The sequence below is a fragment of the Phasianus colchicus genome, chromosome 9, assembly GCF_987193195.1.
Source record: "Phasianus colchicus chromosome 9, bPhaCol1.hap1.1, whole genome shotgun sequence".
Lineage (NCBI taxonomy): Eukaryota > Metazoa > Chordata > Aves > Galliformes > Phasianidae > Phasianus > Phasianus colchicus.
In genome coordinates this window covers 17,610,044-18,186,759 of record NC_143444.1, presented here as the reverse complement: position 1 = coordinate 18,186,759, position 576,716 = coordinate 17,610,044, and the positions used below count along the sequence as shown (strand labels likewise).

The 576,716-nt window shown below is 38.5% G+C and overlaps 8 protein-coding genes and 2 long non-coding RNA genes across 40 annotated transcripts in view; 5 read left to right on the top strand and 5 right to left on the bottom strand.

Moving 5' to 3' along the window:
- The window catches only part of LOC116243490 (uncharacterized), a 226,471-nt gene extending 145,829 nt beyond the window's left edge, over positions 1-80,642 (bottom strand). For 2 of the 6 annotated variants that reach the window (XM_090146399.1, XM_090146398.1), the window contains exons 1-2: positions 35,047-35,479; positions 14,995-15,039 (exon numbers count right to left, since the gene is read on the bottom strand). The gene's annotated coding sequence lies outside the window, so the exon portion shown is untranslated. Of the gene's footprint in view, positions 1-14,994; positions 15,040-35,046; positions 35,480-39,708; positions 40,084-40,750; positions 40,834-67,190; positions 67,277-80,594 lie in introns of those variants that run through there. The other 4 variants (XM_090146395.1, XM_090146397.1, XM_090146396.1 and 1 more) reach the window with 4 other exon arrangements.
- A 23,076-nt stretch (positions 80,643-103,718) lies between these two features.
- On the bottom strand, positions 103,719-344,652 carry LOC149916848 (uncharacterized). The gene is made up of 6 exons (XM_090146909.1): positions 344,524-344,652; positions 343,998-344,229; positions 341,901-341,991; positions 189,123-189,172; positions 110,644-110,696; positions 103,719-103,826 (listed from the first exon to the last, which is right to left on the bottom strand). Exons 1-6 carry the CDS (start codon positions 344,650-344,652, stop codon positions 103,719-103,721), a joined length of 663 nt encoding a protein of 220 aa, XP_090003035.1.
- PKN2 (protein kinase N2) lies at positions 344,459-397,172 on the top strand. Its single transcript, XM_090146393.1, has 22 exons — positions 344,459-344,872; positions 366,311-366,611; positions 374,438-374,589; positions 379,178-379,295; positions 380,869-381,014; positions 381,113-381,326; positions 383,992-384,177; positions 384,466-384,575; positions 386,368-386,511; positions 386,652-386,727; positions 387,048-387,222; positions 387,449-387,578; positions 388,031-388,167; positions 388,252-388,327; positions 388,410-388,501; positions 389,522-389,698; positions 390,288-390,350; positions 390,439-390,515; positions 391,772-391,914; positions 393,192-393,299; positions 394,598-394,678; positions 394,762-397,172. The coding sequence occupies exons 1-22, from the start codon at positions 344,651-344,653 to the stop codon at positions 394,963-394,965; spliced, it is 3,132 nt and encodes a 1,043-aa protein (XP_090002519.1). The 5' UTR covers positions 344,459-344,650; the 3' UTR covers positions 394,966-397,172.
- On the bottom strand, positions 348,491-366,304 carry LOC149916847 (uncharacterized). Its single transcript, XR_016469245.1, has 3 exons — positions 359,769-366,304; positions 350,607-351,210; positions 348,491-349,050 (listed from the first exon to the last, which is right to left on the bottom strand). It is a non-coding gene; the product is annotated as an uncharacterized LOC149916847 (long non-coding RNA).
- A 3,582-nt stretch (positions 397,173-400,754) lies between the features above and the next one.
- On the bottom strand, positions 400,755-416,869 carry GTF2B (general transcription factor IIB). Of its 3 annotated transcripts, none has more exons than XM_031614785.2 (7): positions 416,723-416,869; positions 414,779-414,885; positions 406,750-406,883; positions 402,550-402,696; positions 402,286-402,415; positions 401,409-401,690; positions 400,755-401,236 (listed from the first exon to the last, which is right to left on the bottom strand). In XM_031614785.2, exons 1-7 carry the CDS (start codon positions 416,737-416,739, stop codon positions 401,103-401,105), a joined length of 951 nt encoding a protein of 316 aa, XP_031470645.1. In that variant the 5' UTR covers positions 416,740-416,869; the 3' UTR covers positions 400,755-401,102. The 3 variants fall into 3 exon arrangements, with proteins under 3 accessions (XP_031470645.1, XP_090002520.1, XP_031470646.1); XM_090146394.1 differs by lacking the exon at positions 416,723-416,869 and adding an exon at positions 415,821-416,348; XM_031614786.2 differs by lacking the exon at positions 416,723-416,869 and adding an exon at positions 415,665-415,814.
- Positions 416,870-418,284: 1,415 nt separating this feature from the next.
- KYAT3 (kynurenine aminotransferase 3) lies at positions 418,285-444,873 on the bottom strand. Of its 13 annotated transcripts, none has more exons than XM_090146387.1 (16): positions 439,423-439,560; positions 438,338-438,402; positions 438,045-438,120; positions 436,519-436,619; positions 433,423-433,481; positions 432,029-432,173; positions 430,399-430,548; positions 428,432-428,518; positions 427,147-427,269; positions 426,937-427,057; positions 423,955-424,031; positions 422,982-423,071; positions 422,132-422,318; positions 421,580-421,653; positions 421,103-421,189; positions 418,285-419,685 (listed from the first exon to the last, which is right to left on the bottom strand). In XM_090146387.1, exons 4-16 carry the CDS (start codon positions 436,615-436,617, stop codon positions 419,623-419,625), a joined length of 1,362 nt encoding a protein of 453 aa, XP_090002513.1. In that variant the 5' UTR covers positions 436,618-436,619; positions 438,045-438,120; positions 438,338-438,402; positions 439,423-439,560; the 3' UTR covers positions 418,285-419,622. The 13 variants fall into 13 exon arrangements, with proteins under 13 accessions (XP_090002513.1, XP_090002514.1, XP_090002518.1 ...); XM_090146388.1 differs by having other exon boundaries at positions 438,338-438,362; positions 439,423-439,506; XM_090146392.1 differs by lacking the exon at positions 438,045-438,120 and adding an exon at positions 436,184-436,290 and having other exon boundaries at positions 438,338-438,362; positions 439,423-439,505.
- On the top strand, positions 439,776-474,912 carry LRRC8B (leucine rich repeat containing 8 VRAC subunit B). Of its 6 annotated transcripts, XM_090146385.1 has the most exons (7): positions 439,776-440,389; positions 442,906-443,034; positions 445,607-447,533; positions 462,174-462,227; positions 462,908-463,003; positions 463,680-465,838; positions 466,857-468,256. In XM_090146385.1, the coding sequence occupies exons 6-7, from the start codon at positions 463,706-463,708 to the stop codon at positions 467,127-467,129; spliced, it is 2,406 nt and encodes an 801-aa protein (XP_090002511.1). In that variant the 5' UTR covers positions 439,776-440,389; positions 442,906-443,034; positions 445,607-447,533; positions 462,174-462,227; positions 462,908-463,003; positions 463,680-463,705; the 3' UTR covers positions 467,130-468,256. The 6 variants fall into 6 exon arrangements, with proteins under 6 accessions (XP_090002511.1, XP_031470714.1, XP_031470715.1 ...); XM_031614854.2 differs by lacking the exon at positions 445,607-447,533; XM_090146384.1 differs by lacking the exons at positions 439,776-440,389; positions 442,906-443,034; positions 445,607-447,533 and adding exons at positions 449,835-449,948; positions 474,431-474,912 and having other exon boundaries at positions 466,857-467,161.
- An 11,492-nt stretch (positions 474,913-486,404) lies between these two features.
- On the top strand, positions 486,405-504,632 carry LRRC8C (leucine rich repeat containing 8 VRAC subunit C). Of its 2 annotated transcripts, none has more exons than XM_031614724.2 (3): positions 486,405-486,520; positions 496,230-496,371; positions 498,475-504,632. In XM_031614724.2, the coding sequence occupies exons 2-3, from the start codon at positions 496,234-496,236 to the stop codon at positions 500,743-500,745; spliced, it is 2,409 nt and encodes an 802-aa protein (XP_031470584.1). In that variant the 5' UTR covers positions 486,405-486,520; positions 496,230-496,233; the 3' UTR covers positions 500,746-504,632. The 2 variants fall into 2 exon arrangements, with proteins under 2 accessions (XP_031470584.1, XP_090002509.1); XM_090146383.1 differs by lacking the exon at positions 486,405-486,520 and adding an exon at positions 486,719-486,980.
- A 6,914-nt stretch (positions 504,633-511,546) lies between these two features.
- Positions 511,547-513,823, top strand: LOC149916846 (uncharacterized). Of its 2 annotated transcripts, XR_016468957.1 has the most exons (4): positions 511,805-511,903; positions 512,023-512,235; positions 512,318-512,420; positions 513,289-513,823. It is a non-coding gene; the product is annotated as an uncharacterized LOC149916846 (long non-coding RNA). The 2 variants fall into 2 exon arrangements; XR_016468958.1 differs by lacking the exon at positions 512,023-512,235 and having other exon boundaries at positions 511,547-511,903.
- Positions 513,824-525,010: 11,187 nt separating this feature from the next.
- Positions 525,011-573,173, top strand: LRRC8D (leucine rich repeat containing 8 VRAC subunit D). Of its 5 annotated transcripts, none has more exons than XM_031614830.2 (3): positions 525,011-525,181; positions 534,318-534,452; positions 567,970-573,173. In XM_031614830.2, exon 3 carries the CDS (start codon positions 567,972-567,974, stop codon positions 570,540-570,542), a length of 2,571 nt encoding a protein of 856 aa, XP_031470690.2. In that variant the 5' UTR covers positions 525,011-525,181; positions 534,318-534,452; positions 567,970-567,971; the 3' UTR covers positions 570,543-573,173. The 5 variants fall into 5 exon arrangements, with proteins under 5 accessions (XP_031470690.2, XP_090002507.1, XP_031470689.2 ...); XM_090146381.1 differs by lacking the exon at positions 525,011-525,181 and adding an exon at positions 528,992-532,229; XM_031614829.2 differs by lacking the exons at positions 525,011-525,181; positions 534,318-534,452 and adding an exon at positions 534,461-537,910.
- The last annotated feature ends 3,543 nt before the right edge of the window (positions 573,174-576,716 follow it).

The following is a 576,716-nucleotide window of genomic DNA, read 5'->3' as shown; positions in this document are numbered from 1 at the left end:
TTGCCTCATATCTCCAGTTTCAATAGGTACTGTACTTTAAAACCATCAGCACACAGTCTCTGCAGACCTGAAAAAGAGAAACACCTTCATGGTGAGCGCACATGATAGACATTCATTCTTTCCTCTTTCAGGAAGAGAAAGGACGGGTTGCAGTTCAGCAAATTCTTGTTTGTAGAGAATTTCTTGGAACAGCTTCTTGTCCATTTAGAAAGCCAGAATTGAAATTGCATAGGGAAAGCATCTACTAAAAAGAGCTGAAGAACAGGCTGAAGCTCTGAATCCCTTGAACAGTGAGGAGTCAATCCACTCTGCTTTGCATGAGGAGAGAGCAGTGAAATCTCCACAAAGGTGCTGTGCCTGGTTAATGAGGTAGAGAGCTGACAGAGGCCCTTGGCAAAGTGGATTATGATAGGATGGATGATCTGTGCTGGATGAATTATTGTCAGATAGTTCCTTGAAACATTATGTAAAGCTACAGCCTTGTTATACAACATTCTTGAAGTCTTGTTGTTCTTCTGTCAGTCTTAAGACAAAAAAAAAAAGTGAAAGGCAGAAGAAACTGCATTTCCTGAGTTGCCACCACAGTTTAGTTTTCTAAGGTTGTACTTCCAGTAGGATAAAAAGCTTAAAATTTTATTGGAACAGAAGTTGCCATAGTGGATTTATAGAAGGAATTCATCTTAAAAACATAGAGGAGAAAAAAACAAACATGCAATTAGTGTACATAATTGAACCAGTTCTACCCCAATCTTTTTACATTATTTAACCTGTTTTTCATTCTTCATTCCATCAGAAAGCCAGGAGTGTTTGCAATAGAATAAAATACTAAAAATACCAGTGAAGTACTGAATTCAAAATATCTTAACTTCTAGGTGGCCATGTTTCTGCGTTTTTTTCTTCTTTGATTTTTTCAGGAGCCTACTTTGGAATTAGGTGCTGACAAAGTCACTTTACAGCAGTAAAGGTTCAGGGTGTAACAATGGAAAAGGAAATTCAATTCAAAGAAAATTTACTTCCACAGAATTACTTGGCCTGTCCTATTCTACTTCACTTCCACCTCTTTCCATTTTGATTTCAAACACTTTTAAAGATACATCATCACATTCTGTGCCATCCCATCCAAGACAAGGAAATAAGTAAGATGAAATTATCCTTTGAGGTCACTCAGGAATTACTTTAAAAAAAAAAAAAAAAACACACAGCACTTTCTCTATTACTACCAACATAAACTGAAGGCTGAATGGGTTGGGTCACAAAAGTTTTAGTAATCTTGGCAAAAATTCTCATTGAGACAATCTCCATCATAACAGCTTGTTGAAGAGTCCTGCAGATACAGTCTCTACCTGTACCTGCAGAAAGGGGAATGTGAAGGAGACAACACATTTCTACTGATTAGACAGACATGTTCTACTGTGCACTCTACATTTGTGTTTACTGTTGACTACACAGCCAGTAACAAACATCCAACTTGTAAGCACTGAGCATATTCCAAAGGAACCTCATATTTTTAACCCCGGCACTTTCTGCTTCTTCCCTTATCTGAGGGAACAGCTTGACCAGGCTAAGAGGGAAAGAGGAAGCAAAGTAGTGCCATACCTCCCAGTAACTCTCTTGGCCTAGAGAACAGTGGTATGGATGTATGCAGTAAGCCAGAAGCAGCCCCATGGAGCAGCATAGGGACACAGGGCTCTGTACAATTTCTGCAGCAGTGACCCACAGAAGCTCTCACTTGCTCCTTTACTGCAGCCCATCACTGACAAGATGAATTGGGCATCATAGTATTTGCATAAATGAAGCTTTAGCCAGTTCACTAAAACCAACAAATCAAACCAAGAAAATCTTTTACTGTGTAGTATGAAATATTTTGAAGAAAGTGTTAATAGCAACAGACTTTCCTCAAGTCTTCCCCTCTCCCACAGCAGTTTCTTTCTGAGAATTCATATAGTCATTCAGCTGTTTCTTCTGGCAAAGCCAGAATCCAGAACAGAATCTTCATGAAAAGGAAACCAATAAATTAGAGCTCTTTGTGAGCAATTTGCTGTTAGTTCTGTTCTCTCTGCCTTTTAAGATTCTTTATTTGTTTCACCAAGAGATTTCTGCTGACAAGTCTATTCATTTACTACTAGCCTAGATAAAATACTAATAAACAAAATGTCAAAAAATGTATTCATTCAACTTCCCCTTTTTTTCACTGGGCTTGTTATTAAAGGGACCACAGAACTAAACATTAACAGCTGATGGAATCAGGATACTTGTTTCCCATCCCCTCAAGACTAGACTATTTCAGGCTTGAAAACAGCTTGTAAAAAAGCTATTTGAAGCTTTCATATTTCTCAGTTCTGTTAGACAGGCACAGAAAAGCCTTTCACTCCACTAATTTCAGCAATTCTACAACTCCCCATCAAAAACAAACAAGAATACCTTTATGGAAAGATACTGCACAATACTACACTATCTATAGGCTTTTTATGGCATCCCACATATGCTTTGCAATGAGATTATGATGCTTTGTTGTGCTTCAGACAGGTTGTCACCACTGTAACTTCTGCAGAAATAAACAAGAAAACTCTGGGTTCTTCCTCCAGTTACTGTTATATGCTCTGCTAATTCTCTAACAATCTGGCTGCTGTAGAAGAATTGAAGTATGCTCCTCAGCTGCAGAGTCTCAAAGGAATCCCACCTGTAGCCTGTGTGAGCAAAGTTCAGGTGTATAGATGGAACATCATCTGGATGTAACCATCCCCAAAGACAGCTGAAAATGTAAGTAGGAATAAAGGAGTCATATAGTGAAAGCTGAGGACAGCTGGCCACCAGGATCTAAGTGAGACAGATTGTCATTAACTGGGCATAAAACATCTATGTAGAGTGCAAAACTGAAAGGAATCCATACAGGACTCCTGTGTCATTTTCCATAAGTCTTGACCCCACCAGAACTTCAGCACATTGTCATTTACCTAAGACTGCTTGTTCACATTGGTTTTGTGTTTTTTGTTTGTTTGTGTTTTTTTTTTTTTGAATAAACATGCAGTCAAAATGCAAGACAAAACTGCTAAAGCTCAGGTATGATGTTCCTTCTTACACCTTACTCCTCCCATTTCATTTTAGCTTAGAACATACAATTGCCCAGTGACAGCCAAATGTTCTGTGGAGTTTGCAGGAGCATGTCTCTCCAGTGAAATCTGTTGGTAGTCCTAATCTGTTTTGCTAAACATATCCAAAATGAGATGGATGGGAAATGTAGCCTTGCAAATTTCACATGCAAAGGTATAATTTTGCAGTGCAAACAGCTGATTATTTTTGGAGTGTCTTGTGAACCATTCAGGTGAGTGGAAAAAAAGCAGACTTGAACATTTCCATCCTGCTCAAACTCCAAATGAGACACCTACAATGCCAAACAAAGAGGTAGCTGCAGGGCATTTTTATACATTTATTATGAAACAAAGATTAAAACAATTATATGGAAATTAAGGATAATATGGAACATTTATCTTCCTCTCAAGAAGTAACATGGCCTAGTTCAACAAATAGCTTCACAGCTTGAGGCACACCACATGCAAAATGATAAAATGGTTTGGGTTGAGAGGACAGCCAGAATGGGAATAGCTCAGCTCTGTTAGGTGTGCCTCTCACAGCTATGGAAGAGATTGTGTTTCACTGCATATTACTCTTTGGCAGAAAAAACAGTGAGTTTCACAAGTACACAGATACTTGTTTACAAGCTCAAAAAAGCCAAAGAGCCAGCATGGTGAAAATAAGGGAGCTTACCTGGTCCTCAAACACTGTCCACTCACTCAGCACAGTTCATAAAAGATACTTCTCTTTATAGAGCTTTAGAGTTCATTGCTATTTTCTCCTAGTTACAAGTGCCATGCTTAAGCAAATCAAAGCTCAGAAATTTTACTTTTTAAAAGGAGTCAAAGTTATATGTTCAAAAACAAAGTTAGAATGATGCTATAACCTTGGTTTAGTTCCTCTGACTATGGAAGCTCCTCTTTCAGAGAAGTAAATCCTTCTGCAGTAATACAACTGGAAACATTTTTTTTTGTGAAATAAACCTTCTCTATTCTGATGGCACCAAATGATACATTATTATAACCCAGAACATTTCTATCTATAAGTTTTCACGGAGATTTCCAAGTTTAATTTTTAAAAATGTGTAGTAAAGATAATTCATGAAACTTCAAACAGTATATGCTTTCCCTGGGAGAAAATCTTTTCAACTAGATCAGGTTGCAAGGAAGAAGGAACAGAATAATCTTCTAGAAGTGACAATTTCAGAGCAGCCTTGATGTTAAACTCATGACAATATCCAGAAGAAGGGGAGATGATCAATAACTGAAAGAGTCTCCAAATTCATGTTATCCTGAGATCTGATATTCACCCAATTCATCACTATCATCAGCTTTTCTTTTGGAAACTTTTTTCCACAGTAGCTGGAGAGAAAAATAGATACATTTTCATAGTTTTAGGAATGTAAATAAAAATCTTTCTGCCTTTAGTCACAAAAGCTCAGAACTTGTGAATTATCGAGTAACAACTTCCTTCAACGTACATTAAAACTAGGTTTTCATCACTGAATACTACTACTTATTTGAAAGAAACTTACTGCATACTGTTGTTTTTAATGTTGAAGCAATAACTGCTGTCTTGATTCTAAATTGCATTCTAAGGTTTATCCAAACAATACAGAAATTTACCTTTACAAAAGCAGAACACTGTCAGAACTTAATTTACATAGAATACCATCAATTATTTCTCTTGGTGTTAACAGGTACATTTGGAATGTGGCAATATTACCTATGTAAAACGACAGCAGTTTGTCCTGTAACAAGTTTAAGTGTGACCTACTCTAAGAAAGCAACAAGAAGTCCTTCACTCTCCTCTTTTGCAATTGTTCTGAATATAAGAATTCATCAGGATTTAAGGGATTAAGAAGCCACTGTCCATGAAAAAACTGCAGATATTTTCATTAGTTTTTTTTATGAGTTGGCAGCAAATATTCTAGCTGTGAACTTTTATTAAGCTATAAATATAAAGGACCTTCTGATACTGGTATGATGATAATTCTAAATTTCCTCTTTGCAGCTGCAGTTGATCCCCTGTATTTGGTTAAAAAACCCTTCTTTTGTGATTTAGCAGGGAAAGTTGGCTCAACTACTGTATTGCCTTTGAGCACTTCAAGTGGAAGTTCATGAATTAAACACACATGGCAACATAGCCCTCCTCCCCTTTCCCTTAAGGTGGCTATAAAACATCAGTAGAAAGCCAAGCTGTTTATTTTACTTAGCATTTGATTCTTTAAGTAAATGAGTTTCTAGGGGGGCTTATGTGCCAAAGAACATCTCTGCAACTAGCTCCTTTACATCACTAAACTTTTATTAAACCATGCCATAAGTACTAAAGCAATCCTTACATGCTTAAGATTAATACTAGTAACAACAACAAAAATAAACCAACCAAAAAACAAACAAGAATATGCAGGTAAGTAACAGACTTTATGACAACCTATTCTCTGAAAGACTACTGTGTTTAATCATCTGGTAAAAAGAAAAATTCTTCACTACTGACAGCTTTTTATAAAACTCGATTTCCCAGGGGATTTATCTTTCAGGAATAAAATATAAGGAGGGATTTTGTCTACATTTTGCTTCATATTCCAAAACCTCTATAGTGAATAGTAATCCTAAATTCTTCTGATAAATTTGCACCGCTCTAGATATGTTTGAACACTAAGTGCTAATACATTCTACTTAATTGCCTAGTAAATAAGGAAGACTAATTTTCTCACAACATCTTGGAAAAGGGCACAATTTGTGACAGAAGGGAACTCCTTCCCCTTTCTCAGTCTCTAAACATACTGGAAGAGCTTCAAAAAACCTACAGCTGTGCAGAATAAAAGCCATCTAGAAACTGCACAAGGATTGGGCATCTTGGGCCTGTGATGACTGTAATAACATCACACACTGTTCTTGATTTTTCCGCATAGTTAGAAGATCAACAAGAAAGTTAAATTAACCAGGCTGCCCATACTCATGCCAGAACTCACTGTGAGATGAGTTACATTTGCTTATATTGGTTCCAAAGCAAACAGAAGATCAGCTCAACTAATGGAAAGTTATTGATCATGCAAAAGATGACAGACAATTAGACACCCTCTTTTTATATCTGTAAATCTAAGAAGCTGTATGTAATATTATTCACCATCTCTACTTGCTATTAGAAAATAAGGTCAAGAGGCAAAAATGTGCAAGATTATATGGACTATGGACTGCATAAATGACAACCTCTGCACTGAATTTGGTGAGCTTGGCTAGTGTCCTACATTCAAAATAAAATAAATTTCACAAAGTAGCCACTCTGGCAGGCTGTTATCCACTGATGAAATATATAAGAAGCCCTGTATGCTTCTTGTTTCTATGTGGTGTATTTTCCAAAGATACAGTTGAGCAGCATAGTATGTTTGATGATTTAACTAAAAGATGGTAAATAGCTATCTCTTTTTTTTTTTTAAAGCATTATTCTATAGTGATCTGAAATGTTCTGCCTTGCAATTAAAACTAAATATATTTTGAAAGAAGGCATAACTTCGATGAAGAGAACAGAGGATCTCTGTAAAATGGAGGCACATGGAGAGAGGGACAAAGCAGACCACAGACAAAAACATTATCAATTATTAAAATGACAACAGTCCTCCAAGTTTATCTCAGTTCAAGTACACAGTTTAAGTTCTCTTTGGAAAAAAATTACAGTCATAAGGTGTTTAAAAGCATATTACTGAACAGTAGTTTATTAGGTGCTCTCAACATGTCCACTGTAATTAAAAATAGGGTCACATATAGAAATTAATTCAGGTGCACAGGTGCCTCTATTTGTCTCCTTTGCAGTACTGGCCACGTAAAGCTAAAGAAGTTCACGGATATTACTTAGAAATCTAATTAGACCACTAGAAGTAAACTTCATTAAGAAAAAAATAACAATAAAAACTTCAGCTTTAATGATAAACTGAAGCCATTTCAAGTACCGCACTAGCAAGTAAATCTATCATTGAGTATCAACATTCTGTAACACAAGGCAAAATGAGAGGAATAGAAAATGCAATTGCTATTTTCATTATGATGTGCCTTTTTGGGAGGTACAGTATAAGCCTCCTATCACTAACATTAATTATTTTGGCATTTTATTGACAGGCACAATTGGAGAAAATGTAAAAATTTCTAAGAGCAAAACAAGTTCTTGGCTAGATTTCTTCAGCCTGATATACTTCAGACTTTTATTTATGGCTAAATTGAAGCTGGATGTCAAATCTTGGTCCCTTAGAACAAAATCTTAATAATTAACTGGCAAAACTGAACATGATCATTTCTGACACACCTACACTGGTAATTATTGCTTTGAGGCCATTTACTAATGAAATTAATGTATTCATTGCCCTAACAAATTAGCATAACTCATACATAATGCCCCACATTTCAAGACCTTCCCAGAAAAACACCACTTAATACCACAAAGTGAAATGGCAAGGGCATTGCATGGAGTCAGTATTCACCGAATTACTACATATTAAAACCACAATAGCTAAGTGTTATAAAGCAAAAATGTAAACACAATGTGGGTATTGTAACCAGTAATAGTGTAGTCGAGAGTGTACAATCGATGATTATCTCTGCACTTCAAACAGACACATATTACAATAGCAGTAACCATGGAAGGTAATTAGCTGACTACTTTTCATGATACAAAGTATGAAAAAGAAGCAGTGCAGGAATAATTTCTTCCTTAAATCCACAGTACTTATGGTGTGGCTACTGTGCTTTTCACTCCATATTGCCATCCAGATGACTTCAATGCCTAGAGCAGTAGCCATCAGGTAAAGCAGTGGAAGACAGGATTAAACACATTACCCTTGGAAATGACAAAAGCACTAGTGGCAGTCTACTGCCATTTTTAGTCGGTAAGATTCCCTCACTTCAGGATGGGATAGGTTTTCTATAACTCTGCTATTCAGAACAAAGTTGAGGAGAGGCAAGCATCTCATGAACATGTGCAGCCCCAGTTGAATGCAGGGCAGGGCTGCAGGTACACCTGCTGTGTGAGCTAGGGCTGCACTGGGAGCTGGGGACAGCAGACCTGGCACTCACTGCCATCTCTGCAGATGCCATGGTGCAAGGAATCAGTACTTTTGAGTAGGATCTATGTATTCATGCACTTCAAAATAATTTTGTAATTTTAAGATATTGAAAAAAACAGTGATGTGGCAGAAAAATTTTTCAGGACTCCTCATTGCTCAGAAATCATTGCTGGCTTACCTGTGCAAGGCTGGGATCTGAGGATAACTTCACTATACTTACTTCCATACAGCTGAGGAGCCAACCCCCAAAGGCAGTTACAGTAAGGATACATTACCTGTGCTCTCCAAAACTGTTTAAATTAACTGAATGACAGCACATTCTTTTGGCACCCCATCCTCCCTTCCTACACAAGCATAGTTGCAAAGAAACAGTTCCTCAGCAGATCTTATTGCATCAGTACCCATCGCTACAAAACTTAAAAGGGGAAAATTATATAATAAAAGTCCCCTTGGAACCCCATCCCACATGTATTTCACTCCTGCCCAGAGGCTATAAGTTTTGTCTTAGCTTATTGATGTTGAGATTTGGCTCAATAAAATGTTTGACTGGAAAAGGAGAAAACATCTGATCTTTTCAATCATCTGAAGCACATAATTACCATACAGAACTCATTGCCATGAGATGCATAACATTTTGTTTGATCAGTTTCATACTTCATGCTTATCATGTATGACTGAGGATGCTCTCCTCTTGTGTCTTTCAAAGCCAGCTTATCTGCAGTCTCAGTTGTCAAGAAATTGGTCCTCTGAACCTTACCCTATTGTCACAAACAGCTATTTATATACAGTTAGATAAAACCCATTACTTTTTTACTAGAGTCCGTTACCTCTTTCATCTTCACAATTACACACTCAGGGACTGACTCTCATTAACAGCAACCATTCTTTAAACTCACATAGTAGGCCCCTGCATATTTCTACCTATGCTACATAGCACCACGGTAATTTCAACATCAGTGAGAACAAGAATCAGGTCTTCAGCATCTTTTTCTTGAATAGCAACAGATAGCATAAATTGGAATATCACTAAATAAAAATGGCAATTTAATGAAGCTCAGAATGCACTGTAAACATTTAAGACACTGCACCAGAAGAAAGGAAGTTTAAATCACCATCAAGTTATCATATGTCTTTACAATAAAATATTATCTGACTCGCCTACGGAAAAGCACCTGGAATGCTTCTACATAAAATCCTTCTCATGGCTGTTCTGTTCCACATAGTTCATAGACATGTACTAAAGTACTCCAGTATCTGACCTATTCTGTCCAGCTAATAGCTATGTACTTCAGTATTGCATCCATCTCATCTTGCTTGAGTAACACTCTGCGAAAGTCAGTCCTCTCCCACCCATAGGCACATAGTTCACCTACTTCTGACTTTAAGTGTCTCATTGGTATATAGATATTTTTGGCAGTGTGCCTACTTTTAGTTAATTCCTTTGTTTAACACACTGTTACTTCCCTCAAACATGCCTCAGCAACCTTTCTCCCTCCAGGTCAGCTGTAATTTCTGTCCTCTCATTTACCATTGGATAAAGGGTTACCTTTGTATTGCTGACATTCCTAACAGATGTCTTTGTCTGACCCAAGGGCTCCTCACCACCTTGCTTCCAAGTCTGACTATAAATAATCCTCCCCTCACTAGTTTGACTATAAATAATCCCCTCCCCACCCAGTTGGCTTTTGGCATCAGCTGGTTCCAATTTAAATGGACTGAAGCTTCTCTTTCCTCTACTGAGTTAAAGCTGACTTTTGTCATTGCATCACCCACACAGGAATTGTACCCATACAGAAAAGCCCAAGTATTAACGGAAAGATATCAATAGATCCCTAAACCTAACCTTTTTCCTGTTTAACTACTTGCTCATTCTGGCACTCCTCACACTCGCATTCCCAAATCATCAGTATCAGTGCACAGAGACATGGAACTTGTGCTTGCAATCAAACCACCTGTGCCCTTCCAGCTTTTCCACAAGAGGCCACCTTAGCCACCCCTGGGCAAGCTTCATGCAGCAACCCTGTTCACACCTGATCTTGCCTGTGGGCCATTTGTTGTTTTTTGGCTCAAATCAAGTTTATTTACTCAGGTGCACCTTCCACATCTTCAGTAAAAGCAGAGGAAGAAACACAAACTGCAGAAGAAAGTTGGTGAGACAAAGCACAGAAAAATTCTAAGATATAGATAGTCATAATCATTTGATGGCATTAGGTCAATTTACAGACCTACATTTATTATTTAACATAGAATCATTCCTGCAAAGAGGAGTTAACTTGGAGAGAGTCAAAGCACACACTGATGTCCCTGCATGCAACTGGAGTCACCAGCACTGCATAGCTAAAGGAACTCTGTGTGACCTTAGGGGTTGTGAGTACAAGTCTTGCTACAAAACCCGTGAGAACTTCTCCTGCTATGATTATAAACTTTACTAAGTTAGACTCTCACAGAGTTATATAACCGTATGTGGTAGTTAATGAAGTGCTGGATGTAAGAAAAATAACTGCAATGTTATTTTGCCCCTGGTATGCTTTGCCTTATAAGGATTAAACCTACAGCTAATTCACTTGTGTTTTGTGATCTCTATCACACTGCAATAATAATACTTAGACTTTATAGCACTTCTCACTTATAAAATGTGCTTTACAAACATTATCTAATTAATAATCTCCACAACGGTCCTGTGACATAGGTATACAGGTCAAGTTAATGTTCTGTTTTAATAAACTACTAGCACTTCAGTAAATTGAAAAGTATAAAACACATTAAATTCACTTAAGAGAAACAAAAGTTAGTGAACAAATTGCAGTTCTCCCTGCAACATTCTAGGTGGGCAATACACATAGCAAACTGTCAGTGATCACCAGCTCTGAGGTCAGTCTCTATAACAAGCATTTTAATTAAGTAGTTAAGAGACTTTTTATTAGAATATAGAAGAACTATTTGGTTCACATTATTCATTATGTCAGAGAAGATGAGGTTCTTTGATCAAGGCAACACTACACAAAGTTTTATACAAAAAAAGAAAACAGTAGTCGCCACCTTACAATATTTTGGATGTAAGTATAAAATAAGGGATATGTGAAAGGGCATGAGAGGAAATAGCGAAGTAAGCAGTAAATCTTTACAGCTCAAATTATATCTGCCTACAGAAACCTATACAGAGCCATTTTATTTTATGCTTATCGTTTCATTAGTATCTCCATTTGATACACCTCAGGCTTCAGTTGTTTGTGATCAAAGTCAGAACAAGCATTTGGGGAACACAGCACCAAACAGACTTAGTTACATAGTCACAAACTGAGTTTTCCACAAGGCCATAATTGATTCAGCACATGGCATGAACATGCCTTTGGGATGTACCCATGCAGGTCAGGAGGGTACTACTTGATGAAGAGAAGCACTCTGCACATTGCCAAGGTTCAGAGCTATGTAGTAACTGAGGAATGCAGGAAGAAAAGGGAAGAAAAAAAGGTTTCCTGTTTAAGGTCGTTTAAAATTTGCCTTGGGTTTGGAGACTATACTGCTATCACAGGAGGGATTATCAGATAAGGGGTAAAAGTCTTAAAAACCAATCTTCTCACACATAGTTGTGCTCCTCATGTGCTTCAGTGCCCGACTTGAAACCTAAGCTCTGGCTTGCTCCAAGTGCTGATTACCCACAAAGGCAGCTGAAGTTAAAGGAAGTTGTGCATTCAGCACACTGCCTGAAGTGTTCTGAAAGAGGCTGAAGCAGGAAGTCTCAGACTGGGTTCCCAAATTAGTAGGTACTTTCAACCTTGAATTGCTGTGTCCCGATCTCCATCTGTCAAATGAGGACAATAATTCCTCCTCATTTCACCAGGGTGTTATGAAAATAACTTCATTAATGGTTTGTGAAGGACTGTAGTGTTGCATACTGTATTAAAGCCTAGGAAGAAATTAATAATACTGTCTCTGGAGCAAGTTTCGAAAAGCATGCAATTAGAAGAGCCTGAAGGCACACACTGAAAAGGAAAAATTGTTGAAATTTTTGAACTGCTTATTGAGCACTTTATCCAGTGGATTTCACCCTGATCTTAAATTTCACTTTTATATTTGTAGATTATCAAGTTTCTAAGAATTCAGATTTATCCAGCTCTCCACAAGTGTCAGAATCACACTGATGATTCCATGGCTCACTAGTAACACTTAGAGTCACTGTACACAACTCTGTCATTTAAGCTCATGGAAAAAATATACAAACAATATAATCTTTCTCAAGAGTAACTAGTATTTCAAGGACAGATCATGCTTTGACAGTAGTTTTTTAGGCATTTCCAATAACACAGGAGATATACAATTCAAGAAAAATTTCAACCCAAATAATTAAAGTCTATTAAGATTCATATGTATATATGTTAGAGATCATTTACAGTAGTTTAAGCCAAAATTTTCAGGCAATCTTGAAGAAAACCAATATTCTCTGACCTACATAGAGTATACATGCATACACAGTTCTATTTCGAGCAAGCACTGTCTCTACTAGCAAAGCATCTTCAACACTAAAGGTCTTTTATTATTTGCTTTCATTCACACCCCCTAGCTGTTTCTTATACGGAAAGAATAATATACCTCAAGTTCCCTTAAATAATATACAGATGACTAATCACTGTGACACCCAGGAAAGATATGTCAGGTAAAGTAAATATTCTGGGAAGAATGAACCCTTGAGCTATTTCCACCAAATACTCTTACCTGGAACTGTCACAATGATTGTGTTACAACCAAAAAAGGAGCCTTTGATGACTGTGGAGTTTTCTGAATTAGTAAACTGCCTGATGAGTAGCAAAAAGCCTACTGCCACTTAAATCAGAAGCATTTAACAGAGGCAACAGAATCAGGCTACTTTTCACAACTATGACATTGAGACTATCAAAGATGGTTTTAATATGTGAGTGAGGCAGAACTAGAAAACAGTTACAGGCTGCTTTACAGTCATTTGTCCGATGTACTTAAATATTAGCAATGTAATGGCTGCTTTTTGGTTAAAAACTTTATACTGGAATGGATTTATACAGGAATGAAGATAGAACTAGAACCATAACTCCTCCAACATCTACCTAGATTAAGTGTCCCCACGTCTGTTCTAAATCCAGACTTTATGAAAACCAAGTGAGCACAGCAGATCTCTCCTATGGGAAAGAGGAACAATCTCTCATCCTGAATCTTATCCACCAGAACTGAATTTAGTCCTGAACTGAAAAACAGGTCATCATAAAAGCATGTGAGAAGGCAGAGAGGCCATGTACATGGATGCAAAATCATGAATCAACAGTGCTGGGCTCCTTCACAGCTTGTGCTCAGTATTTTGTTATAGTATTATGGACAATACCTCAGACAAGCAGCAGCTAACATCTTCAATGTATGCTTAAAACTCCTAGTTTTTCCAGGCAAAGTAAAAGAGAACAGCCTACAAAGTTTATTTTGCTTCTTGCTACAACTCCCTACAGTAGTTCCTCACCCACAGTGAACACCCGCATGATAACAAGGAGGTATTTCCCTCTTCCAGATGTATTCCCATACACTTTGCACTATACACAGTAATAGTTTGTTTGGTCCTTACATGTATCTGGAACATACGCCTATGGAATGCAGCTGGGAGATGCATATGCAGAAAAGCCTGGGCTAGAGCTGAAAAGAATAAGTCCACTTCAAAGGAGAAACTTCAGTTGAGTCAAAAATTGGTTGGACAAGAAGGATGATGAGAGGAAGGCAAAAGATAACAGAAGCTACAGTTTGCTATGCGACATTCATGAGAGGATTAACATACATAATTATAATCAGCTAGTAATAGTGTCCTCCCAGGTGGACTGCGTCTGATGATGTTAGTGAAAGTTCCTTTTAGCACAGGGTCCAGCATGAATTTTTGACAGCTCATTCTGACAGTAAGATATTTTAACCTATTAGTACACCTCCGGCAAGAATAAGTGAGGGTTAGAGGAAAATCTCAAGCCATATTAGTGTGAATCAAAAGATTGTTGATGAACTACTAATATGAACAGCTACTTACTTCTTCTGTACTCTTCTGCACTCCTCTGTAATACATAGTTAAATCACTTCATAAAAATATAATATAAAGAAAATGCAAACCACATCTTCTCAAGCAACTTATCTTTATTACTCCCAAATTCTTTCAAACAAGAATAAATTCATTCCCTTGTTTATACTAAAAATAGAATACTTCTTGCATTTGTCCACAACAGGAGACAACTGACTGGAGAAGATAGGAACATATGCAATCACAGAAGAGAATTCACAGCCAAGTACCAAGGAAACATGTTGAAATTTACCTGGAACACGAGGCTGTTACTTATAGACCTCAAGTCCTTGTGTTTTGATAAAAAGATTCGTGATAAGTTACATGGAAAAACAACTTATTTCTCTAATACAGTTTCCTGCTTTGGAACTAGTCATCAGCATTAGAATAACTTACAGTGTTTGAGAACACGCTGCACAGCTGTATCTGCCATTTTAAAAGCACAGAAATACTTAGGTTGAAAAAGAGACTTAAGATCATCAAGTCCAACCACCACAATACACTACCAAGTCCATCATTAAACCACATCTCAAAGAGTCTCACTCACATGGTTCTTCATCACCTCCAAGGATGCTTTCTCCACCATTACCTTCAACTGCCCATTCCACTACCTAACCACCCTTTCTGTGAAGAAATTACTCCCAGTATACAATCTCTATCTGCCCTAGTGAAAATTGAGGCCATTTTTATTACTATTAACCCAAGAGTATTACTTAGATTTTGTTTTCTTGATCTTCAATTATTGATTTCACATCAATAAATTCAATATTTCTCCCAGTTTTTTCCACAAGTAATCAGTCATGTGACTTACCAATGCTGTAAGTACTTCGCATCTCAATTATCTTCTATGAGAACACTGAAAAAAAAAAATGGAAGAAACAAAAGACGACTTAAAAAAAAAACAAAAAAACTTAGTAATAAAATTCTCTTTTTCAGTAACATATACAGTCAAAAACTCTATAGTATGAGCCTCCTGGCAGGGGGAAGGGACAACAAGGCCAAATTAACAATGAAAAATGAATGTCTTATCACCATAAAAATCTGGTTCTTTTTTGATAATAAGCACATTTCTTCCATTTATAGTTCTCATATTATACAAATACATATACTCTGAGTCAATGAGGTATAGAAAGATAAGCTTCAGACACATTATGGACAATCAGTATAAACTAGAGCTCAGAACCCCTGTGCTGCTCTGAGCCCATGAAAACAATCAAGGCTTACGATATCAACCAATGTCTCAAGGAAAGTAAATGCAGCTTTGATGAGATGATGTACTCAAGGTACAATGAGTTTCTGCAGCAGAAGATATGACCTGCCAAGGAAAACGACTATCCTCCATAAAACAGTTTTTGAAAGTGTGATTATTAAGTTCGAAGTATACATACAGAGCCCAAATATACCCACATTGCAGACACTGAAATAAGAAAACCAACTGATTCTTACATACAAATATAGGAGTCTGTTTACCTCTGTTACATCAACATTAGATAAGTTAATTAAAATACTAAAAAAATAAAAATAAAAAAATCAAGGAACTACTAAAGACAGAACAGCATTTCTTGAAAGTTCTGAAGCTCTGTAAGAGCAATTCTTCTCAAAGGTGCATAAACAAATGCTTGAGATGATGGTCAGCAAATTGCAACAAGGGATATAAAAACTAAATATTCTTAAAGAAAGAAACACACATCCCAGAGAAATTGTGCAAGTCCCTACCTCCAGACTTGTTCAAAACAACAGCACCAGTCCTGAACTACCTGATTCAATCTCAGCCTGCTTTGTGCAGAGAACCAGCACTCAAGAGCACCTCACATCTCGCTGACCTGCCTTACAGCTCATAGTTTCTGACTTCAAGCAACTTCTAATGATCTAAAGAGAGCAAAGCCTCCCTTCCCCTAGGAGGAGTGGGAATTTTAAGATGGAAGAACCTTGATCTTTCATATGGTGAACAAGAATTAATTGTGGTTCAAAACATATCAGTAAATAAATAAAATAACCAATGCTATGAAGAAACAAAATCAACTTCTGACAGGTTCTAAGCAATAGCAGGCTAAATACCCACAGATAGGCCTATAGTCATATATAGAAAGAGCACTAGCACTCACTCAGCTGGGGAAGGCTCTCTAGCTACACAGCACTCCTTCACAGGAAACAGTAGAAAAGATACTCACCCTTCAGTGGCTGGCCCTTATATGTGCCCAGGGTGCTTCCAGCCTGGGTTCATCCCTTCTGGTCACATGGGGAACACAGGTGCAAACAATTTGTCTGTGCTCCCTGGGCCAGCCACACCCCTTCACCAGGTGCTCAATCACCAGTTCAAGCTGTGATCTAACAGTTCCCTACAACCGATTAATTTTTTCTACAAAGAAAGATAACATTTCCAGTAAGAAATGCCCTTAACGTAACTGTATCTTTCACCTGAGAAAGACTGTGAAGCAAGGGTATCTCATACTGAACTACTTACTCAATACGGTGGCTTTTTAAAAATCCTGTAAAGATGAGATGTGGCACAGAATAGAAATGAAACTAAAGTTCTCTACTATGCTTATTAGATTGGTTTCTAAATGAAAGCACAGAGAAAATGGGGAGAAGGTCAGAGTGAAGGGGTGGGTGGGAATGTTAAGTTCAAAGCAGTGGTATGGTTTCAGACTTATTAAAACAATGGCCAACTCCTGAACAGTCGTGACTAACTGTTGTATAGGTGGTTTGCAGGAAACTGATAATTAATGCAAGAAAGGGAAAGATTAACTAAAAATTTACCAGAGAATCTGAGGACAACCTTCTTGAAACACTTGCTGTTAGGCAAGAAGGAAACAAAGTAATGAAAAAGTTTTTGAAAAAAAATGTGATGCTGAGGTACAAGCCATTCTCAGAAAGTGACCTGCCTGTGGTCTCAAAGGTGAATATAAGAACCAGTTAAGATTTCATCTCCAAAATCACAGAACTAGATCCCAACAGTAGGAGTCCAGTCAAAATAATAACTCTGTAAGGACCATGTGGGGTCCTCTCTTGTATGGATTTTATACTTATTTCTACAAGCAGCTCCAGAGACTTTCAAACACAGAAATCAAGCTAAAATGATTAAAATAAGGAGAACTTAATAGCAGACTGAAATTCACAAAAAAGTTTTGAATACCAAATTACACTGACTAAAACACTAGAGTGCATGGCAGAAAAGATAAAATAGGAATGAACCAGAAATTACTTAAGGTCAGTGAAGTCTCTCTCTCTTCATTTCATTGTTACCTAACCACCCTGTTGCAGAATTTCAGGAACCAGTATTTCAAACTGTCCATATTTACAAGTAATCCCTCCAGAGCATTCTCAGTTTAAATAAATATCATTTATTTATTTATTGTTTGGGTTGTTCCTTTGGTGATGTGCGTGCCAATGTACTCCAGATGAACCATGTCAGTCTCAGTCTTCATTACCTCTCTTTCCCTCATCTCTCCTGAGCCTTATATAAATCTTCCTGGCTGAACTGTAGGTAGTCCATGTCATGGGGAACATTTTTCCCTTACATCTTAGAATCCTATAATTTATACCATGAAATTAAAACCAACATAAATTAGTAATTCAATCCCCATATTCCAATTTAATGAACTAGAGGCTTCATTGCATTATTGTTTTGTGCCACTGGACCAATCATTTCGTTTACAGATGGAATGTACTTCTTTTTTAATAAATAAATGAATAAAAAAATAAAGGTATCCTCAATGCAATTATGCTGATGTCCCTCAGGAACCAGAATGCAATTATTTAAAATATTATTTCCTTAGATTACTCTCAAGAAAATAAGGAAAGAAATACGAAATTTGTGTCCTTTTAGCTTAAGCTCATTTTAAGAGCAGCAACAATGATGCGGTTAGTCCCCAGTGGCAACTGAGAAGCACTTAGCCAGAAAATTGTTATTGGATTACAGTTCTGGCTCATAATATGTGGCTAAAGATCATTTTAGACATCTATTGAGTGGCCCATTGTCAAAACTGGTATGACAAACAAGTGACAAAGTTATTCTATTTGGTCATTTTTGAGGATTTTTTAGCTCACAGAGGTAACTTGGGGCTGTATCAGCCTATGCAGTTTTGATTCAATTATAAAAATAACTCACGATAAGAATAATTCTAGCATAAATAATTGGACCCCTCAGGAGGAAAAAAAATCTCTACAAACATGTGCATGTACTTTCAAGTGTTCCTGATATATAAGGAATTGTTAAGTGATATGGTGATCAGAAGTCAATTCCCATATTGAAACCTACCTTTCAAACTGGTCTTCTTCATTAAAATAAACAAGATGAAAAGGGCACCAAAGGACACTGCATGATTTTTAACAACGTGCAAACTGAGATCACTCAGATACCACTAAAGTTCATATAATCCTTTTAATTTCACTTTACAGTCTTTTTCAAACAGATGATTTCCTGGATAAGAATCCTGCCTTCTATATTTTAATCTGCTGGTAAAAATGAACAACAAATGTGAATGTATTTTGATGTACACATGCGAACTTAAGTGCAAAGAAGAAAGCAAAAATGAGAAACTTAATAAAAAACCTAACATGAGATTTATTTTCTTTACATAAGCTCTTTGTCATTTTCATTCACTGTCCATTACATGGTATGTCTTTGCTCACATAATTACAAAATTAATATACTCAGCACCTATTTCATCCCCTGTTAATTTTGCTAAATATAAATACAGACATACTTGGAGAAAAAAACTTGGAAAGTGAAGAACCAACCACTGTGGACCACTGAGTGCTGCTAAATGCTTCTAATCCACACAACGGCCATCTGGGTAGAAGTGCCACAGCAAGAACAGCTTTTGCTGGGGGTAACTCCATCTTTTCACAGAAGTGGCAACAGTGTGGGTAGAAGGAGACCTTGGCTTTGTCTGTCTGTAGGCACTCATGCAGTTTGTAGCAGCAAAACAAAGCAGAAACACTGATCTCACAACACTGCTGGCTCCCAAATCTATTTTCTGAAAATGAAAGCAATTTGGAGAGGGAGGAGAGAAAGTTGGCGGCTAAAGGCCTAGGCATTTTATGCTGTTGTTTTTGTTGTTGTTTCACTTGTTTCTTGTTTTTGTTTGTTGTTGTTGTTTTGTTTTTTTTTGTTTGGTTGGTTGGTTGTTTTTTTTGCAATTTATCCTACAAATCAGAGCCACATTAGCTGAGAGAAGTGCATGACGATGGTCATAATTCTACTGAAGATTAGTGGATTGGCAGAAGAATTCTCCCTCAGACCTCCACCACGAAGAAGAAATGGAAGTAGCAGTAAATCTACAGTAAACAAGGAAGATTCTAGTTTGAACTGAGAATTTGACAAAGTTTTAAGAGATCTACCCTTGGCCAGCAAATTGGCAGTTTTATTTCCTCCACAAAAATGTCTAAAAAGTAATTCTGCTCATTCTTGTGAGAAAAGAAAATATCAGATGGGTTCCATTTAGCGGGGTCACAGAGACCAGATCAGTACTCCTCCTAACATATGGATCCTCACATTTAGGGTCAGAATTTAAAAGTCTGACTCTCAACACAAATTACTTAGTTCCTTGAATGATACCACTAGGTCATGGAGGACAGTGATGTTACACTAAAGGAAGAGAATCACTGACGGCTGTTTGCAACACAAACATACTTTCAAATTTACTGCTTCCATACAAAAGGACACTATTCCTCTATACAGATGCAAAATGTCATTTGATACAACAATTAGAGAGGAAAACTACTTTGTTTTCAAAAATCCTTCTCATTAAGAGTCAGTATCAAGCTTATTTCACTGCGCAAAAGCATAATCGTAAACTATACTGAAGTCTGTCCCTCCAAATAATGCACTGACTTGCTTATCTCTAGAGATCTGTTTAATTATCCAAGTGTACAAGAAAGTGAAACAGTCCAGTTTGAACACCCTCATGCTGTCTCAGCATGTTTCTACTCCTGGCACACGCTATTCCAACAGCTAGTGATCACTGGAGTTAAAGTGCATGCACCCAGCTGAATAGGATGCAATTCCTATTCTTATGATGAATATCAGGGTCAGAGGTGAGTGCCAGATAACACATGGCAGATGTGGAGGGAGTAGAAGGAATTCTATTTACTTTGGGTGACCACCTACATTTCAAGTGTAGGGGGGAGTTGCAGTGGGAGGTGTCTAAAACTTCATGGTAAAAACTATTTAAGGGATGGCATTGTACAATATTTTGCAAGAAAAAGCTACCTTGTTGTGTGTTAGTGTGAAGTAGTGTTGAAATATAAAATACAGTTCAGCCCAAATTAACCACACATGCAATGCATCTCTTTTAGAAACAAACAAGAGAAATCTTATTAAAAGATATGCTTTGATCACTTCAGCCGGTATTGAGTAACTGTATTTCTTTTTGTGTTGTCAGTATTTCTATCCATTTCAGGATGCTGGGGGAATAGCAGCAAAGTAACCTTACCAAGAAATGGAGAAAAGATGATCTAAACCTGAGAGAAGTTCTAGATAGACCCTGTGAAGACTGCAAAAATACAGCACATGAGAGCCTATTTACAGTCTTGCTGTATATGTCAAAAAGGTGCTGCAAGCTATCGCTGGCTGCCAAGGCTAAAACCTCAGGCCTGTAGCCCAAATCATGCAAAAGGGACCTGAAGCATTCAGTGGATGATTCTTTCACATCAGACGTACAGGGCAGGAGATTTCTTCAAGCAGGGAGAATTTTTAGCAGCCATTCGTTACTCAGCTTTTCACAGTACATGATTAAAAACCTTTTTCCTCCTCAACACTTTTAACTCCCGAGCAGCAAGGAGGCACTTCTGTGGTACATTCAGCTACTATGAGAGAAATGGGAGAGGATGGAACACATCAGGTATAGCAATGAGCTCTGCTGTAGAAAGAATGAACTCACACACTGTATTTCTCCTGCTCCCTCTTCTCTTCCTAAAGAAATCACAAAAGTCATTAAGGATTTTGATGCTTTCTATATGGAAAATTTGGAAGGTTGAAGTGGACCAGTTAGGACAAATTCAGTTCATAGAAAGGACTGAAAAGAAAAATGGGAGGCAGTTGAAGGAAAAATAATTACTTATAAAAGTAACATACAAACAGCAAAAACAAACTAATCTGGGACAAGGGGCTTTACTAAAGATCCACTTCCCGAAGTACTGAAATCAAATACCATTGTGAAGACAGTGCTCCAGCAAACAGATGGAATGGAGGGTCAAGGGCGGTTTGATAGTTTTCCCTGAAAACATTTCCATAATTTTTTTTGAAACAGGTCTAATCAGTGCTCAAGAGAGACTTAATAGGAGTATCATTACAATTTCAAAGTTAATCTTATAGAAAATCTAGTGGAAGATAATATAAATCCTAGAAAAATAGTTGTGGAGGAAGTTAAATCCAAGTAGAAACAGAAGGAAACAAATCAATAAATAGATCACCATGTAGATGTCCACTGGTTAGTCTGCTGTCTTCTTAAATTAGTTGTTTTGTTAATGCCTTTAGAAGCTTTGGCATGTGTGTTGAGGATTCAAACAAGTTTTTCTAAGTGAAGTACAATGAGGGAATGAGTGTGACAAATGATTTCTGATCTATTCTGAACTCTCTGAAGATACTACTGTGCTACCTTGTTAAAGATATACACTGCCTCATTTGTAGGATGGATTGAAGTAGAGGACAGTTCAAGTAGAAAATCCAATAGCTTTATGTTCTAAGGTTTCTACGCAGTGTACAACTCAGGTAACATTAATGATAATTAAAAAAAATAATCACAGTTCTCTAAGGAAGAAGTGTTTTTGCTGCATAAAGCAGCCATTCTTTTTTGAAATCACAACAATCTGCAGAAAGAACTCTGATACTGCTAGAGTCTGGCTGAAACAAATGAGAAAGAAAACATTCATTTCTCAGAAAGTGAATGTATTCCCCTCCCAGTTAGCTTTTAGTCTGCTGCCACACTGCCACTTTGGCAACTAAAGGAATGCTTTGGGCACCATACAAAGGCATCTGTGGCAGCCTCAGGGTTAAAGCAGACATTTCTCATCTTTGACAGATGGTTAATTCATGGTCATTATTACTAAATTCAATTGCTCAGTAATTTAAATATGACAAACACATGTGTAGGAATATATGCCAGGGCACCCTTCTAGGATTCCCCAAATGCAATATCCCCCTCCCTGATTTTGTCATACAACTTCTTGTTGAGTTTGACAGATTGAAACAAATGTAAGCTTTCCAAACACTTTAATTCCCTGGTTCCACTCTTGTTACATTAGAGAGTGGTTCTAGACAGTTAGATAGTTATTGCGTCCACACCCAGAGAGGGTTGAATTGGCTTCGCTAAAACAATTGTTTTGTCAATAAGTTCAATGCAAGTCCTTTTTTTTTTTTTTTCTTTTCTTCTTTTCTCCTTCTCCTTGAAGGCCTAATTTCTGCGGTGGTATCCCTGCATGTACCTCCACTTAAGCAATCACAGGAAACTAATTTGCCTTTTGTAAATAGCACTGACTTCGGCTAGGCTCTATTGACAGGTTGCCCAGAGCAAGTTTAAAACAGCCCATGCCTGACACACCCACACCTGTCCCATAGAAAAATAAAGTCACAAAGTGAAGCCACTCAAACTGTCCTTCCCTCTCCATTACAACTTCTAATCCCAAATCCAATCCATTTTCTCCTGTGAGACAGCCATGAAGATCACCATTTTGACTTAAAAATAATTTTAAAACACCACTTTCCCTCCTTTCACTGAACCTCTCCCCTTCTCTGTTTTCACTGTTACCTCCAAGCTGGCTAGCACAAGGAAGCATCTCAAAACACCTCCACATCTCACTCACTGAAGTTGAAAGTCTTTCACTGACTTCAAAGATGTTTGGATTAGGCCTAATGCCAGCATCCTAACATGCTAGCACAGATTACCAAGCCTCAACTCTGGCTGAAATCCATGCTGAGTATACACTATTGCTAAAGCAGTGGAGGAAGCTTACAAAGCTTCAGATCTCTGAAAGTTTGAACTGTTCTTTTCTTACTACTCTGCAGAACATTCTCTGAAGTTTCACAAATTCTTCTGCTGATGTGGGCCAATTTACAGGTTTCTCATTTGAACCACAAAATCCAGGTATCACAAATTGGCTTTGCTTTTAAAATCATAAGCACATACATCTCTTTCCTCTTCCTCCCTAGAAATTTCATTGCCTTCATGCCTTTTAAAACCCTGAGATGTCATACTTTCAGCTAGAAAATGAACCTTTTAAAGCAGAGATCTTGCCTTTACTTGTTAGTAATTCACTTGGTACACTATTGGCACTATATAATAAGAAAGAATAAACACAACAATAGTATGTGGGAAAAGACTCTGTGATGTTTTTCCACCATTGCCATTAATCCTACACAGCTTACAAGACAAAAATAATTCCAGGCAAATGTGTGAGAGCTGAGCCTTACCTGTAAGCTTGTGAAATAGCCACAGAGGAAACCTGAATCTACCATGTGCTCAAGGCAAGTGAATCCATTAAAGCAGTTCAGACAAAATATTCACAGCATCTGTTTCAAAGAGCTGCATTAGCTTCAGAATTAGCACCATGTTGTTTGTCTGCCTTTCACACCACCCTGAACTACAACTGCCTTAAACTATGGACCCAACACACATGGGTGAGGAAGATGCAAGATCTCTCTGCTCCTATAGGCAGAGATAAAGAACAAGGCATCTCAACATCTCATACAACTGATCCTTTGGTAAGCAACTGCTATGACATCTGATGGCATTAAAGTCTCTCTCCTTTCCTTGCTCTCTAATCATGTTTGGAAACTTATGGTTGTAAGAAGCTTATAGAACTAAACTAAAACTAATGGAAGAGTCTCATATCCTGAATGGTACATTACCATAGGGGCACCCCACAGAGCTGAAGGGAAACAAAGCTGAAAGAGAAAACGGAACAAGCTTCTTTCACCTCTGGTGTCCACAGAAACCCACATTTCTGGGAAGTAATCAGTGTTTTGCAGTCATGAAAGTACAGCAGAATATCTTAACCCATCTCATCTCCTTTGCAACAGATAAAGCATTCTTTTGCCTCTAATTAAAAAGATTAATAAAGTAAAAGAACACATCAGGTTTGCATCAATCATTGCCCATGTGGTTCTTATTATTGTAATTAAAACTTATCTCCTTAAAATTGTTGGATGAAAGTGTCACGATCTACAATTGAAAACACATTGAAGGGAGTTATCCAACTTATCTGACTGCTTTAAGACAGTCCAATTTAAGAACACTATGGAGATAATGTATTCAGAAGAATCCTTAAAGGCAATCCGTCAGTAAAAGTGCACTTCTGTGCTGCAGATTCCTTATTCAAGAATGGATGGCAATGTTGGTAAGGTTTTAGGGGAGTGGAAGGATAAATGTTAACAGTAAGAATGAACATTTACATTTATTTATTTAAAAAGGCAATTTCAAACTCATCTTTTTTGAAATCTTCAGAATTGTTTAGGAGTCACTAAGAGCATTCAGCTCTCCTAAAAAAGTGAATTTAGATTTTTACATTGAATAGGAGAAATTTCAAAGAAGTTTAAACAAACCTGATGTTTTTGCTGATATGTGACCTCAGAAATCACAAAATGTCATGTTCAATTTTGACATCCAAGCTTCTCAAATAAATAGAGTTTTGGAAAATATTGATATAAACACAGAATGTTTTTTTCAAATGCAGGAATGTAGACTTACAAATCTGTGAAATAAGGATACAAAAGAAACAGAATTTATAATTACACACCCTTTCTTTCAAATGTTGATGCATAAGAGTTTTAACAGCAAAGTGAGTACACCAAAGTTAGCAGCATGCTTACAAATAGCCCTTTTAAGAACATTCTTCATGCTAGGCACCTTTCAAAGAGTTTCTTTCTTCCCCTCACTCTTCCTCTCAATTCTCTGTACTGAAAGCAAGTCTTACTTGCTTTTACTTAATTTTGGCACAGAATTAGGAAATGCTGGCTTAATGGAGTACAGCTCAAGATAATTCAAGATACAATTCCCTCACTCTTTAGAAAGATTTCTTGGATGCTCTTTATAAAAGATAAATTTAATGCACAGAAAGTATGTATGTTGTAGAAGAGAAAAGAATATTTTCCTGACATCTTTATTTACATTTGAGCTCTCCTATCAGTTCCTACATGCAGCTTCTGAAAACCAGGGTCTCTTGCATCTTCTTTCCTGGCACCAGCAGACAGCTTGATCTGTGGGCAGTGGATTTACATGACAAGAAACGAACATTTACTGTCCAAAGGCTACTTAAAAAACATCATGAAACTGTATAATTTGTCCTATAATCCTCAGCTACAACTTTTCTTTTTTAAATTTTTTCTCAGATGGAATTACTCGATTTGGGAGGGGGGGAAAGGCAGTCAAACAAAAGACTTCAACACAAACAAAAAGCACTAGCCAGAAAGAAAACAAAATGAGAGAAGTGTGGAATTCTTAAGACTATGGGAGGCACATAGCATTTTACTTTAGCCCTCCTCCATCATTTCCTATAGAAAAATTATCCTGTATCTCAGAAAATGGAGAGAAAGAGAAATAGAGATGCTGAATATGACAAAAAAAGCTTGTTTATGTATAATACATAGGAGAAATTGTTCAAGGACAGTTAAATGTGACCTGTTTAATAAACCAAGGTCTCTAATACTTATGGTGCTCTGCTGAGTAAGTGCTGATCATGCAAATTAAGGCTGCCTGGGGATATACACTGCTTTTCAGTTGCAGTTTGAGTTTTCCGAGTGCTCAAAAAAACTTTTAGCGTTCTGAATACATGTTACAGAGTAACCAGGGCTATTTCAATTTCTTCAGGTGTTGACATATTTTTGTAAATGCATTTGTCTGACATTTTTGAGCCTTACACATCCATATACAGAAAAGCAAAAATCTAATTATCACTACTAGCTGTGTAATTTAAAATAGAGATAACCAAGTGAATTTGAAAAGGTGTCTTAAGACTCATATTTCAGCTGTGAAGAGAAAGATGAGTAAAAATCTAGCGGTCACTGTGACTTTGATTAACTCAAAAGTTTAGTAAGGTCTGGGATTAGTTAAAGGTAATGCAAATTATGCCCTCAGTTTATACTATATTCAAGATCTGATGCCTTCCGGACTTTACTGGCTTAGGCTTTTACCCAGTTTGCAATATGCTTACAAATCCCACTAACTATAATTTGGACTCATTATTTCTGACCGAATGCAAGGAAATCCAAATTACACATCACCTCTGAAACCAGCATCAAACAACCAATCAAAACTTTACAAGTTAGGTGAAGATTAGGGTGTGAAATGAAAGGGCTAAGAAAAATATACAAGAAGTTAGGAAAAGCAATGCTTGTCTAATAAGGGTACAATGCACTCACTGTCTGAATACAAAAGCATACAATGGCAGGCAATCTGTTTTTATAATTTTACTAAAATTATATAGATTCTAACCTATAGGGAAATTATGCTTTAAAATAAGTTGCCCTAACCCCCATTCCACAAACATCTCTCTGAAAGATGAAATTGTGCTATTTCCTATGGGTATTTTTAGTAATGGCATCACTAATTAAACATATGATGGTCTGGAGCCCCAAAGAAAACATCTCTTTAGGTTCTGGATGTGTTCCATAGTATCTTGAAACAATCTTGAAAAACATATTCAGTCAGCATTGCATTCCTCGGGGATCTGCAGGGACCCATTAGGATCTCCAGGGGAGACGGTGGTGGTGACAACACAAGCAATTTGGCATTACTCACTGGAGCTGAGGCATGACCGTATGAAGCTGCTGTTGTTCTCCGTGGTTTCTCTGAAGAGGTTTAAAATCTACTCAGCTTAACTCATTGCTGGAACCACAGCCTCTCAAGGGAGCGTCCGAAGCACCTCATAACAGCCCTCTCCCAAAGGACAGCTTCCAATCTCTGCTTTTGTGGATTCTCCACCAAAAGAGGACAAATTAAGGATACAGTCCCCTGTTCTCCATTTTGAAGGTCTGCAGTGGCAGGCAGGTCACAACAGTGACTCGCGTTAAAAAGAGAAGCCACCTCACTCCAACCCAGCAGAAGTGCTCTCCTTCAGTGCCTGGAAGCCCCCTGCAATCCATCTCCCCAGAAGCAGAACTGGCAGGGGCACTCACATGCTGCAGCCACGGCGTCAACCCTTTACGGCCCACGGACAGAGACATGGACTGAACAGCAGTACCCCTGCAGAGCAGAGACTTGTGCTCAGCTCCTCCACAACTCAGCTGTGAAATCTGAGCACAGGGCCATTACGGTTCATCCTTACTGACCTAGTCTTTAACACCATTTCTTTCATTTACGACTCCTGACATCAATTAATTATTTGTGGCGCAAACAAAACTTTTCAGTACTTTCACTTTAAGCGAGGGTAGGTTTTTTTGTTGTTTATTTATTTTTAAAGAGAATCCAATCTGATCCAGATTTTCTTTTCCTTGGGTCAATTTGGCTGCCATGCTACAAAATCTATTATCTGCGGAATTCTAGTTTATGTTGTGGGGTTAATGGGGTAACAACTGCAGTCATTTTTTGTTATACAGACTACGTCAGTAAGAAGTACTTTTGATCTTTTCATGATTTCTCTTCTTTCCTCTCATTTTTACTAATGACAAGTTTGAAAATTTGACACTTAATGAAGAAAACTGTACACTGCATACACTAGCTACACTCAGTAAACAATCAGATGAAGCCAGTTGTATTGCTCCTTATCCATTTATTTGGAACACGTTGTTGATCTTTATGTAATATTTTTAGAGACATGTCATCTTCATGCAATCTCATATCCAGAAACGTTACAGTATAAATGATTAACAAGGGAATGAGGTGATGAGGTGTTCCCCCTCACAAAGAAACGGAGACTGTTAAAATAATGACTGTTAGAGGCTGTTTGATTACAAATCTGTTTTTTTGTTGTTGGTTTTGTGTGTGTGTGTGCACATGTGTGAGTGCATCTGGAAAAAAAATGATTCTCCATTTTTATCTTCTGTTTACCAAAATACAAGCTGGTGTATACTAATGGAAAAGCACATGGCTGCCTGTCTGTGCGCCTCACTTATTATGATTTTCTTCCCCTTGAAGAAGAAAATCTATTTATCAATTAATTGTTGCAAAAACATTTCCAATGACTGCCTGTCAGAAAAACAGTCTCAGCCCTCAATGCCAAATCACTGGCACGGGCAGTGACTGCAGTGGAGTTCAGTCTAGCTGCTGGAATGTCTGACACTATGAGACGTAATACTTTTCTTGCAAAAATGACATTTCATTACTTATGAAGTGGAAAAGCCATGGGAGTGTTTAAGGACACTTGATGTATACTGATTTTATATGTGTGTGTATAAACATCTAGCATTTATATGCAAGTATACGCATCCATTGAGAGAGGAGGACACTACACAGAGAACTAAGCTAGGACCTGCTAGTTATATTCCCTTTATCTTGGTGTGTTTGTAAAAATGGTTCAAGGCACAAGCAGCTCATAGTGACAAACTAAAAAGTGGAGAGAAAAATCAAACACACAAAGAGATAGTACACTTAAAACCTTACTTATGGTATTAACAACTGCGGTGCAAGAACAGAAAGTTGACCTTGTTTAGTCAGTGTTTTTAAGCCACAAAGTGGGTTTCCTATATATACTAAAAACCTGCATTGCAGAGGCATTTATGGGGTACCACTTCTAAAGTGCACAGTGAGGTTTTATAGCTATCTCAGATCCAGTGGGCTAAATCCTGAGCTAGTGAAATCAGCACAGTTCCAGTCACTCCAGTAGTACTACACCAATTGACATCACTCAAGGATCTAGCCCGGGAGCTGTAATGGGACTCCTGTGGCCTCAGCTTTTACAGAACAATCTGATACTCTACAACATAATCTGACAAACCTGAGAAATCTGAAATTAAGACCTCTGCTCTCTCTGTATTTCACCCAATTGTGTTTAAGTGCACTGCAGAGGAGGCCTTGATATTACACAGCCAGTGCCCTGAGAAATGGCAACAAGAATTTTCTCCTTATTCAGAAAAAGATTCTGTTGGCTCCGAAAAGGCTCATATTAATTTCACTGAGATCTTGTTTAAGTACAGTTTTTTTGAGTTATGCACAGTGTTTTTGGGATATGCATGGTCACCACAGCTCTGGTAAAAGGCAAAAGGCTTTTTACAGTCTGATTTCAGATGCTATCTTCCTGTGTGCTGTGGTCCCGATGTAGGTGATGAGCTTTGTTTAGTGGGGGTCAATGGCAATATTTAGATCTGGACTCCAGTTTCTCCTCACACTGAGAAAGACATCCCTGAACTTCAGAAGCAGAATGTTATTTTTGGCCTATAAAGTTCATACAGAGACACTCTACAAATAGAAGTACTTTTGAAAGAATCTAGACATTCAAAGCCCCTTTCTCAGCTGGCACAAAATTGGCGCAGCTGCATTTACTTCAGTGGGCCCAAAAATCTCCTGAGTTGAAGACTGACCCTTAAATGTCTCCAGTCTCTGCTAAACAACCTAGTATCAGTGACATGAAGTACTAGGCTCTGGCTGAAGTTTCATGAAAGACAGATTAAAGGCCATCACTGGACAGAGACCACAGGGCAAGGGCAAAAACATATTTCAGAAAGGGAAATTTCCTGTTTCAAGTTAAACTTGTCTTCACAATGAAAGGTGACCTTTGATATCATTCTTGCCTTGCTCTTTGTATTTAAACTCTTTTTGCTTTCAGCACTACTCAAACACAGATGAGCACTGTCTTCTTCCTTTCTTTAACAGTCTTATTTCAATATTCCAGACTCAAGCATCATTTACCCCAGCAGTCCCCTACTGTGCGTCTGTCCCTCAAATCTTAAATACCTGTCCTCCCAAGCTGTTCCAAGGCCGAGTCCAAATGAGCTTTGTGCATGTAAATTCTATTATCTACATGCATAAATGACAGAATCTACTGCCCATGCATGCAAATGTTAGCTATCTAGACCAATGAATGTGCCAATGTGTATTAAGGGACAGAGTCTTTTGCACGCAAAGAGAAGCCTATTGTGTATTTTTGAAACAGCTGCCCTAAATTTACATGGAAGAAAAAGAAAAAAAGAAGCACCTCTGCTTGTAAATAGTAAATATTTCCAACAAGTATAATTTTCAAATAGCTTAAACCTCTGGATAACCTTCAGAGGTTGATTTACCCTTGTTTCCATCTCTTCAGAATTCACCTGACCTTTGCTAATGCAAGAGCATATGTGCAATTTGTCCTGCTAAAGTGTTCAGAGAAAGAAATACCATCCCACTAATATAGACTATCCACAGCATCTGAAGAGCTTTGGGTCTTAAAAACATAGAAAGAAGTTTAACAGTTTATTCACCAGAACGACACTGCAAGAGACAAAGGGGTCACTTGAAAAGTTAGGTAAAATTTATGTTTTGGAATTTTTTAAAATTTTTGGCTAAAGGATTTATTTTCTTTTATGGCTGCAAACACCAAGATTTTTTTACATTCAGTCTCAGCCAGGTAAAATTAGATGAGACTTTTTTATTTTTATTATTTAATTCATTATTTCCCCCCCTTAGGCCAGGAACACTCATGCCAGGACTGAGGACTAAGAAACTAAGTTTCAGTCTATCAGCTTATCAGCTATTACAGTCCCCTCTTAAAGAGGTCTGAAATGGAATCACTTATTTAGCCTTCATTAAAAAAATGTAGTATGTCCTCCACATTTTCTATATCTGTATATAAAATCAGAGCTCATGGTATACCGGCTCAGTTCTGTTGCTCAGCTGTAACTAAGAACTGAATTCAGTTCAGTGTATGCGTATGTTATCCACACATTTATATATACCCATTATATAGACTCCAGTTATCACTCAGTGCATGAATCAATCCCTTAGCAGTTTATGATTTATGCAACTTGCTAGAACTAGGCCAAGCCAGCCTTGAAAGCACTTTAGCTTAGTTGTTTTTACTCATGAAGGACATGTTGTCCTGTAATTATTCTGTCATTTCTTAAAAGGTGAAATCCTTAACAGGTACATGCTTTATGTGCTGCTATGTGTATGTGTGCGTTTATGTCTGAGCACGTCTCACCAAGTAGGAATCATCATTCCAAATTACTTTACAAGTCAGTACATAGAACTGGACAGCTTAAAATGTGTTAAATATCCTCAGAGTTTACATGAACCGCTTCAAGGGGAGCAGGGGAGGAGCGGGATAAGGGGGTGTCAGGGAAACCATTAATATATTCCAATTACTGCCCTGACTCACAAAATACACAACTGCATAAAAGTGTCACATTCTGTTTTGATCTTGTTGGAAATGTAATGTAACTCCGTGTTGTGTTTTTGTGTATCATTTAATAGGGGCGGTATCAGTGAAATGTGCAACTTTAAACAATTATGCAAATTTTAAAGTAATGTGTTCAGAGAAAAACTGAACAGAGATTCTGACATTAATCAGAGACTGCAGGCTCCGCTTGCAAGACTTCTGTAAAATATGGGCTAACCTTAGTGTTAGTGGCTGAAAGGCAAAGTTTTTCTGCTGCATCAAATTAACTGCTGTTTTAGCTTACTTGAAACCCACAAACAAACAACAACAACAAAAAAGCAAAAAACAACCAAAACTAAAATCCATCCCCAAGAATATTACATTCTCTTTTCTACGCAAAAATCTGCCACTGTTACTGTAAAGCAATAATACTGAGACATATAACCCCAACCTTTATGTCAGGATATTTTAGGAATTTTAATAAACTTCTATAATGATCTATAAATCACATGAATTATGGGAGCTCTACAGTATATTCTCTCTAACAAGTCCTGCAGTGCCTAACTAATGCTTATCTGATATACTGGCAATACAAAGTTAATAAAGTTTATAAACAGAATATCAAACTGATTTGAATGAACAACAACAACAACTAAAAGTCATCCTGGCCCCCAAATGAAAATGGCAGGTATCCGAATCCTTCTGAATCTTTAAAGTAGGAAAAATGGCTTCTGATTGAATGGGGCTTCTATTACCTACAGATTAGGAAGAAAGAAGTCAGGGATCAGGATTCTCTGAGCTTCAAATTCAAATTTTAGATTTCTGTTTGTTAGAAATACCGGTGTAATAGTAAGCCCATACCATTAACCAGAGAAGGAAGCACAAATCAAGGAAAAGCTGTGTTCTGCACAACCATAAGAAGGAAACACCATATCTTTCATGAGAAAGAATGATCTTGAAAGACATCTGTCCTCTTGTCCAGACTACTGGAGTTGAGGTAATATTCCAACTGTTAAGATTGTTATCTGAACTGCTCTCTCAACTTCTGTTTCCCCACTCTCAGCTGTAACACATGAGGGCTGTATCCAAGACAGCCCTACTCCCTTTGAATTTCCCAGCTTTAGTTGGTTTAAGTAAGACCCTTAATGTCACTTAAACATACTGTTTTTCTGTTATATTTTAATTTTGAAAGGATTATCAAGAAAATCTACCCTTTCCGCTAACTTTCTTTGAAAAATGATTAAGAGTTTTAGAAAGGATCTCCAAATATCCTCACCCTGCCTGATAAATTATCCAAAACGAAGCATGTAATGTGGATGAAATTTTGAAAAATGTTGAGGCAAAATAAAAAGCTCTCAAGGTGAAAATACAAATAGCAGTGTGTTACTTGGGAATGTGGTACATCATGGTTAAACACTACATTATACTGAAACTTTCTTTTGACTGGTATTCAACTCTGTATAGCTTTATTGATAAAAACAGCTATTCAGTTTTCTTTTTATGGGGTTAACAATTACATACCACTCAAAAGAATTTGCCATTAGCTGCCTACAGCACTCACAAGGAAAAAATCCCATTGTCTCACGCAAATGTTACCAGTAAGTAATATTAAGTAATATTTCACCCAGTAAAGACTTTGGAGAAGTATTAATAAAATGAGCCTTCATTTGCTACTTCTTCCTAAAATTCAACATTTGTGATTTTAGGCTGCAACCCTTTTTCCTCATATTATATGCAGAAGTTACTAAGAAAACAAGACAGAGATGAGCTATAACAAATACATCACTCATAAACATGGTTCCTGAAACATAAAAATCTGGCACAGCTGAAAGAGCAGAGCAGGAGGTAAGACAGCTTTCATATGTTGCTGCCTTTAACGTTCTTAATGTAGATTGGACAATTATGTACCTCATTTCTTCCATACTGAGTAAGATATTTTGTTTGAAATCTATTTGTGGAGTATGCTGTAATATATCTCTTTAGCTTAGTATAGTATTCTCAGGTCTAAAGTAAGCAGTTCTAAATTAAACAAACTAGCATGCCTATTTCACAAAGCACCCAACTGCCTTCTATTGAAGCCCCTTTGAAAGTTATGTCAAATCTCTGCTGTTTCAGGAAGGAAAGCACCTAATTCCCCTTGCATTAGTCACCCTGCTAGCGATTAATCCTAATGAGCATTTTTCTACAGGCTTGGCTGGCACACCCAGGATTTGCACTACATACCTGTGATTTCTCAATATTTAGCCCAAAATGTGTGCACTCAAGGCAGACAGATATCACCTTTCCAGGAAGTATTAACTACAGCATTACTGTCATAGCTTATCAGACCTAAAGAGTGAGGCCAGCCACAGACTGCTTGTTCAGCTTTGGGAAGAAGCCATCTTGCAACTAAGTACTGTAAAATCAACATGGATCAACACTCATATGAACGCTGGCGTAAATGACACATCTTATTTCATTATTCTCATTAGCTCCCTCATTAGCTCCCTATTTCACTGATTTTTGTCAAAGAGCAGACATCTTTGATGTGACTTAGATTGTTTGCAGACTGTGACAGAGTTTCGAGCTTCCTCCCAGATGTATCCTGCACTATCATTAGGCAAACAGCCATCCCTTGGCCCTTTCCACCCACTGACATTGCAAAGGACTAACAAAACAAAATTTCTGTTCTTGTAGAAATCAAGTACCTACATCTTTGACCACTCTTATTTCACTCTACAAATACTTTGTCTTGAGAAATTCCTGTTGAGGGAACAATACTAAATTATAATCAATATCTGCTGTACCATCAAATCATCAGAAAAAAAAAATCTCTCACTCAAAAAGATACCTGTATGCAACCTGGCTCAGTACCTTTGAAAATGGAATATCTACTACGATAGCTGTGAGTTAAATCAAGACAACTGGGCCCTTCTGGACTAAAGAGCTAGAAAATAATTTTCAGATCTCAAGAATTTTAAAAGTAGACAGTCAAAAGCTCTGTGCCAGATAAATGAGGGTACTGTGGCTTGGTTAGTGCAGTCTATCTTGATCACTGTAGCACTCCATGTGTAGAAGCTGTAGCTTTAAGGAAGCTAAGGGCCAAATTGCTTACAGTTTCACAGTTAAAAAATACCACTCAGGCTTTCCTCAGAAGCAAAGTAGAAGTCAGCACAGCTCAGTCTGTTATCCTCCATGTAAGACACTGTGAAACCAGACAGAAACTTGATCAAGCACTACCTCATACTTTAGCTATAATCTGGCAATAGTAGCAAAATGAGTGCATGAGAGCATAAGACGCAGCTCAGGTTCCATAAATAAAGTAGCATACTTGTGCTTCATCATGACAGACCTAGTCACATTCACCACCTTTTTCTAAAGGACTGGCCCAGCAACCTGTAGTCAGAATTCTATCTGCCTTAAGTATTTCTAAGGTACATACTCACCTAGTGGTTAAAGGCTGCATAAGTGAAGTACTACAAGTTGTACACTGGAAATCTTAACTCTTGGCCATCTGGCTGTTGAAACAGTGCACAACCAAATTTGTGTTAAATGCCCAAGTTTGGTAGTGCTGACAACAAGAGCTGGCCACGGCTCTCAAGGGTCTCAAAGGAACATCTGTATTTAGCTATTCCTGTATGAGTTTTCTACCCACCAGGCCATCAGATAGTCTCTGCCTCTTCACCAGCAGCTCCATGAGAGTCATAATCACTGCAAGCAGCACGCACTCTGGTGACTTCAACCAGGGCAGAAATCTGTAGAAAAATTAAGCCTAAACTCCCTACACTTTTTTGAGTCTCAAGGCACATAAAACATGACTAGAAACTGTCTGGAAACTTAAATGTGTTCTTTTGTTGTTTGATACCTATGATGATCTCTTCAAGGAGGAAAACTAAACAGATTTTGCCAGCTCCATGGAGCAGGAATCCCCTTTCTCCTGCTTCCTGCAGGCAGGCTTTGACAGAGACAATGCCAGCTGTCTCTGTTCATGCAGGCTTCACTGTGAAAAACCAAACAACAACATGACTTTCATGCTGCACCATTTAGCTTTGGCTGAAACTGTAATCGTGTGTCTGTGGTTTTCCTGTTTGGGTGCCTAATTTAACTGGCTGAGCCCATTCCTTCAAGTGTGGAAGGGACTCTGAGGGTATAAGGAATTTGCATGTTTCTGCCAGAGACATTCCACCAGGATCCCATGTTTGTTTAACATGTACAAACAGCTAAAATAAAATATTTGTTGGCCTCAGTAATAAACAGAATATAAAATAGTGTGAAATTAAGCAAGACCAGCTGGGGTTCAGGAAAACTGAAAGGAACAGTTAGCTTATACTACACAAAGATCTGGAATGCAGATGCACTAAGACGGACTATTGATGTGTGTTTTTGATGCTCTTTATAAACAAAGTGCTGATTAGATCTAGCTACCAAAATTATGCCCTTTCATATCCATATGTCAGTAATAAAAATTATGCCCTTTCATATCCATATGTCAGTAATAAAATTTAGAGTAACAAATTTTAGGATGCTTTCTACTGTTTTAAATCAACTGCCTTGCAAGCCAAGTTTGCAGCATTGCATCAAATGCTGCAGAAGTGTAAAGTTATCACAATGGTAATAACTGATTCCACTCTCTAAGAAAAAGAAAATAAACAAACAGATAAATAAAATTAATAACTCTTCTGAGTTAAGACAGGATTTGTTCATCCCTCAAACACCTTTGAGAATTCCAGGATACCACATACCACAGCATCACCAGTCAAAAGTATTCAAAGCCATTAGTTAAAATCTGCCTAAGAGATTACTGTCACTTGAATGTTTTTTTTCAATCTATTTATCTGGGAACAGACTGAATAATGGGAAAGAAACTGTTTTTTGATTTATTGTAAAAATTAAAAATGTTCACTCTCATCCCAGGAAAACAATTTTGGGACTGTATGACTAGCTTGCTTCTTCATGGATGCAATCCCAGCATTTTGTCTCCAGGCTTATACTTAATGAGCACATGGAGGCACGCTCTAGCAGCCAATAATGTACACCCTATTGGGTCTTATTGCTTAAAGAGCAGGTAATGCTCTGGAATACAAAGTTGCATATATTGCTATTGTAAAGGTTTGAATATGATCTAGTAATAGAGACTGGTCACACAGTCATGGTACAGTGGATAAATCACTATATAAATCATTCATTTATATGGTACAATACAGTTACAGTAATAATACTGTACATATGGCGAGGGGCCCAACTGGGGAAAAATATTCTTCAGCACCCTGCACAGTCATTCAAGAGCTATGTTTTAACTACTTCTATCAATTATTAAAGCTGCACAGTGCATAAGTACATTAGCTTTCCACCTTCTGGAACATGCCTCCAATGCCTTCTTTTCCCCCTCCTGCCTGGGACTCAGTCTTCCAGCACTAGGCAACATTATTCTGTGGGAGATATTAGCCTGCTTTCAAAGGGCTCCAGAAGTAAGACAGGGGAGTCAGATGCTTGATCCAGAGGTTGGAAAAATGACTGACATAGTAAGAACAAGGGCTGACTGTGAAGGAACATATATAAGGATTTTATGACATGAATGCCTAAGTGACAAAATTATTGATACAATTTAATGTTTGGAAATGTAAAGTGATATATGTTGGAATCAACAATTCTGACCTTATGTATAAGATAATGGGTCTGAAGCTCATAACTACATCAACAGGAAGACCTGGATAGTATAGTATAGATACCTAGACAGTATAGTATAGGTATAGTAATACTCAGACAGTACAGGTAGCATAACAGAGAATAAAAAACCTTGGCTCAAAGAATAAAACCGATTAGCATCAGTATGAAATTATGAATGAAGGATGGAGTGTGTGCTAAATGACCAAAATCAAATAACGTATCCCAGTTCTTTATACATCTTCATTGTTCCTGCTTTTGGCGTTGATATGTTTTTATGAAGGGATGTATTACTAACACCCAAATGTACTGATGAGAACTGGGACATTATCTATGATTTTGATTTAGAAGAAAACTGTCCACAACCAGCAGATGAAAAGTAGAATCTGTATCCCACTGACTGTTGCAACAGAAGGTAAAAAGTGCTCCTCAAGACTTTCTGCCTAGTTAATTTACAAAATTCCACCATGCCCTTTTAAATTCAGATGTAATCACTTCACAAATAAGAATGACCCCAGTTATGTGCAAGGACAGCACTTGCAGGACTGAAAGGCAATTGAAAGAGGGAAAGGACTCTAAAGAAACAGGCAAAAAATAATAAAAAGATTTTTCACTGCATTTAGAACATTTATGAGAATGTTGTTTTTTCAGGGTTTGTGTCTGAAAAATTGGGAAAGACTTCCAGGAAAAAAAAAAAAAAAAAAAAAGACTGACAGAAACACTGTTCATAGTGATTCATTTAAAAATGTTGAATTCATATTCAGAGCCCTAAATCTAGGAACCACCAGCAGGTTTGGAATTCAAAATTACATGGACAGAGCAAATGTTTGAATTGCAATGCATTAAGCAGCAGAGGCAACTACTTTTCTCACATATCCAGCAAAGGAAAAGAGGAAGGGAAACATTTAAGAGTTAAGAAAAGAAGACTTAGTATTATTGGGTTACAACATCTTGCACTACTAGAGACTGAATCAGAATTTGCATTAGAAGGGAACTTAAAAATTTTAATAAATCTTTGACAGCAAGTTGTTTCCAAATGGAGTTGGACAAAAGACAAAAAAAATAAGATAAAACTGTGCATACTAAACTAGTTAAAAAAGAATCTGTTTATGTACTGGAAATTCACCTACAATAAGAAGGGCAAGAAAAGGTTTTTTTTTGCTGCCAAATATCAGAATTACTGCCAAAGGAAGGAGGGAAAGTTCATGTACTAGGTATATAAGGAAATATCTATTGGGCATATGTAACAAGAATGGAGAGGAAGGCTCACAGCAGAAGGAATAGCCTTGAACCCCTGTACACTGTTTGAGGAATGGAGAGGGTCACAAACTCTTCTATTTTAATTTGAGATTTGAAAAACTGTCAGCAATACACATCTAGCCAGAGAGGTGCCTGGTGGACCTTATTTTCTCATGTAGTACCACTACTCAACTCAACATACATTAATTCAATCTGAAGTGCATAATGTGCTATTCAAAGCAAGCCCAATCAGATCAAAGGGTGGCAAAACAGGCATATAGTTTCCCACGAGTAACAGTCAACCCCATGCAGCTTACGGTCAGTGGCTGCAGTTACAGAGCACAAAGGAGGGTGAGTAACGTTGGCTATTTGTGAAAGTAAGTGGCAAAAGCATGTTCAGGTTAGCATCCCAAGAACACGACTGAACTTAAGGACCATGCAGAATTCTGATCGAAACAGCCAACAGGAAGGTGTAAAATAAAGCAGACCTGATCTGCTTTAACTCAGCCTTCACCTTTTTCAGCACATGCAGGCATCCCTCCTTCTGGAGTCAATGACAGCAATGGGCTGCACTTACTTTCTCAGTGTGATTTACATTGCTCTACCACCTATAGTCTCTTACAAATTATAGCAACTTGCATCTTAAAATATTTACAACCATGAGACACTTGAGTTGGGTCAGAGAAATTTGATGAAAAGAGGAAGACCTACACAAGTTCAAACAAAAGCTCAAAAGGGCTCTTGTCAATGTGATAAGGGTATAGCAAATGCTCTAATTTCTTCACTGCATTATTATTAAATGTCATTACTATTGTAAACAAATTCAGATTTTTAATTCAACTTACTTAGTATGACCTCTGACCTTCATTTACTTGCAATAAAGCAAGTTTCACTTTTCCTTCCAGATAGTTTCACAGTTTCACTTACAGAAAAAGCTATTTATTTGTTAAAAATATATATATATATCCAATGATATATGTATATATATCATTGGAACTGCAAGCTGCACAAATTTCTGCTGCCCTCTAATTTGATAAAAGCTTTTACAGAATACTTAGGTTTAGGTTATATTAAATTGACAAGAGGTTTGTTAATGAACATTCAGTTGATGTAAATCTCTCTGTAAAGAGAGATTAATTTAGTTCAGATTGTTAGCAGAGCTATTGGTTTAAACCAAATAATAGAATTTCACAGCTTTGCAGAATATTTGAGGCTGGAAGGCACCTCTGGAGACCACCTAGACCAAACCTCTACTCCAAGTACGGTCAGCAAAACCAGGTTGCTCAGTCCTGTTCTGTACATCTCTAAGGACAGAAACTCCACAACCTTTCTAGACAATCTGTTCCCACGTTCAATCACCCTTACAGTAAAATAATCATACAAATAAATAAACAAATAAATTAGCATGTCTTACATTTAAATGGAATTATCTTGTCACTTCTTCTCTGATTGGGTGCCACTGAGAAGAGTCTGTCTTCACAACTGACAAAAGCAGTGGGCCCATATTTTCCCTGGCTTTCCTTGTGCTGCTGATATAGCTGCAGGAGTCCTTGCTGTTCTTGACATCACTCATCTGGTTCAACACCCCATGGCTCTGGCTTCCCTAGTCCCATTCCTGCACACATGGACAGTTTCTGTGACTGGATGCTGCTTCCACCTTTTATTTGTTTTCCTCTCATTTGACTGAAATTTAGTGTAGCAAAATGAAAATACAGAATATCAGCATTCTGTTATTCTAATTTTGTGTGGATATTTTCCTTACACACTTCTTTTTTAGTCCACTGCAAAGGGGATATCAAGGTCCCATTTATACATTTCAAAAATATTTAAATTAAAGAACAACAAAAAAGTTGAAGAGCAGTCACTATGAAGGTGTATTAACTCACATTATTTGCTCACTCCAAAAGCAGGATGCAGATTATAGTGTTGCACTTCCCACCAAGTCATGGATTGTAAACTCTGAAGAAAGAGTTATCAGTGAAGAACCACACTGTGTAGCAGGTATAATCTTCATAAAATAAATTAATTAACAAATAAATATTCCCTGATGGAAGATACATTCAGCAAATATCCCACAAGTTCCTCCGCAGCCCTGTTTGCACAGATGGGCTGAGGTACCTAACTGCACTCCCATAAACATGGCTGCAAGAAGCTGTAGCCCTCTTTAGGTTTTTGCAGCTGTGAAGAGCAAGTGAAATATGAAAATAAAAGCCAGTTCTGAGGTGTTTTAGACCCAGTGTAATACTTCTAGAGACCTGGGTTCTGGCACTTCTTCTTTTCCTCTCATGTCCTCTGCACGAGCCCCTGGCAGCACTGGTGATCGTACTGCCGCCATTTTGAGAGCTGTGCAGTACTCCCCAAATCCCCCTCCTAGGCATTTATAGTATAGATTGCACAGTTATAGTTACACAAAAATATTGGGAAGCACTTTAAATGCATTTTCAAAAGAAAACTACCTCTTCTTTGTTGCTTGGAGCTCACTTTTTCTCTCAGAAGTTCTTCTGTTTCTCTGTGAAACACCAGCTTCCAGGTGCAGGGCACCTCAGGAGGCAGTTTGTGCTGCTTGCTCTAACGGACAGCTGGGAGCACAGCCACCTGTGCACTGGCAAGTGCCAGTGGTGCTGCAAAACTACTGTCAAGAAATAACTAGATCTAGAAGTATTCCAAAAATGAGGACCAACAGATTCTGACATCTCAAAACTGAGAGGGTTGTGAGGGAAGGTGTAGGGGGGGTGGAAGCATTAGTATTTTACACTAATTTCAAAGTACATTCATAGCTTTCAGCCAAGCCGACTGCTATAGTGAGGTCAGCAGTTCCCTCCTTCCTTCATATGTCCTGCTACCATCTTACTCTGGGTAGCTCTAAATTCGTGTGCAATTTGCCTTTACCTAAAAATATTTAAATGTTGCAGAATTTGTAAATTGGGTCCAGATTCTATGCTGTGCTGCTTCTGCAATGAAATGCAAGTAGGGCAAAACCTTTGCATTTATCCTTCTATTAAAAAGGAAAAAAAAAAAGCTTAGATTTCAGTGTGGCTGTTAACTCCTCCTTACAAATCTAGCTGATGAAACAGTATACAGGGCAAATTAGTGAGAAAAGGCAAGCGTCTTGAGATTAGTGTAAGCCAACAGAGGTCTCTTTCACCACTCAGACAGCACCTAAACCACCTGAGAATGTGGGATAACTCTGTTAACAGCAATTTGCTTTTATTACAAATCCTGATGCATTTGGTCACTGAGAAAAAAAAAAAAAAAAAAAAAAGATCTCACAAAATATCATATTAAGCTCTTTTTTTTTTTTGATTCTTCCCCTTTACTCCTCTGACACAGTACTAATTCTGAAAAGACAAGGTGAAGGAGTATATGGTAACCATATACTCACTCTGTCAGAGATGCTAGCATTTGACCTACTGTCTCAAATCCATTTTGGAGTGCCACAAGGGCCCACATCTGGCTAGTAACAGACATACTTCTTTCTTTGTACCCCTGGTTTTCAGACCATAGGCTGTAGCATGTCTGGAGTCCTTACTTCCCAGAGAGATATCAGAATATTGTCTCCTGGGAGGTCAAGCCTGAAAACCCCTAAACCCATGAGGCAATAAAATGAGCAAATTTCATTCAATGCTGAACTGCTATTTCACCAAAATGCTTTCACAGTCATATCTTTCTTTCAGATATTAACTTCTTTAGTAACAAGTTTTTAAGGAAGACTCCGACACACATCATAGAATCAGTCACAGAAATTGCAAAGCTGGTTTCTGTTTCCTGTGGCTTTGCCTACCTTAACATCTGATAAAAACACTGGCTTAAAACAAGTTTCTTTAGCAAGTGTGTCTTTAGGATGAACAATCAGTTCTCTGAGTACAGGGGGAGGATCCAGAGAAGATTTTAAAGAATTCATAGCTACTGTCCATCCTCTAGTTCTTTGACCTCTGGTACTGTCTCTTATTATTAAAGCCTCCCTCCTCTCTCTCTCCTCCTGCCACATGTATGACACTGAAAATTGATCTGATATTGATATAATTGTCTTTTCTTTCAGATTTTATCATAACAGTCTGGTCAACTGCCCTAAGTTTATAAATGGAAACCTCATGATGCAGCAAGCATCCACATCACTTACCAGCAGCTAAAATATTCTCTCTCTGTCTTGAATACAAACATTGGCAGAGACCATGTCACAAAGTTACTTCTAAGCCAGTGCAGCAGAGGTGGTCAGATTTGTGTAGGAAGTCAGGGCCACTTGCACCAATGAGTGCTCGCACTGTGGGATTGGTCATAGGAAGGAAACATTTTCCCTTGGAAGAGGAACAAAAAGTATGCCTGGGAAAGCCTGCTTTGCCTCTGATAAAACCAGCTGTCTTTAGAAAATGCCAGACCTTGCTGCACTAAGGTCAGCTGTAGAATTATGTGGCAGTTTGATAAGCTGCAGTACACTAATTTATTGACTATTTTTTAAAATGTAGAAGAGATTTTATTATGGATTACTTTGCTTTCCCGAAAAATTTTATAATTAAAGACATCTGGAAGACATTTCAATATATCATAAACAAGAGGAAATCCAAAGCATGTGACTTATAAGAAAATGATGCAAATACCTTTTCATGCCAAAATTTACAGTAATCTGTCTTTCTTATTTTATTATAGGGAAGAGGAAAAGAATTGATGGAGAAAGAGTCAACAACGAGAATACTACTAATACAAAGAAATATACTATATACTAAATTTAATGTAAAATGATTAGTTAATATTAGTTAAGAAAAATCACTTAAAAAGATATGACTTCTTCTCTCCCCAGTTAATTGTTTCCTGGGTACACATTCTTGTGGAGCAGATCAATAATGACATCAATTCTGACAATAGTGGAAGGCTATCAGTAAGAAAGAAGGAAAGGAATATATTTTGGACGACTGTACGTAAAGAAAACTACTAGTTTAATCTGCTGAGTACTCTGCTTCTTAATTAGCATCACTAAATATCTGCAGCCTTTTTGACGGATAAGAAATAAAACAAAACACCAACTCAGTTCAACATATTACTAAAAGTCTAAGTAATCTGTTGTCTTAAAAAATAGGGTAAGATTTATGGGCTTTAAAAACAAACACAGCCAAAAAGCTTTACAAGAAATCCCTAACACATTTGCAAAAAAAAAAAAAAAAAAAAAAAAACCCACAACAATTAATAACTAAGTTCACAGTAAATGAAATAATGAAATAATGCATGAGGAGAACTGTGAAAATGTTTATAATCAAATCTGAAAGTCAAGAGAAACTTAAAACTGGCATTGAGTTCACTGGAAAGACATAGAAAAACAAAGTTGAACTGTCACAGAGTTCAAGGTGTTTTATATTTAGAATTTCAGTTCAGTGCATGGGCAATAATCATGAAGTTTATATTGGCCCCTAGCTATGACTTCACCCAAACCCATTGCTATTTCAATCAAACATCTCAGTTCAGCTCCACAGTTGGACTTATTCACATCTGTTGCTCTTGAGAATAAAGGTTCTCTAATAGGAAAAATATTTTTTCTTTACACTTTCTACAGTAGAATGGGAGAGAAATGGGTTAGATGCCTCCACACTGTAAAATGACAGGATAGTGGTTGTGAGAAATCTGGGATGTGGGTGATGGAGTTTGCTCCTTTTCTGAATCAGTTCAAAATCAATTGTGAACTCTAAGTATGACCTACAATCTCAAATGAGCTTTGCTATAGGTTACTCACAGCTCCCTTTCCAAGAGGAGACTGGTAGGGTGCTTCACAGCAGAAAGAGATTATGTACACTGATTACTCTCTAATGGCATTGCTTACCTATTTTGTGAAAGTTCATGTCTATTCACTGAGGTCAACATTAATGTGTCCTTTGTTAGGGGCATCTTAAAATGGGCAAAGGGAAGCCAAGTAAAAACATAACTGTGTATACATGGAGAGGACACTTGTAGTGAAACAGATGCAGACTAGTGAAATCAATGATTTTATTATTGAAATCAGCTTATATAAGGCCACTGATATTTTAGAGACCCTTTCTTATCTGTTTTAGGGGTAATGCATAGCTACAATAGCTGTCATTTAATTTCTCAGATTATTACTATTAGTTATCCAAACTCTTACACCTTTCAGTGTTACTGTTCCAAACTCTTTGCAGACTCAAATATGACTTACTGCATTGAGTGTAATGGCATCATATTTTAGAGGTTTTTTTTCCATCCAGTACTAAAGAATTTCCTTAATAAACAAGGTAAAAGTCATTACGAAGACTACAGCATTTTCAGAGATAACAATTCCTCCAGCTTCCCAAAAGCCCTAATTTTGGAATGTTAATATTTAGAAGAAACTCAGTGCACTGCTTGCTGGTATGATACCCTGTAATTTAGGGAAGAGATTATGAATTTTGCTCTCACATTTTAAAAGGTGTTTATGTTGTTGAAATAACTTAAGGTTATGTACATTGTGGCAATGAATGTTTCTTACTAGCCTTATGCACAAAGAAGGTCCAATTCTGATTGAGTACTCCGATAAGGACAGTGAAGATGCCAACGCACCAAAACAAAGGTAAATGTCGTTACTTATATTTCCTTCTATTTTGAAAAGAAAACACCTTTGAGTGAAAATAAATATTTTCTACTATTAAACAGTATGTTCTGCTTAATCAATTGCTAAAAAGAAATTGTGGTAAGATTTTGACTTTCTTTTTAATGAACGTTTGTGGACTAAGTCTGAATGCTGGTACTATGTCTATTAAGTGCATTTGACAATCAGGCATTGATCCTTCTATTTTTTCTGCATATGAATAATACCTAAACTAGACTTCGCATAAAATAACTATGTTTGCATTTCTAATGAACAGTTTTGATCTTCTAGGTTGCTTGCACAGTAAAACATTGATTATTTGCAATTATGATTGTGGTTGGTTATCAAATCACCTGATACTATATCTGTTCCCTGGTTTTGAATGAACTGATACATATTAGGGAACAAACCAACCTCAACCTAAACAGAAACTGTTCATGCAAATGTTGGAAAACTGTGAATACACTGAGATATGAATTTTCTTGAACTAAGCAACAATTTTGATAAATGTTCAGAAACACTGTTCGGGCAATATTCAACTCACTCTGTTACACAGTATCTTTAGTTTAATAGAAAAGTCTCAATAACATTTTCCTATGAGAAATCTAGGTTTGTAAGGATATTATATTTTCATGGATTATCACAAAATGAATCCTTTTATCCAAATTAGATTAAACATTTGTTTCCTGGACTACAAAACCGGAATGAAAGAACAAGTGAAGTGGCTTAATCAGTAATTTTTTAATTTTAGGACTTGTCAGCTTTCCCTTTTTGTTTCAGATTTTTTCCCTTCTAGCATCAATGATGACAAATTGAAGAGGTATATAAACAGGTGAAATGCCTCAAATTTGCAATCCAGTTGGAAAATATAATTTCATTTGGGAAATCGCACCTCTGCAAAAGAAGCGTAAAAAAGTTCCACGGTGTAATTGCAACAAGTGAAACAATCTTCTGGCCCAATATCACCTGTCAAGGGCATACTTGCATCGACTTTTTGTACATACTGGCACATAAAACAGTACTTGGGAAGAGGGGGGAGGAACAGGTGTTACAGTACCAGCAAGGCCTGCCAGTTCCAACCTCCACCCCAAATTCCTCTGGCAAGCCCTGAACATCTACCAGGGTGGTTTTTTTTTTTACTAAAATGATTAACTATTCACAACGACAGCCATTGCCTTTGGGCAGTACTAATATGATTCTTCCCATACAGAATAACAATCATTTGGCATGCAATAGCAAGAGGGAGTTGCAACGTTTTCTACTACTATGGCTAATATTGGAAAAGGTCATCTCTGCCTGTGACCTTGCATTGGCACACAGATTATACTCAGGTGGCAGATGTAGCTTTTTATATACGTTACTATTTGAAATTTGTACTTTCATTCTGGAGTGAGTTTGCATTATAAGAGAAAACTTGAGCATGTGTATATCTGAACTGAATCTCAGGTGTCTAAACAATACAGGGAATCTGATTGAGGTTTCGATCAGTGTAGGTAAAATAAACAAACAAGTGCATAAATGGAGAGACTCTATATAATTGCAGAAAAATAGCATGATTGTTTTTAACTCTCAGATGACAGATGATCTGTAGGAAACATACTTAGAAACTGAGCACTAAAAATAACAGTGCAATGCTGTGCAGTAAGAAGAAAATAGTTACTTTTCTCCCTCAGTCACATATGAGCAACTTTCCCACCTAGGGAGGTGGGACTGGAATCAGCTCTCACCCCTCATGTAAGCTTTCCTGACAGATGATCAGTTCATTTTTAACTCTTTAGGAGTGCAGTCAGGTTATGGTACTTTAACATCTTGTCTTCTGTTTATTTCTTTCACAGTGCTTTCCATACTCCCACTGCGCTGTGTCTCATCTGCCCTCACCATACTGCCTCCTCATTTAATCACGCATCACAAGTCTCCTTCTACCCTCCCATCTCACTATACTGAGTCTCATTTTCTCATTCACAGAGGAGGCTGTCCTCTCCTCCCTGCTTTAATTATGACTATGCATTAAAAATAAAAATAATAAAAACTCGTTTTCCCGAGACATAAGTTATTGATGCTCTGGCCCTGGAGAAATACTCACACTTTTATTTGAAGTCATTTTAAACATTTTGTTTCTACCAAAAAATATGTATTTAAGTAAATGAGAGCTGGGAATGTACCTTCTTTTTTTGGCTGACTGACTGGCCCCCTTGGAGCTTTGCCTTGGGTGTGTAACTGAGAGACGGCCACTCATGCATGAAGAATAGAGGCTTAATTAATTGGATTGGAATTGTAAAATGGTGTACTTGATGTGGGTAAGGCACATTCCACACTTTTCCTCCATAAAGAATATGACATTTTTGTGGAAGTGTTGAAGAGTGGGTCCAGGAGCCATCAAATGGATGAGACTTCATTAAATAGGTACAGCAGGGATCTCCTAGTTGTGTATCTCACATGGATTTTTCCCCAAGCATTCATTTAATTAACTCTCAGTCTGTATCTGTGGTTTAAAAACAATTCTATTTGATTTTTATGCTGCGTGCTATATGTAATTTATAGTACATAATGAGAAGTTTGTGAGAGGTGGAGCCATGAATAGCTTCAAACAAGTTTTCCTGACCAAATGAAGCTGCCACAGAAATCATTTTTCATTTCTGTGAAACATAAAGTTCTTTTTTTCTCCTTTTCAGCCTTGAAAAATGTTGTTAAAGAAACCAACAAATTATCTAGGAAAGTTTATCAGGTTTCAATAAAATACTGACTTCATTGTTAACAACAGCTTATTTCGTCCTTTTCATAAAAATGGCTCTTTTTTACATTATATGTATTACATACAAAATAAAAATATACGGATTCAAAATTCTGCTTAATGATTTTTATTATAAAAATAAATCAAAAGTCATTTTCGGCTCTCTCACATTTCCTCATAAAGTGCACTTTACCTCAATTTAAAATATACTGGTACTGTGGTGGAGAAATCAGTCTTAGCAATGCCCTTTGTTCTCCGCCACATTTTAGTACGGGAAGGCATAGGTTCTTACAGGTAACTTCATCCATTTGTAACAACAAATCACACTGTTTTGTCATCAGCAACTATCTTAGGAAACAATAATACATGAGTTTTCTTCAAAAAATGTATCCTCTGTAAACTCACTGATTGTTTTCTTTTGGGTTTCCAAGCCCCATATGTTTTAAAGCATCCTGAAGCCCCCCATCATATGTGGTAGCACTTGAGTTCATTCCATCCTTACTCTATTTTTGGGCTAGAATACATATCATTGCTCCTGGTATGCCATCCACGATCAAAAAGAGTTTTTTAATGATCTTTCATTCAGGATCAAAGTGAAAACAGAGTGTTCGTTGCACCTATGTCCTTAGTGACCCTGCCAATATTATCTTTTCACCATGTTATCACAGATATTTCAGTTTGGAGATGTTTAGTGTTGATATTTTTTTCCTTTGAAGCTACTGAGCTTTAAGAAGCTGTGCCTCATATTCAGAACAGCCTGATTTAGAAAATAAAAGTACGTACCATAAGTAATAAAAATTTAACAGCAGTGGAATTTTGGCAGTGCTCACCAAAGCTACCTTCATCTTTCCAACCAATGACCCAATACACAGGCCAGTGGAACTAGAATTCTGCCATTCTGTATGGAGATGAAGATCAGGCTTTTATTCCTCTCTCTTACTCATACATGTCATATTACAATTACTCAAATACTTGGATGTGAACACTCAAATACTATCTTAATTAAATACTGCTAGATGTTTTGAAGCCTTGAATGGCTACCAGCTAGAAAGGCCAGATGAATTTGTAATAAATAAAATATACAGCTATAATACACAGTGGCACTAGTCAGCTAAAATAAAGAATTCTGAATCAAGCAAAATAGGTAATACAATGTCATTTGCCCCTTATTTCATTTGTTTTTGACCAACTATTCTATTATTAACCTGTAAGGGTCTGATGGCTCAAACACTATGTATTCTGAGCAACTTTGAAAATTTGGCTATTATTAGAGCTAACAATTCTATGAATACATAGCCCCACCTCACAGAAATTATGTAAACACCTTGGTTTATAAGCTGGTGCTGGGAATCTGCAAGTTGTCTCATGAGACTTTCAGCTGCTGGCTGGGCTGGAAATATATTGCAATGCTTAGACTTTCTTGTGGTAGTTTGGCATTTCATATTCATGCCTGGGCAGAACTGGGATGAGCACATGTTTGCAAAAAATTGGGAAAAAAGAAAGAAAAAGAATTTCTCTGCAAATCTTATAAACATCAAGGAAATATTCGTGTATGAGGCACTGCAAGTGGTTTGTTCTTTCATTATCTGCCAATAATTAAAGAAAAAATACAAATTTTCCTTGCCTACTTCTTAGATGTTTTGTATGAAAAAAAAAAGGATCCATAGTGCATGGGTTATATGTATTCAGGAGTAAAGTCAACTTAGTAAGTGCAGCTACAATAACTAGTGCAGCCAATGGAACCTCACTGACAGCAGTACTCACATTCTCATTTCATAATAGCCTTAACTTAGTAGTGTGCTACTATCCAACAAAACTGACAATGGGGGAAAATGTACAAATTAGGCATTTTTATTCTACATACATTTAAATTCTAAATTTCATGGTAAAAGTGGTCTTCTCTTTTATGAATTGGGAACAGATTCCTTTCTTATTTATTTTAATAGATGAATATGAGGATAAGGAAAAGCAACAGAAGAAACAGTGTAACATATTAGAATAAAAGGAGATTGATCTACTTTCAAGATGGTGATATAGAAGTCTGTGCTGAGTTTACAGTGCTTGGGGTTTATAGCATGTGCCATAATTACTTCATCTTAGACCTGAAATTAACCTTGAAAATCCAGAAACAGTTACTGTGGTTATAAAAAGTGAGACTTTGATTTTAGTGAATTTGTTCTAAGAGGGAGAAGTTTAACTTAAGAATGCAATTTCACCATGCATGCTGTTTTCTGAGGAAGGTCCAGGAAAAATGTCTCTTTGGTGCAGCCAACTATTTTTCTGCTTAACAAGCACTGATGTCAAAATCTGAGACCAGAAACATGTAGAGAGAAGGTTATGTTACTTATAAGAGAGATATAAGAAGCTTCCATAAATAATGAATGGATTTTCTGCTGAAAAATATTATTTATGCAATTAATAGTTGAATTACTGAATCTTTAAGTTAGCATGCTGAACTAAGACAAATGAGTTTAAGATCACTTGAAGTAGACCATTATGGCAGCCACACAGAAGTGATGGGTAAATCTTCAATCAGAGGAAAGTTGCCATAAAAATAGGACAAGGGAAAGAGGGTACCCAAACATTTTCAAGATCAACCACTTTCTGTCAGAAATAAATGACAAAATAAAATTAACAGAAGAATAATGAAATTCACCAAACATATTTTTTCTAGATGGCGATGATATTATTTTGAACATAAGGTAGAAGAAAAAAAAAAAAAAAAGGCCATATTTCCATATTTTGCTTTATTTCCCTAACAAATCATACAGTAGCTACCTGCACTCCACAGCAATATATCTGAATTCTTACCACTACATGAAACTTTCCCAACAAGCCTTCAGTGATAGACACAATAGAAAACTGACAAGCCCCAATTCCTACCAGTCTATTAAGAAAAAATTCAGAGCAAGCAGATTTACTACTGAAGGTGATGCTCCTGAGGAATAAAGCACTTTAAGAAAAGTACAGGAACTAATTCCAATACAAGAGCATTACCCTACAGTATTGGGGTGGCAGATGGAAAACACTCTCTTGTTCTTGGTCTCCTGCTGCCTTTGTTTCTGCTCCTAGAGTTCATAACCAAGCAGGACATTTTTTATTTCTGCCAAGGGAAAGTGATCCATATCTTTTCATCAGCAGAAAAAAAGACTTCATGAGGCTAAAGCAGTGGGGAAAAAAAAAAAAAAAAAAAAAAAGAATCATGACCATTCCCTTCCTTCTGCTTCTCACCCTTTCTGTTCATGTTTGGCAAGCCTTCATGCCTGATCACAAAGTCATATGTTAGGTACAGCATCCAACAAGCCTTTTTCCATTGAGTGGGATGTTGAAAGATGTCTAAATAGTAGGTGGATTGTGTTTGAGCTCTGTCTCAAAGCCACTAAGAGCTGCCTACAACTCTTAGCATTTCTTGTTCTGTCCTGTACAGGAACTGCACATCAGTATAATGCTTTCAGGAAAAAGAATTAATGCACAGCAATGTTGCTGAAGTTCCTTCAACATAGCCCTGAGTTTGCACACTGGAGCACTGCCTGGGGCCAGACCAGTGGTGAACACAGTTCATAAGATATTCTATAGTTCTTTCAGAGGCACCTTATGCTCTTAGGTTTACTACTGCCCAGCTGGCTCAACACTTTGAGAGGTTCTGCAGAATGTTTTGATTTTTTTTCCTGTCTCCAGATTTGATGTGTATTTAACTTATCTTCCCCAAGCTCACAAAATTTTTGCCTGATGTGCAGGTGAACATGTATATTATTAACAGTGCAGTTGTTCCTGGCCTCAATGCTTAACATGTAATGGGCATCTATAATGGATATTTTTATGTGAGAACAAAAATGAAGAAATGATGCAAAATCTTAGAAGTTATGTATTGGTGTAGAACAAACTCAGTGCAGATTTAATGGGCTAAAAAGACTTTCTTGTATATACTGGGACAAGCTCAGGGGTGTGGGAGGAACCTATTTCTGTATACTGTGTTTTGGATTTCCAGGTCCATAGGAGGTTTAGAAGAATCAGAGAGGAATGGTTAGAGTCAACCATGGGATGTTTTGCCAAGAGTAGTCCTATCACTTGTATAAAATACTGCTAAATATATATATAAAATACTACTATTTTTGAGAAGCCATTGCACAGTTGTAGGATAAAGAAATAAAGCTATCTACAAAGCTATAAAGCATGACATGATGCATCTGCAAATCAAGAACTTCATCCTTTCTCAGATCCAGAGTCTCTCAATTTAGGACTATGCACTCAGTCTAACTCTCTTGCCTGGTTTTAGTTTCAGCTTTATGTGGTCTCCTGAGACTTCTGCACGTATTGCCTCCTGGAAGAAGGAGCTGCCCAATTCACACACTATCTCCTGTTTGTTCTTTTCCTTCCATATTCTCATTTTGACAAGATGAGAGGCAAATATCACTACTAGGCACTTTTTACAGGCTCACTAGATATTGTATGATATTGACCTAGCTGTTTTCCTCTGAAGCATTAAAGGCTTGCTAGACTCTCTTACAGGCCCATATGAATCCAGAGAAAAAAAAAATAAAATTGATGGAACTTCAACTGTGAATAAATAAATTTTAACAAAGTAAATATTAACAATGTTAAATTTATTGTTAAAACACAGCTTTGTTGAGTGATACTGCTTTACTTTTCCTTTTAAAGGCTGCATGTATAATAAAGAACTACATCTTTTACCCTAAAAATCTGTCATGAATAAAGAGATTACAGCTTTAGAGATAATGTCTTAAATACAAAACTAAAAATATTTTTTGTATGAACATAACATTTTTAGCTTGCATTTTATTAATCTACATCTGTATATTCTAAGAAGTGCTCACAAAGCTGATTCTACATCATAATACATACAGATTTGTAGAAATTCAGATTTATTTACAAGAAAACAGAAATATGTTATTCTTACTAATTTAAATTGAGAATGTTCATTTAAGTGGCTTAATCATACCCAGAAAGCAAGTAATAAAATAATGACCTCTATTACAGATCATAAATAGCAATCAAATCTCTACAAAATAATGACTAAATCAGATAATAAGTCTGATTACATTCAGAATCCTGTTTTATTTCTGGAGTGTGAAACAGAAATTGACTTATGGAGAAGATGCTGGGCCAACAACAGAGGGGAGTCTAAGTAAATTGAAGAATGCCAATTAAGCCTGAAGGAAGCCTAAATTGGGGTAGCTTACCTCTTCTTCCAGACCTCTCACTGTGCACATCATACCAATTTAGACCCCCTTGGGACTCAGGCAGATACACTGAAATTTAGTTACTTAGACAAACTGCATTGTTATATGTAACTTACACATTGTCTCCGAATAAGATGCACAGATTCTAAATTCAAATTGGCATAACTCATATTCCAAGAGCTCAGAAGAGAAAAGTAAATAAAGAAAAGCAACCCTCTGCAAAGAGAAATGAACTGCAAGCCAAAAGAAGGCCACCTCTCCAGTCATTATTATTATTATTTTTTTTTTGTATGCCAGCATGTGAGGTACACCAGTGAGCAAATGGTGTAGGTAGGCCTGCAGAATTCAACAGATTCTAATATTTCAAATGCTGGTTGTAACACATTGTCCCAAAGCTTTGGGATGTGCTAACTTTGACCTGCAATCACAAATCTGAGAAATCTGCATGTTGACATTTTTTGAGGTATGATTTTGCTCCTCCTGCTTTTCTTTCTGACAGAAGCAAGTATCAATGTGCTAATCACTATAAACCTTCCATAAGTAACACAAGATGAATTAATCCCAGTTTCTGCAATATTAACTTTAATTTCTTAATTTGCATGTCAGAGTTTTAAAATTTTCAGGGCAAAACATCCTATCACTACTGCAAGAATCTAGAGGTACCTTGAGATATTACTAAATTCTAGATACAAAAGATAAACAGTATATCCATCAGTGGAAAGAGATATAACCCTCTCTTTGTCTTCTCAATTATCCAAAACAACCCAGTTCTGGGTAGTTTTTAACTAATAACTCTTATTCATGCTCAGTATTATCATATATTAAGACTCCTAATTTCAACCAGAATTCTCAACAGTGAAAAGCCAAACACCGTACACTTGCCATTGGCACAGAAAGCCACCTCTTCCTTTTTTTTTTTTTTTCATTTAGCACAACCAGTTGAGTCCTACAGAGATATTCTTCCAACTCCCCCTCAGGAGGTACTGAGCATTATCTTATATTCATCTTTGCTGTAATCACTGCTCCACACATTATGTTGAACTGTTCACCTTCTTCTGGAATCCCTTCTATAGGAATCCACTCTATAAAGCTTGATCAACAAGATAGATAGTTCTATGCACAGAGTTCAAGAGACCTACAATACTGCCCCAAAATAGTGTCTGGGTTTCATAATTGGAATACTCACCCACTGACAGCATTATCAATAACTTTTCCAAATTTTGCATTTCAGTGTCTTTAAAAAAGCCTGGAGTTGTTAGTAGCTGTATGGATATCATAGTAATAACTATTGCAAAGCATACCTTAGCTATTGCACTGGTGATTCATGATTATATGAACAGCTTGTACTAAATTTCCAATCTGTTGGAAAAAAATTAAAAACTTCTCATTTTGATAACAAAATATTATGTTTGCCCATTGGCTGCATTCCAATAGTTTCACAGAATAGCATGAAGCCAATTAAATAGCCCTCAGCAAATCTGAATATTTGTTTTGATCCTCACATTTGAAAACTAGAAATCTAACTGAAAGCCAAGTGTTGATTAATACTGACATTAAAGTCAAGTATTTAAGAATATATTTCATCAGGAGAATGAGGTTTGTATGGATGAGTTACCAGCTTAAAATCCATTGTTTATATTTAATACATACAGCTAAAGAAATGAATAAGTTTTGCAGGCTACAAAAAGCAAAGACAGCAAGTACAGAAAGGGTGGAACAGATGAGAAGGCAGAGAGACAGTACAGAAAGTCATCAGAAACTACATAAGTAGAAGCTTCAACAACATATCAGTAACATTGTTGAAAATGAGATAGGAATTTCCTTTATATTTATCAGAGACAACTACTCTATCACCATCCTGTTATCTAGGCAGAGGAGAGCATAACCTAATGAGATTCAAAGTTACAGAGGAAGATGACACAGAGTTTTTTCTACCCATTTGCTTGAATGGCCTCTTACTTGCTGGAGATATGTATGCACAGCCCATGCTGTAGTGATTTTTAGAAATAAGTCCTTTATCACTCCATGTGCTGGATAAACTAGTTCAAACTCAACACAGTTTTCTCACTATGATCCTGGCCTACCCTGCAGGTATCAGGAACTACCCAGGCAGAGGCTCTGGGGGCTCTCCCTGTTGCAGGTTTTGTTGCATCTTGCTTCTTCCTGAGGAAGTGGTTCCCAACATAATCTGTCAGACAAACAAACAAACAAACAAACAAAAGCCCACCAACAACAAAAAAAGAAACCTGCTGTCCAGAAAAGCAGGCACAGTTGTATTCTTCAAAGTAAAGATGCCATGACATGCCCTTGCATGACTGTGAGCACTGTCCACATGTTCAAATCAGCAAGCCACTTGCATAATGCCTGAATTTTGCACACAGCACTTTTATGACTACATCAGAAAAACCTGATAAGCGCAGACTGGGTAACATGACTTCTTTTGGAAAGCTCAACGTACCATAAGCAAGTCAGGAACATCATAAAGACTGGGAAGGTGTTATTAATGCCTAGGAAAGGGCCCGAGGCAATGAGAAGCTATGTGGTAGACACAATAAATCCACAGATATTTGGGAAATCAGTTGCTGGTGAGAAGAGCTGCAGTGACCTAATTCTCTGAAAAGAGCTTAGGGACAACTATGAGAGAACCATAATTGCACATTGCTCCCATCCAATATAGCATTTCAGCACTAATGTTCCAATGGTAAATGTTAATTGAGAGGTACTTAATAATTGAATAAATACTAAGTAATAATTTATTCACTTACTTTGCTTACAAATATCTGTACGCAATACAATCTTTCAACACCACAAACAGCATTCATTTGTTTGTCAGTGCTGTTCTTTGGGAGAGAACTCAGTATATCAGCTCTGCAGTGCTGTAGTATCCACTCTAAAGCAGCATGGAGAGTTGTAGCCTTATGAATTCACGTATTGATTCTGAGTATAAATATTGTCACATAGCATAATTTTATCAATTTAATTTCAAAATCTGTCAATAGAAATTTGGCAATTTAAGTTTTTCAGAAATTGAGCAAGATGCCTTCTTAAAAGCGTTGTTTTCAATCTAAAAAAAATCAAATTCCTCACACTCTACAGTATCTGTTTCTGTGTTAGACTGCCAGTACTCCAGGGCAGAGATCGCCTTATGTTACACACATGCAACAGAGTAAACATATTTAGTCCTCCATATAACACTCCCAATAAAATAATAGCAGAAGCAGAAAATCTTAACATGAGCTCAGCAAAACAGTCTGGAAGAAGAAAAAAGGCGCATTAATCAGATGTGAAACAAACTCAACTCATTACAAGTCAAAAGTTCCGATTAGAGTTCAGCTGAATTTTCTTCCAGTCAGATACCAATCCTATAACATGTAGTTCTGAAGTGCATTATCCTTCCCTCTGTGAATGAGGCATTAATAGTAGGTGTTACAGCAAAGATTCTTCAGAAATGGTTCACACTCTTAAGGTTTTTTTTCAAATATTCTTTCACATACTGAGTGGATCTGGATTTCCTCATGATTTGAAACATGGGAAAACATGGGGCATGCTTATCCTCAGAGAGTTGGCCCTATCCCCAACTACTCAGAGCTAACATGATGATCTTCTCTCTAGAGCTATGAGGGTGAAAGACTTCTTGCTGCTTCCTCTCTAGCCCCAACAAGTCAAGACAGGAAAATGAGGGTATCTCTTGAGATGATTTTATTCACAGCATAAAAATCGGGCAATTAGAGAATTTGTCAATAAGAACACAAATTAGATACCACAAAAATTTTGGTGAAGTGAAATGCTTGATACATGTCTTTAAAAAGTATTTGAGGGACAGACTTCAACTGGGACAGTTCTGAAAACTACTACTGGGTGCCAGATAACAGAGAAAGGCTAAAAATGAATGACCAGACTGAAGTAACGTTGAGCAGACTCACAGGGATTGCTGACAAAATTTACTTATCTGCAAGTCTCTATCCAGACTGTAGAGGGCTGCAAAATTTCTCCAGAATGAGCAAGGTGAAATGCGATAGGAAGCAGGACTGGGCCTGTGCATGAGCTGAAGGCAGAGGCTTAGATATGTCTGTATGGAGAGGCTAGGCTTAGAGCCAGGCTGGCAAACAGCCCACTTTTGATAAACAGGACAGCATTAGTCAAAGTAGGCAGATAGTTGGAGCAATTTGCAAACAAGTGAGTGATGTGGAGAGGCTCCTCCATTGAATGAGCAATTGAGTTTTGGCTGCTTGCTGGGGAGGTTTGGCTTGCTGACATGCCCTGGCACTGGCCAAACATAGGGGGAAAATATGGGGCCATCCTCACATCTAGACTGATTCTCCCTTAGGACTTCATGTAGGTTTAGCAGTTGTGATTGAGAATATGCCACATTTAAGCTGGCTGCAACTTACTTCCCTGTTGCATGCATTATTCCCTCATGACTGTGCTTGGCAGCAAACCCATGTGCTTTGCTGTCTTCATGATCAGGGCTTTCAGTTTTCAAGGTTCTGGATATATCAAACTTAATTCCAAAGTACATGCTACCTCTCCCTTATGTAAGAGTCACAACTTTTTGCCAGACTCCTTTCAGAGAAGACAAGATAGGTAACACTGAGTTTTGCAAATCTCTCCTCGGAGATCAGATATTAATCATAGAAACACTAAGATTGGAAAAGACCTCTAAGATCATCTAATCCAACCATCAACCCATCACCTCCATGCTCACTAAACCATGTCCCTAAGTACTAAATCTACACATTTCTTGAACACCTCCAAGGAAGGTGATCCTGCCATCTCCCTGGGCAGCCTGTTCCAATGCTTGGTCTCTCTTTCAGAGAAGAAATTTTTCCTAGTATTCAACCTGAAGCTCCCCTGGTGCAACTTAAGGCCATTACCTCTCGTCCTGTTGCTGTTAAATGGGAGGACAGGCTGATGCCCATCTCACTACAATCTCCTTTCATGATGTTGTAGAGAGCAATAAGGTCTCCCCTGGGCCTCCTCTTCTCCAGACTAAACAATTCCACTTCCCTTAGCCACTTCTGGAGCCACTTCGCTCCAGACCCTTCACAGCTTCGTTGCCCTTCTCTGGACATGCACCAGGACCTCAATGCCTTTATTGTGGTGAAGTGCTCAAAACTGAACACAGTACTCAAGGTGTGGCCTCATTAGTGTCAAGTACAGAGGAACGATGATGTCCCTAGCCGTGCTGACTACACTATTTCTGTTACAACCAAGGATGCTGTTGGCCTTCTTGGCCACCTGGATTTGTGACTTACATTCAGTGGGGTGTTGACTAATACCCCCAAGACCACTTTCTTTAGCACAGTTTTCCAGGCATTCTGCCCCAAGCCTGTAGCATTTTCTGGGATTGTTGTGACCAAAGCACAGGAGTTGGCACTTGGTTTTGGTGAACCTCATACAGTTCATCAGCTCATCAATCCAGCCTATCTAGATCCCTCCGAAGGGCCTTACTAGCCCCAGGCAGATCAATACTTCCTCTGAAATTGGTGTCACTTGCAAACTTACTGATAGTGCACTCAATCCCCTCCTCCAAATAATAAATAAAGATATTAAACAGGGCACTACTCTCAGGTGGATCCCACCTGGCCCCATTGTAATACTCTAGATGGAATAGCAAGTCACTGTTTCCACTTGAGTTGTGGGGTATTTATTCTGCTCCCCATCTCTGTCTTCCTGCTCAGTGGGCTGAGTACCTTGAGAATAACTGGTATGACTACTAAAGAAAAAAAGCAAAGAATTCATTGAGAATATCAGCCAAGCCTCAGTTAAGCCCCTGCAGACTGCTTCAAACGACTCCATCCTCAGGGTTCTTACTTACTTCCCAGTCCCCCTATTTAGCATCCTTTTTTCCAATGTTGCTTTTCCACAGCATCTTCCAGGGAGTCAATCCAGAGAAGCCCCAGCCTGCTTGGGCAGCCTCATCTGACCTACTAACAGGTTTTAGTCACAGCTGCAGCAATAATTAGTTCCACTCTCACATGTTTTCCTGTTTGCTGTTTTCTGGGATTTAAATTAGCCATTTATCTTTAGCTCCCTGTGTTTCACCTGGAGGGACAATAGAACCTTGCTCTGAAGGTGTAGCACAGACTTTGCTCCATCAAGTGCCTGAGAGCTAATATACTACAGTGCTCACTGAAGTCCTAGGGAGAAGGGTCATTCACCATTAATATGCAGTGGAGAGATGTTTGGAGAATAGTGATACTGAAATATCTAAGAGTAATGGCTCTAGAGAAATAAATCACCCTCAAACCTTGTATGATTTCCAGTCTCACGAGCTGAAGCATCTAGACCCAGAAGAAGAGCCTTACTAACAGCTTATTGTGAGGGAGATTTGAGGCTTTCAGGTTTATTTTGCTGAAAGACACTAAGTGTCTTTAGAGAGACAATATACTTTATCAGGCCACAAGAGAAAGTTGGAGAGAGCAGACACATTTTCCAGAACACAGGACCTGCATGAGGTCATTTAATGTTTTGATACTTTGAACACCATCATTCTTGGCTCAGTTTGGGTACTGCATCTTTCCAAGAGCACTAATTGATTTGGCTCTGCACAACATGAATAAGAATATGACAACTAAAAATGTATTCCTGAAGAGAATGCTTTACTAGTGAGGAATGAGTAATATACCTCTTTTCCCACTAATTTCTATAATAAGTTCTAATTAAATATGGTAAAGAAAAAGATAAGTAAGTTGCTTTATTCAGAAACAAGTAGATCATGCAAACAACAAATTTGTGGTATGGCAGTTTAGCATTTACCTCTAGCCTAGAAATTTGTACCAATTATCTTACCATTAGTGAAACATGGTACACCACAGATTGCATACTGCAGGCACACAATTTCAAGGGCAGGAAAGACATATCAAAAACATCATTTTCTAATTCCGTAGATGAGGGTTTGTTTATGCAATCTTTTACCATTTCAGATGAGTGGAGGCAAGATCAGTAAAACAAAATTAGCTTTCCTATAGATAATGTGAGCCTCAGCAGGCCTATTTCTTAAGGCTTATATTAATGTCAATACAAGTTTCAAGGGATTACCCATAGGATACTCTTGAAAATAAGATGTCACATTTCAATGAATTTAACCCAAGGCACAAATTTTAAGCGCACACTGTAAATATTAAATAAATTTGTCTACCCCCTTGTAGCTGCTGCTTATTGTTTGAGAAATATTTCAACTTAAAAACTAAAAACTGTGAAAATTTTGGCATGTGCCAAAAGAATTTTCGAATTTTGACATAAACTGTGATCTAATTAAACAATAAGACCTGACAAAACAGTCACCACTGTCTGATAATGACCTCCTGGGGCAGTTAAACATACCAAAGCAAAGCAGAACAGACTGAGAAGGTCAGCAGCAGCAGCACTAAGAAACCTTTTATAAGAGCTTTAATCATCTTATAGCTCTCACTTTCTTTGATTTATTTTTCTTCTATTTAAAAAATAAAGCATACATATAGAAATGACATTGTTCTGAAATATTAGGAAATACAAAAAATTCTAAAAATATAATTCTGCGGTCTGATAAATAATCCCAGTTTGGCTGGCACATTATATTGCAAATTTCATTAAGTCGTAATTATTGTTCTCATCTAGGATAATGAATATCAATATACTGGGGTAAAAAGGAGACACTGCATAAGGTACTTTGCTGCTAGCATATGTATATTTTTCTAATGCAGGGGTCAGAATATATACAGCTCTGCATCCTCTGTAACATGTAAGCAAAAACACAAGTTCATAGTGTGAATGGAGTCTCTTTATATGTGTTGCCCTGTGCACACACAATTTAGGATTTTCTTGTGTCTTACTAATGGGCAATGGAGATTACCTAATTTTAGTGAGATAATCTGAGTTACCATAGAGTAACTCAAAATAATGGATACTTTCATAGGTTAGTTCAGAGATCAAATGATATACCTAAGTTTACTTTGTAAAATGTTCTTCCACAGGCAACTTCCTTTTCATCTACACCAAAATGGAGCTCTCTTAAAGGTACAGAGGTAATGTGGGGAGATGTCTATATAACATCTTTTTTATAATGCAGGGAAAAGAGGCACAGACAAAACCTCATGGAGATGACATAAATAGAGCAACCCTGTTTGTGGATCAGCAGTATGGCCCATTTCTTTGTTATCCACCAGTGGTTCTTCGAAAGATCACCAATTGAAGAAAAGCACTACATGCAACATTCTTAAGTGAACCTCAACAAATAATTCTACAAACTTGACTTCTCAAGTTAAAAGATTACACATGACAGCAAAAAGTATTTTCATGCAGAAAAATAGGGACTGTGCTCTAGCATACAATCTCTTTCGAGTTTGGAGAAGAAATCCACATAAACACATGAATGTTCATACCTTGAAATTGCACATAACTTGCTGCTCTGTAATAACCCAGTAGAATAATATTATTACATTTACTCACTCTAAGAATAGGTGTTCACAAGTTCCAGAAAAGGAATCTAAAATATTTTTGCCAATTAAGAAAATCAGAATATGCAAAAAAAGATCCAATTTGCTTTTGTTTTCATATAAAGGACTTATTCACCTTCCTCATCTTCTAAAACATTCTGATTTGTTTTTTAGTTTTTAAATAGTTAATGCTGTCCTTACCTGCTGACTTCCATCGGGATTTCTGCACAGTTTGGTCTATTACTCTTGATGCAAAATCTCTGATGCTATGAGCTATTTCAAAGGACAGAACTAGACAAGAGATTGCTTTTCCAAAAAAACAAAATATCAGTGAGAGAGGATAGTATTTTGTTCTCAAGATAAGATGGGCAAATCATAAAGAAAATCTATTAGACTGATAGATAGAATATATTTTAATATAAAACACCAACAGTGATGCACTTTTTTTTCCTGGCTTTGACATTGTACAGTCTCTGTTTTGTTCAAATTTATTGCTAAACCCTCTACTTGAAAAGTTTGCCAATGAACAAAATGAAAGCAATCAGTTTTTTTATATTACAAGAACTAGTAAAATCTTGGTTTGCAGCTATGATTTCATAATGAAGCACCAGTACCTGTAAATGAATATCATTTCCTGCCTCAAGGCTCCCCAGTGTTTTAAGTACAGTGATTGTTTATCTATCAGCATTGACCAGATACTATTGGATTGTGAACTGCTTTTTGGAAGCAACGTAAAGTAGATCCATTTTTTTTTTAAGGTTTAATATAGCATATAGTTTATTATAATTTTTCTGGCCAAAGGAATTTTTTTCATAAATATCCCAGTATCACCCAATCAAAACATAGTTTTGGTTCATAGAGCAAACTCTTTTTTTATTCAACAATTGGTACTTTACTATTAATCCAAACAATTACATATGTTAAAGCAATGTTATGAGGTTTTGCTAAGAAGCACCAGACAAGCAGTCAGTCACTCAGTGGTATTGACCAGAGGGCACAAACTTAATCTAAAATTCCAGAGCAAATACAGACCAAAATTATGTCAGCTTCTACCAGTCTATGCCAAAGCCTAGCACCCTGCCATGTGGTGGAAGCAGAGGAGTGAAAGTATTAGACCTGACCAAAACATGTGCTAGACAGCCAAATAAATGGCCAGAGCAAGAGAGGAATGCACTGATTCAGCAGCTGCTAACAGCAAAGCTCATATGAAATCCCAACCACAAATTAAATTAATCTTCTTCCATCATCAGAAAACACCAAATAAAGGCAGAGTCAATCCCCACTTAACATGCAATGATCCACTCTGAAACAAGAAAGTGTTATTTATATCTTCCAGACCTGGCACTGGTGAATTTGGCCCTTCATCTATAGATTACCCATTTATGCCTTTTATATATATTTCAGGGCCAATGTTTTGTAAGACAAAAAGAGATTTGAGACTCATACAATCACTCAGTGTGGCTACATCTTGACCAACAGCTTCAGCCTTTGCCCTAAATTTTCTGGGCCATATTATAGTATTAATTAGAATGTAGCAAATAGAGTTGTGGGGATAATTTGAAGGCTGAAGTTAGTTCTCCATTTTGCAAGTTTCCATTGCATCTCCAATAGCACAGTATGTTCTTAAGCTTCCAGAAAGAATGCATGTCTCGGGCCATTTTGTAGTCTATTATATCCCAGCAACTTGTTTCACTGTTGGTCTGAGTATAATTCTGGCAAACAATGGGATTTTAAAATAATCAAATAAAACTAACAAAAAGCTTTCTTATATTGTAAACTGCTCCTTTTTTGGCATTTCGTAAATGTGAAAATAAATGGATTTTTAAAAGGTGAAGCTTTATCATTATATGGGTAAATTCACCTTAAAGAGCATGTTCTTTGTCCAAGTCACAACTCCTAATAAATATAGACTTATAACAAAACTAATGACAGATGTTAACTGCAGAAGTGTCAGCAGACAGCACTGTAATTATTACTGTGATCTGGTTATTCACATCTGTAACAAATCCTAGCAGACAGAAGCTTAAGACTAGCAACTAGACTACACTGAAGTACTGCTAGATGCTAACTAGCAAGAAATGTCAGGCTGGCCTTACTTCAAAACATACGGGAAATATCCCCAAAAGGAACAGTTTTTTGAGCCCATCCCTTTTCTTTTTTCTTGAAAGAGCTTAGAAGGCTTCAAGTGTTTTTTTTCAATAGCAGTCATTAGGGTGATGCAAAGGGCGACAGCCTGCTCTCCAATTCAGCTTTCAGAGAGAGTCAGCCTACAAACAAGTTACCACAGGGTAAAGCAGGGTGTGAACTCACAGCACATCAGCTGCTTTCTGGTAATTGCCTGTGTGCATGCTTTTATCCTGTGGTAACTTCAAGGTTTCTTATCTCCCTTTGATAGAGAGTGAAGCTGCCTCAAATTATTTGATTAGCTGAGGGCAGGGAGGGTGCGGATGGACTGTTCCCCTGCTGTGGACGTGCTGTGGGTTGCACCCATCTGCACCCCTTGGTAACATGCTCCAAGTTCTGCCGCTCTGGTGACCTCGCTCTAGCTGAGAGGAGTGACTCAGGATGTACACAGTTGGAGCTGCACGCAAACCTGAGGCCGTACTCTTCATCACGTAGGGCCACACCATAACATCACTTTCTAACTCTAAATCCCAATTGGAATCAGTTAAGACATCAGCCTAAAAATCAATGACACAATATGGCCCAGAGATAGCAGCAATCCTTCCTGTAGATCTCAGATCATTGCTTTTAAATCTCCTCTCTCGGACAGACCTGGCTTGTTTTGTTCTGTTCCCACTATATCTGAGCAAAAATCAGAGATGGGCCTAGACTAAAACATGGCATCTGAATTCCAGGCACCTGGATGTTTGGAATTTAAACTCAGACGCTGATAGTAACACCGTATGCAGCCCTAATGTCACGTGCCTCATACACTGCACTTGCTGACCCTTCCTGAAAGAGCACGAATCGGCTACTAATGATGGCAAAGTGCAATAGAAATAATTTTAGGTGATTTTCACTGCTTGGCAAGATCAAGTACTTATCACTATGGGATAAGCAGAGTGGGACGAGCCACTATGACACCTCTTAAAGTGAGAAGTCTTACTCTGACCTGCTACCTCTAGCCCTTTCAGAGCTCCAGAGCAGCCAAGGAAACTCTCTGGTTGGGACTTTCCCTTTGGTTCACATCCAAATGATACGAAAGGATGCTCTGCATCTTCTCTAATTGGAAAGGAGATACCTCAAGGTGGTCTCTATGAGTATATTTTCCTGAATGAAAGACACACAGTTATCTTTCAGCAGCACAAAGATCTTACAGATTCTTCCTGCTCAGATCCCCAGGTGCATCTGCTGCTGCTCAGAGAAACTGGTGTGTGAATGTCTCATTTGAACACGATCAAGCTGTCTGACAGGTGGAAGCTCACAAATGCAAAGAAAAGTACTAGGGCAGTACTGCTTTCTTAAACTAAGTGCGTTTAGCTAGCTTTAAGAATAGCAATACATTCTGAAGACGAAAATGCCACTGCTAAGGCTGGCTATAACTTCTGTGAGTTGAATAAGATTAAGAAGACTTCTGGCATTCCTGCCTTGGGGACCCCACCCCACAAGCACACCGCAGCCACCTCACCTGCAGCAACGCCAGGCACGCTGTGTGCCTGTGCACAAATGTGTGCACGTGCCCATGTGTGGTTTCTCACCCCAAGTGGATTTAGAATTCCGTAGCTAAATTCTGTGCTCGTTGACACCCTGTCTAATCCCAGCACAGCCAGTGGGGCAGCAGGCACATGAAGCAGCGCAGCACTGGCCTTCAGGCTGCTCAGTGCCATTCAGCAAGCACACTGAGGCACTTGTGCTGAATGAATGCTTTTACATTCTCCCTTTAAACTCGATATTTTAGATATTAAGAGAAAATAATTACATCCTCCTCCTGGGAGGTTTATTTCAAATCCTTGCTAGGGCCCCACTGTGGCCAGTGCTTACGTTTTTCAAAATTGATTTTAGGCAGTATAAATAGTCTGAAGCTGCACGTGACATTTCCTCACACTAACGACACAGTAATGCGGAAATGTTTCCTAATGCAACATGTGTTTTTCTTTCTTTGGCATTGCTTATTCATTAACCCTTTTGTCCTGTACCACCAAGGTTTATCTTTACCATGTGAACAAGCACGTTACTGCTGACATTTAGAAGAGGGCCTCTGACTAACATTTTAGTATGGAGGCTAATGATCAAAAGTAATCATGCTCCTAGTGCTTGTGTGACTTAACAAGCTACTCCTTGTCACCCGAACAGATCACATGTGCTTTCAGCTATTTCTAATGGTAAAGTATGTGGGCTTAAATCACTGTCCCAAACTCTTCTCAAGCTGTGTGCACAAACACTCTATATCAATGGAAAAAAAAAAAAAAAATCAAACCAAACCAAAACAAAAAGCCATAAATTAATATATCCCCTATTTCATATTAATATTCTTCTATTTCTTTGTTGAACTGGGGAAAGAACATTTTAATTCTTAAGTTTACTTAATGACTCCTCTTTCTGGACAGCTAACCTGTGGAAAAACTAAAAGGAAAACACAACCCGTCTCTCATGAAATAGTCCTTTGAGCTTATGTTAATTTAAAAAATAAGAATCAATGTAAGTCTTTATTTCTAACTTGGTGCTCCGAGCCCATAAATGCAGGGTAAAAGGCGTATGTATGAAGAAAAACCCATTTAGTAACATTTAATGATTGAGGTTTGTGGATCAAAGGTATTCAGCACGTTGTAACTTCTGAAGGTAAATGCTCCAAGTTATAATTTTTAAGCTTGATATTTAAATGGACATTTTTTCTCCTGTGAGCCATGGACATTCTGTCCATCCTTTCAGCTTTTGCCTTTCTTCCCATTTCTATATATGTATTTGTAAATCTAGGAAATTATGAGGTGTCAAAATGCTTGTGGTGTCTGATGCAAATTTTTGAAATCTGAAAGCGAACAGCTACTATACCAGCTGAGTACCATGACCACTAATAGCCTGCCAAAAATCAGCCTCTGAAGATGGGATGCCGTGGTGAAATAGCACAGTGTTTCATCATTCTGCAGCTTGAAAGTTAAGTCCAACAGAAATGCCTTAATTAACCTGGCAAAATCAGCAAAGCTCAGTGAGGAACTCCAATGTTAGTGGGCTTCTTACTTCCACCACTGACTCCCTACTTCAATTAAAATGTAATCTTAAAGGAAAATCCCCAAAGGCCAATTTCAGTAGAAAAACACTTCCACAGATTTTTATTGGCTCTAGACATGGCCACTGATACTCCTAGCTGTGTCTTGATATGATTTTGGTCTGAAGAAGTCTGAATGCTTTAAATCCCTGAGCTTAAAACTCCTTCCTATGAGCTGAATTTAAAACACATGGGTGTGACTGTGCTGTGCACACATACGCACATCAGTGAAAACAGCAGTGACTACCCTTTGGTAGACCATTTGTCTATTGATTTTGTTATAGTATTAGTTACAGCCATATCTTGAATCTGTGCTGTAAATCTGTTGCTGTTTAAATGTTTAAATGATAGTATAAAACTCAGATCACATTGATGTTGTGGGTAAATGATGTTTTAGCTCAGTGAGTTGCTGGAACAGCGCTCAGCCAACTCTGAATTACTGTGCTTCCTAGAAATCTTTGTACTTTTGGAATGCGAGCAGAGTTTCAGCATCTGGTTTTCTAATATTACAGTAGCTGCTTAGCAAAGGCTCCTTGCTCCCACAGTAAACCTTTTTGCTGAGTATTTCAGTTTGCTACAATTCATTAACCCTTGTGTGTGTGTGTGTGCACATGTGTGTGCACATATGCATTTCGCTGTTAATTTATAAAGCACAAGGTGAAAATATGATAACATTGTACCAAAAAGAATCCCGGATACTGCAGCAGGAAAGCATTTAAACTGATAATTCTCCATCAAATATCTAGAAGTTTCATTGCTTTGTTTGTTACACTGACCTGTGTGAGCCATTATTGCTATTGGGCTGAATTATTCACAATCAGAAAAAAGAGTTAGCTCCCCTCCAATTCCAGGCTTGTCTGTCCTGCAAGATAAAAACAGTTTAGTCTTTGTACTAGTTAGAAAACATCTGTAAGCATCTCAGCACTCAGCTTCTAGTGATAACCTTGTTAGTGTTCCCTATAACTACATGTAATCACTCAGCATGACAACCTTTTGCATTTCTCCTTATAAATAATTTTGTTTTGTCTCATCCATTTCTGTGTGCTCTTTATTACATACACACAACTACATTTATTTGAGTCCCCATCAGAGAATTCTTCTTCATGTTATCCTTAATGGCACCATGTACTGCCCTGCACTATAAGCTTGGCAATTCTCAAATCACATTCATTAGCTTAGAACCTTTAATTTTAAAAACTCCTGCAAGGAACTTAAAAGGTGGCAAGATATTTAAATAATTAACATACATTAGAAACATGTTAAACACAAAAAGAAGAATTTCAGATGAGTGTGGAATAAAAATGGAGTGAAAGTTGAGCACTGTTACTTTAGGATAATATTTTACACTGGATTTTTCAACCACAATTTTCACTTTCTCTGGAGTGATGAATTTGAGCAATTCTGAGATCTATTTTAAAAACTTTCTTTTTTTTTTTTTTTTTTTTTTTTTAATCTCTTACCAGTTTTTATACCTTTTAAACTGGATGACTGAGTAAAGGTTAGGAAAAAAAGCCCTATACATATTTCTCTACATTCATTGACACACACACACACACAAAAGTAGTTATAGAATATGAGGGAAAAAGTGTTGTATTTTTCTAAATTTGGTTTCATTACAAAACATTAAGAACTTCAGGGTATGCTGTAAAGTTCAATGTTCCCATGCATTTAATGAAGATTTGTAGGTGGGAACCAGGATCAGTGCTCCCTTCTCTTTGGTAGTAAAGATGATGTACTTTGGGAAATTGAAGTGTCAGAGGAAAAGGTTCTTGAGCAAACTGATAATTATAAAAACAATGAGTCATCAGGTACAGATGATGGCATTACACCAAGGGTTCAGAAGATCTTAAAAATAAATTGGCTATGCTGCTGGCAAAAGGAAAGCTCTTACAGCGAAAGGTACTGTTTAAAGGAGTAGGGCCAAATTAGTGTTGTCTCTTCACGTAAGAGCAAACTCAGAATAATCAAGAGATTTCATCATTCATTATATGCCCATACACCTGAATTTGGCAAATTGATATAAAATAGTGAAAAGGATTCATGCTAAAGGAAACGTCTCACAGTCTGTTAACATTTGTGGTGTGTGTTCTTTTTTAAGGAAAGCTACTTGATGCGAGTTAACTCCAGCTAGAAAGGGTCTGTGAAAAATTTCCTAATGTGAAGGTATTATGGAAGCCAAGTCATCATAGAACAGTGGGATAAATATTGTTGGGGTAAAAAAACTGTATAGCAGAAAGTTGAGTGTAGAATTGAATTAGATTTTCTGTATAGCAAAAGGTTAACATGACTGGTTTTATGTTATAAACTACATCTCTGATTATTTAACTTCCTATTTGATACTTTGGAAGGTCCAGAAGCACTGAGATGAAAGTAAGTGCAGGATATATGTAAGGGTGTGTAATGTGGGACAAAGAAGGACCACAATGATCTGCTGATATATCACAAGTTGAGATATTGTGTCCTTTGTGAAAGGACAAGAAATTAACTGTAGATATTTTTAATCTATATAAAAATATAAAATATGCATCTGAGACCAAAAGCATAACCTAAAGAGCCCAAATCCCCAGTAAAATCTGCCAGACAAGCAACACCAGTTTTATGTTATCGTCATGTTATGAATGAGATGCAGTGAACAACAACTAGGCTGTTGAGTACTCTGAAAAGAGCCTAAAAGAGAGATAAGCAAGGAGTCACTTGATGAAAGCATGCTATCAAGCAGCACAGAGAAGGTAAATCATGGTTTTTCTTTCACAACTGAGAAGAACAGCAAAAAAATCCCACTCAAGTTAAAAGTAGAGGATTTCAAAACATTTCATATAGCCACCAGAAATAGATGAAACAGACCTTTTCAAGATTAAAAACAAAACAAAACAAATCTGATATAACTTCTACAAAGAGAAAAAATAAATAAACAGCCAGACTTACTGGAGATAATTTTTGAAAATACTGTTGAAGTAATAGTGAAGTCTTTCCTTCCAAATTTAAATCCATCTCAGAATATTACATATTATCAAGATATCGACTACTGTAGGGGAGAAAATTTATCCCATACCTTCCTAATGTAAGTCAAATGTAGACACTTCTTATCACAAGTGTCTGTCATGGATCACTGTCAGAAACAAATCTAAAGTCCTTTTCCAATTGCAGACATCTCCATTCCTTTGTTTTGATTGTGTATACTCTAATTTGCCAAGCAGGCAGACCAGCACATCAGAATCAGTATAACCAACAAGTAGCAGGTTGGTAAACTATCCTCTGTCACAAAATAATGACATATTCACAATGCCAACAATAAAGAACATGGTTATTTCACTACACAGACTATAATTCATATCATCCTTTGTACTATTTTGGCTGTGAGAACCATTCCACTCCTCCAAATATTGCATTCACGAATGCTTAAGCCAATCAAGAAGACTCAGTTTCTCACCTAGTTATCAGTTTCTTTTACCTAGCTGTCTCATATAGAAATCTCAATATTTGCACTGCATTGTAGACTTGATCTGGTATAAAGGCTTGTAGTCACCTTAAGAGCTCAAACACAGTAAGATAAGAATGAGTGCCACAGTATTTTGAAACATACTCTTCAGTATACAATTCCAGGTAATATTTATCAATATTCACAATAAGAAAAATTGTTGGCAAAGCATCAGTCTTCTCTATAAAATTACTATTAAAATTACATGTGCTATAATGTCTAATTTTGTAATGGAAAATATAAAAAACTTCTGCAGTCAAGGAGGAGAGTGTATCATACCTGGGCCCTTCATTTGCACTCCAGAGTCTTACAATTCCATTAAAAATTACTAGGTCTATAGTTTTAAGGATTTCAAAGGGAAAATAAAAAAAAAAACAAAAAAACAGCAAACATAATACAAAACAAGTGAAACAAGTACAGGTAGATTTACTTGAGTTTGGAAGAATTATCTTAATATTTTGCAAAATGTAGTTACGAGAGTAAGTTGTTAAGAACATTTCTACAGTAGCTTGCAATTAGACAAAGTATGCTCTACTCAGCACCACGCACAACTTTCAGTAATGCCAGCAAGTTTTGTGACCCAAATGCTATGACAGTCACAAAGAATTCTATAAAGGCATCGTTTTTATGAACGAGTAATAACGGGTTATAGTGAATTTTGGCAAAATTAGTAAGATGCTTAAATACTTGTTTCCCTAGGAGAGTAAAGGTTAGATTCCCAGTAGAAGTTTAGACAAAGATTAAAGTAGCTCATATAAGCAGGAAAAAATAATATATGCCTAAAGAAGTAAAAGAAGGAAGAGACATCACACCACCACCAGCTGAAAAATGTCTCTGAAAAGTTTAAGGATTATTTGCATTTCTCCTTGTTATATAAGACTATAAGGAAAATCAGCTCCTACCTTCGTCTTTATTGAGACTGATGAATTTTTAAACAATTTTTACAGTGTGAAGTTCTATGCATAAGGGGTACAAAAACTTATGTGACTTATCTGTTCACTGTGATGTGTTTTTCTAAGACACTGAGATTCCCTTGGGTGAAAGGTTCAGTCGATACATACAGTATAACTGTACATTAATAACAATAAAAAACCTGTTTGGGTGAAAGGATTTTTCTTGTTTACATATTTAAGTGTGAGAAAAGCAAGGCTGAGCAATGCTTTCGCATTCAAAATTACGAGGGGAGAAACAGATTTCTTAAAGTGTCTTCCGATTGGTGCACAGTAATCTGTGAGAAGTATATCTAACTTAAATATGTGAGTCAAAGTTGAAATAGAAGGGTTTTTTAATTTTTGTTGAGTTTTTTGTTTGTTTATAGGAATATATCGCATTCATAAATACACTGTTCAAAAATTGCAGTAGGACTCAGAAGGCCACCTCTTTGCAAGGCAGTCTATCAGCTATCCCCAGCAGTCTGTGAATGGCTGAGACACTTCTGGCAAAATAACAGAGAAGCATCTGAGAATGCTGGGGAACAATGAACAGAGATTAATAATAGAGCTTGGAGGAGAAGTAGCAGATGACTTCATAAAAGATGGCTACAGTGACTCACTGCCAGGAATGGAAAGAGGTGACCAAGCTGATGAGCTGACTTTCTACTGCACCATTCCTCATTTTATTACAGCATCTTGTTGTCTGCCACTCCAGGGCACATACAACTGCTGCAACCCAACCAGCTGTTTCACTGTCCCTTTTCTCAAGCACATCAAGACGACAAAGGTCAGTCTTTCCTCCAGGCCACAATTCTCGAGGACATGAAAGTAAAGGGGATGAATACTTTTTAAAGCTTTGACTTGCATAGTTGACAATCCTTTGCATTGTTACCACAAGTGAAAGCTGACAAATGAGAGAGGGGGAAAACCATATCCCAAAACAAATGGATCTATCCATTGGCCTCTCAGGAGGAGTTGGCTGTATATCCTGGAATGCCTAATGTTCAGAAAATTTATCTTGGTAAAGTCTCAGGAAAATCTATGTTTTTATTTTACCCAAAGTAAAAATATTGGTCAGTGTGAAAATAAAAAGTGAAAATAATACTCCCCTTGCAAAAAATTCCAGCCTCCTACACTAACTCTACCTCATAGACTTCTAAAACAACATGCATTTTATTTTTTTTTCTACTAGCATTTTATTAGCATTTATAATGTAATACAGAAGAGATTTTTAAGACAGAAAAAGGCAAGTTACAATAACATACCAACGTGTTTAGAAAAGGCTGTGATTGCAGAGGATACAGACCATGCTACTTCCTTTTTTCAAGGAGAGGAACAGAAAGCATCAGACAAGTAACTCAAATCCTTTCTATTGCCACACATTGACATAGGAGGAACATATTTAGGACGGATGCCTTTTTGCACACCCTATTTTGATTCTAGCAAACAAACTAGGTCTACAGATGCACAGAAGTAATATTTGTAGATCCCTATTAATTCAGTGGGTAGCAAGCAATTAAAAAAAAACAAAAATCAAACAACCACCAAATGCAGATAGGAGGCTATGCTCTGCTAAGATCTGAGTGCCTATGTGGGATGAGGGGGAACAGACTGATCGATAACTCCACAGTTTTGGAAGACACAGCACTACTGATATCACAGCTTCTTTGCACTGCTGTTCCTTAGTTCTCAGCATCATGGTAAGAACAACAGCTCAGAGCTATTTCAGAGTGGCAAAATGACACTATATATATCCAGTAACATAACACCTGTCTCACACTAAAGTATGCAATTGTCGTAAGATCATGCGATCATTGCTTAGTTCAAGTTGCCTCAGTAAACATAGGTTTCTGAAATAAATTTAGCACCAATTATTTGCATTAATACCTACAGCTCTCAATCAAGCATGTTTCCACCATAGTGCCCTTAAATATATTTTATTTTGGTATATTAAGCCAGAAGTTATTTCACAGATCTGCTTTTTAAAGAACTGTAGTTAAAATAAATACATCAAAGTAATGAAGGCCTGGAATCCAATAATAATACACTAATTCCAGTACCACAAAATGGTAAAATTCCTTCATATTTCAGCAAACAATCTGTATTACGGGCTATAACAGCACAGATGACTAAGGTAGTCAATCTCTGAGGAGGTAGGAAGGCATGTAGAAATGTTCTGTGCTGCAGCTTGTTAACCATTCCAATGGAAGCAGAGTCCACTGTCTCTAATGAGCTCACTATTTTAAAACAAAGATACAGCAACAACTGCAAAGATCACTGATGCCCTCAATTAGTGAAAATGGAGGCTTGGCTATTGTTCCTTCTAGGGTAAAACAAACTGTCATTTGAGAACATCAAAGCTATTTTCATCACTGGTGAAAGCACAGTTAAGTGCACCAACTATGCAAAGGATAGAAAAACAAAAATAAATGGTATATTAAAAATAGCACTATGATGGCTACTATCCAGATACAGTTGTTAGCTCTTCTGTTTAGTTTTCTTAAGTATGAAAGCTTATAATGTGTTACTGTTATATTGGACTGTCTGCAAGATTTTGGATTAGTGCATTCGTTTAATGTTAAACAGTATGACTTGGAAAAGAATGGGAATTTCTCGAACATCAGACATTTACTAGGAATGCCTTTTCCATGTGACAGTGAAAGATAGTCTGAAAAAAATCTGTTCCTGGAATCAGTAGGAACATGAGGACCAGGTCGCACCACTGCACAATTTGGTGGGCCACAAAAGAACTAGGGAAGCCCTCAGGAATCCAAACAAGGGTTTGGGACAAAAACTACCTTGAGAAAGGAATCTAGACAGTGGAGAGGAAATAAAAAAGTGGCTGAAATATTAACAGGTTGAATTAAAAAAACAGAAGTAGCCCTACTAAAATAACTAGTATAGTAATGAGTGGCTCTGTCACAGCCAGTTCTGCTCCCTAACTAAAGAGAACAAAAAGAGTTAGGAATATGGTAGATTCTGATAATACAACAAGCTGAAATCTCCACAGGAGAAGAGACACCTGGTGTGCATAGTTTAGTTTCCAAGGGTGCAAGAGAAACAGTTCTCATTGAGAACCTATGACCAATCATGAAGCTCTGTCCTCCAGGAAAAAATAGAAATGACCATGTGAAACACAGAATCACAGAATCACAGAATGACCTGGGTTGGAGGGGACCTCAAGGATCATGTAGTTCCAACCCCCCTGAAACAGCACTCTTCCATTTGAGGCTGCAGTTATTCTACTGACTAAGCAGACAGCTCCATCTCAGATTTGGAGAGGTGAATTCTGAGAACTCCTGGCCTACTGTGGAGAACATATGCATTATTTATCTAGGAAATAGCATTCTGTTAGCAACTCATGGCCTCAAACAGACAACGTTTCCTCATAATTTCTCACTTAGTAATTGCTGTTTGCTTATGTTTTATAAGAGCTGGTCTAAACCCAGCAACATCTGAATCATTTCAAGCTGCTGGAAACTAGAGCTCATTGGGAATTCTCCAGAGAAACTTGTTGAAAATGCTGGATCAAAAAAATCTACATATTTGTGCCCAAATCCTTATTTCAGCCATGATCTAATGAAACCGTCTGTCAGGCAGGTCTTGGCATTTTGACTTCCTGACAACCTGTCTACTGAGTTATTGGAAAGCCCAGCTTCTCAGACCTCTTGCTATCTGTCCCTCTACTGGAGCACTCAGAATTGGATTATCTGCCCAGAAGTCTTGCCAGAGGTTTAGGGACCACGGATTCTTAGTCCATTCCTGAAAACGGCTTTCACAATCTGCAGCCAGCGGGCATTCACATGATGACATCTGTAATTGTACTGAATCCTGAAGCTTTCAGGCTTCCAATTCTGATGTCTACACAGGCTGCCTGGCTCCCATACTGCTCTATAAGCTAGAAAATGAGAGGTCTATACATCTTGGGACTTTGCTCAAAGGATGGGCTGTATGATGGACTGTGGACCCTGAAAGTCCTGGCATCTACAGAATTCCCTCCACTTTGACTCTTCCCCACAACTCACAGCAGTAAAACTGACCAAAATTATGTCAGCCTCCATCAGTCAGCTGAGTACTCCCTACAGTACAGCTCATTTCGGATATACCACATTTCCTGTGGTTTTGGCTTTTGTAAAAAAATGGGGGTAATTCTCCCCTCTTCCTTCCTCCAGTCTCAAAGAAAACACTAAAATCTATGGCAGAATGGAAACTCGGCTTCCTAGCCAGCTCTACCTGCACTGTAAGTAACTTATTTGGTTATTTCGTGACAGTATCCAGAGATCTCTGCAATGCAGACATTGGTATTTCAAGGTCTGTTTTCTACAGATCTTCTCTATTAGAGAGAGATTTATTTTCCTTTCACCAGGCAGAGGAGAATGCACCTTGCCCTGCAGAGGCATTTTTAAGTTTTGAAATAGGCCTTTCTATTTCCAGCATTTTCTTTGAGATTGCTTCAGTCAGTGCTTGATAAAGTAACCTGCATTGTATCAAAGTGTTGGTGCAGAAGCCCCAGGAAATCATAATTTTCCAAAACCTTTATGCTAAGCCTCTCGATTCCTGCAACAGTAGCTAATACTGTATGAACAGCACTCATACTCTTAAACCTTAGGGTTGCTGTGTCTAAAAATTAATTCCTTTAGGGTTTGTTGGTTTCTAGATACCGTGGACTTGATGCAGGATACATAACATTTTGTCAATAATATGAAGAAATAATCAAAAGAATCTTCAAGAAGCATAATTGAAAGACTGGCAGAGCTCGCAGAATGTCAAAGTGGCATGCAACATACACAAGCTTGTTTCCCTTTCCAGTTCACTGAACGTCAGGCGTAATCTACAGCCTGATTCAGTTTAAAATACACCCACAGTTTCCCTACAGTAAAAGCTTGCACAAGGCTTCTGTACGCTGAGCCTGAATGAGCTTTTTGCTAAATCAGGCAGGCCCTTAGGATTCCCAGCACACATACGTAAGCATGGCTGGAAATGGGGAAAGAGAAGGGGCAGACTGCCTGTGCTGTGGTGCCAGCCTGATCTGTGTAGCAGACCAGAAGGTCATAGTGAAGGCTGGGGGAAGCACTGTTCTGCTCCATTCGAGCAGAAGAATTTTATGTTTGTTCAGAAGCACAAGAAACTTTGAAGCGCCATATAAGGGCTGAGACTCAGGCCCTGCTGGAAAAACCTGCTGGAGCTGAGCTCTGCACATAATTCATATGAACATTAATGAGAGTTAAATGCATGCATTGAAAGAAGAATAGACCCTTTAGTGATTTGTCAAGATAAAATTCAAAATAACTTTGAATGCTTAGAGGTAAATATTATGTTTAGGAATTAAAAACAGCAGAAGTAGTGGAACAATTGCCTATAATGAGATCCAGGAACAATCTACTCACTGTACCAGGTTTTCATTAGAGTTATGGCCTGCAGCCATACCACCTTGTGCTGTGATCTTAAATGCTAAGGCGGGTCAGGCTGGTTAGTATTTGGAACAGAGACCTCCAAGCAAGCTTACCACTGCAGGAGCAGCTTAGTGATGCCATGATAATGTCCTTCCTTCTGAATCAGTATTGGATCCAGGTGTTAGAAGATCTGAAGGTCTTTTGTATGAGACCTAAATCTAAGGATATGGTGACCTGTGGTCATTAAACTATGCCTGTCCTTACTATAGCAATGTCACTTTGAAATGGCTTCTTCATTTCAGTATGGAGATGATTGCATGTCAGTGATAGATATGTGATACCGATATAATATAATTATCAACTTTACAGGGAAGCTTAAGAGCCAAATTTGACAGTATGGGGAAAATGGTTGAAGCTTCAAATGCTCTAGAGAAGTGCTAAGAACCGTTTGCTGCATTATCTTAAAAGTCGGTATTCAAGTCCTTTTTGGAAACATCCTCCTTCTTGGAGCTCTGCAAAGGGAGGGTGCTTTTAACTCCAGAGTTAACATTGAGATTATCACATTTGCTTGTGTCCTCTAATCCCCTGCATGTGTCTGAGCTGTCTCTGCAGCACACCTGAACCACCAGACTTCACAAAACGGGCCACACACTGTTAATGGTAGAGCTGGAAGAGCAGCTCCAGAGAGAGCTCAGCTGTCTGGCTGATGGTAGAACAGCAGACAGCTTGTCAACTGTCCCATCCCTGCTCTTAAATCTGATGGGATTAAACCCCTCTGGCATTAGCCCTGCAAGCAATTAGGTGCTTATTCATTTGAATATGAACTGGATAGCTGAGCTGAATAGTTCCCTATCTAAATCAATGGGACTATGCGCACTGCACACAAAGTTAAAGATGAATCTGTCTCTGAAGAATGACGGTATAAATGAGCAGTGCAGCTATGCAATTCCTAATTGATGTTCTTGATTTATTAACCTTCCTGTTGTCAACCAGGGCACTGTATGAACACTGTTTTGCTTGTTCATGTAGGACACGATCCTGAATACTGCTGAGAGCCCTTGAGTCTGCAGTGCTGAGAGGGCTGACTTCATTGGGAATTCACTGAAATGCATCAATTGGAGTTCATTGAATTCAATGGGATTTGAGAGCATTTGGCATCCCTTAGGAGGCAATTAGCACCTTCCAGAAAACAGGCCTTAGACAATCAGGTCTAGGGAGTTCAGACAGGTTTTCCTCTGGGTTTTGGGACAGGTACTATTTGTATACAATAAATACTGATGTTAATTTTTTGCCTTAAAATGTAATTTTGAACTGAGCTCGGGCTGTCTATTATCATGCTTGATAAGTAACAGAGACAAGACTGATACTGGTGAGTAACTTACCACTGGTTTGCCAGAAGTGGGTTGCAAAGTTAATTTTGCTTGGAATTGCATTATAATGTCACCTAAATAAAACATCTCTCCTCTTTACCACGCTTTTAAGCTTTTGTTTCCATCACGTGGCTGAATAAAATGATCTATTCAAGATACTCATACAGTGTTGGGAGTTGCTCATCACTGACTTCTTGCACTGAAAAGGAGAAAGCCACGAGTCTGTGGACTGTAAGCAGCTACTAGGATATGTCATGTTCAGAGTATGCCTGTTTGTACGTGGGCCATATATTCTTAATATCTCAGTTTTACCACTGACTTTGTGAGAACAAGCAGGGTCACATAGCCAGCTGGCGATGAATGTTTGTGAGGAGGAGCGAAACCATCAGCACACACTACCTGCTGCTTTATATCAAAAACTCTTTCAACTTATTATAGATGAGGGATGGAAATCAGAGACCATGGGAGTCCATTGGAGTTTTTAAATCAAATTGCTTTTGGATTGGTCCCTTAAACAAAGACACTTTTTCAGGATATTGAAGTATTGCAATTAGCAGATTTTCACAACTAAACACTTTATGCTCATAAATAAATACCTCTTTAAAGCTTGCATACTTCTTTTCTTTGCTGTTTGTGGGTTTGAAGCTGCATTTCCTTCTAATAGCAAAATATAACAAGGAATGAGGGTAAAATGTCCAGTACTCAATATAGTCAGAAGAACTAAAGGGAGCATGTCTCCATTTAGCTTCCAAATGCTGCTTTAATCCCTTCTAAAACTCTACTATCTTCTGCAGAACTGCAAGGGAATCCTTGTGCTTCAGAAATACATCTTATTTATCAATGAAATAGGCTGCTCAAGGCAATAGAAAAAAAATCCACATTAGAAAGAAGAGTGTAATACTTTTATAACATCCAACATCAGCTTTCTGAACAGAAAGATGAAAACCACCAAATGTCAAAAGAGCATATTACCCAGGATAAACTGTGCACTGCTGCCACTGCCAACTGCTTTAATAGATGAGGGCTGCTCCAAAAGTAATACCACCTCTTTGATTATGTTGGCCCACAACATCAGAGGCAAATATTGGTGGGATGGCAGTGGAGGCTGAACCTTCCCACCAATATCCTAACACATTTTGTTGCCATGCGACAAATGGCAGCAGAGGGGCAGTCTGACAGAATAGCATCTGACATGGAAATGCAGATTAAGTAAAGGGGTGTTATTGAATTTCTCTGTGCAGAAAAAATGGCACCCATTGACATTCATTGATATTTGCTGACTGTTTATGGAGAACAAACAGTGGGTGTGAGCACAGTGAGAGGTGAGTGGTGCATTTCAGTAGCGGCAACAGCGGTGTGAAAGACAAGCCATGTTCCAGACTGGCATGCACAGCTGTCACACCATGAAATTAAGAGTGTCTCGATTAGCTCATTCATGTGAATCAACTAATGGTGGTGATAATGCTGGAAAGTAGTATTTTTTAAATTTCTGTATCAAATAGTGTTATTGTGGTTATTCTATTTTTTGTATCTATGGTAGTTTTGAAGAAAATAAATGGGAGGCATTACTTTCAGAGCAAGTTCCATGTATGCACTTGAAGGCCTGACTGCAATGAGTGAAACCTTTGCTTACTTTTTTTTTCATTTAAAGAAATACGTACTTTTTTTTTTTTTTTTTTTAATCCAGATAATGCTGTAAAGTTCTACCAAGAGGTTACACAAAGGAACTGAAAATAAAGTGTATGTACATAAATAACTTGGTCTGACTTTTTGTTTAATGTCTAAGATGATTGGAACAGATTGTATCATGAACTGCTTTCCCTTTAGCTAATTAAATAGCCGTCCCCACTTACCATAAAGCATATTCTTATTAAAACAAGTATCTATATTCACTCTGTTGGATAAATTACTTCCAAGTAAGTGCCATAAAGTCCATTACACTCATGCTTTAGAAGTGGATCAGGTCCAAACAGACAATCAAAGGATTTCACTGGGATTATTTTAGATTAGAAAAACTAAGGAAAACTTGAAGCACTGACAAGATTGTAAAGACGTAAAGGATAAATTAGCAGTTACATACCAAAGAAAGTACAGCAGCAGTATCCTAGCATATTCAAAAAAGAGCAAAAATAAAAAATATCCTGTTGTACTAACCTAGGTTCAAACGGACATTTGTTTATTCAGAAATAGAATGTCATGACTAAGTGTTATCTGCCATAAAAATCAGGTTGATATTTCAAAGTTTAAATACAAAAAATATACAAAAACAACCAAGTTAACCAACCAGCTGAGTAGGAGCTTATTCTCTCCACAAGTTCCTTTTAAAATTGAGTAGAAAAGATCATGTTATGATTTGCTATATTAATGAGCCATTATTGCATAACTATGCTTTTATTGCAGATATATTACCTGCTAAATGATGCTGTTTTTCCAGAAAAAGTTCACAGTACAGATTCTATGGGAATGTTTCCTGCTGACAGTTCCTAAATCTTTCAGAAGCTGTCAGCAACCTCAGAAATCAAGTTTGCAGTACCCTAGCAAGCAGAAGCACATGCATAGGCTTTCTATTTTTAAACTGCAACTCAGACCATTAAAGAAATGCTTTAAATGTGAAAGATCATTGAAAATAAGAATCATCCTAAATTGTCAATTTAAAGGACGCTGTCAATTGCATGCAATCTAATCTGAAAATTCTATAAACACCACTTCGCCATTTTAAAATCTACATTTTTAAAAAAATTAATTTCTGCCCAAACTAATTCTCCTCAGAACCACACTGACAAATGCTTGATATAAAAAGTATAAAAAATAAGTAAAATTTAGTAAAACTACATTTCCATAGAAAAGACTGATCCACGGGAAACGTGTCCTTTCTATTTACCTGTAAACAGCCTTTCTACCACACATTCTTCCCGTTAAGCTCATGAAAATGATGGCAAAATCCACCTGAAGCTTAAAAGAAATTCAGCCCAAAGGTTTGTAATTACAGTCAATTACTAAAGCTCACCTGCTAGACTTTTGAAATGTCCTTGTGCTTTGTGTCACTCAATGCTCTTTCGATTGTTGTATTTTTTTCAATGAAGATACAGAGAAACTGGACCCAGCTGAATGTAACTTTGCTAGAAATGATACTGTATGATATCACAAAAGTACCCATTGTACTCTGAACATGAGCACAGACATTCCTTACAAAAGTTTACTAGAAAAAACTGATTACCACTGCTTCCATTAAATCCGATTACTCCCTTTTTATTATATTGGCCATATTCTAAGTGGTGCTCTGCAGTTTGCAGGCACAAACTCCGTTATTGGTAAATGGGATTTTTATGACTAATTTCCCCATTTGCTGTTTGTTATGAAGATTTGTGCACATAAACCTGGTACACAATTTCATGACTATATTTCAAAATGTCCCTTTGTTTTGGATTTAAGCTAGAACATAACTTTCTCACGAGCATAATGTACTCTAATATGCAATATTCCATGCTGCTTTTCAGCTGGATGGAGCAACACAGAGTAGCTAGACAACTGCCACAGTGGAAAAAGGAATTTCCTCACAACAGCCAAGAGTTTGAAGATTTTATTACCTCTAAATCAACCTCTTACATTCTTCAGGGCTGTGAATCAGGGCAAGGGGTTTGTATTCCAGAAATCACTGCCTGGCAGAACATTTTCTGTGAAGACCATCTTACCTCTTGATCTCAGCTTAACAAGAAACGATTCAAATAGATGTGGATCAAGTTCAAGACGGGTGAGAAAAGGTGACTTAGAACAGTAATTTCCCACTAGCTTGTGGATGCTATATTGAGACCTGCTTTAGCAGTCCAGCCTATAATCTATACATGCCTGTGTGAAAACTCATTCCTATTTGTGAGTAGCTAGTACCTAACTCGTATCTCCCAGATGGGATGTCACCAGAACAAACTGCAACTGTTCTGAAGGGCAGACAAAATGTATAGATTTTCAATCTTATCACTATAGAGGCTGCAGGTTCTACAGTTCCACAGTCATCACATGGAAACAAAACTTTCTTTTACTTCTTATTATATAAGAAAAGCAATGAGGAATTTATTTTCCTATTTTTTTTATACAATTTTTTTACTCGTCTTAATTAAGCTTTACATATAAACATGACTTAACTGCAGTTGGCAATATAAGTGGTGCTGTAAAAGGAAAACCTATGGCCATGGGGGTTTCTCTAAAATTGAAGCCAAGGAAGAGAAAAGAGGGAAAATGTAGATTAAGGTTTGCTATAGAGAGAGAAAGGAAAGGATGGATCATAAAATATAAAATACATTGATGTAGAAGGGTGTGTTTATACACACATTTGCATCTATATCCATACAAATATACTTTTCAAGTCTATACATTGTTGGGCAACATATGTATTGTTCACAAAGTAGGCAAAATTCAAAATAGGGTTTTCATTCAGCATAAGAGTTACAGTAATTTCAGAATCTAAAATTGTTTACATTTTTTATGATTTTATTAGTGCCAGTTACCTCTCCTCCACTATGAATTGAAAGATCACTCCTTCCACCCCTAACTTTGGTTAGAAAACCTCCAAATGAACCTTCCAGTAACATCAGCCCAGCTAACACTTCAGAGATCTGCTCTTCCAAAGACAGGACTTTGCCAGGGTAATTGCTTACTTATAACAAATTTTGGGAGAGACCATGGCAAAAATGTTCAGAAGATACAGTTTGTCAAATACTATCTAAATTTTATCCTGAAAGCTACCACTGAAATAGTGTTGAGAACATCTTTTAAGTCTTCAGCAGATCACAAAGCACATCTTAGTTTCATATCTCTACCGGTAAAGTAGAGACAATGATCACACTTAACCTCCTTAATAAAAACCTTTGGTATCTTTTGAATTAAAGAAAAACCTTTAAAGAAATTCACACATAAATAATTTATTTTATATATACTCACAAGTCAATTACTCTTGTGGGTACAGAAACATATATAGAACAGATTGGCAAATTAAAATTCCAGTAGAAAATATGAAGTTCCTGTAGAACTATAAAACTACAGTAATATTTATTGTCAAACTTTATTTGTTCTGTAAATTGCATAGAGCTTTAAGCCAAGATTGATCATCAAGCTATATTCCGTGTCTACAGAATGGACAGAATTTCTAAAGAATTATCTACTAAAAACTTAATACATTTCTCAACCTCCTTTAGAAGTTTGCTCTCAGGCTTAAATAATCACTCCAAATAAGTCATCTTAGCAAACACTACCAACATTATTAAAACTAAGCTTCCAAGGAAATCATACACCACTCACACAAATTCTAGATATTTATGAATGCAGTGGCTTGAATAAAATTTTTGAATCTTCAGAATTGTTTTAATTTGCTTATATGGAAATGTTAACTACTTTTCCTCCAAAGTTTCATAAATTTTTCTGATGAATATGTTGAAAGACCTCTCAAAACCATAACACAGATACTTTTACAAATACGCAGTGAGTTTCAACAATGCAAGATATCATTTTTCTGTGTGTTAAGTCTTCTGAAGACAATTGATTGCAAATGATACACATGAGCTCATGTATTAGAATTGTTCATTTTTCTGCATGAATGTTCAGATACACACCTCATGGCACAACTATTGGGCTGAATCACTTTTTGAGGTAGTATATTTTAGTAAGAGTTTGTTGGTTCCACATATGCAAACAGACTAGTGGGAGCACAAGCGAAGAAGCAAGATGAATACTAATATTTATGAATTTAAAAGGTTTACCTGGCTTGGAAACAGAATCATTTTGTTTATCTCAAATCCTGCTATAATCTAAAAAGTGCCAATGCAAACTTCTAATCACAATGCAAAACATGAAAAGAACCAGTAAGAGCAAGTTTCAAATCTGTGGTTAAAAAACAGGCATTAAAACATGCCAAATGTTACAAAGATTTTAAATGTTTTTTTATCTGATCACCTCTGTGTTTTGTGGAGTTTGGATTTTTTAATTTGTTTTTTATTTGTTTTGGTTTTTTTTTTTTTTTTTTAGGTTTGTTTCTTTTTTCTTCATCTTAGCAGGCATCTACCGTCAGCTATTGTAAGAGACTGGTCCTCTAGCTAGCCCTTGCTGGCATCACATATCCTTCAGACTTCCATCCTCCTGGAGCACCTGATTCATAGCTAATGCAGAATCTCTTTTGGCCTCTACATGGTCCTTCTCAACTGAGACCTTGTATCTGTAGAACCTTTGAGATTTTCCTAACTAAGGAGTTGTTATTCCTATCTTCTTCTCAGATGCCTTTTTTTTTTTCAGCTGGCAACATGTGGTGCTTAAGGTCAACTTTCTTTTTATCAGGTTCTAACAAGCTTTACAAAACATATCGCCACAAATCTGATTTTTATCCCAAAATGAATGAGTTATTACTAAGCACTCATGAATTGCTAAAATGGGAAGGGGTTCCCTTTCATGTCATGATTACTGCTGCATTTTGTCTCTTACAGCCTCTTCCAGCAGCAAGTTCTTCTCTGTCTCTTCTAAGCCCCCTTCCTAAATGCTTCACAGCTCATGATGCAGCTGTTTGCTTGTTTCTCATAAGTTTGTCTCTAATATCCATCCCTTCCTGGATGCATAAACATGAGAAGAAGCTATAGTTAAAGGTTATTGTTGGTATCTTCTGTCTTAAGAATTTGCCTCTCATTTTAACTATTTCCTCTAATAAAGAAGTGCACTTACCTGACAGGATTTGTTGCTTTACCAGTACTGTGTACAACTGCATCTAGGACTTAATTCTTCCTTCTTTCCTAGCAGAGTCAATGAAAGTCTCCTTAGAATTTCACCATGATATCATGCCTGGAAGAGAATGGCAATGAGTTAAACAAGCAGTTCCTGGGATATGAACAAGTGACCCTGTTGTTAAGTGACCATGCTGACTACTACTGCTTAATTTTAACAAAAGATGTTATCCACTATCTAACAATAGAGTCCTAATAACTCTCTCACTTATGGCTGATACTGAAATAAAGCAATAAATCTATCCATACTAGCAACACCTTCTTTCTTAGAGAATGAATACAATTTATCAAAAGTCACAATGCTAATACAGTCATCATTTAGAATTACCAAGAACCCTGTGGACAGACGCAGCCTGGCAGATAGGAGAGTCTATCTTGCTGTCATTCCGGTGTTGAGGAAAAGAATAACGAAGTCATTAAATATTTTATTAAAATAAAATTATTTCCCCAGACTTATTTCTTTTTGTAGTATTTAATAGAACAACATCAAATAAGTGATACATCTATCCAAGTATTCTGTCTCTGACAATGTCCAGTGAACATGGAAAAACACACGCATAGAGATAAGCATGTAATGACATTTCTCTAGACTATTCTCCCAGGGGAGACACCAGGAAACAATTGCCCTTGATGGACTTTTTTCCTCTGTAATCTACCACTATCCTTCTTAAATCTGTGTAAAATACCAGCATACATAACGCCATGAGACAAAGATTCCCACAATTGTGTTATGAGGTACTTCCTTTCATGAGGTAGTCTCACTCAGAATTCCAGGTTGGTTTTGAATCATGTGTTTTAGAAGTTTTACAATAAATGAGAAAACATTTTTATCTTTACCAAATATTTCCCTTTAAAACATTGTATTTAACAACTATATAAAAATCAGTGAATGAGGCTTAAGAAAGTGAAAATGAAATTATGTAGACACTTATCTGCAAACCAACCTGAAAAGACAGTTAATTTGTTTAAATATCAGTATATCTGTCAGGAGATAGGCTGCTAGGTGTCATTAACCAGTTAGAATTTCCTAATTGTTATCTTGCAGTGATTATTTAGAATACTACATTATTTCCCCATGATCTTACTGATGCCTTTCCGCAGCAGCCCATGAAGATGTGATCAACAACACAACCATGGAGCTGGACACCCCACCCTGCCAATCAGCTAGCTGCCAGTACTTTCTACTTTGTGAGCACTGTCTTCCACAAGCTCTCAGCCTTCATGGAACCTCAGGTGAACTAAACACAACACTGACAGAAGGGATTCATTCTTAAACACATGTTAAGTAGCAAAGCAACACAGGGTCTTAGGTAGAAGATCCACAGCAAAGTGATGAGGGAAACCAACTTTATGGATAATGTATTCATTTCAGCTCTTATAGAGGTACTTCAGTAATGTTAGAAAGCAGTGACCTGTCCTTTGTGTCTTTACTATTATCTCATCTCTGAACAATGGTGTTTTTTTCCTGTTACTGTACACTCCTGAAAAAACTCCTCAATGTCTGACTGAATTTGGCCTGCTTGCTTGCAATATTGCAAGTTGTCCTTTCAGATGAAAGCAGATGGAAGAAGCACAGTCCTCACTTGAGTTCTAAATACACTATGCCATAAAATGTACATGGCTTCCTGTTAGACAAGACATAAACCCTTTCTGACTAGAAGGAAGGAACAGTATGGTGGGGATCATGTAGACTGGGAGACAAAAGCCAGAGATAAAACTTTGCTGACCTGGCCATCCAACCAGGGGGTTGCTGGACAAGCATAAGGCTTCTCCCCTTTTACACGGGGACTGTAGAGCCTGATTTCTCCTCCTTTTGTCCATCCCATCACCCTGCAATGTGTTCTCAGGAGAGCTGGACCTTCCCCTGGTGTGTCAGGCTGCACTAAGGAGCCTTGACTGCCACACTGCCCTGTGGAAATCAGAGCATGTACAGGAAGGGTGATAGACAGGCAGCCTCACTGCCAGCCAGCCCTATGGCCCAAGTTCCCCACAACTGCAGGATGGCATTACCAAGAGCATCTCCTACCTGCTGGTTTCAGAACCATGCCAAGGAAAAAAAGGCAAAGGTGGATCAGCATCAGGCCCTCCTTAGTGGATGATGAACTGGATTACACAAAAGTAGTATCTATAAATGCTTTGGATACAAAAGGGCATAAAATACTATTTCTGAGTTGCATATCCTTTAAAATAGATTCAATTGCCTCAGATAAACTTTGTATTATTTCTGTACAAGGATCTGTGTAGACTAGAATGAACTTCCTATCATTCCACAGTATTTATTTTGAAATCTTTACCAAAGGCAGTGAGGCAAGGCAGATGCTTTCAAGAGGTACTAGAAGACGTAGTAAAGTGCAGACATGGACAAGTGTCTTGCAAAGGTAAGTACCCCCTCTACTGACCTTAAGATGATATCTTCCCAACAGACTAGAAGCATAGCTTGCACATGTGCATAATTATACACACTGTATTTTCATAGATACGTGCATCGACACCTTCACAGACATGTAAAATACAAATGCCAGCTGTTAGTAAGGCAATATTTTCTCTCTAGAGGTGTATCAATATTGGTTTATTTCTAAGGTCTGCAGCTAATTTCAATCCTGGGTCACATAAACCTCATGAAATACATACCCATTTATCAAATATCCCATACTATATCACCAAGAAAAAAACACTGAAATGCTTTCTCAATTGGTTCCTTTCATCAAGAATATTTTGGACAATGCTACCTGCCCAAGGAATTATTTTTGCTAACCTATCTTACAGACCTGTTGGCCACAGGACTGCTTCCACTCTTCAAGTAAAATCAATGGATACTCCTGACTTCAGTGACAACAGGGTAAAGTTTCATGCTATAAAAATATAATGCCCACAATATTTGTCAAATCAACTTCAATCTGCGATCCTCTGTCACTGTGAAGAAAACACAATTAATGACTCACTTTAAAACTGAACTGTGGTTTAAGACCAAGTGCTAAATCAAATCCAGTCACATACAGCCTAGGATTTAAAAACATGTTTTAAAGCAACAGTTAAAAGAGCAGTTAAGTCACAACATCCACCAGCTAATTCATGTTTAAAATAAATCTGATGTAATTGGAAGTATATAGTACATCTATACCTCAGAATTCAGTGTTGGTTGTCAGACTTATATAACCCATGATCATCCAGCACTCAATAAATCCTACGTGTTCAGGGATGCTTGTTTAAATCTCAGGCAACCATACAGACCATGGAACTTGGTGGTACAGAAAGACTCATCGTTTTAAGGCCAGTTAGTTAAAAATATCTATCTGTCCATATCCAGTGGGACATGGGACAGAGCTGAAAGTCTTTTCTGTCCTAATTCATACAAGGCATCAGAACTGAGGTATGAAGGACAGTTGGACATCAATGAGAGAAAAATACATGTAGCAGGACAATTCAAGAGAACAAAAAGATAGAACATATCAAGGAAAAGGTAATCTGAGCAGTCGCATTTGTTTGAATTCTCTTTATGTTGTTTTAAAATGCTCCTGGAATTGTCCTGTGTCCATAAAACAAGACATTTCCTGAAACACTAACAGTGCAATACCATAGCATTCAAAATTTATATAATTATTTTAAAAATAAAATTCCTGGAAACCATTCAAGGCATGAAAGAGCAATAACAGTACATGTAATTAACAGCTGAATTTTTTTTGTTGTTGTTCAGTTGGTTGGTTTTGTTTTTTTTTTAAACAAGATTTTTATATAACTTTAGTTATCAGTGATAATGATAATGATTACTTTCATGACTGATATGACATAATGAGAAAAAGAGCTCATAACTTGTGAAGACAACATCATCTTCTGTTCTGGTAAGGGACGAATGATAGTGATATAGTGATTGCTGCTATTTCTATGATTTAGCTCAAATATTCCCTTTTGTAACACCTTATATTTGTGTTGATTGCCAGGTAAGTCAACTGAAAATCTTTTTGCTAACATGAATTCCTGGTACTGAGGTCAGCCCTTCAATGCTGAAATGTACAATTAGCAGGCAGGATTAATCTCAAACTATCTTGTACTTCTCTCAACTCCTACAGCAATTGCATCTTTCCCACTAGCAACAAACCTTTGTACACAAGTACATTAAGTGTTAAGCTTCACAATATGAACTTAAGATAACAGTGGCTGTACATCAAGGTCCATCAGGTGGTGGATATCAAACTGCTGTTCTCAATGCTGTGGGCTCCATATATTAGCACTCAGAATAGTTGAATCAGCACACAAGTCCATTTCTTGAAAGGTATTAATCTTTTCAAAGGTGAAGAATTAATAACAGAGAGGAAGAGAGAAAGGGTGAGAGAAATGCAATCTGTTACGGGACTGGGAGAGTGCAAATGAAGATTAGAGCTGTAGTTAGCTGTCGCAAGAGATTGTAGCCTCTGGTGAACAAACCCTCTCAACTTACTGGCATTTGTCATTCTCCAGCATCCTAGTTTAAATTACATATAAAATAATTTTGAGACAGTGGAACTGTTCATGGCTAGTGTAAAAGAGAATATGAGTATGACAGGAGGCCTGAAGTAATGAAAGGTGGGGGATACATTCTTTATTGATTAACATGTATGCCTTGAAAAAAAAAATAGGCATAGGGGAACAAAACATTATGGATTTTCTAGTTCTTATTCAACAAGATGGAAATAACTGCAAGCACAGAACCATCAGAAAAATTTCAGAGACTCAGTAGGGCTTTTAAAATCATCTAAGATTTCTCTACTCCCTGTCTTCTACTCAGTCTACCACTTAATGTTTTTCAGAGAAGGCAGAAGAACATCAGGAATGCACCTACAATAGAGACATGGCCAGGTAAAACACATCCTATGCCGTCAGCAGCTATGCCAAACCTTCCTGGGACTCAGCCAAAGGGACAATGACTGGTTTGGAAGCCACTTCTAGCTGTTCCCATTTTCTGTTGAAAACAACCTATAAAGCAGGATTGATCCTCATGTGTATACAAACTGCAAACCTGACTTGTGTCAACACCATCGCATCCAATGACAGAGGGCTGATGGTGCCAGATTCAAGGAAGGACTTCTCAACACCAGTGCCACAGGATGCAGTAATGGATTGGTTAAGGTTTCTTCTGCCAGCAGAGCAGCAGTGGAAAGATCTATAAAACTTCATTTTCACAGCAAGTACCCAGCAGTAGTTAAATGATGGATGACTTAATAGAAACAGCCTTTAGCCAGACTTATTCATACCAAAATCCATAGGGAATACCTTTGGGAGTGATTCTCCCTATGCTAGGAGGACACACAACAATTACATATTTTTATTTTTACTGATACATACTACTGACATACATATACACATATATTTATTTATCCTTTGTTTTAGCTAATTTGGCTTGCAGTTTCTTAACCTGTTACTAACATCATGTCCTGTCTTTAACATAATTTTGTAAATCGTTACTCTTGCCATCAGTAGAACTGTCAGTGATGCACCTGAGAGCTCTTCTAAACTTCTATCATCATTTCCTGGAGTGCTCCATAAACAAGGGACCCTAAATCTTACCAATCTCTTTCAACCTTAGTGAGAGAACTCACGTGTGGGAGAGTTTGTAAGACTGAAGTAAAAAATTTTTAGCACTGACATAATTGAAGATTTTTATTGCTGTTTCAGAGAAATATGAAAAAATCTGGGTAGAACAGTGCACAGTGGCAATGTTGTATAGCAGCTTTCATACAGACTGCACCTCAAAACCCTGTACAAAGTGATATCAATTGTTTAAATTAAAGAATGCCACTATAAAGACACTGATTAATAAATCAAAACAGTTGGTTATAAATCCAATGAGAGAAAAGTCAGCAAGCATGAGAGCCTGAAAAATGCATTTTAAGATAGATCTGTGAGGAGAGACTTGTGAAGCAAATACACAAGAAGGTTGGCCTATATTGATGGCAGATCACAAGAAGTTTTGTATGGTTAGGATCTGTGATAAAGAACAGAAAAGATCTTGAGAATTGTCCTGGTTTCAGCCAAGACAGTGTTAATAGCATACCAATGTTTGGTTGTTGCTGAGAACTGAACCCATGAGTTCTACTTTGTTTTCAATTCTCTCCCTCATCCCACTTGATGGGGAAGGTGGAGTGTGGCATTAGTGAACATCTGTGTAGTGCTGAGATTTTGATGGGTTAAACCACAACAAAAATGAGGGCAGAAGCACTAACAAGGAGCTGCCTTGTTGCTCATGCTGTCATTTTTACATGGAAAACAGAATGAAGTACATCCAAGTATTTACAACAATCCACTTTGCTAGAATAGAAAAGAGCTGGAAGACCATGGAAAAAGCAGAGTAGGTTTATCAGGTCTGAGACGTCCATGGAGAACAAAGCTGCAGGGGTGGAATAGGCAAATAAAGATGGAAGGATTTGGAGAGATAGCACTGAGGACATAGCTTGACACATTTTTTCACTTGACACATTTCTATTCAGAAGTAACAAAAACAGATTGACTGGAACATATGCGCTATAAGGGGGACACTGCAGCAATATGAAAGTTGTTACAAGCCAGGTCTTTTTCACTGAGGTACATTGGCTATTGTCAATGACTAGCCTTTTAGTCACCCAAGTATGAGTCCTATACTAGGGACTCTCAATTATTGTTTAAAAAAAACTGGGATAAAAATCACAGTTAATGACAACAATTAGCTTAAATACACTTTGCCTGTCAACACAAATACATTTCTCCACTCCAAGCTAGCATATTGCTCAGAAGCAAACCAAGCAAAGCTCTAGAAATAGTCCAAAGCACTGAGCAAAACAATCTCTAAACTACATACCTTAAAGTCTTCAATGAGCAAGCTCCAGCTTCCTTAGGCTAGGCTAGGCTAGGAGAACAGGTAGCAGAACTCCAACCAAATAGACCATTCAGCCTCGAGGCCTGCAATGAGCACTGGGCAGTACCTTTCTGGAAGTCTGGTGCACTCTGTGCAGTACCATATTGACACAGACTCTACTTATGTAGCTGTCACTGCAACCCTGATACCAAAAGGATTTTAAAGACCCAGATTAGTTTTTCTGTAGGATTGTGGCACATCTTTTGCTTGCGGATAATGCTGGCTTGGATCATCACCATCTTCCTATGTATGCCTCTTTCAACTCCAAAGACAAATCACTACTCTAACAACAAATATCCCTTTTACCTGCAAAGGGATTCTTCCCTCTCCTGCTCAGAAAGAACATCGTTTTTTTACCTCACTCATACCTCTTTCATATGAAAGAGAACAAAGCCTATGCCAAACCCTACTTATCTTCGGAATTTGTTCACAAAGATTTTCTATTGGAAGGTAAAGCAGATTCACTATGTTTTAACACAAAATAATGTCTGGATAGAATGTCATATTAATAGATACAGACTAAAATAGGACAAATAGATTTTGCAACTGTGTTACTCTGTTTCTAGTCACAATATGTCACTTGTTAACCCTTTGTAGTAAGTCGCAGTGACTCTTTGCTCATTATAACAAAGAAAATCTACCACTGAGGAATTAGAACAGTCCTTACTCCACTTTTCCTTACTTAACATCATAAGCTGAAAACATTTTTCAGGCACAGTACCTTGTCTTTAAAGCTTGGATAAAACCAAGAAAAAAAAACGTAAGAGGAAAGATAGGACTTCAGCATAGCTTGATCTCATTTTTAAATTGAGTCAATGTTTTTCACTCTAGATGCCTGCTTACTTATTCAACTCAAGTTCATTCTTAGGGGGATCTTGTCAATAAAGTCAAATAAGGCTCTCTGTGAGCAGTAAGGTTTTTGAGGGTCTTTTTTGAGGGCTTCATTAAAAGCAGACAGTTTCTCTAACCTTTTAGCAGAACCTGTTATCTGATGACGTGAATTAAAGTCTCTCAAATGACTAATAATCATATCAAGGCTGCCATGTCAGCTTGTAGATTTGAATAAGAGGGTCTGAAAACATTTGCATGCCTCGATGTGCCAGTGCTAAGAAGCTAATGTGATAGTGCTGTCATAAAGCACTGGAAAGACATGACTTAATGTAATCTGTCATGTCATATGCTAATCTTCAGCCATTACTTGAGTGCTGTAAGTAAGTAGAAAGCATTTGGGAGAAATCCTTTTCAATTTCTCTGAGTACCACTTCTGCTGCTGGTCAGCTCAAATGGGTTTTGTGCATTTAATGCAGAGCTCAAGTCAAGTTGGTTTAGGTCACACTTAATTAACCAGCACGTTGATGGGTTGGGCTGGTGTAGCACTATGGAAAATGGGTATTCCTGATACTGCCTAACAAGTAAATATTTCATATGCTGGAGGAAAAAAAAAGGGACTCTCAGACCTTGATAAGAAAAAGCCCTTTTACAAAAACACTATCTCTTTAGCAAGACAGTTTTCTATGCCTCTCTTAACTTGCTTCTACACAATTTAAACAAAGATGATTATAAATACTTAAAAACTCTTCCATTTGTAACAGCAAACTTTAAAACCACCTGATGGAGACTAGTCATTCAAACAACAATAGACAACAGGCAGCTTTAAACACAATGTACTTTTTTAAAATAAGAATAGAGGAAATGATCAAAGAGACAATTTAACTTTACTTACTTGTTTTAGAAAAATGACACCAATATTTTTTAATATACAGCAGGTGGAAGAGGGAGAAATTCTAACAATGCTAAGTACAGCATGTGGGATGGAAAATGAAGCATATTAATGAGAATGACAGAAATTTTAGGACAATTTTAGCAAAGTGTGAAGGGATTCTGAGTCAACACTTGAAGGTTATTTTAATAATAACTACAGCCTTTTCAAATAAAAGCTTAAGAACCCTGTGCCTTTTGCAGCTATGAAGATGTTTAGCAGGGCTCAGCAGTTTGCAGCCTACCCCAACTAAACCTGAAGGCTTTGAATTTAAGGATTTCAGATCATTTTGATTAGGACTGCCACAAAGAAACACGGGGACACTATATGAAGACCAATAATATGAAAACTTTCCTTATTCTGTTTTCTTGGTGGTCACACTGGAATCAAATCCTGCTAAAGTCGGACATTTCATAGACCTACAGGAAACAGATAGACGATCTTTACAGTATTAGGTCATTTTGTTCATTTTCTTGTCAATGCTGGATTGTTACCCACAGTAAACTGTGAACTGCTTCATTCAACTTAAATTTAAAATGACACACTTTAATAGTTTCCACCATTCCCAAAGGGAATGTATTATGCATTCTTACACTCCAGCATCAAGTGTGACTGTTCCCCTCCTCACACCTAAGTTATCCTCTATCTTGCTGTGGCACTGGTGAACCTGTATAATTGCACAGACTCAGCTTCCCTCACAAGTAAAATAGTTTCAGAATTTCAGATCAGGAAAGTATTCTCCTTCTGGAGGAATAAAATGATCCAAAATATTTTGTCAGCTTTGTTTCGGACCAGTAATCCTTCAGTCCTTCAATAGCAGGCTGTTCAACTGTCTTATCAAATTATAGACCTTTTTTCTTCCCATTTAATGTCTTCTAGTCATCCTTCAAATACTAGTCTTTCAGAGACTTCCACCCTTCTCAAAGTCCTCCTCTGTTTATTACATTACTACAACGAAATAAAGCTCACTGTCTTTGTCTACATCACAAATTGGATGACAAGTCTTCTTCCCACTCTCACTAGAATGGCAAGGACCTCATGAACTCAAGCATTGTTCATCAGTGTATGGAAACAGTCTCAGCTCCTGGTCTAGTCTTATGTCATTCAACTACTTTTGCTGTGGAATAACCCAAGACCAGAGCTAGACCAGGGTAATTGACAATAGTTTTAAGATAGACAGTTTCCCTTATTGCAAGTCTTGTTCATAATCTAATAAATTTCATTACTACAAGTTTCCGAGTAGACAGCCAGAATGTCAGTCAAACTATTTATATTTCTGTTATTGTTTCCTAATACAGACCATTCAGTGTTCCAGCTTTTTAATATTTTTGTTGGTGTTCTCTGAACTCCCTCCAAGCAGTAGACAACCTTTGAATATAATGGTGCTCAGAACTGACAGGGACTGCATATCCACAAAGTGAATTTGATAAAATTCATTGTCCTGTGCTGTATCTAAAGGAATGAATGCTATTTTATTCATCAACAGAAGGGCGCTATTTTCATAAATAGATAAAGTTGGTCTTTGGCTGTATTGTTTTGGTGGTCTCATAATTCCCAAGCATTACGTTTTTTAGAGCATTTGCTTGAGAAAAAAAAAATCTACTCATACTCACATTGTTTTCATCTTCACTGTACTAGTTTAAGCTACAACTCGATGTAAGCAAAAAAATTGTTTTCTTGGAGGACCAAATACATACTAATTCAAACTAACCAATGCAGTGAGATGACTTAGCAGGCATTTTAATACACAGATGATATTCAGTCTATTTCCAATGCATCATCGTCATGGCCTTACAAAGACTATCACTGTGGATCAATACATGAAAGTCCTTGTGGATCAATACATGAAAGTTAGCACCATCTGTGACAATATTTCCCAACAAAGAATGCACTAAAACTACCTAGTGATTTCACTCATGGCAAGATTTAGCCAACCATCAGGAAGAAACATTTCCAATTCTCATCATCTGAGTTGGCAGGCTATGACTCACTGTGTCTGTGTGCATGATTACACACACTCAGTTACCCAAACAAAGCAAACAAGGTCTAAGCTAGTTCAAAATTACTATTTATTGGTCTACAGAGTGAAGTTTATCAAGTGTCATAGAAGTATGGAGCATCAAAAAGAACGTAAATAGATCTCTTATTACAATAACCCCTTACAACTGGTTACTAAGTTCTAAAAGAAGATAAAATGTTTCCTAAGTTTTTCATGGTTTATGATCAATAGGCCATAAGAAATCAGCTCAAAATGACAATATTAAACTATGCATGCTTATGTGCATCACTGCAGATACCTGAAATTTGTAAATCAATAATATAACACATGGGGAAAAAAGAGGTTGTTTTTGTATGCAGATGGAAAGACTTCGACTAGTGCAAACCAGAAACCAAAACTGTTCAGCAAGAGGTTTTCCTGAAGGTTATCAAATTTACTATTTATTAGTGATTTCTTCTTGTCATTGGTAGGTGAACATTAACACTGGAGAAATGCAATCCTCCTTACTGCCTCTGTCATATTTATACTACCTTACTCTACAGAAATATGACACAGCTTTATCAGAAGGAGATAAATCTTACAAATATCCTCAATAAACTAAGATTCAGAATTAATACAAAAAAGACGAAGACTACTAACATCTCCTCCTCCCCTCCAAAAAAAAAAAACAAAACAAACAAACAAACAAAAAAAAAACCCACAGAGAAAAGAATGCAACAGCCTACTCAGGGCATGTTAAGCTGATTTCCTCAGCCTGAAAATTCCAAAGTCATCTGTGGCATGATCTGTCTACATGAGATCAACAACAGCAGAAAGCACCCTATGGACTTTGTGGAAGACCCTGACAGCTAGGTGAGGACCAATTTTGGAAGTCCACACAGTACTTGTATGCCAGTTGTAAGGCAAATTATGGATGAGATTTCTTCCTCTCTACCACTATCAAACACTAATGTAAGAGTAGTGTTTTACATTTTCACTGAAATATTGCTTTGCTTTAAAGTTGTTTGGATATAATGCAAGAAATCTATATTCTATATTCTCCATGTTTCCTGTCATAAAATCTTTCAAATTTGGAATAAAGACAGCTGTTTCTTCATTTGGGAAACCTAACATTCACTGTTTCAGAGGAAACAGAAATAGTTAAAGAAAATCTTTCCACCAGTACAAACATTTTCTACAGTAAACTAGACAGGATGTATAATTCATAGGACTTCATAGATACAGTTTTCTGTTCTTTAGACACATCTGCTAATGCCATTAGGCACAGACATTGGGGTGGGTCCCCCATTTTCTTTGGCCCACGTTTTGACCTCCCCTAGAAAGATGTATTAAAAACCAGTGTGCTCTGATTTAGTTCCTTGCGTTTCCATAAGCAATGGTGCCAATGGCAAGCAGTCAAAAATATTTCCTTAAAATCTTGGAGTGGCATTAATTGCCAATAAATTGAGTTCAAGACTTCACCAGTTTTCTGTAGAATTTAGACTTTTATACTGTTAACACTACTCAAATGAATGTTCTGAAGCTTCCATTACCTGCAGGCTTTTTTAAGAAACAGAAGAATGTTTGATTTGGATGGTTACATTAGATTTGGGGATACTAATGGATTACACCCACAGCCTCAGAAGAAACTGCCAGTTGTCTACAAGTGACTACTTCTATATGAAGGCCTAAGATTATCAAAGCAAACCACAAACAGTAATTCACAAGAACCAAACATGTGCTGCATGTTTATCTTTCTAGGTCAATGCCTCCAGACTACACATAAGCTTCACTACTCCTCAGATACAATAGACACTGGTTATTATTCAGAAACTCAGCTTCATTTATGAATAAATAAAACATCCTGCTTTGGGAACAATCGTTACAGCATGACCACTCTTGAGATAGATATACACTCATACTCAGGTCACAAGTGAATGTAGTCAGAAGTTAGAAGGAAAATTGTTTACTGGAAGTTCCTTAGTAGTTCTATTGTACAGACAAGCAGATGGCTTCAGATTTTCAGTAATACAGATTCTCTCACAAGTATGTCATAACAGAACCCAAACTACAATACAGATGTATAAATACATGCATATGTGTATTTGTATGAACACGCAACTTTTATATTTCTTTAAATACATAATACCACAAAAATAAACTGCAAGCAGACATAAAAACAAATTTAAAAAGAAAAAATAGAGCTTAAGAAAAAAAATTATCTGTACTTCTTGTAGCTTGAAAAATCAATTTAGTGGTGCCAACCTATAACCAGTAATATTCACAATAAAGCTACAACTTACGAAGTTTTGAAATGTGAAAGAAGTGTGAGTAAAATATCTAGGTAGCATTTGTTCATACACAGAGCTTCAAATGATATTAGTGCACTTAAAAATCTTTTGCAAACAGCTAACAGCAGTTCTGCCCTTACAGTAACATTTGTGTCTAACATAATTACTAATAGATCCTGCTGGAATGTTCACAACAAACTGATGCAACTCTTACAGACTGTAACTGGACATACACACATTTGGATCTGATGCTTAAGGTAGACAAGTTTGTGCAAGTCTGCCAACACACCTACAACATGCATTTGCACATAGCCTACAAGCATTTTCTAGGCAAACATATAATCTGAAAGTTATCTTGATGGAAACCTGGTACATACACCAGCCATCACTGAGTGAGTGTTTATCTCTTCATAATATTCACAAAAAGCAAGGGCTTCTCAGACTATAGGTATATATAACTTCTACTGTATTTAATAAAATAAAATAATTTTCTCCTCCCTGTTATTTTTTTTTGTCTCCCCCCAATAGCAATGCATAATATAGATGAGAAAATAACCCTATCAACACAGAAAAGAAAACAAAAAACAATCTAAACATGAATTTTCAGATACAAATGCATAATTTATTTTCAGAGCAGTTGAAATTTGAGCACTGTGGGCTTCAAACACACTTATAGCTGCCATCTCTAGGTTGAAATCTCAAACAATAGGCTAAACTTCAAAGCTTAAGAAACACGAGAGAAGCATGAGAAGAATCTCTTACTTACACCACTGTGCTTCTGTAACTTAGCATAACCATCCATTTCCTTCTTTGGGAAGTTGACCTTTTGAAAAAATGTAGCAAAAATATTGGTTGTGCTATGTATTTCAGTGTTTTGAAATTTCAAGATCAATGTTGGCTTCTAAGAAATTACTGTGAGAGCCAAAGGGCAGGTCAAACATAAGAATGGACTGAAATCTGAATGCAAAAGCTCACCTACTTCAAAAAGCAACTCATCATCAGAGCAGTTCTGATAAGACAGCGATGACCAAAATAAGCAACAAAGACTTGAGTATCTGCAAAGAACTATATGAAGAGTAAAAATTCAACAGATAGGTCTCTTTCAAGAAAAGATCATAACAGACACTCTCAGGATGTTCATGATTTCATAAGACCAATACTTCAGAATCTTGTGTTTAGGATAGGATGATGGAACAGAAATAAAGTTTAAGTATGCAATAGTATCAAATTGGAAGAAATTACAAATTACAAAGAACAATGTAATGAGATACAGAAGCCATTTGATCCTTTAAAAATCCAAGTTAATAGATACTAAATGCAATTTGGTGGAAGTATTCACCCATGAAGGAAACAAAACCTGCAAAATGATAGAATAGTGTAGTCTGTTGATCAAGGAAAGATTACTTTGAAAATATATTATGCTGAAATCATTGCTGGTAGAAAGAGGGAGTTGCTTATCAGAAGGAAAGCAGACAGACATTTTTATGTGAACCTCGCCATCTTCAATCACTTGGGTATGGTTATGATATAATAATGTAAATCCTATTTTATTTTAGCCATGAAATGGGATTACTGTTTCTAAGATTTCAGGGTATTTACTTTGCCGGTAAAACAGTGCTTCCAAAGCATTCTAGACTTCAAAACATTTATGACTATGGTGTTGTTCAGACTGACGAACTTTGAAACATGTTACATCTGTACATGAGATCAAAAAAGGATTAGTTCACACACAAGAACTAGATGCCTACGTATGTGTCAGGAAGGTCACACAGTTAGGTCATTCTCCACCCCAGTGGAGAGAGTGGAATTTACAGCTATTAGCATCACTATAGAAGTTATCCACATGGCATGATTTTCTGATTTGAATGTCACATGATTGTTTGAAGAGTCAGCAGGTTGGGTTTACTATAGCCAGTCTGTGAAGGACAATTTGATGAACATGTACAAAAACCAGACTTTTTTGTTATTAAGAATTGAGAACTCCAACTTTATAAACCTGATATTGAAAAAAGAAATCTGGAGGAGAGAAAAAGAAAAGATTGTATCAAAATGTCAATCAATTCACGCCAAAACTAGCCACCAAAAATATCTGTATGTGGTCCATGATATTTAGCCATACCAGAGAGTTGTAAGTGATTTTCTGAAGTCTTGCCTTCTGTTTATATCCAGTCTACAACTGTCAGAGACAAGACTTGAAACTCATCTAATCCATAATTAGAAGCACCTTCCTATACACTAGTGTACTGCCATTCATGTAAACAATGTTTCAAGCAGGGAAAATTCTCCTCTAAGCTACCCAGAAACTACGAGAAGCTTAAGAAGGAAAATGAGAGCCATGACAAAGCTTCATAGTGGCCGAAAGCTAGGCTAGATATGAGAGAGCTTGCAGATAAAAATAAAATAAAATAAAAGAGGGGGGAGGTGACTGAAAACAAATGGAACACAGAGAAAAATACCTAAATATTATGTCTCAAATTCCTCCAAGTGTCTGTATTTTGGGATCTTTGTTTAGCAGAATGTTGTGCAACATTTTTACTTTTCCAGTGTAGCTGAGAATCATTTTTCCTTCTCTCTTTCTACATTTTTGTGCTGCCGTTGGCATAACAGTGAAAACAAAGTTAATAACAAAGGAAGGACGAGATTTCTTTAAAATGTTTTATTGTCAGTTGTAATTCAGCTTTAAATGGACTCTTGTCAGTTAGGGAATTGGTCTCAATTATACTTTTTTTCTGAATGTGAGAACACAGTGTGAACTGCAAAATATGACCATTAGTGTTGTGTGAGCTGTCCTATAGGATCTCCCCTTTTCTCATTCCATCCTCTTTGGAGTGCTTTTGTTATGGTACCATACCATAGTATTGCTGTTTATCTGCAGTCTCTTCTAAAGAGAAGAACTGGGAACAAAATGGGGGAAGGGAAGGAGAAAAAGAAATCTCAGGTTTGTGGCCATCGCTGTGTGCTTATGGCCATATGTATTTTCTCTTTCTACTGCTTTCTGCTAACCATATTTTTAAAGGATATTCAATGTCTGCTATTGTATTGAAATATCTCAAACAGCTCATCAAACCATCACAGCTAATACTAATTTTAATCTTAAAATAAAGGATAATAATCTTGCTCTGGCTTTTAATACACACACACGGTTTCTAAAAATGCCTCCAAATTCACTTTCAAATATCTGTACTTGCTGTAACATTGACTAGAGAACTCCAGAAGGTATGTGTAGATGTAGGTTCATACTAGTCTTGGGAAGAGTTGGGGGGGAGGAGAGAGGGAGGAGGGCTGTGTATATTGAGTACCTCTCATTCACTTTTATCTTCACACAAACAGAAGAAAGTGCCACGATACAATTATCAAAGGATCAGACCTTGAGCCAACCTGATTTTCAGCAAAAGCCAAGGATGGTTGAAAAGAGCAATAGAGAAAGTCTGACCTATCCTTGTTCTGGTGAAAGACTAAATACAAATTATTAAAGAGAAGCATGGATTTACTACTCATCACACAAAGATAATTTTAAAGAATAATGAAGCATTTTGTAGACACTTGGCTCTCAAAAAAATGATTCATTGTACTGACAGAAATTCCAATATTCCAACATGCAAAAACAATCATACTCAATTTGTAAAAAGAAACTGGAATCATAACTGAAGGTGACAGAAGAAACTGGCTGATTGGACTAGCACTATGGTCACTATCATAATGCTGCAAAAAAGTAAGGCTGAAAAAAGTAGGTCTGAGTAAACCCAGCTAGGAAACACTAACTGCAATGGAGAATAATATCACATCAAAGTTTAGGAGCAGATTTCTAACAATGCAGTAATAGAAGTATTATTAATAAATAAATAAATAAATAAATAACAATACTCAGCCAAAATTATACCCAAAAATCTTTTTACTGAAATATCACAACACAAAGAATGCAGAATATGCATCTTCAGTTTCAGAACTGTCCATTTTACAGTTACGTAGTTTTCTTTCTGTCTTAGTACCTGAAATGTAACAAAATGTCATGATCATATTTTATTTTTTCTAATTGAATTCATAATCTTTTCTTTGTTTAGAGTGCAATTGCTCAAAATAGAAAATCTAAAATCATCCAGCAGGCCAAGGAAATATTGCGTTGACTGGCAAGCAGAAGAAAACTAAAGAAGAAAACAACAGAGTTGGAAATGTGTGGACTACAGACATTAGAAGTAAGGTAGTTGAGACTGTGGAAGAGAACTGAAGAGGGTGTTGAATGACTTAACCACTTCCTTGCTTTCTTTCGTTTATGTTGGCACATAGGAAGTCTAGCAAGCTTAACCAGAAGCTGATAAAATCTGAGTGTGTGGCTAAGATAGACAGTGAAGTAGACAAAAACAAGTATAATATACATTATTACAGAGCATCTGTAAAATGGGCTAAATTATCATTGTCTCATATATCACAGTGTAGGGACAGTAGCAGACTGTGCCACAGTATCACTGTTTGCTTTTCTCATCAGTCCTGTTCTTGTTACTGGTATACTCAGAATACACATTGCTCTGAATGCTCTCATTTACTCCGCTCATCTGATCAACATCTCAGTGTTTTGTTCAATTGTCTGACATTTTCCCCCTATAATAATAATGAAAGTTCATGAGTGCTTTCAGAGGAAAGTATGTCAATGGATGTCTCTTTATTGACTGCAGATGTTTGGAAAAGAGAGAAGCAGAGTGGAGGGGAATCATACTGCAGATATCTAACAAGGAAGGATAGGCAAACTCCCTGTGTCATCAGTAAATAGATGGGCTCCTCTTGAGGAGCTCTTAGGGGAACAGAATTATTGTCTTTGAACAATTCTGAAGCATTTTATTCATTTCCTGCCACTCCCTTCCAACCAGCTCCCAAGCTGCTGCAGACCTAAATAAAAGTCATTGGTAGTTCTTTCTGCTCCTGAATTGGATCTCAAAGCTGGATTTTTAATTCATTTAAAAGGACACATCTGAGTCCCAGAAGATGCTAAGTGCTCTCAGCTTGACAACTTCGTAGATTCAGATAATCACTTGGTAGCAGTACAGAAACAATTTCTTCTGGATTACTTTGTCTGACATCTCTTTCTCTCTCTTAAATCAACTCCCCCCCACCAATCCTGTCCCACCCCTGCTCAGACTGTTTTATCCTCCTCACTATGTCTACACAACTTCTCTAATTGCTTCTCTCCTCTGAATTCCACATCCGTATGTATAACAGCCTCCACATTCATTCTTTTCCAGGATTGCTGGGAATTAATGGGAGACTACTGTAGTGGTGGGTTTCCTTCACACAGATTTTGGTCTCAATAAGTTGAAGAGTGACAAAGACTGTCCAAGAGACACTTCTAGTCAGAGTAGCACAGGCAATTCCTTCCCTCTGCCAGGGCATGGTAAGATGCTGTACACTCCAATATATCACTTTTGTCATTGTTCTTTAGCATGGCAGAGCTTTCTCACAAACAGCATGCATTTTGAAAATGCCTTTCTTAAAGACTGAAATCATATTTCTAAAGAAAATAATATATTTTATACTAAATATCAAATAGGTTCATTTAAAAAACCCGCATTATATTCTATCAAGAAATTTTTTTACTATTAAACAAATAAAATACCAGAAGCTTCATGAAGGAGCGTTACGGTAGGATGATGGCAGAATACAGCATTTTAACATGCACATTTCAAAGTTATAACGCAATCAGAATTAAGATCACTTCTAGATTTTGGTAGCTAGAGACCTAAAGTTTAAAAAAAAAATTGTGCCAGTCTGCTGTAGAAGCTTATTTCAGAATTACCTATCTCTATGATTGAGTGTATATGAATTATATATAATTAACCAGAATTTAAAGGGATAATAGGAAATATAAATACAAGTTGAGAACTGTCTTTCAGCAAATATGCATTATTTTATTCACTAATTAATTCAATTACTAGAATAGAAACTTTGATTAACATTTTTCCTTCATCCATCTGATTTTTTAAGCAGCTTAGTTTAAAAAAAAGTGTTGTTTTTTTATTCATTATAGTGAGTTTCATATGTTAAACAAAGACAGACCAACCTTAAGCCTTTTGATAAATATGATGCTGTGGTAACTACAGCATTCACTTCGTATCCCATTTCTCCAAGTTCCTGTCAGCCAGATGTCACTTGCAATGCAAACACTAGAAAAATATGAAATAATAATTTCATACATCATCTATGCAAGCACGAGCCAGTCAAACATTCAATACAAATTCAAACTGCTACTACACATAAAGCAAATATCATCCAAATAATATTTAGAATGATTGAAAGGGTTTTGATTTGGAAGTGTATTCTCTTAAGTTAAGTGGTCCCCAAGACCATCTAGAAAATTCAATTGTTTCATTTTAAAATGTTTTCTGCCCAAAATTATATCAAATCCTAATGTCTCAGTAGAAACATATGGGATTGGATTGTTGACTGGGCGCCTGATGTCAAAGAGGAATCTAATTTTCCAATGGCATTTCCTCATGCTGTCTCACCAAAACACAAAATTGATAAAATTTTAATGGATAGTTTTTCAGAGCAGGACATTACCTCTTGTGCTGGGAAATAGTGCAGGAGAACACCATGTAGCTACAGAAAGGCAATGCATAAGAAAACACTTTGAATAAATATTCATACACAGAACAGGCCTTAAATTCTGCATTTTTCTTTTACAATGTTAAATGGAATTCAGACAATAAATTTTGCAGTATCAGGAACATCTCCCTCCCCTTCCATTTCCAGGACTTTTTTTTTTAAAAAACAAATGCTCCCTTTTTAAAATCCAGGTGCAATACATTATTTAAAAGGGCACAGTGTTAGTATTACACTGGGGTGACAGTCACAATAAACAAAATTCTCTTTTGGTTGAAATCTATTATTAAATAGATACTTGATCCAATGACTACAACACTCAACAATTCATATAAACAAAACGATTTGTTAAGCAAATCTTCAGCAAAAATTATAGTGATGAAATAAATGAAACACCACCTTTCTGGATCTTCTTACGGTGCTAAGTATTGCATGCAAACATAACACCTAAAGCCATGACATAATACAAGGTGCAAATGACTATATTCTACTTGATGACAAAGGAGTTCAGCTAGAGAGAAAGGTATTTGTTAACTATATTAGGTTATCACTCAGTAATAATGTAAAATTTGTATGGCAGTGTGTTATTTAAAATGTGTTCTCTGAATCATTTTTCTATCAACTCTGGTCATTAATCATATATTTCTTCATACATATCAAATTTTATAAGTGGACAACTGAAAAAATAAAGTCACGTCAAAAATAAAAAGATTTTACTAACCTTTGTAAATTACACTGATAGCATCACAGCATAATAGTGAACAGGATTGACTCAGCTTCCAAGGAAGCATATTGTGTCATTTATTACTAGTTATTTACAGATGACTGATACAGAGAGGAAGAGCAGCATTGATGGTTAGGAGGCCTATATCTGATGTCATCAAGACCTAAGCTTTTAAAAGCTTTAATAAATACCTAAGTAAAACTTGCAGAACATTAAAAAGACCACAACAAAGAAGATCACAATGATGAAAGTGGAAAGGTTTTGTCTTGTGGGGAAAAAAGGGCCTGCCCACATCACATGCCAAGTCTGTCATAGGTTAGCATGCATCTTTCTTAGCCATCTGAAAAACATCAGTGAATTCTTCAAACGGGTTAAATGCTAGCACTGGTCACGTAGCTGAAGACACCACCTTAGCCATTTTCTTTCAGAAATACTCAGTTTTACTTCACTCCTCAGAGGTCAGAGCCATTGTGAAGAAATGAGCAAGTTCCTGTAGGGTCTCTTCCAGTTATCTGTGATGTGTGACTTCTCCATATCTAAGTCAACAAGGTGCTTTTGACACAGTAGGCCATGCTAGAGCTTGATAGGACATAGCATCTGCAAATTCGAACTGGAACATAACCTATAACTACTTATCTCATGGACCATCAGTTTGTTACACCCTTTCTGAATGCTCTCATTTCTGCCACAACAGTCTGCCAGATTTCCATCCTCAATGCCAGCTATACATGCTCCTCTTGCATTCAAAGGAGTTACCCCTTCTAGCTTTAAAAACTAAAGAGGAGGAAAACTAAAATTGAGCTGGATGCTTTTTCTCCAGTGTGTGATGTGGAGAAACAAGAACCCCTCCATTCTTTTCCCTTCTTCTTCCTCTCTTATAATCTCTCCATTTAGAAAGGTGCCTCCATTCCCTATTCTTCAAAAGTAGCAGAGGAGACCTGTTTGCATTGTGTAGAGGTTCAACTGGGAACAATAGTCAGTGAAGAAAAGAATTTCCAGAGGCGACTGAAATTCTCCAATGTTCAGCAAGCTCTGTATTGTCTTGATTTGGCTACTCACAGTAATGAAATCTGAACAGACTTTTATTAACAAGTCTTCACACCTCTTTTGTTCTCAGCAGCTGAGTTCAGCATGCAGCCAGACTATAATGCAGTAACTTTCAGAAGCTTTCTGTACCTCACTCAAATGAAGCGTGCATTGGTTACCTAACTGTGCATGAGTACATTGCAGCACTGGCCCCCGTCAGCTCCTGCCAAAACCCTATTACTGGAGGAGATTGAAAAATTGACAGATTTGCCATCCTAAAGGCATAATGGTCTGAAAATGAAGAGTTGAGTGAGATGGCCAATTCTCCAGCAGACTTTTCTCTCAATCCTAGCTGATCTGCACTACTAGCCCCTGGTGGTCTCGGCCCAGAATAACTCAACACTTTAATTTTCAAACTGACTTAGAAGTCTACTTCCAGCTTTGAAAACACCACTGAACTTTTTTTATATTTTATTTTCACCAGAGAAAAGCACACAGCTATCAACACCATAGCTATCAACATCTTTCTTAATTTCTAGAAAACAGGAGTCTGAGACCTGTACTTTTATCCTTAGTCTGCTCCTTTTTCTCCATGGGAAGATTTCAATTTCCTTAAAGCCAACTGAATCCATCTTTCCTAGTTCTCTCCTCTTAAGACTTGAATCTTTCTAAGCAAGAAGTTCAGACTGTGATCTGTTTAGAAGACCAAGCCATTCTAGTCATATTCAGAGCATTTAATATAAGGTAGGTAGGCACTGGAGATAATGGAGAGAAGCAGGCATAGCAGAATTGCTGCAGGGACCAGAGGCAGTATAAATGCATGGTGCATTTGTGCAGTCTAACAGTATATCTTGCTTCTACTCAATGACATCCTCTTGCATATCTTGCCAGTGGTTTCCTACAGCAGGCATTCCATCAAATAAAATCTGATATCATTACGTCCTTCACATAATGAAGAAGGAGATCTGCACACAGATATACACTCTTGGTTTCCACAAGCTGGACTTACTGAGATACAACAAGGATAAATGATACAACAAATACTTCATTGCAATATTTACTCTTGAAAATGTGCATTTGGGTAAAAGTAGATCTTACACCTCTATTCTCTTTGCTGAAAGACTGTTCAGATGCGTGTGCATCTCCAAGACAAAGTGCTTGTTATTTACTTCAGGTTTGCACTGTACTTTGAGGAAGCAAAAAGCTGCATAAGTGCTAAGTACTATTAACATCATCGCCTTCTATTTTTCTCTTTCAGATTTTAAGTGAATGTAGCGCCTGTGAAAATTGTTGGATTGACAGGCCTGGAGACTGAAATCTAAAGTTCAGCACACCCGCTGAGCCAAACAGAACTAAAATATAGAAAAACTTCTCACCAAGTTTTAAATACATGGTTCATTTAGTTATTGTTACATGGCTAGGCTTAATGCTAATATTCAAAGATTTGCTATTCCCATGTATTTGTTCTAAACACTGGCTCAAACTCTTTATTTTTTATTTTCAAAAATTATTTCTTGCTGTTGTGAGACACACCAGAGACTACTTCCCTACCTTCAAAATCCCATATTACAATAGGATGCTGTTGAAGCATAACTTCATGCTACTGCAGCCAGGTGCAATGCTGAATCCCAGAATTCACTTTGCCCATCACAGAAAAGAACATTAGCTAATCTCATACAGCTTTAGTACTGACCGCAGTAAGTGCTTAGCTGCAGAAATGCTATTCTGTATTATAATCTAGATCTGAAGCTTTTAACAGAAGAGCTATTCCTTTAGCCTTCTAAGAAAGATCAGTAAGCCAACAATGAAGATATAATTCAAGATTTCCTGATAAAGGGAAACTTTTATTTTCATTTAAACCCTCTAGACTTCCAGGAATGTACATTTAACCAATAATTTTTTATTTTTTTTTTAAGACCATTTTTGTTAAAGATATATCTTACCTTCTGAAAAATATCTCTGTATGAATACACTTGGTTTACTTGTAAAGCCCACCCCACTTTCAGCTAATACTACTAATCCTTCTACATTACTTCCTCCTTTCTTACAAATGGATTAGATGTGTTACATAAACATTTAACAGCTGTAGGTTTTACACTCTCCTGTTACACACTCGGTATATTTGCTTCCAGGTGGGCCTGTTTTAGATTTAAGGAAAGGACTGATCTCCATTAATGAGAAAGCACATCAAATGCAGAATACCCATAGTGTACAGAGCTGCTACTAACACCTGCTGTATTCTGACGCTTCTAGAATATTCCTTCGTTTGCCTTGACAGGTCCTGAAAAGCAAATTTTTTGCCTGGAGCACAAAATTTTCATTTCTGAGTAACTTCAAGACTGAGCACTTACAGAAAGTTATTTCTTAGCATTTCATGTTACTTTTCAGTTCAGGAAGTTTCTCAGGGTTTCTTGTCAGGGCAGGCTGGTCTTTTATGATTTTCAGCCTGCAATGCTTTCTATTTCATCTTGACTTAACATCATTAGTCTTCTTTCATAGAAACCTTAGCATTCTTTTCCTAATTTATCTAGATGGTACTATGACAGCAGCTCCCATGATCAAACTTTGCCATTTACGTCTCTTGTGCTGTTAATCATTCTCTGAAATGAGATTTATAGTAAAAAAGAATTAAATCAAGTCTGACTTCCTTTAAATTTCTTTACTTTCTGGGATTCTGGATGTTCACTCAGGCCAGGCACTTTGGAGACGCTGTGCTTTCTTTCATTTACTAGTTAGGACTATTTTCCTTTATTGGAGGGTCATAGCAGATTTGATCATTGGTGAAATTGAGTAAAGATTTAAGTGATGCACGCATGATACCAAGATATGTTGCTGCTTGATAATTTTTCTAACAAGCATCTATCCTTCCTTGTGTCTGGTTGTGTATTAAAAAAATTAAATCTGGAGGGAAAGTGGCCACATGGCGATTCTTCTTGTCTTTGATTCTTGAAAGAAATTGTACTCTATTATGGAAAAGATCTGTATAGAACTGCAGATTCTCAACTGTCATCTTTCCTACATACCTTGATTTTCTACCACTTCACAATACTTGTTGGAGAGATATACACACGTACATATATATGAACTTCTTATAAATATCTTCATCTTTTGCTTATCTGCAGTATATTTCATGAGGTCTGTTTCTGAATGAAAATATCCTGCTTTTATAATGCAAGACGGTCCATTTCATATAGGTCAGACCCATTCTATGCTGCCAGCAGATGCTTACAGGTTATATTTTTAGTCCCTATTCCTGAAGATTCTGTGGCCTGGTCCCTAAAAGACCAAATGTTACCAGCATCTCCATTTCTCTGACCAGTGGAAATCTCTACTTTACAAATAAATCTCATTTGTGAAGGAGGAGAAACTTTTAATCAAATTGATATGGCAAAATGAACTGCTCCAGAGGAATAAAAAATACCACAATAATTAGCACCTTTCACCTTAATGTGAGGTACGTGTCTTTATGACTTTGCTGGCATAACATCAATATAAAATAAATCCTAACTTTACTTAAACAAAAGGTGTTATTGACCACTTTATCCCACCTTGGAGAAATGTAGGAATTGAAAATGACACACAATAGATCCGTAGTACTTTACTTGATTCAAGGCCAGAAGGCACACAATACATTAAAGGAGTGTGTGTGTGTGTGTACAAAACAGTTATGAGACTATATGTAAATCTAAAAATGTACAGAACAGTTAAAAAAAATAAAACTAACAAACTACCCTAATACCTTTGTGACATCTCACATAACAGATCTGTGTAAATGGTTAAGCCAGAAATGATCATCCTGCTTTGTCAAACATCACTGATTTTTACAAGAAATAGCTTCACAATCTGCTAAATTGAAGGCAAATTGTCATCCAGATTCTTATAGTACAAATGGCTGCATTTAAAGCATGTTCTTGCTCTCAGGTCTAAAGCGTTACAAGACCAAAATGTTCTGTATCTCATCTCAAATTTTCAAACAATCCAATATCCAGGCTATATATAGGTATATTCTTGCTGTTCAATCTCTTAAAAATCAATCAATATTAATGTGTCTGCCTTAAACTTTTAAGGTCATTGTCTCTCTTCTGACATCTTTAACTACATCAACATCACATTATATCATTATAGACTCATGAAGCAATGTTCTTTTACATTTTTTGCAAGATAATGCCTCTTTTGTGTTCCAGTTTTTATCATAATATAAATCTTGAAATGTAATTTGCATATCTTTTGTTTAGCAAAGGAGACTCCCCCATTTAAGACTTTGTCATTTTAATACATAGACTTGAAAGTGGTTGTCTTTTTAAAGAAAATGCACCAAAATATTCCAATTTATTCTTCAATTGAAGTGGCTGCTGCATCAATAAATTAGTAAATTCCCTTAACAATACACTTGCTAACAATTATAGTCTGCCTGCCTTGGGCTCGCTTGACAGTAGGTCTGCCATCTGTTGAGAAGACCATTCATAGGTTTTAAAGGGCTACTTAAAGGTTTTTATTTTAAACATTGCAATACGTCTCTTTTCTTTTCACCCTTACCACCACTTATTCTGTCTTTCCTGCCCTCTGTCCATCTTTGATTCCACCCTGCTAAACAGTACTTGTATACTCCCAATATTGAACAGTTTTTTTCTGCACCAGCACCCACATCAAAGCCCACAGGTGCATTCAACTCTGAGATGTCTGGCCCATTTTTAACAGCTGAGGTAGACAAGCAAAGAGGAGGGAGGATACTTGTGGAGAGGGATGGACAGAAATGATCAGGATCAATCAAGAGATTCAAAAGCAGCTGTGAAGGAAACAAGGTGGGATGAATGGAAAAGGGCTGCTAGGAGCCCCAGCTCTGGATAGGTGGATATTTCATGAATTCTTTCAATAAATAGGGATCCTCTAGGGAAATTCAACACCTGGCAATCTTAGTGGATAGCTCTGCTGCAAATAAAGCATAATGTTCACCCCTCTGGTAAATTCAAGCAATTAAACCCCTTTAAAAAAAAGTCTCTCTTAGGCTTTCTGCCCAGTAAACTCACAGTGAAAAGCAACTTTAATAAATGTTATAAATCTCACCTCTGAGCCAACAGGAAATTCAAATGTTTGCATGTGGAGAAGCCAGGGAGCTGCTGAAACAAAAGGTAAACGTGTATATTAAAATAGGTTATACCAGTACTCTGAGTGGACAGCAGCAGAAGTATCAGGCATGACAGATTATTGAAAGGTTCCCTTCTGGTGCCATCTCTGTATTACACCAGGGTTCTCCTTTCCTTGGAGTGGACAAATCTGTTTAGTGATTACTTTGCTGGCTCACTGAATTCAGGATTACTTCTTATCATGTAACGCTGTTGGATGGTAGTTTTGAGTTTCAACGTTGTGGACATAAAACTAAACAAAAAAATGATAACAAATATCTGCGGTTTGTAAAATGAAAAGATCAAAGAAAAGAGACTGTGAAGAATTTTTTATCAACACCCAGAAAAGGGGTGTTAGTTTTAATAAACAGTAAGAATTTGGGATTATTATGAAGTATGAGACGCAGTCTCAGCTGTGTTTCTAATTTCCTTTCTTGCCTTTACTGCTGTTATATAAAGCTCGGTAGTGACGAAAAACATTTATTGAAAAAATCTGAGTGTACCATTTGGGATTATGTTTCTTCATCTGCATGGAGCCAATGAGAAATATTTCTTTCTCCACCCTCCATGGTGCCAACAGCTCCAGGCACATTCTGTGTACGGGACAAAGCACTGGACAGAGATGCACTTGCGTAAGTGAATAAGGATTTTGTAATTAGATCTGAAGATCATGCAATGTTGTTCATTTTCATTATTCTTTTTTAAAGCCATACATAAACTTAGAGATATGTGCAAATTCTTTTAAAGTGAATTAAAACCAATACATTTTTGGCAACGTATTCTGTGAGAAAGAGGTTTTCTGAAAAAATTCTGGTAATAAGCTGTCTATCAATAAACGAATACAGTAATTTTTGTGTACGGCTCTCTCTCCAAACTTATGAAAGTACAAAAGGCCAGGAAAATTAAGAGAACCGGATCAAAATAAGTTGTATTTGCTGCTTGAGATATTCACAGAAATCAGAGGATAGACACATTCGTTAATCCACACTAATTTTTGTGGGCCTTTCAGGTAGACAGAGAGAGCCAGTATGAGAGAAGTCTCCAGAGATATCTCTTCGCCAGTCTTGAGAAAAGCTGAGAATTAATTATTTTTTTACAAGATGGGCACAAGGAACTAGTTCATCTTTGTTATAATGACACCATCTGTGGCTTTCCACTCACAGCATTTTCCTTTAGGGGATTAACAAGATTATTAGTAATTATTACTAATAAGTCATTATTACAAATAATGGTAATTACAGTATCACGTAAAGACCCTAGCCAGAATCGCTATGGAGAACTGAATGATCATAGTGAAGATCAAGGCTTTGCAACAGTGCACTGAAGTCTTGTAAGAGAAACTGAGTAAGCACAGAGTTGTACTCTGGAGAGTACAATGCTCAGTCATTCATCCCCAGACTGCCAATGGCAGGATCAAATCCATTACTTGTGCACAGAGCAACAAATAACAGATTTTAGAAATAACTTTTGTTTTAAAAGAAAACAAAACAATAATTTTTTTCCTCTTTGTTTTTTAAGATCTGGGAGAACCTGTAGAACCATACAATCTCATCCCTAGACCCAAAAAGTTCCACTAGTATGACAGTTCTGTTTAGAGTAAAATAAATATTGCATTTAAAATGTCCAGCAGATCTGGACACCAAATGGATCATAGGTGCATGGAGAATAGTTCAGCCATTACTGGTATTCCACAAGAGGACTAAAAGGTTTTTTACAGACCAGCTGGGCATGTCTGTCTCCCTTATTCAATAGAGTTGTAGTTTTTCATTTAACAGACTTCTAGAATAATTTGTAAAGCCCTATCTGTTACATGTTAATATTAAATGTGCACTCAGAGTGGATACAATTTTCCTACTTTTTACATTTTTTTCCCAAGATTTTATCTCAGGAAAATATACCTTCCCTTTTCTCTTTGCCTCTTCATATTAGCTCTAAAATCCTCATCTATCTTGCTTTCAATCTTCACTCATGATAGGATTCTTCTAAAAGTATTCTGTTGAAAATTCCTGATTTATTTGCAGAGTAAATGCGGAACTGCATTTATAACCTTTGAATTTTGCATATATAACTTCATAATGTTAGCTACAGCTGACGTTATCAACTAAAATTCTGTAAGGTTTTGTTTTTGAAGAACAGTCTTTCCTCACCTTAACATGAGATCCAAAGACACACATCTCTAATATATGTATATATATTCACTCACATAAGTATGCATATACACATATTGAATACACGTATCAATACAAATGGGGATATGTTTCTGAGAAAAAGATCTTTTGTATTCCAAGAAACGGTAGTTGTAACAGCAATCCAGAATATACCACTAAAGCTATGAAAGCTTGGATAGTTGTATTTCAAAGAAAAACATTTCCCAATATACCATCTATAGCTGTGTTTGTTGATGGAGGTCACTGTAGGAAGCTCAGCACTATCTTTGCAAAGGTGACTAGAAGCATTCTGCACAGAAATATCGTTCCTTCCACATTAGATGAGGAATTGCAGGTCAGATCCTTGCAAGCATGTTCATTTAAGAGAAGAAATTATTTTTGTAAAACTATATTTATGAACTTAAACACAGTCCAAAAATCACAGAAGCTAGTTATTCAGCCTCTTTATTGTTCTGGCACTATATCTACCTAATTTCTGGTACAATCCAGTTGTACATTTCAATATACTAAATATATCTAAATTCTTGGCTGTCAACCCCAACGTATCAGTTTGTGAATTTAGTAACAGTACAAGGCTAAAGAAGATATGCATTCAAGGTTGGAAACATCTAGTGGCCCCACAGCACTGTGCCAAAGCTTATATACAAAAGAGCAGTCAGACCAGATCTATTATCTTAGGCCAGATCTGTTATCTTATTTGTTGTCTTAAGAAGACAATCTTTCCAACACCTTATTCCCCAACTGAGGATAACTAAGCCTGATATGCCTCATCTATTTGCATAGAAAAATCTGCTGTTCAAGCCTTGTGTGTTGACTGGTCCTTACTAAGGAAGGAAAGAAGTGAGTGCATCATGGAAAGTTCTAATCATTTCAGCTACACAGTTTTGGAGTTTGGTTTATAGGTTTAGGTTTTTCAACTAGGTTTCTATCTTTCTTTCTTTTTTTCTGCTGTGGAAAGAAAAACTATATTTTATTAAAGATCTGCTTTAGATATGAAATTCTGTATGATAATACTTGGGAATTTTTCAGTTCTGACTCATGAAAATTATTTTGATATTATTTGCTTCCATGTGAACATTTGATATTATGTGCTTCTACTTCTATGTGAAAGCTCAAGATACTTCTCAGGATTTTCAAGACCCAAACATATTTCCCAGAAGTCAAAATGAAATGCAAAAAATGCAATTGTTGAAAACTAAGCCACAAAAACATTCCCAAGTTTGCCTGTTTCTACTCTCTGATGCAAACTTAGTGTTCTTGCTCTGCAGCAGTCATTAAAATGAGCATAAGAGATGTTCTTTGTTGCTGTATAAGATCCTGTTCTGCCTTAAACGTTTTTGCTGGGTCCTTAAGCTTTAGGTTAGTCAGAGAGAGTATGACAGACAAGTTCCTATTTCAGGCTTGAAACAGCACCTGGAGGGCCAAGACCTTTCACGGTTTAATAGTGGACAGAGAATCACGGGAGTGATCAGGGTCATGTGGTGGGTGAGGCAATCACTGGTACTCAGATATCAGATGTCACAGTGACAGCTGTAATAACCAGGGCTTTCTTCCTTCTGCAAAAAAATATCCACAGAATATGGTGCATACAGCGCTGCAATATGTACCTCTTCTACATTTTTTTCATGCTATAAAAATTTTAACTCCTGAAGGCTCACAGGGCTAGAACAGGACAACCAGCCCATACAGAACATTATAGGGGTAGTGTGACAAAAGAAGAGCTTTTCTTAAAAAATCTTGAGTATTCAGCAGAAAAGTTATTAGAATCCTGTTATGGACAATTCATTCCTCTGAGATAAAATAATTTAGTTCCTAGAGGAGAGACAGCTGGCAGTGATGAACTGAACAGCATTCTTTTTACAGCAAATGTACATCATAAAACAGACGTCATTGGATTAAAAAGTAACCTTAAACTGTTTAGTGTACACAAAGGCAGACTACTCAAAACACTTCAACAACGATTTAAAATCTCAAGTTGGAGGCCACTTTCAACCTTCAGGGAAGCCTTCTCTATTCATAAGGAGCTTAACTAATCATAACTTTCCATGACTTATCAGAACGGGATGCAGTGTGTCGCAGCATGATAACTGAGCTGTGGAAATGTAACAAAAGATGCCTTTCTAATAAAAATAATGGTGAGACTAAACCCCAAATTTTAATCTTTGAACTTGATGGGAGAAAAACACCCTGTTACTTATTAAGTTTTTCCATTAGCATGTTGGGCAGCTCCTGTTCGTGTTGCTGAGAGATGTGTAGGGCAGCGGGTGTTTCAGGAAAAGAACAGATTTCAGGCCCAGGAGGCTGTGCAGGGTGCATCACAAAGAAACAGAGCAGCCCATAGCAGATACACTTATTTTTGCAGACAGCTAACTATAGAAATAATTAAGTCTACCTGAAATATAATATCACTTTCAGTTGACCTAATTGCTCAGCATTAGCAGCCTGGTGTTTATGAAGACGTCGTATTTGTTTTTTACCATCCTAAACATTCTACCTGTATGAGAGCTTCAGAACGGGGGTTAAATGGAGTCCAAAATGGACAGATTTCTATCTGTATTTTCTTCAGTGTAGTTTCAGATGCATTAAGATCTCAGCAGAAACCTGCAAGTATTATATTCGGCTTGCTTTTATCTTCCAGAAAAAAAAAGAGAAAAAAAAAAAAAAAACAGAATGAAAGAACGAAGCAGTGCCAAACACTACAAGAAAGGCTTAATAAATAGAGCCCAGGGTTACAGTGTTGCTCTTATTTGCCCTGAAATACATCACTGAACTTCTGTATATTCATATTTGTTTACATTATAAATGTACTAAATGAGCTAATTATAGTGATCATAATTTACAATTAAAAACAAACAGTTAGAAATTTCAAAGGCTTTCAATATCTTTTCTTTAATCATTCACCCAGGCTCGAAATATGCATTTTTTAGATTAAAGCATTAAAGTTGCTAATTATATTCTCAGAACTAACAATTATTTCTTTACCCTTTTACTACCTTCTTCTGGCAACAAAAAAATGTCAGCACTGATTTAATTTTTTGTTATTACAGGATTAAAAGAAGTTTCTAAAATGCAATTAAATGTGCCCTATAGCTATAGTAACTTTCCTATCAGCATCCAAAACCTCTTCACTAAAACAACAGCATAAAAAAATTATTCAGACTTTCTAGACATACTTTTTTCTCTTTTTATAACACATTCCTTTGGTGATTATCTCCAATGACAACTCAACCATCTTAATGAGACTCTGCGCACATCTAGATTTTGGTGAAAGTAGATTAATAGGAGAAAATGAAAGTTAAAGCGTCTGCTAAGAGTGCAAAACCCCACACATGTCAAGCACTGGTTCTTCACCTTTGGGAGCTCAGTTCAAGTTCACCCTGAGGCCCTAAGGGAAAAGTTCAATAGTCTCAGCTATGTCCCTACTTGATATATCACAAAATCAATTATTTTATGGTGGTACATTTGGTAACCTATGCTCAGACAGAATCAAGTTTGTTTCCATCGGGAATTCACCAATTATCTACTCAGTGAATTATTTTCAGATAAAACAGAAATACCTGCTGTCAGCAGGAGCTTCTTATTGTACTGCCTACCAGTTTAGCAGCTGATGTGTTTGGAAGCAGTGATGTTGCACTTAATCCGTGCACCATTAGCCACCATTCTGTCACAGCAATGCATGGTGACAGAACACCAACACATGATTCAGGGCCCAAATCTGTATTGGTTTAGGAAAGAAAAATAGTCATTGCAAGTAATCAAAATCATGCCAGAGAAAAATAGTAGCAAGGCACTTTATTGAAATTTCTGCAGTTGCTCAAGGAGTTAGCATGCTCCAGACAGACCCGAATGGTAAACCCTCAAGCTTAATTCTCAGCTATGACTACCATTTGCAAATAGCCATCAGCAGCACACATGGCCCAGACCACAGGCACATTCTGATCCGCAGTGCCAGGAGCACTCTCCAATCTACAGCATGTGCTACTTAGTATGGGGTGCCTATTGCTAGAGTTGATATATTTATGTTAATTATTTAAAAGTGTTTTCAATCTAAATACATAGTTTTCACATACGTGAGTGCAAGTCTGAATAACAAATCACTGAGTGGCTCAGACATGGAATATGCACTCTGTACACTGGTGACGGGCTTTTGAAATAAATTTCCATTCATCACAAAATTTCATACTTCGCAGTGGTCTGCCCAAACTAAGCCTAATTTGCTTAGTCTAATTTTCACTGGTCATACTTTTGTTTCATAAAACTACCAGCAACAACATAAATCTTAACCAGCATTTTTTGTCAGACTTGGTTAACAGCCTACATGTGGATACTGCCTGTCCCTGAAAAGGATTCATCGCTCTTAGGAGCAAAGCCCATGGCCAGCAAGTCAGCATTGACACTGTCCGTGTTGTAGTTATTTTGTAGTCTGTAATAGGCTTTAAAAAGACATCTTTCAGGTAAAAAAAACTCCATTTTCTTAAAATGGACAATTAAACAGAATTTTTATGCTGTTTTATTTAAAATATAAATGTCTAGACATGAGTGGTGAAACGACAGGGGCTTAATGGCAAAACATGCTAACATTAAGAAGAGGATGATCGCCCAAATAAAAGATGCTATAATAGAATCATAGAATCACTAAGGTTGTAAAAGACCTCTTAGATCATCCAGTCCAACCACCACCAATATTTCCCATTAAACTATGTCCAACCCAGATACTAAAATAACAAAAGCAGGCCAGATCATGACAGATAGAAAGACAGGAAATCAGGATTCCTATTTAGCCTTACACATAATACAGGAAAGAAGGACATTCAGTGTTACTGAGTGGATAAAAATTTAAGAATGGTAAAAGGATGACTTTTAGTTATGTTGGCTTCTTACTACTTCTCAGCTAATTCACACTTCCCTATCCATAAAATTAGGACAATACAATTTGTTGCCCCAAACATCAACTCGTTGATGTTTGTGAAGTATTCAGATACATAACAAAGAATGCCACTGAAAACAGGAAAAAGACATTAAAAATTCCAGTGCAGATTTGGATTACACTGGATGGCACAGTGGACAATAAATAAAGCCTAAGACTATAGACTAAGCAATGAAGCTACAAACAGCTGTTTGGCACCTTCCTTACTCCCTGAGAATCATCACCCTTGTGTGCAAAATGATGCTAAAATAACATGTGATTTGTAAATATGAATCCTATTGTAACACGTGCTTCAGGGAAGCTGACTTAAGATTCTAGGTCCGTCCTTGGAAGTGTCTGATCTTTCAACCTAGATGACTTGCAGTGTGTTTTTTGAGGGAGTTAAAGCAAGCTATAATTTTCACAAAAGTAACCTGATTATTAAATTGATTGTTTGCAAAATAAATGTGAAAGGCTTTCATTGTTCTCTAGAGGGATGCAAGAGATTTCATTAGTAACCTTAAAATCTGTGAGCATTTAGTGAGTTTCTCATAGGAAAAATGCACTCTGCTAGGAGTATTTCAATTTCTCTGTACATGTTACAGTCCTCTAGTTGACTTTATCAATAAGCCCACTCAAAGCTCATGCTTTACTGCATCTTGCCAAGCAGGCTCGTTCTTCATCAAGAGCAGAAATATACCCATTAAAACAGCGATGAAGAATGATAGGACAATTCAGAATACCACAAATGCAGAACTTGATGTACCTGCTCTAAATTAAGAGGGACTCTGGACAGTCATCAGGCAACAATCTTGATGGGAGGGTTTTGAAGGCTGAATAAATTTAAATTATCTAAAATAAAACACAGGAGTAAGTGTACCAAAAGTTGTAGTATGTATTCAGTTAAAGTGTAGTACTGAACAAAGGGTACTTAGAGCTGGCTAAAAAAACTGATTTTTCATTTAGACCGTAGCTGTTATAACATAGCGCATGCTTTTTCATAACAGCTCAGTGGGAATACTGACTGATATGCAGATGGATTTGAAAATATAAAACCTCAAGGCAAATTTCTGGATAAGATGGCTACAGCATAAATTGCCCACCAATACAAAATGAACTGGGTTGTGTCAGAAGAGCCAAAGCATGAGATGCTAAATGTACCAGAAGGGAGCCTAGAGGTTTGCATTTATCTTAATACCCTCTGCCTCTACTTCCTCCTTATTATTTAAAAACTTAGAGACAAAGACAATTTGTTTGCACCATGAGTTATTTTAGTAAAGTCACAACCTAGATCACTGTCATGAAAAATTACATTTCCTGATTTGCCAGTTACATGTTACCTCCTTCGTTCCAAACATTTACCATCTTGATACAGGCAATGGGCAGTCTGCCTTCCTGACAGTTGATCACCAACCAGGTTTGTGATCCGATCTTGTGATTTGCCCTGCTAAAACCAATCACATCTGTTTAGAAGTGTGGATGGAATTACTTTCTGGAGAGCATTCTAAGTTATCAACTAAACTCGGAAGGGATAAAAGGATGCCTGACTCTCCCAACATAGATATCACCCCATATCCCAGATCAACATGGACAGTGGGAATGTTACAGATTAAAAAAAAATATGCATAACAAGGTTCTGCTCAGAGCAAAAGCAGCAATACTCTGAAACAAAGTGAAAAACAAATCATCATCCCATTTATGTGCTTGCTTTCTAAAATACTTTGGAAAATTCAATTTGTAGACAGGTATTAGTCACACACTGAAGATTTTCACAGATGTGAAAATTTGGATCTCAGGCTTTAATATGACTACAATACTGATCTCATATTTGGGAGAACAACAAAAAATATAAATGGAAACAAATGCTCTCCAAGAGTCTCCATCTGTAAATGCTAACATTCAGTAGAAGTATTGATCATAGTTATTATTTTTGATATTAAAACTAAGAGCTTAAAGTATACAAATTTTATATAGGGCTTTAAAAGAAAATCCAGCTACATTTTTATGTATGGTTTTAGAACTCAAATACTGGTTTACTATGTTTTGAGGACTCTGCTCCTGAACCCTTAAATTACCTAGTTGGAATAAAGCTCAGTATGAGCTTCTCTTCCTGTGCTACCAGCATGGCTGTGCCTGCTCCCATTGGCCATGAGTAACAGGCAGTCACAGAGCCTGCCTGCCAGGAAGGGCTTGGTATCTCCTCTGAGGGTAAGAGGGGTGTACATGGACTGCACGCAAGCTGCCCAGCCATGTCCAAACAAAATCAAGCTGAGATCATCGAAGGATAGGAGTAATATTCATAGCAATGATTATTCTCCATATTTGCTTGTATTCTTCCATTCAGGTGGAATCTGGACCGATAAAATGACAACAAACAGGTTTGCACACCAAACAAATGAACTGTAAACCAAAAGGTTTTCAAATTATGCATGCAAAAATTTCCTGCATGCTTCACTACTGTATTATTACAATTTTCAGAAAATAAAATCCATCTTCTCTAACTGTTGACAAAAAGCAATGAAAAGGATCATGTAATAGGAGTGCTAACATATGTAAGTGAATAGTAAGGGAATTTTATGAAGGAATTTCCTAGGTTTCCTGTCTACACTGGTATACGTCAGTAGCTTTATCTAGACTTAAAAAGGCAGGAATCAATTACAGAGAAAGTCCACAGTATAATTAGGAAACAATCAACACTTATTCTAATGCTGATTTTTTTCTTCACTTTAAACTACTTCATTGACTTTAATTAAACTTGCCCTAGGTTATGAATCTAGCAAGCTGTAGAAAGATTTTAAAAGTAAATAAAATGAAAACAGCTTTCTTGTAAGCAGAGTTTTCACCAGCTTGCTCACCTGTACCACACTTCTGATACAGAGAATTTTTAAATGATTGGAGATGTTGTATTTGATACTGCAAGACTCTCTGTTGCCTTCGCTATTGAATTAAAATGACCTCCCACTGTCAAAGTAAGAATCACAGAATCAGATAGTTGAGCTTTCCACTGCTATAGCTTCACTGTAGAATTCTTCTGCTGGTTTCCAAGAGAACACATGAAGCTGCCATCACTGACTTTTACACCAACTCTCCTGGTTACATCTAAGGCCAAAAAAAAGGAATGCTGTATACTTTGAATACTGGCAATTTCCATGTGAATTATTCAAGCCAAAGTTAAATGTACATGATGTAGACTGTGGAGTAATAAACAGACAGCCTGTGTCTTGCTCCAACCTGGGCCTGGTTCATGAGAATATAAATATATCTATAGATAAGAATATTCATTCTTAAAACTCACTTAAATTTTCTAGTCCAAAATAGATCTGTGTTAATCAGCTGATCATAAAGAGTAGGTTAATGTTTATCTTCTTATTTTTTCTGATACACAATGAGGAGATGGATATGCACAGATAAGTGGATGTAATTCTCTTTCTGCTATGATTTTAAAAGTTTCAATAAGTCTAATTAATTCAGGGAATCCAGAGATTAACTGGAGAAAGCCAAACCAACCTGACTTGCTGAAAGAATACTAGCTAAATATTTTGCAAATACTGTTTATCTCTCATCTGTATTTTGGATCCCTGTCATAACATCTTATGCTTCTATCTTTTTGCCTGATTTCCCTTTCCACATTATTTCATGTTAGCTCTGTTCCCTAGTAACTTCTATCCAAATTTTTACTAGCTAATTTGTTTGTGTCAGATATAGGAAATAATGGTGTTATTGGAGACTCTACATGAGCAGCAAAAAGATGAATTGCCTGTCTGTACCAAATGTCTTCCAAACTAGAAGTTTATCACCTTGTGTTATTAGACAGTGACTCTTACTTGATTAAAATTATAAATAAAAACAGTTCAGGTTAAAAATGGGCCTGAATACTCCCCAGGACATTACGAAAGCTCAGGTCTGAAGACAAACTTAATAGTTTGGTCTAGCTTTGTTTTGAGTTGCTCATGGAGATGTGTTCTCTCCATCCCCTCCACAAAACATCTTAGACATGCTCATTATACCAAAAGAAAGTTCAGTGACACTGGGATCAACCACACATATCTGCATAGTTAGTGGATATTATGTCTCCTATAGAAAACATATATAATATGTTATATATATGTTATTATATATGTTATATAATAATTGCTACCAGTTGTATCTTGAATATATGTGAAATCTACTTGACATTGACGAGATAAGGAGATTTTTCCAAACTGCAAGGATATTATACAGTGCAAGGAACTTATAAAAAACTGCAGATTCTACTTATGTCAACTCAAGCTGTTTAATACCACAACAAAATTACACCAAGTTTATGGATCTTTTTCTTCACCAAAGTCTTATGGAACTTTCCATTAACTTCAACAGATGCCAGAACAGATCCTAGAGCAGGAAATGAAGAAATATACTGTACCCAAAAGAAAATGTAGTGGGACATTGGGTAGGCAGAATTCACACTTGTATCTGGATAGAGCACTATGTTTATATCTCTATTCTGGTAAACATATCATGAGATAAATAATTATCAAGGGTAGCAGGGCTTCTGGCTCCCCTCTGAGTCAAAAGCCTAGTGTTAAATGAGTGGTAGTAGAGTTGCAGATTCTGTGTTCACTGATAGCAGATTCCTATATTCATTGATACAGATTATGACATCAGGAAGCACTGAAAAAAATAGTGGCTTCTCTTGCAAATGTATCAAATTGTAAAGTAACAAAAAATTCCAAATCTTGTAATGGAACTGCATTACATGTGGGCAGAGTGGATCCATTTCCAATGTAGAATATGACAGCTTCTTAGTTTCTACAACAATATGTGGCAGAAAGAATACTATACCCAGTTGATATTGTAGGACGATTTATGGGGGTAGAGTGTAATAATATAAATGGAGTTTCAGAAAAGACACTGTGACTAATCTTACAAAAAATGCTAAGAGATGTTTAATAATCATGGTGGGTCAGAAGTTGTTCTTCAAAAATTCTCTTACAATTGATTGTTATTAGGGTATGTACTGCATTTGGTTCATTTTTCATTTGTATATGTATGTATGTAGTCTAAAACTGCTGCCAAGTGCAAATATTTGATTTGTAATTGAATACAACTTCAAAATGGAATAGAGTCACCAACTTCCAACCAAACTTGCAGAATCATAGAATATTTAAGGTATTAAATGCGCTTTGAAGAGTCACAAAACAAGCATCTGTCCACACCTCTTAAGCTACGTGCACCAATTCACACTGATGGTTATTGTTCCATTAATCAAAAAATAAAGAAGAGGGAATAAAATAGCGCACTAAAATTCCTTTTCTGAACTCAAAGAAATCTTTCTCCATTTCTTCCCTCTAGCATTTGGGGATGCAGTGCTTATTCATTAAGGTATGGGAGGTAAATTTAAGGAGACTGAAGTCAGCAGAAAGGATGGGAGACGAAAACGCATATAGTTAAGGGCCTGACTCAAATTCAACAGAAATTAACAGAAAACTATGTTTTATTTAACAATGCCTCTGCATTAGAGCCCAGGTGAAGAAGCAGAGCAGCTTTCTGCTGCACTTCTTTCATTGAACATAGACTGGAAGGCAGCGATTGTTAAAGTCCTGATTTGAACCTACCTGACTTTGCAAATAGAAAGGAAAGAAACAGACACTTCAGTGTGTCTGATGTCTTCTGTAATACTAAAACATGCAGATCTCCCATTTAATTGTTAAATTTGAGGGCTATATGCAGGCACAGGTCAGGCAGGGCCCAGCAACCTGGGCATGCACAAGCCCCCCACCAGGAGCCAGGAAGCAGGGTTATATTCCCAGCCCCAAGCACGGGCAGCTCACTACAGCTGGGGACAGGCCAACGGCAGGCCTGGATGTGGGCCTGGGTCTTGTTTGGGCTCAGTGGCAGGACAGGGCTGTGGGCAGCTGGGGACTGGTCTTGCTGGGGACTTGCTGGTAAAGGACTGACAGGCTGAGGGGGAGATCTATGCCAGCAAGGTCTCAGGGCCCTGATGTATAAGATTAGAAAAATTCAAGAAAACAAGCAAAAATCTTACAATCATTTTGTTGCATAATGATGTCCCTTGTTTTCATTTTGCATTTGCCCTTGCAGTTTCCAGTCTCTTTTGTTAACAATTTAAAATCTATTTAGTTATGGCTTTCAAAACTGAACTCAGACTCCAACTCTTCTTAGTTCAGCTTTGTTAATGAAAACAAATGAAAAAATAACATTTGTGCTTTTTCAAAGGCTATCCAAATGGGCTGAGATCTTCTTACATGGTATCCATTCCTTGGCTTCACAAAGAAACCCAATATTTTTGTAACTTTGGAAAATCTGCTCCACCTAAAGTTTTGGCTGACATTCGAATTTTCATCTCAGGTTTTGGGCTTTCTATAATGCCATAAAGTTTTTGTTAACAAACCCATGAGTTTATTTAAGAATCTTTCTCAGAAAGTAAATAGCAAGATATTTAATGTATACAATATGTTAGGTTTGGTCCCAGTGTCTTTCTTATTGCTTTTGGTCTTTTCCACAAGATACAATACGTGGCAGAGACCACCCAGCAATTATTTTTTCACTATATTTCAGATTACCTCTTTGTTAAATTTAGTCATAGCCTTTAACTCTATAAGGTAAAATATTCCTGGATACTTAAGACCCTGTGGTTTTCAATCTATATTTAAACCCTGTCCTATCCACTGTACAATACGTTTAGGAACATAAACTCCAATTTACCTCAGTTTATTTGCCATTCAGTTATGCTTGCAAAACTCTCAGCTAGTTTCCACATATTTTTAAATCTTCTAGGAGCTGAAATAAATATATCAATTATACCGTATGATTCTTATTAGAGGTGAATAAACAATGCATGACAAATTACTTAGGAAACTACTGTTCGCCAAATATCCACGAGTTGTTTATGATTTCTTTGAATTTATTCAATGTTTTCTGATTGTTGTTGCTTTTACTCATTGTTTTTGAACTTCTGCACTTCAAATGTTCTATAGTCATTACACAATCTATGTAATATTATTTTGATGAATGCAACTGAATACATTTCTTTAAGAAGGGTTTTTTTTATCTTATTTTTACCAGAAAATCTGACTGTAACTTTGTTGATATTAGTATTTTTCATGGTTTTGATTATAAAAACCTTTGTAATGGTTTCTGAATAAGTTGCAATCATACTTGGATGCACCAAAACACCAGAACCAGAATCATCACAGCATAATCAGCGTGATGCTGTTTCTTATTAACCACTATCATGATAGCAGATGTGTTAGCTTGGGTGCAGCATCGCTTGACTGCACCGTCACTTGGCTGTGGATTCCTTGTTTTAACAATCCAGGCTAGTAACCTCTTACATTGTCATCCTAGTCCCTGTGGATATATTATCCCCTCTGGAATTAATTTGAATATGATTTGCATTGTGCTCTAATATGCAGCACTGTGATAAATGTACTGTGTTTTTTGGCTACTGTCACAGCTTTCTAAGTCAGATCTTTTAGAACTTTTTCATATATATAAATTAATGTGCATTATATGAACATGAACTGTCTTACTATTCTGGGACAAAATGCAAAGGCAAGTAACACACAAAGTCAAAGAAAGATATTATTCAAAAATTACTTCTATCTGTAAAAACTTTTTATTTGAATTACTATTTATGAGCTAGAGATGTAGTAAGCAACATGACCAAAAATAGGTCTGACACTCAATAAAATCCATTAAAATAAGGAAAATATTGTACATAATTCTGTATGCACAAAGCTCCGAACTCACATGAAAGAGAACCAGAAAAAAGTTATTAGGTGATTTGTTGACATGCATAAGTATCAACTGCTGTGATCAGCTGGAAAGAGGCAGGTGTTACCAATGTATTGGTGCTCCCATACAAGAAGGATGTCCGGCAGAAGCCTTAAACATAAAGTTAAAATTGAAAAGTTGTTGAAATTCCCCATCAAGCACTCCCTTAAAAGTATTCCACAACCGATTTAAGGCTGGAATGTGCCAGGAAAAAGAAAAAACAAACATAATAACAAAACATGACTAAGTTAGTACTTAGAATAGGTACTAAAATACTTGAACTTAATTCTGACATCTACATATTTAGATTATGTTCCATAGATGCTGTCTTCAAAGGAGGCATCTGACCCTATTATCATTCCCTTTGGATGTTCACTTGTACTTTCAGCCAAAGACAATCATCAGATAGCCAAACTAAGATATTTTTGTAACTCCATGATCCTATTCTTAGCAAGCATAAAGATCTTCTAAAAAAGTAAAAGTTCTTTAATTTAAGACCATGTAACTTAATGAGAAAAAAATATGATATGTAGAATGAAACAGAGAAAAACATATATTGAAGACTGGCAACCTAAAGAAAAAGTCTGGAAAAGAGTGCTCTTCTTATACAATATTTATTCCAATTAGTTTCTAGTTGATGTTACACATAAAATCTAAAAATAATCTTCAGTTGTTGATTTATTTTTTTTTTTACATTTTCCTTAACATACTTCATTGCTTGTGAAAGTAGCGGATTAATAGCTCGTGTTGTGAAAGCACAGTGTAGATTGGCACAGAGCAAATTTTTCCTCAGAGCAAGGTTGTTTTACTATACACGGCTGTCTTACGATACTGGAGACCTGATCTACAAAAGTCCTTCTCTGCAAGTCCTCACAGAAGTTAGAAAATGAAAGATTTGTGAGATTTCTTAATTCCAGAAATTTGAGATTAACATCAGTTCATATTGTTTCTAGTACATTGACTACTATGCACAGAAGTATATGTTCAGCTACTGATGAGGACTTATTGAAGCTCTCTAAAAAGTCTGTTTCACTATCTAATAGATAGCTTCTCAGAAAATATCTTTCCTTCACATTTTATATATCCATCCACTTCATTATTCCTAACTACACATTCTTTTATAAGTCCTGAGCAGTGATAGCCAGTTAAAGTGAACTGACCCAAATAAAGAAGTAGTTTCATAATACAAATCACACAGATTTACGTATCTGACCTTTTATAAATTCAAAATAAATTCTGCAAAGGAGAAAAGCTATTGCATTAACGCATTTTGCCCAAGTGATTGAGAGTCCAGAATGGTAGTCTCCAGAGAAAGCAGTATGCTGAAGTACAGTATGTGAAATTCATCCTGGTGCAGAATACTATGTAAACTTGTAATGGTTCTGCATAACCCCTACTTTAGTGCTGATGTCATTTGGATGCGCACTGCTTGTTCTTCAAGTGACATATACAAGACCTATATAAAAAGAGAATGGCAACTTCTGAAATGCGTACAACATGCCTACAAAAAGAACTACCTGAACTACTATCTGGGCTGAAACATTTTATCTAAAAGCATAATCATCCATGTGCAGTTTTGTTTTGTTTGAACTCTGCCACTGCTCCATAGTTACCCACAGCTATGATCCCCTGATCTGATCTGCTGTGCTACAATGCTTCTTGAAATTCCCATGTTGGGAAAAAATTCTCTAAAGCCATGAAGGCATCAGCATTTTCTGTATCAAACTAAATAATTCAACGTTATACAATAAAATTGATACAAATGGCTAGTGTAAAAGCATACAATTGAAATCTACTGAGTGAATCATAAAAGAGGAAATTTCCGTATTTGAAGAAATCAAATAGATTTGTGCAAAAAAAAAAAAAAAAAAAAGGGCAATCTGTTTCACAGGAAATTTTAAAATTTGGCAATGTTTGTATTTAGAAGAAAAAAGCTCAAATACACTGAAATTCATCATGCAGCAAACTGAAAAAACTGCATTCTGGAAAATAAAAAATTATTCTTTGATAATTTCTAATTATCACTCAGGATGTCTAGGCTCATGACTTCATTACATACTTTGGACTGAAGTGTAGCTAACTCCCTGTAAGCCCTGGGAATGCCAAATGAACAATAAAGTTTGCAAGCTAGCCTGGATGGTCTCTCATTACTTGGCTCTCTGTTGGTCTTTGACACATGTTGCTGAAGATCAAGGAGCCTGAAATTATCACGACCTAGCAGATTCTTTGCAGACTGCAATCAGGAGGTTAAACTGAGAAGGAATAAAAGCTTTCTTGGATACTCACTGAAATTGAACTGTCTCTGCTAAATACTTTCCATGCTTTACGCTGCTGAATTTATCCTTCTGATTGTCTTTTCTTGCCTGCAGAAGAGGTGGCATCTAGGCAATGGTCATATAAAGAAAACAGCACCGAAGTGTAAGTGCAGATCAGACATGCTTTAAGTTTCATTCTCTGAAGTGGGAATATACTACTATATATGAAGCTGAAGGTATTTGGGAACAGGAATATTGTTGGATTTTTGTTTGTTTTGTGGTTTTTTGTTTTTTTTTTTAATTTATTTATCTCACATTCTGGTATTAATCAGTTAAAATAAAAACACTTACAAAAGAATGACTTTGCAGATGGCATATTTGCTGCTGCATGCGGACCACACTAGGAAGAAGTAAAATAATCTGAACTGTGTTCTCAGTTTCTTTACCCGCAGATGATGTACATTAGAACATTATTAAGTGTATGCTTTATTTTTTAAGTTTAATGCTTCATTACACAGGCACCATAGTCAGGGTGATAGTACAGGAGCATTCTAAGATGTGCAGGAATGTACATTACAAAATGACTCCTAGTCTGGCTGCCATGCTGATATTAATCCAGCAAAACATGTATGGTAGAACAGAAGGTTTTGTGCCAGAGAAGAGATAAGTGACATGGATGGAAATTATGGTAAATTTAAATTGATGGCCTAATTAGTATTATCTCTTTTTGTATTCTCTGTAAGAAATATTATCCAGGAGGAACTCATTTTGCATGAATGTTGATATAAAGTGTTAATTCTGTAGCATTTCCATTGTAATCTGGCATTAATTAATGCATCATTATTCTGAAGTGTTAATTAAATTATTACAGAAAGGGACATCTGCCCCAGTTCAGAAAGAAAAAAAGTACATGATGTATGAAAACGAGACTTGCAAAGGTCTGAAAGGGCATGCAAGTTCCAACAACACTGGCAGGAACACAAAAATAAGCAGAAACACATGCATGATGAGCTTGTGGCTCTACAACCACATGACATCAGTATGACATCAACACTTGCTCACTTGTGATGGCAGTTGATGACAGCAACAAATCTAGGCAAGTCATAAACAATACAGTCAATGAAGTATACTCTACGCTGATTATCAGGAATTACAAGGAATTCAGGGAATTAAATTAAAGGTGTGAATACATTCAAAATTCTACAGACTTCTAAATGCTCCATCTGTCTTTTGAACAGGAATATCACTACATATAGTCAGAGTGCCAGGATACTGTTGGAATTAACAAACAATCCTACCGTCATGGTCTTGACCTTCCGTCTGCAGTCTAAAGAGGCTTCACTGAAACTAGGATTTCAGTTGATGTTATTATCAGCTGTGTGTTAGCTTCTTTTCAAACCCAGAGAACAGGAAACTCAATCCTTTATCAAAGAATACATAGTCTCATCCAATGCCTAGTGAAATCCATAGAAATCTACTTGACTTCACAGGGAATTGGCACTTAAGCCAGAGTTTGAGAATTGCACAAGCAGACCTCTGAGGGAATGCCACAGAAGGCAAATGGGGCTCTCTACAAGGGGCCACTTGGAACTGGGGTCCCTATGAATTATTAAACTCAATGAATAATTCAAGAAAACATTAGCCTAGAGCCTGAAGCAAATTCTGTACAATGTGACCTACCTGCCAGCTACGTGTCAGAGCCGGAGTTGCACACAATGCTTCCAGGATATGGCTTCCATAAGATTCAGCGTTTACACTATTCAACAACTCTGCCTGTTTCAACAATTATCACTTTCTTTTGTTACATTTGGGCTTGCATTGAAAGATCTTTAAAATGTAAAAGTTAAATGAGGCTCTTACAAAGAAGTGGTTTGGGTGCAGTATATTAAAGGAAAACTTCAAAGGAGCTCAAGATACCTTTCAAGCTAAGGTACAAAAATTTAAACAAGAACAAAAGCCTCTCTTGTATTTTGAAGCATTAATTGTTCCACTTCTGTTGATGTAAAGTGAAAGGAGAAGCTTTTAGTTAAAAGCACGTAGTATCTACCTACGTGGAATGTTCCAAAGTCTCCAGGAATAATTTTAGCTTTGATATAATGGCATGGGTGAATCCCAAATTCTAATGCTTTCTGTAGTATATGTAATAATTTTTGGTAACTGAATCTATTTGATAAACATTAGTGCTTGAAGACATTATAGGCATAAATCAGTTTCACCTTTTATATGACATTTCATATTTATATTTCATAACTCTGTGAGTGTTGTTTGTCACAACCTCATGAGTGCTGCTGTGAGTGTTGTTTGATATTCATAACTTTCTGAGTGAAGTTTTATGTAGCACTATAGCCTGTTTTTCACAGGATACAGTATATAAAATTGCACTGTTCGCTCTTTTGTCCATCTGCCAATTCACCTTCTTTAAGGAGGAGGAAAAACTGTAGAAACTGTAAAGATGTAAAGTTTACTATAAGTTTCATGAAAACTGGCACCTGCATAGTAAAGAAAAAGCCAAATTAGTGCTTCCATGAAAGAAAGGCTTCAACTGTGAATTTAACAGCTCTGTTGACTATTGGCCTCTCAGCTGGCCAGTCTGTGGGTAGTTCAGCGCCAACCACAATACATTAGCATGCCCAGTTGTAATTAGTCGAGGATACTGTGGAGGGATTTATGTGAAATATGAAGTAATTATAAGTCTCACGTGCGAGCACATCATGGAATAGAGTCAGAGAGGAATGCTGGGCTGTTTTGATGCAGAGGTATAGGAAATTGGGGTACAATATGGAAAAAAAATATATATATATTGGTAATGTCTATGGACAACGTGCTATGGTATAAAATAAGCACACTTGTCAACCTTCTCAATAGAAAAAAAGTACCACTGATATGCCTAATGCTTACTGCATTATCAATAAAATATACAAAATAATAATTTCAGTCTTCAGTGTATCTAACTGGTCCATGTAAGACAACTAGTACAGGAAAAGGAATACCTTCTCCTGGTCAGTTCTACTTTGTGTTAAGAGTATTCCTGCTCTAGACAGTAGGTAGGCAAGCTGAGACAGAAAAGGATTAATTTATAGATTTTCTCACAAGTAGATAGATGCTGGTTACTCAACCTGGAAAAAATTGTCCCAGCTTTCAGAAACACTAAATACTTCACCTTTCATTGCTTAAATCTAATTGGTATGCACTAAGAATGTTTGAAAGAGAAGCCCAGTGCTCTTCCCTTAAGACTCGTAAGTAACAGTATAGTAGATACGTACACATATGTTATATGTGATGAAAGTTGCATTTTAGTCCTCTCTCTTCCACATTCTACGAGATCTCAGCTAGTGCAAATTGTGATAAAATCTGTTTGACAAATCCAAGAGAACCAGTCATAACTATAAAACAGAAAGTACCATAAATCAATAAATATAAATAGACCTAAATTCCCAGTCTTTCCTCTTTCCAGTGAGAAGAACTTCTTGTACCTAGATTGGAGCTGCATGATTTTTGATTTTTAGATTGAGCTGATTATGCTATAGAAATGTTTGGTTAGTACAGCAACATCACAAGTTTGTTGCCCAAGATCATTAGGTTACAGTATTATCATGAACATTATTGCCCTGCATGTTGTTTATTTTTGCAATGAACAGTGGTAAAAATGCAGGCTTTACTATATATAAACGAATTATTTCACTACTCAGCTTTTCCTGCCAGATGTTTGAGAGGCCAGCCAAACCCCTAGAGATATATAAGCTTGATCAACATGTATGCAAAAAATTAATTAAAAGTTAACCTAATACTGTCTCTTTTGTTCTTTCTTTAACAAAGTGACAGGATACTTTCATTATTTGCTGAGCACTTATAGATAATAACAAATTAAGTGTTGATCAATCAATGTAATGATCCATTTGACCCAGAAATAATAACAAGAAAAGATACGTAGAATTTCTAATAAAATTACAATCCCAACAGAATCTGAATTCATTACTTTTGAAATATAAGGCAGACAGTTCCCTTCACTAACATGGATTTGAATTTGCAGACAGTAAATTATCAAAGAGGCCCTTGTTGCTTGCATGCTGCAATACAATTTTATTAAGAATTACAGGGAAAAATTAATAAGCACTTCAGAGCTCAGAGTCCTGAAGTACAGCATTGCTTAGATCATGGCACAAACTTGGGAATGTTCCCTACATGGAGTATGTACTCTTTCAATTTAAATATTATTAATGTTGTGGGCAAGGTTAAAAGTTCAGTCTATGTCCCAGTGCCAACCTGCAAAAAGCCTCAGAACCTGCCAAATGGTCCAAGTTTGTCAGTGTGCAGTTAGCATGTTCCTTCTTGAGGTGTTCAGTACTAATAAATGAGTTACTGGAAGTGCACATTACAGTGCGGTGCTCTAAGCATCTTAATGCAGTGATTCCCTTTCAAGATGAGTCAATAATTGCCATGTTTGTCTGTATACTGAACAACCTGATGCACAATCATGTCACAGTAAAGTCCCAGTAAATACAAGGATAATGCTCATTTCAGATCAAACTCAGTGCATTTAATGTGCTTCCCAGTCATTCACAGTTGTAGCTCAGAGATACTTTTGAGTTCTTCCTATTCTCTTCTCTTCCCAACCAGAAGTCACAAACCTACTTCCTACAGTGGAACTTTTAGTTTGAGCTGGTAATGTTACAGAAAAGCCTGTTTATCAACTGTCTCAATCTCAACATGGTAGGCTAGGTTTATCTTTGGTCACAGAACTATATAGATCCCGAAGCTAAATTTTAATGAGATATATTGCATTCTGGAGGAAATACAGCCCTGTAAGTATAGAGATCCATGCTGGTATAACTCTACTGCTTTCTGCAGCACAGTGCAGTGTAAATTGCCCATCCAGTCCCTCTACAACCATCAGGATATCAGGATGCTCAGAGAGAGAAATAGGATTATATTTAGAAATATCACCACAGAATAAAAAGGTGTAGAAATAATAGAAGACTAAAGACATACCAATGCTTCGTTTCAGGAATCTAAACAGTTGAAATTAGGTTTCCTTGTTTTGGTGTCTTCTCCCTCCCCTGCTTTGTTCTACATGGGAGAAGATGGTCAGCAGATTATCCTCTCTCTAACTCCTTTCAAATTCTTAATTAGAAAATGTTTTCTTGCAATCCTAGCTAACTTCTCATCTCATGATCAACCATTTCCCAGGTCCGCATGAGAGAAAGAAAATATTCAAATACTATGAGACATTGAATATTACTGAGAGTTTCAAAATATGTTAACAGATGCTGTTCTTCAGAAGTCAGGCCAATCAGCTGATTCAACTTTGAAGTGGTCTGTTAGAAGCTATGTAGCAACTACAGAGATGTACATACAACATTCATAAACTTAATATAGGCATTATACATATTCCTGAAAAACATCAGAAAGAGCATTTGATAGACCTGGGAAATTCAGGTAAATTTGCTGAACAAACAAATCAAAAGATTATTCAGGAGGATTGTCCTTTCAAAGGTGTTTTTCTACTCCCAGGCAAAAGAACTCAAATTTGAATACTTCCACTAAGCATAACAGAAGAGAACTGAAACAGTACTGCAAACAAGTCATTATCTAAACTATAACTGTTTATTCTGCTCAACTGAAAGTCAAGGATGCATATGCAGGATTTAGAATTTTTCTTCAGTGGTAGATATTATTTTCTCTTTCACTGTTCAGAGTTCTTGAAAATTCTCAGGAGTACAAAATCTGTCATTTCCTCAGTGCTCTTGTAGTGCCCTAGTTATGTTTAAAAAAATGGCAACTATCCCTTATGGGCTCTGTGAATTATATGCCCAAGTGAGGTGAATACAAACATAACATGAATGATGAACACATGAGTATTACAGGTCTGGATGTGGGTGCAAGAGATAGCAAATGTACGGCAGAACACCAGCTGCAGGAGGTAAGCATGCAAAATGTGGTTCCCACACAAAAGAAAGATTTTCAGAGAATCTGGTGGAAAGCCCGACAAGTACATTTTGTTGCTGCTAAAAGAATTTATTTCTACTGAAACCTATAACTCCTGGGTTAATAAAGTGAACTTTGATGGGACTAGAGGGAAATATGAGCTTCCCAGGGAAGTTAGGACAAACTTAGATGCATTTCTAGAACACAGATTTATGGAAGTGATTGAAGCTGATAAGATCAAAACCCAAGTTAACACTTTCCTTTTTTTTTCTATCACAGATGAAATAGACCTCTTCCACAGTTGGCCTGCAACCAATAAAACTAATGATGCCTGTAAACAATTAATTTCATAGAATCATCAAGCTCACACAATTAGTAACCATTCATATTGTTTTGCTTTGAATTTCGAGAGGTTTTACAGGATCCTTATTATGTTAAGGTTAACTGACTATGGCAATAGCCAATGGCTTATCAGGATTGACTGCTAAATCACACAGCTCAAGGAAAAAGACATGCAGAAGCTGAGTTAGTTTGGTCAGATTTGTCCATCTGAGTTAGTACCTAAATAAGAGTCTAGAGAACCAATAAGAATGAAGGATCTTGAAAAGACTGACTCTAATACTAACTTTAAAAATAGGCACATATCCACTATGAATTTACATTATTAAGATGCTAAGTTGCATTTATTTTTTTTTTTTAGAACTGCCTCTTGCTTACTAGTGTGCTATTTAAATGTGCAAAGAAATAAGCATTTCTCATGCTCTTAGAGGGACAGTTAATGCAGTGCAGAGGTGATGGCCATGTTGTAAAAGAACAACCTTTCTCTGTTGGAAACATGAAGCTTTCTCATTGCATCTAATAACACACCCTTTTCTGGAGGCACTGAAGGCCAGCTAAACATGTGTATATGTGTACAAAAATGGTTACTGAAAAGAAAACAAATACATGCTGAGCGGGGATGTGGCAGATACAAATCTGGTCATATTATAGGAACATTTGTATTTTGGTCATGTGATGGGCACCTCTCCTTTCATTCCTGAGGTAGGGAAACAGCTCTAAAGAGAGGCCATGGGCTGTATGAATTGCTCCGATGAGACAGATTAAGCCTGTGGGCTTGAGGTCAAGCCAGACAAGACATGGCCAGAGTTAGCATATTCTCTGTTTCTCATAAACTTAGTGCTTTCCTCTTTTATTTTACACAGATACTCTTCAAGTCTAGATTCTAATTTATACCATTTCTGTTTTACAACAGGTTATTCCAGGCTTATTTTTCAGTGGCTTTTTTTTTAGTATTTTTTTCTTCAGTTCATGCTACCTGCAGGTAGATTATTCAGATATTTGAAAGCTAAAGTATATTACATACGGTAAAAATGATAAAGAAAATAGCTGCACTACTTGTTTATTATACGTATGTATACGTGTGCATATGTGTCTGTATGCATGTGTATGTGCATGTATATGAACTGTCTGGTTCATATGTCTGTCTGGTGATACCAGATACATTAATTTTTCCAAAATATCCATTGCAAAATATAGTTGTCATTTTTCTAGTTAATTCATTCAATATAAATCAAACAACAGAGCATAATTAGACAGCAATTTTTTAAACGTTTCAAAATTAATTGACAAGGATTCCTGAAAATGAATGCTACAACTGAATGCTATACATAGCTGTATTTCCTGAGGACTTCCTTTCTAAGTCTTTTGACAGAACTTGATACAATTCAAAAAATTAAAACAGTGGTTTAGATAATACTGAATTACAACATTTTAAATCTAGTGCACGTAGTACTAAACAAGTTATTTCAGGATAACATGTGAGGTCTTTTGAAGGAAATATCTTCAGTTATCAATTAAATTCTCATTAGGGAAAGAATTTTAATAGCTTTTCATGGAAAATTTTTTGTCTAACAAATGTGTATTTTTATTCTCAGAATTAATATATTCTATGGAAATGTCACATTTCCAAAACAAAGCACACAGTACTTCTGTAGTCAATTCAAGGCCTCTGTGTAATTCAAAATTTACTATTAGGTCTTAATGAAGGATTGAGAATTATTTTTATTTTGCAATATGTGTATTACAATCCTGCCTAGATATATTAATAGTTTTGTTTTCTTAGCTCAGAGTCGAAACAGGCCATGTAACTTTATCATACGTGAGGACTGGCATTCACAAAGCCTTACCTGCTTTACTAGTTTTACTGGAATATACATTAAAAAACAATAAACAAGGAAGACAAATATGACAAATTATATCACCACACCTACTATCTTTCTAATATGCTCACTATGAATACTGTTGAAAAAAGTGCATTCTTCTATCCTGAAGAAAACTTGCCTGAACCAAAAATGGTAAGTCAATTTTCAACAATAGCCTAATTAAAGGCTCTGCTAACAACAAGGTTACACTGCAAAACAGAAGAATCTTCAAATACAGAGAAATACACAATATCCATTTCCTGCGAATAATAGGAAAAATTTAAGACCTAATGCATTTGACATTATTAGCATATGATTTTCTCAAATTACACATTTGGAAAAAAAGCATTATCATTTATCAATATATATATTTATTATTTGTTGCAATGGTACTAATTTGTGCATGACTCAGATGACACACAAGATACGCAGAGAAAACTTCTGTTTTCCTCTATTATCCTTCAGTTCTTAATTGCACAAAAACAAAAGAGGACAGATCTGAATTTAATAGGCTGATAGTTTAACAGGTTAGATAGTTTTACACGGAGTATTTTTTAACAAACTACTGAAAATTTCAGTGAATCAAGCATATTGTGCTTTAAGTCAACAATACATATAATTCATTTTGTAAACCAGCCCATATAAATAAATGCCAACTGTAACTATCTGAATTTCAGGTCTGAGCTAAATCATATATTTAGAACTATAATATGTGAGTGACACAGTAGGATCTTGTTTATTGAGATACACAGTAGAACCTAAGGAACTGATATTACAGTGGAAAGTAATCTAAATTGCTTTCACAGAATTTCTGCTACTTTCAAGTAATAAAAATGTTACACTCTATGCTCTAAATAAAATCTTAGTTGCTATCGACAGTTAGTATGAAATTCAGTCAGAACTACCAAGCTGTGAAAATAAGGCCCAACTTCTGTTGTTTTTGTTGATACATTTGGCATCCAATCATGAAAAACAATGTCCATGTCACTAAAATGGCCTCCAGGCATTCAGTATATCTACATTGAGGTTAAACATCTATGTGAAGATGTGACAGCACACCTTATAAAAGATATTATTGAGTAATATAGACTTTCTGTAATAACCAAACAGTAAAGAATATAGCTTTTTAAAGGTCTCCCCATGGCTGATCTCATGACTCAAAGATGAGAGACTGTGCTGCAAGCTAAGTAATAAAATCTGGTGGATACTGTGGGCTAGCTTGTGACAAATCATATCAAAGTATTATTAAAGAAGGAACTTGAGACCCAAGACTATTATTGATTCTTGACAGAATTTCTTATAAATAAATGTTGCAATCTGATCCTGGACTCCCAAGGCCCTGGTAGAATTCTGACTATTACAGGGCAAGTTGCAAAACAGTAACATTATATTAGTGAAATTTGAAAGAAGCATATTCAGTGTCAAACATGTAGCATGGTCTAAAAAGACCAGTAAGAAACAGTTTTTTGCAGGCTACGTGCACCTACAGCTGCAGATTACTGTCTAAAATGGCAAAACAATTTCTGAGCTTATAACAGTGCTGTGAACGTGTTAGTGGAATGAATCTGTGACCCTTTAGAGCACTAAGGACACACCTCCATTAGTGTCCATATTCCTGCACTGAAGAGGCTGATACAGTCAACTGAAATGACAGGGTGATAAATATAAAACCACTATCATCAATAAGACTGGAATGTAAAAGCACTTAGTTTCAGTCTAAGTAACTCACAGAAAGTTTGGTTTCAGGAACCAATGTATCATCCATCACTACTCTACCTTCTGTTGACAAAGTAATTGTAAGATATCTAGAATGGAGGTTCAATATGAACTGACATTTTTGAAAGGAGGAATTGTGTGCTGCACTTACTCATTAAATGTATTTTCCTCCACTAAAGATGTTTCCTTTTTTAGTTTATGTATGAATAACTTTAGTTAAAGTTCCCTTGACACACTGACTTTGCTTTGAATAGCACCTATGTTCATTAACATAAAACCTGAAAGAAAATAATTTTAATGCAGCTTTTTTAACACTTCAAAAACCTTTAACAAATTGATCGAGCACAATTATGTATTCTAAAGGGAATTGTAAAGAGATCACACAAGGTTGAAAAGTTCTGTTCAGTGGGAAAAAAAAAAATTCTAAGTAAAAACAGGCACTCTGCATGGAACTTTGATGCGCAGTGGAAGAAAGTAATAAAATTATTTTAAAAACCTAACATCTCCCTGTTACAATGGAGACACACAATTATTGTATGCATTATTTCATGCATACAAAACATCGTGTTGGTTTAGCAACATAAAAAGAAAGTGCAAAGGTCAAGATAGTCAGAAATTAAAGAGAAGCTAAATTATCAGTCAACTTAGAACTGAGACCAGTGAGTCAAGGCAAACCTGAACAACTACTTAGTCAGGGGATCATACCAATTTGTAAATATGGTTGTCTGCCTTCAGGACAGAATCTCATAATCATGACAGCCTTCACTTAGCTAAAGATATAATATTGCTGGTATTATTTTAAAAGAGTGCATGTTAACAGCATTCCTTCAAAAACCTTATAAAGTAAATCAACAATCCACTGCACCCAAATGCTTCAGCTGATACTGAATGAGCTGTTTCTAAATGGGAGTTTCCAATCTGCAAAAAACAGATGTTTTTTTCCCCTCTATTTGCAGTATAAATTTATTTTAATTACTTTAAAGGAATGTTTTAGATGGCACTTTTGTCATTATAGATTATTGAAATTCAGCCGTATCACTTGTTATATTTAACATAAGAAGGAGAATAGAACCATCAATATACATCAGGCAGAAGCCCTATGTCTTCAAGATATAAGGCTCCTCACTTTACTGGATATCAAAGAAACAAGCTGCCACTGATTTTCTTTGTTTGCATAAGATATTTGTTTCAGAATGGCAGAAGCTCTCTTTGGGAGGATGGTATGGGAAGACTTCCCTTGGCATCCCCTTTCTGTACCCTCCTCTCAGCAGCACTGAGAGCAGAAAGAAAACTGCCCAAATTCAGCACTGGCTTGAACAGGAAAAGACAGAGGAGAAAGAGGGTAAGTTGCAGCTAGATTTTGACAACTACAACTTGCATGAGTGTAACACTTATTCTCTCCACAGAGCTTCTTCATGCTGTCGGAAAAGCTTTAGAAAAATCTCTCATGCACTGAAGGATTTGTAGTAGAGTGAGATGGAGAGATGGCTTTTGTTGGGAAAGAGGAAACCTCTTTACTGTCATCTCAGAGGATCACAGCAGAGTTGAGTGAATTCCTCTGAGGACCTCTTCTGTTCTTAACAGACCTCACCTGGTAGCAGGAACAAGATGAAGCTGTAGTGGGAAGCAGGCTATGCTGCTGGGAGCTCACACACGCGTGCAGGCAGCAAGCAGCCCTCTCTGCAGGAGGCAGTGGAGGCCACGCAGATGGGATCCACCCAGCCAGCGTTATCCTGCTGGTTATGGAATAACATTAAGCAGTTGCTAGGAAAATTACTGTGAAGAAAAGACTTTCACTGATGGATATGGTGCTGCTAACACTGCTTTTGGAAAAACTCTGTTCTCCCCCAGAGAATATTTTCCCTGTTTTCCTTTTCTGTTGCTCACACAGAATGAGCATTTCTAAATGGGGAGGTGCAGTCTACCTTCAGACTATATTTGCTGAGTCCAGATTTTCAGTGTTAGGCTTGACCTCATGTCTTAGTTTTAAGAGAGCTTCTTTGACCAGCCTTTTCTTTGTATCTGGTGACAACGCTGGGCAGAGGGGATACATGACTGATGGTTTGCAACAAAATAGCTATTACTTGGTGTGAGATCGCTATCACCATTTGAACAATATTTGCATTTTGCTGCAGATAAGGAGGAGTCTGGGAGTAAGTAGGTGATGGTGTCAACAACATGAGTGTGGGAACGAGACCAAGCACAAGGAGGGCAATCTTTACAGCAATCTCCTAAAGGCTGAAGGATTAGGAATGTGGAACTTGCAACTCCACAGCTTAAGCACCCATCCTCCCTGCTTCCTGAAAATCATCTGTAGAAAGGACAGACCAAAAAGAAATTCCCAGACCATTTCAATAGTTTCCTCCTATTTCTCATCTACCATGAGATAGGACTACAGACTGATTGAAGAAATGCTGCTAAATATATTGTTTCAATATCTCAGAGCTGTTGACTGCACTGAGATGTCATTACAATGCTTTGTTTAGAAAAAAAATCAAGTTTTTCTTATATTACATACTTATACACTACACAGTTTAGCATTAAATCAGTATGATTAAAAGTATTTAATACCTCAAAAGACTTAAAATTCTGGGGGGTTTTACTGACCAAATAGACAGTAAAATGTGAAAAAAATGCACAATATTGGCAGCAGCAAACCAACAGTAGTACGGGTCAAATTCTTTTAGGCAAATGCACCAGTGCACAAATTCATGTTTTCATTCTATGTAGAGGATGACAAGAGGTATAAAATATCATTCAGTAAAATAAGGATAACAAAACCTGGCAAAGAGTGTTATAAGGAGTAAAGATAAGTTTTCACTACATATGGACTGGGCATGGGCACACATTTTGCCTATCTCCCAGTGACCCTACGAAGTGGAGATTTATTCTGTTATATTGCAGTGAGTTTTTCTGAGTAGGCTGGAATGAACATCTATTTGTTTGAAACTCGATGGTCTTTGTTGAAGCCTCATTAAAACAAAAACCCAAACCAAACTAAACTTAGGCTGGTGCCAAGCAATCTTCAGAGATGATAAAAAGATTATGATTGAAGTTGTGATTTGAAAAAAACAAATCTGTGTGTCGATAAATATAGTGATTGGGATGAGCAAGAAGTGTCAGACAGAAAAACCTGCTTCACGGCTTGTTGCTGCCAGCACATAGAAAATAAAGCCTAGAAGAACTTGCTGAAAAATTCTTAGGGAAATTTGCAAAGTACTATGGGTTGTTATGGCTGTTGCCTTCAGAGGCTTGTCACCTGGGTGAACAATGACCAACAATACAAGCATCCTACAGGGAACATATACCTGTAGCTAGTAGCTAGATAAGCTTCCTGTATCTCCAGTAATGAAAGACAGGAAATAGTGCATCCTTCTCTACCATATACAATGGTAGCTCTGAAAGTAATGCTTCCTATTTGTGTCCATGGAAACTGTAACAGATACAAAGACCATAGTAATATTATTAGATAGAGAAAATTCTCAGCTAAGAGCACTGTTTTCATCATTATCTTAGCTGTGAATTTTCACTAGCAATGAACAAGTGCCATACTTATAAAAATCTGCATAGCCATCCAGAACATAGTTTGCCTTTCACATTGCTGTCACCACTGCTGAAACGCACCACCCACTACCTCACTGTGCTCACATCCACTCTTTGGTCTCCATAAACATTCAGCAAGCATTAATGAATGTCAATGGGTGCCATTTTTTTCTGCATGGAGGAATTCAGTGACACACCTCTGCTTTATCTGCACTTCCATGTCAGACACCATTTTGTCAGAGTGCCCCTCTGCTGCCATCTGACACATGGGAACAACATGTAAAACGGATATTGCTGAGAAGGTTCAACCTCTACTGCGATACCACCAATATCTGCCTCTGATACTGTGGGCCAACATAATAAAACAGGAGGCATTACTTTTGGAGCACAGCTCCTTTTATTATTGTTTCAGAATATCAGTTTTGTCATTGATTAAGCCAGTCTAAGAGGTTTCTGACCCTTTCTGAACTCACTCTGTCTTTTCCAACTCCTAAATCATCATCCATATCATCTTGTTTGACTGGCAGTTGTTTAGAAGGGAAGGAATGACCTATGAAACAGATGTCAAAAATGGTTTGGGTTTAGAACTTTCCCCTCAATGCTTACAGCTTCATTAAAGTGAGAGGTACAGACACAGACAAACTGGCATAAAGAACTACAAACTGCAGGGGAACTCTGCACGCAGACCTCATTCTCTATGAAAAGAATCTGTACTGAATTAGGAAGCATCATCAGAGTTTTAATCACTGCTTACTTTAATTAAGCAGAAAGTACTCATATATTCAAATATTAGTCAAAACAAGGCAATTTCCTATCTCTAGGAAAGTTAACAGTGGTATTTTAAAAAGTAGAGCTGCATTTGTTATGCTTTCCCTAATCCTGTGGAAATGGCTACAGAAATGGTACAGACAGTCAAGTGCATCCTGAACTCTGAACTCTTGCTCTAGTTAAGACTAATAACAAGCAAGAAAAGGCAACAATTAAAAGGCCAAAACAGATGAGCAATTGTCATGTTGCCATCTTAAGGTAGAAAAAGTTACTGGACTGTGAAGTGTGAGGAAATAAGTAAGATTTTATAACATTCATTAGGAGATGAAATGCAGGAATAGTCTCAGCAAAAAAAAATGAGAAGAGAAAAAGGCTTAAAACTGGATGTGCTGTCAGAAAGTGAGGAAAAGAGCTGGATATCAGATTTATAGGTCCTTTGAGCTCTTGAATGAAGAATTTGGAGAAGGTAAAATGTCACCTTCATCAGTCTCAGCTGACTTGCAATTCTATTGCCAGATGGGACCATTATCATCTGATTGAATTATAATCATGTCAAACATCTACTTTGATCCAGGAATGAGCTTTCAGAAAAACCCCAAGTCGAGGCAGAGCTTTCCTTCGAGATCCATAGGACATATGATCTGGCACTGGATATAAATGTCTGTCTTTGACTCTTTGAAACACACTTCTATGAATATTTGTTACTCTTGGTTACCCCTGTGTGCCTTATATCTATGTTTCATTTCTCTCTCTTTTTTTTTTTTTTTTTCCCTTTCTAATAGATAAGATATCCAAAGTTAAGGTTATCTAAAGTTGAAAGATGATTTTGATTCACTTGTGTTTACAAGGGAGGGGCAGGGGAAAGGGCTGGAAGTAGATTCTTTTTAGATTAACCTGGAAAAATAAAATAAAATAAAATAAAATAAAATAAAATAAAATAAAATAAAAATGCTCAGCAAATCAAGAAGTTAAATATTTGGTTTAGACCACATGTAAATTTTATATGATGTTTAAGCACTAAAGGACTATTTTGTTTTGCATTGTTTAAGTAATTTTCTTAAAATAAAATGGTATTCAAACAATAGTGAAATAGTAGTATTTTGAAAATCACAAAACATTCTGCTTTTAAAATATTTGAAATGTAATAAATATTCTGACTTTCAGACTGAGCAGTTCTTAATAAGCTAGTCTACAAAATGGAAAACAAAACAAAACAAAACCCCAATTCCAGCCATAAGGGAAGCATGTAAAATTTGCTGTTATCATTAAAACTTAACTTCCCAGTGGTGAATAAAAAAGTTGGGGGAAAAATGCTGAAGTATAATTTTGGGGCTCATTCATTCATTTCTTCTTTGCAAGCTGAGGGGGTGGTCAAAGAAATTATATTTATTCCACAAAATAATATTGAAATGATTCTAGAGGTAATTCCCGGCTGGATGTAAGTCAGTGTTGCTGTTGACATACCCTTCTTTTTAAAGGAGCAGAAGTAAGATTCAGGGATCAGATCTTCCAACAAGGAATACTCCAGCTTTGATTTTTAAAATTTAGCAGAATATGGAGATCCTAACAGAATAGCCCAAACAGGGGCATTGGTCTCCACAACCTTTGATATCCATTATTGGCTTTGCAGCATCCAGAAGCTGTGTGTTTCTCACTCTTGTCACACATATATGTACTACAATTGGGATAGATATTTCCTCCTTCCTTTCATTAAGAATTAACCAGCATGTTTTTGCAAGCCTTGCATGATTCTTGCATGCTTCTCCTAGGAGGGATGCCTGGAGCTGATCATGAACTAACCAGAAAAGCAGCTCACCCCTGCTTCCAGATGTATGTGGTATCTTCACAACTGCAGAAATTGTATCATATTGTTGCAGAAAGGCCTGACACCGCTTTCTCTCTGAGAAGCACCTCTTTCACATCTCACAATATACAGATAATCTAAAATCTACTATAATTTATTTTGAGTACAAGTATTTCTATATTTTTAAGCTGTATACACTTCGAACTTCAGCCTGTGAACCACAGGCAACAGGGAAAACAGCATATTCTCATTAATGGAAAGTGGCAACAAAAAAGTTATCACAGGGAAAACACTTTTATCTTTTAATGCCAAGTAATTATAAAGTATAAGGAAATAAATCTCTTCAGATGTGTTTCCCAAAATGGGATTTATAAACGGGTACCTAACTCCCTTAGACATCACAGCCTACAACAGCAGATATGGGCTTACAAGTGTGGGTTTGCTTACAGATAAAAGCAGACGAGGCTGGATGTAGTTTTCATTTCCAGAAGAGCTTTGTTGTGGTTACTCCACTTACTAGAAACTGTGATTCCTTGGAACATTTAGCCCTTGAGAAAGAGAAGCAGGAGACAAATCATGTGAAGTGTGGTAAGGAATAGCAAAACACTGAACACTTCTTCGAGCTTGAACATGTTTTACTAAATTCTCATCTCTGTTTGGCCAGGTGGTAGTTGGAACACATTAAATGAAAAACTATGTGGGAGTGTAACACTATGCTGCAGTTGCACTTTGTGCGTACACTTCTTATCTTTTTAGGAACTTATTCCACATGTTGCAGTAGAGGAAAATAAAACAATTATCTTAGTCATGTTTTAAGATAAGCTCTCAGCAGGTCTGGAAAATGTTTTAATCTGGCCTTCCAGCTCCTTCAGCAAATTCCCTCTAATGTTAGTTTTCTAAAATTGTTTATGCCCCATTTTATTTTCTCTGCTATTTGATGTGCGTAGGAAATTCAGCAAACATGATAATAGTTAAAAAAAAAAAAAAAAAAAGAATATAAAAAAATGAATAAAAATACATCAATAATTAGTGTTTTCCTTTACTAAAATGTGGCAGTAGATCATTGTAACCCTACCATAAAATTAAGAAAAAGCTCTTATGATTTTAATTTACCACTGTCTCCTGATATATAGATTACAATTTGAAGTTTGAGATAAGGAATATTTACTTGAAATCCTTACACTGGTAAGAGATAATTTCAGCATCATCAATACTCAGTATTCGTCAGCCCACGAGTAGAATTCTGCTTGGTAAGCCAAGGATAGAGAGAAACACTACATTCCTTTAAAACTATAAAGAAATTAACATCAGCACTTTTCATTTTCCTGCAGAAAGCAACAGAATCCATGGAGTGAGTTAATCTGAGGCCAGAACTGAATCTTTAGGACAACTCATATCACCTGCTCCTTACAGGGAGATGCTGGAAGAAAATCATGTCCTTTTAGAGCAGTGCAATGCAACACAGAGCAGGGCAATGAAGGGAAGAAGGAAAGGGAAGGGAAAATGTGCTGTATCATCTGCAGCTTTCATTACTCATAGGTTTTGCTTGTAATTCTCAGACCTCTGTGCCCCTTCATGGGCTACATAAGCAGTACTTCCTTACACTGCTTGCCACAAACAGCCTGCTCCTTTCAGCAATACTCAGCACAGACAGCTCCAGAGCACTGCCCAATTTCTACCTTTCCTCTTTTTGATTTTGTTTCTTCAGTTGGAGTGATGGACATACATACCCAGTGTTAAACAGCTGGTATGAGCTCAGTATTTTTCCTTAAAATATTATGCCACAAATCTTGTTGAACTGCCCTTCTTTTCTCCAGTCTAGGCCCTTTTCAGGCATTTTTTCTGGCCATCCTGATTTCATTACAGTAAATGTCGTATTTCCTTTAGCTTACAAATTCTCAGTAACAGAACTACAGCAGCCACTTTAATGTAATATTAAATTTTTAGAAATACTTTCATATTATACATCCTTTCACTTTTTAAGAGTAATTTCAAAATGCTGTTATGTCCCGACCAATTTTACCCCCTCTTTCCTACAATCAAAATTAACATCTCTACAAAGAATACATCCTCTCCTTTAAAAGATTACTTTTCATCTTGAATCACACATTGCCTTCCAAATCTACCCTGTGTAAATAATGTGTAAAATAATCAAAGCATCATCATGACCTGACAGCAGAAGCCTTTTGATGAATAAGGTTTTATGTAGGATTATCATATGGCATTTCCAAACTACATTATACTTGAGTCATATACTATTGCGTTAAATTCTTCTATCATGCTGGATTTGTACATTTAGCAACTTATCAGTGTTCTCCTTTGTGGTTAGATTTGTACAGTAGTTGCAATCAAAAGCACTAGAAGTATAAAAGAAAAGCAGACCAGAGGAAGGATATTCTACAAATGAACAGTCAGATTTTGTAACGTTATTTATTCCTCTGTTTAGTGCAGTCAATGTTATTGGGTTTGTTCAGAGCACCAGATAATAATACACTCCCAAAATGTTATAATTCAGAGTATTAGGTATGCTGGAAAAATAAGAAAAAAAGAAAATAATTTAAAAAAAGGCATTTTAAATATAAAAAAGCTGGTCTGGAAGAATTTTCTTCTCTTCCCCACTCCACTACCAAGACATCGATCAAAGTCTTTCTATCCTACAGTTTCCCTACAAGCTTGATAGTGACCTACAAATGTGTTGCTCTCTCCCCAGATTCAACAAGTACTGTGCATGATGCCTTGAGAATATGGATACTGCAGCATTCTCAATATTCTCAATGGTGATAGCCACGCTTTCGTTTCAGATGCAATCACATACCTTGAAAAGTGTACAGTTTAGCAGAAACTGGCTTCTATGACAAGGCAAACATGAGGACTCATATTCTCTGGCATACAAAAAAAGTTCAGTTGAGTGGGTTCATCAGACTTCATCAAGGATAAAGCTGAACTATCATGACAGAAGGTGATACTAAAAGATCTACAATAGGTTGGGGAGAAACTGTCATTGGTCTCCTCCACTAATTGATTATCCCAGTTTTATGTACAATGCAAGACTCCATCCATTAAGCAGAGTTAGCAGGTTGTTAAAACAAAAATTACTGTTTCTAACAGAGTTTTCCAACAGAGTAAAGCAAGACACATTCAAAATCTCACACATCCTCAAAGGAGTGTTTTAATGTAGCTTGCATTAAAGGTAAGGTAAGATATTAAAGTAGGAAGGTAAGAGTAGCCCTCGAGTAAAAAGAAAAAATGGGAACTAGAAAAAAAAGTCTGAGAGAAGGAAAAAAGGTCAAAAGCTGGAAGAACTGGAGGGGAGAAAATGCAAAAACTGGTCAGCCTAATAAACTCAAATAATAAAGAAAATGGGAGTAAAGAGTACTAGAACAGTAGGAGGGGAATAAAAAAAAAAAAAAAAAAGTCCTGCCTTAGTAAATCCATTTCCGTTTCTGGACTCAGTACCATCGTGCCTTGGGCTGACCTCTACCCTAGATCACAAAAAATACAATTTTCACCACTGAAATGCATCAGGTTGTACCAAATGGCAGGCTTTTAACAAAGTGGTTTCACAAAGGAAGAAAACACGTCAGGACTTTATCTCCTTTGTTGAAGCTACTAAGTTTAAACACTAACATGGAAGAGAAGAAGGAATAATGGAGAAGGGATGAGGAAGAGTGACAGGTGGAGTAGTGGCACCAAAGCCTACATGGTGATGGAGATTAATGCAGGGATCAGTAATGCCTCCAAAGCTGATAGTTGGTACTAAAGTCAGCGAATTCCACTGCTATGGCCCAATCAACACTTTTTATCATGAAGGAGATGTGCAGCAATATAGAGCTTCTTGGACAACAAACTCATGCAAGTCACCTTCTCAGCATTTTCAGTTTAGTATTCTGCTCTCTACTATCATTTGAAAATTCATTGCTCTTTGAACCAAAATATAATGCAGGTTCCTAAAGAAAATAACAGATTTTACCTACTATGCTATGGACTAATTCTATCTATTCTCTGCATACAGGAAAACGACATTTGTAAATGAAATTAACAAATAAAATAAAACTCTAAAATGGAACCATCTCAATTTACCCTATTTCTATTAAACTGAGGTCTAACCAATTTCTTAGGACCATTCCAGTCTCTTTCTTCCTGTGAACAGACTCAGAGAATCATGACCACTGATATAGCTTAATTGCTTATCACAGTCTAATATCTAATAAAAATAGCTGTGTTCTAAAATAATATAGTTCAATTGAGATCAGAAAGAAATATGTTGATTAAGATCTTAAAACACTTTAGCTGCTAAAATAACTGTATATTCTAAATTATACCCACCCAGTGCTAACTGATAATTTACCAAGCAGTAAATTCCATCTGAATTAATCCAGAATACTAGGGCTCATTTTTCAGCATTCTATTCAAGCAATTATTTTCTGTACTACATATCTTGCTTTTGACAATAAATATAATAACCCATATCACACTGTACATTAAAAACACAGAAAAACAGAAATACTCCCTCCTTAATAATAGTGAGCTGATGCAAGTATTTCCTGTTCAAATGAGCATAATCATGTATTAGTTTGAAATACTCTAGTATCACAAAAGTGATAAGTAAAATATTTGGATGAATACGGTAATGAAGAGGTTAAATCTGATTGTAATTAGATTTCGGTATGCATGGTCATATGGCTAATAGTAAATTTTCCTTGATTAACTGATCCTGTTTGTTAAGAGCTCCTATTAACATTAGCACACTCTGTGTCGGCTGTAGAGACACACCATGGACCAGTGCAAGATTAATGAAGGCAGGTACGCATGCTGATTAGAATGTGGCAGTTTAATAAACTCTTCTAACATTAAATTATTTAATGCATTCATGCTCATGTAGGCTATTCGATGGTCAGCTTGACCACCTATGTATTAATATTGGGAATTGAAATGCAGAGGATGGAAGAAATATAGCAGTGGATGAGGTAATTAGCTCTCATGTCTGATAAATGGGGCAATACCTATGTGTATACATGTTTTAGCACATCACAAATGGTGCTTTCATTAACTGGAAACTCTTGCTGAAAATTTTCTGAACATTTAGCTTGATTTTGATCCCATAAACAATTCAACTAAATACTACAGCCAGTGTCTGTTTAATATTTGAAGCAAATTAAAGCAAGCTATAGTGATACAATATATTGTTAAAATATAATACTAAATTACCCCCCAAAGCTTCACCATTGTTTGGATGTTCTTCCAGTATACTACTTTGAAACAAAGATGATGTTTAATAAATATTACAGGATAAGTTATGTGCTGTAGGCTGGTATTTGCTTTATCTTGTATATTCCTTCCTCCTATGTCACTGGCGAGTGATTGTTAACCACAGAAAACTTGTTTAAGTTTGAGGAAGATGTTAAGTGAAACAGCTGCTCTCCAAACCATGACCAGCATCGTTTAAGTGTGAACTTGAGGTACCACAGAATTGTATTCTATCTTCTTATAGGACAATACATAACACTTTCTGTGTCAACTCACATTGAAAGCAACATAAGACAAAGGCAAAGTTTAGATGTAATGTTTTCTGTCACATAATTTGTTGTACTGTATTTAATCTTCACTCGTGTCCAAAACACAACAGTGGAAGCGCTGCGGAATAACCTGGTAGCCCTTTTATCCATCTCTTTTCAGATTATTTAGCAAATCTAAACAAATGATGGGAATGGCTGATGGGCTTCAATTCAACACTATGTCCAGCTTCAAAATCTTTTACAAAATACAACCTTCCTAAAGCAATTTGGTGAATGAGCACTTTACTTATTGACTGTGGTCTCTGTCTGTTCAGTTACAGTAAGCCACTCATTTCAAATAGCTTTTCTAGCATTTTAAAGATTAAAATGATATCAAATGAATAGCTTTAATACTGATCAGCCATGTAAATGCATAATACTAGAACTTAATTAGCCAAGCTATTTCGTCATTACCAATAGAGTAATGTGCCAGTATTTATGAAAACACCCCCATCCGTCTAGGCCTATAAAGCTTACCTAAACAATGGTGCATCAGTCAGGGTTGGAGTGGAAACTGTATCTTTCCTGACAAAGCTTGGATGTTAGCATAGCAAATATATATATATATATGTATATATATATCTTGATATTTATATATATATATATATTTATATATATATATATATAAATATCAAGATTTGTTTGGCATTATGAAAGGAACATCATTCCGTGGACATGCAGTTTAGTCTGGAACTAGTTCAAGGGAATTAGAAACTTCCCTCCTTGCTAAAAAATATTGCTTGCTCTACCATTGCTCAGCCTAAGGCGTGCAACCTACTCATCCATTTATTCAAGCAGGGACCACAATCTAGGAAACATCCTTCAGCTGCAGTGAAGTCATTTGACCAATTTTTGTCATGACTCCTCCTTCCTTTTAAGTCCAGGCTGTACTCAAGAGCCATTTTGGTGTTATCATCCCTTCACCAAGAGGACTTGGACAAGAAACTGTGAATGTGTCCTTTAATTCAGAATCAGAACAATCATTACTGTGCTACCTGAGACATTCCGCTCCTTCCAGGGCTCATGGCAATCTAGGCTTTTGGCAAAAATGAATACCTCTTAGAACTTTGGCCAGCCTGAATGTTGTATTTAAACTCCTTGTGTTTTCTTCCATTTCTGGCTAACATCACTTGCTATTGTGGTCATAAAGTACTACTTTCTTGGTTGCTTGCTTTTGCAGGCACTCTTTGATGACACATGCTGCTGACTGTTTCTGATGACTTATGCAGATGTAATATTTACTGACATGATAGTAAACTTACTATTAGTAGGCTTTTTATTCTGAAAATATCCCCAGTATGAACCATTTTTATTCAGCCATGGGGCAGTTTAAGATCATTATTTTTTAAAATATTGCAATAAATGCAAACTGATATTTGTAAGACTTCACTCATTTTCAAAGTCTCTTCAAACCTTGGCTGTTCTATGGTGTCATCATTTTCTTTTTATTTTGCTTCATTTTTGTTTGGCCAGGATGTGAGAGAAGTACATATAAGAGGCAAGGAGAAGATAGAAAACAGAAAAGATACATTTACTGGGAACATGCTTCTGGCTGAGTAATCAGTTCTGCAGGTTCTACGAGGTTGAAGGTGTACATGGAACAGAAAGATATACATAAAATGTAGGCAGCATTGAAAGGCAAAAAAAAAGATAGGATACAGTTAGGAAAAAAGGATGTCTTTTTTGGCATAATTCCTTATGCTCACTTATGATATCAGAAAGGGTCATAGCAAAGACAGTGATGAGTCCAGACAGAAAACTGACCTAAAAAAGTGGCTTTGTTGGATCTTCATTGCAAGCAATGTGAAGTGAAAGAAATGAGAAGGAGACTTAGTTTGTGTAAGGAGTCATCAATGCAACCCCCAAAAAAGCCTAGAGAGTTCTCCAAGCAATAATGCTACGAGGGGTTTCGTAAGGTTGAAGAGTTTCTGCTTGACTGATGCCTTCACAGAATTATTACCTGTCTCAGTTTCTACCCAAACAGGAGTTACCAGAAAATCCTAGGTTTCCTTCTGCCTTCTTGGATTAACTAAAGTGAAACCATTTTTCATCTGCAATTGCTCCTTAAAATTATATAATGAATAAAATCAGAAGAAAAAAATATGTCCTATACTTCATACTCAAGCATGAGTTCCCTCGACTTACCCTGCAAACCAACATTTTATTTTACAATCTGCCTTTTCTGACTTAAATATCAGTAGGTCATACTTGCCATGCTTTCTCTCTGGGCAGAGTCTGGTCCTTGAGACTAGAACTCTGCTGCCTGACAAATTCTACTCACATTATGGCTAGAAAATACCACTAACTATCAGATAGAAACAAGAAAGCTGGCAGTAAAAGAACAGAACAAATGGTTTGCAGGGCTAGAATCATAGAGAAAAGCACCAATAAAACTAAAGAGAGGGAAAGCAGAACTGTGAGGAGCCAAAGAATTGTGAAAGCAACATTACGAAAGAAGATGGAGAGAAAGTCAAAAAAAGAGGATGCACACACTTGTAGCTTGCTTTAATCCCTAACTGTAGTTTCTTAGTAGTTAGAATAAATAAATTGTATGACACGACAAAGAGAAACTACCTGGCACTAGAAGACACCATTCAAATGATCAGGAATTTTCCCAAAAAAGCCTTTCAAAGAGGCTATCTGAACATAAGGCAATATCTGTGGGTGCAGATAGATAATGGGTCCCACATCTGTGAGGTCATATGCTGCATGATGTAAGAAAGAGTATTCTGAGTTTTGATCATTTTTCTTGCTTTGGTAGATCTGAAGATAAGGAGAGAAAAATTAATATGTGGCAAGATTAACAGGAGGCATTGTCAGATGAACTGCCTACATCTTCCTAAGCTGCTGCTTTTAGTTTGTAAAGGCTTTGACAGTTTGCACTCTCAGATGCAGATTGCTATAACAGAATTGAGAGGTGTGTAGTATTGTACTCCCTGACAAGCCTAGAATCCTGAATATCATAAAGATACAAGAACTGCATTGCATTAGGTAATTTTCTGAAGTTGCTGTACTTATTCCTGTGCTTGTCTAATCCTCTCTTCTCTCTCTTTTGTAATCTCTCAAAGTCCCTCTCCAATGCCCTTCCAATTACAGTTCTGTGCTGCCCATCATGCCATCGGTTGGATGATACTAGGTTTGGATTAGCACTAAATTCCCTTAAGTCTTTCAAAGTCTCCACCTGGGTATAAAGTAAGCCTAAAACTTTAATTATATCTGCCCAGCTGATACAAGTTGTTCTTTCCAGATTCATACTTGTGCTTCAGGAGACCAGACTAGGCAGAAGTTTGCATCTACTGAGCATGGGCTAGCAACGAATTAGAAAGAAAAGCTTCTGGAACAAATTGGCTAATGCAATATGGTATTTTAGTCTTGAACAGTGGCAGTTTTCTCACACTGATGAAATATTTCTCACAAGTAGCTGCTTCACAGACAGCTCACATAACATGCATGATATTGGAGTCTACTCACTTGAAATGACCAGTAAAACATAATCAGATCATGTTTTCAGTGAAGTTACCAAATTTCTCACAGCTATGAATACATTGATTAGTTAGACCCTTCTGAGAAGCACTCAAGAGGTAGTTCCAGAATTGGTTCAGCGAAGTGAGCTCAAACCTTACCTTGCTCTGGGTGCACTCATAGGGCTTCTCCAGCCAATCCAGCTATAAGCACTTCCTGTATGTAAAACTGTGGACCTTAAGTCAATGGATATCAGGCTCCTTTGCCCAACATTTCCTCAGCTGTGCTGTGCTCTCTGCATACGTAATCCCTTTGAGCTGCTTTTATTCAGCATAGACTTTGGAGGGGTAAGACTCTTTTTCACCACTTCACAAATCAAATCACCTGGATTTTCAGTCTCCCATCTAAAATTCTAGGGTGTTTCATTATGTGTCAGGAAGACTAAATAGCCCAATCTGATCTCATTATCAGTTTAAATATGATATTTTAATAACAGTACAATAGCACAAATCAATAAAGTCCAATACAAAACCTGAAATGCATCTGCATAGTTTTAACACAGCTAAACCTGAGAAATACAATCCAATACATTTCTTCTTTAATTTCATTTAAAACCCACATGAGGACACCAGGATATAAACGAAAATTTGTTTTGTTTTGTTAAATGCTGCCTCTCATGTCTGTTTAAGTGAATCTACCTGGATCAAACTGATAGATAACTTGCCTTTTAACAGCTTATGCCCTCGCTTTATTAATCAAGTTATCTTTAAGAGTAGGTTTTCACGGTCAAAACCCTGAGGGGAGCCATTTAAAAAGAGTACTTTAAGTTGGCATAAAAATGACTATGATGTGCCAGTCACCTTCGCTCATTTATCCAGGGAGAATGCAAGGCTTTGTTAAGAAACACCAGCTACGTTGTCACCTGAAAGGTACTCTCACCCATTCCACCTCACAGCTGCCATCAGCAAAGGATGAAGGCTCATTGTGCTGTCTCTGCTCCAGGGACAGAGGATGACTCTTGGATTTAATATGCTTCTCCAGAAGCATTTTGAAGCATTTTTTGATATAAAGGAAGTATGTAAGGTATGTAAAACTAAGAGCAGTTCAGGAAAAACAATTGAGGGATCCCTGACAAGCATTTTACCTTGTTCTTTCCTTTCTTAGTATTGCTGTCTGCATGGCTAACACAGTCCAGACTTAGAAAGACAAAATATTCTTAGAATTAGTTTTTCTACTTGAACATTTTGTGAAGTATTCAATTTTTTCTTCTCCTCACTGTTCAGAGTCCTACTTCTTTAATGCACACTTCTTCAAACTGCATTCTACAGAACAAGAAATTTTCACTTACTTGAGAGACACTATTACTCTCCATGGTATGCTATCTGAACATTTCACAAACATTAATGAATTTATTTTCAGAACATCCCTTCGATTCATTTAATTGTAAACTATTTTACAAGTGGGAAGCTGAGGCACAGAGCTAATAAGACTAAAAATACCTGCACATCTCTTCTGAGATGCCTAACTCTGCTTCTTACTGTTAAACATTATGCAACACAGTATTTGTTCAAGTGTACTTCCTATTGACCTGTTGAAGTTACCAAGCACTTCACTAAATCAGAGCATATCTCTGTGGGGTAATGAAAACACATTTCTTCCAGGTCAGCTGACACAAACATAGTACCGTTGCTACTGGCAGCAACACCAGTTGAGGTTACGTTTATGGGAATTACAGCAAAAACACAAGCCATCATAGTGAAACTAAAGATAATTACACAAAGTTTTCTGATGCTAAAATCAGAAACAATTTCTCTGCAAAGCTGCAGTTTAACAACCCCTATTTTCATTAAAGGTAGAAAGATGACAATAACTTCACACCTTCCACACTTTTCCTTCCCATGCAGAGCCAGGAGGTTGCTTTCCCCTCCAGCTCATGGTTTGCCATCCTTTGTACTTGCTGTTGTAGCAAGATCCAGGTCAGACTGGATCAGGGCAGGGGAACAGATGCTATCTTTCAGCAGTTCTGACGCTGCCCCTCTGCCCAACCATGGCCTGCACTGCTCCTCACCTCACTGACAGACTCATGAGCTGACTCTGGGACTTTTACCTGCAGCCTGTGCTGTTTCATGCCTGGGAACTCCACAAAGTAATGACAGATAACCACACTCTTCCACAGAGATTTCATGTGAGTACATCAGGATGGGAGACCTGCTATAGGTTAGGACCACCATTATCTCCCCTTCCCTCCCTGCCCACGTAGGTGCACACAGACCATTAACAAGCCCGGGCTTCTGTGCGGTTCCTCAGTAACAATCATTCAGTTTCCAATCTGAGTCCTTTACAGACACAAGTTCCTCTTGGCAGAAATGCCAGTTAAACATCATAAAGGACCTCATGCAAAACCCAGCCCATTTCAGGATGGAAGCAGCCCACGGCAGGCCTGTCTCCCTGTGCTCCTTCCCGGCTTCCATGTCCCAGAAGCAATTGGGACAGGAGGAATGCAAGGTTTTTGCATTCACTGTAGGCATCACTTGCCCTGCTTTTAAAGAAGATTTCTACAGCTTAACAGACATCATAAGTATCCAGTTTTCCAGCACAACATTCAATTACCATTATATAGAAGAATTTTCATTACAGATGTTGCAGCCTATGCAACATATGAGGCAGAAAATTCGATGGAAAACAGCATCCATCATTGCATGACTCTAAACACAGGCTCACTGCACACTGATGGAGAGTCTCTTGGAAAAGTGAAACTCCTGAAAATAAAAGCACTGTCATAACATATATGCAGAAGGGACTTATGTTAGGTTCTTAACTGTAGTGTGTGTGTGTGCGTGTGTGCGTGTGTGTAACTTCACAGGTTTCCAAACCAAGAAGATCTATGCAGAAGCAAAAGAACCCAGTGCAAGGCCAGCAAGGAAGCCTCGGTCCTGTGCTCACAACACAAACTTTTGCCAGTTGAACTAAGAGCAAAGAAACAATATCCTGCATAGACCTCATCTTATTTTTTCTAAAAGCTGAAAACTTTCAGAAAACTTCTGAAACAAAATGGAAATTTTCAATCTAATTAGTACAATTAGCAACTGAAAACAGTGTCTTCTAATCAATACTTGCTGTCTAGATTGTGGCTAACATAGCAAGAGTGTCAATTGGTGTGCCACTAGCAGACAGATGGATGGTCTGACAAAGATATATACGTTTTACACCTTTATGAGTCATCTGGCTGGAGAAGAAACATTTATAATTGAATTTTACCTCTTGTTACAGGCATTCACTTGTCATCAGTCCACGAAGGGGGATGATGCTGTGGGAGAACACCTGTCTACACCAATTTCTATTTCTCTTCAATCCACAATTAATAAATCTCTAGGAAAAAAATGTGCTAAACTTTGTACAGGCACCTCCAAGTGGCTATTTCACTCTGAAATTGCATTAAGAATATTTTGAAGAGGGTTTTGAAATTTTTTTATTTGAAAAAAAGGAACGTATTCCAACAATTTTGTATACAACTAAATTATTAATTTAAGAAAATACTGTAAAAATAATTTAATTTTGAAAAATCATCTTCTTTAACAAGAAAGTCCACTCTTAGTTGTTCAACATCTGAAATGTCAAAGTGAGAAAACAAGCATGCAACGTAAGCCTAAGAGAAGGTAGCTCTCAGCGTGACAGATTGCTTTCAGCAACACCATCAATAACCACTACGGAAAAGCTTCCTGAATTTACTTGCATGAGACTTACACTTTAGTGTACTGGCCTTACAGCTCAGGAATTGCTTCTTCTATAGTCTGTATGAAACCAAATAGAATCAAGGGATCATGCTCTCATGAGACATCTGGACTGTATAATGGTAATAATTATAGAGCAGCATTATTACCAATCAGCCTACATTTTTCACTGTGACAGATTCAATGCACTATGGAATCCAACTTTTAATTGAAAAATAGTCAAACTATAGCATTCCTGCTTGCAAAGATAAACTTTCATTTTTACAAGAATACCATCTTGTCTCAGTCTAATGCAACAGCTTTGAGGAAGATTGCCCTCATCTGTTTCAACTGTTAGCTATTTGCTGAACTGAATGCTTCAAATCACGCTGATACTACATATCAAACTTGAGATAATCTTGGCCTATGTTTTCCTTAGAGTAGAATGACTCCTGTATTCAAGCGTGCTTCCAATGTTGTGTGATGTGATTCCTTGAAATAATCACATCTTCTGCATAAAGAAACATATTACCTAGAGAATTAATAATGGAAAGAAAACTTCAGGCTTAAAAAGTTAGATTCTTGAATTAGTGAAATAATAATTTGATTGATCTGCCTGTAAAATGGAAGATCAAGGACAACACTTTAGAACTACTAGGTTTTTTGTCCTAATAATGAATTCTGTAATGGCCTCACAAATAGACCTCCAGGGAGTTTTCTCACTTATCTGACCTTCTTACGTAAACAAAAATGAGATGAAAAATTGGAAGAAAAAGAAAAGATAAATCTGTATCCTACTTTCCTTTTTTTGAATTTTTGAAGTAGAGTGAACTCAAACACCTCAAAGAGTCATCCAAAAGAATTGCTGAAAGAATCTCCAAGTATTTAAGTGGAATTAGGGCAACTGACACAGCAGTTCTTTTTGCAATAACTTTGATAGACAATAAGTGCTCCTCCAGATGTCATCCTGGAGAAAGCAGCGCACATCTATCTCACATATTTTTCTCTGGGACAGTTGGCAATAAATTTCTACTTCTTTGCTTTAATTTTGATGGTCAGACAGGCAGACAGGCATTTATATCACAGTGGATTCCTTCTTGTCAGCATTTCAGAGTATTAGCTGTTTCACAGTCTTCCTAGAACTGAGAGTTAGTTCAAATTTCATGAACACCAGAGTTGGTTCACATAAAGGTCAGTTTCCTTAGTTTAATCATACTCCCTTATATTGATTCACATTAAAGCCATTTAAACCAGACCCAAGCTTACTTCTGTTTCACCACAAAGTCTTTTGTATGTTATACAGAGGGAAAATGTAACAAATCTGAGCTGATCACCTAGTGAAACCATAAGAAGTTATCTGGAAAACTGGACTGATGCCGCAGTTACAGCTAAAATCCACTGACGTATAAGAAAATATTCCACTAGACATGCATTCCTAGTAATTATAATGAATTCATGGTGGGGACACTTTAGTTAGTACTAAATACATCACAACTCTCCTTTCAAGTTCCAGGCTCATCCTGCAGAAATGCTTACTTTCCATTTGGAATAAAGAAACACCTTAAATGCTAATTATTAACAAAATGGTTAATATTTATATAGAAAAGTTATGTTTCTGACAATAAGTCAGTAGTAATGCACAATGAAAATTGCTTTTTCAGTAACATTTTGTAGTGGTTTCTGATACTGCTTATCTCACCAAAAACACTATTTTTAAACTATCTGAAGTAGTTTTTACAATGACACCAACAAGGAAATTTTGTTATGCTTAAAGTTTTAACAAGGACATGCAGATACATGATTTTAAACAGTAGAAATATTGTCTGAGACTTAAAGCATAAATGCACAGAAGACAACTGATAGGATCCAGCTTCTTAACTGAGACTTAGTTAACGTGTGTCGTATTATATTGCAGTCTTCCATGTAGGTATCTCTTGTATGTTAATTACCAGAGCAGCAGACAATAAAATCACTCATCACTGGAGGCCCAGTGCTAAAACTTTTTTGTATAGTTCTTGAATTTCTGGTTACCAAGCCACTGGGAAGAATCCCTGCTTCTACTTCACTATTCAGGGAATAATTTCATATAGGAAAAAAGAACACATCAGTCATTTGCCATTGCATGGCATTACGTATAGTATCAAAAGAAGCAATTTGGGATCTCTGCCGCACAAAGAGTTTTCCACTCCTTACCAGCTTCACATTTAATTGCCTTCAAAGTTAATCAGGACAAACTTATATTCATCCAAGAAAATCTGCTGGCTCTTGACATATGAAGAGAGCAATAAGGAGAAACTGTGCATAACATTTCATGATAAGTTTTAAGAGGACCAAATCAAAGTAGGACATCTAAGCTTGATCTCAGAGGAGGAGAATTGGTTCCTTTGGTTCTGCACATCCTTTGCCTCTGCTCTCTGTCAGCTTCTCTGCAATCACATCAATCACCAGGACAGTCTGGAAAATCTGGGAAGTAGTGGAATCATCACAGCAAAGTAACCAAAAAGTTTCAGCAATTGCCAGACTACTCATCAGGGGAAAACAGCACAATTTAGACTATGCAGTTCTTATTTTGCATTATTTGCTAATTATCACAATGTTTTTTATTCCTTCCTCCCCCAAATTCCATAACATTTGACGTGTCACTAAAACACACGTGCAGTTCCTAGGATGTCCTGAATTCTTATTCCCTAACTTCCAGTTTTGATCTTGTCACCAATACTTTGTTTTACAGATAATGATCTTACTGAAAAATAAATTTATAAAAAGAAAAGGGATTACAAAAATGCAAGTAAATGCTTCAAGGAAAGAATGAGAGGAAAAATAAAATAGAAGGAACATGAATGTGCAGTAACAGAGTGAATGGGAGGACAGCAAAAGAGCTAAAATGAACATGGAGGAAGGCTGATGAAATCAAAGAACTGGATTTTGGCCTGCACTGCCCACAGCTGAGTTAGTATACTACTGACGTCAAAAGAGTGGCTTAAAAATTGCTCCTGCTATACAGGGAGAGTCAAGGTCCTGCCCAAGCCCAGAAATCTTTTAAATGGACCAGAAGGTTTTAATATTTCTTTCCACACAGGAACTGACCTGGAAGGATGCAATGTTTCCTTAAGGGGTGCAGGGAAGAGAAGATGCTTCCTAGCACCAGGAAGCAGAAGAGAGGCACAACTGTGCTGCTGTGTAAACAGCTTTCCCTGCTCACTTGTGTATGAGACTGCTAGAAGGTGAACAATCAAAGTGGATGTTGTAACCACAACATTTCAAGAACAATGTAAATGAAAAATAGCATACCAAAGTATTACATCAGCTCCTTTCACAATACCTATACTATAGTGAATCTACACTTGCTTCAGATGTATATTTTAAGAAATAGGTGATGCTTATTTGTTAACATTGAACCTAAAGGCAATCTCTTGATAAAAATAAAAAGTCTCATGAAAAATCTGAATCCTTTTCTTATTCAACAGAGTACATCAGCATTCATTTAAAAAGTATAGACTTAATGCAATATTGCTGATCAAATATAATATATTTGAAAGGAATATTAATAAATTAGAAATAAATTCCATATTAAAATAGGGACTTTTACTACAGAAATGCATTTTTAACTTTTTTTTTTTTAATAAATTACAGAAACTTTTGCACTATGAAAGCTCTCAGGCAAAATTAATGGTTTTGTTTTGCAAATTAATTTAGATATTAAAAAATTATATTTTCAACCAAGATCTCAGTTACTCAGATTAAATATTAACCAAAAGCTGTCTTCTGCTTAAATAGAATTTAGCCTTTGAAGTGTTTTTATTAATCTCTTCTGATGTAGGTGCTTGAAATTCTATGAAAGTGCTGCTGCTACCAGTTCTGTGCATCACTTACTGTAATTTATTTTCAGAACATAATTCTATTTATAAATGAAAATCCTATTAAAAGAAGACAAGAAAAATTAGTCCTAGACTTTGCATTGGTAGAGTAGAAACAAAATGAGCGGCCTAACCTGAAGTGACATTTACAAATTACCTGTTAATTTAAACTGGGTTGAAGGATGACAGAGTTTAGTCAGACTGACAGGAAGTACCCAAGGAATGACAGTTGGGCCTGCAGTGGCCATAAAGCTCCCACAGCAAGTGCCTTTATCTCTGTTCTCAGAGAAAAGCTTCCCTTGTAGTAAATAATGTATCTGTAAAAATATTTATCTCATGGCAGGCCAGTGAGCAAACATTTTATGGAGCTGAAAACCCCTCATCTCACTCTTTTTGTTCTTATTTTTAGTAGGGATAAGGACTGCTTTAAGATGGCCACCTGCCTTTAGTCACATGGTTGATTCATCACTACCCCCCTAAAGCTAAACCACATGATTTTCTTAATGAAAATGAGACAAGAAGTGACAAGGCTTGTATCTTTTAGTTGCTTCAGGATAACATTCATGCCCTGAGACCCATTCCTTTGTTCGCTAGACATTCTTTGAACGGACACAAATGTGTATCAAGGCCATGCAGTGCCAAATATTTCTAAAGATAACAATAGCTGCTCTTGCTCCCCTTATAAATAGCACTGAGGAGACTCAAAACCAAGTGCTAAGAAGCTCATTATTTATTTCCTTATGAAAGCCAAAATGTTGTTTGAAGAAAGAGACTCAAGTGTCTTATATTTTAACATTAAAACTTTCCATGTGTCCAGACTTTACTAAATTCTTGTAGAAAATGCTTTAGCATTAAATAGAATATTTTTGAGTTTTAAAATAATCTAAAGACAATTAAGAATCTGTCCCTCTTATGACAATCAGCAAAGGAGCACAGCAGAACGCTATCGTAACTCATTTCTGCAGAGGAGTGCCACACAAATGAGAAGAGAAAAGCAGGACATAAGCAGACTGATAGCCCACATATAAGATATTATAAAAATAAAATAAGAACCGGTTCAGTATTTTTAAACAGTAAGCTGTGCTTTAGATACATATACAAATTATAGAACATAAATTTAAGAAGCTATTCTCAGGTTTAGGGATTTTGTGAAGCACATGCAGATTTCAGTCACCAGGCACACACTGACCTGACCAGGCAGCCATGACCTCCCCACTCATGTCTCATCCACACTGCCAGACACAGTCCAGAGGTCACATTGCAACAAAGAAACTCAGATCTATTATGCACACTCTTGTTTCTTGAATAAATTGGCTCTTGATCTTGGGGTAGAGAACATGAGCTGATATAATGCAGGTGGGTATAATTACAAAAGGTATCTATCAATTCTCAAAAAAAAAAAAAAAAAAAAAAAAAAAGGGTTAAAATTCCTCCACCTCCATGAATATCAGCTTATGTACCTATAGGTGCAAAACAAATGGTACTTGGAGATTGTTCCACAACAAAGGCATGAATCCCCATAATCAACTTCAGTAGAATTCACAAGTCTTTTTTAATGCTATTTCTACAAACCTTGTTCTTGAAATTGACATTCAAAGCACCAAAATATCAACCATAACTAATTCTGTGACATAGACAAAGTTAGGTTTCTGTAGGCTTGTGGAATACTTGCTTGTGGATACCAGCATTTTGCAATATAATTTTAAAGTGTAGCTCATTTCTAATTTTTAATCTAAGCATAAGACAACTGATTTTTTTCTTTTTTTAAATGATGTCTTGAGTGTGATGTAATTTTACACTGTAAAAAAGATTTTCCTTATTTAATAGCACAGTATAAATTCTGGAAGCAGATAAAGATCTTATTATTATGGAAGAACAGTGAAATGAGATCTACAGTGCCATTATTTTTGAAATTAGACACTGTACCTTAGTCAAAAGATCCAAATATAGACCATGCTCTGGTCTGTATGTCATTGATGAAAAATGGTCCTCAAGACTACTTAAAGAGACCAGGAAGACACAATTAATATTTTGATTTCTCACAGGAAAAAAAGAGAAGCTACTGCAACAGACTAAAGTTTTGAAGCTCTAGTGACTGTGGAAAATAGTAGACTCAAAAGACTGTGACTAACAGAAAATAGTAGAAACAAAAAATGGAAACTGAGTTACTATATATAGTTCAAGTGTAATTCCAACTTACTCTCACACTAAAACTGCGATGGGTTCACTGTAACCTCAAAAGGAGAAATCATGACTCAGGGTATCAAGCTAAAAATGAGGAATATCTAGTCTTCCATAATGTTCACTACATTAAGAAGGTAAACAAAGCCCCGCCTCCAACCTGGTTCTTTGATAGAGAATGCTTACACACAACTTTCACGTATTATCCATATACTTTTGTGGAGATTGTATTCAATCTAGATTTGGAGATGGTACTTAGGTCTGAAACCAATGCCTCCTATTTATTTCCATGGAAACTACAACAGATGCAAAGAGCAAAAGAACACTGTTTGATAGTGTAAATTCTCAGCCACAAAGCACTATTTTTCAACATACTCATCACCATTAGCTAGGAATGTTCACTGGTCTTGAGCAAGAGCCTGTATGTCATGTTTGTAAAAGTCTGCAGTAGTGGGGGTGACACACTGTCGCTGTCACCAGTACTGAAATGCACCACTCACTGCCTCGTGCTCACAGCCACTGTTTAGTCCCCATAAACATTCAGCAAGCAGTGATAAAATTCAGCGGGTGCCATTTTTTTAGCATGTAGCAATTCAGTGACATTGCCTCATATGCACTTCCATATCAGACAACATACATGTGCCATACCACCAACAGTCAGCTCTGACATTGTGGGCCAACATAATAAAACAGGAGGCATTACTTTTGGAATAGCACTTCTGCTAATATCCAACATTTGATTAATTCTCCCATACACGTCTTTGACCAGAAAACCATGTATACTCCTTTGGCCAATCTCAATTATTCTTCCAAGCTCATTAGGTGTTCCTGTACAGTACAACTGATATCCTCACCCTTATACAGTATATCAAGGACATATGATAATGATAACGATCAGTGTTTTTTTAACACTGCACACAGGCCAAGATGTCAAGGCCATTACCTCAGAAGAAAAGAGGACTATTGATTATTAACTAGAGACTGACTAGAAATGAAGAAACTAATAGGTAGATTACCCATCTACCAATTACCGGTAAACTCATAGTAAAGTATTTGGGATGCAAATTAACTACATGCAGCAGGGGTGGTGGAGGTGGACTTGTTCTTCATTCAGCACCATCATTTTGATTGAATATGTTTCAGAAAAGAGAATTCTGTGCTACAGTTGCAGAAAATGAAGGGAAAGAGGTTACTTGTTAGTTTAGTAATGTTATGTCTACACCGGCAGATTTTCCAACCATCACAGCTTAGACCTCACAGCCCTCAAATATCTGACACCTATCCATTATCTCAGCAGAGTTCCTCAGGTAGTTGTCCATAAAGAACTCACAACCCCAAACAGAAAGCACCATGTTGTTGCTGCTCAGTCTACTAAATCTGGCCACTGTTGCAATGTTCTAGAAAAACTCCATGGTCTTATTTGGAGCAACGACTGAGTTTAGGTCTCCCTTCTCCCAGGAAATATAACAATTTCAGAGGAAGACTTTCTCAGCCTCAGAACTGAGCCTGTTCTACTTTGTTAAAACTGCTTAAACATTCTTTGGACAAAAATAAAATAAAATAAAATAAAATAAAATAAAATAAAATAAAATAAAATAAAATAAAATAAAATAAAATAAAATAAAATAAACAAATGTAGGATGTCTTAGGGCTGGCAGCCAGAACAACCCCTAAAAACTCAAGCATTTCACAGATTTTCTCCCACATCTTTCAAACCATTCCCACACAGAAGGCATTCAGGACCTCAAAGAGTAACATCAAAGCAGGATCGCCAGCAGGAAAAAACTACCTCTCTTCAGCAAACACTTGAGATCACTGGTAGAGTAAGGCCCTAACTTTAGAACAAACACACGTGGTGTCACAAAGGCAACTAAAACAACAGCAAGACATATTCCACATAACAAGAGCAACTCTATCAGGTACACTACCAGACTGGCCAACCCAAGCAAACATAGTGATACCCAGAAGTACACAGGCTGGAAATTGGATGGAAAAGATTGGGAAAAATTTTACACAGTGAAATACAAACAAGCCAGGGCTTACACTTCCCTCAGAAATTTTCTGACTTAGTCAATCAACAATCAACTTGAAATACAGAAAAGTGAAGGGAAGGGTGTACAAGAATGAGGGTAGCAACAAACATTTGTCTATCATTTCCCATCTTCTTTTCTAGAGAGCTTAAAAACAACAACACCAGCAACAACAAATTATGCACTGGGACTGTCACTTATGGAAATGGGGGAGAATCTTAACCTACTATTCCTATAAACTGTCTTATTGCTCTGATCCTTGCCATTAAAATTGAGATTCTTTCCAAATCTTGATCTTTCAAAGATTCATTTGTAGAATGGTTTGGTCTTTGTCCTTTGCTCAGTTCTTGTAGGAATGTAACTGTTGCCCATTAAGGGCAGTCAGCAAGAGCACTTTACTGTAAGTAGCTTATTTACAGGAGGCTCAGACGGATGAGTTTGCCAGTTTCCACAGGAATCTTTAGTTTCTTGCACCAGAGCCCTGTTGCTGCTGATAACACATGCCAGAAAGGCTATAAATGTTTTATTCCAGCTGGAACATGCAAAACATCTGGGGAATGTTTCCAGCTTTGGCAACAGTTCCGTGCTGTTACAACATTAGTCTCCATCATTGTGGCCACTTTCAGTTATTCTTTCTAGTCTGCAATGGGAAGTAACAAAAGTGGCAGCATCTGGTAGAACTTGTGCCACACGTAACCTTGCTGATTCTTTCTTTCCAGACTCTGAGTCATTCACTCTTCGACCAAATCTTTGGACAGATGACCAAGCAATACTGAAGCATGTACAGTTAAGATCTTTTAAAAGAAAATTTAGTTCAAATCCTACTGAGTTTAAATTCTGCCACGCCAGAGTGAGCCAGGTGGCCTGTGACAAGCAAATATTTACTCACCCATTGCTTTCCCTTTCACTGCCCTTATTAATCACATTTGGATGCTACTATAATAGAAAGCAGACTCACAGAAAGCAAGGAGCAGTATTAGCAGAAGTCCCCAGTCCTCTTTCCTATGGGAAAGGGATAAAATAAACATCTATTACTGATACTGTTTGTATCCCTTTTTTAAACAGTAAAAATTTAAGATGAAAATCCTGGCAACTCCCAAGAATCTCAGTAAGTCTAAACTGGGAGAAGTGGTTAATATAAGAGAGTTTGGGGTACTTATTAAAAACCCTAGGGCCCTTAACTGGATAGACTCAGGCCAAGATATGCAGTCCTAAGGAGCTCTTCTGGCTTTGCTCTGATTAAGATAGTATCTAAGTAAATAAATATGCTTACCACCACAGGCCTTAAGGGATGAATAACTGGTCTTATAGCCCTAGTAAAGGCTCCTAAGACTGTGCACTGGCCAAACATTACTACAGCAGGCAGATTCAGTGCCCCTTTTCCAAGACAGCCCGAAGGATTTCCAAGGGCTTGAACGAAATGAAAGCAGTTGTTTATATTTCCTGTAGTTTTTAAAAAACAGTCATAAAAAGGTCTCTGATCTTTAAGTGAAATGGATAGTATCCCAAACTCACCCAGGGACCATAACTACAGAATCTCAGGAGAGTTTCTGCGGTGGATATATCCCTTCCCGTTCAAGGATTCTGTTCTCTAATATGGTCAGTTAATTCATTTACCTTAAATTCTGACTGGCATACGAGATACACTTGTTACACTAGATAGAAATAAATACATAAAATTTTAACTCCCTTAATTTTGCCAGACAGATTTAATAAATGCACATAACTAATGGGTATATAATGACTTCCCTAAACTCCTACTTGTAGATCATGCATTCTATTTCCCAGTACATCTTCTTTCCCATGAAAAATTAAATTGGAAAGTCAACAAGAGAGAAATCATATTGGGGACATTTTCACTCCATTCATTTACATTTCCAGTCTTTGCAGAATGTGGATAGCGTATTTTTATGGCATATTTGGTTGCTATTCAAAACTTACTTTTTTTTTTTTATTGAATAGCAAAATTATTAGATGAGTAGAATCCTGTATGCATAATAAGAGTATAATTTAAAGCTGTCCCTAGGCTAATTTATGAAGCACTAAATCAATTGGAAAAGTTTTCACTTTTTCTTAAAGGGGCACAAGGTTGCTTTTTCAGTTGGTTTCATCTGTTTTCATGGTCTATGCATTGATCACAGCCTGGTACAGTTAGCCAAATGCATATGGGAGAAGAACTATCTGAGGGATAAAACTAATGATACAAATCCTCTTTTTCTGTTTCTCTTCCCTTTCTAAGTAAATTTCCTTTGACTCGTACAGAGCCTTACTGAACAAGGCTCACAGGCACTGACCGCTGTGTAGCAGAATGTAGTCAATGCATAGAAATTTTGAAAACAGATACTCTTGGTTGCACAAGGTCAACGCATGTAAATCTGTCTAACAAAACATGTGAAATATCTTTTTCATATCCCAGCAAGGATGTGTAAGCACTTTATGTTTCCAGTAAATAGTGAAAAACGTTAATTCCACATTTGGTGGAATAGCTAACAGTATGTGGAAATAATAGTAATATTTAGCACATACACATGGAACTCAAAGAACAGTAAAGAAAGCTGTCAGGTGTCATTCCCATTTATACTGATAGGAAATGGAACCACACGGTGCATCTTCCCTAGATCATCCAGTAGCAGACACAAAACCAAGATCCAAGGCTCCTGCCTAGATCAGCAAACTGCAGAACCGTTTTACCCGCTCTCACTTTGCTTCTGTATTAGTGCATTAGCCTTGGTATTTCCAATTTACTCACAGAAACATATTTCATCTACAGATGATTGCCACTAGTGCCCATTACTGAGCTTCCTCATTCCAAGAGTCCTCGGAAGGGAAAAGTTTTGCAACTTATACATGGCTCTCTCTTATACAGGTAGCCTTATGAAAAAATTTTGTCCTAGTTTCAAACACAGGAAGTCATACAGAGAAAACAATGTAGTAGCAGGACCTAACTGACTGCTTTAGCCTGACTCATATGTACACTAATCTAAGACAAGTAAAAAGGTCTTCTTGAAAAAGAAATAGATTTCATCTCTTTAGGGCCTATTCTGACATCTTTGTCATTGACTGAGAAATCAGGATAACGTTTATTGAAATGTTACTTTCATGTTTGATTTAAAATGCAATTTGTTACATTATTAAGTACTCTCATCCTGGGATTTTTAATTAGACACATTTTGGAAAATCAAAGTTTAGGCACATTCTTTGTTAAATTGGTAACAATTAAATCCTAAACTGGTAAAATGGGCCTAATTTTATCCAGCCAAATTGCACTATAGATTCATAGTTAGTCTTTGATTTTCTGTTCATGTTTAATGCCCCTCCTTAGCTACACGGGACCTAAGGATTTTCATATTTGTACTTTGGTCCTTCAAAAGGGCAAATTACATCTTCCGATAATGTTACTGGCACGTTACTGCATCCCCTCACACTACATAGTTTAAAGAGTATAACTAGAAAAACATAGTCTTTATTTGTCTGCCACCACTAGAAACTGAAAGGCAAAATAGTCTTCTTAAATTAGCATTGACAATAACCAGAATATAACCTCCTATTTCCTGCCCATAGGTAGCCACCTTTCTAATGGAGGTTTTTTCCACACCTGTTCCCTATATGGAAAGATACAAAATCCAATTCTTTGAAATATGTTTTGGACTTTTAACACTGCAGCATTTTAGGTTCATGAAACTGAGATGGATAACATTACTCCACTAATATTTTTATGTGAAAGAAAGCTATAGTTATTTCTTAGCTAGTTCACCTCCTCAGGCATGATGCTCTCCTCTTCACAGCCACATCATATCCATACCAAAAACTGTTGAACCAGCTGAGCATAGTTTAGCACTCACTCAGAGCAATGCTATAATTGCTCTGAAAAATCTCTTCTAAGACACTTTGTCCAAAACTCTGTGTAATCAGAACAGGCATAGAAAAGTATGTAATCAAACTATCTGTGTATTTGTTTTTTTATGGTAGCTTTTGAAAACCTCACACAGCATGTTTGGAGTGGGTGAACAGTTAGAGTTGTTGGAAGACTACTGAAAAGTTACAAATGATTTCACCACAGAAGAAGGCAACTAGGACAGACAGAACTTATCACAGCATTTAATAACCTCAGCATGCCATTTAAACCTGTCTGTTTCACAGGCTAGACTGTCAGTGGACAGGGGAAAAAAAAGTTTCCTTAATTCTACAGAGATGTGTAGAGTTTATCATACCAGTTGGAAATAATTGGGCTCTGTGAATGTAAAAGAGAACCAACACACATGCATTACTTGAAAGCCCTCTTTGAGGTCAGAAGCACTGCATCTGTCTCATGCTGGCTTTATTTAGATGACTGAAACTCACTCCTAAATACACCACACAAAATAATGCAGAAATCCTGTGCTAGCAAGAGGTAAAAAAAAAAAAAAAAAAAAAAAAAAAAAAAAGGTCTGCTGCTGCTGCTTCATTAAAGTCTCATAGTTCTGAACAAATGTGGAGCCATTCTATAAATGTTGGCAATATCCTCATGAATGCCTATGATAAGTGCCATTAACATCAAACACAAAACTGAATTTGGCATGATGAGATACTTAAAATTTAGACACGCAGTTACTACATTTAAATATATACTTCACAGATATATTTTTAAACCATTTATTTTTAAAAAACAAGCAATTTCAATGCCTTATATTTGGAGTTTTAATTCCAATCAAGCTAATTTCTAGTCATCACAAACACATACCTGCCAGTAATGAAGGTTGTTTAATTAGGTCCAGATAAAATAGCTCCAATTCTGTTTCTGATCCACCTGTCAAAGCAAATCAGTCTTTTGCATGACTTTAAAAAAAACAAATTAGTCTAGCTGATGATTTTTTGAATATTCAAGTAGACACGCTGGAGATGAATCCAAACAGAACTGGTGATTGAACAAAAGCCTGGAACATGACCTCAAAGATGAAGTGATCTTGTTCTGCCAGAAGCAGATTTCCAAGCTTGGCATTTCAGGATTATGAAGTCAAGGACAGGGTGCGAAAAGGCAGCTACTGGGAAGAACAGCAGTGTCTTCTACAGCTTAGGGCAAGGTAACATTTCAATGCTATGTAAAATTAAATACAAATAACAATGTTAAAGGTCCTACTTAAAGCCCCAAAGCCAGGTGATTTCAGAACAGACATGTCCAACTCTTGCCATTATGTTTTTACAGAAAAAAAAATGCTTATTTATTTGTTGCTTTACCAGCAGAGAAACAAGCAGATTATCTAGAAGGATTGATATGATTGAATATTAAAAAAAAATTCATTGGTTTCTCAGATGGACTAATAGTTGAAATACATTTACTGGTAGACAAATATCAACATAAATTGACCATTGTAAGTGGCATTAATTGATGTATAAAATCCTAATTAAAATGACTCATCACAGCTCTAAGGGATCATCACTATAATTGCTAACTAGTTTAGAAGCTCTACCAACAACTTCAAAAAGTGCAGGACTATATACAAATGCTAGGCAGTAGACTGAAAGAAAATACTGATTAAGAAACACCACACAGAGACACACTATTAACACTTAGAACACAAAAAAAAAAAAGTAATTCAAATTTTAATATGGAAAATATTTTCTAAGCTCTGGTAAGCAAATCATCACACATCTGCTTGTTGCTTCTGTGCTTATTGTGTATTCACTCAATTAAGTGAGAATTCACCAAAAAAAGTCAGGATTTCACATTGTTTTCCCCACTCAAGCCTACCATTTATTCCACTGTGATGATTCTTCTCTCATTTTTCATTCTCTTCAAAGTGTTTCTACTGATGCTAGAGCACTAACTCCTCTCTAGTCAATTATATGTATTGCATTGGAGAACTTTCTGCCTTCTAGAAGATAAATTTGTTCATTTTGATTGATTTACAATGCATGAATAAAGGGGTTTCTCTTTTCTTCTGCTTGGTCTTCTAAGAACACTCTTCATCACTCTTCATTTTATCTTTGATTTGTTCAGAATGCAGAGTTTTTGACTCAGTTTTCCAAATTCAGTCACAATTGTCTAATTTTATCAGACATCTACATTTAACTTCTTACCTTGTGCACCCAAATTTGGTAAAGGAGTCATGGCAGCAGTGGGTCACAGTTGTTACAGTTATACCAGTTTACACAATGCTTTTTTTGGAATTGTTTTCTCCATGAATAAAATCCTGACCCAATAAAGTCAATCAGAATTCTTCCATTTCCCCCCATCAAATCATATGAGAGAAATCTATGTTTATAAGTCTCGAAATACATTCAGGTTTGCTTCATTACAGTCTTTCCATTTCATTTTTAGGAAACCTGTCTGTTCAGATGATGAGATCTAAACAACCTTAAGCTGTGAAAATGGCAAGTCATTAACTTTTTCTGCCTGTGTATGACAAACAGTTTCACAAGTCCTCCTTGAAATGAGGATATGACTTGTTTTCGCCCTCATCTTATTTTGCTCAAGGTACAATGGGAATTAGGATCACGAGTCAGAACATGAGATTTTTTTTTTTTTTTTTTGGCATCATTAGGTCTCAGCCTCAGGAAGACCTGTGTATGTTTGCCTTGGCTGCCAAATTAGGGAATAGATTCATATTCACTTGTTCCACCTGGAATGCAAGCTGCTCTTTGCAGTAGTGGATGTCATGCTATAGGGCATTTGGCTGTTAAAAGAGTTTATGATTTAGCCTCAGCATTTGCACACATATCACCTATATGCTTTATATTAATTAGATATTGTTTACAAGAGATTCAGATTCTTGTCTTACATGTATGACCACCATCTCCACTTAGTTAAACTGATTTGATTTAGCTATTGTTTGTGAATTTTTTTTTTATTTTATTTTTTTGCCTCTAGATTGGAAGTAGCTGGATATTTATACTTATTTCAAAAATAGATGCGCATTGTTTCAGAATATACCATGTATTACTGCTGCTTGAGTCTACAGAAATTTGTGATATCTTTATACAGTAAAATTAATATATAACAATGATTGGAACTAAACATTTTCCCTTGTTAGATTCTTCCTTCCCAAGAGACATTCCGAGGTGAATAGAAGTTGTACATTGCAAGCCTACAGAAAGGAACATGAAAGGTTTCCTTGACCTCTGCTTATGATATTACAAATCTATAGTAGTAACAACACATGGCAAAACTGTTAAAGGCAACAAATTATATAAATTGAGAACTTGGCTTGGTCTTAAGAATAGTGCCAGCAGTTGGCCAGTGGTAGATTATTAAAGCTCACACTTTGCTTCATGGCATCTTAAAAGTTTTTCTCCATAAGAAGCAATAAGGCCTTAAAGGATGAATAACCCTACTACCATTTAACTACTTAGAGCCAGTAGACACACGTAGCTGTTGGTTTATTTGAGCTCCATTTACCACAAAATCTGTCAAGCTTCCAAGCTTGAGTTAATTTTGCCTCTTAGCTGGTAGCTGCAGCTCATAGCCACAGCTGCCTCCAAACAGGTAGTAGGCAGCTACAGACAGCCTGCCTTCCTTAGGTACTCTGAATTACATGTTTCTGTTAAGATAAGTTGCTCATCACATCAGCACTACTTTTCTGCTCCTCTGTGATTTTGTACATTCAAAGTAATTTTTGTATCATTTCTCACCTAGCCTTAATATTTCTGACACAGTGCCTCACTAATTATACACCTTCTATTACCACAAAATTAACTCAGCTTGTCTACACTTATTTGTGCTATAAAAGGCAAAAAATAAAAAGCAGTACAGGACTGTTTTACTTCACAAGCCTGCCTTTCCAGTGTGCTCAAATACATGCCATTAAAACATGCTTTTAACAAGCCAGGTATTGCACCTTTTTCCCCAGCTACAGAGAGCAGTGAGGGGAGGCACTTTGCTGTGTAAAATGGCACACACACTTTGTAGAACTCATGTTCTAATGCTATTAGCTCAAAAGATTGAATTAAATTGAGAAAGGTTAATAAAAGGTTTCAGTCACGATTGCAGTGACCAATCCAAAGCAAAGGGGCAAGAGAAATGGCAGCTTTAACAATTAAACTCCCTCAACACATTCCTTTTAACACAACTGCCATAACATAGTGAAATGCCACAGTTAATCAGATCACACTCACTGCTAACACTCTGTGCTAAAAACTTGTTGTGATTGCCCTGTTGGGATGTTCTACAAGATGATCATGCTCTTCATTAATCCTTAATAATGGCAGAGCATATTAGATGTCACACAAATTAAGATCCCTAATTGTTTATAAATATAGGATTTATTTATATATTTTCTCCAATCTGATATTTTAAAATGGCATTATAAATGTAAAATCAACTCCTTACTCCCCTGTAAATCTCAATTCTACTTCTATACATACCTAGCAGACATGTTGTGCTGTACAAGTTTCCAGTGTATGCTGAAAGTACTCCTATCTCACCGAAAGCCAAAAGCTAGTCTGGCTCTACATCACAGTGTGTTAATACATCATCTTGCTTCAAGTATTTATTTCTCTGACTCTATTAGGTTGTAGGCAAACATCTGAGTAGTTTAACCTCCCCCACGGTTTCATCACGTTTTAGGATTTGACCTGCATACATATCACGAAAATTCAATTGCAAAATTTTTATAGATCTAGCATACGTCATAGGAGTAAGTTATCCTACAAACACCCACTTTTTGCTGCAGTATACTATGAAGTCCTTGCTGAGGATAAAAGAAAACAAAAAAGCTTGAGTTTGCAGAGGAAGAAAGACAATAAATCTGTAACAGCATTAGATCTGTATGTAGGAAACTCAGTTCAAGTCACTGTTCCCTTCATGTCTTGGTTGTGTGAGTGAGATTATCTCTACACAACAAGGTTGAGAGCACTTCAAACTACAACTCCAGGGTATTTCAGGGTTAAGCAATTAAAACATTTTGGCGCTTTTATAAAAGCATATTTTAGTAACAGAAACACCCCAAAGGAAACTGCAAGTCAGCTGAAGTATCAATGAATAAAAAGGAAGGAAATTATTTTTTTTCTTTGTGCATTATCACAAAATACATTACTTATACTTTTTGTCATGGCCCCACAGACTGGTTCTGGACTCATGTTACCATAGGTACAGCCTGCAACCACAGGCACTGGCATGTTGAGTCATAGTGTGCCCCTGAATGCTGAATTGTCAGAAGGCTTTCCTGCACCAGGGCAGGAGAACTGGCAGGAACGCAGAAGCAGTGACTGCAAGCTGGACTGCCTGGCTGTGCAATAACCAGTGAGATTGATTTCCCTGCAATGTCACAACTGCAAATAGTCAAAGGCCTTGATTTCAAATATAATTTAAATGGACAAGCTCGTACTGGAAGAAGCAGCCACACTGCCCCTTAATGTCTCACTACTCTATGCCCCGAACTCCTTGGCAGAGCCTTGGGGTAGATCAAGCACAGAACTTCTTCTGTGTTAAAGTTAAACTGAAGCCAGCAAAACAACACATGAAATTTTAAAAAAGATCTTCCTCAATTTGATTCACCATCCATTTAAAAATATATATTTTATCTATATCATTTATTCATAATAAAAATGCTCTGAAAAGTAAGATAATATGGCATGATGTGTCAAAGGGGAGAAAACGCATTCCCACTAGCAGTAGATGCATAAATTATGGTTTGGGTGAAGATGGGTAAGATACATTAAGGAGCTGGTGGATTTAGGTAGGCTTAGGATGTTGTGCCATCATCCACGTGAGGTTACCCCCCCACAACATAGATGTAGCATAACATGCTCCTGCTATGAATGCCTACACTCCTTATTAACCTAAAAACACTACAGGCTATGGAATATGGCAGCTGAGAGGGGCTGTTCCCAGCACTGGAGCAGGGGCAGAGTGGGTATTTTGGGGACTTTTACATCTTAAATCACTGCAAGTTAAATGTACCATATTTATCAGAGCCATACAAGAATAAAAATGGGAATAGGAATGACTTAAATCACTTATGGGAAGAATGCTTGATAGTTTTGCTAGCCTGTCCTTCATATAGCAGATTTTTTGTAGCTTTTACAATTATACAGAAATCAACTTGAGGAAATACACTATAGAGATATCAAAATACTTAAATAAGGGTTAATGAAAGGTTTTAGTCATACCTGTAATGACCATGACCTAATAGAAGGCCAAGGAACTTTGCAATTAAAAAATAATATCAAACTTTCATTTATCCCATTGCTAGAACATGAAGAAATGCCACCATTAATTATACTCCACATTGATTACTAGAAGTTGTCATGTATCTCTTTGATGATGCAAGATGGTTGTTATGGCAATGAGATGCTGCTAAAAATTCTTTGTAAGACTTAATTAGGATGTTTGTTTAAATTGATAGGGATTTTTTTAACACTCTTTTTTCACTTTATTCCAGTTTTTTGTTTAGCTGTTTGCTTTTAAAATGTTAGGAAGACATTTTTTAATTACTCAAAGATTTAGACTGTTTATGTAAGTTATACCAGACATCTTCCTCTGCCTTTGCATGTTTCTGAATACTGAAAATCTATCCACTTAAAATATTTTCTCTACACAAGCATCAAGGTTATCTCTGTTATACACAGTGATTCAAAATGCTGATCTGATACTGCGTAGACATGCAGGAGACAAGTCCCATTAAAAACTGTGGCTGGGGTCTTTCTTTACCATCATATAACACACAGCAGGGTCATAAAAACAAGCACCCACAAAATACTGTACATACTGTCTGTTGAATATGGATGGCATATGAGTGGCACGTGGTCAGCACGTGGCCAACATGTTTTTTACATGTTTTTTACCCAACAGAATTATGGGATGCTACTCAAAGGATGTGAACAAGCGTGAAGAGGGATTCAGGTTCAACAATTAGAAGAACAAGGTGCTGCATCTTTGTTAGGGCAGCCCAAGGCATGAGTACAGACTGGGAGTAGAACTTACAGAGAGCAGCCCGGCAGAGAAGAACCTGGCCGTTCTCAGAGCATGGGCTTGGGAATAGGTGATTTTTAATGTTCCATTCCAATGCAAGCCATTCTATGATTCTATTCATGAAGTTAAAATTAACTTCTTTTTTTAATTGCTTATCAATTGCATAAACAAAATTCCCATGATCTCTTTGGAATCTGATACCTTTCTATATAAAATTTCATATTTTTAATGAATTTTTACTGTTTGAAATGTAAACATATGTAAATTATTATGCATCTGAGCCCTTCACATCAGAGGTGAAGCATAAATACTAAATCAATGTGTAAAACATCATGTCTGCTTTGATTATAACTAAATATAAAAAATATATTTTTTTACTCTATTTTTAGATGTATTATACTGTAAAGTGTATAGATTGACACCCTTCCCAACTACTTCTTACAGTTTTATAATAACAGTGAAACTTATCTTAAAAATATACATAATCATGAAGGACCAAGAAAAAAAAGTCATCTGCTTAATGCATTCATATATAATTGGTATTCCTTAACCGAAGGATGAATATGCCAGCAACTATGGAACACTGTCTTATGTTTCCTCAGAACAGAGCTACCTGCTGCAGATGGTCAATTTAGTGCAATTTTTTGCTTAAAATGGCTGAGGCGGTATAAAACTTTCTTTTAGTTTAGATGGCATTTTTGCTCACGCTTTCCATAATTTATTATTGATTAGTCTTAGATTTATTGCCTATATTTTAGCTAACAATTTAGTATTCAAGATTTTAAAAATAAAACAGCTACAAAATGCTGCAATTCGGCAATTGTGCCAAAGACCATTTTTCTTGCCCATGGACGTGATTGACATATGAATGTGACTCAGGAAGAAAACATTATTAATATGAAAAAAGTTATGACTTTTGAATGATGTTAGCTTGCCTTGTAATTCCCTGGGCTATATGGTAAGTATATACAGTGAGATTGTCTTTACACATTTTAACTTTTTAAATAATTTTGTTAAATGCAGAAGAGGGGAAAATAAAGACATATTATTAATAAACAAGCACTTAAACAGGTTAGGGCAACAATGCAGTGCTGGTCATTCAGGAACCCTGTGCTAATTTTAATTAGCTGCTTTCCCTTGCTTTCAAATGTAATTAAAGCAGCTTAGTTGTGCTCAGTGATGCAAACCACCTTATTTAATCACTAACATTATTTCCCTGAACTATTAATGATTTTCAAAATGCTTGTTTATGCAGAATTAGAACAGTAATTATCTTACCAGTTAATTTTGTACCTTCACATTTCACACCTCGCTCAAACGTCATTCATTTACCACAGCCTTTCTGTCAAAACAAAGAAATGCTTGTTCTAAATGTGCTTCTGACTGCCAAATTGAAAGCCAAGTTTTGTAACACTAATAAAGTAGCTCCCAAGTGAAACAGGTGTAGTAATTTAGACCCTTCCTGTCTTGAGCTTGCACGTACATGCTATGTCTTTTCTTTATTAGCTTTAAAATGAGAGCTTGGTGTGCAAAATAAGCTATTTAATTCAGACTTGTGGAGCAGAATATAATCTTTAATTTAAACTAGAGCTGTAAAAAAAGGCCTTTAATTTTAACTGGCATGTGTGTGTGAATTTGAATTAATAATCCAGAAAATTGAAACTGTTTTGCTGCTGTTGCTGGATAGTGACTGTTCTTCACATGCCCTTAGTCTCACTCACTGTTTCTCTCTCTCCCACGCTTTGCCTGGTGCTATTTTATGATGTTGCCGCCTTAACGTATTCTAAAAAAGGAATTCTCAGTTGATCGAACACTTGCAAAAATGTATTGTGTTGAAATGAATTCTTCTATCTGTGTTAATGCAGTGCACATAAAGAATGTAATTAGTGTATTCATTATATCTACTTAAGACAGAATTTAAATGCACTATGAATTTACACTTGACAAATCATCAGATTTAAATATTTCTCCTGTTAATTCTTTTACTGCAAGCTAACAACTAATTGAGTATTTATAATCAAAAATACAGTAGCCTTACAAACAGCCCTTGCTTCTCTCCTAAACTCGTAAGAAAGTCTTCCCTACTGTTGAGGAATTTAGGCAATGCCCAGTGTCATACAAATGAAAATCTATGGCAGAACTGGAAATAAAGAAAAGAGAGCTCCATCTTTCAGCTGTTCTGAAGTCTCTGTGGTGTCCCATGTTTATCCCAAGTTGTGCAGCGAATGCTAGAGATGAGAGTGTTGCTTCTTTTTCAGAAGATGGCCCTGAGCCAGATGAGCAGCCTATGGGGAGTCAGTCTGCCTCTTTCATCTCTGGGGCCACAAATCAGACAAATAGACATCTACCGATTTAATTCAATTCAATTAAGTTCAAAATTTCATCCAAAAGATAGGAAAACAGACCTCTGCTGTAAATCAAGCCTATCAATTACACACTGCATATGTGGATAGCACAAACACACGAACATTTGGGAAAATCTCTCCTAAAAGAAAGGGACAAAAAGAATGGATTTGGTGTAACGTTTCTAACACTGACGTAATCTAACAAATGTTTCACAGGTAAGGTAATTGCAAACAGAGTATAAGATCTTACCTTCTAAAGGCTCATTAATGGGATTACATTTAAACATGAAATCGGTGCATATGATCTCCCATGGACCACTTTAAAGCATAAAGATATGCATTTGCATAAAGGGAAGGCAAGGCAGACACTTTACGCAGCATTAGTGTATGTGTTCATTAGAGGCACTGAATCACTGCAGCAACGATTTTAAATACCCAACTGCTTTTTACAAATATTCTTTTTAAATACATTATAAATTACACAGAAGAAAGCACAGACCAATGTGAAAAGTATACTGTTTTAGTTAAAAAGTTGTATTTCATTTAAAAGTTTCACATTCAATCTGATGAAGTAGTTATACTTTAATAGATTTAAATGTATTAAATTTAAATGTGTTTCCAAAGGTTCTATAAATTTAGGAGAGCTAAAATTATTTCAGTATTTTCAGAATGCCCAAGATCCATCGTCTCCTGGCAACTAGCAATCACATGGCTGTAGAGGTTTTGGCCTACTGTTACAATGCCGTTATGTGTTTGGTTGATGATTTATTCAAACCCAGTTTCAAACCTGCTGTTAGCTCCCTCATTGCTTTAATGCAGCTACTCTACCATTCATAACTGTCAAGAACCAATTCATTGGGACTTGGGCTTATTAAGCCCCCAAACTGTGTAGTGAACATACTCAGTTTTGTGCCTGGAAATGTGAATAAATACTATACTTTCCTTCCTTTTAAATTGATCTCTGGTATTTTTAACACCATGCAATATTTCTATCTTGTTATCAAGACACTCAGCCATGAACTCGAGAGAATGCACCGCCTGCAGCTCTGTGCAATCCTGGCTGCCTCTTTCGTAGCAGAGGGAGAAGGTGCCTTGACGTTCTGCCCTTACAGTGACTTACTGAACGGACAGAGGATAAGGTTTGTGATTTTACAGTGAAGCAAGAAGGACAGGCTCATCTTCTGCACACAGCACTGTACCTGGAGAAACAGCATTGGCCTTCTTTTCTTAAACAGTGACTTACTGCTTTCTAGGAAAGAAAAGACGTTGCTCCGGCAATTAAAGAGGCAATCACAGTGGATATTTACCCTATTGAGGACAATATATCAATTCTCTTGGTCAAACATACCAACTGTATAAATAATATAAAGAGAAAATGGGTTTTGAAAATAAAATATTACTTAACAAGTGCATTTATATTTTAATCTAGCTCTGTTAATTCAATAGTTTCAAAAAGGCATATTTGAATTGGAGGCTCTAATAGTTTTTCATGTTGAATAACACGGTAATGGGATTTTCCTCCATTCTGTACACATGAGGAACATTCTAAAATGTGTTGCCACAATTACAAAGCAGCAGCGTGCATGCTATTTAATGTGAGCATGGGAATAAAGCTGGTTTTAGCCATTTGGTTTAAAACAATCATAAATAGCCATTTTAACATAATGATTCCAGTATAAAATGCTTTGCTTTAATTTCAAGGATTCTAGTGGGGAAAACATAATATTCTAAGGACTAATTTAATTTAAATTAGGACTACTGTGAAAGTCAGGTTCTGACTTAATGGCAATTAAATAAAGTTTGAGGTTGGGTCTTCTGTTTTGTTCTGACACAAATATGTCTCAAAAAGGAAATTAATATAAATATATATAAATTTAAATATGCCACCACGAATAATTAGAGTTGGTAGGTGTTTTTCTTGAGTTTTTGCTGATGTTTTGCCAATCTCATCAAGAATTTCTAAAGAAGAACAAAATGGCACTTTACCTTCTGGACAGCTAGATGTTTGTCCTTGCTGTCATGCAAAATGTTGCAATTCCATTCAAAGAGAGAAGATCAGAGTAACATAGAAAATATGATAAAACAGTTCACAATGGTAGCCACTCATTTCACATATCGAGGAGTCTAGACTCATTTGGTACACAGAGACTAACAAACAGGGATCCCCTTAAGCCTGATGATGGTCATTCATGAAGAGCAACCACACTTTCTTACCAGCTCTACAAATTTTCATGAAGGTGTTAACACAAATAACTTCTTAAAGTTACTCAAAATTAACTGCAATGTCAATTGCTCTACACCTTGAGCCTGACGCTGTAAATACAACAGGTCCAACTTCTTATATTCAGGAGTGGCTGCAACAGGACTAGTTTGCATTATAACCAGGAGCCCTCATGGAAAAAACCCTACAAGAAGTATCAGGATAGTTACATGATAGAAGAATAAGTGCATACGTAGGGTTTACAGCATGATAGAAATCCTGGAAAATTAATCATCATTACGTTTATACACAGAAGATGCAGTTTTCTCAGCAGATAATTCTTTTGTGGCAATTTAAGGTTGTTAAATTTAGCAAGCCTTGAACTGCCAAGTATAGTGTTCAGGCTTTGTCTTAAACTAAATAGTGTTTACTGTTGCTCAAGTCAATGAAAATCTTTTGTAAACTTGGAAAGAGGTTAGAGCACTTTGTTCTCAAGTCTTTTTGCATAGCAACCTATAAATATGTCTGTGTGGAATTGTGAGGTTATGTGCAGCACTCCTGTGGTCTCTGTCAATGTATTAACTAAATGTTGTTAACTTTTCATTTGAATGAAGCATTAGTTAAATTTCCCTAAATGTTTGCTGGTTATTCTTGGATGGCATCAAATGGAAATTCAGGTAATATCAATATTAATTATATTTTACGATAGTGATCAGATCTAAAGTTTCAGAAATTAATGGCTGGGAGTTTGGATCCAGCATCTCTTAGCCTTATGGATAAGCACACAGAAGCACCTCAGCCAAACTGTCCTATCAGATACTTATGTCTGTTCTTTTAATGACATGTACATTTGGCCTGACATACCAGGAAAGAAATAAAATGAATGAAATGATGGGTAGGTTGTAGCAACTTATAGTCTCCGAATTATTGAATCATTTCTTATTCAGATACAACCTAGAAGAAGTAATCAGCAGTTCAACCAACAAAAAAAATTGTAGCAGAAAAGGGAGGAAAAGAAGCTCAGTAGGTCAATCAGTACAGCTCTGTAGTTATAAGCCTGGTCTATTATTAACAAGTGATAATCTGTAAATATCTGTATAACTGTTTCATATAAATTATGACAATTACATAGCCTCCTTAAACAGCTGCTCCCATTCCCCAATTAGCATTATTGTCTGATAGATTGCTTCTTTCCCTTAAACATAATACAAATCTCATTTGCTACACATTAAAGAAGTACTTCTTGCTCTACCTTAGTGAAAAGATCCTCCTTTTGTAAGGTATCCTGTACAAGATGCCCCCCCTCCCTTGCAGTTTTCAGAGCATGTAGCCATGACCTCTCAGTGCCTATCCTGTTCTTGCAGAAGCAATCTTACCTTTCAGCTACTTAGAAGAGGGTGAGGTTTTATTTACAATCTCAAAGCCCACAGAAATAGTAACTGGTTGTATGTGCAGTGTTTCCTCATCTTTCCCCATAAAGAACAGATAGATGCATATACATCTAGTTTATTGGTTATAGTATTGTGGGTGCCCTAAAGGGATGTCTGGAAACAAGGCTTCACATCCCTAAGGTATCTCCCAAATGCTTTATATATACATATATATGTACATATATTTCTTGAAAAATAACATTCTGACATGAATTTAGATATGGGAGTATATTAGGTGTGTAAAACATAGTTAATAGATGTGAAGAGTTTAGCACACCTTTGTTTTAATAGAAGAAGTGCATTCAGTCCCACTTCCATTAGCAGAGAGGGAAAATCCATATCTGTGTGCAAATTCAAAGGCAGAAGTAACACAAAATTTTCCAACTTATGTAGCAAAATCCCAAAGAGAGTAAGTCACTGGGAATGCAGAAGTATTTATCTATTGCCTGTGAGTGTCAAGGATTCTTATTTATTAGTGTGATGAACAACAAACCTAGAATTACTGTGCACAGATAAAACATAGATCAGATGGGCGGTCTGTTCATGTACAAAGTGCTGCTCAGTGAGTCTGTTCATGGCCTAGATCTCATTTTAAAAGAATGAGTATATGCTCCAGAGCACTTTTGCACATCATTCTCTCACTGCCTTCTGCAGCCAGCCTCCATGCTTGGAATATCTGGCAGCTTAGATGAAACCCATAATACTTTTGTAACTATTGTGTTTTGACAGCATCAGACTTGACTGATGTAAAAGGAAGCAGGAAGCCTAATAAATTCTATTACAAGTTGAAGTTTCGGTTCTATAGCCAAAGGTGCATGTGGTAAAGTATTCAGTGTTTTCAATCATCATCTTCTTTACTATGGCCAGTTCCAAGTAACATCATCTAAAACAAAAGCATTAGGTTATGTGTTCTCTGCAGAGCTATGGGCAGTGTCTGCCCTTCCTTCTCATTCGCTTGGCAGTTTGGGAGCCTAGGGAAGGGGTAGATTAAATTGGAAAATATGAATAACAAAAAAATAAAATTGATTGAATAAACAATTTCCCCTAGACTGTTTCTTAATAAGTGATCAATTTTTTAATCAATATTCATTACTTCTGAGAACATACCAAACTGTTTATCGAATAAATGAATGGCTGGAACTACAATGACATGAAATCAAATAGGTGAACCAATTTCTTTAATAACATGGGTTGAACAGGCCACCTCATCTGACTTGGTTGAAACTGCAAGTCAAAAATTCAAGACCATTGAATAAGTGATCCAAATAAAAGATTCAATTTGTTTTAGGGAACATGTGTTCTTATGTTTGGCATGCACAGACATATCACCACTAGATGATTTATGCAACTTTTCAAAATTCCAGTTGAAAGTTTATTTCTTTTTGAAAAAACTTTTGCATTCTTTTCCACAAATCTTCAGTAGTCAGCATACTGCAAAGATCTGAAAAATGAGATCTGTAAAACCATTCACAGTGAAGTCTTCAGGCATGGCAAATGGATTTCCCTAAGTTTTATTCACCAGTATCAGATTCAGTGGTACGTATAAACTATATACTGAAACCTAATATATACTTCTGACAATTTTATATTATTTGTCATAATGTAAAAAGTCCTTTTAAGGTACGTTTGTTCTGAAGTTCTTTTCTTCTGTCAAAGAAAGAGTCCTGGGGTACAAGTTCTCCAGGAAATGTTTGGCCACTTGCTTAAGATGTAAGAAAACATATTAATTTCTACATGGATCATGTAGAAAGATCATGTCATTTACATGGTCTTCGATTCATGTAAGTTCTTCCAGTACGTTAACATACTTAATCTTTACTTGTACTCATACATGATTCTACTTCTTATGAAAAAAAAAAAAAAATCACTCAGCTGTTAATTAATGTTTAGGAGCTCTCTTTTTAAAGTCTATGTTAACTTGTCCCAATTAAGTTGATAAGAGCAAATAGTGATATAATTCTAGAGTTCTGCAGAGATAAAAGTACAAACCAAATGACACAGTGCAAAGAATCAGAGGGGCAATGAGTCCAGTTTGTATACATTTTGTAAATTACGTTCATGTGCTCATTGTTGTCACAATTAATTATAGAGGAAACAAATATCAATCTATTCTGCTAGTAGACAACAGCAAAAATTTTCATAGAATCACCAAGGTTAGAAAAGACCTCCAAGATCATCCAGTCCAACCAGCCAACTATCACTGGTATTTCCCACTAAACCCACTAAATTCAGTACAACATCTAAACATTTCCTGAACACCTCCAGAGTCTGTGAGTCAACCATCTCCCTGGGCAAGCCCATTCCAGTACCTAAGGGCTCTTTCAGAGAAGAAGTATTTGCAAACATCAAACCTGAATTTCGACAGGTGGAACTTGAGGCCATTCTCTCTAATCCTATCGCAAGTTATATGGGAGAAGAGGCTGAGTCCCACCTGACTACAACCTCATTTCAGGTATCTGTAAAGAGCAATAATGTCTTCTTTGAGCCTCCTCTTCTCCAGGCTAAACAATCCCAGTTCCCACAGCTGTTTCCCACAGGAACCCCTCATCAGCTTCAGTGCCTTTCTCTGAACATGTTTCAGGACCTCAATGTCTTTCCTATTGTGAGGGGCCCAAAACAGAATGCAGTACTGGAGGTGCGGCCTCACCAGTGCTGAGTACAGAGGAATGAACATTTCTCTGCTCCTGCTGGATACACTATTTCAGATACAAGCCAGAATACCACTGTCCTTCTTGGCCAGCTAGGCACACTTCTGCAGATCACAGAGGATTTCTGCAGACGGTAAAGGTCTACAGTGAAACAAGGAATATGATCAGAGATTGAATCTTAAATCTAATTTTACTTTCAGTGTCAATGTACCTTACAGGCACGCCTTCTGGTAACAAAGCTGTAAGTTCTATAAGCAGTCTCCAAATACTTCAGTTGAGTAACAAATAATTAAACAGAAGGATGTCAGGAAAAGAAAGAAAAAAAAATTAGTAATGGGTCAGACAGACCTCATTTTTCAAGTTATCTCTATACAGCAATGCAGAGTTTCAGCGAAAGCAACCCACAGGGGTTTGCATTCAGAGAACTGCTTCCACATCGACCTTAAGGTTAAAAAATGGTAACTACTGAAATGAAGTTGTTTCCAGTCAAAATATATGAATACTCCACAGGAATTCTAGTCTAATCACCATCATGCATAACACACATATTCAAGAAGCATTTCAGAACTATCTGACCACATAAGAACCATAATCAGTGACAAAACAACATTTTGTCAGAGCTTTCAGCTTCTTTAGTCTGGCAATTTGCACTATCTGCTTTAGTAGACATCTGCACGAGTTTGTTAAGACCCATTTGTTCTTTGGAAATGTTGAGCAAGTACTTTATTTTTCAAGTATAAGTTTGCCTTTAATGGCTGTGCTTGTCCTCTTGGAGAGGCAACAGGAGACTGAAACCTGCAGAAGTTTCTGTCCCAGGGACTGGCCAGAAGATGGTGGCAGAGAGCAGCTCTGCTCCCTCCTGCTTGATTTACCATGGTCATTACAATCCCCACGCTCCAAGGTCCACTGGGCATTTCGTTCTGCTGCTACACAGCAGCCTCCTGACTTGTTCCACCAACATATTCTTTATGTTTTCAGACAAGAAACCAAGCTCCAAGCATTGCTCTAGCTACAGCTCACTCAGTGCTCTTCCATTAGTGCACTGCAGGCATACTCACTCACTCTGAGAGCTACCACTCTCTCACCTCTGTTAAGGAACCAAATATCATGTCATCAGTTTTGGTAGTGATAAAAATCAGACATTTTCTGGAGCCATTATTGCCTAAAATGTTAATGCAGTTTACTTTTTTTAAATGTGATCGATAGCTGGGAGAAAAGTGCCCATAAATTACTAAAGGCAAATACCATTCTATTAGCACTCAAGAGATTTTGCAACATTTGCCAGTCTCTGTTTTACTGGAAAAAAAATTAATTTGCTGAAAGCCTAGTTGTTTTTTATTGTTTTTTTTTTTCTTTACCTGTCTTTGTCTTTCTCCGTAAAGGAGGGATATTTCTATCATGAGTCATTTTCAGAGATGTAATTCTGATGTACTCTACCTATAGGTTTCAATTAATGTTCTACCTCTCCATCAGTCTTTACATTGCGTGTTTTATGAAATCATTAACTATTGTCATGTTTCCATTATGATACTATTAGGAAATAAAGAGACATATGTAAATGAAGATGTAAAATAAATGTGCGACAGTTACTAGGAGCAACATCTGTGCACTATCATACATGTTTACACTAATTTTCTAAAGATTGTTCCATTCATTATGGAGCATTGTTACTTGCAGTGGCACAACCCTTATTTCCATGCATTTAGGGACTGAAGCAAAGAGAGGGTAAATGAGCGCCTAATCAATACCACTTTTCATTTTACTTCTAATGTGCTGCTTTTCCCTTTCTTTTCTTCATGCACAAATCCAAAAAAGATCCTGACGTTACAGTCATAAAATGTAATTCTTCTGCAGAAACACAGACAATAATGCTTTCTGTATTCAGGCGTATTGCATATTCTAATGGCATTTGGCTAAATTGAGTATGGATTTAACATCAAAGGCTTCATGAATTTTTCAAATGAGATATTAAAGTCAATATTTCAAGTGAAAGATATTTCAATTTAGTTGCATACACAACAATAAAAAACTTCTACAAGGCAGAGGTACTAGAGGCAGTGGCTGTATTAGCTCATTCAGGAAATTATTAGTTTATAAGAAAATCAAACAGAAGGTTGTGATATGGCAATGACACTGAATAAATTAGACTAACCGATACGCACTAACATACTTTATCTCTTGGAGTCTGAAGCAGAACTTGCCACTGGCATGTTCAGTGCTTCTAGCAGGGCTTTGTTTGGGGATAATTTTTATTTATTTTGGAAATTCAAATGATTAGCACCAAGATTTGCATTCAGAACTCAGAAATCTACTTATTTTCATCTCTGAAAGGGCTAAGTATAGTGTATGCAAGAAACCCTCTCAATATTGTTTATTTTTTAACCTAAGTGTATTTTGCTTCAAATTTTCAATGCTTATACAATGCTGCTTCTGCTTTCTGAGTGTTATTAAATACTCAGACTCAGGGCCACCAAAAAGTCCTCTGAACTCCAAAAACTTTGTGTCCTGGAAGAGATCAACTTGCAAACAATACTAGTACAGGCTCTAATGGATCATTTCCTTTACTATTTTAGGTGCAGGGAATGTTGTAAAATGTCCTTTAAATCAGTAAAATGTTGTAATACCAAAGAACACACACATTTGTATCCCCTAATGCCGCATGAGAGAGTGAGTTACACTACAGGGACATGTAGTCCTTTAGGCATCCACAAACACAGTGACTTTGTGCTAGCAGAAGAACAAATATATAATTTGTTGAAATACAGGTAACAGCAATCACAAATAGATGCCAGTGAAGATGCAACAGCTCAGTATTAATTAGTGTATTAATTAAAAATTGTAATTAATAAAAAAAACCTGCACTTGAGCCATCCATTGCTGCTAACACTACAGACATGGACAGGTTTGCTGTGCGTGTAACACTTCTACATTAATTCCAGCCAGTTCTTTTGAGCGCTCCTGAACACAGGTGGGAGAGCACATCCCTGTGGAAACCAGAGGAAAGCCACACAGTTCTAAAACTTTCATTACCAGGTAGTTTGGGCCACAGCGTGGACTTTACTACAAAACAACTCTGATCCTAAAAGCATTTCCTTGAAACCAGTGGTTTGTTTGACGCTGCAGTATTCACTTGCAACGTTTGTGCTTACTGTGAGAACATTTTAAGTGCTCACAAGATCTAGGAAAGCTGGCTACAGGTAAATGTTAAGCTGCTAAGCCTATTTCTATTGTCCTCGGAGACTGCTGGACTGACAAGTGCTGCCCTGTTATTCAGAACTGAACAAAGCCAGCAGCCTTGTGGGGGACACTTGTAGAGACTAACATACACCATCCTACCCCCAGTCAAGCACTAGTCAATTTGTAGCAATGTTTAATTTATCTAGTTTGTACCCTGTGGGTCTTGGAGTCCTGGACAGTTATCTGTTCACCCCTAGAGCCCTTTCTGAATCTCAGCATTTAAAGCCTTATGGCATTTCCATAAAATGGAAAGTGCCACCATCTAAAATGCAATCAACTGGGGATAAATCGATCAAAACCTCAGAAACAGTACTCTCAGAAAAAGTATTTCTTGAGATAACAAAGATAAGGCAGAAGTTTTGTATGGTTAATAACATCCACTAATAACTAGAATTATATTTTCAAAATTGCCTCTGGGGCTGGGGAATACGGTTCCCTTTTCATCTGTTGTGAACTCTGGACATCTTCAAGATGATTTTGAAAACTCCAGCTCACCCTTAATGAGTCAGCAGTGCGCCCAAAACCTTGCAGTTGAAATTATCAAAACTTTGATCTTTTTTTGCTATGACTTAAAATGACACTGTTAAGATGAAAGATTCCCCCATGATCTCCGTTCACTCTGAGAATCAGTGTTTAAGGAACGATCCTCTGAATTCATTAATTTAATATTTTCCCTTCTGATTATGGAGGTGTACATAAAGTTAAGAGCACTTCCCCTGTGAGTTTTATGTCAAAATGAGCGCTCAAATGATTTTGTTAACTAAAAATGAATATTTGGAGCTAAGATCAGAAGAGGAGACCAAGCTGCTGGATTTGATCTTGGACATGCAAATGCTGTGCCAAAAAAAAAAAAAAAAAAAAATCATATCTCATGCTGCACGTAGCTTTTGTGTTTGATGTACGTTGTTACCAAAAATACGTGGGTAGATTATTCATAGAAATGAACTGAAGAGACTGTGCTACCTAAAACATGCTTTTGACTCTTTATTAACTGGTGATAATCTGCACTGATCCGCATTATAATTCCACTGCAGATGTTGCTGACATTAAGATGTATGACAAGGAAACTACAAAATGAGCTGATTTGAGCAAGTGAATATTTTGCCTTAAGTCAACAATATATGCAGTGCAAAATGTCTTTCAAGGATTTTCAAATTTTCTGCTGTGTTCTTTGCTATTTTATATGTGATTTTTTATATTTATTTATATGTGATGTGGCCATTTCACTAAAGGGGACACAACACCTTTGGGGCACTGTGTGGGATCATCTTTGTTACAGAGGAAGAATGATAGAGGGGGAAGGTGACAGTCAAAATGCTATGTCAGAAAGGTAGCAAATGAGCAGATGACTAGTGAAGAAGTAACTCCTGGACCACATAACATTGCAATTGTTTCTAATTTGTTACAGGTTCACATAAGTTCTCCATCTAGGCAGAAATAGGATACAACAAGCCTGACAAAAGATACGTTAGTCTTTACCTGAGAAATGCATTTATTATGCAAGTCTTACGTGGTTCATAGCATTTATGAAAAGTTCTCCAGGCTAGGGTGACAAAGCAGGAAACGACTTAAGAAAACACCTTAGTCAGTCAAAATAAAAATAAAAATGTGTGTGTAGGTCATCCGAAAAGCCTAAAAGGCAATCAAAAATCTAACTGCTTATGAGGTATACCATGTCAAGTATAGGAACAAACTCATTACACAATATATAATAAATTTCTCTCATAATGTGGACTACACAAATGCTTTTTCCATTAACTCCTTGCATACTTTGGAAAATACATTAATGTTAATGAAGGCAAGAAGAAAACTTACTTGTTTGCAGTAGTTTAGCAGTGAACTCTGTGTGCTTGTCACCCACCTCCCTAAAAGAAAGAAATGTTACATGTCAAGAATGAGTCCAGTAATTATCTTCTATCATAGGAGTAATGCCAGCAACATTCTGGAAATGGCAGCATTAACTCTGGAAGTTTACATTTTCAAATGAGAAAACATTTACAGACAAAATCTGGATATTTTAACTGTCTCAAGCCTCACAGATCTGATATTGCTTAGCATTGCGCTCAAAGCATTAAGTCACTGGTATCTATTTGCCACCAGAATAGAATTTCTAAATACTTCTCTAATACATTGAATAATGAATCCAACAAACCTTAAGGATGAAAAGCAAGGGCCACATCATTGAAAACAAGTAGTATGAAACAAAGAAAAAAAGTGACTTATTTTCCTAAATCTAAGATCATAAAATGTATTCCCTGCTCTCAGATATGACCACAAAACAATATAAACCCATAAAGGTCCACAGTAATTCAAATACATTGTAGTCATTATAAATACCAAAATGTAGAGAAACATTTTAACGCAGCTGCTCGCTCAATTATTTCTCTTACCTATAAAAACAAAGCAAAACATTGAAAAGCCCAACATCTCACTTCCAGATGGGAAGAGTGAAAAGGCAAACATCTGCTGCACAAGGGTAACCAAATGAAGATTTGTGCTAGAAATATAAATAGTACAAATTGGAAAAAAATAGTTTAATAATAAAGTACTCCATGCAATTCCAAGGAAAATTAGATGAACTACTGAAAAGGATTCAAGTGTACATAATTCATTATATAGAATATGGTAGTGCTTGGCTAAAACTAGTGAGGAGTTCTTCACTTTAATGAGCACAGGGTTCACCCACAAATTAAAAATAAACAAATAAAAAAGATAAGAGTATGACCTCACTTATTGGCAGTCAGTCAAATTGCAATTTGTCCCAGGAGATCTGAAGCAACTTCCTTATAACACATGAAGAACTCATGCTTACTAAACTGATCCGTATAAAGCCTAGTTGTTGTTGGGTTTTTTTTTTGTTTGTTTGTTTTTTGTTTTTCCAGCAATTGGTTGTTCCTATCAAAACATTTGAGTTTATGTAAATGACAACTTAATGGTTAATTGGAACTGTAGCATGATGTTCAAAGTTAAATCATGCTCACTTAACTTCATACTATCAATGTACCATCACTGAAAAACAGAGGATTTCTTTAAGCTGAGGGTTGTAGCATACAGCAAATAGTCTGATGTTAAGTGACCAATGTCACTGATGCACTAATAGCAAACTCTAATAGCTACTAAGAGCACATATATTACTATTACTCTAAAAATGGCAATTTTCATTAATCATACAATGGCATGTTTTTTCATTCGCAGCCAGATGATAAAAATACAGATATATTGTCCTGAACATCATAGAAATTACACTCAGCCATACTTTCAATAAGTTTTTTCTAAACCTTCTTTCCTCACTCAAATGCATTATTTCAGACTATGAACATTATTAGAGATGACAGTATAGAAAGGGACAAAAAAAAAAATCCTAAATAAAATAATGAAGGACAAAAATTTTCTCCAAAACAAGATTACAGCTTCAGGTAGAGAATGGTTGAATCAGTGCCATGCATCTTAGGACATTTCAAACTTAATCAGAAGAAACTGATTTGAATTTTTGACAAGGAAAGTTTGAAAACAGCTTGATAGACTATGGATAGACATCTGAATTTTTATTTACAAGAATCCATACATCTACAAGTCTACATGGAAAAAATTTATTTCTTAGAGGAGAGATCAACAGTCTAGAGACATTAAGGAATTTATTGTCCAAAACTGATTGAATCTCATGACAGTTAGGTACCTGAAAATAAAAAGTTAAAACCCAAAATGCAATTTCATCTCTGACCAGGGTCCTCAAAACATATAATTGCCAATTATATAATCAGAGCCTGAAATACAGGTATAGTTCAAACTAAAGATAAATTTTGAATATTTTCAGAAGGGATGTAATGCGTGTTTTGTCAAGCTCCTAGTTATATAATTAGGCAAAAACTGGTAGTTATGATAGCTTTGGAAGGTGGATGAGGCAGGCTGAGATTTCCAGCATGTGGAGAAATGTCCGCTTCTTTATCTACATTTCAGGTACATATATGAAAGTTAAGAAAGGAGCGACTGTTTATTTTTGTCATTAGCCTGTCAAACATCAGAGTAGTGAAAAATTTCTGTGGCCTATATTTGATGTGTAGAAAGAGGTCAGCAGGTCTGAATTTATAGTGCTATTGTTTGATATTTGGAAATGCAGAAAAGATGCTGCAAACAATAAAATGAATTTGGGGCAAAGAATAAAAGAGACGGAGGTTGGTATGAGATTTTTTTAGATTAGCTTGAAATATTCTGTCTTTCATTCCTTTTTTAAGGAGAATTTATCCTACAATAAAGAATTTATTTCTAGTAATAAAAAATCTTTTCAAATCTTCTTTGATTATTTTTTATGTAATCTGGTACCCTTGATATTCAGTATTATTTACTGATCAGTATTATTTTCCGTAATTATTTGCTGAATATGTAACCGTACATTTACTGATTCACAGCCACCCATTCCATGGGTCAGTTTTTAAAGCATTATTTCCTATAAAACTTGACTAAGAATTACTAAATTAACAGACTAGTTAATGCACTTCTTACATTTGATCCTTTAAATTTGGTGTGTACTTTATGATCTCAAAGAGATTTAATGTGCTTCTGAGACTACACCTTCTGACTATTGCTATACGTATACATACAGGCAACTGAAAAAAAGATCAACATCGGCTGTTAAATTGGACAATTAGCAGATAAAATTTTCAGTTACACTGAGGCAAAAGACATGACACAAAATAATCTTGCTATCTGACAGACTTTCCTTTAATAGTCATTATTTGCCAGTGAATGTATACTCAATACAATAATTTACACATTTTAATTTTAATTTATATACATATTTTTAAAGATTTTCTTGGAGAACAACATCTTGCAATGTACCGAATGCAGAATCAGAAACCAGGAGTTGTTCAGTTATACCCTTCCCTCCAGTATCAGGTTCTGAGCCAGCTTTCTTAAGCGATCCACTTGCTGCATTTGTAAAATTAAGATATAAACACCTGCTTCCTTACCTAGAGAACAGTACTGGAAAACTATTAAACCTTCAAGAACTGAAAACCAAGTCTGGCAAATTCATAATGCATTTGGCAAGAAAGTATTGGAGAGTGCATCACAGTCCCAGTGTCTCTTTGGTACCCTATTACAATTTGTCAGTATACCTTCCAATAGAAGTTTAGTCTCTCTTTGACCTCTAAACCTGTAGACAATTATGGTTGCTAAAGTATAGTCACAGAATTTGTCCCACTGACTTCAGAAGGATTAATAAGATGCCTGAAGGTAAGGAAGTAAGCAAATGTTTGCAGAGTGAGAGTTACATTGTGCCAATTGAAAATGTAAAAATACAAAATCATAACTAATTTGCTTCCATTAATAATGTTTTGTATACTATATAATAAGTAGCAAATTAAATGCTTTATTTTAAATTGTTTATATACTAATCTTATTTTCTCAAAAAGTAGAAACCAACAGCCATTTCTCTTCTAACGTGATGCTGCCGTCATGTATCGCAAAAACTTGAGCATAAGGGGCTTTTTAAAATTACCTCACCATGAAACATTTGATATAATACCCAAATAATATCAAATTAAAAGGTCTTTCGTTTAGTGGAGCAACAATAAATAGAAAAATAATCTCAAAGGTTTATTAATTCCAGGCAGTTTCATATTTGGTGGGTACACAGAAAAGTGTGCCCAACCATTTTAAAGATACTGCTTGTATTGTTCATACAAATTACATGAAAATTACTCATATAGCTGAGAATGTTATTAGATAATATACGTAGGTAGTTGTCACAGTCAACGCCATCTGTTATGCATTTTTGCCAGCTATTAACAAGAGCCTGCATGCCATGCTCATAAAAATCTGCACGGCCATCCCAAATGTGACTTGTCTCTCACATTGTCACCACTACTGAAACACAGTACCGACCACTTCATTGCACTCACATTCACTGTTTCGTCTCCATAAACAATCAGCAAGTGCCATTTTTTCCTCATGGAAGAATTCACTGATACCCCTTTTGCTACATCTGCACTTCCATGTCAGAGGTTATTCTGTCAGAGTGCCCTTTGCTGCCATCTGTCACATGGCAAGAACACGTAATGGGGTACTGGTGGGAAGGTTCAACCTCTGCTACCAGCCCAATATCTGCCCCTGATGATGTGGGTCAACATCATAAAACAAGAGGCACTACTTTCAGAGCAGTCCTTTGTTAAACTATCATAGTATCTCACAAAATGAGTTGACTTTCTGTTTAAAAGAAAGTTTTAAAGTCCCACAAACACCTGTTACAGACTCATTCGCTCAGAGATAACTCAGTGAACAAAAAAACAACTGATACCAGTGATGAGATCTGAAATTTGTGAAATAAGATGCAAGTCTTCACCGGGAGTTAAGAGAAACTGAACTATACTGTTATTCCCTCAGTCTTGACTGATTGTACAGCATGCTCAGTCTGTCACAGGCTGAAGCATAATGATATTTGTGTTAAGCTGGTACTGGTGCTCTCCCCTCCTCCACACCTGAATAAAGAGTCAGCAAGTTATACCATCACTCGCATCTCATTTGAAGCCCTTCTTTATTTCAAATATGTGACATCATATCCACAGTAGAAGGACACAAGAGACACGAATAAACATACATTTTGTAAGGTACACAGCAACAACGTTAGTTTTTCACTGCACTGATTCTCAGACAAAACAAACAAACAAAACAACAAACAAAAAAAAAACAGAAAAAAAGATAGAAAGAATTTCTTCAAGCTCGAAGGCAGAGGAAAGTAGAAAGAAAAATTTCTACTTGCCCTGCCTTCCTTGATTTTTAAACACTGATATCACCTACCACTACTGCAATTTTGTGTGACTCGTGTCAACTTTTCTCAGTTATGTCCATGACAAATACATATATTAGAGTCATGAAAGGAAAATCTAAAAAAATTACGACCTTTGAGGTCCAGAACATGTGCCTCATTTCTTCAATTACTCCTGGAGTAAGTTCTCTAACCTTGATGAAGCCTTTGCTGCTTGGAACTTGTTCTATTCTTTGATGACTGAAGTTTCTCAAGGAGACACTATTCCCTATTAAATCCTTACCACCTCTTTACAACACATATCGGATTACACAGAAATTATTTGCAAGGATACAAATTACCTCATTCGCAGCCAAATGTGAAATTACACAAAATTTAGCAACTGTGAAATAGTTGCTCCTCTCCAACCATGTCGTGGCTTTCTCTCATTTGGAAGATTCATACCAGTTATGAGATTTTTGATATTGCTTCTATTTTTCAAAACTTGTTAGCAATGGTGTTGTTAATTTGAAAGATAATATTAAGAATTTAATCTGTTAATATGTTCCACTCCTCGGAATGCTGAAGTATAAACACTGCTGTGTAACATACGACAATAGGAGGGAATGCCGAGCATACTATTTGATGGAAGAAGTGCAGAAACAGAAGTGAGGCTGCTGAAGGAGCACTCTTCAAGTAGTTCAGTCTCTTTTACAAACACTTTCCATGCAGTTCTGGATCCAAGTCATTCCAGCATTGTCTGTTTTCTAAGAACCTTAATGGAAAAACCGCTGCTAGCTATGTGTTCATTAGAATTGGAAATGGAGAGTCACTCCTCTAGCCCGGAGCCAGAAGGTGGGCTATCTTGGAGGCAGGGTTGATAGCTTTTGAATACCAGATGAAGTCTATAGATACAAGACTGGTGTCAAATGACAAGAGCCTTAAGCAGATGGATGACAGTGTGTGTGCACTATAGGCTGTTGTTAATTTACTAGCTAGAGATAATGCTTCTTTAAAATTAAAAATGAGTCATTGGGAAACAGCCTGAGAGGCATAGCCTGCAGATTTCAGTCCTCCTGGCAGGCCTGCATTGTGGGGAATATGTTTTTTTAGAGTTATGAAAATTAAAATTGCATGTTAGAAAGAAAGAAATTGTAATTGTTTCTCTTACTAGATATTTAGGCTATTCATAGTCTGGACTTGTAATTCACAAGTGTATTTTCTGTAAAATGAAATAAAGTAGTCATATTATCTCACAGACAAGATACAGTTGAGCAATGGCAAAGATGTATAACATTAATGAATTGTTAGGTGGCAAGACGTGAACCTCATATTTATAGCCATGCTTTCATTGCTTTAGCATGAACATATGCAAAAGTCCTTCCTTCTTAATATTGCCCTGGATGGTTTTTTTTCATTGCCATTTTGGGTTATGTTGGAAATGGCACTTTTACTTTCCTTTGACTGTGGGATGAATATTTGCTGTCATGTCTCTTGCAATAATGGCAATTCATTTCCATACCATAACATAGACAGGGCTGTCTCATTGTTTCCTTGCTCCAAAAATACAACCAGACACCAGATTCAGCAATAATTTTCCGAAAGAGATGAGTTTGATAAAAAGCAACACCTCCAAAGGCAAAAAAGGGAAATGTAGAGAACGACTGTGAAAGTAGATCACCTCTCAACACTAGACTCTGAAGAGTACTATGCTGTCTAAAAATGACTGTGGCACTCATCATCACATGAATTTAAGAAAACGGTAAATAATTCACACAGCAGCTATTCAGAGAAGCTAGACTCTGGCTTCCCATGTAGCCAAAGTGATCTTGACCGCAACCAGATATTTACCCGAGGCACTGTAAGAACTTAAAACATTGTCTTCAAACTAGAAAGACCTGAAAAAATGCAGTAGGAAACAAAAACCAAAATGACTAGATGATTTATCCATTATTACCATCTGTCCAATGTAGAAATAACAATGCCTAACATTTTTACATCACTTTTTACTGCTACAGATGTTGGTGCCCATTTAATATCATTATCCCTGTAATCCTGGTTTAAAGACACTAAAAAAGAGAGACACATCATCTAGGAGAACTCAGATTTTGGGCCACCTGTTCCTATAACTTTGTATCTGGAACATAGGGTTCACATTTTAAAATATATAGCACTACTGAGTTTATATATAAAGTCTGCTTCTCTGTTCCAACACACTCATCACCACTGACCTCAGCAGTATTACCGATGGTTTACACGCATGTGAATGAGGGTAGAATTTAACATGGGATATGTAAAGAGTTGTTCTTCAAAGCTTGAAAAGGAATGAGAGGAAAGAACTGGAAGAATATGCATACAGTGAATTAGTTATCCTGCATAATATCCTACAATCAAGGTCATGTATAAATATTTATGTACAGCATACTGCCCCTGCAGTATCGTTCTGATTCATCTCAGACATGACAGAGACCTCTGTGCACCAACTGGTATTTTTCAATTTTAGGAAACTTTAAGACAAAAGTATCAATAATTTGGTCACAAACATGTCCAGTTATTTCAGTGCAGCAGCAGCTGGTGAAAGCCACTCTTGTTTCCGCTTGAAGGTGAAAGGCTGACTTTACAAAAAAGTTTCCTTTTTCTTTTTTTAGTCCTGTGCACCACCACCTGTCTCATCAGCAGGACCACTCTAAAGGGATGGGCCTCAAGGCACCTCAGTCCCAAGCTTCTCCATGCCTCATTCTTCATCCACGCTGCTAGTAATGTACCATCACTGGCACAGTTACACCTGAACACTCTGGTGCTGCCAAACACCTGGCTTGATTTTCCACTGTCCAAATGAAAAATAAGCATAATCTGCTTTTTGAGGATACAGCAAATGAGGGAGTTCATGACAAATTGTGTTGGTTTATGCAGAATAGTGATAATAAGATACAAATGAGAATTTTTTGCTTAATGAATAATACTAATCACGTTTCAACAAATGCTGCGCCCTTCTAATTAGAGAGAATGCATAAAATCAGCTTAATTTATTTGTGACTAGTTATACATAGTTCAAATATTTACTAGAGATTTACTCTAACGTTTGAAATAATTTTAAACATTTCTTGCAGTAAAATCAGACCTGGCAGTATAGAGGAGGTTGCAATTCTAACTTCTGCCCTGCCTTTCATTATGCAGCATGTGATGTATACCCTTGGTTTTCAAGATGCAAGAGAAAAGATATTATTGATTTACATGCTAATTCTCCAACTGTTACTAATTTTCTTGATTCCTGCTTCCAAAGTTGCACTTCCAACATTCATCACTGTAGTACACTAGAGGGGCTGAGCATCTTTTTCAATAAATTACAGGAACTATGACTAATTATAGTGATATTAACTATGCAAAGTAATGTGTAACTTAAAATGGATACGTTTATCATTTCAAATTATGCTTTTGACTCTTGATGGCCTAATACATGACTGCTTTTCTTTTCTTTTTTTAATACAGATTATGAACTGTGCTATATATTCTAAAATTTCTGTTTCAAGGATATAGGCCTGTCTTGTGAATTTGATGAATGGAAATAAATCATTTACATCACATTAAATGTATAGTGCACATAGGACAAGATTAGTACCAAGAGTAAGCAGGATCAAAACCTGATTGTTTCAGCATACCAGTAAAAGTTCAGCTTTAATAGTACCGTAACATACATATGGCCAACAGTGTTTGTATCATATACTTTATGTCTTCTTAGTGTGGCGAATAGGAAGTACAACTTGCTTGACTGGCAATACCAGCTGTGCCTAGTGTTCAAAGAAAAACATCAACTGTAACTAGCTTTTGACACTACGCAAAACATGCCGCAAAGGCTTGAGACACAGAAGCTTCAAAACAATTGGAAATTCTCATTTTTAGGTCTGAAAGAATTGCAACCTCTATTATTTCAGTCACTTTCACATTATCTAGCATTTCATGGTTCCGAATTATATCTGTTAGTAATCATAAAATTAAGAAGTAGCATAGGCTGGTATGCTGCAGAGACACTGTCAGAGAAAATAAAGCAGTTCAGATGGACAGTGACTAGTTTTCTCTGCAAAATCTGCAGTTTGGCCAGACCCTCCCATGAAGTTAAGCAATTTTTTTCCATTCTGGCAGAACAGACTATCCACTGTTCTCTCCAAGAGACATACAGCTGTCTCCAGTGGCTTACCATAACAGAACATCTGTACTTTGGACTTCTGCCATTAGTTCCTTGCCTTGTAAAGTCAATCTCTCAGTACATCTACTTGTTCTCCTGAGTATTGGGATGAACTGCTCTTGTGCCTGGACGATACTGTCCTAAAAAATTTGTCACCTATTCTGAGTAAATTTTACCTTTAGAGGTGCCTCCAATGAGATCTGACTCCAAGTTTCCTTTGAGTTTACTCTCCCCAAACTTCAGGACTGTAATCTGACACTCTTTTTTTGTTATTACCTTGAAAAACTTGAGCTCCATTATTTCATGGTCATTAGACCTAATGCTACTACTGATTACCACATCAACCAATTCTTCCTTGTTACTGAACAGAAGCAGATACAGCTGTCAGAGTTATACCTGACATCCTCTAGCAATCTTTTTAGCAGCTTGTGTCCCAGCATCTGCTCTTCCATTAGATTTAAGTTCCTCCAACGTTAAAGGGATTATAGTACCAGGCTGCTTTCATTTAAAAATATGCATTAAACAAAATTATCAGTATTACAGTTAAGCGATTTTATAATATTGATGAGGAGCTTTTGCATGTATTATAATGGCATTTTATTGCAGCTTGAAAATCTGTATAGTTTGTCTTCCAACCACTGGACAAGGGGCAAAGAGTTATTATTCAATTAAACATCAATCAAAAGCTTCAGTATTGCACAGCGGAGTGAATCAGGCCACTACATCATCCAAGTGACAGCAGAAAATGCAGGGAGTACCACCAAGGAGCCTAAGGGTAAGCACATGTATCTATAGAAAACTTAAAAATCTAGCACAATAATTTTGAGAAAAGTTTGGGAAGATTTTGCTGAGTTACCATCACATCTGGATATCTGGTATCTTGTAGAAGTGGTAAGTGTTGTCTAGCATAATCCATACATCTCACCTGGTCTCTAAATGTTGATAAAAGCTTGCATAGGAGAATAATTTACAAAACTGAGTCTTGAAAGAACTTGTACATGTTAATCTACTCCCTTGAAACTGTAAATATACAGCATATAGCAGAATCTCAGAACAAATTGGGTAGCGAGGTACCAGAGGTCATCTTGTCCAATCACCCACTCAAAGCAGGATCAATAAGAAGTTCAGTCAAATTCTGAATATGCACAAGGAAGCACTGAACACAGCTTATCAAGATAACTGTTCCAGTATGTGATCACTCTCATTGTAAAAAAAAACCATAAAAATAAAAATAAATAAAAACTTCATATCTAATGAGAATACTTCGTAATCTAACTTGAATCTATTGCCTCTTGTTCTTTCCTTGTACAGCTCTGATAAGAGTCTGTCTCTGTCTTTTCTAGATTCTCACATTAGGTAGCTGTATACAGCATTAATATATCCCCTTAGCCTTCTCTTCTTAAAGTTAAGCAAATTCAATTCTCAACATTTCCTTCCTATGTAATGCACACCAGAATACTTCATATACAGTCATTCTAATCACTAAACTGAATGTAATTTAGAGAAGCTTTTGTAGAAGACAATTTCTGAGACTCTATATAAAATCATAAATGAAAATCACTTACTAGCATAATTTACAATTTTACAACACAACTCACAGCTGTCTTAGTTATGTTCTTATCAATCTCTTCTGGACAAGTATTCTCAAGTCCTTTACCTCATCTAATGTTTTATAATTCTCCTCTCAAGAAAATTTACTCTCAGGAAGTCATTGAGAGTTCACAATCTAATTAAATGAAAATGCTGTATGACAAAATTTACCACAGATGTATCAACCACGCTCTTTAAGTAGAGCTCAGAGATTCTGAGATTTGAAAATTCCTGATGAAAATGTAGGCCCCTTTAGAAACTCTTAAAACTGTACCCAAAGCAAGGACTAATGGAGTTCTGCCCTTGTAACATCTTTTGTAACTCAGCACAGTTTACTATCAGTATCTCTTTCAATAAACATATAGATATAATCAACATGAAAAAAAAATGAAGATTTGTCTATGAATCAAAATACTTAATGTAACTGAAACTACATATGCACTTTGCCTGGGCACTTAATTCTCTTCCTTTACTTTGCAGGGGAAAGTAAATATTTAAAGTTCATAACTGTATTACTACCAGATGTAAAAGTTCACGGCAATAGAAAATTATCCTCTTTGTAAATAAGATCTCTACATTGTTGCCTATACTTTAATACAATATTTACAAAAAAAAAAAAAAAAAAAAAAAAAAAAGAGAAAGAATATCAGCCTTGGATACTATTGTATTTCTAGAATTATAAAGAGAATCCATCCTCTGTAAAATCATTACTAAGAACGATATCTCTTTGATAGGATTGTTATCAGAAGACATCAATCAAGAGAACCAAAAGGGGTGTAGAGAAAGAAGTGATGTTTAAGGTCTATGTCTCTCTTTTTACCTTATATAGCAGATCAAAATAACAAAATGAATGTCTACTTTGGCTATTTATTTTGAAACATTTTTCAGGAAAATGACAGAAAGATTATACCTCCTGCTGTTGTATATTATAATAGTTCAGTAAGTACCAATGCTGACAAATAGTTATCTTGGAATACTGGATTCTAGAAAGCACTGGATAGAAACAGATGTGTGAAATTTGATTAAATAGTGATATTTTCACATTCTAGTTTCTGATATAAACTAGTGTTTTAAGATTCCCCATGTAAGACAACAGAAGCTACTCTGCCAGGTCTGCCCTAAAACCCTGCTAACTTGAGCTGTAAAGAAACTTGGAGATCAAAACAGGATTAATAAGTTTTCTAGACTCTCATCTCCCCATAAGCCCATCCTGAGGATTGTTGAGGAATCTGAAGAAAAGCTATGTTGCTAATGCATCACAGAAATAACATAGCAGGGAGCCTAAACTTTTTCTTGATATCAAAACATTTCCACATATCAGTTTAATTTTAGAAGTCAAATTTAAACAACAAAAAAAAAATTCTCCACTCCCCCTCTGAAAAAAAAAAAAACAAACCCAACATACCAGTAAACAAACAAACAACAAAGTATGAAGAGTTAACATCTCTAGGAGCCTTCTTGTAACCAAATGCAGATTTTTTAAAGCTCTTGTTGTGACATCAATTGAAACGTCAACTGGTATGTGGTTTTTACACTGACTGGCAGAGGAACGAATCCCAGCTGACCTGAGCTGGCACTCACAGTTATGTTTTGGTGAATTTATTTCTTATTGACTCATTTAGTTCACCGACTAATTAACTTGACTCCAGTCAATTCCTGCTTCTTCTCTACTGCTTTTGATTCCATCTCTAAGGCCAGTATGCAGAAAGTTTGAATTCAATGTACTGCTGTAGCATTATGATTGCAGAGTACCACTGCAAAAAATATCTATAACCAGCTTGTGGAATTTCAGCTCCTGGAAAGTCAGCTCCCTTGTTTCAAGGAAGGCAGAACTCCTTCAGCTTTTTGCCTGCCAAAAAAATCCCAGACCTCATGTTTTGCTATGTTATGATTAAATGTGATCTTGTGAAATGTTGTTTCGTAATACAGCTTATTTTTGCATGTCGCTATAACATCTATTGTATTTAATGTATCTATAATTTCTTTAAAAAAAAAATAAAATTATCCATCTACATTTCAATCTGCTGTATTCTACTCTAGAAGGCCCAGAATTCTAAACACTTCCTACCAATTTCTTTTCTCCCTATATTCCATTATTCTGTTATTCAGAGACGCAATAAAACTGTAAATGTATATTCTTGAAAAGCAGCTGAAAATCTGCAGCCTGCTCTCCTTTCCAATGTGCATCAATTTAAAGACAGTGTGTTAACAAATTAATTTGCTTTGGAGGGGTGGAAGAAAGCAAAAATAGTATTACCATTTTATATTATGCGGAAAAGCAAAGTTCTTATATTTGAATAATAATAGCCAAGGATGAGATAGCACAGCACTCTTGTGCCTAGCTGAAAGCAAGAGTCCTACTGTTGAGTTACTGAGACATCTAAACAAGCCCACAAATGTCATCCAAAGTCATAAAGGGAGCCCTTGTGAACAACTGTCTCCACTTACCTTCACTATTACCCAAAATGACTATGAACCTTCTGAATGAAACAAGCTTCAGAATTACGGGAGGAAACATTTAGGAGTCTTACTTCTCTTTCTCCATATTGTAAATTCCTGTACATTGCCCATCAATTTTATCTTAAAATTCAAAAATACACTGACTGGTATTTAAAGACTGCTTTCTTGACAATTCATTGTGCTCCAATCTCCCATATTGAGAACAGCAAGGCTTCTTGAAAGGAATCAAGAAATATATCCATATAAATAGTTCACTATAATTAAAATACTTCTAACTAGCCTCCTAGAGAAGTGAAGTACTGCAGTTTCACAGATGAAATATCAGTTCCTCCTTAAACAGATTTTAAATAAGGTTTAAGTGGGATATCAGTGACTGACTGAAATACACTCATGTTTCCTTAGCTTCTCCAGAGAGGATTTCCTCAGATTCTAAGTAGAAACAGCCTAATGGATTTCACTCAGCTGTGTTTCTGAACCCATAAAAAAAGTAGGCTCTGCCCTGATGTCTTCTTTTGATCGGATGCTGAGTTGTTCCTTTGCCTGTAAGTCCATTCCTCAATTATTACACGTCAGGTTTTCAGAGGTACTGCTTATCACAACTGTGGTTTCACAAGGAGGGGAGTGTGCTGGAAGATTTTTTTCTACGCCCAGTGCAACATCTTCACCAATGATACATTGCACTGAAAGACACCAAATACATAGGTCGATCCAAAACTAATGCCTCCTATTTATTTCCATAGAAATTACAACAGATACAAAAAGCAAAACAACGCTATTTGATAGAGCAAATTTTCAGCTATAAAACACCATTTCTTAACACAATCACCATTAGCTGTGCATCTTCACCAGCAATGAACAAGAACCTGCATGCCATGCTAAAAAAAATCTACATCAGTGGAGGTGACCCGCTGTCACTATTGCCACTGCTGAAACACACAACCCACCACCTCACCGTGCTCACATCCATTGTTTGGTCTCCATTAATGCTCAGCAAGTGACGATGAATGTCATTGAGTGCCATTTTTTTGTTGACCACACCTAGCTCAAACATAGACCACATAGACAACAAGAGAACACTGAGGAAGAGACAGTGCAGTGCAGTGCTGACTGCACCTCTCATATTCACCACACACACAGCCAAATTGAAACCCCTATGTATGACACATTATATGTGATTTGGTGCTTGGCAAGTAAAACACAGTGCTTGCCAATAATATTTCAACCAACCTATATATATGTACCTATGAAGACAGTTTTTGTTGTTAAGCAGACGTGTAAGTTTTCTTATGTAGTTATTAAACTGGGGTTTGTGTAATTTCGTAAAATAAGCTAATAAGTTGACACATGCACTGTCCAGAATACTCGTGTGGTACTGGTAAATATTGTGATATTCACTGTCTTAAAAAGCTTGCAAAAAGTATAAAATAATTTGTGATGTGTTTTTAATTATTATAGTAATATGTATTTGAATAATGTTTCTGCCAATTCCATGAGTTCCTTAAAAGTATGGATGCTGATTATAGAAAATTCGTTTACTTTTCTAAATTAAGTTGGCTAAGGTTGGGGTGCATATTTTATGATTTGTGAAATGAAATCTAGACATTCATGGAATTAAAAGGAGATTTTGTGCAAGAACTTGAACATGAAAAACAGCTCACAGTTTTATCACTTTTGGTGACAGGATGAGGGGAAATCGCCTCAAGTTGTGCCAGAGTAAGTTTAGGTTGGGTATCAGGAAAAAGTTCTTTACAGAAGTGGTTGTTAAGCACTGAAATAGGATCCCAAGGGAAGTGATTGAGCCACCAACTCTGAATGTGTTTAAGAACCATTTAGATGTAATGCTCAGGGACATGATTTAGCAGAGGATTGTTAGTTAGGGTAGTATGGTTAGGTTGCAGTTGGACTTGATGATCTTTAAAGGCTTTTCCAACCTGAAAAATTCCATGATCACTTTTGGTGGATTACACCACTCATTTAAATGAGTTATACCTGCTGGAGATGCCCTCTGCAGAGAGAGACTTGGGGGTTCTTCCAGTGGACAAAAGGTTAGCCATGAGCCAGCAGCGTGCCCCTGTGGTCAAGAAGGCCAATGGTATCCAGGAATGCATAGAATGTGGCCAGCAGGTTGAGGGAGGTTGTTCTCCCTCTCTACCTCTGCCCTGGTGAGACCACATTTAGAATGCTATGTCCAATTCTGGGCTCCCTGCTTCAAAAATGACAGGAATCTCCTAGAAGGAGACTAGCAGAGGGCACAAAGATTATAAAGGTCCTGGAGCATTTCCTGTATGAGGAAAGGCTGAGTAACTGGGTCTGTTAAGCCTTGGGAAAAGACCGATCCAATAAATATTTATAAATACCTAAAGGAGGTGGGAGGCAAATGCATGAGGCCAAGCTCTACTTGATTGTACATAGCAACAGGACAAGGAGTAATGGCCTAAAACTTGCACATAGGAAGTGCCATACTAACATGCAGAATAATTTCTTTGAAAAATAAAGTTTTGTTATCTATATACATTAACTATATTATGTATTTTATACATGACCCAAGACAACTCCCTGTCACTCACTACAGCCCAGAAGGTTGGACACACATGCCTTAGGAGAATATGGACTCTTCTCATTGAGCTAAACTGGTCAAATTTCTGCTTCCTTGAATCATTCTTTACAGTAGAAATTGCACAGGGAGATGGAAGAGCTTAAAAGTACTCAATGTAAGAGCAAGTTTCTAGAAAAAATACAGACTAAAGGCTGTTGAGGAAAATGCAGTTCTATCAGGCCCAAGTTCTGTGGAGAATAACTCACTAGGTTACCACATGAGTAGACCAACCCATATGCAGTCCCAGGCTGCCACAAGCAGACTGCTTTTAGGACGTGTGTTGGTTTGTTAGAAGTGTGCCTGTGCTTGGCTGCAGGGCACAGAGTGGGTGTCAGAGCCCAGCCTCCAGCAGTGCCTTTCTGCTCGCTGTTCCCTTGATTAAACTTATTTTTCCTTCTTGAAATATCACCCCTGCAGCATCCCTCTAAACACTCTTCTTCTTAATAATAATAATTCTGTAAATCTGAATGAATAAAACATGTTTTTTACTTTTTCAGAGTGGAAAATAAAATCTTTTAAACCACAATAACTGTTCTCAAAGTGCTAGCACCAGGTCTTACCAAGTTATCAGAATTCTTTCTCATATGGAGTATTTCTAAAAGTACCTTCTTGGCAGAAGCAAATCCTCAGAGTGGTCAGAGCTGTTTCTACTCAGCCTAGCTAGTTATTGGGCCTCGGACTCTGTTCTGGCATCAGTTACAAGTTCAGCTTAAAGTAGGTTAACATTCATGAGTAAATGGAACATCAGAGTTATGAGAGGTATCAAAGTCCCAGTGTGCATTCACAGCATGGATTCCAGGATACTTCAACCCAGTTGTTTACTGCTGATGATCCTATTTAGCATGCTAATTCTAACTCCTGAAATGGCAGGAAGACAAGACCCTAACTTGTTAAAATTCATTTCTATATCACTGAGGCCATTTCAGCTCACTGAAATGTTCAGTCAGAGAAGTTTTCATTACTCTTTGGTTAATTTGGCAGTTAATGTCCTTGAGCGCTATATTCCTGTGTCCATTTTAAAATGTGAGGAAAAAAAAGGGTTGCCCTTATTTAGGATACAATCTCTGAGTCGATCATTTGAAAAATCTTCATTTGCAATTGCTCGGGTGGATGGTGAAACCATTTCCTGAATAACACTGCTGGCCTTCCAGATTAGATGTCAGAAAGGCTGTGTTAATTTTGGATCAGTGTTCTTCTAATAAAACAGCACAGCAGTAAACATGAAAAATAACAGTTTCATGCTTAAGGTACTACAAATTAGTGAAATAAAATGTTCTTCTATCAATGTTTCTTGCTGTTTTATAGTCACCTGATAAATGTTGGACTTTCTTTCCCTCCTGTGTTCTGAGCATTCATTACATTTACACATTTTACAGTTCTCTAATATTTTTGCAATATGTTTTCCTGAATCAGCTGATGACATTTAATGGAATGTTTAAGGCACAATATAAAACAGTAAACGCTTTTGCTTATTCTGGAGAAAAAAAAAAACAAAACTGTGCACATAGATTGGTTTTCAAATTAAAAACTATGGTGGTGTACCCAGCATTTTTGCTTCTGCTATACATATTGAAATATAACTAAATGCTGCTTATGCAATACTGCAGCATAAGTACAAATAACAAGCGTTTGTACTTTACAAGCAAGCCATATGATTAAGGAGCTATTAATGAAGTGAAACAAAACCTCGGTGCTAGAATGTAATAGTCCATGAAATTCTTATGGGGAGAAAGGGAATCTGCAGTGAATAAATATTAACCCAAACACTATAGAAAACATAAAGCAAACAAAAAGTGCATTTCTAGAGCCAAAATTTTGGTTAAAACTGCTGACTACTTAAGGAAACTCTATTTGCATACCACAGGGCTCCATCTGCTGTGGAAAATATAAGCTGCAAGAATGATTTAATATTTAATAGAAGTAGTGGCCGTTGTTAATTATAATTTGCACATTTACAAATCAGCACTGATAGCAATACAAATTATGAAATATAAGGGTGTTATGCTGGATACTGGGGAAAATAAGATGACAGACAAAGTTAATGGAGTATCCCTAACAACAGCTCTGTCAGAACACATCAGAGAAGTAATCCAGTTACAAAGAGCCTGCAATGGAAAATCTATTTAAAATATTAAAATGCTGTTTGGTAAAAGCTTTTTCATAGTGCATTTTACTTAAACAGTTGCTTATTGCTCATGGGTCATTAGCTGTAAACCCAGATGCATTCTGCAAACTGCTGTTTGAAAGAACAGTAGAAATTAAACAAGAAATATAATTCTGCAACATTTGTCTTGAAATTTAGAATCAGTTTACTGCAGATTACAGATGGAAAAATGATGTCAGCTACTTCCAAAGCAGGTGTTATTGCTGTTACAATAACTAGATATTTCTTTTCCTACAAAAGAGTAACAGGCTGTAGGGAAACTGACTCTACTGAAAAATATTCCAGCCCTCTAAGGCACTCCAAGTGCATTAAGAGAGCAATATGGAGGGACAGCCAACCCAGTGTCATAGGCTTGGTTTTAGTTTAAGACTTTATATTATTTTAATTTCAACACTGAAGGTATAAATTGACTCTTATTTAGTAAAAGCACAGAAATTGCCATTGATTGTTTTCATTAATCTTCTGTTTCACCTCACTTTTCTCATCATCATGTTATATGGATTACAGATAGAAACCATTAATGCACAAATGCTTTAATAGCAACTTCTCTCACTGAGTCATTCATGCTGCTACTGATTCCTGTGTTTTAACAGCAGCAAGGTGGGATGTAATATAAACCACAAGGCTGGCCTAACCCCATTTTATTCAAAAAGCAGTTCAGTGTTTACACGGAAACATCACATATTAAATGTAAGACATACAAGGCAAAAGCTCACAATATTCTAAATAAGCAGTTTTGTGCTTATATGCAGTACATACAAGCCAAACGTTCCCCTGTAGTACAATCAAATCATACTGTCATACACAATAGCTATTTCCTTAAAGTCCAGAAGTTTAACAATCATATATTAGTCTGAAAGTCTGTTTATGTGTGTCAGGGTCAAAAACCTTGTCTGCTGTAGCATGCAGTTCCCAATGTCCTAGAGACTGGAAAAGGCCTTTGTGAGTGTCAAATAGAAAGCAGAGAGTTGAAACTTTTCTCAAACAGAACATGTAAAAAGATATGTTCTTCAGGATCTATTCATCGCATAGCTGGCCTGGAAAAGATTTGCATAATCCCCATTCATAGTTTTTTGTAAGGTCTGCGTAAAACAACTACTCTGCAAGATTAATACAAATTATACATAGAGGAAGGTTGTGAAAGTTGGCAAGATGTTTCTTGCCAGATATGTTGATGGCAATGGTCTGGATAACCAAAAACACCGTTACACAAGCACAATAATCCAGTTATGACACAATCATGAGCTTACAAGAATCTTTCAGTTCCTTCCATTGTTTGTGAACATGGTTTGTTCTCTAAACAGAAGAACTGCATTTAGTCTTCACCTTGTTACTAATTCCCTAGCAGGACATGTAAACATACACAGGCGATGTTTGTTTTGCTGGAATGCCTAAGACCTTTGGATATATTAACTTCAATCACATCATTGCCCCCTCCAAAATATGCTTCTTTTGAGCATCAAATGAAAAATAGTTTTTCAGTGTTAAAAACAGTACCCTCTATTGCAGAATCAGCATTTGCCCACTTTCAGCTCATCCTTCCTTCCCTTATTAGTTGGTTTCTATAAAGAAAACATTTTGCTATTTTTGACTCTGAGTCTCTATTTATCATGAAGCAATCAGAAAGGTGATTAAAATTCTATCAAAATTAATGCCAACAATTGTATAATGTACTCATATTTGTTTTGTTTTTATGAACCTATTTACTTGTGCTTTATGGGGTCTGTAAGGATCACCAGCTCTTCTCCAAAAGATGTGATGATGATGAAGATAAATGATCCAGAATTTTAGGCAGTCTATTCTGGGGCAAGATGCCAAGACCTCTCTTGACCACTGATGTAGTCTAAGTTATTTGAGGGCAATCTCTACTTTCTGTTAGCCAAGAATTCTCCTTCACAAAGAAAAGATGTTGTAAGCACAACACTGATTGCTGCAAGCTTCTCTCTTGCAAAAGACAAAAATCTCTGATTAGCAGCAAAAATTAAGAAATGAAAAATAAAAATAAAGTGGTTCATGCATAGCAATGCAATTCTGTTTTATGATAAACAGGCCAAAATAGCATCATTTACATATATTTTTACATTCCCTTTGTGTTATGCCAGCAGTGCAAAGGGGAAATAAAGGCTATCTTAACACATGCCTGAAAATGTCCTTCTAATTCGAGGCTCCTCAGCCCACGACAAAACCTAGATCACCTGATCTCAGTTCATGTGTACTATGCATAATGCGCCAAAGAAGGAGCACAGAAAGAACAGGAAATCATCTCTTCAGCATGGTTAGTGGAGCAGCTCTTTGGCAGCTGTTACTCAATTTGCTCCTGCTATCTCTATTTATACTGGAGACTGTTTTTTCCTTCAAGGATCTCCAGGGTCAGGATATCAGAAAAGTGCAGAAAAATCACCTACTTAGGAACTCCCTGTTGTTTCCATTTGTATCAGATTCTGATCCAATAAACATATGAAATTCCATCCTAAATCACACAGAAGGTCCATTAATGGCTTACTAAACCATAGGTATTTCATTACACTGAGCAGGATACAATATTCTGTGGGGGATGGAGAAATAAGAAAGTTAAACTTTCTACAAGTTATAAGTACTGGTCTCTCCATATTTATTATAGCCTACTGAGCTTGTGTCACTTTAATATCTGTATGTTCATTTATTATGCCAGTGGTCAGATTCAAAAGCCACACAAATCGCAATTTGTAGAGATTAAATAAGCTCAACTCCCATTTACTTATTGGAAATTTCTTGTGTGTTAAACATTTTCATTCTTGGTCACATATACACTTCTCAGAAGACATCTACTAAATTTAAGGGTGTTCCTTCACAGAATCACAGAACGGCCAGGGTCATGACTCTCCAACCCCCTGCCACATGCAGGGCCACCAACCTCCACATTTAATACCAGACCAGGCTGCCCAGGGCCCCATCCAATCTGGCCTTGAACACCTCCAGGGATGGGGCATACACAACCTCTCTGGGCAGCCTCTTCCAGCACCTCACCACTCTCTCTGTAAAGAATTTCCCCCTGACATCCAACCTAAATCTTCCCTCCCTTCAAAAATCAGTAGGGCATTTTCACACAATAACCCATAATGAGTATAAAGAACCTGCTCTGTTTCTCAGGGATTGTAATTTCTTGCTCAAAAACAAACAAACAAACAAACAAACAACAAAACAACGTGAAAGTAGAAACACATGCAGTAAATTTCCTTCCCCACTTTGTTTCTTGATCGTGACGTGAAAGGAATAAATGATTGCTTAGATGGTGAAGATGTTTCCTTTTGCTTAATTATACTGCACTTGGCCAAGATAACAAAAGGTTCTGTGATTCAGGCACCACTATTCCCTAGTCCTGTAGACATAAATAAATAAAAAAGGCCAGAATTTCTTGAAAGGTATCTAAAACCCTACTTCCAGCATGGCTAGCACATTTGGTTGTACTGATATTTTCTGAAGACCTGCAGTGTTCTACAATAAAATAGCAATGTAGCATCCCAGAGAAATGTTTGTGATTTATATATTTCTCTTGAATCTAATTATAATGGAGATCCATCCAAATCTTGGAATGCTCCAAAGCTGGGAAAATACAAAGTATAGCCAAGTAATAAGAAGCAATTAGAGATGTTGGACTTGAATGCTTCCATCAGGGCACAGAGCAGGTAGGCTCATGAAGTTTCAGTCAGCAGTCATTTCAGATTAGAACTGAATGATGTCCTAAAGGACATTGTGTCCCTTTCTCTGTGCCAAGTCACCTGGACTTCTGATTGCTATATTTAATAGTCCTTTTAGATAGTAAATATTTTATCTAGACTTCTTAATTTGAAGTTTACAAATTTAAATGTATTGATCTATGCAAAAGAAACTTAAAAAAAAAAAAATCAAGTTGATACAATACACTGTGTCCCAAGAAACCTTGATCTAAGAATATTTTAAAATAGTCTCATATTTTTAAGCATAAAGTCCTGAATAACAAATAGTGCCTCAAAAAAGCAATAAGCCATCACGTAAAAAGTTCAGCGATACTACACAACTCATTGAACATTCACCTATGACTGTCTTTCAGGCAAATGATAAAAGCCATTGATGTTTTATACAGGAATAGTAGCAGATAGCAAAAGTACTGAATACCTGTTGAATGAAAGCAAATCTGTGGCTGCAATGAACTCTGAACACCCGCAATTCTCTGGGAATAGAACAGCTAAAAGAAACTGAATTGTTAAAGCCTACCACCCAAAATGTAATCCAAATTCTCGATTCCTCCAATTTCCAAATGAAATCACTCTATTTGAGCCCAGTTTCATTTTCAACATTTAATTAATTTACCTACATTTAATATGTAGGTTTCTCTTTTGATCACTTATGTTTTTAAGATTTACTTAAATACTGTTAAGATCAATAAAAATGGGTGCATGCATAAAAGCACATTCCTTGTTTAGAAGATTGCTGATGGCTTCAAATGAGATTGCAAACCACAGCAGATCTGGCCCTCCTTATCCATTCCCCAGAGGTACCGCTACCTCAGTAACATAATATCTGTCTGTTGGTACTTGATCAGCAGTTTACCAAATCAGAGCAGAAAGATTTCCATTCTAGAATCCAGGCCAGACCCCTGAGACAAACTTATGTAATGACCACACCTACTATCAGTTGTACTGGCTAGGTCAGAGACTGTGAGAAATATGGAGAATCTTCATAGAAACAGCCCATAGCCACAAGCTCAGTCAAAAAATCAGTTTGATAAAGGTCAAGAATAGACATTGAAACATCAGTCTCCTCTCATACACTGACAAATAATGATGTCTTTTCTAGAAATGTCTGTTTCTTCATTGTGTGGTGGTTTTGATTTTTTTTAATTGTTTTTGTTTTGTTTTAAACACAGGAACTGTACTTGTTCTTGGGAATAAATGGAAGTAAAGAATTCTGGTTCACGCAGAGAAAAAGTCTCCATATGCTTCTGGACATTTCAGTAAACACTTCAACAATTCTTTTTCCGGTGTTATGCCTATAGTCAACACTGTATCTATTTACAGAAATTGCAGGGACAAGCTTAATTCAGCACTATATTGCTTTCTTTTGAGAAATTCTCTGCTAATTTGCAGAAATTATATAAGTTATCTTACAATGTTACAGCTAACATCTCGACCAGGTACAGATGCATGCAGGTGGGGAAAATGAAGCAAAAAAGGAAGTTATCAAATTGGAAAAAACCAAAAACAAAACCAGAACAGACAACATCATAAAAATAAAAGCATGGCTGCAGAAAGAGTTCCTTTTTATTATTGTCAGTGAGTTTCTTCTATATGCTTGTTGGTACACCACCTGCAATACTTACACTGCTGTCACATAACCCCAGCCAAGACACTCATCCATGCTGTTTATGTGAGGTATCCCTCGCTTTCTAATGGGTCTTTCCTCTTCATTTAGATCCATAATAAAAACATCCTCTCAAGTTTGTTTTTAAAGAGGAAAACGATTTCCCCCTCACTGAATCATTTAAAATCCGATATAGGTGCCTAGACAAGAGCTTTAGGCTTTTTTTTTAATCTAGTCAGAGAATGTGCAGAGGCACGAAAGACCTTTCATAGAATGGTTTGTGTTGGAAGGGACCTTTAAGATCATCTAGTTCCAACCCCCTGCTATAGGAAGGGACACCTCCCACTAGACCAGGTTGCTCACAGCCCCATCCAGCCTGGCCTTGTCTGCCTCCAGGGTGTGGGCATCCACAACCTCACTGAACAACCTGTTCCAGTGTCTCACCACCTTCACAGTAAAGAATTTCTTTTGAATATCTACTTTAAATCTACCCTTTTCTAGTTTAAAGCCACTTCCCCTCATCCTGTCGCTACATGCCCTTATTTTCTTGAAGTTCCACTTGCTAAAATGCCATTAAATCACTAACTTCCCTACACTTATATAGATGATCTCATAAATGTCCTGTAAAAATGGGGTGAGATTTCCAGGACTGATCTAACTTAGGTTGAAGTCATAGGAATTTTACCATTAACTTAAACGTGACCATTTAAGGCAGTGCTAAGTGCCTTTGAAAATCCATATCTGTAATCACCTTTCAAACTGATGGTTCAGAAAACTGGACCAAAAAAAAAAAAGCAGATTTGCAATCATCACTTATTTTTAAATCTATACATCAGCAACGTGTGAATATGATATAGTCTGTGCAAATATAAGAATAAATGCATGCATACATATAAATGAATTTCTGTGTTGACAGATTATTTGCCAAGTTAAAACCAAACGTGATTTGAAATTACCACAATATTACACTGAATAAAGAGGATTTATAATGAAAATACTAAAAAGAATCTCTGTAATAGGCATCCTTGTACGCACTGCTGCAACAACATATATTTCATATATTTCACTCATTTCAGTTAGTGCTGTTTTTCTCCTTTCTCTGAATATTTGAGAACAGTAAGCAAAATGTTAATTTTTTATTTATTTATTTATTTATTTATTTTAAGTCAGAACCATCTAGGCTAAACCATCCAAATCATTTTTGTATACAGAGATTTTATTTCTAATCTTTCTCTGCAAGCTGCTTTGTTAAATCCTTATGACAACTTTTACGGATAATGCATAAAATAAACTTTACCAATATTTAACACACTTTTATAAACACGTAAAACCCCTTTATAAGTGAAATGACACTGCAGGGCATGCAGTTGCAGTGCACTGGGAAGCCACACTTCCTAGATGACTAAAGGCATCTGCTTCATGCCATTAATTTTTCAATGTTGAACACATGTAGCTATCTTAGAATAGCAGTGCATTATATTATCTATCTTTTTTATTAATATAAAAGTACATTTTATTGCATGTATTAGACGCATGCTATTAAAATCTACTGTGTTTTGGTTTTTTTAATTCTGGGAATGTCTGTATTCCCTAAAGGAATGAAAAGAGAAGAAGATAGCTTCTTGTTTTATCTAAATACTTTGTATTAGCAAATAAATACTTATAAAAGTATATGCTAACGAGGAATAGCTCAAAAATGGTTGCTATAAATCTTCCTTACTCAAGAAGCAAAGAAATCAGAATAATAACAGTGTATCACTACCCTATGTCACTGAAATGATTTGTCTTACTCCTTTAATCTTTACCATATCTAAACTGACTATAATAAATGAATAATTACTTTGAATACAGTGCAGTTAATTGAAAAACTGCTTGAAGTATAAAACCAAGAAATCATAACAACAAATACAAGGTTTAGTCAGTGTTTAGGAACTTGTCTTTGTCAATAATTTTTAAGGTTCAGTGTAAATGATACTGTTTACCATCGTACATCATCTAACATTACTCTACAAAGTCATGAATTATTTCAGACTTCCTATGAATATTAATAGTCTTTAGAGTCATGGTATTTCATCAGCGTACACCCAAGTATTAAAGTCTTATGGGGTTTGACTTCTCAAAATGAAACCAATTTAATTCAAGTTTGTTTTATTCTCAAAGCCTGATTTTGAAGTCCAGGGAGGGTGTACACTTTCACGTGTGTGAAGCTCAGGGTTTCCTTGAATGTGAAATGTATGCCACCTAACATAGGCATAGGCTGATTTTGAAAACACCCATCCGGACATTCACGTCTTACTATAAGTCTCAAACAGTCAAATTCCCTAGAGGAGCTTACATTAGCACTGGGACAAGCAAAATTACATTCCTGTTTTCTGTCTGAAAAAAAAAAAAATAATAATAACAAGAATAACATCACCAGTCCTTTCTTTGAGACTGCATATCAAGAGGTTGAAAAGAGATTTTAAAAATTGTCTGAATGAAGGACACTGATAAAAGATAAACCATTAATTACATTAGCCAATAAAAGTTTCCCATTTGATGATCTCTTAAGAACTGTAAGTCCAGAATTTGCAGCGATGCTGGGCAATATGGATTTTTCTTTCTTGAAAACACTTAGTACTAAAAGCTTACATGAGAGTAAGTGCACTTACCCAGTTTTGTCTCCATTGAACCTAACCTGCAGATTGCTTGTTTCACCCCTAGAAGTGTTGTCATAAATTTGACTAGGGCTGAGGTTAAAAAGAAACACGATGTGTGAAGTAGATTCCATGCAGAACATACAAGAAGAAATGCTTCAACTCTTTTCTTATACACATTCTTGTGCAGCACTGCTGTGTTACTTTATTCATAACACAAGCCAGAAGCACCAGGTTTGAAATTAGGTTACCACAGCAGAGGGCAATACTGCTCTCAGGCAACTGCATACGTCCTTAGCAAACTGCAGCATATATACAATTATGGCACAGGAAAGTCACAGAGTTGGCCATAAAACAGGTTCTCTATAATCAATAACTCCACTCATGTAAAAGGAAAGATCATACTTTAAGCGTAGCTATTACACCACTGTCATCTCCTGCAGAAAACTCACTATTTACGTAGCCCTATAAAACAATTTAGATATATATTTACTGTATAGGCTATAACCAGCTTGCACTAAAGACAGAGGAAACATTCCATTATTTAACTGCAAGTTAAAATAACAAGCAACAAGATCCAGCAGGGCCAAAAGTTCTTGCTGACAGTCACTGCATATAGATGCTGTTGTTCCCTTTGGGAAGGTTTTCCCTTCTACTGGTTGTGATTTCATCATCTCCCATGGCAGCCTCATGATTTTTGGGAATAATGACTCCTGCTTCTGAGCATGTTATTTGTACACAACAAATATCTGTTACTGTATGACAAGCCCCCAGCAAATCCTCTTAAAACTTCTTTGGAAAGCACAAAAGAAATTTTGAATAGTCAGAACATTCATCCAGGAAAAAAAGGAACTGGTACAGTGTGTTAATTCAGCCTTAGCAGACCAGAGCTAACTAAATCCTATGAATACTGTCAGTGCTACTCCTATAGCTAAAGTGAGCAAGGGAATGGCTGAGGCAGCAAGGTCACCTCACCCCACTGGCCAGGCAAAGCTTTTTCTCTCATTAAGGCAAAATCCAGCAGCTGGCCACAATCCTCTCTATACTAACTTGCACTCAGATGGCACAGTGAAAGAGATACACAGCCTGCCAAATACTTGCTGATGGTAGTAGCAGCAGGAAATTCAAGACTCTTGAACTTAAGTCCAGGTTTCTGGAGCAACTTCTATCTTCTGAACTTTTGTTTTTCTGCCTCAAAACACATTATGTTCTTTGTTGTATGAACATGTCACATCTATTCCTGTGCTCTTTTCCTTACTGCCTATCCTCTTCAGTTCAAATCTCTTCCCTACAAAAGCTTTTTTCCCCTATTCTTTCCCCCCTATTTCTCCTTTCTAATTCTGTGTCCAACAGATTTTTCTACTTTTCTCCATGTTCAGCTGAATTCTCCCAACAGCAACTTCTTATGCAAGTTCTTATCACAGTTTTACCTGGATGTATAAGAACAATCCTATTCAGCATCCCTGCAGGCCTGAAGCACAGTATCTTCAGTGCAGATGGATTCTCCAGGGAAAAAGAAAAGAAGAAAAATAAATTCCTTCTCAGCCTGTAGACACAACACTTACGTTGATACGTGTAACATGAGCATATTTAGGATAAATTTTAAGACCAGGTAACCCTGCAAAATTTCAACACTCTTGGCAGAAAAAGAGCTTTTCAGTAAGAAAGAATATTCTGTGAGCAGACAGTTTGTCTCTTCATAATCTTCACTTGGGAATGAGCAGTGTTAGAACTTAATCATCAAAAATATTGTGTTTAGGACTGATGCCTGCCACAGAATATGCCAACAAAGACACTGAAGTTTATTAGAATTACAAACTATTAATCTATCAATAGTAAAAGACACTTATCAGTGGAATTGTTTCTAAACTGATTATTTCAACAAGAAACGTGATGAGAGAGTCACCCACAAACTGTTTTTCACTTGACAACAAGGGACTTAACACTCATAACCAAAAAAAAAACAAAGGCCTCGCAATCTCAGCTTGGTACAGAGGGAAGAACGTGTCTCGTGTGACATTACATCAGGACCCTGAATCTTAAAAGGTACAGACTGTGACAGGATGACCTAACAAATCCAGCAGAGCTGGAGCTATCATGATCTGCAAGTTTTGGGCAGAGATGAACATGGAAAACTCATACCTTCTCATCTATTAGAAACTGCTATCGCCATAGGGAATCTAGTTTTGTGAGTATGATCCCCTGCAGTTTGGACTCTCGCTAAACTGTTTCTTTTCTGATGACCACCTCCTACCTGACCAACATCTGAAAATGAGATGATGTTCAGAGAAAAATGAAATAACATTTAAAACTAGATATTAGAAGTACTGTAAAAATTCTCTAAAAATATGAAAAAAACCCACAAAAATGGAAGGTTAAAACCCTTTCCTAGAAAGATACACCTCCTCCTCTCACAAGAGAATAAATGCTGCATCATCATTCTGCTGTTCAAAGGGTAGAAGTGGATGTAAACGTACCATGCCATCAAGAGACATCTTATTCTATTACAGGAATTTGTGAGGCCTATTAGCAGTTTCCAGAAATGATTCCAAATAAAATGTCTTCATAAAACAAGGAATTCTCCTGATAATATTGTTCCTGCATGAGTGGACAAATGGTATCTCACTCTGCATGAGAAAAATCACACACAGGACAAAATGCACCTTTTAGAAATGGTGTTTTATCTTAGTAAAGGAGGAAAAGGTAATCTTTTATTCTGAAATAGTCTGACTTTTTCAGAAGGAAGCAGAAGCATATCTATGAGAAGAAGGATTATAACAAAGTAGCTGGAACTCTGGAAACCTCTGTAATATATCGCACATTTTAATCATGTTTGATACAAGTCTTTATATGGATATCAATTACGCTAATGACTCTTACATAATACCCTTGGGTGCCTCAGGGATGTGTATTGTCACCTCCCTTTTGTCATAAAAATAGAGAGCAGTTCTATATACACACTAAAGAATTTTCTTTCATTTTTATGTAATGAATGAGTAACACTGTAAAAAAAGACATTTTATCCCATATTATTTTAGCAAACAGAAGAGATTTCACATATGACAGTGCTAAATATACTCTTAAGCTGCTAATAAAGACAAAGCCTGAGGGGAAAAATTCTAATGATGAGCAATGCCAGAAGTTTTTATTTCTGGATCTGAAGTATAAATGTTTCACTTAGGTATAGTTTTAGAGACATCAGAGAAGAAACCAGGATTTCCAATAATTTTTATCTCTAATAAAATCACTTGAATTAATTTCAGCATCATTATAGCACTGAAAAAAATGTTTTTAAAGATACTGCTATTTGTATAATTTGTCTGTATTTTATGAAGTAACAAAAACTGAAAGGTTTCATCTGTAAATTATCTTCACTGTTTCAAGCAATTTCCTTGGAAACACAACAGGCTCAGTGGTCTTTTATAGAGGGCTGACAGGACACAAGACTTTGTGTTTCCTTTATACTATGAAAAAAAAAGAGACAGAAGGGGAAACTCATTTCATTATAGATTTGTTGAATTTTGAAGCAAGCATTCAGTATTTCCTACCTCTGAACTGGTGCTACTTTAAATGCTTGCAAAAATAAAGCATCTTCTGCCTAATGCTTATATGGAAACACCAGTGGGGATCGACAAAGTTGCTGTCAAGGTGCAGTCAGTATCTACCACATTGAATAAGATGGTCTTACTTTCTTGCAGTTGTGTCAGCCTGCACTCATCTGGGGTGCTGTGGTTTATGCATGGAGTTCTAAACTCTTAGGCCAGGGGTTACCCTTACAGCATTTATAAAATATACAGAAGGGTATTCATAACTGAGGCTTCTAAACAGTGGTAAAACAGAAGTAGGAATAATAAAGACCAGAGGAACAGTGTGATTAATATTCTAATTTTCTTTGTCCTCAAATATCTGTAATTCTCCAGGTGGAATTATGAAGCAGTGTAGGCAAAATGTGTGAATACAGTGGCTTGCCCTGTCTCACTTACTGCACTGTGCTTTCCTCATCAGAGGAATTTTGGCTGCTTTGATAACCTAAATAATAGTATGACAATTACATTTATCCCAACTTTTTCTTTCCATTTAGCTGCTTATGAGATTTTCATATATTTTTCTCTATCCTAAAGTTCAAAGTCTTCTAACATGTTTCTCAGTGTTAATTAAATCCTTAAGATACTGTGAGTTGGCAGGAATTCCATTATATTTGTGCAAAGGGGAGCCTGGTAACAGGACAATTCACTGAAATCCTACATCACTATGTGGTGTCCCCTGGATTTATTGTTCTCCTGGAGCCTTACTATTTTGAAGAGTTTTTTCAATCATCTACAAAAGCTAAAGGATCTCATAGGAACCTGAATATGGCAAAGCAATTTGTATTCATGCATGTTTTCCCAATCTTAGTTTTGACCTTCTGAGATATTATATAAAAATACATGTTGGATAGTTTCAGATGATTTTTCATTTGTAATTATTTAACACTGATTTTGACTCAGTCATGAAAGCCGATGTGCCTTTATCATTTTGAACAAAAAAGTAAAACATTTAAATATTAAAAAGTGGCAATTGCATATGCATAGCAAGTAACTACCTCTCCAAGATACTTCAGAAAAATTGTATTTAGTAGAATACTTGTGATAAATTATGTATTTATTGTAACAGGGTCAGAAGCTGTTACAATTTACTGCATTGGTCAAAAATTCCCTTTTATAAAAAGCACTTCAGTGTCTCAATGTACATTTAAATGAGAACTTTAATGCGCCAACCACATTGATTTTCATGGGTGGCAAGTTAAACACCTGAGGTCAAATTCTGCTGTGACTTGCAGTAGTATAAAACACATAGCATGGTAACTTTACCAGTTTCAATGTATTTAGCCTATTCTTATAGATCAAAATATTAAAAAAGAATTCGGAAGTTGGCTTATATTTTCCAAGATTTCCAAGGCATAGAGCACACAGTGCTGCTGCTGTGCTGGTGAGTAATGGCTTCTAACAGAGCAAATGGGTGGAAGGCAATAAGAAAAATACTGGGTTTGAATCTTAATAGAGAGCTGTGTTTAAAAAAATTACATTATTCATATATCAAAAAAATATTATGTGAATAGGAAATCAATTCTCAGACTTTTAATTCTTGGACAATTCTATAGTCAATTACTTTTTTTTGTCCTGTTGTCACCAGTACCTATCAGAGTTCCTTACATCAAGGTTTCCTGGAGGTACCCAAGATAAATTTGAATAATCTCTGTTATCAGAAGATTTAGAAGCGATACAAAGTTCTTAAGCCACAGAAGTGTTCTTTCTTTGTTATAATGCCTAGGTTTTTTAGTTATAAATGGCTTTTCCTATCCCTGTTGAACAGTCAGAAATCACAGAATGCCAAAACAGTATCTAAAGAGCAATACTGTGGCTGGGTCTGTTCAGACAAAGAAATTAAACAACTCTCCATAATTTATTGGAAACCCCAGTGACTGCCAGCTTTTCTGTGTGTATCTTTCTATGGGCAGGTGGGTGGATGGATGCAGTGGATGGATAAGGAAGAGAAGGAGAGAGAAAAAGATGCCACAGACCACTTCTCTGTACTCATCCAACCCAGTTCACAAGTTTAAACAAATTATATAAGGAACACATGCTTTTCCAATTGCATACTTATTTAGTCCTAACGTTCATCACATTTGAAGAAAAAAAGAGTTAAAGTTTCAGATTCTTCTCAGTATCTTGGGTAGTTATGTTTGAGGTGCATATAACTGTAAAATGGTGCTTTTCTTATTAAGAAAATACTAAAAAGCTGTTGCTATCTCTGATTTCTACTTGTGCAATACGTCCAGTGCAATAGGAGTCAGTAGATAAAACATAGAAGATGGCCACATATTTAAAGGCTCTGATATAGTATATACGCAAAGGGAGGCAAAATTAAAGTATCAGAAGCAAGCTACTTTCCAACACATTTCCTAATTTACCAGTACTTGCCCACACCTTCACTGCTGCAGAATGACCACACTGCTTTCACATTTTGGAAGCTACATTGTCTGTAAAGGTAGCTATTGCAGTGCTGTGTAGACACTCACAAGAGCTTAAATTAGCCAGCCCCAATCTTGGTAGCTGTCTTGCTCTAGCACTTCGAAAGTGACTGCCTGCTGCAAAATCTTCATGACAGGTAGGGTCAATTGGCCCACATTAAACCTCATGCTGTTATGGCAAGACATCAACAGAATCTGGTTTGAAGTTAGCTTCCATCTATTCATATTGCAATCACTGCTCTGTTGACCAGTCCCTGTTGTGAATCTGTAACCAAGAAGTACACATTTTAACATTGTTTTTTCTTGTGAAAATCAACTTAACACTTTTAACATACTTAAGAACAGGTCCAAATTTCTCCATCATTACAACATGGAACAGTTACACACTGAAAGAAAAGCTTGTATGCACCTATAAAGCAACATTTAAATACAGAAAATGATTGAATTCCTTCCCTAATTTACATAACAGAATTTGATTTCTACTTCAGAAGTCTTCGCCACAGAAAGGCTGTCTGCTTTTTTCTTCAATTACATAATCTTATATGCTAATGGATGCTTTCCAGGGTTTTTTAGCTAATGGTGAACACCACCATACAATGGGTAAACAATGTCTGAAACATGGAGTATACAATCAATAACATGCTAGAATCGGTAGAAGATAATACAGTGCAGCCTTTAACTCACTGTTCAATACATATGTGCAGGAGTGTGCAGGGAAGTATCCATCCGGAGAAGAATGAGTAAAGAGATCTCCTGGTAAAAATCACTAATTTTATAAAATAAAGTTTAACATAAGGATGGAGAACTTTCACAAAAGGAAGACAAGTACAAAATTTTAAAGCAAGGAATTTTCTCCATATTTAACTGATTTCTAGAATCTTTCTTTCATTTTATTAATTTCATTAATTTGGGAGGCCATATATTTTCCTGGAGATATAGTTCTACCTACTCTTTCCTGAGTCAGAGCAATGTTTAATTTCTGCAAGCACATGCAATCCAGGAAAACATTAAAGCAAGAAGAGAGTTTTCATTAGTTAGGATTTTCTTGACTATAATTTACTGCATTTACTGATTTTGATAAGTACTATTTCATCTCTAGGCTTCTGTTGGTACATGAAACCTAGAGACAATCAGCTTATGTTTCTCTAAAATATATGCATTAAATGAAATTTGCCACACTTCCATGTTTTCTTTACACCTGAATAACACCGATAATTTCACAGAAGCAACACTGACCTTATACTATTACTCTCACTTCATACTGAAAATGTAGTACATGCATGCTACATATGTACTTTGGATTCCTTAGTTGTTTGATCACATTGATGAAGGGATATGCAATCAATCTCCCACTAAGACAGTGAGTGGTATTGGCCATAACTCATTACTCCATCAAAGGATTTGGCATTTCAATCGATGGGAAATGATGTGTGATCATTCTAATTTATTATACATCATTTCCCATCAATCGGTGTGCTGAAGCCTTGACATAATAAGTAGTTACATACACTGTCAATCATTCTTGGTCAAATACCTCCAAATGCCGCCATTTGGTACACCATCAGCAATTCATCCAAACTGCAAATATTCACCCAAAACATTCAGCAAGCAGAATTTTACTAGAGATACCTGAACAGACTCAAAAAAGTGCTTAGAATGATCTCAAAAACTTCAAGAACATAAGGAACACAAGAAAAGAGTTTCTATGAGAGTGCATTTAAAAAAAAAATGCATCAAATTTGTGAAACTAAGCCTCAAAACAGGGACAATGAGTCCACCTAGGAAAAAAAAACAAACAAGGACAAGATCCAACACTGCACTGGGTTCCACTAGTAGGTTATTGTAGAATATGGACTGTGATGGCCACATTGCTGTAAGAACAATCTAAATGCTGCTTACTTGTGTCAGCATAGTTTCCTTTGACTTCAATGGATTTGCATGGGCACATAAGGCCAGGGTGTAGACAATCTTTGCGTTGTTAACGAGATCAAAAGTCTTTCATCTCAGAACTTTTAATATTCTTTCCATCTCCAAACTTTATGGTGCCCTCTCCAAAGCTCTTCTTGAGGTTTCCTGTTTAATCCCCAGTGAACACTACCAAAATTATTCTGTTAATCATGCTTTTGAAAGTAATTACATATAATTCAACGCTACTCTTCATACAAAAGTACTTTCTACAATTCTTCTGTGGCACTCTAAATATCAGCAATGCCCAAAAACCTGCAGATTTTTTCCAAGCCAGAAAAAGCACCAAGAAACTACACACTGTTAGTTAATTACTACAGCAAAACAAAGGAGCTGGACTCAACAATCCTTTTGAGTCCCTTCCAGCTCAGGATGTTCTATGGTTCTATGAAAACATGCTTACAGTAAAAATTGTTGTTTTGGAATTATTTTGGGAATCCATTTGTCCACTGCATCTCTTTTCTACCAGATACTATGACGCCTATTTTTTAGAAGTTATTCTCTCCTAGGGATGAGATTAACCCTTTTAGTAAGAAAGGACCATCCTCTCTAAGAAAACACTACTCATTTTAGAACCAAGCCTAGATCTTTCTCTAGAATTTGGTTGTATTTAATCCAGTCATTGGATGTAGAATACGATGCTAACAAAATAATTCATGATATAAAAGAGTCAATGAAAGGTTATGAAAAAGTAGTTCTAAGAGAACTTTCCAAGTACAAAAATGAGCAAAAACTGTATCATTAACTCCTGTTGAAAGCTAGACAACACATTCTCTAAGATTGCAAGCACTCCTATGGTATATTTCAGATATCAGACCACATGATCCAGCAGGTCAGCTCTAGTTCCACTGTACATTATCCTCTCTCACCCTTAGCCACTACTCTATGCTCTTCTGCTTCCCTCCCTATATAGGAACTTGCACTGTCTCTCTTACAGGCATAATCACTCTCGCTGTCTCTCTTCAAGATATTGTCTTGTCTTACCGTGTGACAAATGTAAAAGCTATTGTATTGAGTTCTACGTAACAATATCTCATTATTGGTAAGCTGGTTAGAGATGGTTTTTATGAAACTGCTACACAAAAACAATACACTGAATCAGCTTTCTTTCTGCTCATCCATCCTTCCTCTACTCTTCATTAGATTTGTCAGCTTAAAATAATATAATACTGGGCAGTTTAATGTGGCCCCTAAATTGACAGGTTTATTTATTGTCTTACTGTGAAAAATTCTGCATTCTCCTTTTAGTTCTTTTCCCCAACTCCTGTGTGCTGCTGCAATCCTCTTACCAGCCTCCAGTCTGATCTCCTCTTACAATGGCAGCTCCCTGAGAAAGGCAACTCATACTTTCTAGAGGATATTTAGGATGAAAAATATTAAAATAAGGTCAAGCTAAGTTAATACTTTTCTTTAAATATGCACATTTTTCCATACATATGTATATTTTTGTGAACTGATGGGGTTATGTGGCGAGAACTACTTCTGAGACAGGCAGCAGCCTTAGATTTGACAAGTGAGTTTACTGTCAGGAAGCAGTTACCAGGCAAACTGTTGGGGAAGTATGCACCTTGCAAGCATGAGGATTCAGATTGGAAAGATCATTTTAAAAGTTCTAGTACCATTCTTTCCAAACAGGGAACATAAATGTTACTACATCTAATCAACTTATACAGAGTGATATCTAAAATTAGAAATTCAAATACATGCATCAATCTGCTTGCCAACAATCTTTGCACCAAAAAAATTATTCAGATAAAGTATTTGGTGAATAATTTTGAATAAGAAAATTCAGTTGAGAGAATCGAAAGCAGCTCACAGACAATTCATAAATGAAAAAAAAAAAATTCTAAGTGCTAAATCACTTATTATAAATGATTTTTCATCTCTGTTTCATTCCAGTCACAGGGAAGTTCAGAAAGAAGGGGAAAAAAGAAATACAAACAAACAAACAACAATAAAAAACACCCCTCTTTTCTTATTTCACATTTTCAGGTAATTCTTCAGAAATTTTGTATTTACTGAGAAGTTTAATGTTGGTACAGGCAAGCAGAAAAAAGTCCTTCCCAGTACAGAAAATTCTAGCTTGGTAAGACTGGAAATTACTTCTAGGCATCCCGAACACAGGTCTCATAACTAACAGACTTTTAACTATAGCTGCATTGCCAGGTGCAAATTTAATAAAAGACTATAAATGATAGATGAACTGCATTTCCAGCAGCTGTTTGTAATCCCAGGCAAAAATCTTCATTAGGACAGTGTTAACATTGTAAATGCTTATCTATTAATTTAAAGCACTGTGAAACATCAAACATTACTCATTTAGAATAATGTGGTGAAAACCAGGCTAAGAAATCATGCAGTAAATAAAAATTCAAACACTTTAAGTGAGACTGTCCAAAATTACATGGAACACTCAGCCTGTTGCAGTCTTGAACTGATTGCTCTGAGAAACAGCTCCTCAGGAGTACAGCTAAGTGTTACCTAAAATCCAGCTGCAAGTCCAATCTGTTGGCATGCAGAAATTCAAGCCCATCATATTTTGTTAGGTCCGTTAACATGGAAAGCAATGCCAGCTCCATTACTTTGCTGGAACTCCTGATCCAGGGCAACTTCCAAGCTCATAGAGTTGAGTCCAAGCAGCTTTGCTGACATATAGACTTCAAGACTTAGAATACACAGAGGTTGCTCCATAAGCAATCCCTCCTAATTATTTCCTTAGAACCTTCAACACATACAAAGAGCACAATAACACTAATTGATAGAGCAAGTTCTCAGCTACAAAACATCCTTTTCTTTCAACACAATCACCACCATTAGCCACGCATTTTCACCAGCAATGAACAAGAGCAAGCATGCTGCTCTTGTAAAAATCTGTATGAGCAGAGGTGACCCGCTGTCAGTTTAGCTGCTGCTGAAGTGCACCACGCACCACCCACCACCTCACTGTGCTCACATCCACTCTTTGGTCTCCATAAACATTCAGAAAGCATTAATGAATGCTACTGGGTGCCATTGCCTTCTGCATGGAGGAATTCAGTGACACACCTTTGCTTTATCTGCACTTCCATGTCAGACACCATTTTGTCAGACTGCCCCTCTGCTGCTGACCGTCACATGCCAACAATGTGTAAAAAGGATCAACCTCTACTGCCATACCACCAATATCTGCCTCTGATGTTGTAGGCCAACATAACAAAATAGAGCAACCCTTGTATGTAACATTTATGTTCAATTATGCACAGACCTTACAAAAAAAAAAAAAAAAAAAGACCCCCAAATCAGCATCCATTTAAAAAAATAGCCAGACAACAATTCTTGCTAAGACACACAGATAAAGACTTAGTTTCTAACATAAAAATACCCTGGACAAAACTGCAGGATAACCACTACTTAGATTAACAAAATACACTACGTTCAATTAGGTAAGTAGCCTCACAGATGGTTAGTAATGATTACCTAAGCGTAAAAACATTGCAGGATTAAATGTAGAAATTCCTTGATAAAGCTCTTATAAATAATGTATTTATCTCCAAAAAGGCCTTGCTCTTCAAAACGTTTTCCCTTCCTTCCTCACCTCTTCATACTTGAATGTACAGAACAGTTTCTAATGACTCTCAGATCATGACTACTAGCATTTTTAAAGATGCAAGCTGCTCTGAAGAGCTGCACTAGTCTTGTTTCCAGCTAAAAGAGTTCCCTACATTTGAAAAAGGCGATGTCCTTTTCAGTTAACTTTTTCCCCCTTCCTTCCTCCTACTCAATGGTTTTAAACCATTTAAACTCTTTTCTTTCCCCTTGAGCAACAAGAAGTGAAATTCTATTTGATCATTTGCATGATGAATAAAGACATGGCTAAAGAGATACAAAAATTAGTGTGTTGAGTAAAAAGATCAATAAGTCACTACAATAATCATTTAAATCAGACAACTTTACTGTATCTTTGGATCCTTGTCTCTCTTTGCATTACTTATTTAGTACCAGTCCACAGTGAATCTAGCCACTTCCTCGTTCTTTATGTACTAGATGCACACTCTAAACACATTCCTTTTTATGTGTATAAAAAGAAAAATGTACTGTATAGAAAAATATTTTCTTGAGTGTTTTGTGGCCCAAATAAAATTGTCTTTCTCGCTTATCTGAAAAACAATCCACTGCCATTTGGGGAGAAAATGCCAATAGTCAATGCGGTGTGCAAGTCAATTTTTCCCCTCAGATTTAAAGAACCACAATGTACAATACTTGCAAGGAACCAAATCCTGATGGGAATCACATCACTAAAAATCAAATACAACTCCAATGATTTGATCAGTTTATTTCTCCCCATTTTATCTGTGTGAAGAACAAAAAAAAAAACAAAAAAAAAACACTTGAGGACAGATATAGGAGCAGAAAATCGGTAATAAAATATAAAGAAGCATCGAAATGTTTGTGTTATACTATATGATGCAGATGAAATCATTTTAATTCAAGCATAATGTCATGCCTACGTGACTTTTCAATGTAATATATTGTTTATGAGCTATGCCCTCAAATCAGTTATATAAGCAACCAGCAAATTATTCCTAAATTCTACTCCACTGAATTTTGAAATACAAATCAGATCTCCAGAAAATATGGAATTCAAAAAATAGAATTAAAATATTAATAATTCTCAATAGGCTTTATACAACCTGTATCTTTAGACAATGTAAATGCATTTAATATTAATAACAAGGCTTATATGTAAAAGTAATGAATAAGTGTAACAACAATATCATTTTTTTTAATGTATAAGTAACTCCAAGTGATTTGCAAAGTGTATGTACTTTATCTAACAATTGTGTCTCCATGTGATGTAATTTTACAGAACAGAACTTTAACCCTTATTTTAAGTTTTGGATACTGGTACAATATCCAACAAACAGTGTGCTCCTCCTATTTCAAATATGGCTTGTTTTCTTCACAAGTTTTGGTTTTTTTTGTTTGTTTGTTTTGTTTTTTGTTTTTTTTTTTTAATATTGGTCATTCTGCTTTTTCCCCAAAAAATAAGAAATCTGCAGTCTATAGGCTTGTGCACATTTTTACCACATGCAGGAGCTAGCATAAGAAATCAGCAGTCATTTTGACATGACAGATTAGAATGGCACAGAAGGAGCAATTTTGGTGTTTCAAGTTAATAATAGGAAAGATTTACTCTCTATGATACATTATGCTAAAAACCCACTTCATAGCCACATTTAAATAAGGTTCTTATTTAGATCAAAGAAATTAACAACTCTGAAAAAGTCATTCCAAACTATGAGACATCCATTTGCAAAATACAAGTGTGTGTTTGTAATGCATCGTAAGATTGGTTTAGGGACAGAGTATTTTCACAGAATTGCCAGGGTTGGAAGGGACCTCAAGGATCATGAATCTCCAACCCCCCTGCCACATGCAGGGCCACCACCATTCCACCTAATGCTAGACCAGACTGCCCAGGGCCCCATCCAACCTGGCCTTGAACACCTCCAGGGACGGGGCATCCACAACCTCCCTGGGCAGCCTGTTCCAGTACCTCACCACTCTCTCCGTAAAGAATTTCCCCCTGACATCCAACCTATATCTCCCTTCCCTCAGCTTAAAACCATTTCCCCTTGTCCTGCTGTCACCTTCCTTCACCTTCCATACAATTTTTCACCTACACCTACAGATAAAACACACTCATTTTACATCAAACATAATCAGTTAAGTGGACAATCGAGCTTAGAAATAAACCTACTGTATTAAAATATTCAGCCCATTCCACTTATAACAGAAGTCTTTCAAAAGCAAGTACGTTCAGTTAAGACTTATACAGTATCCTTTCTTTCATGTTCCTGCGCTGTTGTTTTTCACCCAGATGGAACAGTTAAAATAAAGCATTGGTGTCTACACTAATCTTTGCTTTAATTTTACAATGCCTTTTCTTCACTTTTACACAGCCTTTATGTTATTTCACCTTTGGAGAAGGGGAAGAGCATTTTGTAAATAACTTTGAAAAGTGCTGCCTGCTGCAGAAGACACAGAGATTTGCCTTATTCTTTTACTTACAGGAAGATTTATGAAATACAGTAGAAAGATGAATTCAACCACAAGGCAGATAGCTCTAACACTACACAGTTTCTGAGGTGTTCAAAGCAGATGTTTTTGTTCAGTCAGTTACAGAAATCAGGGCCAGCTCTGAAATTGAGATCTTCAGTTAGATTTGGAAACACTTGCTTCCCACTAAAGTTCCGGCGTTCTCATCTGCCTTTAGATCCATATCTGCTACAAAGGCTACATTAATTTAATGTGTTATAACAAGAAAAAAAAAATCACTCTCAGCACAGACATTAAAAAAAAATAAAATTCAAAGACAAATAATTCTTCAAAGGAAACAAGGGCCCCATCTGCTGATGTTTAAAATGTACTACATTAGCACACACAGTACACTGTTACCACAGATAAGAAAAATATTGAAATGATTCACAAAGTCAAATCACTGCATCAACTGCACTACATTCTTCTGGCATTTCTTTCAAAGGTAACAACAGCTTTTGTAGCCATTTGGATTAACCATTTTCCACTGATGAACAAATTCAGGTGGAAACATGCAGCAATTAAAATAAGAGATTCAGTCAATACTAAGCACAGCAAAACAAAATTATATCTACACATATACAGTGAAGAGTTATCTACCATAAATCACCATTATTTAAATCTCACCAAGTATGTTCTGATTATGAATAATTATAATGTCCAAAAACACAACCAAGACATTAAAGCAGAGCTTTAAGAACAACCATGAAAGCAGGCATCTGGAAAATATAAAAGTCAAACTTTTCTAAATATTAAAACATCTTGTTAAATAGTCTAATGGTTGTTTATTGAGAGTTCTTACAACTAAGCACTGTTTTGTTTATTGAAATCCCATACATAGTGAGCTTTACATTATCTTACGGCAAAAAGAAATGGCAGAGAGCCTAATGAAGACAAAACAAAGTTCTCTATTATGGATAAGAATATTTCAAACACTGTACCAACAAAGAGCCAGCGGCTGAATTTATAACCATCTCCTATGACTGCATTCTACAATAAAGAAGTGTATCATTTTGGAAGTAGTAAAATATTTTTGTTTTGTAAGGCTACATATACTAAAGATTTGTTCCGATATAGCTGAGTGAAACGTATGCCTGACATCTCTTCCCAAGTCTAGGAGCATGGCTAATGAACCTAAGGCGAATGCTGAAAAAAATCATTTAGAACTTTTGCTTCTTTCTTCTCTCCTAGACCAAACAAAGCAGACCAGATATTTACTTGCATGAGGTGTCCTACAGCCCAGTACTGTTCTCTGCTGTACAGACATCTGGAGCCTGCTTTATCCTACATAACTGAGTTTCTGCACCATAGATCTTGTTTTCATGTATGGTACTGAAGGTCATCACTGAGTCAAACAGTCATTGCTGCAGAACAAAATTCCACGAATTGCTGACATTCACAAAAAAAGAAATCCACGGTAGATTTCCAGTAAATGTTCTAACATAAAGGTAAGAGCTACACAGATGTACTAGACATGCACATAACATATAAAATCCTTAGTCTTTACTACTAGAATATGATGAAACTTGAAATGATTATCAATTGGCCAGTGGTCAGAAGGCAGCATGCAAAATTTCTTACGCATGGAGAATAATTAGAAATTCAGTGCTAGTGAATTCTTTACTGAGCATGAATGTAATCCACATGATAAACAATGCTGGCTCTGCTTTTGACTGAATAAATTAAAATTCAAAGCAGCCTGAATAAAGTTCCCAGACATGTTACCAAAGTTCAAGGCATAAAACAAAACCATAAATAAAACTTCACAGTATAATTAGACCTATTATGGTTTTCCGGCATTTTCTTACAACTGTATCTTTAATAAAGTTCCTTCCATCAGCCTTTGTACTACATGCAAACTCTTATGTAGTCATGTCCACAATCTGATCATCACAGTGTACTTTATGCTGCACTACATCAAATAAGGGATTTGTGCAGTGCAATAGCTAGACAAGTTTGTGCTTTTTAGAACAATAGAGCATACCACACAGGCTCGTGATATTTACCATTCATTTTAATACTAGCATTCAGGTTTTGTTTGGCTTAATTTTATAAAGAGTGCCTTTCTGGGCATGTTATTATTTGGCTGATTGTTATCACTCATGAAAGGGGAAAAACATTTAGAAGCTGTCAGAAATATCAATCAAAAAAGTGCCTGGGAAAATTAAGAGCACTCTCATTCTGGATTGCACATAACACAAAGTAACTTTACGGTCCCCCTTCACTACAACACACATTAAGCTGCGGTGTGATGATATATGTGAGCAAAAGTAATTGTATCAGTTACGAGCATGTTAGTAACAAAGCCACTGCAACTGAATGTGGAAAAAAAGTGAACCTATGGCTTTCGGTGAAATTGCACATCGCATGGTGAGCTGATCCAGCCAGAGAGAGCTGTTAAGAGAGGAAAAATTCAGCTCTTCCATCACTCACAGCTCTGCTCCCCAGCACCAACACGTTCCTGTCTCCAGTCCTTGCTGGATCCAAGCTGTTCCAGGCAGGCAAAACAGTGAAAACTGATGCAGCAGACCACGAGGATGGGATAGGACCTGCCTACTGAATGGAGCACCAGAACCTTGTGAAGAGGGAGCCAGCTATCTGTGCTGGGAGATGAGGAGAAGTTCCTGTGGGTAATGTCAGCACAGTCAGGGCTATAATTTCATCCTGAACTTCCCCCCATGCTTCTGCATTTCTGCAGTGCTCAGAACACAGAGTACTTTGAATAGTGTATGCCCTGGTCCAGGGACACTATTGTGGCACACCTCAAAGGTGTGCCAGTATTTTGCTTTGAGGTTTCTATGTCTGCCTGGGAATTTAGCAGCAGATGAAGAATAAAACCACATTTATTGTCTATGTCACCCATCCTCTCAAAATCTAGGTAACTTTACAGAAAACCAATAATTTGGGATCATGCCTCCATAAAGGCCTCAGCCAAACACTACTAAGTCCAGTACCAAGAATATACCTAATCTAATACGTTTCAGTCTCCTTGACTTCCATAGTACATATAACAAAGATCCATTTGAAATCAACAGTGTCAGGGCCCATTTACCTCCCAGTTACCACAGAAGAATCAACAACTCAAGTGGCTGGCTATTTCAGTGCTTTTCTTGAACAAACAGCAATATATATCACATTACGTATATACAGCTGCCTTGTATCCCAGAAACTTCCATTGGGATAAAGTGTTTCCAAAGCAAGTGGTTACTCACAATCCCAACAAGCAATCTCTCTCTTTTATTGCCTTAGAAAGTACCTTTTTAAATTAATGCAATGGCTTGCATGCAAGTCCTTAATGTTTTAAACTGACATCATTTTCATCATGTTTTTCCCTTTTTAATCATACACAAACACATTATTTTATATAACATTATTTACAACTGCCTTATTTTGATTTTATTTTGCCTTTGAAAAGCCAGTTAACATTCTTTGGGAAAGATGTAATAATGAATTTAAAAAATCATATTTTGAATAAACAGAAAATATGGAATCTGTAGCTGTAAGCTCAGTAGAACTAGTAAGACATAATTTTGAAAATCTGGTAAATTAGTTGGTGAAGATTCTTGAACAATTCCTGCTTTACACTTTCATCAGTTCTTTTTTTTCCCCCCTCTTCCTCTCTTTTTCAACCCATCATAACACATTTTATTTTTCTAAGGGAAAATGCACCATTCCAGCAATATGATTGGCAGACTAAAGGCTGGCAGGCACAGAGGGTGCCTTTTTGATTTAATAACGATGACTTATATCTTTTGTTTTGAAAGACCCATGAATCAGAATGGAACTCTCCTTTCAAACCCAGAATTTCTATACCACTACTTAAGTTTGGAAGAAGCAGCTCTATTTTGGCTGCTTTTGGTCTCTTTTGGAGGCATCTATTGATGCTTACTAACATGCTAATGAACAGCATTGCAGAAGTGAAAGTCCTGGATAGGAGGCTTTTTTTGGAGCTTGTTAATATTCCTCTTTTAGCAGCCAGAGGTGCTGTAATGTGACACCTGAAAGCGTGCAGTCTCTGAAGTGCTCCCAGTCACTGCTGGACCACAGAGCAACACAAGGGGCTGAAGTGAACAGCATCACAAATAAGATTTGCACAGACTTTGCAAACTCATAAAAAGGAGAAAAAAAAAAAAAAAAAAAAAAAAAGCTGAGACTGAAGTTACAGGATAAAAGGAATGTTACCATTACTTTTGTCTTTAGTTAGGAACTTACCCAGAGTCCCCATGTTTTTAGCGTGCTCCTCCCCATATGCCTAGATCTCATTAAAAAGTAAAATTACCTTTCATTTATCAACAGTTCTACAACCGCGTATCTTGGGACATGTATGGCTACTCCAGACACAGAGAACATACCCAGGAAACAAAGTGCTTTATCCTTCTATCAGCAATTTTCCCTTCCCAGGGAACCATAACTATATTTCAGGTGATGGCCTGGTGGGGGCTTTCTATCACTCAAAAGTATTTCATATTGTGCTATAAAATGACCCTTAAAATTGTTATTGCACCAGATTATAATTGTAGTGTCTTTAGCTGTGAAATTGCATAGACACTTTTGGTCCTCTACATTCCCAGGTACTCTCTCTACTTGTAAAGTCAAACAACATTTTGTTTTCAGTGTTCGTTGATGTCTCTCAATGGAGACAGAAGAGTGTAAGGACATGCACACTTTCTGCTTTTTCATTAAGAATTTCCATCTGTTTCTTCTGAGGTTTTGCTCTCTTTCAGACCAAGGCTTTCTGCTCTTTCCATACAGAGGAAACCTTGTAATAACAAATACATTATGTCCAGTAAATTAACTACTATGGAAGTATGCTTGGAGGAGATTGATAATGTTGCCAGCTCCCATTATTTTCATACAAACCATGTGATATTTTCTATATTTCTCAAAAACATGACTGCTAAAAATCACAAGAACTTCGATTAAAAAAGCATCTAAACTTCTTAGAAACAATAACTTGAAAATAGAAAGCAAACTGACCCAAAGGGGCTAAGACAGCAAAAGGTAAATACTAATTAAAGATTTAACTTATGCCATAATTTTAATGGTTTCTTAATTTTAACTCAGTCTTCAAGACTTGGACTTGACCAGTAGTGCAAGTTGCTGAAATCCCCAGATGAAGGCTGGGCAGTAAGAGGTAAGAATGAAGACAAGGGAAGAAATCTCCCACTTAAGACAAATTCAGCTTCCCAGGAGGGTGTTCCTTCCCCCATCTGTAGCAGAAGTGCCAAAGAGAGCTGCACTGCCAGTTTCACCATTCCTACACTCTGAACCTCACTGCACCTCTCCCCTGAGGATTCTTCTGTTCCAAAGTCTGGAGCTTTGAACCACCCCAAAAGTTATTTACTATTCTGTACATTCAGATAGTCCTTAATGTCTACTGATCCTAAAAGAACAGGATGTGGTTACTTCAGAAGGACCAAAAATTTCTCTCTGTTCAGTAACTACAGTTAGGTTGTTATTTTTAATGGCTATAACAAAACATAATTCATGAGTTAGTTTGTAATGGAAACTCCCTTAGAAATGCAGAAAATTGGTCACAAGGGCTATCATGGACATACGATCTGGTACTCAGAGCGGATATTGCTTTTTCCCATGTGGAATTATTTTTAGAAAGTAATTAATAATATACTTAACAAATGAAGTAAAGCAAAAAACAAAAATGATAACCCATCAAGCTTGTAGTCTAAGCCACAAGGACATGGGAGAGAAAGTCCAAACACTGGAATGACTGACATTTAAGAAAAGAAAGAAACGTTTTCTAATAAATATTTTAATTGATTTTGTATGCTACAGAAGAATGGAGTGACATGCTTTGCACACAGTGACACACAGACCTGTGGCCATAAAGCCAGCTTCTGTGCCCTGTGCACTGCAGGGCAGGAAGGCAGCCTGCTCCTCAGATCCACTTCTCACTAAGGTTAAGATGATGAAATTTAACCTGTCTCACAAACAACCTCAGACTCAGTGAGAAGCAGATCGTGTTTTCTCCACTCTGTTTCAGGGAATCTTATTAGTCATACAATGCAGAGTTTTTCATGTAAATTCAATAACTACAAAGAGAGAGAAACACTAACAGAAAATATCTTACCAGATGGAGAAAATTGAAACATTACCCTTGTTTCTTTGCCAACACAGATCCATTCTGACAGGCTGGAAATTATTTATGGTTGGGGGGGCATGGAGGAAGAGAGTATGGGGAGAAGAAAACATACTTAAACTAGCAGAGATATTATTAATTGCTATACAGCATTCAGATCCTTGCATTGTTTTGCATGCAATTAGTTACAAGATTCACATATGCAGCAGTGTTTGCATGCTGATCTCTGCATGAGACAAATAAACCTAGAGTCCATGATGCATGTTAGAAATTGCTTTCAAACTACTGCAGAAGACACTGTGGTAAAGAAATGATACAATATGGCAACCCAAAAGCTGCCTTCAAGGAAACAGATTACCTTTGAATATATGAATAGGTAAATACTACAGTATGTTGAAGATTAATACTAATCATTACTATTTTAATATATAAAGCGTTACACATATTGCTACCCAGCAGTGATCAGGCAGATATCTACTCTTTGTAAATTAAAAATAGATATTTTTCTGTATCTAATTGATTTTTACATTACATTAGGCAGCCAAGGCTGCAACCTTCCATGACATAGTATCTAAATAAACATTTATTAAAGTATTTTAATTAGAATAAGAGGGAAAATATTGTTTCCAATTATGTTTTTGGAAGGAAAAAAAATCAGACCTATTAAGAATTAATGTAAGCATAAGTGTAACGTAACATTTAAATGCAATAATTATGCCATATGATTTACACATTGCAAGTTATTTCTAATTCTTAAACTTTTTAAATGAACTATTTACAGTAATGCCCCTTGCACCTCATGGTTTTGAATCTGAAAAATAACATGGGACACATTAAGATATACTGAAACATATCTGTGTTGAACTGAAACTCACAGAATTTATCTTATAGGTGCACAAGGCTTAATGGTCATTAATAACATTCCTCTCCCAGGGCAGGAGTATTATCTGCTCTAAAATTCTGAGGTACTTTGTCTAGCCTAGCTGCAGCTGTCCCAAGTGACTGAGCTTCTGGCACTTCCCTTGGAATACTAACCAGGCAAAAAGTTATTCCCAGGGGATTGTCCAAGTCTCCAAATGACTTATAATTTTTTGCTATATACCTGTGCACACAGATATTTTGTCTCTCTCTATTCTTTTTTTATGGAACAGTGAGTTTCAGATCCTGACATGATTTAGCACAGGGAGATTGAGCCAGGCACAACAGTACACGGGTATAATCTATAGCTTATACTACTGATAAGTTGTCGTGCCTTATTGAAGTCATAAATTTCTTGATAGTATAATTCCATACTACCAGATACATATACATGAAGAGGAGTTAGCTTATACCTCATAAACCAGACAAAACTTGGTATAGAAGTGAAGACAGAAGCTTTGCTCCAGTGAGGAGCTGGCAATCATATGACTGTCACTGCAGGGAAGCAAACACGAAGCCTTCTATGCCTTTTAATTTCAGACATTATCACTTACCAAAAGCTGCTGGAAGAGCTCCTAGCTGTCATATAAGAATTGGCTCAATGGCCTTGAAATTGATATAAACCTGTAGAGAGACTACAGACATTATAAGGGTGACTGGTTAAGGAAGGTGGGGCTCCTGCATCTTATAAAAAAGTAGTTATTAAATCCTGGCCTAAGGAAAGAACTTTTGAAATGGTCATTTCAGTAATAGATATACACCTGCATTATGCAAACATAAATGGAGTCTCCCCAGGAAAACAAGTTTACATGACCACATCACTCATTAGTCCTTCCCTTAACAACTTTTGCTGCATTTGGTGCAAACCTCAAAGTGTTGGGATTTGTAAATCAAAGCAAGAGTATGGCATTCCTGTCTACTCTGAGAATCAAACATGCAAGCACAGTGTAAGACCTAACAAAACATCTTAATAACGTTGACTCCAGATCTTAATAAAACATATAAAACTTTAATAAACCATATATATCAAAGTGATTGAATAGCGATACCTTTATTAGACAAAATGTAGGTGGTTTTACTCAATTGTTTTTAACTGTTTTTAAGGTGAAAAATCCTTAAAATTGCTCTCTTAGGAGCTATGATTATTTTTAACATTCATTTTCCTCATGAAATTACTAATTTTTACTACACTTGCTCCTAAATATCCCCATAAAGAGTATATTCTCGATGCCTTTCATTTTGTAAGTATGGAGGAGGAAAAAAAAAAGAGAAGCTCATTGGCAGACAAACATCTTGGAAATGATAGGGAAAGTATTTACCTAGTAAAAAGAGTAGCCTCAAACACAGATGTGTCTTATTCATCTGCACAGCGGCATCACACAAAGCAGACAGCTTTACCACAGCGACCTCCATCCTCTCTGCCATTCATCTGTAGAGCTTACTCAAAAACATACTTCTAGTCTGTACCTTACTGCAATCTTACAGCACTGAAAGAAATGAAATGCCCTTTGTTGTCCCTTTTATTTAAAAATAACACAGATCACCATGTCTTCTACAAGGCCATTATTTCACAACACAGTGTGGCTAAAACATGGCTAGCAAATTCATACTCAGTGTCCTAAATTATTATGCACTTGGATTTTAATTGCTAAGCTTTCATTTAACAGCTGAACTTTAGTCACACATTTATTAAAATCCTTGTTTTGACTCTCCTTCATGTATTTCACTTGCACAAATAACTCAGTACAGAATGTCTCTGATACCTTCATATCGCTCTGTGTAACATATTTCTTATATTGCTTTTATAGGAGCAGAGGGTAGGATTCAGACACCACCATCTAGCATTAATAAGAAAAAAAAACTGATGCTTCTGAAGTGCTTTTAAATTATAATTTATTTTAATTAACATTTGCTATTTTACAAATGTTTTAATGTAAGCACATATTCTAAATGTTCTATAGTTAATCTATGACTAAATGCTGTTTGACACTTTTTTTAATGTTCTACATCACAGGCCCCAGAGTCCTTGCAGATTTTAAAGATTAAAACTCTGCTGGTGCTCTGAGATACTAATATCCATTTCCCTGAGTTAGTACTGATGGACTTGAATGTACCAAGTGTTGATGGAACTGGCAGTACATAGCATTTTACACATTTTAACCATTTTAACTCTTAAGGCAGTTATAGTATAAGATACATTTTGGCAGTTGTTAGCTTTTTTGTTTTGTTTTGTTTTTTTTTAAATCGCAGAAGTAACAAATACTGTGAATTTCCAGCAAGGAAACACAATTTTTCAGACTTACTATTTCCATATTTACCACACTACTTCCAAATGTTGCTGAAACAGATAAAGATTTGTGAGCCATTGCGGTTAGCATCTCCCTTTAAAGTGAATTACACAACAGTCACGCAGAAGCACAAGAAGCTCAGAAATAATGAATACACTGTGCAGGGGCATTTTTGCCAGCCACGGGCTTCTCAAAACTCTACAATTTCCCCAGTGATTGCACTGTCGTTATAATAGGTAATCATTAGATTTATCTTTTATATAATTTGTAACATCTTACAGTCTTATATGTGCATTTATGTAGCCTCATTACTGCCAGGAGTCCTCTTTAACTGAGATGATAAGTAAATAAAGAAGAAATTACGCACCAACAGGAACCTGGAATATGTTGTTTTACTGTATGTCTGAGAGCTCCCTTTAGCAAAGCTAATCTGCGCAGCAGTTACCATTATTTCTACCTCAGTGAGCACTTCCTAATTGCTGTGTTATTGCTTGTGAAGAAAATACATTATCGAAGTCCACAACTTATGACTTGTTGCACATCTATACATGGAAGCAAAAACCCACTCATTTCATCAGACTTTAATAAATTTCAAATAGGTTGATGAGCTGAGGTTGTTTTTTTTTCATGCAAACCTGTTCATTACCATTTCACAACGTCAGTATCTCCTTCTAACCATCAAGATGCACTTGTAACTTATTCAGAAACCTGAAAACATTACTAAACTACATCTACTTAGTTCTCTATGAATCATCCCAGGCCTATTTTGGTAGTAATTTGCAATGAACAACAACAATAAGTCCAAAGGAATCAGTATTCCTTTTTAGTTGTTAATGTTTTATGCCCAAATACTGGTCCATTGCCAGATAATGATCTACATAGCATTAGTGCTGTGTATTAACATCGTCTTTACAAATGGAGTAGTACTCTGTGAAGGATAAAGTTTTGATGGACTCCTTTTGCATGCCAGCTACAGCCCTACATCATCAGAAAAAAATTCAGCATTAGCACTTGGTTCAGATGGGACTGCTAGGGACTGGATGACCTTCAAAAAGCAGCAATATCATCAAAACGGCAAACAGCAGCCACTGAAATTAACACAAAAAACAACTTCAACATTTTGTCATGTTCACAATTATCTAGATGCCACAGATGTGCAGAAAGTAGGGCTTATGAATTGGTTCTAGGAAACAACAGAATGCTTTGCGAGTAGCAAAGACAAGACTTCTCACTTTTAGCGTGCAAACAAGCACTTAAAAATTCCTGAAAAGATTATCAACTGCTATCAACTCACAGCAATATTACACTGCTTTTCTATAATTTCTCTGAGCACTTTTGACTTTTACAGATCACCTGTGGTAAAACATACAAATCATTCTAAGGATTACATTTCTTACATTTGAGCAGGGAATAGTACAGTGCACCTGCCAAGAATAAATCTGTCATTTTTAAGTTGTCTTAATACATAGTCAAGATGTGAAAATAGAAAAGAAGAGACACAGGAATCACCTATACTCCAACTCAGGCTCTTGTAATTCAGATGGCTTCTGCTTAAAATGGAAAAAAAAAATTGGAAGTAACAAAAAAAGAGCCAAATAAAAACTCCTGACTGGTGTACAGCATTCCTAAGTAGCCCACATCATGATATTCATGAAGCAGAGTGGATATTTTTAATTGTTTTCAGTTTTGATACCTCTAGGAACTGTCAAAACTAAAATGCCATTCCAGAAGTTCAAGCCTTCTTTTTAAAAAATCTATTATCTGATTCCACTATCACTCAGAATGAGTAAGTGATAGACCAGCCCAATGTATCTGTCAGCACTGAAGACTGGCCATAGGATGCCATCAGCCTAAAGCAGATCACATTAAAGGGCAAGGGTGCATACTTTCCAAGGCACCGCAAGACCTAGAAGTTTTTTAATAGGATCTCTCTAAAGCACCTAAAGTTGTCATTTTCCATGAAGAGATTTAGGATCTGGAGTAGAAATTCCATTGGGTACCTTCAGGAGCTTAAATACCCTTAAAAAGTGCCATAAGACCCTCAGTAGGCAGCTTGCACAGGCTCTCATATTCCTTGGAAGAAAGAGAGAGAAGCTTTTTTTTTTTTTTTTTTTTGGTCAGAGTAGCAGTAGCAAACATTCAGCATCTCATGCATTCTTTCCTCTTTCATGTGAAGAAGTTGATGATAGAGCTGTGTATTTCTTTGATACAAAACTGCTTATTTTCAAAATGCATGTGCTCTGAACACAGGAGAATTATTGCACTTGTTCAGTGTAATATGCTTCATGCTTCTTTCCAGCCTTTGCTCAGGGATCCCATCTAGCTTGCCTTCAGCGCAGTGTTACAAGTATCTTCATTTTCCATATCCTTTGCCTACCTCTGCCATACTGGTTTTTCTCTGCTCTTTCCTTTGTCCATATTATTCCAACGTCCTTTTCATTCTCCTTCACAAGAATGAATTTCACAGTTTCTTGATTTGCATCTGGTCTATGCTGAAATTCTTTTCACAAGCTCAACTCTGCCTTAGCTTAAACTTTGAATTTAGCTACCTTACTATGCAGCACTTTATGATTTCTGTTTATCCCAAATCTGCATGGCAGATCTCACACGCAGCAGTTTTTACCAATGGCCTGTGCAACATACTAAGCAACAGGTACCTGAGACTTCACATAAAGCTTCAGGTCATGTTACTTTTTAAAGAGTCTACCATCATCTAAACAACTTCAAACTTCAACATGTTAAAGCCTTCACTATCACATTTGCATTTCAAGGTATGTTGTAACAAAAGCATTTCATTAAAAACTCAGGTAAAATTGTTTCAGACTACCTAAGATCTGCTGGAACAAATATTACTTTAAATTGCAAACACGTTCATTAGGAACAATTCAGTCTCATTTCTGCAGAGTTTCTACAGATTTACATTTTTGCAGCCATACAGAATTGAGAGTATCCTTAATCAACCTGGGAGCAGAGCAATGTCTTTGCTCCATTCCCATTTACTAGGATGCAGCAGATTCTGGTGTTTGCCTGCAAAGAGGAAGCTGTGAAGTGTTGAGATTCTCCCTAAGAAATCAATTCACCTGTTTTACATAGCAGACGCACTTATAAAGGACCTGTCTCTGCCCCTCCTTCTAAACAACTCTCTTCTTCTACAGAAGTAACAACCAATTTCCTTGTTACTTTAGCTCCTAATGCTGACTCTGTGTCCTCATCTAAAGACACACTGCAGCAAAAAAAGAAATTGCTAGAAAAAAAGAATGTGAACAATGAAACTCATCCTCCACATTTCTCATTTTCCCAAGCAAATGCATAGTGGCAAGCTGAGCTCATCACCAAAGAACAGAAGAAACAGAACATCACCAAAAGCACAAACCCAGCTTGAAATGGATTTTGATCCATCTTAACATTAATAACCCAGATACTGGCAGAGCTGAGCATGTATGAGTGCTGCCAATAGTGCACACCACATAGCCAGTAATGTGTATCATTGGAATTTGTCTCAGAAGTGTGCTCACAGATAGGCCATTGCAGATTTGCCACAGTGGGGAACATCAGGATCCCCTCCTTGCATTTCAAATACTGCAATCAGTAAAAGCATCAGGCATTAAAAAAAAAATTAAAATTCTTATTTTAACCTGAGGCAAAAGCCAAAGCTTGCTACTATAATACCCAAATTGAAATAATTAGTCCTTTGTTTTCAATAGGCAAAAGCAAATAGCTTCCAGTAAGTGCAATTAAAAATATATCACATACTGAATTCATTGCTATTGATAGTTAGGATTTTCTGGCTATAAGCCCAAAGTCCTAAAAAAATGTTGGTGATTACTACTCCGATCTAATACAGCATAAATAACTTCAGAAAACATCATGAAATTCCTTCATCATCTCCTTTCCTTCATCCATAAAAATAACCTCAACAGACTGAAAGCAACCTTCCTAAGTACAATCTGCATTTGTTATGCCCTTATTACATCGTATCATGAAGCATCCTAAAAATATTCAGCATCTTTTTAACAAGCTATGCCTTATCTGCTTTCATGTCCAAGGTAAGTGAATATGATTGTTTTAAACAAGAAAACAACAACACCTACCATAACTCTTCCCACTTTAGAGTCTCCTTATCAAAAATAACTCAGAAACCCTCCTGGCACTAATTGTTATGTTTTTAAGGGCTGATTTCAACATCAGAGAGAAGCCTCTAAGTACGAGGAAGCTTTTTGTTTGATGATGTTCAGGCTCAGCATGACATGTACTGTTATTCTATGTCCTGCTTTTATTTTGAATGCAAGATAATAACTGAACTGTAGTTAGAACAGGATAATAAGTGAAAAAATACAGGGACTTTATACATCTTACTTCTCATTAGTGACATTCTGCAAAACAAAAGGAATCATAAGTTGAAGTTTAATGTTACTTCAGTTTAACCCTCCACTAGTTATCAAGTAATTTCATGAGGATGTTTTCAAGAGGAAAGTCAATTTGGCAATTTTGAATGATAAAGACACATGTAGCAGAAGGAGAAAACAAAGTTTACCCTTTCATGTAGTTTTTTCTCCTTCCCCTTTGGAACATGCTAATAATTAAAATGTTCATCAGCAATCTGGTGACAAGACACTTGAGCTTGATTTAATTACAGATTGTTTTGGTTTGAACCAAGGACAACAGTTATTATATAGAGGTATAATAATAACCTGACCATAAAAGAAGAAGAGCAGCCTAGAACAGAAAAGAAATATTTTGCAATGTGTGGGGGGAAAAAAAAAAAAAAGAAAAAAAAAGAAATAGAATGACTTAAAAATGAATAATGTCATGGACAGAACTAAAATATGCAAAGGTCCTGGAGACCAAATACTGAAGAAATTGGGTTATTAAAGTAATGGGTGATGGACTGGTATTTCAAAACCAGTCAGGTGTGTAGCAAATTTGACAGTGAATGGAAATACAGACTTCCCTAACGCTGGAAATAACCAAAAAACAGGACTTAATCACAGCCAAAGTCTTTTCTCCAATGACCAATACTAGAATAAATTCAACAAGGTACTGGGGAATTCCATCAATGAAAAATTGTATGTTTGCTGCATTCACAGATAATAAAGGGACCAAAAGGTTGCCGCCGTCAAGTAAACACAGCAGCATTTTTGCAAACATTGCAACAAGTGTCTGTTCCGTTTCAGCAATAAATAAATAATAATAAATAAAACAAAAGCAAACAAAAACTAAGGCATGGAAAATAATTTTAAAATAAATATCTAATTTGATATCCCATCCTCAACACCTACTTACTTTAGTAATAAGAGCCTAAAAAGTGCAGGAATAGAAAGGAAGCCTTTCAAAAAGTTTTCAGAAAAACCTAAAGAGCAGATAAGGGGAGAAAGCAATTTCTCATTTCCCAGGTAAGTTAGGCTTTGCCTATACTTCACATGCAAAGACACCTGATTTGTCTGTGTAGTGAATCCCACCTCAAAGGAGTGTGGTGTGGAGATTTAAGTGAGTTGGACTCAGACCAAGAAGCAATTACTGCATGGCACTGCTAGCACTGAGTTACCATGTCCTACTAGTTCGCTATTTAAGTCCAGGTTATTGAACCAGCATAACAGCACAGTGCTCTGCATGAGCATTTGCAGCCAAGGAAATGTGTGTTAAAATTTTATCTTGCGTGTGTCTTATGTCAATGTTTACAAAAGTGCGCACAGAAGTGCAGATGAACTCCTAGAATAGTTTCCCGAAATGCCAATAATGGTCACTTCTATAATTTTTAAGTATAAAAACCTCACTTACAAATAAAATACAAGATCCACAAACTGTTGGGCAATGTTAGTTCAGCTAGAACTACATATGCAGAACTGACAATAGGGGAAGGGGAAATGCACAGAAAGTAAACAGACTGATGCAAATGCATACAAATACAGGAGAAAAAGGAAAGGGACAAAGGTTCTGTTTGCAGAAGAATAATAGGAATGGTCACGGGGGTCAAGGGATTACATACAGAAGCCTTGCAATGTGTACATGCAAATCAATTGCAAAAGAGATTAGTTTAAATGGAAAGTATAATCTGGAGGGGAGAAACCCTCTCATTTTACCATAAATGACTCCCTGTTTCACTGAAGCGTAAACACAGAATAAAGAAAGTGGGGGTAAGTGAAAAGATCATTATTAATCAGCCCTGTGGATGGTACAGGATGTATAACCCCTGAGATTCACATGGGCACCTGCCTCCAGATTGGCTGCGTACGGCACAATTTATCATAACTGAGCATGTAGGAGTGGGGGAGGACACAGTGGTCATTGCCTGCACTAGAATTTATGATGGAAAAGAAAGTTAATTAAGTTCTGTGGTCAATGCTTAAGGAAAAAATAGAAGTGCTCCCAAAAGCAATTCCTTGCTGGAACAGATATTTTGGCAGAACTTGCTAATTACTATATTAAACTGTTAATTTGGCAACAGAGAACTAATTTTCTTATGGTAAATTTTCAAAGAAAAATGCACAGGAACAAAACAGTTTTGTCATCTGGTCTTTCATTGTCAAAAAGAAGGGTACACCTGGTGTATTCTGTAGCTACCAACATCATTATAGCACAGCACATAACTGAGTGGCACAGTGTGAGCAACAGCAGGGAGAACGAAGTAAGAGGTTTCTGAAATCAGTGGGAAAACAACTAGTTTAAAAAACATGGCCAACTAATATTGCTTTTTTGAAAGCATTAATGTTTTGGCTTGGTTTTTTTTTCCCCCACACTGTTATGAAATCACTAATGAATTATCTTGGAAAATGAAACACTTTGTGTCAGTCCCTCAGACGAAGCCACCCAGGCTGGCTAGGTCAGGGCTCCTTCTGGTTCTGGGAAAGCAGTGAAGCACATCACAGAGACTGCCAAACTGTGGGAGCGAGCACCGAGCTTCACGGAGTTGTGGGATGACAGTGCTGATGATAAACCTGCTCATGAAAGTTATTCTCTTATCACTACTATGATATAAATGACAGTATTACTAACAATTTGCTGTGGAGGAAATATCTAGAAGTGATGGTATAAGACCAGTGTCCTATTATAGTACAAATTCTACAAATAAGTAAATGCTTTTCACAAAGATCTTATCAGGTAAAGCACACAACTGGCTCATAAGTTTATCCTTATCGAAGTAAAAGATATACTTTTTGGCACTGCAAAATTCAATGTCAGAAAGACATAATGAGATATGTGCTGTTCTAGCAGTGGTTGTTAGTGAGGGCAGCACTTGACCTCTAGCAAGCCAAGGTGCAAGAGAATGTGTAAGCTCTGCCCTCACATAGGTAGACCTATGACAACGCAGTACTGTAATTTTGACGTTTCATAAACCTTTTTTTTTTTCCCCCTAAACACATACAGCCACTAATTTCACCAATCTGCTTCACCAAAATGCAGAATATACAATGGATAACGGGGCCCTAACTGTTTTGCATGATATGATCTGGTATCTCTGGTTTTGGCAAATCTGATGAATCTTTTTTTTTTTTCATTCCTATTAATAAATATAAAAGCAAAGAGATAAATAATCCTGATTAAAAACAGAAACCCATGGGGCTAGATAGAAAACCAGTACAATAATTTGGTCTACTGTCAATGGTTTACAGGCTGGTTCAGCCCAGTTCTGTGACCAGTGGGGCAGAGGGATTTCGCAAAATCCGCACCTCCGGAAAAAGGGAACAGGGGACTCCAAAATAATTAAAAAGCGGTAACGATCTGAGGAGAAACAAACTAATTTACTAAATATGCTATCGGAATGCAAGATAACACACTATAATACAATATAATTAAAATCAAATCTAATAAATCAAATATAATGAGAGAGAGAATGTCCGAAAGGTGGATAGGCCTCACCACAACGCTGAGGTGAGATGCGCCATACAGTTGAGCAGCAGGGAGACAGGAAAAGAGCCAAAGAAGAAGAGCAGGCGAAGAAGAGCGCATCAGGTGACCTTGCCAGGAGTTATATCTCCTCTGTGACCACAAAGTCCCCTGGGGAATGTAGTTCTTCTTCTCTTCCAGGCAGGTACCCAGAACTTGAGCATTAACAGTTAAACTCCCAGTGCCCCACATGATGTTATGATGCGGAATACCGAAAACCAAAAATCACAAAACCATGACATCTACCTGTGCTCCAGCCACATGTCCTGGACTACCTATGAGGTTCCTCATTTAGTAACCATACATTCTTCCAGTTCTAAAGACCCCTCTAAGATACTTCATTAGAGACAGACATGAAAGATAATGTGAAGAACCGCACTCTCTGTAGAATGCAGACCAGAGCTTTTACTTGTGTTAGAACATAGGCCAACAGCAAGAAGCAGAAGTGTTTGTGGTTGTTATTCCATTCTACTTATCACTCTATTTTTCATCTGCACTTCAGTCCCACAACTGCTGCATTTCACTTGAAAAAGCAGCTAATGATAATCCCAAAACTCCTATCATGACATCAATGCTAAGAATCAGTACTTAGCAGTGAATTAGTGCAAGATAAGAAACAGAATTGGAGAGAAAACATAGGCTCTCCTCTGCATGCCAATCACTACAAGAAAATTTCACCAAATCACTAAAGTCTACAAAATGACAGCTTACTTAAGACAGCTCCTTTAGGAAACAGAGTTACGCAGTTTATGAAGATGCGCACCCGTGGGGGGGAGGGGTGGGGATGGGGGGGATGCACTGTTTTACAAAAGAGCAGCAAATATTATTTTTGCCTATATTTGATTGCTGCGTTCAGGCACAACATTTATTGGAGAATCTTGAGATTCTTTCAAAATCATCAAAACACAAATTCAGTCAATTTATTTTAGCTAGCAGATCATTATAGCTGAAGGAGAGTCATGTAAAAATTCACCCCTTGAACCTGAGGTGCAAAGGCAGAAGGAATAGACTTCTGTTTCATTGTAGCTCACAAATAAATTCTAATTAAAAAAAAAATCCACAAAGTACAAGATAAATTGAATTAAAAATAAGCAAACATTCAGTTATAGTGGGTTTAGTAAAAGAGGAATTATTTTTGTTTGTTTACTTTTTAAGCTTCTAATCCTTCACAAAATAAAGTGCATCTTTTTCCCCGTGAAGAGTAAAATTCAGGGGGGAAGAACATTTGGTTTCCTCAAGCATGCTTTTTTTTTTTTTTTTCTGATGAAACATTTCATTAAAAAAAATCACTGCTAGGATTTCAGACTGTATAATAGCATTATTAGTGTAAAACTTCATTAATTACATCATTCAATGTGCATGAGAAAATGTAAATTACATAGAAAAATCTATAAGCACAGTTAGTATAATAGTGTTTCTCCGATTTCTTTTCTTTTCCAAGACAAGAAAAATGAGAATTTGTTTCTTAATTTTAATGCATGCCCATCCCTTAAACTATGTTTTTTACTTGACTTTCAATAAGTATAGTATACGAAACTAAAATATATTCCTCTTTATACATATTTTATAATTTGTTTCAAGTCACATCTTAAAAGGTATTTAACTTTTTCTCCTAGATCCTGATTTTCGTTAATGGCAGAAAAAAAGTCACTGTCCTTGATCTAGAACTGTTTAGTAGGAAGGAGTCAGGGCTAGAGGCACATGAAAACATGTCAATCAGATGTAATTGCTCTCCAAAAGAAACCCCATCAAACTGAAGAACGAGAACTCAACACTAAACACATGGATTCACTGCAGCGCCTAATCTACTAATGAGCTCAGCTTGTTATTTCCAGGCTTGCTGTTCAAAAAGTTTAATACAAGAAACATGACAGCGAAGGACAACATTACTTACATAGTTTTTGATAACATATATCACAAGTGGAACCAGTAATATTACCAGAAGTTATATTACCCAGCACACTTTCCACTTCACATCCCATGCAGCTTTCTCCAGCTTTTTCATTCTCTTTTCTTTTTTAAATTTTCTTTCATTAGCTTAATTGTTTTCTAAAAAATTATTATATGAGGTTTGTTTTTTTTTTTAAATACTATCATCACAATGTATGAATAAATGACATTAAGGGAAAAAGGAAAATAAAGGCAAACATGGTTTTATCACATCAGTTCAGTGTGTTGAGTCCACAGTTTCCCTCTCTTTGCCATATCTCATTATGCTATTTTTCCCCATAATTCAAAAATTTCAACATGTTTCTGTCTAGGAATTAACTAAGCATGTGCCTATTCACATATTACTATTCTTAATATTTAGTATCTCACATTGGCAGTGTAGATATACGCAGCTGATTAAAGAAATATTCCAGTTGCTGAAATCTGAGCATTAATTGCCAAATTAACATATATTGATATCAACAGGCAGGGATCTGTAAAGAAATCCAGTTGGTAGTAAACTTTGATATCCACATCTGCTTCAAACTGCAGTGTGAATGTCCAATGCTACTGAAAAGTATTAAGTATGCCCTCGGAGAACATCTGCTTTATTTTCACTTCTGTTCACAGAATCACAGAATCACAGAATCACTAAGGTTGGAAAAGACCTATAAGATCATCCAGTCCAACCATCCACCTATCACCAATGGTTCTCATTAAACCATATCCCTCAACACAACATCCAAACGTTCTTTGAACACCTCCAGGGTCGGTGACTCCACCACCTCCCTGGGCAGCCCATTCCAGTGCCTGACCACCCTTTCAGAGAAGTAGTATTTCCTAATATCCAGCCTGAATCTTCCCTGGCGAAGCTTGAAACCATTCCCTCTAGTCCTATCACCAGTTACACGAGAGAAGAGGCCGACCCCCAGCTCGTTACAACCTCCCTTCAGGTAGTTATAGAGAGCAATAAGGTCTCCCCTGAGCCTCCTCTTCTCCAGACTGAACAATCCCAGCTCCCTCAGCCGCTCCTCATAAGGCCTGTGCTCCAGACCCCTCACCAGCTTTGTTGCCCTTCTTTGAACACGCTCCAGGGCCTCAATGTCTTTCTTGCAGTGAGGGGCCCAGAACTGGACACAATTCTCAAGGTGCGGCCTCACCAGAGCTGAGTACAGGGGAACAATTACTTCCCTACTCCTGCTGGTCACACTGCTTCTGATACAAGCCAGAATGCCATTGGCCTTCTTGGCCACCCGGGCACACTGCTGGCTCATGTTTAGCCGAGCGTCAACCAACACCCCCAGGTCCATTTCCTCTACACAGTCTTCAAGCCATTCCACCCCAAGCCTGTAGCGTTGCTTGGGGTTGCTGTGGCCAAAGTGTAGAACCCGGCATTTGGTCTTATTAAACCTCATCCCATTGGCTTCAGCCCAGCTCTCCAGCCTGTCCAGATCTCTCTGTAGGGCCTCGCTACCCCCAGGCAGATCGACACTTCCAGCCAACTTGGTGTCATCTGCAAACTTACTGAGGGTGCACTCAATGCCCTCATCCAGGTCATCAATAAAAATATTGAAAAGGACAGGCCCCAGCACCGACCCCTGGGGAACACCACTCGTGACCGGTCGCCAGCTGGATTTAGCTCCATTGACCACCACTCTCTGGGCTCGACCCTCCAGCCAGTTCCTTACCCAGCCAAGAGTGTACCTGTCCAAGCCACGGGCTGCCAGCTTCTGCAGGAGAATACTGTGGGAGACAGTGTCAAAGGCCTTGCTGAAGTCTAGGTAGACTACATCAACAGCCTTTCCCTCATCCACCAGGCGGGTCACTAGATCATAGAAGGAGATCAGGTTGGTCAAGCAGGACCTACCCTTCGTGAACCCATGCTGGCTAGACCTGATGCTCCAGTTGTCCCGCACTTGCCGCGTGATCTCCCTCAAGACAATCTGCTCCATAACCTTCCCTGGCACCGAGGTCAGGCTAACAGGCCTGTAGTTCCCCGGGTCCTCCTTACAGCCCTTCTTGTAGATGGGAGTCACATTGGCAAGCCTCCAGTCTTCTGGTACCTCACCAGTCAACAAGGAGCGCTGATAGATGATGGAAAGCGGCTCGGCTATCACCTCCGCCAGTTCCCTCAGCACTCTCGGGTGAATCTCATCCGGCCCCATGGACTTGTGACAGTCCAGTTGGAGTAGAAGGTCTCTGACCGTTTCCTTCTGAATCATGGGTGGTTTAGTCTGGTCTCCAGCCGAGACCACCTGGTCGAAAAGTGGAATATCCTGAGGATAACTGGTCTGACCTTTAAAGACAGACGTAAAGAAGGCATTCAGGACCTCTGCCTTTTCTTTATCCTCAGTAGTCACATTCCCGGCTTCATCCAGTAAAGAATGGAGATTCTCCTTAGTCCTCCTCTTACTGTTGATATATTTGTAAAAGGATTTCTTGTTTCTTTTTATTCCAGTGGCCAGGTCGAGCTCGAGCTGGGCTTTCGCCTTTCTGATTTTCTCCCTGCATATCTTAACAACTTCTCTGTATTCTTTCTGAGTTGCCCGTCCCTTCTTCCACAGGAGGTAGATTCTCTTTTTCTCCCGGAGCTTCAAGAATAGTTGCTTATTCATCCACGCCGGTCTCCTTCCCCGCCGGCTCATTTTGCAGCTCAGGGGGACAGCCTGCTCCTGCGCCTGTAAGACTACCTTCTTGAAGAGCAACCAGTTGTCTTGGACCCCTTTACCCTCTAAGACTGAATCCCAGGGGACTCCCCCTACTAGTCTTCTAAACAGTTCAAAGTCCGCCCTCCGGAAGTCCAAGGTAACAGTTTTGCTGTTCTTCCTCCTGGCTCCACCAAGAATTGAGAACTCTACCATCTCATGGTCACTCTGTCCAAGACAGCCCCCAACCTCCACATCTTCCACCAGACCTTCTCTGTTTGTGAACAGCAGGTCTAGCGGGGCAGCTCCTCTCGTAGGCTCTCTCACCAGCTGCATCAGAAAGTTATCCTCTATACACTCCAGAAACCTCCTAGACTGCTTCTTCTGCGCTGCGTTGAATTCCCAGCATATGTCAGGGAAGTTGAAGTCCCCCATGAGGACAAGGGCTGGCGACCTCGCAGCTTCTGCCAGCTGCTCATAGAACACCTCATCTGTCTCCTCATCCTGGTTCGGCGGTCCCGTTCACATGGTTACAAAGAGGAGTCATGCACATTCCCCTGTTAAGCATGCAAGACAGAGGTGATTTGGGCAGAAATTGGTCTTGCATAATAAAGGAGATGTATGTCAACAGGAGCCCTGATACTTTGCTAAAAATGCAAGAAGAGCAATGACAAATTGAAAGCAATAACAATAAATGCAAAAAAAAGAAAGATGGTCTCATACTGAAGACACTGCAACTGAGAACTTCATTCCGACTCCAGCTTTACCAAAGGATTCCAGAAGTTCTTTTGTGTACCTTGGACTTTGATTCAGTAAATAAATGCACTAAACTAATTTGGGGAGCAAATACTAAGAAAGGAAATGGATAATTTAATATCAACGTTGTATTGACAAGACATCAAACAGGTTGGAAATAGGGAGAAGACTGGGATTTTCAGAACGGTGTTGCTAACATCATAATGTTAAACTCATCAGATCAAAGGGTCAAATACATTTTTACTCAGGTCACTTTGGCAAAAAATGTGGGTTACTAAGGAGTGCTTTTCATGAGGCATAGTCCATTTTCTTTTAATAATTAGGCCATTTTAACCCATTTCAATCAAAAAGTGAGGATGTCTTTAATCCTCTTTATTTTTTTCCTGGGAATTAATTTGTTTTCAAAGTGTCTTAAGTTCAACAGAATGTGACAGTGACTTTTTGCAAGTTACAGTAAATAACACTGGGTGCCACAAGAATGGTCTGTTAATTTGTTCTGGATTTCCAAGCTGTAACAACCTGTGACTGAGCTAACAGCACAAGCGGCAAAAAAGAGTATGGCCTTTATGCTCCTTTTTTTTTTTTTCTCCAATCTGCAATTTCCAGAAGTGCTACAAACTTCTACAGCTGACCAAAATCAAAGGAACTCTACCAAAGCACATTCACATTGCTATGTAATCTGCTAAGCATTCTGTAAAATCAGGTCTTAAGTGTTTTAGACAAAATAATAGACAACATTTGACAATCTTTCTGGGGCTGCTGTTTAAAAAGAACATACAATTTTCTTTTTCCAAAGGATCATAACAACTAATGCTATAATATTTGAGGAGCATTTTTCAATAAGCAGTCTATATAAACCTATAAAGAAGTGAAAATTTCTGTAATTAGAGCAGAAGTATTTCCCAGATAACATGAATTAGGGCCACACACAAACAAAAAAAAGGTAAAATTCTGAACTCAGAGAACATAACCCATCTGTGCAATGAATGAAGCAGTGGTCCTGTAGGAAAACCCAGCATGTGATCCAGTAATTAAAGACTGTTCGTGAAACTAGACACAAAGCAGGCAAATGCTGCGATGGGAGCAACCTTAATTTTGGCATTTCCTGACTTGAATGTTTCATACTGCAGCCTTAACATCTTTGAGATTTGTTTACCACACCTACTATACGCCACTTAGAATGACTGTATGTATCTATTACATTAACATTTTCTAGAAATCCTTTAAAGTTTACTGAGAAATATTATTCTCTTTCCACTCAGTAAGTGATGTTCTAACAAGTAAACAGCTATAAGGACTGTTTTAACTAATTATGCAATTCAACATTTTTTGTTTAAATTTTATGGTGCAAAGAAGAGGTTGTTTTATGTTTGTAGAAAACAAAATCAGGAGGAAAAAAAGAGGTTTGTTCTCTTTCCCTACAACACACTGCTATTATGAGCTGAAGGCTCCTTAATATCCATTTCTAATCCCCTGTCATCTGCCTGTAAATGCTAAGAAGTGCTGCAATTTGCATCAGCTTGTGTGCTAGACATTTTTACAAGAATACCAACTCACTGAGAACTGTAGAATCTCAGTTTGTAATCCCTGGCAAGTGCGTAAAGGACAATTCCACAGAATACTGTTTAAAGGCACGGAGCATAAACTAGAATGTCCCCCTGTAAAATCTAACTAGTATATACAGTTAGTATACGCATCACACAAGCACTTTTATGCACAACAACATAATCTGACATAATACAGAGCTGACATAGATGCACACTGGCTGATTGTGCCACAGAGCACAGACTCACACTGCACAGAAGGGTTTGTTTCCTTAAGTCCAGTTGACATGAAGCACATACTCCAGATCTGAAAGTTTCTTCTGTAATAGCAGTCATGTAAAAGGTAAGTCTATGCAAAAATCAGTTGGCCTCCTCTCCTTTACTTCAGCAATCAAGCCCTCTGAACTTTTCCATGGCTTTGAGATCTGGAGGCCTCTTCAGTTTTTCTCTTCTCAACCTGCTTGCAGACAGAACACCATTGTTTCTCTGTACCTACTACACATCTGTCAGCAGTTTGTTTTGAGGACCATCAATCAGGTACAAATCTCCATCATCTGAGAGGAACCATATCTGATACTTTAACTAGTATTTGCAAAAGTCAGTTGTTACAAGATTTGATTTCCACATGAACCTTCCCACAGGCTACTGTGAAACCATCAGTCAAAGCTCTCATCATTTCATCTGTGATTGCATTATTTTGCAGGGCATGCAACATTCAGAAAGCCAGAAGTCATTTAGGTTTCTGGCTAGTTTAGAATTATTCTGAAAGCATACTTTAGAGAACCTGGTAATTTGCAGAAGTGAGAAATGTCCTTCAAGGCAGGTTACATCACACACCGGATAACTGGGTGCTCTTGCAATCTGCTTTTTGGAATATATTTCTGTTCAAAGATTAACACAAATGTGGTTTACCACAGAGCTATGCAAAACACCTACTTACATCAAAAGAGACACAGAGCATAATATCTTAAAGACTAATACAAGATCATTATTATTTTTCAGGTACACAGAAAACTAGGAGACCCAGAAAAAAAAGAGTAAGAACTTGGAAATCAGCATTTATTTCATGCCTAACTCCTAGGATTCAAATGTGTAAAGTCTCTTGCCACACAACCTTTCAGCCTGGCACCAGAGTCACAAAGTGACAGTGCTGCTGAGCAGGAGGCAGCCCTGGGACCCCCACCCCTCCCCAGGCAGCCCCTTGCTGTGAGGTGCCTCACTGAGCAGATTCATGAGTAGCAGCCTAATATCTGCCAGACTTTAATGCAACCCTCACAGAGTCAACTACCAGCATAAAGAGAATACTATCATTTTGAGAGAGCAGTGGATCTTTGAGACCTCAGTGCAGAATTCATATACTCCTTTCTTAACAATTGGCTCCCACAGAAGCTATTTCTATAGGGTCACAAAAAATCTAATCCACAGGTCTGATGCATTTCAAACAATAACTCTATACAAGCAACAGATGTGATTTAATATGGGTCAACTGCCTGCCTGCTTTTCCACACAGAAAATACGAGGTTTGAAAATATTTCCACGGAAAGGGGTGGGAGGCAACAAATCATCTTTTGGCTGATTGCTTTAAAATATGATATCATTGAAATACATTTAGCCAGTCATCTTCTGTTTGGGGACTTCACCATAACCATGTTCCAGTTCATTAGTTTGAGGGGTATGGTGCTATTGTCAAGGCTTCAAAACCTTCAAAATGGCCTAACCCCAGGTTAGAGAGGCTACAATAGCAGAAAGGCAATTATACTGTAGAAAAAACACTGTCCACTAATCAGCTAGCAATCAATTACTAAGAAGAGAAGATAACCCTATCCCCACTCAAGCTCTTCAGTATTAATAGTGCCATCATGTAATTACTTTAGGCATGGGCAGGTGCATGAAAGGACAGACTCTATAGTACACTGCATCCAAGATTAATGAGTTCTGTCAATTCGCCCAGCAGACATCTGATTCTTCAGCTTTATGTAGCCACTAGTTTTACACAAGCCTCAGGGTGTTTTTTGCTGGAAAAAAATCAACAATTAATTTAAATACATCCAAGAAGTTTACATCTTAAAAATGATTACTGATTTTATAAGTATAACCGCACCAAAAAGATTTCTAATGCGAACATTAACAAAGCTTCTTGTGCTAATGGTTATTCTTGCAGTTACACACTGCTTTAGTCAGAGTAATGAGTGAAACACAAGGTCCTAACATCTCCAAGAACAACTGATAGCACAGTCCTGTGGTCACAGCATTCTGAATTTCACTCACACAATCAGTTCCAATATGTGAAAAGGAAAAAAAAAAAAAAGGAAGAAAGAGAGAAAAAAAGGAAGGAGGGGAAGAAATGTTTCAGTAAATAAGTCATTGCTCAGGAACCAAGACAAAGCAAATACAGAAGCACTTTGCTGCTAAGTTAGCAAACATGCTGAATGAGCACAGCTGCCAAAAGCAGAATCATTCTCTGTGACAAGCTACAGCCTGCAGAGTAAGTCAGGAATACATAGGCCTATGGGTCAAGAAAGAAATGGATTAAAATAGAATTTCTATCTGGAAAGTGGTTTCTTTTTTCTTAAAGTTATATCTACTGTAGTCAGCAGCAAAAGTCAGTTTTAAGAAGAAAACGTACCCAAGTGAAATACAACCAATCTTTAGAAATATCTTCCCTATTTGTGAGGTACATGAACAATTCCCATCACCAGAAAAACATGGTCTATTCAGTATTTAAGGAAGCCTTCATACTTACTAAATCCCTGTTTCAAGAAAGCACGTAAGCAGTTGCTTTAAAAAAAAAAAAAAGATACTTAAAGTCATTCAGCTTCTTAAGCATGCAGACAGTCTCTCAAAGATCCTATTAGGCATCTCTCTGAAAGTTTGGGCTCTTAAATACTTTAGAAAATCTGGCTCAAAGTGCTTGGCTGTACGCGCATACAGATCTGATTAAATAGCACACTAATTTCCATTTGGATTTTTAAGTACATTTTTTGAATAATGAAAATAAAGAAAGAGTTCAAACTTGTAATCAAAAGTTCAAGTTCTACAGTTAAGAACATCAGTCAAACTTCCCCAGCTGATAGCATGCAAGGCCCAATTTCCTTAAATGCAAAAGCTTAAACTACTAATAGCCCCAGGAACCACAATGAAGGCAATGAGTTGTGACCCTCACTTGCTCCCACAGACTCGGGCTGAATCTGATCTCAGAATACAAATGCAGTTTCTGTAGTATCAAAGTATCAAACTCACTGGCCAGGCAAAAATGATTTTTGTTTTTCAAAGTATTTCTGCCTAAAATTTATGCCCCTAAATACAGATCTTAGTAAAAAACAAACAACAACAACAAAAAAAACCTGTTCTCAAAGTTTTTTTTTTTGTTTTGTTTTGTTTTGTGACAGGTACAAAAACTGACCTATTTATTTCTGTCTAAAGTTGAAGTCATCCTATTTACTCCTTTCCTCTCACTTCTGTTTGATTATGGAAAATAGCTAACAGTATCTGGTTGGTTGGGTTTTTTTGTTTTGTTTTGGTTGTTGTTTTTTTTTTTTTAACCTTCCATTTAATGTCGTAATTGACCACCCATGAAATCTTTCTCAAGACTCTGTTTATTGGATATTAGATTCTGCTAATTAATTCTCTGGATTAATTTCTTCTGAAGTAATGTTATCAATTGTTTCCAGTAAAGAAAAATCAGGCCAGCAGTAACTTGATTTTCACATAAATGGATTAAACCTACACAAATGCAGTGGCTGAAGATATCATTGATCCATGCTCATTGGCTGTTGCTGTTTCAGTTGTTACTTGATATGGTAAAGGACAATAGAGTAGGAAATGTTTTTGATCTGAAGCAACTGCTTCTAAGAAGATACCAGCAACTCTCTCACAATACATAACTTACAAAAGGTATTCTGAGCATTGAAATGCATTAATCCCTAAAATTATAACAATTTCTGAAACTCCTAGCTTATGTTTGATGCTGAAAGATGCTCAAGTTCATAGAAGACATTTGAATTGAGGCTGCTCAGCGTGAAATAAAAATGTGTGGGAATTACCGTGGGAGGAACTATTCTACAGATTGAAAAGAAGCAAAAAATATGAACTGTCCTTGAAACTACAAACTGAAAAACATCAGTAAATGATTTAACACTGAAAGGCAAAAGCTGCTGTACAAGTCCGCATTAAATATGTTAAGGAGGAACCTACACAGATATAAGGAAAAGTTAGGGATACCTCTCCTTCTGAAAGTTGATGGAAAATTGTCACCAAACTTTTTTCCTACATCTGAAAATATCCTCTTCAATTTCTTGTAATGATACCCTTGGAAATACTGGTTTGTCTTGCTGTATTTATTGTATTACTGAGGATTGCCCAGTGGCACAAGACCCAGAAGTCCACTTTTAAACATTTTTTTCTTTTCTGTTCAGTTTGGTCCAGAAAACAAAGTAGAGTAGTTTTAAGAGTCGCTGCCTGTCATTTGAAAAAAAGTTCAAAGGGTATCAGACAGGCTGTTCCGTTCAGCTCCGTCTATCTAGGAAACAGATTGGGCAGGAAGAAGAAATGTCTTTTCCATTTGGATTCTATTCCTTATGTGGCGACATGGCACACCACTGAAGCTGTCAGCAGTTTTTAGCATGCAGGTGCAGGAAATTAAAGTTCAAGAACAGAATAAATTAAACATGAATGGAAAACAAATCTCTAGATGTTGTTGAAGACACTACTAAGCCTAAACAAACTTGGGTTCATTGATCTTTTATTTGATAGTAGGGACTCCCAAATTTACTTTAAGTAGCAGATGAACAGTTATAACTTCTTCTCTGACCTTACCTCCAAACTTTCTGCAATATGAGCTCACTCCTTCCAGCACACACCATTAGTTAACCTCACAGATTAAGGTCTCAGGTCCTATCCCTACCTCATCTTTCCATACCATACTTGGCCATACAACTTCATTACAGATATACAAGTCTCAGTTCTTCTCAGGTTACTGCAGGTGATGTCAAGATGCCAGAACAGGCATAGAAGGCAGAAGCCTGTAGCCCAACTGCTTATGTCAACAAGCTGTCGTACAGCTGTATTCTGGGAAACAGTTCACATATCTGAATTATGCACTCTGCAATTTTGGAAGTATTTGTGCAGATCAGCTCTGGACATTCAAGGAAAAATTCTCATTCATTTTATACATATCCTTCCCCCAGTTTCTAAAAGAGATGAATTGGATTCATTACACAGCATTTCTGTCACATCAGAAAGCAACTCTTAACTCTACTTGAAAGAATTTGGGTGCCCTAGTCTGGCCTGTCTTTGCAAAACTCTTGCACTTATCTCTTTTCTCCTTCTTTGTTGATGGCTTTGCTAGCTTATCTGAAACTAAAAAGCGTCACATCTGTGTCTCATACAGACAACATGCAACATAAGTATAAAACCAAAGAAAGGTCATTTTATCATAATCTTAGCAGAAACACCATATTTTTCAGCTGCAGAATTTTAATTTGTTACCACGCAGATCAATACTTATACATTTTTAAAATATCCTAAAAAACTCAGATAAAACCCTACTGCTCTTATTAATAATCATGTACTAAATATTTACAATATTTTCACACCCATCATATTTACAGCCGGAGGGGTCTTCACATGCTATATCTTTCATTCTCACTAATTCATCAAGAAAAGGTTATGATACAAAGAGGAATCTGCCTGGACATTTTGAGTATTCACATTTCGTATTTATTAGAAGAGCTTAAGCTGTTGGTGTTTATGAAAGGGTTATCATGGTAGGAAACCTGTAACATAATTTAAAACATGTCACTGTGATGAAAAAAAAGTCTGAAGAAGTTTCTAACTGTTTCAGTTCCTGCTTAGCAGAATATCACCAACTTAATATACTCAGTTCATTTGATTAATTAGCTTCATAAATTAGCGTAATTTATCCTTTTATCTCTGTGGTATTAGCAACTTTCTGTTTTAAATATGTACTCTGCCTGTAAAAATAGCAACTGCCTATTCAATACGTCTGCTTTCAAACAAAACTTAATGCCTTCATATCTATTAACTTTAGTGACTAAAATAAATAAGCAGGGAAGTAATTTTTACTCATATTAGCACTGCAGATACCACAGAGCTAAAGCCAGGGAAGCCAGACAGATTCAACTCATGAAGAATTAGAGTTCTGTAATAAATAAATAAATATTGCCAATCAAATTACTGCAAGAAAAAAAACAAATGAATCCTGTGTTCTACATGTGAAAGGTAATATATAGCACCTAGCTGTAACTGAAGGCAGAGTTGACCTACTGAAAGTTGTATTAATGATAATTACACTTGAACTAGAAAAAAAATCTGACATTCAGAAACCAGATGAGTTTGCTGAAGAGGCAGATGAGAAGTTCATCTCAGACATGTCAACTCTACAAGTATAGTAAGGAATCACTGAGAAAAATAAACATGAACTGATGCTATTTTAGCACTATGTTTTTGGCAGTACTATTGGAGTATACAGAAAATATGAAAAAAATTGAGAAAAAACAATCTAACCTTGCCATAAATCTCTATTCAGTTATCATGTCATCAGCTTTCCTCCTTCCTGCAAGCAGGAGTGGAACTGTGGAACAAGCATGGAGATGCTTCAATTTGTTCTTTGCCTCTTATTTATCCCACTATGACCAAAACATTCACAGCACTATTCGTTATACTTGATGTTTCTCTTTAAAAAACATCTGCAGTGTTTGTACCACAGTCTCCACAGAGCAGGAGTTGCTCTTAATGGTAATGCAGCAGAAGAACAAAAAAACATTTCTAATCAGCTTTTTTCTATTCTTCTGTGGCCTCTATGGTGTCCCAATCTACTTATTTAACAGGACAGGTAATAGAAAAACCCACACTATTGGCATTTGCTTTTCATCCTCCTTTTTTGCTCAATAGAGCTATATGTAAAATCAGAAAGAAAATAAATTTCACATTTTGTGGCAATGAGTAAGAAAAGAGTGGTCTTAAAAAAAAAAAAAACAACCTCAAAACAACAAAACTATCTTCTATTACACAATAAGATAGAAACAGCTGGAGATTCAGAATCCCTTCACATTAGAAATAAAAGGATTTGAAAGACATTTCTTAAAGACTATATGCTAAAATTTGTACTTAAAATGACCTTTTTTGATTAAGTTAGCTAGAGGTGTACCAGAGTCTTACAAAGGACTCACTGCAGTGGACCTTCATCAACCAGGGTTAGGTCTACCTAATTTGTCTCTAAGAAATTCTATATGACTAGAAAAAGCAATACCTGTAATTAAGACTACATTGAAGCCCAGACATAATGTTGAAATATAAGCAGTTTGGGGTTTGCTGCAAGTAATGGCATGGAGGATTTTAAATAGAAATCCTACACTTTGCCTGTAAAATCAGTTGTATCATAGAAAACTTCAGGTTGGAAGAGGCCTCAGGAGGTCTCCAGTCCAAACTAAAGTTGGAAGTGGGGATGGCTCTTAAGCCAGATCAGGCTAAGCAGGGCTGCTTCTAAACTGGTGATGAAAACCTCCAAGGATGCAAAGCCTGTCTGCATACTCTGTTCCAAAGACTAACTGCGCTGTTTCCTTTCTAACAGTCAGGCCCACTATTTATTTTTTTAAATTTATGCATGTTTTCACTCCTAGTCCTACCATGCACCTCTGTGAACAAACTTGTTTCCACTCTTCTTGCCCACTATTGAAGTTGCTGCTGTTTATTGACATTCTTCCTGTACTGGGGCACCCAAAATCTGGGCAGAGTATTCAGGATGTGGTCATGGCTCATGCTGACTACAGATCAGTGCTAGTGATTCTCTGCAGTGGTCTCCTCACCTCCACTGCCAAATCCCTTCCAGTCTGTATTTAAAAGAAGCTAAAAAGCTAACAGATACAGATCTCATTCACAGTGCCGGAGCTGAAGAGGTGTTTCAGGCAGATTTATAGATCAGTGATCTGCTGTAAAAACTAGGCATTCAAAGGATGGCAGAGGACTCTCTTGCCATAATACTTTTAAGGAAACTATTTTTGTTCTGAATTTCTCAGTAGGAAAGGGGAGTTGGTTCCATAAACACCCACTGCCACTGTAGGTCTTCCCCCTCCGCACTGCCTTTTTTGCCATACACTGTAATGCAGAGCAGGCTTAGTGAGAAAGGATGAGGCAACTGCATCAAAAAGAAAAGAGCTTGCTCTACAGCAGGTCATCTTTATTGGTAGCTGACCTTGTGTTCATGGGATTTCTGCAATTTCTTTAACACATATTAAGTAGAGCTGATTTTTCTTTTTCAACTTCCTCAATTCCTCCATACTCCCCTTCAGTTCTCCGTATACCATAACTTTATATTTAAAGAAAACCCTCAGTGTTAATCACTCTGAGAGTGGGTCTGTCAAGGCACTCTGAGGGGTCAGATTCCCAAATTGCAGTGAATTTCACAGGGAATTTAGCACCAAACTCCTTCAGGTTCTTTTTTTTTTAAATGTCATTCTGAAATTAATAATGTGCAACTGAAAGTATTTGCTCTGAGTATTAAAAACAACTTTCCTGTTCTGTTTAATTTTCTAAGCATTTCTTCCTGCAGATTGATTCAATAGCCACATCAGGCTAAATCTAAGCGGAGTAAGAATAAGCTTCTCATTCAGTCACACAGTACACTACGGCTTGATTGGAATGGATATTGTACATAATATGTCCCTGCAGATGTTTTCTCCTGTGGGGCACATTGAATTTCATTTAAATGCCAAGGCTCAAAATCTAAAACAATGTGACTTTAACAAAAAAATCTGATGAGGAATTTGATGAGAAAATGGCAAGAATTCCTGTGGCATTTGGGTAACAATTTCAAGCCTTCATTTTAATAGAATAAACAGGATCATATTTCATTCAAATCTGGCAATGAGATGAGCTTTGGGTATTACATTGATATAAACCAATAAAGAATTTGCAAATTTGAAGCACTAATTAACAGACACAATATTAAATGAAAAAAGTTTGCTCGAGGGGCAAATATATTTTGAAGACTTTAAACTTTTATTAAAAGACAATTTTGAATAGGTTCTTCTTCATTTGACTATTTCGTTAGTTTCAATGAGGAGGATTCTTGTGGTTTTAAACTACCATTTTAATATTCTTTGAATATAAATGAATACAATAATAGTTTCTCTTCTTCCATCTTGAAAAAATAATTCAATGTCATTCCACTTCAACAGAAAAGAAAAATAATTCATAAGTTGAAGCTATACAGCAGACAGCTACGTAACAGGATGTTAGTATTAAATGTATTTTACCACATACATTGAACTCTGATGCTACTTCTATTAAACAATTTTTTAAGCCTTATGGCGTTGAATCAAAAAGCTGTAAAACCTGTCTGTCATTATGAGATCCTAGTAAAATCATTAAAAAATAATCATCATTAGTATGAAGCTTTGATTTTCTGGGCACGTATATATGTACCATAGTAATAGGACTCTCTGTCCCTAATTGCAATGCTGAGCATAGTAGCCTTCTTGATACTACAATATCTAAGACTTATGTATCTAAAGACTCATGCTTCAGAAAATGGGAATGTCAGCTAGAATATTAAGGAATGAAATCTATGAGACCGACCTTCACATAGGATATTAGAAACTCTTTTTTTGAAACAAGTGGTTATTTCATCCTGAACATAGTATCATCAAAATCTGCTGATAGTCACCTGCTCCAACAACTCAGCAGCTATGCCGCACTTAAAAGCTGTCATATATTTAATTCATTAGCAAGCCAGCTATCTTTTTGTTTCAAGAAATGGAGATTTCTGGGGGGAGGAGGGGTGTCTGAATGTAAGATGCCATTTCCTTTTTTACACTCTGTGATTATTGTGCACCTACATCTAATCCTACAATGGCAGGTCCATGCTCCCTTGTTTCTTATCTTAGGTGATGCCACCATTTTTTCCAACCACTTTCATTTTTCTTGTCTTAAAACAGTTGACTGTAGTATCTTTTAAAAACTTTTTTATTTAAAGGAAAATTATGAGGTTACTGTTTCGAAAGGTAATTGATCTTTAGTAGTTTAGAGATAAAAAGCTTGATCTTTCCTTCTGATACTGAATGTATATCAAAGTCAAGTTGAGCACTTCTCATGCACTGCTTAATTCTGTCAAATGAAAATTTCTAGAAAATGGAATATAAAAAAGCCATTGGTCATAAAAATAAGTGACAGAGTATGGGAACCTATTCACTTGTGTATTACATGGTTCTATAATTTGTATAATTTACACACACACACACAATACTGAGCAAGTTTAATGAACACCTGACTCACAAAATCTGATGCTTAGTGTAAGGTGTACCCCAAAACGTCTTAAGGATGCACAGAATAGTACAGTATCAGAATCCAAAACGTGGAAGCCTAAAAATTTCTAAAAAGTAAACAAATATCTCACACAAGAAAAGTATGGAGGAATCATAGAATTGCTCAGGTTGGAAAAGGTCTTAAAGATAATAGAGTCCAACCGCAACCTAACCATACTGCCCTAACTAACAACCCTCCGCTAAATCACGTCCCTGAGCATCACTTCCAAACAGGTTTTAAACACACCTAGGAATGGTAACTCAACCACCAACCTGGGGAGCCTATTTCAGTGCTTAACAACCCTTTCCATAAAGAAATTTTCCCTGATTGGAAGAAAAAATAAATCTTCCTCTTTCCACCAATGCATATCTCAGGATTATAGGATCTAACCTCACAATTCACTAGTGATCAATTTGTGGAAATTTTTATGTCTCATCTTTATAGCCTGTTCAAAAACAAGGACAGAACTGACCCTACCTGCAAACAGGCAGGCTCATCTTTCGAGGCAGATGTGAGAACAGAGGCCTAATTCAACATATTTGTGAAGCAGGTGGAGCAAATGAAAGAGCTGGGGCTGGTCAATTCTGGTCCAACACACATATAGAACAGAAGACAGTCTCTTAACACTGATCCTAATAATAAATCCCATAGTCTCTGTTGTTGCAGACTTCTATTTCATTTCACTGTTGACACTTTTTTTCCTTAGTAAACAAATGCGATGCAAATAAATGTTTCAGAAGTAGATTCAAATGATAAGGCTGTATGACTCGCCTCCCATGCAGCTCTTCCACAATAACAATGAGCTATTAAAGAAATTAAGTAATCACAAAATGAGGGAAAAAGTTTTAGTTATAGAGAGCAATTACAATATGGATAAATAAACAATTAGATGCAGTAAGCTGGAGCGTAATATCGCAGCTGCACAGCTAATTCTCCCATTCTCTCAGCTAGTATCTGCAAGGTTGTAGCCTCAGATGAGCTAAGATTTATGCTACCAAAGCTCATGCAGTTTTCTGGACTAAGGGAGAGCTTTTTCTTAAACCATGTTCTATGAGCTTACACCTTGGCTTTGCTTACAATACGTTTATGTCAGAAAACAGCCAAACTACACGAACCAGAAATATGGCATAAAAGCCCTTGCAACCAAAACCTCAGCAATTCACCAGAGATACATCTTTGCTGAACAAAACACAGCATTTTAAGTCTGGCAGACTTCACTGATGAATACCCAAACCAGCACTGCAGACCTGGCCCAAACAGCCCAGGAAAGCAGCTGTACTTGGTAATTAGATTCACCCTTCTCTTTTTTATACTCAATTTAATAGAATATCTAAATGCTTATTTTAAAGAATTTAATTTTTCTCAACATGGTATCCTAAGTAGAAAGAATCCCATGTAAGCTGCAGAGAAAAAGGACAAATGTCTGTGTGTTTTTTACAAAACAGTGCTTCAGGCTGTTTAAACATTTGATTCCTGAGTAGCTATCTTGATTTGGCAAAATACCCACACTATGCATAATTCTCCTTTAAATACACAGCTCCAGCAGAACACTACTCCAATTTACTCCCCCAGAATAGTTTGCTTCAAACTGGAAGCACTTGCTGACAAAGAATATATTACACAGTCTTGGAATTTCTACATTTCTAAGATGTTGATAAAGATTTTTTAAAAAATATATCTAAGAAAGCAAGCCAGTACCCTGGAAACTGACCACCTTCAATAGAAGTTAGGTTCTTTCCAGCTGTCATCACAATTAGAAAATAATTTTATTCTAAACTATACTAGCATACACAGAATCCCATAGGCATGGCAACATATGCTAAGAAGATGAAACAACAGGCAAGTGTTCCATGAATTTTGAAAATTAAGAAAATTGTAGTAATTTTTAATTTTCAGTAGTTGCAGGTGAGAATCAAGTTAAACTATTCATATACATCGGTCTGGAAATAAATTACTTAATTTTCAGAAGCATTCAGCCATCGAACTACCTAGTTCTTTTTTGTTGGCATCCACAAGTTTCTTAGGACAAGCTCCCTCTCAATCACTTTTCCTGTGCTGTGTCACAATTTTTGGGTAGATTTTGTCTCCCTGTCCCTTCCCTGTTATCCTGTGAGACCAGCACCACTGAAGTTTCTCCTCTCATCACCGAGACCAATGCTAGGCCTTCAGACCCCTAAAGCACAAGCAGTGACCTTCCGTGCATTCACGTGTTATCTAGTTTTGGGGTGACTCCTCCACATGTAGTAGCAAAAGCCAGCAAACCAGTACTCTTGACGAGATTTCCATATATGTTCTGAGAGAGTACAAGATTCTCAGATGTAACTATATATACGTATATACATACAAACACACAGGCATGTACACGCACACGGATGCTATAAGTCTGTTGGTCACTCTGAAAATAAAGCCTCCTATTTTTGTGAGCACAGTAAGAGAATCTAAAGACTGTCTATATAGACTAAGCTTTGATCCTTTAATGTTTGGTGGTTCTTCAGAGGTTAGGAACTCTGAAGGAAATGTGATTTTGAAATTAGAATTTTATAACAATATTAAATAGAACGCACACTATCGTAAATGAGTGAAAAGATGCAAGAAAATGTACTGTTGTTTTCTTAAGATATAAAACAACAACTCTAATATTAGGATTTCAAATTTCCTCCCATTATACCATACTATGGGAGGACAAGTTCACATTACTTCTAAAATCAACTGGGGCTTAAAAGGCTAAATACAATTTTTTAAACACTAGATATCATATTTGAAATTGGTAAATTTTCATCAGAGAATGGATAAGTAAACTGAGGCACAGAAGCTGATGTTCTCAGCTGAAATCACACAGTATTAAAAAAGCTCTACTTTAAAAACATAAAGTGCTTCACTTAGAAATTATTTTTGATGAAAATCAAGTACCTAATTATAATCAAGTAGTAACAAGTTAATCTGTCACGTGAAAATGAAACACACACTGAAACCTGCAGGCTTGTCTTCTGGATCCAATATGTATGGGTTTGAAGTGCTTTCCAAACTACAGGTGAGTAAAATATTGTCATTAAAGCATTATCTAAAAAAATCAAGAAATGCACCTTAACAGTACATCATTTGCCCAGTGTAGTCATTATCTCATGAAATGAAGATACATTCTTATGTACATCTTGTCACATAGTCTTGCTTTTCCACATGTTTAAGTACAACTTTATAATGAAATTTAGCAATTTAAAAGCTACTATACAGCGAATTTTAAAATTATCATGATTTATTCTTCAAACATCAATCTGCACTATAGGGCTAGTCCTTCAGGGTGCTGAGTGTCCTCAGTTGCCATTTGACATTTATTGTGGCTTAATATCTCATAAAATCAATTATAATGTCACATTAGATCGATTACAGTCTCAAGACAAGTCATAAATTTATTTAGGATAAATAAGAACTCAAGGAAAAAAAGCATTACATATCTGAGAACATTAGTAGCTTCTGACATACTGTGCACTAGCCCTCTCTTTTAATGTCACTGCACTGATGGTAAGTTGCCTAAGAAATAAAAAGGAAGACAATACAAGCCTTTCACTTGAAACTTCCATGCAGTGTAGTCATAGGTTTTCTTCTGAGAACACTAGATCAGCAAATCTCTTAAGTTGGTAAGCACAGGAGAAAGGAAGAACACAATTTTTTTTTCTTTGAGTATATAGTATCTGGGCATAAAGGGAATTATATCAAACTGTATCAAGAGCGTAGAAGTCATATCTTTAATTCAAAGTAAAAAAAATGCTAAGTTACTTATGTAGGAAGGGCATTAAGGGGAGCTGTTTTCTAAAAGAGTGTTTGTGCATACCATGAGCACAAGTCATCCAGCTACATTTTATAACTATTTGTAATAAAATTCAGCAGGACTAGTTCAGTAAGCACGACATCAGCAGGTACACCTACATTTTTCCTACTTTGGTCCTGAATATATCATCTCAACAGTACGGAACAATTAACTATTACTAATGAAGAGCATTTACATTCTAATACAGTGAAAGAAGTCTCAAAGTTCATCCATAAAAATAATAGAATACAGATTGATGAATTTTCAAGAGTAAAAGGCATCACTAGATGATTTTATCTGACCTCTTACGTAACACATCTTAAAATGGTGCTAAGACAGTTGACAACATATCACTACTTGACTGCACATCTACTCTTCCTCCCTCAGAACTGTACTTCTATTGTTGTACATAATAACATTTGTGACCAAAAAAGTGAAAGGTTTTTATATAAAATAATAATCATTACTCTTTGTTTCCTATTACAGCCAAATATGCAGATGCTCTGTCCCTTGTCACCTGGAAGTGTTTAAGACTGGGTTGGATGATGCCCTGGGCAGCCTGGTCTAGTGTTAAATGTGGAGGTTGGTGACACTGCCTGTGGCAAGGGAATGGATTTTAGTGATCCTTGAGGTCCTTCCAACCCAGGCCATTTTATAATTCTAAGATAGCAAATCAAAAGGTAGTGCATGGTTTTCAGTACAAAAACCTTTAACTATACGCATCTGAAAACTGAAGAAAAGTGTTTCATACATTTTTTTCTTAGGAACACACAGATGGTCTGCCATGGAATTTTTGCACATTTCATATATTGAAATACCTGCTTTGCATACAGTATTTGATTGTCAATAGCAGGCTGTTTTGAAATGCACCGTAATTATATGAATAGTAAATATGATTAATGAAACTGATTTGAAAAAACTATAATTAGGATGCAGAGGAGTTACTTATTAAAATATTATTTTTAAAACTGTTAAGGAGAAAATGCTGTATTAGCAAGATTACTGTACTATTTAGTAATCTGTACAATTTAGTATTAGCAATTACTGTACTGTACAATTTAGTATTAGCAAGAGTACTGTACTAAAGAAACTATGATTGCTGACATTAAATTAGTTTGAAAGCAACAGAAAAAGTAGGTTTTCAGGTTTATACTTCCATTGCATTAGAAAATTCTTGAAGAAAAGAAGTTTTTTTTTCAGAATGCAGCTAAACTCAACTTTTCCAGCACTTCTACCATAAGCAGTGTTGAAAGCTAACATTCCCTTTTAGTATGACAGGTTGAATTGTCACTTAGACCATCAAGCCATTAAAACAGTTTTTAAAAAGTATTTTATAGATGCAGTAACACTAGCATTCTAGATAATTTTCCAGTACCTTTTCAATCAAGAAAATCTGGCTAAAATTGCACTATCTGACCTTTCGATTAATGGCCCTGCCTCTTGCCTGTCATACTAATACAGAGTTTGGGGAATAGTTAGGATTCATCTGGAAGCAATATAATTTCTGCCTGTGTCTTTCTTTTCTGGACGCTAATGGCTTTTAGTCAGTCCTTTTCACTCAGTGTATGACACATGCAGCCTTTCTATTTTAGTTGTCCATTAACTTCAAGCATTATGACAAGAACAAAGCAACTGCCTAAAGAAGTTGAGTTCAGCTATATGTACTAAATTTCTACAAATCCTTTGCTTAAAAGGTGCTGGTTTTGATCATCACTAATGTTTATCTGAGTTCAATAGTATTTATTACTAATTAAAAGAGGCTATTTAAACAAATAGAAAAGGTCATGAGGTATGTAGATTCAACATTAGTGCTGCTAATGTGTGATGATTATTTTTTTTCCTACAAGTATTTACTTTTTTAGGCAGGAAATGCAGGGAAAAAAAACATCACAACCAGAAAGCTGCAATTGCTGGTCAGAATTCCAAGGCCTCAGCATGGTAATTGATTTTTTTTTTCCTTCATGTCATGCAAAATACAGACCACCATAGCACTCATAAGCAGAGAGTAATAAACACGTTTTAGTGAAGACTTACAGGATAGAAGATATAAACTACAAGGGGAAATAGATTCTACCAGGGAAGTGACACCTGTAGTCCTGCAAGGTTTCTAAACAATATTTCTACTCTTTAAATATTTATCACTGAGCTGCAAATAAAACATTTGTAATACTCTGTAGAAATAACACGCTTTGCATGGCTTCTAGAAATATGTCTGAACAGTACTAATATTTTACTCAGTTCTACCAATCCGACATCTGGTCAATGTCTGTATTAAGGATGCATTATAAAGCATTTTAATTCCAGTTTTAATTCTTCATACTACTAAGACATCTAATTTCTCTTCATTAGAGCATCAGCTGGACAGGATGTTTCTAGATGTAGCTGAGAGATTTGAGAAGCTAGAGCTTCTATATCTGGGCAACACAGCCAAGTTCCATCTAAATTTAGGTGATTTTTAGGCATATCACAGAATATATACAGCAAAAGTGTTTTATTCAGCGCTGACTCAACAGTAGGTTTTGTATAACTGTGCTCTGTCTGAAGTTAACAGCAATTTACCTCTTCCCAAGTCAAACTTTCCATGGAAAAGCCATGCCTGTGAAGTGATACCTGTAGCAATGCTTTTCTTTTTCATGTGATGTGTTGCTCTGCTCTATTCTAAGCCACTATTATATGCACACAGACAAAAAAAAACAAAGCTTAGCAGGGGCATGTTTGTTTTCTAACTGGGGTTTTTCAAACACAATGGTTTGTTTTAACATACACTTCCAGATGTCCCTGAGTAACCATCTTCAGTTCCTCACCTCATCAGTAGTAACGAGGCAGCTACGTTCTAGTCTACATCACATCTTCCATTCTCAAAAGCCCCTAAACAAAGATCTCATTTAAGCTGAGTAAATCCAGAAGACAACGAACAGAACAAACTTTACTCATAAGTAATACTGACAACAAAAAAGGATTTTACTGAACAAAACTATCTAGTCATACTGCAGTATCTCAAACAGAAGAGGCACCTTTCATTGTCACTGAACCTACAGTTCAGTATGTTTAAACTCATGTCAGTCTTAAACCACAAATCTGATGCACACAAAGTAGAATAATTCTCTGCTAATTCCTAATCAGACACCAAAAAGCATTCAATTATCTCAGAAGACTACTAAGACTATGTGGAGGAACATTTGTTATATCATGGTTTCTCCCTGTTCCTTCTTGTAAGCCCATCATCAGAACACCTCCCCTCAAAGAGTGACAAGTAGTGCAGTGTTAGCTTTGCCCTCCAATGAACAGTCATCTCCTTCTGATGTGTCTTAGGACCTACTCAGTGGAAAATTCTTACTTATTACCAGAGCGCTGTCCTTCCTTTCTTCATCCTCTCAGGTTTTTTCTTAAGAAAACCCAAGGAATCAATCAGGTGTGTGAGTATTGACAGGAAGGACTAGTTCTCTCTGTTAGCCTTAATCCCACAGACCAAAGACAACTGTTGAGTGCATTTCACACAAGGCTCAGCACTCAACCGTAGTAGTATCTAGATTCTAGCTACCAGTATCTAGTATCTGAGGCTCAGCTGTACAGTGCAAGCAGAGACAGAATAGTGCTGCCTGTGATTGAAAGCAGAAGAGAAAAAAATAGCTGTCACATCTCTGATGCAGAGAATTCAAGAATCTCAGCTTTGTAGAGGCTGATAGGTGCTGTGAAGTTAGGGTAAAAGATTTTCCAACATCTTCTATGCTAGTTACTTGCCATTATGGACATAGCTTTGTAGGTAGATTTGAAATAGGATGTTTATTTATCAAGATAAAGCACAGAAATGGCCCTGGAGAACCAGCTATAAAGAAAAAGGTTTCATCTTCTCATTGACTTTCTTCAAATGGAAGACCATACAGCAAAGCTGCACTTGCAGCATAGCAGCAGGAGGTAAATTTAAGCTCTCACAGCAAGGCATATCAAGCTAACGAGTTTGCACAAAGCTCTACAGATGGCTGCATAATCCCCATACTGCTCAAATCACTCCTTCATAGCAATCCAGTAAGAGGTACCATCACCTCAATCAGTATCTGACAATATTTTCCACATACCTGCCTTTCCCTCTGTCCTACATACATTACCTACAACCTCATGGAGCTCACTGCCACTTGAGCAAAGTTCAGCGTATGCATGCCCATGCAATTTGGACAGAGGTGACATTAGACTGCTAAAGAAAGATGAAAGTCATGTATAGCCTAATTACATTTAGCCCAAGAATCTGCAAAAAGCTAAGACCCATCATTATTTCATTTTTGCTGGAAAACCCATAAGGTAGACTTTTGGCTTTTATCTCTTAAATACCTGTCTGAGCATTTGAAAATTCATGGGCTTTTCAAGTCCTCATTTCTGAAATATGAGATAGAATCACCCCCATTTTCACCTCTTTCCTCTTTGCAGAGTGGAACTATGTAGTGAAAATATTTTACTATTTTCACAGACAATGTAGCAGTAATAATGTTAGCTTTGTCCTTCAACACAAAATCTTATTTTTGGCATGTCTTAGGATCCATAACATTGAGATATCTGAAAATAACGATTCTTTTGTCACTCACTGCTTTGTGCAACCAGTGTTTCCTATAGCTCTGAGTCCCTGACAAGGGATCGCACTAAAGATTACTTCTTTTTCTGTACGTCACAAGATTTCCGCTTATGATATAGACCTAAATTTCAACATAGAAAGTGATTTTTAAGATTAGTTACGTGTTTAAAAGCCTTAAACGTTCCAGCTGTTAGCATTACGAAAAGGAATTGTTAAAAAAAAAAAAAAAAACAAGTCTCAATCCAAAAACCCCAAGGGTATGTGTCTGTGCAGAGCTGAGAGTATTAAAAATGCAATGAGCTACAGAGCCTTTTTTTAAAGAAAAATGCTTTCACATAACCCTTGAGAACTATGTATTTGTGTATGTGTAAACCCATACAGACATACACACTGAAATTAGGCAACTTGTCCTCATCTGCTCTGATACAGCTCTTTCTGATACTGTATAATGGAGGTCATGCAATACAAGGAAATCACACTAGCAGAGATAGATGACTACTGTTCAGATGAGTTTGGAAAGTAAGAGAAAAATAGAAAGGCAAATTACACTACAATGACAGAAATCAGTTTATATGTGAAAAACCAAATGATATTTATATGACATACGAGAACTACCCAAAATCACTCTGCAACATGGGAAGGTGGTTGTATTATGGACAGAAAGATATTTGCAGCAATAGCCATCCATACTAAATGCAGGAATAGAAAAGACTAGGAAGTGGAAAAACAATGTATGAGATGAGATTTAGGAAATACACACATCAAGTTGATGACAGAAATAGCTTGGGGTATTCTTCAGTGTAAGAAGTGGGACAACATACAGCAAAAACAAAATTTGTTAAGGGATTTTCCTAGTCTAGTAAAAGTTAACAAAACATTACATATTGACAACATTCAGATTAACAAGTAGTAGCTGAAAAGACAACAAAACCGCTTGTTCTAGTAATATATAACATCTCACCATAAACATTTGTAACAGTGCAGTTTATCAAGAAATGTGATGCTCATGAAAAACTAAATGGAACAATAAGGTTGTCTATAACCTAACTGTGACTAAAGAAATAGCTGCCAACATTTTCTTCTGATTAGACAGTGTCTGCATAAATTAAACAATTATAATTATCTCAGGAACTACACATTAGTGAAACTGATTTTAATATACTGTGAAGTATATTGGTACTATTTACAACTAATCAGCGTACATAAAAACTTTGTTTACTCTTGTTTGTTCCTGGAATGCAGTGTATATTAACCTATCCAATTTCACATACTAACCAATTGTGACTATTACAATCCTTATAATTTATCAGATTAAAAAAAAAAAACCAAGCAACACCTTTCCATATGGCCAATTAGTGAAGTCATAAAATGCAGCAAATATATGATGCTGTATTGAACATCTGTGCTGGTTATCCTATGGGAATTTTTAATAAAGGACCAAACAGCATATTGATGTTAATTCTATGTTACCGGGACTTTAAATAAAAAACTAAAATAAATAGCATCCATTAAACTGATCATACTGTTGTAACTCAAATTGTGTTTATTATGCTAATGGAACATGAAATTAAGAAAAAGACCTTTATGCCAGTGGAATTAATTAATGAGCTTTATGAAGGCATTGGGATGTAATTTATTTCTAGATAAGTAAGTCTAATTTGCAGTTCCATGGGTCTCTGCAATGCTGATTGTAATAGTTATTCCTGCAGATGTGCTGCTCACAGCATGTCTTTCCATTAGAACTGAACACCTCATTATATAAACTGTACCTAATTAAACATAATACAGTGGTGACTTGTTAAACTGGCCTTTTTAAGTCAGCAGCTGCCTAAGCTAATAATACTGTACACAAGATTTATATCATCTACCATATAATACTGATATTAAAATATACTGCCCAAGGGATTGACAACTAATTTACTAGTATGTAACAGGTACTCTTCAGATTCTGCAATGGAGACTAAAAACTATTACTCTAGAAAAATCAAATGAGTTAAAGTCTATTTGAAGTTCCAAATAATTATGAAAGTTTTTTAATAGCTGCATTCTTTTATCAGGTTATTTTAAAAACCAGAGTCAAAGAATAACACCTTTCTTATGTCCTTTGACAATATATGATTGTGTGTTTTTCTTACATCGATCAAATCTTTACAATAATTTAAACACAACTGGATATGTGCAGGCTCACTTTGCTTCAACCAAACAAAAATGAGAAAACTCTGAGACAGAGACTGTTTTTTGAACTGCGCCAGTTTGATTCTGTGACTGTTCTATGAATGCCCTATCCACAAGGCTGTAGATATCTCATGTTGAAAATATGGCAGTCTGTCCTTAAGAAGTCTGACTATTTTGAATGTCAGAAAATAAATTGAGAATAGACCGATTCTCTCACGAAATAAGATAGGAATATTTGAAAACTACTCAAGAATAGGTTTAAGATCAAGAGTGGTTGATCATAACTTTCTGTATACACTCTGTGGTTTAAGTCTTCGAGTCTGAATCAACTGCAACTCTATGTTCTAACATAGAATGACACTAGAAAAAAAAATTTTCTTCTTGTTTCTTTTTTTCCAATACCCATATAAAGTATATTTTGTGCTTGCAGATATATGAATGGAATGACATCGCCATTTCTTTCCCCCTCGAACACCTGCAATCCCTCCTTTCCTCCTTGCCTGAGTACCCAAAACTCAGTCTTGCTCATTCTCATAGCTAAACCTCCAGAAGACAGATGATCAGCTCTGTATGCTTCTGCCACCTCTTCTCTTAGTGAAAAAAAAAATGAGGCTCAAATTCTAAACACATGCCATTCCACTGAATAAAATTATAATCATGCATAAGCTTCATTCAAGACTTAAATACACCAATGTCCTGTGAAGCTTGAAGTTTAGAAATGCCAAAGTGTGTAATCATTAAGGACTTCAGTTTCCTCGCAATATTCATTTTCTTGCACAACATTTTTTTGCATAAAGAAGTTAGAAAAAACACATGCATAAAAAAAAAAGAAAAGTAGTCATATCACTTGAAGGCTGTCATTTTGTTTAGATACTCTTCGAGACTTAGAGGAAAAAGTTTACAATCATAACAGATTTGTTCTGGGCCATTTTCCCTATCTTATTGAACACATAACAACAAAAAAAAAATTGTTCTTAAACCAATTGTTGTTTTATCTTTGTTTTTAGTAAGCTGTGATAACTGAACCACAACCCTCTTCTAAAAACTACTGCTCTGAGAGCAACTACCATCCCTGTCATAAACCTTAACATCCACAGTATCATACTTTACTTTTAAAGTTTGTTAGTAAGAACAGTTTGACAATCAGTCTCCATCTCTTACCATAATCCTTGTATCATTCTGGATTGTAATTTAGAATACATGAACCACTATAAATTAAAGTAAAATTACAGTTTGTCCTAGAGTTACAGATTCAGAAAAAAAGCAGTCTTAAAGGATGCTCATCAAATAACAAAAACAACCACAACTTTATTTTATTGGCAGCAAGTACAAGCAGGCTTAGAAAAGAAACAGCCTGCAGACAATTAGCTTATCCTACCAATAGGAAGCATTCTCAGAGTACAGTTTGCAGAGTGCTCTAGAAGATGCATGGCCTTCCAGGAGAGGGACTAAAACAGGTATTTGTATACAAACCTGTGATTACCCACAAAGCCTGCATGGGAAGTGATTTGATGTCTAGAAATCGCACTATGATCATTCTGTTTGAATACTGACTATACCAAGGCTGCGTTTTAATTTTCTGGATATCATCATTTACTACAAGCTTTCAAGAGACAGCCTACCACTGGAATGCAATAGAAAACATAACAAGATGGCAGAGCAGCAAGGTCTTAAGCCACAGCAAATGAAAATCTGCTTAGAGATGGTAGCAGCAGACACAGAAACAAGAGAAAAGAAAATTAAAAAACTGCTTACATTTGGAAGGCCTGCAAGTCCTCAGGTAGGCAGGGATCTCCAGATGAGATACCTTTGCCTCCACTGCCAACCCTTAAATGAGGTCTGGGAAGGGGTGGATCCTGGCTCCAGCCCTCTGGTCTCTCAGGTGTATCGCATGCACCTGAGCTCCCTGGGTTGGCTCTGCCTTCCCACCAGGTGCTCAATCACTGGTTCAGGCCATGACAGCATTTCCACTACAACCACATATCATTCAAACTGTTCAATTCTTGCTATACAATAGGATAGATTTGATCTTAATTATGAAATTATTTATTTTAAAATCCCTGAAATAAATCTGCTATCTTTAAATTAGAGAATGCTGTTTAAATGAAAAACAGATGTTTTTCTTTTCACAGAATTCCCATTGAAATTGCTTCACAATTTCTCAGCAATCAAACATGAAATGTAAGAGAAAAGCAACATAATTTGCTGTGGGAGTAAAGTTTAGCAAAATCAGTCAATAAAAAAAATAGGAGACCATGGGCACCAAGGGTCCTTTATAATTATTATCTTTAATTAAAGTATTTCAAATACACATTAGTTCTCTTTGCCCACCACTTTTATTGTCTCACTTGCCTTGAAATGGGAACTATGACCACTTTGAAAAAGGAGTTAAGACTCTTGTTTCACAACAGATCCTCTGCCAAAATGTATTCTAGTAACTTATCACAGTTAAACTCCTCCATGACTTACCACGGATATCTTCTGTCTTTTAAAGCAACAGAAAACTAGGAGAATAGTTTCTCTATATCTCCATTAATAAAAGCACATAAATCTCTTCAGAGGCTTTCTGAAACCCAAAGGTCTTGTCATGTGTTCAATCTTTATCTTGAGAAGCATTTTCAGAAGTGATCTAATTTAAAATTATCAATCTTAATTGAATCTTAAATGAAGAGAAAAGTCTTTTCATTGTGCTTCCCACTATATAGTCCATTAAAAAATATTAGAGAGAAGCAAAAATCAGGTAAAATAAAGTACAAACTTCTTTAATGAGATCAATTAAAAATTTATGGATTTAGTACTAGTTTTGACCATTTTATAGAAGTATTTTATACCTTCTTACTCTTCCTGATCTGGTGAAAAAATTCTAAGCACAAGAGTTGTGTTTCACAAGCTTACTGGTGTGCCTGAGCTTTCCAAGTTCATTTACAATTTCAGGAAGTCACTGAAACTGAGAGAAATATCTGTCTAATTTGATGCTCACTGAGCTACGATCTAAAACCTTTCTGAGAAAGTGACATACAACTGGTATGATCTCACTGATTCCTGGGAAGACTGGCTTGAAAGTTACATTGCCTACTTAATTTCTTTTTTCAACAGTGAAGTAGTGCCTTACAGACAATCAGATAGGTTGCAAACAGCAGAAGTGATCCTAGGCTATCACTTACAACTGATCTTTAACCTCCTTGGAAAATAGAAAACAAACAGTTGTGTTCAATCAGACAAAATCTCTCAGAAACATTTCTATCAAGAGAGAACTAAAAACACATAGTAATGTCATGAAAGGAAAAGATTTACTCTGTATTAAAGATTTCACCAAGAAAAGTTATTAATTCAGCTACCAATGAATCAAAACAAGCAGAAAATATTACAAAATTACTCGTATTTTTTCCTCTCAAATCAAACACAGAAGCTTATATTCAGCAGTGCTGCCAAAGACTTTAATATATTCTCTAAAACTTTAATTCTCTTCTTGGAATTCTCTAATATATACAGAGACATTTAAATGATTGTTAAGATACCACCGACTGAAAAACTCGCACCACCTAGTGATTTGGGACTGTTACAGGAGACATGAAGTCAAAACCTCTGTCTGAGTGAAGTGAAACCTCCTAAAAGCATACTCTGACAACAGAAAAATGGGAGAAAAGTTCCGTCTACTGTCCTTCACTATCATTTCTCCTCAAACAGAACAATGATTTTTTAAAACCACGGGGGAAAAAAAATGCACTAAAAAAAGCTTGACACTAAAATCTTTTCAGCTATATTTTCAGGACTTTAGAGGTCAGTTTCCATTCCTCGTGTGCTTAACTGTAAAGAGCACTAATAAAATGTGAGGAGAATTCAGGTGGTTGATTCTGTTCCCATAGTCTCCAATGACTCCAATGTAGACAGTATCAGTCCCTTCATGTGCATATTAAATAAAGCAGACACTTCTATTCTGAATATTGTGAGTACATGCTTTTGAGGCACAAAGGAAACAAGATAATCTGATAAAAGTAACAGACGAAAGCATATTACAATCTATACTATCTACATTTTATGACAGAAAACACTATACTGTGTGTATGTATTACCATAAGTTGCAGTGAAAGTTGACCTGGTTTCTAGAGGATAGCTTGTTTTTTGTTTTTAAGTATGATGCTGCAGCAATTTTGATGACATACATTTGTACAGAATTTCTCATGCCACTGAAGATTAGATATGCCTGCAAAATACAATATAAATAGAGCACCAGAATTTTATCTTATCCCTTGGCCACTATCTACAGAGTAAATACTTCAATATGGTTTTCTATGTTAAGTATGAATCACTAAGACTTCTCCTCAGAATTTGCTTAAAAGAGAAATTATTATTACTGTCATTGCTGCTACTTTTTAATTGCATGTTCTCTTTCATCTGCCTGGGGAGGTTCTTGTACAGAATTACTCTACAACATATTTAAAAAGCAATGATATTTTGAGTTATATTTTTCCAGCTTCGGAAATGAATCCTTATAGTACCAGGATGCAAAGCAGTAAAAAATTTACAGAAAGAAGAAAAACTTTTACAGTAAGTCTGTGTGCTCCCTTCCAGTAAGTTACGAGTGAGCAGGAAACAACAAATGGGTGGGTTTTGCACACTAAGCAGGCCCTCACAGAGAAGAGACTTAGGCTGCTCTCGTACAAGTTGCTCCCTGGGCAACAGTGGGGATTGTGCTAGCACAGGCAGGTGACATGGCTTTCAAGGTGCAGAACATTCTACTGAAATACAATGCAATAAATTGGGAACTGTATTAAAGTACTAGTAAGAGATTTTGGTTAAGTACAAGTGCCGCTCCAAAAGTAATGCCTTCTATTTTGTTATGTTGACCCACGGTATCAGGGGTGGATGTTGGTGGAATGGCAGCAGAGGCTCAGCCTTCCCATCAATATTCCATTTTGTTGCTGTGAGAAAGATGGCAACAGAGAGGCAATCTGACGGAATGCTGTCTGATATGGAAGGGCATATGAAGCAAAGGTGCATCACTGAAGTCCTCCACATGGAGAAAATGGCACCTACAGACGTGCATTGATGCTTGCTGAACATTTGTGGAGCTCAAACAGTGGATGTGGGCACAGGAAGGGGGTGGGTGATGCATCTCACTTCAGCAGTGGTGACAGTGGGTCACCTCCACTGGTGCAGATTTTTATGAGTGCAGCATGCAGACTCTTGTTCATTGCTGGCAAAAACGCATTGCTAATGGTGGTGACCATGCTGGAAAAAAAGTGTTGTATGGATGAGAATTTGCTTTCTCAACTAAGTACTATTACGCTCTTTGTATCTGTTGTAGTTTCCATGGAAATAAATAGGAAGCATTTCTTTTGGAGTGTCCAACATAGTATCGATATGCTCTGGAGAGTTTAAACTTCATAGGAAAAGAGCTTACAAGTGGTGAGAAAAAAAAAAAAAAGGTATGTTATTGGCTCTACAAACAAGGAATCAAGTAGAAAAGTTTTGGCAAAAATATGCAGAAAGCTACTGGATGGTTACCCTGTGTGAGGGATCCCCAGGCCAGCTGGATCCCAAAATGACATTTCATCTTGCCAAACACCTCCTAGTCTCCATCCTGCATCAATTACAGGAACACACACCATAAAACCAACATTATTGATATTAGCAAAGCTATTTTTCCTGAAACTGAGACTAGCATGAATTAACTTAAGGGAACACGGTAGAGAAGGGAAAAATGCAAAAATGCTTTTGATCCATCCTCTCTGCATAATGAGCCAGATTCTCATGAACCCATGCTAATGCATAGCTTCATTTTTCCACTCATACCTATTTGAGCTCTAATATTCTGTACAACTGGTGTGCTTAACAGCAGGGCTCAGAATAAACATATAGTCCCAGCCTTAGTACTTTCCTGACCCATACAAGCACATAATCAGACAACACGTCACAGAATTGTCCACATTTCTACACTTTGCACAACTATATCACTATTTCATCCCTGCAAGATTTGCTCTAGTCATCAAGGTATTTATTAGACTTTATGACTGAGGCTTTGTGCAACAGCTTAGTTAAATCTAGAAGCACAGACACAAATTCTGAGCTCCAGTGAGAAAAAGAATGAATATTTGTGCTCTTTTTAGCTTTTATTGGTTTCTCACCAAATCTGCTAATTTCACTATACTTTTTCTGACTTACTGCAAATTCCCCACTTTTAAGTAACTGCATTTGCAGCTCTGTTAATTTTGCTGTTTTGGGAACACAGCAAAATCTGGCTACCACAACTGCGGTTCTTTTGTGTTCAAAACTGCATTGCTCATGTATTTAAAAATACATATGATATTTATAAAGTCTACTCAAAACATTACCAAATTGTCCCATTTTCATGTGTTCATGACAATTTATATGTTTTCCATATGGGCAAGTGCTGACAATATGATACAAGCTTAATGGAACAAATTGTGGTTTCTCTTTATTGTTTTGGCATCAAAAATCTTCACTTGCATAAAAATAACTCTCTCCACTATTTTCCAGGATTATTTTTCATTAATGCAATATTAAGTGCTGCTTTCTCATTTTACTTAAAGATGTGCCCGAAATTTTTACCGCTCACTTCACCACTGCATCTGAGAGCATTACCAATCTATTGGGGGAATTAAAAAAAAAAAAAAAAAAAAAAAGCAGCTGATATCCAGAGATTGCAGAATTATTCATATGAGTTTTCTGTAAAGTATCATGAGCTTCACAAAAATGTTTCGGCGCGGGGTCTGACTCTTTCAGTCCACAGGCAGATAGAATTCATCCCTTCTATATTTCCTTCTATTTCTGTTTTCTAGTTTTCCACAAACAGCAAGAGTTAACGCCTGCGAGCAATAGAAGAAGCACTAAAAGACTAAAGCTGAAAAAGCTGACAGTAAATGATTTCCTTAAAAGTTCCCAAAGACTCCAACGTGGCACTGAAATGAACAATTGTTCCTATATACCAGAAGCATATGTACTTCAGCCATCCCCACCCAGCCACTGCCTCCCTCTCCGCACCTTACTGCAGATCTGTCCTTGTCTTCTACTTTTCTCCTCCTCCAATTACTGCAGTCCTAATGTAGAGAAAGCTTTCTGTGACCTGAAGCTCTTCAGTAGGCAGTCAGATGAGCTAGCTTTCTCTTCATTTAATCTAGCTCCTACACACACCTCACAACATGACAGACATGTCAAATGAGCCATCCGCCAGGCCACTGACAGCAGTTTCTGGGGCATTAGAGAGGCAGCTGATGGAGACGAGATTGTTGGAAGGAGTTAGGAAGACAGAAAGCCATAGGTAATATCACGAATGCCCTGCTGAAAACTGACAGCTTAATGGGTATGATACTGACGGTTATTTTACGTACCTCAAGTCTTGGTCTTGAATAATACACTTACTACTGAGAAGTTAAAGTGGAAAATAGATTTTTGCCAGAGTTAATAACAAAGGTTAATGTGTAGAAGGTGCGGTTAATAGGCACCACCTCAGTCACAGTCCAGAATCTGTTTTACTTCCCAAGAGCCGTGTTGATGAAAGCAGCAGTACTGATGGAACAAAAACAAGTTAATTCCTCCACAGAAGCAGCAGCCTGTACCACACAAAAACCTCTTGGAAGCCTGTCTCTAGGATAGGTGCTGGGCAATCTGTTTAAGAAGCAGGCTTAAAAAGCCCTGACTCAGACATCTCAGAACAAGCTTTCTATTAACTAACTGGAAATATGCAGCCACCAGCTGGATCTTCCTCCTACAAGGAGAAGCAAGCAGTACTTCCACCAACTGTTCTCTTTGGAGGTGACTCACCTCAGTGACACTACTGTCCCTAGACATGCATACTGTTCCACTTGTAACGCCCACGTCTGACAGGAAAAATCTCCAGTGAGCACTAGAAAAGCGCAGGGATTGTCACTTCCTTTTTTTAGCAAGACATATTTTATTACTTATTATAGAATCATAGAATGCTTTAGGGGACCTCAAAGATTACCTAGTTCCAACCCATCTGCCATGGGTAGGGTTGCCCCCCACCAGCTCAGGCTGCCCAGGGTCCCATCCAGCCTGCCCTTAAGCACCTCTAGGGATGGGCACTCACAGCTTCTCTGGGCAGCAGTGCCAGTACTGCACCACCCTGAATAAAAAATTTCCCTCCAACATCTAACCTGTATCTCCCATTTTTTAGCTTAAAGCCACTCCCCCTTGTCCTATCAAGATTTCATTTCCTTCAAACAAATTTGTTACTGAAATCTAAGACTGTTCAAGTAAGAATTGCTTTCATCTTTTCTTTCAGCAAGTTTTTATGGGTAGATCTTTTGAAGGTGTTAATAAGATGACCATTATCAACAATGAAAATGAATTTCAGAGAAATAGAATCCAATAATGATGTTTCTTGTTTTACTTAGGTGTTGTTTTAATATTAGATGCAATATATGTATATTGTTTAATTAGGACAAATTATCTGCTTGTTTATAAACTCATCCCTAGCAAAACTATCATGCTAGTAATGTTAAATAGGCTATAAATCAATCTGATGTTCACACATAGTGTAGAATCTCTCTCACCAATTAAGTGCATTTTCAGAAAAGTTTTAGGTCCAAAAGTTTACATGATGAAACTTTTGGCACAGAGCTGAATATTAAGAAGCACTACATGGAGTAGTAAGCTATATTCTGCAATGATTCATTTATCATCTAAGCAGAGTCTTGATTAAACACCTGTCTGTTCCCCTTACTTGTCAATAGTTTGTATTTCAAACAACAGTAACAGGGAGGAATCTTGCAGACAGAAAACTGCTGAGTCTAGTCTATAAAATATAATAGAATTACTGAAATTAGGTAAACTTCCTGTAAGCTCTGCAATGCAATCTACTGCAGTGTCCACCCAAAGCTTTATGTCTTAATAAAATGATTCATTTATTCAAGTAGCTAGTTGTCGTTGGGCTTTTTCACATAGCAATTAAATCAGCATAGCTGAATTTTGAGTTTTCACTTTCGTTCTTCATGATCAAAATATTTAGTAGTGACCAAAGTCATTAATCATATCATAATTCTGAAATGATGTAGGAATAAGACAAAAAAAAATACAGAATATTGACCATAGTACTGACATTTTCCTTTAGAATCTGGTGCCTGCATGGGCAAACAGAACATTTAAGGAAACCAACAAGTTGAAGAAATCTGTTAACATGGAAAATGAAAAAAGGTTTTTTTTGCCATTTTTCCGGGCTGAATTAACAGGGCAAATACTCCCAGGCTAACTCAACCTATGAATCACAGTGAATGGAATTTGTAGCTTTTCACAAACCATTTGTAAATGAATTTTTCCAACTTATTAATCATACCATTAAATCAATTTCAGTTACATCATAAGCTTCAAAATTTTTTTTTTTTTTTTTTGGCACTTATCCACATTTCACTCTCAAAATTTGCTTTGCAGTTCACATGCTCAAAAAGTATGGATGCATATGGTCAGTAATTGTGTACCATTTACTAAACTTTTCATAAAATCTAATCACAGCACATGTATTAACTAAATCAGACAATATACATAGTTTCATGAATATTAATAGATCACTTTTATTTTTCAACAGCAATGCAAGTTTTCTCTACGAGATAGAAAGGCTTGCCCAGACCTAGTAATGAAAGTGAGCCAGAAAAGAATGGCAGGTTTTAAAAAATTCCCTACAGAAATACTCAAAGTCAAAGAGCAAGTCACATTTACTACATTATTTGGAATTTAAGCCATCCCCTTCTGATACTATTTTCTTTCAGCACATGTATTTGAGATGTTCAAGCAGAGAAAGCCTAGACTCTTTTTTTACATAAATTTGATTTTTCTGCCTTAATTATTGTTTATATTGTACATCATTTAGGTATGATTATGTTATATTTAAGTATTCCTAAATTAATTCAAATTAATCTAGTTACCTAAATTACATTTGAAAAATTATTTTAATATGACATCCTGTTAATTTGTTGCTTTTGTACTTCAGCTCTGCCTCCCTGGGGCAATGCAACCGTATCCCATCTCTAATGCAAGAGTTTCAAAGCTCCAATATAATATCCGAACAGGATGGTAGAAATTGCCATACACGATCAGAGTCGCCGGCCACTTAGTTTAAAAAGTTATCTCCCTCATGGAAGATGCTCCAGGGGAGATGGAAGAAACCTAGCAATAGGCAATAACAAAATATAGCTTTCAATGCAATAATTTGGCACAACCACGGAAAACTTCATATTAGTGATCTGATGAACAACTACTGTAAGAGCAGAGACAAAAAAACAAACCACCAAAAAAAAAACCCAGGAAGTAACCATTAAAAGCACCAGGGTGCTGCTTTTATGTAAGTTCTCATTCTAGTGACTTTCAATAAGTCTCTGATATATGGGCTGATATGGGCTACAATTAAAAATATTTTTCAGGACTCAGCTATAGGAAAGAGAGAAAAACGTACTCATTCTATATAGTGTTCTCCAAGTGGCCCACAAATTTAGAAAAAATAGCTGCTTTTGTTTATACTATATTAAATCAGTAATAAATCTGATTGTACTGCCTTTGGTTTAAAATAACAAAACAGAAAGAAGAATTCATCATTTGTGTAATTTAGGGCATACCTATGCAGTCTATGTCACCCATTTAGGAGTTAACAATCTTTGTCAACAGATGAAACATAGCTACCCCAAAGGCCTCTTTACAGAGAAAGCCCAGATAAAGTCACAGCTGCAAATGCTCCACCTCACTCACCCTATCTTAAGTAGACCATCCCACTAGGGGTAAAAGTCCTGATTTTTTTCACCTTTCAAGACTCCAGCCCCCACAAAAACAGAAAAAAGGCCTTGTTTCCACTTCATGGAAAACTTTCATACTGGCCGTCTTGCACATCTTCCATGAGAGGACCGTAACCAAAGGAAGTTAATTTCTGAAAGAAGGATTGAAATGAGCTTGGAAAAATAAAAAAATAAAAAAGCTTTTGCAGTAAAACTTTCCTCAGATTTTCCAGAAAAAGGGAGGATCTCCTTAAAGCACATGAAACCAAGCCTTCTAGTAGTGGTAATTCAATAACTGCATATAAAGGAAGTTTAACATTTTTCATTTACATCGTGAAGCAAATTTACTGCTGTTGCTACATCAATGAAGGCAAATCAATCCTGAGCTATATCCACAAGGGCATTGCTTGCAAAGATAGAGATGTGATCATCCTAGATTCCTTAGCATTTGTCAGACTGCCTAGAGTGTTGCGTCCACTTCTGGTCCCCACAATACAGAAGACAGAGTGGAGACAGTCCAAAGAAAGGCTAGGAAGATGATCAAAGAGCTGGAGAACCTGCCCTAAGATTGAAAGGAAAGATTGAAGGAGTTTGGTCCTTTCGTCCTGGAGGAGGCTCAGAGGAGACCTCATCATAGTTTTCTACTACTTGAAGAGAGACTACAAAGAGGATGGAGTCTCTGTCTTCATAAGCAGCCACACTGAGAATAACAAGGGGCAATGTGTACAAGTTTCACTGGGAGAGTTTTTAATCCTGATACAAGAAAAAAATCTCTGACAGTGAGAACAATCACTGAGACAACCTCCCCAAGGATCTGGTGGCAGTTCCATCACTGCAAGTTTTCAAAATGCAACTGGACAGGGTGCCACATAATTTCATCAGATCTCTCTTTTCCAGGAAAGGTTGGACAAGGTGACCTTTCAAGATTCCTTCCAATCGGGGCTGATCTATGATTCTATAAATCCAACTTCCTGATTTTTCAGAAAACTACATTATAAACGTCACATGACTGAGCTCAGAAAGTCAAAATCTTTTTAACACTACACCTTTTGCATGTACACTACAGTGCAGTCCAATTACATAATCACTTATTTGTCGATATCATATTTTTTTCTCCCACAAACTCAGAGACAGACGTAATACCTTCTCAGGTATTTCATTGCCATAACGTCCTACTGTGTCATTACCGACTGATTTTATGTGATTAAATTCTCATCTCTCTGCAGTAAATATTTTATTATTTTGGTCAGCAGTCATATACTATAGGCTTTTCTTCAACCAGCAGCATTGATGCCTTAAGTTCAATTTTGAGATGAGATTTTACTTTTACCTGTGCACACAGATAAGATAAATGCATACACAGTTATCCTACAAGTGCAACTCACATCTCACAACATTCTTAAGCTTGGCTACTCGTCAAATACACTGACAAACCATGCAATAGCAGTGGCTAACCTGTGATCAACAAATAACAGTGGGCAGTAGCTGAAAAATGTATTTCTGAAACATTTTCTCAATCCTTGGGAAACAAAAATACTCAAAAACAGAATTTCATTCTGCTCTTGAAAATGAATTAAAAATAACCACCCAGATCATCAGCCAGGCATTAAACATGAATGATCTTACATGCAATGTAGAATAAATCTGTGAAGCAAACCAGCTGTGCTACAGACTTACAGAACTATTCACTAGACAATACTAAGATGTTGATGGATCAGTAAATCCATGTTTTCCTTCTGGCCACAGGAATACAAGACAGACCAGTAGTTAGAGACTGCAATAGTCAAGAATGCAGATTTGGCTCACACACTTTGAAAGGCTGAGACAGATAATTGATTTGCCAGACTTTCTGGCATACACAGAGTGTTTAACAGCACAAAATGCAACATTATCTGAAGTGATATGATAATTGTACTTCAGAAATAGTAGCTGACAATGTAGTCAAGAGTTGCCTCTTAAAGGGATTTTATAAGTGTGACATTTCTTACCTTTTGAATACTTAACCTTACTCCTGCACCATGCTTTTACCAACAGGACTGCTGAAGGAGCATGCAGAGAAAAAAAAAAGAGTAGAAAAGAGCAGCACTGGAAACTATACTATTTAGTAAGGAATTACACTCAGAATACACAAGAATAAAAATATTTTTTCATAATAAATTAAGTATTATTTATAGGATAGGTGGGTAAAGAATTGACTTTGGAAAAAAAATAATTTAAGCAAGGTGTTCTTTTCTTCCCCCTGAGACATTCCTTGTGGGAACACATAACTAATCTTCCTTTCCAGTATCTCCATTATTTCTTTGAGATGCAGGGAATTTGAGCTTCAAACCAGGACAAATAATTTACTAGTTACTAACAATTGTTATGTTGACTCAATTTTCTGTTTTAAAAACAATCAATTTTCAGTTTAAAATACATATTAATATAGACACAGTAATTCTGTCGTTCAGTCTGAACATATTCACTAGCTGAAGTTGTTCTTATGGCTTCTTTCCTCTCTAGGAAACTTACAGATTTGGCTGTATTTTGTTTATAGAATCATCCCATTCCGGCCTGATGAAGATTCAAAAAAAGCCAAACCTTCTGCAATAAAAGATTTTTTAATTGGAGGCACAAGGACATGTTCAGTGAGACCAGATTCTGTTCTGCAATGAGGAAAGTCAGTTATAGACAGAAAAAAAGAAATGCTGCATTTGACAAGTGGTCTTCCTTTGTACATAAGACAAGTAACTTCGAGAAACTGTTTCACTATACCACATATAGGGCCCTGTAGGGTTTTTTCAGATAAAAAGAAAAGCTCATAGATTCAACTGCACAGGTGTCAACAAGAGCCTAATCAGACAACACTAGGCTTGCAGAAGGCAGGCATCTAACTGCAGAACCATTATTACAAATGATGACAAATAGATGGAAAGGGTTTGGTTTAATGGTCAGAGCTTAAAGTGAGCCTGTAAGATCTATATGTAATAAAAACCTTTCAATGGTTGTGTGCTGAAGAAGTTGATAAAAGAATTTGTGATATACAATGGAATATGGAATATGATAGTGGTATTATAGTATAGGTATTTCTAACAGAAATACAATCCTAATGACTTTTTCCTAGATGTTTTATAACATAATCAGTCTTTGGAACATGTGTGTATGGGTGCATGCACAGGTTTAATCAGACACATAGGCTGTAAAGTCTGATAGATGTTGGACATCTCTCACTTAATTAGAACATCTCTTGAACACCTTTACAAGGCTTTCTGTAATTGTGAACACCTCAGTACTTTTATAAATCCAGTCTATGTTTTCTTGAACCCACCGACATGACTCCTACATGAAAGAGCACAGCTCTGTATGAACTGTAAGTGCAGTTTCTTGTAAAAAATGCTTATTCCATCTCTTTCTAAGTAACTGCATTTCTGGAACATATGATACACAAGAACCTTAGATTAACAGGCATTGCTTTATCACTTCTAGAAAAGCTCTGATCTCATTTCCAGAAGGGAGAATATTAAAATTCATTCAAAAGGTGGAAATCAAATCTTAGGTGCCCTATGCACTTCGGAACACTGGTATCCTTAAAGCAATACCATTTAGCCTCCCAGATCTGTAAAAACAAACTTCTGCCCTTAATAAATACTTTCATTTGTGTGCCATGTATTCATCTCTTGGCACTTCTTGGTCCTTTACACTAAGAAAACATAACAGGAAACTCAGGAGAGACAGAACCATACCAATGCTGGACACAGTGGGAGCTGCTCACAAGTCCAATACAGACTGTAAAAGGTGTCTAAAGAAAATAGTCCAATTTATTACTTCTTATTCAAAAAGCAGTATATAGCTTTCCTCAGTGTCTGGGAAACAAAGAACACATGTGCAAGCAAGGCAGAAGACCATTCCTCAGCTGGCAGAACTTACCCCCTTCCCTTCACTGAAACTCAGAAACACAGAATACAATATCCCCCTCAATTTGTAACTAATTTTACTATAAATTCTTTCAGTATCTGAGGCATCACTGCATTGGTCACCTAACACAATTCTTGTAGGTTCAGCCATGAACAGTAATTATAGATTATTGTTTTTTTCAGTTAATTATAGCCCCCTTGAATGGGAGGCTCTTGAATAAAACACTTCTCTGAAAAAATGACAAAATAAAAGAGCTCGATTCTGGTGGCCGTATCACAAGGATAAAAGCAGAAAATAATGAGGCTGTGAAGGCAACTAAGGCCAGTAAAACTGAAACAAAGAGTGAAAAGGGCACAATTCCATCACTATTCATAAGCACCATCTCATTCTGCCTTGTGTTTTAATGGACATAGACACAAGGTATTTTGAGTTGTTTTAGTGAAAGAAGGTTGACAGTCAGAATATAAGGAGGGCTCTCTGGACATCTGAAAGAACACAAAAACACCTTGCAACTGCTCTTCTATACATTCATAGCTTTTCACAATGAAGTTAAAAACATGCCTTTTTATACAAGCTGTGTTACAAGATAATTTCTTCTAAAAAATAAACTCATAACAATGCTCTTAAAAAAATTTCCTGATCCATGTTTTCAGCCCACATAGATATTAAACCTAGTTTCCTAGACCCTGAAAAGCTAATTATGCATTCAATTAGAGTTTCTTAATAAAGATTAAAACTCTGAAGTCTATTACAAGCCCATATTTAATTCAACTGCCATTTTATCCATGCCATGAAAGTGTGAGTGGTAACAATGAATATAAATTATAATACATGCCATAGAGTGAATGCTATTTGTCCAAGTACGTTACTATAAAGAATTAAATTTTGCTATCGGTTCCATAATCTAGTTAAAATTGGTATTCTTTATTTGGTCTTTCAATGTAGTCCAATTTCCTACTTTGAAAAACAAATTCTAGGGAATAAAGAAAAGAGATTAATTTATCATTAAGACTCTGCTTAATTGAAGTCAATTCCGAACAAACTTGAATTCAATTTCTGCTCATTAAATTGAATGTGCTCTGCGTTTCTCTCTGCATTGCTTTGAGCAAGCAGCTGAGAACAAGGGACTAACATCAAAATTATTAAATTGAGGAGATTTTATTTGGTCTTCACATGCCAGAGCCGCTTTGATGAGGAGCTGTTTTGGCACTGAAAGGAAACGAGAGCAGCTGGAGGAAAAATCAAATGAAACTAAGCCTCGGAAAATTGAAGAAAACGCAAGCTTAATAATATTTAATAATTAAATTTCCACAAACAATAGCGGCAAATGAAGTAATCTGCAAAGTCTGTGAACTCATTTGCATAATTGATGCCGGTCCCCTGTAAATGAATAATGAAGATAATAAAAGATGTTGCTAAAAATGGGCACAATAACAGCAAATTTCATCAAGCCGTGTGCTCTGATTAATCTGCTCTTGCAAATCAGCAGTGAGCGGGGGATGCGTGATTACCCACACCGCGGCCGGCTGCAGGCGCTGGGCTGGCTGGCTCTGGCCATACTCGCCCCAGGCCCAGCGGTGAGGCTGAAGGCTTCTGAGCCAAGGTACCCATCCAGGCCTGAGTGGCACCGCAGAGAAAGTCTGAGGGCCCCCAGCCAAGCAGGGGGCTTGGGGTTGAGCCTGCACCACAAGGAACACACCCGCTGCTTTTCCTGGGGGTCAGTACAAAGCTCTGCTATTCCTGAAGCCAACCACAGAGTCCTGTTCAGCAACCTTCAGTGAGCCCGAGCCTTTCCTTAGAAAATCCTTTTCCCAGCCATGGAAACAACTGGCTGCAGCCTGCTAGGGGCTTTAAAGCTACAGAAGGTCCAGCTTGGTCATCCTGGCATCTGTGCCGTTACCCGTTTATTCTAAGAATAAAGCCAGCCATGTATGTAACCACTGAAATTTTAGAGTCACACAGTCCCTCACAGCTCTGCCTGAACTTGGACCACAATGGGCCAATGCATCACAAGACAGTCTGCAAGCATAAATCACTGGCCAGGCTGTAATCTGGCTCAAATGTGGGTAGCCATGAAATAATGCTCTTAAGCTGAAAGCTAATTCTCATTTTACTCTAATTTATCTACTCCCACCGGGATCCAACTCTGCAGATTTCACCAATATTAATTAGTGCTTCTCACGGGACTGTGATTTTTTCACAGATTGCAAAAAAGAGGAGGAACCAGTTACACTGTTTCCTGAAGCTGCTATGTAGGCTGGTGGGGGATGCTACACATTGTAAATGGGAAAGTGTTCTGAAAAGTAATATACTTTTATAATACAGCCACTACATCTTTAAAGCATTTAGAAATAAACATTTAGGAAGACATGACTTCATTGGGATTACTCATAGAAGTATTTATAGGAACAGGCCCCAAACATTCCGCAAATATAACTTAGTATTTACTGTGTTGCCTTGAACAAGTGATCTCTCAACCCATTTAACTACTGCAATGAATACAAACCTTTCATTGTATCTAATATTTACATTTCACAGTCAAAGCACAAGATATCCTCTATTTTAATTGTGTTATTTTCCTCAAATACTGAGTCCACTCTAACACTAGCTTTTATTTGAAGTAAAGGGTATGTATTTTATTACAAAATGGAAACTTCAATATTAGAAATCCAAAAGAGGAGCCTTTTACACCCATCTAGTGTAAACCAAAACAGAACAATCTTCTCCAGGTAATACATATTTGCAAGCTGCAATTCTATCAACTTTTTTCTTCCTTTACCAGATCTTACAAACCACAATCTTACTCCTTTAAACATAAAAGGGAAGACAAATCTGCCCTTTGTGGCAAATACATCCCCTTCACTTTTCCTTATGTACTAATATCAAGCAAATGCTTGCATCTAGTTATCAAATCTATGTACAGCAGTTAAAAGAGGTGCAAATGTTTGTTAGGTAAGCCTGGACTAATTGACCAATTACATTCAGTACATAAAAAAGCAGCTAAGCCATTCGACCTAGTATAAGCTGTTTTCCTCAGGAGCTTGACAAGGAGGGAAACAACCAGACTTAAGATACCAGTGGAGCCTGGAAAGTAGGAAGGAGTGGGGCTTGATTGTTCTATTAGGTATGTAGGGAATTGTTTTATTAGTGAAATAGGAACACATCCCATGATATAGATTATAAATCCATGTTATGCAGCTAGGTGAATAGCTTTTAATCATATCTGTGTTTTCCTAATACTTGAGGAATAATTCATCATAAGCCAGAGCAGCCTTTGAACTGCTAGAAATTCAGCAACTTCATCGCTGAAAGCAAGGGTCATCCAGCTGGCTGTGAATTGCTAACGTACAACATCCAATGGTGGTAACCACAAAACAGTCATGAACCAAAGTGAAGTACTGAGGTAAGCCAGGTGTGTATCAAACAAGACTCTTCCTACTAAACAGTACAAACAACACAGAACAAGACTAAGGATTCCATTAGATTTGCAAAGTGGGGAGTCACTCATAAGGGAGAACTGAATGAATAAAAAAAATAAAAGCACACATGGAAACTGGGATTTGATTTCTGATGGAATTGATATATTTGCAGTGAAAGCTAGCTAACGTACCAAGTTTTGTTACAAGTGAATTTAAAGGAGACCTTATGGTCACCTGAAAGAAATATACTCGGACTTGAAACAAAGTAGCAGGTGGAAGAGTTTTGGTTGGGGCTCATTCTACTCTCAGCTCACCAACTCATCAACAAAATGCTGAGCCAACAAAATGACAAATTACTTCTAAGCAAGGTATGAAATAACAAAAGGGCCGCAGCCATAAAAGAACAAAATGGGTATTGTTATCACAGCATATACATTTTTAAATTCAAAGCGAAGCTCCAGGAAAGAAGAAGAGTTGCACTCTGAATGGTGCTACATTCACAGTTTAGTAGCAGAATATGTTCTGAGGAGATTGCCCTGACTGCATGCTGTGAAAAGGGGGGAAAAGACCACAGAACAACAAAGAAACAACATTAAACGTTCAGGCTGTTCTCACAGAATATGGGAAAATGGCAAAGGAAGAACTTAAACTATGTTCTAGATGTCAGGCAAAAGTACTGATTTCATCCCTGGTCTAACCAGGAGTAAGACCCATTTAATTACTGAGATTTCTTCTTTTAACACCTACAGTTGTTCTTATGCCAAAAGCATTTCACAAAGATCAGTGGTAATTCTGAAAGGAAATATTTGTTGGGATTTTTTTTTGCATGAAGTTTACAGCTAGAACTTGAACCTGCATTTCGCAGGACAGTTCTTTGTGGTGACAAGAAGTCTCCATCATTTCCACCACAGCCCAATCTAAAAGGTTTTTAAAGAATCCAGAAATGGCATATTCAATACTTTCTCATCAATAATCAACACCTTCTGATAAAACACACAATCAAATAATTCTACTGTACACTTGGCTTCACCAAGGTGGCAGTGTTTAATTAAATGGGAATTAATGGTAGTTTCACACCAACATACCTGGAGGAAAAATGGTAATTCTCCTGAACAAATCTAGAACAACCCTGCTTTGGGCAAAACCCAGACTTCGAGGTACATAACCTGTTTATAAACATAGAAAGATCAAAGGGAAACATTTTTTAAATGTTTCATAGTTTAATCCACGATTCATAGGGAATTCTTTATTGCTAAATATTTACACTTTGATATCTGAATAAAACTTTGAAATAATATTCAGTATAGCAGTATAACATAAAAATCCAATATTTTCAAATCATCTAAGTTGGTATGATGTTTTTTTTTCCAAACAGAAATAACAAAGTTTAATCAAGTAGTTTTTAAGATGTCATCCTCCATCCCCCCACATCTTTCTCTCATCATGACCAAAACAAACCAACCAACCAACCCACAACAACAAAACAACCAACTCCAGACTATTTGGCCTGTAAGTCGACATATGAATACTCCATCAGAAATGAAGTTATTTTCAGACATTTTAAACTTAAATAACTGTAACAAAAAGCAAACAAACAAAAAAGTTAAATGGCTTACAGAAATTTCTTTTGCTTATATGGAAAAACTAACTTCAATATAAAAAAATCATAGTTGCTAGCTATAGTAGTGCAACATGTCGGTCATTTAGACAAAACATAATCCAGAATTTCTGTGGCATAGTCACAGCCAAAGAATACGTACAGACATCATCATCTTGACAGTACTCAGCATAATTAGTTTGGAAGTTGGATTTATTTTTGTGTGGGTTTTTTTTGTTTGATTTGTTTTTTGACTAATATGTTTTCCAATTTTTAAAAAGCCCTAAGAGCTAGGTTTTCAGTGTATGTTTCAAAAATAGGTGACACCAAAGCTCTAAAAGTTGACTTCATCTAAACCTTCATGCTTGAAGAGAACCAGTGTGAACTTCTAAAGGAAAGGTAGGTGACCATGGTACTTTTTATGGGGGGATGGGAGGGAAGTAAAATGAACTAGCAAATTAAATGCAAGAATCTCTCCTTCCTTACTGCCAGACAGAACTCTCTTCCAGCCAAGGCTCAAAGGTGCAATGCAACATGTGACAGTTTCAGTATTATTTCTACAGCCTCAGTATAATGATTCAGTATCTTCTGTGTAAAATATGTTCAACAATAAAAATGAATAGGTGCCAATGTATGTGAAACAAGAGAATACCAGGGTCTAAATGCTCTGACATTCCTTGTAACATGGGAAGTCTGAAAACTATGTCACTAGTCTTGAATAATGCCCTTTACAAGCAGAGAAGATGGAAATAATGGAATAGTCACCACAGATCTGAACAAATGAAAATGCAGATGTTTGATTTAAGAAATAGTAGCTGCAGTTTTCAGATAGATTTCAGATAGACTATGTTGATATAAAGCTCATTTTATTTGTTTTTCTTTGTTAGAAGTTATTATCAAGAAATCTTTGTCTGATAGTAGGACTGGGAATAATTAGATTTAGTCCAGTCCAGCCCAATGACTGGTGTATTGACTCAAGACCTGACCTTTGTTGACTAATTTATTAAGAGGACCCTGTATCAGATGCATGAGTTGTAACTGTTCTTAATGACCTACAGTAATCTTAAGTCAGAGAAAAAAATATTCTAATGTGTTATTCTCCATATTAATTTATACACCTGCTATTAGTACAGCTAATTTTCATCTTTAAACAAGGAGATGAAGAACTCTGTTTTTCATTACTTGTCTTTCTATTTAAAAGTATTGTTTATAAATGAGGTAATCTCTTACCCACTAACTCAAAGATGCTAAAACAGGTGCAGTATCTGGGTAAACCTTTGATGTAAAAATGGCAGGAAACGCATTTATTAATATCTTTTTGTAATTTCTCTCCTTTCGTCCTCCCCTCTCCCTTCTGATTCTTAGTGTACCCAAGTACTCCTTAATCATCCAAAACATTTTAGTATTGTGTCAACACATTACATTCAGGACAGCATCCAGAAATACAGACCTGCAGTGCATACCTGTTTTGCCCTCCAGTGTTCCAAACACAAACTGGTACAATTATTTCATTTTAAGTTTTCCCTGAGCTGAAGGTTTTTAGGAAGAAGCAAGTTATACTGCTCTCAATAATAAAGTTATATAATGCTCTCAATAAGCTAACAGATTGCACAAATACTCATTGCAATGGGGCATAAGTACCCATTCCCCAATCTCTCTTCCCTGATTTCTGCCATCCCTAACTGGAGCTCACAGGTGGCTCATAGGAGCCACTCAGTAAAACTGACCAATGTCTTTATAGGATAAATCAACCTAGGAAAACGTGTTAAACCTTTTTGTGCTCTCTTTATCATTCAGCTATCATGTTTCCCTCTATAATCATAGTCAACCTGTGGATTTAATTGCTGGGAAACAGGCTGTCTTTGATCATTTCCATCTGATTATTTTTACCATATCTTGAAACTGTATATGACTGTCTTCCGTGTTAACTTGCCCTGGACAGCAAGACTCAGCTAGGAATTCTGCAGTATCTCAAAAAAAGAAATTAAATATTGATTGGCTGATGGAAATTCTTTCATGCTTTTAGTACAGATTTCTTTCTGGGAGGTTTATCTTCAAACCTTTTATCTTTACATCACCTACGTTGAGTTTTGTTGAAATGTCCACGTTTTAAATGCTCTCTTTTCATTTTTATTTGCTACTGTATAGCTTTTATTATGTTAGTAATGGGACAAGACAGGTAAAAAGGTGCAATATAAACTTATGATCATGGCTTAAAGATTGTTATTGAAGTATCATTAAAAATTTTATTTCTTCTATGAATTCTCGTAACTAGAGCTTTGGCTCATTCCATCACATATTTAGTCATAGCCAGTGAAATTTGGTTGTGCAATATACTCTCTCTTCTAGTAAAGAAGATTTATTGTCATGCTATGCCAACTTCCATACAACTGAAAGTAGGAATGGGCAATTAAATTAATTTTATTGGAAAGCAGTTGCCGAAGAAACGTTTTGCCAAAAAGTTCAACTTGCTAATTAATTGTACTAACAGTGCTCTATAGAACAAAGAAAATCCAGGAGAAAAAAATTGGAACCATCTTTACCTAAAAATATTCCTGCCATACAAAACATAATATTCTGGAACTATTTTCTCAACATTGTTCAGTTTTATCAAGTTATTAATTCTAGGTGGTACTTTCAATGACACTCCCTCAGAGGGAGGATATTAGATATTCACTTGTATGATCTTCACCTTGTATGAAGAGAATGAATAAAAAATGAAGTTCTTCACACTGAACTATTCCAGACTAGTTATTTTCATTTATAAAAGCTGTTTATTTTACTTTGACAGTATGAAGGTTAAATTAACTCTTGAATTTTCTGTTCTTGTACTGTGAAACTAGTGGAAGCACTCAGAACATACTGCTGCCCCTTAAGATGGTACAGAAAGGTAAACCACATGGTCCAAATGTTAATATTCCAGAACTATTAAGGGTCTAAGTCACAGATTCGTCAAAAACTTTTTGACCTGGGATAAGGTTTGTGAAAGGTCTTGATTACTGATACAGAATTACTGAAAATAAAAACGACTTAAGATGCTCTTTTGAAATAGATACAAGTCTTCCATTGCGCATTTTGAATCCCATGCGATATTTCCTATGCACTTCTCAAAACATGGCTGTGTGTTCCCAGTAATTACACTGTTTCTGAACCAGAAACTGAAAGGTTTTAGGTTTCTGTACACATTTAAGGATTTGATTCCATTACTGGATTTTTGCTATTGCCTAAATAGAACCAAAGGTTTTGATCACTCTAGCTATGAAAAATACAAAAAATGTATTGATCATACATATTTCTTTGCTCTTAGCAATGAACTGTAAGTAGAATCTGGGACATAGTCTGCATCAGTTTTTGTAATTGCCTCCTCCACATCATTAGTGAATCTTAATTGGATTCACTTGAGAGGACAGTTTTCTAAACAGTGAGGCTGTAAAAAATGAAGTTACAGGGCTTTCACTTGAGGTTACCAAAAACATAAGAGGGGAATCACAGGTCACTGCAGCCATACTGTAAATGCATACACAGTGCACTGAGCTGCTAAGCTGAGAGCAACACAAAAATAAGCCCATAAAATAGACCAGTACTGGAAATATTTGCTATATTTATATATGTATATTTGCATACAGCAGAACATTTTAAATTATTGGTTCAGTATTCCAGCTGATAAACCACAGCCTCATTATTATAGTACCTGTCTCATTGTTCAAAACGCACTTGTTCATTACGAAAGCCTGCTATATTGTAACTAAATGTAAATCTTAAATATGCAGTCTTATCAACTATATGTAGAGTATCTTTCAAAACTATGTCTTCAGCTAAAGACTGACTACTTGCCTTAATTTATGCAAATATAGCCTATAGCAAAAAGCTTTGTATATTTGTTTCCCTATGGTATTAGTATTCACAAAATAGGACATTCTTTCAAGGGCATTTTATAAACGCAGAACTATAATTTATATAGCAAATTAAATCTCATTCAAAATGTGTGCACTGAGGTACAGATTAACATATTTAATTTCAATATTACCTGCAAACTTATTTTTTCTGTGCACTGCTCTAATTAGCCATATAAAATCAAGACAGTATATTGTAAGCAATTATTTTAGTGGGAGTAGAAAGAGAATCTGAATTAAATATATGGTAAGAGATAATATCTTATGGAAATTAATATACTCATTTGTATCAAGAAAAATGTGTTCTAGTTTAATTTTGTAAGATAGTTTGGAGTTCAAAAACGTGACTCGTGTAGTTGCAGTTTTATAGTTGCTAAGATGTTAGGCTATGGAACTGCTTTTAAGATTCTTATTAATGTGCTAGTGCTCATTCTTTGATATCTACAGATTGTCAGTTGCTACTAATGTCATTTCAGATTGTGAAATTTCTCCTATTATGAATATTCACTCCCCCTACAGTCAAATGTTTAAATTGTTAGTAACTGTGTAAAAAAGTTGTCCCATCATTTAAACATATACGTTAACTTGGCTCTTCATAATTTTACTTTTGTAACTAAACACTTGAGAGAATTAAATGATGGTGAAGAGGTTTTTTTTTGTTTCAGTGAAATCCAAAAGTCATCCTATAAAAAGTATATTTATCTTTTCCATTTTATAACGAAAAAAAGTTTGAAAGCTAAGTACTAAAACAATGCTTAAGGATTAAGAAAAAAAAAAATCAACAAAAAGCAATCCATGCAATAACGAACTTCAACTATCTCTTCCTAATGCATTTTTCAATTGTGATAGGATACAGACAGCAGAAGCCATTTTCTAGTAGTAAGAGCATTTAGCTGATCAAGCTGCTGTAACTCAGAATTTGACACTCAATTTAAATTACAGAGTTAGCAACACGTGCCATAATTAAGTTTCCTTTCTAAGAAGGTTAACAGACCCAGAGAATTATTCCCACTCCTTGCTCACAATTTAAGGATCTCCTGTGAAAACCAACACTACCCATATGGAAATCTGATGCCTGTACAACTAGTTTGTGGCCTTAAAGTTACCCTTCCTCACTTTTTGGCACAGAAATCACTGCCTGACATAAATGCCTTATATCTCCTGGCAGAATGACAGCATGGGCTTTTATTATTCAGAAGGGCCAACAAGAACCAGGATGATGATGATAAAAATGAAGTCTGATTTTTCTTTCCTGCCTCCAGAAACACACAAGAGTAACTAATGTATAAGAAACTTCCTGTCCTAAGTCTAGAATGCTGAAGAAAAATTTTCCCATACCATGAAAATTCAAAGCTTTGAAAAGTTTTACTGTTTCATATCTGAATCATATCAGTGACTTATTCAGAGCACACAAAAGTGCACACAAGCATTTTCTAACTCTTCCTTGAGCATTTTCACTCATTCCATCTGAGCATGCTGACTATGTGGAAGTCTGATGTAAGTCATTCTCAATCTTCTCACTTAAGCCTTCCCACCTCTTGAAAACAGTAAGGTTTCATAGGACAAACTTATACCTTGCCAGTCTTAAGCAGCCAGCCAGTGTTAAGAAAAAAAGTGCATGTGTGTAAAAATACACACTCCTGTGAAGCAGCTGAGTTCAGACAAGTCACAGTATTCAGTGAAACTTATTCCATTTTACAAATCTCAAATAGTTTCCCTGACTAAAGTTTCCTATCCTCTATATTAAAGTGTACAAGTAAAAGAACTGTAAATAAAATATATTTTATTTAAAACTTCCTTTAGAATCAAAGGACAAATTTGCAGCATGGCCTCAACCCAACCTCTAGAAATATGTGGAAGGACTTCAGCTGTGACAGCAGGCCTTGCACTCAACATAAAGTGCAGTAGGAGTGACAGAAAAAGTGACAGACAAATTAAAGAGCTACTTCTGTTTTAGCAATTTTTTGTGACAGCATTTTAAAAGTTTGCTGGGCAATTGCTCTAAAATGACAGTGTGCTGCTGAGCTGGTAGTGCACTAAGTACATAAAAGAGCTTGTCAATAAGTATTTCAATAGGAATTTTCAAACTCACGGGAACTTCAGTGTAAGCTATTAAAATATTAAACTCCATCAGCTTTCACAGATGTAAAATTTCTGCTGCACCAATTTTGCTAATTATCTATGACATTTATGTTTGTGGCAGAAATGTTACATACTTCAGAGACTGCTCATTTCTACCAGCTAGTTATTCATTCTACATCCTGGTGGCTTAAGTCAGCCCATTTGTAATATCAGAAGCAACAGACAAAGTGCTCAAACACAGATCTTTAGACTGAATGAGGCAGTTTTTAATTTTTTTCCTCAGATTCTTCTTTTTTTGTAAAGAAATTATTTCCATGAGACATTTTAAATATGAAGGCTGTTCTGAAAGTAGCGCTTTCCACTTTATTCTGCTGGCCTACAAAATCGGAGGCAGATGATGGTGGGATGGCAGTAGAGGCTGAATTTTCCCACCAAAATCCCATTACAGTTTGTTGCTGTGCAACAGATGGCAGCAGCGGGGCAGTCTGACAGAACGGGATCTGACATGGAAGTGCAGATAAAGCAAATGCCTGTCATTTAATCCCTCCACGCAGGGAAAAAAGAAAATGTCCCCCATTGACATTCATTGACACTTGCTGAACGCTTCTGAAGACCAAACAGTGGATGTGAGCACAAAGCAGTGGGTGGTGTGCTTTAGCAGCGGTGACAAAAAACAGCAACCACCTATGCTGGTACAGATTTTTTTTTTTTTTTACAAGCATGGCACGCAGGCTCTTGCTCATGGCTGGCAAAAATGTGCAGTTAACAGTAGTGACTCTTGAAAAAGATTTTTTATAGCTGAGAATTCTCTCTATCAAGTAGTGTCATCGTTCTCTTTGTATCTGCTATATTTTTCCATGGAAATTAATAGCAGGCATTACTTTCAGAGCAACTATAGTACATTTTAAATGCATTTTCATCTAATTGTAATTGACAAGATGTCAAATATGACTACGTTGTTATTTTATCTCAAAGAAAAACGGCCAGCTTACAAAGCAAGTGTAAAAGTGCTTACGTAATAGGAAAAATCCAAGTTACATTACTAGAGACTGGTGAAATATTTCATATCCACTCTATATTATTTACCTTCTAGATACATATTTGCTCAAAATTAATAATGTACCATTTTGACATTTGGAAACATAGCCTCATTTGAGTAGTTTAAAGATTTTGAGTATTTCAATTAAAAACTGGAATGGAGTTTTTCCTCACACACATCAGACATTTCCCAATCACATTAACAAGTACTGTCTTAATCTTTCCATTCAAAGTGACTGGTGACATTTTTCATCATATTGCTCTAGCCGATGAGGTATTAGAGTAAGAATGATACAAAGTTAGTTTAAATCAGATATTCAAGTGATTCTAATACTTTTGGTAACAAGTTTTAATCCTGGATATAAATTCTGCTGATGGAAGACGTAAATACAGACACAGACAAACACAGCTTTTCACTGTCATTAGTTTGAACCTATTCTGCTTCAGTAGTGTCCAAAACTTACTTGCCGTAAGCTGGCAAGTATGATGCTACTAGTAGGAAAGTTCTTCTAAAACAGAAGATAATCTGAGATGCACAAATCTGTTTCATTTTGTAATACACCAAAAAGACAATGACTGTCACTGAATTAACTTCTCCCTAGTTACTATCATCCAAATGGAATGTGAAAGACTGTATTTTGTCACACACGAGTGCGATCTCCATTCAGGCAAAAGCTCTCAACAAAATAAATGGAAATTTTGTCTAGGACCCTGTTTTGGAAAATGCTTACACACGTGCCTAACTTCAGATTCAAGTAGTCCACAGTACCACATGCTTAAAGTTTACCCCATATAAATATGTGGGCTCAGTGCCTGAAAGGGAGTGCAAAAGTGAGCCTTACATTAATGGCTCAGGGGTTCCAAGAGGAATTACTTATAGAAACTTATATTAAGACTACCATGACTGAGTCTCCCAGTCGCTTTGAATACCTCTTCCTATTCTCCAGTCATTTCCTTAATAATTCAAGGCTCCGATGAGGCAGACACAAAAGAGAACAGGTATCCCCAACTACCTTAACCAATGCAAAGATTCACATGCTGCATGAGTAATTTTGTTCCAGACCCTGTTCTCAATCTTATCTTTGTCCTCTAATATGATAATGTTAGATCTGTATTCATCAGACTATGGGAACACACATTTGTAGCAATAAGAGCACGGAAAGATCATTTTGTGTCATTAAAATTATTGCTATATTTCATTAGGAATGCTATGTTCCTGTACTTAGATCAGATATGCCAATTGCAAAGTTGTAATCATCATATAATCACCAAGATGTTGCTATATTTGAATATCATATAAGCCTACCATCAGAGTAACCCATTGTCACCTACCACCTCAGAATACAGAGAATACTGCTCTACACTGACTCATGCACAGATTTAAAAAAAATGCCTATTATGGATATCTATTAGGGTAATCAATTTTAATAATTTGTTTCTAGAAGCCTGTGATTTTACACTCAAAGGGTAGAATATTTCAAAAAGTCTCTACATCTGCAAGAAAGGGTGCCCTGGTTGTATTAAAAATAATAATAATAATAATAACCTGTTTATATTAGCTAATTTTTACAATGTGGTGGCTGGTCTGACAAAATTATATGAATCTGAAAGCCTAAGTCCATTACACTAGATCATTTGCTTGCCTATAAGATGGCTAGAAGGTGTTTCCAGACACTAAGAGAGCATAATGTGATAGAAAGTATTTCCAGTCCTACTTGTAGAAGAGCAACTTAACATTAAAAGAACTGTGCATCAATCTGCCCTCTCAATGTCCTTGAAACTCCAGCAGACCTGATGGTGTAGATCTGCAAAATACAAGCCCCAGGACCTCACAGATCACAACGGAGGGAACAAACATCTTCCCTTCTTGCCACATCTACTGACATGGGTAGTAATGAACGTTGGCCACTTTTCCCTACTTAGTTAAAAATATGTAATGTATACTGCAAAATAAGCATGCAAGAACAGCAGTATTTCAATTGAAGTGGATCCAAAGACTGGTTAATAATTTATTTCCTGGAAACCCCACTACAGAATTTTTTAATTCTACCCACAGAGGGACAATCTGGCAGATCAAATAATCTGAGCAATTTTGTTTTAGCATGATTTGTATGGCTTACACCTGCAAGAATCTCCTTACATAAACTTAAATTTCACTTAGATAAAGTTTAATATTTGTATTTGTTTGTAGATTGTTTTCATTCACTTACTTACCCAGCAATATCTAATGATCTAATAGAAGTTTTAAGATAATTTTAAAACTGTTCAGAAAATTGTCTATCTACTAAAACGATTGGGAATCATTCAGCATCATAAATGAAGGATGGTATTCCAAGGTCCTGGCTCTGTCCTATTCCTCCTCCTCTGGATAATTCCATCTGATTACACATGCCCGCTTTTTTTTTTTTTTTTTTTTTTTTTAATTTTAGGTTTTCTGCTTCCTGAGCTACACCTGTGGAAACTTAATCACAAAATAAAATGAAGAAACACAATTACTAATATGGTCCCAGATATTTCCTTATTACTAACTATCCCTCACAGTGAACCAAAGGAAGATAGTGCCATTAAAAAAAAAAGGGGGGGGGAAGGGGGGAAAATCAATGCTTCCATTTCCTTTAATTTTTCCTCAAACGTAAAAACAAACAGGAAGGAAGGGAGGATGGGGTGTAGAAATTGGTCTGTAGTTCACTAGAACAGAAAACATTTTTACAGTCTGTATAAAACTTTTGTTAAGGGAATCTACAAACAAAAGAATGCATTCTTATTGAGCCTGTTTAAGTATCTCAGTGCAACTACCAATACTTACTCATCTCTGACATCTCTTCCCCCACAGAAGTGATGTGGAACAGCTATATTGAAGAACCAAAACTTTCTTCAGATGGGTAATTCAAGGTCCTGGGCTCACAGATACCAGCTCTGTTTTTCCAGTATAGAATTACCTGTGCCAGTATCATCATATCGTCCAGCAGGAAAGACTTAGAAATGTATTTGCTTGTTGCTGGGGAGCAGCAATATTTCTACTACCTGAGAAAAAGTGGTCCTGAACATCACCTAATAGTTCAGTTGTTCTTATAAGCAATTATCTGATCCCACAGCATAGTGCCTTTACAGATCTTACATAGGATTATTTTGGATCTGAATTGACAAGACAGAAGTTTAAGGTCTAAGTCTTTATAATCACACATGCTAACATCTTTTCCTCCATGAAACACAAAAAATAAAATACACGTGATATCAGTACTTCTAGTATCATTCATATTAAATGCAATTCTGAGTTACATAACACTGTATAGATGAAGAATTGGTATCATATGTCAAAATGTCACCTGACAATTTTAATTTTTTTTTCCAAACAGAGATGAAAAAGCCACCACAAATACTTTTAATGACATCTAAAATCAGATGAGTTTAAACCTCTAATTCGCTAAGACCTAAAACTTAAAGGTTGAAGGATGTATGTTCCCTTGGAATCACACAGAAGTAATCCACATTTTTCATCAGACCTTTGACATTATAGGAAAATGTGACAGTAGTAATACTATGATACTATACACTGCTAGATGAGTTGGAGAAATTAGATCGGCTATCAAATAGACGTGGACAGCCTTACTAGAAAACTTTCAGTTGGTTCACAAACATGCATCAGTAATGGTTTGTCTTCAGCAAAAGAAAAATTGTCATATTTCAAAGCAACTGTAAATTGTTTCATTAAAAGCTCCCTGTTTGTCCCTTATTAACAGCAATCACTGTCTGAATTTTTTCTTCTCTCAGCATGGCATTGCCATGTGTTGGCATCACCAAACTCTACCACCACTCTTTAAAAAACAGACCATACTATTAATTGTTAGTAACCTTACCATACATTAAAACTGGTTTGCTCCCCTTTACTTTGATTTGTAGTACAAGGCTTTCAATTTCACAAAGTCAAGGCTTCACTGTTACCAGCAGACAAGACAGTCTTTACAAACTTCCACCACACTTGGCAATTAGACACTTATATTTTATATGTATGCATATTAATATATATTTTCTTGGAAAAGTAGAACAATTCCCTATTCTCATGACTTCCTGTAGTTCCAATAGAGAGAAAATCTCAGACCAGAATAGCAGTGATGGAAATAATTATTCCTGCAATCTTATGCTTTCTTAACATCTGATGGAAACAGTAAAAGTGACAACTAAGGCTCAAAGAGAACCTTGAAGCAACTACTTAACCATCATCAAGGCTCTGTTTAGTGTGAAGTCTAGTTGTTTTCTCCAAGAGGTCCACTAAGAAAGGTTTGTTGAGCATAAATTAATTTCACGCTTAGTGCAATGAAGTATCAGCCTGAAGCAAAATCAAATCCATCACACTTAGACTCACAAACAGCTCTATTACATCAACACAAACTCAGCTGAGAAAAGTGAATGAATCTGTGCACCCATTAAATAGTAAATTGTCATACTTGCATTTATTAGTAACATAATAGGCTTTATTTTTGTATGTAAATACTGTCATGTTAATAAGGGAGTAGAATATTAAAAACTAGAAATTAGCCAGAAAGATCTATTTCCTTTTCCTTACTCAGAGACTACAAACACACAAGATGTCAGAGAACACTCCCTACTAATTTAATATCAGAGGAATGAAATATTTTCCATATCTTACTGCACTCCACTGGAAACCTGTAACAGTTTGCATCTTGCTTTTTTAAGAAAGGAGATCAAAAGAGGATGTTACTAGAAAATGAGTTGATCCAATTTTTCCTGACTCCAGCTTTTCCTCATTCTCACTGCCCAAAGTGGCAGCCAACCAAAATGCTGTGATTTGCACAGGGAAATTGAGTCAGGTTCTGTCTTGGAATAAAGTAGGACTATGCTTTGCTATGCTGATCAAAGGCACTGTAGAATCACAGAATGGCCAGGGTTGGAAGGGACCTCAAGGATCATGAATCTCCAAACCCCCTGCCACATGCAGGGCATTCTTGAGGCATATTGTTCACTCCTCTTTTATGGGGTTTTACAGAAGAGAAAAACTGAAGGTCATAGTAGAAGGGTGTTTCTTTCTAACTGAAATTTAAAAATAAGAATTCTATGTTTTACTACATAGACAGAACACCAGTTCTTCCAAATTTCTTGTTCCATTGGGATTTTTCCAGTTTCCCTTCTACACCAGGAAATTTTGGTGTAGGAAAATTAGAAGCAGAAGCCACAGTAGGTGAAAAAAAAAAAAAACAGCTTATTTGTAGGTGACTGTGAGGGTTCTTTCCAACACCATCCAAATGAAGACTGCAGTTTTCTGTAGCTTGCAGGAATTCAGGGAGTAGCCTGAGAAGTGGGTGTGGATACATGGCTTTGACTCAGCAGAAAGTGAACAAGAAGAGAGAGAACCTGAGTTTGCTGCTGCCTTCCTCTTGCTATTTTTTCTGTCCAATAACATAGTTACACCACAGGTGTTCCTGAAGCAGCCCGCCTCTCCCCACTGGCAGCCAGTGTCTCAGCTAGTGCAACTGTAGCCAACTTAAGAAGTCACAGTGCCTCAGTAATCTACAGCAGGGATAGAGTCATTGTGGATATTCTTTTTGATACAAAACTGCAGATGCCTGAGATCTGCCTTTCGTATGAACTTCTGTCAGATCCTGGAAGATGATGAACACATCTTCAGCAGGGACCTCAGAAGTGATAATATAATTATTCCAAATTTTGGACATGTGGTATATCATTCTGGAGTTCCCCTAAACTTAAATGAGATAAAAATTAAGAGCATTTGTCATAAGAAGCAGTGACAAATATTCCTGCTACTGGCTTGTCTTTCTTATTGGGAAAGGTAGCATGTAAAATACTACTGGATTGTTTGCTGCAGCTGTATGATATCAATTTATTAGAACACACTGATGTAAGTAGGAAGCATAAGCATTGCATCTGCCAATAAAACTATAGCTATAGAAAAGCACTCATCATCATTTATTGCCTTTACAAGAGTATGTTCAAGTATGTTCCAGAGAGACTTGCATTAGGACAACCAATAATTTGTGAGTTTTCTATTTTAAAATAAATAAAATCAATGTATCATAATATTCAAGACTAATTTTAACCTTCCTCTGGACAAGTATATATGTATATTCAAAAAAAAGAAAGAAAGAAAGAAATCACGTACTCAAACATAAAAGCCCTACAGGAAAAAAAAATCTTATTAGTCCAAATCAAAAGCAATAATTATGCACACAAGAAATACATCCAAAACAGTACATTTAATGGTAGGTTCTCACTTATTCAAAAGCTAACCAAATCAGCAACTCCTTAATGAAGTAGGGCTATTTAATTCAGAAGCAAAACCACAGTGTTCACCTTGTAAGAAAAGAAACATAGAGACCCTATTAAAGGAGAAATGAGAGCTGGAGGACAGGTGTTTGGAAATGCATACACATTAAATAGGAATAAAAAAGGAAATAATGCACATTTGCTTTCTGAGAAATTCTGAAAAGTGCTGGTTGAGAAAAACAAAAGAGTAATAATCAAACAAAGCTTGTTCTCTGATTTTCTCTGCCAAGACCAGAAAAAATGAAGAGAAAAAAGAAAAGAAGTATCTGAGGATATGAACATACTAACTGGCAAGCTGGACTGTGAGTAACTGAAGGGACATGCAAGATAAATGCTCTGTGTGCCAGGAAAAATGACATGTATGTTAATCATTAACAATCTGGGAAAGAATTAAAGTGCCTATGCACTCCACAATAATCACAATCTCTGGACCTTAACGGAGTGAAATTATTTAAATAGAAAAACACACAAAAGTTAAATTTTCAGTTGGGCAATACATTTCAGTATAATCATTATTCAACTAACATGAAGAAAAATCCTTTTGCACCCAAATCTCTTGTTCCACTTCAAAATTAAACTAGTCAACTATTAAAAAACATGTTTTGTATGAAAAACTCTTGAAGACCAGTTTAATGCTGTGCTTTCTAAGGCCTCTTTCCACTTCTGTTAGATCTAGCTGTTTGCTACTGCACAGATGCAGCAAACTGTAAGCATCGCAATGGGGGCTGGAGGGGCTTGGAAAGAGCATCTGGTTCAAGGTTAAGCTGAGATAAGTCTAAAGCAAGTTATGGCTTTATCTATGTCTCATCTTGGCTCTGCAGTATGACCCTCTCTTCTTGCTGAGCAGCACTATCTGATTTTGATAATATGTATCAGCTGACAGACTTCCTGTTGAGTTTTATTCTTGCCACTGAAGTTTCAAAAGGCGCCTTCAAGGAAATATGGATATACATTTAGCAAACTTAAAGACATTTGGAAATAATTTTACTAGTCAGTTTCACTGTCAACTATTTGTCAACAATTGGTAGTTTACAAACACAAGTGTCTGTTAAATCTTTTTGGCTATTCACAGATAATTTGAGTTTCATTAATTTCTAGTTTATTCCTAACAGTGTCTTGGTAATCTTATCTTACTGCTATTTACTGTTTGAAATACCCTATAAAATACTACAAAAATATTGGAACAACAACATATTAAACTGGAAAAAGTCAGCAGAAGACGACAAACATTGTCTGAAGTAAAGAGCAGAACATGGCTCAAAGGCCTGGATCACATTCTGAGAACATTTCATCTGAACTACGGTAGCAATACTATCCAAGTCACCAAACTTAAAGAGGTTTTCAAAGGATTCAGGCTTTGGCCCATCAACGCAGAAGCAGTTACATCAATTCTAGAATACGAGTACTTTTGCTTTTCTGAATTGCAGAAACAGATGACAGAGCTATACCATTAAAGACCATAGATACCATAAAGTCTGGAGCTTCAAGCTTGAGCCAGAATGGGACAAGATGCTTACATGTATTTCTATACTCCCGTAACCACTTAGTAGTTTGGATTTTGATTGAGTCCCACTCCACACCAAAACTACTCAGATAAATCCTTGTCTTCTGCCTCCCATCAACCATTCTAAAAATTCTTTCCCTCAACAGAAGTGTTCACATGTAAGAATGGTTTTAAAGAGTTCAAACTCTGCATTCAGTCTGACGAGCACTGCATTTACCAGTAGATTCAACGTAAGGTGCTTCTACAGTACCAGACCTGGCATGCTTTTCCAGATATTCCGATTTAAAAAATGAATTTACATAAAACCAGAGGACAATACTGTGCTCTGAAATATCCTAATTGTAAAATACTTGTTTCTGATTTGTTTATTCAATTTATATAAATATAGCCTTCATTCCAAATACTACACAATGTACACAATGTATAACATCCACAGGTGCTGTTACTCTGTTACTTTTTTGATGGCAAATCTACATTTTCCTAAAACAAAACCAAAAAAAAAAAAAAAAAGTACGTGGTCTAACCTCTGCTCTGCTTTTCATTCAGCATCTAAATATTCAAAGTAATCCAAAGCTTAAACCCACATATTATGAAAAATATCATTTAGAATGAATTTATGCTCAAAATCACCTGTAAAACCTTTCTTCTAAGCCTCAGTTGAGTTACCAGTTGCTTAAATATATTCAACATATTTAGCAGAATCCTACCACCTCTCCTATCCTCACTTAATTAAGAATTACTTCTGCCAGCCACAGGAGAACCAGAAGAGCTTTCTTTTGAGTTATTCACAAAGCGGTAAAATAACACATGCAGATACAGCAGCTGACAACATAAGCAGGGTCAGTATTAGGACAAACTGGCCAAAAAGAGCAGCTTTTGGCATAATTTTAATCAGTCCTTGGGAACATGAAATGTCATGGAGTTTCATGTGAAATGAAATTATCCCTTTCTCTTAGCTTATTTCTGTTCCAACTAATCCTCTAACTCTTTATTAAACATTATCTTTACCATCTGCTCTGGGTGAATGTTCAACACCTTGCAGAAGAACTCGGGCTGATTGGTTTTTATGGGCAACATGATCTGAGTTTTATGCACATACTTAGGATTATGTCAAGGACAAAGAGGATGAATAATCCATTAAATATAATAAGCAAGAACCCATATCAGTGCAGCTAGAACATGTGTTATGTTTCAAAAGCAAAAGATGAATTAGAGATACATGGATCATAAAATACCGTAACCCAGGACTCTTTTTATACTAGGATGTCATTTCCATACACACACACTCTCCACTAAACGCATTTCTGGAAGTGATAGATCAGTCCTGATGAATCAGACTTTAGTGCTGAAATGGCACTTCCAAGCTTACAACATGCAAAGAAACAGCCCCACAGAATTTGACATTTCCTCTAATGTGGAACAGATGGTAGCAAAATACATGCACTACGCATAGGTCTTAAAACCACATCTATATGGTCAATAATAGAATGTTATTATATTCACACACTTTTTGAAAGTCTCTAAAATAGATCACTATGCAATGGCTACCATTTAAAAATCACAAACTAACAACTTACATTTTAAAAAAGTGATTGAAAATGAGCCAAAAGTTGCTATCAATTAAATCAAATTACTGCTTCTAACTTGTGATAACCACAAACATTAAAATAACATTACCACTATTAATAATGATAATTAGTTTAATGTATATCATCCCACCAAGATTTTATTTGCTGCAAAACATGTAATTGTAGGTTTGATTTCTTGCTCACAGCATTTCATGTAATTACTCACCTCTTTCATCTTCACGCAGCTGTTGTAATAATTCATCATCCTTTCACTAACCTTTGAGACCAAAATAGTTATCTCCTCTCTTCTACTATAAACACTTATGATCTCATAATGAAAAACCTGATCACAACATGTACATTAATGATATAATGGACAAGATGTCTTTATTCACCCACTTGCAGAAGGTTTGCACTACACATCCTTGTGGCATGCTCTAAGATGTAATTACAGGCAAGTCTTCTAAACATTTTCAGAATTTTGCAGAGGATCATTTGACCCATAATAAGCAGTAGACTTAACCAATGCATCATTCTACACGTAAAGGGAAGTATCAAGTTTCCTACTGGTGTAGGTCATCTGGACTCTCTGGATTTTAGTAGAACTATGCTAATTTAACCCAATGGTGTGATCTGTAGACTTTTAGCGTGTCACTGATTCTAAGGACTCTGAGAAAGGTAGAGCTTGCTAACTACCAGATCTGCTACCACAGAGTACGAAGGATGCCCAGCTGAGAGTTTTGACTGACAACAGATAGCAATATTATATTCTGGTACTTCAAATGCAGTACACTACATGCTTCAGCTGGCCAGGAGCCTTGATCTCATTACCTGTTCCTCTAGTACCCATTGGAGGCAAAATAAACAGAACAGAATCACTAGAACTTTCCAGTGCATGCCATGCTCCAGATCATTGCACTAGTAGCTCATTGGAGAGGGAGATCAAATTAGACCCTAACTCATTCATGGTATGGAAATCTGCTGAGGTTGTATACCCTTATCTAAATCTCAACTGTGTTCGGTGGTAAATGAAAATCTACTCAACAGTTGTGCAGCCAGGGTTCTTGGAAAACTTATTTTCCTAAACTTCAAGGCTAGTGACCAGCATAGAAGTACAACCCACAAAAAAAATAAGTGTAATTCTTCTCTTAACACACATAGGGACTTCTTTTTAGGCTGACTAGCCTTTCCGGATTCCTCAGTTCAGAACACAAACACCATTACTAAAAGAATGAACATCCTCAAAATAAAGCAAAACAAAACATAAAAAAAATATTCAGGGTAAATATCACATAGGAGAGGACTCTTCTATTCATGAGCAGATAAAAATGGGTTCCCAAACACTTAAGCCTGGTCAAAGATTGTAGATTACTCATCAGAAGGGACTCCACTCCCAACATCTCCCATCCTAACCAGTGGACTTCAAAGAGTCTTAGAAAGTATAGAAAATTGTTGTTTTTTTTTTTCCTGCCAATACTTTCAATTAAACCCTTTTCATATAAAAATTTTTAAGTACCTTTCCAGTTGTGCTTACTGAAGGGTGCCAAGCTTCAGCCTAAAGGGAATTTTAACAGAAAAGATAAGAGTAGCATTCACTCTTATCAAGAAAGCAATTTTCCTCTGGCCATATCTTGTGTATGTACACACATAAACAGGATTTACTTGAGGTAGGACTGGGAGATGTGGAAGAACTCTCTCCAAAATACAAAACCAGAAAGTACAAGAGGAAAAAAAGAGTTAATTAAATTGTTGAAATAAATATTTTATACATATCTTAACTACTAGCATGAGTAATCACAAAATGGATTTGGTTTAGGTTACTAGCCTTTATCCAGATTATCCAGACAATCAGCATCAGATTTAAGTCCACTACACAGACATCTGTAGTAATGTCACATGAAGGATTAGCCTTATCTGACATTTATAATGAATACATGGATGAAAGAAGAGGAAGGAGTAGGAAATGGAGTATAATTGTTACAATATTTAAGAATCTGAACATTTAAAAGCTGAAACCATATTTTCACTAGCCAATTCTGACAAGCATTCCAGTATGTATAAAAACAATCTCAACATATACTGATTTTTCTAAAGCAAAGCAAAAATGTGAAGAAAAATATTATGTATTCTTATATTTGAGTTTTTACATGCAACTAGAACATTACATAAAAATAAAATCTAATTCTGCATATTTCATTATGACATGTGTGTTATCACAGAAATATCAAAGACAGGTTTATCCTAATCAGCAAAGTGGCAAGTGTCTCCTGAAGGGTCTTGAGTACCTTCTGATCCTACTGAGGAAGTATAACAAGAATAGGAGTATGCAGAAAGGCTAATGGTGGGCATTCCTGTTCACAGAAAAAAAACAACATACAGAAAACATCTGATATATTAGGAAACAACTTGATTTATCTAAACATGGAAGTCACAAAATGAGAAGTATAGAGATCAGAAACAGAGAGATGTGTTTCTCTTCCATTCCTATTTAGACTATATTCCATATATAGGCAGGTAGCACTGCCTCTAGAAGAACAGATTTTGACCAACTAGATCAGGTCAAACTCACAAAAAGAAATTGTTTTATCATAAGATTGCTAGGAGAAAGGTCAAATGATGTCTGGTCTAAGTGACTGGAGACCAGGTAATATGAAAACATAAATAATACTGCAGTGGAGGGCAGCAGCTAAACAAGGTAGATTGTGATAACACCAAACATTTCTCTTCTTTAAAAAGAAAACTAGTGAGTCACACAGCAAAAGTACTTTGTGCAAAGCCAGAGATGATGTTGCAGGTAGTTTAAGAAATAAGCCCTGGTCAGTTTTATCTCATCTTAATGAAATTCTAGGACTATTCCTATTGATCATAGAAGACAAGGATACTCCATTTCCTTTGGTGAAATGGCCACAACTAATAGCTGATATTAAAAAAAATGCTTCTTTGTATGTATATTCTTAAATGTCACATGTCTGGGAAAAAAAAAAGTCAAGCTACTTCAAGGACATCTAGATTCTGCTGTTACCAAGCAGACTAATGACTATGTTTTATAAATTTGTGTGAGACATTTTTATAGCACATGCTGTATTGGCACCATTGCCCAATACTGTATGCAATTACTTCGCTGTTGCTGTTGTTGCTGAGGGCCAAGCTCTAACAAATTAAATTTAGAAAAGGGAAATAGGCTTATATGCAAATGGAATTAAATGCTGACACAAGGATAAAACAGCACTGGATTTAGATAGGGCTCTCCTCTGACTTTTTAACCAATCATTAGATTTAAATTGAGCAGACAGATTCATCTTTGATTTAACTCCACTGTAATCAATGGAGTTGCAGCTGAGATGAACCTAGACCAATATGCTTTTGACAGTTTTTATGCAGTGGCTATCCAGGATGAAGTAGATTACTTTTTTTTCCTTATCATTTAGGAAATTATTTCCTCATCCCCAAATCCCAATCAAGGAAATGAGTTAGTACATAATAAAGGATAGAGTAGGCAGCTGCATGCCAAACACCAACTGCTGATTACAGATTCTGTACTCATAAATCCAAAGCCAAAATATTTATCTGACTTACCTGTGATCCTGAAAAATCTCTCTAACGGTTTAACTACAGCTGGATAATAGCATGGTTTTTCCTCAACGTACAAAAACAAAAAAGTGCATTTAGTGTTTCTGTAATACTAATACTGCATACAAATAGATGTTAGAGAATTATTTTCTTTGGGGATCAGTAAGAGAAATAGAAAGAATAATTACTTACACTTTGATCAGCGCAGTAAATGAGATCTTTTACAACCCCTACTTCTAAAAGTGCCAGCCATCCATTCCCAGTATATTGTGCATTTACTACACGACCGCTTCTATCCATGGCCTCCTCCTCTACCTTCCTCCACTGGCATTTTTTGTGGAAAATATAAATTGTCGATCAAAATCCTTTATGAATTAATCTATGACCAAAGCACTCTGGCAACACGCACTGTGTATGGAACTAATGAGGAACTAGGGATCATCGCTCACACCAATCCAACAAATTCTGATTTTATTGGCACCTTGTTTTTGGCAACTAATCCTCTTCATTTTCCACCCTCTTCCTAGTTTTTCATTGCTTCTTTTCAACTGGCAACTCATTTTCTATTCATTTATTCATGGGTCTTATTTTCTTGGTTTTACAGATTCCTCATTCAGTGATAAGTCCAGAAGAATTTAGGTTTTTTATTCCACACAATTACTTCAGCATATTGAAGCCACCAAATTATATATAGAACCTTCCACACAGACATTATGCTCTACCATAGTTTTCACTTTTACATTACTTTCTTTCATACAAAAAAAAAAAAAAAAAAAAAAAAAAAAGAAGTGTTTTAACTTCTTTATAGTATAGACTTATACTATTTAATGTAGCTGATAACAGTTAACCAGTTATAATTGAGGGAAGCATAAGAAACTTTCTATTCCCTCCTATGATATGGTCACTAATGATGAGTGTTTGTAGATCATCTAGCTGAAATGTTACAGGAGTGCAGTGCTTTTGAGGTCCAGGAAGTCCCCTGTTAACAATAGGTAAATGAGAAGTCTACTGGCAAAAGAACTCCACAGGTCAAAAAGATGTAACTGCTATAGGAGAGTTATCTTCAGGTAGCCTTGAAGCCTTCAGCAGAGTAGCCTTGGGCTATAGGTCACTCTTGACAAAGACAAGAAAGCAGGCAAATCTCAAAAAAGCAAAACTAATTGCAAAGCTAGACTCACTTCAGATCAAATAGCCAAAGCAAAGTATCAATTTCCTATAATATTAAGTGACTTAAAGTTCCTTTGCTCATATATAAGTTTTGGACACCTTTGCATATATGCATATAAACAAGAGGTAGGAATCAGGACAAATACCTAGAATTGCACTTTGATTTCTGGGATTACTGATTATAAATCTATAACATGATGGAAAGCGCAGCAATGGCTGCATAGTAACTAAGTCCTAGGTTACAGCAAGTGAGGATACTCAAACACAGCAGCTGTAGACACAAAAACAAAGAAAAAAATCTGCTCACCCTTAGAAGACCTCAGGCACACAAGGACCTCTAATGAAATACCTTTGCCCCCACTGCCAACCCTTAAATGAGGTCTGGGAAGGGGTGGATCCTGGCTTCACCCCTTCCAGTCACTCAGGGGCATTGCTTGCACCTGAGCTCCCCTGGGTTGGCCCTGCCTTGCCACCAGGTGCTCAATCACTGCTTCAAGTCATGACAGCGTTTCTATTACACTAATCTTTGTTTACACTTGCTGTTTGGAATCAAATCGCTAGGGACATAGCAAAACAGTACTTATCAGTATTATTATACTGAATAAATGGGCTAAAATCAGGTCTGAAGCATCTACAGACTTTTTTCCCTGCCTTGCAAAGACACATTTTCTTCTTCCTTATCTATCCATAAATTATGCCAGTATTTCTGACCAACATTTTGCTTACTGGACGTTTTTGAAATCAGAATCAGAATTACTGTGGCAACACAGAGTCCTATCAAAATAACCAAGAGAACTACGGACCTATTATATGTTTTATTTAAAAGATAGTTTAAAAAATAATAATAATAACTAAATTATGAAGAATTTAGCCAATAGAAAATGTTTTTTTTCCTGGATTAAAAAGAGATTCTACTTGTACAAGTACATAACTCTGTAACTCAGGGGAAAGTTAAGGTTTTACATTTCAGCTATGAGTAAATGGTAAAGGTTTCAAGTTTTATCCTTGTTCATATTTTTTACTATTTTCCCATCATTTATATTTCATTACTTTCAAAACACAGAAAATAGTCCATGAAAAGAAAACATTTTTTACAGATGTTATGAACTATACAAAATTGCTTGTAAATTTTCAGCAGAGAGACTACAGTCATTTTCAAATAATACAACTTTATGCTTACTTTCTGGAGCACTAGTCACGCATTTCTGTTCAGAGATCTGGTAAGACCTGGTAGTAGCATACTTCAAAGCATTTGCTCTCCTTATGTGAAAAAAGCAGAGTAATAAATGGCAACTAAGATTAGCATGAATTCAAAAGTCTAAGCAAAACTAAGATACAGAACATCAATTACTTAGTAAGTCAAATCTGCTTTGAACTGCATCTCTGATTACTAACATTAATATGAAAGTTTTCTACTCAAACATTATAAGCATTTTTTCCCAATCTCTTAGCAAATGAAAAACAGCCGGAAAGAGAGAGGAAGGCACACCAAATCTTATAACCAGAGAGAAAAAAAGTTTGCCAGATATTAGTATCACCTTCAAGGAGTAACATTAATAGCTTGTCTTGAAACTTCAAGTTAAGTTGTACACTAATTTCTAGATCTTCCTTCTACTCTAGTTTTGGAATTTGTCCTTTTTGGGTACCAAAACACACTGATTGATTGGCAGTTGCAAGACCACTTTTATCCACATGTTTCTTATGTCTGCAAGGAATCAGTTTCAAAATCAGTTAAGTCTTTTAGAATGTAAGTTGAAATAATAAATAATCCTACTGAATACTTTTTAAAATGTCTTTCAGAGTTCTGATGTGACAGACTGCTGCTCAGTGCAATCTCTCTGCTACTCTGGAGCCCCCTGCTGTAACACGAATACACACCTCACCAATGCCAAGGCAACAGGACGGCCTTCAGCTGGGGGAGCTACAGCTAATTAAATCCACAGCTGTGAATGGTGCACAGCTCTCAGATGGACGTTACACCTTGTGCTCTGAATATTCCCTCTTCACTTTCCACCAATCGTAGCACCTTATCTCAGTTCTCATTCAAATTAAATGATGCTCCTATAGAAAGTTTTAGCATCCTCTGCTGTAGCCCATGTTTTCTAACAAATTCCTTAGATAAAAGTTATTCCTGCAGTGCCTACCACTCACTCATTCCCACTTCCCATACTCAGTAGTTGCTCTGTGGACTCCAGCTAGATCTCAGCTGGAATCCTCTGGCATTACTTCACAAAACAAAACAAGGTGCTACTGAAACACAAGTCACTTTCTTGCACTGATATCTTATTTATGAACAAGCTCTGTTTTTCTTATTATCCTGTTTTATATGCATTTCCTGCAGTTCTGAGCAACTCTCATCCTATTAGCTTAGAGTGTCTATCCCTGCATGTGGTGTCCCAAGCAGTGAAGGAGGCACAGTGAAGGAGCCCACAGCCTCTGCAGCCACCACTACGGCACAACCACATGCCTGTCACGTGCCAGGCAGCAGGTGTGCTTCCTCTCTGTGTAAGTATTGCAATAGCCTTTGCACAGGTGGGTGGGTAACACCAACAATATGATGCATATTTCCTGTGCTAAGGGGAAATGTGTCTTTCAGAAACTGTATCAGACTCTGGCAAATATATATATATATATATATATATATAGCTAGGGAGAACATATTTTAATATGAGTGAGCTAATTATAATTTTGGCTCCTAAAGCTTTCTAACAGCCAAAATATAAAGTCCAGCTGGCATGTCCTTCCGCCTGCCTGAAGGAAATAATCCCAATTTATAGCATAATCAAAAATCATGCTTCCATACTTTTGGGGTTTTATAAGTTACTGCCAATACATTAGCCTATGGAAAAGCCTCAGATTGCTTTCCAAGAGATGGAGTGCCAGGAAGAAAAAGTTTCAACATATACACATTTTACCACCTCTACACTGGTTTGAAAAGCATACAGAATTGCCTGGATAGAAGCAAGGGGAAAGAAACATCAGTCACATACAGACTTTGTGACTCACGTAGCCCTGTGCAATTAAGGGGCCACTGTTAATTTTCAAGTTGTCATAAATCCATTGGAGAATTTGAGACATTCAAAAAAATAACTACAATAGAATGAAGAGGAGTTTGGGCAATCAGTTGAAATGAAATCCAGCCCACAGAAATAAAACATTGTAAGAAACCAGACCTAAAATATTCTAGGAGAAAAAAAAGGCATATGGAACTGAGCAACTACACACACACAATCTTTTAAAACCAAGATTATTTGACATGAAGGCAGAGGGTGTCACATAGCTCAGAAAACTCTTTTGCTAAGTACAGCAGGTCTCCGGAATGTCTTCATTTCAGTCAGTAATAAGCTAGAAATGTTGAAACTTCCACAGATGTACAGGAAAGCAGCTGTATGGTTTTCCCTCATTATATGTGTAGTAATAAATAAATATATTTCAGAAAATATTATAGCACTTCTTCGCCCTGAAATAGCATTTTGATTACACACCTGCAAGTGCATATACATTTTTCTATCTCATAACCAAAATGCTGTACTTCAAATACCAGTTTGCAATGATCAAAATAGCATTCAAGTTTATTTTGAAGTGATGTTCCTTCAGATACATAATTACAATTTTGATCACCTATGCTCCAACATAGACTAAGAGACACATTTTAGCTTCTGTTGAAAAAAATGTAAGAGAAAAATCCTATAAATTTTATTAACACGAGACAGTCCTAATTAATTAATAACACTGAATTTAGTACAGCTCTTCACACGTAGGAATGTTATGTAGTAACTCTAAATGACTGAAGGCCTAGACATGCTATCTTGATCAGTAGTGCTGTAGTCCAAGGATAGAAAACCACATTCACTCTTTGGCTGATAATAATACTGTGAGATCCACATTATTTGAAGTGTTATGAATAGCTGAATGTTGCTTCAGATTCAAGTCTGCAGTCAAATATTGTATGTCTCCTGCTGTCTATGGTGCATTCTGACTTGAACACAACTTTCTGCACCACACTCATCCACTCCATATTTGTATGCTCAGATACTCAAATTCCTGCAATGTAAGTCAATGTTTGTCTAAGCCACCCTAACACTGGAATCTAGATGGAGAAGACTTTGCTAAGTGGCTAAAGAAATAGCTAGATTCCAATAATTTCTGCAGCTGCAGAAATTCTGTAATATTCTTTCAGTGGTTCAAAAGTGTACAAACTTAAAACATGCTTTGAGTGGCAATAGAGACAGAACAGAAACCTACCTCTACATACTGCCTACAACTCCAGCCTGTTTGTCCTTTCTGACACTAAACCTTTCAACTGTTCTCTCTTCACTTTGCATTATATAATTACACTATAAAGAGTGTAGGTTGCTTTTGTGAAGCACCAAAAAAATATTTTTTTTTAATCTCCTAGTTCAATCTATTTCTATATTATCATAACATACATACCTGCTCCAACAATGAAGCACCTATCAGTGTCCCAGTACTACTACCTGCTAGTTATTTACTAGCAACTACTGCCAGAACCTTGAGTTTCTTTCAGGATCCCCAGGTATTTTCTCATAGAATCAGAATAGTTTGGGTTGGAAGAGACCTTTAAGATCACCTAGTTCCAACCCCCTGCTATAAGCACGGACATCTCCGTTTAGACCAGGTTGCTCAAAGCCCCATCCAGCCTGGCCTTGAAGGTTTCAAGGAAGGAGGCATTCATAACCTACTGGGCAACCTGTTCCAGTGTCTCACCACCCACAGGAAAGAACTTCTTCCTAACATCTAGTCTAAATCTACCTTCTTCCAGGTACCATTTCTTCTTGTCCTGTTGCTACCTGCCCTTATGATCTCCTCTTCAGCTTTCCTGTAGGCTCCCTTCAGGTACTTTTCTTATTAGTTAAAATCAAAATTCCATACATCTTCATACCTTGGTTATCTGGGTATTTTAACTACACTGTGTTGTGAGATAACATTTCCTTGGTAGGAAGCAAGTTTGTTGGCAGCCAAGGCTAGGGAATAGCAAGCATTCAAGACAACAGTCACACAGGAAATTTACAAATAAGTTCATATAAGTAAGGGCTACTAGCACAGTGCAGCACTGAAAACAGCCTCCCACATCCAGAGGAAAAATATATCAAGTTATCAAGTCACAGATTTGGATATAGTGATGAAGATGAGGGAAGTGAGAATACTCCATAAGACACCACTGTCACAGAGTAATAAGGTACAAAATGGTTTCCTTAGTGTCAACAGCACAGAATGGACCAGCTACCTCTAATGCATCAGAGGTCTTCACACAGACAAGCTGCTGGGGGCAACATAGCAGGATGCAAGACAAATTACCTTAATAGGAGTTTAAATAAGGAAAATGGGGGCCTGTGGCTGAACAGCATACGAGAATCACCACTGAAACTTTTTGACTCATGAGTGGTTGTAGGCTAGAAAAAAAAAATCAGGTGACACATTTGAAGTGTACTTTCATATTTTTGTCTAGGTGTTTGTGTTTTTTGGTCATTGTTAGGAATAGAACTATGGACTAGATGTAGGTTTAATATTATTTTCAACTGTTTCAGTAACATGCTGAAGCTACCATCTGAAATATCCATACAGCATGACTGAAAAGAATCCCAGTAACTCAGAGGGGTTTCGATTAGCTCCTGTTTTCCATAAGGAAAATAAGAGATTCAGGAGACTGAAAGACAAGATGATCACAGGAGAATTAATCTTCAGACATGGTCCACAGAAGTCTGAGAACTATCAAATCACTAAGTACTCAAAATTGTGTGCAAAATATGAATAAAATATTGATTTCATTAAAAATGTTAAGGACTACTTAATTCAAAAACATTTTCTATGTTTGCATATTTATTTTCAAATTTGCATATCTGTTTGCATATATCTTGTAAAATTGAACGTTAATTATACTTTGAAATCATGTATAAATTGTAACCAAGAATGTTGTATGAATTTTTGAAATGAGGCACACTCAAGTACCATTAATTATAAACTGTCATTTAAAGCACACTGAAGCAGACCTCGTATTGAAAAAATATTGAGCCCTTGACAAATAAAAAAAGGCAGCAAGAGTTATTAACTGGTCTAGCTGATTAAGCAGCACCTCCTACAAACACAGTACAGATTTTTTCTCTCTCCCTTCAGAGAATGGCTTGCTTTTTCTCAGAAAAAAAAAACACACAACAATTTGCTGGCCAAGATAAATACTGACACACAGTACAAGAATGATACACTGGTTTATAATTTCTATTTAGGGTGATTCTCCTGTTTAAGTTATCTTCACATAAAAATGACATTCAATAATATGTAACAATAGTCAAATAAAACTTCATGAATCAATTTAATGACTACTGTCAAATTAGGTGAGTTGAAATGATTTTTATCACATGCTAATTAGATTTGTGAAATGATTCTGAGTAATTTAAAAAGCATTTACACAAGGTCACATCTCAAGTAGCTCCCAAAAAGCTGGGCTTGCTAAATATACAAGACATGATGCTCTGCCTCTCAATGTGGCAATTACAGAAGTCAAATTTCAGAAAGTTTTACATACAAATCCAAGGTCAAGTAATTATTAAAAGCTGTGAATATTCTAAAAAAGTTGTTTCTTCACAATATTGTGAAAGTAGTATTTGGTCTTGTTAATCTTGAGAAGATGTGCAGCAGATCCATTAATACTGGAAAAAGCTATTCAAACTTAGATCTTGGGCAGAGAAGATTTGGCAAATTTACTAGTGCAAATTACTGTTGGTGGCACTAACTGTTATCTGTCAAAGGCTATGTCCTTAAGCAGAGACAGAAGAAAGGTAAAAATCCATATCTTTCTCTAAGTCACTCCAAATCTGACATTTTAATTTTCATCAACAATGAAGATGTGTTTGCCTTAAACAGTTAAGTTAGAAAGTAGATAAGTAGAGGTAAAAACTCACATATCTTGTTCTGCTACCTTTGTCTTATGGGTGATAACTATAGCACAAATAGAATGGAGCTCCAGGAGCTGTAAAACCTCAAACTACTGTATGTATCATGTATATTTTCACCAGCTTCAGTTATGTTGCACACACATACACAGCTTGAATTTGGGCTGTGTAGGTGCGACCTGACACTGCCATGTTACCAGCTATTCACACTCCTTGGTCACAAAAAGGAAATTTCTTAGTATTTTTTTACTTCTCCATGTTATCTGCATTTCCCATTAGAAATATAGAAAGCTGCAGCTAGAAGGATAGCCAAAATATTCACTATGGAAGTACAACCCTATGGTTACCACAGGGTTACTGTTCAATTACAAGACAATAAACCAAAGAGCAGCAACTTCACATGTACAAAGTTCCATGATTTCACTCTGTGTGTCATGAAACACCTGCTCTCTCCCATATCTTTTGTTCAGCTTATATTTGAGACTGTCATTCCGTAAAAGGATACACATATTCTAGCACAAAGAACGGTCGTTAACATTCAACCTTGCAAGTACCTCATGCAACCACTGTTCTCATTCGCAGAGCTGAGTTAGATTCGCACTAAATTTTAATAGTTGTTGATTCCTAGTGTACTATGTCAACAGTTAAAAATCTTGGCCAATTTTCTTGCTTTTTGCAGGAAAATAATGTGAAATTCCATACAGTTTTATTTTAAATTTTTCAAGATTCTCTAATTTTTCTGATTTGTCATCGCCATCTTCCCATTTCACAAAATATGCAGAAGAATACCAATGCCCCAGTTCTTACGACTTTTCAGAAAATCAGATGCCATCACTTCTAGTAGTAACTGATTCACAGAATGCTAGGTTGGAGGAAACCATAAAATCATCTAGTTCCAACCCTCTGCCATGAGCAGGGCTACCACCCACCAGCTCAGGCTACTCAGGGCCCCATCCAGCCTGGCCTTGAACATCCCCATAACTCAGCTCTTCTAGGCAGCAGTGCCAGTGCCACACCATTTTCTGAGTTAAGAAGTTCCTCCTAACCTAAATCTCTCCTCTTTTAGTTTAAAACCATTCTCCCTTGTCCTTATCACTATCTGCCCATATAAAAATCCTGTCTCCCTTCTGTTTATAAATTCCCTTTGAGTACTGCAAGGCTGCAATGAGGTCTCTCCCCCTCTTCTCTTTTCCAGGCTGAACAAGCCCATCTGCATTAGCTTTAATTTCTTATTATTGGTGGTGGGTTTTTTTCAGCCTATATCAACCATATAGTCATTAAAAACAAAACAAGACAAAAACACTCAATGTGTGTTTACAAATATTACTCAGCTATTATTAGTAAGTACTAATTAACCTCCTTACAGCCTCAGGTTGGCTATATTTTCATATATATTTATGCAATGGAAAGACAGATTATAAAGCATAGAGTTTAGAGAGCTGTGAATACTGTTCTTAAAATAAGCAACCAGCACAGCACTAGGCATGCATGGACATACAGAGCAAAACACTTCCACTATGGTTAAAAACAAAATGACTCCATTACCAGACATGATGCTTTTCTTCAATGACCACTGTTGTTCACTTACAACTGTGGAATATATATTTGAAAATAGCAAAAAACAAAAAGTTGTTTCTGCTTCTTGATGCTAGGAGATAGAGAAGAGAGGAATCTGTAAACGTCATGGCTGTAATTTCTCATTATAATGAGGACCTATAGAGAATGAATTACTACAACATAGGACAGCCAACAAATAGTTTTTCCTCCTGACAAATTATATTCTAAAGGTAACAAATTGTCACAGTTGAGGCACTAACTGGTATTAAATAACCCATTTGTAATTGAAGCATTCTGTGGTTCCCTTAATAGAGGGAACGTTGCTGCAAAAACTCTTAGAACTAGACTTTCGGAAGAACTGGGATCCAAATGTAGTTCTTGGTCCTAAAAGTGCCAGTTTTGGGGATAAGCCAAAATCCTGGCTCAGTGTTGTACACTGATCAAACTTCAGATATTTAAGTGCAGAATCCATTTCTTTCGGTGAACCTTTTAGATTATAGCAACATATTTAGGTAATCCTGGATGTAATATGGCAGAATGACTTAAAGAAAGATTGCAACATATGATAAACTAATATGGTTTGAAATTCAATTTCCTCTATTCTTTCATTATGGTTTGCTACTTACGACACATAACAGCATTTGCATCCAAGTTGGAACACAGTAACCAACAAGTAGTCAGTACTGGTATTAGTAATGGTTCAGAAATGTTGATACAGCAGTTCTCCATTTATGTCTGTCATTGTTGTATTTTGGTGTAGGTAGGTAATTATTTAAAGTCTGATAATAATCATAGTAATTTGGCATATCCAAGACTTGCAAGACTAATAGAGAGAACCTAATGTCTAAAATCTTTTTCTTGATTTTTTCAAGACTAATTATCCTCTCAAGTGTTTTGGTAGCAAACAAGTTTCTCAGCTGATAGTAATGTATCTTCAATCAACACTTCTTCATTTGTGCAAAAAATACAGATATCAGCATACCTAATGGTGATTTTCATACAACAAGCTTAGAAGGCTGCTTTTGCAATTCTTTACTTTGAGGGTGACAGAGACTGGAACAATCTGCCCGGAGAGGTTGTGGAGTCTCCTCCTCTGGAGATATTAAAAACCCACAGGGACACTTTCCTGCATAGCCTGTACGAGGGAACCTGCTTTAGCAGAGGGTTGTAACTAGATGATCTCGGGAGGTCCCTTTTAACCTTTATGATTTTGTGAACTTCTGGACTAGCATGCTGGGCATAGTTGTAGCCATGATAAAAGCAGAGGACTTGAGCACAGTTTTCTGCATTGTTTTCATTTTACAAGAAACTCTCTGAACGAACAGTCATCGGCAAAGGATAATATAAGAGTTGTGTTCATTTGGGCTGTTTTACATATTATATGGAATGCCAAGATTACGTTGCTTTACAAAATGCTTGAAAGTTTACTGGAGGGGACAGAAGTACTGAACCTTCGTCAATTCATTTTCTCAAGACAGTTGCTATTTAGCATTCAATTTATCATGAATGCACTCAATGTTATGATCTCAAAGAAGCACATACGTATTACATTATCAGTTACTCCTGGTTAGCTCTGTGAATTCTGCTTGGAGAAATATAAGAATATAATATATAGACAGTTTGTGATGGCAGTCCACCTGTTCATGAATGCTCACATGTTCAAAAAGCACTAAACCAGGAAAAACGAATTCAATGTCAGCAAAAACAGTCTATATTCCTCATTGGCTTTATTTTTACAACTACCAAGCTAATCTAAGTGTATAATACTACTTTATTCTTGAGCACATTCTTCTATAATGCATAAGCAGTGATGCCAACACTGTAAAAAAAAAGGTGTACGGTCACTTTAAGGATTCTGTAACCTGCTTTCTAGCTAGGTTTTACTTCTTCAACCATCTTGTAAACTTTTGGTCTGTTCAAAACTCAGTAGCAATTATCCAAAATGCTTAACTTTGTATTTATTTTTTCCTTAAACTATGTATTTCATTGTAACATTCAGTGTAAATTAGGCACTTTGAGAGAATAAGAATATGGACAACAGGAACCTGCATAAGTGGGATAAGATAAAACTTCTGTAAAATGAGAATAGAAAATAAGAAAATGAGAATAGAAAATAGAAGATTGATCCGAGGACAAGTGTACTCTGAACAATCTGACTAAGCAAAGGGCAGAATCAACATTAATGTGTATATAAAATAGAACAAAGCCTTATCTACGTAGAAACAAAAGGTTTTTTTTCCAACTAAAAACAATAGAAAATGAAGATTGCTTCCTTAACATAAGATACTTTTTCAAAACGATCAGTATATGAACACAAATGTATCCATCCTTAGAGTAACAGTTCAGCTGTGTTGAAACTAAAAAACAAGAAACTCTGGATGTGGGATTCAACTCAGCTGTGTATTAGAACACCCTGGAAAACTTTACCTTATTCATGTTTTAAAAATTACTTCAGCTAGGGGGCGTTCAACTGACAGTTTTTATATGGTTGCACTTTTGACATTATTTTGTAAAAGCAGATGTGAAACAAGCCTCCTGAGGAAAACTATAAGAAAAACAAACAAACAAGCAAACAAACAAACAAACAAAACTAATATTCTGTGCAAACCCTGTATATCCTTTATGACTTTGTATTCAGGGGCTTCAAACTTCATTGTTAAATTGTATAACACAAGTAAATGAGTTTTGATATCTCATACAGAAATGTGCCTGCCATCCATTCATGCTATGACCACATCAGTATGAGGAAACCCCAAACTCTTCCTATTTTGAATGACACAGTGATATGCATTATAGTTACACCCAAAAAAAAGTCATAATTCACAGAACAGATAACAGCAACAACAGTTTTGCCAGTATAACTTCATGTACACAGAACTTTCTGGCACAAAACAGAGGCCATACCTCATGTTACCCCCACTTTCCTGGTTGTTACAAGTTACAGCGGCATCATAACTATAACCTGAAATATTTGTAATTTAACATGTGATACATTTGGGTATTTACAGCACCAAAAGCTTCATACCAGTTAAAATAAAGCCCCTTTCTACATTTGTATTGCCAACGGCAGTTTAAAAGCCTGAGTCAAACACTCCCTGGAGATACAGAAATCAAAAGGCAGATGCATGATGCTAAATGGCTTTTAAGATATTACAGGAACAGACGCTTGGGGGACTTCAGATGTGAAAACACAGAAGTGTCAGATCAACCAACCAGCTCACTGCTGGTTCTGAGATATGGAAGTCAGAAGTAAACAGTCAGCAGTCCCTCCCTCAGACCCCAGGTTTCTAACAACCAAATTTCCTGCAGTGTGTTCCACAGAATTATGGAGAGTTATTAAGAAAGGTAACTGAGAGGCTTGGAATTAGTCTTTGGCTTCCCTGACCACATGTCACACGTATCTTCACGGTGCCAATAAGAAGCATTTTCATCCTGCGGCCAATCAACAGGCTCTGCAAGAACAGAACATTTATTCTCACCTCCTTAATGCAGAAAAGAGTAGCACATCAGCATCTTTTAACTGGCTGAAAGGACCCAGGGTTCAAAGTGTTTTATCCTTTCTAAGCATGAGTAACCTGGACAATCAACAAGCAAGATAAATATAGGTCTATCAGCATGGTTAGACAAGGGTAGTGGGACACTGACATAAGCCAGTTAAGAATTGAAATTTGCCCACAGAAACTGTAAAGTCTTCAGCATTGATAATGCTTCTGTGGAATGTCATAGACTTAGCTGACTCTTTGTTGAGGTCTGGTTAAGAGAATGTTATGATACTCACTCAGTCCATACAGGAAGATTTTTACTTTTTTTGCTGCCACTTCCCCCTCTGCAGATGGAGAGCAAGAACTCAGAAGAAAACATATTGCAGCATGCTATTCACTATATTTTAAGATGTCCTGTATTAAGTTTTGTATATCAAAAGATCCATAATTTCATGGGTGCCACTTTAAAATACAAAATATGCTGAATTCTCATTGTGCTGTGGGAAGTAAAGCTGAAAAGCACATCAGCAGTTATGACTTTATATATGGACTCCTGCTTTCTCCTGGGAGTTGTTTTCCTTAGAAACAAAGCTGATTCCTATTTTCCACTTAGCTGATAGCTCTGTTCCTGCATAGTTTGTATTGCACTAGGAACTATTGTGTACCCTTCCCTGCATACCCCCACACTTCCTCTTTTCCAGAACAAAAGACTTTTCCAACTAATGAGGAAATTTCATAGAATTATATTCCATATCCTTATACAGTGATTAAAATTATGAAATAACTAGTTCCAAAATACACTTTCAATAAGGAAAGTATAATTGTTACTCAGGAGCTACGTCACTACCAAATTTGCATTTAATCTTCAAACAATCATGAAAAAAAAAGGAAAGGCTTCCATACCTAGTTCTCATAGCGCTACCTCCTAAAGCCTAAAAACAATTTTATTTCAGAGGACTATTTATGCAAGGATTCTGGAATCAAAACTTACTGAAGATTCTGTAGCCTTCAGAAAAACAAGCTTCCAAGATAGACAAGATGCAGGTTCCAGTCTATGATCAAGAATTCTCTAATCTTCTAACTCAGGTTCACAAGCTCTCACAGGCTTAGGAGACCACTTGGAAAAAAATAAATCTGTCTTTAGATGTCCCTTTTTATCCTTTCCAGAATTCTGCAGGATGTATTGCTCACTCAATGTTCCTCATAATATTGACTACTGCCATAACCTGCCTCCTTGCTGTAGGAGTGCAGGAACACTCTCCACATTCAATTAAAGAACCAGAAGCACAGGAAATTTCAACAAAGACAAGGATGAGGTAAAGCTGACTGACTCTATAGGCAGTACTTGTTATGCTTTTTTATGGGAGATATTTCATCTACTCAAGAAGTTTGGAAGTTGTACTTCTTGGAGAAGGTGGTTATGTGCTGGTAAAGGTGCTAACAGAAATTGTGATTGAGATTACTTTTACCATTTTAGGAGTACAGTGAAAAGTACAGCCAATCTTCCAGTCTTTACTCCCTCCTAAAACCAGTAATTTACTGTACTTAAAGCTTTGTGTTGGTACAGTGCCCACCAAAGGCAAGTACTACAAAAAAAAAGCACAGTCTCAGCATGTCACTTTGCATAACAAAAATGTAATGGGGAAGTGCTACAATGACACACAAAGCATTTGCTTCCCTAAATAAATAAATCAAACCAATTTTAAACCAAGTGAATTCACTTCTCCTCGAAAAAGAAACGCATTCCGAGACTGCAAGAAAAATAGTCATGAACAACATTACATGAAAAAGTAATGCCTTACCTAAACTCAATAACATTTCATAAATGAAAACTGAATGAAAAATTTCAAGCACCTGGACACTGAAAAGTACTGATTATTGTTACAAGTAAGATATTTTTTTTTTCAGAATTCTCATGAGCTTGGTTTCAAACATTTAGCCACACAAACAGAATAGGACTTGCGGAGCTGTGGGTGCACTGCATTGTGAAACACACTCAAACAGCCACAAATTGATTTGTGATTAGCATAGGCAGTGGAGCAGCTCCTCACAACCAAGCCTCAGATGAGACTAAGATCCATTCAAACTCTTTTTGTCAGGAGCAATCTAGTAGGCTAAGCACCACCACTCCACCCATTTCCAACTCCAAAGGTATTTTTATTCATAATGTCATTCTTTTTGAAGAATGAGTTTTCAAACAGCACTGTGGAGCTTAATCATTGCTCACTGTGAACCCACTTCAGTTTGCAGTGAATTCAGCAAAGGAATTTTCCTTTTATAGTAACAGAACTGTTGCAGGCCTCACTAGGCCAAACTTACAGAGGATATCTCTATAAATGTAGTCAAGATGAAAATAATGGCACTACTCATACAGGTAATAATAATTTTGTGCAAATAATGTTCATAGGAATTAAGGTGTTTAGGACACAGTCATTGATATTTTCTGTGGTACAGGAGCTTTTTTTTAAGGGATTGTGTTTCATTCCGTGCAGTAAAGAATCAGGCTGCACATACTGAAGTTTAAAAAAGAAGAAAATACACTTTGCTGTATAACAGACAAAACTAAAGAGCAACCTTGGATACCTCCTTATCACAGAAACCCAAAAATGTTATGGAAAAATTCACTCAGCAGCTTCAATCATCCATCTAGCAAGAAAATGAGTGTTATTCATTTCATAACAATTTAGGATGGTTCTGAAACAATAAAGAAAACAAGCAAACTACACCAATACAATAAAGACTTGATTACACTACTGCTTTGCCTATTTCACCACAGCAATAAGCAAGCAAATGGAGACTGACTGGAACACAATTTAGCAAACTTATACTGTAAAAGAATATTCACTCATGTTACTGGATCAGCTTCTTAAATAATTTTGGTAAATCATTATCACTGAGTTGTCTTGTTTAATGAATTTCCACAAGCTGCATCACAATGATCTTGAGACCAGTTTCATAGTGGTTTTGCTCCACTTTAGGACTTTCAAGACAGAATTGTTTTGATTTCAAGAGATGGCAAAATACTTTTTACAAGATGTGTTTAGCAAATCAACATTCCATTTTTCAGAAACAGTTCTGAAATATTCTCTCCCAAGTACTTTCTAAGTGAGAATACTTCAGCATATTAGAATGTACAAGTATATTTTAACCTTATTAAAGCCAACAGCAATTAAGTGGAGAGTTAAAGGCTTCTTTCCCTAACCCAGGATATTCCACTATGTTTTAGATGAAGGATAAGACAGAAAAACACTGATAATTATATTTCAGGCAGCCTTCAGAGTACACATACAAAATATCCTGTACAAAACATGCTAACAAACTCAATTATTTCTTTTTCTACTGTGGCAAGAAAATAAACAATGCTATATATGACGGTGATAGGAGGAGAAAGGGTGCCTCCTACTCGCTTACATGCAGTTTAAATCTAGGAGGTGGTTTCTCTTGCCTAGTTCCTTCTCCTTAAAACTATGAATCTTTCCACACTGCTGTTGGTGAGAATCCACATTTAAAATTTGATTCACTAATGCTGCTTGAAATACCATTAGTTCATCCTTCATGCTCCATGAGCTGCGTCAGAAGGGGTCACAGAGTACTGGAGCTGGCCAACAGCCAGCGACAGCATGGCTAGCAGCCAGCCATTCTGCTATGGACTGGAGGGGGTTCCTGAGAGAATTTTAGAGCTCTTACGTATTTCCACTTCTATCACAGACCAGGATCTCCTGCAGAGTTTGTATGAACAATCTAGGGATACAAGATTCTGTGTTCCTCATGCTGCATTTTCATGCTGTTGACTAACAGTTATTTATTCACTGAATACATCCAAAAAGTAATCAGATCAGCAGCAATATTTTTATAGTTTTATGCAGTTTAAGTGCATGAAGTTGCTTTAGTCAAATCATATCAACGTGTGACTTTGCAGACTAGGTACATTAAGAAAATTCCCACTTTCTTTGCAAGCTGAGAAAAATAAATAAATATAGGAATTAATGATATTATCTTGTCAAAGTTCCATTTTTAGGAAGAAAATGTTTTTCTTTGTTACAGTTTCCTGTACTTCAACATTCCTGCCACTGAATTACCGGATCAGGCCCTGAAGCATTGTTTAGAAACATTTGGAAAATTCGTACATACATTATGAGATGAAATGAAGTTTCACATGGTTTCCAAGAAAACAAATTAATCAGTTTGTCTATAATATGAGAAATAGATTGCATGGTTTACAGAAAAAAAATTGGGATGGCATACTTTGGGATGGCATAATAGAAGTAGGAAATATCACCAATATATCATTCTCTCATACATACTTATGAAGATCCGTATGTAAAAGCTCCCACCCATAAATGCACAACACACAAAAACACATAACTTGTCAGCAATAGGCTTGGTATAGTCTAATAGAAAAACTTTACTATGGGATATTTGAAAATAGATTGAAAATTATTGCCCCTCTTTGAACATTTCCTGAGATACACTGTAATATCTGTACAAAGCTGACAACATCAATCAGGGATCTTCAGAGATGTTTCATTTGATTTTTCAGACTGATGAGAAAGGAAAAAAAGTGACTGGACCAAGTCATTTCAGATACAGTATGTTTATCAATTTGAAATGAACTCCCTTTGTCTGCAGATGTAATGGCTCAGAAGACATTTCCTAAACAAAGAGATATTTACTTTTCTATTTGAACTGAACAAGCACTGAAACCTCTATATAAGAATTTATTTTTTTTATAAGTGGTATTTTTTTATTAAAAAGAACATTCACAAATTTCACAAATATGAAATCATGGTTACAGAAGTTCAAATAAAACTTAAGTTAAATTCTATCCAGCTGTGGATTTGACAAAACTAGATATGAGTTCAGGATTATGAAAGGGTTTCCAATAGGTGGCGTTATCTAAGTATTGTTCAGCTGGTATTCAGGATGAAAAGCTAGCTGAAGTTTTTGTTTACTTCATGGACAATCAACTTTAGCCTTGCTATTTGCACACCAGACGTCCTCTTCACAAGACTACAGAAGTTATTGACTATAAACCTTGATAAGATAAGCTGTTCATTCCTTGCTTAGAGTGTTCTAAAAAAGACACTTTAAAGAAAACAATTACTGAGCTGAGGCAAAGACTAGACACTGATCCTAGAGTTTTCATGGGGATTTCAATAGGACTTCCACCCAAATAAATCCAGCCGAATCAGAACCTTTGTGAGAAAGTCATTATACACAAACCAATTCATTTGCAAAATTTAATTCATATTAATGCCAAAACTGCAGTTACAATTTATTGTAATTGGCACCATTTCTCAAATCTCAATAGTTATAAAGAAGAAGAAACGAGCATTTAAATTCAACTACCTTCTTATCCTTATCTCGTCAGTTATCAGTGACACTAAGTGTGCCTAAACCAGGAGTGGGAAAGTTTGTATTCCCCAACCTATGGGGAGAAAGAGTGGTCAAAAATGCCAGTTCAATATTTTAAATTAGCAAAAGCCTTCACTGCTTTTCAGTGTCTGGAGCTAATTTTGAAATTTATTCCTTCTCATTCAGTGATTGAAATATTCAGAAAAGAAGAAACAACACAAGAACTCCATGGATGTTTCTCATTCGTTCAGAGGAACTTTCTGCTGTTTTAAGATAAAGCAATCTCGAAACCTTGGAGTGTTCAGTACTACAATATTTAAAATCTAAATAATTTTTAAAATGTCCTTCTGAGCTGAAGTTCTAACAACAGAAAAAAAAGAGCCAGGTTATCTTTGACCACCTCCAAGACAATATGCAACTATGCAACAAGTGTGACAAAAAACAGGTAATTTTTTTCCCATCAAGAAATGTGTGTTATAGTAAATGAGAAAACTTTGATGTTGGTTTGCTGAACTATAAGCCATGTCTAACACTGCCTAACAATACCCCCTGAGAATATAAGATCGAGGTTTATAGCATACAGAAACAAAAACTTGCCTACTGAATCTTGATAACAGAATAAAGATGGATAATATATAGCCATTTTAAAATGTTATATTGGCACAATGGAGTAATCTATAGTTAGGCATTATTATGAAAAAGTCTTTCAAAATAAATACAGATTTATTGCCAAAGCAATCAGGGAAACCCACCTCTCAAAAGTTCCAGGTACTAATATGTTTCCAACTATTCCAACTACCTGGAAGAAAACATGAATCCTTCCTAGTTAGTCTCACTTGCCAATGAAAAGTTTGATCAAGGACAAAAAAAAAAAAAAAAGGCAAGCAATTCTGTATGTCACATTATTTTCGATGGACAGGATACACACCTAAAACAGTCAACATCAAATTCCAGTAAAGGAAAGAGATCAAGCAATTTCAAGAGACAAACTGGAAAAAAGTCAATACTCCAAACTAAACTGCCTTTGATGTGTGAATTTCAAAGTATTTCAAACAATTTAAGGATTCAAACAGCACACTTTTTTTCCCCCCCTCACAATTGCATTTTTGATAATAATCCCTTCCCCTGGCCCTTGAAAACCATCAGAATCACTGCTACATCTGTTTCCCCAGCTCAAAAGAAGGAGGAACAAAGGCCAAGGCTTATTGTTCAGTTTTTCATCAGTATGCAAATACCAGGGAAAGAAACTCAGTTTCAGCAACTCTGATATCTATCTATCTTCAGGACTTACAGTTCATGAAGAGTACCCGATTCCCTTAGCCACTAGAAATAAGGAAAGATGGGGTACGCCTAATTGACTGTATTGCCTAGGAAGACCTCAGCTATGTAAGAACTACAAAAGATAAAGAGTGTCATTCCAATTCATAGCAACATTAATTACTTGTTCATGCACTATTATCAAGATGTGTTGCCTTATATTTTAAAGACTGCAAGTTCAACCAGAAGTACACAGCTGAAGCTAAAATGAACGTTGCAAGGAAACTTTAGTTAGCGTGTAGGGAAGTTATGCAATTGTGATATTTAATGGGTTCATTTGCCTGGGAAAGGAAGATAGGAACAGTGATCTGCAATTTTAAGTGACCAAACTAATTGGGGAGAGGAAGTCTGGGAAAGTGCACTACAAAGTTTATGTTCCATTATTCACTTGAATAACAGAACAATCTTGGAATAAATTGCAACTCTTCTAGTGTTGAGAACAGTTGCTTAATCTAAAAGGAGTATTCAGACTTGGACTGAGAAGTGAGAATTAATCTACCAGGAAATTAAAGGTGTATACATTATTTATGTGGCAGATTAACCAAAACTGAAAAATAAATGTGAAAGTAAAGGATGGGGTGCCAGCAAGTTCAATGCATCCATTACATTCTCAAACAGACTTCTTTTTTTTTTTTTTTAATTAAACTGAAACTTAAAATTTGGTTTTAAACTATTTCAGTACTTTTCCATTTTCTTCCTTTTTATTTTTAAATATTTTTACCTCGTAGTCAGGCTTGAGCTGCTGGCTGCACAGTTTTGTGCTCCATTCAGACACAGAAAAACAATACTATGAAACTACCCTCAAACTGATTCATTGTTCTATGTCCACGAGTTCTCTTTAAAGCCAGCTGCATAAGAAATCACAGCAGTGGGCAGGGGGAAATAAATACACAAGCCTCCTCAAGAGCTCCCTTCTGTTCTGTCTGAATGTGTCTTTTCAAGGCATGCAAAGGAAGAAGGCATCAGAGAGCCTTTCCTTGGTGATTTTCCTTTTGAATTCTCTCCCATTTTCCTATGACTAAGAAACAGGGGTTTTCCTCTTTGATTGGCATAAGAATTCCAATTGCTGACAAATCATATCGACATCAACAAATCATTTGATTAGTTCACTACTATCATAAAAAAATACAATATCAAAGTCAGTTAGGATTTGACTGAAACATCCTGCAACAGAAACTTATCTCATTTTAGAATGCAAGATGCATCTCAGTACGCTGTACTCAGTATTACGATTCATTGTGTATTTTAATTATTTGCCAAGGAATCAGAGATTTCATCTTTGTTGAATAAATTATTGATGCAATCCACCTCTTTCCTTTGCCCTTCCAGTCCCAAGAATAACTCAAACCAGCTACTCAAATGCAGTTCTGACACTTGGGCACATTATGCTTGCTTCCATTGAAGTAAAAAGTGAAATTCCTCAAAACTCATTGGAAGAAAAATCAGGGCTTTTATCTTGCCACATACAGAGTTCCTTGGCAAAGAATTTCCAAGGGGAAAGTAGCACAATTTCATCTTAAATCTTCAAAAGGAATAAAAATCACTAAAGGATAATAATCACTGTCAGAAAACAAACAGCTTCAGAAGTTTGCCACTAGATGGAGCAATTTAATATTAAAATTTCCATGGATACAGAAAATATTCTTTAAATTCCATTTTTCATTTATAACAAATTTATAACAAATTTGCCATTGGCAAACTTATTTTTTCCCCTTTTTTACTAGAGATACTTAGAAATACTGTGTCCTTGCAGATTATGAAAGTAAGAAAGCTGTATATGAATAAACAGTATTCAGTATTTTACCTACATTAAAGAGTGGTAACACTATGGGGTAAACTGAAATTCCCAAGCACTTTAGTTCAAACATTAATTTCAGTTATCTACAGCTATATCTATTTTCAGTTACAATATCTAATCTAATAAAGTAATATCTATATTCAGTTATCTTCAGTTATCAATTTACACAACATAATTTACAGGAACATTAAGCAGTAAGAAATATCAAGCAGTTTTCTTGAAGCATTATGTTCTCTGTTCAACAAAGAGAGTTAAGGAAGTGGTGACTTAGCCTTCACCCTAACTATCAAATATTTAGACTTCCTCAATATTTTAAAACTGAACTGAGAATCAAGAAGATTTTGTACCAGCACGTTTAAAAAAAAAACAACTCTTGACCTCATTAGCCAGAATTCCAATTTACATCAGCTGCACCTACGATTCTGCAGAACAACTGTGCCTGTTGTTAGCACAAGGCCAGAATTTGAACATAAGACTGTCTGCATTTCAAATATCAAACAATTTATACTTGTTGCTATCAAAAACACTTCCTGGTAACATTCATCTGTACCTTTTTAGAAGCATCATGTGCATTTTGAAAAAAAAAAAAAAAGAAGAAACAGCAGCATTGCTGCTGAATGCAGCTCTGTGGCACCAAAGGAAGTAAATCCTCAATGATTACACAGGCCTTACAATCCTTCTTAAACATGGGATTTGCTGGGAAAAGGGGAAGCAATAAACAGTTAAGAGCAGCCCGTGAATGGCAACTGCCAACTGACCTCTGCTTCACCTTTTTCTTTCAAATGATTTCTGTTGATTATACTTACTAAATATTCACATTTTCAAAGCATGTTTTGATAATCTGAATGTTACAAAACCAAGTAGTAATGTATTGTCTGCTGTATTTAAACTAAATATGTCTCATAACACAGTATACAGCTTTACTGTTCCTTTAATACCCTGTCTATTATTGCACTTTTCTGATGTTAAACCAACTTCTACATGCACAGCTGGTGTAAATAGCCACAGGACATGCTGTTGTGTTTAGGTCCATGTCGAAGTGCGTTCTTTTAAGTCTATACAAGTTGCTATCTTTTAATAATTGTTACTAATATCTTTCATGATTAATAAAAAACCACAACGCTGCTTATGTAACTCTTAAGGTAGTTTTATACTTTTGACATACAATATTCTGTAACGATTCCAAAGATACCTAGGACATAACTGATACGTCCCCATCATCTCCATCACTATTGCAACTACATTAATCTTAGCTCAAATTACGCTAAATTCTCCTCCATCAATCAAATAGGTTTTAAGGACTCTGTAGCTGAAGATTGGCCTCTTAGATAGATGTTGGGATGAAAAGAAAATATAGGACAAAAGGAAGGTAAGCTTTATTTTATTTTTAGATTATTATACTTCATTTTCATGCTTTGTTCCATCACTGCACTATTTCCACTAAGTGAGGAAAAAAGGAAAAAGGGAACAGACGCACAAAAATCAAGGAGCAAGTCAACCAGGAAAGAATGAGAGCACAATGAATAACGATAATGCATTCCACTAGTTAAAGACTTTTCTAACACTCATGTAAAAAATTCTTCATTAAAGCTAACACCTCAACATTGCAGCAAGCAAAGAGTGAATGTAAAGAAAGTTCAGGTTATCACATTTTAAAAAAACAGCCCTAGTATAATTCAGCCTTCTCTTTCATCAGCATCACCTCAGAGTTTGCCTCTGACTGACTGCTCCTTGGCAGCATAGACACAAAAAACACACAAAGACCAAAAACATTTTTCCATGCGTTCTTCAGTAGCTTCTAGCTTCATTTTTCTTTCAAAGAAAAAACAAGTTTACTGACTGCAAACTACCTGCTAGGCAGCAAAGCAATTTGAAAGCATTTTGTATTGCTATTGATATATTTTGTTACCCAATTACAATGGTTCAAATCAGAGCCTAGACTGACTGTGCAGGATTTTAGTGAATATATTTCAAGATACCTTGAAGCCACCTACAGCAAATGAATTCACTTTAGTCCTTTAGATATCCAGGTTTTTTTTTTGTTGTTTTTTTTTTTTCTTCTATAATGCATAAACAGGCTAAATTGTAACATGGTTTATAAGAATTATTAAATTCTTATTAAATTTATAAAAAAAATCACTAGCATCTATGTACCTAATTGAATTATGGAAGGCAAAAGAACTCAACTGTCGTTGCTCTTTCAGACACCTAACCATTTAACTTCTCAGTCAGGAACAACTCAACAATTAACTTTGCTACTAGTCTACAGCATAAAAATCTCACCTAAGCCTTTCTACATTTGGGGTATTTTCAGGAATCATGTACCTACAGACTTCTCCACACAACAGAAAATCTTTGAACACCAAAAATGTGTTAAAAAGCTATTCCAAACAGAACGTGTAACTAATTCCCCTGTCCAACCTCTAAGATTGCTATTTTACTCAAAAAAGAAATCAACATTTAAAATAATAATAATGCTTTTTCTTCCTACTGATGCTTAAACAACTTATTAAGGGTATGCATAGAACACACTGTAACAACTTCTCTGAACCACTGAGCTCAAAAGTACAAGAACGTGGATCAAACAATCTGACGCTACACGATACTGCAAGAGAGTGCATTTGTTTGCAATAGCATGACAATAAAAGTCTGGGGGGGGCAGGAGGAGAATGGAGAAGAGGAAGCAGAGCTGAGAGGGAATCAGTAGCATGTTTGGTATGAGCACAAAAGTTTTTTTCAAATGCATCTTTCCCTTAGTACTGCTTGACACATTTGTCCTTTTTCCTGAAAACTTTTAAGCTCTCTCTTAGGGATGTCAGTTCTATTAAAGCAAGTATTATGGACATACAAGAATGAAAGGCACCTTCTATTTGATGAGCATGGAAAACACAATTACAGACAGCTATAAACCTGCCTGGTCAGTCTTTTTTTTTAAGTGTTCATTAGATGAAGATAGATCTACCCTTTTAATTCAGACTCATTGCATACTAAGTACAAGTTAATAACTACTTAGGTCTTCAATCCCTGACCGAGTTACACATGCAGATTATTCTGAGGAGAGATAAAGACAGAGAGAAAAAACAGCCATCAAGTTAATCATGACCAAAAATCATTTCCATCTAAGCCTGAGTGTCTGATGAAGTTTGTTTCAGGATCATTTGGCATAGTTGTTTATAGTGTCCACAAACATATTAGAGCTATAGAAAGCTTTGATGCATGGACACTACATCACCAGGCATGGCATCATAGCAGTACCTCTTCTCAGTTTCTGACTCTGTCAGTTTTTGCCGTAGATTTCAGAACAGCAAACTAAACTTGGCTGAGGATAATCAAAAATTCATAAGTCCACACATCATCTTCCATAATAAAAGATGAGATCAGTCTGTCAGTACCATCATGCAGTGGAGAATGGACACAATCTTCTGCCTTTTGTGTACTGTGATGGGAGCTGCTAGCAAATCTGCAGAGGCTAGCACTGCTGGCAATAACAGATATTTCAAAGACAGATCAAATCTCACCTCAAAAGCATGCAGAGATGTCCTTGCAGAAGCTTTTTGAGCACAGATGCTCTACTCAGTGGGGTATCCCCTTTCTGTAGATTCCCACGTCTGACTCCTTGCAATGCATTTCCCTTTCCTCCAAACACAGACTTCAACTTAAGACACACTGTAATTCTCAGACTCTGTGGTGTTTCTCTTTATTTAAATTTACTATTGATTTTGTGCCTGTTGTTTTATTTTTGTATTTACAAAGTATTCTGTAGAAATTGGATTTTCCACAGAATCATGGAAAGTTGCACACTCAAAAGCCACACGTGAAAATGCTTCAATCTCCACCAAAGCCTCAGTATTCTAATGTCACTCCATAAAAACTGTAGGCTACAATCACCAGTGTGCCTTCAGAAAGTCAGCATAACATGAGTCACACTTGAATGCATCTTCATGGAATCCATGCACAGGTAATAGTCACCTTGCTTGCACTGATACCTTATCAGCAGTCATAGAAAATAAGGCCTTAATGTTACAAATGCTGCACCAAGCCCAATTCACTTCAGTGGATTCAATAGAAACACAAAAGCCCATCTGTGCTCACTGCAGAAACAGCACTGAGTATGTTAAGCTTGATCTTATCATCAAGTTTAATTAGAATCACTGGGACTTAGCATAGGTGTAAAGATCCATCATGTTGATCTACTTGTAGGATCATAGCCTTAACGTAAAGACATACAGCATTTTGTTATTACTTCAAATAATCCAAGTTGATCTCCTTTAAAGAAATAAGGTCTGATCTTCCAGGTGGTTCTGCACAGGTAGGACACATTCTTTCCACAAACATTAACTGTCATTCATAAGTCAGAATTTCTCCTCATAAGAGTAGGTAAGAACAGGAATTATTCTCCTTCCCCTCCAGCACTCTTTTCTCACTCACTGCAAGTCATCCCAGGATTCAAAATTAATAAAATAGGTAATGTTTGTTGCACTCCACTCCTCAAGGCATCTGTCTACATTGCTGGGTGATAATATGCTACATCTAGCCATGGGTAATAGGTATGTAAATCCAGAAAGCAATTTTTAACTATAAAGTGCACCACAATTGGTAGCAGATATATGATTATGTCATAGTAACTCAGTCAAAAATGTTAACATTAGCTATGTAATTAAGAGTATTAAATGAATAGTTTAGGAAAACACAAAATTTGCAAGCAGGCACCAGAAGAGCTAAATAAACTTACATAGTCGCTTTAGTTTTATCTTTGGAAACATCCTCTTGACTGTCAGTAGTACATCAGCAATAGCCTCAAGTTCTTGTGCTCTCTCTCAGGAGGTTGGGTTTTGTATGTTTGTGTGTGTGTTTCTTTTTGTTTCTCTTGTTTTGTTTATTAGATTTTTTTTTAATATGAAATTCTCTTTGAGAAATTACCCATTCAGATTAACTTTTAAGAAATACTGTGGAAAAATGAGTTTTCAATAAAAGAAACATTTTCAAGCTAAACACACTAAAATTACCCACACCTTTGATATTTTTCCCGATTTAGCATTTTCTTTAGTAAATATCAGCAAGGCCTGGTCTAAAGAAGATTATGATATTGAGCTCTTTTTTTAATTCAACCTCAACACATTTCCTTCTCAATTCATTTCAGAATTATTATTGGAAGCTCTTGAAAAAAAGCATTCTCCTATCTTCATAGTTATCCACGAAGCAAAATAAGGAGGTGAAAAGTAGAAATTAAAAGAAAAAGTTGTGTACATATGTTCATCTCATTTTTCCCATGTCTGTTATCTCCAGGATTTTATAGGGTTTTCAGAGGATCCAATTACAACTTAGAATAACAAATGTTAAAATACAAGCGTAATGTTTGTATGTTTACAAGTCAGGGAGAACAAATGCCAACATTTGTAAAGACAACTGAAGAATGAAAAAGAAAAAAACAACAACCCTGAAAGCTAACACCAGGTAGTCCATTTCTTTTATACACTTACCTTCATTTCTAAGCAAAAGAATTTAGAGAAAATGCTCGCCTAAATTAGGCTTGTACTGTGAATTTTAGTATTCCCACTTTACAGGTGAAGAGTGGGAGAAGAAGGGATGGAAAAGAATTTTCTTTAACAGGTATCAATATTGCTTGCAAACCTAATTAATTCTTCCCCTATCAAAAAAAAAAGTTCATTAATTTCTAGCTCTTACTTTGTGCCTAAAAATTTTGGTGCTAGGCTAAAACTGCTGTACCCTCGCTCACCTAACAGATGGATCTCATTTCTTCTTTGATGTCAACCACACCATCATGTTTATACACTGTTTTCCCTCTAGAATACATCACTGATTTAAACAGGCAAGACAAATCAGAAGCTTAAAGAAAAGCTTTTTTTCCTGGTAGCGTCTTGATGTCAATAAGTATAATAATATAATGATTACACGTCTGCTGTTCTTCACATATCCTCCATCCCAATTTCTACATGCATCACTCAGCGAAATTAGGCTCTCCCTTTCACGATATAGAGGACAAGTTAGACCTAATCTAAAAAATATCTTGTAATTTGCTTACAGTATCCTTGATATTTTGCTAACGAGTTCTGTAATGTGCCCAAGGATTCATAAGCTACACTCGTGTAGTGGAAATGCTAAGTCACAGCCTGAACCAGTGATTGAGCACCTGGTGGGGAGGAAGGGCCAACCAGTGGAGCTCAGCTGCATGCAATGAAGAAGGATTGGAGCCAGGATCTGGTCCTTCCCAGACCTCATTTAAGGGTGGGCAGTGGAGGTGACAGCATCTCTTGCTGGAGATCCCTGTTTACCTAAGGCCCTCCAAAGGTAAGTAGCTCTTTCCCTTCAATTCTGCATCCATGGCTTCTGTATTTGGGCTTGTTCTCATTTGTTATAGCCAAAGACTTTGCTGCTCTGCTATTATTGCAGTATTTTCCATTCCATTATAGTATTACACTTTGTAATGCATAAAACACTGGAAGTCATACCAATTTACTCTTCCAGTTCTTTGGGACAAAGGTTTTAATAAAACAACCTGACAATAAGAATGTAACTTAGCCAAGGGTACTGTCATCCCTTTTTGTTCATTTTGCTTTTCCAGCATGATAATTGAAGGGATGATCCAACTGAAAAAGTGCTAAAGAAAAAGCATTCAGACATCTTAAGGCAAAGGCTGAACTCAGGATTCCACATAATGCTAAATTCATGGACTTACGTACTTAGCTGCTTTCTATTTTGAGACTCACTTGGAATGTTCTCTCTTGCTCAGTAATTCACTGTCAGAGTACTTAAATGCAGAGCTACAGCTTTCCAGCAATGCCTTGTATTTTCTGGAATCTGGAGGAAGAATGATTTAATTATCAGAAATACAGCTAATAATGTTTTGTTCCTTTTTCAACTCTTGTACCAATACACTTCTATCACAGAATCCAAGACCTTATCCTTACAAGTAGTATAAATTACACTGGGAATATAAAAAAAAAAAAAAGTTTATAGGCCCTGTCTTGACAGGGATAACTATGTCTAGCCTTCACTCAATGGGCAGTCTACACTGAGCATGACCTAAATCAGCTGTCTGTTTCAGACACTTTCATAGTTTATCAACTGTTGACACCTACTCATACAGCTGCAAGTTTTCTTTGAGGTACTCTTTGTTTCCTTTGACCACGCCTTACAAAGCATGCACATAAACTCCTTCTCTTCCTCTGCAATAGCAAGTAAGGGACCACATGTGTGATGACAAGTACATGAAGTGATTAAGGTAGAATAATGCAGTAATTTCTGATTTCTTGTATATATCTTTAAATACTTGTTCTCAAAAATAAGTCCAAGTAAATTTTAAAGCTTGGCATCACACTAGCATGCTCTAAAAGTATAACTTTTTCCCTGCTCCCCCACCTTGTTCCATGGTGCATCCAAAACTTCACTAAGCTTTTTGACTTCTGCCTGCTGATTTATGACCACTTCATATGAGTTACAGCAAAGCTACACTAGCACACATTTTGTTGGATAACTGGAACTCTGGCTACGATAAAAATTGAGCTTGTATCTGTGGTGAAGGCAGAATAAGTAGGACTCTCCCACATAGCCTTTCTCACAATTGTGCTGTATGAACAACTTCTGAAATTCTTCTTTATACCTAAGATTTGAGTAAGGTACCTTGAAGCTCTTGATTACATAAAGATGTTTATATGATGCCAACAGGGTCAGAAATGTGACCTACATGACCTTCCAAGTTAGAATTCCTTCTGTAGATTAAAACTGCAATGTAAGTAAAAAATCACTCAAGAACCCAAACTGCGTGTGAGGAATTGCCGTTCACCACAGAAGACAGTTTTATTCAAGTGCTAACCCTGCTCCTGAGACAATTCCCAACTTAGCCTGGGATGGTGTATCTTCACCAGGTATACGTGACAGCAAGCAGCGAGCAAGACCAGTGTGACCTTGCATTAAATTTGTTTCCCCTGATTTATGAATGTTTTCAATATTCTTTGTAGAACTGTGACCATTAGCCAACTGGCAGGTAAAATTTTCCTCTTCTCTACTTTCTGCTTTTCATCTCAGCCTACAACTGCCTGGCAGCACAAAACAAATTAAAGCCATTAGTTCCACTGAACTAAGCCTGCATACAAATTTGTACATGTGCAAGCTTATGAGTAATATCAATGCAGTGGAAAATATCTCACTTATGTAGAGATGTGCACTGTCAGAGTAGAAATACCTTAATTTTGCTTTTATGTAAAACTAACTCATGGAGACATCCATAGGCTTCTCCTGTCCTGCATGATAGACAGCACTTCAGGTTGCTGAGTTTGTGTGGCGCTCAGTGGAAGTATAGGAACACAAAACGTTTTGAATTTGCTTGTAGTAAATTGTTTGCTTCTTTTTGTCTTCTGATCCTTTTTTCCCTCCAGAATCGAACCTGGAGTTCTGCAGCAAACAGACCTCGCTGGGCCCGCAGCCACACAGCGATGCACTGAAATGAACACAGCAAGCACGAGCGCTTGCATGAAGATGCACCTACAGAAAATACCTCAACTCGTACGAGCCTGGCAGGAACGGCATAGGTGAAAACAGTTGTAATTACTTCCACGCGGCGTTTTGCATGAGCTCAATTAGCCCAGTGTAACGTCTGAAATGAGGGTGGAACGCGAACGCACGTGTGCGTACAGAGCGGGCAGCAAAAGCGCTCACGAACAGGTGGAACAACACGCAGGCAGGAAACCGAGAATCGCAGCGGGTGCCGCCGAGGGAAGAGGCACCACTTCCTCACGGGCGCTGCCCTCGAAGCTCTCAGAGCCGCCTCTGGGGACAAAGCGGGCACCGCCGGCCCCCGAACTCACCCGGCCCCCGCACGCCGTCGCTCAGCCCCTTTACGCTTCGGAGCACCGCGCTCGCCGCAACCTGCCGGCCCGCCGCTCCGGCTCCCTGGGCGGCGCGCGGCTGTTCTCCCTGCGGCCGCGAGGCAGCCGGGCTCGGGACGGCTACGAACGGCCGGGGGGTTTCAGCTGCCCTCGGCAGCGGCGGAGCCGAGCCCCAGAGACCCTCAGCACCAGGGGTTTGCCACGCACCGCCCTCCCCGAGTCATCGCTGAGGGAAACAACGGGACTCTGGGAACACGGAGATTCACAGAGGAGGAAACGCAGAGGGGAGCCGGGGGCTGAGGGGAGCGCTGCTGAGGGGAGCGCGCCGCTTTGCCCGCCCCGCCCGCGCGCCGCTTTGCCCGCGAGGGCACAGAGGCTCCCGGGCGGCAGCCGGCACTCTCCCGCCCCCATGCTCCCCTCCCTCCCCTCCCTCCAACTGTCACGTGCTCCGGGTGCCGCAAAGCAGCGCCGCTTTTGCGACAGGGTGACAGCCAAATGGTGCGACATCCGCGGCGGCAGCAGGAGCAGCAGCCGCGGCGGCCGAGCGCTGCCAGGGCCGAGCGCCGCGACAGGGCGGGGGAGCGCACGGCGGCACCTCACCGCACCGCGGCCCAGCGCCCGGCGCGACCCCCATGAGCGGTAGGGGGGCGGCGGCGGCCCCTCCCGCGTCCCCCTGCCTCAGCGCCGAGCGCTCCCCCCGCCCCCGATGCGCCCTTAGTCCCGGCCCCGGACCCGCCTCCCTCGCTCCCCTCCCCGGCGGCGGCGGCGGCGGCAGCGTCCAGGTGCGGACTTCAAACCCCAGCGCAATGGCGTCCAACGCGGCCGAGAGGGAGATCCTCTTCACCGAGCTGCAGGTAAGCGGCGGGCACCGCCCGAACCGCGCTCCCCGGCAGGGAGGATGCGGCTGCCGCGCCCCGCCGCCCCCTGCCCGCCGCTCGGCGCGCCGCCGGGCGCCCACCCCGCTGGGCCGGGCCGGGGAGGCGGCGGCGGCGGCGGGGCGGAGGAAGCCCGCGCCCACCCCGGGCCTCTTCCCGCCGCGCTCCCCCGAGAGCGAAGGCGCCGCCGCCCGGTCACGGCCCCACCCCGCCGCCGGCCGCGACCCGCTTTTGTCTGCTGGCGGCTCGCTCCCTCCCTCCTTCTCTCGCTCCTTCCCCCGCGGCCCTCCGGCCCGGCCCGCGCCGCGCCCCCCGCCCTCCCGCGGCCCCGCGGCTGCCGAGCGCCCCCGGCCGCCCGCGGCGGAACGCGTTGCCCGTTCCGGGCACGGCCGAGAAGGGGGGGGGAGTCCCGGGGGCTCCCGCGCAGGTTGGAGCGCGGGGCCGCTCCCCGCAGAACCGGGAGCGGTTTCTTTGTGCGGGCGTTGAGCTCCGGGCCGGGAGGAGGAGAAAATGGTCCCTAAGCGCCTCTGGTCGCACGGCGAGGGTTCTTGTGGCCGCACGACGAGACCCTCGGATCCGATGGCCGGCCGCTTCCAGCTCCGAGTTGGGCCGGCAGTGCCCCGTGCAACTGTTACTTTTCTGCTTGTCAACTGCAGGCGTAGGCAAAATTCAGGCGCTTCGCTACTGTGCTCTTATCTATAAATGTCAGCCCAACCTGCTGGCTCTTCCGCTTCCTTGTCTAAAGAGTGCTTGTTTTCTGTTTTGTTCTGTCCCCTTCTTTTTTTCTTTTTTCTTTTTTTTTTTTTAAATCTGTGAGTTACGGTTTATCTGAAAAAGAATGCATCTCTGGATTTGTTAGTTGGACAATTAACCAAACGAAGAAGTCCATAAATGGAAAGCATTGAATTTCATGTTTGAATAGAAGTGAGAAAGACACGCTTAAAAAAGGAAATATTTATTTCATAAACGCTGAAAAATCCTCTGGTAGATTTAAACGTTCGTGCTCTGCTCACTGCAGTAACAAAGGAAAGGAAGGCACAATGGGGACATAGCGCCCTTCTTGAGACTGCAGCACACGAGATGGCTGAAGGCTAAGGATCCATCCAGAATGCTGAACTTTAATCAGCGGCTCAAAAGTGTCTAGGAAGAATTGCTATGGTAATACAAACTTGATACGATGATATGTAAGCTGGTAAACCTGTTTGAAGTGGTGAGCTGTGTGAATAAGTAACTGTGGTAGCGCTACAGGTAAGCTGTGTGAGGCAGAGCTTCAGTAGGAGTACTGTGAAGGGGTGGGATTCAAGCAGAGGGGCTTTGTTGTGTTGGAGGGAGGGATTTCTTGCTTGGGGGTTGTGGTGTTTGTTTTTATTTCATCTTTTTGGGAAGATGAAATTGACAGTGATGATGGATATTTAATTTAAAAAAAGTAGATCAGATGCTTTGGTTAGGCTGTCTCCCACATTATAGATTGTAACTTTCACAGCAGTAAGTGTAGTCCTGATGCCCAACAGAAAAGTTACGGAGTTAAGGTGGCACTCCCACGAGTGTTTAAGCTTTGTAAAACAGCTAACTTTAGGTATTTTTTCAGAGGAAATTCCACATCAGGTTGTACCACTTTGAAGGCATTGCTTTCTTTTCAGTGGCATATACTGGCAAAAATCTCGATACCCTTTTCCCTGTGAGTTAAAGGCAAATCACTCGTCATATACCTACAAATAAAAGCTACTTCAGTGGCATGTTCCCCAAGAAAGAGGAACTACAGTGAAGTGTGAGCTATGCCATTTTACTCATGTCACATCAAGAGAAAACTTCCTCAAACTAAAGGATACTGACCTCAGAGTTGTTTATGCTTAATCTGGGCTGTTATGTGCATATCACAATTCTGTATGGAAAGGTACGGAAGTTATAAAATGCAAGCCTATGCTAAAAGCTGAGTGCCTCCGGTAAGTGGCTTGATCTAGATCATGAATCGTGAGGTTTAGATGTTTTGATAATGCTCATGAAGACCTACTGAAAGCAGTTAAATAGTGCTAAGACTACGCTTAGTCCTGTCTTTGAATCTCAAGTATCAGTCAGTGATAAAAGTGGTGTATGGCTTATTGATATTGCCCTGTGTGCTTTTGTTGTGATGGCCCCAAGTGCTCTGGTGTGCTGCGTGTGGTTAACTGTGAGGTTGGGATTCATTTAGTGAAAGTGACTCCATCCTCATGAATCAGTGGGACTCTCCTGGCATAAAAATCTGTAGACTTTCCCAACTGCTGACTAACAGGGTGAGAAGTGGGTTTTGGGAAAATAGGAGAAACAAAAGGGCAAAGTCACTAACTGCTGCAAAGAAAGTGATAAAACAGATGTGACATATGCACTTGTTTTGAAGTGAACTCCAATTAATCAAACAGGCCTTAACCAGTCTGATTGCACTTGTTTTCACAATGAGTTTTGTGTGTGTGTGTGTGTATATATATATATGCACACACATTAAACTTATATACATATAGTCATATAAAAAGTACTTTTTAAAAAAGACTTCATATGTTTCTTAAATGCATTTGCTGGCGAATATCCACATCTGTCCTACTACTGCTGCAAAGCATTTTTTTCCATTCTTGTTATATTACTTCAGCATTTCACAAACAGGGGGAACTATCCCTTGGTTCTAAGCAAGTTTTCACATAAGTTTGTTCCAGGCAAAAATCATACCACTTATTCCTCAGTAGTCACCAAATGCATATTAGAACATAAATCTAGTGGTAACCGAACATCCTTTTAGTTTGCTTTGTTTAGTGTGGCTCCAACAAGATTTCCTGCTTGCCAAAGACTGACTGAGAGCTCACGTAAAGCCCAGCTTACCTTTTTACCTTCTTTTTATCTCCAGTACAGGTTCTTATGTAGGAGGGGGCAGGAGCTTGGGTAAGAACCTGTATTGCTGATGTTGCCTTCCCTTCCAAAATTCTGCTGTCCTTCTCTGAGCTTGCATCCTTTTAGAACTTTGTCCAGCAGGTAAAGTGGCCTCGCAAGTGCTTGCTTTTAGGCTAATTGCAGAGCCTTTAACCATTTGCTTTTTGCTGGAAGTGACAAGAAAAAATGTTATCTTACAATGCAGTCAGCTGTTAAAATAAAGCATCCATGAAATAAAACTTTTTACATTCCATATGAAAAATGCTGTCTTTGCCTTTTCAAAATCACCATTAAAACAACAACAACAACAACAAACAAACAAACATGTTTTTGAGGTAGTGTGCATTTCTAAACATTTGTGCTTTCTTGTGAGTGACAATAGCTGTCAGCATAGTAAACTGGAAAGGCCTAATAGAAGTTATTACTCAGGCCATTTAAATGAAGCCATTGTGTATGTAAAGTGACCATGCTTCTGGGTGTTCCCTACCACTTCTTTTCCAGAGAGTAACATAAATGTTTTCATTTGTAGACTTCTACTGTTAATGTTACAGGATTTATTTTAAGGAAAAAAATTGTTCATTCAAAATTGTGCTTCCAAAGCAATTTCTATTTTATTAAAAAATATATTATTTGTTTTCATTTGCTAAAATTTAACAGTTGAAAGAGTTTTTCAAATGCCATCAAAATTATGTATTTATAAAATTACAAAATATTTGCAAAAAATGTTTCTATACATGCACTGGTCGGTATGACAGGATTTTTTCTTTCTTCCTCACTGATATCTTCCTTAATGGGCACCGTAGTCGCATTGTGCTCTCAGATGCTGTAGTCAGGAAACTTGTAAATGTGCATTTCACATTAGAGTCATTTTAAAAAGGCCATTGCTAACTGGTTTGTTTAAAGGAGTGATGAACAATACCATGACTGAAATGTATGTAAAGTGAAGTTTATGCTTACTTGATGGCATTTCCTGTATAGTTTTTACTATTTGCTTTATTTTTCCATTTTATATCTGAGATGAGATTATTCATAAAATGAATGTGATTGAAGAATGCTCAGTATTTTGTTATCTGCATGCAACAAATGGGACAACTTTGTTTTCTGTGTAAATGTGCATAAAGCGAGGTGCTTGAACTCACCATGTTGGACTGAGCTACCAGATGCATCTCTGCAGACCTGCATTTCCTTCCTGGCTGCTCTGCTCGCTGCCGGGTGACATTAGGCAGACGACTTTGCTTACTCATGTTTCAATTTCCCTGTCCCTAGAATAGAGGTAATGATGCTTGCTTTTTAAGAGATAAAGAGTACTGGGTATTTATTATTAGCTGTGGTCAAGTGCCTAAGGACACTTTAAAAAGGTACAAGTAACCTAATTAATTTGTTTTGAACAGCCATTGTAATTAGGCTGGATATTCAGCCATAAGACTACCTTCAGCTTCTGTTCAGCTAGGACAGATTAGCCTCAAATAATTTTGTATTACTCTTCTTTCTCCTGAACAAGAAAATGTCACATTTGGGTGAAATTACCTTAAGCCATTCTGTTGCGGTTTAGACATGAAAATGTGTGCAGCTGCTTGGACTCCTCAGGTCCCTACAGACACTTCCAGAACTGGTGAATTTAGGGAAGCACTTCAGTTTTTTTCCATTTGTGGGTATATATTACTCTTGAAACAGTACTCTGTTCAAAATTTGTATTAGTAAAATATACATCCTGTCCTCAGTGGAACATAAACAGTCCTTAAAATACCTTAAGGTAGGTGCATAGGTAGGGCTTTTAGTTTTGTTTTGGTTCGTGGGTTTGTTTCCCCCATCTTCTGAATTCTGCCAGTCTGCCTGCTAACAGAAGTCCACACCATATATAAATCCTTGTATACATTTAGCTTAATTTTCTTCATAAGAGCAAAGGTCTTTCTAGGACCCTGGTCTGTTATTTTAACTCAAAATACGTCATTAGTGATGGGTAGTAGAAAAGTAGATTTAGTTACAGTATGCTTAGTAGCTGTGCTGGAAAAGTTGTATACTCTGTGAATGGTCATTCATCATAATGTAACCTAAAATCTATAGTAGAATAACTAGGTAAACATGTCTTTTGCGCTGGGGAACAGTGGTTTAAGGGCTTAATAATGGGATTAGGAGTCTCTTCCTTCAGTGTCTCAGTGCTTTGCTGAATTAGAGGCTCAGACATTACTTGGCCTCTACTTAGATTCAGAGTAATGAAGCCTTATGGTGTGTTCTATGCAGCACAAGGGTCTCTGCTTTTTCTTTTGGCTTTTCTCGGAGCTCACTTGTACAACTGCTGAAGGTTGGTTGCTGGTAGGGTTGTTGTTTTTGTGTTTTAATTTTATATTTTTTTTATATATATTCAAAATATATGTTGGTTTTTTTTTGTGTGGATCTATTAAGTGGATTAGTTCAGGAACAGACTGAGCTGAAGTTTCTCTCATGAGCTAGTTGCTCTGTATCAGAGGCATTTGTATGATATTCTGAAGTTCTATTTATTTTGAAAACTAGGTCTGCACTTCCTACCATGAGGAAAACGCCTTCTTTGCTTTTGGTTTTGTTTTTTTTCCTCCCCTAGAAGAAATGAAATTTATGTTGTAGGATTCACAATTTCTGCTACCTTGAGATGTGATTCAGAAGTACTACATTGAAACAGGAACTAATAGCACCCTGAGTCAAAGTGTGTTGGGCATGCCCTTACCATAATGTTACATCTGGTCAGTGTGTTTATTTTGAGCGCATCAATGTAACTGTGTCACACTGCCACACCTCCGTATCATTTCAGGTTACTGCAGGCTTTTGGTTTCTGGTCACTTACCATGATGGCTCACTCTGATTTGGATTATTTGCATGGCAGTCTGAGCATGCATCCTGTGAAGCAAAGTTCTGTTCTGTGGGTTTTCTCGTGGTACTTTTTGGGATCCAGAACTTTCAGGAATCCTGTGACTGTGTCAGATAAATGCAGTTTTGTGGCCTCCACTGACTGCCGGCACAGCTTCTGGCAGCTGCCATGGGGTGTATGGCTGAGCACTGTGAGGAGCAGACATTAATGTGAACAGTTACCTTCTGCCAAATGGATCAGCTTTTCTGGGAGTTGTTCTGTTGCTGTACTGTCAGTAAGAGAAGAGCCAAAAACCAGGGTGTTCAGGCCAAGGCATTTGCCTTTGCAAATAGGGTGAACAGTCCATTCCTGCAACACAGTAGTGGTAATTTGCTGGTGTTGAAGACCATGGCCATAACTTCTGTTTTCATTGATACTAGATGCAGATGCGGGTATACTGTGTGTCAGAGATATGGCTGCTTTGGCTGCAGTTCTGTTTGTTGTACAGTGGTGTAGTACAGAGCTGAGCACTCCTGGAGTGACTGAACTGTGATGGCAAAATATGCTCCTGGTGATGGAGTTTTTTACTTCTGCTGGGCAGCTGGAGGGGAAAACAAGTATATTAGCTCATGTAGCTCCACTAGGACAACTGCGTCTATGCTAAAGGCCTTTGTTGTACTATTACAGGCATGCACCTGTGCTCCTCTAGTACCTACGAATTGTGGCTCTGGGTCAGGATCGTTTTGCACTAGGCTTTGCTTAATGTGGAACAAGAAATAGCTGCCACAAGAAAGCATGTGACAAAATAAGTGATGGAAAGGCAGGGAGGAAGAGGAAGCACTGGGATGAGCAGCTCAGCCATTTGTCTGGAGACATGCTGTAGCAAGGGAGTGCTCAAAGGAGTGTTGGAAGGATGTAGTTTTGTAGGTGTTTGGCAGAAAATCTCTTCCAAGGACTGGGGGATGTTCGAGTGTGTGGTATGGGTGGTGAAGAATGGTGACCAGGCTGATGATGAGTAGAAATAACCTAGAGGTACCAAATAAGTTTGGGAAGGCCTTGGCTATGGAAGATCGGTACATGCAGATTTTTTCCTGTTTGGGTGGGGTTTAGTTGTTTTTGTTTGGTTTGCTGTATAGAAAGGTTAATTCGTGTGACTTGCTCTGACCTGTTAAGCAAATCCAGAAAACTGGGTTATGTTTTTGGGTTTCTTTGTTTTGCTTTGTTTCTAGGTGGGAAAAACAACAATAAACCTGAATGCAGACAAAGTAAATTAGTTTTTTCTGCCTCTAATTCTTGTGGGTTTCCATAAGCCTGAATGCATTGGTTTTTAAATTCCTGATTTGTTCTCTACATAAATACAAATCAGGGAGCTTGAATTGAAAGCCTGTATTGTCTGCTTCGTGTCTGTAGTGTTATGTGCAGTAGTCAGTGCTGAAGCAAACTGATGCTTCTGTTCAGGGTTTCCAAATGTTTGCAGTCCTCCAAGGTAAAAGGATTCTGACTTTAAATGAAGCCTGTTAAACAGAGGAACACACTAACCTGATAATGAAATTAGAAGAACCAGTGGCTTTGCTGAACATAAAGTTGAGAAGAGCTGGGGGACAGCTTTCCATTAAGTTCTGAGATAAATCACACGGATGATATGGAGCTCTGCTGATGTGACAGAAATACTTCAGAGCAGATCAGGTCAGAGAGGAACTTCTTATGTGGATTATAAGACCAGTAAACGACAGGAGTGTTGTCTCAGTGCTGAGCATACAACGTGGAGAATGTTGCTCAGCTCTCGGACTGTGGTGGCTTTTTTGATATCCCGTAAAAATTAATATTTGGAATATATAAAGACCACCGTAGTGTATATTGTCTTTATAACATTTGCATATATATTACAAGGATTCCTTTTTTTTTTTTTTCTTTTTTACGTTTGAGGGAAGTTGGTGGTTGAAAGCAGCAGAAAAGTCTGTTGGTGTTTTTTTTTTCTTTTGTTTTGTCTCTTATTTTTGTTTTTTAACTCCTAAACACAAATTGCTTAATTAAGCACGAAAGAATTCCAGGCTTTAGTGTGTCACTGGTGCCTTTAAACTTAGCAACTCTGTATATTTGAAAATTGTAGAAAGGTTTATTCAGTTAGTTCTGTTGTTGTAGATGACTAAGATACCAGGCAGATCTGTGACAAATTTAGGATGGAAAAGTTCTGCTTGTTCATTGTTCTCGCTGCACACTGTAACTGGAAGTTTTGCACATGCAGACTTAATCGTGTCAGACTTCCTCAGCTGGTGCTGCTGCTAAAAGCAGTTCTGTGCCATGTTGTGTTGCTTTACACTTGCGCAAACAGCTATACTGTGAACAGATTTTGTTGATAGTTTTGTTTGAATGTTTGTGGGGATTTTTTGTGTTGTGGTTTGTTGTTTTTTTTCCCCCTAAGTTAGTTTTCAGCCTGATCTGTTTCACAGTCCAGCTCACTGTGTGGCCATATAAAGGTTTGTACTGGCATACGTCAGGGAATAGTCTGGGGTAGGAACAAGCTGTTAGGAGAGGCTAGGACTGCTGGTTCTTTAGGGCTGCTTTTGTGTGTGTGATGCTGGTTTGTGTAGTAAAACATTCATCAGATTACAGGCCTGAGATTTACTCTGTGTATGTGGTTTTTGCTAGAGACTGTGAAGAGAGTCCAATTGTGCTGCAGATGAATATACAGATAATAAACAATATGCTCTGTCTGTGGCAATTCTTTTCTAGCTTTGCATTCTTCAAGCAGAATTCTTATAGTATCCTGCATGTGACTGTAAGAACCTGTCTGTCTGCAAAAGCCTTGAAAATGGAATTGGTTTGGACATTATGCATGGATGGAAGATGTAGTTATGCTTACTCTGATGACAAAGACTGAGAACAGCATTATGGTTTTGTAGCAGCATGCAAGATGTATGCGGGGATACCACCACAACTTTATTTACTAGGCTTCAGAAGTTCATGCTTGGGCTTTTGTGTGCTCAGAGCAAAAGAGCAGTTCTGAAAAATTCAGTCGTCTTGTTATTTCTGTAACTAAGTAAGGGGGAAAAAAGCAAGTGTTCAACTGAAACAGATGGGATCAAATTTTGGAGTGGGAAAAAAAAAAATAACTTACTGTGCAAATAATATAACATTAATGTCCAGAAAGACAATAAAGTGTGTGAGGTATTGGTATGCTTCAGTTATTGAATAGTTCAATGACTGCAAGCCATTTGAATATTTAGTGGGGAAAAAAAGATGAGATGAATGTTTGCAATAACAGAATAGCTCTTAATGATCATATCATCATCAATTAAAGCTCTAATTAGAGGACTTCGATGCTGTACAGTGGAGGTTTAGCCAAATTTAGGGGAGGAAAGGCCTGAAAATATTGTGCACAAAGAATAAATTAAAGGTAGCAATGTAATTAAGTGTTTTACAATTACTGTTTCTTTTTCCTCTTCTTAGTGCACACTGACAGACTGTGGGTGTGTTTTTCATTGCCAGCTATGCCATTAGGATTATGGACATTATTTTTCAAGTTTGTGCTGTGGGGGTGAGCATTATCTTCAGCATAAGCAAAAAGAGGGGTTTGGGTGATTCTAGGTGCTCCAAAGTACTTCTGCTGCCAACCGGCTCATCTGTTTTTCTAGGCAAGAACCTTTCTGCCAGCTCACAGTTAAATGGAAAAAAAATACTTCTGTTCTCTTGCCTACCTTTCTTATTTCTTTGTCACAGTAGGAGAACTACAGCCCCATTGTGATAGATTTATGACTCAAACTGTTTGTCATATTATTGGAGGTGTGACTGAAATTCCTCTTTCATCATTGTGATGCATATTATCTCCTCACTTGGATTTTTAAGTAACATAAATCCAAAGACCTCCAAAATGTGCCTTCAGAATTTAAGAGAAATGTGCAGCCTGTCATTTTTTTTTTTTTTACAAGCACAGTGTGTAAAACCATCCATTGCTTTTCTGCTTCAAATGTTTATTTATGTGGAAGACTTTGCAAAGCAATTAAGAGGAATGTGTTTTAGGAGAATGTTCCTCATATAGATACAACTGCATGTGACATGACAGGATTATTTCTTCCCTACTTCTCAAACTGCGTAGGCTAACATTTAAAGCGAGATGATGACAAAAAAGTGTCAGTTTTTCTTAAAAACAAAAGACAAAAGTACATCATCGTTTGTGACAATGCTCCTGTTGACAGCTCTTTGGAGAACTTGAGTAACTATGTGGGCTTAATGGCAAAGAAGGAATACAGTAACGAGATTCTAGCAAAAGGTTATAGGAGAGGAGTCACACTGAAGGCGAGGTGTCAAAGGCTTGTATTGAAAGTACCAAAATAAGTGTTCTGTGGATCTGCAGAACACTTGAAAATCAGCAAGGCCTTTTTATGTAGGGCATGTTCTAAACTTAGTGGCAGCAGTAGAAAAGTAAAAGTACTGTAAATCGTACATGCCTAACTACTAGTGTAGCATTCTTGAACTGCTGCCCATTTAGGACTCGGCAATCTCCTTTAATGGAAGCGTGTTTTCTTCAATATTTGAGCTTGTTTATTGCTTATAAATAAGCTCATCTGAAGCTGGTGTTTGAGGTTGAGAATAACCGTGTGTTACAAGTTATCGTTTGCAAATTAGCATATCTGTATAACTAGAGATCCTTAGGAAGATGGTTTAAATTCTGTTATTGAAACTTATTATTTAATGACATTTTTTTTTTAAGTTGCTAGCATTTGTTTCTTAAGTCTCTCCTCTCCTGCAGAGCTGGAAATATGAAACTGGCTTAAAGAGTGTCTGGTTTAAGTTTCAAAATACTTTACTTCAGCATTGGGTTTTTTTAACTCTTGTTCTCTACTTCCTTACTCATACCAGTTAGCCTGAGTCAAACTAAATATTTGTCAGCTGCCAGAAAAATAATCAGTTCTAAGTTTCTTAGGTGCAAAAGGACAAGGAGTGCTGATCTGCTCTAGGGTATTGTTCAGTATCATCTTCTGTTTCTCAGGTTAGCAGCCAGCACTAATATTAAAATGTTCTTCTGAAGTGTTTCTTCTTGATGGGAGTAGCTCAGTGACATGGTCAGGGCAGCAGCTGCCACACTTGTGGGAATTGGTTTCTTTAACTCTCGTTTGATTCTTGAACCAGATGACCTTGGGTATGGGAGGAAGACAAGGGAGAGACGAGTTCTGTAAGTGGTCACACATTTTTGTAACTCTTTCCTTTCTGTAACAGATAATGTTTATGGACTTAAAAGTAATATGATATTTTTTTTGGCACTTGTCTGCCTTCCTGTTCATTACATTTACCTGAATGAATTTATTGACAATTTCAACTTTATGCAGCTGTTCAAGTAAGCACACTTTAAACCGATCTACTGGCCTCTGCATTCCGAATTAAGTTATTCACATGCATATTCTGAACTATTTTCTTTTGCATTTCCATCCATCGAGACTAGAGACAAAGTATTATCTGCAGACTTCCATCACTATTTTTTGTCTTGTGCTCTGCTAATTGTAGATATTGAAAACGTTAAATGTTCTGATTACTTTAATGAAATTTTCCATTGTTAAAAATTAAGCTGTCTACTATCCCAACATAGTTAAATGTGTTTTTATTGCAATAAATATACTTGAATCTTCATCCACAGTCAAATACATCTACTAGGAGTTTCTGCAAATTGGGTTGCAGCAGCAATAAGCATTTCAGTGGCATATATGGGAACGATCCTCTTCCTCCCTTATGGCTGGCAGAAGGGGAAGGGGACTGCTGTGGTGCTGCTCAGAAAATGGGGAGAACCCGTGTCTGGACAGAAGTACTGTCTGTAGCTCAGAATACTTTCTTACCAGTTTCTTACCCCCCTCTTAAGGTTAAATAGTGGGAAATGTAGGGAAGAAACCAGTAATTCTCAGAGAGGTTAGAGAAGTGTATAGCTGAAAGGATGCTAGCCTGAGCTAAGCACAGCATCTTATTTGGAAGATACAGACAGATTGATTCAAAAATTTGTTCTTGTGTAGTTCTAATTTTGTTATTATTGGGACTGATTTTTATTTTCCTTCTGTGACTTAGCATCTTGACATCTTTATTGGAATGCTTGAGGGAGCTCAATGGCCACACTCACCCTTCTCTTTCAAATACAGCTGGAAAATACAACCTCCTAATACCATGTATTGAGTCAGAACGTGCTGCTCTTTGTGATCAAGTAGAAGTCATGCTCCTGCTGCTTTTTCAGTTGAAAGTTAGTTTGTGTATTTTTGTCTGCTAAAGACAACGTGGTTTAGATTAGATTGCTCATTATAGAGAAACACAAAGCAGATACTCGTGGGAATACAACAGGTTAAACTTCAAACCAAAATAGCTTCTGACTGTAGCAATTTCTTTCTTTAGCTTGAAGGACTTCTTCGTGAAGGTATTGCTGAATGTCATACCTTGGGTATATTTTTGTAGCTCCTGGTAATTAGTAAGCAGAATATTCCACCACTGTTTAACAAATTTTACAGGCTACTGTTCGGATTGCTGAGTGTGTTCTCAGGCTGCTCACTAAAATGCTTCTGAACTGGAATGGAGCAGAAAACTTTGAGACTTGATGAAAAATGTCATCAAAAGTTATGAGAGCACCAAAATCTGTTGTGCTGAAATATTTTTAGAAGGTTTTTTTTTTTTTTAAATTTAAAAAAAGTGTGAAAATCTACTATGTAGATATGCACTGTAAAATGGAGTGGGGCTTTAATACTAAAAAGGGGATGAATTTAGACTGAAAATAGGTTAAATATCACGTGACTGGAGACTCGAATATGATCGATGCTGGAAAGTGCATAGCACCTATGTAGAATATTATACAGTCTGAAAAAGGAAAGGCATTGAAATCACCATCAAGTATGCCTTGCTTTCTGAATACTTCCCAGTGTAAGAAACAACATGTAGTTCCCAGTGCATTTATAAGGTGAATCCTTTTTTGCCATTATTCTATAGACTTAGTTTTGTAGCATATTCAGTAAGATTTTTTATAGGCACACGTATACAATGATGCATATAAAAGCTGTTGCTTTATATTGCTTATTTGGTTAGAGGTGCATTAGTTATTTGGAAACTAATGCTTCCTGTTTTCATTTTAGCTGCTATTGAGACCGGTCTGATAACAGCTAGATGGAAGAGTCCTACACAAGGGTGTATGTGAAATGGAGAACAGCTTGCCTGGGAGATGATTTGGATTATTGTGCTGTAGGTCAGTAGGGGATCAGGGCTCCTAAAAACTACAGAAAATGCAGAAAGCTTAAAAAACAAAAACCTTAAGCAGATTTGTATTTTGAAATGTGAATGTATTAAGACTTTCTGTAGTCCACATAATCAGCAAGTGAAATCACCTGCCTCTTTCTCATTGCTCTTGCACATGAAGCAGCTGTCAGAAAATTTTCTTCTTGCTTGTGTTTGTAGGTTAAGACAGGCTTCGCATTGTTTGTAACTTCTATAATACCCAGGGAATTCTTAAGTAGAAAATGGACATTAGGAGCTAGTGGGAACTTTCATACCGTATTTCAAAGGTCAGAGAAAGAAAGGATTACAGAAACTATTCAAATGTATCACAGCGGACATCAGCGATGCTCTGTAGAAGTCTTAAACAAATGGGGATGTGAAGTAATGCTTCTATAAATAGCTGAGTGTCCATCCATAAACTTCTACTGGAAAGGCATGGAATGAGATGCCTGCATCTCTGCAGATGGAATTCTGGGTGTGGCAGTGCTTACCCTGATACTGAGAAGTGATGAAAAGTGATTTTTTTTTTTTCTCTTTTTGCCACTGGCCACCTGTAAAGATAAGAAGGGAGGCTCTTCCATCTTCCTTTTACTGCTGGAGTTCAAAACGAGCAAGTTTCTCGGCTGCTTGGAGTGGACAGTGCGAACATTTCCTGACTAATTTCAGATACAGCAACCCAAACTACTGTGAAAGAGTTCTCAATTCTGGAGTATAAAGGCGGTTCCTTTGTATAAATACAAGCATACATCCCTTTCCTGTTTTAAGAAAAAAAACCTTTTCAATTCATCTATCAACTGAGGAACTCACAAGCTGTGGTGAGAGCACTGTTAAACGGTCCTAGAAAGCAACAAAAAATCTGGTCCCTTTACCAGGATCAAGTATTTGGCCGCTTGGCCTTTTGCCTCATAAAACAGATGTTAGTATTATCTCTGATATGTATTGCTGCATTTATGATGTACAAAATAGTTGGCTGCTAAGCATGATGGCTCAATTAGAGTGGAATGTAGACTCTCAGCTCTTCCATTAGTTTTGTAATGGCTAAAAATAGCTCTGCTAAAATATAATGAAGTTAAATGGAGTAGCGCAGCGGTTGTCTGTGCTCAGAGCTGGAATTGCCAAAAACAGAGGGATTTTTTCCAGGCATAATTATCCATCCCAGAAGTAAGGACTTCGATACATGGAGTGTTTTGTTGTGCTTTTTGAGTGAAATGAATAATTGGTTTGGTTGTCTGTTTGTGTGTGTTTGTTTTTTCACCATTGTCCTGACATTTATATATTATCACGAAATTCCTGTTTCCTGGCTGAGGATTCCTTTTACATCCTTTCAGTGACTTGCATTTTCTAACCTGCATGAACAGTACTGAGAAGTCCCAAATTGCACTGACGTATTTTTAATGTAAGGGTTTATAGCATTCTTCTCCTACGGTTTACTGGGGATATGTAACATTTCAGGAACCACAGCTTACCAGTTGTGGTAATAGCTGATACTGTAATTTGTGGATGGGCAGAATGGACAATCTGTGAATTCTGAGGCAGATAATAATACATTTTAATTAAATAATAGCAGCTATTCTATAATTTACTTACCATAATGCACAAAAACCAATTCATAAATGGGAGTGGACCTGCTTGTCATTAAGTGCCAATGACTTGGGTTTGGATTCTTAGGGTGTTAGACAGTGCTGTTGTGATATTTCTGCTTAGCAATTAAAACTGCAAGTAGGAATTTAAACCTGTATGTTTATTTTAATGTTAACGTTACAGCCATTGAAATTGGATAGTTGCAATGGTAACTGCATTATGCTAAGTATATTTTCTTAGATTCATGCTCAAGAAATTATACGGCCTTTGTACAATATGCATTGTATTTGAGAAGTTACCCAAGTCATAAGGCACAGCCGTGACTCAGATCTATCTACTGACCTTTTTACCTTTGAGAACATCTTCCACCAAGTAAAATATCGTATCCTGAAGCTTGGATGGTGACTATTTTCTCCAGCATCTTGAGCTGTAAGTGTAATGCTATTCTGCTCTGAGGGTTAAACAAAATCAGATAAGTATTTCATATAAAGAATCAATAGAAGTATTGGAGTGAAGTAACGTAGATTTATACTAACTTCCTGAAGCAGCAGGAGTGCTTTATCTTAGGTGTTTACTTCAATGCCTGCTTCAACAGATACCTTACTAGTTACTGCTTATTTGGGGAAGGGGGAGAGAAGTCATGGTTTCTGGACAGATTACTGGCTTCTGTATTGCATGTCATCAGAGTTAAATTCTCCATACAACATCTGCAAGAACTTATTTTTATCTCAAATAGTTCTGTATCATATTAATTTGTATTTGTCTGCAAATGCTTCAGAGCAGTAAAACAACTGCTGGCACCAAACTTGAGCTTCATCTGACTGCAGGGAAATTCATCAAGTCAAACTGAGACAAACCTGGTGATAAGAATTGCTCTCAAAACCTTTTTTCATCTCTAATAGTTATTCAGAATGTGTGTTAGTTTCTGAAAGAAATGATACCACACATACCCATTTGTAATGTTTGTTTGGCAAGAATATTAAAATACACCCTTTATTTTAGAAGTGCATATTGTATGTATTCTATAAATTTTAGGCTATTAAGATGAAGTTGTTCTTGTATTTCTATGATATAGAAAATTACAGATGTTCTCATGATGATAACAATAACTCCATGTTTATCTGAAAATGGTTTAAAAGAACCCACTAAACTCCTCTCGATGCCTATTTTTTACTAGCAGTTTTAAATGAAAAACAATTAACCATTCAGTAAATCATTTTTGCTTTATATTGAAAGAATTGGTTTGTGCTTTTGGAATTTAATAGAACTTCTACTACTGTCTGGTCTGGTTGAAACCATGTTACTTTAAATGGAGTTTTCTTCTGAGTATTTGTTCTGCTTCTTTGTCTTGTTACACTGACTCAGTTACAGTAACGCCACTGATCCCATCAGTATTTCACATGCACATAAAATTAAGAAGCTGAATTATAACTAGTACAGCAAGGTCTCATAAAAGAATGGAGAAATGACATTACTGCAGGCTCAGTTTCATATCCTGGTCTTCTTCCTGGTCACATGTAGTACAAGTTGTGACAGCGGGCTGTATTCATTGCACGGGAAGTTCATGCTGTCTCTTCTGAATGTAAGCGCGTCAGGTTTGTTTGTGATGTGCTGGCTTCTGCTGCAGTTTGTTGGTTGGGAGTAGGAGCTGCAAGTTAGTTGTAGAAATTGGGGAACAGCTGAAGTGCCCATATCCAGTGACGGTTCTTAGATAGTGCGGCCATCTCCTGAACTCAGATCCAAGTGCTCCTTGCTTGTGCTGTGCTGAAGCGTTCCTCAAGTCCTCACTGTCATAAGAGAGGCAATGGTGGGGATTTTCTTTTTGTGTTTTATTTCTTACAAGTCTCTTTGCAGGTCCTTCTCCTTGCTTCACTCATCAGGAGTTGCTACGGTGAGAAGCAGCTGAAGGCAAACATTTCTTAAAACATTTTCTTTCTCTTCCATGAAAAGCAAGCTCTATCCTCTATGTGGCTTGCTATAGTTAGTGCACAGCACTGCCACGGTTCTGGTTTTGTCCTGCAACCTCAGTAATGAACTTCTTGGGTTAGTAACCTTTGGCCTAATCAGGAACTGTTGGTGGCTGCAAGCTTAGGTGGGAATGGGGAACCCTACATAGCCAAAATGATTAGTTTTGCTTTAGTTGTGGAGGGTTCTTTTAAGGCAGAAGGGAAAGAAAATATACCACTTCAGAAGGTAGCACTGGGGGCACCAGTAGTTGTTTTTAATCCTCCCAGTGCAGTGTTCTCGCAAGGCACAGTGTACACATTGGCCATCCCTGTTTTAAGGAGCACTTCTTTGCACTTACTGTACCTCTTACTGGTGCAGCCAGGCACTTACTGTATGCACACAGGAATTGAACCCCATTTAATGGGCATCTTACTTGAATTTATCCATGTATAATGCAATGCACCACAGTTATTTGTACCTTAAGCAGCCTCTTGCTACAAAGAAGAGAGCTGTGACTTGGATTAAATTTAAATCCTTGTTTGTAATGTGTTAGCATAGAAAACTAATGCCAAAATCTATTAAGTCTTCAAGGTTTTTTTGTTCTTGACATTGGGTAAGTACTGAGATCTTGACCACAATCTTATTTTCTTCTGTGCAGGAGGAAACAGTCGATGTAGTTCTAGTAATCCGGACAGAGTGTCACAGCTGGCTTTATGAATGTCTTTGGGGAAAGGGGGAAGGAAAGTTAGCAATTGATTAACGTTGTTCTTAAAATCAAAGACTACCTTAGTTTCAGGAGTTGCTATTGCAGGCTTCTGGGACCTTGGCAGTTAGTTCAGAAGAACAACTTTATTTATTTTATCCCTTAAAACATAATACAGAAAACTATAATAATAGGCCTAATAGTTCCAAATCTGTATTTCCAGCTCCTCAAAAGGAAATTAAAAATGGACACTTCGTCTTTCTGGATTATGGTAACTGTATTATATACGAGTATAAACAGCCAAACATTTTTGGCTATACTTGTCAAACAGGTTTTCTTACGTTTCAGCGAACTGTACTAGACGTAAAATGGTTTCCACAATTAAAGAGCATATAAAAATGAACAGTAATACATGTAGGAAAAATGTGCGTGGTTTTACAGTGAGTTTTTTGTATAGCTTTTTTTTTTTCCCTGAGGGCAGGTTGATTGCAAGTCACTGTGAAACATAAATGATATTGTGCCCACTCAGTAGTAGGTGCTAAGCGTGCTGTTGTTTAAGACCCTGCTTACATTTCTTTAAGAATTCCTAGCAGAATTCAGCAACCTGCATTCTTATCCTGTATTCTCTCAGATGAATCCAGCGGATGAACCAATGTAGCTGTACTGTGCTGCTAGAAGCAAGTCTTTGGCAGTTATTAATGCCCAGGATTTTAAGGTTATCTTTTTCTTCTTAAAGGTGGCAATTTGAGGATTTCATTTAAATTGGAAGTCATTCTGTCTATACAACAGAAGCAGATTCTCTGATATATTCACCGTCATAATAATCTCTTCTGACTCTATTACTAAAGGACAGGCTCAGCCCACTACCCAGAATTTTCAGCGTCTGTACTTAAAATGTTTCCCAGGCATACAGAAATTGAAAGCTAGCATCTTGAGTTCATCTGTGCAAATAGATAGCCTTTGAGCCCACACTCAAAGTGAGGCTGAGTCATTAGGCTGTTGCAGTGGGACACATATATGTGGTTCTCTCTCAGCAGTATTATCTAATTTGTGGTCCTTGATGATTTATTGCATTAAACATAGTTTGTTTCATTACATGCTGAAATGTTTCCAAAATCTCCAGTCTGGCAAACAAACGTGTATTTTCCCATTGCAAAGAAGTATTCATCGCTGCCTGTAATTGCCTTTCTTACAGCCTAGCAGCAGGTGGTTGCGATGTGTGCAGAGGTGTGTCCTGGGCACTCTGGTGTGTTGGAGGGACAGACATCAAAACATAAGCAACAAGTGAGAAAGATAACATTTTTGAAAGAATATTCAGCTCTAACAAGAAACTTTTGTCATATCTTAAATCAAGTACCATCAAAAAGACTTGAACATCCTGTGTTTAAAATCATTTCTCAGTTTAAAAGGGTTTTGACTTGGGGAAATGCCTTTCTTAAAAAACCTTAACCCTCCTACTGAAGTGTTAGAAGTTGTGTCCAGTGGTGTCTGTTGTCTCTGTTTTGAAGCAGAGTACCACTGAAGCCGCTCATCTGTCTGACACGAGGTCCTGCCTCCAGCCATCCTTGTGTCTCAGCAGCAAAACACGTCAGAGCACGAGCAGAGCAGCTTCCCTTGCAGAACACCCTCCTGCTCTATTTTCACAGCAATCTTCAGTGTCTCTGGGTGCATGCTTTCCTCCTTTGAAAATTGTTTGTTTCACAGTGACCTTTATGCCACATGAGATGTGTAGATAGCCAGGTGACATGACGCTTTTTGTTTGTAAGTGGCATTAACTCTGGATGACAAGAGGCAGAGTAATGCCTGTGGGTTTGTTTGGGGTTTTCTTGTAGTAGCTCTTAAAAGTTTCTGCTCAGTTCTAGCATAGGAGGCTTTGTGAACTTTGCAAGAAATGCTGCATCCTAAGGCATTGGTAGCCATTGATGGTCTTGTCTGTATATAAGTATATATAAATGAGCAATATTATATTTGTGTGTATAAGTACTTAATATTTATAAAATAGCTATTTTGTAACAACACTGAAATGCACAAGTAATGCAACCAGCTACCAGTAGTAGCATCCACACTGCTGATGTCTTAGAAGCAGCTTAAAGAAAGACTGTATTGTGAAACTCCAACTCTAGGAACAGAGGTTGTGCTGAGACTGCTCTGAGAACTTGACCTTAGTTACTGGAGTCTGAAATGCAAATCACTAATGATCATGAGAGGGTTCCAAAAACCTGTTCATTGAAGAACATAACACCCTTGAACAGCTGAGATGTTGGGTTAGCGGAGGGATGAAAAACTCCCCTGTAACAAAATATCGTATTGTTCAATAGATAAACGACTGACTGAAGTCTCTTCAGGAAACCCTAGTCTAGAATATTTCTGAATTATTTATATTCTAATTACATTGTTCTGTTTGAGAAGTGTACACTCTTGGCATTCTTAGCATACTTTAGGTGCTAGTATGGAAAAAAAAGAGATTTGTTTTGTTTTACATCTACCTTTCCTTCTGCAAACTTTAAAAAGTGAAATATCATGCTTTGAAGGAGGTAAGATGACATGTTTGTTCCTAGAATTCTTGCAGAGTGACTACAAACTGTCATGACTTAAAAATACACTTTTTGTACACGCTGTTTTGATCTTTGTTTTTAAAGGGTAGATCATAGTGTGCTAATACCTACATTTTTATCTGTTAAAGCAAACAGGGAGATCAGAGATAGGAATCTAATTTGGGTACACTCGTTACTTAAACACGAGCAAAATGACATACAGTTGCTGTATGAATTTAGATTCAGTTTCGGTTGTTTCTCAACACGAACCACTCAGCATGTGATCGTTGATTTCCTCCTTGCTGGCTCTGAAGCTTTGTACTGGTTGCTTGCTCATCGCTATTGATCATTCTTAAGGAAAAAAATGTTGATTCTTTTAATATGCCTATATATGGAAACAATGTCATGGATCTCCCAGTACAACTATTAATAGCCTCTCTACATATGCATAATAAATAATTTATTTTAATCTGCACTAATAGAAATGCACTTGCAGGAATGACAAGTGCCTTTTAAATATAAATCTGCATAGTTTTTTCCCCTTGCATGACTCACTCAGTTTGTCATTTCTGACTTGTTTGTTTGCTGTCTCTTTCACAAACAGCCAAATCTTGTGGCTAAGTGATTATTCCAACTACTTTTAATAGTTAAGAATCTTTCAGTTGCTACCTCTTCATATTAAAAGTGATAGTTATGGGTAGAAATTTTAATAGCAAGGGTCTAAAGATGAGTTAGTAAAGCTTTTAAACCATCCTTAAAAACTTGTTAGGGGAGTCTGTACAGATATAAATATTTTGACTAGCATTATCTGTTGATATGCATGGCCCAGGCAGAACCTCCTGATCCTCATCTCTCCAAAAGTAGCTAACACAGAACTGCATAGGATTCCTTATTCCTGCTGGTCATGGAACTACAACCTCAGAGCTTTCCCCCTTGTTTTATTTTTTTGTTAATTAATGTATCATAACTTGAAGTGACTGAAGATGTTCATGTGTTGATACAAATCCAGAATGTTAACTTTTATTTCACAGTTATTCATTTTGAAGAAAGGGGTTTTTGTGTCTGAAGTTTGAGTTGGTGAAATAGATGTAGAGCATATCTAGAGATTGTGTGTTCTGGGAGCTCATTAAGATTTATTAGCCTGATGCTGTTCTTTCTGAACTCCTTCCCAAATGTTGTTTTTTGCAGCACCTGCCTACCTAAATATCCAGACGGTTCTGTTAACGTGATGAGGAAAGCATCATGAAGGTTTTTTGTTTTGTTTTTTTTTTTTTACTTTTATTTCTAATGAAGTTAATGAGAGTTAGTAATTGTTAGAATTTAGTCTTATTTCCTGTTTTCATTTCGTCTATTAAAAGACACAAATCTAGAAAATTATAAATGTGAGTCATTAGCTCTGAGGCATATAAATGCTAGGCAGGCAGCCATGACAAATCCAGAAGTATTTAAATCTCTTGCTGATAAAAATAGGCACAGTAAAAATGTCAATAAATTTAAAATTAACCTCCTGTAAAATGTAACCCCTGTTAACATGTAATGTCTTGTGAGATTGTTGCTTTGGGGCAGCATGTAAGTTAGTACATGGTCTTAAAAAGTAAGTATTTAACATATAAAGGCCAAAAGCCAGTCGCTGCAATTTGCAGCATATGTTGTCAAGAAACCATGTCTTCTGGTAGTTACATTGATGTTTTTCTTTCCAGGGGGATGCCAAAAGTCTTCTGGTCTCTGAGAACCTGAGCACTGGCCAAAAGTTGGACTTTTCAGATACAATGGTACAGCAGAAGCTGGATGAAATAAAGGACCAAATCAAGCGGGAAATAAGGAAGGAACTTAAAATCAAGGAGGGAGCTGAGAACCTCAGGAAGGTCACAACAGATAAAAAGAACTTGGCATATGTGGACAACATTTTGAAAAAGTCAAATAAGAAGTTAGAAGATCTGCATCATAAGTTACAGGAGTTAAACGCGCACATTGTTGTAACGGATCCAGAAGATGTTACAGGTATTGTACGTTATAATGATGGCAGTTTACTTTTGTTAGTTTACATAAACTATTGCCTGTTTCAATTGGAAAAAAACTGCTCTGGAAATGAGCAAACCTGTAGGTGGAAAGTTGGTTACCTGTGTATGCTTGTTAGTTCTGACTCAGAAATGAATGTCCAGTCCCTCTGGGTTGAAAATTGTTTTCTGGGGAGGAGTATGGACTATTTGTTGATGTGTGAAGATGAATGTAACCTGTGTTAATTCTTCACTTTCAGTTATTACCATATTCATATATTTTCTCAGTCACAGTAGTATCATCTAGTGGCTTTTCATTATATAGAAGCAATTTTCCATATGAAATATCCACAGTGAGGTTGCCCTTTTTAAGATATACTGAAATTGTTTTAATTAATATTTTTTGTGCCTTGGTGGTGAGTTGATATTACTTTTGAATATATATATTTTATAAAAATATCAGACTTGGTATTTTAAGATGGAACATTGTGAAAGTGAACAGTCCTTTTTCAGCTTTATGGAGTGACTTAGGAGATGCTGCCAGCCTGTTGATTTCACATTACGTGGACTCTTTCTGGCAAAAAGTTAAATGCACACGTGCCATTGAAGGTGTTTATAAAGTGAGTGCCAAGCCTTAAGAAGCTTGAGCAGTAGAATTACAAGACTACATCATCCTTCATTTTCTAGAAAGGTTGGTGAGGGTGAGAATTCAGGAAAATACTGGTAAGCGATAACAGGAATGCATAGTATCTGGCCCTGCAACGTGCTAGGAAAATGTTGCAGTGTCTATGGTACACTTGCACAATGTGTCCTGCATTTGTTGCTTTTGAGGTTTGAGAGCGACAGTTATGGGGGGGAAGGGGAACTAGTGAAGCAAAATAGTTGCTGCAGCATGAAATGAGAATACATACATATGCGTCAGAGATGGCTGTTGGGTTTTTTAGTAGGTATGAAGTGTTCTGTTTCATACTGGCTGAGGTTTATGAAATTCCTCTTCAGTGTTGAGGGTAGAGGGGCCTTTAAAGGAACAAGCAGAAGGAAAGAGAAAGAAAATTAGATGCAAATTCTCTAGAGACCAAATATAAAAATCTTTGTAGACGTGGATATGAGAAATGAATCTAGTAGCGGAACCTGAAAAGCAGATGGCACAAAATGTACAAAAGGAACGCTCCCTTCCAGGGCAGCATTTTAAAATTGTCAGAAGGAGCTAATCAGCAGTATTGTCCTTGTGCCTGTGCACATCTCAGAAAATACAACAGACCTTTAGAAAGCACTTAGTAGTTCTAAAGAGATTTAGATCTTTGGGTGCAAATAAATAATTAACTAATGCTGTTCAGGTCCATGGTAAGTTTCTGAAAATGCCAGCAGTGCCCATTGCTTTTGTGAATAATGGATAGCAGCCAGACTCATCCTGCCCTTTATTCTACACCAGAGACTTCATGAAAGGCTTAAGGAGTAGATCAAAGTTGATAATCTTATGTACTTCTAACTGCTTTGGATGCATGCTAAGCCCCTTAATACCTTAATACTACGTTTTTAACTTTCATTCTGTTTAAAATGTTATTGGCAGATAGCCCTTACAGTCTTAATTATTAAAACACACCCTGAGAAAAGTGCATTGTTTCTTAACTGCTTCAATTATTGCAGGCTACAAAACTTTATAGAGATCATTTTAAAATCACATAGGTATTCCACTGTAAGACTCCTTTTAATATTTTACCAACTTCTAGGAAAAAAGTTTTAAACCATCCTTTCTTAGATCCACAATCTATAACCATCCACCTCTCCAAAGCTGAAATTACTGAGCTTTTGTATCCTGTTTGCCTTGTAATTCAGTTGCCTGTCTCCTTCCTCGTCCATGGTCACTCAGTCATGGGGAGAAGGGTTGTCAATCTGCAGACAGACTGAGTGCTCACTAGCAGGTGCATGTCATCTGGATGCTTTTCTGATTTTAATGTTGAGGTTTTTATCTCACTAATAGCTGAAGTCAAAACTATAGGCCTAGGCAAAGTAAGGCTGCTAGTATAAAGACTTAGGACACTTAAGCCTACTCCGTGTGTATAAAATATCTGCATAATATTCCACAGATATGTAGGGATGTGGCCTCAGACATCCCTGTTGTCTGACAGCACAGCTCCGTGGAGAGGTCACAGCTATCTCAGCCTGGTAATTCTTGCTTCTGCTTCAGACTGACATCATGAATTTTATAACCATTTCCTCTAGTATGTAAGAGTATTCCAGACATTATCTTTATTCTAAGTTGCAGCTTTTTACTTGTATTTTACCCTTTTCTAGTCTGTTAGATACAAGTGATTTAAAAGAGTGAAGGATGCATATGGGAAATTTTTAGACTATGCAAAGGGTAAATATGGAAAATAAGGTTAACAAAACAAAACTGTGGGAGTCGAGGCTTATATTCTTTTGATATACTTACGCTATTTTATACTTTTGGTGGTCCTAGGTTTTCCCAGACTTCTAAGTACGTTGTAAAGGTTACTGGGAGTTCTAAGTAGCAAAGTCAGGACTGAGATCCTTCAACAAGTAACACCGAGAATAGTTGTCTGTAAGGTTGTGATCCTTTTGATCTGTCAGGCCTGCTCTCTGAAGATTTTTGGACTGTTTCTGTTTCTATTGCTTGTCTGAAAATGTATAGTGGTGGCTTCAAAAAGGCATTTACTCTTCCCTTGTTGCAGTATGTGAGAAGTGGGTGTGAACATATGTTTGTAAAGTGCTCTACACTTACAGCTGGAAAGTGTCACACAAGCTGTTGTGACTCTTACTGCTGCGTATGGTGTCAAGCAGTGGCTTGCATTACTTTTTTTTCTTTTTCAATGAACCACTAATTTATAGTGCAACTACTTTGTAATCAGCACAGTGTAATTTGTAATTTATGTAGGTAGGTCACTCTGGAAGTACTGTCTCCTATTTATTTCCAGGGAAACAACAACAGATACAGAGAGCACAATAACACTATTTGACAGAGCACATTCTCAGCTACAAAACACTACTTTTCAATGCAGTCACCACCATTAGCTGCGCATTTTTCACCAGCCATGAATGACAGCCTGAATGCCTTGTCTGTTTTTAAAAAAAAATAAAGTAAATAAACCTGCACCTCTGGAGGAGGCCCACTGTCACTGTTGCCATTGCTGAAATACATCACCCACCACCTCACATCCACTATTTGGTCTCCATAAAGATTCAGCCAGTGTCAGTGAATGTGACTGGATACCATTTCTCTGTTTGGAGGTATTATTTTCATAGCAGCCCCCATAAGTTAAAACCATTGAATGTAATCTTAATAAATCTTCAGTAGAAAAAACGTGTCATTAACATTCAGTTTTAAATGAGTTGGGATATTTTGATGGTATCTTGCCTTGAGTTGAAAGCTTTCCACGTCCTGATCTCATAGGAAATTATTTTCCCAACTACTTAAATTGGTATTAAACCTTAACCAAGAAGTATACTCTGCTAAAAAAAAAACCTGTATCATTGAGTGTGAGGATAGATACGGCAGCTGACGTGTGCTTCAGAAACAACTATAACCATAATGTATGTTTACTTTCCAGTATGAGGTTGCTGGTAAATCTAGATCTGTTCTGGAAGTGAGACTTTGCACCCAGGTCTGTCCTTATCATGCAGTGGATTAGTCATACTAGGATGCAGGGTTTTAAAATTTGTGTGTCAGCACTTAAACGTGAAGCAGAAGATGCAGAATGCAACAATATAGATGGAGTAGGACAAGTGTAGTAACCATTAAGGCTGAAAATCAGAGAGATTTATTTGAATGTATGACATGAGGATGTCACATTTTCACTCATAGACATGAAAGCATCTTGTATCGTTAAAATATATTTCTGCATATTAGCACAGATTAAATTGATATTTTTTCACGTGTCTAAAAAGTCACAGTAGAGATTGCCCTTTTTAATATTATTCAGAGAGGTAAAAGGTTGTACTAGCTTACCTGCAGCAAGGGGTTGCAACAAATTTAGTTCAAGTATTGCCTTTTTAGATGTCAGACTGTACCTACGGTACTGATATTTGTAAGAATTGTAACTTTGGGGAACCTCAGTATGGAATAATGCTTTTGAAGCAGTGTTGAGACAGTTTGCTTTCAGTTTTTCAGTAAGTCAAATTTGCCATTAAACAACTGAAATTCATTTCAAATTGAAGCATTTTTTCCAGGAAATCAGTGCTGGATGTTCTCTGTGAATGCAGAGCATCCACTGCTGCCTTGGACTTGCAGACAGGTTAGTTCTGTGCCATCACATCTGATTCCCTGTTTCTTTCTTTCTTTCTTTCTTTTTCTTTTTCTTTTTTTAACCCTAGCTATGCCTGAACAGTGTTTCTGTTGGTTACAACACTATATTAAATGTCCTCAAATAAATTAAAATTGTTTCCCAACTTGCCACTGAGCTTAGCAGCATGCTGCACTGCCATCAGAACCAAAATCTGGACAGTTACATGAGCTGTTACATTTCATACTGAGCTTGTTGAATAAACCATGTACTTAGCACGTGGGGAAGTCTTCAAAGAAAAGAGAAGCAGTCTAGAAAAAGTGGAATTGTCACTACTCTAATAGGGGTAGCTTAGAACATTAGTATAAGGTCATTTAGAAACAAGGAGTGTTTGCTGGTAAGCGTTACGCAGACTCAATCGAACTGAAGAGGTTCTCAGAAGAGCAAAGATAAAAGTGTTAAGATAAACACTTCAAACCAAAAAGTGCCATTATCCTGATGCAGTCCAGACACTCTAACAAAAAAAAAAAAAAAAAAAAAAAAAATCCATGAAAGCATTACTTTTTACTTCAAGTCTTATATTTTCATGAAAACAGGTCCTGGGGAAGCAGTATCACAGCTCTGGCAGACTGGCTGTGTGTTAACAGGCTGCACAAAACTCTTTAATGTTAGCAGCAAAAATAACAGGCTAGTTACATGAAATGAAGTCTAGTTCACTTGAAATACATCTGTTACTTCACTTGATACTCAAAATGTCAAGAGAAAAATGTTTAGGGGCACTAATCCATTGACCAGAAGATCTGTTACTGTCTTATGCAAAGCTGGACTTGAATACATCAGAAGTGACAAATCTTGTGCTATCCTTATTGACCTATTAACATGGCAGACTAGAGAATCTGTCATTTTTCTTGGTCGTCACTTACTTTACTTCAGTGAATTATCAATTTGGTATAAATACTTTAACTCTTCAACTTTAAGTATGTACATAAAATCCCATTGATTGTACTCACCTAGATGAATTTATTACTTATTTGTATTACAGCAATGACTGAATGTCTCCAGGTGAGACTCAAGCCCCTCTGTATGATGCTTTACACAAATAGGTAATCACTTTAGTATGGCTAGTAATGCCTACTTAGGTTGTAAGAGATACAAAGAGAGGGAAACAGATGTAGCTTGTAGCGTTGCAGCTAAGATTGTCATTGCTTTCCATAATAGGACCTGTTTGGCTGGCTGACTTAAACTTTAATCTGAATTCTTCTATAAGAAGCTGCCTCAGGCTGTTTATTGTAATGAGGCTGGGGGGGAAGGAGTCACTTGGAAGCCATTTCTGAAAAACTTATAGTAAACAACCATAACGTTCCACATTCAGAAGTTCAGCAAGCAGCTTCTATGACAGAAAGATTTAAAGAAAAAAGTCCTAATTATTAGTCTGTACTACAGAATTTTTCTTTGCTGCTGCTTGCTAACAAAACATATAGTAGCTCAGTTTCTACTAAACAGTAGAGGGGAATGTAAGTCCACAAGTGCAGACCAGCTCTTTAGATGACCCAGGTAGGTGATGTGGTTATACTTTCACAGCACAGACAGGCAGAGGGAGATAATAGCAGCTGCATGGGCAGCCAGAATTGTATCTCTAATTAGTGCTTGACTTGCAACATGAGTGTTGTTTTAATGCAAAGGAAGAGTGCTTGTTTGCATCTGTAAAAGCTGTGAAAACAGACTTCAGGAGAACCACAATCTTCCCCATGGATCATCAGAGGACTGGGATCTTTAAGTGGTAGAAGCCGGCAACATAAATCTAAAGTTGGTAAATATTCATTTACAAAATTATTCTACTTTATAAGGAGACCTGACACTGTGACTTCCAAGTTTCACGTTTGTTTTAATTTTGAACAGATTAGTAGGTGAGGATTTGTTAAATGTGAAGACATAAGTAAGAGAAAAGCATGTTGTTAATCTTTTTTTTATTAATACCAGATTTAAGCTAAAGCTGTGCAAGTGCGGTGTTTCACAAACCAAGCCAAAACACTGAGGAGAGGAAGAATGAGAAAACAGATGAGGAATAGCACGGATTTTTTTTTTTTTTAAACATCTGGTACTTTCTGCACTACGTTTAAGTAGTGAGTGTGCAGTAAGAGTCTTAAAGTGTCTTGAACTGAAAAGTGAATTAGCAGCAGAGGAAATTAAAAGTTCTACTTATATGAAAACTGTGTGCAGCCTCATCAAAGACCACAGCGTAGAAGAAGGAAATTACATGGCAAACTCGAAAGTAAAATGTATTAAACCTCAAACATTAGTTATTAGAAGCTTCTGCAGAATTAATATGAAACGGCAGATAAGACACCCCTAGATAACTCACAGTTAATAATTTGTAAGTTCCTAGTGCAATGCCTGTGTTTTCTAATAACCAAAGATGTCAGTAACTTGATCCACCATCTTAGTTTTAATTCAAGGAAAATTAATTAAAATTGAAAAAAGACCATACTGTTGATACCAGATAAATAGTCTTCAGGAGACCAACTAAAGTCATTTTTCTGTAGAGTATCTATTGCCTCAATTGTTAAAGATAACAACAACAACGAAACATTATAGTAATGGATATAACTTACTCTCATTTACAAAAAGTTTAAATGAGAAGTCATTGGGCCTGTTAGGGAAGACAATCAGCCATAGCTAAAAGGATGGTCTTGCTGAAAATCACGGAACAATTAACCATTAGGAATTAGGACCACTTGATTTCAGCTCATTAACCGTTCATGGTGTAGAAGCTAAAATAGGAGCCAGTGGTGAATAGACTTTTCTGGAGAAGAAAAACCAAGTTAAGGAGTTTAAGTATGTAATTTGTTTGATTGAAAACTAACTCACATTCTATTTAATTAATCCAACAAGATGGAGGTCTAAACACAGTAATATTCGCAGACAAAAAACTTAGTTCTTCCCACAGATCATAGCTGTTCAGTATATCCAATTAACCCATGACTCAGTTAGCTCTGCAGAGCAAAAATCATTCAGTCTGATGTAGGAAAAGGCTCACATTCTCTGTTCTTTTGACATAAATTGTGGCTACAGTGGGCGTAGCTGTAATAATATGCTGAAATCAATGAGGAAATAAATCTACTTAATATCAGCATTTAGAATATGCTTATTGGTATTGAATAGTACGGTCCAAGTTTGTTTGTTGTAGATTTAAAATCAAACTGTAAGAAAGCTTATTGGCAAAGTGCACTTTTAATTGACTCAAGACATGCCAGAAGAAATAAATCGCCTTTGAAACAAAAATAGCCCAAGCTGCAAACCTGCCTATATTACCACTCCCGGAAGTGATTCATGTGAATTAGGACGTGTGTGGGAGTCACTGTACTTTGGTGAGGCTTTGCATGTTAAGGCGCATTTGCAGAGCTGCTGCAAAGTAGCTCAGGACAGGACAGTCAGTCTGAAGTACCGAGTGTGATGTTTGTGCTTTGTTTATCTATAACTTAACAGAACAGGAACGTTTTGGGGGTGTGAGGTTTTTTTGTTGTTTTTTTTTGTTTGCTTTTTATTTTTTTCTTTGCTCCACACACTACATCTTGCATTTAATTCACAGATTGTCCTAGGACTCCTGATACTCCAAATAGCGATCCTCGTTTTCCTACCAACAACAGATTGATGGCCTTAAAGAAGCAACTGGATATAGAACTGAAGGTGAAACAGGGAGCAGAAAATATGATACAGATGTACTCAAATGGTTCTTCAAAGGTAAGGCTTTGGAATGCTTAAAGAATGTTAAAATAACTGTGGAATTTCATATTGCTGCAGTATGAAAGTACAGTGTGTAAGCAGCGTGCAATTTTGGTGTTTTGGGGTTGATTTGTTGTTGTCATTAAGTAGCAGTGTAAAATCTGCTACAGACTGCTAGGCTGTTTTTGTTGTGGTTTCATACTCACTCAGGATACTTGCTAGACCTGGTTGTTTTATCAGTCTGTCCACATGCAATTCAACCTCCATAACAAATCCGGTTTACTAAATTTAGTATGTCTGGTAATCTTTGATTATGTGTGATTTACAAAGCAGCAGAGGTTGGTATGGAATCAAGTGGTGGCTGATGCTTTTTCTAGCCCCACTAAAAAATGTACGTCCATTAATTTAAATTTAATTAAGACAATTATACTGAAGGTGATATTGTCAGATACATTTCTGAAATGTTCATCAGATTTCAGTTGCCAGTAACAAGACTTGTACCAAAAAATGTGTTTCAATAAGAGATGCAAAATATTCAGATAGCATTGTTATAATCAGCATTGGTACACAGATACGTGAAATACTTCCTCTCCTTCCCTCTCCCTTGTGTTTATTTACTGATTTATTTAACAGAAGTGTGGTATTCTAGCGGTAGTGACCTGATAACATCAAGCTGAAACTAGAAGATCTCGAAGGGGCAGGAAAGGGGCTTACTAACTCCTAGATGGGTTTGACTTATTACATAGTCTTAACTAGGTAATAAAATTCACATGAAGAGAGCCCTTAACTCAACTGAAAGACTCACCTAATTTTTTAATGGGGGTAGAAGGGGAAGAGTTATTTTGAGTATAAGGTACTCAGATGAGTAAAACAATGTCTAGGGGGATCCTACTTGCAGCCCCTTCTGCTTTTGTTAGTTACTAATTACCTTTGCTTTCCTCTTACTACATCATTGTGGAGATGAACTGAATCTCCAAACTAAGGTGAAGAACTGACATAGGTATAAACAAATAATATGTAGTAGCTTGATTGGTGTCAAGAAGTTGGTAAACACAACTGAAATGTTTCAAGTTCTTATCTGGCTGGCCCAACACATAGATGAGATGAGTCAGTGAACGTATTCAAAAGAAATGTTTGATTTGAAAAGTAAACTTCTGTAAAGTGCATTGCTGCCAGTTACTTTTTTGGTTAGTACAAATTCTATTGGTGAGGAACGACATATTTCTGGATGAATTTCTTCCAGGGACTTGTGGAGAGGCAGATTACTTTTGTACCTGCACCTACTCTTTGACTTCTTTGCACCTCCTGCTAAAACCACAGAGTGCTGCTCACTTTCTGAAAAATCATTTTAGAGTAGATGGCCCATAAGTGCCATCAAGCCCATGCTGACCTGTGAGCCAGCTGGTGCTGGTAGCCTCAGCTGAAAGTGACCTGTCACCTACTAGCCTGGGGCAGTTGGAAGAGGTATCTGCAGTGCCTTATGACTAAAGGCCGGGGAATGCAGTCCTCAGCTCCTGGAAACCCTGGAGTCTACATCCTCTGGGGCCATGTACTTAACATCAGGCTAGCTCAAAAATAATAATCAGCTGATCCAAATGGATCAAAAGATGTACGTGATTTATATCCCTAATAAACCCTCAGCAAGTAACCTTATAACAGGCTGAAAAGAACTTAACTAAACACTCAGGCTATAACATCAGACATTGCTAGCAAGCTTTGATCAGACTAGGAAGAAGAGGTAAATTCTGGCTTGCTTTATGACTGAGACATGTAATTAAAATTGTTGATTGAATCTTGTTCTTTCAATTGGTTTAAATGAGCTTACCAGTTTGGGTGTATGTGGTAACTGCGCTGGGGAGAACGAGCTGGAAACACAAGAGCATTGCCAGCTGCTTCAGCAAGCTGGATGCAAAGGATGTGTGTTCATTCTCATAGTCATAGTACTATGTAGTGAGGTAATTCAGCAGGGTTTATACTGTAGGCTTAAGTATGATGATTAGGGGGTAAAAAGTTGAACTTAAGTTTCTGGATGAGGTGGCCAAAGGGGGCAGAAAATTCTCACTTTGAATCCAACACGTAATTGGGAATGTTAAAAAGGGCCCTCTTTAAGGTATATTAAACTATTTTTTGACTGTTACCCAGGCATACCATGATGGAGTTTCAGATTTCCTGTATTATTTTCAAACCTAATTTTAATGGAGAGAGGTCATAGTTTGTTTCTTAAAGATTTAGAAAAACAAACAAACAAAAAAAAACCCAGTAGTTTGCTAATAATAATAAGTGTGTCATCTCAGGTGAAGGTTTTCCATTTGAACTTAGTCTGCTTTCTTCACTAACATTCAGTTCAACCTATTTTGACGTGTTTCTGAGGTATTGATCATTTTTCCTTGGACTTGCTGAGATCTCTCTGAGATCCCGTGACAGCTTTTGCAGGTCAGTTTATCAGGCATTGTCAGTTTCTGTGTACACAAGAAATGCTTTGACATATTTTTGTTCAGACCCCAACACTAAAGGAGCTGCTAAGTATAACACATCCATTCTGATCTTGAGGATGGGATGTTCTTTCTCTTGAAAACATAGGGTAAGTTAGAATCCCTAGCTAATTCGGTAATCTTAAATTACCTCAGCTTTACACATTGGTGCTCCTGAGCAAATGTATCCACTGGAGTGACAGGAAGTGGGAGACAATCAGATGAAGTAATGGGAGAAATCAGATAAAAACAAAGACAAAAAATGCTTTCAGAAGTTGTGTGCATCAGGATGATGCATGGATGAAGTTTAATATAGGATTCTGACTTGTATGTAATCAGTTAGATCCTATACTCTGCTGTAGACAGTACTTATTTCAGCAGGTGATATTTGTATTTGAGAAGGCACTCATTTAACAAAATTAAGTGTACTAATTAAATAGTTGGATAGCTGATGTGGAATCTTCTGCATAAGGACATTATAAACATAAGGCTTATGCTGCTCTTCATATTTGAAACATTGATTAGTATTACGAATTAAAATCAAGAGTATGTACCCAACAGAACATATACTATAAAAATATCAGAGTAGGTAATACATTCGGTGCAAGGTCATAGCATGTGAATGCAATTTTTTTTTCCTTTTCAGCACACTGATTTTTCTAGCATCCTCTTTATAGTACTCACATATACTGTAGTGCCAATACTTTTAGCTCTGAGAATCTGTACTATGCAGTAGTTGTCTTGATGGGGATAAGGGGAGAAATATATATATATTTTTAAGTCTTAAATATTTGGTAATTTCATTTGAAAATTAAAAATTTAAGTATAAACCACGTTTACATTAAAATGGCTTCATAATGAGGTTATGGGGTGGTTGCAAAATGAGTTAACCAGAGTGGCCTTTGAGCTACAGCAAGTGCAGTATTCATCTATACTGATTACTGTTTGTTAATCTGGCACTGCACAGCCATGACAAATTGACTGCCTTAATTTTTCCCACACTCCTTTTCTGTTTGAATCTAAGTCAGATCATCCTTACGTTATCTTGTAATTCCCTATCCAATAACCATTTGATAATCCATCATAAATCAAGTCTCTAGTAGCTCTGGGACCAAAAAAACTGTATAGCCAAAAAACACATGAGGATATCTATCCATGCTCCTGAGAGTGAGTTAGTATTATTGATGAATCTGAAAGTTCATCTTCAGAAATGTTCTCCTCTAAGCTGCTTTTCTTGTTACAACTTTTGATAAAAGGAATTGGGTAGCTCCATCTATTTGGGACAAAAAAATGTTGTCCCTAAATTGCTGATGAAATAGCTAGTGAAGCAATCTGATATTTTGTGTTTATTAATGGAAAAATAATCAGTTTGATCAGGCAAAAATAATGCAGAATTATTTATAATTAAATATAATGTGCTGTGTGAGTTAACTTCATGTTTCTAATGTTGAGATTGAAATTTAACTCAGGTGAATTGGCACAGTGATTCATGTATGTATTTAGTCTAGCAGATTTGGTTGTTGGAAGAGTTATTAGAAGAGTTCTTATATTCACAAGGGGGAAAGGCTTTAAACTAAAAGAGGGGAGATTTAGGTTAGACATTTGGGAGACATTTTTCACTCGGTGCAGTACTGGCACTGCTGCCCAGAGAAGCTGGAGGTGCTTAAGGGCAGGCTGGATGGGGCCCAGGGCAGCCTGAGCTGGTGGGTGGCGGCCCTGTCCATGGCAGGTGGATTGGAAGTGGGTAATCTTTGAGGTCCCCTCAAACCTCAGCCATTCTATGATTTACTATAAACTTGTCATTCTCCATAGGATGGAGGTATTTTGCACTTTATATATTGTTCTTTCTTCAGTATCAGCTTAAATATATTCATCTACACATGGGTGTTTCTAGATTGTGCCTCCTTTATCCAGCTTTAAACAGAGTTTCCATGGAAGTAGTTTGTAGTCTATAAATCAATCTGAATACCCTTTGGTCCTAACCTGATTTCCTCTAGATTCTTAATGTGGTTAGTTGAATTGGTCTGCTGTACCTAATGAGCTACATAGTTCTTGTTCCTGAGTAAGTGGTTTTTAAAGCTTTCAAAGTATTGTATTGTGAAGAATTTACAATATTATCTTTTTTGTTTCAATAGGATCGAAAACTTCTTGCCACAGCTCAACAGATGCTCCAAGACAGCAAGACAAAAATAGAAGTCATAAGGATGCAGATTCTTCAGGCAGTTCAGACCAATGAATTGGCTTTTGATAATGGTGATGGACTACAGAAGAAATATTAATCTTATTAATGTCAGAATACCACATAGATATGTACCTATTTGCACACAGAGCTAAATTTCTAAAACAAAGGTTAGACAAACTTGCATGAACTGAAAATAGCAAAGTACCTTGAAGCTTATTGAAGAGAAATACAGGCTCTCTTCATCATCTTGTTCATTCCTTATCAAGTTCACTCTTGCTTTGTAGGCTTCATCCTGTGTGTGTGTGTATATTTTCTTTGTTTTGAAATAACTACTACTTTAAAGAAAAGTATATCACTACCCTAAACAAACAAACAACAAAAAAACTGATGTAGGTATAAAGCCTGTTTGTCATTCTTGAATAGACTGACCTAATTAGTACTAGTGAGAACAGAGGCATAGGGAAACTTTTATTATATTAGCCTTTAGGCTTGACTGGGAAGTAGTCCAAAAATTAGTATTTTTTAAAAAAAGAGATCCAATTTGAAACACACAGATATTACTGCATTTAAAAGTAGTTTTAAAATTGCACAACCTCTGAACTTTAATGGCCATGGGTGTATTAAAAGTTGTGGGCACATTGGTACATCTCTAAGTTTTAAGCTTTATTTGTATGCATCTCACAGAGTACTGAAATTGTAAGATAATGCTCCTAATCAGGGCCACAGTATACTCTCTAGGTATTGTTTGTTCTGTGGACTTGGTTTGTTTTTACAGTTATGACACTTCTGGCTTTCAACAGCCCATCTTAGCATGTGGACTGTGCATGTTATTTGTTCTACAGAACAACAAAGAAATCCTCAAAATGTATAGTCTGCTTTCTAGCCTAGACTTATAAGAAAGCATGAGCAGGATAAAAAGTGTGCATCTGTGAAAGTACATATTGTTTTATCTATAAATAGGTATTAATGCTAGAAAGGGCTTTCAAAGGCCTATTTATGTTCCTACTACTCCTAGAGATGAAAACAGTGGGGAATATATCTAGGAGACTTTTTCCGTTTAGGAAATCTTAACGTCATAAGAGGTGGATATTAAAAGCTGTTAACACAGACCATTTGGGGAAGGCATTATATGAGACCTCTTATATTCCCCATACTTGCACAACCAGAGAACCTGGGATTTAGCAAGAGAATTCTCAGAAACTGATCAGGGATATATGTAGCTACAGAGTAATTTGAAAGATGAACCATCGGAATATGATTCAGAAATGTGCAAGTCTCAGAACTTCTTTCTGCCAGCTGCTGATGTTTGGGAGATTTGGCTTTCTATGAAGGTCATTTATCCCATAGCTTCCCTAATGACGTCTTTTATTTCTTGCACCTTCTAGCAATTACAGCCCCACAAAAAGTAGTGGCTGTTTACTGGAGCGAGGCTGTGATTACTACTTTCATTCTTCAAAAGAGATATATATATATTTTTTTTTAAATTAGAACTTCACTGTTATTTTTATGACATACATAAAGCTTTTCTTCGGTCTACTGAAGCTGAATTTTTTCCTCCTCTGTGTGCACTGGGGAGACTTTAATATATAAAGATACTAAGAAAGGGTGTGGTTTTCAGTGACGTTTGTTTATATTTCTTTGCAGCAAAACCTGTGATAAGCCCTCTTGAGCTCCGAATGGAAGAACTACGGCATCATTTTAGGATAGAATATGCTGTTGCAGAAGGTGCAAAGAATGTGATGAAATTACTTGGATCTGGGAAGGTTACCGACAGAAAGGCACTTTCAGAAGTAATTCATCATTACAATTTCTGAAACTTTACTTTAAATGTTCTTTCAAGGGGAAAAAAAAACATCAAATATTGTATTTGTTTCTGTATTTTAAAAAGGCACAAGCAAGATTTAATGAATCAAGCCAGAAGTTGGACCTGTTAAAGTATTCACTGGAACAGAGATTGAATGAACTTCCTAAAAACCATCCCAAAAGTGGTATTATTATAGAGGAGCTTTCATTGGTCTCTTCACCCACGTTAAGTCCACGTCAAAGTGTAATATCTACTCAGAACCAATACAGTACACTGTCCAAACCAGCAGCTTTAACAGGTATGCTTTATGGGAGTTCTTTTATTTTCATCACATGGTATAAAACTAGTCTTTAGTGCTAACTTTGTTGCCTTTCTGGAAATATTTCATTGTTGGTTGTTTGATCTGGTCTGGTTTTCTTTGTTTGTTTGTTTTTAGACAAAGGCATTTAAAGTGAACAATGCAATGTCTGTGATTTATTTGTTCACCATTTTATAATCCTGCTGAAATAAAAGTGAAGTTCTGGCCTTAAGTTAGGTCACTAGGGAACAGTATTATGAGCATTCAGTGCTTTTCATCTTCACATTATCAAGCAGTTTTAAAGGTGGGCAAGTGTTATTATCCCCATTTTACAGATGGGGAAACTGAAGTGCAGAAGGGTTAAGTGGCTTCCTCTGGTCATATAACAAGTATGGCAGAGCTGACACCAAATCTTCCCAATTTCTTCCCAATCCCTATTTTGCACACTACAGTGGCTTCCCAGAAGGTGAGATTTATGTTACCAGAAACTTACTTATTTCTAAAGCAAAGAGGAAGAGCCTAACAAAAATGCACAGAGTTATCAAAGCCCCTGTTAATGGATAGACTTAACCTACTGTGAGGGAACATACTTACAAGCTTTATCCAATTTTTCAAAGTTGGATTCACCTGAAAGTATTGTCCTTCATTAGAAGTAAACTTTTCAAACAGATGACCCAGACTTTAACAGAACTTTAACAGTATTTTCCCTCCTGATGCTCTCCAAGTAAATACATTTGAACACTTGGAGATATGGTGCTTTACTAAATATATTTATTAAGTGGTCACATAAGAATTGCTAGTACAGACAGAGTTTGGTTTATTTCCTCAACAGTTCTATATGTAACTATTAAACCAACTATCAACAAAGGAAAATCTCTAACTTGAAGGTTACTCTCTTCAAGTGTGTATAACTGATGCCAGAATTTCAAGTAGGGTTCTATTTTAAAAGAAAAAGAGAAACTCTTCTGCCAAGCTGCAGCAATAATGGACAAGACTACTTGTCCTACATTTTGTTACCAAAAGTAACTGAGGGTAAAAAGCATCAGAACCTTAGACAAGAGCCCTTATGAAGATACAGAGTGGAGAGATTGTATTTGGCAAAAAAGTTCCCCCTCAAATGATCTATGACCAGGGCATGGCATATCATGCCTTTTTTTAAAACAGCTTTTTTTTAGTCTTTTTTTTTTTTTTTTTTTTTTTTTTTTGTAAAAGATAATCACAGGTCATATACCTTACAGTGACAATCTCCTCTCTGAATATAATCAATGGGTACATATTAAGGTATATACTGGTACTTTCTAGTAGGAATTATCAAAACAGAGCCACATTCTTGTAAAGCTCTTAATTTGTCACTTTCATATTAACTATACAGAGCCTTTGTATTCGACCAGATTTAGCAGTGTCTTTGTATTTTGCCTTTAACGTTTTGTGAAATATAGGTGAATGCTACTGTCATACTATTTTAAATGCTCCAATGGGACTTTCTTGTATGTAACTCATTCTACAAGATTATGATCTTTCTGATTATTAATTTATCGGGATCTTTTTCTAAACAGTTTTGAAATGAAGTATTTTATTTTTTAAACTGTTTGGGGAGCCAACAGAATTCTTGCTGTGTATACCATTATGTTTCTGAGAACAGCATAAGTTGTCACGATTATTAGATCCTTAGAAGATGGAATTTGATCTCAGATTGGTCTGTCAGAGTCTGTTTTGTGGGCTATAATATTGCCAGGCCATTTGTAGGTTTGGTCTGATTTAGCTTTCTATTACGAAAGAGTATTTTGAAGTTTTGCAGTTATGTACATAGGAGTTACACTACCCTAAGAGCTGTGTTTCTAGGTGACTACATGGTTTTGAACTAATTTCAGTGCTTTTAATAGTCAATTTCATCACTGTTAGTTGTGTCACAGCTTTACAGATGCTATCTTTACAGGATACGGTAAGCCATCCGTTACATTCAGATGCTACTGTGCTGCTGGAGGAAGCTCTTTCAAATTAAAACCACAGCCTCTTCCTCAGTTGGTCGAAGATGTTGGAGAATAGCTTCTCAGCTGTTTCAGCTTTAATAAATCCCAATTCAGTAAAGTTCTAACAATTCAATGATTGTAAATTATATACTAACTCAAACTGGACTTAAGCAGCCAGAGGGCAAATTTCATTTCCTGTTTTATTTTAAACACGAAGTCTCAACAATCAGTGTGTTCATGTTAATTATCTAAGCAATCTATCCAGTATTGCTTGCTTATTATCCAGTACTGCTTGGTTATGTAAAACTCAAGGAAAAACTCATACTGTCCCATGAGCAATGTTAAATTGGTCACTTTAGAAAGTGACGCTGCTGAGAACTTGAACCCAAGTCAGTTCAATTCTTAACAGAAGAAAAGTTTTTCTGAGGCTAAATTATAGAACAAAAACTGTTTTTGTGGCATTGTGGTGAACTGTTGCTTCCTTCTAGAAGGCTGACTCTCACATACTTCACTTTTTTTAATGCTTATTTTCAGGTTTGTCTGTCTTAAGTCTATCACTTGTTTTTTATCTGATTTCTAATTATACCCAGCATGGTTTACAATATGAGCTATTGCCGTAGTATCAATCATTAGTCATTCACTTGGCACATTTGAGCACAGAAATTTTTGACAAATAGTTGTTTGTCTTGTTCTAGGTACCCTGGAAGTTAGGCTAATGGGCTGCCAAGACATCTTAGAAAATGTTCCTGGTCGATCGAAAGCCACATCAGTTACTCTACCTGGTTGGAGTCCAAATGAAGTCAGAACAACTTTCATGGGCAGAACCACTAAAGCTAAAGCTGGGATTAGTAAAAACCTTCTGAAAACTGATGACTTGTCCAGTTCAGTATACTTTCTACTTTTATGCTTATCTTTTATTTACATTTTAATATGCATGCTGTGTTTTGTAATTAGAAATACTAAATTGACTTGAAGCTGTAAAATTAGCTGTTCCTTCAGCTGTCAAGTTGTTATGGATTTAAAAATAGAAATAAAAAAACCTGCACTATTATGGCCGTAAGAACCAATTAAATATGAGAGCTCTTTTTAAGGGAAACTTACTGAAGACCTCTTTGTTTGTGGAAAATCCTCTTATAGTTCTAAGCTGAGTTTGTGTACTTTACTTACAGATGAAGTCTGTGCTGTACTGAAGCTGGATAACACTGTGGTTGGTCAAACTAGCTGGAAACCTATTTCCAATCAGTCGTGGGATCAGAAATTTACACTGGAACTAGACAGGGTAAAGATGTAGTTTTACTTCATTGATATATATATAGTTAATTATGTAGATTAAAGTAATGTTGCTTTTTATATATATGTATGTATATATGTGTGTGTATATATATATATATGGGGTTTTATTTATTTATTTATTTACTTACTTACTTACTTACTTACTGTTGTGGTTAAGTTCAAAATATACGTATACAAATATTTTTGTCCTTAACACCAGGAGTAACCTGGAGGTAAGCTGATTTGCTGGGTTGCCATTCTACAACTTTGATCTTTCCTCGCTTACGAAGAGATGTAATGTCGTTTCCTAACACTATCTTTTTAGCCTGCAACAAAGGTGCTGAAATCAACCTTTCATTTATAAGGAAACTGTATCAAATACCGTTCAGATATCTTGGCAAATCTAAATCATAGAATTTTTACAGTGTTTATCCATAATTATTACATGTTCTCAGGTGAAGCAGATCAGTTCTTATTTTTCAGGAATAATAAAATCACTAACATTTTTTTCCTAGAATCCTAAGTGTTATTTTGATGGACTTCAGTATTTGGAATGACACTTGATAACTTTTTTCCGTGTTCCTTTTGAAGAGAATTTCTGACATGTATTTATAGGTACCTAATACTCATAGTATTTTAAGGGTACAAAGATATCTTTTTTTTCAATCAGTATAAAGTAGGCTAAAAATTAAACTTTGTTTTAGAAACTTAAATGGCATCTCAGGCATATATGTAATTTAAAAAAAAATGAATAAAAACAGGAAAAAACCACCCCTACCTTCCTGGTTGTACTGACCAGTATTTCACTCTCACCACCCAACCTGTCTAAGCCAAGCCAAATCCCTTCCAGGGTGAAGTCAGAAGCAGATTTAGACCTGCAGCTAGAGAAATCCAGGTTCCTAGCAAGAGTGCAGAACAAAACTAGCAGTTGTGGAGTCCATAACTTTTTGTGTATTATTTTCAAATGGCTTTTTAAGTGGCTTTTTGGTGCCGGAAAAGAATCTTGCTTCTGCTGGGTGTGGCCACCTATCATCCTCCTGTATTTCGGACCCATGTTCTCAACCCTATGATGTTTTTCTGTTACTTCCTCTTTACTTTTGTTTCCTTGAAAACCCACACCTCTCAGATAAAGAGGGTGAACTGATGCACTGTGGTGGAATTAAGTTTTGCCATCTGAAAATAGTACCACACAACGCTGACTCTGTACGGTGCACTGCAGGACTTTGCAGTTTGCAGCAAGTTTTGTACGGAGCTTATAAGGCACCTTAAGAATATATAATCCCACTGGCAAGATAGATGCAGTTCCTTTCATGACCATGTTGCAAAAAACTGCATGTATTCTTAGAAATGGTGTGTAAAGTCTTGAGGTACACATCATGAGGTGTACCAAACACAAAAGTGCCACTGTACAGCCATGACATTCAATTGATGCATGTATGTAATGTAAAAAATTAGCAAAGCTGAGCTTTCTAAGAACAGTTAAAATCTTATTCCCAGAGTTTAAGCTGTGAGGTATTGAACCAGTGCTTTTGCTGGACTGACTGAAAACTGGTGAATTTTTTTGACTTTTTCCTTCTATTCATGGGAATTTTAGTCTTCTTACTTGGATGCTGGAGATCACATTTGAACTAATGCAGAATGATGTATAGTCATCCTAGTGAGAGTTTGCTTGCTGTGGCCAGACAGCCATAAAAGCTCTGCATCTTGATCATGAAGCACTGGATCTTATGGTTTTGGAGAGGTAATTATTGCAGAACAATTACTACTAAGGAATTTCCTGTGTTTGCTTGCCATCATAGTCACGTGAATTGGAAATCTCAGTTTATTGGCGTGACTGGAGATCCCTGTGTGCAGTGAAGTTTCTGAGGCTGGAAGACTTCCTGGACAACCAACGGCATGGCATGTGTCTCTATCTTGAACCCCAGGGCACTCTGTTTGCAGAGGTAAGAGTTGTTCCTTCAAATGTTTGGGCACAGTTGCAAGTATTATCTTGCAGAGTAGCTTAACAGATTCTTTTCTTAAACTTTTAAGGATGCATTTTGTTCTGAAACTTGAATTATAACATACGTTACTTGAACTGCAGGTCACGTTTTTCAATCCAGTTATTGAAAGAAGACCAAAACTTCAGAGACAGAAGAAAATTTTTTCAAAACAGCAAGGTAATTGTTTAATACAAACATATAAAACTTTAAAATTATATAGGTATGTGATATTTTCATACTGAGATTTAATGTTTATTTATGAGTAAAGTTGTTGAAAATGAAGTATTTGGAACCTCACTAGGAAAATTTTTGTTCAGGAATTCCTTATTATACATTAGCACTTAATAGTGAGCAATTGTGAATTGTAAGGAGTACTTCAAATTGAGTTTGTTCTTCATAAACTAAAAATTGATGAATATGATTATTTTAACAAATTACAGACAATAAATGCTAATCAAGAAATTACTTGCACTTTCTTTTTTCACAAAATCCCTCAGGCAAAACATTTCTCAGAGCTCCTCAAATGAATATCAATATAGCCACTTGGGGAAGGCTGGTGAGAAGAGCTATTCCTACAGTAAATCACTCTGGCACCTTCAGCCCTCAAGCATCAGTATCTGCCGCAGTGCCAGTGGTTGATGCGCGCATTCCTGAACTGGCGCTGCCAGCCAGGTAGGCAACACCTGCAGTTTTTTAATGCTCTTAAGAGAAAGTAAAGTAGTAAAATGTTTATGCAAAAAGGTATGTAAAGTGAGTTTCTGCAACACTTAAGACCTTTCAGCATTCTATTTTGGAAATCTGTTTTGTAGACAGATGGTTCATAACATCCCATTTTAAGTTGGTTTTTATTAAACCTTTCTCTGCTGTATGCTGAGAAGTTATTTTATTCTCCTGCCAGTGACTCTCCTGTAGCCAAATTGGACTTTGAGCTGGAGCCTGAGCCTCCACCTGCTCCACCTCGTGCATCTTCCCTTGGGGAAATATGTGAACCTTCCTCTGAGATGAAAGCTCCTGATATGCCAGCTCAGGCAAGTAAAGTTGAAGTTAAGAATTTCAGGCTGTATAGTTTTACCAGGGTTGTAATGTTGATATCTTCATGATGGGCTTTATGTTACTATTTAGCATTATGCTCCCATAACTTACACATACAATACTGTCTAAACAGGATGCTGTGATTATCCACAGTGGCAAACTCTTTCTGTGATTTTTCATATGAGGAAAAAAGAAAGCCTAAAAATCATGGAAGTATTCAGGAAAATGTAGAGTTTTTGTTTGTTTGTTTTTTAAGAAAGAGCAGAATGACTGGAGAAGTAGATTTCATCATTCTGTTAAAGGCTTGTTTATATGTATCAACCTAAGGTATAATGTTTTAGCTTAGTTAATTCTTGTGTTAAGAACTCCATATGCTTAAGGTAAAAATTTCTGCATCTCTTTGCCTTAGGAATTTGTTCTAAATTTTCAGATGCTGTTTTCTTCACAGGATGATGTATCAACTTTTGATTTTGAGAATGGTAGAAATAGTATTGTTCCAAAACTCCAGCCTGGAATAATCTGTGAGTCTGATGTTCCACATTCAGACACAAAATACACCAACATTCGAGAACCTGAAGATAGAAGGTAAAAATGCTATGGTTTTCGTGTTGAATATGAATAACCTTTATTGAAGTCAGCTAACTGGAAAGTGTGTGTTTATTTACACAGAACACAACAAAGATTTCAGTTCAGCCTGAAGGACTTCAGATGTTGTGCAGTACTTGGCAGAGGACATTTTGGAAAGGTAAATGTGAAAAGGCTGTATCAGATGTCAGGGCTCTGTGAAAAACTGGATTTAAGTCTTAATCGTTTATCCTCTGTTTCAGGTGCTGCTGGCAGAATACAAAAACACAAATGAGATGTTTGCTATTAAAGCCTTAAAGAAAGGAGATATTGTCGCTCGTGATGAAGTAGACAGGTCAGTTTGTAAACATCATGCGTGGATTCTCTAAAGTAGTCTTTTTCTGCATGCAGCATGACTATAAGCTCTACCAAACAGTGACTGCTTTCAGTGAAAGGGCAAAACAAATCTCCCTGTTCACTTGGCTGTTATAGACCTGTAGCCTTTCTTCTGGGGCAAGGAAGAAGCAGGACAGACCAGGAACACTGTTTATTTTAGTGCTTCTCTTACCATGCCTGTATTACAGCTCTGGCTTTAAAGCCAATCTTGTTTTCTATTCAGATTCTCTTGTAATCTTCTTGTTACTTCTAATTACTTGTTTTATAGAATTCCATTACATTCCAAGAGGACAGTGCCTATGCTTTCTTTGCTGGCAGAAATACATAAGATGATATTTCTCAACTTGTAACATATGTTATACTTTGTTCTTCATATTTTCCCTTGAATCTTATGTATACTACACTCATGTTAATCTTTGTCCAAGAAATAAGATTTTTCTCTGTATGGAAGTCAAATAACTTGGTTCAGCACAAGAAGGTGCTTCTACAGCTGTTCAATGACTGTTTATGTTGGAGAAAAATAAATAACTGTATTAAGAATAAGCTGACAATCAACTGCATTAAGGAAAGATAATCAAGAATGTTCATACATAGATACTACAATATTGTAACTTTTTTTGCCTATATATGTTATACATGATTAAAATGGATGCAACATGATGCTACATGATATTGACATGTACTAATTCGTTAGGAAAATGGGCAGGATTCTGTTTTCAGGGACCACTAAGTTGCCTTTTTTCACTTCTGAAAGACCAAATGCATCTTCTTGGACATCCTGACATCAATTTAATGTGTGGAAATATCAAAAGCTCTTTCCTGAAGAAAAATATTCTTGTTATCTTACTTGGAGGAATAGAGGGGGGGAAAAAGCATAAGATCTAAGTTACCAACAGTTTTCTGAGAGTTGAAATGTGGGTTCAGGATTCAGCTTTAGGTTTTACTGTTTTAGGTTTGTTTTTTTTTTTTCTATTTGCAGCTTGATGTGTGAAAAGCGAATATTTGAAACTGTGAATAGTGTAAGACATCCCTTCTTGGTGAATCTTTTCGCTTGTTTCCAAACCAAAGATCACGTTTGCTTTGTAATGGAATATGCTGCTGGTGGGGATCTGATGATGCACATTCATACTGATGTCTTCTCTGAACCAAGAGCAGTGTGAGTATCCACCCCTCTTTGTGGCAACAGTGGAAGGGCATTTTGTTGTGTTTCACTGGGCAAGAACTACGGTATTGCCTCATGCCTCTACCTTATATCATTTCAGAAAATACTACTGAGTTTTTTAAAGGGTAGATACTGATATTATTTTTAATTAAAAAAACATGCATGCAGATTAAGTGTTCCTGAATCTAAGTTGAATGCAAATAATGGCGTACAGATATTTTATGTTTATAATATTTTTTTTTAAAAGATTGCGTTAAAAAGATTAAATCAGAAGTTAAAATAAGATGTAAGGCCAAAAAATAGAAGGAATAAGAGAAATGAGAAATCCTTCAGTGCCATGATGGTGAACCCTACAGAAAAGTTATCCTTCAGGCCAAGTAAACATACGTACAGCTTGCAAGTTTGAACATTACTGACATTTGAGTTTCAAATTCTGACCCTGTATAAAATTAATCAGTACCAGAAAATGCAAACCATAATTTTCAGAGGATGGCTAATAAAAGAAATGCATTATGATGAACTTGATATTCTGGAAAGCAAGACTCAAATCCACTGAAACTTCAAATTTCTACTCTTTCAACAGATTCTATGCTGCATGCGTTGTTCTTGGACTTCAGTATTTACACGAACACAAAATAGTTTATAGGTGAGTGGTCACTGACACATTTCTGACAGATGTATTTCAGTAACTTCAAATATTACTAAAGAAACCTTATTTTCAAATGTTCATGTAGAGATTTGAAGTTGGATAACTTATTGCTGGACACAGAAGGCTTCGTGAAAATAGCTGACTTTGGTCTTTGCAAAGAAGGTAATGGCTCTTCATTTACGTATTTATTTATTTATTTTAGGGAAGTTCCATCAGCTTTCTTACTTGCTCTTGACTGTTCCACGTATACTTTGTATACTTTGTATTTTGATCTGGTACCGTTTGAAGGAAAAATACATCTCAATACAATTAGGGGAGAAAGAAGGAAGTTCTTTAGTGGGGAATTTAAGTTGTGAGAAATAGCTCACAGCTGATTCCTACATCATCATGTGCTCTAAAATTCTTTTCCTTATTCTAAACCAAAGTTGGCACTGTACAGTGAAGTCAAGGTATACCTCAATTTTTTTTTTTACTCTCAAATAGTTGCACAACTCTTAGTCTGTCATGCCTACATACTTAGTATATTAGCTAAAACAGGAAAATTTATTCCAGAAGGGAGGCCGAGAGGCTAGAAAAGTAACTTTCAAGCATCCAGCTTGAAGATGTACGATAATTTGTCTGCATTGAGAAAAGTATCTTTCTCAAACCCCAAAAGGAGGGAAGACATGAAAAGATCCATCTCCTTTTTCAATTAGTGTAGTCTGTCCCCAAAATATTTCATTTCTAGCCAGCCTAAGAGGGAAAGGAATTTTCTAAGTAGGTTTAATAGGTACTCAGGCATTATTAAAAACAACAATATCCTTGAGCAAGTTGTGTCACTTCAGCTAGAATTCTATGAATGACAAGGAAACAAGGACTAGGAAAGCTCTGTGGCTTACTGACTACTGCAGGAAAGCATTTGCTGCAATAAATGCTCTGTACAACACCTCCACTGTCACATCAATGCTTGTGGTGCTCTTTTTAATTGTGTCCCTCCTGCAAATATACAGCTCTTATGTTGCTCAAAGTTGTTTCACTACACTTCATGTTTAACTTTATTTATAGGTAGCTTTGCCATTGCAGAAGCATTTGCAACGGGCATATTTGGCTGAAGTAGGGCACAACATTTTTCACAAGCTAAGATTGATTGTATCTTTCCAAGAAAGATAACAGTGACATAAGTGTAATTGGAGGCTTAATTTGGCTCATTGTGTAGAGTTAGATATAGAAAAGCTTATACAAAAGCACACTTGGAAGAAGGGCATGGGAGGGAAGAATATGGGAATGTTTACTTAACTCATTAGAGTGAGTTTTCAGGACAGATCCCAGGACCTCAGCATCACTTAGCTGAAGTTGTGTTAGAGAGGTTTTACTTGCTAAAGGAATAATTTGTGGAGGTGCAGAAACTTGCTTGCTTTTCATTAATTGTAACCTTTCAGGAATGGGATTTGGAGACAGAACAAGCACATTCTGTGGCACACCAGAATTCCTTGCTCCAGAGGTGCTGACAGAAACTTCCTATACGAGAGCTGTAGACTGGTGGGGTCTTGGTGTCCTTATCTATGAGATGCTTGTGGGTGAGGTACGTTCCAGTAAGATACAACACAGTCATAATAGTGTATGTTACAAAATTCAAAACGTTGGCCTGTGAAACATTTAGTATGCCCTATACAGAACAGTTCTATTGATAAACAATATATAGAGACATACCTAGTTTTAGACTGAACATCTTCAAGGTCCATTAAGAAAAAAAATAGGAATTATTTAACTGATACTAGCTGTTCCTGCCACTGCCAAAATTGATTAGTCATGTTATGGACCTAACAGAGCAGCTGGAAGCAAATGGGCCATAGTTGGTTCAAGATTTAACTTCTGTTTTTGTTTGGTTTGCTTCTAATTACATCATTATGCCTTAAATCAAATTATGGTAATGACACGTTAATATCAGTGTCTCCAAGCAAGAAAATGGTACGTTTGGTTTGGGTGAGTTCAGTATCAAGCATGCAGGGCAGAGCAATAACAACTTTTATTGTCAAATTTGGCTGCATAATGCTAGAGTCTTTTTTCAGATGTCTGAGTTTGAAAAATCAACTCCTTAACTCCTGTAGCTTGAATAGAAAAAAACGTTAATTCATAGAACTGGGTAGTAGTGAAAGATTATGCTGAAGTTACTGATTATCTGAATCTCACATTAGAACAGAATGCCCCAGTTCTGTATGAATGAAATGTATAAAGAAATTATTATTGAGTAGTTACTTAGACCTGAAGGCCAGGCTATGTATGCCATGCTATGTTGTTAGAGTTATCACCAGAGTAACGTGGTGATGGCTTACATACTAAAAATGTGGGGGGAAACTGAAGATTTATTAATCATTTTATTCTTTTTGAAACAAAGATAGCTCCTGTCAGGTTTTTTCAGGAGGAAAAAAAAAAGAGGACAAAAAACTTGCAAGGCCACTCTAAAGCAGAAATATTCCTAAGCTATAACATGGTAAAAATACAAACCAACCTTTCATGTATTACTTGTGGGTGGTAGCTGTCCCAACAGAGAGCCTTCCACATTTCCTATCTTGTGTCAAGAGTTCAAAAAACAGAGTAGTTACAGGTTTTTCTGCTTTTAAAAACACACTTTTAAAGCACAGTCCTTTAGTTTAAACAAAAAAAAAAGAGGGATAACAACTTACTTTTCTCTCTTAGTTATGGAAAAGGATTGTGTATTTCCAGGGAAAGGAAAGCTTCAATTTAGGAAGACCATCTCCAAGCTGTCAGCTGAAAATGTTGCAATTTTTTTTTCCTTGAACTGCGAGTGATTTTTTTAAGCCTGTTTAGTAATTGTGGGATTTATTACTTTGATCATAGTCTCCTTTCCCTGGAGATGATGAAGAAGAAGTGTTTGACAGTATTGTAAACGACGAAGTAAGATATCCACGATTTCTGTCAACAGAAGCCATCTCTATAATGAGACGGGTAAGAAATTAAATTAATTTCAAAAATTAGTGTTTCCCTCTTGTCTTACAGAATTTATAACTTTCATGAAGAACAGAATACTTTTAAGAATATATACTCATTTTTTTTCTACAACTAAATTTCAGATTTGTTTCATTTATGCTGTGCCATGCCATCACCCAGTTTCATCTTAAAAGAAAACTCAGTGCCTTCACTTTCTTATACAGGAGCAAGCTTTTCTTACTGCAATGTAAAACACTTATTGCAATGTGAAAAAGAGCTCTATTTTCTCCTAGAACTAAGTTTCATCATCCTATCTAACTAGAGAAGTTCAGGTTTCTTTTTCTTACAGAATACTGTTGCACGAACTGACTTAGTAGCTTAACATAGTCACATGAATATTTTAATTCAAAGACTTCTAGCCCTTTTGGTTTCATTCCAACTGGGGCAGGGAACACCATACCTGCAGCATCTACAGAGCCCCACTCTTCTCAGAGAACAGCTGATTTTTTGATTTTTATTATTGTTATTCCATATTGTAATGCCTCTACTTCAGACTTCTAACTTCTTTAGTGTCTGAGTTAGAGGCTCATCTCAGTTCACAGAAGGGCAGTTCTTGGAGCTGGTTCAAAGTCTGACACTGAGTATTGTTAGTCAAGCACTCAATTTAGGAATAGGCAGTAGTGTGTAAGTTAAAGCATGTCCCAGTAAGTACTGTTAATAATTATATATGATAAAGCAGAAATACTCTGTAGCTCAAAATGAGTGCTTCCTCCCAGGAAGGGGATTGTTTTTTAGAGAAAGAAAAAACAAATACTTTTAAGACAGTCCCAAAAGAAGGTATGCTACAATGGAAAAACAAAGGAAGGAACCTATTGCCCATTGAAGTACCCTCATCAGATTTGTTCTCTTCTGAGCCAAGCAAACAGAAATTTTAGCTTAGGTAAATTCTCTCTCCTCTCCATCAAAAAGTGCACTTTCTGTTATCTGTGCTGAACATTATCCCCAGAGACTACTTCAGGTACTAAGATATTACACAGCAGATTTGCAGAGTAAGAGAGGCAGGTCTGCTCAGTACACATTGTAGGCTGCCTGTATAATCTGTAAGGTTCAACTGACACTAGAGGAGAAATGTTCTCTCTTTCTACATAAAATTTCATATGTACCTTTCTCTGAGGACCATGAATTTTCTGAGTTGGGCAGTAGGAACTTCATCCATCCATCCAGTCTCAATGTTCACTGTTATACAGTAGTACTCATCCCTCATTCCTCTCACTACTTCTGAATTTTCACTCTTAAATCTTTCTTGTTTTTGTCAGCTGCTACGAAGAAATCCAGAGCGACGTCTTGGAGCTGGAGAGAAAGATGCTGAGGATGTAAAAAAGCATCACTTCTTCCGGGTGAGTAGAAGCCAGCATTTTTTTTTATAGGGACATAAAGGAACAGAGAGGGGAAACTGAACACCAGTTGGTTTATTTTACAGCTAATAGACTGGAATGCTTTACTGGCCAAGAAAGTGAAGCCTCCTTTTGTACCCACCATTAGAGGAAGAGAAGATGTTAGTAATTTTGATGATGAATTTACCTCTGAAGCACCTATCCTCACTCCACCTCGGGAACCAAGGATACTTTCAGAAGAAGAGCAGGAGATGTTCAGAGATTTTGATTACATTGCTGATTGGTGTTAACTTCTAGACACTGTGAAATCCTAGCTGACTGGCTCACAAGAATGCCTCTCTCAGAAGAATACCGCCCCTCCAATTGCTCTCTGTGCCACCTGTAGCTTCTGTTTTGTTTTGGTTGGTTTTTTGTTTTTTTTTTTTTTTAAATCACATGAAGATCCTTTTTAAGTACTGTTCTAACACTCTTGTGAAGAGTGGCCTCTTTGTATATTGTTTTTTATCTGAGCACTGGAAAGCAGTTCTATGGAGTTCTTAAGCTGAGTGGGTGAATCCAGGCTGTACTGAGCTTATCACACGTGGGCACACTTGGATCTGTACTGTTTCTCTCACTCTTCTACAGCAGATAACATTTTTAAAGTATCTGCCTTAGGTGGGAAAAGCAGACTTTGAGCTAGTAATCACGTAATGCTACTCAGCCACACAAAATAGAAGTTTGTGATACTGTTGATGCTCACACAGAACATGGTTCTAGCTGGAGAAGGCAAATGATTTCAGTTAAATATCTTGTGTGGTCTGTAAAACTACACATTTCTATGTACACCTTCCTCTTGTGTTCTTAAAATAATGGTGTTGAGAACAGATAATGCCTTGTTTTATAAATTTTCTATGGTATTTATTAGGAAAAATGTTAAATGCCTTGCCTTCGAGATAACAACAGCATAAGTGCTTCCATGAAAAATAAAAATCCCAAAAAACCCAGGAAGTTTACCAAAGCCACTTGCCAAACAGTTTTGCCTTCAAGCTTTTTAAGTACGGCTTAAAACTCTGGTTGAAAAAAAAGAACGTAACAAGGATGTTGCTCAGTCTAACCATAAAGAGCAAAGCATATACATCTCCCAAGCCCAACCACTTCTATACTCAAACTCATGCCTTTTCCACTCACCAAGTGGAGGATAAGTTAACCATTCTGTATGTAACCACCCAGCTCATCCTGTATCTGCTGTACAATATCGTATCACCATTAGGAAACATAAGGATTTTCAATGTATACATGCTGTGAACATGTATATTTGGAAGTTGTAATGTATTCTTATGTCCAGGCAAGTAATTTAATTATACCACTTCATTAATTTTGTACAGTGGCCATGTGAACAACATTGAACTTTGAGTAAAAAAATATTCATATGGGCCGCTGAATTCCAGAACTTAGATTGGCAGTTAGCAAGAGTAAAAGCAATATGTTGTAACAGAATGTATAAATATTTTTGATAAAAAAACTGTATATTTTATAAACCTCCTAACACTAAAAGCTGTACCTCAAAAGTTGAACAATAATTTAGACCTGACACTGTGTACTTGTTATCCAAGACCTGTTGTGGTACCTGGTGTTTTGCAGGCAAACATGAATTCTTAGAAAATAAATTTCCCATGTCACCCTTCATTCTAGCACCATTCAGAACTTGCGTATTCAATCTCACAGGTGTATCCTGGCCAAGAGTTTGCTGTTGGTGGGCTAAGATAGGGAGTATCAGCACTGAAATGAATTAAAAGCTTGTAATTGTAATCATGCAAAGCTATAGTGGAAACCACTAGACAAGGAGGTGGTGGTTTAAAATCACGATGCTGGACAGACCTGCAGGGTCAGGCAGAGGAAAGGCAATAGGGAACAACGGTTAATTGTTCTAAACTGGGCTTCCCCCCCCACCCCAGGAAGCAGGAAAGGCATCTTTACCAACTCCAGAAATCATGTTAGGAGGAGTGAATGAACTTTTCAGCAGTTTCCAGCTTAAGAAACAAATTACGTTCCTGTATCTAGCTGAAACTAAATACTTTTGAGGTACAGTCAGCTTACCCCCTTGGTTTCCAAATATATATATGAGCATCTAACAGGGTGCTTAACAATTATGAAAGTATCCTGAAAAATACCTTTTGTAACTACATCTTGTACAGAAATCTCTTTTTTAATCTAAGTACATCTCTTAAAAAATAGAGGGCAGGGTATGTTCACCCAGTTAAGCTGAAAGAAAGCACTAATTTTATCTCTGTAGTTTTAAAATATTTTTAGGCAGATTAAGATTTTAAACCCTAGATTGTAAATATATTTTGCTATACTTTATCTGTATGTGGCTGCTCAAGCACTTTGTAAGGAAATTAGGATATTTTAGAATGGTACACTATGCATTAAAATGAAATGTGCCTTTAACAATGTCATTTTAAGTGTTTTGCAGTCATTAATATCACAAATTAAAGTTTTAAATAGAGTAATTTGTAAATTGTGTCCCAAACATGATTTTGCTGTTTCTTGAAGTGATGCCATGTTTTTTCCCACGGGTTACTTCAGAAAAGAACTTGCAAACAGGAGGCAACTTACAGAAAACCAGTCTCTTAGTGGTAGTTCAGTGTGCTCCCATTTTTCCCCTCAAGTCCAAATAAATAATCAACTCTGAACATACCTTCTTTCGAAGGAAAGTAGTTGTCACATTGGGATGAGCAATCCTTCCAAAGGGAGCAGGAAAAGATCACAAGCTGGACAGCTTGGCTCTGCATTCTCCCCTCACAGGCTTCTTTTGAGGACAGGGGAAGACAGCACTCACTCCCTCCCTCCTGGGTATTTCTTCATTACTGCCTTTTTCCCCCATTATATACAGCAGTTCTGTAAACAAATAACCTGCACATAACCAACACTAAACCTGTTCTTTCTGCAGGAATGAAAAGCTTTCTTTTCTGAGTACACTTAGAAAATAAATCTTTACTCACCACTCTTAAGAATGAGCTGAAATTTCAAGAGGCTACTGCCTAGAGCCACCTCACTTGAATGCTTAACTAAGCAGACATTCCAGAAAGGGCTAGATCCAAACGAAAATACAGTTTTAAATATCTAGTGTAAATCGTAGTGAAATAGGAAGCACCTAAAGATACTATGCCACATTCTTTGCTGTCTTGTCCCAGGCTCAACACAGAGCCAGCTCCCAGCAACACCACTGGCTTCTCAGCAGGGACACCTGCACCCACCAGCATCCCAAACTGCACCCACCCTCCTTCCTCTGCTTGGGTTCTGCTCAGCATCCAGGGGGCAGTCAGCTACCAGGCTGGAAGCCCAGGGTCAGAACTCTCTTCTCCCTGTAAATACTCCCAAACCCAGATGCTAAGGTGTCTTCCCATTAGCAGAATACCCAACTACACACAGATCTTTCTTTGGAAACCAGCAGTACTGCCATCATTCCCTTCATGCCATAGTATCATGGCTCATCCTGCAAATCACCCCACTATCCCCTTCACTTGATACTTTTATTTAGTGAACAGAGAAAGCAGTCTCTTGTCATCTAACAAGTGAGCTGCACCTAACTCAGTGCTCAGATTGTCCAAGAATAGGTTCTATTTGCTGTTTTTAGAAAACAATTACTTGAACTTCCAAGTTGCTGCTACAGCTTGCAGTTCTTAGTGGAAGATCATCTGATCTTGCCCTGTTGTTAAAGCAAAGGGAAGATAGTTGAGCAAATGTGCCTGTTCTCTGTCAGGTCACTGCACGCAGAGAGCTGGCACCCATGCTGCACCTCAGCCTGAGAAGACCACGAGCTACTAGGGCAGGTTCTTCTCCAAGTTACATCACAACCAGGCTCAAGACTCAGGAGAAAATTTATTACAGAAAACATCTCTTCAAAGTGTCACTATCATCTTCATGCCTGTACCAATACTTCAGTTTACAGCAACTGTGTGAGCCCCACTTCAAAGGCAAGAAACTTCTGACTTAAATAAAATGTAAGTATGACAGCTACCTAGCAAGCACAGTAGCTTGCCAGGTGCGTATATACAAGTTTAAATTCAAACAGAAGAGATACATTTATTTCTTGTGGTTTTAAGTAGACTTAGGATGCCACCAGACATTCAGAGACTGCTTTTCCAAGGAGCCAGAGTGTCACTTACCTGGAGGACAGGGGCAATTACAAAGGCTACAAGAGTGCAGCAGAGCTCCAAGAGGCTTGAGCTTATTTACAAGACAAAAACCTTGTCTCCTTCAAGTCACACCTATCACTGCATCCAGAACTGCTGTTGCACCATGCGCACTGCTGAGACATGCTTGAGCCAAAAACACACACAGCTCATCGGTGAAGGAAAAGCTTCTGTGAGAAAAGCAAAGTCCTCCATAAATCAGCACACTAAAGCATTAGTAGCACAAAAATGAATTCAAAGTTATAGGATTTTTTTCCCCTGGAATGCTTTACAAAAACCAGTCAGCTTAAACCAGAAGTAACCCGTTTTCAGAATATACAGCACCCCTTATATTCCTTGTTGCACCACTTCAACCTACACAGTCTATATGACACCATCTCTACATCAGAGGTGTACACAAGCTACCTGCAGAACTGCAGGGAGAGGCAGGGTCCAGCCAGGACAGCGTATCTCTGCCCCTCTACACTCTAGAGCTTTGTAATGTTCCTTTTAAATCTCACCCCACATAGCTTTTGCTGCATGTAAAAAATTCAAACTGCACACACTCACTGCTCACATGTCAAGTGCTTATTGCCAACGCCTGAAAGCATTTAAAATAGGAGCATTCCTTTCTAAACTGCATGTAGTAGTTTTAACATACTGACACATGCTGAAAAATACCCCTGCTGTACACTTCCACCTCTGCATTTCCAAACTATAACACTAAGGTACAACCCCATCCATTCAAAGCATCATGCCTGCTCCTAAAGGAGTTAGCCTGAGAAGCTCAACGTAAGATGGGGAAAGCACAGGTAACAGAATTCGCTGTAACGAAGTTTATGGAAAGATGTGACATGAGAACACAATCCCTCCAAACTACCAAGAACATCACCTTTCCCATCTGTAGCAGAATCATTTTTCATGACTGCAACCAACAGCTTCAGTGGTATAAAAGAACTGAATAGCCTTTGTTATTTGTCCACAGTAAAAACCTTAAGCTGCCACATGTCAATAGTCTCAAGCGGCAGAATAGGATTAAAACAAAACTATCAAGAAAACAGTGAGGGCTATTAAAAATCAGTGCTATTAGCACCAGACACAGAGCCCTCCTTCTGGATGGCTTGGGACCAGATGCATAGCAAGCTGAACTCTACAGCTGTTCATTTTGGTAATTAAAATGAATTTGCACCTGTGATGCAAAATTAACTTGGGAACCAGAAGACTTCCAGTTAAGCACATTTGTTGCTTTACACACAAAGAAACACTGTCAAACAGTTACTTTTCAAAGCTATTATAGTTAGAGAAGGGCTGAACAACTTCTGCCCTTCACTTCTTAGCACTTGGTGCACCATTCCAGATGAGTTCAGCACTCACACAGAACCTAACAGTGGCAAAAGCTTAACCACTGGCCAGCCAGACGGCAAGGTGGAAAGAACATTTCACAGCAATATCAGGATGATTATTATTGTTTTTTAACCTTGCTTTTACAGTATCAAGCATCACACAGTTGTCAGAAATTCAATTCAAGTCTTTATCTTCAGCTGCTTTGTCATTACATAAAATTCGGAGAAGCAAAGCACAGAGACATCAGTGAAAATCAAGGCGAGGCTGTGCCAAGGACATGGCTGATCTTTTCAAAGCAAGTCTGGAGAACTTTAGCAACAGTTACACAAATATTCAAACTGCTTTTCACCAAAAGTTCGCATTCTGGCTCAAGTCTTCCCTATTGCAGATTGCAGCTAACTGCATATATTAAAGCCACAATAAAGATTAGTTTTTAAGATTAAAAACTGTCACAAAGGGGAGTCTTGTGACAAAATCTAAGGAAGAAGCTATCTCAACCATTCCAGTGATTGCATTCCAGTTCTCCATTTGTGGAAAAGTATGTGTGTGTCAAATTGTAGTGACATCCACAAGATCGTAAGTGTTTTTGGAAAAGTTTATTTGGGAATTACATAGTATTTTCAATTTTCCAAAATACATTTTACTAGATCCCTACAAAAGAAATCTGAATAAGTACAATAATATGAAATTAAGTTTGTTGCAACAGTCATTAAATATTTACTTCCACTAATATATACATACAAAATGCCACACAATTAGCTTGTTTACCCTTGGAATGTGTGCTGCATTCCAGCAGTTATGCTCAAATATCCATATCCTCCAGTTCCACAACATGAAGACTCAATATTAACACTTTGTACATCCTTTATTATAGGCCAGAATCTTTTTGTTGTTGTTGTTATTAGAAATTAAAGTAACCTTCAGCAACTTCACAGCTGTGGTAGCTTGTCTACTGGAGTATCGAACTTGAAATCTGCTGGGAAGAGATCAGGAGCTCGAGGATAGATGAGCCTGTATGATTGTCTGATCGTAACATCAGCCACTCCAGCGATATCACCAATTTCTAAGACAAAAAGCAGACAAATTAATAACGTTTTTTAATTTTTGCTGTTTTTACCGAATAAAACAGCATATCTTTGTTTGGTCTCTGCTGCATGCCATTGGAACAGCAGCTTCCAAGTCTACAGAAAACATGAGTTCTCTTTTAAGCAATAAAATGTTAAAGAAAGTTTTACCTTTTTGCGTCCTTTTCTCTGCAGAAGCTTGTGATGCCATATAAATAGCTGCAGCTGCTACAGAAATAGGGCTTCTCCCAGGAACCAAATCTAATTCCACAGCCTTACGGGCAATGTGTGTTGCTGCCATTTGTACTTGTTTGGGAAGACCCAGATTTGAACAGAATCTTGACATGAAGTCTCCAGTTGTAATCAGATCAACACTGGTTTCAAGGGCTTTCAAAATAAGTTTAAAACACCGACCTATTTCCTTCTTTGAAATCCTGGACACCGCACATATTTCTAAATAAAGAGGAAAAAATAAACTTCACATTTGACAGTATTTTCTGCCCGAAAATATCTGGATTTGATTATATGTAGGTTAACGCCACAAAGCAGGCCAATGTGATGAAGGCCACTGCACCACAAGTTTTGCACATTAATGAAACTTCAAAATCATTTAAGTCAGTTCAAACTTTTCACGAGAAGCTAAAAAATACAGATTGCTTAATAAAGGAGATCTGATACTCTCAAAGTTGTCCCCTCATCAGGGAAAAGACGCACATACCTTCTGCAGAGCTGTTGGCTCAAATGCAGTTACAAGAGTCCCCATCTTCATCAGATCAAGCAGCATCTTAAATCTCACCGATACTCAGAATGAATCTCAAATGCCAATTTTAAAATATATTATCAGCAAGAATCCCATGGCTGAAAGCCTACTCACATTATGAATGTAGCAAACTTTTTGCAGACCCAACTTCTCCTCCCCAGGCCCAAACAAAGGTGGGCTTTCACAGCAAACAACCAATTTGGCAAAATCCAGACATCTGAAAACTAACATCCTATAATAACAATGACACTTCATAGCAAAATTGAATCTGTACCACTGAAAACTTACCTTTAAATGTTCTTGGAACACCTTCTTGCCTACAAGCTATGTAGAGACAAGCAGAAGCTATAGCATCATTACTCCTTCCCTTCAGGCTCTTCTGCTCATACACTTGCTTGAATAAATTATTTGTTCGATCCTTCAAAGCAAGATGATTAAATTTAATTAACTCTAGGCCATTTAATTAGCAGCAATATCAAAAATTCATGCGCCCATTATATTATGCTAACTCAGTCAATGCCAGAAAAATTTAAGACGGAGACATGAACTTACAACTATATTTCTAGGGAGGTTGATTCTGTCTGCCATGTTTGTAATTTCTTTGAAGGCGTTCATCATTGCACGATCAGAGCTACTCATCGTTCTGCGATTTTGGTACTTTGAATTCCCAAATTCATCAAAACTTGCTGCACCTGTGCCCTGAAAAAAATATATATACACATAGTCAATAAAACAGTCAACCTTTTCCTCATTTCAAGAGCAAACATATTCCAGCTTTATAAATCCTAACAGATTGGAACATGCAAGTGTATGTGACTGAAGTAAATCATAAAACTGAGCCTTGTCCCAAACATCATGCTCTATATTCTGCACAAGTCTTAAAACATTAGCTGATTTCCAAGGACCACTGATTATGTGAGAATGAAATACAAATAGCATGTAGCCAACATGCATCTGTCATTGTGCCTAATACCAATGTTCAGGTCCAAGATTATGTTTTCTGTATGTCAATTAGGCTGACTTTGCATCACAGCAGATATAGCCAATTCAAAACAATTTTATGACCAACTGGAAACCAACTGTTACAACAACAACTCAAAAATGGAAATAAAAGCATAGGCAAAGAGACTATCCAAACCAATGACCAATTCAAAACTAACGTGATGCTTTGCCTGCTAGCAGCAGCAAGCATTAGTTGTGGCAAGGTGTAAAAATCCATATATTCTGCCCTTACAATAAATCCAAGGGCCTCTTTAAGGAAAATCCTGAAGTCCTCCTGATGAGGTTGTATCCACCTCATAATCTGATGGCTACCTCTGTTGTTGAGACCCACATCCAACATGTGCACACTTTGGTACTGCTGTGAAAACGTAAGACCCTGACACAGAAACCCCTCTCACAAGTTTCCCTATAGGCTGGCCCTTTAAACAGGCCTATGTCAGACACTAGAACCCAAGACTGTTCTTGGCTTTTTTCCTACTCCTTCCAGCACTGGTACCAGTGAAAGAACCACCTACAAACAACCATGGCACCAACACAGCAGAGGGAGCACCGAAGGCAATCCTAGTGACTTGACTGGATGAATCCCTCCAACTACCCAAAGGTTGCCAGAGAGTCTTAAGGGGAAACAAAGAGCAAGAAAGCACAAAAGACTTCAGGCCTCAAAGAGCTTTACAAACATACCTTCAGCGAGACTTCCCTTTTAGAAACTATCCCAAACAACATTCCTTGCCTAAGATACACATGTCTCAGGTCAAAAGGCTCCTTTCCTGGTCATCACTCATATCCCTGCTGCCTGTGATGTTCCCTGCAGCACTCTTGTGTATCATAGCTTCCTGCACCAGCGCTGTGCACAAATACTTAGAGGAACGGTATTTCCTCAAAATCTTGTAGCTGCCAGGGAAATGACCACAAAGGCCCATCATTTTTGGCAGTAAGTTCCCAGGCCCTGTGTCCAGACCTCACACTGGGTGTCCCTTCTTTTCCAGGAAACACTGCTCTGTTCAGAAGCCACCAAGCATTCCCCTTCACCACAGAGATCTTACTTTCCCTGGTCCATTATACACAGCACCTGAAAGATTTCACTATTTTGTAATTTTCTCCTCTATCTCCTCGTTTTTCACTTTCTCAGCCATTACTTTTCCCTTTGAATGTCTGCTTACATACATCAAACTACCAACACAGCTGTACACAAATACTATTAGTCAGAGGATTTCACACTGCCAGCACCTTCCAAGAGCAACCCCAATATACAACAGCTCACAACTATAAAAGGGTTGGAAAATACTCTTCCATTTCAACTGCTTAAGTTAAACCACAGCAGTTCTCCTGCATTTGCTATTTAAATGCATCATCTACTTTCCTTCCAGATCATTCAATTGAGGGACAATGCTTTGTTGGCTTCAGTTCTTCACAACCATGTTAGGAAGTACCTTTTCCTGCATGGAAAAAGAACAGAAGCCCTGTAGTTTTAACTGAAATCTAATTGTTTTTAAGAACTACGTCTCTTCTGGCTGTTGCCTCCATGAGCTACCTATTTGTAATCTTTAGAAGTTCAGCAAAAAACATGTTGAAGTCAGAAATTTCACCTTTTCAGCTTCCAAAGACCAGAAAAAACATAACATATTCCTTTATATTCTAGTCCTGAAAACTGATTAAAAGATAGCTAGAGTAAAAATACACAGTGCAGTAAACAGGGGTGATCTCTGGAGGGATTTAATGGAAGGTAGGTGTTGGCTTCCAACAGTTTGCACCCTGGTATATCCTCTCCCTTAAGAGCAGAAGGGAGAAGCCATCACCACTGACTGGAGGCTATGCACAGCATCAAGGAATGCACCCTTACCACGCAGAAGGCTTGCCCAGTACAACCTGCTCATTATGTGGTCTGGAGGTAACCATGGACCTGCTACAGCTACTTCAGTCCTGTCTATTCAAGGATATTCTAGTTAACAGCAAAGCTATTACATTCAATGAATCCTTATCCCTGAAAATGTTTGTTTTTCATTGAAAAACAAGTTTTTCCATAGATGTTTCTTTAGGTCTTTAATTCTCTCCCTGGGACTACTAATCTTCTTATCCTAAATAAGGCACTGAACTTCAAATGGGAAGAGGGTTAATAGGTCATGTTAGAATTTGTATCCAGCTGAATTGTATCTCCTGCTGAAATACCTTTTTTCTTTTCCAACATGCAGGTCCTAGAAGAGTTGAAAATGTCATCCTACTTAAGAATCAAACTGAGTTCCCAGAAACAAACACCGCATTTGCACAGTTCCAAAATGATACAACAGCACGACTCCGGAGTAAGCTGTCCATTTCTCCATTTATAAAGGTGCATTTCTCATCTTTATCATAGCTTACCAAATCTGTAACAGAAATCCAAGTCCTGAGAATTACAATCCTTCTGAACCTATTACAGTATCATTAGAAGTCTGACAACTTCTAAAGCACTGCTTCACAGAGCTACTTAGCAATGCCCATTTGTTTAATGAAGCAGTGCAGAAATTTGTTTGAAGGGAAGCCCAGTACAATACGTCCCAAAATCTGGTTGGAAATAACAATGCTCAGAGAAGTCCAAAACACAAGAATCCAGATGGACAATTTTATTTTATTTTTTTTTTAAACTAATATAGCTTCAAGATTAGCTGCTCCTATCAGTGTTCACTAACGGTCGTCTTCTCTTTGTAGAATTCCTAGCTGAGAAATATGGTGGCACATTCTCCTATGTATACCCATATATGTTTAGATATGCCTATTTCTTCATTTTTCATGGAGGACTGTTTTCTGTTAGGATTCGTGGAAAAGAGGAATAGAATAATTCATCAAAAACACTAACGGCTCTCTAGGTATCCACGTGATTGCTGTCAGTTAACAGCTGTACGTTAACTACAGATTTGTTTTTTCTAGGAATTTAGGAAATTCACTAAATTACCGAAAGATAACCCAAACTTCAAGCTGTTTTTAAAAATAAACTGTATTTCTTTGGTAATGATTAAGTATTACACATTTCCAATTTTAATGGCCGAAGACCACCTCCCTGTTTAACATGAATATGAAACTGCCACTTTCTTAAAAATAAAGTGGAAATGCTGCACTGAAAACGGGCTACTAATTATTTAAGTTATTGTGAAAGACATCAGATCACAACTGTCAAAAATCAGACAGCATGAAACATTCAGGAAATCCACAAATATGAATTTGAATCCTGCAGTAGAAAATATAACAAAGCACAATGAAAGCTTATCTGGGTCACTATTTCATTAAAGGGAGGGCATTTGTGTTATTAATCTTGCTTTCTCTTTCTCATAAAGATCTAACACGGTTGTATCACAAAACTTCAAGCCAAACATACACTCAACACTTTCTTATGGAATACTTACACCATAGAAGAATTCTATATTTAGTGTTTACACATAATATTCACTGAGAGAGCAGGCGCAACATGCATGTAACTCTCCATGTCTCCAATACTAATCTGATTTAGATATTATTACAAAAATGCTAGCTAATGTTGCAAATTAAAGAGTGGCAACTAATCTTACAGCACTGCAAACTTCTGTCTTGTCAAGAAGTTCAGTCCTTTCTTGCTGTCAGCCAGAAACAGACACATTTTACAGATTACTGAAAAGCAAGAGTTCAGTTTCGACTAAATCTCTTTATAAATGCATTCTCTGAATAGTTTCCCCGTGGACACACAGATATGTAGTAGACACAAAAATGATCAAGCTCAGTAGCATTTAATATTTTATATTTTACCTTTCCAATCATTGTACTCAGGTCACCGTCACTCAACAAAGGATTCTGGGTATCCCCAACTCGAGATGGGTCTTTTGTTGCTTTATCATTGCTGAAAGTTCTCCACTCCGATCCTACATCTATGACACGATCACCTGTGGTTACAGAAAGCAATTGTTTGTATCAACATAACATTTTGAAACAGCTTCTAAAACATTAAGTTACACAGCTGAGCTCTCAGTTGTAAAATGCAGGCTGTTACCAAGTGCAAACAGGATGTAGCTGCAGGTCAACACATAAAATTGAAAAACCTAAAAATTTTGAAGTAGAAAGCAATAACAGGAGCTGCAGAGAAGGTTTAAATAACTGGATAAAAGAATCCAGAAAACAGTTGCAGCCATCCTTAAAGAATATCATAGGTTATTCAATACAAAGAAGGAGCTCACAGTTGTCCATAAACATTCCCAGTGATAGACTGTAAGTTATTCCCAGTGATAGAGTAAGTTATCCTACCTTTGACACTTGATAAAAGTACTCCTGAATTAGCTATCAAGCACAATCTCATCAAGCAGTAGCACATCGCTTTTGATAGTGAATGAGCTCCAGGTCTTGGTATTCAGAAATGAATATGCCACCTTCTAAGCCATCATAACAACTTTTTGCAGCTCTGTTTTGTTCCTTAAGGGATGCCTGACCCTTAATGAAAAGGATTTTTCTTGGGAGTCCTCTCAAATTCAACTAAATGTTTCCAGCAGCATCTATTCAGATTGAGAAATCTCTCTATCCAACATTAATACAGGCAAAAAGCCTGCAGTAATCATAATGATACAAATAACGATTAACAAAAAAGTTCTGTTTGTAGTTCAGTTCGTTCTATTCACAGATCTGGTAAAACCAGCACCTCCAAGGCATTGTCTCCAGAGCAATACTACAGTACTAGACAGAATTTTTAGGAACATGGGTAGAGAAAAGCATTAAGAAACAAAGCATTACAGTTCTGTGCAAGACTATCAGAAACCAGTATAACTGTCACCTCTGCTTTACTAAACCTGAGGGAAAATTCATTATCTTCAATGTTTAAGTGTTGTGAATTCACAAAAATAAATAGCACTGACAGCAAGAAAAATTTCTGGCATAAAAGTCCAAATATGAAACAACAGAGGTTGGTTTAATCTAATAAAAGCATAAGCAGACAGACAAAAGCACACCCTACCAAACAATGATAACATACAATATGAAAATGGAAACAAAAAAAATACAGGAGCAAAGCACAGAGTGGTGTGACTGCAAAACTACTTGTGGAAAAAAATCTGAACGAGGAACTTCACTCTTAACACATGATGATGCAAGGAATGTGCCTGAAACTGAAAGGTGTAAATGAATCTAAGAAGTCAGGCCAACCTGAAAAGAACAAATTTAAGACAGAAGTACTCTCACTAGTATTCACCCAACATGCTCCTAGCTATGCTCCGCGTTTATTTAACGCTCAAATGAAGGCTGAGGGAGTGGAGGTGGAAGTAACAAAAGGTAGAAGACTAAGAACACCACAAAGTAAAAGAGAACACAGATCCATTCTTCCTGCTAGAGGCTGGTATCTTGCAAGTTTTCATTAGCAGACAGCATGCTCCTCTGGCTCCTGGACTCTTTGTAAATATTTGATTCAGTAATGCACCTTCTATGGTCTAGCAGTGACTTTACTTTAAGACAACTCTCCAACACTGTTTACAGCATCTAAAAAAAGCAAAATGTACTTAAAATTCTGGCATGGTATAAATAGAACACTGAGCACAGGGCAATGATGTAATATTTTTTTCCACAAGTAGAAATGACCTCAATGACTCACTCAAGGATCTGCCTCTTGCGAGTTATGAACCATTCCTGCTCTAACAAAAAAGTGTTATATCACTGCCTGCTTTGGCAAACATACTACAAACAGAGAATTGAGACTACTATTTCAGAGTGAGAAAAGATTAAGTAGAACAAATCTCTGAATATAAAGCATTTGTGGAATTAAAATGCAGTACGTAAATACCTTCATGTTGCCAAGAAATCTGCTATTGCAAGAAAACAGTTTTCCTGGATATTCTTTACTCACAAAGGTCCAAGGAATCACATTCCACCTTTCAAAAGCCTTGCATAGAAGCCTGACACAAGCTAGAAATAACAACAAAACTGGAACAAATAGGCCAAATGTTTCCATAGATGGAAAATATTCAACTACAAGCAGCTAATTATCCTATCCCACACACAAAAGAAAGTGTAGCACTAAGTATTCTTTTAACCTTTCAAAACATAAAAATCACTTTGGAACTGTTGCTTTGGTATGTATGCAATAAAGCCCCACCAGTAAGTGACAGAAACAAAACCTTAAGTACCAAAGTCAGTTTTACAAAAAGCAGTGCAACACAGCAGCACTCAGAGAATCAGCTTTGAACACTGGTTCCTAAGTTATCATTTCTAGCTCTGAACTGCAATTCCTGGCTCATACCCTACTGATGCACTCCTAAATCACCTGGAAAATGCACCTGAGTGGCAAACAGCAGAGCAACCAAAAGCTCCCAAAAAATACTATCTAAAATCCCTGCTTTCTCCCGTTGTTACTACATAGGTTTGTCAGCTGTATTCAGCTGTGATAGGCCGGGGAGTGGTTGCACATTCTCTTCACTACTTCCTTATGATGCCATCTGTTTGAACAGAAACAAACTTCACAAGATATGGTCACATCAGACATATCTTTAATTAAAATCAAACGTGAGTTCATCCCTTTCTGCTCTGAAGTAGAGAAGTAAAACACACTTCATGAACCAAATCTATACAGATGCCCATCTCCAGCATGAAGCATCTTCATGAACACAAAAGGTTTTCTTCACTGCATTATTTAATTCATAAACTCTTCTCCCAGTATATAACCAGTCTTTAAAATGCAATTTAATTGACTAACACATGAACTGCAGTGGAAATACAACTCAGTTTACATGTCATCTAAAAATGCACAACTGCTGTTATTCAGAACAGAAGACCTCAGACGAGTTACTTTCCTTCAGAACCGATAAATAAAAAGAGCAAGTGCTCCAGAAATGAAAGAGTGAACTCAGCTCAGTATCAAAAATTAAAATGCAATTTTCGAAGTTTTTAGTAATTACTTTAGCATGACTATAAAACACAAATACTGCATGTTTATTTCACCCCAAAAGTAGAAAGCAGTTTGTCAAAGGAAAGCACTCCTATTTGACAAGTTCTGCATTAACAATTACATATTCTCAGACAAATAATACCAGCTACTTCAGCAGCACAATCCACTTGAAATACTCGTGATGCATGAGTCCTTCATTCTCTATTTGCATTTTTATTATCTCTTATATTAAGTGAGTGTATATATATAGATAGATAGATACATATACATACACACAAATAACTGCAAACTGAGGAGGTTTAATCAAAACAAATAAGATGGAATTGGAGCCTCAAATAATGTTATCTTCCGTATTCAGTCCTGAAACATTTTCAAGATGATATGGCTTAATTCACTGTAAGAGGAGCTATAATGGTAGATGTACACTGAGTCAAGCTCTGCATATGAACAACTAATATTATAATCTCAAAATAAATAGCAAAATAATGTTTATGCGCAATTTAAAATACCAAACACAGTCACAGTTTCTAACAGTGTTTTGCTCATTCTGACCATTAGTTAAGGAATCTGCTGCCATCTAGTGAGCACATACATGGAAATGCGTTTAAGAACATCATGCTTAAAAACATACATAGAATTCTAATTTCAGCTAACTCCTTATCGTGGAGAGTACTGAGGTGCTGAGACAAATTACAGTGAAAAATCCAGGTAGAAGACTACAAGCCAAGGAAAATTATGAAGATATAATTGCACAGAACCAGGCTGAGCTGAGCCTTCCTTCAAAACTGAACAGACTCCATTCACTCATAGTGAGAATACACCTGTCAATACATCACTTTTGTCACCTTCTGCTGCACTTGCTCCAACAAGCCTGAGCACTTCTTGTACTGAGGAGCCTGTAGTTGGACACAGTACTCCAGATGTGTACACTCTTCCACATTCTGTTTATTTGCTTATTGTCATCAATTTGGGGCCAATTTGCACGACTAATGGTGTGAAGGGACTCACAGACACATGGCCCGGAAAAGGGGAAAGGAAAGAGGGGAAAAGGGAGGGAAATGGGCCTAAAAACTAAACAGCAGCAACAAGCCAAGGGAGAAAACTGATTTAATAAGTACGATATTGGAATGCAAGATAATACAATATAATACGATATAACTGGAATTGAAGCTGATAAATCAAATAAAATGAGAGTGCCCCAAAACCGAAGGCCTTACTCTAATGCTGACGTGAGACAGCCAGGGAGCACGCACTGCAAAGATGAGAAGTGAAAGAAGGGGACAGTCTCGTGACTTGTGAGTGGTTTTATCTTTCCCTCTAAACTGAAAATGGAAACAGAACATTGAAAGTCTTCTGGGAGATGTAGTTCTTCTCTTCTGAGAACCAGGTACCTGGAAATACCAACAATCTGGCCTGGAGCACCAACTCTAACTGCCAGTGCACTACATGATGTTATGATGTGGAGCACTGATAACAAAAATCACAAAACCATAACACTTACATCTTGCCAGCATAGTTACACTCTATTTCATTCCAGTTTTCAGCAAGCAAAATTACTTTCCTTGAGCTCAGCTATACAACATTTTAACAAAACTAGTATATTTAAGTTAACAAAGAATAATTGTTGAGAATAAACAAAACCAAACCAAACCCTAACTTTTCAGTCACAACTTCCTCTATGTGTCTCCCACAGAAGCTTTCATTAGGCACACAATCCTTTGAATAGCTTCAGATATCAACACCATATCATCAGCAAACATTCCCCAAATATTCCATGATTCAGAATGTAGATAAACATAATATTTAGTCAAATGGAAGTACTCTTCATATTGGCTCTGAACCATCTTTGGTTCCCAGCCTAGAACCTACAAACTGTAAAACCTTCCACATCCTTCAGGAAATATCATGCTAAGAAGAGTGTCTACAAAGCTTTGCCAAAACTGCCAGGGCTTCTGCTCCTCATGTCTTAGCAAAGACTAAATGACAGCAGTCACGTCATGGCTGCCTGACTCAGTACTCACACCACCACTCAGGCTAGTGGATGGACAACATGTTTACCACAGTCTTATGAGATTTGGGAATCAGGCATTCTCAGCAATCCACATCCAAAAGACAAATACAGGCATTTGTGGAAACTTATGCTGTTTCCAGCAGATACAGAACTGAAGTGGGTCAGACTTAAGACAGAGACTATTTGAAGTGCTGACTGAAAAAGGCTAATGGATGACTCTTCTCATACAACAAATTGCCTATGAAAATTCAGCTCCCACAATTCAGCCACTCAAAGTTTCTGCAAATGTAAGCAGATCTTGTAATTAGCTTTTCCATGGATGCAAAGGATTTTACTTGCAAACACAAACTTTTATCCAACACTTTCTAGTAGTCTGGACACCAAGCATAAAAGCAGTAACTAGCTATAAGGTGCTAATATACATCCACATCTAAAACTTTCTGTCCATTTAATTAAAATCTAAAATCTCCAATTAAAATCTTAAGTGTAGAATGTTAACAGTACTTAGAGAAAGAGGTAATCATCAACATACATACAGATATGGAAAGATTTATCACCATTTGGAAGTTTTAAGATTTTACAACAGCCACAAAAGCCCTCTACTTGATCAGAAGTACTAAAGTACCTTCTTCACTTCCAGGATACTACCAAAAAATAAGAGAAAGAATGAACTTATTGTTTATTTCAGAAAAGCATCATGTATGTAAAGATGCAATCAGACATTGCAATGGTCTGAGTAATGGAGTGACCAACAGATACAATTAGGAAATCCACTCCTAGTTATTTGTTGTATTGTAATGAAAAAAATATCTGTGGTGAAGTTAAATCTTACCTATACCATATAGACCATACTTGAATTTAAGACTATACATTTACATCTCAAACTTTTCAGAAATATTAGCCAACTAAATAATGCAACAGAACTTTGTAAAGCCATACCTCTGATCACAAACTATGCAATGTTTTCCCACAAACTCTAAAAGGTATACAGGAGATGGAACAAACATCTGCATATCATTCATAACCTTATCCTAGTCTCCTGTTGTCTCAATCTTTTTCTGTTGCCTTTCCCCTCCTTCTCAGCAACATAACCTCTAAATGCAACATCAGCCATAATACTAGTAACACTGATTTCATTACACACCCACAGAAAAGATAATTGTCAAACTTTGGAATCAATGTATCAGCTACTTTAACCACTAACATGCACAAGGAGGAAAAAAAAAAAAAAAAAAAAAAGCTTTTCCTCAAAATATGTGATGTTTCAGTGCTCTGCCACAGCAAGCAGGAAAAACATCACGTGGAAATACACTAAACTTTGTCAAAAATTCTTGGATCTCATTTCAGCAATCTTGAACAAAAACAGTGGCCAAATCATGGCACTACATTATAGCAATGGAACACACCCACATTCAGCATATACAATTCTGCCACCCTGGGACACAAGCAGTGTTCTGCAGACACCAGAACCACAGTATTTTTAAATGGAACTGTGACAGTAATTTGGCTGCAGTCTTGCAGTTTCTTCTACTGTTCTAATGGATCCCCTCCAGTGGTAAAAATCTCATCAAATTTCAACCCAACCCAAAACACATGGTGAGTAACACTTGTACATACCAGCTACACCTGAGTAAGCTTAGAGAAATCAGAATGCAAATCTGTGACTTACTTCACTGTGTAGAAAGAAGTGAAATCACTACTCTCTTAAGGGGAGCATATCATGCAACTTGCAACAAATACACACAACTTTGATCATTCAGAAACAAAATATTGTCTACCATTATACATCCAAGAAAATATCTGTTTCTCCTCATATCTCTAGAAAAAGAGACATCAAGAGTAGAATCTGATTTTCTCCTTCTCTAGATTTCCTAACAAAAGAAGGACTATTAAATATTCACACTGTTGTTCGGTCATGCACTCTTCAATTATTTATCTACTAGTTTTTCAAACTAGCTGTTGGATACTCAAGCTAATGAATGGAACATATGCAGGATAACTCATTTACTGAAGGATGGCAAAACAAGATGAGAGCAATTGGCACAACAGTAAATGTTAGAGTATTCTAGTGATAAATCCATGTAACAGCCTGCTTAAAAAATACTCCATGCTTAAAGAAAAAAAAAAACAAAAAACCACATTTTACCCCAGCAGTACTGTTGGCTCTAAAGACGACTAAGTTCAATTTAAACACATTTTGAAAATATACCTTGATGAAAGTCTGCATTAATATTCTAAGGATTTCTTTTTCTAATTTTTTTTTTCCCATTTTAAATACTCTATTATAATTATCAATACAGTCTAGCCTCTGTAAGTTGCTGCCATGCATACAATGGAGAAGAGATCAGCAAAAATTCAGTAGAAAAACTGGTATTAATTTTGGGTAGTATTAAAAGACTTAGGAGAAGTAATTAACAAAAGCAAGTATTGGCAAGAATACAGAGAATCATCGTTCAGGGCAGAAAATAACCACCAACCAGTGGGAAACAAGAGTTGCTCTGGCTTTGTTTATAAGGAAGCTATTTGCCTATGGGCTTTTACTGCCTTTTTTTTTTTTTTTTTTAACTTTACTAACTGAAATAACAGTCACAGTTAAAGACTATTAGACAAAGTAACATAATACTCTAATTCAATATAACAAAATATTTCAAGATTTCAATCTTTAAAATGTTTGTTTGTTTTTTCCAACATTCCACAAGAAGTTCCAGAAGAAAGGCTACTAAAAATAGCATTTAGCAAAGAGATCATCATGCAACAAAACATTTAGGTATCAAGACAAAAAACTAAAGATTCAAATTACATTCCCATGTTGTGGAGGGAAAAAAAAAAAGTACAAAAACCCCAAAGAGATCTATATGCATAATTAAAGTTACACAGTAATTCACAGTGATACAAAATCCACTTACCTACTACTAGCCCACACTCCGAACAAATCATATCACCAGCTCTGTAATCCTCCACTAAAATGGAATCTGGATGGTTTGGGCAAGTCACCCTTGGAAGAGCATCCAAACTGCAAAGAAAGAAAAAAGAATTAAATCATTATTATCTCGATCAAGGAGGGTGCATCCCAAAGCGTGAGTTCACTGCTGAGAAGAATGATTTATGGTGATTTGAAGGGCTGATTATTGACCTAAAACACCTGAATATCTTAAATTCCAAAACTTTTGCAATTTATCTCATCACAGAAACACCGAAAGCTTCCAATGAGAACATCCAAAACTTAAATGCAGTCAGGATTAAGTGTAGTCCACCTCACAATCTACTGCTAATTGTAATTCCTGAAGAACGTAGAGGTGATTACTTCATGCTAATGGGCATTTCCACTCATTCTTTTCAAACCAACATAATTTATCAGGTCCTCATTTCAGGAAGTAATGGGCACACATTTATTTGAGAATATATAATTCTATCATTCTTTTCAAGGATTAGGAAAAAAAAAACGCCATCCTTAAGTTAGGCTAAAAGTACAGCATGTAAATTAAGCAATTCCTTAGTTGTGAGATTGTAATGGAGAAACTACCAGCTCACAAGAGGGATTGGGCAACAACAGCTTCTGAGGACTGAGAACCATCTCTTGTACACCATATATCTTCAGCAGCTACAAAAGCTTCCAATAAAGCCTTGTCATTATTTAACATGTGCATATATACAACAGCACTAAAGCAGAGCAATGACCAACTGCTTCTAACCAAACATTGCAACAGTAAATACCTCATTTAAACTAACAGTAAATGTCCAGTAACTCCATTAAAACAACTTTGTTTCAAGGCTAAAGTTGTTTCCACTTACTATTCAAAGTTTTGTATTCAACAGAGCCATTTAATCGAGCTAAAAAAGCAGTGGGTACGGCAGCTGACCACACTAAAATAAAACGCTGCAAGCACTTCTCAGCCTAAACACGACGGCACCAAAAACACCTGCCGATCCTTCAAACAGGAAACGAGCCTTTATAGGAGTTGAATTCATCCGAGTTTCCTCCTTTCCCACCGGCCTGTCACTGCAGCTTATTCTACACAGTCCCACCTCGATCTTCATGTTTTGGATACACCTGATGCGTCAAAGGAAAACAAACGCAACGTTCTAAACCGACGGCTGTTCAGAAGAACCTCTACGATTCAGAACGCAGATCAAGAATCACCAGCAGCGTTAACCTCCACAACCCCCGGGCAGAACACGGTCACGCACGACCTTCGGATGCAGATCACGCTGGATATCAGACACACGCGCTCCCTCCCGGCCCTTCCTCCCTCGCCCAGCGGCTTCACGTGGCAGACACAAGTGTTGACAAAGCAAGCAGGGCACCCAGCTGACATTCGGCGTTATGCAAAACGCCAGCGACACACGGAGCGAAAGCAGGGAGGAAAAAAAAAAAAATCCAACGAGAAGCTCCGAAGAAAATGCTCGCGGCACGCTGCCGCAGAGCTCTGTCACAAATGACCACACGACAGCCGTTTTTTCCACCCAGGCTTTAATTAAGCGATGCGGACAGGCGCCCGACCGGCGCGGGGAGCGGCACCGAGCTCGGGGCTCCGCCTCACAGCAGCCGACCGCCCGCCGCGGCCCACACGGAGAAGCCCGGGAGGCCCCCCCGCCTGCCGGCCCCGCCGCGGGGCGGCTTACGGACCGAGCAGCCGGGAGGAACGGCGAGCCGAGGCGGGGGGCGGCGCCGAGCCGGGGCCGGGCGGGAGCGGCGATGGCCGCCGGTTCCTCCCCGGGCGCCAGCGAAGGCGACGCGGCCATTTTCTCTGCCGGGCCGCAGACGGGGAGAGATGGCGGAAGCCGCGCCGCCCGCTCCTCGGGGGGAGCTCCTCCGCACGGGTCCCTGCGGAGCGCCGGGCCTCCCTTACCGGCTCGTGGACGCCATCTCGCTCCCTCCGGCGGCAGCGGCTGCGCGCGGTCGGGCGGCAGCTCGGCGCACCTCCTTATGTAGCGGCCGCGAGGGGCGGAGCCGCCGGCAGCTCGCGACGGGTCGCGCGAAGGGACAGGCGGCGCCGCGAGCGCGCGCCCTGGGATCCTGCGCGCGCCTGCCGCGAGCCCCGCCTCGCGCGGCTCGGCGCCCGCCGGCGGGACGCGGCGCAGCTCAACGCGAGCTGCTGACGGAGGCGATGCCGGGCGCCTCGGGCTGCGCGCGCCCAGAACGTGGCGGATGGGAGCCGACACCGCGAGCAGCTGCGGGAGGCGAGACAGCTCGCGCTGGCAGCCGCTCAGCGTGGGGGCTGCCTGCAGGCAGAGCTCGATGTCGCGAAGGGGAAAGAAGGACCTATTTCTGCTTGCGATGACATTTACGCACTAAAACCAAAGGATGAAATAGACATTAAAAAAAAAAAACAAAAAAAAACCTGCTTTTCACGGGGAATAAGACTTGCTATATTATGTTTCCCTATGACCTCTGAGATGTGGAGGTAGCAGTGCCTGCAACAGCTGCGCCACATCAGCACTCAGCCCCAGGGGGTTTGCAGGGTGCGCGGCTTTTGCGGAAAGCTCTCCACCGCCAATCGGTGCCAGCAAGCAGCAGGTCTCCCCGCCTTCTGCTCAGCAACTAAGGCTTCCATTCACACTACACCAACACGATCACTTGCAAAAAAAAATACAATGGACCATACTCTGGTTTTGTTCCCTGTCTGCAGCCGTATGTCAAGTGCTTTCCTCCCTAAGCAAAAGTGTTTGATGTGGTAGATGAGGTTACCACTCCCAGCAGTCTTTACTACAGATCTTGCAAATAACTTATGGAAAATCCACCTTGTTGTCCCCAGCTACACCTGTTCTTTCCCATCATTGTAGTTACAACAATCATCCTAATTTTAAAATGTTACTTAACTGGAGTTTCTTAAAATGTAATCCAAGTTTAGACATGCTGTCTACCATCAGTGATAAAAGTCAAAACACGCTGCAGTTCCCACATTAACATTACCATTCCAACAATCATTCAACGGGCTATTCAACTGCCTTTGTAAACACAACAAACAGTGCATTAATGACAGTAAGTCATCAGATCTTACTTGTTTGTCTAAAGATCCTTTGCAATTGTTTATTTAGCCAATGTTCATTCTGTTAAAATACCAGATGTCAGTCAAATGCCTCAGGAGCAAATGGAGGCAACGATCACCAGCCAGAACAGCTTAATCACACTTGGTATATCAACTCATTTCTGCAATGCATCTTACATGTCCAGACCTTTAACGACACATCAAGAGTTTTGGAAGCAGCGAGGCTTCTGTTCACAGGGCAATATAAATGCAGTAAAGGGAGGCAAGTAGCATCCTAACACCTTTCTGCTTTTGAGAGGATGCACAGCCTCATAATATACATGCTCTCATGCTACCAACAAGCTATCTCAGGGAAATCTTAGACTGTAAGAACAGTTGTAGAAGTAGAACTGTGCTTTTTCGCAGTTATATTTCAGACTAGCATGACGCAATGATCTTTATTTATAAGCCTCTTTTGATATTATTTTTTATCATAACTGTATACATATTACTTGTAATGACCTCTTGAAAACAGCAACTAACCATTTTTGTGGGGAGATCTGGAGAACGACAGTGCAAGGCAGCTGAAAAGACCCAGCTACTGGGCTACTGACAAAGCAGCCTAGCAGATCACTTCACAGTCTGATTTCCATACAATTCTTTCTGTCCTTGTCCATAGTCACAAACTGATGGGATTCAGCTGGATTCCAGCTCTGTAATCACATAATAAGTAAAATAGTTGCAAATCTAGCAATAGAATTTCTTTGGGCTTTCCAGCATAAGGTCTGTGGGATGAATACCAAACCAGTATGAAGAATACAACACATTTAAAAGGTTACATACTTGGATTGCATTCACTAGTGGGAAACCTATGCAGAGATTAAAAGATTGCACAGAGAGGAGACAACAATGAAAGAACTCTCCACATTTATCTCATCTGAACCTGTCCTTTATCCACTGAGCTAGGAATAGTCAAAGTTGAGCTCCACAGTATCAGAGAATTACAACACAATATCAGGCCCATCTCCATGTTCCCACTTGATCTTAAGAGTTTAAAGTTTGTTGTGAAGTTACCAATGGCTTTTGTGGACATGAAAAGGGCAAAAAAGAGATTACAGGATTAATTCACCTGATGGAGATGCCTCTATAGCAAGTCCTTTTATTTTGCTTTGCAGATTCATTTATGTAGTATAAGAGTGTAGAAATAAAAGAAATCCTATTCTAAATGCCACTTGCATAATTTTATCGAGGACTGAATACCTTCAGAACAGCACAAGACTACTGTGGGAAAACCAAATACTGATTATTCCTTCAGATCTTGCCTGTATAAACACATAATTGATTTAACTCAATCACTTTAGTTAAACTGATGCAATCTGTGCACAGACAGAGTAGATAGGTACATAGAAAGGCACTGTGGTTATCTTCTCTGAGACATATAGTAATTTTCCTCCGCCTCATACTAAAAAACTTAAAATACCTACAACAATTTATTTCCCAGTGCTAGAACTCTTCATGATTCAGTAAGACAAAGACATGTGAATCCCACAGATCATTTTTAAAGGAAAAAAAGTAAATAATTTTAAAAAGAATTAAAATAACCTGAGTTACATTATCAGTAAATCATTGTTTTAACTCCTCAGCAGGTGGCAGTACAAAGTTATTTACAATGTCATATTAATCTGTACTGTATTAAGTAATTTGTTCTTAAGTTTGCAATAAAAGCCCTAGCGTAAGATAATTATACAGACAGAAGAGTTAATTAAGAGAAAAAAAAAAAATCAAGCGCTCTGCTTCTTCCAGTTCTTCAGGATCACTTCAGCTGCATCCAGAGTGCTGTCTTTCTGCAAAACAAGGAGTATCACTATTACTGCAAGTATGGATTCTTGAAAACAGTAGTAATCATATTTATATGAACCCAAATCAATATTTGGCAGTGTCACTTGCAACCTCTTAATATCCCAGTTGGTCACATTGTCATTAACAGTTATAGCTACACTGCACAAAAAAATTCTGATTCCTTGCAAAGACTTATTAGATATGTTTGTTACAAAAATAACATTTTTTTCTCAATATTAGTATTATCAAATTTCATTAAATTGGGTAGTCCTTATTTAAATATTTGGCATTTACACAGTGAAACACTTGGCTGCTCTGTACTGGACACTTGTTAGCATAGTTTCCTAATCTTTACGTGTATAGGTGGGTTTTTAAAACTTCATGCAACCAAGCTATGCTGTCTACTTAAACATAAACCCTCTGAATACAAATAACCCACTGGTCAGTTGCATGGCTTGGCTACAACACAATGAATCATACAGGTGTGTTTAACTTGTTGTGATTAGTGCTGTTCATCCTTGGCAAGCTCTATTAACTATCAGCAAGTTTCATTCCGGTTCTTACTGGCTCTGTTTGTATCACTGTCTTTATACCTCATCCTAAGAGCTGTGATAACATAAGCAGAAATTCCCATTCATTACTGGATCAAGCTAAGGTACAGATTCTTATACTAAAACAGAGTTGTCACATTTCATTATGTTGACACTGTGACAGAGCAATAGGACAAGCATTTTACAGCACTCAGATTACCAAAGATCATGTATGTACATGTCCCCACAGCATTTCTTTTCAAGCACAGATTCAACAACTGGGTGAAACACAGGGAAGAACACATGAAAATCAGGTGCCCACAAAATCACAGGTGTTATCTAATTCAGGATTTCTCTTTTCTTTAAAAAAGAGACAAGATTCCTTCCCACGTCTTTGTTTTCTTTTATAGTTTGCAGCTTGTGTAAAACTCTTTGTATTTTCAGGTGAATTAAACTTCAAGCCAACTTACGATTTTTGTTGCTGGAAACTGAACAGACATGCAGTACTTCATGCATATCATTTTAGTATATCATTTTGCTATACATGGGAATTATTCCTTATTCTGGTTACAGGATCCACTGTAAGTGATTGCATATCCACCTCATACATCAGTGTCATCACTGGTCAGTAATGCTTTTACAAATCAACAAAATATCTATCAAAAAAAAAAAAGACCTAACCACCCAGTTGTTAGCTATGTCATTTATATTTCTGTTTTCAAGTCCCTCGGCAAAAAAGACTGTTGAAGCTACTTCATGCTGAATTCTACACCAAACTGATTTTCCGTTTCTAAAATCATCCAACTCAGACTGTGGGCAAAAATGTAGCAGTTGTCTATTGCAGTTTTTGATGCTGTGTTGATTTTTGAGTCTTCATGGGACACAAATTTACCTTAATGAAGCAAAAACGTATATATTTTTCAAATTGCCTTTTTGTCTCGGGCCCACAGAATGCTGAAAGAGGAATTGCTGAGAGTTTCTGAAGAATTAAACAAAAATATTATTATACATCTATATCAAAAACGGTTTTAAGCATGGTTTTCTAAAATTCTTTGAACATTCAAGGAAAATACAAGGCTGAATTTTGTTCTGAGTAACTAGGCTTAAAAAATTTCATACTACTTTTCTTAGACAAAACATTTCAAAGGTATTTTTCTACAACTAGCATTTAAGCAGCGAAACAACAAGTGCTGGAACTTAACACAAACCTATAAAAATACATTACCAGTATGCTTAGCAATATATAAGTCACATCATCTCCAAAAGATAGTATGAATACCAAACAGTATTTTGAGTAAGCATGGTTGCACTGCTTTGGATTTCAGTAGAAAAGTATTTCTAAAACTAGAGTATAACTAGGACATCTTACCTTAGATGATATCATCCATCGGACAAATTTATAATCATAAGGTTGATTCTCATCCACATCAGAGAGATCCACATCTAAGAAAAAGAAATTATGATTTTCCAGACTCCAGTGGGAAGGCATTCACCAGCAGCATTACACTGATGTATGCTTTTATTAAAGAAATGTAATTCAGATTATATTGAAACAGCTAACAAGAGATTAAGCCAAATGCTTGGCTCTCAAATTGTTTCATAATCAAAGACCTGTAAGAAATGCTTTTATTTTTTATCCACAACCCTTGCCTTTCCTAAAACTTTACCAAAGCTTTGCAAAACAAGGATAGTTGTTACAATTGCAAACAAACATTTTTCCTCAAGCTTATAAAATCCACCTACAGGCTAAAGTCAGATGGAAAATTTAATTCCCACTTAGTATTTCTGACAGTGTTGTGTGAACAAGAAATGAGAAGACAGTTCAAAACAAAAGCTGTATTCTCAGCTTAAAAATATTTGCTTTGTATACCCTAATATATAGGGTATACAAATAAATAAATATGTATTTTTTTAAACTTACTTAATGTAGAAACATCAACAATCATAAAGTATCCTCCTTCTGGAATGACAGGTGTCAGCCCAACTTCCTGAAGTAGCTGAGCCATCCGATCACGCTTGCTTTCCAGCTCTCGAGGCAGTGAGTAAAAATAGCAGTCTGGGTCATCCATGCGTTTATAGTCTACCCAAAGTGCTTGTGCCAAAGCCTCCTGGAAAGACAATGTTCAAAATACTCAAGGACATTCACATGCTTCCTAATGAAATTACGTAGATTTTTCTTTGATTCTGTAGTAACATCTGGCTCTTATTAAGCAAATCAACAAATATAAATTACACAAACTACATCCAGTAGTGTAATTTGCTTGCTAGTTTGTATTGTAGCAAAACCCAAAGCACCAATTGCTCGCTAGGCATTCATCACCTACAGAAGCTCTGAACATGAACATTTACAACATGAACTGAAGCTGAGTTTAGTGACAATATAATCATAAAATACTAATAAATAAACTGTGATCTAAAAGGTAAAGATAACTGTCAGTAAAACAAGACCCTACTGCATCAACTTTTACTTACATTTGGCAGGAGACCACACAGATTGTTATGAGTGGTGCCTACTGGAAGAAGTAGCAGTTTGTGTGTGAAAGAAGAAAGAATCTGCAAGACTTTCTTGGTTTTGTTTCAGGTTTTTTTTTTTTTTAATGTTTGTTTTTGAAATATCTTGTCAGCTGATGAAGTTCAATATCTTTTTCTAGCAACCCAGAACACGTATTTTGACAATTAAAAATTAATTGTTGTGATTACTGTTTTATCATGGTAAGGTCTACAAGTTTGTTAGGTGAGAAAATAACTTCTTTGGCTCCATCTGTACCTACCTGTAATGGAGTTGGGCAAGAATATAGTGTATTTTGATGAACTACTTGCAAATGCTTAATCAGATTCTGGGGGCCAATAGACCAACCAAGCTAAGGGAAAAAAAAGCATGCATATATTATCCTTACAGCAACACCATTACTTCAGATTAACAAAGAATTAAAGTTAGAAAATGTCTCAAGTTTTTCTTTAACAATTAGTAGTTTGTTCTGGTAAAGAACTCAGAAGAGAGCTAGTTAATAACTTTGCTCTATAATGCATTTTAAAAAATCTAGGTACGAGACAAGAATAACAGCTTCACTTAACACATCTCAAAGAATATCAAGCAAACTTTTAATTCTTCATATAACGAGTTAGAAATTAAACAGATCCTTTATTAGGAATGATACTGCCAATTGTTTTAAGTCCACGTCATAGGCACCCATGTCAAGGGTGGTTCAAGCATAAAACAAGAGGTCATTACTGGATCAAATCTACTTTCAACGAGACACAACTCAATTGTCATGGTTCAGTCTGACCACAGGTGATAAAGAAGAAAGCATTTAGCCGCCAAAAGATTAGCTATATTATCTTCTAATATGTATTTTGAAGTCACACAAAATATTATTATTATTTAATATTTTTATAGTATTGAAAGAGAAACCATTCCAAAAGTTACTATATAAATCTAAAAATAACATCACCATCACAATACTGGATAGTTAAAAATATGATAGCATCCAAGTCTTCTCCAAGAGTTTTGAATAAATCATACTGTGTTTATTTATATATTTTTTCTCATAAGAACTCACTACTCAAAAGACAAGAACAGACTTAAAACAAAAGAGTTCAAGTAGTCGTTCCAGCTGAATGGTGTCTTCACTTTTTAGAGACACACAGATTTCCAGAAACTTTCAAAAACAGGTAACAAAAATGGAGCATGATAAATGCACCCTGTTATTTACTTAACTAAACTCGTACGCTGATTTTCCTTACCTTCCAACCAGTTACACTGTATGTTTTCCCAGCACTTCCTATAGTTATTGTTCTTTCCCACATACCTGGCAATGTAGCTGTATACAAAATAAAATTAATTGGGTACAAGTGCATTCACGTATTCCATGTAATTTGCTTCTAGCTAAGAACTACAATATGCTGATGTATAATTGTAGAGAGAGTATTTGAAAACTATAGCAACTGTAACAAGAGAAAGAATGTATGGTCCAAATATCTTGGCACAAAAATAAGATTTCGATAAAAGATAGAAAATAAGGAAAGACATAGTTGGTGAAAATGATGTTAGTTTTCCCCAGATGCAGAATTATTCATAAAAAAGATAAAATCTAAGAGGCTACTTATTTACCTCAATACGGTATTATTTCTGATGCCTGGTAAGGGCACTATATACAACATTAAACCAAGCACTCCCAGGCATTTTAACAGAATTGTCCAGAAAACAGTTCAGTATTATTCAGTATCTCTTATCAGAAAAAAAAATAATTTTTAAGGTTCTGGTTTAGAAATCAGATACCACGTGAGTTAGAAACCCAGTACAGAGTAAGTAAATTACATTTTATTATACAATTTGAACAGGCCTGAGACTGACATGCAGTAAGAACTAGGTAAGGGTGTCTGCAAGTATTAAGGGATACAAGGAAGCCTATTTCCATCCTGTATTTGTATCTTGTAGGAGACCAAAATCTTTTCTTCCTTTTCAAAGGTGATGACAGAGCAAAGATCTCTTCTGTCAGCTTGCAATTTTCTTCTGTACTGCTTTACCATTTTGACTCTAACTTAACTCATTTGCAATAGAAACAGGCAAATCAAGACACAAGTCACAGATACAAAATTAGACAAGGTCATAACTGCAGTTGCAGTTTCAGTGCTAAGCAACACCTGGGCTCTAGCACACTTGTACACTACAACTGCTACCAATGAATTTATTGGTTGTTAAATTCCCTCTCTAGAGAGATCAACAAACACAGATTTTCCAAACAAACACTGACTTTCATAAGAAAGGTTTTGCAGCAGTTACATTCATTAGGCATGGTAAAGGTCTTTGCAACTCTTCAAAAACATGCATTGTATTCTTCTGAGCACACTTGCCAAGAAAAGAAACCAAACTAGCAGGAAAGAGACTCATATTCTTATTAGCTCACCCATATTCACTCAATTGCTCTGTGACCTTGAAAACATAAAGGCAGTTTGAACAGATGCATCTTGTAGCTAGCTAGGTCAAGAGTACACACTACTTCCTAAAGACAACTGAACTTGCTCACTGCAAAAATAATTGAATTTCAAAGCAAATGCCCTCTAGCGAGAGACTGTTTTGCCACATAGTCATAGGAATTCAACCTTGGAGACAGAATGCAACAGCATTTCAAACCATAGCAGCAGCAAAAGAGCACAGGGGAAGAATCAACTCGGTTGCTTTTACAAGCAGGTTTTAAATAAGCAAATTCTTCCGTGCTTCCATGCCAGATGGCAGCAACATTACATGACACCATAAGGTGTCATAATTTACTATCAGAGTGCAAGCTAACACATATAAGTCTGTTACCTGGGCTGGCACTCAGCTTGTTGAGATGTCTGTTCTTAATCCTCAGTTACAATATGCTACCTCTAAATCCTAATCAATACTTAGAGGAGGTTTTTACAAAGTCAGATAATGATGAGAAACTTGATGAAGTGCACCACACTACAGAAAACAGCCTTAGTGACAGCACAGAGATGGTACTAATTTTATGATCTGTGTTGAGCAACTCTTCTTAAATTATATTAAGGAACCACCACCAGACACAGTAAATTGATGCAATATCTACTTTGTATCTCTCAGAAAGGAAGTGTCAGTGCACTGATGGAGTGTTTAATATGAAAATACAGGAGTTTAATATGAAAATACAGGAGCTATTAAATAAAGAAATAGCACATGCCATTTTTTCTTACATTTGCTTTTTGTAGATTTAAAGAAGTCTAAGAAACTGAAGTTAAAATGAATAGATCTTGCTTCTTTTACTGAAGTAATGTTATTTCTCGCTTGTTTTATGGAAGTTTTATGATAATCTTAATAATAAAGTTAAAGATGATGTCATGGGATTGATCATAGAGTACATACTGAAATGAATCTGAGTAACCTTTCAGGCTTTACTTTTTCTCATAATCGCAAGGGATTTTTATTTTGCATGCTGAACTACAGAAAGTCTTCTGTTCAATTGTAAATGTTTTGGTTTGAAGCATTAACATGACAAAGCTGATACTAATAAACAATAATGTTACTGTATTTTAAGAACTCAGCACCTGTCCACTAAGACAAAGCACAACTGACAACTGAGTGTTCAAACCTGTTGTTATGGCAAAGGAAAATAAATGGATTACCTTCCACCACCCACAGTGACTCTGGTTCTGAAGATGGCTTTTTGCATGAACCACCTGCTAGGTCTATGAAGAAAGCTATAAACTAAACTCATTTTACTTTGTAATTGGAACAGGATAAAGCACCAGTTACTGTGGTAACTTGGCATGATGCGCTGACGCAAATTACAATCACATGAACCCAAAACATTCCGCTTCCTCAGCATCTGAAGGTCTTCTAGAAGATACCAGACAAGTGAAGTATCTAGAAGGTATCACCACAACAGCCACAAGGTTAGGCCACTTTCAAAACAGACTCACAGTCTATGTATGGCCAATGCAATTAACATACTAAGCTGTACAATCAGTCGCTGTGTAGCTGAGCTAGCAAGTATTCCAAGGTCATTTAGATACAACTTCCTTTTCATTTTTTATAAGAATCAATTTCTACAATGATGCTTCCACTAGAGCCCTCACTAATGGAGTTTCTTTTATTGCTACTCTTGAGATTTTGAGATAGTAAAAGCTTAAAGTTTGAACTTCTTTCAGCAAACATTATTTTAGGGGTAAGTTTACAGTATCATTCCACAGCTGCTTCTACGACGTCACAAAAAAAGAGATAGGTACCTATTTTTGTGTGTTTATTTCCCTTGTACACCAGCCATTCATATACCTCGTCACTGATGCACAGAGTATCATGTTTAATACAGAGATCAGCTATTACCTGGAGTTCTTCTCTGGTAAATACCTGGAATGCAAGAAAGTAAAGGCAATGCATTAATCACAGTATTTAAGGCATACTCTGAAATTATAGTAGTGGTAAAGCAGGACTCTTACCTTGCCTATAGGGTTGTGTGGGGTATTCAGAATAATCGCTTTTGTTTTCGAATTAAATTTACTTGCAAGTTCAGCTGGATCTAAGACCCAATCAGCACTAGATGCAGAGTTTCCACCATTTTTCTTGGAAAAATAAATAAAAACAAAAAATGCATTACTGGAATGCAACTTGCTCTGCCTAAACAGAGGTGCCCAAGTTACCATCCTCAGACACTTTACTAACTACACATGACAACTTATCCAACCTGTTCTGCTTCCCTGGGAGGAGGTGCTCCCCAAACAGGCAGGAGGCTAAGATCAAGATAAATTACTGTGACAATGGCAGTCTTGTCCTGCCTGACGCCTGCCTGACAGCTTCCTCAAGAACCAGTTTCCAGGATCTGGTTACACACACATATAGTAATGTATGTGTAATGCAGGAAGTCCAATCACATGACAGTAGAGTTTATGGCCTTACACAACAAGTTATGTGCATGCTTGGCTGGAAAGATAAATCACCACTAGACTAGGATTTTAGCTCCTTCCCTCCTTATCTATGTGAAAACAGTCAAAGAGTAAAAATATCTACCACTGAGGCCCTGGAATTACATCCTCAGTGTACATGAAGATGACAGAAGTTTGGGTCAGTTTCTGCTAAGATCAAAGAGCATGGCCATACTAATTTTTTGACATATGCCTAGAAGGAAAGAAAAGCAGTCCCTCAGCCCTCTCTTGACAGCAAGATCAACATCTTGCATCCATAAAAATCCTTGCAACCTGCCAACATGATGCCAGAAGTACCAATACATAACTTAACTATATGATAATTATTCATTTTTTACCAATAATTACATCAGCTACCACATAATCTCTTCTTATTAAATAAGTGGATTTTAGAAAATAAGTTCTACTCTTTCACTATATGAGTCACTGAAGGGATCAGAAACCAAATATTCTGAAATGCAACAGATACAGAATTTGCACTGGCATGATCATCCTTCCTATGTTTCCAGTGAAAACATTCTCTGATCACATCCAAACAAAGGAATGTTGATCAGCTTTCAGACTGCACAAATTAAAGCAAATGACAAAATGAGAAACACTGTCCTGCCTTTTCCAGCACCAATAAAATATTTTATTTGCTTTGGATTATCATTATCTCAGTCTTACACTATAACAATCAATCTCATTTTTGTATAATTGGATATTTCGAAACACTGCACAGAAAAGCATCTCAAAGAAGATTTTCAAACTGTATTAGGTAAAGAAGTTTCATATAGTAAATAATTTTTAAAAAGCTACTCACGTATCTCAATGGAATAAAAACAGGCTTTGCACCCGCCATCTTTACCAATGGTTCATAACAGTCATAAAATGGTTCTATTATTATTACCTGAAATTACAATAGTCAATATCAGAAACAGAAAATCTTCAGTGCATAATACCATCGTATTTCCAGATTTGCTTTGGTAATCTAACTTGATAATGTTTCTGGCACTCCATCCTGATTTAAAAAAAAAAAAAAAAAAAAAAATCACAATGTTCTTCCTTTCCCAGAAGGCTAACAGCATCCTGGGCTGAATCAAAAGAAAGATGGCCAGCAGGGCAAGGAAGGTGATTGTCCCTCCCTACTCTGCCCTCTATGGGCCCCATGTGGAGTACTGTGTCCACGTCTCGGGCCCTCAGCTCAGGAAAGATGCGGAGCTTTCAGAACAGATCCAAAGGAAGGCCACAAAGATGATCAGAAGACTGGAGAACTCTGGAAAGACCTGATCAGGGCCTTCCAATGCTTAAAGGTAGCTTATAACCAGAAGGAAAATCAACTTTTTACATGTGTAGATAGTGATAGGACATGGGGGGACAGTTTTGAACTAAAAGACAGGAAATTTAGATTAGATGTCAGGGGAAAATTTTCACTGAGTGGTGAGATGTTGGAACAAGCTGCCCAGAGAAGCTGCGCATGTCCCATCCTTCCAGATGTTCAAGGTCAGTTTGAATGGGCCCTGAGCAGCCTGATCTAGTGCCTGATTTAGTGGCTGGTAATCCAGCCTGTACAGGGGGGTTGGAAATAGATAATCTTTGAGGTCTTTAAAAAAAAAAAAGAACAAAAAAAAGCATATAATTTCATATAATAATGCTCTTAGACTAAGCATAGTAAGTACTACTCTTCTTTTTGACAACACACACTGTAGTTACAATGTTACAGTCACTAACATATTGAGAATGTTTGGGGTCTTGTTGAACAGATGTAAATGTGCAGGACAAAGATGGGAGATAACTATAGCAAATTGTTGAACAACAGCAAAGCTGCCCTAATTTATGACATTCCAGGTGGCAGTAAGTATGCACTTGCCATGTTAGATGGAATGTATTCTTTTCAAAGACATGGATTCTACCTCCAACACATAATTTCCAAGTATCAAGGAAATCCCAAAGAATGGCCTAAGTCTTCGAATTCCAACAGAAGAAAATTTTCAAATTGGAAAAAAAGGAAAACTGCTAGGCAGAAGCTTGGAAATATATAAAGAAAAACCAAAACAAACAAAAAAACCGCAACTACCAACCCAAAGAGCAGAGAACTAAGAGAACTGTTAAAAAGAGAGAAGTGAATATCAGAGCAACAAAAAAGGAATAAAAGATAGAAATGTGAACACATTATATAAGTGAAAACAACAAAATGCTGAAAGCAAAATGTGCAACACAACAAAAGAAGCTTTTGTTCACTGCAGACCCAAAGAAACACTCCCCCAAAGTGACATTTAGTATCATTACCAAAAAGACTGAGATCAATAGTGAACAGATGAATCACCACAGCTAGTACAGTAAATTAATGACCTTTCCTATAAAGGACTTTTCTGCTTTTGCTGCTATAACTCAATGGTTCAAAATAGAACTTGATATACAATAGCTTTTCACAGGTAATACTTTGCATTATGCTTTGTTTTCTGTTGCAGACAACAACCCAGACATTTTCTTAAATAAACATACAATATCATGTCATCTAACAATAACAGAGAAGAAGCCACTACAGGTATTGCCAAGCATAAAAGAAAAGGGTCTGTAAGCTGATGAACTGATAGGGAGGACATCCAAATGATGATTCTAAGCTGCAAGTCAAATATGCAGAGGTTTGAATTACTTCCTGTAACTTAACAAATTACTGGAAATCAAAAAGAAGCCCAAACATTAATAAGCAGACAAACAAACAACAAATAAAAGCAGTCAAATTCTCTTTTCAGTGCATTTAAGTAAATATTTCAAATAAAAACTTACTTCATCTCCTTCTTCAATTAAAGCCTGTATTGTACTAAAGAGAGATCCATAACCACCTACTGTCACCAGAATATCTGTGAAAGGGTCAATCTTTCTTCCACAAACTCTCTCATATACTTGAGACAAGGCTTTCACCAACGATGGATGCCCCTGTTCAAAGCAAAGAAATGCATCTAAAAGAGTTTACACATTGTTAGGAACATATCAGTGTTTTGGGGCTTTTGTGGGGGGGGGGGGGGGGTATTGCCCTGCCTCCCATGGATCAAAATAACATGTTTTGAAACAGAGAAACATGAGATGGACCCTCAACGTTAATATGTTTCAACAGGAAGCATAGCTTAAAGCATTTGTACATTGGGTAAGCAAAGCTATTTCATTTGAATTCACTAGGAAATTCTTTTTGCATAGCTAATACTTTTGAATTTCTTTCTTATCATCATATCTCAGAATAACTTTAGGTAGCCTGTAGGAGAGCTAGGACAAGAGACAGGAGGAGAGAAGGGAATAAACTGATACCAGTTAACCTTCCTTACTTTTAGAGTCTCCTTCTACCTACTCATATCTCCATCTGAAGTGCCTTCTCATTTTCATTAACTTTCAACTAAAAATGTTTTGGTGCAAGGAAAATCTTTTTATCTTGGTTATATACTGCTGGTAAACAACTCCTGCGATCAGAATGATAATTCATATATTGCAAACCTCAGACCACCTTTTGGCAGTTGACACAGAGGTTAGAGTACTCTTCTCAAAACGTGCAATGAACAAGAAAACAAACATAAAACAAAGACCATCTACAATATAGGAACAAAAAAGCACAACGCTGTTTACTCAGGAAGAGTAGGGGTTTCCTGCTACGAAAAACCTTTTTTTTCCTTCCTTTTTGGATACTTGGTAAAAAGAGAGAAAGCAATTCTGGGAGAATAATCAGCTATATAACAAAAATCCTCCTCTAAATATTGAGCATTGTAGCTCTGCACATAAGGCATAAAATTATGAACCTCTCTGTAAACAAAAACATTGCAATAATTTAAGACTTGCAAGTCATTTTTGATTAAAGTTACAGACATTTCTTCCCATGAGTGTGTCAGCTACACAGGAATGCTGCACCACCTGAGTTACTCCACAATCAACTCACAACCAAAGTGCTAAAATACAAGTTACACACTGTGTAGTGACTATCCTCCAGAGGGGAAACTTCCTCTTTCTAACACTTCCTAATCTCCACTCAGATCTGCTGACATCATGGGTGAATCTTTTCTTGATGCACTGTCTCTACTGATAATGTACTTCTTTCTCATCCTAGTATTATCCTACCCAATTCATGGCTACACTGACCAAATAAAAGGAAAATGTGTAATTTACAATCTTTTGACCTGTAAATTGATTTATATTGTCTTTAAAGGTCCATACAATCCCACACATATGGTACCATTTTGGTCTTGAGCAATTATTCTGCCTTAAGGAAGACTACACAGTCTGTTATTTGGTAACAGATAAAACTACTAGGTAAACTTAATTTGGGACAGAAAAGTATGAACTACCAGTAAAACCAACTTAAAGCAAAGTCAATGTTTTTTTCCTGTGGCAAGCTCTCCACTGACCTCAACTGCTCAAGTTTCACAGTACTTACAAAGCCTCGTGTGTACTGGTTCAGTCTGTCAACTGCTGCTGCTTTTGCCAGCTCTTCTTTAATGTAGCTGGGAGGGCATATATCAGGAAGGCCTTGACCAAGATTAACAATTGAAGGATCTGCTGCCACTTTTGTAAATTCAACCCTAACAGAAAAAAAATACATCTTCAGTTTAACATATCAGACGGAATTATCTTTTCCTTTAAGGGAATTAGAAGACAAAAGAAGTATTTTGCTTTGCCAAATTCACAGTACCAGAAACAGTTTTTAGTAAAGTGCGCTCGTACTGAGAAATAGAGTCTGGGACAACGTTAAGTAACCACAGGAGTCAGAGAACCCAAAAAACAGTTAACTTTCTGCTCCACAGAATTACTGTCTTACCAGAAGAATGGTGCTCACATGCACACGCACAAGCATACAGGTTTTCTGCATATAGGCAGAAGTGAAACAGTACCCTCTTTGAAAAATGAAGTAGACCTGAATGAGAACAGGGATATTACATGATTTAAAGGGTAGATTTTCTCAAGTGAAGGTGTCACTTGAACTACCCGGTCATCTCTTGGGATTATAACTTCTTTTTTTTTTGTGACTTTAGACAATGGATTGCTACAAGCTCTTTGTTAACTGTTTCCAGTACCATGTCAGAAACTAAGCTTAAAACTCTTGAACAACTTGGTTTGTATGGGTGGTTTTTTTTGTTTGTTATCTTTCACTCTTGTTAACATCTAGATAGTCAGGAAAGGGTAAAATGCAAAATTTACCCAGGTAAAAAGGAAAAGAAAACAGAGCATCACAGTTCAATCAAAAATAAAAACAAATTGCTAACAAAAAAGAAACCCCACCATCTGAGGCTGGATGACCAAAACATTGTGTTTGTATATATACATACTTACACATATATATACATACATACAAATGTAAACCCCAAGCTGTTTCCATTACCTAACAAAATCCCACCTTTACCAGTGACAGTAATAGTGCTTTGTGACCAATTTAATAACTAGTAAAACGCATACTAAGAATAAGAACTTAAATTACAAAGACAAGCATAATGGCTTAAAAATAAAGTCAAATTCATTTGGTAAACAAGTAGTGACTGAGTTAATTATTCAACTCAATTAACATTTAAAATTGAAAGCCAGCTATACTGCCACACCCAAGAGCTACACTTGTCTTATGTGGTTTACTAGATGCACAGAAGCCTGCGCCTAATGTCTCATGCTCAGAAATAATATTTAACAGAACTTGGTTCATTGCTTCTTCTTTTAAGCAGGTAACAAATAAATTTCAGCAGAGACAGCAAGAGCTTGGCAATAATTATCAATCTGGAAAGAAAATGTATCAGCCAAAGCCCTTTTCTGAAATTAGCTATTAGATATTTTTCTTTCACTTACCACACATTGCTATCAAGGCCTTCAATTCGTCTTGTGTTTTTGTGTCTAAAGGCCATTGTCTGCAAGATCAAAATAGACAGATAGAAGGGTTTTGTTAAGAAAGACAAAGTACTATATTGTTGGATCCTGCATGACAAACCCTTCTTCATGCTTTCTGAAATACACCACCGCCAACTGAATTCAGTTCTTACTCAAAATTATAGACACGGTCTTTCATTAAAGCTTCTGTAATAGCTTGAACACAGACTAAGAAGAAAATACATTGAAAGTGTCAGAAATCCTCATTCATCATTATCTAAAACTGAATTGGCAGCAAGGATGGATGAGGAACATAATTGAGCTCAATAGCTTCAAAAGATGATCTAAAAATAAAAATTAGAATACATACATTCTTTGTCTTTTCTACAATATGCTAATATCTTAACAGCTGTTTTTCTTTCAAGCCCGATACAATTTGGAAAGTTTCTTTTTTCAATGCAATTTTATTTGCCAATATGATGGTTAGCAAGAAAATAGGAAAGGTAATTCATATTATAATACATCAAACACATTAGAATGTGTCTTTCTGCTGTATATTAAGACCACTACTGAAGGTCTTAGGAAACTGCTTTAGAATAGACCTCATAGTTCTCCCTATAAACTTTTTAATAGTTCTGGTATTAAAAAAAAAAAAAAAAAAGAAGAAGAAAATTTGGGAAAATAAAACCATCAAATTTATTTGTATGCACAAGCAATAAAGAAAATAATCATAAACCAGTGCATGTCCATTTCTGTCTGGAAATCAGCTTGACACTCGAAAAGCAATTCACATAGAAAATAAGACCCTTAGAGCCAAACACTACAGTTTCTTTGAGTCAGACTACTAATTTTAGTGACCACTGTTTGGTATTGTTCATTTATGAAAGATTCAAAAATCATACTCCAGCTACCACACTTTGAGAAGGACTAAATACCTGAGTTGCCATTACGTTTAAAGTTTCAACTTTGAAACAGTGGGATTGACTCACAGTTGTAATTTCATGCAGGTACATGTTTGTACTCAATCATTTTACAGTAATGAAACTACTACATATGTGACAATTTGAAACGTGGGAAAACAATAAATAAACTAACATATTTTGCTGCTCATTTGTTTTCTGCGTGGATCTAATTCTGACCTCATCTGAAAGAGACAAACATCCAAACACCACCACAGGACATCTTTTGTTTATCCTCAGGCAGCAAACAGTAACTAGAGTTAAGACTGAGTTTTGACTGGGTGATCAGTTCTGCATCTAATTAAAAATATATAGTTTAGAAGATGAATCCGATTTTACAGTGTTTGTCTTGGTAAATAAATGTCTGTCAGTACTATATATTTACCAGTAACACAGGTTAGACTGAGCCCCTTCTCCACACACAGTTCCTTTTTTCTTTTCTCTCCACATACTGGACTACTACTCATACTATAAGGGATAAGAAACATTGCTTTGAAACTTTCCAGCTAAAAACGAGAATTCTGTATGGTGCCATGGGAAATCTGTTCTATTGATCAGCTCCTCCTAAAATTGTTTCAGTTCACTAAAAGCCTTTCCACTGTAGGACTTTATCCTTAACTGTAACATAGATCTTAACTTCAGTAAGTAATTTTCCATAGCTAAAAATACGTAGGCAAGTAAAGTAAGCCTGTTACAGTCCTCACACTACTTTAAGTTTAAATACTTAATATTTCAGGTCTACTTTTTTTTTTTTTTTTTGTGCCTTGAAAATAGCTTTGAAACAGAACAACTAAACTTATACCAGTTTTCAGATGTTCAGCTTACAGTAGAGTTCACAAGTCCAGCTACTTTGAGAAAGTGAACAAATTACACTTATGAATGATACCCTAAGGAGCATTCTTTCTTTTAAAAGGTCACGAGAACTCCGAAGGCTCCTTTTTAGTGTAGCCCAATTACATCACAGCTTAATAATCTCCAAGCCCTTTTAAGCTTAATTAATAATTAATCTCCAAGCCTAATTAATAATTAATCTCCAAGCCATGTCCTCATCAAGCTCTAACCTCCTGCTTTCCCTAACACTGATTGCTTTAGATGGAAAGTCAGGTGCTGCCTGTATTTATCTTTTTTCATAATACAAAGAAACTTGTGAGCAAATTGAATGGCAATACGTTTAATGACAGAAACACATACTTCTACATAATTAAATTGTGGAATTCAATGTCAAGAGCTGCAAATGAAGTCAAAATCTTATGTAAATTCAAAAATAAAGACAGGATGAAATTTCAACTTGGTCAGTAAGAACATGCAGGTACTTTAAACAGAATAAAAATACAGCACATGAAAAACTGACTTAGGTCAAATCTGACTTCCCAAGTGGCTTTTATGTTAAAACAAGCCTCTTATTTGAGCAAACTATGCTACAGTTATCTGTACAACAGCTTCAGCAGCTGTTCTATAGGATCTGACACATGCCTTGGTTGATCCAGCTTGCTAACTAGATGAACTGCTCTGTGACCTGGGAGCACAAATGACATTCCAGATACACAACACCAAGCTTAACCTCCAGCCACACACCATATTGCAATGCTTGTTTTCTCTCAGCAAAAGAGAAAGACTTAAGCTGAAGTTAAACAATCTCATACGCAGTTAAGCTGGGAAATTAAGGAGATTCTATAAAAAATTAAGTTTGCAGTGCTTTTATATCCCTTGCTATTGCAGCATCAAAAATCACTACTACCCCTGCTGAATTAACAGAAAGCTGAGATACAAAGGAATTGACATACCGAAATTCTGTGATAAAGCTGGCAGGAATCAGTCTCCTATATCTCAGGCTAACGCTCTACAATTAGGCAATCCTTTCAGCTCGCACCTGTAGCACTGACTTTAAAAACTGAAATGGTTATACAGATCAATAATTGCCAAATTCTGTTGTGTTCATGTGGTTAAATATTTAACTTGTTAGAAAAACTTACTTTAGTCTTAATAAAATGCTTGGTCAAGGTAACTAGGATTAATGAAAATACAGTTAAAGTGTATTTATTGGCAACATTACAAAATCAGTGCCTCTCTAAAATATTGCACAAAATAGTTTTATCGATGAAGTAGATTGAATACTTACATCAGAGGCTGAAAGCTTGATGGACCTAGAAAGTAAATTTGTTTGTAGTTGGTAAGTTCCAATGCCACGGCAACAGAGGCTTCGTGAAGCAAAAAGCATGCCTGTATAACAAATAAGTAATCTGAAATAAACCCTTATATTGCAGGAACAAGTTTCCTAAACATCACTAAGCATTTTTAAAATATAAAACCTTCTCTTCCTGTCAGTGTTTTTCTTTCTTTGAAATCAATTCTAGTAAATTATTACCTTATCACATTCTATATGAATCAAGGATGAAACTTTAGCTGACAGTTAAAGTTAAAATTTTTCTAGCTGTCATACAAAATGAAGGTTTCCTCTGTTTGAGAGCAATAACCTTTTTATTTTTTTCCTTACAATGAAAATTAAGACTTAAATGCAATTGAAAGTCTCTGTTAGAATTGTGAAAATGCATTTGTCTAATACAAATTGCTAAGGAGTTGACAATTTATACACAACATAAAAAGGACCCAGCATTAAAACCGATCTCAATTTTCAGGTGTTTCAAATTAAGCATTCAGAAACTGAGATAATGAAAATGACCAGTCACACTGGAGTAGCAGGTCTATGCAATTTATATAACTAAAAACTTTTACCTCAATGACTCGGGCAAATGTTAAATATTTAGCATGGCTGAAAATAGACAGCCAGAAAGGATGTTCTGCATGAAGTAACAGATTGTTCACTGGCTTCAAAAAACAAGCCCTGTTAATCAATGACTGCAAAAAGACACATGAACAGATACCTCAGGTAGCTACTTCCAAGAAGTTTGTTTAAACATATGCATCAGATGACCATGTGAAAACAAACTGAATTCGTAAGAGAAAAACATAGGAGTTTTTCATTAGGAAGAATGGATTTATTCCCATAAAGCAGTGTTCCTTACACTGAAAATGTAAATAAAGACCACCTCCTTTTAAAGATGCCTCACATAAGAAGTTTTAGAAGTATGTTATTTTGCCTTTCTTTTCTTTTTCCAGTACTACAAACTCAGTCTCAGTGCTGAAATTAAGATCCTTCGGACACGATACTGACTTGTACTTAACTCAATTAGAACCTCAGGAATACCCACACAAGCCCATGGCATTTAGCGATCTGCAAATACGTAATTCACTGATGTTCCCTTTATAGGCAGAAGCGGTAGCAATGTCCTCAACTCTGGTGGCCAGAGGACTAGCAAAAATAAACAGCAATTAAGTATTTTGCACCTGTCAGCAGATACTCTGAGAGACACAAAAGAAATATATAGGTTTAATAAGACCTGTAACTACATTTAAAGTTACTTTTAATAGCAGCACTTAGCATATTTGACATAAACTTTGATAACTACAAAGACAAAAAAAGATAATGAAGCCCTCCTGGCTGTGTATAACATATGGATTCTATCTCATATTGACTACAGCAACAGCACTGCTCTCCCAGGGTTAGATGAGTGACAGAGATAACCTTATTTTTACAGCAAACAATTGCACTAGATATTGCAGTGTGACAAATAGGCATGTCTTTACCTGGTCATTTTATACTGAGGTGTAACAAGATGATATAAAAATTTTCCAAACTCAACATGCAAAGTTAACTTGCAACCTAACAGAAACAAACAAACAAAAGAGTCTATAAATATTGATAGCATTAGTGCCACACTGCACTAAAAGGTAGTTTGATATTTGACAAGGCATTACTTGCTGTGAGGCAATCATGCAAAACTACAGCATAGCATGAAGAGCAGCAGACCTGCACTTCACTGCAGTGTGGTCAATCTCTAAAGGTACACAAAACACCTGAAGTAAAAATTGATACCCACCTTTAATGCCAGAGAAGTGTAGAAACTGTGAAGATTTTATGAGGAACAGAAGGAAAAAAATATTTCTGGAATATATGGAAATAGAGGGAAAAAATGGGAAAAAAAAAAAACAGCTTCAACAAGTCAAGGTTTCAGTATGTAGTTCTGCTACACTGAAATACTTGTGATGCTCTTTCAGGAAATACTCTCTCCTCTACAGCAATACGGAATGCTTGCTTTTAAGCAAAATTTTAAGGAAATAAAGGCAAAGGCCTGCTACAGTCTCCACCCCAGACCTGAAAAAGAAAACATGACCTACTCTTCCTTCTCCACACACACACACACACACTCCCATTATTATTGTATATTACATATTAACACATAACATAGGCTCAAAAGAATTATCTACTGTTACTTTTAGGATCAGTGCACACTTAATTATTAGCTCTGTACATGTTTTATGATGTCCACTGGTAACTTTTTCTCATCTCAATAACGTTTCTTCCAGTAAAGTTACAAAATGCTTCTGATGAACTTATTTCCTCTCTCCCTCCCCTCCTTCAAAACTACAGACCGAATGCTGCTGCCCCTCTATATTTACCTTCAGCTATACCACTCCTATCAAATACAATCACTGTTATACTTCTGCTTAACATCTGTTGCATACACGTAAAAGAATGTGGCATCTTGGGCAACCTTTATGAATTCTTCGGAAGACTGCATCACTGTACACAGCCAGGGAAGGAAAGCATCGGAGGAAGAGAGGGCGCCGCCTTACAGACTCCTCTCCACAACACTTTTTCTGCCACACAGAAGCAATTCATGACAGAGCAGGCCAAGAGAACTGCTGCTGAAATTGCTGAGCTGTGGGAAGCTGGGTCTTTTAACAGAGGCCACTGAAACTTAACAACTGCTGCATGTGACAACGTTCTGCCCCTTTCTTTCCCACACTCTGCGAAATGGAGACAACCGAGCACGGAGAAACAAACTTCACCGTGCAAAAGGCACAGAGGGACCAGAGGGGGCTTCGTTTTACTTCTCCCCACACGCCGCAGCTGCGGCACTTAGCCGTCTCACACTGCGCTTATCGTTACGCTGACACGCACCTACCAAAGCGTACTCTCAGTGAAGCACCCCGATCTCACAGCCGGAAAGGCACCAACCAACCCACCGACGAGCCTCCGCCCGCCTCGGCCCCCGGCTGCGCAGAGGCCCAACGAGCCGCTTGGGGAGGAGCCTTCAGGCGTCCTCTCAGCCCTGGCGCGCAGGTGCCGTGAAGAAGCGGCCTGCACCACCTCCGCCGGCCCGGACCCGCCCCACGCTGAGGGGCAGCCAACAGCCAGCCAACAGCCAGCCAGACAGCGCGGCCGCGCCTCCCGCCCCGCCGCCGCGCTCCCGCCCACCTGGAAGGGCCGCCCGGGCGCAGCCCGGCAGCGCGAGGGGTGAGGAAAGTCCCGCTGCCCTCTGGGTTCCCGCCGATTCCTCTGAGGGAAATGGCGGCTGCGCGGTGCCGAGAGCTCGCCAGCAGCCCGGGACAGGCCTCAGAGCGGGCCGCGAGCGGACGAAGAGCGCAGATCCGCGCGGGCCGAGCGAGGCGCCTCCCGGCGCCACACAAGAGCGGGAGGGCGGCGGCTCCGCCGGGTGGCCCACGGGGAGCGGTGCTCAGCCTGCGGCCTCGGCGTCCCTCCTGAGGGCGAGGTGGGCACCGGGTTGCCGCGTGAAGCTTTACGCCGAGAAGGGCGGCTGAGGCGAAACTGGGCGCGGGTGCTACTGGTGTGTGGTGAGATCCGGGGAAAGGCTGGCGCTTACAGAGCGAGGCACAGGAACACAGCTGAACATTTTAAGAAAGTTGCTGCTTCCCAAGTTGTGGTGAATTGCTGCCAGAGTTTGAATTGTGATTGTCCTCAAACTTCTCAAGTAACTCAAGTACTTCTCTCGATAAGAAAGCACATACAAAGTAACCTGAAAAACATAAGAATTGACACTAGGCCCGTGGAAACTGTGCTGATTATCCTCTTGTACTTCATTTTGGGAGGGAATGAAACGTCCATATTGTTAACACAGACCTCGTACGTAAGTTCACCTCTTTGAAAAATGAGATTTTTCCTCAGTGTCCCATCAATTCACAGGACTTACACTGCTAAGCTTTCACACACACAAAAGCTACCACACTTTAAATGAGAGCTGAGGTCATTGGAAAATGGAACTTCAGACAGCTGTAGGTACCATTGTTTGGGAGCACCCTGACTGCTCTGAGTCTTGCTACCATTAGGTGTATGAGGTCACAGAAAGTTTCCTTTAATTGTCAGTATATTTGATTATTTACTTAGGGAAACCCACACTTAAAATGTCTCCTTCCCAACCTTGTTCTGTTTTCACAAATCTTTACAAAACCGGTTTCCCTTCTATCAACATCACCATACAGTGTTCTAGGAAGGGATGAGCATGTTTTGTAACATTGTGATCTTATCATTTAGCATCTCAGACTGCTGCAGAGTCAGAAGATCCTCACATATCAGATTCTTAAAGGGGCCTGTAGAAGCAACAGGACATACATGTCAAGTTTACTCCTTGCTCTAAGATCTGATGAAGAGAATTTTTTTTTTTTTAAATAACTGTGTATAAGATACGTTCCATAGCAAGTCTTACTTGTTTTATTTTTAAACATTAGTACTAGAAGAGTTCTTGTAGTACCAATAATGGTCATGAGGAGATGGGTTAGCAGGCAGAATGTAAGCAGGTATTTTTTAATCAGATATAGCAGGAATATCTATTACTTGTATATCATTACTGCATGTGTTATATTGTGTATGTAATCATTGTAGGTATTCACATATCATAAAATAACAAGAGCAGATTGAGAAAAAGTATCTGTGATAGGATGAACTAGAACATGTCTACTTGGATGTAGAAGTAACCTCAAAAAAAGTAATATTGAGAAAGGAGATCTAGCTGTGGCTTTGATACTAAACATAGTACACAAAAAACTTAATACTTTAATCTCTTTAGTGCTTTTTAGAAGTTTAGCTGTCTCAAGCACGGTGCTCCTGCTGCCTGCAGGCTTGTACTTCTAGATGTAATCTCTAAGTATCCATTGGAGGGCAGCAGATTACAAACTTTGTCATGTCGTAGCACGGTCAAAAAAAAAAAAAAAATTCAGCCTTCTGTTGGCCATTCGCAATATCAGTGATCAGATTTTTCACAATCTCTTGTACAAGGCAGGCATAACTGGGAAATCCATACAATGCTATATTCTCTAGGTCTGACTTATGCAAAGTCCATTGTAATGATGGCCCACTATGAAAATCTTAATTGATACTTATACTCCTCTCATACTACTACTGCTGACACTCACATTAAATTGTTTTGTTTGGATTTTATTTATTTATTTATTTATTTTTTTAAAGACATCCCAAGTAACTTACATGGACATTCAGTTTAGAAGCATCTCACTCCTTTTGTGACTTCAGCGTAAGGCCTGCTGATTTTTTTTTTTTTTTTTTTTTTGTAAAATTCATGCATGGTTGTCATAACTGCATAACACATCTTCATCCACTGGAAGTAAGATTTAGTGCATTTTTTAATTAATTAATTTTTTAATTAATTTTTAAATATTTTTAATTTATTTTAATATAATCCTTCTACATCTTATTTGTAAAGAAGAAACAGGAGCTAGGAATCTATACACTTTCAAATAGGCTAGTGGGAAGCAGTTCATTTGAAGAGGAGATAATTACTTTAGTAGATGCCAAAGTACTTGGCATCTGTGGATGCTATTAACAGTCCATAGAAAAATCAGCTGACTGCAGCTAATTTTTGTCTGCTGGAGGTTTCTAGCCTAGTTACAGCATGTAACACTAATTAAACTGGATATTGGTGAAATCAGGTAGAGATGAAAAACAAGAAATTTAGGTCAGGTTTCTCTTGGGATATAGCCAGCATCGTCTCGACTTATGCAAGTCATAAAAACAACTTTACACATGATAGTACGAAAATGCATATTATTTCCTTTTTATATAAACTTAGAGTGCTAGCTTTTTTTGTCAAGAGGAAAAAAGCACTCAGTTACTGATGGGGCGTATAGGTCTCGACTGCTAACAAGAAATGGATAAAATCCTGTTTTTCTGATCTGGAAAGCATCTGGACAACATTAAGAGATTTCTTTGCTCATGATTCCTCTAGTTGCTATTTTTAATTCCTCAGGACTGCACAGCTATCTTGTGCTAACAATCCTCATTTTCCAGTCAAAAGCACAGGAAGATATGCTGATGTCTGCAGCATTTTAATGCCAGTCCTACATCCATGCTTCTGCAGTAGGTTGGGCAGGACACCTACACCTCTCTAGACCATGGGTAACTTGGAGTCTCTCAGCTCCAGGTTAGGGAGGCATCTACCTTATTCCCAGCCCTTTGCCAAGCTGACACTTCACAGTCTGCCTTGTTGTATCTGTAAGCCCTATTCAAGAGAAACAATGCCAATCTTTTCTTTAGGAAATGTTTACTAAAGTGATGTTCTGAGAAAGTAGTACACTATAATGAGCAAAATGTGCAGTAATGCAGGTTAAGGAATACTGACCAAATATCTTGCAGGTCCAATTTTATTCCTACTGAATCCAGCCAACATCTGGACTGGGAAGGTTGTGAATACCTGACTGCTTCCACACTTTGTGACTAACACTGGATTGCATCATGGGTGTCCACAAAGCTGGCAATATTTCAGTGAGTATTTCCTGCATTACTCAATGTGCAGCATTAAACAAATGCATAAGAGTTTTCAGTCATTTGGAGTGAGCTGTTCAACTTGTGTCGAGATATTTTTATGATTAAAAGTCTCAAATATGTGCCAAGGAACATGTCATATGATACCATGCTATAGGCATTATTTATTTTGATTCCCATTCATGTTTGGGTTTGGCTGCTGGAGATTTGTTTCTTTGTTTTCCCTTGTAGGCTACACTGTAATAATTTACTTACCACTTAGCACTATTTTAAAAAAGATATCATAGCTAATTACCTTGATCTCAGAGTTCGGATTGTACTGGCTTTATTGCCGCTAATGATCTAATCTTAACAGGTAATGAGAACACTCCTGTTCTAAATCACCTCACACGCTGTGTATATCTAAGAGAAAACCGAATGCAACAGCAGAGCGAAGGTGGTGGTGGATAACTGGTATTTCTTTACCCATAAACAGATTAATGCTCATTTATTTAGATGTTGTTCACACTGATAATCTGATTTTGTACTGACAGATTCCCAGGGTTGTCCTCTGATTGTGAATTTAGGAAAAGATGCTTCAATATAACAAACCTAAATATCTTTCTAATATTCTCCAGAAAAAAAGGCGAATTTCTGTTTGAGAGGTAGGATCTAGTCATCTACCAGGAAGGAAGTCTCTGGCATTTTTAGTGGTAGGAGCTTCAAATAGTACAGAACTGGTGTTTTAACCTTCTGTAGGAGTATTTAAAATAAATTTCTTAGCTAAATCATTGATTAAGCCACACATCAGGAAAGGAGACTGAAGTGAATGAGAAAAGTCTAGAATGAAAGTGTGCTGAAAGAAAGAAATTGGTTTTGATCTTTTGACCTAGAATCTTTTCTGATGATCTGAGACTACATGGTGCCAAGTGAATCCTGCTATATTTTAAGGTCAAGTTAAATGAAAAAGATCTTATACTGGCTGATCCTAAGTTGTTTTGTTTATTGATTCAATCAATTTTAGTCAAACCAAATTGGAGAGTAACATCCCACATAGACCAAATTGCGAGTTCTAACATGAACTCCTGGAGAAAAGACAGCTGGGGACAATTATTACCAACAGGATGTTAGTTGAAGGGAGTGACTTGAGCTGTCACAATTGAAATTAGGGCTGTGTGTCTACAGCCTAACAAGTAAAGCAACAGTGATTACACAGAACAGCATAACAAGTAGTTCCTTACTAGGGAACTTCTAGCTTCCAGTTTGTTAACCTCTACAGTAAGCATAAAACTGTCTCTAGACAAAGTTCTAGATTGACTAGAAATACAAGACTCTGCAAAAGCATTAGGCAAACAGAAACAAACATTAATACAATATTTTCTTTGTATAAAAGTTATTTTGCTCTGTATAAAGCCAAGTGATAAACAAGAATTAACACAGAATAAATGAAAGAAAGGCCTAGAACACTTTTGAGTAATTTTGAATGCATAAGAATACACTGAAGTGTATTTTCCATCTTCTCTACAGAAATGTACATGACACAGGGTTTTAATAACTAGAGTCTTAACTACTTTTTTTATTGAATTGTAGTTATAGCGTACAGTGGAGTCAAAGCATTTGTAAACCAGAATGAATAGCAATACATAATACTATAATGTGATAGAAAGTATAGCAATAACAGCAGAATGAGACAACCCTAAGCTGCAGCAAATGAGAACAAGCCCAAATACAGCTGCTGTAGACACAGAAGCAAAGAAGAAAACAAAAACAAAACAACAACAAAACTACTTACCTTTGAAAGACCTCTAGTACTAGGGATCTCCAGTAAGATACCTTTGCCTCCACTGCCAAACCTTAAATGAGGTCTGGGAAGGGGTGGATTGTGGTTCCACCCCTTCCTATCACTTAGGAGCACTGTTTGTACCTGAGCTCCCCTCGGTTGGCCCTATCTTCCCACCAGGTGCTCAATCACTTGAGCACAGTTTGAGGCTGTGACTTGGCATTTCTGCTACACAGTAGAATCCCAAAACTTTAAAAAAAAAACATTTTTGTTAGTAGAACATGAGCATGCACTGGTCAGTGATAAGTAATGCGGTTTTAAGCATCATATGTGAACTGTTAATGCTCATAGAGTTTGTAGAACTAATAAACACTTACTTTGTGTTGAAAGCAGTTAGGGAAAAAATACTCATTGTTAGCTGCACTGTTTACTTGAAGTCCACCTCCAGATTTCTTGAAAAGTTTCAGACAAGACTTCACAATTACTCAGTAAAAATAAGATGCTAGGATCACCAGGACAAAAGAATGTAATGCCATCTAAATAAGCAGAGAATGATTATTCTTTGGCATTTAAAGCACAGATGATGACTGGAAAACATCCTGTTTAAAAAAACATTGTTTATCCTACATTATGGTGTATGTTTTTTAATTTCCTTTCCCTCTCACTGTTACTCAGGATGTTTCCTTGATCCCAACATGCTAGTTTCTTCTTTATTCAAGCCTTCTGTTTCCTCCCCAAACACTTCAAAAACATTTATTTCATAAGAGATATTTCTTGTAGAATATTTTCTAACAGGCCTTTCTCTCTGCTTAGTACAGGCTTTGTTCTGCACCTAGAAATTACCTCCTGTGTAAGCATCTATTTCCTGTCTTTGAATGAAAGTTTATTCCATATCACCTCAGTACAGCCTTCAGCATTGTTACCTGTTCTACCTTTCAACACGGCATACCACTCTGATCCAATCTTCTGACAATTTTTTTTTCCTGTGGAACTTCTCTGCCTCCTGTTCCAAAGTACGTTTCTCTGACTAGGAGTATTGTTTTAGGATTGTATTTTTATCATCTGCTCCCCTTAAACCATCTTTCATCTATTTGTCGTCATCCTATGTACTGAAGTCCATCAAAAGGCTTCATTCAGCAGAGTATGTGAACAGAATCTTTGTTCAGCAAAATGAGTAGTTGACTTTATGTTATATTTGTATAACTGAGTTAAGAGCACATGTACTCTTGCAATGGGACCAGTTCCTGGAGATGATGAATGAGGCACAGTCACACTCATTTGTCTCTGCAATCCCCTTTCCTCTCCCTCTGACTCTTCCTCCTCCCTCACTTGGGGGCACTATTCCAACAGATTTGACCTTAAGACAGCTATATTTGAAAATGAACGTTTCCATCAAAAACTGCTCTGAAAAGTGATATGCTGGTTATTACTGTTTGGAAAAGGTGGCCAGATAAGAAGCATAGCACTCAATTAAAATTCACTGTACCACCTTTCTTGGTTTCTATTAGAGTCTTTTAAGGTGTGACACATATTCCTGGTCAGTTAATGCTGGATCAAATTTTTATGACTATCATATTAATTTGATAAATGAAGAAGGCCGTTGCTAGACTCTTACTATCCAAAGCTGTCAAGAGGGAGCATCTCTTGCTGTGCCTGGTGGCACAGGACCTGGGCAGATCTCTCCAGTGCGAGTACAGCTGTCACTATCCACAGATCCAGCAGAGGGAAGTGTTGTTCTAAAATATGCACCCCCACTACTTGTGGGTAGTACTTGTAAACTGCAAGTCACAGTACTGCGCCAGGAGATCAATGATCTGGAGCCTATGAAATATGTGATTTATAAATTCTCAGAAGAAGACAAAGAAGCTTTAGCAAATGCCAGAAAGAGCAAGCATGATAATAATTGGGATTTGCCAGGGACTGAAGTGATCTTTGGAGTTTAAATGTTTTTATTCTCTTTTGGAGAGCAAATGTTTATGGCATTTTAGAGATTAAAGGGTTATGATCTGATGGTTTGTGCTTCAGCTAATTGTGAAACTGTAGGCTTTCATATGAAAAGGTGGGATCTTGAAAAACAGATGGCCCAAAATATACTTGGTGATCACAAGGCGAGTTGTCATAGAAAGCTTTATTCAAAAAGTTTGGCTTCATTTCAGAACAATTGTCATTCATGATGCTGTTGCTTCAACAACTCCAAGCAGCATTGGAGGGCTAAAAGTCAAGTGTGATGTCACCTTTGTGAAAGAAAGTTCAATTAGAAATATTTTAAAGTGAAAATTCAGTGTCAAATATTACCCTTCTAAATATATGATACTCTATGTAGCTTTGTCTTACTTATTCCATCAGATTTCCAAGGATTGTGTGAGTGAAGAAACTGAAGTGCATGCTCAAGACATCCATTAATCATGCATGCCAGTTTAAACTGTTACTTCTTCAGAAGTTCAAAGCTGGTTTTGTAACACCTAAGCATCAAGTTAAGAAAGATCAGGGGATGGCATGATGTGCAAAATGAAGCTCAAATTTTCTTAGTGTTTGGTAACTTGAGTCATTGATTGAGCATCTGGGGAAAAGACCTGGGAGCACAGGTGAAGACAATTCAGCTGTGTGATTGGAAGGGAGGAGGCCTGGCTGCACCTCTCTTAGACCTCATCTAAGGGCTGAGTGGCTAGAGGAAGGTTTTTTGGTTGGAGATCCCTTCCTTGGGGAGTTTTTATTGTGAGCTCTAGGTCTTCAAAGACAGGTGAGTACTTTTCTTTTGTAACGTCTTTCTATTATGTTATTCCCCTTGTCATCGCATCTCTTGTGTTGCAATTCTGTTGTGCTGACTTTTTCTAATTTTTACATTTAGATTGTTAAGGTGTTGTTTTCTGTGTGTCTTGTAAATGTCTGAGACAAGCTACTAGAGCTTGAAGAATGTTTTCCAGGTAATGCTGTTTGAAAAACATCGGAAGGAGCTCATCCTAATGCATTAGTTTTAGGATAACTCTAAAGATGAACTAAACCCATTGGGTTTACAGCTAAAAACAGCATTGGTCTTGAGTGGGCAGATAACAGAGCATTCCCACTGCTCAGATGTCATTGTTCAGAGACCTACAGGGTGTGATGGATGGGTTGAGTGCTCCCTCTGTGGATCCTCAGGAGCCATTCAGCAGCAGAGTAAATAGAACCAAACCTGGCAAGTTAAGTTGTAATCTGTTGCTCAAGCAATTAGAACCTCATAACCATTAGGTGAAGTTCCAACTTAATATTTTTCCTGTTATTTTTATCATAACAGAGTGTCCCTGGTTTTGTAATTTAATGAAATAATAATTTGTCTTCCTCGCCTGTTACTGACAAAAAAGAAAAGTGTGGCAGGTCTGGCAGACAGATTTTTCATTCTTAGTGAGTAGGAATAAAGATTATAGAATAAAATATATTTATTTTGCTCACAGAAAGGGTAAATAGTTCCAATATGGTAAAATGGATTAAATCATTCTAGCAGAGCAGGTGATTCATAATGATAATGCAGTCAGCTTAGGAAGATGCAAGTCAGGAGACAAACAGGACTGCTGGCCTAACTGATGTTTACCAAAGTTCAAGAATGATTTTCAGAGAAGAAACTGCAGAAAATGCCTTGTGTTAGCATCACTGTGATGACAATAGCATCTCCTCTGAGGTTAAAATACCACTAATTGGAGTCTACCACTGTAAGTAGAAGCTATCAGCCTAAAGTAAAAACAGAACAGAACAAATACATTCTGCACCACACTAGCAATATGGCTGCAAACCAGGAAAATGAGCATGTGGTTTTTTTACAACATATCTGTTTGCATTAGTGTAAGTTTGGATTAAAGTGCAAGCTTCAGTTTCTTCGTAACTAGTTTCACTTTGGACTCAATGGTGATGTTTGAGTTCCAAAATATTTTTGCATGGAAGAATGTTATATTTTAATAGCCCTTTTAAAAGCTGAAACTAATAGTAGTACCTACATGTGCTCAATATGATTTGGAAATTATTATTAAGATTTGTGCCAGTGCTGTCTAAACGAGGGGAGTTTTGTGCAGATGTGAGGAAAAGGATTGTTTTGAAAATAGATCTTTTGATGTAAAGCTGATGACAGGAGAAATAGCAAATATTTTATATCAGAATGTAAGGAACATAATCATGTTGTAATTAGGATTTTGAACAGATATTTGCAGTGGAGTTGGGAAGAATGAAAATATTGTAGAATTACTTGAGTACATTGAGCTGTTTGTGCGCGTAACTAAGAGGAAGTAGAAACAACCCATTTTTCCCAATTATTTGTAGGAATTGAGGCAGAACTCCAGTTTTTCTTCTGGGCTTCATGCATTTAGCCCAGGAGAAGCAGCCTTTGCAGACACGCTCAAGGGAGGGAATCACCTGACAGCTGGAGAAAGAGGAAGCAGGAAAGTCAAATGAACTTCTGGTGGTTTTTAAAGTGTTGTGTGTACTTGTGGCTTTTTTAATGTTATCTGTTTTTGACTGAAGTTGAATAGCTGAATGAGGGCCTTGCTGTGCAGTGCGGTGGCTTTCAGCTGTCCCTTTCATAAAGGAGGGTGCTCGCTGGGTGTGCCTGACCACTACAACGGGGCTGCAGCTCTGCAACGCGTGCAGTGGTGGGAAAGCTCGTTTTGTGCACGCATTCATTTTTTATTTGTTTCAATGATCGCGGCCGGCGATGGTTGTTTTCCCACCTCTTTCACCTCCCACTTTACCTCCTCCGTTAGTCTGAACGGTGGGGGGCGGCAGCCTCCGCGCCGGCTCCAGCCGGGCCTCGGAACGGGCCTCTCGCCGCTCCCCGGCCGCTTCCGCCCCGTGTGGCCAACGCAACCCGACCGCACGGCGGGCACGGCGCGAGGCGGTGCGAGGGGGACCCGGGCGGGGTCCGCCGTTCCGGGCGGGCCGCAGGTGCGCGGCGAGGGGCGGGCCGGGCGCGGCGGCGCTTTTGTCCGCCGGAGCCGCCTCCCCGCCCCGCGGCCCGTCAGCGGTTCCGCCGCACGCGCCCCATTGGCCGGCGCGAGCGGTAACGTGACGGCGGGGCGGGGCCGGAGCCGAGAAGTGCCGGTTGGAGCCGGTGCCTCGCGCCGCGCTGCGGGCTGCCGCGCGGACGGGGCGCGCTGCGGTGCGGACCGCGCCGGGCGGGAGGCAGGAGCGGGTAAGGCGCTGCGGGCAGGTAAGCGGGGGCGGCCGTCTCCGGCAGCGCCGCGTCTTCGCCGGGCGGGAAGAGCGAGACGGAGTGGAGCCACCGAGGGCGTCGTGCAGCCCCGTGGGAGAGCGCGCGGCTCGCCTACCGCCCGCACGCGGGGATGGAGCCCGCGGGGCGCCCGGCGCCGCCCGCTCTCGGGGCTGCCGCCCGCCCTCGGCCGCGCGCTGCGGCGGCGCTCACCTGCCCGCCCCGCGGGCCGCCGGGCTGGGTGCGGACCGGCCCCGGGAATCGGGGCGCCTGCCCGTGCCTGCCGCAGGGCCCGGGGCCGCCCCGCCGCGGGTGGGGCCGGGAGGAGAGCGCTGCTCCGCTTTGCGTAACGGCGGCTGCACGTGTCCTCGGCTGACCGCCGGACGCGGGTCGCCCGCCGCTTCCCCTTTTTCGCCCCGGTGCGGCGTCACCTGCGCCCGCGGGGCTGCCGCCTGCCCTCGGGCGGCTCGAAGCTAAGGCCTGGCCGTGCGGGGCCGCCCGCGCCCTGCCCCGGGCTGCCCGGTCCTCTTTCCTCACCCGGTGCTTCCATTCCCCGGCCCGGCTGCGCGCTCCTCCGTGTTCTTGCTTTTGTTTGTCCTCGGACCGGGTGGGTTTGGTGGTGCGAGGCTGACTTCGTGCTGATCTGCTCTGTGGTGGAACTGAGGCAGCTCTCTGGCTCCAATTAGGACTCTGTGGTGAGCACTGCAATCAGCCGTTTTCATAGGAGCAAGGGAAGCACTGAAGCTGCTTTCCCTGAAGCTTGACTTTATACGGAGGTTGTCATTAGTGATGCTGGTCAGGTAACTGTGTTTGAACTGATGCCCAATGTGGGCATTTAAAGTAGTTCCAAGGTGCTTGAACACGGTGAGAGCTGCATGGTGTGATTTCAAGCATGGATGCTCCAAGTTCTGTTGGCTCTCGGCTTTCCTCATCAGTTTGCTGGAGTGATGAGGTGCTGGCTGCCTCCCGGTGTCTTAGAGACCTCCCTCCTGTACTTTCTCAGCAGTGAGGGCATTTGGTCACAGAGATATTGGTGTGAGTCCTTAAACATTTAAGGAGGTGCTCCAAAGGCTTGAGGGTTACAGTCCTGTAGGTTATTGCTCATAAAACTTGCTCTGTTGTTTTTGTGTGCGGTGTGTGCTGCTTTCACCTTGTGCCACTGAGCTGGCAGGAGGATGGTGGAGTTCCCCTGCACTGTGCTATCCCTCTGCAGGGTGCAGTACTAACCAGCACAAGGGATGTGGCAGGAAGAGAGGGGCTGCAGCATAAAACCAGCAGCCAGGACTGGGTACTGCTTCTCTGAAGCATTTTCCCTTGTGTAGTGAAATGCTTTATTGTAGCTAGCAATCAAAGCCTGAGTTCTAGCATATATTTTACAGTTACCTACTTTCAATTTCAGTAGGATTTGTGTAATTCATAGAAATTTGCATACTTGTTCCCTTGCACTCCTGAGAAATGAGTTTCGAGTCTGATTTTGCTGTTCTTACACTTTTTTTTAGGAAGATGGGATTCTGACTGGAAAGAAAAAGAGAATTGCCTTTTGTTTCTTTTCAGTTACTAATACAGCTGCTCTCTGAAGTTGCTGAAAGCACGTTGAGTAGATTTTAGACAAGGAGTGGTAGTGCTGAAGAGGCATCCAGCAGTAATTCAGCATTATGATATAAGCCTCATTGAGTAGTATATCACTGCCAAAGAAGTATTTTTTAGTGGATTTTATGAATGAAGGGGAGGAAAGAAGGAAGGAAGCCTTTTGTGTTCCCTTAGAGGTAGTGAAGGAGGCTGTGGCTCCAGTAATGCTACTACAGTGTACAATACCTTCTGCTAAAGCCATAAAGCTTTACTCAGTTAGGATTAGAAATGGGTATTTAATGTGCCTAAGGGGATAGAGCATGCTTTATACTGGTCTCTGTTGCTTGTTTCACACTGCTATCTGTATCCTCTGCACTAACCTGTTGGGCTCTATTTGTCCTTCCTATAGGCATCCTTGTAGCAGCTGTTCAGCTATTGTCCTGCAAAGTGTTACTGTGCCAGCTGCTCTTACAGTTCTTTTTTAAGAAGTTAGAGGTAATTTGTCTGTATAACCAGAGTAGCAATGTGTAAGAGCAGAGAGTGTGTAGTATTAACATTTGAATGTTTAAAATTGCTATAATGTTAATGCTTAAGTAGGATAGATTGTATGTTACTTTAGGAACAGAAGCATTTTTCTTAGTTTGCTAGTTAACAAATTATTTGCTTGATTCTTCTTAACTGGTGACAAGTTATGGTATGTGCTGTCTAATAAAGACTTGTGTTGTGTGTGGGGTGAGTGCAGAGCCACACATCACAAGCTTGTAACAGTGCTCTGTGGTAGCTGCTAAAAGCAGCTGAGAAGCTGTGGCCTTCATTTTGTTCTCCCTGCCATCACCACGTGGGCGGTCAGTGTCATTAATGTCAGAAAGCTTGTTATGAGTCATGTGACCTGAAGTTACTGATAACTAACTGGCACACTGGTATGCACTGTGTTGTGTATGTGTTCCAGTAGCAGTTTTGTATGCAAACTTTGTTTTATTATAATTATACTTGGGCTTTTTTATTCTTTTCCCCAAAAGTTGTATAAAAGGAGTATACTATCAGTGGGATTCAGATTCTAACTAGTTGTAATCAAATTGTAATTCAATACTGAACTAAAGTTTCAGAATACACATCAATAGTTTTCTGGGTTAGTTAAAACTTACTGTTATGAGAAGATGGATTTCTGGTGGAGTAGTACACTGAAAAGAAGGTAGACAACATAGCTCTCAACAAAGCTATTGCAAATGCGGCTGGGGTGTAATGCAGGCATGCTCTCCTCCACTGTACACCAAGAGGGTTTTAGGGCTTTTCAACAGTTGGAAGAGGATTGTGGAAATAACCCGTAATGGAGTGTCTTCCATTTAACTCTTGTTTTTGCCATTTGGTTTCTGAATACCACGTTCACACACCCAGAACTCAGTTGTGTGTTTGCGCTCTCATGAATAGTCTCACATGCTCTGTATGTTCTATTACTGTAAATGGGAATGCAGTCTTTACGTACGTAAGTTGAGGGTTTAGCTCATTGTAAGAAGCTGAAGAAACTGAAAATGCCAGTAAGGAATCTTGTGGTACCAATAAAGAATATGGTAATAAAAGAATCTGGCTTTGTTGCTTCTGTTAATAAGCTTAGGACATTGTTTTGGATTGTCATGTTACAAATGCTATTTACTTGTTTGGGAGATACTTGTCTGAATTATGGTTTTAGTTTCATATGGAAGCTAAGCTTCGGTTCTGTGGCATAACAGCCGCAAAGCTGTGGCCCTGTAGTTCATTCAGGCTTAATGAGTGACATTGATTTTAAAGGTCTTATTCAAAAAACCCAGGAAATGTAACCCTTGATGTCCCAGACCTTACTGCCTTAGTTTTCTGGGGAAAATATTGCTATTCTCTAAGCAATTCAGTTTTCAGATACTTATCCAGATGTTGTATGGTAGATATTCTTCATGCAAACGTATACATCTACTGAGCTGGAATTTGAGAAGTACAAATTTGGACTGTAATACTAATGTATTTTTCGTTAACCTAATTGCTTCCTGCAAAATGCTGTAGTGCAATCTGATGTATTTAAAGAAAGGGGCACTTGAAAACTTTTAACTGAAACTGTCTGTTTTCACAGCATATTTAAATTATTAATAGGGATAGTGATCTTTGCCTCATAACTCATGACAAATGGAAGTGTGAAAGTGATTATTACTTTGCCAGTGCCTTTGCAATGCAGAAAAACTTTTGAGTGAATGTCTTTTATTAAACATTAACATCGCTTAAATACTAACTTTGCAATGATACTGATTCAGTCAGGAAAGCACCAAAGCTTTGCTTATTTGGCATATCCTGTCTCGCTTCAAGTGCTTTACTGAACTGGAGTTGTTGAGCAGTGCCTGCTTTGCTGGGAGCTGTTATTTAGTTCTTTACAGCTAGGGGGCTGGAGTTGTGTTTTTTTTTGTTTGTTTGTTTTTACTTCAGAGCTCTTATTGACTCAAGTGATGGTAAAAACCTTGACTTGAAGTTATTACCCTTTGCTTCATACTGAAAAGCTATGTTCTTGTAGTAAAGCTGCATGGAAGAGAAAGAACTTGCCACTTCCTAGGTCTCTTCAGACAATCTGCTCATATGAAGGGCTGCACAGCATGATTGGATTTGATGGGAAGTATAAAGAGTAAACTTAAGTACTAAGCTAACTTTGTTCAGTTATCAAAGCAGGATTACTCGTGGTTTACTGTAGCATTCAATCCTGATCACTTGTACTTTGTTCTGAAACAGTATTGTTCTAGAAGATGCTTCTGATAGATAAGGTTAGTGTTGCTTTTAACTGTCATGCTTGTGTGTGGATGTGTGTTTTCAGAAAATGTAATATTGCATAGTACGTGCGATGTGGAAATGAATCCTTCAGTCCTTTAATTTATTAAAAGAAAAAAACGTAGCTGGGTGCTTTGTCCAATTTATAAGTACATAACAGTAAGTAATAGAAACAGATGATGGGAGGTAGGGATGACTGTTCACAGCACGCTTCCTGCTGGAGTGTTAACAAAACTTATTCTACTTCCATTTCAGCGTGATAAAAATTATGCTCTGTTTTGACTAGAATCAATACAAAATGATTTCTGAGATCAGGCAAAGATGATAACAAAGATAGCTGTTTGACCCTACTGGGAGTAGTAATAGCATGTGTGCTTTCAGCTCTGTCAGAACCTAACAGAACTTATTGTACCATCCAGAATCCCCAGGTTATCTAGTAGTATGCCACATTTAAATATTTCATAAAGAATTTGAAAAATTGCACTATGATTTTACAGTTGAAAAACTTGAGATAGAAATAAAATGCTGAGCAGCCCTATGCAAGTTTAATCAGAGGTAAGCAGCCCTGTTAAAAGGGCTATGTGTAGATACTGTATGAGAAAGCAGCATATCATCTAGGAAAATAATGTAGAGTGGAGATCTGAATACACTGAACTTCAGTACTCTGCTTGTAGCAAAACTGGTAAGATTTCCCACCATATACAGGATGTTGTCCACCTCCATCTTGATCTCAGCTCAGTGCTGCTGAAGTCCTTATAGGCCCTTTATCTAATAGTACCAAATGAGAATACAAACATGCTCTAGTTAACACATCAGTACATGTGGTGTTAAATTACAGCACTGCCTTGTTATAGCAGTGTGATATCCTTGAGGACTGCAAAACTTACCCTGTGCTTACCTGACTTCTTGACTAGACTTCATAGTGCACTTTGTTCTGCTGGATCAGCAGTGCTGCTCATGCTGGCTGGACAGCTAATTCAGAGCTGGTTCAGGTGTGTACACATACTCCAAGGTTCCCCGCTTCTGGAACAAGTGAAATGCTAGTTGTCCAGACAGTTGTCCTTAGAGACATTCAGGGGCAGGCAGGACTGTGGGCTGGTCTCTGTGCAATGGAATTGTAGGTGTCCCTCTTTCTTGCAAGGGAGTTGGACTATAGATCTTTAAAGGTCCCTTTCAACTCAAATGATTCTGTGATATTTCCTTACTCCACACTGTTTCTAGTGAGGCTACATGAATCATCTTAGCTATGTCTAGGATCTTTGGCTGTTTATGATTTTACTGAGAATCAGTTTATTTGAAAGCATACTGAAGATAGAAGAGCATCTATGTACAATTTCCTGTCTTTTCCCAGAGGGAAGATGGTCTTTAGGTAAATGGTCAACTTTTCTGCAGCTGGCCTCTCTTGTACTTTTACTACTCACAAAGACTGAAGATGATAGTCTGTACAATAATTAAAAATATCCTGGTAGAGAAACCTTGCACCACTTAAGTAATGAGTATTCTCTAGTATTTTCTTAGCATGCTTTGCTTTCTGATGTCCTGAGCGTAGCAGCACAATGAATGGGCATCATGAGATGTCTGACTTTTGGAAACTAAGAGGATAAAAATTAATTTTCTATTGTAGCGCTTATCTTGGTATGCAGAATTAAGTAGATACTCTTGAGACTTACTTTAAAATGCTGGAGGGATAGTGCTGATACCATTGTTTTATGGTTATGTATTCATATTTCTCAGCATGAGGAAGACCCAAGAATGTAGTTATGAGAATAAAAGGGCACTAAAATTGAGCCTGAAAATCTAATTTAATGTGGCTGGAAGAGGTCTGACTCAGTACTAGTCATGTTGGTACTGGGATGAAAGACTTAGTGTGCTGTTGAGTAAGGTGCTTTCTGAGAAAGTTATAAAATGTACAGCATGCCACAGACATCAATCTCAGTCTAGACATGTTGGGATTGCTTTTGGTATGATCTTGCTTAGGATGAAGAGCCGAGGAGACTTTTCATACTTCTTCAAACTTGCCTGAAGATTTCTTTGGAACCTGGAATTAAGGACTGTTTGTAGTTTTGACACAATTTCTGTTTTCAACATTGCTGTACTGATTTCAAAATTTAAGTGGGATGTGTTGGGACAGCAAGGGAGGGCTGTTCTTACATCTTCTTAGGCATAACTTGAGTGTAATCTGTGCTATTTGCCTTACATCTTCCATGGCATGTATAGGCAGACATGTTTGACAACATGGCACGCCTGCAGTCATCTCCTCCTGCACTGGTTTGGATAAGCATTACCTGAGCACTGATGAACTGTGTCTGTCTCTCCTGAAGAGGCAGATGTATTTCCCATGCTGTTCTATTCTCTCCTCTCCACCCCTGGTATTCTCACTCATCTTTTTCCTATACTTGGAGTTCTTTAGCTTACTTGCTTAGACTCTGTGAAGTATCGTTTAAAATGCTTTTTATCAGAGTAGCACTCAAAAGAGAATGGTATAGATAATCTTACATCCCACTGGAAGCTGAAAACTCCGAGTTATGTAGCATCAAATGATATTACCTTAGTTCAGTCATTCCAGCTGTTATAGAATTTTCTTACAAGAAAATGACTATGCAGAATTTCCACAGTCGAACAGGAAGGATGTTCAGAGGAGAACTTGCTGCAGCTCTTGATAAAGACAAGGACATGCAGATGGTGTAATTGCCAGTACCAAGTGGGAGCTGCCTGTGGACTCTGTTACCATGAGCTGGCTAAGCTTACCCTGTGGCCAAGAGATCAGCATGATGCAGGCTGAAGGGCACCTTGGATGTTTGGCATAGCAGGTCTGGGCCTGCTGATGAGCCTGGCTGGATCCAGAGCTCCTTGGTGTTCAGTGGTCTGGCAGTCTGCAGAACTACATCTTGTCTATACTCCCATTTAAAAAAAAAAAAAAAAAAAAAAGCCTTCTGGAAAGCTTTCTAGTTACTTTTCATGCTTGAATGGGTTTTGCTGTGTTTTTTGAGGAATCATCAAGCAGACTATTGATGGTAGAGTTTTAAGTAGCTGATTGTTTGATGATTGTAATATCTATGTGAAGTTTTGGTACACTATTTAAAATTCCCTTTTAACAGAGAGCACATGGAACATACAAGTGTTTGAAGAAATGGAAACTAATGCAATTTAAAAAAAGACATTTAGTGGAGAAAGTTTTCCCTGAGAAATACACATTAAATAAGTTCAAATAAGGTCAAATTGTTACTTAAATGCTAGCGAGAATCAAAATGTGAATCTACCTTTTGAGTTCTTTGTACATCAATGCAACAAAGCTCTGCTTATTTGTATTTATGGCAATCAATATTTTAGGTGCTAGTAAGCTTAATAAAAGATGCAAATTAATATATTTGTAGTTTAGAAGAATTAAAAGGCTGGGAAAATGAGTGGAAAATAAATCCATAGTCTAGCAAAGTGACTGCATACAATTTGGCTGAAAATTTACATACAGTGTAATAAAAAGGAGGCCTCAATGCTATAATACTTATCTGTAAAGTGGAAACCCTTGCTCTGTCATATTTGTATCCCTGCCTGATATAGAATTAATATATATTTTTTAAATATACATCTGAGTTTGCAAGACCACTAAAGCTATACAAGCTGTTGCTCACTACTAGTAAAGTATATCAGAACTGATTCAGTCTGGATTCTGCTTGGTTTGGTAGGGACCTTGGAAAGCACTGTGATGGTAAAACATCACTGTGAATTAATACCTGCCCAGAATGCAGAAAACTTGCTTTCAAGAAGATCAGTTGCATTGATGCAGTGATTTGTAAAACAGACAGAGCAGGTGTATTTCTTCATTTTACTTTAGTTTCATTGCTGTCAGGTGGCTTGCCCATTCAGCTTTTTCATACCATCCAGAAATGTGGCTCTTAACTTGCTGTTTTTTTTCTTAGCTTTGTTTTGCAGTGATTTTTGTGTTGGTTGCTCTTCTCATCTGCTATTTGGTCTTGAGCTTGGAATGGAGCTGGGAATTACATTTCTGTTTTTATTGTGTATGCCTAGATGTTTCTCACTAAATCAGGCATTCCTAGGAGCATACCTTTTTTAGCTGGAGGGCAGTCTGCCTTCCAGATGCTGAGGTGACATCTTGAACTTGTCTTGATGTCTGGATAAGTGCTACTATTAAAGCTGAAACATGAACGTCTGAATCTGAATTTGTATTTAAAATTGCTCTCCAGCCAAGATCTCTATGAAATTAAATGTACTGATTTTTTTATAAGTGTACATATCCTGTAGTTTTGCAATAGTTTCATAATCAAGTTTAACCCTCAAAATATTTAACTTGGTTTCTTCCTACTATCCATCCTCGAGAATTAAGCTCAAGTAATTTGAAGCACTTAGGCAGAGCTCAGAGACTCAGTGGCTCATTGTTGTGTTGCCTACAGGTCTATAATTTGAACTACCTGTGCAACCAGAATGCTTGAAGATAAACCAGTCTCCTGGCAAGTTTTTGACCAGTGACATATTTTACTACCACAGGCTAATTCTTTACTGGTCTTGTTTAAGGAGAACTTGTTCAAGGATTTAATCTTTGTTTATTTGTGGCATTTAAGGAGAAGTTGACAAGAAAGATAATGGTCTTTTTAGCAGTGCTGCAGTATAGCTTGGAAATGCACAGTATGGTGTACCTAGTCCTACTTAAATTTCAGTAATGAGTCTTTTGTTTGTAAAGTAAATCAAATCAGAATAAAGCTTACTCCTAATTTAGATTAGAGTACAAGATAAAGTAGCTTGCTTGTATTAAGTGTACCAGAAGAAGGAAGCAGTAAAAATCAAGACTGCTTCTGTGTTTAGGTGAAGCTGTCTTCAGGATAATTTTTTTCCAGCTACTCAGAGGCCACCTATGTTGAACCTAAGAACGTTCAATATTCTGGGTAGTTAGGAGAGCTATTCACAGTATCCTTGCCAAGTTGTTTGTTAATCTAGTTTCCCAGCTTGCCATAAGAATGGTAGTGGTACTGCTGGATAGTAATTGCTGAATTCTACAAAGCTTTTTATCAGCTCGTGTGCTGCGCAGTTACCTGAAGCAGTAGCAGAGGAGGAAGGTAACTCATATGAAGTAAAAATGGAAGCATAACCTGATTTACTAAATTTTATACTAAAATGTGATTGCATTTTCTTCCAGAAATGAATGGACCTAATAGGCTTATGTAAGCAGCCTTCTCTAGAGAGAAAGGATTGTTTCTCAAGCAGCATAAGCCTGTTCCACATGTTATGTTCAGCAGTACTGTCCTGTTCACAGGAGTGTTGAGGAACTAGTTAATCCATACACAGATTGTTAAGATTGTCTATGGATGTGGTTGAGATCTTTGAAAGATCTTTAGGTATTTAATGGTTTGAAAGGTTGATATGGAAAATATAACACTTGTTATGATAGGCTTGAAGATTCTGTGCCTCTGGAATGGTTTTTGAGAAGTTTGGGAATGCCTTCAGGCTTTTTTTGAATACAAAAGGATAATCACTTGTATAAGTTTAATCATCACTCGTGACCTCTTCAGAAGGAACTGGAAAGAAGCTTTCTCTAATCTTGTTTGCATGTTGTTTACATTCAGTGGAATACACTTGCAAAACTACAATCCCCATGTAGCAGATCCTAAAACTAAGTTCATGGCACACAGGTGGTCAAAGTACATGTTCTGGAAGACCATATATCAAACATTCAACTTGAGTTGAGATCCCTTGTCAACAGAAGGCTGAAATTGAAAGAAGCTGCAGGTGCCTGAATCTTTAGAGTCTCTAAGATCCCTGTAGTGATCTCATTCTTCATGAAGTCAGAGCTGCCCCAGAACTCCCCCAGTACTTCGGCTTTTTGTTGGTTATGGTCACTTGAAGGAGGAGTTGGTGGCATGCCATTAGAAGGGGAAGTTTTAACCAATTAATGTTTTAGGTGATGAGTGTGGATGGGTGTGCGTTGTTTCAATTTTTCTTCGAGAATATTCATGACTATTTATCTATTCTAGGGTCACTGGGATACCTCTTGAAGTATGCTTTAGTTTTATAAATCTATTTTTATTAACTCAGTGTCAGAAGCAACAGTTAAATATTTAAGATTGCACTGGTTTTGTAAATTGTTTAAAAATAAAACCTCCTATCAGATATTAGCTTTTGGAGCCCATTTTTTTTGGGAGAGAAGAAAAGTTGTCCCTGACTGATTGTGTCTAAAATTATGTAAGCAGTAACCCAATTACAGGGTAATACAACATTAAGAAACCTTTTTGGGAGAAGGCATTTCTGGTGGTAATAGATATTTTTCAAAATGACAGCCTCATTCCTGTTCTAGATTTGTTTGTCTTTATTAAATTTGTAAATATGAAGTAATTAAAAATTGCCTAGATACTAGTGAATGTGATTGTATTGTCTTTATGGCCTGAGGCATGGTTCTAGTCTGGGGTAACTCCTGAAGTCATCACTTAGCCTGGGGCTATTTTTCTATGTCTCTTCTTCTGAGAAAGTGCCAATTGAATTTGGCTACTTTGAAAAGCTTTTATGGCTTTGATATGGGTTGAAAGCTGCCAGAGATGAGAATGATCAAACCCATTACACTCTAACATTATTCCATTTGTTTAGTCACTCTTGGTGCACAGATGGGATCTGAAAGAAAGCTGTCTTGAGCAAAATTATCATTAATAATTCACACTTCTTTACACTTGTATGTACTCTATTTCTCCAAAAGGAAAGCTATTGTATACCTGTTTTTGTATTTCTGTAATTGTGCATGTGCTTCATCAGGAAGTTTCAAGAAGTAGTCATTAAGAAGAAAAGAGATTTAAGTACCTAAACACTTAATATGGGGATGCACACTTTCTACTAGGAAGTGTTTCAAAACCACAGTGAGAACATAGCCTTCTTTCTAGGATATGCCTTAGGGACTGGCAAGTTTGTACTTGGAGGCAGGGAGGTGGCAAAGCATTTTATAGAAACAGACCTTAAAAATTACAAGGGTCAGTCTCCAGCTGAGTTCTTGGTCTACTTACACACTACTTTAGAACACTGTGGCATTAATTGAAGAAGGTATTTTGGTTTATGCTTATACTCAAGTACATTTTTAATAAGTTCAATTTTCTATTTTTCTAAAAGTAACTTTAAAAGAATAATAAAGCAAAAACATTAACCAGTGTTAATGACAGTAATGTGACTCAGCTGTTTCATCAAACCCTGAATTTTGTAACTAATATTAAACAAGAGTCTGTCATATTCCCTAAAATGGGTTTGTTACCAAGAGTTTTCTTTGTATCAAATAACATGTATGCATGAAATTATATTTCTTTCTCCAATAAGTGCTTAATTGTAAAAGCAATTTCTTAAAATGTTATCTGCCCTGTCCTAATAGGGGCTCCTAATAAGGTCCACCTGTTCTCCAGAAAATGAAGTACTCCCATTCTCACCCAAATTTGACTTTTCGCACTGTTTTAAATTCTCATCTAATTCTGTGATCTTTTCCAGATGTATACTTTATGTATATTAAGAAAATAATTTAAGGATGCTTACAGACTTTTTTTGCAAGTTGAGCTGGAGTGAATGAAGAAATTAATACTTTCAGCTGTGGTTAGAATGAATCTCAGCATTAGAATTGGTAGCTATAAATACAAAAACAATTTAGCTGAAATAGCTTTTAACAGTCAGCAATGACAAAGGAGTGTTACTTCATCTCTGCTTCAGGAGAAGTAGCTCTCAGATGGTGACTAAATATTTTACAGAGATGGTATCTTAAGTTGTTATACCTAGATTTTTTGCTTACTGAATCTTAGCTCTTTAAAAGTTCTGAACTGTTGTTGTAATACTCAGTTACTAGGATCCAAATGTTTCATAATCTGATGTTACCTTATTTCTCTCCAGGGGCTATTATTACCATCCTGTCCTTCTTCAGCTGCTTTCCCTTGAGTGGGCCTGGTAAGTTTCTGCATTTTCTTATGTAGTCTTGTCAAAACAAAGATTAATTTGGTTTTGGCCATTTCTCTCCCTTGAAAAGGAAATGTAGGGCAAGAATGTGTTTTTTCTTTAGACCTGCTATTTGTGTTGTTATAGCCACTAGTCAGCTCTGTTTATTGGAATTGAAAATTGCATTTAGAATACATTAAGAAAAATACAGTACATCATCACTCATTGTTATCTGTACTGCTTAACAAATTTATAGCAAGAAACTGGTAGTGCCTGTGGTATTGTGATTGGCACTGGATGTTTAATTGCTTTGTTTCAGTAAGTAAAGGCCTTTGTTTCTGAGAAATCTACTTTTTTGCCAAACCTTGGCATATCAAAAATGACTTAACTTTATTTCTTGAAGTCTTGTATGGCTTTTTTAATTTTCTTGTAGTTATTTGTTTAAAAACTATTTCCCAGTGAAATAGTGGTCCTGTAGGTTTTTCTCATTCTTGGTGTGATTGTGTGAGACTTTGACTTCTAGATTATCTTGCCTGAGCATGCTGTGCTCCATTAACATAGCTGTAGCAATGCAGAGCTTAACAGATCTTGATGCTTGCAGTAAGGCAGAAATTGTGATGAAAGCTGAAATGTTTGCCCTGTATTTTAATGGCTTTGCCTAAATAAAGTATACTTGACGCTTTTCCATCCAGAATGAAGACAAATGTGAAGATGGCATGTCCAAGGAATTTTAAAAGGTGTAGACCTCCTGACTGAGAGGCGCTGTGTATTTTATTCTTTTAAATAAAGTAAGTATGAATCAAGGCTACCTTGCTAGGGGTTAAATGTGCCTGTTTTATGTATATAGTATGCATGTGCTTATACATGGATGTATGACAGTAACAGGCAATTTGTGTTAGAAGGCTACACTTTCATTAGTATGCTTAAATGTTGTGGTGGAATAAGTCTGGGAGTTACATATAAATATGTGTAATGTAAAACTGCTTTTTTGAGGTGGGTTTTTTATTCCTTTATTAATTGGGAAAAATTATTTAATCCAGTATAAAATGATAAATTACAAGAATAGTGATTTGTACCATATGGCTTTGATTTTTTTTTTATTTTTTATAAGTAAAATAACTCAAACAGAAGGATTGCTAGTAATATTTCAGGTACTACTTTAACTCCTACCTGTTTATTTCTTTTACTTGACAATACCCAAATGTTTAATCAAAACACCCTGATTTCTTTTGGTACTTTCTTTTAAGTTTTTTGCATTTTGAGTAACTTTCACTAGAAAATAAAATGAAATCATGGCAAGGGTTAAGTGCCAGAAGTTCTTAGATCCTTTTGCTAAACTGTGGGTGTTAAACCAATGTTGTGTTACATGCACAAATCATGAAAACAATCATAAGCTTCAAGCATTTAATACAGAGAAATGTTTTTTTTAACAATTCTAAGGTTGTCTTTTTTTTCTTCTACCAGCTGCTGTTCTCTCACAGGTGAAAGTCATGATCACGCTAACAGAACTCAAATTCTTAGCAGATGCTCAGTCATCCTACCACATACTAAAACCATGGTGGGATGTCTTCTGGTATTACCTCACCATGATAATGCTGCTAGTTGCTGTGCTTGCTGGGGCACTTCAGCTTACTCAAACCAGAGTGTTGTGTTGTCTTCCTTGCAAGCTAGAATTTGACAATCATTGTGCCGTGCCTTGGGATTTAATTAAAACCAACCTTAACATGTCTGCTAGCTCTACTGCACAGATAATCATCCCACTTAAAATCCAGAATGATCTCCATCGGCAGCAGTATTCCTATATTGATGCAGTATGTTATGAGAGACAGCTTCATTGGTTTGCCAAATTTTTTCCATACCTAGTGCTTCTGCATACCTTTATTTTTGCAGCTTGCAGTAATTTCTGGCTTTACTATCCTAGTACAAGTTCCAGGCTTGAGCACTTTGTAGCAATTCTTCAGAAGTGTTTTGATTCTCCATGGACAACACGTGCCCTCTCAGAAACAGTTGCTGAGCAGTCTGTGAGGAAGTTGCCAGTTGCCAAATCAAAAGCAGTGATTTCATCGCCTGGGAGTTCAGCAGATGTAGGTGCCAGCAGACAGTCCCTGCCATATACACAACCTGGCTTGGAAACAACCGGAAGAGAAAATTCAAGTGTTCTTGACAAAAAAGAAGGAGAACAAGCTAAAGCTATATTTGAAAAAGTGAAGAAATTCAGAGTGCACGTTGAAGAGAAGGATGTCATATACAGAGTGTATATGAAACAGATCATAGTCAAAGTCATTGTGTTTGTAATAATAATAATTTATGTTCCCTATTATTTATCCTTTATTAAACTTGAAATTGATTGCATAGTTAATGTACAAGCCTTTACAGGCTACAAAAGGTACCAGTGTGTTTATTCGCTAGCAGAGATTTTTAAAGTTTTGGCTTCATTTTATGTTGTTTTAGTGATCTTCTATGGCTTAACTTGTACATATAGCTTGTGGTGGATGTTAAGAAGCTCACTTAAGCAATATTCTTTTGAGAAGTTGAGAGAGAAAAGTAACTACAGCGATATACCTGATGTGAAGAATGACTTTGCATTTATTCTCCACTTGGCAGACCAGTATGATCCTCTTTATTCCCAGCGATTTTCAATATTCTTGTCTGATTTGAGTGAAAACAAACTGAAACAGATAAATCTGAACAATGAATGGTCAGTGGAAAAACTGAAAAATAAGCTAGTAAGAAATTCCCAGGACAAGGTTGAACTTCACCTTTTCATGTTAAGTGGTCTTCCAGACAGTGTCTTCGAACTGACAGAAATAGAAGTCCTAAGCTTGGAACTTATTCCTGAAGCGAAACTTTCTTCAGCTGTGACCCAGCTAGTCAATCTCAAAGATCTCAACGTTTATCATTCATCAATAACTATGGATTATCCAGCAGTGAGCTTTTTAGAAGAAAATCTGAAAACGTTGCGGCTGAAATCTAGTGAGATGGGAAGAATTCCATTTTGGGTATTTCATCTGAAAAACCTCAAAGAATTGTGCTTAACAGGATATTTCATGCTTGATCATCACAACTCCATTTACAATGAAAGCTTTCAGGGGCTAAAAAATCTGAGATCAATTCACTTAAAAAACAACCTTTCTCGCATACCTCAAGTGGTTACAGATCTTCTGCCTTCTTTGCAACACTTATCTATCAACAACGAGGGGAATAAACTCATAGTGCTAAATAACTTGAAGAAGCTTGTGAATTTGAGAACCTTGGAATTAATCTGCTGTGATCTAGAGCGTATTCCTCATTCCATTTTTACCCTAAACAACTTGCATGAAATTGACTTAAGAGAAAATAATCTCAGAACGGTGGAAGAAATCATTAGCTTTCAACATCTTAAGAACTTGTCTTGCTTAAAGTTGTGGCACAACAGCATTTCATATATCCCAGTGCAAATTGGTGCATTATCAAACCTGGAACAATTGTATCTAAATTACAATAATATTAAAGATGTTCCATTGCAGCTGTTTCTTTGCAAAAAGTTACAGTATTTGGATCTTAGCTATAATAAGCTAACCTCCATCCCTGAAGAAATCGGTTATCTGAGCAATCTACAGTACTTGGCTTTGACTAAAAACCATGTAAGTAGAACTTTGAATTACTAATTTAAAAAATATTTTTAAAATTAATAATATATTGACTTGCATTCCTTCTGTGGCAGTTTCTGATTGAAAGTGCTTTTTTGGTGTACACGGTTAAAATAAACTCAGTGAAGATAAGAAGTAGGTGGTGCTTGTCCAATTGCTAGAACTTTGTGGTGTCATCAAAGCTTGTTTAATACTGAATAAGTACCACTCTGGTCTTGTAGTGGCTTAAGAACTCTGACCTATAATCCAGGATAGTACACGCCAGGTAGATGCTAAAATGTCTCTACTGTTCCTTACAGTCTATTCCATGTAGCATATTAATGGAAATTGGCAGTGTGACATTTTTACATTGTTTTGTCACAGTGAAAGCTTAGCAAATCAGCAGCTGGTTTATGAGCAGCACAGCTGCCTGGCTGGGATGGGGGAAATAATTATGCCTGGTAACCTCATCAGCAATGCTAAGCTGACTGGCTCATTATTGTAGGGTCCAGGTTTGACTTAAGACTTCTCTTCGAGTTTAGAACTGTTTTCACTGGTGAGATTGGTTTTAGATGTTAATGTCAATAACATGGATTGGGACTAATTACCACTGTGTGGTTAACTGCTTCTACAGGCTTCAAAACACTGGAGCTGCTAATGTTTCTCCACAGAATCTGCTTCATCTTCGTTAAATGATTCTTAGGAAATAGTGGTTTGTTTATTCACCCCTGTCACCTGCATGCATTTGTACAGACTTGAGTGTGCACACATGTATGTGCTCTCCCCTGCTGTGCTTCTGCTTTGACTTCTGCCAATAGCTAAGCATCTTCATAACAAAGCAGGTATATGAAAACACTGAGGTGTTCTCAGGCACTTTCTCACCTGATGATAAAACACTAGTTATCCCTTTCCATATTCTTCCATAAACAAAGAGCTTGCTTACCCTAAAACAAAATTGGGAAATATGAGAACGTGCAGCAGTGCGTTAACAAATTTTAATGTATATTATTTTTCTCTTCTCTCTTTTTTCTAGATTGAAATGTTGCCTGATAGATTGTTTCAGTGCAAAAAGCTGCAATTTCTTCTTCTGGGAAATAACAGTCTGATGAATTTGTCCCCTCTTGTGGGCCAGCTACTGAATCTTGTTCACTTAGAGCTCATTGGAAACTATCTTGAATCACTTCCTGCTGAACTGGAAGAATGTCAGTTCCTAAAACGGAATAGTCTAATTGTAGAAGAAAGGCTGTTAAAAACACTTCCACCTCGTGTAAGAGATCGCTTGCAGACCAGCTCAGATAAGTGCTAAGCTCAAACTAAAACTCTGCATCAGTGCATCCTGTAAGCCTTCTTGCTTAATACTCTCTTAAGGTCTGTATAGATGGAGAGAATAGCAGTTTACAGATTAGTCTTAAATGCATTGAACGGAGTTGATTGTATTGGGAAAGAAAAACATACTTAAACAAAAAATACAGCCTTTGACAGGTAATCATATGTTTAGAAAATCTGAAATATGAATTGCTGGTTGGATTCTGATTGAAATAATTTGATTAAATGCTAATGTATTGGAATGGAAGAGTTGATTGCCTGGCTATCATGAGTTTGTATATACTTTCTTTCCTATGAGGAAATTTTTTCCGTTGGTAGTGATAATTTTAAACAGTTTCATCTCCTGCCATATGAGGCCTAAGAACTGTCTGGAATTAGTTTCTAAATGCGAAGTCTTCACTAACTTAGAATGCTAAATTAAAAATTTAAACTTTTCAAGCAGTTCAATTGCATGGGATATACTGAAAATCTTTTTCACGGTACCTTAATTTTTGAAGGTTTTTGGCAAGTACTGAGTGTTAATTCTATAATTGTGGAAGATGCCATTTAAATCTTGCTAGTAAAGCCAGTTGGACAACAATACCTGAAACCACTTCCAATATTTTGTCTTAAAGATAGTAAGTACAAAATAAAACATTGCCTAGAAATTTGGATGAATCAGGACAATCTAGAGTAAGTGTTGTGCATGTGTACTAATCAAATTTTACAGTACTGATCATAAAGTTGGCAAACAGCACAAAATTATAAAGTTGTCTTCTGTATGTTGTGAGCATCCCAAATGTTAAGTGTAATGTATGTTGTTATTTAATGTTTTTCAATAGCCTCTCACTTACTGACTGCCTCAATGCTTCTTCTCCATGCCCAGTTATGATATTTTAGTGACTGGGAAGAAAATGAAAGAGGTTTAGGACTGAAAGACACAGTTAGAACAAACCAAATAATCACTTAATACTTAGTAAGTACTTGAGAAGGAAAAATAAGAGTTATAAGCCTTGTCTCTTCTAGGAATTGAATAATTTCATAAATTACAGTGATGAAATGAGTTCATATGCCATCCTTAATACTTGCAACACTGGATGGAAATAAAATGTTTCCTGACTTACTTCATTCTTCTGCTGTGCACTATTTTATTGTGTTTGGAGACTTTGCAGACATTTATCATGTTCACTTTAAAAGTTCTCCCTCTCGTGGGGGATGTTTGGGGGGGAGGGAGGGGGAAGGAGTATGCTTTCCAGAACCCTCAGACTTGAAAACTTCTTGTAGTATCTTGAAGTTCTTGAAAATGTAATCTGTTACAGTAAAATCAATAAGGTAAACTGTGCTCTTAACTACTGCATTTTCATAAAGTATGCTACCTATGCATTCCACTTTGTAAATATAAATAATCACAGATAAGTCAGTTTTAGTACTAGGGTGCTTCTAGTCATCTCTTCCCATTTCAGTGTCACTTACATGGAGAATAAGGTCTATTTTGAAAATATAAGCAAATCTGGTCAATGTGAAAGCAGGACATATCCCTATAGTAGCAGTGCAAGAAGTAAATAAAGTATGTCTTTATTCACTGTACTGATGGTGTTCCAAAGACTTCTGTAGCTAGAACACTTTTTTTTTCTCAGGGAGCCAATGCATTGTAACTTGTGTTTTATGTAGTTCTAGAAATGTTTAGTATAAGTTGATTAGTTGTATTCATGTGCAGATTAGTACAGCTGGGGTAATCTTTCATAGCATCCATAAGCAGCTTTCTCAAACTCTATTTACATCTGATTTTGAATTGCACAATAATTCATAGGTATTGATGTGGTTCGCAAACAGAGCCAGTTGTGCCAGCCATGGTAAATATGATTAAAATGGAGTACACTGATATGCACCCCTGTGGCTGGTGTTTTGTTAGTAATTGCAGTAGATTCCTGTCAGGACTTTGTAACTTAACACTGGAGAATGCTTCGTGGCAGAATTTGACACACAAGGCTTGCAGCCTAGCAATTTAAAAGAAAAAAGATTAAGCAAGTGTTTTCTTTGCGGCTTTTTTGAAATGAGAAAGCTGTGTTGAAAGTTAAATAGGTGAGTATATGGTTTTGTCCAATACCTTCAAATTTTTTAGTAGTGGATCTGCCCTCTTTATCAACACAAGAGACAGGTGAACGATGCTATCAGAGTGCATTTCTATTTCACTATGACAAAACTAGCGTAAGCTTTGAAAGGTACTTCATTTCTAAACTGTATAACCTCCAGTCCTTTGAACCAGTAAGAAATATGTGAGTATGCACGTGTTTTACAGTTTAAGTTGCATTTGTTATTCAGGCTTATTTTTTTCAATCTGCACCACTTCAAGAGGATTGGGTTTTTTGTTTTTTTTTTTTACTGAATGCTTGAGCGTTTACAAGACATCTAGAGAAAGGCCAGCGAGTTTAATGGCTAGAATCTCCAGCCTTGTTTTCAATCCACAGTGTGCCTTTATTACCCATTTTGTACCATTAAGCACAACTCTAGTGCTTAGAAATGGAGACAAAAGCAACTCTAAATTTCATACATTTATTTTGATCATGACCTTAATATTTAATATTTCTTCAAACTGAGGAGGTTTTCAGGGAATCAGTATAAATACACTATCATAAGTTTTGTACAATAAGCAGTGCTGGCATTTAGTCTTTGTATTTAATAATTGCTTTCAAAAAAAGCTTTTCAAGTTGTTTCAGTGTTGTGTTGACCCTTGTATTGTGACCTTCCATATCTTGAATGCTTTTTAAAAAAAAAATAAATTTTTTTGCATTACAATTCTATGAACTGTTTTTTATTTCCCATATGAGATGTGGTATTGAATATGAAGCTCAGAAAATCTGCTTCCAGCTATCTATATGCTAGCAGTTGTGTCTTCAGGAGACCATGAAAGAAAAAAACAGCAGTGGAAAATGAACACTGTGCTCCATTTCAAAGAAACGTTCTCATGTTCTGGGCTTGGAGGAGAAGCTCCTAGAAACAAGTTTGCATCTTAATAGTTGTTCTGCAAACTACAGGCCTTCCACTCAGCTCTTAGGAGCTGAGTAAAAGTGGAATGCAGCCTGGAATTGTACTGAGAGATGTGGGGAAAGCAATGATTCTCTTCCTGGTTTGTCCTTTACGGCTGTCACACAGTTAAAGTGCTAAAAATAATGCTGTTTGTATTAAGTCATGCATGTGTTTCAAGTGCTGCTTATACTGTGAGCTTGAGAATCTCATTTCTCTTGCCTAATAGTTTTCTTTGTGGGAAACTGTTTTTCTTCTCTTTTTTGAACAGAAGGAAAAAAAATTGTTGTGCATATATTACTTGTTCAAGTGCTGATTTTGGATCTTTTAAAACAAAAACCTTTCTTGTCAACTTTACAATACTGTCTCTCGGTGATGAAATTAAATATCTGGATCTATAGAAGCCTAGAACAACAGCTTTAATGAGATTGATTGCCTTACTTTACTAACGGATTTTCTATGAACTGGTTTAAAAAAAAAAAAGTTCCTGGTAATGTTAGTAAAGTAAGGCAATCAATCAAATCAAAGATTAATGCTCATGAAGGTCAGATTATTGTATTTCTAATGACTTTTTTGCCAGTATATTTACATCATGTTGACAGACTTAACTGGTATTTCTGCACTGGCTTTCCATCTTTTGAATGTGAGCTGAAGTTCTCTCTGTGATCCTTTCCAAGCGAATCTTTCCCTCTTCACTTTCTATCTCAATAAATGCTGGGATTATAGAAAACAATATAAGAGCAGCTGAAGTGTATTCTAGTAGTAACGTGGCCCCAAATCCTGAAAGCAGAAGGCAGTGTGTGCAATCCTATACTTTATATCAAGGATTTTATGGAACTCTGGATACTTCTGTAAATCAGTAATTGACAAAGCTGTCACCTTAGCCTTGGTGGGTGAGTCCTTTGAATGCCACAGTATGTTTTAACCTGGTGTTGAGCTCTACTATGCTGATATCCTACACACCCTGTGGGGAAATATATATATCTGGTTGAGAACTAAGGTACGAAAATGATCCCATTTTCTCACAGCAATAAACTAAGGCAATTCCAGCTCTGCACGTTGGTTGCTCTGTGTATGTGTATTGTATCTGAGGAGACACAGTGAAAAGATTTGCAAGTTTTTGAGCTAGCATCAAACTAGTTGCAATCTGGCTGTTACTGCAGCATGCTATTTAACTCCTAGTGGAGACAATTGGCTTGTGTGTCTCAGAAGGTGACTTTCAGTTGAGATGCAGAAACTGCAGCTTGCTTGCTGTCATGATGGAGTTGATAGCTAATGCAGACTGGCAACAGAGGAGGAATAGTACTTAACTAATTGGAAAAACTAAGTCCTACTACAGTGCTATCTGCTTGTAGGATATGGTAATGTCACTAGAATTCCTGTCTGAAGAAGTCACCATTGTGGCATTACATGAGTTCATCTCCTTTCTCTGCTGCCAGGACATATAGATGATGGAGAGGCAGTAGCAGTTCGCTCTGGGGCTGGATTGGCCTCTGAAGGGGTTTAGGAATTAACTCAATTTAGTGTGTTTAGTAAATGAAGTGTTACATTTGTCTTCTTGTTTCCTTATGTTCTTCCATTTATGTGAATATATCTGTTCTTTGTCCAACCTCTAATAACTCAATCTATTTTTATCACATTTGTACATTAGTGTTCTCTTTGCTAAGCAAGAGCTGGCTAAAAGGCTTTCAAGTTGGATGGCTTGTACATGCAAATCCCAAGAAATCTAATGATGTAGGAAGAAAAATCTGGATTTCTCCAAGGAAGGGGGAGGTGTCTTGGAAGAATTGTAGTTAGTGTTTATTGCCCAGCAAAGCTATTGGGATCTAACTGGGAAGTATTACTTGCTGGTAGGTGGTTATGATGTGTATGGTGCTTAACACAGTGAGGCATTAGTCTAAAGCACTTGTGGGCATGCTATTAAAAAGTCAGGTGAATGTGTTACTTAATATTGAAAATGCTATTGTGTATCACATAACTGATATTTCTGCTGTTTATAAGACTTACATATAAATATTCCTTAATTAAATAAACTTCCCTTCTTTTTCTCATTAATTCTTGCATATCTCCATGTTGCAGAACAAGTGCTATTGTCAAAATGCTTTGCAAAGCAGCTAACACAATTAGTATTTGAAAAGTATGTATGTATGAAAACTAAGTCTAGTGGAGGTCTGTGGGAATGCCAGTCACTACATTCTCAGTAATGACAACATGATACTTAATTTGCTAGTTTTCTGCCTCTAACAAGTTCAATTATCTTGGTACAGTCTGACAAGTACCAAAGCTTGTAGGAAAAAGGGATAACTAACAAGAACCTCCTCTTATGATGGATACTTAGGGTACAACTTTGCACTTGCTTGCCAAGAAATTATCCTTGGCCGCTGCTTTTTATAGTACTTTTTTTCAATTAAGTGGCAATAATTTCTAGAGGTGAACTACAATATACATATGGATACATATATACCTATAAGTATTGAATCCAGATCTAATATTAAATGTGTCTGGGGCACAGTTCTTATAGTAAATATGCTCTTCTATCTTAGTGTACCTCAGAATAGTAATTAAGTGGAAAGTGAAAGCATAAAAAATGCTTAAAACTTGTCAAGAATTTATAAGTAACATGCCTTGAAATAATCTTATTGGGTGACAGACATGCTCAGTTACCTTGGCTGTAGGGTTCCCTGAAAATTTAGAAGTAGGAGAGAAACTAATGAAGCCATCAAGGTATGCAGCCTGCAGTAGCTGGTTGTAAGACAAGACATTTATATTCCTGAATCAGTTCCTTATTCTACTGGTGAGGGACGCTGCTGGGTTTTATTCAAAGCAATCTGTCTTTCTTATAGGAAACTCATGAAGGAATGTAGGGCTATTCAAGGATTGATTCTGTGTGGTGCTGAGTTTGAGTAACTGTTTATGCAAAAGTGCTCAACTCCCACCCAAAGTCTGTGGGAGTTAAAACTAAGGCTTTTAAGTTAAGCTCACAAATAAAGATTAATAGTCAATAAGTGGTACTAAAGATATTTTTATGAAAAGCTTTGCATGTTTTATGTTGCCCTGCACTTAGTTCTTAATATATCAACAATGTTTGTGTTGGAAATGCAGAACTGTCAGTGGGAAGCTGGAACAGTGGGCAGATGGGAAAATGGAAAAAGCACAGGAGCTGAGTCTTCAGTCAGCAGTGAAATGGCAAATTGTTCGTGACAAGCTGTCTTTTAAGGCTTCGGCTTAATCAGTAAAGATCTGTCACTTTCCTTAGAGTAGTGCTCCAGTACCTTGCAGGCTCAGGAAAACAGAACTAGAGCAGAGGACTAGCCAGGGTTCAGGGATTTTCCTTCCCTGAAAGCTGTGTTCTCTTTTGTAGCAAAGTAACAATCATAGAATCATAGAATTACTCAGGATGGAAGGGACCTCAAGGATCATCAAGTCCAATCATCAAGTCCAACCGCAGCCTAGCCATAGTACCCTAACTCTAACAACCCTCTGCTAAATCATATCTCTGAGCACCACATCCAAACGGCGCTTAATGTCATGCTGCAGAAGTCTAGTATGCTTAATAAGGCTTTGAACTCCAAGCTGCAATATCTCTTTTCAGAATTCTCTATTTAGGGAAAACCTGCGTACAAGGTTGATTTTAGCCCTGCCTTTTCTCAGTGAGGCTTATTCTTAAGTGAGTTGTAAATTTAGTGATAATTGCCATAGGACAAAGGAATCTCCTACAACATCTAGTGATGCTGAGAGTAATCTCTGTTGTGTTTACCTAAACACTGCATCTTTCTGTAGTGAGGGCAGGGAGGTGCTAATTGCTGTGGCTCCTGCATATGCCCAGCTGGTTATTATGGCCTGGTGTGTTGGAGAACTGCTTGTGTTGTAGGAGAGAAAGAACTGGGAAGGGCACAATAGGGCTGATTCTTTTCATGGCAGTGCTATTTCATGTGAGTTTTGATTATTAGATAGAATTATGAGCATATTCAAGTGTAGAACATTGAGTAAAAAGTGAGAAGACTGGAAGATAAACTTAGTAATTCTCTAAAAATTCTTTGCTTTATGTTAAAGCTGGCAAAGGTGGTGGGGGGGAATACTGTGTGGAGGTGAAAGCTTTGGTTGTAGAACTGAGTCCCTCCTTATATGTGCATTTGCAGTTCACATTCTTAGCATTCGTTTAGCTGAGAGCTGTATTTTTGCCCTCTTCATAGAGTTAAGCCAGTGGCTTCTTTAATAGATACCTAAGTTTGTGGGTCAACAGGGAGGGGAGTAACACTTATCTTAATTCTTTTTCAGATAAAATATGCTAAAGAATCAAAAAGCTTTATTGTGAGGTGCAAGAGGCATGCATCCTGTGCAGCTGGTGACCTGATGCATTTGGAAATGCCAAGTAATGCCTTTGCCTTTCCCTCCCAAAATGCTACCTATGCTGAGAACATAATGAGCTGAGAGAAAAAAGTTGAGTAGCCCTAATAAAAGGATTGCAGTCAAGTGCTTGCACAAATGTATGAGGTATGTGTATGGTAATTTATTGAAAAGTAAGGATTAAACTACTGAGAGCTCAGAAGTAATCTGCTATACCCAGAAAGTTGAAACAAATGTTTACAGATACCATGTGCCCTTGCTTGTTAATGTTTTTCCACTTGTTTTATTTTTAAATCTCCTACTTAAGTAGCAGATGTTACTTAAATGCCGCATAAGGCATTTTACTGTAAAATGTCTTTTCTGCTTTATGCAGCTTAAGGCATACTTTACTCTGTCTCCCTCTACTGGCATTATCACATGACTGAGTGGGATTTCAAGCATTTTTAAAGAGATTTTTAAATCTCTTTAAAAAGAGTGTTTAGAATATTTTAATACATTCAATACAAATAATCTATGTCCTCTGAAGTTAGAATGTAAGCACACCTCACGTTTCCAGTTGCTGCAGTATGGATCAGAGCCATGAAAGCTCAGAGTGGAACACTTATGAGGCACAGCAGCACCAGTTCATCTTCATGCAGGCAGTTAGCCAATATGTGCAAAGCATACATACTGTCCAAATAGGAAAAAGAGGGAGAAAAAAAAATACCCTTATGTATTTCAGTGGCAATATATGCCTTTTCTCTGACTGGGTGTCTGAGAAGTTCTGATGCTTATTAGTGCAAACTGAGAAGTAAATGTTTGATACTAAGGGGATCAGAGATATTAAGCTCTATTGGAAAAGCTGTATTAAGTATGTAAGTTTTTTTTAAAGGGATGGGGAGCAAACAACTATCTTCAGTTCAGGAGGAATTAAATTGTTAGTTTTCTTCTCACTTCATGTGTATGTCAGAACTTTTACTTGTAAGCATGTTCTACTCACCTTTTTCTTTTTGCTAGTATCTGCATGGAGCAGTAGTCAGTATGCAACTTGGCCATTAGTTTGGAGTGTCTCCTTCCTAGTCCTTGAGTCACTTTCTTTAACTTTTTCCTGAAAATCTATTTTCTTCATATGCCTTGAGTGGCTCTCCTTGTAAGTACTTCATTTAATTTGGAGAAGTGGGAAATAAAACATTTGTTATTTTGAAGCTGTGGCTAAGATCTGAACAACTTCTAAACGAATCAGTTGTTTACAGTAGTTTTTATTACTTATTATGAATGTACAGTGTAACATACTCTACTCATGATTTTCAAACAATTGAATAAGTAGATCCGTTATGGAGAAGAGATGACATTAAATCGAATATGTAAGCTACTGATGTCTGGTGTCTGTGTTCCATTCCCATCTGGACAAATATTGCATCTAATGGGTTATGTTAGGTAAGAAACAGAGGATGGGTTGGCATGTATTCTCTTGCTGCCTTCCTTATTTACAGGGAGTTACAATTGTCTACCCGTTTCATTTCTGTGTTTAGGAAAATTGACTTCATCCCCTGATTTCAGGGAAGATGTCTTCCTTGACTGACTCCTCTCTTTGTCTAGTTCTTTCCAATCTGTGCACCATTGTCCTGTATTTAAATATCTTGGCACGTGTATAATGTAGGCTGTATAGCAGCCTTGCTGGGGTCATTGTTTTAGCTGGGGGTTTCTGTTCCATTACAGGTATGTACAATTACTTGTGTGCATGAGGAGGGCAACTATTCTTGTGTGCCAGCTGCAGTGAGATTTTTGTCTAGCTATTCATAGAAACATTTCACAGTAATTGTGCCACCAGGTATCCCCAGACTAGTCACTAGAGGTCAACATTATCATCTTCTAATAGAGCACTAAGTCTCACGTAATTAAAGGGCAATCTCTTGCTTGTAACAGATCACGCTTCTAAATGTTTGAGTTCATGATGAAGTGTTGCTGATACCGTCATTGTTCAAGGTTAAGAGAAGAGGAAAAGACAGGAGTCAGTAGTTTCTCTCAGTGTAGGCCTTTAAAAGATATCAGGAAGAAGGGATTATTAAAAAAAAAAAAACAGCTGAAGGTTTTTGCTTGTTGAGCCTGAGGTTACTTTTGGTGGGTGCTTTGGAACAGTGACAGAACCGACAGGGTAGGACAGTGAAAAAAGCCTTTATTCTGGGACTATTAATATGTCAGAGTTGTGTGATTGTCATCTAATATGTGTAGCCAGGGATTCCCATCAGTACAATGCATGCTTTACTAGCATCATAAGAACTCCTGGAAATCCCAAGAATTTTTCAGATGCAGAAGGTGTTATCTTTACATTCTTTCTTTGAGATAGATTTTAGAGTTTCTAACTTGGACAGGCATACGGACTCCTTAACTCTCTGGAAAAAAACTGTTCCATAACCAGATGAAGTTAAGAAAATTGAAACAGTGAAGAGCCCAGCACTGCATCACTTAACAGGAAGATGAAGGAAAAAAGCTGAAGCTACAGATCAGTGTCCCTGAAGATTTCCTCATTGCTGGAGTATTTAAAAGTGACCTCCCTCTTACAGATTTGATGCTGTGTTCTCATCTTGAAGGCTTTCTCTTGGATAGAACACTTGCAGGATCTTTGTCCCTGATGTAGCCAGTTGCCCATTTTCTTGCAAGTCAAGTGAAATCAGTTTATCTGAGGTTTATTTTTGTAAAACTTGTTTGAAATTCACCAGAGCATTAAGTGTTTAAGATACTCATCATGTTCTTTTAATATTTATTCTTTATCTGATATCCTGTGGGAATATGATGTGGGAATAATAGTCTTCATTCAAAGAAATCTGCAGAAACTGTGTGTGTTCTGAATGCGGTAGCCTCTGGGCTGAATCATCCACCCCATTTTTAAGGAATTCTGCAAGAGAGCATGAATCAGTGTTTCAAGTGTGCATCTATATAAAATCTATTTTCAGCTTTTAACTTTACCTAGTAGGTCTTAAGAGGAACACTGAAAGTGAAGAAGAGGAGCTTGACCTACCTACCTACAAACACACAGAATAAGATTGCCTGGGTGGCTCTGGGTGTAATTATCAAGGCCTTGCTTTCACTGATGTTGCTGTTGCTTTTTTTTTTGAGAGAGATACTCATAATTTCCCGTGTTTCAGTTTTTTCATAAAATCATGGTGTTCCTTTCAAATGTATGGAACTTAAGCCACTAGTATACTTGTGTTTCTTATACTCAAAAAAACAAACAAACAAACAAACAAAAAGAAATGGTACTTTACATTTTTTCCTGTAGGAGTTATTCTGAGGTCAAGGGACATGTCAGGAGAAGGAATGCAGGCGGCCCTGTTCTGACTGAGCTGCTCTCTGTAGCTAAAACAGCTGTGCTGCTTCTGGGCTATGAGCTTGTCCTCTGGACTGTGCCAGGCAACTCTCCATCCCCGCTCTGGTCTAGTTCAGGATCTCTGCACAATGGTGTCTTGCATGAGGGACTTGCTCTGCAGTGAGGAGACTGAAGTTCACACCAGAGAGGTGCTGTGGATGTAATGGCAAAATATAGGTCTGGGGGACAGAAGTTTGGTTCCCATTTTCTAATGCACCTTTCTTGGTAGATTGACACTTCTGCTTTTTCCAAATGTGAGTCTAGGCAAGAGATGTTTTCTGGCATACTGGTGCTGTTGCAGAGCTAAGCTGAAATTCTATTAATAGTTTGAACTGGCACAAACTGATGGTACAGTGCTCTCCACCCCCTCCTGCGTCTGCAGATATTTCTGCAGCTGTGCAGACTACATGTGCTTATACATGTGTATAAGCTAAGTAAGCCAAGTGCAGAAGCCAAAGCACTGGCATCCTCTCTACCTGTACTGCAAATTGTAGTATTGCCCATAGCACAACTCTGGCATGATCAGCACCCTTTCTAATGATGTGTGAACGTGGCTCTGGGTGGCACCACCCAGATGACAGTTTGGTTTTTAGCCCTGTTGGTGGCAACAGGAGGCTGAGTGGTACAGACATGGGCTGTTCTTTGCAGTATGTAGATATGGAAAGTAACTATCATGTTATTGTTTCTATTTAAACTTTGATAAAGCTGACTGTATCTAGTTGAGTATCCTTGGACTCACAAGTGGGTTTTTATATTCCTGTCTCTCTGTGCTAGACCAAAACGTAAATAACCAAAAGAAATAGAAACATTTTTGTATATGGTAAAAAGACAGACCATCAAAAGTTGGAAGTATGCAAGCACTGTGCAGTAGCCATGGTGTCACCTGGATTTGATACCTCATACATTATTAGCAGTTGCAATCTTTACATAATAGTAATTTTCAGGATCTGAGCTGTACTAGATAAAGCTGAGGAGCAAATATTTCCAGCTCTGGAAATTGCTATATTTCATACCTTTCAGATTGACTTTATTTAAATGTCAATTTTCCTCCTCCAGTATGTTGTAGTAGAGGTTACCTGAATGAAGGGCTCTACTGGGATGTTTGCATTCATTATATCCAGAGGCTATTCTTTGTGGTAATTCATTTTGAAAACACCCTGCTTGTCTTGTGTCTTAGAGCAGATTTTAGTTGACATGAATCAAGGCAGCAGAATGGATTTCTTGATTAGCCTCAATGGAGATGTTTCCTATTGCTTTTGAATTCCCAGATGCACTGTTCTTTCCACTCAGAACTGCAGTGTTTACTTATTTAGATGGAATACTTGCCTCTGTCCTTATACCTAATGGCCATCAAGCCATTCCTTTATTATTATTAGATGGAAGCACAAGCAAAGAGCTCTTAACACCTTCATCAGCACTGAGATCAAGTTAAAAATAAATTTGATTTCACAAGATAAAATCGTGGACAGATTACATCTTATGCTGAGATACTGTTTTGTTTCAGAGTTTTGATATATAGGCTTCCTGTTAGCCTGGTGTGCTTTCTTCATTCTTCTTTTCACAAACTAAAATAGCCTAGTGGTGCAGAGACCCATTGGCATTACCTTTGTTCCCTTGTTCTGCTTGTATTTTACACAATCTCCGGGAAACAATCCTATTCCTGGAAATTCATCGCATTCCACACAGTTGTGTGGCCTCACTGATGGTGTTCTTCAACTGTTTAAAATAATTCAGTGGAGCTTCCATTTGTGTTTGGGATTCCTGGAAGGTTTGTCACATAGTGTGCTCTAAAAATGCCATGCAGCAGATGAAGTCATGCATAGAAAAATGCATGGTTTGAACTCTAAAATTGTCACTACCCAATCTAAAGGGGAAGTTGTCTACTGCATAGCCTGCTGGCTATTAAAGGTCTCCAGTGAAAATGCATCTTTAGCCTTTTGCTGATCAAAAAATCATCTTACCACATACTGCCCAACCAACAGCTTGGATTTCCGTCTGCTTAGGTCTGAGGTATAAGGCACAATTCTCTCTCTCATCACAACTACAGGCAGGCTCCTTATAGAAAGTATGTATGTATGTACATATACATATAGTCTTCAAATACCTCGGTGTGATAGTTGTTCATATAGATTCAAGCTTATGGCAATGCAGCCTGGACTGCTTGGACAGCTCTGCAAATCATACCCACCAGAAACACCAGCAGCAGTGAGTAGGAAGAATGAAGCCTCAAGGCTGTGATCAGCCTATGACTGGCTCATGGCCAGAGCCCAGAGGGCTGGGACTTTTAAAAGTCAAAACGAAGACCTAAATGTGGAGCTGCTGATGTAGTTGAATCAGATGTAGCTCCAGTGGAGAGCCAATCCTTGCAACCTGGGAGAGCAGAAAGTGTAAATGAACAAGACAAGTGCATGCCTTGTGTATGATACCTGATTAGTTGGACTGACAACTACTGTAGTTCACAGGTTACTGTAACTGATGGATAGATGTGGAGAGAGCAGTGCATGCTGTCTACCTTGATTTCAGCAAGGCCTTTGACACTGTCTCCTGTAACTTCCTCACAGGTGAGCTTTGGGAATTGTGGGTAGATGAGAGGACAGGTGAGGTGGATGAAATCTGGCTGATTGGCAGAGCTTAGAAGGTTGTGATCAGTGGCAGAGCCTAGTTGGAGGGCTTGTTGAAACTAGCAGTGTTCCCTCGGGTGCTGTGTCCAGTAATATAGTAGAATGGTTCATTAAGTCAAACTGCTTGATAACTTCAGGGCTAACCGATGTCAAAGCATATTATTGAGGGCAATGCCCAAATGCCTCTTGAACTTTGACAAGTATAGGGCATCAACCACTTTGTGAAAAAGCCTGTTAAGTATACCCCAGGGCAATGCCTTGTTCAATATTTTCCTCATTTACCTGGATTGAAGGGATGGAGTGTACTCTCAGCAAGTTTGCTGAAGGTACAAAACTAGAAGGAGTGGTTCACACACCAGAAGACAGTGCTACCATTCACCGATTACCTGGACAGGGTGGAGAGCTGGGCAGAGAGGAACCTGATGAGGTTCAGCAATGGCAAATGTTGAATACTGCACCTAACCACATACATCAGTGCAGGTTAGGTGTTGACCTGCTGGAAAGGAGCTCTGCAGAGGACAACCCAGGTGTTGTGGTAGACCATGGTTGGCCATGAGCCCGCAGGGTGCCCTTGTGGTCAAGAAGGCCAATGGTATCCTGTAGTGCACTAAAAAGAGCCAGGAAGTCAAAGCAAGTTGATCCTCCCCCTTTGCTCTGCTCTGGTGAGGCCACATCTAGTGTACTGTGGCCAGTTCTGGGCTCCTCAGTACAAGAAAGATTGGGAACTGCTGGAGGTAGTCCAGCAGAGGGCCACAAAGATGATGAGGGTCCTGGAGCATCTCCCATGTGGGGAAAGGCTGAGACCTGAGGCTGTTCAGCCTGGAGAAGACCAAGGGGATGGATCTGATCAATACTTAGAAATATCTAAAAGATGGTTGTCAAGTGGATGGGGCCAGGCTCTTCCTTTTTTTTTTTTTTTTTTTAAATATTGGGAAATATTCAAAACCTACCTGCTTACCTTCCTGTGTAACTTACTCTAAGGAACCTGCTTTAGCCAAGAGTGTTGGAAGTAGATGATCTCCAGAGGTTCTCTTCCAACCCCTCTCTGTGATACCTGCATATCTCAAGAGGCTGTTACAAGTTTCCTAACATTGCTCACTTTCCATGCAGCAAGCTTCTTCAGAGACTCTGTCCACTAGGGTTTTTGTAGGAAAGAAGTGCTGCATCAATGAAGTATGCTGTCTTTTGGGTTGTTTCCCTGTTGAATGTATGAAGTATCCAGAGCTGTATGTATACTTAGTATGAAGTAGCCAGAGCTGAAATTGTGAACTTATATTTTTGGCATTTTTCTTCTAAGAGTTGGAATCAAATTGATTTGTAATAAAGTGCAAGGCTAATACACGTGACTGAAAGAATCTTTTAACCATGGCAAGTCTGAACAATGGCAATGGGCTCAGACACATTCCACATAAGCAACTGTCAGATGATGAAGTTTCATATAAGCACAGCACAGGATGTATGCTGACTTCCCCTGCTGGAAGTAGTGTTGACCTGGACCTGTCATATATGTAACTGTAAAATGTATGTTCATCAGGTGCAAGAGGTTAGTCCAATGATGCTAAAGAGAATGTTGGGACCTGTTTTCTGCCATTGCTGTACTGATTTAAAGAATGATAATGGCACTGAGCTAGGATGATGTGAAGGTTTTCCTTCTGCTGTACTTCCTTTGGCAGCAGGATGCCTTGCAAGCTGTAGTTCCATACTGGGTGTGGAAATCAGACTAGATCATAATTTTAGTGTCTAATATCTCAGTGATGCTTAGCACTACAAATTCAAACATGATTATTTTTATCTGATGAAACTCTCTGCATCAAGAGTCTCATGGCTCTTAGAGCTTCTGAGATCCCAGAGGAGCTACTAAACAACACTTTGTTCCTTATCAACTATGATTGTATCAGATAATTACCTTTGCAGGTAAATTGGTAGCTCATACCCTGTCCACGAGCCTCCTCTCTCCTGCCAGGCACCACATTTCAGAGTCATTCAGTGGTGTGGTATTTCTCAGTGTTGATCTGTTCCAGCAATTGACACAAAACATTTTTTTTATTTTAAGTTTAGGCAGCCAAGATCACTGCTGTGGTTTAGTACTTTCTAATTTTGAGGACCTATTTTAATCCTGATCCTTTCCTGGCTAATAAACATACCATGTAGAATAGGAAATTGAAAATTCCAGATAATTAACAAACATTTTTTTTATTTTGAGATTACTTTTAAGATATAACAAAAGTTAGGGGCCTGTTTTACAAACATTCACTTGATGTGTAAAAGGATATTTCCACTGAGAGTGAGCTGTTTGTTTTTCATGTGATTTATTGACACAGTTTTGCTAGCAGTAAATGATCTGCAAATGACTGTTGAAAGAGAGTGGACAAAAGAAGAGTAATTTCCCAGTGGAATTTCATGGTGGAAGAGTAGGAGCAACTCCAAGCTGTGACGTAATGACAAGAAAAAACTGGGATCCTCTGAAACATCCAAGTATGAAGCATGATGCAAAGTGGACCACAGCTGAGTCTGTTATCTCTTACCATGATGTCATTCGGGGAGCAAGCCATGTAAGCAGTGATTCAGTCTCGTACAGCTTCATAACCAGGTTACCAGTCAGGGTACTTTACTGCTCTGACAAACAGACGCTCCCCTCTGAGTAGAGCTGCTTTGTGTTAATGTATGGGTTCTGTGCATTAGTTCAGCTGGCTCTGTGAGCACCACAGCCCTGCCTGCATGAGGGGTAGAGGAGTGCTGGGAAAACTAAGTATAAGAAAAAACCCCATCACTTGGATTAAGCCATCTGAGTGCTGGAGTGAGGGTAAGAGGTAATGCCCATACAGGAGAAAAGGCCTGTGTGCAAGACCAAGCATGGCCATTCAGCAGAGAACCTCAGAGGGGGCAGAGGTGGGGAGGCTAGGAGGCAGGAGTGTGAGGGCTGAAAGGGTGGGGCTGCCTCTCATTTTTGAAATCCTCCCATAGATGTTCATACTGTTGCTTGTTTATTAGTCACACCAAAGAAGATGCACTGGTAGTAATAAAACAAACTGTTGTTTGGAAAGCAGTGGTTAGCAATTATATGAAGTGTTCGTTGTGAGCTCTGGTTGCTGGGCTCCATCGCTCCTGAGCCACTCCCATGGAGTGCATCGCATCTAAAATCAGATGACATGATGTCCTGTGGAGTGCATGGCTGGGAGCTGCAGTCAGGTCTGGGTGTAGTGGTGCAGCTCACTGGTCAGGCCTGCAGGCACACTGCTGAAGGAAGCCCAGCCATCAGAAGGGATACAGAGGGAAAGCGTCACTCACATCCAGGAGCTCCAGTTCAGCCAGAGGTCAGGAAGAGGGAGTTAGCCCTATGTCTTTTGGCACAACTTTAGCTCTCTGTTTTCTCAACAATACAGGGTACGTGGGGAGTGCTGTTGATAGCTACTCCACAGAGAACCAGTCAGACCAAATTCTTCCCTGGTGTAATGGTAGTGCTTTCATTGTAATCAGAAGTACGGAACGTGGCTCCTCTTTACTTGGGAGCAACAAAAGAGCTCAGGAGATGAAAAATGATTTCATTGTTTGTCTTCTGATTAAAGCAGTTTTTAATACATAAAAAATGCTGCAGGATTAGGAAATGACAGCTTAATCTTCACCTTGTTCTGAAGCTCTGCTTCTCCTGTCTTGATTCAATCCATAGCATCCATGCAATTCATTTTAAAAGTATTCTCAGCACACTGCTATTGTTTAAACATCTGCTGTACCCAAAATTGTGTTTTAAAAGCACTGCTATGACGAGGGGTTAAAATATAAATCTGGAGAAATGCAGACTGGGGAAAAGATGAGCTGTGACAGAAACTTCAAGCAGCTGAGAAGTGCTGGAGCTGTCAGAGCGCACAGCTCAGATGTGAGTTGAATCAAGTCACAGAAGTAGTTTCTCAGTACTTCGTCTGAAAGCAATTTAGCTTTTCTGTGTTAGCAGATTATGCTGTTTTCAACAGTTGCTGGGAGGAGATGACTGATGGAAAGCATTTCCATTGTGCGTCTGTTTCCAAGAACAGTCCAAGCTCTTGCATTCAAGCTGTGGTTTTCTTGCCCTCAGCTTCAGGAATAGTTCTGCTAGGCTCCAAGCAGCAATGCCCCCTTGCTCCCAGTTTCAGGGCTGCTCTTGGACCCAAGGCTCTTGAGCACAGGGTGAGTCTTTGAGTAGGATTTAAAGATTTGGGGCTGTCCTCTGGTAGATGCTGTGTTGGTGCTAAGCAATGGCTTTAGGACTGTGCATCTCCACCCTGGGTCCCAGCAAGGAGTCGGCCTGTGGGTGGGTGAGTGCTGGCTGCCCAGTGTCCCCTGCTGCTAACAAGGCAGTGCTGCAGCTGTCTTGCTGCAGTGTAAATACTGCAAGGCAGCACATGGTAGTAAGCAATAACACCTCTGGCAATTTTTCAAGTAAATTACACTTTTTTTTGTTTGGTAGCATGTTTCTGATTAAGTTCTTGGAGCTGCAGTTGTGTGTTTAATTTCAGGTGTGAGTTGTGAGTTTCCTCCCACCAGCAGCCCACAGAGCAGCACTGCCCTGAGCCTCTGTCCTCCAGGTATTGCTACCTGGGCACACTGCCTTTCCTGGGGGGTGTTGGGGTTTTGCTCAGCCCTCAGCACACAGCAGCTCCTCCAAACAAAAATAACCCCCCAGTCCACAACAGGAAATGTTAACAATGGCAGGATTACTGCCTACCATGCCACCATCACATAAATGAGCAACTGAGAGGGAGCTGAAGGAAAGGCAGCAGTGTGATTAAGGGAACAGGAGGGACTGACTGATGAGGAAAGATTAAATGAGCTCAGCGATGACGGCAGGGTGAGCAGAGAGAAGAAATCATCCAGGCCAGGGAGGGATTCTCTAAGCTGCTGCCAGGAGTTAGGAGTAATGGAAAGAAGCTAATAAAATGAACGCCGCAGTCATGGTAACGAAACCCAGATGGAAGCCTTGCTCGTTTGTCCTGTTTTAATCTTCTGCCCTATCCCCCTTACGTGTGGGGGTAACCGTGACACCGTGTACTGGTGAAACGCTACAGGAATCTTTCAGGCTGGCGGCTCCGCAGGGACGGAGCTGCGCCAGCGGTCGCTCAGGGCTCGGCCGGCTGCGGCCTCGAGGTCCCCGCAAACACAACGCGGCGGGGGCGGGGGCGAGGCCGGCCGAACCAGGTGGCTCCGTGCAGCGCTTGGGGCGAGCGCCGGTGCCGTGCCTCCCGTCGGATCCGCGCCCTGCGCCCGGTCCGCAGCCCCAGCAGCCGGCGAAGGAAGGGAGCAGCCCCCGGCCCAGGGAGCGCTGTGCGGGCGGGCAGCTGCGGGGCCTCACGTCCTGTTTGTTTCCATTAACTCCCCCCTACGGGGTTTATGTATTTGTGTTTCTCCGTGTTTACATAGTTGTGCCGTCCCTCGGGGATCGCGCGGGCTGTCCCCAAGGCCGGGGGTGGCCACGGAGGGCGAGTGCCTTCCCTCGGCGCGCTCCGTCCCGTCTCAGTTCCGCCGGAGACATAAATCTTTCTTGGAAACGTTGGACAGAAGTCTCTTAGAGCACGCTGTTCCTTTCAGCAGCGCTTTTCGGTCTGCGCGTTCTGAATCGCTGGGCTGGAAGTTTGTGTTTCCAATTGTCGCTCTCCGAGGCTCTTTCCTGCGGTTAAGGCGATGCCAGTCGCGGCGCAGCCCTCTCTCCGCGCCGCGCTTCAGGACGAGGACTCCCCCCCACCCGCGGCAGCTCCCGGCGGCGACGCCGCCGTCCCCGAGGCCTCGGCTGCCGTTACGGGCAGCGGCCCCCGGCTCGGCCCGCGGGGCGGAGCGCCCGGAGCTCCTCCGTCAGCGGACACCTCTCGGCCCGCGCCCCCGGCCCCGCCGCCTGCGTCAGGCGAGAGACGTGGCCCGGCGGCGGCAGCGGGGGGGGCGGAGCGCGGCTGCCGGCGGCCTCCCCGCCCCTCCCGGCCCCTCCCGGCCCGGCCCTGCCCGCCGCGCTCGGCCCCGCTCCGCTCCGTTCCGCGGCATGATCGCGCTGCTGCCCGGCCGCCGCCCGTGAGCCCGCCGGACGCGCAGCAGGTAGGACGGGGCTCGGGCGCGGGGCCCGGCGCTGCGGAGGGGCGGCCGCGGGAAGCCTGCGGCGCCGGAGCCGCCGGCAGCGGAGCCCCGCGGTGGCCGCGCTCCGCTCCCGGAGGGGCGGCCCCGGTCGGGCGGGGCCCCGCCGGTCGGGCGGCCGCGAGTTGCCCGGCGCAGAGCCAGGCGCGGTGCCGCGGAGCTCGCGTTGCTTTATTCCCGCAACCCCCGCGCCGCGGTGAGCCCGGAACGCGCAGTCCGCCCGCGCCGTGCCGTGCCGTGCCGCGCCTCCGGGGCTCGCTGTGTGCGCGGTGCCGGGAGCGCGGTGCCGGCCCGGCCTGGATGCAGAGCGGGGCGGGCGGTGCTGCTCGGTGCTCGCGAGGAGCGGTTGGCCCAGAGAAACGGGGATGATGGAAAGCTGTCGAATGCATCTGCTGCAATTGCGTTGGGATGGAGATGTTTAAAGGTGAAGGATTTTACTGCGGGTGTAAGTGTGCGAGTTGTGGATTGCTTTTTTTAATTTTTATTTTTACTTTAGGAGTAATACTGCCTTTAAGGAAAGATGTAGTGTTCGCGAGCGGCCGTGTGTGAGCGCGCACGTGTCTGCATTTGCTCCCATGGAGCTCAGTAGGGCTGATGATGCTGTAAAGTAACCCTGGGGAGGCAGAGAGGCGCTCTGCGAGGTGGTGGTAGAGAAAAGGCGCGGAGTGGGAGATGAGGCAGAAATGCCTGCCCGATCCCGATGAGCAGCCGTGCTTCCTCCCACCCCGCGGTGTTTCAGAGCTGCTTTTGCTTTTCCTTCTGGCGCGGGCAGCGGCCGGAGGGCAGTGCTCCCTTCGGGCTGTCGTTCCCCGGAAGCCCCAAGTGGCCGCACTGTGGGTCGGGGGCTGAGCGCGGTGTGAGCGGCTCCTCGTCCCAGCCGGCGTGGGCTCCAGGCCCTCGCTGTGCCCGGGCTGCGGTGCAGAGCACCTGTGGTTTCTGAATCATTTCCTTTCTCGTTACACTCTGAGTTTGCTAAAATGTGTGGCAGCCATGATGCTGTTTTCCTCCAGTCTGGATGCTAACAGGCCCCATTGATGGTTTTAAAGTAATGTAACGTTCCATCTTTTTTTTTTTTTTTTTTAAATTATTATTTACCTTTGGAAAAAGTTTTAAAAAGGGTGGAAAGCCTATAAGCCTAGTGACTGCATGTCCAGCACCGGATGTGGCTGGTGCTGATGCCAGCGAAGAGCAGCACTGGAGGTTCTTGAACTCCTCTCTGGAGCTTTGTTCTGCGGTGCTGGGCTCTGCCTGGAGCTGGGTTTTGGTGCCTGCTGGCACCACAGCTCCACCACCTGCCCAGGGGTGCTGCCACAGGAGCGATGTCACACCAGCCCTGTGCCCAAGCGGCAGCACGGTGTGGCCCCGTGACGGCGTAAGCCAAGGAGCAATTCCCCCAATTGTCTGCTGACCTCCCCTTGCACTGATTCAAGTGGCCGCTATTCATTTCCCAGCCCAACCCTTTCAATGCTGCAGGAAGCAGAAAATCTCTGATGGTACTCCAAACAATTCACAATGTCAGGAGCTTGGGTTTAATTGTACAGGCTTTTTTCTCCCTTTGGGAAAACCCAGAGGAAAGTCTCGTCCTGGCTGCCACGGTGCTGTGTGAGGCAGGGGAGGGGTGTGGAAGTGCCTGAAGAGGAAACATTCTACGCTCAGAAAAAAAGAGAAGAGTCCCCAAATACTTCCCCAAAAACCTCATGTAATAAAGCAAAGAAGCCATTTTCCTTCCAAAATGATTTATCAGAATGTTAAGAAGTGTTGGATTTCACGTGTTTAGCGTACCAGAAACTTCTCTCTCACCTCCAAGTAACGTGCTCAGGGTTTGTGTGTGACCGCTGTGGTGCAAACTCCAGTGATGGTGCATCCGGGCAGCATGGGAGGTGTGGTTCACCTCAGGCAGATACGGCTGTGCCACCTCGCCTGCCTCTAGCTGCTGGCTGTGGCAGATGGCCGCATTGTCACCTCCTGGCCCTGCAGGTGAAGCAGCAGAGCTGCGTGGGGCCCAGCAGCCCCTGGCTCAGCTTCCTGAGTCAGAACCTGACTTGAGGGGCTCAGCTGGCGCAGAGCAGGACTTGTAACGGCCTCGTGTGGAGAGTCCTGAGCTTAGATAGGGATGGGTTTTTTCTGTGTTTTTTTGACACCATGGAGGTTGTGTTGACTGTTTCCATCTCCCAAAGTGGCGTGCTGGGGCCTGGACTGGCACAGATGGTACGACACAGCTTGCTCCACAGGGCAGTGCTGAGGATGTACTTTTCTCTGTTGAGGTGAACTTTTACCTTTCCACTGCCTCCCAGGCAGGCAGCATCCAGCCTTGTCTACCAGCTTCAAATTCTGGACTAAGTGGTGCCCTGTTGAAAGCAGTGAGATGGGACCTCACATCTTTCTTCAATGGCAACAGGACGTCATTGATTTTGTAAGGGTTGGAATCTGAAACCCAGCAAGGTAGCAATAAGGCTGCGAACTGCTGAGAACACTTCCAATTTCATTTGCTCGTTCCTGGAGTTGAGATGGGAGCTTGGATTGCACGCTTGCCCAGGGCCACACAGTGGAGCACAGTGCAGGCCTGGCACTGCCCTGCAGTGGGGCAAGGTACTGAGACACGTGTGCTTTGTGTCACCCTGCAGTGGCTCAAGAGCAGGGACTGCTGTAAGGAAGCAGTTTTGGTATTAGAGAGCACTGTCTGAAACTTATAGAGCAGGCTGGGTGTTTACTGGGTGTTTATTGTCAGAAAAAAATCTTTGTTAAATGTAATGTGACTAAAAAGAGTATTTGCTCCTTGCCATCATTTACCTGTGACAGTGTGATCTGACAGATTATACACTTGCTGTGACATGGCCAGAGCACCATGCAATGGCTTTGGTGTTGGTGGACTCAGCCTTCCTGCTCTGTGGAGCAGCCATGGCCTTTCTGATGGAGCAAGCTTTGAGCTCTTCCCTCTTCAGCAGGCCATGGCTGGACGTGGAGCTGAAAACATCTGACCAATTTAGCAGATAGCTCTGGTTTTCCAAATCTCTGAGGTTTATAATCTTTAAAAGCCTTCCTGCATGAGTAGAAATTCAGGTTCTGTAGCTGTTCGTGCTTATCTCTGAGCGCGTGTAGATCGTATCCACTTCATGTGCTGGAATTTCTATGCGTTAGGCTTTTCATTTTTTCAGGATCACAGATAAGACTATGAGCTATATTTTCATTGTTGGGGATTTTTGTCACAAAAGATGGTTTGGGGGCAGGAAAATGCATCAGCAGTGTGTCAGGCTGAGAATACTCACGTGTTTATTAGGGCGTTCGAGGATTCGCGTTTTATGAGACCGTTGCAGAGTTTAGAAAGCTCTCTTGTGCGGCATGCGAGCAGGAGCAGAAAAGGTCCTTTATGTGAAGGAGCCTCACAAATCACGAAAGCTGCATTTCTTTAATGTTTTTGGCTCAATCACTGCATAAAAAGTTTTTAACTAACTTTTCAGCTGGTTGAGCTGCTTAGTCTCAGAATGGAGCCTTTGTGCTTCCTGTCCTAATTAGGAATTAATTTTTAATTATATCAGCTGAACATTTTTTATGATGAGTGCTTGTGTTAGCCTGGAGTCCCTCGCTGTTCCTTTGGCAATGGCTGGTACTAGTTTGTGTAATATTATCCGTCCAGGTGTTGTTCCTGTCTCTGTTGTCTATCTGAGTATCAAAGTATTTTGGATAGCCTGATGTAACTTTGGTTCAATTTGCTTTACTCAATCATTTGAACCCATTTCTGCAGTACTAGAATAGTGCTTTCTGGATAGTTTCTTGCTTGTGCTAGAGTTTGTTGTTAAAGGTTAGCAGTCACATAAAGAATATTTTGCAGCTCTGGAAAGAGGGCCCTCAGCTGGAGTGATTGCTCTGATAAACTTGGGTCGTGATTCCTAAAGTTGAAAGGTGGGGAGTGGTGCTTCTGCAGTAGTCTTTGACATGGAATGTATAGAGTTCACTTTGTTTTGAATTTGGACTAATAGTTCAGCAAAGCCAAATCTCCGTGCAGTGCTATCATAGAATGCTATGGTACAATAGAGCTCCTATTGATTTCATGCAGATCTTATCTGGCAGAATCTGGCCCTGAACACTTTTTTGTCTTCAGCCCAGCTGAGTGGAAGTCAAAGAGCTGCTGACAATAGGAAGTATTTTTGGTGTGGAACGCATGAAAAAGGACTGTGGCTCAATTAAAACAAACAACAAGGTTATTGTTTGGGATGCCGCCACTTACTGGACGCGTAGGTGGAAATTGCAGCGTATACTTTGACGTGCAATTCATTACAGTCACTTCCTCGTTATGTTCATCTCTCACATCTCCGAGCTCTGAGCTCAGGGCGGGGAGCGGCTCTGGGCACTGCAGCAGAGCCAGGAGGTCGCTGCTGGCCGCAGGGGCACCAGCCTGCAGCTGTTGGCATGGGGCCCCGTGGGCTGGCTGGGCTTTGGCCACTGCCTGCGCTGTAGCCAAATGCAGCCCTGGTTGCATCCGGCATCAAGTTGGCTCCAATGGCTCTGAAGGGGACTTTTGGCTTGCTGTCAATTCAAACTCAGTCATTTGCAGAGAACTGGAAAAAAGTGGTGTATTCTCCTCACACCTCATAGCACTATTTGTTCCTATCCCCCACCAGAAGTGGTAAGGGAAGCAGGCACCTTCCTATTGCAGACGGGCTGCTGAGGCAAGGCCTTGCAGGGAGCCTGTGGCCGAGTCCTGGGAGCCCTGACTCATGCCTGTCCATGCTTCTGGACACAGTCCCTTGGTGCCCCGAGAAGATGAATTTCAAGTAGCTTGTTTGACAATACCATAAACACATGTCTTTTAAGGATGACTTGTTTGTATGCAAATGGATTGGTTTTAATGACTGTCCAGTTCCTCAATGTGGGCTTTATGTTTGAGCAACAGCATCGTTTGTTTGTATTTCTGCCAAATGATGGTATTTCTTACTATGGAAACTTCTGCTGTGATCATCAGAATACAAGGTAGCCCATGTTTGAAGAAGTGGCAACACGCAAGGCCTTTCTGCTGTGTTTCCAAAAAGCCAGCTTTTAAAGTCATTTTTCCAACAAGAAAAAATGACAGGTTTTGTTTAATTTTTCAGGAAGCACCAATAGCTGGAGAGTCTAATGGGGGAAACTGGCCTCCTGCAAATGCCTCCAATGTAGGGAATGGCTGCTAGTAGATATACTGCTATGTGCTACATGGGAACAGACCAAACGATGGACACTTCAGTCAGTGCAAACATACAGCAAAGTAATTGCCAACACCAAATGTCGGGGTAGTTCAGACACCATTCCACTGCACGTACCGTGTGTGTGAGAACTCAGATAAGGGTGTAATGCCAAACTCTTGGGATTTAGGAATTCCTAATTCCAGCCCTGGACATTTCATTTCCCTCTTAGTCTTGTCTGTTTTCCAGCCTGGAAACCCCTCCCAATTAGATGATGAAACAGGGCGAGTTTATCTGCAGCGCAGGGAGCTCTGGGCACATGCTGGAGTCGAGGCTTAGCCCTTGCAGTGGACATGTGCAAAGCCATGGTTTCCAAGTCTTATGAATTAAAATTAGCCAGCTGTGTGCAGCTATTTACAGTGCAGTAAGAAATGCTTCACCCGTATACCGGCCAAATTTGGGGGCTCAGCAAGGCACTGTCACCAAGTCTAAGGCATGAACTCCTTGCTTCGTGTAGTTGCTGCAGCCTCTGTTAAGTGTACACTGTGCTCTCTTCCTTTAATGAAGATGAATATGCTATAAATCATGTATGGGAACCAGCCCAGAGACCTACTTGCAGCAGTATTCCCAAAAGGCATTTCATAATTTATTCTAACACATGCAGTATGTTTAAATCAGCAAGGAGAGCTGGGTTAGCCCAGCCCAGTGCTTTCTCCTGTTGATAGATCTCTTATGTGCAGGACTGCACAGCCCCAGTTGCAAGTTCTTCAGTCTCACCCTGCCCTTTCCACCCAGCACGGTGCTGCCAGGACTTGAGGCTGTGGCTCCAGGGCTGGGCTCAGGCTCTGTGGTGTTTGGTTCACCCTCTGAGGCACGAAAATGTGTCCCAGTGGTGAACAACTTAAATGTCTTTTCTGATTGGCTTAAGAGATCTCACCAACTTCTTGTGCTTTCCAGTTTTAAGTCTCACTTTTTCTGCAACCTCACCTCTCTCCTATTGGAGTGCTTCTCCTCCTTTCTCCCTCCGGTCTGTTATTTATGCCCTCCCCCTACTGAACAAATAAATTCTTGCTATTAATTGCCAGTCCAGCACCCAGGGACCCTGTTTCTGGTACAAGGCTGTGGACGTTGCCCTGAAACAACTGATGGATGATGGCAGGTTGCTTCAGTGCATGGCAACGCAGTTGAGTAACTGCTGGAAGAGTAAGGTAGCAGAGGGCCTGACTACTGGAGACAAACACCTGCAGGCTGCACACACGGCACTTCCAAACCACAGTCATCCATGTACAGAGCAATGCCTGGCCATGCTGCCACCTTTCTGTTGCACAGCTGTGCCCCAGTGTGGGCCCATGTTTGGGCCTCTCTCTGCAAGGACATGGTCTGCTGGGCTGGTGATGTCAAGTGCTGCCTGCCCAGAAGTGTCTTTCCCTTCAGGGTTGGGCCAGTCCCCAGTCTGGGGACAACAGGTAACGGTCCTTGGCCAACCTGCTGTGTCATACTGGGCTCTTGGTACCGAGCTGGTGCTGGCAGACCTACACAAAGAGATGGAATGAAGGCGGGGACTTCAGTTCTCTCTGTTCAACTACATGTGCCTTTTTCAGTCACCATGCCTGACAGAAGCCGTGCCTGAGAAGCTTTGAGTGCAGGCTTCAGCCAGCACCAGCATTTGCCGTGGTGCTGAGCAGAGCAGTCCCTTCAGCTGGTGGTGGGAGTGCATCCGTTCAGAGGTATGCTGTCTAAAATGAGTTAAGCTGCTCCAAAAGAATCTGCTTAAAAATAGCAACAATCACTTAGCAGTGCTGGAGCGTGGGGCCAGGAAGCTGTGAGGGGCCAGGAGCACATTTATTCAGGGTCATGTCAGAGATGCACACCCCTGAGTGCTATGGGCTGTGTGAATGTAATGATGTGGTGTCTCCCGAGGTGCTCTGTGGCAGCCCAGGGAGGGAGAGCTCCAGCTCGCTGTGGGTTGCCCCATCAGCTCCTGCCCGCCCAGCCCCTGCACAGCCCACACATGGGCTGCAGTCCGTGTGCCCAAGGCCCTTTCTGCTGCTGTGCCCACCGCACTCCCAGTGCTGCCCCCCCAGGCAGCTGATGAGTTAATTTCCTTTGCATTCTGTGCTGTGTGTCCCTGCCTCCTCCCTGCATTTCCCCTGATGAAACCCAATTGCTCGGGAGCTGCTTTGCTGCATGGCCATTTTGGAGTCATCCTCTGATTTAATCTCTTGTTTATTAAGGCTAATTTGTGTCCAGTACTTTCCTTTCCCACTCCGATGTATTTATTCTTCTCAGCCATTTCAGGTCACATCAAGTCATCGTGCTGTGCTGCTCATTGCCCATGCATCAGCTGATGTCTCCAGTTAGATTTCTGCAGCACTAACTATCTGATATTTGGCTGGAAACTCTTCCTGTTTACATCAGTGAAGAGTTTGGATCTGACTGGGTTTTTTATGGGTGTTTTTTTTTTTGTTTTTTTTTTTGTGCTTTTTCACATCCCTTCTAGCTGTAACTATATTTGTTTATTATCTTCAAGCGTTTGCATGTCCCTTCAGGGTACTGTATTTGAACCTAATTTTCCTTTGCCGTGGAGATCAGGTATTCCTTGCACATCTTCCTGGATCATAGCATTCTATCTTATTATTACATATTCATTTTTCTTCATTGACTCTTCTTTATTTTCTAGAAATAAAAATCATCCCAAAAAATGACTAATCACCATGCTGCTGTCTGCCCGTCTCTTCCCTGCAGCACTGCAGAACAAGGCAGTACAGCTCTTTGATGCAGTTCCTTTTTGACTTCCTTCTGGTAGCAGAACACCGGGTGGTTTATCTCATGGGCAGTTTTCTTCTCCGTAGAGATGGAGGCTGTTGGAAACACAAGAGAGAAAAAACAGTAAATTCTGATTTTAATCAGCAATCAGTCCAGTTTTTAGAACTCAACATTTCCTACGGTGGCTTAGAAGGGTATTTGATGCAAGTCATATTCCATGTCTCAGGTGCTGTTTATTTTGCCATTGAAGAGCATTTCGAATGTGGGTGAACTGAAGTAAGTTGTGCACTGTGACAGTCCTGGCAAGCCCAGCTCCTGTGTACCTTTCCAGCATTTTCTCTTTATTGCTGCTGCAGCAAAAGAAGCATTTTTCTGGAGAGTCTTGAAGAAGTTATTCTTCTACTTCATGTCGATCTCCACTTAACATTTCTTGTGAATGTCTCTTTTTCTCAAGTTAAAAAAGTAGCCTGTCACCAGACACTGCCAGTTTACTTACCACAATGACGTGCAGCAGTAATGCCGTTGTTGAGTAGCAGCTTTGTCCTTTTTTTTAACAGTATAACTGACAAACAGGTTCTGGTGGGGGACTGCAGAGCTCCTGGTGGACTTGGGTAGGTGGGCTGTGCATGCAGCTCCGCACTTGGACCGTTGTGGTGGATGGCAGCTGTGTGCTGTGCTGATGAGGAGCTGCACTATGCAAGCAGCAACTGCTGAAGGGAACTGGGGATCACAGCAGCATGTGTTTGTGCTGCCAGAATCTCCTTCATCTAAATTCCACACACATCGCTTACAAGAAATAAAGCAACCCCATAGCACAACAAAGACCCCTAAAACTACAAATGAAATCTACCAAGTGCAGTGGCCACACTGCATGGTGCATCCTGAGCACCGCCCCTGGGGAGAGCTGTGCACCTGAACCGTGTTGGTGGGTTCCAGTGTACTGCTGAATCAGGACTGTGAGCTCTTAAAATGTGACAGTGATAGGTGGTGATTGTGGTGAGCATTTACAGTATTAGTCAAAGGGCACTTCTCATTAATTGTCCTTGGGAGTATTTTTGTTACGTTCCCATGTGGATTTATCTTTCCATCATAACTTACTGGGGAGTTTCAGTGCTGGTTTGATCTCAAGGATGCATTACACAACATGCTGTAGGCTTTCGTATCAGCGGCTCTGCCCGTGCATGCTCGTCTGGTGGCTGATTTTTCAGAGGAGCTGGTGACGTCAGCCCAGACATCTGAGGTGAAGATAAAGCCCTTGATCTGCCCATAGCACCCGCAGTTCTGGTTAGCTGGAGCAGCGTGCACTCAAAACATAGTAGATTTAAAACCGCGGTGAGTATGCGCGCAAATATTCCGGCGCATCTCAGAAACCACTATGAATGGCAACAGAGGTGAATGAAACACAATAGCTAACAGGGCCTGTGAAACCTGAGCACAGGGTAAGGCTGTAGCCAAGCATCTGAGGTCAGGCCAGTGTGAAGCTGGAGGGACGCAGAGGCCATGTCGACACTCTGGCGGGGTGGGAAACTGCGTAGGGCCGGTTTGTCTCCCTGCACACAGGGCCTCAGTGCTGCCATGGGGCCCATTGAGATGGGCGTCAGAGGGACCCGGTGGGAGGCAGCTGGGCACCTGCTGCCACATCATGTCCTGGGTGGGTTTCAAACCTTGCAGAAGGACTTTCTTGCTATCTCATGTGGATGGGGAGTGCTGGCTGCGGGAGGCTGAGCGCTGGCCTTGCTCTTTTTTTCCAGGAGGATGATTCCCGTGACCGAATTTCGCCAGTTCTCAGAGCAGCAGCCGGCGTTCAGGGTGCTGAAGCCCTGGTGGGATGTGTTCACGGACTATCTCTCTGTGGCCATGCTGATGATCGGCGTGTTTGGGTGCACACTGCAGGTAAATCGGCTGGGGCTGGGCTGGGCGGTTCTTGCAGAAGTGCTGGGAGAGCAGTGGTGCCCTGGGTTGTTAATCAGTTGAATTTGCAGTGAACAAAGCAAAATTTGCAGGTCCCAGGATTAAAGCTGTTTAGGCAGAAACATGAAATAGCACAGCCAGACTTTCCACAGCTGCAAATCAGTAGAGCTGTGCCAGGGTCAGTGAAGTGGTGCCAGCTTAGATAAGACCGGTTGGTTTGACTTGTGCCTGGATGCCTGTTTTCACCACAATTTGGCATAGCAAAACAGATGATCAAATTAAGTTCTTACACATTACCCCATTTTTGCTTAGGAGCTTGAAAAAATGCAATTCTGTAATTTCTGGTTTTTCTTTATTTAGCAAATGTGAATACTTTTTGCTTTTATGTTTCAAAGTGATTTGAAATGGATGTGCTTATTTTATTAATGTGACCCACAATTAATATAATGCTTCCTCCATTCCAAAGCAGCTCCAAGCATGCTTACATGTAAACAATTGACATTACTGTCACTCACTGTAGCTAAATTTTGCTGAAGAGCCAAAAGCTGAAGAGAGATGGAAAATACTGTCTGGGATGGACTCCACACAAGCAGTTACAGTACTAGCTCAGACATGGGTCTCTCAGTTTTTGGCATGACTCAGAAATGGAGCTCTCATACTTATAGAGCTCTTATTTCAGTAGGGTTTTGGTCACGTATGTGGCATAAGATTTTCACATATTATGTCCCAAATTTAATGTGGAATCTACTGTGGTTTTACCCGGATTCACCATTTCAGATATTTTCATTGAAGAAGATACAGTGTCCATGTTTAAAAACCTCTCCTAATTTTTCCATCAACAGCAAAGTGTTTGCTTAAGCACATGATGTAAAGCTTCTTGTTTTTAAATATACCTGCTTGATTGGATGAAGCCCACTGGAAAACACTGTGAGGAAATGCTTCAAACTTATTCTAGCTTATTACCAGAGGCATGAATCCAGGGTGTAAGTAATGGTGTATATCAGAATAACATTTACAGGCAAAGATTAATAGTAAGAGTTTCTGAAGTGTCAACAGTTACTGTTAGAAACATGTAGTCTTGTCTCCCTGCACCAGGGCAGATTGTCAAGGAGGATCTGTTTTGGAAGCTCTTGTTGCATACTCTATTCTTAGTGCTTTCAGCAACCACCATGTCGAAGGGTACGTCCTCAATACAAAAGAAGGCACATTCTTAGTTTGGGATGATCCCAGTTAGTCATTCAGGGCAAATAACAGAGCTCCTTGGTTTGTCAGATGGATTCATATTTTAAATTCAGACCTCTGAGGATCGTGGCAAGTAACTCAGGCTTATGCCAAATTAAACCAAAGGTGATAGGTCCCTGAAGGCAATCTCACCTGACTCTGCCAATGTGGATGGACGGCCTACATTAAGGAAGTTGCTCTTTTTGTGTTACAGACAGACTCAGGAGCAGAAATACTTCATTCCCACAGGAGTGTCATAGAAGAACTCTATATGAGACACTGAATAAAACAATGTCCATGTGCACATGTATAAAACACAACTCTCTAAGTATCTCTATCTGGCCTTACTAAGACTGAAGACAAAGAATGTCCCAGCACAGATGTGCTCACGTTGACTCTTTGTCAGCCATTCTGGATGTGATAGACATCACTGTTTGAGTGTAAAGTCACACAGATGCAGTTACACTGCTTTCAAGCCTAAGCTGTCTGAATACCGTGTAGCACTTTGCTAGGGTGAGTACACCAAGCAAGAACAGTCTGTGTCTGGAGAGAGCATTGCAGGAGATCCCTGGTCTTCTGTGAAAACATTACCAATGCTTTTCCTTTTTCTGGTTTATCTCAGTGCCCCCTTCTCCAAATAATGGAAAGCTAACCATCAGTGAAAAGGGGTGACCTAGTTCTTGGCATATAGAACAAGTATCTTGCAGGGATAACAGTAACAGTCATCTCACAGACTGTGGGACCAAGTGCTAGGCTATGGGGTGGAATGCCTGACAGCTGGAGGAACTCCAGGGGCAGTTACCTAGTCATACTGCTATCACTGTTTGTACATCAGTTTAAAAGGTATCTTTTTGTGTGTTTCAGGTCATGCAAGACAAGATAATATGCCTTCCAAAGCGAGTACAGCCTTGCCAGAACCAATCTAATACTTCACATGTAATTAGCACAATCCCAGATACAACCCCTCTTCCTCCAGCCAAGCCATCAACCCCTCCAGCTACAGTTGAAATGAAAGGGCTGAAGACTGATTTGGACCTTCAGCAGTACAGCTTTATTAATCAGGTGTGCTACGAACGTGCCCTGCACTGGTATGCCAAGTACTTTCCTTACCTTGTCCTTATACACACGCTGGTCTTCATGCTGTGTAGTAACTTTTGGTTCAAATTTCCTGGATCGAGCTCCAAAATTGAACACTTCATTTCAATACTTGGGAAATGTTTTGATTCTCCGTGGACAACGAGAGCCTTATCTGAAGTGTCAGGAGAAGACTCAGAAGAGAAAGATAACAGGAAGAACAACATAAACAAATCTAATACTACCCAACCGAGTACTGAAGGCACTTTGGTCAAGACACAGTCTTTAAAATCAATCCCTGAGAAGCTGGTTGTGGATAAGGGAACACATGGGGCACTAGACAAGAAAGAAGGTGAACAGGCCAAAGCACTGTTCGAAAAGGTGAAGAAATTTAGATTGCATGTTGAGGAAGGGGACATACTCTATGTCATGTATGTTCGCCAGACTGTGCTTAAGGTAATTAAATTCCTTATTATTATTGCTTACAACACAGCACTTGTCTCTGAAGTTAATTTTACAGTCGTCTGTAATGTTGATATAGAAGACATGACAGGATACAAGAATTTTTGCTGTAATCACACAATGGCGCATCTATTCTCTAAACTGTCATATTGCTACCTGTGCTTTGTAAGCATCTATGGCCTCACATGCCTTTATACTCTATACTGGCTGTTCTATCGCTCACTGAAAGAATATTCCTTTGAATATGTCCGGCAGGAGACAGGAATTGATGATATCCCAGATGTCAAGAATGACTTTGCTTTTATGCTTCATATGATAGATCAATATGATCCTCTCTATTCGAAGAGGTTTGCTGTCTTTCTGTCTGAAGTCAGTGAAAATAAGCTGAAACAGCTGAACTTAAACAATGAGTGGACTGCAGATAAACTAAGACAGAGGCTACAAATGAACTCCCATAGCCATTTGGAGCTACAGCTTTTCATGCTCTCTGGACTACCTGACACAGTGTTTGAAATTACTGAGCTGCAGTCTTTAAAACTCGAAATCATTAATAATGTAATGATACCAGCAACCATTGCACAGTTAGACAATCTCCAGGAGCTGTCACTGCACCAGTGTTCTGTTAAGATCCACAGCGCTGCCTTGGCCTTCCTGAAGGAGAATCTCAAGATCCTGAGTGTGAAATTTGATGACATCAGAGAACTTCCGCACTGGATGTATGGCCTCAGAAATCTGGAAGAACTCTACTTAATTGGCTCCTTAAGTCATGATATTTCCAAAAACATTACATTGGAATCTTTTCGGGAACTTAAAAGCCTTAAAGTTCTTTACATAAAAAGTAATTTGTCCAAAATCCCACAGTCTGCAGTCGATGTTTCAAGTCACCTGCAAAAATTGTGCATCCATAACGACGGCACTAAACTAGTGATGCTCAACAACCTGAAGAAGATGGTCAACTTGATACAGCTGGAGCTGGTTCACTGTGATTTAGAGCGCATACCTCACGCAGTCTTTAGCCTTCTCAGTCTTCAGGAGTTGGATTTAAAGGAAAACAACCTCAAATCCATTGAAGAAATAGTAAGTTTTCAACATCTGAGAAAACTGACAATCCTAAAGCTGTGGTACAACAGTATAACATACATCCCAGAGCATATAAAGAAACTGACTAGTCTCGAACGGCTTTCCTTCAGCCATAACAAAATAGAGGTTCTTCCATCCCACCTGTTCCTATGCAACAAAATCAGATATTTGGATTTGTCTTACAATGACATTCGCTTTATTCCCCCAGAAATAGGAGTTCTGCAGAGTTTACAGTACTTTTCCATTACTTGCAACAAAGTGGAGAGTGTGCCAGATGAACTATACTTTTGCAAAAAACTTAAGACTCTGAAAATTGGGAAAAATAACTTGTCTGTCCTATCACCTAAAATTGGTAATTTGGTATTCCTCTCCCACTTGGATATTAAAGGCAATCACTTTGAAATTCTCCCACCAGAACTTGGTGAATGTAGGTCTCTGAAGCGGACTGGTTTCACTGTAGAGGACACTTTGTTTGAAACGTTGCCTTCTGATGTCAGGGAACAAATGAAAGCTGAATAAATAGCTTCTTCTTGCTCAGTTTTACAGAAATAACGCTTCTACCAAATACCCTGTAGAAAGTGCATACTCTGAATATGCATTTAGTTTGTTATCTTTTTTTTTGCTTTTTCAAAAAGTCCTTTCTGTACAAACAAATTTGGAGTAAGGAGTACATATATTTTTAAAATAAAATTTTCTTGTATTTTTTCACTGTTTTAAGATATTTTTAAGTTTATTTTGCCCTGACAACAAGGGTGTTTGTAACTTAATTTTTACTAGCAAAAGTAAATGGTTTTATCTGCTGTTTTGTTTTGGGTTTTTTTTTTTTTTTTTTTTTTTCCCTTTGGTAAATCCCAATAGGGAAATTGTATTTAAACTGTATGTTTTGGATTGCATAATTTGTAACAGGTAATTATATTGTCTTCCTGGTTACTGTTAATCTCTTAGGATGTGGTCTTCAACAGGTAGTACTGCAGGTGTTGAATGCCTCATTCCCTCTTTTTTTTTGTGGGAGCCGAAGGTGTTCAACATCTAACAAGGTCTGGGTTGACCTTCCTTTAATTTATGGCACTGTTTTCTCAGATGGTCAAAGCAAGCAGATACGGTTCTTTCCATACAAGGGCTGGAGGTATTTTCATGGGTGAGAGGGAATATGCAGAACTCCTCCAGGGCCTTTTGGAAAGTGTAGCCTAGGTCTCTGTGTGCATGCTGTCCGAGCAGGAGGCACTGACTGCGATTTCCGCTTCAGAGCCGGAGGAGTGAGGGCGCAGGTCAGAGAGGAGTCCCTACCAAAATGACTCATGCTGAAGATTTTCTGAACAATGCAAAGGGATTCAGCTGCCCATTTCCCGCTGACGTGAATGGAAGGGGTGCAATGAACTCGCAGTGTTGAAAAAGTCAACCCAGGGAGATAAAACACTATTTTCAAAAATGCTCTACCCATCCTCCACTTAATGTGCGGTCCTGCAAGGGAGAAAGTGTCCTCTGTATCTCTCAGTCACTTCCCACAGGGATGCTTGGCACCATGCAGGACCGGGATTCAGAAAAAGCGCAATCGTCTTTAGTTTGTGAACCTTCTGGCAAGGAAATTACATTATTTTTAGCAGTGAACATGCTCCTTATTTGAGCTTTGGTATTACATTGCCAAGCCCGACACAGGAACATTTGCAGATTTGCAAAAATGGGATTCATTGAATACATTAACTTTTTCAAAGTCTCAGCCTCTGGAGGAGAGTCATGAAGGCTCTGCTTTCCTCTCCCAGGTAGTAATTAAATCAGAGATCATACACTTGGAGGTCTGTCTGTTTTTAAAAATAATTTAATGGACAATAATATCTTTAATGATTATGCTTCAAGTTGGGAACTCTGTCCTCCGAAACTGTTCTGTTGTTTATTTATCCAGCCACTTGCTTTCTTCTAGGCAAGTTTGGCAGACATAGTCCATGATAACTCACATGCTGCTCGCAAGCTAATTTAAGCTAATGAAAAAATAACCATATGATTGCAAAGTACTTGGCTGGGAGGAGATCTTTTCATCCTATCCAGCAATGCACATTTGAGTCAGATGCAGGCACTGGATAAATGCTTTGCAAGAGTATCTAGGAGTAAGTACTTCTTTCTCTAGGAGACAATGCTGTTTATAAGTTGCAGATTGTTCAAAGTTCTATAAAATAACTGTTTGACTATTGCTGGGTTGGTTGCTCTTAAATGTTTTCTAGCTGCATTCAAGTGTTTTGAACTACCATCGTTCTGAGTTCTTGAGCTTATTGTTTTGAGTCAGACTTACACAAGTGGGGAGACAAAATGAGTATTTCCCCATTCATTCAGGGTGTGATGCACAATCTGATAAGTAGGTTTGCCCCCAGACCCGGTGAGTAATTTGTTGTACTTGAGTGTGTTCTGGAGAAGATCTGTGTGATTAATCAAAGCTGGGTCAGGCATGAAAGAATCAAAATGATTTTTTTCCAAGTGGTTTGATTTAGCTCTATGAAAGAGCCATAACTGATGTAGCTATTGCAAGAGCTACTCTTAGTCATATATGGAATGCACTTATTGGAACAGCTTGGCAGTATATATATATTCTAAATGTATTTCACTTTGATGTAATGTGAGGGAGAGAAATGTTTTGTTGCTCATACTAACATAATTATGTAAACCAAAGTGCTGTTGTCCCTGATGAATGTAAGCTGTTTAAAATGTCCAAGTAATTGGTGGAGCTGTATAGTTATCTTACTTAGATTTGGAATACGGGATTACATTTGAAGTTTTGTTGGTTTTTTTTTATCCTTATATTCCTAGATGTCGCATTTTAAGCCTATAATTTATTTTGTGTCTGATGTTGTTCCATGTGCAGCGGTCTGTCTTCTGAACAGAAATTATGCACACCTCATAACTGAAGGCTGGAGATTTGTTCTGTTCTCTGTTTTTAAATACATAATAGAGGATGTGGGGGTTTTCTTTGCCACTGATTATATTTATGCCAGTGCAGTCCCTCATGTGGACGCAGTTACATGAGTATAAAGTGCCTTGTGCTGGTATTTCCTTATCTACCTTCTGCGTAGGAATAAACCTTACCAGCCTAAGCACTTTCAAGCTAATAACTGTATCTTCCCCAAGGGTTTGGTCTGCTGGAACAGCTTATTCAATGGAACAGCTCGCTGCCCCTGAGGAAAGATTTCCTTGGTGTCCTTCTTCCTCCCCTGCTCCCATTCTGCAGCATCTGACTGCTTCGCTCGTACCTTTATGGCTCTGGTGCTTGTCTGTTTCCTCCACGGGACAAATCAACCTACTGAGCCAGCAAAAAACAAAGCCAGTAAGGAAAAAAAAAAAAAAAAGGACACATTTGCTGCAGGCTCAGCTCTCTCAAGGATCAATGGCAAGGAGCCGGGGCTGCAGCCAGGGTCTGTGCCAGGAGCAGTTGGATGGGTTGCTTTGGAGATGCTCAGTCAGCTCAGCACTTGGAGAGCCGTGTGCTGTGTCTGTAACAGAGTCCAGTGGCGTGGCTTTCATGGGTAGACAGCCCTCAGGCTTGTGGTGAATGAAAAAATATCAGATCACTGTTAAACTGATTGAAACAAACTCAGGTAGCTGCACTGCTGACTTTTCTATATTTACTATCTAGTCTGTGGGGTTTATTTTCCAAAACTATATTACAGTATTTTAGAAGTGTGTCAGCACAGAGAAGATTGTTTCCTAATTCTGTATGACCTCCTGGAAAACATATAAAAGTGCCATATTTACTCAGTGATTCATGTACTGCTCATATGTATATTCACGTGCAATTGCGTACTAGAAGACTTTTCTGTGAACTATAGTATTTGGCTTGGAATGGATGGACTTTTTGTGGATAATTCTTCAGGCATGGTTTGTATGAGTTCATATAATTAATTACACTAATCAGGTGCCTAATAACTAATACAATGGACAGAATATAAGAAAGTCATTTAACATTATTGCTTAAAAATAATACAAGTCTTCCTTGGTAGCGGAAGCAGGGGTGACAGCATGCCTCAAAAATAAGAAGACAATCTTAGTTGTGCATTAAGCCTGAAAAACAAAACTACTTTGAGATGAAAATTGGGCATTGTGCACTTCCCCCTTTGTCACAGTTAGGGTGGATATCATGCTGACCTTGTGCATCTAGCCAATTCAGCAGCTTCTGCAAATTGTGATTGTGAAGCGCCCGCTCCGAGTCTCATATTGCAATTCTGGCACTTCCACTAATTCTTGTGTTGAGTGGTGACAGGTCCTGTAAGAATGCCAAGGAAAAACTTTGAGATTTGACCAAATGGACAAACACCTTAATTCTGTAGCAAGAATCTTAATTTGTTAATAGATCTGCCTAGTGTTACATTGCAATATAGTGCACCCAGGAAAAAGTGAAATAAAACATTGTTTTATAATAATGAGCATGGTGAGACTGCAGTGTGGTTATTTCTTGGGAAACATTTTGTTTCTGGGCTACCGATAGATCAAGCATAGCCATCTTTCAGGTTTGATCTCTCGGGAGGGAAGTCAGGAAAACATGCTTGAGAAAACATCATTAGGCGTGACAGGATTTACTGTGACACGGTGTGGCTTCCTGCACTCCTTCCCTTCCATGGCTCCTCGCTTGAGGGCACACAATGAAGCCATCCCTGGGGAGCAGCTCCCTCTGCTCCATGGGGGCCCAGCGTCTGCCTGCACCATGTGGGAAATGATGCTGGAAGCCCTGGTGCTGATGCAACCCCCTATAAATCTCACTGCTCAACACGATGCGCTCATGCTGCTCGCGCTCGGTATGGTATGTGTTCCTCATTTCTCTAGGTTGGGAGCAATGACACGATGTAGCAAGGACGTGGAGGGCTGGGAGAACTGGTCCACTCCCTGCGGCCTCACAGGAGATAGCATCTTGGGTCTCTCCCGTTGGGATGGGCACGGAAATGCTGGCCAAGTGGCAAAGGGGTCCCTGGGGCAGTGAGGCCACACTGTCAGAGCTGATGTCACCTGTTCTTTAAGCACTATTGTTGCAGGACAAGATCAGGGCTGGAGCGAGCTGAGCTCTGACAAACCTCATCTTTCAGTTTCCTTAGGATGTGAAGGAGGACCTAAGGATCCAGAGTCCAATCAGCTTGTGAGGCTGTGCCTGACCAGCAGCAGCTTCACATGGTTGGCAGCAAACAAGACAAGAGGCAGGTTGTAGCTGCGGGGAGCTGTCAATAACCACTCTGGAAGGTTTGTTGTAACATGCTGCATGTGAAAGTGCAGACAGCCAGAATGCCTGTCCTCTTCTCATTTGGAGTGTGCGTGAAACCCTGAAGTGAAGAAGAGCAGTCTTGTTTCTTTTTCCCTTGTGATTGCCTCAGAAATGCCACTCCTGCCAAGGGCACAGATCTTCCCCTTTCCATCTCCTTCCCAGTCAGCAGTGGGAGAGATGGTCCTCATATGAAGGCCAGGGTCACTGCAGGAGCACAGAAGCAGAACCAGCAGCGCTGGGAGGGTGAGGACAAGCCCTCAGCTTCCTCCTGCAGCTGGGGCAGCGCCAGGTCAGGGCCAGGCAGGCTGTCCTGCTGGGGAGGTGGCTTGGCAAGACAGGTCCATGCAGGCCCACCTCCACCCACCAGCACCCGCACAACCCCAGGACCTGATCCCAGTTTCCCATCCCATGTCCTGCACTTTCTGCAGCCGAGGACCTGGCAGTCAAACCCAGGCTGGACCTGCCCTGTCCCCACTGGGATAAGAGAAGACCTGTGTGCTGCAGGCAGACATGAGGTTTGGCAGAGGTGCAATGGGCGGCAACTGGCCCAGAGCTTCCACACAAGGAATCCCAGCCCATCATGAGGACCTTGCTCCAGCCCTCTGGCTCCAGGCTTGTCTGGCACAGAAGTTTTTATTGCTGTCTCAATATTAAATAGGCTGTCCTGTGACTGGTCTGTGGCCAACTGCATTTGCTCTGTCAAGTAAACTTTGATGCTAGTCATGGTTGTTTGTAGGACCATGGTGGATCCTCACGCTTGGGCTGTCTGCAGGTGGATAGGCTTGAAATGGTCTTCTTCCACTGGGCCAGTGAGGGTCTGGATGTACCCAGAGGTTGTTCTTCCAGTGAGAAAACAAAGGCCATAACCTCAAGGAACACTACAGTCATGAGCAGAGGGGTCTGGTGGCTCTTGGCCAGGGCAGAATTCCCAGGCATTACCACAGGCAGCGCAGGCAATGTATGCAATCCCAGGGTGTGGAGGTAAAACACCTACACTGCAGACAAGCTTGAACCTTTCTACTGTCAGGCATGATTTTATCAGTCCATCCTCTCCTCTGCTGCCAGGACTCATGAAGCTGAACCTAAATGGGGGGAGGGTGTGAGCGGCTCATTCAGCAGCACTGTCCATGTGGCATAGTAGCAGTGGCATGGGCACTGGAAAAGACAATGGCCAGATGGTGCTTCCTTCAAAACCATTTGAATATCTACAGGACGGCTGGGATACGTGTGTCTGTGTTCCTTTACAATGCTGCCATGGCTGGCACATGACACAGATGGGCCCTCAGTTACTTCCAGTGACTGGCAGGTCCCCCAGCACAGCACAGAGGTAGCGAGGGAATTCCCTAAGAGAGCCAGATGCAATGAGAGCCACAGAGCACGTGGAGACTGCAGCCAGGAATCTCACTAACACATGTCTTGCTGCCAGCTTTGCGTGATCCTGCAGAACGTGCACTGACTTGATTTGTTGTGCTTTTGCATTTCTGGAATAAGAGGGCTACTCATCTGCCAGAGGTATTTTTTCACATGAATTTTATGGAGTGTGGTAAATAAGCGTTGATGTTGTGTTGAATTAAAATTGAACTAAGATGTAACCCTTGCCTCTTGCCAGTTGGGGTCATGTGGCACTGCTAGGCTGGCTTGTGCAGACTGAATGCAATTGTATTTATTCAGTAAAATATTTTGGCAAAGCTATAGCATCCTGCTTCCTTACTGTGGGCAGAGTAGTTCAGTGAGCAGAGAATTCTGGTGCCGTCACAGGGTTACCCTTCAGAATAGTTGCTGGCTGCAGCTAAAGGCTAAATGGGATTTTTACAATTCCAGAACAAGTTACAAACCAAAACAAAGTGCAAAGTAATCCCCTTGGCAGACAGTTACTTTGGGAAGCTGAAGTGTCAGGAGCTGGTGAGCTCTGCAGCCCCTGAGCCAGCCTCTGCTTGAAGATGATGCTGCAGTGAAGCAACTTCCTTGCCCCCTTGGCTGCAGCAGCTCTGCACTGTGGGTGCTAAGCAGGAGGAGACTGCCATGCCCAGTGGGGTAGGATTTACTGTTGTCTTTAAATATCCTTTAAAGTAAAGTAAGATTTTGGGGATTTCTACTCCCGTTGTTCTAGCAAACTGAAGAGTTTCTACCAACCCAAAGACCTGAGCATCTGTTTCATACCTTCAAATAGATGTGTGATCACCTGAACTAAAGCATGCACTCGCCCAGTAGAAGAGCAACCCAGCAGTTTGGATTTAGGACTGGGTTGGGCAGCGCCCGCTCCTTCTGTGCTCACGGGGTCTCCATGCCAAGGGTTTCCATGTGAGTGGCCTGATGTGCTGCCGTGGGAGCCACATCCTTGCCCTTCCCAGGTGACTGTTTCTGAGGCATGGGGGACCAGTGTGCAGGGGCTCTGCTGGGACTCAAGCTGCTCCTGGGCTCGTGTTGATGCCACAGGGAATGGGAAAGTGGCAGAAGTAGCGGCGTTGCCATGGCAGTGTGGCAGCAGAGATGCAGGCACTTTTTCTTCCACTTTTTAGCTCACTGGGAGCCAACACAAAGGGCTGTGAGACCCTGGGGAGGCAGCAGGATGGGGCTTGGGCAGCCCCAGTGCCAAGATGCAGCATGGCCTTTCCTCCCCAGTACTCAGTCTGCCTTTAGGACAACTGGGGTTTTTGCGTAGGGAAAAAGTAGTCTGTGTTTACCGAAGCTTTTGCTTTTTTCTTTTTCTTTTTTTTTTTCTTTCCAGTTTTGCAGCTGTAATTCCCATTAGGAAGGCTGATTCCTGCTGATAAGGACAGGAGGCGAGGTCATTGCTCCTGAGGGAAGTTACACCTAAATATGAAAGATGTTGCCGCTCAAAACTTAGAGATTTCAGATCTGATTGTTTCTCTGTCCTGGATTTTGCAAAACATTTATTGATTTTTTTTAGTTTTTCCCAGGAAATTAACCTGACTCCTCTGACAAGCTAGAAGATGACTGAAGTAGTGTATCTCCTGCGGCCAGTCAAGCTGCCTGTGTGTCCTCATTCCAGCAAGGGCAACATGCTTAAACACACCGGTAACAACTTGAAGAGGTCAAGTACAGGTGAGGCCCATGTCAGGTGTTCCCACTGGCTGTGTCGCCATAGCTTTCCTTCCCACTGCTCCTTCTGCCAGGAGTGAGCACTGACCTTGTTTTTGGCTAAGGATATTACGAGCAGGGATTGGAGGATGAGGAATAGTTGCTGGCTGAGCCATTCAGTAGCTTCCAGGCGTAGGAGGCTCAGTGGTGGACTGGGTCCCCCGATCAGACCCTTTGGTGGGAGCGCTGCTCCTCCTCCTCCTCCTCTTTGGTTCTTGGCTGCCACTGGCTGCAATGGGATTCTCAGTCCTAAGTGCTTACAGCCCAAAGTGCCCACAGTCAGAGACTGCCCTCCCTGGGTGCTGAAGGGTGTTTGATTCCAGCAGTTGGGTGTAACCCTCTGTAACGCACAAACCGGCTGAAAAGTTGCAGCCAGGGATTTCGTACAGGCTCAGACCCTGCCCAAACAAAAGTGAGCAATGGCCCCCAGATCTATCATTAATAACGACTGTGTGGATGTTTTCCCCCGACAGGAGCAGAGACAAGCCTTAACTTCATCTAAATCCCATTTAATCAGCTTTCCAAGGCAGTCTTAAATAAGAGAGACTGGAAACCTAATCAGAATCCATCCATTTTGTGCAGTGCCTGTTTAGAAGTTATGCCTGCAAGATCTGCCCAGTTTGTGAGCGTGCCTTCCTCACAGAGCGACTGCCTTAACATCATCATTCTATTAGAGACCACTCAGCTGTCGGGGATCTGTGATAACGATGATTTAGAACCAGGCCAGCAAGGAATTCAGACAAACTGCCTCAAGCTGCCTCCATCCCACGTACATTTCCATTTTTTCACACTCTTTGTATCTGCAGCATAGAAGGTTCTTTTCAATCCTACAGTTATGTGTTTACAGTTGCTTCAGGCCTCCAAATACACCCGGCATCAAACTCTCCTAATTGTATAAGAAATGCTTTCAGTTTTAGGAGCTGAAACCAAGTGCTATTCCTGCTGTGCTCTGCCTGCCCTGCAGCTCCACGCTGGGTTTTGGTTCCATCTCGATATGTGTTCTAGTGCTTTGGTTGCCTTCCAAAACAGCCAGGCTCACTCGCAGCTCCTTAATAACGTGGTGTCCCTGAGCACTTTGTTTTCAGGTCTTTAATGTATTATTTGCCATGGGTGCAGAGAGAAATGCAATAGATGCCAGATTTATTATGCCTTACGGAGCATTCTGTGATTTTTTTCCTCATTACAGCTCACGTTAAGAAGTTTGTTTATATTGCAGAACTTCAAAGTGTTTGAATTCAATTTTGCTTTTCCTTTTAAGGCTGTGGAAGGGAGAGGTAAGACCCCAGGGTGTGGGCTTCAATCGTGTCACCAAGGGGCAGACTGGGGGCTATGGGCACCGTGGAGGCTGTGGGAAGGAATGGGTGGGACACTTTCATTGTGTAAATGATCCAAATGGTAACTGCATATACACCAGACACCAGTTAATCTGATGTGTCGTGGTAGGAAAGGTTCAGGTTGGATATTAAGAGAAATTTCTTCTCAGAAAGAGCAGTGAGGCACAGGCTGTCTGGGGAGGTGGTGGAGTGAATGTCCCCAAAGGTGTTCAAGACTTGTGGAGATACGGCACTGAGGACATGGTCAGTGGACATGGTGGGGAGGGTTTGGATCTGATGATCTCAGAGGTCTTTTCCAACCTTAGTGATTCTATGGTTCTGTGAAATGCAGCTCCAACTCTGACCCAAAGATGATCTCTGCTCCTTCCGTACTGCTTCCAACACCACACTGGCACATGTCCCTTGTGGGGGGCACACACGCACTGGGACCTGTCTGGCAGACCCCAGCAACTCTGCATGGCCACACAGATGCTGCAGCCCACTCTTGGCACTATGGAGCTATGTGGGCATCCACAAAGGGCAGAGCTGAAGTCTGCAGGGAAGAGGAAGGAGGTTTTCCTGCTGCTTTTGGTTTCTGTTCTTTCTTTTTAACTGAAATCTGAAAGCTGTCTCAGGGAAGCTCCTATTCTTGCTACTATTCCTCTTTAAACCATTCTTTTTCTCCTCTACTTGCTTTGAAAGATTTTTTATTCCTTCATTTTGTTTCTCAGAGCCTCTCCTTTTCCTGGTTGCTCCGTCACTGAGGGTAAAAGAAGTCCCAAAAACAAAAACAACAACAAACAAAACAAATAACCCAGACTTACAGGAAAAGGTCGGCTATTTCTGAACTTCCTCTGCAGGATTTTATTTCTGGATCCTTCTATACCCAGTGCCTTCTGCCTCCTACCTGTGGGGCCTCAACACTCTGACATCCCAAGTGCTGTGCCTGAGGGGGGGGAAGGTGGGGGAAGGGAAGAGGCACTTACGCCACTCTTAAAAGCAAAGGAAGAGCCTCAGCTAGCTAAGGAAATGTAACCTCTCCTGGAGAGGTGCCAACCCGGGGGATGGGTTCTCCTCTGAAAGATGCTGGAGACATCTTGTACAAGCTCCCCCCGCAAGCACAGAGTGGAAAATGTCTCCATCAGCTGCAAGAAGGGACTCATGCAGAAGGAAGAAGGTGGGTCTAAAAGCAAGCTATAGGGGATGGATGGGGGGCTGCGCCTTCCTCCTCCTTCACACTGCAGGAAGAACATGAGGATTGAAAAACAGCTTATTTTTCTTGAAACAAATTGCAAATAACTGGAGGATTTGAAGTGCCTGATCTATTTATAATAAAGTCAGTGGGAGGTTTAATTTGCTTATTTTCCTAACACTTAATAAAATATCTGGCAAACAGAAGTGAGAAAACCACTTACATTAAAAATTTTGCATTCCCAATTCTTCAGCAAGCCTTCAGCTGCAGATCTGCTCATCAGTGGCGATCTGGAATTCAGAGAGTTGAATAATAAACGCTCCAAAAAAATGCTGTGAACAAAGCTGCTAGGCCTATTTCTTGTCAACAGAAAGCAGTCCCCTGCTCTTCCAAGGTAACTTCATGCAACTTCAGCAATTTATTTATTTATTTATTTGTTTATATTTATTTATTTATTTATTTATTTATTTATTTATTTATTTAAAGGAAGAGTTGTTATAAAACTGCCAATCCCTTCCTGGCTCAGCCCAGAAGCTGACGCAGTGCCAGTGGAGCTGCTGCCACGGTCAGTCCCAAAATGTGCTGAAATTCCACATAGGGAAGGACACATTATCAGCAACTATTTAAACTCACAAAAGCCTATGAAGCATTTCAAAGTGTTTAAATCAGGTTGGGCAGAGGAGCTATGTTTCTATCATGTGTGTGACTTGTGATTTTCCTTTCCTGTGTACCAGGCATGTCTCGTAAAGAAAGAGGGACTTTGCATCAGAGCTGCGAGGGCAGTGCTGCTGCTTGCTCGGTGCTGGAGCAGGCTTGGGGCCGGCCGTGTTGGCACAGGTAGGCTGGGTTTTTCAGTCATTTGTCGTTGTCTCTGTGCCCTGCTCCCTTGGGCTGCAGTTTTCTGTGGTCTTCCTTCAGCCAGTGGTTCCCACACTCTCAGCGCTTTTGTCATGCAGATGAGCCTTACTCTCCCTCTTCCTTGAACTGCGCTGTACTTGGAAAGCTCTGAGAAACGTTCATCTCCTGAGGGCAAGAAATTCCCAAAGCCCCCTGTTAGCAGCCTGTGATCAAATCCTGGCAGGCTCTTTGGCTCTCTGTCCTGCTTTCTCTCACTCACCTGACGTTTACCTATACTTCCTATTGGTGCTGCAGCAGCTGAAAGGCATCTGGTCAGTGTCAGCAGTTATCTGCCTTTTTTCTTCCTACTGTGCCTCGTTACGTATGCTCACTAACTCAATTCTGTTTTGAAAGGAAATATATGAGAAATTAACTGGCAAGGCACCAGCAGCTGCCAGAACTCCAGGGAAAAAGAAATCCATGAGCTAATGGAGTTAGTGGCAACGCAAACCTGGACGTGAGTACAAATTGCTTCAGCACATGTGATCCTGAAAACAGAGAGAGGGTCAAAGGAACTGGGAAAGCTGGGAGGAAAGCTGGGGTATTGCTCATGGTGTAGCACAGCTGAGTATTTCCACTGCCTCTTATTTTTTTCTTTGCTTTCCTTCTTTTTTCTTTTTCTTTGGGGAGGAAGGGAGCAGAGTGGTGGGAGGAGGACACGTGACACAGATGTTCCCTAGCACTGGGGAGACATTTGTTGTTTTAAGACTATCCATCTCTGACCTCAGTGCTGAGGCAGGTTCCTCAGTGTGCTGCAGTTACACGGCCCTGGGCCTGGTGCTGGCAGGCAGCCCTCAGGCGGAGGACATCCCACAGGGCTGTGAGAGGAGGCTGGGTGCAACCTGAGTGCTCTGTCAGCTGCTGCTCACAGTTCCAGTTCCTTTGTCGTCGTCCCCCACCTCCCCCAGCAGCTTGAGAGTGTTTCAGCACAGAGAGGTGCTGCTCTTTCCCGCCTAGCTTTGTGTCTGGCCAGAATGGAGAACTCGGGTACCTGCAGGCTGATGGCATATGGATGTGCTTCCCGGGACAGCCATACAAAATGGTGCAGCATGGGGGATGATGACTCTTTAAACCATTTGGCTGCAAAGCAGCCCTGGATGAGCAGCTCTTGCAGCAGCTCTGTGCCGTGATGCTATTGTGGATTGTTCTTTTTATCTTGCTGATTGTAAAAGCAACAGCAAAGCTTTTCTTAAGGCTTTTTTCTTTTTCTTCCTTTATTTTTTTTCTTAGAAGAAAACAGATGGTTCAGTGCTCTGCAGGCACTGTGGAGATAAGTGAGTGTCCTTGTCCACAAAATAAAATCTCTTGTGGGTTTTTTTTTTCAGTCCCATTTCCTGCAGCACTTGCCTGGCTCAGCGCTGAGTCTGTGTGCTGAGATCCAGTGCTGCACGCTGGGCACAGGGAGAGATCTTTCCTGGTTGACTCTTCTGGACTGACTTCCCGAGGCAGGAGCTGGAAACCACCACGTCATCAGGGTTTCAGCACACAGAGATGCTGTAAATCCCAGTGAATGAGGCCCACTGTGGAGTGGTTATTTTCAGGCGCACTGCTACCAATCTATCCAGAGAGAGCTGGTCTCTGGGCATCACTAGCAGGCCTTGGATGACACAGCAGGAGTAGGAGAGAGATGTACAGGAGTCATTTAAAAATAGAAAAATATAATTTAAAAACAAACTCTTCTGGATGTAACTTGAAAAATAAGCAAGTAGAAAATATGAAACAAATGCAAATGTCTCCAGGTTTCTAGTTCTTCAAAAGTGATGATGGTTCAGGTGAGTGATGCGAAACTACAGAATTAAACTATTAAATCAAAGTAAAAAGAGAGTGTATGTACATATGTATGCATTTTGAAAGACTAATGCTGAATTATAAATACTTCTGAATCATAAAATATGAAGCTTGTCAGTGGTTTCTGTCGAAGGTAGAACATCTGATTTCATTTGTTCACAGCACAGCCTGTATGAGCTATCACATTAAAAACAGAAAAAAGGGAGAAAGACACCATGATATCCTGCAGGCTTCAAATAATAATAATAATGGCAATCTCATAATAATTAATGGCAATCTCAGTGTGGATAGGTGTATGGAGCAGGTTCCTCTAGGAATTAGCTCTTTCCATGCAGCCATCAATAGATGAGCTGCAAGAGGCATTGTTCTTTGTTTTTACAAAAGCAGGAATATTTATCATTGTGAAGGCTTATCCATAATGCGGGACAGTGGGGAGGTATCACATTTGTAGACACAGCCTGAGGAGCACAAGGATCTGCCCAGGAAGGAAGAAGAGCCACAAGCAGCTCAGGGAAGGTGGAGGAGGAAGCAGCTCTGACAGAATCAGTGACCTGCATTATCAGACCACTGAATTGCAGGAAGACTTGGAGTCAGAGCAAGCAGACAGCAAATAAAGCAGAAAATCAGATTAGAGTATAATGAGCAACTGGAAGTCCTTCAGCCAGCAGCAAAGCCTTCTGCTGGAAGGAGAGGGATGGCACTACCTGAGAAAGCAGTCAGCTCTGGGATCAAGCTGGACAACAACAGAAGTCTGTGTGATAGTATCACATGGGCTTCTCTTACTGACTTCCACTGACTACTGCTGAAAAGAAAATGGTGTGAAATGAAATCAGTAATGCAGGGAGATACGTGAGTTTCTAGCAGCAAGTGGAAAACTGAGTGGAGCTCTACCAAGCCAAAACCTTCCTGCTCTTGAGGGTAAGTGCGTATGTTTGTGATGCCCAGAAAGTCTTTGAGATGATCCAAATAACGATGATGCCCAAATAACCAAAAGGCCCACAGGAGAGGCTCATGGTGCAGAATCCTTCAGATCCCTGCACTGTAACTGCTGCAAACTCTCATGTGGATGTGTGTGTATTGTATTGACTAGAGAGATTTCTATGTATTTAGCTTCTTTTTGTGGATGCAAAGAACAAGTCAAACCAAGGTAATGTCATCTGGATTCAACACGCATCAGATACAGAGGCCATGCTTGTTTAAAGCAGTATCTTGAGGGTACGTTTCTTTCATCTTCAGTGAGCAGGGTGCATAGCTCGGAGCTAAGGACTTCCATGTACTATGCTGCCCACGGCCCTTCTGCGTGTTAGCCTGCAGCTGCCCTTTGTCCTGCCCACGGGCCACTCAGCTCTGGGAGTTGCAGTTAATTTCCCCAGGGCAAGAGAATGCTGTGCTGGGTAGAAGTAGAGGGTTGGTTATGCATGTCCTGTTTAAATGTGTCCACTGGAGGCTGCTCGTGCTGCTCCCTTAACAGAAAATGCCTGAAAGTACTGAAGCTGGAGCCATGCTTGACCCCAGAGGGGATGTCCAAAAGGACTGAGAGATCCATTGCTGCCGAAACGAGATGGACAGGCATAACTGAGGTGGGGGATAGACACACAGTGATGCACACTGGGAGACCTGGCAGCAGAGCAGAGCAGAGTGCTGTTAGTAAAACCTGCTGCAGAAGGCTGCAGGTAGCTATCACCTCATCGCGTAATGCTTGCACTAAACGGGGCAGCGCTGTCTCTCAGATCACTCATGTAGCACCACAGGTGGTAATGCTGCTCTGTTCAGCTACAGAATCTTGCCTTTGATAGCACCGAGTCGCACCCCCTTTTCATCTGCCATTCTGCAAAGCATCGGTACATAGAGATAGAAAAGAGGGGGAAACAGTGGATATACAGAAGTTCGCTACAAGAGAATCAGACTGCTTGCTCAGATGTTTTTCTTCTCTTCCCTCTGCCTCTCTGACTTAACCCTCTCCAGTTGTCTCTATCTCTATAGGAAGATGCTGGTGTCCAGCACTATTTTAGACCCCCTTAGGTGCCACCTCTGCCCTCCAGCAGCTGCTTCAGCATTGACTGGTCTCTGGAGGTGCTTTGCTGGATCTGGCAGCTCCACGCTGCCTAAGAAATCTCAAGGTGCCTCAGGTAGTGCCAGGCACCACTGGCTGCTTAGGCAAATTCTGATGGCAGCTTCTTCTCTTTTTTTCTATGGCCCTTTCCTGTAGTTTCCTTTTTTCATTCAATTCGGGCCTTGGTAGCACCCTAGGAAGTGATGGCTGGTGTTTCTGTAGGACTGCAGCTACCAGCAGTGTTTGTGTTGTAGCCACAGCCACTGCAGCAGTGCAGCAAGTGGAGATGAGCGGTGCCAGCTGGTTGTGGCACAGAAAGTTCTCCTTCCTCTCCTTGAAAGGAAAGAGCAGGAAGGAAAATGATTAAGTAGAGAAGTGTTCACTCCAGCTGTGGATACAACTGCGCTGCACAAGCAGTAATTGTCAGCACTGGAGGGCAAAGACCTTGCACAACATCTTTCCTTTGCTTCAGCAGATTTCCAGAGCCCACTGGTGAGTGAGGACAAGGGTCTGAATGGGACAGATCCAGTAAGGATCTCCTGTGAGGGAAGAACTTGCATAACAAGTCCTTGTTACCTCCTTTCTGCTCGATATTAGGAAAATTTTTGTGATAAATCCATTAATGATACACAGTTCTTTCCCTGCTCCTCCCCTCTCCCCTTCTGTCCCTGTTTGTCTTTTTAAATGTTCAGGTGCGCAATGCTTTCCCAACCTGAAAAGTAGAATCAGAAAGAAAACAGAGGTTAAAAACCCAGTGTCACTCTGCAGCTCAGCCCTGATGTGGCACCGACTTAACAGCGCAGAACATTTTCTCCTCTGGCTGCCAGTTGTCAGTAATGGAAATGGGAAAATGTTGTTTTTTCCAGATCATCATCATGAATCCTCCGAGCAGCAGTGATGGGTGCAGGAGCTCGCTGGCATGGTGGCAATGTTCCCGTAAGGCCTTGCCTGCCTGTGCTGTGTGGGAGCTGTGCAAAGTTGTGCAAAGGCTTATCAGATAATTTGTGAGCAGCTGTGGCCCAGACAGAGAGCATTTGTTTTCCCACTCCTTCCTTTCATCCTGTGAGGGAGGTGGGTTCCTGGGCAGGGATGTAAGGGGCAAAGAGGATGTCAGCAGGCATCTTCCTTAGGCATTCTTCATCTGTTTTGAAGAATTGTTCTCCCTTTTCTGTTAAAGCATATGGTTAACAGAGAAATCAGCTGCATTGAGTCCTAAATCCATGTGGATGCTATTTTTTTTTTTTCTGATGCAATGAAGCATTCAGTGTATAACTCCTTATAATGTGGTCTGATAGAGCATCTTCTGTTCACCACTGTGTATGTGTTTCTTTGATTGCTTTGTGACTAATGCAATTGGAAACATATTTCAAACACAATGATGGGAAGAAAGAGAGGCCGAATTTCCCTTCAATGCTTGCCATGTGATTATCTTTACTCATGCGGTTTTCTGCGATTCTTTTGCATGCACTACTGCTACTCACTGAGTAGAGTCTCCCTGCCTTTGCGACATTAAAGGAACCATTCTTTCACAGCGTGGGTTTTCCAGGCTAGCAACAAAAGTAACATTACATTTCTTAAAGCAGACTTTCTGCAAGTGGGGTTTGTGAACACTGGTGCCATGGGTCAAGGTCTGCTCCACCTCCACAGAGGAAGCAAACCATGGCCATTGACCTCACAGTAACCTGCCTCACCTCCAGCTGCTCTTCCAGCAACAGAGGTATCTTCCAGGCTCTGTGTCACACTGCACCATTCTGGCTGCTGACCTGTGACACTGTGTGAAGCAATAATTTATCAGAAGCACAGTGAAATGCTGCAGCTTACCCTAAAAATTCTAAAGACGAAGGTGAATTCCTAAACTTTGATCTGCAATTATCAAGACATCAATCTGCCTGTCCAAGTGGAGGGCTCTGTGCTCTCCATCAGTGGTATTTGAGGCTTTTAGGAAGCCACACCACCTTTTCTTTTCTTTTTTTTTTTTTTTTTTTTTTAAATCTGTGCAAGCATGAATTGAAACAAGAAGAAAATATCTGTAAGACTTCAGTGAGTGGACTTGGGAAAAATCCTGAAATACTGAAGAGCAAATCCAGCGCATGTGTATCTGATGCACTCTGGCTTTTCCAGGCACTGCTGACACCAGCTTCTAACTCTTTTCCAAATGATGAAGCCCTGGAAGGGAGAACATCAGGGTCTCACACTAATGTGATTTGGGGATGTTGTTGTACTTCTGGTCTCTGCTAGCTGAGCCAAATGGAAACATCCACTGCTCCTGCTTCTGTTCTCTCCAAGCCCAGTAGGAAGAGGTGAGGGCAAAGCCCATCTGCTGTGTAAAGGCAAGTAACCCTGGAGATGAACCCTGCCCACAGCAGGGGTTAGGAGCTAGAGGAATTTTAACTCCCAACCTAAGCCATTCTGTGGTTTGATGATTCTATGGTCTCGTGTCTGCCATCGGCCCTGGTGCCATCAGTGGTGCCTCCTCATCTTTCTGAGATGCTGCTCTGCTCACTCATATCCAGGAACTCCATACAGGAAGAACAGATTCAAAAAGTAAGACATAGATGAATGAAAGGGATCTTCAGCTTTAGTCCAAACCAGTTTATCAAGCTGAGACTTCATCCCAGACCATTACACACTCAACCAGGCACAGCAGAAATCAGCTCTTCCTTCCTGTTCGTGCAGGCCTGGGCAAAGATGCTGCACGTTGTTCAGAAGAATAAACATCAACCAGCATCACAGACAGCTCATTTCTACCGTCATCACTGATCTCAATCTGTCAACTGCTTTTGCTACTTCTTATTTCTTGGCAAAGGCACCCAAGCCAAAGTTCCTTTGGGAGATGCAAAGACAATAGAAGGAAGCATTTGCCTGATGGCTGATGTTGCCGCAGAGCTGGCCAGCGCACATGGAAGTATTGAAATTGTGATGGAAATTTTAATAGGAAAATTGCAAGGATAAGACCTGCATTTCTAAGGTCCCCTCTGCTTTCCGGTGCATGCTCCAATTCTGGCTGGAATCAGCCTTTCTTGGCAAAGCTCCCACCTGTAGCACTGAATGATTTTGGGGCTCAGGTAGAACTCCAGCAGTTGGTTGCAGCAGTTCTCCCGCTTGCTCTGTTTTCTACTCCTGAGCCCAACGTGTCACAGATTTCTGAGAGAGGATGTTCTGATGTGGAGCTTAATTTAAACCCAAAATACTGCCTGACATCTTCCCTGGGGCTCTTCCTTCCGTGCATTTTGGCTTTTCCCTCTTTCACAAGAAACATCCTCATTCAGACACAAGTGGTGCTACTTGTTAGGGTGTCAGATCCCTTTGTACCAAAGAGATCCTATCTATTCATGAAATGAAAGCTATTTACAAAAGAACTGAAAAATGTGGATTCTCTGGGGCTAGGGACAAGGCTGTGGGACTGTCTTACATTCTGATAGATGCATTTCTTTTTCTGTAAACAAGCTCTAAGTGGGAGAAACTGCACGGTGGAGCCAGCTCTTCCCACAACAAACGATGCTCTGAGACCCACTATATGTGAAGGCCTTAACTGGGAAATACTGTTATGAATGACTGTCAACACAAGAAACCTACCAAGTGTTACCTACTCAGCTGGTATCCATTGGAAAACCAAACTGTTTTTAGTGGACTACTGTAGATTTGGGAAGATGCTGTTAGTTTACATATGTTGAGGTTTATTGATCTGTTTTCCAAGCAAATGCATCAGCAATAGAAGCAAATGCAAATCAGGACAATGTATCTGGGTACAAGAACAGCTCCCTTCACAGCAACATTATGATTAGGGTTATGTTATTTTGAATTGCCATACCTGTCTCTCAACTGCTGCTGCACCAACTTTCATTTGTTTTGCAGATGAGCATGTACAGAAAGGTCTGCATGGTTTTAAAGAGGAAAGACAGAAATGCTTGTTGATAGCACGAGGACAAAGCTGCAAATGCTAGAAAGGGCATGCAAGGGGAAGTTAAGGATGAGCTCAGAAGAAGAAACTCTGCAGGAAGCACAGGTAAGAAAATCTATGGAAAAATGAGAGCTGAGATTAACAGCACAGAAAGAGATGGGGTTTATTTCCAGAGATTTGGAAGAAGGGAAGGGAAGAATGTATAGCTCTGTCTCCACCAGACCAAGTATCATCACAAAATGGCATTTGGAAACTAGATAGGTACCAAATATTCTCAACTACTGGAATTCGGGAAAGCGAAGGTGATAAAGCTAATTTCAGATGCACTCAGGATGCTGTCTTAAGAGACACTGAGGATACAGAGCTGGAAATTTGGAGCCCAAGTCTATGGGTAACAGGGCAACACAGTGTGAAAAAAGCACCTAAAGGAGCACTGCAAGCAAGCTTAAAAAGACCCAGTAATTGATCGATCTTGGGGGCCAGGGGTGTTGCTACACAACAGCGAAGCGTTGTCTCACTGCTGCTGCCTGCAGAACACACAAAAGCTTCTCCAGGCTGTGTCAATGGGGACGCATGGAGCTGGGACTACAGCCGTGCGTAGCAAAACCGAGCTGCCAATATGGGCTCGAGAGTCGCGGGCGCAGGGGAGGAGAGCCCCGGGCACGGTCAGTTCTGGGAGCTTACTGTGAAAAGACGAGCAAAATGGGAAAGCGCAGGAAAACTGCCAGCGTTTCGCTGAGTTCTCCGATGTGAGCCTGCTACGTTAAGGTTCAAAGTTAGGCAACGGGGCTCAGGGCCAGCCGCCCGCTCCCCGCCCTGCCTTCCGCAGTCGCGCAGCGCCGTATGCGGGCCGCAGGCCGCCTCGCAGCCGTGCGCTGGGGCGGCAGGGGGCGCTCGGGCCGAGGAGTGGCGGCCCGGCAGCGCCGCGGGGCTCCGGCAGGGGGCGCTGCTGCGACGGGCGGGTCCGAGCGCGGTGCGCCTGGGGTGGGAGCGCTGAGATGTGAGCGCTGGGCTGAGCGCTGGGATGGTGCTGCGGAGCTGTGAGGACGGGAGGGGGTCCTGGCGGCTTGGGAGTGGCTGCTATGTATAGAAAAGTTAAAAGCCTGGGGTTTTGTTTTCTCCCCCAAGGAAAACGGCCTGTGTTGAACACTCTTCGAATTCATTTCAGAAAATTTCAGTGACATTTTGGAAAGCCAAAGCCATGAATGCACACCAAAATCAAAGCCATACAGCAAACATGCCTCGTAGCTGTGTAATGCACCCGTGCTGGAAGACAATGGCGGCTGCGGCCGCATGTGGGGCGGTGGCGGTGCCGGGCGGCCCCCACGGCCACACAAGGCTGTGCTGTGGCTGTGACTCTCTGGCCAAAGAGAGCTGAGCCAGAAAATGAATGCTCTGGTCTTCCCATGGCTCTTCACATGGCCCCGGGCTGCACGCGAGCATTCATGATTCACTCCTCAGTCTCTGGGCAACCCAGGGGAGAACCGCCCGCTAGCTGCAGGGCCTGGTGTCAGCAAGCACGATTGCTGTGGCAAAGCAAAGCCTTGTTCTGGGCCGAGGCACAGCCAGATCCTCCTTCTGGCCTTTTCTGTACGGTGATAACATAAAGCAAGAGGCAGCTGGGGCTGGGCAGGTACGCATGTTGCTGTCCTGTGGTGGCTGCACAGCGCTCGTGGGCAGTGAACCCACAGCCGTGTAATATGTATCAGTATGGTAAGAGCTTTTTCCTATTGTGTTCTGAAGGAAAACAGAGATTAGGTGATGTTAGTCACTGGCTTCCCATCACGGTACACGTGCAGTGCTCTCAGATACACGTCTCAGAAGCAGGAGATGAGCAGGCTGTAGAGGAGCGTGCTGGCGGCGGGTGGGAGCAGCAGGGCTGTGTGAGCAGCGTGATGCTAAAGGGACTGTGCATACCTACTTGGAGGATCTTTTGGGACTTCAGATACTTTGGTTCCGCTGTATTTGAAGAAGTGTTGGGAAGACTTTGGGGCTCTAATATCTGTTGTAACTATTATTTTTCCATGGATACAGCCTCTAGAATTGAGCGATTGATTTTGTTTGGCCAATAACATGTACATATAACTAGCAGAAGGTGCTGCAGTGAAAGTGAAAAGATTAAACCTGTTTTGGGTATAACCTGCATCTTTCGTAGCTGGCTTAGCAAGCCTGGCTTTCGCATAACCCCAGGCATACATACAGAGCCTTGACTCAGTTACTGAGGTGGGAAAGGAGCCCATATCCCTACAGATCCCTGTTTAAGCACCTCTGTTTTTTAAATACACTTTCTTTCTCTGTCTACAGAACGACTGGAGACTTCTTTGCTCCATGGAAAAATAGGAAGACAGAAAAATGCAGCATGTAAGAAATAAATTACATACTATTCTTTCCTCTTTTTTTTTTCTTTTTTTTTTTTTTTTCCCCGCTGTTTTTGCCCAGTCAATTTTTTTTTTTTTATATTTATTTTTTAATGTTCCAGCAGGGTGAATCCTTAATCTCCAGCCATCCGATTGACCGCAATCAGTCATTTGCAGGCTCTCAGCACTTTGGCCCCACATATGTTCTCTCTTTTTCCTCCTGCTGTTCAGAAAGCCCTGCCCAGCTGCACACCTCGTTATGCCCTGTGGCTAGGCTATTTTAGGAAAACTTCTAAAGAAATAACAAAATCAACGGCTCGAACTATTGTAACTATGGGGCTGCGAAAGTAAAGGCTAAGTGCTGGAAAGGTATAGCAAAGCACTCAGAAGACAACTGGCTTGTCCTTTCTCTAAAGACCACCATTTTCCTAGATTCAGGCAGGGCACTTTAGGTTTTGCATCGTGTCATTTGTACACAGTGCCTCAGCCATTTTACAGAGAAAGCCAATTGCAGCCTGAAGAGGAAAGAAAGGTTCTCCGTCGTGATTTGAAGAAAGAAATAACAGACTGAAGTATGTGGGGGAGGCAGGGAAATAGCTCAGTGAAAAAGGCTGGGCAAACTGTGCCAGCTAAAACTTCCTTTGAGTTCATCCTGCTAATTCAGGCTATCGTATGGTTTAACATTTATTTCCTATTTAGCCTCATGGTTTGTGTTTAGTATTTGTGGAAATGAGTGTGAGCAGGGGTAGTAAGGATCATAGAAGAAGTTAAGTGCTAACTTAAAGAAATGGAAAGAGGTAAGTAGATTAAACAGCCTAATCCAGTCCTGCTGGACATGGACTGACCTCTTCCAGCCCTTGTTGAGGGCTTTGTTGAGCCCTTGTTGAGCTGAAATCACTCACCACCATAGAGGTGGGACCTGGTAGCTGCCAACTGGTTTGCTGAGGAGAGCACTTAGATCCCATGCTGACAGGGCCACGCTTGGCTGAGGATGTGGACCCTGTTGTGGGATGACCAAGTGATGTGCAACCTTATTCTTGCTTCTGCCAAGTTAAGGCCCTGCTCACGTGAGCAGCAAGGTTGAAGGACAGATAATGGTGCATGCCCACCCCAGGCTGAGCATGGACAGCTGCTTGGCAATGCCACAGGGGCACAGCGTGCAGCATGCCATCCAAAACAAAGTTCCTGCACCCAAATTCAGACGTATGCTCAGATCAAAATAACAAGAAAGATTTTTCATTTGTGAAGGACCAACTCCAAACCTGTGCAAGAGGAATGCTGCCATTTTCCCTCCACCATCTGTGCTTTTCTATCATCTTTTGTGACATGGAACTGGCTCACTGGTGCTGAAGCAGCCCCGTAGGAAAACAGAGCAGTAGTGGTATCGAAGCCTCCAACTGTGGCTCTCTGTATTGTTATCCCCCTCCCCTTTTCCAGATCCCACTTCAGCTTGATTCAGAAGGGCCACCAGCAGCAATGTGGAAAACTGCCCCACAGGACTGGGACTCAAACCTGAGACGAGGGAGAAGACACAGCTAGAAAGGAGGAATATGGAGAGTTTTCAATTAAAGAAAACAGGAGTTACCTTTGCATGCCTCTGACAACAGGGGTATAAGACCCTGTCAGAAATGTGTCTGTGCTCAGCAAGGTGTCTGTGATTGCCAAGGACAGCAGATTCAGCTGGTTTGGACCAACTCTGGCATTTGAAAAAATCCTTTTTCTTCTGCTTGAATTTCTCTACCAGCTGCCTGCAAGTCAGGGTTTCCCAGCCAGCAGTTCTCACTGTTACCTGTTTTCAGTGGCCTTGATGTTTGCCATATCAGAGTGCTTTTCTTCCTCTTAATCCCACATCTGTGGGATCCCACTAGTGCAGACATGGGGTGGGCTGGGCACCAGCTGGGCACCGGCTCAGGGCAACAGTAAATGAATAAGCAGGGAGATGCATTCGCTCTGCTGAGGAAACAGAGAGGTCTGAAAAGCTGCCCAAAAATAACACAAGAGTGCTGATCTCAGAGAACAAAATAACAGAAAGCTCAAACGAAGGTATTGAAAATCAAAGCTTAAAATAAATGACAACTCATTAGACTAAATCTGAACTGTGCTAAAATTCTACTGGATGAAAAAGCTGCTATGGAAATAGTGCTGAGCAGCTGGGAATGGGATGAGCTGCCCTGGTTTCCTCCAGTCTCCAGAGCTGAGTGCTGCCGAGGAGTGCTTCCACTCCAACCCCAGATACATCTCACAGTCGCTGAGATGGGGAGGGCTGATTAAAAAATGCTGCTAGAAACATAAAGGGAGAGGTTCTCAGTCTCCAAGGGGCCACAGAGCTGTTCTGAACCGGCACGCACTGGTTGTTTCCCATCCCCTCCCATTCCTAGAAGTCACAGGGAAGGAAATATAATTTGGAATGTCTGTATTGTTATATTTTTTTTTAGTTCTATTCTTGATCACGTTCAATAGCAGTTCAAAAAGGAATGGGTCAAATCCAGTTTTAGTTGAAACCAACAAGCAAGCCAGCGAACCGGTACAGTTCTGGTCACTTCTCAGTGCCCAGCACAGGGCACGGAGCCTTCCGAGCTGCAGAAGGTAAGAAGGGCTCCAGTAGTTTTGGGGTGGGAGTGGGGCTCGGGGCGCTGATATTGGCTTTCAAGAAGCTGTAGATCCAAGCAGTATTTTTTTTAATGACGGTTTAATAATTAAAACACAGAGTTTGAAAGCGACGCTCTTGTCCTTCCCCGCCGCACCGCAATGAAGTAAGGCGGCGGAGGACAGCTCCCAAGCCCGCTTCCCCGGGGGCGACCTCCCAGCCGTGCTCCCGCGGCACCTGAGCGCGGAGGGGCCGGGGCGGGGCGGGCCTTCACATGCGCGGCGCCGCGGGAGCCATTGGCCGCCGCCGAGCCGCGGGCGGCGCTGGGGGCGCTGGGCCGGGCCGCCGGCAGCCGGTGCCGTCCGTGCGCCGGGCCATGCGGGTGCGCGTCGCACGCGGGGAGCGCGCTGCAGGGCGCCGCTAGGAGCCGAGCCCGCCCGGCCCGGCCCGGCCTCCCCTCGCCGCCCGCAGCCGTCCGCATGGCAGTGCGGCGGGAGTGAGCGCCGCGGGAGCCAGCCGGAGCCCCGGGAAGGTGCGTGTCCGCGCTCGGCTCGGTTCGGCCCGAGGGGTCCCCGTCGCCCCTTGGTGCGGCGAGGCGGGCGGCGGAGCCCCGGGCGGGGGCGGCGGAGGGACCGCGTGGGCAGCCCCTCGCCTGCCTCCCCGGTTTCCCAGCGATCCGTTCTTTCTTTATTACCTTTTCATTTGATTTTCCGTTTCATTTCTGTTCGCTGTAATTCCGCCTTCGGAACGGCCGCGCTCTGCCTGCCCACGTTCCCGCCGACGCCGCCGTCCCTCCGCCGGGCCCCGGGGCGCGCCCGCCGCACCGCGCGCCGTCCGCTGCGGCTCTGCGCGGGGAGCGGGAGCGGGGCCGCGCCGTGGGGGGCGACGGGGCAGCGCAGCCCTCGCCGGGCACCGTCCGCGTTTTCTCGAGGCGCCCTCTCCGCCCTTCCCCTTTTCCCCTCTCCCCGGTACGCGGCGATACCGATCTCTTTCCCCGGCGACCCGTGAGCCGGGCGCAGCCTCGCGACCTCCATTTCCCCCCGGCCCCGTTAGAAGCGCCGCCGCTGCCGCGCGGCGTTCCGGCATCCCCCGGCGGGCAGCCCGAGGGGCGGTCCGGCAGCGCCCCGCGACCCGTCTCCCCCGCGGCAGGTTGCTGGGGCTGGAAAATGGAGGGCGGCGGCGGCGAGCGGCCCGCCGTGCGCTGGGGACGGCTCCGTGCACTTCCTGTAATGGTGGTGCTGAAAGTGATGAGCTGCTCGGCTCAGCCGCCGCCGCGGGGAGCGGAACGTCCTCGCTGCTCGCGCTGGGTGCGTGCCGCTCACCGGCATTGTCAGCTGCGGCTTTCAGAGCGACACGGGGAAAGAAGGGCTTTCTTGGCAGCGGTGGGAAGCAGCCATCCTTCCGCCTCTAGAACTGGAGGTGGGGATGGCTGTGCCCCCTGGTTAGGGCACTGGATCAGAGCTATCAGAAGGCGTTCGCAGTCCAGGCGAGGCCTAGGGGTCCCCTTCTGTTTCTTTCCCTCTTCAGAGAAAGAAGAGAAAGATGCGTTTATTCACGTTTTTTCAACTTGGGAGTAAGGGTTGGTGGTACAGGCAGCATAATTTGCACTTGATTGCTATCTTAAATGAATGCAGCAAGGCTTGCTCCAAGGCCAGAGTCACATTCGTTCTCTGTGATTTATAAATCCCCTTGAATCTTTTGTTGCTGCCTGAAACCAATTTATGGGGCCCTGACCCAGGGATACGCTGCCCTGGCTGTATTTTTTGTGCTGTACACCATTTTCTTTGATGTTTCTGTGCGAGCGTTGCCTTTGTAGCAAACTCCTTTGGAGCTCTACTTGCATCTTGCCTGGTGTGAAGAACGCTTCTCTGCTATGTCTGCTGAGTCTGTGCTTTTGCACATAATAAAAAGGGAATATTGAAATCGATGCTGTTATTTGCGAGCAGGGTCACTGTGCTAGAGCTGCCAAGCTCACAGAGCCTACCCAAGGAGAGGCAGAGATGGGAGCAGCGCTGAGCAGCGCTCCAGGCTGTGGGATGCAGATGTGCAGAGGGATGTGGATGTGCGGCAGGTATCTGCCCCGGGCCCAGCACCTCAGGAGGCAGCAGGCAGCTCTGTGCTTTGCTCAGCACTGGGGTAGGAATTGAGAAGCAGCAGCACAGCAGCTGAGAATGCCAGTGGAGAAAACAGTGCGTGCGTTCCTGTGGTCAGGAGCACTTGCGGCCACGTGTGCTGTGCTGGGTGCGGTTCTGCAAGAAGTGACTGCGCTGAGGCTTCCGGCATCCAAGCAGTTCTTCTCACTCCTCCACATCTTCCTGTTGCTCCTTGCGATGTGTTCAGGTCCCATTCAAACCCTGCTGAAGACAGCTAACATAAATGGACGCTGAACCAAGCGCGGTGTTGCTGGCTGAGGTTCCCCTCGTGTTGCTGGCTGTGTCAGCTCCTCGCTGAGCTGCCAGGGAGGCAGTGCTGGCTCAGCGCCTCGGCAGGGTCTGCTGTGCCTCCGGTGCTCCTCCGACTGGGGACGCTGGCTGATGGCAGGGGACTGATGGGCGTCCTGCGGCTGAGGCTGTTTGATCAGTGGGGCTGGCGATGGCGGTTTTACCAAGAAGTGGTTTAGTCACTAGCAGTGTCATGGGGGATGCTAGGAAACCCTTTTCTCGACTGGTACAAACAGAGGAGAGTTCTGTGTTAGTGGTGTGATGGTTGGTTTTGTTTTTGTTTTGTTGCCAAATAACAAACTTGAAAGGTTTTTTTCTTCTTCTCAAAAGCACAATCTGTATCTTCAACTAATTCATAAAAATACCCAAAATATTCATAAAACACAGTAAGCAGTATTTACCTTACACTCAAATGCTACTGTATAAAATGGAAAGAATAAAACGTTAAGTTTCTGCAGTTTAAATTTCTCTTTTATTTTGTTGTATTGAAAATAGACTGCACTGTTCTCCTTTTGCTTGTTTCATTTTCTTTCTGTTTTATTTGATTTGTTTTTATTTTTTTTGTCTCTTTGCATGGGGAAGTGATACCACTATGCTATTGATACGTTAAGATAAATGGAAATAAATTCAAAGTTTCTGGAGAAAATTATGTAAGGACTTATTTGAGCTTTTGCATGACTGACACATTAAACTATTTTTTTTTCCTAACAAGCAGTGAAAAGCCTGTGGACTTCACCATGCAAAGACTTGTGGATATGACTAATTTTCTGCACATGTGCAGTCTCACGAGCATGCTTGCAGAAGGCTTTCTGGGGTCACAGCAGCGCTGCTTCATCCTGGAGTGTTTTTGCTTGGCTGTGATCGAGCTGCCATGGGCCTGGACCTGGAAGTGCTTGCCAGAAAAAGGCTGAAACACAGAGAAGGATGCCTGTGAAATATTATTTTCTAGGAACTACCAGCGTTGCATTCATGAAAGCTGATTGTAGTTTTAAAGCAGTTTCACACCTTTTACCTTGAGGAGACTTTGAAACAGCTTTTTCAAAGTTTGGCTTTCCTGAGCTGGGGATGGGATTGGCTGGAGATCTTTTGGTCTAAGCAAATTGAGTGCAATTTTCTTTTAACCATGTAACAAAGAATAGGTACTGATTGCTTGCCAAACAATGTTTCCCCTCAGGGATTCCATACAATTTTAGGAAAGAACAAAGCCAGCATTTCTAGTGTTTAACTTGATGAGAATCATCCTGGGGTTTGGCACGTTAAAAAGCAAAGTGCGTCACAAGTCAATTTGGCACTTTCTAATGCCATCAGTAATACTCATTTCCACATCACTGAACTTACTCTGCTTCCATCTTTCCCTCACCACAAATCTCTTTAACTAAAAGATTTGAGGCTCTTTTTGGTTATTTCTGTATTCTTTTCAGCCTGGCTCCCTCTAGGAGTGGATACAGAAGGCAGCTCAAAGACTGCCATGGAGTGCCTCCCTGAATTCTCAAGAGGCATCCTTGGAAGGAGGAAGCTTGTTTTCTTGGAGTTACCCAACAAAATGCCTTTTTCCCCAACACCTAGAGGGAAGCAGTGCTATGGAAGAGAGCTTGTCTGTGCCAAGAACCTGTTTGCTGGCACTGTTCTAAAAGAAACACCTCCCCTTTTCTTCCTCCTTTTCATGTGTAAACCAGGCTGTGAAAGCATGTTGTTCATGTAGTCTCAAAGCTGTTCCTACCTGCAATTTTCCTTTTATCCACTTGAGCTCGTTCCTCAGAAGTGGTTCGTACTTGTGATACTGGAGGTTTCTGAAATGATCCCTGTATGAAAAACAGCCACCCTTAGGGAAGGAGGGAAGAGTTATTTGTTCCTCAGATTTTTTTTCCTTGTCTGAGACCACTCGGTGAAGCAGAAGAAATAGCCAGGCTCTAGGTGTGTGGCATCCAGCAGTCGGTGAGGGTAGCAATCACCTTTATTCCCTGCGGTCCTGCATTTTGTGTTGTCTGATCCATAGAAGAAGTGGCCCAGTTCTTGTGACCTGTCTTGTACCTTCTTAGCGTTAAGATTGAGCTCTCACTGTATGTGATCTCGCTGTTCATCAAAGTTGGGCATCTCAGGTGTTCTGTCTCACGGAGGTCTGCCTTGAAGGCTAGGAAGCTGCAGTGGAAGATTTCTTTGACCAAAGAGTGGACGTAACAAATAAATGTTATTGCTACCCATTGTTGTCAAATGGCTTTTAAAACTGGAAAAAAAGACACAATTCCCATACCAGAGTTTTAAACAGCCATAATATAAATCTCTTTCTCCTCACTTGCTCAGAGCTGTTCTGTCTGGGTTGTGTCTCTGTATTTCCTGAATGCTGAGAACACGTGTGGGTCCCCATGCAGGTGTCCCTTGCTGTGTTGGATGCATTACCTCTGTTGCCCGCATGGATCTGGCAGACACGAAGAGATTGTTGGTAGGCAGTGTCCCTGAGCATCTGCTGGATAGATCCATTAGGTGAAGATTGGCCCAATGGCAATTTTTTGTAGCCTTTCCAGTGAAGCAGCAGGGCAGGCTCTTTCCTGCCCCCACACAATTAAATGACTGTAAAGCTTCAGACAAGATGCAAAGAATGAAGTCCAAGGGGAAAACAAAAACCATGCTAGTCAGCACTGAGATAAGTTTTCTCTATAAAGTTGTTCAAATTGCCCTTGGGTTCTGCAGGAGACGGGGCTGCCACACCTTAGGTGTTTTCAAGCCTGGCTAATGCCGTAGATGCCAGCGTGCCCCTAAAAGCAGTGTTGGTTTGTTGGCTTGGTTTGGGTAGGCTTTGTTTGAAGAACTTCATTTTTGCTGCAGCACTTTCCAACTTCTGATTATAGCTGTAAGGAGAAAACATTGCAGGTGGTGTCTGTGTGATGTATGTTCTTCAGCCATCACAGCAGGGGGAGAAAGGGACACTTACACGCTTCCAGTTGGTGTGAAATCTCAATGAAGAGTGCCTGTGCCTGCAATAGCCCAGGTGTGAGCTTGCAGGAGCTGTGTACTGGGGACAGAGAATGTTCAGTAACCTTGTAGTACTTTAAGGTCAAAAGAGACGCTGGTCATGCCAAGGAGATCTTGTGTGTACTTTTATGTGTGTATGTACAAAGTTGATTTTTAGCATCTTTTGTCAACAAAAAGTATGGGTTGTGTTAAATACAATGATTAAAAAAACCCTAAGCTTATACAACAGTACTTTGCTAGTCACTGAAAATAACCTTTTGGTTCAAAAGCTGCTTCTGTGCATATTAATATTTTATACAGAAGTATTATGTAATAGACATTTTGTCATCTCTGCAGTCTTGCACAGAGGAGCACATTATCCAGCTTGTGTCATTCTGGTTGTTCAGCATAAATTTGCCTAAACCAAAAGCTAAAAAACTAAACCAAAGCAAATGTCAATGAATAGTTTTTTAAAAAGTCCATCTTGCATATCTGTATGTGGGGTTCTGTGTACAAACCATGGAAAGGTAGTACAGGAATCAGGATCAGATGGTCACTGTCTGAAAACATGAGTGAGAAGTGGGAAAAGTAATGAGTGTCCATTCAAGCTCTGTTGTGGTCACAGACACTTTCTGCATGCGTTAGCAATTGCTTTCATCAAGGATGCACAGAGGAACCAGACTTCACGCTTAGTCTGACTGGTGTTTAAAAATACAACCTCACAAATCTACATAGAGTTCCTCTTGGTGGCTGCCATCCAACTTACTTTCTGTCTAATTAAGTTAAGAAATAATACTTGAGCTACCTTAGCCTGAAAGAGGAACTGACAAAAGGAACACAAAACTTTTTATGCGTTTGAGGTTTTTCTTCTGTCTTAACTCATTGGCGTTGTTAGTAGAGGGAAAGGGAAGACAGATTCAGTAGTTCTGCTCCCCACCTCTCCTGTCTCTCTGACAACAACTGCACTGGCCCCTGGAATGAGGAAGGAGTGGAAGGCAGATACACAGGGCTGCAGGGCTGGGTGCTCAGTGTGAGTGCCCCAGTGGGCAGCAGTTAGCAGAGGGTCTGATAAGGGCAGTGAAGAGGAGTTGCTCTTGGGAGCAAGAGTAAGCTGAGACACAGGTGTATGGATAAAATGGGAACGTGGAAACTGTGGTGGTTTGGACAAGACTCTAGTGGTTGCAAGTCATGGTTATGTTTTGTATTTGTTTGGTCTTAGTGTGATTTGATTGAAGATGTACCTAGATAGAAAGGTGAATTAATGAGGTTCTGTATTAGCATCAGTTGGTTTAACCAAAATGAATTTTTTTAAAGGAACTGCTGAGCCGTGTTGTGGTAGAACAGGAATGGTAAAACATACATGAGAATCAGAAAATAGAAACACCAAACAGGCATTTTGAAATGCAAAAGATAATAGCAACAGTGTGGCAAAGGCAAGGAGAGGGCAGAATCATTGAGGTAAATGTGAGTAAATGTAAAAGAAAATCTTGAAGCATTAGATTGTGCATAATCCTCTGCATGTGCAAGGCATCCGGGTGCTGCTCATGCTGGGGGTCAGGCCTTCTCCAGCAGCAAGGCTGCGTGTTCCTGTCTGGGTGGCCAACTTCTGCTAAGTGAAACTAGTCCGGAAGTGTATTGCAAAGCAGTATAGACCTGTGTGTAGACTTACGCATCCATTACAGCATGTTTAGCTGGCACCTGAAGGCTTGTATGCTGGACTGATAAGAACCTAGCTTTACCCCCACCATATCTGTGCTGTGAAGCTGCAGTGTCTGTGTGCAGGGCAGCCCAGAGCTGCAGGCTGGCAGGCAGCATGTGGGCAGTGGGGCAAGGACAGACACAGTGCTGCTCCTCCATTTCCTCTCCTCCCATCGCTTCCTCCATCTTGGGGCTTCCTCAACAGCTGCTTGCTGACTGAGCTTGTAAGGTCTTGTACTTAGCCTGCTGTGCAGTAAAGGATATAACACTAGAGCTGCCATTGGCAGCCCCCACTCCTGCTGCCTGAGTCAGTGAGTGGGCTGCTCGCAGCACCAGAGCATCCTGCCTGCTTGCCCAGTGGGTCTTGTTTTGCTGTGTCTTATCGCCTTCCTGGCTCTGGAATCAGCAGGAGAGGCACGAAAAAGAAGGGGCGGATGGTGGGGAGCTCCTGAAGTGAAGAGGTGACATGGGAAACACTGCAGCAGAGCTCAGGTGTGGGCTGTGATCTGTGGGGTCGGAGCAGAAGCAGGGTTCCTGGCCTGGCTGCAGCAGGCTGCTCACCCCACTGCCTGCCTGCTGCCCCGGGCCTGTGCTTCACCCAGGCACAGCTGGGGAGCGGGTGGGGGCCTCTGGAGCAGCGGGGTGGCCTCTGTCAGCTGGAGTGGGTTGTGAAACCTCTCTGGGAGATAGCAGCAGAATCTGGTATTTATCTGGTTGGGTTACATGCTGCTTTCGACAATGCTTCTGGAGTAGGTTTCTGCACTGGCTTGGGGGTTTTCTTCACTCGTTGTAGCGTGACATTTTTCCTGTGTGGCGGCTTGTTGTTTGTCTTTCTCATGCAGCAACAAGGGAGGAAGATGGCATTTTAACCAAAGCGACTGTCAAATGTTGGCTGCTGGTTGGGCACTGGGAGATGTGTGGAACTGAGAATTACTCAGTTGTGAAACTCAACATCGTAATGAGTGAAACTGCTTCATTTGTAGTTATTTTATTAACTGTGTTATCTTCCTCAAGATCTGTACTTCTTTCCCAAAATACTGTGACTTCTCTCACTTTTTTTTTTTTTTTAACAGAATTCACAATAATTTGGTCTGCAATTGTGTCATCTGATTTCCTTTTATCACTGTGCAAGCAGCGATTGTTTCTCTACTAAGCACAAGAGAAGTAGTGCTTTTATTAGTGGAAAAAAACGTTTGAGTGACTGCACAAATGGAGCTGCACATTAGCTGCAGCGTATAGGAAGGACATGGTGTGTGGTGGTGGCACGTGCTGTGCTGGAGGTGCCCAGTGGCTGACGGGGTGATGCCAAGTCATGCCTGGCGATTTATACAGCATTTCCTATTTTAGTATTAGTATTTTCATTTCTTTAACCAAAATCTTATTCTTGAGTGGTTTTTCTTGTGATTTGTTTCCTTCCACCTCTCCTCCAGGTATGTTCCAATTTGTGTGTTTCTTCTGTCCTGGAAGGGGGACGAGGCTGGTGGTGGACCTGAGCAGGCTTTCAGATTGAAATAGAACTCATCTGCGAGGGCTTTCCTTCTCTTCATGCTGCACTGTTGCGGTCCTGGTGCTTAGCCTCTGCCGACACTCTCCTTAAAGGTTGATGTGTTTTCCAAAAACACAGTGCTCTTGCTTTGGCAGCGGGAACTGCCTTTGCCTTCTGTTTTCAAGAGCAGATTGTTGCCTTTGGCATGGCTGCAGAGGAGAGGCTGAGGTATGGCAAACCCTTCTGCTGTGGATCTGTGACCTCGCAGGAGAGGTTACGGAAACAGCCAAGGGGAACGGCCCCACGGCCGTCAGAGCAATCTCTGTCAGAGCTCAAGTACGCTCCAAAGGTCTGTCCTGAAACTGCTCACTGCAGATGTTTGTGTTCAGTCAGGGCTTTTTTTTCCCATGTATTTAAAAGCAACAAACTCTGAAGCCTCTGTTTCTGGTACTGCAAAGAAAGCACGTTCTCCCAAGAGACCACTTGGCCACTTTGCAATCCCCAGCCCCTCTGATGAAGGGAAAGGAAAGCCCTTGTAGTTTCTGCCCTGTAATTTCCTGGTGTTCTTGACAGCACTTTCCCATCTCCTTATGCAGGTCCCCGTGTGCAGCAGGGCCTGGCGCAGCAGCTCCCTGCAGGCTGCAAGGTGGGCTGTGCTGGGAGTGCAGCGGCTCTGGGTGCTGGCTGTGAAGCGACATTGACACACCTAGCAGCTTGCTCCATGTTTGCTGATTGGAAGCAATTACTGTAAAATACTTGATTTATAATGAGGTATACTTAAAAAGTGGCAAATGAAAATAAATACTCATGAATAACGTGCCGACACGTGGCTGCTGGCTTTGCTGAACTGCTGCTTTCTGTCCATGGACTCTGCTCAGCCTGAGCAGCTGGAGGGGACCAGAAGGCAACTCATTTAGGATATTTTTGAAATTATTAATATGAGGGTGTGCTTAGCCTTCCCCAGAGGCCAGGGGTTGTGGTAAGAGGATGACTAATGCACCACTTCTGTGTCGTAGAGCAGTGTTTCTGTGACTCCCCCTCCCGTAGCTGTACCTTACTTGTCCGCTTTGATTCACATCTGTTTGTTTTTGCAGAGGAAGCATCCGTGGCACTCCTCAACATGAGCCAGTGACCAACAGCGCCTGGTGTGGTGTCACCAGAGCCTTCTGGAGCCACAGCTCAGCCCAGCTGCAGCCAGAGGAGGGAGGAGGAAAGCACAGCCTGGTCAGGTATGGGGCCGGGAGCAGGGCAGACTGCCAGATGCTGACCTGAAGTGAGGTTGTGAATGATCCTTAATTTAGAAAATATAAAATATGGAGCTCTGTTCCTTAGAAGTGTTGCAAATGTCACACTTCTATATCATCCCTGTGCCTGGCGTGGGTTTGTACTGTAAGCTTCATTCTGTACTGGATTGGAGGTGAACGTAAACAGATGCAGCTTCATGCTTTCTGGGACATTTGATTTAGATGTTCAGTGTGATGCAGCCCAGTGCTTGCCAATACCTGTACCAAGGCTCTGTGTGGGTTGGAAAGAATTGGCTGGGAATGCTCTTAGTGAGTGTTTGAATGTTGAAGAGTGATTTCATGTTTTGAAGGACAGATATTTTTCTTTATTAAGTGCCAGCTTTCAAGAAGCACAAAGTCGTACTGTACAGGAAGGTAGCAGGCTGATGAGTTTTAGGACAAAACCAACTGTCAGCTTGCTAACTGTTTTTTTCTTTTTTTTTTCTTTCTGAGATTCCCTCAACTATTCTGGGAAACTGGTATTTATTCTTGTGTGCACATCTTTCAAACTGTCAGGCATCCAGAGGGCTTTGTTAGGCTCATCTTTGATAAAAACAGTCAGAGAAGTTCAAGGTTTCGATGTACTGTTTTGTTTCCTTACATAACTGCACTTTTCAGTTGATGTGGAACTCCTGTTCTTTGGACTATGTTCTAAGAAGACTTATGCATATTCTCTGCGCACATCAGAGATTCAGGAACAGGACTACCACTCGTGCTGCTCACACATTAGGTGGGGTGACAGTAGCCCACAGTTTTCTTTTGGAGGGAGGTATTATCTGAAGAGGCACAGTGATTTTCACCTCGAGTGATGCTTTCTTTCCAGAAATATCAGCATCTGTCGCTTATAATGTCTGAATTTATTACAGTCACAGATTGATGTTACTTTTTATTTATTTATTCCACACAAAAAAAAGTTGGGTTTTGTTTGGATGATCCGTTTTGAAGAATATTCTTAGTATTTTTGGGGTGATTTCCAGTTCAGTCTGATTATATCTTTCCTGGCATTGTTAAAAAAGGGGAGTCTTTTTCTAGCATGCTGTGGGGAAGCCTTCACTATTTTGTCTTGGGAAATACGAATTAGCATTTATTTGATTCAACAATCAGCTTCCTGCTTCACAGGGAAGAGATAGTGGTTCATTTGCCTGCAAACATCCCTCCTGTGGAGCATCTTTGTCAGGGAGATAGAGGAAAGCTGGTAGTGACTGGGGAAATAGCTGCAAAGCAGGATGAAGAGGGATTACTGAAGCATTACTAGAAAACGTATAGCTATGTGCAAGACCTCATGTACTCTGCAGACAAGCTGACCTAAATTCTACAGCCAAGCCTTCCTGGTTTCTGTATTGATGCATTGTGGCAGGCTGGATGGATAACCCGCAGCAGATCTGTGGTTAAAGGAAAAAAACAAAAAAAACGCAGGGGAGAAATTTATATTTGAGATGGCTGCCTTTATGACTGTGCTTGATCTGCCTAACACTTGTGTTGTTTTTTGTTTGTTTGTTTCTTAACCATTAGTTCTCAATTTTAAGTACTACTCATCAGGATGAGGCTGTGGTATAAGTATTCTCATTAGGAAGAGTGAGAGGCTCTTTAATCCTGGATTTAAAGTATGTGGATTGTTTTACCTATAAGAGGCTTTTACAGATGGTTTAGCAAAGAAATGCTAGTATGCATCTTATATCAATATATCTTATCAGTAGAGAAGCAATTAACTGACCCAACATTTAATCATGGCTTGTAGGGTGTGTGGAATAGGGTTTGTATTTGCTTGTCAAAAAATGGAATAGCTTCCACGTATGTTTTGAGACTGTATGTTTATTTGTGAAGGTTATTGTACACAAAAGTACACATAGGAAATGAAATGCCACCTGTGTCAAAATAAAGTTGTTGATTCTGACCTGCACGCAGAGCTTTGCTGCCGTTACTGCTTATGGTAAGGTAGTGTCTTTGCAGTTTGGTTTCTACTGGCAAAGATCCGGTGTGATGGCAGTGACTGTTTCCTCCCTTTTTCTGTGGACAGAAACTATTCTGATGCAATACTCTCCTTCTCCTCAGCCCTCTCACGTACATGCTTTCTCTACTTCCTCCTGAGGTGCCCCTGCAGCAACAAGGGACTTTTCGGCTGGTGCTGCTTGAGCTGGGTTTATGCATACGGAAAAAAGAAAAGGAATGGGTTATGCATGCAAAAAAAAATTTGCAGCCTCTAGAAAAGTTTCTGCAGTAGGATATTTTCTGGCGGAGTTGGGAAGCCTTCCCCTCACCAAAAGAGGAGAGATTCTTGACTGGTACAGCTAAATCAGCAAAACATTGGTGTGTTGGGGGCTTTACTGTGCAAGTGTTCTGGTCTGATGACTAGGATCAAGTGTGAGTGTAGTGTATATTATATATAAACTGACATCCGGAAGCCCATTTCACAAGAGCGTAAGCTTTAAGCTCTTTTGAATTTAAGAGGAATTTCTGCAGCTGCAGACTGACAAAGTGCCAGGGGAAATAGTGATATCTTCAAACACAGCTCATTTATTTTAAATCACTGATGTCACTGATGTGCTTTTAAAAGCAGCTCGTTTGTATGAGCTGTTTGTTTTACTTTATGCACACAGCAAGTGGCAGTGAAGGGGACCTGAGGAAGGCAAAGATTTTCTTGGTTGTTTTCTTCCTTTGTTTCTTGCTGCAGCACCAGTGAGCAGGGCACGCGTTGTCCCTCTGTGTGGTGTAAAACAGAACATTAGCTCTCCGGAGGCAGGTAAATCGACTGGATTTACTTAGTACACATCAGCTCAGTCTGTGAGCAAACTGTAAGTGCACTGATACCACGCTTCCCGTTCAGAAGTAATGCGAGTCAGCGTGCACTGAGCTGCACACCGAGTGCCAGGGTCAGCAGTGCTGGGAGTCCTTGGTGCCCCGTGTGCCAGAGCTGTGAGCCTGCAGCAGGAGGGGATGGTGGCAGTGGCTGCTTGCTTCTGAAAATAAAGGGAACGTGCTCTCACAGCAGCTTTGACTGCGACTCCCCCAGGGCAGAAGTGTGTACCGAGGAGCTGTGTGTTTCTAAGCGACCCCAGGCTCTGGGATGGGGCTTTGCTGGCTTCCTCACCGGTCTGCCTACTCCCGTGTTATGTGGCCATTGATGTCAGCAGTGATGTCGGTGTTGCCCGTGGCCGGTGAGGTGCTGGCAGTGCGGTTGCAGCCAGTTCCAGCCAGCTCCTGCTGGGCCAGAGCCAATCGCTCTGACCGGTTGTTGGAGCCCACGGCGCTGGGCGGTAGGCAGGGCAGCAGGCAGTGCGGCCTGGGCGGGAGGAGAGGCTGCTGCTCTGTGGGGCTGTGGGGCACGTGGTGGCCTCATGGAGACGGAGAGCTTGGCTCCAGCACGTTGCTCCACCACTCTGCTCCTCAGGGCAACAGGAAACACGGTGAGAAAAGGCTCGTAGGTTGGGATAAGGACGGGAAGATTGCTCCCCAGTTGCTATCACAGGCAGCAGACTCAGCATAAGGGAGATTAATGTAATTTATTACATGTTGATAAGAGATGAGAGCAGTGAGAACTAAAAGCACCTTCCTCTCATCTACCCTCTCCTACCTCCTGCCTCCAAAGGCTCAGGGGAAGGGGGAATAGGGTTGCAGTCAGCCCCTAATGCTTTGTCTCTGGTCACTCTCTGCCCGTGCTCCATGTGGTTCCCTCCCAGGGGATGCTGTCCCTCCCAAACTGGTCCTGTATGGGGTTCCCACAGGCTGCAGCTCTCCAAGCCCTGCTCCAGCATGGCTCTGTACCCCAGAGCCCATCCTTCAGGAGCGTGCTGCTCCAGCTTAAGTCCCCACAGGAGGCTGCTCTCTGTGGGCTGTACCTCTTTCAGGCCACATCTGCTGCTGCGCCGTGGGCTCTTCCATGGCTGCACATGGAGATCCGCTCTGCACAGTGCCCACGGGCTGCAGGGAACAGACTGCTCCTCTGTGAGCCTCTCCTGAGCTGCAGGGAGCTTCTGCTCCATTCCTGAACCAGCTCCTGCCCTCTTCTGCACCAATTTTGAAGGCTGAGGGTTTCTTTATCCCTCATTTTTTCTTCTTTTTTTTTTTTCTCCCAGCTGCTTTATTTCAGTGCTGCCATGGTTTAGCTATACTATTGTGTCACTTTGTTCATAGCTTTTCCTGGGCTCTTTATAGAAAACTTTTACATTTAAATAAATAATGCATTCCTTAGTTTTACTGATTATTTCAAGTGTTAGAGTTTGTTTGCAGTTAGAACATTCTACTGTCTCTAGTGATTAAACGTAATAATCCTGGCTTTTGCTGTCAAGTTTCCAAACTTTTCATGCATCGAACTTTGCATTTCATGAAGTAACTCTTGCTCTGTGTTTTAATAGAAGCTGTAGAAAAGTTTTCTGTGCATAGTTAGAATGGGTTTCATCAGTAAGGCATCATCCCATGCCCTTAACACTTCCCCAGAAGCTGGACAGCGGAGTGTGAGTGGTAGAGCAGAGAGGTATAGGATGGGACAGCAGAGTGGAGCCAGGAACATGGGTAGTGTATTGGTTTGGTGCTGTGGATTCTGCTGTCCTGGGATGTGTACCCAGAGTAAGACAACTTGGCATGTCTGGCTGTTAGCCTGATAAAATAATCAGGCTGCCAAGAAATCCATCATTTTGTTAAGCATCACTGGAGATTTATGGTGTGTGCATTCCTCTTTAATGCAGCTGATTTAAGATATGCAAATGTGTTTCTAGCATTCTGGCTGTAGTTTTTCTCCTTACAACTCTTGTAATTTAAATTTTTTGTTAGCTTATTTTGCACTCCTGCTCTGTCTGAACCAGAGTTCAATCAGAAGGCAGTACTGGAAGAGAAGTTCTGTTTCTTCCACTAAAATAGTATGTATAGACTGTGGGGGGTGGGAAGATGAGAACTGGTGTTCTCATCTATAAGCATTTAGCAAAGCTAATTTCAGTTGTGACTTGTGTCCTTGTTGTAATTACTGAAGTTGTACCAAACAAAAAAGCCCCAAACTTGCTTTTCTTAGACATCTGGCTAAATCCTTACAGTAATATCCTAATGAGGGGAAGAACTGCTTCTATTTCCCTTGTGTATTGGATAGACTTACATACATAGCTAATAGAATTAAAGTGGTTTTTCTACAGTCACAAGTTTCTCTTGTTTGTGTGGGTTGCTCACATATCTGTCTTAGTAGGAAGAGACAAACACTTGAAATGGAAGAACATGATGAGGCAAGGGCTGTCATGTGTTGGGTATATATTTTACGCCTTGCGTGTTGAGGCTCTGACCTATGTGTTAAGCAATGATAAACTGCAGTAGCTGGCAGAGGGATATGGTGTGCAAGTGCAACACCTGAAACAACCTTTAATCCTTTCTTTGGAACGAGCCGGTTTAAAGGTTTCTGTTCCTCTAGAAGGGGTTGGACAAGGTGTTAGCCACACACTGCATGGCAGCATGATATTCAGCAGCCAGTCCCTTGACCTAATAATTGTCAGCAGTCATATGATTTAGTTGCCTGATTTGACCTGTAGTTTTCTGCAAGTGTTGCAGTAATTCTTTTGAGTATGTATTAATTTTTCAGAAGTAGTCAATAATAACAAGAGAAGCCACAGTCACTAATGGCATCTGGAAACAACAAAAAAAGCAAAAGTCTAGAAAGCTCCCAGCAACAGGTTACAATCTGGTCAACAAGAGAGCTGCATGCAACAAAACGCACTCACTGAAGGGGAGGTGGGTTAGGAAAACCTGACTATCTTAAATTTTTGAATGAGAACAAAATTGTGCTTTCCAACTAAATGTTCTGAGTAGCCCTATGGCTTGATGTTATTTCTAACATTAAATGGCTGTGTTGCACATTTTGTCACAAAAGGCCTTGGGGCGTACTTGGTTTTCTGGATGGTTTGATTAAAGATGATGGAACCAGGCAGGCTAAGGGGTCAAGGCGTTTTAGAAAGAGATCCTCTTGAAAAATAACTCAGTGACCTTTTTGAGTGGGAGATATCCCCAAGATAAGTTGTTTCTGATTGATCTGAGGCCAGGGATATGTGTGGTTCTTGCTTATTGAGTGCACTGAACATGGACTGATGTGAGTAGGGTTAAAAGGTTGTGAGAGTTAGCAGTTGTTGAAAGTGTTTTCTGAGGTTTGAATGGGTTAAACAGTGCTACTGGTGTCTCTTTATTTTTTAAATTATTATTATTTATTTGTTTGTTTGTTTTTATTTTGAAGTATTACCTACCAAAGTAAATGTGTATGTAGGAGATGGACATGTTTTCATTCTGTATGACTGGAAGTTACACCAGCACTGTGTATCTTGTTTTCAGAGCAGTCACAGACCAGACCTTAGGAGCTGACTCACTGCTGTTTTGTAAGCAGGGTTCGCCTTTCTTTCATGTGATTCTGCATTTTTCCATTCTCCAGTCCATGGCAATTTAGATCTTCCCTAAGTGTGCTGGTGTCAGAAAGCCTGCTTCCTAGCACAGAGCCTCATCCTGTCTGTGTGGTTTGTACTCAGCCTGATTGATACCAGCAAATCTAGTATTTGGTTGTTTTGTTTCTTTATAGATGTGCCTTTGTCAGGTTGTGCTACAAGGGCGTTTTCCCTGTAGCTGTGTAACACGATGGTTAAGAAATGACTACTAATCATTTGGAGGGAGGGGGTATTGTAAGTAGTTTGTTACTGTTATAGTCTTACTTCTGTGGGTTTTTTTTTCGGTTTTCCTTACACAATGATGGAGACTTTTGTCTTTCAGACTAAATGACTTGTTTGACGTGTATTTTATGTGGGCTGCTGTGCTGGGATACTGTGGGAGGGTGGGACTGGGAAAAACTGAAGGAATGGGGGGGGCATGGCTCTGTACAACTTGAGCATTCAAGTTACAATTTCTGGTGTGCAGCACACCTTGAATTATGGTGCTGGAGTCCACTGACTCTCAAAACTACTGAAGCTTATTCTTATGCTGTGGTAGCACTTTATTTAAGGTAGTACAGGTATTTTCCTATGGTTTGTAGTAACTTTTTATTGCTTCCTTTCGGTTCAATTCACTTGTTTGTTTTTTTTTTTTTTGACTGGCAGCTTAGGAGAAGTTAAGGTGCCAAAAATCTTCAGCTCTGTCATCTTTTTGTTTAACTAAGAGCTTTTCTTTAAATAGCTGTGCACAATTGTGTAGATCAAGCTCCCAACAGGTGTACTATTCATGTAGCAAAGTAAGAAGGCCTAATTGTTTTAAGTGATATTACTGCAGAACTTGCGTGGCTGTGAAACTGATGAGTGTCATGTGAATTTCACATTACTTCTCTATGACTGGAATTGAGAACATCAGTGTGGGTTGCCAGTGGAGATATTCCCAGGGAAGCTATACATGAGAGATGAGAGGAGAGAACCCAACAGAGATTTACTTTTTTACTTATTTATTCCTGTTCCTTCCACTCTGCTGTAGCTACAGCAGTAGGGAAAAATGGAAGCCATTCTGATGGAAAAAGGGTGGAGTGATACCACTTTTCCTGATAGTAGCCTTGAGGCTGTGGAGAGAGGAGAAACTATAGGAAGCTTTTTATTTCCTGGGAGGAGTTTCGCATCTGGCACTGATAAGTGGGACGCCGATAGGAAGGCATCAGGCTGCAGAAAGGCAGCACCTTCCTGCAGTGGCTGGACTTCGGTCTGGGTGTTCCTGCAGGAAACTCCACCCTCTCATTCCCTATCTGTCTGGTATGTTTTCTACTTGATGCTGTTCTCTTGTTATTGCTGGCAAAGAAACTCGGTGTGTGGGGGAGATATGCAAATGTGTTGCAACACTCTGATATAATTTTAGCATAGGAAAAGAGCAAGCTCAGTACATAGGTGTCTCCAACTGAGCTCCAGTCATACAGCTGAGTTTACAAAATAGAGCTGCTAACTCTGAAAAAAAATTTAGATGGATGTGGAGTGTAGGATCAAGCTCTTAATTCTGTAAACATAGAAAGTGACTCCTGTCAAGTCATGTTTCCATAAAGCTTAAATTCCTTTACAGACAATTGGAACTGTCTGTGTGAGTAAAAGAATGGATTATTTAATGGCATGTTATTGAGGGTTTCTGGTGGTGTGAATTTTCTCATTGCTTTCAGTGCATGCCATCACCAGGAGTGTACTGCTTTTGCTGTGAATAACTGAGGCAAGTCTTGTCTTCTCTTGTTTCTCTCAATATAAAAATTCGAAGTATTGCTTTTCCTTATTTTCTTTTAAATGTTATTTTTAAGATCAATGAGAACATGATCTTTCCATGGAATAGAGAAATGAACCTCCTAAAATTCTTCCTCATACACAGATTTAAATATTGCTCTCAGGAGGGTGATATAGCACTGGAATTGCTATCTTCTCCTAACAGTTTAGACTTTGGTAAAGAAAATAGATGAATCACTGTAAAGCTTTGATGGCTGAAAGGATTGATTAATAATTAATTTAAAAGCAAAAAGACCTTTCCTTTGTGTCCCAGATTTCAGCCACTCAGAAGATTCTCACATGTAGTTTAGCACTTGAGTGCTGTGGACATGTTTGTTTTGATGGCCTTCCCTACACTGCAGATGTTTTTTTCCTTTGCTTTTATTTATGCACTATTTATAAAGATATAAGTGTCAAATTCATTCTGAGTGTTTCTGTGAGGTTACAACATCTTGAAAGAGCCAATATGACACCCATTATTTTGAGTGTGAGTATGAAGGCATATTCTACTTGTTTCATAACCTTTTTGGGTGGCACTGTTTTTGGCTGGTTGTTTTCTGGATAAGCATAGTCCTGTTTTTCAGTGTTCATCTGCTCTTGCATGCAGTTTCATTTGCTTTTCCTCTCCAAACATATGTTTTGTCAGGTTTGTGTTGAGCTGGACTCCAACAGGAAAGCCTAAGGCTGTATGCTGGGTTAGTGGTACAACTGGGGAACTTTGCAGACTGCAGTCACCCTGACAGGATGACTCAAAACTGGCCCTTTGAATAAGTTAAATTAGCTTGAGTAATCTTGACTTCACTTTTTCAGCTGCAGTGGGCCTAATACAAGGGGTCAATCAAAACCATTTCATCAAAGGACAGAAGCTTCAGCATCCTTTTGAAATCTTTTCAGATGTACTCGGAGTGCTTCTGCCCCAGGCAACCTTTGATTTGAGGTACTCATGTGACTGATCCTAGAAGAGACAGTAAGCTGAGTTTTGTCTTTCTTTTCATTATTAATTGTCCTGTGCTGGGCATTTTTGATACAAAACGTTGAATCACTTCTGTGTGTAGTGAACATATGTGAAGACATTTGTTTGCTGATGGTGTACAACTGAAACACTCTCCAACTTTCTTTCGCTTTTATTTATCTATAAATGTAAATAATGAATTAAAATCTGTAATAATTTTAATTTGGGTTGTTGCTATCATTCATAATTTACACCTAAAATGCTTTGTAAAATTCAGTTCAACAGTTCCTCTTGTCATTAAATCCTCAATTATGTCCTAGCTATAGTTTTCTGACCTCAATCCATTAAAAGAGGGGATGGGTGTCAGATATTTGGCACTGAAACGCAGCTACAACCTTCTGGTGTTGGTATTTATGGTAGTGCATCTTGTCAGATATGCAGGGTGCAGCAACTTCTCAAGGCCTGAGTCTGTGAAGAGCTGTCTAGATCTTCTGGCTTATAGAATGAGAGGCACTTCAGTCTGCTTTAAACGTGAACTTTATTTACCTTTGTCAGAAGTTAAGATTTAGTTGCAATGCCAGATGAATTCTTCATAACATGCTTTATGTTTCGTACAGCAATACCATGAGTAGGGTGAAAAGGAAAGGGAAAGGTTGCAAGACTGCTTTGCAAGCACAGCATTGGAATTAAACTCCAGTTTGGTAAGAGCGATTGTTTGTGTCTGTAATACACCACAGCTTGCCTTGATACAGAGTAAAAACTGAGTTGTTGTGTTGAATGAATGGAGGTGGGGAAGATGAAGGGATCTTAGCTGCCGGGAATGATCCTCGATTTTATCTATGAAACTAGAACTCGAACACCTTTGTGATAAATGCCATGTGCAGGGCTGAGCAGATGTTCATCTGCTGGGTCTCAGAGGAAGGACAGGGGAGCAGTGTGCTCTTTGGGGTTCTGAGAAGCACTGGATGACTTGTTGGCTTCACGGAGATAAAAACTTGCTCTGCCAACAGAACGGTCAGGGAAATTTGACAAGAAGTGGGAAGGGAGAAGTGTGTGTGACAGGGCCGTTTTTACACTGTGGAAGGAAGAAGCGAGATCTGGAATTCACAGCCTGACATTTCTGAACGTGTAAAGTAAGCCAAAGGAAGCTGGTGGGTGCTGACCCAGAGCTGATTTGCTCCCGTTTGTCAAGTGATGTGGACAGGAGGACAGCAAGGAAGCATTGGGCTCTGCTTGAATTAGGGGGCAGCTAATGGCGTGAGGACACTGCTCACTAGGAAACATCACAAGGTGCTCTGTGCTGCTCTGGGTGCTGGTATCTGAGGCCAGCAGTGCTGTTGTGCTCAGTTCTCAGCTCCAGAGCTGTTTCTCTGCTGTTAGAAATCTCCTAATGCAGAGAAGGCCCTAGACAGTTATAGATGCAATTACATTTGTTTTTCCTGTTGAATAGGCTCAGAACCCCTGGAAAAATGAGATAGGGGATACAAGGTGATCCGTGTCTCTTCCGGACCTTGATTTCTCCTGCCTGCATACTTGCCTGTGGGGAGATGTGTGGCTTGAGCAGTAGGATGGCAAGGGGATCCTGCGGCAAAGGGATGGATCTGGCTGCCAAAACCTTCCCTGCGAAGCAGGCCCCACCAGAGGAGCTTGCCTGGAATGATTGGTCCAGAGAGTGCAAAGCAAGAGTTAACATTACAAAAATAATTGCAGAGGCAATACTTTTGCATTACATTTTTGTAACTTTTATAACAATTTATCTCCTAATTATTTCACTCGTGAATAGGAAATATGTGAGAGTTTGTTTATTTGTTTTTAATGAACTGCAAATAGTTGGTTCCTGTAAGTTTTCAAGGCCAGCTCCAAGAATGTTACTTGTCATGTGGAGTCACTTGAAGCAAGAAAACCCAGACAGTAAGCCTGTCTGCATTATCTAATGCTTGTCTTTCTCTTATTCTTGTCACAATTGTTGCAGTTACAGTGATGAGAAGCCTCTCTTGATGATCATTCAGCCTGACTGCTCTTGTATGTTCTGGTGATGGGGGTAACAAAACCTGTGACTTTATCCAGGAAAAAATAATACTCTAAAATATTCCTTTGGCTTTTGTAATGGAATCGTTTTTTGCCGTATATTTGTGTTAATAGCAGTTGGCTTCTAATTAATAAATACAGCGTCCTATGAAAATAATTGGTTATTAGGATTGGATCGGTTCCTATGGTGCCCTTAGTGCTGCAGCTTTTGCTGGCTAGCTGTGACTTTGCTCATGTGCACAGCAGAGTTGTTTACATGCTTGGAATATGCTAGAGGCAAGGAGAAAGGAACGGCCTTAATGTGATGCAGCTAGATGCTCTGTGGGGGAGGCCTCAGCTGTTTGTAACAGGATCAAATGTTGGTCAGTGTTTTGGGAAGAATGCGCTTACTGTTTATTAGAAAACTTAAGAATAATATATTACGTTTTCTAGCCATTCTTAAAACCATGTATTTCTGATCCAGTCGATGAACATATCACTCTTCTGTATTTTTTAACTCTGAGTGTCAGTGGTGTGCAGTAGAAGCATCTATCCAAACCACTTTTTTTTGGCTCTGGCTGCCTCTCGATGCCACCTTTGGTACAGAAACAAGGAGATAACAGGCTTTCTTTCATGAAAAGCCCAGTGATGGCACTGTTGAGGGTGCTGCTGGAATGTTGTGACTACTGTGGGGTTTGTTATAAAGGCAGCTGTGAGGATGTATCGGCTCTGTAGAATAAGAAAATGGCTATTCTAGCATCAAGACATCAACGTGAGAAAATGGCTTATCCCTTATTGCAAAGTATAAAATCTGGAAGGAGAAGACAGAAGAAACAGCTCTAGAAGACTGAAGAAAACAGCTGAAAACCTCCTCCTCTCCCTCCAGAGCTATTTTTTGTCAGTGACAAAACTGTGGGATGAGCAAAGCTGATTTGTATCTGCAGCAGGTCGTGGCTGTGATCTGAAAACGTATCCCCAGGAAAAACAGCAAGTGCCTGTCTGCGTGGGAGGGAGCACACCAAGTTGAGCTGGCTGGCTCTGAACCTGGAGTTCCTGTTTGCTTTCTGCCATCTTCCAGGTGATGCTTAAAATCTCCCAGTAAGGGCCTTACATCACAATGCATTCTGTGCTAGGCTGTTCACAGCCCATCAGCTGTTGGGTGGCAGGCTGGGCTTTCAGTAGGGTAGGTCGTGAGAGGAAGGAGTTGAGGGATGCAGCTTGCAGGGTAGGGGTGGGGATGGGGAGGAAAGGAATGGAGAGATCTTGGAAAACTGTGTCAGAATAAGAGGCTTCTAGAATTAAGGCTAGGTGCCTGTTAGAAATCCCTTCTCTAAAATAAACCTGGCAAATACAGAGTCTTGTACTCATTTACCAGAATTCAAGCTTGTTGTTATGGTTGTGTGGTTTCTTGCATTCTTAGGCTGGTTTGATGTTGAACCAGCAACATGGTGCATTGTGTTGTCTGGGCCCATCTCCCAGGGGAGGTATTTTGAATGGTTACTCCCCAGTAAATCCATGTGTGGTTCTGGAGTTAAGGGCTTGCCTTCACATGCCATTGAGAGATTATTCAAGTCAGCCCAAGGTGTGATTTTCACGTGGATTGCTTTACATCTGGGGCAGAATAACCGAGAGAGTTACTCTGATTCTGAGCAAGAACCCATGAAGAGGGGCTGAAGCAGTTTAACCAATCCATTTTTTAATGTATATGCTTTTTGTCTCTTAAGAAGTAATCCAAAGTGCTTTGCGCAGTCAGAGCCTCAAAGTGGATTATGTTACACAAGAAGGCTGCTCGTAAGGATTTGGGAAGGTTTATGTGGACGTAGAAGCATTACTGCTCAAGAATAGTACTTATATTTTAAAGGCACTCTGTTCTTTCATCTGAATTTAATATTCAGGCAACTCCTTCTGGCTCAGCTAACCTTAAGCAGAAATTATGAGAGGAATGTGGACTGACTTCAGTCTTTGCAACAGACCTTTGAAACACTGTTATGACTTCTTCAAACCATCATTAACTGTGTGATTACTGATGCTGCCTAATGCGGTAATTTGTTGCAGAAGGTATGGACAGGGCTCTCCATTTTGCTTATCAGTGTACTGCTGCAGTCTCTTTTCCCCTCCTTCACCTTCCCTTTCTTTCTGCTGCTTTAGTAGGAAGAGTAAAAGGCTGAACTACTGTATGAATTTTTCCTTTGTCATTTTTGGTTGTTTAAAATAAGCTGTGGTGTCTGTGCAGCAGCACCTACGTTATTTCCTTTTTGGCTACTGGGTGTAGGCAATTCTTAAACATCATAATGAATTTCTTATAGGTGTCATGTGAGGCTCTAGATTATGTGGAGAAGTCCATGTATGCTGCAGTGCAAAATTATCTCTATAGACTATTGCCATGCTTTAGGATTTATTGGATATGAATAGTTAGCATGTTTATTTAAATCAAGTTATGCTGGAGACTGGAAGGTTCTGAATGTTTTTTTCTACTGTAGTGGCAATTACAAAACCAAATGTTGTGGCTTCCTTGCTGAATATATTAAGTTTTATTGCCCTATTAAAGACTTGATCCTAGAGGCTAAGGATTGATTCTGTACTAAGGTTTAATCCACCGCATGTGCAAATCCGGGTAGAGGATGGATGCTTCTCCATTGAGCAGATGAGGAATATTTCATCTACACACAGAATGCATGTGCTTTGTGTTGCCTTTCTTCTTCATTGAGGCTGCCACACAGTAGTTTCAGTGGTAGTGCTGCTCTGAGAATAGGACTGAGGCCAGTTCCTTTTGCATCATTCATCAGAAAAGCAGCAGATGGCTGGCAGCGTGCATAAGCTCTTTAACCTGGTCAGGCTGGTGAGGAAGGGCCTGAATGTGTGAGTTGTCCTCTTTGATTGACTCATCAAATTGGTGACTTGCTGAATGCCTTACCTTTACAGTTAAAGAACAGGACAAACAAATACAGATATATTTTTTTCTCCCAATTTTCTTTTTGTAGGTATCTAAAGTGGCTAACCATCAAACATACAGAGTTGCCTCCCTTTGTGCATTCTTTTGGTTTTGTGTTGTTACTCCCAACCTACTTATGTACAGCATTGATAAACAGAAGCAACTCCAAGGAAATGTGTATTTGATGCCTCAGAAGAGCACAGCTGTCATAAAGTTGAAATTAGTTAATGTTATTGTAGGAAGAAAAGTGTGAATGGAAAACAGAGATCTCTGAGAGTACTTGAAATGGCCAAAAAGGTGAAATTCTGGTTTAAGAAAAGAAGGAAAAAAAACCCAACCAACTAGGCTAACAGCCCTCTTGCTTCTGGGCACATCTAGACTTTTCAAAACAAACTGCGACAATGGAGGGGACAAGGGATACATGAGAATGAATGAACATTAGAAATTAGTGAGTAAGGGACTTAACTCTGCTCCTATTTTACATTTTAAGCATTAGGAAACATAAGTCACTAGATGAAGATAATGAAACAGATCATGCAAAAAAAAAAGTATAAGTATCTTTTAATACTTCTTTGTATTCATGAAGGTGCAGAATGTGATATCGTGTCATTCTAACAGAAGACGAGTTTCTTTAAATCCTCATAAGGATTTGATATTCTAGGGATAGACATTGAAATCAGCAGTGCTGTAACTCAGCTGTTAAAAATAGTGTACTGAAAAGTTTGTGGGCCTGCAGACAACAATCTTTTAATAACTGTTGACACAGAGGGTCTTAAAGTTAACAGTGCCAGAGAAGGGCAGGGTGGGTGACTGTGTTAGCTGTATTCCAGACAGGCTGACATTAATCCTCATCAAGGTACTGGAAAAGTTAAAGCAGTGTTCAGCTGATTACAAAAAAAAAAACAAAAAACAAAACAAAAACAAACAAACTAAAAACACCACAACGTTATACAGTTTAATGCCAATCTATATCACTTCATGGGAAACACATCTTAGTGACATGCTGGAAACCAGATTTGACGTGGGAAAGGGATTTGTGTGAGATGTAATACAGCTACACCTTCGAAAGGCATGTGATGCAGCTGCAGGGAGATGGTCCTTCCCTTGCAGGCCACTGCTGCTCCCTGACTCCTTCCTTCTGCTGCCTGTGGTTCCCTTCATCAACAACAGCTGGGGTAGCTGGCTCGGACTTCAGTGTCCCCCTCCAAGGCTCCTGTTCAGGCATGTTAGAGCTATGTGCTATTGCAGAAATGAACTAAGAACTGACTAACTGGCATTTAACAGTTAGTCACTGGTGGTGAATCATTATCAAATGTGAATGCTTCCAGAAATGTGTTTTAAGGGGTTGAAATGAGGCGAAACTCTATTGAAACTTTTCATCATGTATCTGGAGACAGGGCAGGGTCTGTGCTGATAGAGCCAGCAGGTCTTGTTGCGGTAGGCAGTGCCGTAAGTGAGGCGAAGGCTGTTTATTCAAAGGATTTTGCACTGTGTGCGTGTGAGTGAGTTGGAGCAGTGGGCAACAGGAGATGGGAGCAGTGCTGGAGTTGTGTATGATTCTAGAGTTGGAGCAGCTTCTTTTTACAGAGCACTGGAACAGGCTGCCCAGGGAGGTTGTGGAGTCTCCTCCAGAGATATTCAAAATCCACCTGGATGCTTTCCTGTTAGGAAAGCAGGGGGTTGGAGCTAGATGATCTCCAGAGTCTCTTCCAACCTCTACAATTCTGTGATTCTGTGGAAGTGTTACGTTAAGCAAACAAAGATCTGGTGTATAGTTTAACTTAGTCTTCTGGGCTAAATGCAGCAATAAGAGTACAGTGGTTTCTGTTGTCCCCTTGGTTTCTGTTGTCCCCTTGGCTTCAGTAATTCATAAACAATAAGTAAGATGTTCCTCGTATGCTGAAACAACCAAGCTCCAGCTGGCATTGCTTGGTAGTGTATATATTGCATATATCTATTAATACATGTGAAGCATATGCATGAATAGTGCTTCCAATAGATCTTATGTTAGGTGTTCTGAGAGCCATGGAAGAAACTGTGGTCCACAAATGATTATGAAGAGTTTCTTAACCATGTGGTATGGCATCTAATGGACTCATGCTACAAAGTAATTTATGTCTGCAAGGTGGATGAGCTTGTGTGCAGCACTGCGTGAACTGTGCTCTCCTGCACCTGGAGTTGGTCCTCCTTACATATAACCAGATTTGGAATCTGTGCTGCTCATCCCTTGCGAGGTAGTATGTCTGATCTTTTTGCTCGCCTGCTGAAGAGGAGTGACAGAAAAGTAGAATGAATAGAACATGTGTAGTGGGAGGCCTTTGAGTAATGAGATTATAGACAACAGATTTTTTTGTTTTGTTCCGAGTTTTTTTTCCATTGTGGATGGTTAACTTCTGGACCTCTCTGCCACATGATATCATTATGGGTAGGAGTTAATTTGATCCTAGAAAGGATTAGAGATCTCAAAGAATGAAATTGTTTGTGAATTTCTGTGAATAATATGAATTTATAAATTCTTGTTTTAAGGTTTAAAAACAATTGGCAACAGTGGTGTCTAACATAGTGGACAGATTATTTTATAACTGTTTACTAGGAAATTTATTTTGCTGTAACATCTGTTTCTAGCTACTTCCAACAACAGGAACTAGTGATTCAGAGATCTGTTTCTAAATTTAATATGAGAAAGAGCATAATGGTGGCCTCAGGAGCACTGAGGGTGTGTGTGTGAATAGGAGCTGGTGATAAAGGCAGAACTCACCCTGAGTGAAATGTGTTGTTGTGCCTCTCATTTCAGGGCACAGATGCTGATACACAAACTTGTGTCAGAGTAACAAACTGGTTCTGAGCATTCAGCTTTTTGGTGATAGTACTGTACAGTGTCACTCCATTGTATTTAAAGTAATTGATCTACAGAAAAACTGCACAGTCTTTATTTTGGAGATTGATGTCTTTACAACTGAACGAAGGAAAGGGAGTGAAGGAACAAGATTTAAGATGTGGAAGGAAGAAGGCCTGGCTGTGTTTTTTGATAAGCAAAAGATTCCAGATGCCATTATTAGCTGCCTCTTACATTTGCTTTGGAGAAAGCTTCTGTCTTTTCTTAAATGGAGTTACAAATGTTTCCAACTTCATTGCTCTACATTTTTTTTCCTTTATTTTTCCTCCCAAGGGTATATGCAGGCATGCACAAGCATAACCATAGCTTTGTTTATGACAGTTGCATCTGGTAGCTACTAATGGGCAGAAAATCTTGGTAGGCAGGTATAGGTGCAGGCATAATGCCTTGTAAAGGTTTAAAATTTCAGCAAATGGAGGACATCAAACTCTCCAGCCTCTCTGTTCTTCCGGGTAGGAATGGTTATTTTGTGGTCATGCCATTCCTGGCCCAAATATGGGATCCGTGAGAGGACTTGCTTTGACAGTCTGTATTAGGATGAAATGAACAGCTTAGTAGCGATACCTCTTTGGGCTGCCTGTCTAGCTTGGATTGGTATCCTATGACAGTCAAGTAGGGAAGGCAGAACTTTGAGCAGAGGGAAATACAGTGTTAAAGTCATAGGTGCTCTGAAAAGCAGCATCAATAATCATAGGCTGAGTGAGGCTCTTATATGAAGGCTGCATTTCTCCCTGTGTACAGTCACTCCAGCACAAGTAGAATTCTTTATTGAAGAAAACTCTAAATATTTTGAAATGCCAAGTCTGAAGCACAAATGATATGCTGGAGCAAAAGACTCCTGTGGGATTTTTTTTTTACGAGATGGATTTTATTTGTTAAATGGGTTTTCAGTAATTGTTCAGTACATGCTATTGTATTGCTTGCATGATGTCTTACAGTGTCACTGGTCTGATCTGGACTGTGATGATTGCATGAATTGCATCATTTGCTAACTGTGGAAAGATAGCTGGATCCAAGAGACATTTGTGTGTGTGTGTATTTTATAGTGTAATTGTAAATTGTAAATTAAAGATCTTCAGTTAATGCCAAAGATGAGCAGTATTCATGTTCTTGGTGTTCTTGTCTGCCCACAGGAGTTCCAAGAGTCAAAGGAGATCACAGAGGAAGCTGAAGTTGCTTTTGTATTTTGTTTGTGAGCAGGAAGTAATGAAATAAGTTATGTAGTCTTAAGACATCTTGAAAATTGAGACTATTAAGTGATCTTTGGGTTTCTACCAAGGAACATGCTTCTGGCACTCTGGTTTTGTGTATTAGAAGAAAAAAAAAACAAACCACTAGAAATCCCTTGGCTTTAATTTATAGAGAAATAACTGTACTTTGCTAATATGTTGGCCATGTTGTTTTCTAGCATATGGTTGTGGCAATTCATAGTTTTATACCATGTGGTTTTCAATGACTTAAATTACTAGGAAGAAATAGTTTGGCTTGTGTTGTTCTGTGAGGTAGTGTTACGTTTGGCTGGGAGCCCTTGTCTAGGAGCTGGAGGATCAGGCCTGTGGCCTGTTGTGGCTTTGACAGAGACGGCTGTCTCAGGGCAGGCTGGTGGCTATAGCCTTGGTGTAGTAGGAGAATCTGAGTTTACCCTGATGGTCCCTTGCTGACCTTTGCCTTCCTCAATAGCACTGTAGCACTGTTAATTGTAAAGCTTAAATGCAAGCTCAACATTGAAAGCTTGAATTTTTCATGTTAAGCCTTTTGCTCATCGCAGTAAAACTTTGATTTTGATTCTGTTATACAGTGAGGGGGTAGAAGGATTTTTATTCAGATATCTGTTCAAATTACAGCTATTCACAAGCAGCAACTCAGAAGAAAGAGGTTATTGTATGTAACTGGCTAATTTCAAATGTGCCATCATCACATTTCTTTTTGTGTGTGCTGACTGAAGACAGTAAAGATTACTTAATAAATGACTCATTATTACTCTTATTTATATAACTAAGATCCTGTAGTCTAAGTCTGTTGGCATTTACTTCCACGAGAGTTCTGACTTTTGGTGGGGGTTTTGTTTTTGTTTTAAAGCCACCTCACGATTACTCATTTTGTTTGTACATTTTCTTGTATGTATACAGGCAATTGTATCTCCTCACTGTAGGGATGGAAGTAATCTTACAATTTTTAATTAATTTAATTATTTAATTTTATTTTTTATTATTAATTTAATTATTACAATCTATCTATCTTAATTTGACAAAACAAGCATCAATGAATGGGCCCTGCTTCAGCACATAAGCCTATGTTGCGGGCTAAGAGCTCTTATTCCCAGATTAAGCAAAAGTGGAAACCTCATTTATGCTCTCTGCTTAGACAGCGTGGCTGCAGCCCATGAGGCCCTTGTGCTGCTGAAAAATATATGCAGCTGCTCACATAGCTGCTAGATGAAGGGTTCTGGTGTGGATGGGGTGAGTGAGCACTGTTGCAGGCTTACTTTTGAACCATAGGGAACATACTGATATGAGGAGGAGTTCCCAGCTGTAAAATGTGTGTGTGTATGTAAGTAGCAGAATTTTCTACTAGATTATGTCCTGCAGTGATATCTTTGCTAAATCACATCATAAAACAGAGTCACATGATAAGGAGTAATTCCAGCACACTGCTAACACTTTTAAACCCTTCTTGAATGTCTTAATTTGTGATTTTTCTGGTGATCAAAATGTTGCTAATATAGAAGATAAAGGGATTTTGTTTCTAGCCCATGGCATAGACTTAAAGGTTCTTTTACAGTCAGTTCAAGCTTGAAACTATTGCCTCCCTCAATCATCCTGATGTGTTATACAGTGTGAAATCTGGTGCAATTCAACTGAACTTTTGGGCTGTAATCTTTCAGAGGCAGGATACTTGGATTGCACAATGTAAGGCCTTGATACAGAATAGAAAATTGAAACTTTTTTACAGTGTAAGTATTAAGTACTAGCAGAGTGTAAATGTTTGTCTAAAAGTTACAATTTTTTTGTTTGATTACCTAGGAACTCTGACTAAGACCCAGGTCTGAGCCCTACAAAAAGGGGTAGGATAAGGAGCACAGAGCATACAATGCCACTATTGTGAAAGGCATCTGATGCTTGGTATGATGAGACAGAGGGAGGACGCCCTTCGTGAGTCAGGAAGAGGGTTGCCATAAAGGTCTGTTATATGAAGAATGTTATAACCCAGCAGTAACTCTGACTCTCATGTCAGAGCAGGCAACGCAGCAAGCCAGGAAGCCTATTTTGGGACAAGGCTTCAACTTTCCACTAAACCTAAAGAAAGATGCTTGTCTGACCAATAACCAGCTGTTGTACTGGCTTTTCCCTTTCTCCAATTCAAACCAAGAATAGCAGCCATACTGTGCCTGCTTATATGTGGTCCAACTTTGGTGTTCCTGTAAAGGCCTTGTGGTCCAGAATCAGTTTCACTGTGAGCATGAATGTGGCTGTGTCCATGTGCAAAAGAACCCTCCAGCTTTTGCAGCTTGCAGTAGAGATTGAACCTTCCTGCCAGTATCCCATTGCATGTTGTCACCATGTGACAGATGGCAACAGAGGAGCACTCTGTCAAAATGGCGTCTAACATAGAAGTGCATATGCAACAAAGGTATGTAAATTGAGTTCCTCCATGTGGGAAAAATGGCACCCACTGACATTCCTTGATGCTTACTGAATGTTTATGAAGACCAAACAGTGAATATGAGTGCAGTGAGGCAGAGAGTGTGGCGTTTCAGCAATGGTGGCAAAAATGTGAAAGACAAGCCATGTCTGGGTGGCTGTGCATAGCTGTCACACTACAAAATGAAGAGCATCTTGATCAGCTCATCTATGTCAATCAGCAGGTTACAACCAGGGAACTGTGTATGGAGCTGAATATTTACTTCAGTGCATTGGAAACGATAGTGGCAACATTGGAATATTGCGAGGTTTGCGCTAGGTGGGCTCCACGAATGCTCACACAGAAACAGGAAGAGTAGTGTGTGCAAGTTTGACGGGCCCTATTGAACCAATGTGAAATTGAATGTGACAGTTTCTTGTATCACACCATTACTGGTATTGACATGTGATGTCACCACTACAAGCTGGAGTCAAAATGGCAATCTATGGAGTGGTGATGTGTGATTTCCCCATTGAAGAAAAATTTCAAGACATAGATCTCAGTGGGTAAAGTGATGTGTACTGTCTTTTGGGATAGGAAAGGGGTGATCCTTCTGGATTTCCTGGAACTTGAATGAACCATCATCTCTGACTGTTACATCACAATACTGACCAAGCTGAAGGCTCAAACTTCTAGTGTCAGGCCAGATAAGAAGACAACCTTTCCTTGTATCACAGTAATGCCAGGCTCCATATCAGTTTGAAGACCATAGAGCACATTGCCTGTCTTGTCTGGACTGTCCTACCACACCCACCATATAGTCTGGATTTGTTGCCCTCTGGCTTCTGTCTGATCAGGCTGATGAAGGATAGACTGTGTGGGCAACATTTTCTCAGCAACAGTGCTGTCATAGCAGCTGTGAAACAATGGGTCACTTCCGCTGGTGCAGATTTTTATGAGCATGGCATGCAAGCTCTTGTTCATTACTGGCAAAGATGTATAATTAATGGTGGTGACTATGTTGAAAAATAATGTCTTGTAGCTGAGAATTTGTTCTATCAAATAATGTTATTGTGCTCTTTATTGTAGTTTCTATGGAAATAAATAGGAGGCATTACTTCTAGAGCAACCTGTGTGTGTGCATGTATGTATATATAAACATGCATACATATGAAAAAAGATGTATATATTCTTGGTCAAAGACAAGTTGTTGCAGAACTTGGGATAAATGAAATGGCTGGTTTTGTTCATGGTTTGGTTTAGCCATGACTGATGATTATGGAAAACGTAGTCAAATGTTTATTATTGCAGTGCACCTGCTTTCACAGGCAGCTATCCGTGTGTGCAGAGGAGATAGCGGGAACATATAAGTAAAGCAGTTGGCTGGTTGTCCTGATGTTCTTCACTAGATTCATGTTAAAACAGTGCCAGTCAAACATAAGAAATAGATCTGGTAGTATCTAAGACTACTTGGAATAATGTGATTGAGGTCACTGTATGGGCACTTTTTGGCCATTTGGTGTTTACTTTTTATTGAATTACTGATTTCAGATGCAAACAGAGCGCTGAAGTAACCCCTGCATGTCTCCTGATAGTTGCAGGATGCCTCCTGGCTCTCGTGCTAAGTGAGGTATGAGGCTGTGCCACCCCATCACTTCGGGGGCATCAGGTATGCCTGTGTGTGCCTGTGGCACAGAGCTGCGACAGGGGACGGCCAGGCTGGATAATTGTAAAAGGTTTTGCACTTTCACCAGGGTGGTTGAGCACTGGGACAGGCTCCACAGGGCAGTGGTTGTGGCACCAGCTGCTTGAGTTCAAGTAGCATTTGGACAATGCTCTCAGACATAAGGTTTGAAGTTTGGATGGAGCTAGGAGTTGGACTCAATGATCCTTGTGGTTGCCTTCCAACTTGGGGAATCCTATGATTCTGTGGCACATGATTCTAGAAGTACTGCTGGAAGTGAAGTTACTGAGCAATTTTTCTTGGGACAAGTCCCAAGTTGTTACCTTGCACAGAGCGCAAGACCAGCAAGAGGCTGGTGGCACCTCTCTGCAGAGTCCTTGCGTTATGGGAGGCACAGTTGGAGCCAGGACTCCGAGATCAGCCGTAAGGTACTTGCACAAGTACAGGCTTTCTGCCTTTACCCTGCTTTCCAAAATCTTGGCGTGCTGATGGAAGGGCTAGAAGATGATTTAAGAGAGGTGAACCTTCCTCCCAGCTCAGTGTGATGCTAATGCTGCATGGTGAGCTTGCCTTACTGCGTACTCGAGTTTGCTCAGGGCCTTCTGGGCTTGCTGAGAAAGTTACCTGGTTTGGCTGTGTGTGGAAACAGTGGCAACAACAAAAACCTGACTAATGTGTTTTCCTCCAACAAGAGGACTACTTTCCTTTTATTTCAAGAGCAGCTGGGGAGCGGCAGTTGTGCTGCTATAAAGGATGAGTAACTTGCCAAAACTAGTTCAGGAATCAAGCACCTGGGGTGATGGGAAACCATTGCCTGCAGAAAATGAAGAGCTGCATCTGTGACCTGATTTGCCCATTTGGCCAGCCAACTAGCTTACACATCTGTTGTAGGAGTCAGTCGGTGGGATGGTGTGCGACTGGATGGCTGTGAAGACAGCTGCCAGGGTTATTGTGCACATGTCATGGCTGCATTAATGGTGGCAAGGTTCTAGGGACAGGAAAAGAAGCAGGAGTTGTGGTGGGGCATCTTTTGCAGGAGGCATGTACTTTGTGCTTTTACTTGTTCTGGGCTGAGCAGGTAGCTGGATGTCACACTGGAGCAGGAGTGAGATTTACCCACAGATTAGCTGGAGTCACATTGCTCCTTTCTGTATTTTTATTTTGGTTATTTGGAGTTAAATTGAAGTACGTACTCAAAGTTTCATTGTCCTTGATACTGCAGAAGCGACTGAAAAAGGTAGGTTTCAAGGGTTATTACATTTAATGCCTTTTTCTTGAGGTAGCATCACCCTCAAACCAGTAGAAAGGAGGGTGGCTAAGTATAGAGAAAAGAGGTAACTATAAACAGATTTGTCTGCATAGTAATGTTTAGCCTTTTCAAAGATAGCGCATTAAATATTAAATTTGACTTTATTTTTAATAACACTGTTATTTCACTTCTCTTTTTCTGGAAGCCTGGTGGTTTTTTTGTTTTCTTGCTTCAAATTTTACAGCCCTGAACATGTCATTATCTAACAAATAATCACTTTTAAATTGTAAGAATTCTGGGGCAAGGGTTGTCTGCCTGCTTGCTGCTGGAGAGCCCTCGCTGCAGAGGTTACAATTTCAGCTGGAGCATTTGGGGCAAACCATAATATAAACTTAGCAATAGTAAATATTTAAATTGGAGGCTGAATGGGTACGTTGGTGCTGGTGATTGGCAGCAGGCAACACAATCGAGCTTTACTAAACCCTTTTGCAGAGCTGGAAGCTTTCTTGTCGGTATGCTGCAGTCTCAAGAAAGACAGTCTACAAGTCCTTTGGAACATTTCTTTCTGTTGTTAATGCAAAGTTTTGAATGGGATTTGAAAAAAATCCGGCATAAAAAGAAAGGAGGTGATCTGAATCTGTTAGCAAAATTTCAAAGTGACAGCCTCCAGATGATGTGTGGTAGTGTAATTCCTTTTTTTATGCTTAAGTACTGAGACTCAAGTACACACCCTGAGTCAAACAATTACGGGACTAAATGGACTTAAGAAAACAACTTACCTCTTACAGAAAGGAGCTTAAGTTTAGTCGAGGGAAAAGAAATATAGTAATCTTAAATTTCTTGGAGGATAAACGCTGGAGCTGAAGGCATTTTATCCTGGCATGAAACCACTGAAGTTTCAGCTATTGGAAGCTTGGCAGGAATGTGGAGACATTAATAAGTCACAATTCATCTCTTGTTAAAGTTCTTGCACGAGAAATCACTGTTGTTACCCATTTGACCAATATGTCTGAAGCACAGAAGATTTATTTGCTTGATAAAGAGCAGGTAGGGATGCAGCAACCTATCTGCTGCTGGCGGGTGTCTGCCTGGAGGATGGGATGGGGGACGTGGGGGGGGTTCAGAGGCTGCTTAGTGGTTGTCCAGAGTACTTGCTGTGATGTGGCTTTACAGCTACTCCTCAGCTTGAGTGAGGAAGTCACTTCTCCCAGGGGAGAGAAGAAGCTGCATGATGTTTAAGTAGGAACATAGTTTGAATTTTGTCCTGTTAAATGTGCTTTCGTATCCTGGTTCTCAGCTGAGCTGGCATACCTTCGTACAGATCTTGGCAGGAACAGAGGAACTCTGATACATGAGTAGGAGACTGGTGTTTTGTGCAGCTTTTTGTGTCACTGAGTGGTTTTGTGTCTGTGTTTTAATTTGCCTTTGTTTCAGTTTTTTTAGTTTAAGTGTGACTCTCTCCTCATAAATTCTAGCTAATGAAAGTGCCAGTGTGGGTGCTTTAACTACAGTATTTCATGTGTGTGCAAATCATATGTGAAAGTTCTGTTTAATATGTAAACCAGTGAGAGTCTGTGTTTGCTCTTCTGTCTGCAGAGATGAACCAGCTCAGATAGGCAACAATGGACGCTGTGCTTTCATTAAAGGAACTTTTTGTCTGCTCTGGGCTCTGAATCTCTGTGAAGGTGCTGTAAATGTTCTAGTGCAAGGTCACTGGCACATCCATTAGAACTAAGAAGAATGAAAGTATTCATTCAGAATAACTGGTGTTAGTTACTCAGTAAACCTGCTTACATTCTGATGGAAATGTGGTTTGGAAACGAAGTAAACCTAGACTCCTAGGTGTTGTGAGTTAGAGCGGAGGGGTTGCTCCTCTCTGAAGAGGGGCTTTTAAAGCCTGCAGCAACATGAACATCAGTGATGCGTTTTGTTTTCTTTGGTAGACATTCCTTCCTATTCTTTTTGTTTTGGGTATGTAGTTAAAGGTACTTATATCTTCTGTATTAAGATTTGTATCTTCACAGACTGTGGCTTAAAATCACCAAAGGAGCAACTCAATGCCAACTTTAATTTCTTAAGCTTTTGAAGTTGCCCCAGTTCCTAGTGAAATCCACAACAAGATGAGACAGACTGGCAGTGTGTGTGGCTGTAGACCAGAAAAGAATATTTTTTTGGAGGAACTGCATGAGTCACAAAGTGCTGTTTCTACCTGACATCAAGCAATTTTATGTAACAATCTTTGTAGCCACGAGGACATACATATGTAAAAGCAAACTTAACTTATTGATTTGTTTATTCTTTCAGATTTCTAAGCTAAAAATAAGATTTCATTATAAAATCATTATAAAATGTCTTTATCTCTCCCAGTTTCTGTAATGACTTTTTTGGGGGGACTAAAAGCAGTCTGCAGGGACTGGAATCACCAGATGTGCTTTTATTTTGGTGTAGTTTGCTTCTGCATCTTGATAAATTCCCAAAGTGCTCTGGCCAGTAGAAGCACCAGATGTTTGCTGTGTTTCTGCACTTCTGATGGTGGTCAAGAAAGCACTGCAGAAACATCACTGACAAGATATGAGGACAGCAGATTTTGAAAGGACAAAGGGATTAAACATTTAACACTGTAGTGCAAGCAGCCATTACAGTCTGTGTTGTGTAACTGCTATGTTTTATGTCCATGTGGGTTAAATCAAAACTTTCAATTGCATTTGAGTAGAAGTGCTTTGCATTAAACTGTGAGTTTTGTGCGCATGAGTTAAGCTGTCTTGTTGGTATTACTGGCTTGGGTATGCGTTAGGAATTCTGTGAACTGAGACAGGAAGCATCTGCTCACTGTTCTTGTTCTCAGGTAAAAGAGAAAATGCTTTTTCAAGTTTGATCCTTGCCTGTCTGTCACCGTTGCCATCACTAGTGATGTATCTGCCTTGGGTAAAAGGAGGGTGGGATTACCAGATGTCCATTTTGCTTTTGCATCTTGCTGAATTCCTGATATTGTGTAAGCAGTGGTGCTTCTAGCAGCAAGCTAGGTTTGGCACGGGTGTGTGCAGCTATGCTAAGGCGTGGTTTTGCTTTCATCCTCAAGGTCCATTTGTTACTCTGCTCTAAGGTTTCTATAGACAAATGTATACTACAGATGATTCATGTTCTCCATTAGAGAAGAAATTGCCTGTCAAAGTTCTGTGTGCTTATGGACTGTTGCGTGCAGATGTGAAAAGCATAAGTTCCTGCTGGGTCCAGCCTGCATTGATCAGTTCTCCTGGATTCCTGCCTGTTGCCCTGCTAGGTGGCTTGTTGCAGAATGGTAAGAGTGCATGTGATTGTCAGACCTGAGCTGTATCACAGCTTGTTATGGCAAGCTCTTCACTGGCTATGCAGAGGGATGCTCGAGGACCACTCTCATTGTCTGCTCATTTCCTTTTCCTGGCTCCTCTCTCAGAGCCTTTGTGGTTTCTGATGCTACTAAAGTGTGAGCAAGGAGCTCAGTGTTGCTGGACATTCACCTTAGGATCTCACTGAGCTTTTCAAGGTCAGAAACTGACTAGTCATATTCTGGAAGAGGCTGAGCCCCTCACCTGCATCCTGAAGCCTTGGGATAAATGTGACTAAGAACTTAAGCTTGCACTTTTGGTCAAAGCAGCTCCTCTCGTAGAAGACTTGTTCAGGAATAGCACGGCAGGCTGAGTAGGAAGTGGTTCATTTTCTGTGCTCTGTGGAAACGGAACTCACATGTGGCAATTGCCAACTTAATTGTGTTAATGGCCTTTGGGTGCTTTTAGGAACTACTCAGCAGCGCAGTGTTGGACTTCTGTCTTGAAAGTCATCCTTAAACAGATCTGGTGATTTATAGCAAGGAAAGACTGAGGTATGATTTGAGAGTTTATTGTTAGGGGAATTATGGCTGCTAATGCTGCTTTTCAAATACCAAGTTGATTACAAAACCATCTGTGTAGGAGTGATGTATAGCACTAGACTTCCAAAGAGCTGATAAACAAGGAAGATTGAGTGTAAACACTTAAATAGTAGCATCCAAAAGTAGGTTAGAGTGTTATACAACCAGCTTTGAAGGGCAGAATTTTTGAAGATTTAAAAAAAAAAAACAAAAAAAAACAACATATTTTTGTAAATGGGTACTAATTTGAAACTAGTTCTATGAAGTGAGAATCTTATTTCTGTCTCCAGCATACTGAAGCCTAACGTGTATGTGCAGCCTGAGAGGAATAGTGTTTTGTTACTTGTTCATTTACTGAATTACTGTCAATCTGGTCAATATTTTACATAAAGATGATGATTTCCAGTTGGGGAATTTATTTACAGTTTATATCAGAGAGATGATATATTTTGTTTCACTCAAAGTCCAAAATTGTAATTGTGCAATTTGGGCAGTGGGATGAAGGAGTGGAGGGGATGCATTGGTGGTGGGTTTTCTTGTTCTTTTATTTCTCAGTGTGTTTGAATGGTGCTAATCCATCCTCCTCCTTAATCATGCAACTATCAAATAACAGCAACGTGTTTTTCCATACATGTGAGTGTATACATTTTACACATTTAAAAGGCATTGTGAAACTCTTGTTCTATCATTGGGAATCTCCTTTGCCTTTGTTGCATTCTCCTTATTCAGTTATCACTAATCACACACACACAGCATTGTGTGGTACACCATCTCTGAAGTTCTACCCTTGGGTTGAAATACTGTTAGTTTTAAGTCACATAACTCTTCCCATAGCAATTTGCTCAGCCTGAAGTATAAAATGGATAACCAGGGCAGATGCTGTATATGTCTGTATGTGCAGGATACATTCATTTAGTTCCTTTTGTGAGGCATGACTTTATGAAGGCTCTGGGGCTTTTTCCACTTGTCTCTGAGACGAAAAGACCGGATGGTGCCATGGCGGTGGTGGTTGCAGCTTGTCTGTAGTGCTCGTTGCTCCTGGCTAGAGGCAGTTCATACTGTGTTCATAGCACATCCAGGTCCGACGGGCTGTCTTCATAGGATACTGCAGAAGTAGAGAAGCAAAGGAAGTAGGAATAGTTGGTAGGAAGAGAGTAAAATATACAGAGGAAATAAGTGGAGCTTTATGGTGACTTGATCAAAAGCAAGAAAGCAAAGTTATGGGAAAACTTTTCTTCTCCAAAATTTCCTGTGGGAAGGAAGCAAGTGATTTTGGACAGGGCACTATTTTTTCTTTACAACTAGAAGTGGGTTTTTTTGTTGTTTTTTTTTTTTTAATTCTTAAGGAATTCTTGACCAGTTGTTGTGACAAAGCTCATTCAAGAATCTTCTTGTTTCTTGAGACAAAGTGCTCTTGTTCAGAGTCTTGGGAATCTGAGAGTGAAACAAGAGGTTTATGTGTTGTGATTCTGTTTTTATTTGTTTGTTTTAACTTTGGATTTGCTTTAACTTTAAATATGCTCTTAAAACAGGAGGGCCAGTGAATTACAGGGTCAGACAGATGAAGTTTTATCAGTAAGTACAGGAAGAAGTAGGATGTAAATAAACATTAAAGTGACATACCAATCTGCTGCTTCCTTTTCCTCTAACTTCTGCATTTAAGCCGAAATATTTCTTAGGAAATAACCCCAATACATTCACTTTGTATTTCAGATTTTATAGTCTGAAATAAGTTAGAAAAAATCTACAGGTTAATCACATTCTGAGCTTTATTATAGCTTTGCCTTATGATAATGAAAGTCTGACTTACGAACTTTGTCACCCTTGCTGATTTAACTTAGTATCTAAGTTAGAGCAATTGTATTGTGATTGTCAGTTCTCATTGCAGTTTTGCATCTTTCTGTGATACATTTATATAATTCCAAACTAAACAAGATCGTTTTAGTTTTAGAGTTTAATATTATTTTAGCAGTGGAAAGGGAGATAGCATTTCTCTGCTTTGAGAATTTACATTTTTCCTCCTTAGGAGGTAGGAAGAAGCAGCTGCACTTAGAACAGTTATATTACCTTATATCAAAGAAATATTTTCTAGAGAGAAACACCTCAGTGGCTGCATGGAGATACTGGATTTGGAGCTAGAGGAGGCTAATGTTATCCAAGAGAGTCATCCAGCTTACAGAACTGGAGACAACGGGTTTTGGAGAAAAGATTATTTTGCCTAAGTTAGAAGTCTTCCTTATTTTGTTAGATGTGCAGCCTTGCATATTGTACTGTAAAATTTGTTCTTACTAATACTGAACTACCATGCTGTTTTAAAAGGAGACTATGTCTCTACATTCCATATTGAAAATTGAAAGCTTCTTCTCTCCAGGAACCACAGTTTGGATCTAGATCTCTGTGTCTTCTGCCGATGCTCAAGATCTGTTTGGTGCCTTGTGAGTAATGAGGACGTGTTTTTACTGTGAAAAATCAGACATTTCATCTGCATAGTACTTACTGAGTTGCCTGCTTACAGTTTTTGCACTGATGTTGTGAATGGAGCCCACAGTGGCCTTGAGGGGAGAAGACACAGAACTATGAGTCACGGCTCATGCAGTCAACCACAGGCTCAGATTTCCAACAGTTTGCCTCTTACTTAGCCATGCCATCCCCATAGCTGGTTGTGAAATCCCAGCCCTAATGTGGCACCCATGAAAGGAGGTGAAAATTAGCAATGAAAAGGCTTCATATCAAATCCAAGGAATACTCCAGTCAGTAAGCTTGAAGAACAGGTAATAAAGACTTAAAATAGTCTAAATTCAGTTTTGGCATAAGGAAAGCCCAAAACAAGGAACTATATTGGATCTGTTGTTCTGAGTACCTCTTAATATTTTGACTTTTCCTGGGCATCTGCAAGTGTAAAACAAAAATTAACTTTTGTGGTTAGTATGGTAGTAAAATCAAGGATTGATAAATATAATGATGGTTTTAAGGGAGAAAATAACAAAGTTATTTACAGCTTGTCAGTCAGCATGTGCCTTTGGACTGTGTGTAGGCTTACAGTTTGCATTCTGTTTTTAAAGGCTCAGATCACGTGACTATTTTAGATGTGTGGAGGGAGACCAGTTTTCAGTTCCCAGAGTTGATTTTGATAACTACAGAATACTCTGTGTCTTTTCTGTGATGTACACGGCTTTAGGCAGTAATACCAGATAAGATACTTCTAATGTCTTCTATAACTGAAAATCTCTACCCACAGAAGAACTACTCTGACACCAGTAACTTGAAAGAGAATATATGCTCAGAGCAATGGATATGGTGCTTCTGAGTGTAAAGCTCCTTTTACATCATGCTGACTACAGCCTCACGAAGAGGATGGCACAAGCTACAACCTTTTTTTGAAATAGTTTTTTGTATAACAGAGGTCTGACAGAGGTGATTTTTAGCTTTAGCTTTTTTCAATTATTCTTCCAGTTCTTCCTAATTCTAGATGAAACCACTTTGTACTTTCTTGTTTCTTCTTCATTGCTTTGGCTGCTTGGAGCAAACAAGGGTGCAGTGGTTGAGTTGTAGTGCTTTAAGCCAGATGGTCTCATGGCAAAAGCAAAAAAAATCAATTTCATTTGGTGAGAGGAGTTCCTGTAGTCAGCAAGCATGACCAGTCCTCTCTGTGTTGGTACTGCGTTCTTGTGTTGATGCATTAGCAGCTGAGTGGAGGGGAATTTTGTGTGGATGGTGAAGTGAACGAGCCCACATGGAAAGCAGCATGAGATCTCAGAGCATCTCTTCTGATAAAAGCATCCATGCAAGAAGAAGTGGCTGTTTGTGTTCACCTGTTCTGGGGAGGCAGCTGTTGTGTCTTTGGAGCAAGGAGGGCCTTTCAAAATGTCTGTTCACATTAACACAAGTGGCTCATGCTGTTCTTCCACACTCTGTTGTTACCTAAATGCTGAATGTTCCTGGTAGAAGTTCTGGGCCAATCAGTCCTGCTGTGACTCCATCTAGGTAAGCGCTGGGAGATGTGAAGGCAAACAGGAGTTTGTAGCTAATGTTATGCAGAGAGAGTGAGGCTCTGATAGCTGCGGGCTGTTGCTGCTCTGTGTCCCTATGCAGCTGCAGGCCCTGGGCAAAGGGAGTGAGGAAAGATGTGCTGCAGGGAGCATTACAAGACTCCATCAACTTTTGTTGGTGAGGGAAGGGTGTTGGATATTTATTTTCCTAGTGAAAAACAAGAAGGGAGATCTGGAAGTTCCTTCTGCCCATTTTCTGAGCAACTGGGATGTGACTTGCAACCACGCACTGAGCGTGTACTGCAGTGAGGTGTAGCCCTCTCTTCTCTGGCTACCTTCACCAAGCCCCATGTTGTGCAGGTGCAAAACTGGTAAAAGTTTGCAGGAGAGCAGGGGGCTGGATCTTACCCTATGGTTGAGGTGATGCCTGCATTTTGAGCTCCTTTCCGGGGTCTGTAGCGATGAGAAATGTGTGCTAGAAATAATGAAACCATTGTCTTGCATATTCATGACCAGTGATGCTTTTGTTTAGGGTTTCTGTTGTGCTGGTCTGTACAAATTAGTGTTCTGTGAGTTATAAGTAATCAATCTGATGCATCTTTATGCAGTCTGCTGTGATCTTTGTTCTGCTCAGTTGTTCTCTCAAACAAAGGGACACAGGCTCAGGGTGATAATGTATATTCCTATCTCCTTCCTCATTCCATGTGTTGTGTACAAGCTGCCTATTTTACTTTAGAAGTGGAAAATTTGGATTATGGGTTCAGCAATTAAAATGATGGTTTTACCACATCCTGCTTGCACAGGATGCTTTTTTTCTTTTCTTTTAAAGCTGATAAGTTGAATCCCCTAGACTTTGTCAAAACAAAAAGCAAAGCAAGCTATTTCAAGCTGCAACGAGATTTGGATTCTCCCCCAAGTGGCTTGCCACTTCTGCCTCACAGTACAAATGTTCACATCGAAGGGGAAACTTACAGCCTGTGCTAAATAGGCTAAGCAGCTCACCATCACCACACTGTGATAATGATATAAAAAATATATTCTCCCCATAAAATTAAGGACATTGTTTTTCCCCTAAGTAGAAGAGAAGCAATTTACATTAGACTTAAGAGGGAATTTTTTTACTCGGAGAATAGTGAGGCACTGGCACAGCTGCCCTGAGAAGCTGTGGATGCCCCATCCCTGGAGGTGCTCAAGACCAGGCTGGATGGGGCCCTGGGCAGCCTGAGCTGGTAGGTGGCAGTCCTGCTTATGGCGGGGGCTGGAATTAGATGATCTTTAAGTTTCCTTCCAATCCAAGCCGTTCTATGATTCATTAATTGGAGAAACAATATTTGTATACATTACCGTTTGATCCAGTAAATACATCGTAGCTTTCTCAGTATAAAACATCATTAAAAACATCCTAAAATAAACTTGTACTGGGTTTTCACATAGTAATGGCAAGACATTCTTTGTGGGGTGATACTTAAGGTGAGGGACTAATCCATCCTGTAGTCAGTGTGGATGCTGAATAGCAAGAAGTGGGAGATAAACTGTTGCTATGTTAAACAGAAAGAAATGACAGGCCTTGCTTATAATGGTACAAGATGCTGCGCGAGTCGTGAGCAATTTGCAAAGCATCTAGCATGTGCTATCTACTTTAAATACAAGGTACTACAAAAACAGTTAATGGTGAATTTCACATTTTCAAAGACCCAAGCGGTCATTTTTACAAAATCAGATTTTATGCAGCGTAGTCAGTTTTTTCTGTTTCTTGCTAATACATATCAGCTACAGATCTCTTAGATATTTCAGTTGCATATACCAGGCCTTGGTGCTTGTACTGTGAAGAGGGAAAGCTACATAAATGTCATCTGGCCTGAAGTGATAATCTTTCTGTTTTGATGCTAAAATAATGAGTTATTTCTGTATATATCCCTTGAGAGAACCCTATTGAGTGAAACGATAGACAGCATGTGATATCCAACAAAATATAATGAAAACTTACATTTTTTGAAGACTTGTATGTCCATGGTGTCATTGTTTTTCATATGGTAAAATAACCTGCTCACTGGTTTCATTTTTGTTTTCTTGTAGGAATGTTTACCCTTGCAGAAGTTGCATCGCTCAATGACATCCAGCCAACCTATCGTATCTTGAAACCATGGTGGGATGTATTTATGGATTATCTAGCGGTTGTGATGTTAATGGTTGCCATTTTTGCTGGAACCATGCAATTGACCAAAGACCAGGTGGTCTGCTTGCCAGTTTTGCAGTCTACTATAAACTCAAAAGCACAACCCAGCACATCAGGGAAGGCTGACTTTACCACTGTTGAAACAACCACTGGTCAAGGAGAAGAAGCATCAATGAGAACGGTTTCTTTTGGAAGTGCCCCTACTGTAACACCTGATGTACCTCTGAGCAGAGCTACCTCTCCTCAGTATCAACCCACTGAATCAAGTCAGGAGGTGAAGAAGGAGCAGAAGGATTCTTCAGGCCGCAAAACAAATTTGGATTTTCAGCAATATGTATTTATTAACCAGATGTGCTATCATTTGGCTCTTCCTTGGTATTCAAAGTATTTTCCCTATCTTGTTCTCATCCATACCATTATTTTAATAGTCAGTAGCAATTTTTGGTTCAAGTATCCCAAGACCTGCTCAAAAATTGAGCATTTTGTGTCCATATTAGGGAAGTGCTTTGAGTCCCCCTGGACTACAAAAGCACTGTCTGAAACAGCATGTGAGGACTCTGAGGAGAACAAACAGAGGTTAACTGGTGCCCAGTCCCTGCCCAAGTACATTTCCACTAGCAGTGATGAAGGAAGCCCAAGTGCCAGCACCCCCATGATAACAAAGTCTGGCTTCAAATTTTCAGCTGACAAGCCAATGATTGAAGTTCCCAGTGTCACTATTTTAGATAAAAAAGATGGAGAACAAGCCAAAGCACTGTTTGAGAAAGTCCGTAAGTTCCGGGCTCACGTGGAGGACAGCGATCTGATTTACAAACTCTACGTTGGCCAGACTATCATCAAGACTTTTAAGTTCATATTTATTCTCTGCTATACTGCAAACTTTGTCAACACCATTAGTTTTGAACACATCTGCAATCCAAAAGTGGAACACCTGATTGGCTACACGCAATTTGAATGTACGCACAACATGGCTTACATGTTGAAGAAGCTGCTTATCAGCTATATTTCTCTCATTTGTGTCTATGGTTTTATCTGTCTTTACACACTCTTCTGGCTGTTCCGAATACCCTTAAAAGAATATTCCTTTGAAAAGGTCAGAGAAGAGAGTAGTTTCAGTGATATTCCCGATGTCAAAAATGACTTTGCGTTTCTTTTGCATATGGTAGATCAGTACGACCAGCTTTATTCTAAAAGGTTTGGTGTCTTCTTGTCAGAGGTAAGTGAGAACAAACTACGTGAAATTAGTTTAAACCATGAATGGACTTTTGAAAAGCTGCGGCAACACGTTTCCCGCAATGCCCAGGATAAGCAAGAATTGCACCTTTTTATGCTATCGGGGGTCCCTGATGCAGTCTTTGATCTGACGGATCTGGATGTGTTAAAACTGGAGCTGATTCCTGAAGCGAAAATCCCAGCAAAAATCTCCCAGATGACAAATCTTCAGGAGCTTCATCTGTGCCACTGCCCTGCAAAGGTCGAGCAGACTGCCTTCAGCTTCCTCCGGGACCATTTGAGATGCCTTTATGTAAAATTCACAGATGTCGCAGAAATTCCTGCGTGGGTGTATTTGCTCAAAAACCTCCGAGAATTGTACTTGATAGGCAACTTGAACTCTGAAAATAATAAAATGATAGGGCTTGAGTCTCTCAGAGAGTTGAGACACCTTAAAATTCTCCATGTGAAGAGCAATTTGACCAAAATCCCCCCCAATATCACAGATGTGGCACCACATCTGACAAAACTGGTCATTCATAATGACGGCACTAAGCTTGTGGTACTGAATAGCCTTAAGAAGATGATGAATGTTGCGGAGTTGGAGCTGCAGAACTGTGAACTGGAGAGAATTCCCCATGCCATCTTCAGCCTCTCTAACTTACAGGAACTGGATTTAAAATCAAATAGCATACGCACAATTGAAGAAATCATCAGTTTCCAGCACTTAAAAAGATTGACTTGTTTAAAGCTGTGGCACAATAAAATAGTCAACATTCCCTCCTCCATTACCCACGTAAAGAACTTAGAGTCTCTTTACCTCTCCAATAACAAACTCGAATCCTTACCAGCCGCAGTGTTCAGTTTACAGAAACTTAGATGTTTAGATGTAAGCTACAACTCAATTGCAGTGATTCCAGTGGAAATAAGTTTGCTTCAAAATCTGCAGCATTTTCACATCACAGGAAACAAAGTCGACCTTTTGCCAAAACAGTTGTTTAAATGCGTTAAATTGAGGACTTTGAGTCTGGGACAAAACTGTATTACCTCAATCCCAGATAAAGTTGGTCAACTGTTGCAGCTGACTCATCTGGAACTGAAGGGAAACTGCTTAGACCGTCTGCCAGCCACGCTGGGGCAGTGTCAGCTTCTCAGGAAAAGTGGGCTTGTCGTGGAAGATCACCTCTTTGACACTTTGCCCTTGGAAGTTAAAGAGGTATTGAACCAAGACACAAGCATTCCCTTTGCTAATGGGATTTAAGCTGAGGTGAAATGCTCAAGTAGCTAACTTCCAAACAGTAAATGCTAAGAAGTGTGGCTATTGTAAGACCATGCGTTTTTAGAAAGCAGATTTCCTTGGAAGGCAAGACTACTAGCAGGATTGTAAGAGATGTAACCGAGTGTTCAATGTTTGCAGTGTTTTAAAAAGATTATTTCCAAAATTTTTGAGAGGATAAAAAGAACCTTAATAATCTCAATTCTTTTTTCCTTAAATTGTTTGTAACTTGGATGCTGCCGCTTTTGAATGTTTACAAATTTGCTTGCCTGCTTAAAGTAAATGATTAAATTGATGACCTTTTCTTACTATGCAAGTTATTCTTTAAGGTCTGGATTTACTTTAGTGCATTGTGGGAGGAAAAACAGAGATAAGTGTTGTATATGGGATGGTTCTAACAGCACTTGAAACACACGCTGGTGTGTTGCTAATGTTTAGCTATTCTCTGCAAATGAAGCCACCATTTTCCTGCACTAAGGTATGTGGTTTGCATGGGGCCAAATGTGTTTGCCCTCATTCTTCATTCTGAAGGCCTCATGGTTTTGGATGAGATTTGTCTATGACTTAGTGTGACCCCTTCAGAGCTGCGAGGACCTGTCCTGTTCCACAGCTCCTCTACCCCAGCTTCCGTAAGGCTCCTTTGTCCTGAGTAGCAGGGAGTGATAAAAGGGAGAGTAGTGCTACTGGCCTTCCAAGTTGGGGATAGTTTTGATGTTTGAACTGTTCTGCACGGTAACTTCTGAGAGTCATTAAACAGCAGGTGACTTTATTGCTGGTGTTTTGCTTCTCTTCAGAGTTTCAATCTGGGAAACTCGAGACGTTTTACAAGAGTCAGTGATTATTTTGTTTCACAGCCCTTGCCTAGGAACAGGGTTGTCTGCTCTATTTTCCAGACTAATGACAGAGACTTAGAATTACCCAAACATGATTTAGCTTTATTACCTATTGTAGCATATCTTCCACACATAGACTTTAACTGTAGGATATCCTTATCCCAGCCCTAGTAATTTGATATTTTTGAACATTTATGCACTGTTAGAGATCCCTAAATGTGTGCCAGATGAGTCATCAAATAAAGAAAAAAAGCAGACAGCGGTGTGGGATTTTTTTGTTTGGTTGATTTTGGCGATGTTGTTTTTTGTTATTATTTTTTTGTTGTTATTTTTCCTTTTTTTTTTTTTTTTTTAAACTGAGATTACATTGCCAGAACCATTAAAGAAATACAATCCATTAAATCTGCAAAATCATCATCAGTTGTAAATCCTGGCCATTTACATTCCATGTGTGCAGAAAAGAAGTACTATGCTGGGAGACGATTACATGATTACTCATGGTTTAAACACAATTCCCTATTGTAGTGCGGTCAGGACTGAACTAGTCTGACGTTCAAGGGACTGTTCTTCTCACACACAAATCCTCATGCACAGCAATTTTTACTGCAGCTTCACCAGAGCTGCCCTGACTTACACCACTATTAACGAGGGGATAGTTTAGGCCTAGGGGAATTGAGCAGTCAGAAATAATTTAAATACTACTCTTCTGATTCTTGCACATTTTATTGTTAATCATTTACTATTAGTCATGCTAGGATGACTGTTCCCAGCTGTAGGTAGCAGTCTCCGAATACATACCTATGCCATATGTTTATGTGTACCAGAAGACTGGTTAGTGAACGGTGGTTTTCCCACTTCTTTTGGGATATGGTCTATTTTCTCCTTGCCGGCTGCTAGTAAACTTGTGATGTTGACAGTTCTGCAGCACCAAGGCAGAGATTTGGCACAACGCTTGCAGTTACTGATCTCTTCTCCACTGGGAAATGTTTGTGCTAATTCTCAGATTTTTTTTTTCAACTTGGAGTTGTTAAGGCTCTAGTGATTTTTTTTGTTGTGCTTTTAAGAAACTCTTTCACGTGTTAATTTTTTGCACATAGATCACTTTAAAATGGCTGGACTAATAACTCTTAGAAAAACTGTGGGATATAATATTGGTGTATGCATTGTATTTGCTGTTGACTGTCATTTCAGTTTCCAAGAAATTGTGTGTAGGAGGGAGGAAGAGTTGGAAGATGGCAAAGTAATTAAAACACTTAGAACTATTTTTACATTTTTCAACTTTTTTTTCCTTTAATTTAATAGCAGTGTCACACAGAATGCAACCATGGGCTGATCCTGCTTTTTTAAAAGCTTTTTTGAATGTTTCTGATGCTCCTTGTGTCCCTACTGTTGTTCAAAGATAAGCCCATGTTCACCTAACGTGAGTACAGTATGAATAAACTAGATCCCTGTATGACTAGTTATTAGCCAGTTGTACTCATTTAGGCAACTTCCTCCAAATAGTTGTGTTTTAACTTCAGGCTTGTGATGCTTATTCAGCATAACCGCCATTCCTGTTTTTAGGAGAACTTTCTCAGCGTGGGGAGGAACTGCCCATCTTCCCCAGGTCGCCTCCTTCCCCAGTCCTTCCTCTCTCTGACTGTTTATAATGTTCCCATTTCCTGCCTGTCAACTGACACACTCTTGCTTTAAGGTCTTGGAAGTTCATCTCTTTTCCATGTAAGGCATGTGAAACATATTTTGCATTTCTATTTGATTTAATAAATAAGATGTTCATATCTTCTTCTAATCTATTATTTCTGGGGGAAAAACATGTTTGCATAGTGAGGTCTCCGATTTCAAGTGTCTTATGTTGAACTTGCTCTCTGGTGCCTCTGAATTTAAGGAGAAGATATAAGGAGCTCCTAGTAAGTTCTGTAGGTATTGCTTCTAACTACAACACGTTATGTCAAGAAGGGTGGAATTGTTTTTTCATATACATAACTTAAATGAGGTACCACCATTTTTACTTGCCTAGCAGATATTTGCACAGTATACCTGTGGCTCTGGAAGAAAAGTGTTCCTTTAGATAAGAGGAAATAGGAGATGCCTGTTCTGTTTGTTTCCACCTCTGCAACACAATTCTGAGAAGATCCTTCAGTTTTCCAGTAAGTTGTCCTTTTGGAACACGTGTGTCCTGTGGCACAAACTGAGCTATTGCAGTCTGAGCAGGCTGGAAGATGTTGTGCTAAGCAACATCTCTGCTGCTATATTGGCTTTGCATCCTGAGCTGCTCCCTCTCATCTGGACTTCCCCTTTGCTACACTGTTGTTCATGTCTGGTCATGGGAGATCCATTCTCCCCTCTTCAGTGTCAGTTACTGGACTGTGTTTTAAAACAAATCTTAGGGAAATAGCTATTCTCTCTAACATCATTCCACGTACACAGAACATAAAGGTGTTACGTTTATGTGAAGGCAATGGTTGAATTGTTGTTCTTAAAGTCAGGTCAGACAAATTAGGTGCTGCTACAGCAGCGATGTTGGCTGTCATCCTGATGCCTTGCAGGAACGATTTTAGATTTCACATCTCCCCTATTCTCAAGACGGTAAACTGTGTTCAGGAACCTGGCAATACTGAGTAAACCTGTAGCTTGCGATCATGCAAAAATGAGGCTTCTGTCAGATGTGTGGGATGTGGACCTGTGAGGGTGCTAAGGATGAGGATAAAAGCCTTGAATTTGCTGAGGTGTTCTAGTGTGAATGGCAGAGCCCATAGGGCACAGCAGCAGTGAGCTGAAGGTGGCTCACTGGGGCTCCTGTGGCCCCATGTGATGAAATTACTGGCCTTGCAGATACCTGGGAGCACAGCACTGCAATTCTGTCCGAACTGAGGATGGTGGCTAAAAAGCCAGAAGAGTGCTGGACCCATGGGAGGGCCTACTTCTGGGGACTTCTTGAGAGTCCTACTACTTGGGACTTACTTCTGGTTTTGTCCCGATGTTTGCCTCAGCTGGGGAAACAGGTAGCAAAAAGATTTAAGTTTCCTGTTTAAAAACCAGGGATTCTTTAACAATCATTGAATTTTTTTTCATTTATTAAAAACATCAGTTATGTAGTAGTGAGGTCATGTAGCATGATCAAATAGGGATAGGCAGTCTCTTCATTAGCTGCCTAGTAGAGTCTTATCAATGCATTTCTAACGTGATCTCAGAACAATTTGTTTCAGACAAAATCTCAGAGGTAAGAAATCTCAGGATGTCTTGAAGATTGTCACCCTGCTTCATGCAGAAATACTATTCCCTAACTCATTCCTGCCAAACATTTGCCAAGACTTAGCAACAGGTTAGTGATGGTGATTCCAGTAATCCTCCTCCCAGTTAATGCAGCACAGCTGGAACATGAGCCAGACAACAGCTGCTTATGTGCTGTTCAGGCCAAATCAAAAGATAAGAAATGTGTTTGCGGAAGTGCAGAACAAGACAGATTCTGCCTGAATGTGTTGATTGCCAAGCAGTTCAGGAGGACTGAAGTTGGAGATTCCTTGGAAAAGAGCTCTGAAGATGCGTTAGCCCAGTTTTTTACACCACACCTGTAAAACATTGCATTCCCGAATGCCAGTAAGGCCATCTGCAACCATGGTGCAATGCTGTGATGGCCAGCGAGCCTCACTGCAGGGCAAAGGTTGGCAGCAGCACCCTTCACAGCGTGGTGCTCTCTTTTCAGATGTAAATTTTGTGAGGGCCTTTAAATTAAACATTTCTCAAGCAAGTTTTTTTTTGTTTGTTTTTGTTTTGTTTTTGTTAGGAACATGTTAAGAGATGGTCCTTAATGTTACCAGTCACAAAAGAATTGAGAAAAAAATCTTGCGTTTTTAACATTGACTTTAACCTCTTGTCCACTGCTGTGAGTTGTTAAAATTGCCACCTGAACTCCTGATTAGCTTACATTCAGGTTCCCTGAATGATGGGTGATTTTAGCAGAAATGTTCCCAGTTCAGGCTGGCCACTTGTGCTTGTACAGTGTGTTCAGCACTTAAACCAGTGGCATCAAGCACTGATGTTGCAAAACCCTGAGGGCTTATGCTGTGACCAGTTTCCCAGGACAGCAAATCATTCCTCATGCTGCTAAAGGGCGGGAAAGCTGTGTCAGTGAGTAGAGTTGTTTCTGTAGCTCGATGAAGACAAAGCTCTGGAATTAAGCTCAGAAACAGATTTTCCAGGCTGATTACAAACAAGCACCCATTCCACGATAAAAGTCATGGGAGATGCTGCATCTGGCAGAGATGCTGAAAATAGCTCCTGCAATTCAGCTGGGCATGGGTGCAGAAGTGGCAGCTCTGCAGCAGTGCATTTCCACACAATGCAGCTGAAGTGGGGGTCAGTAAAACCACAGGCTTTGGAGGGGGGCCAGGCTGCATCTCCCTGCGCTGAAGAGAACAGCCCCTAAAGCTCTCTTACAATTGCTGGAGCCAGAACCTTTGTTCTGTCTTGCCTCCAACATCACGTTGCCCCTTGATGCTGGAGGTAACATCAGGTTGCTGGTTTAATAATGACTGTTTGGGAAGAATGCCATCTTCTAAATTAACACCATAGTCTTGCCGGAAGCCTTCCAGCACAGAGCAGGTCTGTTCCCATAAAATGAACATGTTGTGCCCATAAACTACAAAATTGTGGATTAGGATTGGGTTGCATAGACCATTAGGGATAAATGCATGAACACATTGCTGTTCTGGAAACCAGTTCTGGGTAGTTCTGTAGCTTCAGGTGGTTTTTAGAAGTGGAGTTTCAATTAATACTATTCTGTAGCACCTCTGGAGCAAACACTGCAGCCTGGTGCAGGCTAATCCCCACTGCTGGAGCTGCCCTGCAACAGCTGGTCTGGGGGTGGCTGAGGGGGCACCAGCATCTCCTTGCTTCTGGGCTTGTCTTGGTCCTCTGAATGTGTTTTTGGGAGATGCTGTGTGAAATCGTGCCCTTAGCTGCACCATAAAGAGACTGCTGCTGAAACTGCCAAGCCACGTGTTTGGAAGATGGGGATCCTGATAATGGGATAAAATGCAGATAAGAAAAAAAAGAAGGGAATCAACAGTCCTGAGAGGTGATGTGGCCTCCATCCACCCCAAAGTGTGACATGTGATTTCAGATTTAGGCTGTATGGACTCCTGCCTGCTGCTTCTGCCTCAAGGTGAGCTCCAGTCACTGGGCACCCTGAGATTCTGTTTTTTGTTTTTTTTTCCTTTTTGCACATCTGTCTCTTAGGACCTTCAGGTGACAGTCTTGCTGCTGCCTGCATGCATCCCTTCCCCTCCCACTCCAGCCCCAATACCTACAATAAGCTTGGCCCTGC

Bases quoted from the DNA above. Each gene is read 5' to 3' on its own strand.
- PKN2 (XM_090146393.1), top strand. From the start codon at position 344,651: ATGAGCGGTAGGGGGGCGGCGGCGGCCCCTCCCGCGTCCCCCTGCCTC. The intron at 381,327-383,991 runs GTATGCTTTATG...GTCTTGTTCTAG, and splicing joins CAAACCAGCAGCTTTAACAG to GTACCCTGGAAGTTAGGCTA. The intron at 387,579-388,030 runs GCAAGTAAAGTT...TTTTCTTCACAG, and splicing joins CTCCTGATATGCCAGCTCAG to GATGATGTATCAACTTTTGA.
- LOC149916848 (XM_090146909.1), bottom strand. From the start codon at position 344,652: ATGGGGGTCGCGCCGGGCGCTGGGCCGCGGTGCGGTGAGGTGCCGCCG. The intron at 110,697-189,122 runs GTAAGTTTTCTT...CTTTTGTTTCAG, and splicing joins TGCTAAACTACTGCAAACAA to CAGCTCCCTGGCTTCTCCAC. The intron at 103,827-110,643 runs GTGAGATTTATA...GCCTTTCTGTAG, and splicing joins AATTTCCTGTTGGCTCAGAG to CTACATGGTGTTCTCCTGCA.
- GTF2B (XM_031614785.2), bottom strand. The intron at 402,416-402,549 runs GTAAGTTCATGT...CTTGCTTTGAAG, and splicing joins ACCTCCCTAGAAATATAGTT to GATCGAACAAATAATTTATT. The intron at 401,237-401,408 runs GTAAAACTTTCT...TTTTTGTCTTAG, and splicing joins AGAGAAAAGGACGCAAAAAG to AAATTGGTGATATCGCTGGA.
- KYAT3 (XM_031614867.2), bottom strand. From the start codon at position 436,617: ATGCTTTTTGCTTCACGAAGCCTCTGTTGCCGTGGCATTGGAACTTAC. The intron at 432,174-433,422 runs GTAAGTGAAAGA...TTTTTCTGTTAG, and splicing joins GGCCTTGATAGCAATGTGTG to GGTTGAATTTACAAAAGTGG. The intron at 427,270-428,431 runs GTGAGTAGCTTT...TATTTTTCCAAG, and splicing joins TTTTTATTCCATTGAGATAC to AAAAATGGTGGAAACTCTGC.
- LRRC8B (XM_090146384.1), top strand. From the start codon at position 463,706: ATGATCACGCTAACAGAACTCAAATTCTTAGCAGATGCTCAGTCATCC. The intron at 465,839-466,856 runs GTAAGTAGAACT...TCTTTTTTCTAG, and splicing joins TGGCTTTGACTAAAAACCAT to ATTGAAATGTTGCCTGATAG.
- LRRC8C (XM_031614724.2), top strand. From the start codon at position 496,234: ATGATTCCCGTGACCGAATTTCGCCAGTTCTCAGAGCAGCAGCCGGCG. The intron at 496,372-498,474 runs GTAAATCGGCTG...TGTGTGTTTCAG, and splicing joins TGTTTGGGTGCACACTGCAG to GTCATGCAAGACAAGATAAT.
- LRRC8D (XM_031614829.2), top strand. From the start codon at position 537,571: ATGGGGCTTTGCTGGCTTCCTCACCGGTCTGCCTACTCCCGTGTTATG. The intron at 537,911-567,969 runs GTGAGAAAAGGC...GTTTTCTTGTAG, and splicing joins TCAGGGCAACAGGAAACACG to GAATGTTTACCCTTGCAGAA.